This window comes from Polistes fuscatus, unplaced genomic scaffold (assembly GCF_010416935.1).
Source record: "Polistes fuscatus isolate 324 unplaced genomic scaffold, CU_Pfus_HIC Scaffold6, whole genome shotgun sequence".
Taxonomy (NCBI): Eukaryota; Metazoa; Arthropoda; class Insecta; order Hymenoptera; family Vespidae; genus Polistes; species Polistes fuscatus.
In genome coordinates, this window is record NW_025113140.1 from 11,089,370 (window position 1) to 11,644,977 (window position 555,608).

General features: G+C 31.3%; 22 protein-coding genes and 11 long non-coding RNA genes across 53 annotated transcripts; 20 read left to right on the plus strand and 13 right to left on the minus strand.

Moving 5' to 3' along the window:
* The first annotated feature begins 4,858 nt into the window (after window positions 1-4,858).
* Window positions 4,859-5,853, plus strand: LOC122523054 (cytochrome c oxidase assembly factor 3, mitochondrial). Its single transcript, XM_043644576.1, has 2 exons — window positions 4,859-5,044; window positions 5,342-5,853. Exon 2 carries the CDS (start codon window positions 5,353-5,355, stop codon window positions 5,629-5,631), a length of 279 nt encoding a protein of 92 aa, XP_043500511.1. The 5' UTR covers window positions 4,859-5,044; window positions 5,342-5,352; the 3' UTR covers window positions 5,632-5,853.
* On the plus strand, window positions 5,852-7,097 carry LOC122523053 (mitochondrial dimethyladenosine transferase 1). Its single transcript, XM_043644575.1, has 3 exons — window positions 5,852-6,483; window positions 6,587-6,740; window positions 6,834-7,097. Exons 1-3 carry the CDS (start codon window positions 5,853-5,855, stop codon window positions 7,072-7,074), a joined length of 1,026 nt encoding a protein of 341 aa, XP_043500510.1. The 5' UTR covers window position 5,852; the 3' UTR covers window positions 7,075-7,097.
* A 1,152-nt stretch (window positions 7,098-8,249) lies between these two features.
* On the minus strand, window positions 8,250-62,747 carry LOC122523052. The gene is made up of 14 exons (XM_043644574.1): window positions 62,171-62,747; window positions 33,948-34,170; window positions 21,017-21,416; window positions 19,105-20,715; window positions 11,790-13,759; window positions 11,129-11,340; window positions 10,163-10,427; window positions 9,634-9,855; window positions 9,379-9,528; window positions 9,124-9,231; window positions 8,874-9,026; window positions 8,666-8,782; window positions 8,497-8,598; window positions 8,250-8,389 (listed from the first exon to the last, which is right to left on the minus strand). Exons 2-14 carry the CDS (start codon window positions 34,071-34,073, stop codon window positions 8,261-8,263), a joined length of 5,565 nt encoding a protein of 1,854 aa, XP_043500509.1. The 5' UTR covers window positions 34,074-34,170; window positions 62,171-62,747; the 3' UTR covers window positions 8,250-8,260.
* Window positions 42,606-46,201, plus strand: LOC122523055. Its single transcript, XR_006305238.1, has 2 exons — window positions 42,606-42,679; window positions 46,152-46,201. It is a non-coding gene; the product is annotated as an uncharacterized LOC122523055 (long non-coding RNA).
* A 16,259-nt stretch (window positions 62,748-79,006) lies between the features above and the next one.
* LOC122522833 (neurexin-2) lies at window positions 79,007-102,269 on the plus strand. 8 transcript variants are annotated; one of them, XM_043644146.1, is made up of 29 exons: window positions 85,646-86,060; window positions 86,297-86,544; window positions 89,056-89,387; window positions 89,773-89,933; window positions 90,038-90,141; window positions 90,235-90,587; window positions 90,668-90,836; window positions 91,154-91,269; window positions 91,606-91,712; window positions 91,844-92,189; window positions 92,348-92,625; window positions 92,716-92,959; window positions 93,052-93,282; window positions 93,367-93,774; window positions 93,872-94,075; window positions 94,189-94,588; window positions 94,654-94,901; window positions 94,969-95,244; window positions 95,521-95,720; window positions 95,796-96,093; window positions 96,174-96,324; window positions 96,476-96,641; window positions 96,722-96,881; window positions 96,961-97,139; window positions 97,245-97,677; window positions 97,914-97,993; window positions 98,604-98,828; window positions 101,638-101,701; window positions 102,079-102,269. In XM_043644146.1, exons 3-29 carry the CDS (start codon window positions 89,069-89,071, stop codon window positions 102,225-102,227), a joined length of 6,069 nt encoding a protein of 2,022 aa, XP_043500081.1. In that variant the 5' UTR covers window positions 85,646-86,060; window positions 86,297-86,544; window positions 89,056-89,068; the 3' UTR covers window positions 102,228-102,269. The 8 variants fall into 8 exon arrangements, with proteins under 8 accessions (XP_043500076.1, XP_043500081.1, XP_043500082.1 ...); XM_043644147.1 differs by lacking the exon at window positions 102,079-102,269 and adding an exon at window positions 100,484-100,617 and having other exon boundaries at window positions 101,638-101,700; XM_043644140.1 differs by lacking the exons at window positions 101,638-101,701; window positions 102,079-102,269 and having other exon boundaries at window positions 98,604-100,055.
* A 10,905-nt stretch (window positions 102,270-113,174) lies between these two features.
* On the minus strand, window positions 113,175-114,196 carry LOC122522902 (histone H3). The gene has a single exon (XM_043644267.1). It carries the CDS (start codon window positions 114,156-114,158, stop codon window positions 113,748-113,750), a length of 411 nt encoding a protein of 136 aa, XP_043500202.1. The 5' UTR covers window positions 114,159-114,196; the 3' UTR covers window positions 113,175-113,747.
* Window positions 114,197-114,730: 534 nt separating this feature from the next.
* On the plus strand, window positions 114,731-115,174 carry LOC122522968 (histone H4). Its single transcript, XM_043644436.1, has one exon. The coding sequence runs from the start codon at window positions 114,793-114,795 to the stop codon at window positions 115,102-115,104; it is 312 nt and encodes a 103-aa protein (XP_043500371.1). The 5' UTR covers window positions 114,731-114,792; the 3' UTR covers window positions 115,105-115,174.
* A 113-nt stretch (window positions 115,175-115,287) lies between these two features.
* On the plus strand, window positions 115,288-118,331 carry LOC122522971. Its single transcript, XR_006305223.1, has 2 exons — window positions 115,288-116,261; window positions 116,343-118,331. It is a non-coding gene; the product is annotated as an uncharacterized LOC122522971 (long non-coding RNA).
* Window positions 118,332-119,604: 1,273 nt separating this feature from the next.
* Window positions 119,605-120,358, plus strand: LOC122522972. Its single transcript, XR_006305224.1, has 2 exons — window positions 119,605-119,693; window positions 119,974-120,358. It is a non-coding gene; the product is annotated as an uncharacterized LOC122522972 (long non-coding RNA).
* Window positions 120,359-120,430: 72 nt separating this feature from the next.
* Window positions 120,431-121,377, plus strand: LOC122522970. Its single transcript, XR_006305222.1, has 2 exons — window positions 120,431-120,945; window positions 121,167-121,377. It is a non-coding gene; the product is annotated as an uncharacterized LOC122522970 (long non-coding RNA).
* A 1,174-nt stretch (window positions 121,378-122,551) lies between these two features.
* On the plus strand, window positions 122,552-123,011 carry LOC122522969 (histone H4). The gene has a single exon (XM_043644437.1). It carries the CDS (start codon window positions 122,630-122,632, stop codon window positions 122,939-122,941), a length of 312 nt encoding a protein of 103 aa, XP_043500372.1. The 5' UTR covers window positions 122,552-122,629; the 3' UTR covers window positions 122,942-123,011.
* A 1,502-nt stretch (window positions 123,012-124,513) lies between these two features.
* On the minus strand, window positions 124,514-127,300 carry LOC122522965. Of its 5 annotated transcripts, none has more exons than XR_006305221.1 (2): window positions 125,548-127,300; window positions 124,514-125,182 (listed from the first exon to the last, which is right to left on the minus strand). XR_006305221.1 is itself a non-coding variant. In XM_043644433.1 (2 exons), exons 1-2 carry the CDS (start codon window positions 126,388-126,390, stop codon window positions 125,180-125,182), a joined length of 678 nt encoding a protein of 225 aa, XP_043500368.1. In that variant the 5' UTR covers window positions 126,391-127,225; the 3' UTR covers window positions 124,514-125,179. The 5 variants fall into 5 exon arrangements, 3 of the variants coding, with proteins under 3 accessions (XP_043500368.1, XP_043500367.1, XP_043500366.1); XR_006305220.1 differs by having other exon boundaries at window positions 125,389-127,300; XM_043644433.1 differs by having other exon boundaries at window positions 125,716-127,225.
* A 561-nt stretch (window positions 127,301-127,861) lies between these two features.
* On the plus strand, window positions 127,862-128,448 carry LOC122522967 (histone H3). Its single transcript, XM_043644434.1, has one exon. The coding sequence runs from the start codon at window positions 127,925-127,927 to the stop codon at window positions 128,333-128,335; it is 411 nt and encodes a 136-aa protein (XP_043500369.1). The 5' UTR covers window positions 127,862-127,924; the 3' UTR covers window positions 128,336-128,448.
* Window positions 128,449-132,222: 3,774 nt separating this feature from the next.
* Window positions 132,223-132,844, minus strand: LOC122522973 (histone H2B-like). Its single transcript, XM_043644438.1, has one exon. The coding sequence runs from the start codon at window positions 132,780-132,782 to the stop codon at window positions 132,411-132,413; it is 372 nt and encodes a 123-aa protein (XP_043500373.1). The 5' UTR covers window positions 132,783-132,844; the 3' UTR covers window positions 132,223-132,410.
* A 160-nt stretch (window positions 132,845-133,004) lies between these two features.
* Window positions 133,005-134,640, plus strand: LOC122522974 (histone H2A-like). 2 transcript variants are annotated; one of them, XM_043644439.1, is made up of 2 exons: window positions 133,005-133,810; window positions 133,999-134,640. In XM_043644439.1, exon 1 carries the CDS (start codon window positions 133,066-133,068, stop codon window positions 133,444-133,446), a length of 381 nt encoding a protein of 126 aa, XP_043500374.1. In that variant the 5' UTR covers window positions 133,005-133,065; the 3' UTR covers window positions 133,447-133,810; window positions 133,999-134,640. The 2 variants fall into 2 exon arrangements, 1 of the variants encoding a protein (XP_043500374.1); XR_006305225.1 differs by lacking the exon at window positions 133,005-133,810 and adding an exon at window positions 133,837-133,880.
* Window positions 134,641-136,100: 1,460 nt separating this feature from the next.
* Window positions 136,101-136,758, plus strand: LOC122522975. Its single transcript, XR_006305226.1, has 2 exons — window positions 136,101-136,176; window positions 136,457-136,758. It is a non-coding gene; the product is annotated as an uncharacterized LOC122522975 (long non-coding RNA).
* Window positions 136,759-148,458: 11,700 nt separating this feature from the next.
* LOC122522976 (gamma-aminobutyric acid type B receptor subunit 2) lies at window positions 148,459-394,740 on the minus strand. 4 transcript variants are annotated; one of them, XM_043644442.1, is made up of 21 exons: window positions 393,493-394,740; window positions 393,331-393,405; window positions 324,699-325,969; window positions 223,013-223,150; window positions 193,945-194,112; window positions 181,692-181,867; window positions 180,020-180,197; window positions 167,724-167,957; window positions 162,726-162,786; window positions 158,356-158,590; window positions 157,273-157,513; window positions 156,910-157,032; window positions 155,213-155,323; window positions 154,882-155,106; window positions 154,581-154,763; window positions 154,379-154,478; window positions 154,037-154,075; window positions 152,794-152,914; window positions 150,533-150,960; window positions 149,637-150,035; window positions 148,459-149,494 (listed from the first exon to the last, which is right to left on the minus strand). In XM_043644442.1, the coding sequence occupies exons 3-21, from the start codon at window positions 325,014-325,016 to the stop codon at window positions 148,947-148,949; spliced, it is 4,026 nt and encodes a 1,341-aa protein (XP_043500377.1). In that variant the 5' UTR covers window positions 325,017-325,969; window positions 393,331-393,405; window positions 393,493-394,740; the 3' UTR covers window positions 148,459-148,946. The 4 variants fall into 4 exon arrangements, with proteins under 4 accessions (XP_043500377.1, XP_043500379.1, XP_043500376.1 ...); XM_043644444.1 differs by lacking the exon at window positions 393,331-393,405 and having other exon boundaries at window positions 149,637-149,807; window positions 149,880-150,035; window positions 393,493-394,739; XM_043644441.1 differs by lacking the exon at window positions 393,331-393,405 and having other exon boundaries at window positions 393,493-394,739.
* Window positions 206,291-208,292, plus strand: LOC122522978. Its single transcript, XR_006305228.1, has 2 exons — window positions 206,291-206,673; window positions 207,609-208,292. It is a non-coding gene; the product is annotated as an uncharacterized LOC122522978 (long non-coding RNA).
* Window positions 216,775-218,211, plus strand: LOC122522977. Its single transcript, XR_006305227.1, has 2 exons — window positions 216,775-217,422; window positions 217,657-218,211. It is a non-coding gene; the product is annotated as an uncharacterized LOC122522977 (long non-coding RNA).
* A 4,693-nt stretch (window positions 394,741-399,433) lies between the features above and the next one.
* LOC122523182 lies at window positions 399,434-400,367 on the minus strand. Its single transcript, XR_006305265.1, has 3 exons — window positions 400,199-400,367; window positions 399,913-400,099; window positions 399,434-399,537 (listed from the first exon to the last, which is right to left on the minus strand). It is a non-coding gene; the product is annotated as an uncharacterized LOC122523182 (long non-coding RNA).
* A 233-nt stretch (window positions 400,368-400,600) lies between these two features.
* On the minus strand, window positions 400,601-403,497 carry LOC122523183. Its single transcript, XR_006305266.1, has 2 exons — window positions 403,361-403,497; window positions 400,601-400,946 (listed from the first exon to the last, which is right to left on the minus strand). It is a non-coding gene; the product is annotated as an uncharacterized LOC122523183 (long non-coding RNA).
* A 2,558-nt stretch (window positions 403,498-406,055) lies between these two features.
* Window positions 406,056-461,175, plus strand: LOC122523439 (protein Wnt-1-like). The gene is made up of 7 exons (XM_043645182.1): window positions 406,056-406,338; window positions 453,932-454,130; window positions 456,139-456,262; window positions 456,759-456,916; window positions 459,802-459,979; window positions 460,162-460,393; window positions 460,733-461,175. The coding sequence occupies exons 1-7, from the start codon at window positions 406,256-406,258 to the stop codon at window positions 460,932-460,934; spliced, it is 1,176 nt and encodes a 391-aa protein (XP_043501117.1). The 5' UTR covers window positions 406,056-406,255; the 3' UTR covers window positions 460,935-461,175.
* Window positions 461,031-464,459, minus strand: LOC122523441. The gene is made up of 3 exons (XR_006305298.1): window positions 463,868-464,459; window positions 461,203-461,501; window positions 461,031-461,120 (listed from the first exon to the last, which is right to left on the minus strand). It is a non-coding gene; the product is annotated as an uncharacterized LOC122523441 (long non-coding RNA).
* Window positions 464,460-464,838: 379 nt separating this feature from the next.
* On the minus strand, window positions 464,839-468,270 carry LOC122523438 (UDP-glucuronosyltransferase 2B30-like). 2 transcript variants are annotated; one of them, XM_043645180.1, is made up of 5 exons: window positions 467,321-468,270; window positions 466,902-467,247; window positions 466,562-466,823; window positions 465,968-466,489; window positions 464,839-465,862 (listed from the first exon to the last, which is right to left on the minus strand). In XM_043645180.1, the coding sequence occupies exons 1-4, from the start codon at window positions 467,689-467,691 to the stop codon at window positions 465,969-465,971; spliced, it is 1,500 nt and encodes a 499-aa protein (XP_043501115.1). In that variant the 5' UTR covers window positions 467,692-468,270; the 3' UTR covers window positions 464,839-465,862; window position 465,968. The 2 variants fall into 2 exon arrangements, with proteins under 2 accessions (XP_043501115.1, XP_043501114.1); XM_043645179.1 differs by having other exon boundaries at window positions 464,839-466,489.
* A 1,107-nt stretch (window positions 468,271-469,377) lies between these two features.
* Window positions 469,378-470,934, plus strand: LOC122523330 (nuclear pore glycoprotein p62). Its single transcript, XM_043645005.1, has 4 exons — window positions 469,378-469,383; window positions 469,425-469,906; window positions 469,990-470,233; window positions 470,312-470,934. Exons 1-4 carry the CDS (start codon window positions 469,378-469,380, stop codon window positions 470,672-470,674), a joined length of 1,095 nt encoding a protein of 364 aa, XP_043500940.1. The 3' UTR covers window positions 470,675-470,934.
* LOC122523440 (checkpoint protein HUS1) lies at window positions 470,800-472,433 on the minus strand. Its single transcript, XM_043645183.1, has 3 exons — window positions 471,912-472,433; window positions 471,262-471,668; window positions 470,800-471,199 (listed from the first exon to the last, which is right to left on the minus strand). The coding sequence occupies exons 1-3, from the start codon at window positions 471,961-471,963 to the stop codon at window positions 470,837-470,839; spliced, it is 822 nt and encodes a 273-aa protein (XP_043501118.1). The 5' UTR covers window positions 471,964-472,433; the 3' UTR covers window positions 470,800-470,836.
* Window positions 472,434-472,908: 475 nt separating this feature from the next.
* LOC122523443 (RING finger and CHY zinc finger domain-containing protein 1) lies at window positions 472,909-476,913 on the plus strand. Its single transcript, XM_043645188.1, has 5 exons — window positions 472,909-473,469; window positions 473,710-474,027; window positions 474,644-474,922; window positions 476,542-476,632; window positions 476,702-476,913. Exons 1-5 carry the CDS (start codon window positions 473,221-473,223, stop codon window positions 476,767-476,769), a joined length of 1,005 nt encoding a protein of 334 aa, XP_043501123.1. The 5' UTR covers window positions 472,909-473,220; the 3' UTR covers window positions 476,770-476,913.
* Window positions 476,914-480,903: 3,990 nt separating this feature from the next.
* On the minus strand, window positions 480,904-515,437 carry LOC122523442 (myb protein). 4 transcript variants are annotated; one of them, XM_043645184.1, is made up of 11 exons: window positions 515,038-515,437; window positions 506,753-508,362; window positions 488,020-488,188; window positions 487,237-487,401; window positions 484,832-485,153; window positions 484,405-484,753; window positions 483,925-484,334; window positions 483,513-483,838; window positions 483,332-483,421; window positions 481,592-481,714; window positions 480,904-481,282 (listed from the first exon to the last, which is right to left on the minus strand). In XM_043645184.1, exons 2-11 carry the CDS (start codon window positions 506,845-506,847, stop codon window positions 481,148-481,150), a joined length of 2,184 nt encoding a protein of 727 aa, XP_043501119.1. In that variant the 5' UTR covers window positions 506,848-508,362; window positions 515,038-515,437; the 3' UTR covers window positions 480,904-481,147. The 4 variants fall into 4 exon arrangements, with proteins under 4 accessions (XP_043501119.1, XP_043501121.1, XP_043501122.1 ...); XM_043645186.1 differs by having other exon boundaries at window positions 484,405-484,738; window positions 515,038-515,436; XM_043645187.1 differs by lacking the exon at window positions 506,753-508,362.
* Window positions 515,438-522,595: 7,158 nt separating this feature from the next.
* On the minus strand, window positions 522,596-522,988 carry LOC122523358. Its single transcript, XR_006305284.1, has 2 exons — window positions 522,767-522,988; window positions 522,596-522,658 (listed from the first exon to the last, which is right to left on the minus strand). It is a non-coding gene; the product is annotated as an uncharacterized LOC122523358 (long non-coding RNA).
* A 237-nt stretch (window positions 522,989-523,225) lies between these two features.
* On the plus strand, window positions 523,226-524,556 carry LOC122522879 (26S proteasome non-ATPase regulatory subunit 9). Its single transcript, XM_043644228.1, has 4 exons — window positions 523,226-523,368; window positions 523,499-523,598; window positions 523,681-523,862; window positions 524,275-524,556. The coding sequence occupies exons 1-4, from the start codon at window positions 523,234-523,236 to the stop codon at window positions 524,500-524,502; spliced, it is 645 nt and encodes a 214-aa protein (XP_043500163.1). The 5' UTR covers window positions 523,226-523,233; the 3' UTR covers window positions 524,503-524,556.
* A 91-nt stretch (window positions 524,557-524,647) lies between these two features.
* On the plus strand, window positions 524,648-525,648 carry LOC122522880. Of its 2 annotated transcripts, none has more exons than XM_043644229.1 (3): window positions 524,648-524,856; window positions 524,928-525,275; window positions 525,477-525,648. In XM_043644229.1, exons 1-3 carry the CDS (start codon window positions 524,818-524,820, stop codon window positions 525,513-525,515), a joined length of 426 nt encoding a protein of 141 aa, XP_043500164.1. In that variant the 5' UTR covers window positions 524,648-524,817; the 3' UTR covers window positions 525,516-525,648. The 2 variants fall into 2 exon arrangements, with proteins under 2 accessions (XP_043500164.1, XP_043500165.1); XM_043644230.1 differs by having other exon boundaries at window positions 524,648-524,850.
* A 5,523-nt stretch (window positions 525,649-531,171) lies between these two features.
* On the minus strand, window positions 531,172-534,706 carry LOC122523331 (paramyosin-like). Its single transcript, XM_043645006.1, has 2 exons — window positions 533,303-534,706; window positions 531,172-533,223 (listed from the first exon to the last, which is right to left on the minus strand). Exons 1-2 carry the CDS (start codon window positions 534,704-534,706, stop codon window positions 531,172-531,174), a joined length of 3,456 nt encoding a protein of 1,151 aa, XP_043500941.1.
* Window positions 534,707-540,364: 5,658 nt separating this feature from the next.
* On the plus strand, window positions 540,365-545,992 carry LOC122523431 (golgin subfamily B member 1-like). The gene is made up of 6 exons (XM_043645171.1): window positions 540,365-541,711; window positions 541,775-543,305; window positions 543,377-543,466; window positions 543,938-544,176; window positions 545,069-545,140; window positions 545,526-545,992. The coding sequence occupies exons 1-6, from the start codon at window positions 540,392-540,394 to the stop codon at window positions 545,895-545,897; spliced, it is 3,624 nt and encodes a 1,207-aa protein (XP_043501106.1). The 5' UTR covers window positions 540,365-540,391; the 3' UTR covers window positions 545,898-545,992.
* The last annotated feature ends 9,616 nt before the right edge of the window (window positions 545,993-555,608 follow it).

The window sequence follows — 555,608 nt, forward strand, 5'->3', positions numbered from 1 at the left end:
ATATATTCGTAGGTTTATTTGGGAATTTATGTAATACAGTAAATGGTAGGATCGTGATGTATCGGGGAATGTAAGTCCACGTCGAACGATGTACGAGATGCACAGGGACAGAACTCTGTTTGTGTGTATGTGTATTGAGCTTAATACGCGCCAGTTACGTGGCAGGATTATCAAGGAAATTGAAGTAATACTACGTGATTGCACAGAGAAGCGTTTTCGTGCCACGTCGCTTTAAGCTGCAAATGGTAGTCTCGTATTACGAGACACCAGAAATCTACTTCGCCCTTTTTCTCATCGACCTTCTCGTCCGGGAAATCACCGAAAGCTGATCATTCCCTTCATCCTTTCTCTTTTTCTTTTCGTTTACGAAAATATAAAAGAGATCTATACGAACGAAGTCACAATTGTCTGTTAAGAAAAAATGAATTATTAATTTGTCGATGATATTTTTTTTTAATTGAAATAAGAATATTATCTGTTAATTATTAAAACATAAATTGAGGTTTGGAATATTATTAATTTATGTGTATAAATTATTATCAATGATTTATTTGTGAGAAATCAAATTTTTTGTTACAAAAATTATTCTATTAGAAATATTTGATTTTATAATGTGATACAAAAAACTTATTTTCTTGATAAAATATTCCTGTCGAAAAAAAAATAGAAGGTATAAAAATATATAAAATTTAGTAGAAATATAATTAATAATAATTTTTGCTATACTAATATAAAAAATATCGATATTATCGATAAAATATTGCGAGACAAAAATAATTACAAAGAGTGGTTTAAAAAAAATTAATGTAAAGAATATTTACAATAACGTGGCAATTTTATGATCATTTTGTTAAATTGACATAAATCAGTATTTTTTGTAAAATTACTTTAAAAGTCTCCTAATCGCATAATCGATCGAAACTACGTCATCGTGTTCTATGTTACTCATGTCAAAAGAACGGATTACGCTCGTTAACACAGAATTTCCTAACTCCAAGAAATACGTTACAGTCCCACGTGATTTAGTTGAAAAGCTGAATGATGGATCGTTAATCTCTAAATATAAAACAAATTTATAATTGCCATGCCATTTGTTAGAATATTTTTCCATTCATTCGATAGAACGAATAATGCTTCGTTTTTAATAATAAAATCGACAATATTATGCAAAATTTAGCATTCTTTTATATTTTCACTGTAATTTATTATAGACGAATAAGTTCTGGTATTTCAATATGACATCCTTGTAAGCTAAAATTAAAAAAAAAAAAATAAATAAAAATCACAATCGATCTTTTTCGATATATTCTACAAAATTTAATTACATTTCAAGAAATATGAAACGTTGAATAAAAAGATACCAAAATGGTGTCAAAATTTATAAAAGAAAAGAAAGAAAAAAAAAAAGAATTGAAAGAATTATTTACCTCGAACTTCGAACGATTCTTTTCGGCCATTATCGTGTTTTCTCAAGAACGAAAAGACCGTCAAGGCTTTTTGTAAAGCTCGGGATTACCTTATGCATGAGAGAGTCTCGTTGCAATTTATTAATAATTCATGGAGCACACTTTCTAACGATTGCGACGTATTACTCGCGCAAATCATTCCCAACGTTTCTGCCTCACTGATGTAATAATAATAATAATCGGCGTGAATTTATCCACGAAAGAAAATATCAACGGTCAATTACGAATTCTTCCAAGTTTCTTTTATTTTATTTCATAATTATCCTCAGGATTACAAAACTCCGAGAAACTACGAAAAATTGTATTCCTTATTAAAACATTCGTCCCTGTCTTTTGATTAGAATTACTTTACGATTTGAAATTTCTCATCTTATTAGAAATAGAAATAAAAAAAACAAACTAAATTATTTGTCTTAGTTTTTCAATAAAAATTCATATTCGATCTTAAATTGTAAAATAAAAATCATAAAATTGGAAAGAGAAATACAAATTGAGTTGTTAAAAGAAAATATATTTCTTTCTCTCAAATAAGATTAAAAACTATTATACGTATCTTTCTTTTTCTCTAAAAAAAAAAAAAAATAAGGAAAGAGAGATTAATTTACTTTAAAATAATTTATTACCGATTTTATCGATTTGTTCGGTATTCTATGGAAAAGAGATATCCTTTTGAAATAGGAAGAAGTGTCAAGAAAGAAGAAAATAAATACTCGTATTCTCCAAATGATTCTGGATGTAGGATTTCGAACTTAATCTCATATCACGTGTACCGTCTTTGACAAACGATCAGATTCGTTTTTTGAAACAAAGAAATTCGAGAGAGAGAGAGATTTGCAATAGCTTCGTAAATAAAACGATATAGTCTTTCCTTTTTTTTTCTTCCCTTCTCTTCTTTTTTATCAGCACAACAATTGAGAAAGAAAGAAAAAAAAAAGAAGAAGAAAAAAGACAGGAAGGAAAGAAAAAGCTTTAAAAATTGTAACATCGAAAAAAAGAAGAATTATGTGATAGCACTGTTGATAAGTTATCGACAAAAAAAAGGGGAAAAATGCAGATAAAGTTCGTAGTTTCTCTCTCTCTCTCTCTCTTTCTATTTTTCTTTTCACTCTTCCCACACACATACTTATATACACGTGTTTGGTACAATCTCGTAAGAAAAGAAGATAAGAGAAAAAAACTTTATTCCTATGGCAATCGGTGTTATCAGAAATCGAACCTGCTGGGGTTTCCTTCTCTATTTTTGTTCCTTTCTTTTCCTTGTTTTTTCTTTTTTTTTCTTATGCATACTCACTGGTCCTTTCGATTCTTTCATCATCGAGACAACAAAGAATATAGCCCAACGGCATTTTATGGTTTATCCGCATTTTAGCGTAGAATCGCGTGTGACACGATCGAACATTATCATAGATATTGCTTGAGGCTTTATCCTACTGTTACGGATCTTAACTGTCCTCATAAATAAAAAATATCGTCTTGAGTCCTATGAAATTCAACGGCACTTCCATGATTTCTCGAAGGAAGTCTCAAGAAAGAAAGATTGTTCCCTTTTTTCGGCTGTTTTAACTTTAACTTTTAATGAATCCCGTAGAACTCTAATTTTTCTCGTGTAACGAAAATTAACGGAATTTAACATAAAATATGAAAAAAAAAGAGAAAAAGTTTACGAATAAATTTAGAAATAACAAATGATAATTCCTAGAAGAAAATTCCTCGTAGAGATCAGGATTCAATTTGAAAATTTCAAAGCACAGGAGAAATTTTAGGTTACAAAGAAGTAAAATAATTCGACGTCTTCGTCTCTCGATACCGTAGTTAAGTTAATCAAATTGAAATCAGTGAAGCTAGTTTGTAGAATACGCTACTACATTGTAGTACAAGTTTGATAGAGAACACAGATTTACGAAGTTAAGGAAAACGAAAATGATGACGACAATGACAACGACGATACAACGAACGTTATTATGTCTAAAAAAAAAAAATCTTTATATTACATTTTCTTTATATTCACTAGAAGAATGATCTTTCATAATTATCATCGTTATCGTCAGGACGTAAGAAAACTGTTGTCGACAGCTACGTTCTATTCAACAAAAGACAGTATTACAAGTTTCAATGAAAACATTTATAATTGTATACCCTTTCGACTTTATGTCGAACCAAGCAGAAATAGAAGGAAAAAGAAGGAAAGAAAGAAAGAGAGAGAAAAATGATAGAATATTGCGTAAATCATACTGTAAATATAAGGGAGTGTTCATTCGGAGAACTTATTTCAGGCCTGTTTGCGTAGTTTCAAAACTGACGTCACTCCAAACCAACGACGAACCTCTTTTATATACGTGTTCCTTGACTTTCTTTTCATAGTGTATGTACTACTCGGTATATTTATCTATGTGTACGTGTTGCATGGGGTGGGTCAAAAGTTTTTCGATTTCTAGTTTAACAATATGAAAAAAATAAAATTAAGCTAAAAAAGTTCGATAAAGGAATAATTAATTTTGTTGTTTCTTTTTTATATTATCCAAGAAATATATAAACCCACTCTTTATATGTATTTAATTACTCTAGTTCACCGTAATAAAAGTTAACGCGAGTTATTGGCTTTGGTAATTTAAATTTTAACTGACGATAACTTATTTGCTTCGAGTTGTGCAGATTGTTGTTTTATCTGCTTTTTGTTTTTGTTAGCTTGTAACTCTGCGTTGTTCTTTTCTTTTCTTTGTTTTTTTAATTAATTACAAAGTTTTAAACGTTGATATTCGATTAAAGGAAGATTAGTACGTAAGTTTAACTTTTTACGTCTTTCTTTCTTTCTTTCTTTCGCTTAATCGTTTTATGAAAATTCCACAAGAAGCATTGAAATACATCTGGTATACTCATAAATATGCAAGTAATATTTACATATATGTATGTTTGTGTACGTGAATGAAATATCTACGATGCGAATATTCAATCGATAACGTTAAAGCATTTACCAAAGCTACCAAGCACGGTTGGTATTCAAGGAAATATGAGAATGTTCTTCATATACGGAAATATCTGAATATTACCTACGAAACGATTCATCTTAATTCAAAGGAAATATACGTAGCATTGATAATTGAATGATTGAAATTCTAATTGATTTATGATTATATGACTTCGTATTGGTTTTCGAAATTTTTTATATTTTAATTAATAGTAAGATTTTTTGTTAATAATATAATATTTTTCTATAGCGATTTTTTTTTTTTTAGTGTGATTTGACAAAATTAAAATTTATGATAAAAATATTTAACTTCCTAGAAATCTATAATACCGACTGAAAGCATCGTAACAAGAAAGTTTATCGAGTGTCGGTAATATAGTATTATCAGTATAAAAAACATTGGTTACCTTGTAATTCTTTAGAATAGTGTGCAGAACAACACACGTGTTTAAGATAGTAGAATTAATATCTACCAGATTGATTCTCTCTCTAAGTTAAATAAGTATTTCTAAAATCGAAAAAAATATAATAGAAAGCATATATTAATATATTAATGTATAATATTTAGATTGTGTTATCAGAATAAAAGCGTTGATGTAATCAACATCTCATTGTAAGTTTTTACAATTAAGTGTTACGAGCTAACCTTATTTTCATTTATAGCAAATTTAATTTGATCTTTTTATTTTTTTATCAATGATAAATTTACATTCATTACAATAACAGTTGTGTAATGTGTTATGTAACATGCAATTACGTTATAATATGTAAATAGCGTTTAATCAATTTGAAGGAAAGAAAATAATTGATAGCTTTTCCCTGTAAAATATTAATATATACATTTGATAATACTACACACAAATAATAAAATGTCGTGTTTTAAAATGCATATTATATATTCTATTCTAAGCTATTCATATCATGGACAAGGATCAGATGCCTAAAGTGAACTGGACGACAGACAGCAATAAAATAAACGCCAGTAATATTTTACTAATGCAAGAAATAGAGAAAAAGAACTCTGAGAGAGTTAAGCAATTGATCAAACTAAGACGATCAAATAGAATACTTGGTAGTTTATTAGGAATTGCTGTTTTTTCAATTTATTTTTATACTATATATACAGTGAAGCAAGAAAAGTTCTTAGATGATTTTAAGGAACCTGAGAAAGAAATCATACCTCCTAAAACCAACTTATAAATTATTCTTAAATAAAGTCTTTTGACTCGATAAGTATATATATATATATATATATATATATATATATATATATATATACATATATACATGTATATCAATACGCATACAGCTATTTTGATTTGATAAAATAATTGTTACTATTTAAATATATACTTAACATTGAACTGTCTGTCGAGAATCATCTTATAAAAATACAATAAAAAGAAACGTTGTACAGAAAAATGTTAAAACTAAGACTACCTCCTCTCCCAACTATAAAAGATGTCATCAAATTATATAAATTATCCGCCTTGAAACATCTGTCGCAAAATTTTCTACTGGATGAAAGACTTATCGATAAAATAATTAAAAAAGCTGGAAATCTTTCGGAAAGTCACGTACTCGAAGTTGGACCTGGTCCAGGTGGATTGACCAGATCTATAATACGTAAAAATCCTAAAAAGTTAATAGTCATTGAAAAAGATCCAAGATTTAAACCAATATTAGATATGTTAGCGGATGCTTTTAATTATTCAAATGGTGAAATGGATATTATTTATGAGGATATAAGAAATATAAATATGGGCAATATGTTTCCTATGGAAGAGAAGAAGGAATGGATGGATGAAGTTCCAAATATTCATTTAATTGGTAATTTACCGTTTAATGTTTCAACTATTCTAATAATTGAATGGCTTAAAAAGATATCTGAACAAAGCGGTCCATGGTCATACGGTAGGGTGAAAATGTTATTAACATTTCAAAAAGAAGTAGCGGAACGTTTGGTAGCTAAGCCATCTGAAGATCAACGCTGTAGATTATCGGTAATGGCACAAGCATGGACGCAACCTAATCTCCGTTTAATTATTCCAGGTAAATTAATTACAATATAATATTTCTAATTTTATTTCTTCAATGTAAAATTTAATAATTTATAAATTTAGTAATTTCTCATTTCCTTAATTTATATTTAAAGGAAAAGCTTTTCTTCCAAAGCCTGATGTTGACGTAGGAGTTGTAACCTTTGAACCATTAAAATCACCACGTACAATGCACAAATTCAATTTTTTTGAAAAAGTAACAAGAACCATTTTTAGCTCTCGACAAAAGTACAGTATTAAATGTGTTGCGTAAGTCTTATACACCAGTATATTTTTTTATATACTTAAGCAATATTCTAATTAATTCTAAAAAAATGATGATAATACTATTGTCCCTTGCAGAAGACTTTTTCCAAAGTATTGTAGAGAAGAACTTTCTAATTTGGTATATAAATTGAGCGACCTAGATCCAATGACAAGACCGATGGAACTAACCGTGGAAGATATTGATAAAATAACAACCGCTTATAAATATCTATTGGAAAAACATCCTGAGATAAGCCTGTACAATTTCCGTGCATCGCATAAACTACTTTTAGAAAAATATACTAAAATTAATTTGGTTAGTGAATGTGCAGAATAAAACAAAAATTATTTGGAAAATTATATTTGGAAAATGGGTTCTCATTATATTATGTTTCATTTTATTTAATCGTAAGATGTAATTTATTACAATAGTTTTGAAAATTTCAATAATAAGAGCGTATGTGTATAAATATACACTTATATACACGAGTATGGCTTAGTAATTAAATAAAACTATAGTACAATATACAATTTGTATTTTTAATTAAATGATGTGTTAGCCATAGTAAAATACTGTTAAGTATCGTTCAACTTGTCGAGAGAAATGCATTTTTATATTATTCTAGAAAACAAAAGGAAGAAAAAAGAAATAAACAAAATAAGAGGCATTTAGTAATACACTTTTTGCAGAAACACATTAAATCGACTCTCGTACAATATCATCATTCAGAACTTTGCAAAACCCTATTACCTATAAAATTGATATATTGCCAGAGATTGAATGTTGATAAATGTAATTATTGAAGAGGGTGAAATTCCTTTTTGTACCGTGGTTCCCGAAATTAATAATAACGAAACGATTATACCCAATACACCGATTGATATCACAGCTACTCTTCATTTCTTTTGGATTACAAGAATATATTCGCATATATATTATTATTATAATAATAAAAATAGTAATAATTATTAATCGATATTAAATAGTCTTATACACACACATATAATACATTCATATATATGTGCCTATATATGTGTTTTATCTTACACGTATATTTTACATACGCGTAAGATAAACTACAAAGAAAATAAAATAAAAATTATATATTATATGTATTATATACTTACGCGATTATATATATATATATATTTTTTTGTTAGGAATCAATAAAGAAAATCGTTGCGTCCTATTCTAATTACAGTTACGTTGGAAACTTCAGTTTCTGCAACGTACTGTATATTCGAACACACACACACAAAACATTAACGAAACGATTATCAAGCATTACGAAGACTTTCTGATTGCTCTTCGACAATATATCGAAGTGCAGTGGAAATCATTTAAATAAGTTCTCCGATTTATTAATAAACTTATCATTTATATTTTCGGAGAACATTTTAGAAAAAAAAAAAAGAAAAAAATAGAAGTTGTTGCAAATTATTTGCATAGAGTTTGGTAATTTGCCATTCATATTCTCACCTTATTTAAATTGAGTTTAAATTATTTTTTTCTTTCTCTTTTTTTAATTTCTAGCCACACCACAAATCATAATATTAGGTAAAGCTCCACGACGTTTGCGCCAAGCACCAAGAGATTGTGCATGAGCTTGCAATGTTCTACACCATCTTTTCGTTCTGGCGCCATCCTCAGCCTAAAAAAATGTATTATTAAAATAATAGAATATAGTTAAATAGTATTTGGCATGTAGTAAACATTATCTAAAAAACATAGAAAAAAAATTAAGTTGATTAATATTACCTTGAATATGAATGTTTCCTTGGAAGACAATTCTTGTATTTCAAAGTATTCCTCGAGATTAGTTTCACAGCATACTATACATTTATCGAGATACAAAGGTTCCTACAAAAATGACGATACACGTGACTAGAAATGTTAATCATTTGTATCATTTATCACAATTACTTACACGTAGTAAAGTGTAACGACCAAATTTTTCTTTCACCAAAAGTAATGTCGCATCTTTAATACCTATGTCTCTTGGGAAAAGCGAATCATCGTTGAATTCCACATATTCAACAGTTGGCTAAAAATAATTTTTATTTTTTTTTTAGTTAAATTTGATCGTACATGATTTTGTACATTTTGAAAATTTATTAAATAAATATTTCATTTACCTTGCCATTTGTGACAAGCATGGCAGTGACAGGAGATAGTTTGACAGTTCTACCTCGTCTCCAATTATTGTCCGTTGGCTGAGCAACCAAAAGTCGACCTTCCAAGACAAATCTTGCCTCTTCGTGAGCCCATTCTAAAATTTCAACAGCCATCTGTAATAATAAAATAAAAGATTATTAATAATTTCTTTTTTTGAAATAAATTTTTGCTTGTCTTATTATTTAGGAATTAATAATTTTATTTGTTTACCTTTCTTAATTTAATGTTCACCACATCTTGCTCACCGGTTGATCGTCTACCATTTTGTATGATAGAAATTCTTCTCCATAATTTTGTAGAAGTAACATCTTTAGCTTCCTGTTAATATATTTGTTGAAAAAATTTGTTTATTTGTTTATTATATTATTAAAATAATTATAGAAAAAAGTAACCTATGCTGAAGTCAGTCAATTTAATATTTGGATAATATATATATTTTAATGTTAACATTTAATTATTACTTACAGCATTCATGTGTTCTAAATGCAATTCTATGTTGGTCTGAGCTTGTTTGAGTCTTTTTTTTGCTTCTTGAATATCCGGCCGAACTGATGGCGTAGCTTTTAACAATCGTGCTAACAAAAGTGGATATTTCGTTACTCTTTGAACTGGAACCTGAAAATAATTTTTTTTATAAAATTTCTAATTCAATCATAAGAATTATAAGAAATGAAATGAAAAGAAAAGAAAAGAAAAGAAAGAGATAGAAAAATAATGTACCATTAGAAAAGAGTTAAGATTCATTCTACGAAGAACAGTGTTCTCCATTTGAGAGACCCTAAGAAAAATTCGAAGAAGTTCCTTCTCTTTTTCTAAATTTTGTAAAAGCAAACTTGCACTGCCTTGTCGGGTACAGTAATTTTCGAAAGCGTGAAGCATTCGTTCCGATTCCAAAAATATTTTACCAACGTCTACTGTTAAAAGATCTTCATCACCTGATTCCTATATTAAAAACAAAATATCATTAATAAATTGTCAATAATTTTATCAAATGAAAACCTATTATCTATGACAAAAATTAATTTATATATTTTTTTGTTAGCATATAAGTAATTTCATATTTTTAAATGCATGTAATTGTAAAATTTAATATTTTTCTAATTTGATTAATATGAATTACATTTCAATATAAAATTATTAATAAATTCAGGTTTTTTTATTACAGTTTAAATCAAAAACTATGCATTATAATTATATAAAGTTTATTTTTGTTTAGATTCCAAATCTTTTTTAATGAAAAAGAAATCACCTGAGCAAATTCCACAGCATCCTTCAATTTTTCAGCTAGGACAAGATTATCTTCTAATAATTCTTCGACATTGAGAAAAATAGCTGACAATTGTTCCGACGTAAGAAGACCTGCATTCAACATCGGACGATGAAATTCCTCAAGAATAATTTGTAAATCCCTGCCGTATTTTTGTTCAGTCTCAACAATCTCTGTAATGATTTCCTTCCGTTCAGCTCTTTTTTTAGAACACTTCCTGCATACGAAGGGTGCATAAACTACTCCACTGAAAAAATAAAATCGAATAAAAAGTTAAATAACATTGAATAAATCATTCATAACTTTCTTATTTGAAAATGTCGATTCTTCAATTATACAACAGAGATAAAAAGAAAAAGACTATGTATGTCCACAAATGAGTATGTGGGTATGTGTGATATTCAAAATTAAAATCACTTTCGCTCGATCATTTACACCATTTATCGATGGATCATGCGTCTCGATAAGGACACTTTCGCTCTTTACGATAAAAGGAATGACAAATAAGAGGAGAAAGTAGTTTGTCACGTGACCTGACTTGCAAACATTAGCAAAAAGAGTGTATAGATACTTTGAAATGTTCAAATACGATTCTAATCATTAGTTCTTGCGTGTTACATCTTACATGCCATCTGATTTAATCTCTCTAATGAAGAAAATAACAAGAAAAAGAGACATCGCTAAGAACCATTGAAAAATAATTTGTTGAAAAAACAATTAGCATCTCGTCGGAGTTTTAATAAATTTGCTAAACAATTATCTGACAATAAAAATACAATTGATAAAAACTTTCTTCGTGTGTTGAGCTTGTGTTAAAATTTGAACTTTGAAATCTTTTAAATGAAATGAACGTGACAAAAATTTAATCTAGAAATATAAAATGACATTTTACGACTCGAATTTACACGTTGTTTGAATTGTTTTGAATGATAATATCTGGAGCAGTACCTGTCCGTTATTAAAGGATCCAAACGTTGTTCGCAATCCTCACAGAGTTTTGTATCACCGGAAATCACTTGCGGTATTCCGCTAAGTAAACTTCCTGGTCCGGACGAAACGTTCCCGCTTCTCCATCTTCTTGCCACTCCTCGAGTACTACTAGCTTGACTACTTTCTGACCCAACTCCGCTATCAGTTCTTTCGATATCTACCGTTCTTGACTATATAACAAAGTTAACAAGTATAGCGAGTTAAATTAATATAAATAAAATTGTTGTTATTATTTATTTCATTATTTATAATAGTTAAAATTTATTATTATTATTATTATTATTTTATAAGTTCTTATAAATTAATTTATATAAATATTATCAAAACATTTGTAAAAAATGATAATAATTTAATATAATATTTATATAAATTATTAGGAGTATAGTCAGTAATTTTATACCTTTTTATTTATAACTTTTTAAATTAAATTGATGACTTTTTACACTTAACTTTTTTTTTTTCTAAATTGTTGACCCATCCTGTACATAATACGTGGATGAGTTGACAATTTTTTCTTCGATCAAACTCAGTTTTATTTAAAAATAAACTTTTCTTTTTTATCGAGATTAACAATTTATCAACTCATCTTCGAAAAAGAATAAAAAAATACAATATTTACCTTCAAAGTTTCCGGCAAACTAGTCAAGATAATATTACATTCTTCACTGCTATCCGAAACATTTGAAATTTGCGAACTCTTAGAACTGAGATCACCTAGACTGGTTTCCTTTTGTTCATAGAGGGCTTCAAGGTCTCCTTCAGTATCCTCCTCCTCATCATCCTCTTCCTCGTCTTCCTCATCAGCAGTAGTTGTACGATCCTTCGAATCCATCAGGAAATTAAGCAATTCAAACTTCGTTGAAATATTTTCTTCGTCAGGTGAAATGGAGATTTTTTTAAAGAAATCTTCAGGACTTTTGGATAAATAGGACTCAGCTAGATCGTCGGAGTTGGTCTTTTTGAAAACTTCCTCCGATAAATAAGAACCCATGAATTCACCAGGTCCAACTTTTTTATAATAATCGACGTCAGTAAAGTAAATCCTATCTTTAATAAAATCTTCCGAAGGAGGTGGACTCAATGGCAACGGCGGTGGTTCGTCAGGAATTTCTTCGTAAATTGGTTCCTTGATCACTTCGTAAGGATTCTCTTCGAGAAAAAGATTAGTTGACACGAAATCGGTGTCCGAGTTCAAACTAGAAGTCCTAGAGTAATTAGGTTCTAAAGTTGATTCCGAACTTTCGTATTCTTTGCTCTTCAACAAGCTCTGTTTTAAAATTTTTAAAATAGCTTCGCCACTTTCGTGATCCAAGATCTCACCATTTTCACGAGCTTTTCTCAAAGATCCCTCTAATAGTTTAGAGATCATGACCTCTTTTGAAAGATCAGACCACTTTGGAGAATCTTCGTTTTCCTTCAATTTCTGTTCACTTTGATTCTTCGTTTCCTCCTGTAAACTAACCCGTGACAATTGATCGGATTTGTTACATTTAGGTGGCACATCGGGGGAGATTCTAGTTTGCTTGTCCAAGTTCACAGTAGTCTCTTCTAAAATATTAACAGGTTTATTTGATTTTGATGATAAGGAGAAAGTATCTTCCAAGTTCCTAGAACGTTCCTCACTTCTATGAGGACACTCGATTCTATTCTGTTTGGATCTAGTCTCATCGGCAATAGATTCAACAACAATGTTAGATTTATAATTATCTAATATAACCAAGGTACGATTCTCAACGGTACTCTGAATCTTTGGAAGGATTTCGGAGTTGACTGATATAACTGTCGGATTGCAAACACTGTCCTCACCACCAACACTGATGGTGACTTTGTTATCAGGAGTAGATTCAACACCAGAACTTTGATCACCGTTTATCAATATGGACGTTCTCTTAACTGTTTTAGTTGGGAGTCCAGGTCCTATTTGCAATCTGTGAACCAATGGGGATGCCATTGGACTCACCGTGATTTTGCAAACGTTACTTTCACTCGATGAAGATGGTCCAATTTCTATCTTTGATGATCCGTGCGAACTACTGGAATTCCAGGATAAAGTAGATGCCGATGATACCGATCTTCTGTGATCTTGTATCGTTGAACCACCAAAGTCTTCAGTGCTTATCTCGGAATCACTGATTTTAAAACGATGCTTTTGTCTACCAGGCGGTGGCGACCAACTCGTTGGTTTCATACCACGGAAATGTTCCTGCATCGAATTTTCCTGATCTTTCATTAACGACGTAGATACCACTGGATCTAATTCTTTTTCTATTATTTCTAAAGTTTTGTTTGATAATGTATCCTCTGCAATTTCTTGTTCAGATTCTGTCTTAATTATTTCCGAATTATTTGGAATTGTTTCATTTATGTTGTTCATTTCTTTCATTTTCTTTGACAAATCTTGATCAACGATCGTCGTGTTTTTGATTAATTCGTTTGTTAGGGTTTCTAATGCCGATGAGGATACTTTGATTTTTTTTCCAAGACTTAGACGCATCGTGTCGGCGAAATACACGTTAGTTGCTGAAACTTGTGGCTTGCTGAACGATCGGTCACTTTGACTACGTGAAAGGAATGGTCTTCTTGAATTTTCTGTAAAAAAAAAAAACAAGTTTAATAGGAATTAGTTGAAATTATGATGAATACGAATTATTCGAAAAAATCATTGACCTATTGCAAGGAAGTGATATTTAAAACCAAAAAATACTATCCACCCTACAAAATTCCCACGATTTCTCAGATTTCGGTTATGCGCAGTTTTTTTGTTCTTTTTTTTTATATGGAAATAAAACCGCACAATGAAATCCGAGAAGTTTTGACAAAAGACGGACGGACGGATTCACGGTGTTGATCAGAGTTCTAAAGGATTCCCATACGAATGACAAAATGATTATTAGAAAAATTATTTATTTGTTAATTTTTATATAATTTTGATTTTTTTTTTTATTTAACCCTCTATGGGCCGAATTTTTGTTTTAAATCCAAAAAAATTGGTGGAACAAAAAATCAGCAATTATAAACCTATATATGCAAATGAGAACAAAAAATTTCGGTTCAAACAATTTTATTGCAGTAATTACACTATGTGACTTTCAAGTCACAGCGGCCTATAATGTTTGAAACCGTGTCTATGAAAACTTAAGCGTGGAATGCCACAAAACAGTTTGCACTTGGCGTTAAACATAAATGGACATTGCATTTGGAACATTTAATTTTTGGAACTCCTTTACATCCGGGATTTTTACAACGTCCTCTGTTATCCGAAAAAATTGGCCAATGTGCTACTTCATCCTTTCGCACGTCTTCTACAGGTAGTATTGAATTTGATCTCCTTTTTCTTTTATTTTGCAATTGTTTATATACTTCGCTTGAAGCAGGACGCCCTCTTTTCTTTTGGGTTCCTTTGCGTTCCTGTCATAAACAAGATGCAATTTCGGTTTTGAATGTCAATAAACTATACTGACGGCTGGGGCTTACAGAATGCGATATGCAATCTCGCTTATATAAGAGCCAAGCATTGACCACCGCTAAATCTAACAAATGAAACATAATGCGGTGGTACCATTTCTTTGATCGAATTTTTATTCGATAGAATGCTATCAATGAATCAAATAAATCTACACCACCCATGTGTTGATTGTATATTTTTACTATATAACGGAAGAAAGCATAACCTTATTATAAATGTACCGAAATCTGCCATGATGGCCCACTGTTACTTCAAAGTTACAAAACTTTATTATAAAAAAAAATGACAAACTGAAAATTGAAATGCAAACAAATAGGTTGTTACTGATATACGTACCCAGAGCTATTATGTGCACTTTTTTTTCTTTCGTAATCACTATTAGAATTTCAAATAATATCAATTCAATCAAAATGTTTCGCTTATACGTACTCCGGACAGTTTGCACAGCATTTACTTTGTTATTTCAGACTGAAGAAGCTAGCAACGGTCATAAATATTGATACTGGTTGTCATGACAACGTTAAAGAATTAAGATTTATGCGACATTTTACAACAAAAGGCATAATTATTTGGTAAAATATCAATAAATTGAAATGTGACCTGAAAGTTACACGGGCCCATAGAGGGTTAAATTAAAAAATACAAATGTCGGACACGTCAAGGATGCTATCATATAATTTCAGTGATAATTGTTCTATATATTAAATTCACTCGTGATATGAGATAAATAGAGGAAAGCGATCTTCACGATAATGAGATGAAAAAAAAAAGAAAATAGTGAGAAAGAAAGGGAGAAAGAGAGAGAGAGAGAGAGGGAGAGAAAAAGAGAGAGAGAAAATATAGGTTATACGTTCGAGTCAGAATATTGATCTTATCTTAAAGCCAATCCCTTTTCTTCTCGATCTCTCGAACATACATACATATATGTATAAACGTATGTGTGTGCGTGCGTATGCGTGTAAGTGATCGGTGAAAGTATGTACACCGACAAAGAGAATACATCGCTGTATTTAGCTTGCATGAAATCTCACTGGTTGGAAAATTGCTACGGTTTTTCCAACATTTGCTCTACTTTTTAAAGAGGATTCCACGAGGTTGCTTGATTTACTCGTTAATTGATCGCTCGATCGATAAATTGCCGATTTTTACTTCATTTCAAACGAATTACGCGTACAATTATTACCTAACTTTACGAGATCTTCTTTTCTTATATTATTTTTTTGTAAATAATTACTTAAAAAATGCTAAGAAAAAAAAAAATAGAAAAAAAGGAAGAGAATTTTCTTGTTTAAAAAATATGAAATATAGAAAAAGAAAACAGAAAAACAAAAGGAATTATTACATTCACTTGTGATGGTCATTTTATTTATTTAGGAAGATTATCTAATATTTCTTTTTTAATACCGAAAACACGTTGATGAGAGACAAACGTCATTTCGTTCCTTTCCGTAGATTTTTTGTTTTATATGAGTGTGTATATATGTAAATTTGTACATGTAGTAGACAAATATGATATCCATTTATGGATTAATAAAAGAAATTTTCTATTAGATTTTAACGAGTTAAACTAATGAAAAGTTATTGTATAAAGTTTCTCTAACACTTTGCATAATAACACGATAATCGAGATCTTATGTTAGAGAACGGATAGATGAAATAAATTAGTGGTTGAACGAGCAAACAAGTGTTGAGCACGAGTGAATATTCTTGGGTAATGTCACCGATATTACTGGACTAATACATAATTCACACTATTCGAAGAAAAAGAGAGAGATATGAAACATAACCGACGTAATATTAAGATCGAATTTGTCTACTTTTAGTATTTGTATAGCAATTTTCGTGATTAGAATGATAAACCAAAATGGCGAAAGCGTGAGTTTTAACAAGGTGATTTTAACATTTCGTTAAATTTCTTTTTATTCTTTGTGTGAATTATTATTCAAGAAAATGATAGAATCTTAAAATTAGGATCTGAATAAAATGAAAAAAAAAAAAATTGAAAGGAGAAAAATTTGATGTTTATTTTTTGTATAAAATGAAAATTATAAAAAGTGTACCGTTCATACTTCAATTATTGTTTATTTTTTATAGTGAATTTATTTGAAAGTCAAAAGTGAAAGTAGTCTTTGTTTGAAATCTAATTTTATTGTGCGCCAATGTATATGGCCGAGGTCCGATTATACCGCTAAGTTTTTACGATGGTACCAAGATGGCGGCGGCACATGGGTAGCGTCTGTTGATCGTCGGAACTCGTTTCAAACATTATGACGCCCTTCGTCCGAATTTATTACGACGCGCGTCACCGCAAACAGAAATGTTTTCCACTTGGTTTCTTTACGTCGAAGTGCTCGGTGTGTTAGTATTGTCAGAATGAAACGAGATAAAAGATAAACAGATTAAAAGAAGAAAGATATGAGAGAAGGAAACAAATGAAAAAGGAAAAGAAAAAGATAAAAAGAAAATTTTAAAATTTTAAAATAAATAAAAATTAAAGAAAAAAAAAAAACAAATAAAAATAATATATAAATAAAAATGGAAAATAAGAAATAAAAGATATCGAAAGGTATTCTTTGGCGAATTGAATCGAATCGAATCGAATAAAATCGAATTGAATCGAGTAGGGTCCTCGAATACAGTGGTGAAATTAGTATGTAACTATTCCTCCTACTCTTCTGGGATCCCGTGACACGAAGACATTTACGATACGGACGAAGGATGAACGTGCCCACCGATAAATATGTACACGTCCTTCCATATAAGGTGGACGACCGCTGTTCACATTGTACCGATCTCTTTCGTATCTTTCCCACGCGTCCACTTTCGCAAATCGAATCACGCCGGCCGGTATCCTTTCTTTCCTTTCGGATACGTTTGCCGTGGAATTTCAACCTTTCTATCTCAAAATTTACTTCTTTCTTTTATATATATATATATTAAAAATATACAATGTATCCCCTGGAATTTCAAAGAATTTTCTAAGACAATATGGCCGACCATCAAACATTTATTAATTAATTTTGCTTCGTTTCATTTTTAAATTTCATGTTTAATATTTTAATATTGTTATTTTATTAATTTAGTTAATATTTATTTAGAAAATATTTGTCGAAAAACTACAAATTTATTTATTTTATTTATTGATTTTCTTTTTGATAGTAAAAAAAAAAGAAAAATCGGGTAATAAGTTTAAATGATATCATGAGCAAATTTATTTGCGTCAATAACCAAAATGGGTAATCCAGATCGATGATTCGTTGGCTCGACACTGGCCAGCCCTGACCTTATCCACTTTCAACGACTCTGAAATCGAATCTCTCGAATCTCTTTTAGGAGTGATACAACTATATAGAATATGTATGCCTGAGGATAAAGCTCAGGGTCGGCAGGATCGGCTAACCTTTCTCCTTTTGTCGCTGAAAGTTGTCATTAAGGACACAGTGGTTCTCCCGATGGAATTTTATGCGAAACATCGGCCACTCCTTTTTGATAATCTTATCGAGAAACTAAACATTTTTATTTATCCTACGGATGTTTAAAAATCAAATACACTTTCTTAACTTTGTAGGCTCGTAATTAAAATTTTACCATGTTACAAAAATTGTAATTTTAATTTTACAATTTGAACAAACATTCGTTCAGAAGATTTCAACAAATAAATAATTAATTTTTAGAATCACTTAGGAAACTCGTGGCTTTCTATTTTGTAATTTATTGATAAATATCGAACGTTTCAAAAAATGTCATTTTACTAAGTATGAATACTTGTAATGAACACTTCCTACATGTAACTAGAGGATGAAAATTTATAGTAAATACTTGTTTATCTTTATCAATGACTCCACTCACGTGTACAGTAGAATATAATAAAAATGTACAATTTCTGTTCATTCGATTAAGTAAAAAGGAAATATTTAGATAAGATCGAACGAGAACGTAACAAGCGAGTGAACTTAAGAGTCACTTCGTAACGAGTAAAGCAAAGACAACAAGGACTACACATCCGATTGACTTTATGGATTCGTGATAAGAAACTCTTACGGAGTCTGAAAGAAACTGGCCAAGGAACTAACTTGCGCTCGTTATCCTTGAAAGATATATGTAACTATTGCTAAAGTTCAAGGATATTTCCGATAAGTGTAATTATAAGTTCTCGATGTTAATATATTGCATTAATCAGCATGATTAGAATATGATAATGCAAGTATGAGTAAAAAGTTAAACAAAATGACAAGGTGAATCAAAAGTTCTTAAGATTATCATATTAATATTTGAATAAAATAATTAGTTTAATAAAGACAATTAAGTGATTAGTATTGAGTAAGAAATCAAAAATTCCTAATGTTGTAATTTTATAATTTGGAAACATTTAATTAGCCGAAAAAAGGTTATTGATTTTCAAAATCACCCAGAAAAAATGTTTGACCCACAAATTCATATTACGTAGAATATTTTGTTATAATCTTACCTTCCGACCTTAGGATCAGATCCTTCTCATCAACTGCAATACACGGAAGCCTATCGTTCAATTCCTCAATTTCGATCTCCAATTCCGTTTCATCTTCCAACTTGATCTGATCGTTGTCTCTCTTTGGAGATTTCTGAGTTTCTTTAGATCTTTCGTATTTGTTCGTAGATATGACGTTTTCGTTCGATTTGATCTCTGGACTCTTCTTACGCATCTCAACGTTATCGATCGGTTTAGAACTAACGAGAGTATCGATCTTTGATGAATTGGAGTATGTAAGAACGTTTTTCACTTGAGGCACTATTTTTGTATCTTTGTTTTTACTTCTATCAGCTTTGGGATCACTGATGTTAGGAATGGTGATGAATTTATGTTTTTCTTGTTGTTCTCTCGGTACAATCGGTTCCTCTTCTTCTTCCTCTTCCTCTACCACAATCATTGGCCTCTCCTCTTCCTCGTAATCCTCCTCGGATTCCTCTTTACGCGCGTCCTTCGTACAGTTAGCAAACCTACCGATTCTACTCCAAGAAAGTCTAGTGGCCTCGGATGGTTTTTCCGGTGCGAATATTACGTTATCGACCTTGAACAATACATTCTTCCTCTTACTCTCGAGTACTCGACCTCTCTTCAAAATACTTTTCAGGGTCTGCTTGGCTTCCTTCAATTTTCTCGGTGGTCTTTTAGGCGAGACCTTGGGTATTGGTATCCTCGTGACCGGTGTATTCTCTTCGTCGTCAGAGATTTCCCTCGGCTCGTTGAATACACGAATTCTTTGACCACCAATAGCTGCTACCGCTGCCCCCCTGTTTGGTATTCTTTCGATCGATTTTACTTTGGACGGGTCAAACAGATTCGAAGGTGTTCTCGAATCCGCGTCCTGTTCCAAGGCATTGTCCGACAAATCGTCGCTCAAATCGTCCTCGTATTTTTGTTTCTTCAACAACAGATAAGGATTGACGTCGCACTCTAGAATACTTCTCCTCGAATCTCCGATATTTTCTTGACCGTTGTTATTCGAGTTAGAAGTTTTTGTTCTTGCCAATGACGTTTCTACCACCGTCGACGACGATGAGATCTTCGTTGATACTGGACAATCCTGATTATCCTTGTTTCTTTGGATCGTGTTCGATCTTTTCGAAGTACGGGGAATCGATCTTTGATTGGGCCGTTCGACGATTCCTCCATTCCTCAAAACAACATTCTCCGTTTGATTCTCCTCTAACCAATGGTGGTCGTTCGATGCACCAACGAAGTTCTGTCGTGACTTGCGACTTCCTGGCTCCTCGTGTTGTTGTTGCTGCTGTTGTTGTTGTTGTTGTTGTTGATGTTGATGATGATGGTGATGCAGATGATGATGAAGTGGTTGATGAGGATGTGATTGATGAGGATGTACCGTACCTTCCTTGTCGAACCACTCGGATCTCGAAGTAGTACCCTCGATCGAACCCTTTCGTTCCTTCGTGTTCCTCCCCACCAGTACACTCTGGCTTCGGGAATCTCGTTGAGACGATGGTCTGTGTGGCGAGGTACTCCGTGCTCGGGATCTTGGTTCCACTAGTCTGTTCCTTCGCATCTGATCGTATGGGTCGTCCATTGCTGGTCTCAGTACACCTAATAGTACATCATCATTGTATCGTATTTGTATCGTACCGTATCGTATCGTATGATATCCTATGTTCCAAACATCTCTGATTATTTATAAGATTTCGTAATAAGGTGGATTGATATCAAATCTAACACAACATGAAACTCGTTCTCTCATTACGCCTACGTGACCATAACAAAAAATCAAGATTTTTATGTAAGAAACTTGATTAACTAACTTTCTCTCTCGATTTGCTTAACCGTGAAAGGTAGGTTTGTTTCTTTCTGTTAATGGATAATAAAAATAAAGTTTCGGTTTTAATGTTACCTGCAAGACTGGGCCTGGACCTCGATGATGGTGCTGGTAATCGGCAAGTTCCTCCTAAAGGTACACCAGCCAATCGGTGACCACCGCACTTGCGGCAATTGCTTCCGAGTTTCCTGGTCGTTCCGCAAAGGAACTCCGGGCAGGAACATACCACGAGAAGCGGTGCTCCCGGTGGTGGTGGGGGTGCCGGTGTCAGAAAGGCTCGAGGATCGTGACCAGGCCTCGACGATCGAACCGTCCCATAAAGCCATGGGTCGCCGTAGATCATTTGACGGGACAGTGCGCTACCGTTGCTTATCGTACCCCAACCCTTACCAGGGTCATCTGGATTTTGATTTTGACGAGAGAGACCCAATCTCACGCTCCACGATTTCTTGCTCTTACTTAAAGTATCGTAGTTCTAGAAATAAACCAATTTTTGTTTCAAAATATTTTCTCCTTCCCCGAGAGAAATATAAAAATGAATTATTTTTGTTTAGAAAATTAATACTTGCTAAGCTTACACTTAAAATACTGAATTTATTTAAATTAATATATATGTACAATTAATAATAATATTAATAATAATAAACTAATAGTATTTTAAACAAACATATCTCAATGGTAAGAAAAAAACAAAAAATTAGAATAAAATAATAAATTAGAAAATTTCTAACAAATGTTTTACAAATAATTATGACAAATGAATTATCTTCATTATCATCATAATGATAACTTAGATGAAAATTTCTCTATAGTTTAATCATAGTAATAATTAATATCCTGATCCCGACCTCAACGATACTCATTCTCCTACAAAGAAGTTTCAAGATTGAAGAAAAAATTGATAGCGGAAGGACTAATCGATCATTATACCAAGCATACCTAGGAGCCTCTCGTTTCTTGGTCCTGACCTTGAACCCGGTAGAAGGATCATTTGCTAGATGCAAGGAAAAATATCTTCCTATGTCTTTCTTATAATCAAAACAGTGACACAGAATAAGAGAAAATAAGAGACGATGTATTGTTCATTTTTTCTTATTTTTTCTTATTATTATTATTATTATTATTCTTTCCTAGTTTGAATTACAAGAAAAGCTAACAACAACTCGTCAGCCCGTAGAAATCAATATATTGGAAGGTACGAGAAAGCAAAGCTAAGATTCTCGTCTCACTCAATTCTTGCATTGATCGTAGGGACGAACGATCGATCGATCGATCGTTTGATCAATCGATCGATTGATCGATCGTCTGGATTTCCCTTTAACGGCACGAAAGGGGAGATTTCAGTGGTTTTCTTTTTCCTTTCTTTTTTTTTTTATTTTCTATCGATCTATCTGTCTGTCTCTCTCTCTCTCTCTCTTTCCTTATCTCTTCCTCTTTTTTTTTTCCTTTCTTTTTCTTATCTCGAAGAAGCCGATCGTCAAGTCTCTTCCGCAAATCGTCGCTCGTCAAAGATTACCACCACCATCACTACTACGAACACACATTTATGTTCTTCCAAGAAAGGGAAGAGAATGAGAAAAGGACGTTATTGAGAGTACGCGAGTTGAAAATACCAAGAATAATAAGAAGAGAGAACCTCTTCGTAACCATCGAAGAGGAAGAAAATATAAGATAAGGAAGAGAAAGAGGAGTAAGAAAGAAACGAATGTTTCAGGGAAAGTGAACGGACGCACAACTGAAATTGTAATTTATAAATTCGCTTCCTATCGGAGAAATCGCAGTTGATTTTATGGAGTTACCGAGAATCGTCGTTCTGATCTACGAGACAAAAGAGGAATAGAAAAATTTAGAAAATTTAAAAAAAAAAAAAGTCATAAATGAACGAAGACACGAAAAATGTTTAAACCAAAACAAAATCTTCACGAAGAAATATTTACTTTTATGTAACAATAATTTATTTTTATTAGGAATATATTGTACTTTTATTCAAATAATAAAAATAATATTTGAGAAAAAATCGATAAAGAGAAAAATTATGAAAGTTAATTAGAAAGTAAAACGTTTTATGATTTTCCTGCAATAATAATAAAAAAAAGAAAAAAGAAAATGTTGAATAAAAACGCATTAATTTGATATCAAATTCCATCCTATTACCGAACGAGTAAGAACTTAACTAACAGATTAAGGAAAAAAAAACGAGCCAAAAATAATGAATATGTAGATAAATAAAAACGATTTAAACATAAAGAGATAGATACATAGATAGAAAGGTAAAAGATAGAAATAGATATTGAGAGAGTGGTTGAAAAGTTTTTCCCTAAGAAAGAAAGCGAACAAGAAAGGTAAGAAATTTCATTATTAACGTAAAAGCCAATACGAGATCTAAAGGAAAGAAAGAAACAAACAAACAAACAAACAAAGAACGAGAAATAGATGAAGATAAATAAATAGATAAATAGATAGAGATAGTAAAGATATTTGTAAAAAAATGTAAGTTCCGGAGAGCATCTCTGATCGAATCGAAGAAAGGAGAAGAAGAAGAAGAAGAAGAAGTGGATGAATAAAGGACGGTAGAAATAAAACCCAAGAGAAGGATCGTTGGGTTTGCGACGAGTACGTGGCTCGTTGTCGTCGTCGTCTTCTTCGAGAGAGAAAGAGAGAGAGAGTATAAATATAGTATAAGTATATATAAGTATATACGTAAGTAAGTAAGTAAGTGGTCGTCCGGTCTGACCGGTACGGTCCGGTGCACGCTCAAGAGAGAAGTTCTTTTCTCGAGAAAGGATCGACGATAGATAGAAAACCGCGACTGACAGTCGCCGATGCCGATCTATGTCTCTTTACAGGAGAGAGGGCGTAGATCGATAAGAAAACTCTCCAAGAATGAGAAAAAAAAAATTTAAAAAAAAAAAAAGAAAAAGAAACAAAACACAAAACAAAAAAAGAAGCAGATTAAAGTAAAGTAAGAAATGAGATCTAATGCAACGGAACGGATACATCTAACGTTTCTGTGCGTGTGTGTGTGTGTATTATATATACATGTAGAGTTATCGTGATAAGTGTCGCTTATATTCTATGTGTGTATATATATATATATATGTGTATATATATATGTGTGTGGTAGTTGCATTCCGAATGTAATTAAATTACGTTGCCTTTATCACACATTTGCCTCGATATACATTATTTTTCCGAGAATGTAAATGATTACGAAACTTCCTCTTCGAGGGGGATTGACGAGTTTAATCGACTATTTTGCTTGATCGGGTCTACGGGTCTTCTAGCTTTTAATGGAATTACAGTATTTTGATATCAGAGGTAGAAAAGGAGAAAGGGTATATGTTTTCTTGTATATGGGTGAGAATATTTAATGTATATGTATGGTGATTAGAATGAAGAAGGAAACTATCAGTAAGAGAGAAGTGATGAGTATATATTTTAGTGTGTGTATGTTAGGATATACAATGTACATGTATGGTAGATAGGAAGAAAAGGGTGCACTACTAATGGAAAGAAAAAAATAGAGAGTATATATTTTTATGTGTAACAATATATATGTATGGGGTATAGGATAAAGAGGAAAAACTATTAGCGAGAGAGAAAGAGGATATACATATTTTTCTTTTTAAGGATATACATTATACAGATATAGAAGGTAAAATAAAGAGGATGCACTACTAATGGAAAGAAAAAGATAGAGAATATATATATGTATATTTATATGTACAGAAATATACCATATGCATGTATGGTGGATAGGATTAAGAAGAAACACTGTCAGTAGGAGAGAGAGACAAAGATTGTATATTCTAGTGTGATTGTGTAAAAATATGTGATACAATGTAAATGTATGGTGGACAGGATGAAGAGGATGCATTATTAATGTGTGAGAGAGAAAAAAAGAAGGAGTAAATATTCTTGTATATATGTGAGGATATATATACGTATTGGATAAGATGAAGAGGATGTAAGTAAATGGTATAATTAGTTCCGTGTAATATACTCCAATCCAACGTGTCTTGTGTGTTCTCTTGAATGCTTTCGGGCTATAGTATTAGCAAACGAATTCAAAGCGGACGAATTTGTGAGATATAAGTCAAGAAAATAGACAAAAAAGTGAAAGAAAAAGAAAGGAAAGATCATGAGAAATTGCTCGTGACGAAATAACAGTTCTCTAGCTTTGTAGGAACAGCAGCAGTAGCAGCAACATCAGGAAAAGTGTAATCTCAGTGTATGTACCGTTACTTGTAATCTATTCTACTGATTGTTTAGTTCCGTTTCAATGGTGATCTTAAAGTGTTCAGTTGACACTACTTATTCATTTGAATATTCTAATTTAAGCATTTGAGTTCAACGAATCGTTGAGTCTCATTTTTGATCTCTGATCTTTTCCCGCGGTTTTTATCGACGTCGGTAAAGTAGGTTCCTCACAGAAATCGATAAACATAAAAATTTCGATTTAATCAAATTTCTTAATGGTTATCGGTTTTTTCTATAACTATTTTTAACTCATTTACTTTGTTGAATTAACATTCAAAAATAATCAAATTAATTTAATTAATAATTGGATTTTACAATTGTATATATCTCCTGAAAAATTGATTATATATAAAAGATTTAATTTTGTTTTGTTTTAGAATAGATTTGAATAGATACATAATTCGTATTGTAATTTAATAATTAATCCTTTAAAAGAAATTGTATAAAAGATAATTAATTTCCAAAGGATTTGCGCGAACACATAATCTCTTTTTATTTCTTTTACTCGTTTTATTGGAATGGAAGAAAAAGGAATAAGAAAAAGAAAACGATAAGAGAATATAATGACAGGTAAAAGTACGTATAGGAATGGTATGAGATCATTTCGAAATCATTTGAAAAGCGTCGTTGCTACCGAACGACAACGACAACGACGAGAACGACGATATCGTTTATTCCAAGCACGGAATATAAAATTCGATGAAGGTGCTCGACGAAGTTATTTCTACGATTACGGGAAGGGAAACGAAGTGGAATATTTTTCATGACCACACCTGCACAGGTAATACGTACTTCTCTTCTCTGCCCATATGCAGCTAACACCTGTCGTTTCAACAATTTTCACTCAAATAAGAAAACACATCTTCGATCCCGTCGAATCATTAAAACTGCTTTCTTCAACGAAATTTTTTATATAAAAAATCACCAGCAATATACAATATAATGATATATATTAATAGTACGTTTATTTTTCTATTTTATAAAATATATGATAATATATGATAATATATGATATATGACATAAATTTATATAGCGTCAATATAATTTATTATTTATTTAGAAAAAATATTTTTTTAATGTTTTTCATTAGACTACTTATAACTTATATGTACATGACAATAAAATATATGATATATAAAAATTTTAAAACTCGTTATAAAATAGTTCTACTCGATTGATAAACATTTTAACAGTTGCAATGCTATAATAAAACACATAAAGAGCATGTAAGGTCGGAAAATGGGGCAGGTTGTTGGCTTGGGGGCAGAACTGTAAGCAAGAGGTACACTTTACTTTCTCGTACGATCGTGGACTTTCGTAAAAATCTTGTCCCACAAGCTCACGTAAGAACCATGCTTGGTTCGAAAATAAGAAAGTAAACCAGCGCGTGCATTAACGTATCGAGTAAGTAAATACTAACACATATATATTATTTATATATGCACACTTATATGTACATATATTTATCTCTATAATATATTACGCTAGTATATACGTGTGCATGTGTACGGGTGCATTAGGTTTCGTTAGACGTCTTGTTACGGCTCGTTGCAATTGCAGGTGCAAAATTCATGATATCGGGCGTGGCTATCAAAAATAGATTAAGGTGGAACGAAATCTATGGTTGTTCTATTTAAAATCTTATAAAATCGTTGACTTCGTCGATGTTTTATCGGTTAGTGCATAAAAATTAATTTTATCAAATAAAATTTCAAATAAATGTTATTAATAGTTTCGATGTTGTTATTATTATTTAAAATTATTTAGTTGTCCGAATTAATAAAACATATTTTTAAAATATTTTATTATCTGTCCTGTTTAATTTTATTAAAAATAATTGAAGCTGAACGTATTTTGTGTTCTTTATTTTTTCTTTTTTTTTTTTATTTAGAAACGCGTGAACGAGCACGAGTACGTTACAATCTCGTAAATGGTTGTATAATAAAAAAAAAAAAAAAAAAAGGAGAAGACAAAAAAAGACAAATTTCTTCCAGATAACGAACGATCGAAGCTAACGTCTCACATAATCACGATGATATTTCAGAAAAATGATAAGCGTAACTATCGTTGAAAAGCTTGCCAAGCAGCTTGAGAAATAAATAAAACGAGTTTGCAAGGTGTACGCACGAAAGCGGAAGTGTGAAGAACACGCCTCTTCCTCATATTAAAAACTTGAAAAAAAAAAATTGAGTAGATCTAGTTGAGACTTTGAAAAAAAATTATTTTCTATTACAAATGATATATAACCGTGAAATATTTTTCAATCTTTCTCTCTCTCTCTCTCTCTCTCTCTCTCTTTCTCTCTTTTATAAATAAATAAAAAATAATTTACAAATACTTCACCATATATAATATTTTCAACAATAATAAATTTAACAAACTTTTCAATAATATTTATTGATAAAAAATATATTTATAAAAAAGAAAACTAATAAATATGAAATTTTATTAGAACTAACATAAAATTCCGCCCCCCCCCTCCCCAAAAAAAAAAAATAAACTAATAAATTAATAAAAATCACAATAATATTCAATAAAATGATAAAATAAATTAGGATTGAAGATAGAAAAAGGAAAGAAATAAAGAAGATAAAATATATTATTACAAACAATAATTAAATCAAAAGGAAGTACCGACTCAAGAGCAAAACCAATAAAAACTTGGCAATATTACGGCATCTTAATTAATGCGAAAAGATCGCTTGTGTTAAATCGCGTGAATCCATTCGCAACATTTTCTCCTGTGCATCTCGTACTTATAATATATACATGCATAAACTATCTTAAGATGAGCGAGAGAGGCAACGAAACGCGACGTCCGGGAAAAAGGACGATGGTTTCTTGCGAAAAAGGAAAGACAGAGAGAGAGAGAGAGAGAGAAAGAAAGGATATAAATAGAAAGAGATAAATAGAAAAATATAAATAGATATATGAAAAGAAAAAGAGAGAGAAATATATATATATAAGTAGAAATAAATAGATATATAAATAGAAGGAGAATAAGGAAGAAAGAGAGAGAGAGAACATCATCTTGCGAGGTCATCTCGATTCAGGCCTTGGTCATCAGGTGAAAGTGGACTCCCTAGCTCCTCTTAATTAATAGTTATGTTACTTATCCCGCTCATGTTTCTCTCGATATCTTTCATTTTCCTTTTTACTCAATCATCCCCTCTATATCCCTTCTTTTCGAAATTCCATGAGTTCAAAATTAACCTCTCGATGCGAGAGGACGCGTAACATCTTTTCTACCTTCTTTTAATATTCATTATTAATAACAATTTAAAAAAAAAAATTAATTCGATCACAATGTAAATACAATTACATTGATTAATTGTTCAAGCGTTTACGTGTGTGTATACAAGTGAATAGATTTTAATAAGAGAACAAAAAAAATAAATAAATAGTTAGATCAAATAAATCGTAATTATGAGGAAAGTAACAAATGGAAGATCATTTTTTTCAAATATCCGAAGTGTTTTTATTCGCATGAAAATTTATCGAAATGCCGTACGCGTAAATGTCTCTTCCGGTTTTAGTGATCGAAAAAGACGAATTCGAACGGAAGTAAATTCGAATAAACGCGAATAGGATGATCGTTTTATCTTTATTACTTCGACGAGGAAGAAAAGAAAAGAAGAATAATGGACAAGAAGAAGAAGAAAGAAGATAAAAGGAAAGAGTACGAGTGTCAACGTCCTTCAATGGCGTTCGAAACGAAGAGACGCCATCTCGTCTAACTAAGAATGAATGTTTTCGCGTTCGAATCATGCTCATTTCTACTTTTTCTTTCTTTCTTTCTTTCTTTCTTTCTTTCTTTCTTTCTTTCTTCTTCTTCTTCTTCTTATTATTATTATTATTATTTTATTATATTATTATATAATTTTTACTTTTTATTATTCTTTTTTTAAGTTCTTCTTTTTGTTCTTCAGAAGATATTACTCTCTATCTCTCTCACTCTCTCTCTCTCTCTCTCTTTCTCTCGAATATCTCGGCACGGCCACGTTAATTGTGCGAAACGCAATAACGCATAATGTCAGTCATATAACCGCGGTTAAAACCATTTTCATTCCGTCCGTTAGCATGGAATTGATGCTGCTTGCAGAATCAAGAGGTATATATATATATATACAGGGTGGGCCAACAATTTCTAAGTCGTGTTTAGAAATCAAATATTTTGTTGCAAATATTTTGGACTAATTTTTGTTTGTTATACAAGTCTAAGAAATATTTTTACTATATTAGAACAAATTTATAGGAATTAATTGATTATTAAAGTGATATAGTAAATTTGTGTTCACTTGATAATTCACTTCGCATATATCTATATATACTAACAATAAGTAAGATTTATTTGTTTAGAAAGGAAATTTTGAATATTTCTAAACTTGTAAGTTATTGACCATTTTGAATCAATCTTAATCGACACCATTAGACATAAAAACCAGATATATCGTTTTATTAATCTTAAATAAAAATATATCTAATCAATATCTTCAATCCAATCTGTAAATTATAATATTTAATTACGTAATAACAAAGAAAAGAAAAAACAATTGCAAAGAAAATGGAAAACGCGAGGATTTGATGAAATAAGGTTTCCGACAGCAACTTCCGATCTCTTGATACTTTCTTGCAAAACTATTTCCCATGTAATAAGTCCATAAGATAAGTAATTAAACAATTAATTTTCAAATTGGCTAATAAAAAACTCAAGAAAACGATGCTTATCAAACAAAAAAAAAAAAAATAAAAAAGAATAAAAACACAAATGAGTAAAACTATAGAAATACACGTGTTAGGAAAAAACGGAAATGTGTTTTTGTTGTGTAAAATTACTGACAGTCGATAAGTATTCGTGTTATGTCTTATGGTCGTGTTCATCATCGCGTACGATCTTCTATCTAGAACTGACGTTATTCACACAACCACACACACATATATATTTATGTATGATATATATATATATGTGTGTGTAATGCACATACATTAATACATTTATGTAAAGTATACATCCAGAGGTCACGGCAGTCGCACCGGTGCATCGGCTGCAGCCGATGCATCATCCATCATAATCCTCGTTTCTATGCACACTCGTGTCTCTTCCATAAGCACGAAGATTGCGTCCCCGGAATTACACAACGAGATCGACCATTTCGTTCCTTTTCGTTTATTTTCGTTCGATGTCGTTGAATTTATTACAAAATTATATTCATTCAACGATCTTTATCTCGTAACTGTTATGCTTCGAAACATTCGATCCTCTATTTTCACTTTATTTTTATTATTTTATTCTTTATATCCATCAAATTTATTTATTTTATTTAAGAAAACAAATTTTTGTACATTTAATTTTTATTAATATGGGATAATACTAATATAAACAAGTTATCTAATTAATTATATAATAATTATTAAATATTTCTTTTTTCTATGTAGAAATAATTTGAAATATTTAATTCTTATATAAATTAATTTGCACACACACACAAATAATTATATTATTACAGAATTACAAATTTTGACAAATCTAATAACGCCTGTACGAATATTTTTCTATCTAAAAATACCAAAAATATAAAAAGTATTAAAATCTTCATAAAAAATATTATAACAAAAAAAGAATGTTTAGCATAGATGAATACACAACGAGTAGACATTTTCTTTGTTGACTTGAAACGTTTAAAACAATTTAGATGATCTAAACGATGGCTAAAGTAGTCTAATGTTTCCCATAAACCGAAAGCTCGAAAAAAGAGGACTATACCTAAGCCAGTAACAGGCGTATAATAATCTCATAAACGTGAAATTGTTCTCGCTCGATTACGTTAACTCCATCTTTCATTTCGCATAAATAATTATTCTCGTAACGAGGATTGTTGATCGATGATGTTACGAGTGGCTTACAATCAAGCCACGTAATATTCTGCGCTCGTAATACTTCCTAATCGTTCATACATACCAACTTTAAATTTTCATTTCGATGCAAATGAAAGTGCATCGAAAGCAATAAAGTAAGAAAGAAAAAGAGAGAGAGAGAGAGAGAGGTAAGGGGAGAGAAAAAGAGAGAGGGAAAGGGGTGGGGGGTATGGAATGCGACGGTTTTTCTTGGAGGAGTGTTTAAAGAAAAATAAAAAAATATAAGAATCATGAAAAGTTGCAGAGAGTAAGAAAGAGAAAGTTTTGTAAACTCACGATCGATAATTCGATAAAAAGTGGAGGAGTTCGAATATTTCCGAGAGGTATAACGTATCTGGCTTTCTTTATCAATTCTTTTACAATTCGTTTTTCCCACATTGATTTCTTTTTTTTATATTTTGTAAATTAAAAGTTAACTATTTATTATTTAATCTTTTTTATATATCAGTATATTATATTTATTTAGTGTATTATAGAGTGAAACCGATGTAATAAAATTAATATATTAAAACATTGTCTCAAATTTGCAATAAAAAAACATACTAAATATACAATATTATTTAATTAGAAAAAATCTCGAAAAATTTCGATAACAATCGCCCAAAATAACCATATTAATGATTACATTTAATTATATACCGTTTCGATATAAACCAAAAGTAATTTTTATGATAATTAAAAAAAAAAACTACGTAAAAAGATACGCATTTAAAATATTTAAGACTACGGACCGTGAAGGACTTTTTCAGAATGTTAAATCTTTCGAAATAGAATTCAGAAACGAAAATAGAATTCTTTAGAAAAATAAAATTTAACTTTGCATAAGTTTTCCTATTACACACAATCTTCGAACGGCACGTGGATGGATACATATATACCTATTTGAAATAAGCATTGGTAAAGTACTCTTTGAATCTTGTTCGTTAGAAAACTTCTCACGTAATAGGCCACAAGTTGTATCCGTAAAACAGCCAATAGCAAGAGTTTAAGACAAGAAGGTACACCTTACGATGCGATAGACGTAATATTATTAACATAGACCACATTAGATATGTACATATATGTATATAGTATGTGAATATACGATCAGTGAACCTTCAAGTATTTTTCTAATTTTTGTTTTATCTTTTTTCCCCATTAAATAACTTTTTAAAAGATCAAATAGAACAAATGTTGATCTTTATTTGTAATGTTATTAAAAATCAAGTATGTATTTACTTTGTAACATATGTGAACAATCGAACCTAAAGAACTTCTAAATTTCTAACAATTGAGAAAAAACATTTACATCCTAATATTATTTCTATCTTTCTTTTTCTTATTAAAATGAATTTATCTCTTAGATAGACCAATTTCACAGTTTTTACATTAAATTCCTAAACAGATCAGAAAAATATCGAGATTCAAATTCCGAAAATAGTATTAAAATAAAAGAACTATAAATTTGGTCAAAGTTAAGTTTGAAATTTTATCTGGCAATAAAAAAAAAAGAAAAAGAAGTAAGAAACGAATGAAAAATTATCTACCGAACTGTTCTAAATCCGTTCTGAGCGTCTGATGAAATCAGACAGTCTCTTGGGATTAAATTTCGCAATGGGGGGTATCGTTTCCATTTCTGATTTAACAGACTTCAAAGAAGAACTAGATATCTACTACGTACGTTAAAACGATGAAAACACGATGAACACGATGAACACGATCGATGAAACTAAATCACTATTACGATATCTCACAAATTTTTGACAAAAGAAAAAAGAAGAAAAATGTCACCGCCGTAATTAAATTGCACACCAATCACGTAGAAAAGAAAAGAAAAATTAAAAGAAAAAAATAAACACTATGCACAATCGCAGAGAGATATAGTTTAAAAATATAATAATAATGAAAAAAACTTTTATTCAAGATCAAGATCGAAGAGAGCTGACGGGGATTTAAAGTAAGCTTGGCAAAGGCAAAACAGCAAGTTCTCTTAAAAGTCGACCTCGTAAATGCGAAGCAACAGCAGTGTGTTGAATATAGTCACGTTACTCCAGTATTCGATGTCATAACCGGCCCCTGGTTTTACGGCTAAACCAGTCCAAAGCATTGTCGACATTGACGACAACTACGACACAACTACGACACAACTACGACATAATAGACAACGATGACGATGATGAGAAGAAGAAGAAAAAGAAGAAGAAAAAGATGGGGGTAAATATGAAAGTATGCAAGAGTTTGAAAACATTTGTCAGTGTTCGTTAAGCATAACCCTTATGTCACTTGACGAGAAAGAATGGACATTAGTCTGCGACCTTAATCGTTCTCAACTACCATATTTTCCTACTTTCTGAACAACTTTAGTCATGTCTCTTAAACGACACGTTCGATGTAGATAATTAGTCTCTTAAGATTCTATTTTTTAGTTCTTAATTTTGTCTATTATTTTTAAATAGAAAATGTTACTGTTTCTTATTTTTACAATGAAATTTTACATAGATTTATTTGTATATGTGCGTACTTTTGCAGACAAAATTCTATTATTTAGAAATACATTCATATTGGTATATAGTATTTAACGTTATAATATTTTCTTAAATTTTAAATCAATTTTTTTTTTTGGGGGCTTTTTTCCGACAAATCATAATGCATCGAATCATCCTAATCTCCAAGATTTCATTTTCTACTGATTAAATCTGCCGAAAGTAATTAAGACTTTCCCTTTTCAATTAAATTTCATTTCTTAGGGCGAAAAAAATATTTTTCAAACACAAACACACACACATTATGCATTTTTAATTATTTAGGTAGAATAAATCAAAATAAATATTCTCTCTTTTTCTGACTCACTTTCCCAGAAGTCGGGGAAGGTGCTGGTGGATTCAAAGGTTGCTGTAGATGATACATCTTCGGTGTTAACATAGCTGGTGGTGTTACGAGGCTACCCGGGGCGACAGCCACGCTCGTCATGGTCATTTCCGGTAGTAACGGTCGAAGACCTTTCTTTCTTTGGAGCACTAATCCGCGCCCTTTTGCGATCCTCGTAACCTTTCATCCTCGTGCTGTCGAACGTCTAAGCAAATTAAAACATTTCTGTCATTTCGGTAGTAACGGTCGAAGACCTTTCTTCTTTGGAGCACTAATCCGCGCCCTTTTGCGATCCTCGTAACCTTTCCTCCTCGTGCTGTCGAACGTCTAAGCAAATTAAAACATTTCTTCATTTAATAACACATTATATTCCTTCATCTATCTTCTTATAGTATAATATATAAACAAATAATTTCAATATACGTATTTATATTTTAATTCAAATATTTCAAATATTTTGAAAGTGTTCTTATAATTTAACAAGACAATTTAGAGTTACCTTGATCTTTAATATATGATACATAGATATATATTTAATATTTGTGTTTATATTGTAATAATGAAAGTTACTATAAAACTAAATAATAACACAGTAATTGGTAAATTAAGTTTTAATTGAATTAGTATGTATACCTATATATGAAATTTATTGAAATTTATTGAAATTGAAATGTATAAATTATTGATGTACTATTAATTATAATTTATATATATTCATATTATGAAACAAATTATGACAGCCAAAGATTTGAGATAATCTCAATATTTCTTATCTTTTTTTTTCTTTTTCTTTTTATTATTTAATTATGTTTCCAACCGAGACACACATTCTCTTTCTCTTTCTTACTCAAAGATCAAAAGAAACGTAATATAACGACAGCGTAATTTTGTTCCTTCCTTTACGTCTCTCGACACGTTCACCGTGGTACATTTTTTTCTTTCGCAAATTTCTTTTTTCTCTATGGCGTTGGTTGGCCGAGCACGATAGCTAGCTAACATAGGCAATGCTAACATAAGCTAGAGAAAATTAGCATTTTATAGACGCTTTCTAGGCCCGTCCGAATCTCTCGTCCGGCGCGACGAAATGGCGCAATTGTGATCTATCTTTCCATTTATCTATCTATCTATCTATCTATCTATCTCTATTTCTTTCTCTTTCTTATTCATTCGACGAGAGTGAAATTGGCACGCTAACTAGCATTGTCGTGTGTCGTAATTCACAATCATACTGCTGCTGCTGCTGCTGCTGCTGTTTCTGTTTCTGTTGCAGGTTGTGCAAGGAATCTTTCCTTCTCTATCATTATATCGTAGTAATGATATTCTCGCCTTATCGATTTTACTTCCGCGATACTTTTACTTCTCTTTCTTTTTCCCTTCTTGATTATTTCGAAAATTTTTCGTTAATTATTCTGGTACGATTAGATTATGCAATTGTCGAATTAATTCGTACACGCATTGTTAAATAGAACGTATATTTCGTAATTATGTAGATAATGATTTTATTTATATTAGACCATCTCGAAAGTTTTTATGTGTTATTATTCTCTTTGTTTTTAATAATCATTTACAATTGAAAAATAATTATGGGTATTAATAAATTTTTATTCTTAATTATTTTTATTAGGGATTGTGTATGTATAATATGATATTGTACGAAATAAATTTATCTTAATAGAAATTCTTTATCGAAATATTATATTAGTGAAAATCGATAAGGTGATGGAAATGAGACACAGAAATTAATTCAATGATCGTTCTTAGATTTTCCATATACGAACAACTCGCTTTAATTAATAGACCGAGTTAAAATATAATCTTTGAAGCAGAGCATTTTTCCTTTTTTGCACTTCATCGGTATCGTTATTATCGAAACGTTATTACGATCGCTATTATTTTCGCAAAAATCCTGGGAAAAATATTTCAATTTACTATTTGAAATATCGAATCAAATTATTTAACATTAACCGTTTAAAATTAAACGCGTACATTTTTATGTTTGATAAAGAGTAATCATAAATTGAGATAAATCGATGAAATTAAATACTCGACATCCTTTTTATATCTTATGCAGTATTCGTTCTAGAAATCTAGTAGTGTCTCAAGAGAGGACACGAGATTAAATATCTTCCCATCGTCCTTGAAGAACTCAACGTTACTACTGCTCCACTTTCGTTTACAAGCCCTGACAAATTTCATTTTAGAAATTACAACACGTGCGTCCTAAAAACCTTACTCATATGTACACATGTGTCTGTATATTTACTTAATAACATAATTATGTTTAATTGTGTAGCGTATAATTTATGGTTATTTTTATCTAATCGAGCAAAGAACACGGGACAAAAATTAAATCATAAATATTTCACGTAAAACATTATTATCAAATTTTGCATAAAATTTATTATAAATAAAAACAAAAGAAAGAAGACACTAATACTTTAAAAGTAAATTTATAATTATGGACGTGATTACTATTCCGAATTTCTTACAAAAATATGTATTATCATATTAAAAAGAAAATTAAAGAAATTAGCTTTAAACATTGTGATTAAAAGTAATTGATTTTTAATATCATATACACATAATATATATATAATACACATATATACAAATCCCATAATTATTGATACAAAATTAATTAATATTAAATCATAATTCTCTCTCATATAAATTTAATGCATTTAACGTTTAATCAAATGAAATGCTAATAACAATAATAATAATAATATTAGAAATAAGATTTGCAAAATAACATCTTGTTCATATAGGTTACGAGTGTCTCATAAGATGACTATGATGATGATGATGATGATGAAGATGATAATGCATGGAATACACTGGGTACTGTTATCTCACAAACGTGTAAACTTATTATTATGCGTTGTAGTATAGACCAACTAATTCTTTTCTCTCTCTCTCTCCCTCTCTCTCTCTCTTTCTTTAAAACACGACATACCTTGAATTAGAAATGTGTTTGTCTGTAGAACGATCGTGACTGATCAAGAAAACGTGTCAACGTTCCATGAGATGTCAATAGTAATGAAGCAAACAATAAGTCATCGACACTCGTAAGACAACCATAATAGTAACGACTATTTCATATATTCATATTTATGTATGTATGTTGTGTATATGAAATTTACATAATAACGACAGGATCATTTTCCTATTTATTTTTGAATAGCTTTCTTGCTAATATTTTATTCTTCAAAGGTTTTTTTAATTGTTGTGGTGAACTTTATTTTTTTTCTTTTTTCTTTTATAGGAAGAGATTAAAAATTATTTGATTAACATTATTATTTATTTAAGTATATAAATTGTTCTTTTATTAATTTATTATTTATTATTATATTTTTTATTTTATTAGAGTAATTAATAATAATAATAATAATAATATTATTAATAAATAAATACTATAAAGGGGGTGTTATCTCTCATAGTTATTTCCCTTTTAGTCGCCTTTTACGACAAGCAGAGATTACTACGGTCTAATTCTTCACCCCAGAACCCTAGGGGAAAGGATAATATTAAAATATTAAATTTATATAATAAAAGTAGAAGAAAAATATATATATATATATTTGATATTTGTGTTATTTCATTCATTTTCTCTCTCTCTCTCTCTCTCTCTCTCTCTTTCTCTCTCTCTTTTAAATGAAACTCGTAGTTAATTAGATTTCTAGAATAAATTAATTTTAATCAAATGATCACTATTCCTGTCATCCTACCTGACTATCAAAACGACCTCATCAAGAAAATCGTTTCACCAAAGAACAAATCGACCAAGAATTACCAACCGGAAAACGTACTCAAGTATTTATACCTACCTATAGCAATAAAACAAATTTTCGATAGCCATCGAGAACATCCGTGTTAGTACAAATCTAATGTTGCTCGAGCGAATAATAAACAATTAATTCTATTCGAAGTCACGATGTAGGCCGAAGAATGGAGGAAGTGGAGCAAAACGGACTTAACTTTAAACGACCAATGAAAAAGATACGCACACACGCGCACACGCACACACACACACATATATATATATATATGTATAGGTACATATATATTAATAAAAAATAAATAAAATCAAAGGAGAACTAAAAATAATAATAACCTGTAGGCTATATGAAGTACGAACGTTTGTATTATTAAAACCATAACTCAGTATGGTTGAACGAAGTTAAATAGATATAATAATACTGAAGGAAGGTTCCAAGATGGTGGGTTGTATCGGTGTATGTGTATATGTAACTCGATATCTCAATGGTTCGTTAGAACCTGCCGATAACGGTTCTCAAGAGAAACGGTTATTGGTTTAAAGAAATAAAAATATAGTGACAGGTTGATCTTACATTAAATCGAAAGATCCATCGATTAGATTTGTCGTGCGGATAAATAATCTCATCTTTTTGAAATATGAGATTAGTAGAAATCCCATTACGATTAATAAGCTTAGAAACGTGATTCTAGGTCTTTATGTTAGTATTACATCTTTACTGAATGATTTTTATTTTTATTTTTATGATAATAATAATAATAATAATAATAATAATAATAATCATCATCATCATCATCATTATTTTATATTCGTTGGATATTCTTAATTTTTATTCTTTTTGTGTGTGTATAATGTTTTATTTTATTAATAAATACATAATAAATTGTCGAACGAAAGATTTTATAAATTAAATAAAAACATTAGAAACCAAATGTACGCAGACGTGTTCGATTATTCATAAAAAAAAAAAATATAATAATACGGACGAATAATTAAAATCATCTAAATATATATTTTAATAGTCACTTATTTCATTCGCGTAACGTCTCTAAACATGAAACTAACCAAACTCTTATTGTTGAATTTTACTTGCGTAACGAAATTCTCTGAACCTTAAATTACTATGCAGCAGTATTTTACTAAGAATATTGCCGTCTTCTCAAAAGAACATTATAGCTTTTTGTTTCACCAATCGTGATGATGATTAATAGGTCGAGTCTAGTAATATAAATCACATTTAATAGATATTTACGATAGGAAGATAAATTTTTTCATTAAAATCATATAATTAAATAAATATCCGAGAAGGAAGAAATTATTGACAAAAAAGATGATGAATAATTGCAAAATGTTTGAAGAAACTAAGAAACAAAAATATAAGAGGACAGTTGGACAAAAGAAAAGAAAAAGATAAATAGATAAATAGATAATTAAATAGAAAAAAGAAAAATAAAGTGAACAATAAAAGTAAGAAAGAAAGATAGGAAAATATATGTAAAGAGTGAGAAAGATAATATGAGGAAAATAAAAGGAAACATAAACGTAGGCGATGATTGGTCAGACAGAAACCTCATTGAAACACTCTAACGGGTTCCCACCTACGAGAAAACTTAAACTTCGACCGTTTCCGAGCTATCACGAAGATGACGAAGGTGGAGCTCGACTCTTACCATGCGTGAAATTGCAGTTCACTGTCTCTTGTACTCATACACACTTATACCTATACACAATATTAAACATATGCTATACGGTTTCAGTTTTATGAACAAAACTTCAAATTTTATAATCTGGAAATCAAACTAATGTACAAAATTTAAAAAAAAGAGGAATTAATTTTGTAAATCATCTAACAACTTATGCATGCCATGTATACATGCTTGCATGTACTTTGTAACGTTAAAAATGAAAATGAAAATATTAGAAAACAAAATTAAGCATATTTTCGTAGATTGAATAAGATTATTTTGATCACTCTTGAAGTAATATTATCGATCGTAAGGTTTGCGAACAAGATCGGTTATACTCTATTAATAGCGACACCTTATATGGATCACGATCGTTCGTTGATCTTTTGCAACAGTCTGCGTGCGACTTTTGTGACCTATGCTTACGATCTAACATTTTAATATCTTGGATTATATGTAGGTAGATATGTATATACATATTTATGTATATGAGTATGCGTGTGATAGATATGTAAGATAGAAAAAAAGAGAGTGGTAGAGATTGGTTGAAAATTGTTTAACCCAAACAAATACTCGAAGGTCATTCATTAATTATTCTAAATAAATTAATGTGTTTTTTGACTGATTAAAATTAAAATCGATTTTTATTTCATTTATTTTCATTTGCAAGTTTGATTTATTTTTATCGAATGAAATCAAACATTACTTAATATAGAACCTAGTTTATTAAAGGTTTTATATGTGATTATTAAGATAATTAAATAAATTATTCGTATTCTTGAATTTAATGATTTATGTTTAATGTATTTAATAAATTATGTAATAAATCTTTCTTTGAAATATTAATAATAAAAATCTATGAATATATAAAGAGAACATTGAACATTTTGACATATATATATTTTTGAGTATTTAAATATATATTATTTTAAAATTATTTTAAATATACAGTCTTTCTCTCTTATTTAATATTCGACGAATAAATCAACCGATCTGAGGAATAACTTTTGCGATCGAACAACAAAATTGTCTGATAAATCTTCAAATTTATAAAAATAAATCTCTATAAGTTTCTATAAAAAAGATTGTATATATTTATCGATATATATTATTCTTTAATATTTTTAAATATAAAATCATTCCTATATATTGTATACAAATAAATCAACCGATCTGAGTAACAACTTTCGCGATCGGACTTTCAATCGAGGTCAATTCCTAAAGGTCCAATTTCTAAACTAAACTGATCATATGAAAGATACTATATTTAAGTTACTATTGTGTTAAAACGAAGTCTGTAAAAAAAATGATGCATGATTAAAATCGATTCAATCGGGGGAAAAAAAAAAGAAGGGCAAATATAGGTGGATGAAACTTTCCAACTACCTCAAATATATATATATACGTAAATATATGTGTGCAAGTATGTGTTTAAGTAAGTATGGGTGAAACAGAAACGGTAAGAAGAGAAAGAGAAAGAGAGAAAGAAAGAATAGAAAGAAAAAAACAAAACTACAGGAGAAGAGAAATAAGAGGAAACTTTTACGGCGTTGGACACAACCCATGGACCAGTCCAGAGTTTACCATCGTACTGACCCACTTACAACCTTCTATCTTTTCTTACCGATCACGAAAGTGATCACTGGTTAACAGGAGAACGTTTGGAACCTTCTTTTTCTTATTGAATCGTAGGTCAGTACTTATTTACACCACTTTTATCCTTTTTTATCGCGTCATCCTTATTTCCTTTATTTCAACCCTAAATTAACTTTATTGTCGCTACTGCATAAAATCGATCATTTCTTTAGAACTATTATACCAAATACGTATGGGTTATATCTTTGAATTGTGTATATTTGTATTAACTTATGTGTGTTAATAAGGAATGAATAAAAAAAATTAATTATGTGTTAATTATAAAAATATAAATAAATTATATGCCGATTATCAATATCGATTTTTCGAGTAATAAAATACCAAGAAGATTTTGCAACGATGAAAGAAAGTAAATTCAAGACTCGTTATAGCTCACATACTCGAGACAATCGAAGATTTGGAAACAATTGTTAAGGAGATAACCTAAATCGCGAGTCCAGGAAATATCGACTATGGTACTACTATTTACCTAGTATCTATTTTCAAGATGCCTTTGTTTAATCCATCTCTTTTTTTTCTATTCTTTTCTATTCTTTTCTTTTCTTTTTTTTTCTTCTTAACATTGCAGAAGTATTCAACAACCTTGCATGTATCCTATGTACATATATGTACATATATATAAAGATATATAGATGCCGTCAAGGTCCATTTCCAGACGTTACGTGTCTGAACTCATAGTACGCGATTGCCCACTTTCACCCATCATCATCATCATCATCATCATCATCGTCGTCGTTGTAGTCGTAGTCGGTGTCGTCGTTCTTACTCGTTAACTTACACACTCATAGTTTTCATGCTATAAGAAAAATATCTGCATCGTTCGAAATTGATATATATATATATATATGTATGTATGTATATGTTTACTATAACTTTTTACAAGTGAAGGCCGAGTTTAATCTCCGAAACGTAAAAAAAAAGAGGTTCTCTGAACTAATCAGTGCGTTAACTCCTCGACGATCGAGTAACTTCGAGAAAAAGTGTGTGATAATACTTATTAGATTCTGGAGTGTGTAACTATAAAAGATATTTTTCTTCTATTTATTATTCCTATATCTGTGAGAATTTACTACAGAGAATATATTTTTTATTTTTTATTATATCTACGTATTTTTTTTTATATATGTATTTATTAATTATATTATTCGTATTATTTATATATGTATATATATATAACCTGTTAAAATATTATTATTTTATTATAATATGTATATCAGTATTTTTGTTTTGTTTTAAATTATATCGGATATTACTTTATATATGTTATATTTATAAAATTATATTATTTATATTATTGTATAGTGTATATATATATATATTATTAATTTATTATTGTTACAATTTTTCTATTTATTATTATAATATTATATTTTATATATATGCTCGTGTGTGATATGTATGCGTATAAGAGAGGGAAGTAAACGAACGAGTTTTCTTTGCACGTGAAACGAGAGACGTTCACGCGTGTTCCACGAAGCCACCTGAAAGTCAAGACTCTCGTATTGCGTAGGTTGGCTTCAGTAGGTAGTGTATTTCCAAGCAAGTATCTGACGATATTGAAGCTCTACTGGTTGTCTGCTACTCCCACCAACAATGTAGGTAGACTGCTTTCTTCGTTTCACAAAAATCAAGTTTCACCCTTTCCTCGATTTCCGTCTTATTTCCCATCTTGGTTAATCTCAACTTTTCACTTCGTTTACGAATATATTTCTATTTATTACACGTTTTTTTTGTGTATATATATATATATAATATTTAACACATTTAATATATAAATTGTATTATTTTGGTATATATTATTAATATTATTTATTAAAGATTGATAATTTACACAGGTAGATAGTGAAAAATAATTAAATTCACTAAAAGTAAATAAATATAAACAAAATTGAGATATCATAGATTATGTTATAAATTATACTTAATGATAATTAAGTACATTAGTGTATGTACCCTTTGTAAACAATGCCCGGAAACTCTCACACTTTTTGAACAAAAAATTACCGACTAACTTGAATTTTATATGCACGTAATACACCTGTACCTATATCAAGAACGCGGAATCTCTGATAGATGCGATTCTATGCATCGCAGAAATACCAAACGTCTTTCTAATGTAAATATATTATACTTCTGCTAATGAAAATACAATACTTCTTTAGAATTAACTATTTTATTTATACGATCAATTAATGATTTCTATCATGAGATTTCATGATATTATTTATTATTAATTATTAAAGTAAATTTATTTGTGAACAAATTTTACCATAGAACAATGAAAATCATCATAAAGTTATTATGAATGTGTATGTTGAGTACATACATATATGAATAACGAAATTCAAGAAGAAAAGTTCGAGTCAATTCTAAACCGTATCAAAGACTATAACGATACGTTGTCTGAACTCGTCCGTTGTCTACTACGCATTCTAAGCTGAATTCCAAATAACCATAATTCCATAACGGTTGTGAACGTTACCCACGTTCGTGCGATTTCTTCTTCTTCGTCTTCCTCCTCCTCCTCCTCCTTCTCCTCCTCTTGCTCCTCTACCTCATCTACCACCACCTACTCGACTATTTCTTCTTGTGAGAATGACCTTACTATAAGTATATACATGTATATACATATATCCCTAAGTGTCTTTCTACCCTGACGATTTTACAATAAGATAACAAGTATTACAACAGTACCTTGCGTGACTTCCTATCGACCACTACTAATTGAGATAGGTTTCTATGTATGTCTGTGGGAGTATGTGTTTTTCTATAAGAACAAATATGTCTTTATTAATTTCATTTATTTTCAATAATAATTTATTGGTAATTTAGGATTTGTGTATATATGTATAACTAATATTGTTAGAATTACTTGATATCTTAATAATTATTTTAAATCTAATAATTTTTTATATATTTCAAAATTCCAAAATAATATATTTATGTGTATTTAATAATCAAGCTAATTAGTATTCAAATATAATCCACAATAATACAAATTTCTACACAAAATTTACCTAATACGTAATAGAATATTTCAACATATCCCATTATCTAAAAAAAACATCTTATTATTTCTTTCAATCCAATTTTATCGATTACATAAATGATTTTAAAAACATATGTTACAAAAGTCATTACGATGTACCAACAACCACGCAATCATAGTTAACATTGAACATTTGATCGAGACGAATTTTTTTACCGAACTAATCGATCATGCATGAAGTTGCTTCTTTTAAAAGAAAACCATATTCTCAACTAACAATAAGTTTTAACAATCTATTCCGTTCGAATCTATGCGACGGGGAACTATGAATCGAAACGATCTAACATGATCGATACTAACAGGATTGACTAGGTCGCATCGAGTGTATATAATCAATTCCTTTTTTTCTTCCTTTACAAATCTTTCAGGATGAATGCATAAGTGTGAATTGCTTCGGGCAAATCACCAGGACACGTTTCTGTTCTATATTATTCTTATTTTAACTATAAATATATATCTCCACTATACTTTAAATATAGTTACTTATTCTGTAAGTATGTACTGGATAACGTTCACGCTCCGTTTACTACGGGTCAACAATGATACTACCATATTTAAAACTGTCAACCGTCTCTCATTTACGATCTACCGCGCCAACGGAACTATTTTAATGGCGTGCGTTCACCAACTGAAATTATGATTACGAACAAATGCTTATCCTATCCATATTTTTTTTTTTTTTCTATTAATTCTCACCTTTTATTCGAGATCGATGAGAGAGATGACAAAATTTGTTAAAGTACGTTCTAATTGTTAATAATTGTTACGATCAAAAATTATATTACTGTTATTTACGAGAGACATTTTTCTTCATTTAATATTAGATCGAAATAATATCGATATGAATTTTTATTTTTCGCGATATTATTTAATATTTTAATAAATAATAAAAATTTTAGATTATAATTTAAAGAAATACTTGAATATATATATGTATACGTAAGTAATAAAATTGCAACGATTACTTAATCGTCTATGAAAATAATGATTTCTATAGTAAATAAAATTTCTAATTATAGTCTAATAATGATTTATTCGTGTACTTTGTTTTTTTTTTATTTTTTTTTTCTATCCGAAAGGATCGTCATCTTAAATAGGTATAAAGGAAAATTAGCTACGATCGTGGGTGAAATCGGTAAAATCAAACGATTTGAATGTTATCTCTCCGTAATTAAATTCACCATCGAGCTTAATGCCTCATAAGGAACGGTGTACCGTTCGATTCAAGATGGCGATACAGCCAGTTTCGATCGTACATTATAACTTCTGCTGATATAAGCGTGTTATTTACGTAGTCACACGTAGTTATGTATGTATATAACCAAGAGGAACCCACTTTCCTTCGTTCCTTCTTTAATGAATGCCTTGTGACGAATAAATATCGTGAGAGGAACCTTCGAGAGATGTTTAATAACCGGAAAACAAAAACAATCATCCACACGCTCACCTCGTCGTTCCATGCTTATTAAATATTAAAATAATGAAATTTTATTTTTATACCGATTATAAATCTGATTGGGTAATATTTTTACTTCAAATATATGTAAATTCATTTTTTTTTAATTTTGAAATTCAAATTGATCGCTTATTGATATTTAGAATTAACAAATATTTTTTGTCAATAATATAGTTCGTATACTAATACTATAGAATACTAATTCTTAGAAATACTATATTATATTAAACGCTACTATAGTATTAGTATTAACATTTGCGTATGGGATGTAAAAAGAAAAATATTATTGTTTTATAATATAATCTGCATCTTGATTGAATATTAAATTAAATGCTATTATAATACTATTATTGACATTTGCATATAAGGATTATAATGAGCACCATTCCTTAATAACAAATCAACATACAAATATCTGATAGATAATTTGAAATGGATGAACTAGGCCATCTCGCTTTACCAAGCATTGAAATAACCTATCATCACGTTTCGCCCAAGCATTAAAGTCTCCAAACGCATATCGATTAATAGATGCAGTAACAAAATATGTAATTGATTACAGATTGCACAGGCGGAAAACGTATAATTTTCTATCTTAAGAAAATATAAAAAGGAAAAAAATGAAAAGTTATTTGAGCTCCTAAGGAAAGGAAAGAAAAATAAGGTAAAAATGAAAGACCCGTCAAGACCGATAACGAGAATTCGAACCGGTCGCAACTACCATTTTTCCTAGTTTTTGCTACTCGAAGAACGGTTTCGTCGAGAGAAGTCAACCAACTAAGTGACCTCCTCCTTCTCCACCTCCTTTTCCACCTCCTTCTCCTCTTATTCTCAAACAGGTTCATCGTATTTATTAAAAAACTTAAAAAAAAAAAAACAAATATTATCAATATACTTCAACAAAAATAATTATAAAAATATTAACAAAATAAATATTAAATCCAAAAGCTAATTATTGATTTATTTTTAATTTAATTATATCATTATATTTTTATTGGCCATATTCTCACGCAACAGTTATTTATTCTAACGTGTTCCGACTTAACTATTATTTAATCTGCTATTGTTTTAATATTTGAAAAATTCTTGTAATAATATTGTCGTGTCATAGATGATATCATAATAGTATTATTGGAAAAATGAATTATTCTTTTTTTCTTCATAACCGTTTGACAATTTTCACAAGAAGAATTTCTAAGAAGTAACCCATTGAACGTTGCTTAACTTGACGGATCTACTCGACTGTCACATTCCAATCGACACAAAGTACCTAGACTGGTATTAATTACTTAGGCCTATAAGCTAAAGTGACACCACGGACACGGTACAGATACGTTAGAAAGATACGACATCGTATTACGGGACTTCTCATTCGCACACTTCTCACGTGATTACGACGATGCATAGCCGGAATGTAGTCTCATTGACTACGATCAATAATACTCAGAATTCGAATTTAGAATTCAACTCCTAAATGGCTTTTTTCTTTTCTTTGACACACGCCATTTAACAAATAGCTCGTGTAAAGTTTCAACATTTTTTCTAAAAATAAATATTATATTTACATAAGATAACGACAGAATCAAATTTGCTTTAAATTTAATTTATAGATGAAGTTTGAAATTTACAATTTCTTAATATTATAACAATTTGTTAATATTACAGAGATACAACGCAGTCATAACCAAAACGTCAAAATACGAACATTTCAGGCTGGAACTTTAAATCAAACAGAAATCAACATCTTCTACCTAAATCCTAATTTACAATAGTTTAAATGTATATATATATAAAATGAGTAAACGTTAAGTCAAATGTCAAAAGTTAACTAAATAAAAACAATGAAAATAATTGAAGTATAAAGTGTGTTAAAATGAATACTTTAAAGAGTCATTTAGTAAAATACAGAATTCTTATTACAGAGTAGCAATTCGTTTAGTAAAGTTCATCAGGCCGTTACTCTGACGTGGCCTCTAAGAATCTTACTGAGTCTCGTGAATGAGGAGAACTAGGCGAGGTCAAAGCTGAAAAGACTAGTCTTCTTTCGATGATCGTTTCTTGTCTCGTCGAGTGATGGGGGGACCCAAATTGTACACCTTTTAAGTCCGTTTTCGTCAGTGAGTTAACCATCATTTACACACACATACACACAAATGTATACACTATCTTCATTTTTATAGTCAAAAAGATACACAGAGAGACAAAAATTTACAGTTACACAGTACACAACCATATACATTAAATTATACAACAAATACAACTACACAGATATACAATATACTAATCAGACAAATACATAAGTTACCAAGTTATCAAGTATTCAACTATACATATACACAAAATCCACACTCGTATAGTGGATAGCAAAATTACAAATACATACATAATATATGTATATATATATATCGACTGGTATTCAACTGTTAGCTTTCCTATTGACACACTTTTGAGTTACTCGTGTCGTAATAAACCAGGGTCGGTCAACCTTTTTTTTTCCTCCTCTTCTTCTTTTTCTCTTAACTTTTGATGCTTTCTCTATTAGTCTTCGAAGATCTCAGCATATATCACGAATTGACCATGTTGGAAAGCCAATGTCCGTTCTTCAATGGTCGTCTCTCTTCGATAGCAACTGTTTAGTTGAGAACAGACTTTACCATTGGCTAACGGGTCGCACCTCGAAGCCTGCTCTGAATCGTAACAGACCTTTTGTTTGTTCCTCTCTTTTCGATCAACTTTTCAAACTCCGGCTCGTCAGTTCGTGGCTTAAATGGAACGTAGCCAACTGCTACTATTGATGTTCGATGCAAGGACGTTCACGTAAACGGGACAATGAATGACTGCACTAAATACGCTATCGAACAATAAATGAAAACGTTGTTGTTGGAATTTCTTTTTTTATTTTTACTTTGTAATAAGATTTTGTTTTTTTAATTTTTGTCTTTATTTTTGATTTAGAAATTATTTCGAGGAACCGTTTGGTAGGGTTGATGAATTTAACAAACAATCTTTTTCATAATTTTCTTTACAACTATTATTCGATCGAATACAAATTTCTTAATTTTTTTTCTTCTTTATATAATTCTTCGGCTTAAATTTTCTCATATTTTTTATTATTTTTTTTAATTATCTCTTTGCCATTTTGCAATAGATTGAGAAAAAAAGAAATTATAGATAACGGTACGTGCTCGGAATATAAAAAAGCTCGAGCATTTAAGCGATATGGTATCGCTGTTAGGACGGTGAAAGGATCAAGAATTCCTTTGGCTGTATAAAGATTTGCATACACAAATGCAGAAACGCTAGCATGTAGTAATAGGTATACGTATGTGTGTATGTATGCATATATCGAGTCTAATCCCAAATTCGGTATATTGACATGGAAACTGTTTGCTATACACAGCCTCCAGTCTCTCCTAGATTTCTCTTCAATGTGGTTTGTGTCTTTTATATTTACAGATGCTTAACAATTACGGTTAATTTCGGATAAATGTGTTTTCTTTGTCTTCTGCAAGATTATTTTTCATCTCATCGACATCTTCTTCTTTTTAAGGACAAATTAGGACGCTGATTGATATTTTGTAAAAAAATAATTTCTATTTTTAATGAATTAAATTAATTGCTACCAAAATATATTCCAACAAAGGAATAAAAAAAAAGAAAAGAAATGGAAAAGAAGAATTCGAGTATAAGAAAAAAAGAGAATTCAGAAGTTAATTAAAATATAAAAATATTCGAGTTATCGGTTTAAAAAGGAAAACTAAAAAAATAAATAAAACGCTGCAGAAAGATCCGAGGGAATAGAGAGCAGAAAAAAATTAGGCTGATAAAATGCAGACTTTAATTAAAATACCAAAAATAAATGAGACATCGGATAAATTTAGGATACAAAAAAAAAGTTAACAAAATTGTCAATAAAAAAATTCGAACAAAAATGAGAGAGACAAAAAAGAAGACCATTTGCGAGAGAACAAAAATACGATAATACGAATTCGTCATCAACAACAAAAAAACAGAAATATTGAAAATGTAAAGGAATTAAATTAAATTCAAGTTAAATCCACACACACGCGGAGTAAATTAAAAATTGAAATAATTAAAATTAAATGAAACAATGGATAGTTGAGTTGTCGATTAAATATAGACAAATGTTAAATAGTGGGAGTAGAATTATTTGATTATGTCAGTCATGCGTCAACGTACGATCACCGTGACTTGTTCGATCGTCATCGAACAAGTGACCTTAAACAGGACGCACACCTATTATTGCACGGTTAACATAAGCGATTTATATTATTCCATTCTCGAGGCAGCACGCGGTGATGGCGACGGTGCATCGAAACAGAAAAGGTTACTGGGTTTCGTATTACGTAATTCTATTCGATATATTCTTCATATAGTAGTCTGTTAACGCTAAGCAAAAATATTTCCTCCAATCAGGGGATACAAAAAAATAGGGACTGATATTGATTGATTAAAAAAGAATTTGTCTATAAATGTACAATTTTTCTCGTCAAAATTATTAACATATCCGTTGATCAATATTTTATGTTAATTTTTTATTATCATTGATTTGGTACGCACCGGTTTTATTTTTACTTTATAAAGTGAGACTTCTTATGTTCTCTTCAAAAGGTACGTATAATTACTATTTTCTCCAATCCAGTGACATTTCTGTACTTTTTACGAAGAAAAGATTGGTGTTTGCCTTTCACTAACAGTTTTCTGTTGCATTCTCTTCTTAAGTCGATATAACTTTGCAAAACTTTATCTTACAAAGAATATTCTAGACATTTGACATTCGCGCATTTGGTAAACTCAAATGGTTTAATGATATTTATAAAATCACAAGATTGAAGAGTCTGCATATCCATTTTCTAGTCATATACTTTATTATTACCTCACATTAAAAATTTATGAAAATATATATTTCTTTTTAATTGCATTTACAATAAAAATAAAAATAAAAACATATTTATATAACTTTCAAAGATATCAGCACGGATTTATTATTTCTTCAAATCCTTACGCGATTCCGTTTTTTTTATTGATTACAAAGAAAAATAAATTATTAGATTCAATCATAGTTGAAAATTCATGGTAATTTTATGCGTTCAAAGTCTACGTTTGGTCCAAACGAGGTCTCGTTTTTATATCGATTTGCTATTCCTTTCTCTCTTCCTTTCTTTTATTATTTTTTATTTTTATTTACAAAAAAATGTTTTTTATTCCTCGTTGGTTGAACACGTTCAATGCACAGAAACGCCAGGAGCAACAGGCGTACATAGTATACATAAGCACATATGTATTATACGTTCGTGCGATGCATTGAGGTCTCTTTGGAAACCTGTTTTGTCGCCGCTTTTGAACGTCGATCGCCATTCTCCGTACGTGATAAGCCTTCTACCGAAAATTTTCATTTTTATGACTTTTCTACCTTTCCAGATAGATGATACTTATGACGAGTCGGTTAAGTTCAAATATAAAGAAGAAGAGAGAAATATAATTGAATACGTGACAAGTTTACGTGAAAATGAGATAAACATTTTTCTAACGCGACTTTATCACGTCATCAATATTAATTTTAGAATATAGTTTTATTTGTCAAAAAAAAAAAACAAAAAAAAAAGAAAAAAAAGAAATTCTTTCCGAATGAAATTATAATTTATTTTTATGTTATCATCCTTGGGTAAAACCTAAATAATTCGTGTGAAATTATTATATAAATAATAATTAGTGAATAATTAATTAGATTTTGTAACAAATCATTATTTAATGCCACTTAATTTATAAATATATATATATATATATATATATATATATTTTTAGTTAAAACTTTTAATTTTTCTAAAATTATTTTTAATTAAAATATAAAAAAATTGTTCTAGCTAAAGATGACAAAAGTTTTTGATAAATTTGATAATACATTCAAGCGATTGGACATTCCCTCTGTTTTTCTTCACCCAAGAAACTGGATCGAGCTAGCGCGAAATATGAAAAAAAAAATCCAGAAGCGTAAAATTCGAAAGTTAATGGACAGGCCACGAACCGTGAACGAGCAAATCCAATCGTTCTTAAGTGCTAGCGCAACCTTCGAATGTATTTGATATTCTCTATGTGATACTGAACTATTCCAGTAAGTAGTAAGGAAAATCATATTTACGACGTTGAAACGATTCGATATCGAGTCATGCGATAGAATTCCTCCTAGGAATTCATGGGTACTACGATCGTTGCCCCATAAGAATATCCCGTCAGCCAGTTTTAAAACGTTTTCTAAATATAAAAAAAAAAGAAAATACCCTCCGATATTATTCCAGTTTGAAATGCTATCGTTCAAGGAGCACGATCTTGACACGATTTTCTTCTCAAACGATCTCCGATATTAAACTTCGATTTAAAAAAACAAATTTATTCTTACTTCAAAATAATTCGAATTAATAAATAATTTATACAAGAGTATGATTATTATTATATGCCCAATTAATTTTTCTAAATATAATAATTAATAGACCTAACTAAAAAATACGATAATTCAAATTCAAAAATACATATTACATTAAATAACGTTTACATTTTGTAATAGATTTTTTACTTACAAAAATATTAAATACATGATTAAAATAATATAAATAAACAAATATTCCAAGTATCAATAACACTAACCAAATACCATTACGATAATAATTCAGAAACAATATATTAAAATGAAATTAAATTCAATAAATTCTTCGTAAACTTACAATAATTTTATAAACCCCAACATATTTCCAACAAACGCGACAAAAAACAAATATCAGAATGACAAAAAGCCAATTATTTTAATAAACTTTCGTTATGAAAGAGAATCCCTATAATTACTAATTAATATCACCAACAATGAATAGAGAAAGTTGTGATCTGAAAGTCGAAGTGAGATTATTTTGGAGACTCAGTCCTCAACGAGTACAATTACTTCCGTCAGAAAGGAAGGAAGGCGATACACAATTCGTTTCCTCTTTCCCCATATATTATTTTTTTTTTTTTGCACTTTTCATCATCTTATTATTTACCTGACCATCAAGACGGATAGACGAAGTCTCGTAGTAGGCAGGTAATCAGCGAAGCGTAAAACGAGACTTAAAGTTGAGCTGAGAAACTTCAAAGAAAGAATAAAGAAAATAGAAAAAGAAAAAATATAAAACAAAAAGAGAAAGATGCGTTTTCTTTTTCTTATTCGTTTAAATCAGTCTTCTTGATATTCTTCCACCTCTACCTGCCCTTCCCTCTAACCCCCCTCCCTCCTACATCTGTCATTTATTTGTAATACCACCTTGGTGTTTACTTTCTACGAGACAATCAAAGGGAGTATCTTCTTTCTTTCCTTCCTGTGATGCTTTCACGATTGTCTTTTGGTTTCTCATGCACCTGGCTCCTCGAATCCGCCTTAAGGCCACGACCATAGTTAACTTATGGTGAAACGTTCTATATACGTATGTATATTTATGTACACTTGTATGTAGATAGTTTGTATAGATAAATACTTATATACATATTCATTTAGGTTTTATATAGATGTATATATACAATACAGGTCAAAAGTTTGAAATTACTTGCTGATATCTGTAAAAATCGAATACACCGATAAATCTTGGAAACGATCTAAATATTGACAAGTTGAATTCAATATTTTCTTATTTACATAATATTCTTGTATAGTTTATAGACACAGTTTAAGGCAATCCTAGGAATAAACTTTTTCATTAGGATATTATAATTTCGACATATTTTTTAACAAATATCTTGTTTCTCGGAATTTATATAGAGACATCAGACTTTTGGCAGGTAATGTATATACATGCATACATACACACACATATATATATATATATATCTGTACATAGATATTTTGTTTTAATGGAAATATATGTGAACGTATATTTTCTATGGTTGTATACACATACATAAGTGTTCCCTTCTTCACTTCTTCCAAGAAGCTAATGTGAACGTTAGGGACAAACGACGACAAACGAGTTCGTACTTACTTATGAAGTATTTATGATGGTACCTCACTCGTAGAAAGTTCTTGCGCTAAGAATTTTATCAATAGTGAGTGAGCATATAGATGGACGGATTAGAGATCATTTTCATTACAACGAAGAAAAATAAAATATAATAACAAAGTTATTTCTGAACGCAAGAATGGTAGTCATTAAACTGATGATTAAAAATAAAAAAAAAAATAAAGAGAACAAATGTGAAAGATAAACAACAAATTCATAAAACTAATACCGAATCTACGCGATCTATTAGTCTTGTCTATAATAAAAATATAAAAAATAAAAAGAAAAATTAGAAAATTAGTTGTATATTACTTTCTATTTAACTAGTGTTAAAGGAGAAAAAGTATGCGATGAGACGAAGAACAAGTAATCTCTACAAACAAGAGGAATGCTCGGTGCTTACCGATTATCCATAAGATTAATAGCAAATAAAAGAGAGAGAGAGAGAGAGAGAGGAGAGAAAGAAAAAGAAAAAACAAAGAATCCGTTAATCAACCATAATTTGTCTTTTCTCTTATCGTAGAAAGTCTCGACGTTCGTTTAAAATTATAAACTATCGCGGATACTTATGGTATCGAGTAGGATTTATTTTGAGATACTCTATTCCGAGTTTAATATTTTCTATTCCAATTTAAAAGGACAACCATATTTCATACCGGTTAAGGTTCGTCGCGAGTGAAACGTGATAACAATTATTACGTTCTCTCGACCAATATACACATAGAAAGAAAGAGAGAGAAAAAGAAACGGGTACCGATCACGATTTTTTTGTGAACAACACCACCAACATCACCAGAACCACCACCAGTACACCGTATACCTTACTTTCCATTTCACTGCGATCAATGTTACGAAAGTGTACGCCATTTGTTGTACACCAAGCGAATAGAAATTAATCTTAAATTATTCCGCTTCCTTTCCTTTCTTTTTCTTTTCTCTTCTCTTTTCTTTTCTTTTCTTTACTTTACTTTACTTTACTTTACTTTATTTTTTTTTTTCTATTTAACCTAACATACATCTAACAATCCCACAATACACATTAGCAATGTTTCCTTTTTAATTACGCTAGATTCGATGTGTTTTACATATTGTTTGAACTTAGGTCACATTGATACAGAGAGAGTTTAATGAATTTTTCACTTTCGATGGATTTATTACCGGAAATAAGACTACCTCTCCTTTGCCATTGCACTAACTTAATTTAAATATTTATAAGAGTCAAAGATGAGACCGTGGAATATGTGGAATATTTTTTACTCGTTTATCTATTATACTTGACTATTAGAAAATTTATATATTATATCTAGATTCTTGTTTTGTTTTACATAAATGACTTGTAAGGGAAAGTTTCGAAAATAAATACATACGATTAGAATTGAATAGCACGATTATACGTATTTCTGATAGTCGATTATTTTCTTCGAGAAAATATCATGGATCGTTGATCCGAATCATTGATCTATCTATTAGTATACTTATCGAGTACATTTTAATTAAATACATTTTATAGAAATTTTATAACGAAAATAAACAAACGATTTTCTTCGAAATTAATTTCATACGAAATTCTACACAAAAATGAAATAAATTATAAATTTTATAAAAATAAAATCCTATAAAGAAACGAAATAGAAAAAATTATCAAAACAAATTGACAAGAATAATAATATAAAATTCGATTGTGTGTGTGTGTGTGTAGAAATAATAAATAGTGTATACAAATTCTGCAAAGAATACGTATTGATTTTAATGCGAAAATAAATGAAATAGATGAAGAAAGGGTGAAGATACCGAAAAAAAAAAAAAAAACAAAAAATGATATATCGTATTTAATTTATCGACTCTTCCTTGATCATCGATACGATATCTCGTGGTTTAGAATTCTTCTAAATGTTTTTGCAATCTTAGTTACAGACGAGATAAATATAAATACTTGTAGATCCATGCAAACCACAGATCGGAAAGTTGATGCTGAATCCACGGGAAAGAAACGTCAATTTAAGTACGAGACGACACACCTTTTTTCTTATATTATTTTCCCTATCACGAATCATCGATTCTTTTAAACTATAAAATCATCCACACAAATGCACACATACATATTCGTACCGTGCATAATAACTTCCATATATATATACATCATACAAATCATATATAACTACACTCACATATTTTAAATCTATAAACAAATTATACGCATCGTGCACGAATACACATGTACATTTATATCAAACATTAACACCATCATATACATATATACATATATATTTTTTAATTCATAATATTTTTTTTTTAGCGAATATATATTATATAAACAAATAAATATTTGCATAATCTTCGTAAATGTATTTACACATACGTAAAGATATATTATATAGTTAAAATGTGTATGTATAATGTATACAGATAATATGATGTGGCTATAAGTATGAAAGAAATGATACTAAGAACGAAGGAAGAATCTAAGTATTTACCTGCGTGATGCAATTCGCGGTTGCACGTCCTGATATTAAATGACTTTCTTAGTTTTTTGTGTATCCTTTTTGAACATCACCGTTCGATATTTGTTTCTCATTTAACCGATAAAAATGAATCTTATAACGTATATATCATTTTTTTTTTCTCTAACTCGAGAATATTTTACGATATTCTTTAATATAAAAGTAATAAAATAAAAAAGCAATAATAATATAATAATAAAAATTATACGATTTTGTATACATAATAAATAAAAATGATATTCTCTTTAAACATAAAAATGATTTTAGAAATGAAACAACCGATGATTAATAATCGTATATAATTGATTAAATTAATGCCAATATTTTTCTAAATTTCAATTACATCAGAAATATTGACCAGTCACTACTGAGGAAATTAAAAAGTCTAGAAAATAAATTACTTTTTTTTTTTCCTATCAACTTCGCGGCAACATCTTTCTTGTTTATTTTTTTCTTGTAAAAAAATATTACAAGAAAAAATTTCAAAAAATAAATAAATAAAAAAGGAAAGGAAGAGGAACGGTGTTCAAAGTATCACTTTCGTCGATCATGCAACATTTTCAAGGCTGACTGTATCTCTCACGTACATACTAATAACGGCAATAATTCACGATACTCACGATTCTTGCGGTTTTATTCCGTATATACATGTACCACACACACACACACATATACCCGCACATACATTAATACATATATGCATATATATGAGAATAATTGATGAATTAAAGCAATATATGCAGACGTATAAATATTAAAAATATTGTATACGGACAATAATGTGAATGGTTGGTATGATTGTGTCGAAGGTTAAGATTAGTTACAGACAATTACCGTCAAGAAGTAGATATAAATAAATTTTCTACGCATATACATAAATCGTTAAGAAAAGATAGCAGAAGAAGAAGAAGAAGAAGGAGAAGAAAAAAAAAAATAGAAAAAAAAGAAATAGAGAAAGAGAGAAAGAGATTGTCATCATCGACTAATAAAAAGGAATTTATAAATTCTCTTTCTAGAAAAGTATCGTCTCTCGACCTCGTAACACATTTAAACTATGATTACGTATACATGTACGAAATATAAAAACGAGAAACAGAGAGAAAGAGAGAGAGAGAGAGAGGAAAGGAAAAATAGTACGATGAAATCTGAATTAATGATGACGTAACATATTTAATTCAAATGAGATAAAAATAAATGCGCGATAATCAAATAAATCATAGTGTTTATGTTTAATATAATAGTTAAAAAATATGCAAGCGGATATAATATAATCTAAATTTAAGACCCGATTATATAATCAAAGATACATATATATTATATATAATAATATAAATAATAAAAATAATAAAATGATTAATATATATATATATATATTGTGTTAAAAAAAATTTTTATTATTATACTACAAAAAAAAAAAAGAAAAAGAAAACAACTTAATAACAACAATTTATTGAAAGTAAAAATAATGCTTAAGAATTCGAATACATATATATATATAATCTTACATGTTTCTCGACTATAGTCGATCTTTTGGTGGAAATCGATAGCTGTTCGTCGATTATGCGACGAGTGTTTGCAGACAAGCGACGAGCCGCAACGAGTACCAGCAAGGCGCCGTTTAAAAGTCATCTCGAATGACTACGTCTATCTATTCTTACGTTCTATTATGAAACGAGTATATATGCACGTTCATACATGAACATACACGTATGTATGTATGTATATAGAATGCAATACTTCGTGTGTGAGTATATAATATATAAAAAACGTTGATTATTATTATATTTATATTATTATTATAATCGGCCTCTTTTCGTTGAAATAAGCGTGAAAATGAAAAAATTCGCTTTCTTAAATTTATTAATAAATAATGGTTTCACATATGAACTATTATTAAATGTTTAACATTTTTTCTTTTTTTTCCTTTATATAAAAATATTCTAAATTTTTATTATTATTCGTTATATAGATTTCTGTGTTTTCTTCTAATTCATTTTTACATTTCTATGTAAATCCGAATTTGTATATATTTTGTAAATATTTTTCTAAATTAATATTTTAATTTTTCCGATATATACGCGTGTAAATTTAAAATTAAATTTCATGTATTTATATTAAAGAAAAAAATTTTTTACAAACTTTGATAATGAGAAATTTTTGTGATTAACAAGTAGTTAAACATTTGTATTAAAATATTAAAATAATTGATCATACAAAATAACCAAAATAAGAATTTAAATATGATAAACGAATTTAAATAAATTATTGCTACTTATTCGTAAGACAAAACGAATACAAATTTTCTAGAGTATAGTTACTAATTGTAAGTTACATTGTGCATGTTGGTTTCACTGGAGAATTTAAACCAGCGATCGATTAAGAAAGTTTATTCGAGAAAGAAAGAGAGAGAGAGAGAGAGAGAGACGGACAAAGAGATAGAGAAAGGAAAGGTGAAACAGCTGTACTCACACGGCGAGACAACTAACGTCAACGTCACCTAACTTACTTACATTCGTTCCTCCATTTTTCTGTCATTCCTTCTAACATTTAATAGTCGAGTAATTAATTTGATTATAAACCTCTTTCTATCTCGTTAAATACGAGATAGTAATTGCATAATAAATATCGAATTATATTAAAACACATTTAGTAAACTTTGTACTGATGGATAAATAAACAAATGTTTGTATTACGTGTGATTGAATATGAACAAAAAAAATATATTACGTATATCTATACACAGGATGTTTGAAAATATTTTAAGAGAATATAAAAATCGACTAAGTTTGTAATCAAGCCTATACTTTAATGATTAGAAAACAAATAGTTCATAACAGGGTTTTAGAATTGATTTTAAGATACAACTTGATATTTTTGAATACCAACCCTATAGAAAGGATAATTTTCTTGTAATTCTTTGCCATAAGATCTATTTTCCATGCAATGAGAATGAAGGAAGCATGACGGCGGGTCCGCAATCTTCATTCGTGCGAATCGATTCGGACAGTAACTATCGATCTATCGGCCGATTCGTTCTAAACGAAAACTAGAAAGACTCTTGAGAATCGAAACTTTCGCAAAATCCCGTGAAATTGGATATAATTCGATGGAGAAATTGTGATAAAAATAAAACTACGTGAGAAAGATTAAAAGATAAATTTATTAGAACAAGAAATAAATCGTGTAAACGTAATTACGAAAATTAGTTACAATGTTCAATCAAATGAAATAGAAAATAAACTGGGCACCAAGAAAAAAGTATAAAAAAGAAAAAGTAAGGATAAATTTAAATGAAAAATTAAAAATGACCAAACCTATCAAAGGTATCAAATAATTATTATATAAAACCAAATACGAAGGATGAGAAAAGAAAAATCTGAAATAAAAATAAATCTCGCGCGCCGTCACATATAAATTTCCTCAGAAATAATTAAAATTAGCAAAAATCTGCTAACAAATTACATAAATTTGATATAAAATAATAATAAAATAAAAATAAAGGTACGAAAAAAGAGCGAGAAGGAATTAAAGGAACAAGGAACAAAACAAAAATAAATAAAGATAAAAACAAACAAACAAACAAAAAAATAGAAAGTGAAAGAAACCACCGAAGAGTAGAATAAAAGATGGCGAACGGTTAGAATGGTAGAGATCGGAGGTCAGTCCACTCAAAGAGACATACAGAGAGAGAGAGAGAGAGAGAGAGAAGGAGAGAAGATAGGAAGATGTTTACTGGAACTGGACTCTCCAGAAGAGTCTTCCCTGCTACTAATACTATTACTACTACTATTACAACTACGACTACTACTATGCTCGGGCTCGCTAAGTCTCCGGTTCGATGCTCCAAGCGATTCGTGGAAGCGAATCGCAAAACGTTGCTCCTTTATCCTACAGGCATTTCCACCTTCCCAAGATATTCTTTCTCTCTATCTTATTTCTCCATGGAAACATAGCATTCGTGATGGAAATAATTAAGAGCAACCTCTCGACTTCTCCGAACGAAGAAAACGTTTCAAACGTCTCTTTAAAAACTTTAAAATCATTATATCTTTCTATATATATTATATTTTATTCGTTTCTCTTTCTTTCTATCATTTATTTTATGATAGGATATGGTTTAGATTTATACATACAATGGAAATATACATATATAGAAATATACGGTATGTATATTTATTATTATTATTATTATTATTATTATTATTATTATTATTATTATTAATATATGATAATCATTTTATGATTATATTTTATCATAAATTATAATAATAAATTATTATGTTAATATATACATGTAATTAATAGCATATATTATTTATAATTTATATATACGCGTTGTGAAGAACATATGTGTAGATAATAATTAGTCGACTGACTTCCGGAGATTCGGTAAATTCGCTTGAATAACAAACATAATGCGACATGGCAACATTAAAGTCTCCTTATGCCACTTAGGACCAAACGTAACGTCTCGAAGCGTTTATGAGTTACCGGATACCGTATAATTACCTATGTTATACAGCAATATCTGGATATCTATAGAAATGTTGTAAGTATAGATGTAAGTACCATAGTTTGAATAAATTTACATGATGTCTTTCACCTGGTTAATGTCGGTAAATTACATTTGAAATTTTACGATCGATTTAAGAAATGAACAAAGAAAAATCTCTTGTAATATTATAAAGTTCAATTATTTAGCTGAAATTATTCAATTGATTAGAAAAATTCTTGGAATAACGATTAAAAAATTGTGAGATCGATTTACCAATGAAAAATTGTTCGATGTAATTTTATACTATTAAAAGACTCAGGATTTTTTTAACGATACATTTTTCTAATAAATTGTCTAACAACAAAAATTAGAAACTCATTGAATCGAATTCGATTTGAAATCGTCTCCTTTTCGCGCGCTTTCACTTGTTCGTAACGGAAAAATACGATCACGTTCGATCAATCCTATCTGTGTTTTAATATACTAAACGTACCATGACCGGTCAAGTGACCGATCGTAAAATTTTTGACAAAATTTCTAACAAGTTGTATAATGCTGTTTGATGAATCAAAAAAGATATTCTGTTATAAATGATTTTTCTTTGCAATAAATATATCGTAAAATATTACATGAATTTTTGAATACAAGTGTTATTTGATACGTAATAGTAGAAATAGTTATATATAAAGCTCGATACGTTTAGTATTAATAACGATTTATAATTTGTGATCGATCTTAGATCAATGATCTATGAATGTATCTATGAAAAAAGATTAGATTTTTCAGATGACAACCAACAGAAATTAGATCCCGTAGTCTTGTTGGGTTGACGATGGACCGTTAACCATAGCCGAAGGTGGCTTCGACGCATACAAAGGATTAATGTCCGTGTAAGGCTCGCGAAGAAACAGGTGGCCGCGTTTCACCGCGACGTGGAATGTGCAAAACGAGTGGCACGCGAGTTTATCCTCTCCTTGCTTTTTAACCGGACATAGTCATCCCAAAGTACCCCTCTTTTTTCTCGTTATTTGTAATTTTTTCATTATACCACTCGAATTTCTCACGCATTTTTGTTCGTTCGTATCGCTAATCTTAACATAAAATTTTTTATTTTCTCGTTTACAAAATATCTACATAAAAGGAAATCAGTATATAAATTAAAATTTCTATAGATATAAAAAAAACCCTACGAATGCAAAATTTAATTACTTTATTTTAAATGATAAATATTACCATTTTTTTATAGTAGATTTTAGAAAATTTAATGTTATTTTATATCCGTTATATTAATCTCTAATGTTAAATAAAAATTTTGGATTTCATATTAATATGGAATATAAGTAAGCTTTAGATTTCAAATTATTATGATATATGTAAATTAGAGCCTGACGTATTTTATATAGAAAAGAAATAGTAAAAAAAATAATTCCTTTATTTGATACGAAATGATCGATCATTTCATTACACCCCAAACACACCTCGAGAACAAATACATATTGAAAAAAAACATAAGATACAATATAATAAAACAAAAAATAAAACTCACCCTATGCCTGCCTTCTAATCCATCCGAAATCGTATCCAGAGCAAGATCATATCGCACTAACAACCAATACTTGCAAATCCGTTATGCACTAATAACAGAACAATAAGTCCAAAGAAAAAAAAGGCAAAAAAAACTAAGAAACGAAAGAAGAAAAAGAAAAAAATGAAACAAACAAACAAACAGAAATTAATTACGAATCCTCACATAATACGCGACACTGTCTCAATATAAAACGAAAGTATAAAAAATTCGTCAACACTGTTAAATTCATTTCGATGATTCCTTAACGTAAGTCCAATTCTCACAAAACAAAAAATAGGTCCTCCCTTCTTCTTCTTCTTCTTCTTCTTCTAAATTTGGTTCGTTTTTTTCGATCACGAAAGATGGACACCAAAAAAATGGGTGTATGAAATGAGTGCAACGGGGTTTTTTAAGATTGAATGAAGAACCAAACAAAGAGGAGAGTTAGATAAAAGATAAAAGATAAAGATAAAAAAGAAAGAAAGAGGAAAATAATGAATGACCAATAGGAGGAAGAAACACAAAAATGAACCGAACGGGCCGAACGTCGGCGAACGAGTGAGAACCTAGCGGCACTGTCGAGGGAACACGTTGTGACGTCAGAGAGAGGTTCTCCTCTCTTTTTGCCATTCCACGAGACGAGCGCCACGAGAAAGGTACCCGTACCACCTCGTATCCCCCTACTCTACTGTCCTTCTTCGCAAGAAGTCTCCAAAGCCCGAAGGGTACGACTACTACTACAGTAGTAGAAGTAGTAGTACTACTACTACCACTGCTACTATCCTCATCAATCAATGATGGTTAATCGGTATCCCACCATATTGGAGAATTTACCCCATTGTCCAAATTACATATATACTTATCTAATAATTTTTATAATAATTAGTGTTAACACGTTGACTATTGTACAAAATATGGTAGTAGTAGTAGTAGTAGTAGTAGTAGTACTATACTCATTAATCAATGATGATTAATCGGTATCCCTCCATATTGGAAAACATTCTTTAAACTTGCTACCATTGCTCAAATTATATATGTACTTATCTAATCATTTTTATAATAATTAGTGTTAAAAGGTTGACCATTGTACAAAATATAGTAGTAGTAGTAGTAGTAGTATACTCATTAATCAATGATGATTAATCGGTATCCCTCCATATTGGAGAACATTCTTTAAACTTGCTACCATTGTTCAAATTATACATATACTTATCTAATAATTTTTATAATAATTAATGTTAACACGTTAACCGTCGTACACAAATTTTCTATATCTCCCCATATAAGTTACAATTCTAATTGTAACATTAGATATAAAACAATGTGGTAATTCCGGTTACGGTTGACCGACGTGACAGTCAACGCGTGTTAACACTAATGGACTGTTTTTAAAATTAATTTCGAATAAATTCAAACAAATGTTTCATTATTTCTTGATATAATTTATAAGAGAGATCTCATCTCTCTGGATCATTTAAGATCGTTTCTCCTAAACCTATTTTCAATATTATTTATGTTTATGTATTTTATAATTATCATATACCGTTATGATCTTGTTTCCCAATTAGTCGTTACTTTGTATCCCCGCCTTAAAACAATAAATTTCCTTTTTCTTCTCTCTCTTTCTCTCTATTTTATTCCTTTTTATGGCTAATTTATTCCACAGAAATATTTATCTTATTGTTGTCTTATTTTTAGGATACTTTTGCCTGTGCCAACGAAGGGATAGAAACATTTTATAGCCCTGGAATGTTTTTAGTGGGCGGTCAAATCTATTTTGGAGAGAATTCTTCTCTCTCTCTCTCTCTCTCTTTTGCAAATAACAAAGGAAAGGAAGAAGAAAGTCAAGAAGAAATAAAATTAAAAAAAAAAAAAGAATAAAACTAAACAAAATCATGGGATTTTGGAGACGAGTTTCGAAAGAATTTATACAACTTTACCAAAACTCGTGTTATCTTGACTAAAAAAAGCTTTCAGAGATATTTGATCTCTCTCTCTCTCTCTCTCTCTCTCTCACTTTCTTTCTCCTTCTTTTTTTCCCTTAACGCAAAATTGATTTCATTCGGGATTAGATACTCCTAAACGTCCGTAGCCGCTTAAATTTGTGCCGGTATTGCCAACCTTTTTATGGGCCACTTTTATTCCCTGTTATTTTCAGCGTTCCTATAATGTAATATCATATTCGCCTCTTATAACAAGATCCTTTTATTTTACCCTTTTTTTCTGTCGCTAAATGTGAACAGAAATAAGATTGATAAATAAAAAAAAAATAATATGAACTTTAGGAGTCTACGTTCTGTATTCCTAATGCAATATATAAAATTGTTATTTCAAATAATAATAAAATATAGTAAAAAGGTTTCTCTAATAAAATAAATATTTATAGTATATTATGTTTTTTAATTACTATATAATAAAATATTTTAATTGTAAAATATATAAAATTATTATTTAATAATATTTTTGCAATATTTCTGTTTTTTTTTTTATATTTTATACCAAAACACACTCCTCTTTATATAAATATATCTATATATTTTTTAATATAGTAAGATATCGCATACTGACTAAATCCACATAAATCTATTATTTCAAATAAAATTAAGATCACACTTACTCAATAGTGATCTCCTTGGTATGCACTATAATAAAAAAACATATGCATAGATACTTTTATATACATATACATAAATAAATATATATGTATATATATATATTATGAAGCATAATTTATATCCAAGCCATAATCGTTATTTGGTTAAAGGTATTCGTTATGCGAATGTCCGTATACGTTGCACTAACCGAGAAGCGAACACTTTCACGCGGATGCCGAGGCTTTAGTAAATATCATGGCCATATTTTCTATTCGCTCTTCTCCCGTTCGATCCTTTCCTACGACACAGATACCAATATTTTTTCTCTCTCTCTCTTTCTCTCTCTCTTTCTCTCTCTCTTTCTTACGTACGTGGCATCGTCGTAGGTCGTTGAGTTACTTACAACATTACGTTAGCAACTTTGATACTCTCTTCTCAACAACTCTGGAATTGTAATATCGCTGACAGATATGGAAAGAGACGGATGTATAATACAGGGTGTCTTGAAATAATAAATAAATTTTACCTCAAATATAATATTAAACTAAATCAATAAAATATAACTTTCGATCAACAAGTGTTCACAATTTGAATCATTCAAATTTGAATTTGAATTTATTTTTATACAGGCCGGGATCATTTGAAAATTCATCGATACGATTATTTATCAGTTAAATTATTTTATTAAATAAATTTCTAAAAGATTTAAACAATTTTTTTTTATCGTTGGAATATATTGAAATCATTCGATAAAATATCGTTCACTTTTTTTGAGACACCCTGTACGTATGTACATGTGTAGACCTCCGTGATACTTGTTTGAAATCGACCTCGCCTCTTCTGCATTCCTGTTGTTCGATTGCCCTTTATTAGAACGAATCCATCGTTTATATACGACAGGTCATCATGATGTTTCGACCTTGAACAGTCACAGAAGTTATCGACGTATTTTATTTGATCCGTTTTAATCATCGAAAATTATTCATCTTTATAATCGGTCGTTAATGTTAGGTATCGATCAATTATATATATTCGTTTTCATAAGGAAAAAATACAAAAAATATTTAACATTGAAAGTGAAAGTTTGACAATCCTTAAAAACATAAAAATATACATATGCAAATTTAATTAAAAATAAAAAAAGAAAATTTATATTACACATTAATTAGCTTGTCTTTCAACAATAATCATTAAATGACGTTAACGAAGGAGACAGAAAATAAATCAGCACGAGATAACAGTCATCGATGATCGATTAAACGCGTATGACAATTAATAATGGTTTGTATGAGGATTGATGTGTTAAAAGGAAGGACGTTTAAAATGATATCGTTATTTCGAAGTTATCAATTTTTTCTTGTAAGAGAAAAATCATGGTTTAGTTTGCGAATATAAACCAGTTATAAGTATAAGTACATGATCTATATATATTATATATCGTGAATTCCAGTTCGTTGAAGAGGTATTCCACAGATCGAAGATGGGTTCTCTCTTTCCTTCGTTCCTTTCAGCTAGCTAAGCTTCCTTTTATTCTTATTCTTCTCTTCTTTTTCTTTTTCCTTTTATTGTAAATCTTATTCGTCTTCTTTCAATGATTCAAGTCCACTGACCGAAACACAAATGCCGTACTTTAACACTGAAAAAGAAAAAAAAAAACAGTCTCTTGCCTCGTAAAACTCGCCACACTTCCGTGCTCTTCGCGATGGGCTTCGCGACTTCTTGGGATTGGGATCGGTAAATAGAGATAGAGAAAGAGAGAGAAGACAATGTTGATGGTGTTATTACGACAATGGAATATCACCGAGCGTATCGAGATTCCATATTTACAATGGTACCTAGTTTTTTATTATTTTTTTTGTCATTTTTTTTCCCGAAAAATTTCAAAAGTCCTACAACAGTGTGTTCGATCTTAATTACTTGACTCTCTTATCCCTATTTCATGTACGTATGTATGTGTATAGATGTATTTTAATGTCACGAATTTCACTACTTTAAATTAAATATAATTTTGTTATTCATCAAATGTTGGGGGCAACTTAAATTTTAACGTCAACCGCGGGAAATTTGGAAAGTAACATAATTAACGTTAACATAATTAATGTTAACTTTACCGACCGGTAGCGGTTCGAACATACTATGCCCTTTTCACCGGCCACTCAGCCGCAGATAACCAATTTTAATAAAATCTTTTACTTTAATCATATTAGTGTTAAATAATATTTATTTTATCTATTACAATCGTTTTAAGTTTATTATTTACATAAAATATACCATAATCCATATAACAATATTTGTCGAAAAAAGAAGTTGTTTAATATTTTTTAAAACTATGATACCGCTCGAAATAGTCACCTTTGTGTAGTGGGACGTTGCAGTATTTACAAGCGAAACCTGCTCTGCTTAATTTTTTTTTACTTGCACAAACTCTGCATTGTCGTAGGGGTTTTTTTACATGGACCGCTAATCACTATATTTACCAGTTTATGCTTTCCGAAATTTGCCAATCTTCCGGGATAATCAAATCGGGATGTGGTTCTTGTGGGTTCGGAATTAGATAGACCTTTATCTTGTTTTTCAGTTTCGCAGTCTTTTATCAGTGAAAGTGGCGCTTTGCGCGGAAAATTTTTATATGTAATCTTCTGTCCGTTCAGAGTTGTATATACTTTAAAGGAATTAAAAAGTGCACAGTTGATGAAGAACATTACGACACGTTTCGTCCATTTTTTTGTTTTCCTAAAAATGGAGTAATAGGACAGTGCGATCTACGCCCTTCATATATTTATTATAATCTATTATTGAAATAGGCTTCTGTATGGGACAATCTGATGTCTTGTTTCTGTTTCTAGATTCCGCCATTTATGCAGAATGTATTGTCGAGATCATGTGTACGTTCCTTTTGCCATTATTCCATACTTGTAATAAAATATGGCCATTTCTAAGAAATTGATGTTGGCCTCTTGAAAGTTTGGCAGTTTGAAGTATTTGAGGAAGACCTCTGTTCTTTCGAATCGTCCCGCACACTCTTAATATTGACTTTAGCTAACACAATTAGGGGAATAGATTAATTAACGCGTCGTAGGAAAGTAAATTGCAAACGGAAAATGAAATGCACATTCTCACAGATTTGCTTGCACGTATGTGCACATACACACATATATACGCATAGATATATATATATATATTACTTAGGTGTCACTTAAATTGCCGTTCTCAGCAAAGAAATCGCGCCATATTGTTTACGAAAACTCCCGCATGCGGGAGTTGTTGCCATTGTCGAAGAAACGCAATGATCATTCACTGTCCGTGTCTCTCTTTAATTACCGACCATCGTCCTTCCAACTTATTTTAACAAAATTGAACTCTGAAAAAAAAAAAATAGGTGCCTGCCGCGTCGCATAGTCGATCGTTAGAGACGTCGTTAAAAATTAATTGACAATAATTACGAATAAAAAATACAAAGAATCAAATAATTACGCGATTCAAGTCTGACGAGTTTACACGTTCGCAAAAAAAGAGAAAAAAAAATATTACCTCGTGACAATATTTATGTAACTGTTGAACATAAAAAAAAATAAAAAAAAAAGACAAACAAAAACAAATTCATATCGGATCGAGCTAATGAATTTTTTGTTCTGTCATCGATATACTACTACGACAATAATGGGTTTCTTTTTTAATTATAAATAAAAAAAAAAAAGTGCATAAATACATAAAACTAAATAATGATTATTATTTGTTAGAATAAATTATGCGACACGTGATAGTTATATTTTATTGCTCGTAAAAATATTACTGCACAATAATATATAGGAGCAAAAGCTTCGTGAGCGAACAAATGATACAAAAAAAAAATTAAACGAAAGAAAAAAAAGAAGGTAGATAAATAAAGAGCAAGCAAAAGGATTAAATTTTATCGCAGGATAGAGTGTTCGTGTTTTAAAGACGAGAACACGCAACAAGCGAGCTAGAAGAGATCGTAATAGTAAATCCTTTCTCGATCGCAACGAATCGGCCGCGTTATTAAGTTGTACGTACGAGCTCGTGAATGCCGACACATTACTAAAGAAAAAAAAATGATGAAAGAAAGAAAGAAAGAAAGAAAGAAAGAAAGAAAGAAATAGAAAAAGAAAGAAAATGTCGAGAGAATAATTAAAAGAATCGTCGGCGAGTCCGTGATCTTGAAGAAGTTCTTCAGTACTTCAGTCGTGGGAGCACTTCGCATAGTTAACGTCAAAGGAAAAATGCAATTCGTGAGATAGAAAGAAAGAAAGAAAAAAAGAAAGAGAGAGAGAGAGAGATAATGTTTCGAGATATATATATACATTACAGAGAACGTAGGAGCGACATAATTAATGATTTCTCCGTAGTAATTAACGTTTTCACTGATCTTGACTATCGTCGTAGTTCCTTGTTAGTGCACTGTACTCCAAATAACGGAACTCGAAACTCGGAAAATGAAAGGATTTTGAAAAGAGAAAGATATGCAGAGAAAGAAACAATTTGATCTTAAATTAACGCGCTTGTGATCTCGTAAAAAAAGAAAAGAAAGAACAAAACACCACTTCGATATCCCTTTTCTTTTATATTTTTAATCCATATATTATATGTTACTTTAATGCTTATTTTTCTAAATTCTTCTAATACTATAAATTTAAACGCTTTTATTCCCCTTATTTTTGTCACTTCAAATTTTCTTAATTATATTTTACTAATTTTCATTTTTCGTATTCCTCATTCATTTTTTAATAACAATTATTCTTGATCTTAATAATCTTATTAGAAATTAATTGATCATTATCGATCATTCATAAATATCTTAAGAGAACTTAATTATTTCAGCAACGGGGGGAGGGGGAAGTAAAGGGAAAGGTGTCGCTTAAAAAGTTAAACTTTCTCTCTCGTGCAAGGAAGAAAAATCAAAAGGAAAAAATTTAAATAAGTCGTATGTAATAACTGCTACTACTGGGACTCAATCAGAGAGCTACGGATTCGAGGTTCCGAGATATTACGTCTGTACCAGGATGTGAACGTCGATCGATCGATCGATTTAAGAACCAGTGCGACTCGATATGCCGACTAGAGACTATTTTAAGAGAGAGAAAGGTGATTTTCGTTTGAAGACTAATTTAATTAAATACGCCGTGTGTGAGTATTTCATAAGATATAATAAGAAAAAAAAAAAGAAAAAAACGAATCTCGTTGCAAATCTCGTTGCAAATCTCGTTGCAAATCCCATTGCAATTTGTTATGTTTTCTTCTTTTTTTTTTTCAATTTCTAAAAATAAGAGGAAATTAATCTATTTATTATAAATAATCTTTTCATAATATAATTTCCTCTATATATTAATTTTATCATATCGTCAAATATGTTTCATAGATATGTGCAACACATCGAGTTAAAAATATTTCTAAGCGATTTAGAATATTAATTCATTCATTTTCGTGACTTCGTAGATTAATTTTCTTTTTCAGGATTAGCCTACACTGTAAATATAATACTTGAATAAAATGAAATAACAAAAAATGTAAATAAAATATATTTATACTCGTATGAATATTTTTTGACAAACAAATCTACCTGGATTATTTTAAAATGCAATTGTGAGTACGTTTAAAGAGAACAAAAATTATCTATAAAATCGTACTAATTCTAACGATAGTTGTTAAATTAAGAAATTTAATAAATAATATAGAACGTACGTTTTAAGGAAGTTTATAATATTACTGAGTCTCATGCTGGTTTGACAACCCTGCTCTAAATGTATTGATTTTTTTTTAATAACGTTCTATTTCTTTTTTTTTAATTTACGATTCGATATCTAACTTTTAACAGGTAACGTGTATTTATAAGTATTTTAATATAAAGTATAGGTAAGACGAAGTAGAAAATCACGATCTAAACGATATATACTCGCATTATCCGCTTAGAACCCGTCTCGACGAGTTAACGTTCTTCTAGTCAACGAACCAACGAACGAACCAACGAACGAACGAACGAAAGAACGAAGGTACGAAGGAAGAAACGACGAGTCCAACGCGCATTATAATAATGTGCGTGCAAACTTCAGGAAGAGAGGATATATTCTGGCTATGTTTATCCTATGATTCAGCACCCAGAGTGGTGTGCATCAACGAGTAGGCCGCGACTAAGAAGAAGCGTTTCTTCTTTCGTCGTCTTTTGCCGCCTTCGCTGTCTCTTTTAACTCTTTTTTAAACGATGGCTTCAAATCCTACTCTGATACAAATCATCAAGTTAATGCTATTAAAACAAAAAAAAGGATAATTTTTTAAATTTATTAACGTAAAACATTTGTCTCAAGTTCCTTGTGTTTTACTCGAATTTCCATGCATTTTTTTTTTTTTATTATCAATAAAATACCTATTATCTACCAAAAGTTTATCTAGGTTTAATCAAAGTATTTGTAAATGATATTGAGAAATTAATTGGAATAATTTTGTCTGGATCATTAAAAAGTTTCTAAAGTAGTAAAAACGATTAGTTAAGAGAAAGTATCGATGAATAAATTTACTACAAAACTTTTTAGTTTCTATTAAAGAGTAAACATTAGTAGAACGTTATTATAATATGTAATTTAAAATCAACAAAATATACTGTAATAAAATTCAAATAAATCGGTAAAAATTTGTTCGTACTCGCGGCTCGTTCGAAGCCATCGCTAAAACTGCAAAGTTCGCGAGAGATGCAAAGAAGAAGTTCCTTGGTGCACGAGAGAGTGTTATATGTCCCTCTTTCTCTCTCTCTCTCTCTCTCTCTTTTAGACACATTTACATATACATACGCACAAATAAAAAGGTGATCATGCTCTTCCTCTTAACTTCTCAAGCGTCACCTCCTCTTATGCACGGTCCATGGCTTATGTAAAGCACTGTGTAATGAAACCTGTGTCGATGGCTTTAGGTTAGAACAGTCGTTAGGAGGAGACGTTTAGAAAAGAGACGTTAGAACGCGTTTTAGAATGTACGGGGCACCGATCCACATTATGAAATAAAGGTGGGTGTGTTACTTGTAACGGACATATTGTAGCCACTATATGGATGTATGTAAGTATATACCACCTACAGTTTGGGATCACTAACATTATGTTTCAAAGTATGCGTGACCCGTTAGCCAAAGCCGGATTCGCGATGTGAGAATAGCTTCAATTCAGAATCGATCAAGGACACTAAACGTAAAAAAAAAAGATCATCATTTCAATACTTTTCTCCATTATAATTTTCATTACAATTATTGGTAAATAAAATACATGGAAAACTGTAAAAGTCTAATTTATTTCTACAATTTTTGCGACTATGTTGAAAAATTGAAAGTTAATTTGATCGAGAAAGAAATTGTTTCTATTGTAGTCTCAAAACTTTTCAACCCACCCACGTATATGTATGCTTGTATATTAAGAAATATAATTATAGTGTTAATAATTTTATCTTCATTATAGGAACCTAATTTACATTATATAACTTTACGTGGGACATGTGATCTATGATAAATGAAATTACCATTATAAAATTTGTCTCCATTAAAATCTCCATTATAATTATTGGTTAATGAAATATATACAGACATGTATGTGTATTGAAAAATATAAGAATCTAAAATTTACATTAATCATTGTCTTAATAATTTTTTTTTAATTATAGTAACCTATTTTATGATATATAAATCAATATAAATATAGAATATATACGATCCAATCACAAGCCAAAGCAATTTTAATAAAAAATTCAAATTTTTATCTTTTTACTTTCCCATTTTATGGGTTCTAGATAGACTTCTATACGAACACCTTCCAACACTTATCCGACTCTACCAAAGAGATCGTGCCACCTTTTACCACCTCTCTCTAGAGTCAACAGAACACAGGTTTTCTTTTTCCGAACGGGCCACCCCATCCATTTTACTAACCATGCCCACGTTACTTGACTTTAGTGATTTGACGAGAAATAGTAATCCAACGTGGCTAAAGCAAGCCTAGTAAAAACTACAAATTTGTATTACTAGTATAACAATAAATAATTCGACAAGTAATATAATTTTTTCAAATGTTTCTACTTTTTCTTTTTTAAAATTAATCAAATTTACCAAACGAGCGACTCATATATTCCACAAATTCCATTAAAAAAGAAAAACGAAATAAAGAAAAATGATTTAAAGTGAAATAATTAAAACAAAATATCAATAAATATTTAAATACATCGAAATACTTACATAATTAATTATCGACTCGTTTTAAAACTAATCATGCGATCAAAGTAATTGCATTTTTACGCGTATCTGTTATCAATAAAATGGCGTCGTCGTGGTCGTCGTCGTCGTTTATGTTGATTTGATTTATTAATGTATATATTCGCTTGCTTATTTAGATATGTATATTATATTCTTGCACGAACAGAAAAGCACTTTCTATCGAGAACGTCGAACGCGATACAATTTCACTTGTTACGCCACACACACACATATAAACAAGCGAACAATCACAGATACGTTCTAATATGGCTCCGCCTTCGCGAAGAAAACGAACAGTTTCTTTCTATACTTCGTTCGTTCGTTCGTTCGTTCGTTCGTTCGTTGGTCGATTAACAATAATAATGACAAAGTTCGAAGACTAAGTAAAACGAGTGAAACCTTTCAGATTCAAGAATTCAAATAATATATAGAGATAACGTTACAATAATAAGTGTTAAATCAATTGTTCACGAGAAGAACGAAAAAAAAAAAAAAGAATACTTTTACTATTTAACTTAAACCTTTCACGTATCTATATATATGTTTTTATGCATACACATACTTGTACTTATGTATGTCGAGTAATTTTTTATTCTTCTTTTTCCATCCCATTCCTATTATTACTTTATTTGTTTTAATCAAATAATTATATGTAAATGGCGTTATTTATATTTATATTAATATTTTTTAGGATTTGCGAGCATTCGGAAAGAATGCTACTTAAAAGTTTGCTTATTAGTCTACAATACTAAGCTATATAAATCGATTTTCAATACTAATTGTAAAATTCTGTATATATATCTGTAAAAAATAAATTTAATTTATATAAAAAAAATTTAGAATTCATTTACCTATTTTAAAAATATTTGATCGTACCGAAAGTTTCTTGCTTTTTCTAACTAACCATAAGTTCTACGGATGGAATATTTTTATGAATGAGAAATTTGCAATCTATTATATTCCATTACTATTTTCTATACTGTATAGAACTCGGTGTAAAATATACTTAATATTTAATATATATAGCTATATTTAATATTTTTTATATAATTACTACCTAAAAAAGTAGGAGTGATGATAACAACTTCCTAAAAAATATATAACCAAAATCATAATTCTTTAAAAAAGACAATTTAGTTAATAGTAAAATGAAACGTAGACACAAATCAAGAAAATGTTGAAAGTTCTTGATAAATATAGAGATCAAATAGAAAAGTCAATGTTGTAGTTGCTATTAAATAGTTCCGGGTTCGTGGGACGATGTTGGTCACGCAATTCACGCGCTACCTTAATAATTAACTGTAAGAGAATGAAAGAACCCAGAGAAGGGCTCCCTCGTAGAAACATATTTACAAAATCCCTTCGAAGGAAGTTGATGATGTTAGGTTGCTCGCTAATGCAACCGTGTGTCGTTGACTAACCATCTTTTCAATTTTTTTCTTCCTATTTCCGTCTTTGCCCACTACTTTTCTAAATTATTTCTGCAAACGAGACAAATTTAGGAACGAAGTATTTACACGAACGTGTTTGTACGATAATCTCATCAGTTTTTTTATTTGACAAAAAAACTTTTTTTTCTTAAAAATATATTGTACATGCTAAAACTTTAACATTTCACTTAAATATGAATAACTATGAAGACAATTATTTGATTCAAACGGTGAGCAAGTAAGCTACTCGAGTGAGCCACTATAGTGGCGCATCGACCTGGAAAAAATATTCGCAAAAGCCACTTTAGTGGCAGGCCGGCTAAGCACCATATCGGTAATAGTAGTGTTCTACCTTTATCTTATCTACCGTTGGTAACGGCAGTTTTCTACTTTGAAAAATATCGATCGTCGGTAATTGTAGTTTTCTAATTTATTTTAGTCTACGTCGGTAATACTTTATATTAAGGTTGGTGACGGTCAATAATATTAAAGTAGAAACTTCCATTAACAACAGTCGATATTTTAAAAATAAAAACCTACTATCCGTTACTTACTCACCGTTTGAATTCAATAATCGTCTTCATAGTCATTCATATTAAAGTGAAATGTTAAAGTTTAAGTATATATATATATGTACAATATATTTTTAAGAAAAATTGTAATTTAATCATTAAGGATTCTTTACGTAAAACATACGAACTTTTTTTATATACGGCTGATAGTTTGAAAACATTTAGATAGTGAAGTACTGCTTTTATGTACGGTAACTGTTTAATAACAGGCTTCCCTACACACACACACACACAGATACACACACATTAACTTCTATTATATTTTATTATTATTATAATATCACGACAATTGTATAATCCTTCTGAAGAAGATATAAAAAATAAAGAGCACTTATTCATTATTTTCTGCTGTTGAAAACTTCATTGCTTTGCTTAAAAATGAGAAAAAACGTTTTCAATTTTTCAATTATTAATAACAATTAGTATATAATAATTAATTAATAAAGCAAGCAATTATATATGGATTATGGCAATTAGTGATCAATTAAGAGCACTTATTCATTTTTTTCTGCTGTTGCGATTCTATGCCAACTTTTTTGTGCTAATTAAGATTTATACAGTTTTATCTAATTTGCCAAAAAAAAAAGGAAAGAAAAACAGAAATATGCAAATATAATAAGATAAAATTGTTCTAACACAATAAATAATTAAAACAACAAACAAATTGTACAAATTAATAAGGTTTAAACGGTTCATAAATAACGAAATCATGTAACATCTCAATTTAAAAAATTGTAATAAAAATTAATCATTGATAAGCAAATACTTGTGCACTGTTTTGTAAAGCTTACGCATATATGATATTCGGTGTGAATTTAACTAATTAGAACATATTGAAGCAACATAAATAAAAGAAATTAGCGAGTAACTAACATAAAAGTTTCAAAGACGATCATTACGATCTAAGGTTCGAATTTTCCAAAAATATCTCTAGCAACATATTATTACGATATATATATTTGAACATTGAGGAAAAACTTATTTTTTCATAAAAATCTATCGAAAAAAGAGATAAAGAGAAATAAAAGAGAAATGAGACGTGATAAAAGATGACGTAACAAATGGGTCGAATATTTTAACAATCATTAACGTAGTTCAATAACGACATAGCGTTTCGTTTCTGAGGCATTCGTTAAAAGCGATAATTGGAAGTGATTTTTATAGTTAGTAATGAGTGCAAAGTGATTAGCAACAATTATTTGGTCCATTCATCCTTGAAAAACGTGATGATAAAGGTGTACCGAATAAGTGCAATACAATACTGTAATTAATGTATTTATTCCTTTATAATATCCTTTTTAATTAACGTTTAAAATTTAATATTTACATTGACTCAATAAATTATAATAAATTCAAAAAAAAAAAACCATAACTACATTTGTTAATATTAATCAAAAATATTAACAATGTCAAATAAAACGATAAATAATTATATTAAAAAAAATTAATATAAAAAAAAATCAAATATATAAAGTAGCCTATATTCAATTAAATATTTAAAATATTTATTTATTATATAAATATTGTTGTATTCGATTTATATTCATTTAACAATTCCCGCCTACTGTTACTTTTAAATAGCTACATATTACATGTTGCTCGAATCACATGTAAGAAATAAGAAACACAAAGCTATTTTTGTAAATATTAACAAAAATCAAATATATATTAATACGAACAATATTAATTTATGCAAGTATGATAGAGACATACATATTATGGTAATACACCTTGACCTTTGGTATCACATCCCTGTCGGTTTAATTTTACTTTGACTCAATAAATCATCATTAGATTTAACAATTACTTCAATCTAAAATAATATGAACAAAAATAAGTGATAACACACAAAAAATATAATAAATTTTCTTATTAATTAAAAATTGATAGAAATTAATATATTACGTACATGTGATTGATATGGTACAATAATATGTACATAAAAGAAATATTTTATCATCTCAATTCATGGAAAAGAAACTCATAGCAACATCATGTAAGAATATCAGAGGATATATAAACGTCTCTCTTGCCGAAGGCTGTTAATGACCACACTTACACACATATATATATATATACACACACATATATATATATATATACACACATATAAATGCATCGAGTTATATCGTATCTCATCACGTGAAACGTGTCTCTTTTACTGCTGCATACTTGATCACGAGATAGATGTAATCGTAACTGCAACTGCCAGGTCGGTAACCCAATGCAATTTTCCTTATTATCGACTAAAGCACGTAGCGTTCACCACTTTGCTTATAAACTTTCTTTATAAAAAGTCTTTATCTTATATACAATATGTTTTCCTTCCTTTACAAGTTCTCATTATCAAAATGATTTATTCTGTAAATTCTTTCATTATAATCAGATTATTTGTATTGTAATTACAATCATTTTACATATATTCTATATGCATAGCCTCTATTATTATCTAATTTTTTATTAATATCTTATATTTTATTACCAAAAAAATTATGATTAAATTTATGCAAATACGTGTGTATATGCCTAAAATCAATAACAATGTAAACACATAAATAGATATGCTAATCAAAGTCGCATAAATCATACTAATAATAATAATAATCAAAATGTGTATATTCATTTTTCTCATGCGTTTCATTTGACGAGGTATTTGATTAGAAAATTATTGTTTCTTTTTAAAAAATCATTTTGTAGTTTTCAAGATGGCGTCACGGTACGTGTATCTTTCTTTCCCCTTCCTTCACCGAAATGCTATTTGGGATTGTTTTCACTCCTGTAGGAAGGGAAGAAAACATCAGGCGCCCCTTCCGCCCTAACGACAAAACAGGTCCTTCTGATACTCTCCGACAGAGACGGGAGCGGTCGGATGTGTTTAGGGTCAATTTGTCTATTATCTCGTTGTCAGTTTTATTTATTATACTTCTAACGTCTCCCACGAGTACCGAGCGAAACGTGAGACCTTCGACCCGAAGAACTTTTATTCCAAAAATTATTCATTCAAAAATACCTTGAACTATGATAATTTCACACTTCGTAATAATCTACCATCACATCTCGTTAAAAAGTAATATTCATTTCAATCGTTCGATTAAGAAAAGAAAAAAAAAAGAAAAATAGGAACATATTAACGAGATATTAAATTGTTTTTCTTTTTTATCGAAAACATTTTTAAGAGAATGAGATAATAGAATTTAGATTACGTATAGAGCATGATAAAATGAACAACTGATAAGAAGGGATGCTGCGGTAGGTGCCACCCATTGATCCGTCACTGTCATTCTCTTCTATAAGTAGAAGAGAGAAAAAAGAGAGAAACAGTGAGAGAGAGAGAGAGAGAGAGAGAGAGAGACCTGTAGTGAGAATGCGCGTACTCAGAGGATCGCAAATCCATTGGATAAATGATAGGAGAATCGAAAATAAAATAATTACATTTGATACCTCAACAAAAATCTACAATCTTTTTGTTTACACAAGTCCACATAATAACTCGAATTTTGTTTTAAATCATATAAAATGATATCACCCAAATAGGAATACCAAAAAATACTTCTTTTCATATCTTATTGTGTATTACTAATTTTGTAATATATCAAAACTAAGGATTGCGTCTTAAAACAAAACAAAAAAATAAATAAATTTTATAATTTTTGTTTTCGTACAAAAAATAATCAAACAGCCACGTGTCTACAAATTTTTCTAAATTACAAAGAATTGTTATTTACGATAAAATTTGTATTCCTAATCCTAATTATTAGATACCAGAATTCATGCAAGGGAAAGAAGTGGGTAGGTAAAAAAAAAGAGGAGGGGGTGAGGGCTAGCAACACGGTGTTCCGTCATTGATGTCATCTTCTCTCTCTCTCTCTCTCTCTCTCTTTTTATCAGTGTCACTGTCTCTCTTAGTTTCTCCCTCCCACAATTGGAGGTAGTAAAAGAGGGGAGAACTACTCTCGGAGTGCACAGAAACGCGACAGTTAATCCTCGCGCGTCTTCGAGGTCGTACGTTTACGACTGGTCAAGCGAGAAAATATTTTTTTTCGAAAAAGGGGGGATATTTTTTGATTTCGGTATCACTTTTTGCAACAGTTCAATTACTACTTCCATAACCCTCCTTTGCATTTTTTTTTTCCTTTTTTTTCTTTCTTTCCTCTTTCTTCCCTCCTCGTTTAATAAATTCTATTTTCTTCTCCGTTTATTATCTTTATCGTGACTTAAGACTATATTGATTATCGAAAAAAGCAGAACACGTACGTAAGTTGGATTTAAAAGTCGTTAAGAAAAAAATAAGGGAGAGACTTCGAGTTTTGAAGGAGCAAGATTCTAAGACGGGATGATGATGATGATGATGATGATGATGATGATGATGATGATACATCTTTGCTGACTACTCCTACGGTCTTTTTGTGAGTAATTATGTTACATATAATCGATCAGGATTTATTGTCTTACCTTTTTTCTTTTCATATAATAAAAAAATAGGATTGATAAAAATCTCACTTACATGCTATATTATTTTATTAATTGAAAAAAGAAACTTCGAAAATTAATTAATACCAACGATTAATAATAGACAAAACAATTTACATAATATACTTGAATATTATTTTAATCTCTTTTGTACAAAAATTTAATAAGTACAAATTTTAAAATTTACAAGTGACAATATTTTCGACTAACATATTTTATTCATATCGTCGTTATCACTTCGTTGCAACTCAAGAGAACTGAAAATAAAAAAACAAATAAAATAGAAAAATAGAAAAATAGAAAAAAAGCATTTCTTCAATGACTTTTCCTCAATTTTTTGGCTTATTTTTCTCAAACAATCGCAACAATGGGGAAAGCACTTTGCTCTATACTTCTCGAAGGCACACGTGGTGGTAGTGGTGATGGGTGGTGGTTGTTGATGCATCTTCTCCCATTCTCATTGATGCATAGTAGAGAGGATGAGAAGTATGTGATAAGTATACGTATATATATGTATATGGAAAAGTATATAAGAATAAGTGTTGTCTAGTTTTTCTCGCTCGCATTATACCAATCTTTAGACGCTAATTGTCATACTTCGCGTATGTCGTGCCGCGTATCTGGTTTCAACTAGCCGACTATGTTTACCTTGCATAAATTCGAGATCTTACCTATAAGACTCACCGACATAATCATATATAAGATTCCGATAACGTTTCTATATTCTTACTTATTATATATATATATATATGTTTTACCTTTCTATCACTACAAATGTTTAATAATTCTTCTTTTTTTTAATTAATCATACCATATTTTCGACGTTTACTTATTATTTATATTATATTGACTTGAAAAAAATTGAGAATCAAAATACTGCAATAAATTTAATTTCAAAATAGTATAATTCTTAAAATTCATGGTTTAAAAAATATCCAATTTTTGGTTAAATTACTAATTTAATGTAACTTCATATTAAAACAAAAAACATTATACAAATATTACTAATTAATTTATCGTTAATTAACACCGAAATGTTTAAATTCGTATAAACTATAGTTCTACCATATGTATTTCAATCTCACGTGAGTAAATGACGTTGAAGAAATTATTATACACAAATCGTTTATCAATGAAAAGAAAAGAAAAATCAAACAAATAGAGAGAGAGAGAGAGAGAAAGAGATGATATACGTAAATAAGGAAAGAACAAATATTACCAAGAAAAATAGTGAGTCTCCGAATAAAGGCGCGTGATTAATAAATTTGGTCACGTGCACAGTTGCACACGAGTCGCTAATGCACACGTAGTATAATGTCTAATTAATCGATTCGTTTCACGAGCCACACGTTTCTTATGTTACACGGGCCAACTTCCTCGAGACTTTTTTTTCGGAACAATAAAAAGAAAAATTAATAAACAAAAAAGAGAAAGAGAAAAAGAAAAAGCAAGAGGGGATAAAAACACGTACGCGTGCGCAGTCACGCGCGCGTATTTTAATATCAACATAAAGAGAAAGAAAAGAGAGAAAGAGAGAGAGAGAACATTTTCAAGTGGTTGTGATTACGAATAATACTACGTACCATGACTCATTACACTTTTTTGTATAATCAATAAAATAACACATATGTGCATACGTATACATATTCATAAGAACGTTCCGTTATGAATGACCGAAGAAGACAAGTTTTGTTGTAATACTCGATGCAACGAATCAGATAATCTTTTCGATGACTTTTAAGATAACCCATAAAAATACACATATAAACACCACGCGTAATAAAATAAATTATTATGAATTATTAATTATTGTCACAGAAACGTGTTTCGTTTAGACAAGTACAATAATTATTTATTTCGTGTACGATTATCTTCATCGAACTTTTTAACATTACAAGCATTAAAATTCATTTTTATCGAGTATATCTCTTTTTTCACAATTGATTTAGGTCAAGGTTGATTCGGTACATCGAACCTTGACCTGTATTTTGCCTGTATAAAATACACAGCATCCTTACTCATGTACCGTCACGTTACAATTTTTTCTCTATCACACGAAAAAACTACTCTTCTACGTCCAAACAAAAATATAATCGACATAATCGTTTATTCAGTTTGTCTCTCTCTCTCTCTCTCTCATACACTCTCTCTCTTTGTGAAAAAAAAATAAATTTAATATAAAAAGATAATGATGTAGAACTTGAAAGAAATGAGAAAAAACTGCAAATTGAAGCAATATAAAAATAATCGAAAAAGAAAAGAGACCAAAAAAAAAAAATCAAATCTAATTAAATTAAAATATATCCAAGAGATAAAGTATAATTAGATCTGTTATAAATAAATATATATATATTATTTATCGTATACCAAAGTAATATAGAAACGTAGATATTGCGTTGACCCACTCACAGGTTTAGCTCGATATATCGATCTTCCGGCAACAAAAGGAAAGGCAGGCACCGAGCACGCGGCCTGGCATCCTAGGCCGTGACGAAAGCAACCAGAGCAAACCTCCTAACGGAGAATATACCTAAGTATATGTACATATATATACACATACATACCACATCAGCAGAAATACTTTCATTTTTTTTCTCTTTAAAAAAATTCTAAAATTTTTCTCGCAAATATATATATAATTTAATATTAACCTCAAATGCTAATGCGTATGATCTGAAATACATAAATGCATACATTCACTTTCTCTTTATTTCATCTTCTTTTTATCAAGAAAGATATGGAATCTATTTTTTTTTTTCTTTTTCTTTTTATTTTAAATGCATATATTGGCCTCAAATGCATCCAATACGAATGAAGAACGTCTGCATTTTATATACATAATTGCATAAATATGTACACCATAAGTTTATTTTCCATTCACTTTTCTTTTCTTTCTTTTTTTAATCATGAAAAATGTTGAATTTTGACAAGAAATTTTTCAAGTTCATTGACCTGGAATAACATTGATTGTTCTAACGATAGTATCAATGATAGAATCAGCTGACCTCTTTGATCATCTTTGTCAAACGATTTAACTTTTGACCTCTTCGAAGAGATCACGACAGAATTTATAACGTTATCGAGTTCTTTTATCTTTTATCTCAATGAATGTTTTTTTCTTATTTTTTTTATATCGAATTTTATCTAACTCAACGTAGTACTCCTCGTGACAAATTCAAAAAATCATTGACATTTATTCCAACGAGAAAATAAAAGCAAACAAAATTATTAATAAAAGAAAAACTCATACGAAAATAAAACCACCACCGATTACTTGAAGATAAGTTGAATGAACGAGCAGAACGAGTAATAATCGATAAAATATACTTTAAGATAATAAATGTTAATAATTTGTATATATGTAAATATTCGTATTTACTACTGCTTCAATTTGCAAATTTAATTAACTTGCATTGAACGAGTACAGAATCGGACCAAAATTTCCGAGATGATCTTAAAAATTAATTACTTCATTTCTTTAGGTCTTTTAGACTTGTATTTAAGCTTGTAATTTAAACAATCTAAGCTTGTAATTTTATAATCTGAAAAGAAAATTGGCTTAAAACGTCTCGTCCTGCATACGTACGAATATGAAAAACGGGTATCATATACTATGTGACTTATTAAACACATACAAGAGCAAGCATGTTATATATAGTTACATGTGCACATATGTAGTGTTTAACGAGAAGTAAAATGTATACATTAGAACGCACCTGCGTTCAATCGTTCCACCTATCGATTCGACTAGCCTTTTACGAGCTAAAAATAAGATCTTAAAACGACATCAGTAAATAATTTATCTTTGATGATTTATCATTAAACATATCTCGTCAAATAATTTTATCTTATTTATTCTAAATATACACATACATATACAAATATTATAAATCTGTATACATTTTCTGCTTGTACGTATGCATATACGTAGAAAAAGATAAAATTATTATTAGTAATTATTTTATATGTGAATTATATACATATACAGGGTGTCTAAAATTTTTTCGTACAAACGTCGTGAATAGATTCTATGCTAAATATTATACAAACATATTGTCATTTAAAGCTTTATTCAAAAGTTATATAATAAATTATAAAACTGTTTAAATGTGTTGTTCAAAATGTTGCCCGCTTGCACAAAAACGAGTTTAACACCGCTTTAAATATGCTGTTTCTGACATACCTAAATTTCTATTAATTTCTGCAACTGCATCCCTGATTTATTCTACCATAATATCAAGTGCAGCTATCTCACATCAGTTATATAAACTTGTTTTAGTCTATTTGTCCTCTACAAATAAAATTCTAATGGGATGATCTAGGCGGCTAAGTTATTGTTTAAAGAAAGATACGTTGTATCATTGCAAGATAGAAAACAACGTACGTTGAATCTCTAAACATCATTTTTAAGCAACACATTTAAATATTCGAAACTACGATCTCATGAGATATTTTTTCAAGAAAATAAACGAAGAAAAAATCATACAAAAGTGTGACTAGCCGGGCCAATATTCTTGCCATTGATAAAAATGATTAATAGAGAAAAAAAAAAGCAAGGGCCAAAAAAGAAAAGAAAAATCACTTAGAACTTTATCTAATTTTTTTCGTTGAACATACTCGTAGGAATCGTCGGATCGATTACGCAACGTGTGCGATGGATTTTAATTACTCGAGCAGCAATCTTCGTGATGTAAAATAAGATCGTAATTCCATTAACGAAGTTCGAAGAACACAAATTACGTAAGAAAAAGCTGCATCATATATTCCAAATCGGTCTTTTAGCAATTTTCATCGTACGCGTTCCTTTTGTTTAAAGCTCGTTAAAGATCTATAGTTCTCTTAACTCGATATTCGTATCACTATAATCGTACAATTTTCTATAACAGAAAAAAAAAAAGAAAGAAAAGAATAACGAAGCAAAAGGATTCTCTAATACGAGTTTAAATATTTTAAACAATGGTGCCTCATTAACGAGCAAATGAACTAGGACACGAGCTTCTCAAAGTTACTTCATAAATTAATGATCTAAATTTTTAATATTATAACATATATGAACCATTGTAACCGTGCATATTATGTTCGTGCGTGTGTACATATGTGTTCTTCTTTTATTTTATTTTTTTTTCGTTGTTGTGTTGTTTAAAAAAAAAAAAAGACCATTCACTTGGCTAACACGTTTTGCAATTGTTACGCCTGTCGTAATTACGAAAGTATTCTTCATTCGTTGGTATGACTCGCCTTTTGCTCGTTCTTATTCGCGAGGACTAAATTTCTTGATCGAACGAACGAACGAGAAGTAACAGGTTGTTCCACGCACTATTGTCTCTTTCTCGTCGTAGAAAAGCGGTACCAGGCACACGTGATACGAGTAATATAAATAATAGATGCAAGGCTATGAAAGAATTTATCCTATCCTCCATAAGTCACATTGATAAGATACATATTCCCGTTACTTTTTTCTTTTCTTTAAGATTTTACGTTAATTAACGATTGCAATTAGATTGCAAAATAATTTGTTCAGTGAGAAATTTTTCTTCGTAAATTTCTTATTATTTTTTTTTTTATTATTAGGGTGGAGCTAAAAGTTCCTAGGTGATTTAAAAAAAAATTAATTCTGCATTTTCTATTTTGATCCTAAAATTATATTAACTAATTATTATTAAGCTTAAAGAAGTCTCGAAAAAAAAAACACGAAAAAATAGAAGAATAGAATAAATAGTAAGGTGATTTTTCATTTATCTGCTTGCAGACCGATTTCCTGACATATGAGAAACAAAAAAAAATAAAAATAAAATAAAATAAAATAAAAAAATAAAAAAAAGAAGTAAATTCTATAATCACTCGTCTTATCCGTATAAAGGAATAACACACACACAAGAAGCCCGGAAAAAATGTAATTAAAACTTTGATATAAATATATAATAATAAACAAGGGGTTGTGTTAATAATGTAGCAAAATGAGTAACAATTAAATTGATGTGTTGTAATGTTCATTTAAACAGTTTAATAACGAGACAACTAGAAAGAAAACGAAATGGTGTAATGAAATAAAAAAAAAGATATAAAAAGATATAAAAATAAAATAAGAAGTAAAAAAATAAAAGAGAGATAAAGAGAAAGAGAAAGAGAAAGAGAAAGAAAGAGATAAAGAGAAAGAGAAAGAGAGAGAGATAAAGAGAAAGAGAGAGAGAGAAAAAAAGAGTGACACACGAATGGGGGTGGAAAAGGACGAAAGGAAGGTTCGCGTCGTACGAGACGAGATCGCAATGAAAGTCAATAAACCGTGATGAGTAACCGTGGAGAGTAGTAGCGGTCAGAGAGTGGTATTAATAAATTAGTGTCTACTTGCTGCTGCTACTGCTGCTGGCGTTGCTGGAAGTAGAGGAGGTGCTGGAGGAGGTGGAGGAGGAGGAAGAAGAGAAAGAGGAAGAGAAGACGAGGAGATACAAGTGGTAGAAGCTTCGTTCGAAGTGGTGGAGGTGTTACGCATTGTGTGTGCGTGCGTGCGTGCGAGCGCGCGCGCGCGCGCGTATACCCATACATACGGGATCATACGTAAACGTATATAATACTTTCAATTTTCTAAAATCTCTCTATATATACTTATATATACACTTATGTTAGAACAATATGAAAATCCAAACTCCCACATAAATGATCACAACACATATATTATACTGAAACAGATTAATATAAAACACAACATACATATATATAAGATATATAAGGTATATCAAATATAAGAACATAGATATATTTGTGTATATTGTGCGCGTGTGCACACCATCGATGCACAGGATTCCTGTAATGGTGTACGTCGGTGTGACAGAAAAAGACAATTGACTCGCAGCCGGCAGAGTCGAACGTCGGTGCTTGTCGGGGGCCTTCTGACGTCACATCCTGCTACTCTGCTACTATACTACTACTACTACTACTGCTGCTGTTGCTGTTGCTGCTGCTGCTACTGTTGCTCCTGCTGTTGTGACTTTGCTCTGCTGTTGAACGACAACGAGCCGCGATCTCATCTGGACTACGGCGCACGAAGGTACGCAGATTTGTGCACCGAGTGAGCGAGCTGTTCTGAGCAAACTGTATGCCCTTGATGCAACACTTTATGTTTGCAGTGTTTTAAGATCTTCCCTGATCAATGTCCGAATCTTAATCTTATTTGTATTTTCACAATTTCTTACTATCTCTTTTTCTAACTACTCTTATTCTTATTCCTCTCTCTCTCTCTCCCTTTCCCTTTTCCCCTTTTCCACAATTCACTCCTTGAAACATTCTGAATTTATATACCATCTACGTTGATTTCGCTCTGATGAAATTAGATTGAGTTTAATGTGATTTAATTGAAATTGCCGCTGGAACTTGCTCTCTTTCTTCCTCTCTCTCTCTTTCTTTCTTTCTTTCTTTCTCTCTTTTATTGTCTAATACTTTGACGCTTGTGGCCTTTCGTAGTCCGTGAAATTGAAATGTTTTAATGTACTATGTTACAATTTTATTGATTTAGATTTACTTTAGATATTCCTCTTTTCCTGTGTAGCTACAAACAATACTTATTTATGTAATATATTATAATATATTATATATATAAAGAATTTTTAATAAGTTTCCTATCTTGCAATATTTCGCAACACGATTAAAGCTCAATTATACAACAAATTTTGAACGAGATAGCTTATTCCAGAGATTTAAAGATTTGTACGCGTTTGATAATTCAAATAAAATATATCAAACTTCATTTGATCTTCTTAGATAGAGAAACGTCGAAGATCACTCTCGTAGTTCTCTTGATTACGCTTGAACGATCGTTTCCGTTATTTTCTACAGTATTATGGACGACGGTACACCTATCGACATTCTGAAATCCTAATACGAAACTAAATTTTTTCTTTTTAATGCTTAACAAATATGTGTTTCTATGAAAAAAAAATAGTATTCATTAGTTAACTCTTCACATATATAAATTTAATCATTCCTTGATACACGAGAAAGTAACCAAAAAAAAAGTGATATTAAAAATTTTGTATATTATTATAAATATTAATGTACACATTGAATGATATTTGGTCACAAAGAATGATCATCTTCATTTCTTTTCCTTTTTTAACAGATTATATCTTTCAAGGTTCTCGCGTGATACTTGCATTCGTGTCTATATATATTATTTGTACCAATTTTAAGTTACTAACACTTTTATACGCGTACTGTGTAAAATAAATTCTTATTTGAAATTTGACGAGAAAAAAAAAATGTTAAATATTTTCACGTACGAGTACACATCCGGATCTGTGAGTCGAGTTATCTTATTCATCTTCCAGGAAGAATCATTGATATTACTATGCCAGGTCGGAAGTACATACGAAGAACCGAAATTTATATCTATAAGACGAGTCAGAAAGAGAAAGAAAAAAAAGAGAGTGCAAGAGAGAGAGAGAGAGAGAGAGAACTCTACTTCGACGATCCAATTCAATTGACCTCGTAGAATCGTTCATCATGTGAGACTTTGTCCCACGCGCGATTATTCATCCAGAGAGAACGAAAGAATCAAATTTTTTTTCTATTTCATTCCATTCGTACAACATATTTTATATTAACCAATGATTGTTTTCCTATTTAACATCGTTGCCTTCGCGTTTCTGGAAAAAAAGAAAAATTACTATCACAGTATTCGTTGATAATTCAAGTTTAATAATATAAAGATATTATACAATCTGGAACAAAAAATTAATTATATATATATATCCTTACATGATAATTATTTTTTGTGTTATAAAATGTCGTTAATTATAATTACAGCATCGACCCAAAAATTCGCTTGTAGTAAACTAAAAATTTCCCCATATAATTTTTAAAATCACAATTACTTATTTCCAAGCTAATTTATTCGATTTGTAAAAAGTTCTTGGGCTTTTAATTTGACGATATGAAAAACAAATAGTTTCGAGAAAAAGACGAATTGATATTTGAAATTCACCTAACGACTTATGGGGCCTCTCTATCGTTTGTAATGTTGATTTCATTCTAGAGAATTTAAAACAACGATAGATATATAACGAGAGTTACGTAATTCATGAAGAACGTGATTCTTGTATATTATGTACCTGATAAACGAAAGGGAAGTCGTAAATCCAAAAGCGGTTGTCTCAATCGTAAAAATGCATCTACAATAGCATATCGAGGTGGGTTTTAACCATTGCGAGGTATACCGGAAGGATGAAGATTTTAAACGCTTTATGGAAAGATGCGTGGGCGCGTTCGTGCGTTCTGAATCTTAAAAGCTTCGTTTCATGCAAGAAAACGTGAGATCGATTCTAAACGTCAAAATAAAGGAGAGAAAGAAAGAATTTTACAAAATTAACATTTCATTTTTTTTTTCTTCTTTTTTTATATATATAAATGACTCTGAACATTTTAATAACAAACGTCAATAGATTAAACAATTTAGTATTAAAAGTTAACAAAGAAAAATTCAAATAAAAACAAATCGTTCTCTACTATTGCGATATTATCAATAAAAAAAATAAAAAGCTTATAAAAATGGGATCGATTTTAGCGAATGAAGAAGGATGACCAGACGCGAGAAGAGGATCTTCGGGATCCTTGTCTTGCTGAACATCCTTGGAAAGGTTCCAGCGAATCTAACAGCCTCCTCGGAATCAGAATCGATCGAGGAGACGGTAGCAATCACTACAACGAAGAAACCAATACCAGAGAGATGCCTAGAGAAACAGGTTCAAGGACCTTGCAAGCATTATGTATATAAGTGGTCTTTTCATAAAGCTGAGGGAAAATGCAAGATGTTTCCCTATGGAAGTTGTTTAGGAAATGAGAATAGATTCAACTCTGAAGCTGAATGTCTTCATTATTGTATCGGTGGTCCTGATCGTGAGTATTTTATTTCGCAAACTATTTATTATATATCACAATAAATTCTTTGTTTATTATACTGTTAATATTAAACAACAATACAAAATCTAACACATTTGTTTAGTGTGTAATTCTAGTTAATAAAAAAGAATGATTAGTTTTAATTAATAAGAAAATTGTAAATCTGTTACAAAAATAAAATCATGATAATACAGTTAACAGTAAACCTATCACGATGAGTCAAATAAAAAAAATATAACTTTTTGAAGACGGATCATTTGATCCACTATGGTAAAAATAGATATACATGGAGCATCGGTATTATTAGTATTAAATGTAGACGTTTACTATCATAAGATGGACACATTGATAAAACATTGGTATAAGATGAAATTATTGTTAGACACACTACCACCTTACCTGGTAACAAAAGGAGGCGTATTTGTGACAACGAGTGTTCCGACGAGTAGTACACCACCCATAACTACATCAAGTACTCCAAGACCAACGTTCACACCACCCGAACCAACAAGGCCACCAGTACCAAAAGAAGAACGAGGAAAGGTGAGGCAAATCTCAGACTCGTCTCAACCACTTTCCTCACATTAATAAGATGATTATTAAAACTACCCGCGTACGACCAATTTTCTTTTTTCCCGGATTAAAAGGAATTGACATTCATGGAATCAGGATACGAGAAGACGTTCATGTTTGCACAAAGTAACACGTTCATTCAACTAGATGGCAGTGGGATAAAGACCTTCCAATTGAGGTATGACGGAATCTCTGGAATGTTAACTAAATGAAAAACACAAAAAACAACAGATGATAAAACAATAAAAATAAATGTTTATTATAATCACAGATTATGCCGTGAAATATCTTTCAAATTTCGAACGAAATTACCACACGGTTTGCTCGTTTACCACAGCGTGAAAGATCGTCCAGAGGGTTTAGAACCTTACGCGCTTTACGTGATAGTTGAAAAGGGTCAGTTGAAAGTAGTACATGTGTTTGGAAAAATATCAACGAGTATTACCGTCGGTGAAGGACTGAACAGAGACGAGTGGCACAGTGTTCTGGTTAGAATCGACGTTCACGGAGCTAAACTAATCGCGAGGGTTGACGAAAAGCAAGCAGAAACTAGTTTGGAAGTTCTCGAACGTGTCGTCAATTATGGTGTTTCGGAAGAACTGGCATCCGTTGTTCTTATAGGAGGTAAAACACAATGGAAACAGATTTTCCTTTCCATTTTACCATTCTCGCGTCCAATCTTAATCCTATTTTCTCTTGGTTAGGATTAAGTTCAGAGGAACGTCTACACGGAGTAAAATATATCATAGAATCTTTTGTCGGTTGTATCAGAGACATGGTCCTCAGTTCCGGCAAATCGGCAAGTGATTTGTTGCCTATTCGACCGTTGATTGCAACAAAGCATGAAAATGTGAAGGAGGGTTGCATCGACAAGTACGTTACTTTCCTGTTCTTTGACCGACTAAAGTCGTCATCTGCATTTAAATATTGTCTATTCATACAGCAATTATAATATTATAAATCCTATTGCATCATTAACCTTTAAGTAACTCTCTATAAGCCAAATTTATTGTAAAAAGAAAAAGAAAATAACAAACACAATATGGAATATTATTTAAACATTGAGCATGGCATATCAATTAACATTCAAATTTTATAAACAATTTGTAACGATAATACACCTTATAGAAAGTCACTGATCGATTCAATTGATTACTTCAAGATAAATTATATATCCAATCATCGTTCAGGTGCAGAACAAGGGAAAACCTTTGCTTTATGGCCGACCAATGTGTCAATCATTATAACAGCCTGACATGTGACTGTTTTGGAACGAAATACGAGGGCGAGCGTTGTGACGTCTACAGTATGTAACAAAAGAAATATATTTTTGAAAAGAAAATGATGATGATGATGATGATGATTATTATTATTATTATTATTATTATTATTATTATTATTATTATTATTATTATTATTACCATTAAAATGTATTAGTTAAGATTAGTATAGCTTCGTATCTCCTGACCAAATGTTAGTTCTCTCTTTTTACAACGTACACAACTAATGCAAATGGGGATGTTTTAAGAACTGAGATAAAGACGATCCGTCAAACGTCGTCTGTTGTAAAGCAATCAAAGGATTGCTTGATCCCTTTGATAGTTAAAACTAATGGACTTCCAAATGTAAAATCATTTTTCAGCGGCCACGATTTTAACGTTGAGGGGATCATCGTACGTGTCCTTTCGAGTTTACGATTGGAAAGACCGTGTTCATTCCTCCGTTAACAGGATAAGCTTGGCTTTCAAGGTAAAAACTGATGATACAAATAACAATATCTAGAGCCGTGCATCAGAATTGATGAGACTTAAACTTGCTATTATTAATACTTCGAATAGACTATTATCAATTGTGATTTGAAATGTTAATCAATTTTTCAGACTAAGTTCGACGACTCGGCATTATTTTATGCATCTGGTGAGATAGATGGTACACCGCATTACATAGCAGCATCCATTTTGAACGATTCGGTTGTCGTTGAATTAGACTTCGGTCATGATTCCAAAATTCATACAGAGCTTGGCGATTACGTTACATCCGATCATTGGAACAATTTAACCATCTTCCACAATGGTTCATGGGTATTTGTTAGTTTGGACGAGGAAGTTAAAGTACTCAAAATACCTGGGGAAAATTATAATATGATTATAGATCCTGAAATATATATCGGTGGTGGACCAGAGCTTCATAAGAAAAAGGGTTTGGTGTCATATAACAATTTTGTAGGTTCGTACGAGTTTCAACATTTTTTGGTTTTTTGATCATGATAAATAATTGATAAAAATTACAAATTCTTATTTAAAAATGAAATTTTATTTTTTGTTTTTTTTTTTTTAATATCGAAAAGAAGTGATTTAAGGTAAACGAATAAAACTGTTTTTTAGGATCATTGAAATACGTATTCTTTAACGACAAGTCGATCATCTATGAATTGAAACGATCTAATCCTATGGTCCATTATATCGGCGTGCTAGAACCGGAGTATTACGAGGCCGACGTTGAGGTCATTCCTATTACGTACCCTTTCGCAGGAAGTCATATTTGGTGGCCTATTGAGAAAACGGATTCTCTTAAGCTAAACTTTGATTTTAAAAGTTCCAAACCAATTGCAGTTATTGCATCGGGAGAAGTCCACAGTGAACAGGGACTTGGTTATTGGGAGGTAATAAGATTTTTTTCAATAAATGATTTAAAAAAAAATAATAATGTATATTGACCTAATTGTTTGTTAAATTTTACTTATTGTTTTTAGCTTCGCTTGGTTAACGACGAAATACGTTTTCAATTGATACCTGCCTTAATAGAAAATATTACAGTATCAACTGCTGTCAAATTTCCACCTTACAACACTTCCTGGCACGCTGTTGAACTAAATTATACAAAAGGCGAGTTAAACATTCTAGTCGATTATAGAAATAAACAGACCAAGCAACTTTCTTCTATGATTTTTGAATTGGATAACAAGGTAATCATTGGAAGTGGCAAAAGTAATGCTGGTAAGTAAACCTATTCCACAATAGATACAAAAATAAAAGAAAGATATTAAATGAAATTAAGTGAGTAACAAACTGATCTATTTTGTAATCAGGTTTAGTAGGTTGTATGCGAGATATTCAAGTAAATGGACAAAACATTGAACCTAGATACATTATAAATACTGAAAGAGTTGTCGGTGAAGTAGCATTGGATAATTGCCAATTCGTTGACCCATGTAAAAGACCAAATACTTGTGAACACGGTGGTAAATGTTCTGTAAAAGAAGATCGAATTACTTGTGATTGTACGGACACCGGTTATATTGGAAAAAATTGCCATTTTGGTAAGCGCCCTATCTATCTTATCTAAAACAAAAATACAATAACTGTAAATTAACTATAATTATGATAATTAATTTTCATTGCAGCACAATATAGAAAAACCTGTGAAGAATTAGCATTGTTAGACAACACTCAAGATGGCGTTTACAGAATTGACATTGATGGAAATGGAAGATTTCCACCTGCAGTAGTAAAATGTGAATTTCAATCTATCGAAGATTCAACCAAGACAATCGTAGAACATAATTTGCCATCTCAAGTAGACGTTAGATCCTTCTCCCAATTTGATTTTTCCTATAGTATTACGTATAGACAATTTACTGCAGAAATGCTTCAAGAACTGATCTCTCATTCGCTTTATTGTAAACAATATGTGAAGTATGATTGCTACAAAGCACCATTGGAACTTCATAGTGCAACCTGGTTTCTTGGTTCAAAAGGAACAACAGTTGATTTTATTGGAAATGTTAATAGAGGCTCTTGTCCATGTAGCGGTAAGTTTCCTAATCTATTAATAATTTTCATGATTAACAGTATAACCTAAAGAACATCTAAATATTATATTATTTTGATTTTTTCATTATATTCCAGAAAACAGAACTTGTGTAGACGAAAATATGAGTTGTAACTGTGACGTGTCGTCTGGAAATGCAGGAAAATGGCTATCCGATGAAGGTTATTACAAGACACCTGATTCATTAGGTATCACTGGTATGGTCTTTTTACAACAAAAAGATCTGGAAGAAGATGCTCAAGGCCGTATAACTTTAGGTCCATTGGAATGTGTCGAGACAAGTACGTCAGTAAAATTTACATTGTAACAGCATAATATCATATGATTGTAAAATGAACATTTTGTTTATTTTGTTTATTTTGTTTATTTTGTTTATTTTGTTTATTTTGTTCAGACACACAGAAATATGTCGTTACTTTTACAACCTCCCAATCCTATATTGAAGTGCCAGGTTGGCGAAAAGGCGACATAGCTTTTAGCTTTCGTACAACAGGAGAGAGAGCTATCCTTCTTTATCAACCACCAATCAGAAGTAATTATCCATCGTTCATGGTAGCACTGACATCAGAATATCGGCTTACTTTTAACTTTACTCTGAACACTGGAACTGTTCAAGAATTGGAAATAAAAAGTGGGCGGAAATTGAATAACGGAGAATGGCAAAAGATTTGGATCGATTATAATGATTATCATGTTAGATTTATGATTAACACTGATTATCAAATGGTGAATTTGACGTCTGAAGAAGAATTTGGTCCGTTCGAGGGTTCTATGTTTATCGGTGGTGCTACAGCGTAAGTGACCGATTAATAATAGAAATTGTTATTAAAGATATAATAGAACGATTTTCCCATCACAGAGAACATTTGAAGACTTCATCGGTCAGTGAAGGATTAATTGGATGTTTCCGAGGTCTTGTTGTAAATGGTGAAATCTTGGATATCCATAGCTATATGTCGGTACATCTTTCGGAGATTATAAAAGATTGCAAACCTTCTTGTCAGCCTAACAAGTGTCAAAACGGTGCAAAATGTGTCGAAGAATGGAGTAAATTTAAATGTGTTTGCAAGAATAAATGGGCTCATCAGGGAATTTTTTGTGAAACAAGTAAGTTATTTTTAATAGTTATTAATTCAAAGTTTCAGTAACTTATAAATCTTAATATTTTGAACAGACATCAATAATAAAGCTTTGACGTTTACTTCGTCGGGAGCTTTTCTAAAAAAAAATTATTTTGGCTCGGACGATGATGGAGAAAAAATATTATTGAAGAGCATGTTCGAACATAGCATATTAATTAATCTGAGAACTTATGATACTCATTCATTGATACTTTATGCTAACGATCATTTAAACAATTTTATACATCTTTACATTTCTAATGGCACCAATATTGTGTATCTCTTCAATGCTGGTAATGAAATCAAAAATATTACTGTACATCATCCACGTATGTATCCTTTCTTATTTTCATGTATTAGGTTGTCCCATAAGTTCCTTCCTTTTTTTTTATGCAACTTCAGTTTAAGGTTGATTTACTGTGTTATATATGAATCGTTCTGCTCTATTACCTTCTTCCATCTCTCAGGAAGCCTCATTATGCCCTCTTTCCAAAATTGGCTCGAAGTCATACATAGCGTGTTGCGGAAGGAACTTAGGGGCAACCTAATATTATATATTACAGTATACTATTTACTCAAAAATATATTTTCTTCTTTTTAAACAGACGCTAATACTGGAATATCGATACAAATAGCCATAATACATGAGAATAAATCTACGATACTTATTGTGAATGAATGTAACAAAACATTGAATGCAACTCCTATACTCTTAGATTCTTATTCTAATAAACCTTGGATTAATCCTGAAAAGGAAGTGTTAGCACCTCAAAGACCACCCGCACCACCAACAGATTACTTTCAAGTAAATTGGATTTCATTGAAAAATTACTCATTTATTAGTTGTTGCCAAAATGATTAACAATCATTATTTTGACAGATGAATTTGGGAGGTTTCGATCCAGACGATCTTCTAAGAGTCGGAAAAGAAGGTAATCTTACTCAAGGATACGTAGGATGTCTTCGAGGATTAATGATCGGCAAGTATCACGTGGATTTACCAAACTTAGCCAACGAAGCCAATCACGAAGGTAGCAAAGGTGTCCTTCCAAATTGTCAAATGAAATGTGACGCTATGCCTTGCAAGAACATGGGTATATGTACAGAAGACTTTGGAAGGCAAGAATCCTCTTGCAATTGTGACTTAACGTCATATTTTGGTGAACACTGTGAAGATGGTAAGACCACATTAATATGAATAATCTACAAATTATAAGAATTATTTAACATTTGTTGAAATATCTTTATCCCTCAATAGAGAAAGGTGCCGATTTCAGTGGTGATAGTGTACTTCAACGTGAATTCGACCTAGAAGGAGAAGTGAAGCAAGTGAAAGTACAACTAGCATTTTCAACGAATGAACTACGGCAGCGTACAACGGCATTGTTGCTCTTGCAAACAGAAAACAAGTAAAATCTCTAAGACCCTTGTTATTAATGTTTCTCACTACGTAGAGATACCTCTTTTCTTTCCGGATAACGGAGATGAAGAGATTGCATCATTGCGAAGAGATTGTCAACGTCTGGAATCCGGGATGTCTTTCGAAAAACTTTTTTTCAGAAGAAGCTATTATCTACTCGTGGCCTTAACATCGGAGGGTCAGCTGATCTTCGAAGAGGATGTCGAAGGCTCGGTTTATGGTGTACGTCTCAACGATAGAAACTTCTTGAATGGAGCTAGGCATAGCATTTATTATATACGAGAAAATAGCACAGCCACGCTTTTGGTAAGTCAATGAAAAGATAAATTGAATTCATTAATCTATGAACTCTAGAGTATACTTATTATTACTGTAAATGATCACAGATCGATCGTCAAGAAGTAAGCCTCATACCAATCCCGGCAATCAATACAGGCAATCAAGGTGATGATTATGATCCAGGTTCGACTGAGATTCAACTTGGTGGATTGAATACTACAGATCTTCGTTTTTCTGCTTATAAAGGATATACTGGTTGCCTAAGCAGTAAGTATAATTCTAAAACTCAATGATTTTAATGTAAACGTTGACAGCTTAGAAATATTGTATCTCATCTCTTTGGCAGACGTTGTTATCTCGATTAATGGCGGACCTATAATGAAACCACTAGAAGAGTACATGTTATTTACAAAACAAGGCAGCGAAACTGTCAGAGCAACGAGTCCAGGTGGTGTTAGGAGTGCACAATGTGCTGTTTTTCATGCACAACCTCGGGGTATCGAGTCTCAAAGAAATGACAGTGTTGTGAGTAAATAATTTATATAGAAATTACATTTTTAAGATATACTATTTCTATATTTTTCTTCTTCTTCTTCTTGTTTTCTTCCTTTCTTTTTATTTTTCTTTAAGGGACGTGATCGAGCATGGGACGGAGATCCCCCAGAAAGGATTCTCTACAAATCTCAATACTCTGACGCTACTAAAGAAGAACAAGGTGCAGGAACCTACGTTTTCATAGCTCTCGTTTGTCTATTCGTCGCTGCCGTGATAGGATGTATTTATGAAGTATGGCGAAGTGCAAGAAAGGATAGAAGACGTCGACGAAGTGCAGCAGCTGCAGCTAGCAAATCACCGAGTCCTTCGGGATCACAGAGATGGCAACCTCAACAGTACACAGATTCCTTAGTAACAACGACTGGTATTAAAACTATTGGATTTAAAATTACTGATGATGAGAAAAGGCCAAATGGTACTCATGTTAAAGCTACAACTAAAGAATACAAACCAATCCCTAACACAGAGCCCAAGGAATTGATGAATGATAAAAAGGTTCACATAAAAGGTAATGTCTTGGTCTTGTGATTTATTTTAATCTTTTACATTACGAGATCTTCATTAGTATACAAATAATTATTTTTTCCAACTTTTTTGAGATCTGACAAAAATGATTATATCTTTCAATGTAGACGATTAAAAAATTGACCATTATCAAAGAATAAGCTTAATTGTAATGCAAAAGATTAATATTATCTTTATCTAATCCCAACAAGAAATTCTAATATAAATATTATTTCACAGCAGACGAGGAACCAGAGAAAAAGGAGCTGCTAGGGGTAAATACTGGCATCGTCAATAAACCTCCGAAACCAAACCCATTTGTAAAGATATATTCTTTTTTGTTTTCAATAAGAAATGCATGCTAAGCTTTTGCAAGGCTTGCTAATTGGCTTCTGCACGTTTCTTTCAAATTTCATTTTGAACACAGTATAAATCCAACAAATCTATAACTATTAAAAATTTTAAATTTTTTAAAATAAATATCAAAATTTTGTTTACATTGATAGGAATTTTTAACTCTCTTAAATATGAATCATTGAACATCTATCTCTGTCTCTCTTTCTTTTCTACTTTGCCATGCCAAATACATATTAAAAAGCGTGCAATATAAAAAGCTGACTTACACAAGAAAAGCTATTTAACACTATTATTACCAACAACATACAATATATGTTTTGCGTATTAAAATATATTTTATATGTAACTTAGATAAGAATTAAAAAAGAAGGGAAGAAGTTAACTTCTAGTATCGATCATAAAAACAATACCAATTGTTAGATAATTCTAGGGCGAATAAAACAATAAATACAATTCACAAAGTTTTAAACAGCTTTTCTTGAAGAAATAAAAAAAAGTCGGCGATTTATCGAATTTTATTCTAATATATATTTTTCTTCTCTCTCTTTTTTTCTCCTAATTTTTTATATATAGTCAATGGAGGATCTAAGAGAAGAACCAGAATTAGAAGAATGCGAAGAAGAGGAAGATGAGAATGACGAGAAAACTGATTTGATGGAAGAGGATGATCAAGAAGAACAAGATGGAGATAAAGGAAATAATGCTGCTGCTGCTGCTGCTGCTGATGAAGAAGATGAAGAAGAAGAAGAAGAAGGAGATAACGAAGACGGCCAGGAGGACGAGGTCCTCTTGAAGTCGGTAAGAGATACGTCACGAAGAATGTCCTTGATCGATAATCTATCGTTAAATGAAGAGAAGGGACTCCTTCAAACGAATTTTTCCGTGACTGGCATCAATGAAATTAAAACTGAATGTATACCGACAAAAACAATTGTTAATAACGTTAATACGAATTCTAACAAAACTTCTATTAGTATTAAAAAGGATCCACCAAAAAGACCAATGAGTTTAGATCTTAGTGTACCTGTTGTGTTCAAAAGGCCACACGGAGGAGCTCGTTTTGAAAGAGTAACAGCAAGATTGATCGATCCTCGCGATAATATGTTTAAAAATTAAATAAATTGCACGAAATATCTAGGAACTCTTTAGAATACAAAAAATATATTACGCGATTAGAATATATATAAATAGATGAGGAATATAAATTAATAAGACAAATTTCTAGTGCCTAGAATATACATATCGTAAAAGTAAAGGAGATTTAGAATGTTTGTTCAACTGCATTTAGAATGAGATCGTTTGAATACATTGATAAACCTTTAGTGCCTCTTACTTATATATATATATATATATATATATATTAATAAAAATAGATAATATTAATATAAAAATAATAATTATGATGATGATGATAATTATTATTATATAGTAGTAACAATAACTTTATCAAATTTAAGCATTACGACTACAAGATAATTTACGATCAATTTTTTTGATCTTGCTATAACAAATTTGTTAAGATTTTTCGATCTAGATTCGCGTTTATAAGAGCGAAAAAAATAAGCAAATTAGAAGACTTTAATTAGATAATTAACGTGAAACGATAATAATAATAATTTTTCCTATCAATCGATACATACATATACACATACAAACATAAACTCGTTTAATTTAATATTTATATGGGAGACGAATCATTGTACTAATTGTCATAATTGTAATTTTCATTTCACTTATTCAATTCCCATATTGACACTTATGGCACGGATTTATGTGTTCACTGCCTGCTTAAATAAACATAATCGCACTAGATTATAAAAGAAAATTATAAAATATGTATTAGTCAGATTGGTTAAACGTTTGAATTTCGTCGGTCATTTTTCAGCTTGGTATTTCATATACAATTTACATTTATGTTACACACATACATATACACGTGAGTTTGCGTACATGCACACAATGTTACGTATGCTGGTATGCTGGTATGCTTGCTATGGTAATAAAAATGGTATTATCAACTGTTTACACGTATGTATCTATGTGTGTCAGAAAGAATGAAAGTGTGCGTGTGACAAATTTTTCAAATTTAATTTTCATTCAAATGATTCCAAAAGTCATTATCATTCCTATGTGTATGTGTGTACGTTTTATAGGTGTTCGGTTTATTTTTAGCAGCTTCACACTATTGCAGAAAATAATTTTGGCGTTGGTGTGCTTTTGGTGGCAATATTATCGTTTGTTCTATACGAATCATTCATACACCATAGATAAATATATATAAGTAATGGTTATATCGTATATGAAAGAGAGTTTAACAGATACAGGAATAACTCCAAGATGACATCGATATAAATGATCGCAGTTGATTTATGTAGCATTATCTTACAGTGATTTTGATTCTAATTTTTGTTCTCGTATAATTAATTTAATCGAAATCGTAATAATAATTTCAGCCAAGGAGTAGTTCGTCTAGCACGAACGTCGATGAAAATGTTGTCGATGAAAACGTTGTCGATGAAAACGTTATCGAACCACCGAATACTATTCTCGAAACCAACCATACAAATTCTACGTGCGAACTTTAGAGGTACTATTATTTTGTTCTCTTTTTCGTTAATATTTTCCTTTTTATTTTTCTTATCCTGCACGTGAATTATTATCTTTTCTTTCCTTTTTTTTCTTCTTTCCTCATTTCTTTCTCTTTCAAATATGAAATCAATTATTCCCGATTGATCGAATACAATCTTGTTTGAGAATGATTTTGAAGCTTGCAAAGAAAGAAACGCGATGAGTGCGTTGAAAACTGCTAATTCAAAAAGAATAACTCTGTAATTCTAACGACAAAGTCCATTTTCATGGGCAATGTTTTATATAGCATGTTATATAAAAAGCGCAGTACAAAGGAAAGGAAGAAAAAAATATATATATATATATATTATACATATATACTTATATACATATACACATTTTCCGGATCCAATCTAATTTTCTTGCACCATTCAACCCCATGCATCATTTTTCCATATATTCCTTGTGCCTGTTAAAAGCAACTGCAACAACAACAACTAAAGAACCTTATCGTGCCTCATGCAAGGATTCGTCATGATTTTGGAACGGCTTATATAATACTAATAATAAACGTGCGCATATTATGGTGAAAATCGTTGACATACAAAAGAAGAACAATCGCTTGTGCATCGATTGGCGTATACGTGCACCGATCAGGAACGTTATTGCATCGCATGCTGTTATCTCGCTTCAAGACGCAAGGACATTTGTTATGTTCTTCCAATGAACATTTACATGTATGTAAAACTAGCTTTGAAATAAACAGGCTCCAAATTGTTGCCAGCTATTATTGAGATTATGAAGATCAACAAATGGATAGATCGATAATTCAAATGATCGATCAATCATTATCATTTGCTCATTTTACTTTTAACTAACCCACAACTAATCTCACAGGAAAACAAACGAAATGTCGTTTCTTGTCTCTAAGCATCATGGCAAGGATTGATTAATCGCATCCTCTTCGTTCCTATATTATGGAAATATTAGTTTATAAAAAAATAAACGTATTTAAAAGGAATATTCATTATATGTATAGGCTAGCACGAGCAATGACACTGGACAACGTTCGAAAGCTCCTGAACGTTCGCCGACATCTACAGGTTAGTGTCATTATCATTTTTTTCTTCACCATCATCCTTCATCATCATCATCATCATCATCATCATCATAGCCTAACATGCGCAAACTGCACTTAAGTTCTAAGATCTTCTAATATTTTTCTATAAAATTACTTAAATGGAAAAACTCAAATTACTTTCAATTTTCAGCACATTTTTTACAAAATTGAAATTGCATTATTTAGAGAAAAAAAATTAGAAGATCATAAAAGACAAATGCACAACGTCATATATACTTATTTACAAATTTATTTCTCTTTACCTTTTCCTCTTTTTTTTTCCATGGTAGAAAATAATAGTACTTACTACTCTCTCTATTCTTCTCTTTTTGTTCTTTTTTTTCTTTGTTGATTTTGTAGATACCAGAAAACCCTTGGTTCTGAGTATGAACCCTATCTATTTGTCAGAAGATTGTCGAACTTTCGGCAATCCTCTAAGCTATCTAGGAGGTCCAAGACTACAACCAAGGAATAGAAACTCGATAGAGTCCGTTCTGTCCTTGGACTAAATACTTCCGTCTCCTATCTCTCTTCGAGATAATCATACAAAATATTAAAATTAATACGAATGAGAAGATTTTCTTCTCTCTTTTTTTCTCTTCTTTTCTCAACGAATATTAGCAAAATTCGTATGAGAAGACATTTGAAAAAATGAATAAAATATGTGTTCTATTTTTGTCTTCATAAATAAAAATAAAATATAATAATTTAAATAAAAGATATATAAGAAGAAGATTAAAAGAAGAAAATGCAAAAGTAAAATCATGGAGTTTAGTGGAATACGTATATATGAAATATATCTGTGTATTATAACAAAATCATCATCTTAACCTAGTCAAGGTTTCCTTTGATTTCCTCTATATATATTATACATCTAATATACAGTGTTGTTCCTCATAAAACTCACAGATAAGCTCGTCAAATTGAAATGGACGATAATGATTCAGAGCAAAAACTGTGACAAACGAAAACAATGCGATAATTAAGGAGGAAAATGTATGCTTGTGTGAATATGAAGTTAATTATAAATGTAAGAGAAGAAGACACATAATTGTTCTTTTCATTTCTTCTTTCTTATAGTTTAAACAGGATATTATTCAAATAAGATGTTCTTTTTTTTCATTTCTACAATTGTCGTAGTAAATTGTTAAAAAATTAAAAATTAAAAACAAAAATTAAAGAAACAAAATCAAAATTGTACAATAAAAATAATTAATAATATTAATTATTAAAGAATAAAAGAAAAAGTAGTAAATGTATAACAAATACAGTGATGTAATGTATGGAGTATTTTAGTATTTTTTTTTAAACCATAACTCCTTACCATTTATCATGTTTCCTTTACAATTTTAATATTAAAATTTAGTTTACATTAATAATGTATCCAAGCTTAATTCATGATTGATTTTTATGAACAAGATCTCATTTAACAGAATAAATAAAAATTTAAACTTTAAATTAATTGAAATATTACAAAAAAAAAGAAGAATTATGTTGTTAAAAATTATTTAAATTTGATAACAAAAAAAGAAATATTTCCAGTGTGTTTCTTTAAGAAATAATTTTTTATACAATTTTGTTTACTGAAGTATAATTAGTAATAAATAAAACACAACTAGTAGAATATTTATTTAAATATAATTAAAAACCAAAAGAGAAAATATTTTTTGGAAACACACTGAAATATACAACCATTCGCCCAGTAGTACTTGCGTTACATAATTTACAATTAAATTTGAAGAAGAAAAAATTGAAATTTAATATACAAAAATATTAATTGAACAGTGAAACAAAATTGATAATTAATTAATTGCTACTACTTGCTTTAACAGATTCTAAACTAATCAAGTCTCATAGATTATTAACCGGAATAATGTGAGTAATTTTTAATATTAATAAGTGGTGCAACTTTACATCGCAACTCTGCCCCAAATGTGACAGGTACGTATACGCTCTTTATGATTGTAAAAAATAGAAAAGAAAAAAATTAAATTAGTAGGGTAAGATTATTCCAACTTAAAATCTACAAGCTTGATAATCCCCAGGTGTATTTACAATCCTGTATACAAGACAAACCTGGGATCCCTGTACTCAACTTATTCGTATAATCCACACTCTCGAGAGTATGGGACAGTCTCTCTTATAATTATGTTTATTTATATATCAAGACTTATATGCATTTTTATTCCAATCAAATAATTTCTTCTATTATAAATCTGTGTAAAAATAGTCGAATGATTTTTATATCTTTTCTCTCTGCTTTCATTTCTTATAGAAAAACTTTTATTTATTCATATATATTTAAAGAAAATACTTTCTTCAAATCTTTCTTATGCGAATTAAATATTTATTTGTTAATCATTTTAGAATCAAAATACACATCCTTGACATATTTAAAGGCACTGGCATGTGCTGGCTGTACTTTCGTGTATTTTCATTCGCTTAGCAAGACTTATACGTTTCTAATCAGAATGATTCAAAATACTTTCTCATTAATTTGCACTATGTAAATATAAATCAATTATTATATATAGATTAAAGTGAAATTTTCTAATAATTATTAGGTAAATTTCTTTGGTTAAAAAAAAAATATTGCGAAGATTGAAATATTTTAAATATATTCATTTAATTATTATCTTTATTAGTGCACTCATTCATTCATTTTTTATCATTCTGAATGAGAAAAGTATATTCCTACTATATGTTCATCTGCATTTAGCAGGTATGTTTGTACTTACTGCGATTTTCATATGCACTTTTCAGTGCTGTCATGTACTTACTGCGATTTTCATATGCACTCTTCAGTGTATTTTATCAGAATGATTCAAATTGTTTTTTCTTTGATTTATTACTATTTACAATTGGTGAACGATTTATCGGTACTCCAGTAATTTTTATTATCATTCAAAAATGCTGTCACAGGTAAAATATCGGGAGTTGTATATTTGTTGGGATTAAGGATAGGATAAATAAATCAGATATATTTTTGAGCCCAGCCAGTACTAAAAAGTACACTTTATTTGGCTCGTCAGGGAAAAGCTTTGCGGCATACAAACCCTGGTTGAATTATACACACGATGAATCCTTACAACGATGATGAATGTTTACAGCTACCTTGCCTATCGGCGGCTATCGTATGATGAGATGCGTATGCAAAAGGCAGAATAAATTCTGACCACGTGTGCCTTCTTCCTTTGTAGCTTGTTGTATTTCGCTGATGTATCCGTTGCGCCAGAGTGTAGTTCTCTTCGGTGTGAACGCTCGTAGGTCTCGTGGTAGGATAGAACGAGGCGCGAGAAAACCGCAGGCTTTATAGGAAAAGGCGATGCAACGCGCGGACCAATTGCCGAAAAGACGAATACCGTAGCAGTCGATGCATATGATTGGCCTGATAGATGTGGTGGGAGAACGTGCGTTAGAAGAACGAAGAAGCCCTTACAAAGGGATCTTGGCGCGTTCCTTGGTTTTACCGTTGAACTACGATGCTTCCCTATCGCGGATGTCGTCGCGCTTCGGCAAGTCTCGACACGTTCCGACGATCGACTCACTCACTCGTTTGCGTAGGATACGCAACAACAATAAAAATCGATTATCATATATTCAAGAAAAAAAAATTGCAATTAGGGTAAGAGATTATGTTAAGCAAAGTGGAAACAGGAATCTTGTAACTTTTTGAATGCAATAAAAAATATAGTATATTAGATTACATATATTTAATAAATTATTATATTTTATATTAGAAAAAAATTGAAATGAATTTAAATGATATTAAAATATTAAAAATATTTATATATTATATACTTTGATTAATTTGATTATTAATTCAATTTGAATCATTCAGAATGATGAAACCTTTATTGTGTTGTTCTTATCTGCACATTTAAATACAGGAACATCCTCTTCTTTCATCTTTGTATCCAAATGCACTCTTTTGTACAAGCTGCAGCAATCCATGGACGTCCACACAATTTAAACGTACGTGACTCTAATTTAATAAAAAATATCTAAGACAAAACTCTAATTTATATACTTCAAAAATGCAATGACTCGATTATTTATTTATTTTAATAAGAAAACAGCAATGACTCGACTTTTAATCTAATTTAATAAGAAAATTATAATGACTCGACTTTAAATTTAATTTAATTTAATTAATAAGAAAACTGTAATGAGAGACTCGACTTTCAATCTAACAAGAAAATTGCAATGATTCGACAATTTTAATTAAATAAGAAAAATGCAATGATTCTATTAATTAAATAAAAATAGCAAAATCTTGACTCTAGTATTGTTGCGTATCCTACACAAGCGAGTGAGTGCGATCATCTGGACGTGTGAGACGTCGACGCGTGCCGAGATATAGCGACAAAGAAACATCTTAGTTACGATGTAACAAAGGAGCGCAGCGAGCTTCTTGCAGGGCGCCTTCGTTCTTCTAGCACGCGTTCTCCCACCATTTCTATTAGGCCAATCATATGCATCGACAGCTACGTTATCTAACTTTTCGGTAATTGGTCTTCGCGTTGCATCGTCTTTTTCTATAAAAGTCGCGTGCTTTCACACTTACATGCTATTCTACAACGAGACTTGCGAGCGATCACATCCAAGAGAGCTACACTCCTGCGCTACTATTACATCAGTGGAACACAAAGGAACAAAGGAAAAAAGCACGTGGTTAGAATTCTATTCTGCCTGCGAAATATCATCATCAACTGTATTTCAACCAGGGTTTTTATGCCAAAAGACTTTTCTCTGCATCGAGCCAAATAAATGTACTTATTAGTACTGACTGGGCTCAAAAAATATATTTTAATTTATTTTTACCTACCCTCATTCATAGTTCTGAAAATCAAAGTATAGTTAAAGCAAGTCGTAGTGCACTCTTCTGTTTATTTATTATGTTACTAATAAAAAATTTATTAATCATTTTAAATTCAATTATTTAAACTACGTATTCCAAAAATTCTGGAATCGTGCTACTATTTTTTATATGCTTTAATTAATAATAAAAAAAATTATTCAAAAGATGTAACTACAAACTTGTAAACTATATTAAAAAAAAAAGATAAAAAAATACAAACGAGAATATATCGCGTTGCATTCTATCTTTCAAAGAGTAAATTTCATCGTGATAGGGTTCTTTTACAGAAGTATAGTAATTGCGTTAATATCTATAGGAAAAAATAGATATAGCATTAATGTAAAACTAAACAAAGTATAATATTTATATATAATTATTTGAACAAATAATTATAAAATCGATTAAACGTGTCTTGAATTATTTATGTGAATTTAATATACCATAAGAAATAAAATGAATAAAATTTAAACAACAATTGCAACGCGTAATTAAATAATTAATTCAATAAATCATTTCATTATTGCATTAAAATTATTAACAAAACGAGAAGTTGAAATTTTCTAATGCATCAAACGTCAGCCATTGGCTCGACAGTGCTTACGTTGCACCATACAAATTTAATAGACATCGTAAGCAATATCGATTACCGGATCTCACCACGGGGAAGTTGCTGCGTCGGAGATCCATTCTAAAATTAAAGAAAACAAATAAAGAAACGAACTTGCACGTATGTATGCAGTTGTATATACCACCATTGATTAGTATAATTTCCATGGAACGATGATGAACATCTTTCTGAAATGATGGAAAGAATGGGATGATTGCATATGTCTTTCTGAAACCATAAAAATAATGAGAGATTATGGTAAAAATCTTTGTGAAACCATAGAAAAATATAAAATCATACAATTCTGATTACAAATCTTCTTACCTAATTTCGATGCATTTCCGTCATCGATAATGATTGCATGTACCTGTAAATCAAATGAGATTTGATTAGATTACAAAATTTGATAATGAAATATTATATAATTACCTATTAATTAAATTCTTACATGGAGCGAAACTACTTGAGACTTATCTTGACGGCGTCCGAAAACTAAATGAGGTATGACGTAGTTCGAGTCACCTCTCCTCTCCTATTTACCTTATAAGGTAGTACCGAAATGTTTTTCTATGCGTACTCGACGAGAGACAAATTGTATACATAATTGATGCTCGTTACCTCGTTTGACTTTGACCTTCACCTTCGTATGTTTTTCCTTATCTCTATAACGTTTAACGTATTTAATCATTAGTACACATAAACGTAAACATAAAAAGTAAATACGTTATGTATAATACGTTAAATATGTTATATATAAAATAAACTACAAATAAAATACATTAGTATGAGAATGTATTGAATATACTGTGAATGTATTAATACATAATGTATAAATACATTGGAACATAATAATGTAATATATACTCTACAAAATGTGTAGAGAAAAAAAAATGTATGAAAAATTGGCTAAAATCAAATCGAATCTAATATGCTCTTCTTATCTTTAATATACGAAAAACGTCTTTAGAAAAACAAAAAGAAAGGAATAATGGTAAATATTTCATTATTTCTAATAAATACATAAAATAAAATACAATAAAATTATTTTTTCTATTTAAAGTACGTTAATACGTATGTAATGTTTAAGCCAATATATATATGTGTTAAAACAAACTGAAATATAAGAAGAGTGTATTAGAGAATTAAAATAATTGTTAATTTATCGAAAGAAGTGTCAGTTGTTGTCTAAAAGCTAGGTGTATAGGATCTACGCACCGTCCTCTTCAAAGTCTCCTGTTAAACTGAGTCATTGTCTTCTACAAAATTACTTTAATTGAAAGTTTTTTATATGATTTTCCGAACATTGCGCATGTGAATAAAGGAAATCATACACCTAATACATAAAATTTAAGATTAATTAATTATTTAACCGTTCCTGCGCAGTGGTGAGTTTGAAGTTAAAATTATTTAATCGAGAATATTTCTTAAGAAACCTAACTCTTAGACCTCATCCTAAGAGTTTCACCTATTCGCAAGTAATACGTTTATGTGTCGAAATCTAACAAAAAACTGATTTAAAACGATGTATGTTATAGCTGAATTTTATGTTTATATATTAGCTCAGTAACGAAATCAAGTTTTAGATTAAGAAATTTATTTCTATTTCGATTCTATCTCGAACGAAATAGATTCGAGATTAAATCCGCAAAACCTTGGATGAATTGATACTTAGTTTTAAGTATTATAACTAGCACTTCGCACTATCGCGATTTAATCTTTAAAATGTTTCATATAATTCAATATAAAGAATAAATTAAATAAAAATATTGCAAAGAAATGCATTGCATTTTTAGTATTATTGTTATTTCAATTCGATTATATTACTCGATAGTAAAAGTGCGAAGTGTTATTAGGTCATTGATTAGCATAATTAACTGCTCGGACATTCGATTAAATGTGTTCGTGTAATATGTGCATAGTCGATGAACTTTTAAGTTCATTGATCGCCCACGAGCTAGGATAGTTAACGGGAAACACGAATGAATTTTGTAATAATTAATAAATAGAGTCACCGGAGGATCACCTAACGAACATCGGAATTATTTGTAAAAGATGTATGAAAGAAAATAAATGGAATTATTTCATATGTATATTGTAATGTGAAATGTATTTCATTTATATTAGTGTTATAAGCAGTTGAGAGTAATTTTGGGTGAAAATGTCTTTAAGTCGTTTCTGAATTGTAGGACCATAATCTGGCATATTATAACGGTATGGTATTAGAATAGAATTGATACTTTACATAGTTGATAATATTCCTTTCGGCGATGAGATATCTCTCAACCAAAAGGTAATAATCATTTTCTATGTAAAGAGCTCATGATGTTTACTAATCATTTTTTTTTTCAGGATTGTATTACGGTCGGTTAGGTTTTTTTTATAATATAAAATCAGGGACGATTCTAATTCTATATCATTAATCGTTGTAATATGCCGAATTATGCGAATACTTTTTGGAACGATTGACGATTTTTTTGATCAAAGATTCTTTTCATGCTCGCACGTAGGGAATGTCCGACAGTAGGCTTGAAGAAAAAAGTTGCTAAAAGCTGAAGATGCCTCCACTTAACTGTGGCTCAAGAGGGCAACTATAGACTTAATAAATTATTTTCTATGATTCGATAGCATGATCGAATCTTGAGAGAATAGTTCGTTAGTCACTTGATATTTTTTATTGTTTGTTTTTTCTTTGCTTGTCAATAATTTATAGTGGTTATTAAGAATGGAAGTAATTAATATAGTTTTCTTTCTGTTATAGGTGAACATCGTTGGATTTGCCATACCACCCACCACACATAATTATTCCTTAATATAAATCGAGTATTAACAAAATTTGATTTTAAATGATATTTCATTTAAAAGACAGAAAATACTTTAAAATCATGATAGAATACCATTCCCGAATTCCCGCTCCAATATCATATCAGTTTCTAATTTCCTATTACTCTCAGTTTCTCTACTTTTCATTCTTCATTTCATTCATAGAAACTAATTATTTTATAATGTTTTTTAATGTCTCTTTTATTTTTTTAGGTATAAAAAAAGATTTAATCAATTATTGTATTATATATTTAATTAATTTTCATTTTATTTTATTTCAGGATATGCATTCTGAAATATTTTTTCAATTCCAATGCATTTGTAAGTATTGGATTTTGATCTAAAAAGTATTGTAATAGTAAGTATTGGATTTTGATCTAAAAAAGGAACATGCTTTCGATGCATTAATTGGACCTTTACAAATCTAAACTAATCTTTTCTTTTTCTTTTTCAGGTGCGTTTCCAGTTTTTTTTCAATGGGTAGCGGGTAGATTTTTTCTTTGCGAAGAAAGGTCTACTTCAGGGATGCGACCCTGCCCACGCGAGCCTTGATTCTATCTTACCTCTAAGGATAGAACATTGTCCTTACCTAGAATTTCCCTCCCACCAAACGATCTTATTTTTAATATTTTGTTGGCAGGATAAATTATGAAGACAATGCAACACTCCGTCCAAGAGAAGGGAGAAACGAATCAAAAGAGGATTGAGTTATGGTAAATGGTAGTATGACATAATTATTTTTACAGATACTATGGAACAGCACAAAATCACGGAAAGTTCTATCTTAAAAGTCTTATTTTTTCTCTAGTTTTCTTTAGCAAACAAAATTATGTTCCGTTCAAGAGGAGGAGGAAGTGGACTAGAAAAAGACTGAGTAATGGTAAACGGTAATATAAAATAATTCTTTCAGAAAGTAATTGAAGTATTTTAATCCGTTTATTGTTTTTCTCGTAGCATTGCACATCTATGATAATTATTTTTAATGCATTTTCTTTTTTTACAGGTACCATGGATCACCCAAAAATTATATACGTTTATTTTTATTGTACTATATTTTAGGTAGATTCCAAAATTATTAAATTGAAAATATTCATAATTTGTAACCTCCGTATGTGTATATATTGCAATTATACTAGAGTATGTTACTTTTCAGTAAAATCATCGATGTTACTTATATTCTATTCAGATGCATTCCTCGTTTTCTGTGGATGTTTAATATTCAAACTTTTCTCTGTATTCTCGTTTACTATTTTAATGTTTTTTAGGTGAAATTCTTCGGGTGGGGCCTAAGAGTGGAGCTCATTAAAAAACGTTCTCGGGATGATCATTTTCTTTGGTTTCAATTTATCATTTCATCTACAGAAACTAATTACTTTATAATGTTTTTTAATAACTTTTATACATTAACAGGGGTACCATACACTGAACAAATGAGAATTTTTTAATGTAATTTTCATTTTTCTTTGTTTCGGAGAAGGTGTTGATAAAGAAGTTTTGTTATCAACACAAAAATTCTGATCGATAATGTAATAGTTTTCATTACCTACAATAGATGATTATAACCAAAATGTATTTATGTAGCATTAAAAAATTGTCATAGTACCTCAACAGCTGAAAAAAATAAATAAGTGCATTTAATTGCTAGCCATTTGCTAATTTAAAATCCATAATTGCTAACTTTATTAATTAATTATTAAATTAGTTATTAATAATTGAAAATACAAAAAGGTTTTTCCACATTTCTAAGCAAAGCAATGAAGTTTTCTAGTGTTTTTTGTTTGCAATCAATTGCTTACTTTTTGTTTGTCCGGTTCCTCGACTTTATTTTATTAAATATTTTTTATTTATCGTTAATTAGTTTAAAATAATTATTACACTTTGAATAATTATGAAATAGCGACGTCATGAGTGGGAGATATGTTATACGCATACGCAACCACAAATTCAAGGCGCAAGCGTAGTTTGAAAAAAATGAAAATAAAGTTGGTATACCTGCAGGAGACATATTAAAGTTGATTTCCAAAGTAACAACCTATAGGTTAGTGAAAAGAAATAAAAATTATAATTTACAAAATATTTATCTATTGTTTATACATTATGAACGATTAACCTATTTCTTTTCACTACTCTATAAATTGTTGTAACATATAAACAATATAACTAAAGGCACACCGACTAGGGAAAATAGTCTTGAGTTGCGATACAACTTAAATGCCACCATGTTCGCGATCAGAACGCCAGCAGGTGTGGGGAGTATCCTACACACGAAGCTTATATAATGGGAGGACGATCGCAGTGTTATAAATGTGGCTACGAGATACACAATGAAAGGATGATTTCTAGTACCACTAGAGAACACGTCGATTTGCTTGAACATATTTTTCAAATATAAAAAAACCTTCCTTTAACTTAAGAAAAAAATAGATAAATAAGTCGACAAAGTAAATAAAAAATTATAAACTAAAGAAAATGGAATAATTGGTTATGATATCACAAAGTCAAGAAAAAATAACAATAGCATGAAAAAAATGTTGATAAATCATCTTATATATCTGTAAAAAAATTGTGAAATGGAATCAATTTATCTTTAACTCAATTAATATAAAAATAAAAAATACTGCATGTAAAATGCAACAAAAACATCAAAGAGAACTATTTATTTCATTTGTTTATTTATAAAATCACACGTATTTAAATTTGCACCATCGCTCTCGTGGAGAATTATCGTACTCGGTATTTAGTTATTTACAACGACACAAATTCGACGAAAACGCGTATCTCGATAGTCCTCCTTGTATATAGCTTCGTTATCCAACATCTCAGTGCCTTCTTATGAAAGAGTAAAGGCGCTCACACTCGATGTCCAGCAAACAGCCAATGAAAACGCTTTACGCACAAAATCCGGCAAGCATTCAATGAGAACGCTTCCGCGCAAAATCCGGCAAGCAGCCAATGGGAGCGTTTCCACTATCGAGGTTGTTTCTACTACACGCTAAGAGCGCCCGTGGCTTTTTTTAGTTTTAATTATTTATTATTTAAATTTATTTTATAAAACTGATTACAGAGTTTTTATATTATGTTTCAACTTGACTTCTACAAAATTAAAAAAGAAATATATTAATTATTGTTTATAGCTAATTAATTAAAAAATTTTTCAAAAAATCATAGTTTTTCGGAAAAAATTAATTTTTTGTTTATTTTTGGACAATTTCAAAACGAAAGTACTCTTTATAGAATCTTGCTAGAGGTCATAGTTTTTGTTATAAATTTTTAAAAATTCCTGAAAGTTTTCTAATTTTACACTTGATATATGTATAAAAATAATAATTAAATAATTACTCACATTGAATCACAATTACTGGAATTTTATAAATAAAATTAAAAATAAAGTATAATAATCAAGAAAATAATGTAAAATGACTTGAATATACGTATAGTTTAGCTTAATTAATGTAATCTGAATGGTAGTAGAAAAAGTTATAATATGAAAGTGAATTAATTGCGAGATATTACGAAATTAAAAATAATATTTGGACGAGATCAAACAGTACACGAGAAGTAGCAAATAAAAACCACTAGTGCACATATTAAACGCTATCATGATTAAAATTAAATTTACTAGTACAGATAAATTGAAGAATGCTTTTATATTACGTTCCTGAACCTCAAAGATTGAACCTTAACATTAATAATAATGTGTTGGCCCTGAAAAGGGCCGGTAAAACTGAATTTCAGTATAATTTAGGCTCTCTCTCCTCGGATTCGTCGAGCCAATTGAATATCTTTGGGCATGATAGTAACACGTTTAGCATGAATAGCACAAAGATTAGTATCTTCGAATAAGCCAACTAAGTAAGCTTCACTAGCTTCTTGGAGCGCCATCACTGCTGAACTTTGGAAACGAAGATCGGTTTTAAAATCTTGAGCAATTTCACGAACAAGTCGTTGAAACGGTAATTTCCTGATAAGTAACTCGGTACTCTTCTGATAACGACGAATTTCACGAAGAGCAACAGTTCCAGGCCTGTAGCGATGAGGCTTCTTAACTCCACCAGTTGCAGGAGCACTCTTACGTGCTGCCTTAGTAGCCAACTGCTTACGGGGAGCCTTTCCACCAGTCGACTTACGAGCAGTTTGCTTAGTACGAGCCATAACTAGAGATGAACGGAAGCAACTTCAATGACGCACACGGACAGTTTAATGCCCCTCCAGCTGGAATCACCTCCTTATATACTCTGCGAGATGCTGTACTGCTCGTTGATTGGACGATGACTCGATGGTGGGAGAAGCCTACTGACGGCTGAACTTTCTACGCGGGAAAAGTATCGTAAGTAATATAATCAATACTAGATGAAATTTATATATATATTTATAAATAATAATATAAAAGAATATATTTATAAATCACAATATAAAATAATATCTACTCTTTATATCTATTTGTTCGCTTGTTACTCAGGGTATAACTAATCATTTCACGCCTTAACAGATTTCATAAAATAACGTCAATACAAATAAGAAAGACGATTTAAAGTTTTCTTATTAAAAATATATTATGTGTTATCTTTTTTTTATAATTAACTACATTATGCTAGAGTATTTATCTCAAAGTGAAATTCTTACTGCGTCGCTAGGCTCTCTGATTGGTGGGTTGCGTTTGGTGGGGGAACGAGGCTACTTACCGGGTATAAATACCGCGACTCGACTGAGGTCTAGCCAGTGTCGTACAAACTAAGCTTCGAGGAGGTACTTCTGAAAATATATCAAAGTCTCTCAAATTTTAAAGATGACTGGTCGTGGTAAAGGTGGTAAGGGATTGGGAAAAGGAGGTGCCAAGCGTCATAGAAAGGTTCTTCGTGATAACATCCAAGGTATCACTAAACCGGCAATTCGTCGTCTTGCTCGCCGAGGCGGTGTAAAACGTATATCTGGATTGATTTATGAAGAAACTCGTGGCGTATTGAAAGTATTTCTGGAAAACGTTATTCGTGACGCAGTCACTTACACCGAACACGCCAAAAGGAAAACCGTAACTGCCATGGACGTCGTCTATGCTCTAAAACGCCAAGGACGTACTCTTTATGGGTTTGGAGGTTAAACGTTGCAGTTAATGCAAATCTCGTTGTCATCTTTTGACAATATTAGAACGGCCCTTTTTAGGGCCACTATATTTTTCTTACTGAATTGGAATATCTCCGAACATATTTTATAATAAGATGGGGGAATGTTTTTAAAATATTCAAAAATATCATCTTTTTTCCTGTTTCATAAAATTAAAATATTAATAAAACGTCTGAAATATATTACTAAATTTTTAAAACAAATTCAAAGTATTTTTCATTTTATAACTTACAAACGTAGTCTTCCTATGTTTCGCATCCGAGTGCCATTAAAAATATAATCGAGCGGTCAATTTTGACTACCCGTTTTTAAATGCTATTACCTTCCGACTTTTCTATTAAAATTTGATTGAGTAGATGTTTTAAATTTGTATATGGTGCGAAAAAAATTAGTTTTATAATTGTTACAAATTAATTTAATTAACACTAAACCTACCATGCGCGCTCAGATGACTGTTTTTGAAATTTTGTTTAGAATTTCTCATATACAACGTTACTGTATCACTTTATAGCTTATTGTCTTGTCCTATAATATGCATACAACCCATTTTTCAGTATTCACAACTTTCGTTATTGTTTACAATCTGATAAAAAATTCATAGCGTGTCTAATCTACCACGATTGAAAAATTCATGTTATTTACGACTATATTCTTCGGAAAGCACTCTTCTGAAATTGTTTTACGAGTCTACAATGTAATTGTGGATCTACAATGTAGATAAACGAGCGATTATATAGAACGAATATATGAGTGAGAGTAGCTGACAAAAATACGATTCTCCAAAGTCTAAAAATCGCGACATTATACCGAACGCGATAGTTAGGTAGCTATTGATAATCTTCTGATGTTTATCGATGAAATGATACACCTTGATCCTAAACAAATATTTTTTATTTTTTGTAAAACCTTTTCTCTGGTATCTTTCTCTTTGTGAATACGATCAGAGGTTTCTATTACAATAAATACTTTAGGTGTTTCGACAAATGGCGGAACACAAATGCATAGCGTTCTTTGAACGACAGTACGGTCTTGCAATCCGAACAGTAGGCATAAATTTCACAGTGCATAATAAAAATTATTACGTCGTATAAGTGATAGTTTCGACAAAGTCAACAGAGTCAACAATATTTTGTGGTATGATTTACAATTGTTTTTTTTTATTTCTGGTGTCTCAATGTTTTTGCCCCCTGTTTGATTCATATTTTTATATTTTAGTTTCTACTTTATCATTTGTATATTCATCCCCAAAAATGACAAGACATTCGAGGAATATCAATTTATTAGACAAAATAAATAATAATGATGAGGATCGTTCGGAAGCTGACCAAGAAGTTACCGATATTGATGATATAGCAGAAAATAATTGTGACTTATTTGACAGCGATACAGACGAAGAGAATATTTTGAATATACGAAGAGGACAAAAAAAAAGAGATTCATAGTTAGTTCTGAAAGTGAAAATGAGGAAGAGATTGAAACTGCTATGGACGGAGCTTTTTGGCAAAAAATAAAAGAAGGATCTAATCGCGGAAGAGCACCGATTTATAATATTTTCAAGGAAAAATCAGGACCGACAGAATACACTAAACGAAATATTATAAAGGGCAAAGTTGAGTCAGCATTTTCCTTGATTATTGATCATAACATGATTGAACATGTAAGAAAATATACAGAATTAGAGGCATTTCAAGTGTTGAAAACGAAATGGAATTTATCTATTGTAAAATTATATGCATTTATTAGACTTCTATATGCAAGCTGCGCATATGAGGCTAAAAATATAGATATATCATATTTATGAAACACGAAATGGGGTCCGTCATTTTTCTCGACAACTATGAGCCAAAATGACTTCGCAGAAATTATAAGATTTATTCGGTTTGACAACAAAAATAAACGAAGCCAACATTTACAAAACGATAAGTTTGCTTTGATCTCTGAAGTTTGGTACAAATTTATCGAAAACAGTCAAAACTGTTATAAACCAGGAACATATCTTACTATAAATGAACAATTGTTTCCTACAAAAGCACGTTGTAGATTTACTCAATACATGCCCAACAAACCGGACAAATTTGGCATAAAATTCTGGTTAGCTTTCAATGTAAATAGCAAGTATATTGTAAATGGCTTTCCATATTTGGGAAAAGATGAAGGGAGAGAGTTATCGGTCCCACTTGAGGAGTTTGTAGCTTTGAAATTAGTAGAACCATATACAGGCCATGGGAGAAATATAACAGCTGACAATTTTTTTACAAGCGCGTCATTAGCGAGTAAACTTTTAACAAAAAAAACTATGCTTGTTGGAACTATCCGTAGAAATAAAAGAGAGCTACCAAAATAAGCGAGACAGGTAAAGGATAGTATAATGCGCTTCTCAACAATATTATACAAATCGAATGATTTTATTCTTTCCATTTATAAAGCTAAACCGAATAAAAAAGTATTGATACTTAGTTCAATGCATTCATCCGTGGAAATTGAAAAAAGTGACATCCGTATACCAGAGACAATTAAATTTTACAATAGAACAAAATTCGGTGTAGATGTAACCGATCAAATGACCAAAAAATATAGTGTAAAATCTAAATGTCAAAGATGGCCTTTACAGATATTTTTCAATATCTTAGATTTAGCCAGGATAAATGCTTGGATATTATATAAAGAAACAACAGGTGAAGAAAAATCGAGGCAAGAATTTTTATTTCAATTGGCAGAAGAGCTTGGGACTGAATATCAGAAGGAGAGACTAAGCAAAAAATGTTCATCAAAAACTATAATAAACACAGCTACAGATTCTTCTGAACGAAAATCTTGTCAAATAAGATATCGTAAAGTCAATAAGACTAACAAAATTTGTATAAAAAATAAACAATGCGTATGTGGAAAGTGTGCAATTTAAAATACTGTAATTTGTAAAAATTGTGCTGAAAATGCATAAATAAAACTTTCTAAATAGAAAAGCAGGAAACGGGTTTTTATTGTAGCACCAGAAAAATATTTTGTTTACTATCCAATTGGCTAAAATCTCTTTCTATATTAAGATACATATGTTTTTTTGAAGCGGTCATTTGACTGCTCATGGTAGGAATAGGTATACATGAAATGTCAGTAGGTTTAGTGGTAATTACATTAGTAAAGGTCAGAGTCGGTGTTGCTGTTAGTTCTGTTCAGTTTAGTTTAGGAGCTTATTCTGTACGGAACGATGTCGAAAACAAATGGATTTAAATATGAGTTCATATCTTAAAGAAAATAAAAATCATCTTGGGCAGCATACCTGCGGAAACGAAAATTTTGTGGAAATCAGTACTCCATATACAAAAATGAAACTGAACAACCGAGTATAAGTGTGAGAAAACTTTCCAGTGTAATAGTGAAGACATTCATTACAATTCTTTGCATGGCTATCAGCTTATCGAATCTTTCACGTTATTTACTGCATTGTCAGAATTTGTTATATGTCATGATTGCAAACAGAAAGTAAAATTTTAAAAAGCTGGCAATCGAGGCTTGGATTCAAGATAATTTTATTATGCCGCTGTGATCGCAGAGACATTAACTCAGGACCATTTATTAGTAATGGATTTGAAATTAATTGTAGAATTGTACTTTTTATACGTCTTTTAAGCACTGCTAGAAAAGGTATTAATTTATTTTGTAATCTTATGGCCATCTGTGCGACTGCTTGAGTGTAAGTGCGTATAATAATATTATTATGCATTTATATACCACTACAAAATTAGTATTTTAATCTTGTTGTAAAAAAGCTGTGGAGGAAGAAAAATAAGATAATGAGAAACATAATAGGCCAATTTTTAATTTAAAAGTATCGGGTAATGTTTCATAGAAAAAATGGGGTTTTATCTTCATATGGTGTTACAACACTCATTAGATACTATTCTGGTAAAATAATAGATTTAGAGTAATATAAGGTAGCTATTGTCCAGAGTGTAATTATTGAAGAAATAAAAAAATACTGAGAATATCATGATATTTCTTAATATCTAGTAATAGTTTGAAATTTCTGCTTTAGTTTCTTGAAATGTGAGTATCGTTTTTTAGTGAATTACGTATTAGTGGAAGAAAAAATTATTACGAGGTTTACAAAAATTTGGAATAGAAATGATTAGGAAGAACTGTGATTTCTTAGGAGAAATATTGTACAAAAATTAAGTTTAATATAAGTTTATTTTGAATTTGTTTGTACACTTTTGTTAAAGTATATATTAGATCTGGGAAAAAAAAATCATTATGTTTATGTTTATTTAAACGTATGGTGTGTTGTGTTAGAAATATGTATGTTGAATAGTGGACTGATAAGATATTGTATATGTGTGTATACGTGTAAGATGAAATAGCGATGAGATGATATTGACACTAATGATCTAAGGAGTTGGCTTATGAGGAGGCGGTGGCGTATATGGTGGGCTATCGCAAAGTATGTATTGTCCTTGAATTTGATTGTCATGTAATGAATAGATTGTGAATTGAAAGGCCAACAATTTACTCGCAATACTATAACGCACGACTCCACAAACTAAGAGTGAAGATGGCGGTGATTTGCAGGTAAGTGAAAGTAATTTACATCGTATAGAGAAGCCCACGAAAATACTTATGGTGACGGCACTCACGGACTAATAGTGGAAATGGTAAATGATCGGTGCTGATGTACGGATAAGTGTAATAATTGTAAAACGAGATTGATCGCTGAGTAAATGTATCAAAAAATAAATTAGAATTTAAATAATCAGAAGGAATGATGTAATGGCCACGCGGTTCGTACTTTGTTTTTTTCAAATATTGAGATGTACTCGATATTGATTGGCTCATCGATTTTCCGCACTAGGTGATTATACGAGCTTGAAAATGCGTCTGTACGGTAGCGCCACGAAGCGAGACGAGACGAAGACACGAGTTACGCAGAGAACACGCAATTACGCCGTTGAGCGCGGAAGAGCATCACGGAAACCGACGGAATGAGCGTAAATTTTAAACAAATACTAATAAAATCATATCGTCTCAGATTCTAATTCAGATATTAATAAATATATTATTAATGATAGAGCATGTAACGTAGATACTTTTCACCATATTTTAAAAAAATTGTCTATTGAGACAGAAAGTGAAGTTGTTAATTGTGACGAAGAAAACACAATTTAGTTTACACTTACAATCAGTGAATGTGGAATAATTTTAGTGGTCGACAGAAATCATTTTATTTATTAAAAATTTTTAATTAAAAATAGAAATACAAACAATATAAATAACAAAAATTAATTTTTGTACGTACCTGGAACGATATATTTTTCAGAATGATATTCTATTGTATTCTATACATAAATACAATAACTTCAAAAGTAAGTTTTATTTAAAACTATCGACGAGATTTTTCGTCCAAAGCGTATGGTAAACAGCATTGCGTCGCAAATTATTTCGTTCAAAGCGTGACATAACGATATTGAACCTCGAGATATTTTATTCATAGATGTAAAGTGGTTAATTATCAATTATAGTGTAGATTAGTGAAAATTTGAGACAAATAAATATAAATGAATATGAATGTATCTGAGAGAAAGGATGGAGAGCGTATGCGTGCGAATGATTTATTAATTGATGCGTGATTGGTCATGAAAGATCACGCCATTTAACGACTGATTGTGAGATGATCGATAAATCAGAAAGACGACAAAAGACGTTTGACGCTGGGCGACAAAGGGAAAAGGATGCTGCTGAAAGTGAAGATGATATCATTCCACCGAAAAAATGTTCTCAGTTGATCTCACTGAGTAGTGACAAGGACGAAATTTATTAAATTAAGGTTGCGTTAAATTAAATTTAATATTTTTTACTTTGTTTTCTTTTTTTGTTTGTTATACATACATTTATATTTTTAATAAAAATTAAGTTAAAAATTTCAGTTTAGCGCTTAGGCCTTCTTATAATATTATTTATCTTGTATTTTTGGAGGGCTACCTGTATTACTACAATATGAAGCTAAATGCAAGTTAAAAGAAATATAGCTTTCTTTGCTCCCGACAGATATGTCATATGATTGTCTCTTGTGAAACAACGAGAATCCACGGTAATCGAGCCTCGGGTTATTGTCACTCGAAGCATTAGAGGGGAACCTGTAAAGACCACTAATACACTATCTACTAAGATAATGGATATGGACATTAAAAAAATAAATAAGACCTTACTAAAGAAAGTGTAAAATATAGATGAGGTCACTCGCCTTTTCACTTTAAAATGTATTATTTCATATATGTACCTTGTTATACTCTAGCTTATCGAGAAATTTGACCAATTTTAACTCAACATTAGAGTAAAACATGAATTGCCTTTAGTACACATATTGATTGAATATGATGCTTCTGAGCATAAATATCTTGATACAAATTTGATATACGTAACAGTGTAATATGTATCCATTTTTCATGATAACAGGTTTTTGTAAGTTTTTCCTTTTACTTGCTCATCTTTTAAAAAATATTTTGATAAATATAATAATTACTCTTCAAGATTCATAATAATAATTAGATTTAATATTAATCTTATAACCTCTATTAAAATAATAATAGGTTAAAAAAAGAGTAGATCTTTTTAGGAATTGTTCATTCACATTCAAAGAAAAAAACAACGAGATCGAAATAAACCGCGAGAGCAATAAATACACCTAAACCGAAAGATCACTGTTCTGCTTTTTAACTCTTTCGCTTTAACAGTACAGTCCGCCAAATTACTGTCACTGAACGGAAATGCACGCCAATATTATGCACAGTGTGTGTAGTTTCTGTATGTACGTTTTCCTAAGCTTAAATAACAACTATGCTGAATAAAACAATCGTTGTACATTTTTAATATAACAAGTCTTACAAAATTATAGGTAATATAGATATTTATATATTTATAAAACTTTACGCATGGACGCCGCATATATTCGACGCTCATACCCACAGGTTATCTCATGGATGCCGAATATATACGTCGCTCGACGCGAAAGGGTTAAGAACACTGGAAGGTAAACTTTTGTGTAAGAGAATCGCATGTTGTACGTTTAGATAACTTGATATATCCGAAAGGCCTTATACATTTTTAAACAGGATCTTTTCCTAGATTCGTACAAAAATTAAATTACCTATTCCCTTACTTAAATATAACACCAATATAGTTTTCGTTTATCAGAAAAAAATTGAAGTCCTCGCGGAAATGTTCGAGCAACTCCAAATTAGCACAATGGATTTCCATTTCTCTTGAGAAACTGAAGCACATCAAGCAACTGAAATATTATTTACTTCTATTCTTTCTTTCCCACTTCATCCACCGTAGTAATTCTTACTGCGTCGCTAGGCTCTCTGATTGGTGGGTTGCGTTTGGTGGGGGAACGAGGCTACTTACCGGGTATAAATACTGCGACTCGACAGAGGTCTATCCAGTATCCTACGAACTAAGCTTCGAGAAGGTACTGCTGAAAATATATCTAAGTCTCTCAAATTTTAAAGATGACTGGTCGTGGTAAAGGTGGTAAGGGATTGGGAAAAGGAGGTGCCAAGCGTCATAGAAAGGTTCTTCGTGATAACATCCAAGGTATCACTAAACCGGCAATTCGTCGTCTTGCTCGCCGAGGCGGTGTAAAACGTATATCTGGATTGATTTATGAAGAAACTCGTGGCGTATTGAAAGTATTTCTGGAAAACGTTATTCGTGACGCAGTCACTTACACCGAACACGCCAAAAGGAAAACCGTAACTGCCATGGACGTCGTCTATGCTCTAAAACGCCAAGGACGTACTCTTTATGGGTTTGGAGGTTAAACGTTGCAGTTAATGCAAATCTCGTTGTCATCTTTTGACAATATTAGAACGGCCCTTTTTAGGGCCACTATATTTTTCTTACTGAATTGGAATATCTCCGAACATATTTTATAACAAGATGGGGGAATTTTCGGTTTAATATTTAAACATGGTTAATTCTTAATATCGCATTTTTATAGAACTATTTATACTTATCGCTGAAAATATCAATCGGTAAAATTTTAGATAGGCCACGCGTTTAGTTTAGAATAGCAGAAAATGCGAGTATAACGGTAGCTTAATAAATATGTCTCATTTAATTTTATTGGCAAGTTCGTAACAGACTTGTAACGGTTAATTCTTTAAAACATCCATATAAAAGAAAATTTGTTTTCTCAACGAAAACAAAATGAAATATATTTTTTTTGTTTTTTACACAATTTATGAGTAAATTGAATATCTATATTCCTTAAAATTTGTAATACAGTAAATTTAAATATTATTTTAGATTATAAACAGTAGTAAATAAAGAAAGGCAGGTTCGGAATTATTATTACAAATTTTATGGGTTTCAATCGTAGTATAATTACAATTATTTCTATTTAAAGTGAAAATATATTTCTATATTTGCCTTATCATATGTATAAATGAATTATTAGTTACAGTAACTACTGATTTTATATATCACTAATTCTTGCCACCAAAATAGCTCCTAAAGTATAATTGTTAGCAGAAAAGTTTATAGAACCGAAGTTGCATTAAAAACTCGGTAGTATAACATCAATTTTGAATTTCGAAAAATTTAGCAATTTATGGCAGTTTAAAAAAAATTATGCTTTTTACGTCATAAATTTTACACTTAAATTATTTTTACAAAATTTTTAATCAAAATATCAAAAACCCGACTACTCGACAACTATAGAGAAAACGATTTCGAATATTTAAAAAAAAATCGCATCAAAAAATATTAAAAACTGTATGAGTTATATCATGCCGACCGTGGCGGAAAAAGTAGTTTAGAGAAAAACGTGTTTAAAGTTTTAGGTGCGTTTTGTTCAAAGTCGCGCGCAACTAAAGCAAGAACTTTATGAATTTTTTTATTTGTTTTGTAAACTTATGTTTAATCTCCCATTCCGGCTTCGTATTGTATGCTTTCCTTGTTGGTAATTAATTGTTTTTGTTTATTTTTTATTATTTTGTTTATTATCCAAACAAAGGACAGCTACCTGCGCGCACTAAACTCTCGTCGGGCAGTCACATTTTCTACCATAACTTTGGATCTATGAGGATTTTGTGCAATCAACTTTCACAGAAATAAGCCTAAAATTATAGAGAACAAAAATCTGTTAAAAAACAAAAATCGATTATTTGAAAATTATATTACATATGTAAGGCCTTAATCGATTATTTGAAAATTATATTACATATGTAAGGCCTTAAAAAAAGATATAGTCTTCAGGAATTATTTACACACAAGAGAAACAAAGAAAAGTATTTAGATCTCAAAGGATTAAAAAATAAATTGTAAATAAAATGTTATATTTTTAAAAAATTATCATTTTGAAAGTATTTTATTTATTCGAAAAATTATACTTTTGAAAATAAAGTATTTTTTATTGTAGAAATGATTTCTAACAGTATTTCAAATAGTGTCTTATTTAAAGTATCATCGGTCTACGCTCTCGTTAGACTATCTTTCAAGCAAAACGTTCATTTTACTGTATCTATTTCAAATAAAATAAAACAAAAGAATAAAAATTTACTTCAATCAATGATAGATTATATTGAAATGCAAAACATTATGTTATGTTAAGGGTTAATCTATTAGCAAATTGTATAAATCACAGTAATGATGAAAAATTGAAAAATATGAATAGCAAATTAATATTGTTCCTATTTAAAAAAACATTAGTGAATTTATATGTGAAATAGTGACTTTTTAGCAGTAACTTTTATCAGTTTTGGAGTTTTAGTTTTAACGGCTGGTGGTTTAACATGCGCTTTAGTCGGTTTTCTCGTTACATTCTTTTTAGCTGTAGTTGCAGTAGCGGCAGCGACAGTGGCTGCTGCAGTAGTCGTTTTAACACCAGCTTTAGATTTAAGAGATGTTACTTTGCTCTCTTTTGATCGACAGGATTTTTGCACCATCGGTCTTCTTCGGCGATTTAGATTTCTCGTTATTACTGATCGTTTTATTTGTTACGGCAATCTTTTTTTCCGTAGATTTTTCTGCGTAAGGATCCACGGCCGTACCAACAGCTACTGTAAATTTTGAATTATGATAAGTCATTAAATTTTTCTTTATTGTACATAACAACAGCTAGAGAAGTACGTAGGATTTTTTTGATATATTAATTTGTGGCTGAATAGCGCAATACCAAAGTCAAACTTGCAATATTCACAGAAAAATCACCAGAAAATTGTTAAAAATAAATGAACTATGCCATATAAAAAAAAATCCTACGTACTTATTTAAACAATATGCTGCGGTTTTGTATCAGTAGATAATTTATGATCAAGTGTAGCCCATATATTATTTCTCATGTTTTTAACTGAATCACAGTTTCTACGAATGGCTAATCCATAATAAATACAGAGTTCGTCTATTAGTTTTCCCGTCAATTTACCCCTTCCACTGAGACCTTCTATTTTCTGTTTCAAATTACGTAGACGGGTATCCATTCACTTTTGAACGTTATCTATACATTCTTTCTTAAGTAATATGACATTTTCATAGGGCTTCACATCAATAATGCCTTTAAAAGTTTTAGAATCATCTCAACAATTGTATCCACCTCCATTTTTCCTGCTGATCCATCGTGATTCACATTATCCTTATGATTTTGTGTCCATTCTGTATATTCTTCGATATCTTGTTTATTCTTCCAGTACCCACACACCTTACAGTATTTTGATTTCACTGCGCAGTCTATGATTTTTGCACTGTAATTGCCAATAAGAGTCACTAAACCAAATAAAAACGTAAACCCACTTTTTCTCCACGAACTATCGCTTGATACCATAATTCCACTTTCTCCTTTTTCAATAGAAATAGTTGTCTCATCTTTCGCTGCTTTCATCATACTGTTTTTGCAAACCATTTTAATTACAGTTAAAATTCTGTTGACAACCTTATCATAGAAAGAATGAAACATAGACCGAGGTAATTCCATGAATGCACAAAACTTTTTTATTTCAAGCAAACCAATTCCAAGTAATCGCATGGAAATTACAATTCTACGGTTTATTTCATAGCCTTTTTCAATAAATGGACCACTAGGTATCTCAGTCTGTACACATTTTTCACAGGACACTACTATTTTGAATTCCAAACCGCGCTTACCACTTTTCGTAAATTTCACTTGCGATTTGCACACTTTACAAACGACAACGTTTAAAATAACTGAAAAAACTCCAATAAAGTTTATAATACGATAATTAAAACCTGGATTCACTTCAATATCGTACATATCTTCCGATTACTTCAATTTTTGTGTGGATGTACTAGCATTCAATTCACTTGGTGCCTTTAACTTGTGTCGATACAGCTTTCTTCAGATTTCTTCCAGATATTTTCGATCTCTTGTTATATGTATGTGTCTCTTTTGCACCTTTTTGACTACAATACACTTTGTCACTCATTATAAAAACGAATCAATAGCACTCACAAAACAAAACAAAAGTTAGCACAATTATCGATAAAAAAAAAAATTCCTCAAAGAGCATCCTTCTCGAATGTTTTACTGTAGGAAACTGACTGAAACCGACCTTTCTAAAGACGAAACAAGCAATAATTTAAACACCTGGCAACTAGCTTCAAAGCCATTTGTCGTATACTTACTCTGGTCCTCTAAAATACCGTTCCTCGTTCCGGTCATAAGAGGCTCCCTGCTTCCCTGGCAGCCTTGTACTATACTTTGAAAAACAAGTACTTACCATTAGAGATATTTTCCGGCTATAATCTTTTGGAATATCATTATTAAGGTCCTAAAAAACTATTAAAAACAATAAAAAAAATTTCGATTTTTTGAAAATGGTCTAACCTCTTAAAAAAATAAATTTATTGAACGAACAGATAAGAAAAATTCGACAGAGAATAATAAAAATATGATAATTTGCAGTTAAGCATGGGTGTATATCTTCAGTGCGGACCATGAAGAGAGTCTTACCTAGTTTAACGCACAGTTGATGCGATCAGAAAGACATACCAACAAATCTACTTTCGTATTTCTTCCTTCATTTTCCGCACATCAGTTATTAAAGCAGTTTATAAAATATATCAAACGAAAGCTAAGTTTATGAATTTTCATATTTTTCATTCCTTTTAAATATATAAGTTATGTACTTTCATCTATATAATCATATTTAGAAGTGTACTTTCTATTGCAAATTATTTAATAGCAAATAAAGTCCTTATATTGTGTATTTGTTATAATAATTACATAAGATTTAGTTTACTTTAGTTTATTTTAGTTAGTATTTTGAAATAAATCTGCTTATTATTATAAATTATTTTAAATTATTGAACCTATATAAATTCAATGAATGTTCTAGACACTGATACAGTTATTTTTATATTTTTTAATGTGTATTAACAATTTAACAATTAAATAAATATGTGATAAAGAATATTAATAATTTTTTCTAGAGTAATTAAAAATACATAATATGTACATATAAATAACCCAAGCATTACCTATAAAAACAAGCGAACAAATAGATGTAAAGAGTAGATATTATTTTATATTGTGATTTATAAATATATTCTTTTATATTGTTATTTATAAATATATATATAAATTTCATCTAGTATTGATCATATTACTTACGACACTTTTCCCGCGTAGAAAGTTCAGCCGTCAGTAGGCTTCTCCCACCATCGAGTCATCGTCCAATCAACGAGCAGTACAGGATCTCGCAGAGTATATAAGGAGGTGATTCCAGCTGGAGGGGCGTTAGACTGTCCGTGTGCGTCATTGAAGTTGCTTCCGATCATCTCTAGTTATGGCTCGTACTAAGCAAACTGCTCGTAAGTCGACTGGTGGAAAGGCTCCCCGTAAGCAATTGGCTACCAAGGCAGCACGTAAGAGTGCTCCTGCAACTGGTGGAGTTAAGAAGCCTCATCGCTACAGGCCTGGAACTGTTGCTCTTCGTGAAATTCGCCGTTATCAAAAGAGTACCGAGTTACTTATCAGGAAATTACCGTTTCAACGACTTGTTCGTGAAATTGCTCAAGATTTTAAAACCGATCTTCGTTTCCAAAGTTCAGCAGTGATGGCGCTCCAAGAAGCTAGTGAAGCTTACTTAGTTGGCTTATTCGAAGATACTAATCTTTGTGCTATTCATGCTAAACGTGTCACTATCATGCCCAAAGATATTCAATTGGCTCGACGAATTCGAGGAGAGAGAGCCTAAATTATACTGAAATTCAGTTTTACCGGCCCTTTTCAGGGCCAACACATTATTATTAATGTTAAGGTTCAATCTTTAAGGTTCAGGAACGTAATATAAAAGCATTCTTCAATTTATCTATACTAGTAAACTTTTATTTTAATCATGATAGCGTTTAATATGTGCACTAGTGGTTTTTATTTGCTACTTCTCGGGTACCGTTTGATCTCGTCCAAATATTATTTTTAATTTCGTAATATCTCGCAATTAGTTCACTTTCATATTATAACTTTCTACTACCATATTCAGATTACATTAATTAACCCTTTAACTTACAAAGACGCCTCAGAGGCGTCACAAGGTTATCGGACCAAAAACGAATAAGACGCCTCAGAGGCGTCGCAAGGTTATCGGACCAAAAGCGAATAAGACGCCTCAGAGGCGTCGCAAGGTTTTGGGGCCAAAAACGAATAAGACGCCTCAGAGGCGTCGTAAGTCTACCGGGCGAAAAAAACAAAACATTTCAGAATATTGTTTGGGCGGCCGTTCCAAATATGAATGTAAGAATATTTTTCGTAACTCTAGTTTTACACTTTCTTACTCTGATATTCTTACTCTCTACCTTGATTCTTTTCCCTCTTCACCCTTATACTCTGTTACTGTGTAATAAAGGTAAAAAAATTTTATTTGCAGCTTACATGAAGTGAAGAATATTTGTCGGATCGATTTGAAATTTTCAGAGAATATACTTAAATATATGTACATTCCGAAAATGAAAAAAACAAAAATCGATTTTTTTAAAATTCTAACTGCGTATAATCCCTTAAAATAAAAATGTTATTAATAATGGATTATTAATTTGCAACAATAAGTCTTTTTTTGTTTAATAACCAACTAACCGTAATTATTTATCAAAAATCTTGCGAAGTTAATTGTACCGCGCACGTGTATATACAAATCATAGGAAGTTTGAGATTAGTACAGTTTTGAGCGCTGAGCCAAGCTTGTGTTTATGTCGCTGCGCGCGACCGACTGGTGTCGCTTTAGGCCCGCACAGTTGGAAATTCGATCGTAAGGGAAAGGGTTAAGCTAAAATATACGTATATTCAAGTCATTTTACATTATTTTTTTAATTATTATACTTTATTTTTTATTTTATTTATAAAATGCTGTCTGATTTAAAAACTTGTTATCTTCAAAATATAATATAACATTAATTTTAGTAACTTAATAGAAAACATATGAAGGTCTTAACTACAAGGTAATTTCATAGTGAAAAATTAGTAATGAAGGTTTTTCTTGATCCTCTAGCCTTAGCATTTACTTCAATAGCTCCACTTCGAACATCATTCGATATGATATCTCATGTCAGTAATTATTCATTGTAAGTTCTACTTGCTGTAATACTTTTTTACTTAAATTTTGATGATTTATTTGAATTCGAAAAAAATATTAGTCATTCAATTTAAAAAACTGAATGTGGCCCTTATATAAGTTAATAAACAATAAAAAAATTATGGTACTACGTTCCCTTTGACATCATGCAACTTTTGTTTGAAGTATTTTTCGTATAACAAATAACCTGAGAGTTATTTGAGTTCATGTTAGCAGACTAATCACATATACGTTTGAGTTTTTATTTAACATGATACGAGAAATTATCTGGTATATATTAATTCTAAGTTTCTAATAACGTCGTACGAATAATTCGCGTTATAGCAAGGTTGATTATAATCGTAAATCTGTTACATTTTATAAGAATTTGTATTGCAAGAACTTGCAAATTACGAAAATTTATCGTAGAAGCGATTTCCAAAAATCATATTTAACACATTAAGCGCTACGCCAATTTATTAAACACACTAACTTTAGATTTTCTGCTTACGCTGCGCTGATCCTTAAAATCTTAAAAATATTAGTTTTTACAACAATAATCAAATTAAATTTTCTAGTATTCAAGAAAAATTAATATATTTTATTAACACTAGAACTACCAAGCCAATCCAAATGACTGGTTTAACAATTTCATTCTAAAATTTCCACTTCATGTAATAATGTTTTTTAAATTACAAATTACAAATTTTACAATGATGTGATGTCTTTTCCAGCCGTATCTGAAAGTCTAGTATTATGAATTTTATTTTTGTTTAACTAATATTGAATCGAAATAAATTTTTGTTTTTGATACTTATACCAAAACCAGTCATTTTGACTATTACTTTTCAAAGTAAAAAAGTAACCTATAATTTGTTTACAGATCTGGAAATCATTGATTAAATATATTTTATATTTGATTTATTGGGTCTTTGTTAAAAAATTTTATTACAAGCCACATTTTAACTGACGATATAACATAGATATACAAGTATACATAGCCGTTTCACGTGATCATTCCATATATCATAGTTGTTGGAATAGGATTTCTTCTTATATAACGATATATATTTTTTAAGCCCTAAAAATGCCAAAACGATTGAAAACCTTTAATTTAGAGCAAAAAATGAACAATATTCGGATATTGAGGATAGCGAATTGTATTAATTACGAAATTTTGGCTGGCATTTAGTGTTCAAACGAAATTTAAGTTAAATGAGTTTCTTTATCTAAGAAAAGATAAAACACGAATTACATCACAACCTCTAATGTAAGTGATTTGTGTATTCAAACTTATCGAACCGTATTCTATAAAAGAAAGATTTGTAATAACTGACAATTTTGTAAAACTTATAAATAACATCTAAATTATTATGACAAAGAACCACACTGATTGATATTATGTGCGGCAACAAAGAAGAATTATCAACAATTTATAAAATAAAAAAAATATCATAACACGTTTTTCATCATTGCTTTATAGATCAAATGAGATTAAAAAAAGTTTTCATACTGAGTTAAAAATATAAATCCGTCAAAACTGAAAAAATGATAAGAGCTTACTTAAAACGGTAGAAATTTATAATAAAAGTAAATTTGATGTAGATATCACAGACCAAATGGCAAAGAAATATAGCGTCAAGTCAGGATCAAGAATCTTCTTGATTCTTGACCACCTGACCACTGCAAGTATTTTTTACAATATTTTAGATTTAGCTGACGTAAACGCCTAGCTCTTATACAAGAAAATAACAGGTTAGAAAATATCTAGAAAAGACTATTTTTTAACTAGCAAGTGAACTTATTATTTGAAAATGTTAAACCAGAAATAGAGTCAAGAAAGTTTGATGTCGAAAGTACTTAAAAAACATCTCAACTTATTCCTGCAAATGGTGTCACATAGGGTACTGTAATAATAATAAGACTACTTTCAATTTTAAAATTTGCAAAAAATGCACTACAAAGAAAAACTACAGTTGTAAGATATGTAACAAATCATAACTTTTTGTAACTTTGCTTCTGTCGTTTTTTCTATAAGCCATCTATAAGAAAATGACGGAAGTAAAGTTGTAACATCTAATACTTTTTATTCGTATTTATATTACTATTATACTTATTATTGTCATATTATTATATTTTAATTCTTATATTATTTTAATAGAGGTTTATTTTTGCATTTTTTTTATCAAATATATTCCTTTTATATTTGGTAGTACCATTATAGCGTGTGTGTGTATGTATATATATATATATATAGAGTAGTATTTTATAATTATATTATATTTATATTTAAATTTATTAATATACCTTTAAAATCCTTTAGTAAGACAGTAATAAATTAATAAACATTAAAATATATTATTATTAGATACATATTTTTTACAGATCAATAATTTTGACTGGTTTTGGTAGAAATAGCTTAGTTTTTTTCAGTAGTTTAGTGTTAATGTTCGTTACTTGGTTTTGAAGCATACGCATTACAGGTGGCTATTTTCACTTGACAACAAAATGCTGCGTGAATGGAAAGTCTAACAAAGTATTTATAAAAATGATTTATTTAGCAAAATGTAACGTCGTCTATTACTTGAACATTACTAATTCAATACATAAATTTATTTGTCACAATCCAATAGTTTAGCTTATACTATGCTGTATCTTTAGTTAATTCAACGTATTAAATTTTTGGTGGCCCTAAAAAGGGCCGGGGTAGATTAATTGATATCAATTACTTTGAGCTCGTGTATTTAGTCACAGCTTTAGTACCTTCACTAACAGCGTGTTTAGCGAGCTCGCCAGGTAGTAACAAACGTACTGCAGTTTGAATTTCCCGAGAAGTAATTGTTGAGCGTTTGTTGTAGTGAGCCAATCTTGAAGCTTCCGCAGCAATTCGTTCAAAAACGTCGTTGACGAAACTATTCATGATACTCATAGCTTTACTAGAAATTCCAGTATCCGGATGTACTTGTTTGAGCACTTTGTAAATGTAGATAGCATAGCTTTCCTTCCTCTTACGCTTCTTCTTCTTATCAGTTTTACTGATATTTTTCTGGGCTTTACCAGCCTTTTTCACAGCTTTCCCACTAGCTTTAGGAGGCATGATGAGATTAATACTTTCTTCGTTCGTAGTAGAAACTTCCTGTACGTTAGCGTTCTTCACACTGAATGGTGAGTCTAACAGTGCGTTCTTTATATATAATAAGAAGAGAGTGGCGCTGCGCCAATCAGATAACAGTGAGGGCAACGCTCGAACGTCATTGGTCGAACGAATGCTACGAGCCGCAGTATATATAGGAAACAAGCTCTTGTAGTTCTCATTCAACTGGTGATCGTTGTACGGTGCGGTTACTTTATAACGATTTCAACTTTTTTAACGCAGCGGTATGTCTGGACGGGCTAGTGGTAGTAAATCGAAAGGGAAGACCTCTTCGAAGTCTCGGTCTCACCGAGCTGGTTTACAATTCCCGGTAGGTCGTATCCATCGGCTGTTAAGAAGAGGTAATTACGCTGACCGTGTAGGTGCTGGAGCACCCGTATACCTGGCTGCAGTGTTGGAATATCTTGCCGCTGAAGTGTTAGAATTAACTGGAAATGCAGCGCGTGATAATAAAAAAACCAGAATAGTACCGAGGCATGTTCAACTTGCCATACGTCATGACGAAGAATTAAATAAAATATTATCTGGTGTAACTATCGCCCAAGGTGGTGTATTGCCTAACATCCAAAGTATTTTATTACCCAAGAAATCTGAAAAGAAAGCTTAATTTATTAGGCGACTTTTCACGGCCCTTGTTAGGGCCCCCAAATAAACTTATTACGAAGGACTGATCGTCACCATTTTCTAATTTATCAAGTATTTTTTAAGTTTATACTTCTTTTGACACGTTCGGGAAAAAATGATGAGAGTGAATTTTTACGATACGCGCGCAATTGATACAAAAAATTAACACGATGAAGTTAATCGACAAACTGAAGTTTAGGTGAACTGTTATCTATATTCAAGACATTTATTCTGGTACTTCTATATACACAACACGTGTTGTTTTATATTGTTACAAATAAAAATAATGTATGTGTTTTGAAGTTATTTGATTATTACATACGGTGGTGATAAATATTGTAATAACTGTGAGTATCTTTAAAAACATTGATTGTTTGTGAATATTAGTAATAAAAGTATTTTTTGAGATTAATTGAGGTATGTATTATTATTGTTTACATTATTTATAAAATTTTTTCTACAATAATACTTATTAAACTATAATCTCTTGTAGCATTTTGACCAGTGTCAGTATATATTTAAATTTCTGTTTCAGTTTTCGAGATTCCTAAAATTAATGCAGATAAGTGTAATGCCTGTTTCTATCGTAACAAAAATATATCTAAAAGAAAGTATTCAGCACAAACAAAAATGGAATGTTGTAAGGCATATAATATAGGCTGCAAAAAAAATGATGGCACAAGCATAACAATCGTCTGTGATTGAAATTTTATGTACTTCATCAACTTCAAATTTACTAATGACTTCTGGACCGTTGCCTCAGCCTGTGATTACCGGTACAAAGATTATTATGGATTTAGATCCATCTTACCGTATAACAATTATCGTCAATTTGATATTTTCAATTATCAAAGTATGCGGGCTCACTCCAGTGATTTGATTTATTCAATTATACAAAAATTTCAAATTTTAATGTTGAGTGAAACTTAGTTATATGATAAGGAGTCTGTTAATATACTGAATTTCAATTGTATAATTTAATACAAATGATCAAATGTTCGAGCTGGAGAAGTTGCTATCTTCCACAATGTGAATGGTACAACTAACATTGTGACCGCTACTATTGACATGACTGTGAGATAGTCCGATTTTGCTAGTTATGCGATGTCATCAGTGGGTGAATTTTGTATAGTGGAGTGTAAAACATAAGATGGTAATAAAATTGTGTTAATAGCAATTTATATTTCTCCAAATCAAAAAATTGAAGATATTCATTTTTTAAAATGAGCACTATTTTCATACACAACAATTGATGGGGCATATATGGGTAAAAGTGAAGATAAGTTACCGATGATTTTAATGTTAATTTCAACTCAGAAAATTCTAATGTACTCTCATCAACTTTTTACGTGAAGATTTAAATCTTTCAATAAATAATGAACAAACAGTTTCTACAACATGACATGGTATTATAATTGATGCTGTATTTATACGACATTTAGATAACGTTTCTACTAGACAATTTGTATTATATTTTAGCTATCATAAATCTTTTGTAACTCACATGCCCATTGAATCACAACCATATCAACTAATGGACGTGAATTAATTAAATTTCAATATGTATAAATTGTATATATATAGTAATATTTTGTTTTTGAAGTTATTTTTAATTATGTAAATTATCAACCAGGGTTTTTATGCCGCAAGGCTTTTTCCTGGCGAGCCAATAAAGTATTATACTTTGTATTGGCTTAACCAAGTGTTTTATTTCTTATTTTAATTAAACCCTTTTTTTTCCTCATTATAGCTTATCACAATTGCCAGAGGACCCCATGTTGGAGAAATCTGCGCACAATACAAAGTATAAATAAATTAGATTATACTTATTAATTAAACCTTTATCAAAATTGTATTTAATATCTTAATTTTATTATTTTATCGTCTTTTCTACAAATGTAGAGTATATTAGCACGCAGGATAAAATTTTTGAAGTTATTTGTGAGGTTATTAAAGTTATATTTTGTTTTGTTACTCAAAGAAGTATAACTTCTTAAACTACTTAGAAGTATAACTTTTTCATGCGTACATGAGTACATACACTTATATTTTTTTATGAACTGGGCAACCTCTGTAATTGGCAGAATGATCACCTTCACATAGTGTACATTTAGCTGGAATATCTGTTGGTTTCATTTGGATATTGTGGTGTTGCTAGCGACAAAAATCTGTTTGATGTCGGAATTTCAAACTTGGTGGAAATTTGTTTACGTTTTACATTCCGTATCTCTGATTGTAAACTCCTTTTGTTGTTCAATTTTGAACTTACTTGAGTAGGTCCTTTCTGCCATGCTGGTGGGAGGCTTATCATGTTTTTATTATGTTCAACTTGGTCTATATCCATCGACATTTTTGCAATTTCTGCACTATGAGATAACTGTGTTAAATAAACCATGCAAGGCTGGATCTTGCGCGGTTTTTCCTTTTTATTTATGAACAAGTCTTCGATTTTTAGAAAATTCTATTACAAGAAAAGGTAGCGACGGATTTCCGTCTGTGTGAGACTATGCATATATCCGTATCTGTACATTAAAACCCATTTACTCAGATACCTAGTGGTATTTGAGATTGGAGATAGGCAAGCAAATACGTTCAATAGATTTAGCTGCTCATACGAGACTGTGGAAACAAATAAGAGCCAAACGTAAAAATCACGTTCTTGGGCATGGATTTGTTCTCAGCTTTTTTCCATTCTTCAGTATATTATTCTGGGGTAAGCTTGTTGCATATATGATTCACTTGAAGTTCATTGAATAGAGATAAAACTGAATTTCCATATACTATATTTTTCACCATCAAATGGTTTAATATTTCTTTTAATTGTTAAACTATCATTGCTTCAAACGTTTCTGAGCCCATAACTTATTGGGATTATAATATTGAAAACAATGATTGATTAATGCATATTTTGTATAATTTTCTTTTTATTCTGCATTACTAATAAATTCAGAAAATATACCAAATGATCTTTATACTAACTCTCCTTTTTTTAGACTGAACGATATATTTAAGAGAAAAGTCCATCATGGGTTTATCTTTTTTTCTCGACTACTCCTTCCGTAACATTACTTATCTCAAAGGTAAACAAATCACAAAGGAACTTGATCCAATATTATCGCATAATGCCTTAGGATTCAAAGAAACGGAATTGGATACAGAACTAGGAGAGCGAGAATAATTTGTGTAGAAATGTATTAGAATAATTCCGTCAAGATCTGATCTCAATCTGTGAAATTACTGATAAACTTTTACAATAATTTTGCAAATTAATAATAATCATTCATTTTTTATCGTAGTTGTTGCACGTTTTTATCCCTTTATCATGTTGAGTGCCGCGCAAATTCTTAAGGAAATCCCAGTTAGGCCACGCGTGTTACTTACTATTGAAAAAACAACCGGCGACTGACATTCAACTGTTTTTTCAATAGTAAGTAACTCGCGTGGCCTGACTGGGGACTTCCTTAAGGGGTTATATCCACTTGCGAGGCAGAAAAAACGCGTTTTTTTTGTGAATTTTTTCCAAAGAGGCATTTAATTCTATACATTAATGGAAAAAATGTACTTAAACAGAATTTAATGTACTTTAACAATCAGCGGTTTATTTAAAAAAATATTGGATCCCCTAGCTCCTGTAGATGATCTGCGGAGAGACCTCCAAAAAAAAGTGCTTGGCGGTGAGCAAGATATCTCTGGTCCAAATTATTTGAAAACCAAAAACCAAAAATGTTTAGTTTTGTGATAAATAAATACAGGTAATGATCGAAGGACTAGTCAAAATTTAGATTTTTGACAAAATGGCGGCTGTTCAAAAAAAAAATTCAGTTTTTTATGAAAATTTTTCACTTCAAAGTGGCTTAAAAAATCGAAATTATTGTCCAAAACCTTATTCCTTCGATCATTACCTGAAAAATATATCTGAGTAAGTTGTGTGAAAATTTCAAACCGATCGGTTTAGCGGTTTCGGAGAAATTTTCTTCACCGACTCTGAAAACACGGTTTCGAGATAAACGCGTTTAAAGTTTCGGGAATGATTTACACTAAATTAAAAATTTCTTTTTTCAAATTACATCGTGTCATCTATTCCAGCACCATAAGAGGAACCCTCTGCTTCGTCGTTTGCCTCCAAAATGTTTAGTTGTTGTCTACGAGCCATTCTCCCCTCGCGCGTCGACCCTTGCGCTCTTGCGTCCGAAATTGAGATGCGCTCTGCGTCCTCTTTACTCACGAAGGAATGAGCATTGGGTCCAAGTGATAATCCCATAGCACTCATATAATAAAGAAGAGATGTTTTACCTTCATTAAAGACCCCGGCTGCAATGTTTGCAGCTATTTCCACAATTTTAGAGCCAGCTGGAATAATTGTAATGTTAATTTCGGCTCCATGCTTATTCTAGGTTTTTCCGGACGAGGTGCATCTAAGTAATTTACCTTTAAGATTTCCTTTAATTCATTTTGTTTTTCCACCGCGATTTCGGGATTAATGTCTAATTCGGTAATTTGATTATCGGTGGAATCATCTATTTCTATATTCATAATCTGATCTATCACTACCTCTTCTTCGGAGCGCTTATCTTTTCTGCTTAAACCTAATCCGCATTTTTTTAATGCGTCGCGACCTAAAATAACGGAGTTCATCATTGTAGTATCCGGTACTACCAACAGACGAGTGTCAACCCTTTCGCCGTCATCTAATTTTAAACTAACTTGTATCGAGCCGTGTACTTGCAGACGACTATGATTAATACCATAATATTCACTTCCGAGTTCCGGCGCAGGGTCGATCGGTCCCATCACTAACCCTTTCTTTATGAAACTCACGGGACTGCCGGAATCCAATAAGGTGTCTAAAACTAAGATGTAGTGTGTATTGCCTGAATCGACATCATAAGTTATCTTCCTGATGTAGTCGTCATCGGTGGTCAAGTTCCTGGTGACGCTGTGGACTTCGCCACCCTTCTCCGGGCATTCTGGTCTAAGATGTCCATGTTTACCGCACTTGTAGCAGCTGCCTCTTTCCCTCTTCGGACGGGGGCAGTTCCCCGCAAAATGTCCTGTCTCTCCACAGTTGAAGCATCTGGCATAATTTTCCCCCGACGGCCTCTTATGGTCGATCGGTTTTCCTTTTCCTTCTCCCGTCGGCCGCCGATGAAGCGTCTCCCTCGGTGCCGACACACTTGCGAATGCTGTTATCATGGATTCCAACGATGCATAACATTGCACCTTGGCCTGAGTGCGTAACTCCTGGCTTGGGATACCGTCGATCACGTAGCTAATTATTTCTTTTTCATCAATCGGGATGCGATTAGCTAATGTCACCTTGTCATGCACATAATCCGTAAAACTCTCGGTAGGCTTCCACACTCTCGCCTCGAGTTTGCGCCGTAAAATTAGGGGATCAACTTGCTGCCCAAACATCTTCCTAAGCTCGCGCAAAAGGTCGTTGCTACTCAAATCAACGCAATCCAATCGCGAGTGATACCATTTTAAGGCCTTTCCTCTTAGTCGGCTACAAACTAGGGCCTTAGAACTAGGTGTATCCAGATCGTAACTGGCAAGCAGTCCTTTGACCTGCTTCTCCCATCGGTCGAATTCGATATCACTGCCGTCGAATTCACCGATTAACTCCTTAATATCTTGCCACTTCTTCACCCTGGATCTTTCCGTTTCACTTATCACTGACTGAGGCGTCCTTCTTAAAAATTCCAACTCCCTACGTAAGAGATCAGCTTCTCGCTCAGCTAAATTCCGTGCCCGCCGTAACAATTCCATTTCCGTAGATGCGGGGTTAGGGGTTGGTACGTAATTCAAACCTTGTACCAACATGACTTCGGTCTGCTCGTCCGATTCTTCACAAGTGCCTCCCGACGTTAAACATAAATCTGCAGCAGGCGTTCCTGCCTCTAATAACCGCTTAACCAACTCGGTCTTATTTCCGGTCGTACTTAAATTCTTTGCACTGAGCATGTCCTTAAGCTGGTTCACTTTCAGTGTACTCATCTTAATGTTTTCGTCCAGTATCCTTTGATCCCGAATTCACTAACAGACCTCTAATTCACACACGACGCGTAACACAATAAATCGTAAAATTACCGAACGTCCATAAAACTTAGAGGATCTTAAACTTGACCTTAAGTCTTAACTCGAAACTGAACGTGAATCTTATCCCACTTTTCATAACACACGCGTGAATCGCGAATTTCTAATTTAGCGAGTTTGAATCCCACTTCTGAAATTTGTAAACTCCCAAACACATAAGAACATAAGACTAACTAACTGCTACTTCCTACTACTCAGCACATAAGAACATAAGATTAACTTCCTACTACTCATATTGTCCGACTGCCCTTTTATACTTTTCCATCGAACAACGAAGCATCGGCCCCCCTCCATGGGTGACGCATACAGCCTCGGTTCCCCACACTTAATCTTAAGAATACCGATATCCTAAATAAACATCCGCACGCACTCACACTAGTGCAGGCGCCAACGCGCACGAACCTGCATAAGCGTTTACACTATACACACTGAGAAATACACAAACTGAGCAAAAACACAACTTGTCCACGTGGAAGATCACTTTTAACTGATGAGTTCACATATTTTTAACTTAAAATTCCTCAACATAGGTTTCACGTATAAACTAGACCTTTTGTATTATTATCTTAGGGTCCCAAACACAATATAAGTCGAGATCAAAAGTATAGCGGCTACCAGAAACAGCTGCTACTCCGGCTCGTGCTCCGCCTACTTTCGAACGCTCGGAGACGTTCTTACTAATACGCTCATATCTCCGAAACTAATTGTCGGATCGATTTGAAATTTTCAGAGAATATTCTTGAATATATTTACATTCAAAAAATGAAAAAAAAAAAAAAAATTTTTTTTTGAAAATCACAAGTGGATATAACCCCTTAAGAATTTGTGTGGCGCTCAACGTGTTATTCAATAATAATTTTTAAAGTATAAAATATTGAATATCAGCAGTGATGATAATGTTTCTAATCGTACTGATTCACGCTATAAACTATCTTGTGAATAATTTGAAATCGGAGCTCTATGAATATTTATTGTCTGTAATTTTCGTTGAGGTTTTTTTTTTTTGTTAATTATGTAAGTAATTTATTTTTCTGCATCGTACATATTCTAGAGATTTCGGAGAGTATGTCTATATATTTCATATTTATAAAAAATTAGTTAATAAACAAAAATTTCATGAAGTTTTGTTTAAAATTAATTAATGTATGAATATTGTTTGCATACATTATATATATATATATATATATATATAACTGCTCTCGTTAATTATTTCAAGGAAAATAAATTTTATTAGATGAGAAAGAGTTTGACACAACACGATTTCTTATAACGTGAATTTGAAGCATAAAGTATTAAGCGCGTTATATAGTAGTCTTCTATATCTCTATAATTTATTTGATTTTTTTATTAAATCAGTAAATAGGAAATAAAAAAATTATTTCACAAATAATAAAATTCTGAGATAAACTTACCTGATAGGGCACATATAGATATACAGTTTCTTCTAATATATTACAGGTAATATTGTATGTTAAAGACAAATGCGAGAGATTAACATAATCGATTGTTATTTATCTTTTTTTTTTTTTTCCTTCTTATCGATAGTGACCCGCATAATTTCAAACGAGCATTTACGTCGAACTTTGAATATGTCTATTTTTATTTGTAAATTTACATATTAATATCTAAAAACTTACAACAAACAGGAATGTGTCTTTAGGTTTATATGTGTTCTTTGTTTTTCTTTTTTTATACATATTTGTGAGTGGCTGACCAGAGAAATTGATCACGTGAATATATCTTAATTTACAGCCAATAGTATCATTTCATTACTCTTACATCTTGTTCGATATCGAGCAAAAGTGTTTTACAAACTTATCTTATTTAAACTTAACTTAATGGTCTTCCTTTGGAAAGTTTCATTTTATTTCGAATAACAAATTATTCTTGTAGAATTGTATATTCATGTAAAGTAAAAACAAGTTAACGTAAGAATATAGGCAAAGGTCAGCCAGTGGAAAAATTCAAGTCGTCTTAAACTTAAATGAATTTCTTTTATAGTGGTCATTATATATATAAAGTGTTCAACAAAATTCATTCGATATTTACATAGTGCATAAAATACACTATATTGAATAAAAACGTCTGAGTAAACATAGGTCGAAAGGTTAATCGTTTCTAACGTATCAGCATTTTGGTATGTTAGTATCACAATGGACTTACTGGCTTCTTGGAGAATTTAAAAACTGTTTTCAAAGATAGATTAAACATGATGAACCAGTTATGTTTTGGATTTCTTTTTATAGGAGTATTTGATCAGTAAAATGTATTATTCGCCGATAAATGACTTAAAAGAATTACAAAATCGAATTCACAATATTTGTTTCATTGTCTGACAGAGATGTGGAATTTTCGAGAGAGTTCGCGGCTTTGTAAGAAAAAAATCTCAAGCCTGTATGAAAATGAAAGAAGGGCACGTAGAACACCTTCTGTAAATAGAAAAACTAGTAGTAAGTCAATCGTAATACTACCATACACAAATATTTATACATCAGAAACAATTGACTTTTCAACCTACGATTACTAACTAATTGTAAGATATTTTTACTTACAATCAATATAGTGTGTTCTATATGTTGTATAAATATTGAATGGTATTTTTGAACACCCTGTATATATATATATAATTATTACATGGATGACGCTCCCACCGTTAGTATCACCCAAAAGAGTTTAATATCTTTTTAACAAAAGAAGATTGGAAAATATGCAGAGTACGAATTTTCTTTCTTTTCTTACTGCAAGATATTTGTTATTTACTTTTTTTCGTTTTTGTTATATTTCTTTCTTTTTTTTTAAATTTTTCTTTGCTTTGGAGTAATACTCTAGAGTAGAAAAGGTAAGAGTGAGGTGAAATGAAATTTTAAAGAACTCGTACTACTTGTCTCCTTCATGATTTGTATCATTTTGTCTTTTTCGCTTTTATTTTAATTGTCACGATAGTTACTCGTGATCGATGTTGTAAGATTTTTTAGAATGATTAAAATAAAAAGAATATTATTCAATATATATAAAATGTTGAATTACGTTAATAATTGCAGAACATTATAGAATAAAAAGTTTGTTATAAACTTATAATTTAAGGATATGATTATACTTAATTATATTATTTAACATTGTTATTTTAGAGGGTATCTCAAAAATTGCTTTATCGCAAAAAAGAAAAACAAAACAAAAATCAATATTGGTTTTTTAATAGAAATCTTATCTTTTGTTTTTTATTTTAAGATATGAATCTCTAGAGTGTTATTAAACAAGTATGGGTCCACGATGTCTGTACTCTAAATACTTACCAACCAAAATTGATAATTTTTCAGTTCGGTAAAACGACTTTCGGGACACTTTATGTTTATAGCTATAAAAATTGTATAATGATACCTGAGACAAAACATACAATTTCCGTTTCAGTCAACGTGTTGAATATGTCAATAAGAGAACGATAAAAGCTAGTTCTCATAAATTTCTTCTCTTTATTTTTTTTCCTTCTTACACACGTATTAACGTTGAAATGATTCAATTTTAATCAGGAAAGAGAAAACAAGTACCGAGAACTCTCGATTTCACTTCTTTAGAAAGGCGCGTACGAACGAGGAACAAGGTTTACGAACGCTCTAGCAGAGCGTTGTTAACGATATTTAAAATTTACAAAAATTATATGACAGACGACGATGTATGTACTTTTTCTCCTGTTTGAGTGACGGCCCACGAACGATTCAAAAAGATTTTCGGAGTTTTGTAAGAGGCTTGCGTTCTATACTTTTTTTTTATTTATCATAAATTATTCTACTATTACTATAAAAAATTTACGACGATAAGATTTTTAAGAAAGATTCAAAATCGTTCTTGGTGTGTCATTAAAGAAGAGAAATGATCGCCGAAAATACGAAAGGATTCTTCGATCGAGATGATCCCCGTATTTTGAATGATTTCGCATGTATATATATATATATATATATACCTATATATGTATATATATAATATATATTATATATTATATATATATCTATATATTTATCACGTATTATATATACAATATACAGGGTTTTTTATTTTAGAAAGACATGGTCAAGAATCTCCGTTTCTATTGGTTTTATAAACAAATGTTTCCAGAAAATGTTGTTACGTTTGAGAGTAAGTATGAAATATGTGTATTCAGCTACAGTCAATGTAAAAAGTATTCATACCGCAGTTAATTTGAACAAAAACTTTGAAGAATTTTGAAGAATGTTATTAAAAAATGATTTTTTATTTATAATTGTTATGAAAATTTATTAATATTATCATAACAAATATAAATAAATTATTATTTTTAAATAACTCTAGTTTTAGAGATTTCTAAGAAGATGTATATACTTTTTGTGAACATCTTTTTGTAATAAACGAAGTTCTTTAAAGTTTTTGTTCCAATTAACTGCTGTACGGATACTTATTACACTTACTATGTATATTTAGTAGAGGATACTGTTGTCAAAGTATAGAAGTCATAATTTCTTCTTGAATGGAAATCGTTATTGTAAACCCAATTAAAGTTATAGAGAATATTAATTAAAAAAACGAGTACTTTTAATGTGTGTCTTTTCATAATATTTCGTAGAATTGTAATACGTCGAAATTTATTAAACTGTATAATCACTATAATTTTCCTTATGATTGCTGAAAGACATTGTAATTCTAATGAATACACATTTAAAAGAGTATGAAAAAAAATAAATATGAAAAAGAATTAATTATTAAATCCTTTAAGTTACTAGATGTTTATTATTGATATTTATTATATCTAAAATTTATCGCATCATTGCGATTACATTATTTGTTAAACTTGATTGTAAGTTTAACTGACAAGAAAATGTTGGTACTGATATTTTCTACTTTTATAAGGTTTAAAATATCGATTTCCATGGAAACAAATTGCTATGATTTTTTTTAATAACAGTATTCCTTATGACGAAGCTTTAATACTTATTATATTTTCCCTTCCAAATTAAAACATTTTTATTCGATACGTTCATTTATAAAACTAATAGAATCGGAGATATTTGGTCATATAATTTAACATAATACCCTGTATATATATTATATGAATATATCTACATATATAATATATATGAAACGTATAATTTTTTGACTATACATTCACACGTTATTTTTACCACCATTCGCTAAACTTAAAATCTTAGCTTTTTAAAGACATATTTTTAAATATCTAACATTCATTTTTTAAAAACATTTCTGTATACATCTATTTAATATCTCAACAAATTCATGGTGATTCTCGTATTTCTCGTCGTCTTTGTTTTCTATTTTATATGTATGAATATTTGTATATTTATATATACTAATACTTCTTTTCGACGTTTCTTTACCGAGTTTATCTCTTTGTATTTAAAAAATTCATTCTCTCGTTTTTTTGAAAGAATTCTGTTCATTTTTCTCGCTAGATTTGCATTTTTTGTTGGCTGGTTAACTTTAATGTTGTTAAAGAAGAAATAAAAGAAAAAGAACTTTTAAAAGACGCTTTAACAATGTTGAGAAAATGATTAGATTATTCGTGATATAATACGGACAGTACAAGTGTGTGATTTTTATTAATTTTTATTTATTATCTTTGTTTTGCTTTTCAAGATATATTCATTTGTTCGTACTTTCACAAAGAACAATTCTGATATCTTCGAGTCGCAAGCAAGGGTTGAAATATTCGTGAATCCTTTCCAATTTAGTATTATCAGACTCTCTTTCTAATTTCTAATTTCTATTGTAGAGAGATTCAGTTGAATATTTTTCACCGTTTGGGTATGCACGGTATATACATCTATCTTTTCTTCATCATCAATGAGAGAAACGTAATATTCATCGAGTGTATTTTAGGGAACATCTCATTTCTAATTTCCTTTTATTCGAAGTAAATTAGAGAGACTCGCAAGGTGATGATTCATCACTGATGAAATTATTTTAGCAGTATCCGCATCAACGTCTAATGTAGATTGATTACGTTTCGCAGTAAATAATCAATTGTAACGTCACAACACGGGTTGATTTTTTACGGACCACCACCTAATATATTTTATATTACCCAGGTATATTTATAATATACCTGACATTTTTACGAGTTCTACACGAAAACAAAGACTCGTTTTTATATCATGCATTTATCTTTTTCTCTCCATAGATTTTTCGTTTATCTTAACGTTTAATGCCAACTAAAATAAAAATTTCGCTTATATACGTATTTAGTTTAGCGTTATTTAGTGCGCTTCTCGCGATAATAATAATAAAATACTAATAATAATAACAACAATAATAATAGTATTCATCATTATCATCATCGATTTTTTCTTTTCTTTATAATTTTCAAATTCATTTGTAGAATAATAATTGACGTTAAAAGAGCGATTCGTTCTTGGAAATGTTTTCATCTTCCAAGTATCAAGTATCATTAAATTTCACGAGCTAGCAAATATGACGTAAGTATGTTTAAACACTTTACTTTTCCTAAACTTCACTCTATCGTAGGTACGTATGCGTATGTACGATCATTACAATATGCTTTCCAAGAGGAGCATAGATATATACTTCTTATAATATTCATATATAAACGATATTTATATAAACAAATGTATTTAATATTTTTTATACATATAAAAACACAACAGATACGTAAAGTTTTCTTTTTCTATATTTTTCTTTTATTTTATTTTTTTTCATTTTTTAAAAGTAGATCGATCAAATTAATCTCTTTTTCTCTCTTTTAAATTTCTTTTCTTTTTCATCGTTCTACGATTGACTATATAATACAAGAAACATTTTCGATTACCAATCAGACAAGTAAACGTACGTATCGAAAAAAAAAAATAAACAAAAAAGACCGTAACGATTCTGTATTTTACAAATCGAGCAAGGATACGTCGTAGCACGGCTATTTTATCACCATATATAACCCATTGTTAGAAGTGCACTTTCAGGATAATAATATGTTAGACATACGTTTTTACCTATTTACAAAATTTTTCCCGTACGATTTTTTCTGTATTTTTCTTTCTTTTTCTTTTTCATTTCTCTCTTATCGTTTTTCTTCGTAGTATTTATTATATTCCTATAAAGCGGATGTCATCTTCAACGTAAAAGACTGATAAGTACGAGTATTCCGTATGTATATATTTTTTTTTTCCTGTTAGTAAATATACCTTATATTTACGTAAGTGTATCTCCTTGTGCGAATTATAGTATATCGTATGACCTTTAAATAGTTATATTAACGCCACTTTTTGAGGCAATTTCTTTGAAACTTTCGTAACAATAAGATGAACATGTAGTGAGAAAAAGGTCGAAACGTGAAAGTGGAATTCGAATTTCAGCCTTTCGTCTTCTTTACGATTTGCATATTTAGTGCTATCATAGTTAGTACATGTGCACGAACTATAACATCTCTTGAAATCTAAACAATAAATCTCTTTTCTTCGTTAACTATTCAGCATTAACCATAAAAATTAACACTGTTGTTAGTTCCTGCGAGATATCAAGTAGAATGTCTTTTTTCCATTCCTCTTTTTCTTTAATGACTTTTCATGTTCTTATTTAGATGACAACCAAACGCTTGTTTGTGCATTTTATCTTATTCGATCCAATAAATTGACATAATCCCTCGTATACACGCGAAGTAGTTTCATTTAACTCTACGATTATGATTTTCGAAAATGACAAAAAGAGTCGTGTAAATTTTAATTATTCTGGCTTTTCGCGTCGATCGATCGATTAATCCTTTCCGCAGAAAATCACGTACGTATGTATGCGCAGTATACATACATACGTATTTTCCATTAATCGCGCTGGACGCACTTGTAAGATTAATTTACGTATATTCGCGTTAACAGTAGTTAACGATAATAATTATAATAATAATAATAAAAATCACAATAACAGTAATACTAATAATAATAAAAATAAGAATAATAAAAACGATGATGACGATGCAAATTATAAGTATATACAGTCGTAAATCTTCTACGATTGAAAATTCTGTTTCGAAGATGTAGGTACTTGTCTACCTATGTATCTATCGAAATAGAGATTATTTTAAGAACATATTTCTTGCATTTCACTTGAGAAGGTTTTGTTTTAAAAGCAGTTTGATGGTAATTGACTCGAAATAACGAGAGAAAATCAAATAAAGATTTCATCTCGTTTGCTGTGTAATACTTTTTTTGTTGAATTAATTTATCGATGTATTAGTGGGTATAAAATAAATTACGTACAACATTATTTATTTTTTAGAACTCTAAAAAATAAAAAAGAAAAAGTAAAAGAACCATCGTTAACTCTTTATTTTACTTAACCTTGGATGTATGATTTAAAAAATTCTGGAAAAGAGAGAGAGAGAGAGAGAGAATGATTTTTGGAAATTTTTAATGAAAATTAAAAATTGTTTGTAGAAAAATAAATTGCATTAAATTTTTTTCAATTCGTACTTATTTTTTACGATTAAGAGTTGGTTTTGGCAAACAATGGAAATATAGCTTTAAGCAGTTTCTGTAATAGATGGATGTTTGCTTTGCATAGTTACGGCATTGACCTATTTCCATGTAAATGTATGGATGAATTAAGTTTTGTTATAAAAAAAAGAGCATGACCACTTCTTTATTGTTTAGAGTTCCACAACTCAATAAATATAACATTCTATACGTTGATCAATCAATGACGAGCATCTTTTAACGGAACTTTATCTTTCATTGAAAGTATATCATCATTGCGTATGCTACATTGATGTTATTAAGTAATAATAATAAAGAAAATAGGTGAAAATAGTATAAGAATATAATACTAACATTAATTGTGAAAAAATGTGCCGATTATCCTTCCCTTACAAGAAAGTTCTCAATCGAAAGAAAAGTAGACAAGTTTTGTATTTGTTTTCGACCGAAATGTCGAGAAGAATATAATAAATAACAGATGTCAGTCTCTCGGTGATGATACACCTTGTTTTCTCGTTTCTAACACTTAAAAAGATCTAGACGTATTATTTAAATGGCCGAGTTGAATATTTAATTGCGTTAAACGTGTATTCACAAGTCGACGTACAGAAAAGGGATTCTGTAAAATAAAATATTCTGATTAAGCGATACTTATATGAACATTACTACACAGTTCGATCTCTCGAAAATTTTATAAGTATATACTTTACGTACACATTTCATATTTTAGAATTTACTTGACTATACATGTATCCTTAATATTTAAGAAAAATGACGATACGAAAGAAAGAATAAAATAAAATAAAAGAAAAAATTAAATCTTTTAGATTTACATTACTATACAGAATCAAAAAAGACATTTCTTTCTCTCCGGGAGAACGCGATTCTTCGAGGGCTATAAAACGATTAGAGACAGATATTTTTACAGATACTCGACGATGTCGCACTTTATCGATATGTTCGGACAACTCGCTATACTAGCACCGTACCCACTCCTTGCATTACTTTTGTGTCTCTCGGTAAGGAGCTTTTGAAATATCGGCAGTAATATCGCCCGGTCCAAGAGTTCGCCGTCGGAGGCAGCACTGTATATTTCCCCACCACTCGACGTAATGCCAGGTCCAACTCTGGACCCAACACGGGCACCAACCCCACCACGACCCACACCACTCGATCCAAGGATACCTTCGCCACTTCCACTTACGTCCCCAGCACGTGGGTTCCCACTCGCATACTTGCTGTTATGAATTGTCGCTACATTTGGAGTACTCTGAACGTATTCCAAGCGAGCCTGCTGATGACGCAACTTGGATTCGGTGTGTCTACATTCTCGAACCTTACGTGAAGTGGCAGCACGATGAGGACACTCGGAGATTGAATGACCACCGCTTCGAGCACGCAAACATTTTTCTCGTGATCTCTCTGATACCGAGCGTTGAATAATCGCTGAAGCTAACTCTTCGCACCTTTCTATTAAAAAAAGTTAGGAATAAGTACTATATCTTACGATGTTTCTGTTTTTTTTTTTTTTTATTTTGATATAATATTTATGATATAAAATTTATATGAATGATCTCATATAAGAATTATAAGATGTAGAAAAGACATTAACCAGTATCAGAATAGCTCGCATTGACCACGGCAGGCACACTCGGCGAGCTGGCATTGTGAGAGTCATGATGTTTACGATGTCGTCGCGGTGCTGGTGGTGTTTCAGCGGAACCGTTAAACATTGCGTGACTGTGTCCACGTCCGCCATGTTTTTCGCATCTGTAGCCGGTAACTAAACTACGCCGGTGGCCACACTCCCCAATCACGTATGCTTTGTCGAAAGTAGTTTGAATGTCGTTCTTACCACTCGACTTGGATACGTTCTCCGTCGAAATGTAGCTGATCGAGTTAATTGGTACGCTCGTTCTTCGACGTTCCGATAGTTCATGATGAGAATGTGCCAAGGTATCATTCCTCACGGATGATCTTCTTTTTAAAGACTGATGTGATGGCACTGATCCTGCGTTAAGATCGAATCAAACAATTCAATTTAATATACGAAGGAACTTTTACCAAATACACTCGTATAGTATCCGCCATCCATTTTGATGAAATTTTAGGATAGAGTTAATAAAAATAGAAGATTAGTATTTTGTATTATCGGCGGTAATTTAGTTTTAATGAGTGAAAATAGCTAAAAAAAGTGTGACTATTTTTAACTATCTTAAACTAATGAAGGTAGAAAGAAAATTACAAAGTTATTTGATTTCTCGATTGATATAATAACAGAAAATCGTTATAGTTTTAAATCAAAGTTTTTGGTTACTCTTATACCCTTATCTATTTTATGCATTTATTGTTTCATCGATGCAGTAAGTTTATTAAAACCGGAAGCACTCATTTCACGAATGTTTCTTGTTATTTTTCGAAATATAATATATATTTGTCAAGTTTTTACGTTTTAAAAAAATTCTTATGTTTGTTCAATCTATATATTTATAATTAAAAAAAACTAACCAGAATGTCGATGTCTCGGTGGAATGAATTGTAATGGCGGAGGAAGAATATGCTGGTCGGAGTATGCTTGATCATGTAATTCACTGAAGGATACATTTTTGGAAGGTGGTGGTGTCGGCAATCTCGCTCTCTCCTCATCCTTTTTCATAATGATTTTAGCGTCTCGGGGGATAGCAGTTTCCTCGAGAACGATTGAGTCAGTTTCCTCGGCGGCCTCTGGAACGAATTCGACGTTCATCTTACCTTCCGAACGTGGTTCTGGACTTCTTTCGAGCAACGGTTCGCTATCTTGATTTTCATCACCAATATGACTTTTTCTACGAGCGGTATCCTCAACAGTAGTGTGCTTCAATGCCGACGGAAGAATCAATGGTAAGCGTTCGTTATCGACTGCGATTGTCGGTACCTTCCCAAAGCTTGTCTTTTTTCTGAAAAATGCACCACTTGATTATTTTAAAATTGATGATGGCTCCGAATTGCCGAGTATATACTCAATATATTAAATATTGAATGCCTCGACATTTACATTTTGTTGCCATTATTACTATTGTTCCTGACTAAAATTTATATAATTATAATTATTATTAATATTATACAAAAAAGATTGACTACGAAGCGTGATAAGTAGAGATTACTCTGTTATTAGTAATCCAATCGTAAATGTTCTTACGATTTTTATCAGATATTGCATAGTTTCAAGAGAGCTTCAACATGTATGTAGCACATTTTTTGTCAATTATTTCTTTATGATTTTTCAAGGGTCACCTTGAATTTTTTGCAAACAAACTTATAATTTTTTACGCCCATCTATTAGAGGATATTAAGACAAATTCAGTAAGTACCATAAAATAATATATGTTACTTTTTTCATCGGGGTCGAGAAAAGCTTAACACGGAGCGCTGAGTGGTCGCCGTTTTTTGCAGCCTGAACGAAAAGCAGAGCAAAAGCGGCTCTGTGCTCAACGTATAAAACTTTCTCGACCCAGATGAAATAAAAGTAGCATGTTATGTTATGATACTTATCGAATTCATTTTAAAATTACCTAACAGGAACAAAAATTGACAAAAAATTGGTTATATACACATTGAAGTTCTCTTGAAACCATGCAATATCTAATAAAAACATTTTCGATTGCATTGCTAATAACAGAGTAATCTCTACTGATCACGCTTTGTTGAGATTCACTCTGTTTAATAAATTAAAGTAAATTATAATTAAATAAAAGTAAATTATTATTATATTGTAGTTGTCATCAGTATTATCAGTATTATCATTATTATTGATACAACTTATCGTGATTGTGGTAAATGTGAGATTTGTAATTTAAAATAGTACATATACACATTTAATAGATAATGGAAATTTAATCAATAGTGCTTATTTTCTTATCGTTTCCGACTCGACGAAGCGGATTGGTGGGGTGGTAGGTTGGATAGAGATGAAGAAAAGAGAAAAGAAGTACATGGGTGATATTAAATGAATGTCTTTAGAAAAAGTAAAATGATGAAAAGCAGATTAAACTCGATTTTGCTAGTAAAGCAATAATTGCGCCGTTCACAAGCCATACAATTAACTCCGTTGTAAAAATTTAAAAAAATTTTAATATTGAAGCACTTGACTGATGCTTAATTTTTTAGATTTAAAAAATAAATTTCTTTATTAATTAAGTTATATAATTGAAATTAATATTGAAATGACAACAACTTTGATGACTGTGAATAATAAATGATATGAAAATGCAATAAATGCACCACTAATGAAAATGAGTCTGAGAGAGAACTCGAGTTTAATTGGCTAGAAGGGCCAAGCGTTACTTTTGTTTGATGTAACTTTTTAATATATGTATTTTCTTTATTAGCAGAAAGGACCACATCTACTAATCCGATACATAACAAAGCAAGAGAACGAAATGCGTCGAATCAGAGTAGGATAGAGTGCTAAAGAATTGACGTAGACGTTCGATTATTATTTTTAATTCACGGTCGATCGTATTTTCATTATAAATTTACACATTAATGTCATAAAGATCCTACTCTGTGAACTTCGAGAGCATCAAAAGTGGGGGCTTATCCATTCTCTTCGACGATGCACAGCAAGTTACTTCATACATTTTTTCTAGTTTTCGTTTTATGGAATTAATCGATTTGGCAAATAATCTCCTTACCAAGAGACGATGAGTCTGTTTTTTAATCAGAAAACTTTTGAATAATTTTTTGCAAATATTTTGTGCATTTTTCCTGACTTATAAGACGTTACGTACTTGGCAGCCTGTTCGACGATACTCGCGTTCACGTAGTCTCCTTCCGTTTGAGATACGGTCATCGAAGTCAAGCTGCACATAGACATTGAAATATCGGTTGTTTCCGTAGTTAAAGATGGACCTAAAAACAATGCAAGAAACTAGTTAAATACATTTTCTTTTTTTATACTTATTCTTCGTTTCATTTTGGCTAAAATGTAAAGATTTTGCACTATAAAAGTGTCCTCTCTGAACATTATGTTCGCTATATTGTGCAATTCTACGTGACAAAACATGTCACTGTGTGTTTCTTAAACTCTAAATGCAAATACAATGGTATCATATATCAATAATAAATATCACTTTATATACTAAGTTATTTTCTACTCATTCATGAATTACAACTTTTTGAACGTAATTCTTTCCGAAGAAGCGAGCGAACGTTCCTTGATAATTCTCGATTAAGTGTGTCATAGTATCATATTTTAATGTGAGAGCTAAGGATGCAGTTTGAATGACCATTCCTCGCAATTACGAAGGTGTAACAGTAAAAGTATGATTGACTTTAATATGTATTCGTGAACTAATACTTTTTTTCTTTTTTATTGTATGTTTTATTATTATTGATATTATGTGTATGTGTGTGTGTATATATATATATGTGTGTGTAATGATTATTATTTTTGACTGCCAGTTTTAAGTGATCGTACTTTCACGATAATAATAAAGAACTAGTATACGTACATACTGTATCAAACTAGCAAATGCTACATTCGTGAATTTTAGTTACGGATGCATCGTTCATATTTATAATTGTTGGTGCGTTAACTGAGCGGAAGAACTTTTTCAAATGGAAAAATAAAAAAATTAAATGAATAAACTTTATCAAACAATGAACACAGTATGCGTGACGGATAAAATGATGTAAAAAACGAAAAACTGTGAATCTATTGGCGTGAAACATGTTTCTAGAAATATTGCGTGCATCGTGATGTGAAAATGTAACTGGAAAGAATTTCAGATATTTCTTACAAAATATAAATGTATAGGTAGGTATATAAAATTTTAGAAATATGAAATTTTAGAAAATGAAGAGTATTACAATAATTTTTTGATTATTATATTATAGAATATCGAAGAAATTCTAAAATAATTAGCATAATGTATTAAAGCTGGATTAAAAGCAATTAAAAAGCAGATTTGCTATTCGTTACATCACTTCTTTTTTTTTTGCAGATTACGCCGAGTACGACGATCAACTGACCTTTGTGATTCTGAATGCCATGCCTCTGGATAGTGGGCTCTAACATACAGAGTGGGAGAATAAGTAACTGTTCAGTGCAAGATAGGCTTTCGCAGTGAATGATTTCGCATACATATGTTTTTATTAACTTCATTATTAAGATCGTTGTGTTATAACGTATTAAATATAACGTTGACATTTATAAAGATATATCATATATATAAATATAATATACATAATATAGATTCTATAAATAGTATCTATATAAAATTTACGATGAAAGCATCTGATGATTGTTAGCTTGGATGCGATTAGGAAGATATACATCAATGAATCAAGATAATTGTTAGAAGTTGTAATTACCTTCTTTTTTTATGATCCCTTCTTGTCTTGGGACAGTTAGCCTGTCCATTGCTTCCTGAGTGTCTGCTACACCATCCTCACCAATTTTTCTTAGGAACATCTGACGTAATAGGGTTAAAAAAGACACAAGAGATTGTACTATTACATACTATAGGATGAAAATATCAAACGAGTAATCGTAATTTAAATAATCCTCACTTACTTGAAGTTCGCTGTCTTTTTCCAAAAGCTGTTTACGAAACTTTTGATTAGCTATTGTTGCTTCTTTCAGTCGTTCCTCTAGCTCGCTAACCGTGGAATCCCTTCTTGCCTTGGATACTGGCCTCAAGGTTGGTCTCATTCGCTTATCGATTGCACCCTGCGGATTTCTTCGCAACTCTATCAGCTAGTTCATGAAAAAAAAGCACCGTAGAGAATCGCACTTATTGGCAATAAAGAGAAACTGTCAAACTGGTACCAAAAAAAAAAGAAACAAAAAAGAAGTTACAATAACAAAAAGTTACCTTGGGCACGAAAACGAGACAGAGGGTAGCTGTACTGCAGAATATGATAAAAACGGCGAGCATAATGAACATGGCGTCTTGCTTATCGGCAAGAACAAAACTTATGGCTGCGCCGGTAACGCACATTATCACAACATTGTAAACGCTCATGCCGACATATTTACTGTCGTTCAATGCTGGTATACTGACATGTCGTGTCTCCCACGCGAGAAACGCACCGAAAATCTGAGAAAAAGATATTACTTTGGTCAGATTTCCTCGACTGTATTTTTATTATTTTTCTTGTTTTTTAACGTAAAATATAAAAAAGGGAAACTGTTATTAAACTAACCATTAGAAGGCCCTTGTAAGCATATATACAACCCATGTAGACGGTCATCCGGTTGCTCTGGCAATACTCGTTTTCCGGTATAATGATGATATCTTCGCTCGAGGGATGTAACTGCGAGAAGAAGGAAGTAGAGAGGAACATTTTATAAGTATGATCGTTGAGTGTAATCGGCCGAGCGCGAGCTTTTCAAGCAGCCGAGGGCTCTGTGCCAAAACGATAGGTATCCACTCGTCAGAAAAAAAGGAGGGGGAGAGAGTTAGTGAGACTTAAAGAGAGGTAAGAGCTTCGAGAATTATTTCCGATAACAACATTGAGTGTGGTCCGGAGGGCCGATTGTTGGCAAAACGCTACCGATGATTGCTTTTTCCTTCTCTACCCTACTTCTTACCACCACAACTACTCAACTTGTTGTATCCTTCACTACCACCATCTCTTCTCTTGCTTTTTCATTATCTCGCTCAAACGTGAAACTTCTCTTTCTCTATATCTGTCCCGAAAGAGAAAGAGAATGAGTGAACTCGACCTTTTTAGGATCTTTCTTTTTTTTATTAGGTATATAGGTACTTCGTCAAATGAAACCGTTTTTTCTTTCGCTTATTACATTTCTTTTTCATTTTGTATCCAAAAAGAAAATGCGAGATACTTGCAACTACGTAAAATTAAAATTATATTGCTCAAATTATCATTCGTATCTTTACAGTTTCCTATCATATTTATTATAATATTGTGTGAATGTGTGTGTTAAATAAAATTATAATATAAATAATAATAATAATAATATTGATAGGATTACTAGTAATGTAAAATGTAATGTGTAATAAGATATTATAATATGGCTGTAATGTAACTACTTTAATTTAAATATTATAAACAAAATAAATGTATTTAAATTACAGAATTGAATTAATTTACAGAATTGTAATATTATTCTGAATATATAAGCATTGATATGTTGGATGTCATTCGGAACCTTTGAAAAAATATTTTCTTTCTTATTTTTATAAAGGATGAGTCAGAATTGAGAATAAAATTTTTATCAAGTGAGGAAACGCATTAATTTACATACGTACGAATAAATATATTATTTATTAATTCATCGGATAATACACAGGGCGAAATAACTATTGCAATAGGAAATACGCGTGTCTTGCCTTGGAGTTGCGCGAACATTAATGAAATGTTCTCCGCGAGCGCACAGTCGATATTTCGAAGAACCTTTCCTTAGTGAGTGAGCTTGAGTAAACGAGATTCCGAGAAGCACACTCTGAACCGTTCAAAGACGCTGCTCGATTTACTTTTAGATTTTTTTTGCTCTTTTCCTTTCTTTTTTCTACGGGAAGCTTGTATTCGTTCGTTCACATAAATGAAAAATACTAGAATATTTGCCGATTGAAAGATAAAAAGTATGATGAAACATAAAGAGGAATAATATGTTATTCTGTAAAATAATATTTATTTTCTATTTTTTTTCTTCTCTTTTTCTCTATGTTATTTCATTAGAGTAAATAGAAAGATAATAATTAACAAAATCAGAAACAATTTTATTTTCGTTTTGTTTGAAATAGTTTTGTTGAAAAATATTACTGTTTTTTTTTTTAATTGCGAAACAAAGAATTATTATGTTTATCAATAAAAAAAAAGTTCACCTTAGATAAAAGTTTGTTTTTTGTTCGAAAACAAAAAAGCAAGAAACTTACGTAAGGTTCCATCTGTTTAGTGTCCCGATAAAATGGATCAGCGATCTGCCACGTAGTCATGATCCCGAGGTCGATAAACAGGAGTACGCCGACCACCATGAAGAGCTGATAATCTTTTATAACCTAGATAGAATGAAGATAGTTCGTATGAAAAGCAGATAAAGGAAGAAGATATTCGCGAGAGAATCCTTTTTGTTAAGCTATCTAGTCCATGACAAGGAAACTTTTATTTTTTATAGAAAAAGACACTTTTATGGATAGACAACGTATTTAAATTAAAGTAATAACAAAAAGAACAAAAAATCATATTTTTTCTGCATACCGCGAAAATCGAATGGTACCCTCATAGATTGCATTACTCACCTTTTTGTTTAACTTCACATCGGTAAATATCGAATGCACTCGCCATGTTTTCGAGAACATGGAGCCGAAAGCTAATGAAAATCCAGCCATCAAAAGCCAGGCCCTTGCGGTACAAATATACGGGAACGCGGTAACGCTCGACAATTGTGAGTCTAATCCGAGAAAAATGACGCTACTGTATGTGAACATACACCCGATGATGATGAGATTGTTCAGATGTGGCGATGACATTTTTATGTATCTGAAAATTAAAAATGAATAGATTGTTTATATTTTAATTTTTTATCTTCATTATTGTGTTGAAAAAAAATTCAATAATAACCGAAATATTAATAATATTTTTCATAACTAATAGGTAATTTTTAAATTTATTTATTTAATGATCTCTATTATTCCTCTTTTTTTTGTTAAATTCATCAGTTTCATTCCTCTTTCTTCATCTCTAAAATCCATTGCGACGCTTTGCCCTCTAGATCACGCTTAAAACTTTTAATTAACTCCACTGAATAATTAACCGCATTTTTTTCCACATCCTTGTCAGGCTAATCCACTAAAAAGTCATTACGAATGATACTATGTTTCAAACTGGGCGACCCTGTGCTATCTATCTCTTCAACACTTTTTCATCTCTTTCAAATGAAATTTCTAGTTTTTAATTAAAACTAAATCATAAAAGTAGGCAGTGGTAGATAGCGATTGCCGATACTACTGCTACTATTTACCATCTCAATTTTTCTACAAAATTTCGCTTGTGGAAAAGGGGTTTTCCATTCGTCTCGTTGTTAGCTCAAAATCGCTCGAAAGAGACCATCTAGAGGTTAACCGAGTAGAAGCAACGATGATCGAGCCGTCGAAAACTTTTAACTCGTTCTTCTCGCCAAGGAACATCGAAGGCTCCTTTTATCGTTATCACGCTTCACATTTAACACGATAGAACAAACGTAATTTACAGTTTTCACTTATACAGAAATAGCACGTGTGTAAAGATTGATATGTTACAAATAGGGAAAGGAATGTTCTCTCAAAAGAAAGATGATATTGCTAAGGAAACAACGAGAACATATGATTTTAATTTAATTATACCTTTGATTTCTATATCTTATATTTATGGCAAGGAAGACGACCGCCATGATGATGCCAACACTTGCAATGGACGCCAATAATGCGTAAATTTTAATATTCACGGTTGAATGTTCAATGATGTGAAGAGTTCGATCCTTTGGTGGTGATTTGCCTCTCCAAACTAAAGAGCCTCCTTTACTCAGGTCTAAAGTGTCTGTCATTCCATCGTATTCGCCAACTTTAACCTCGGTACCACCTAGAATCAACAATTTTATTGTTTTAAAATAATAGCAAATAATAACAAATATTCTCTTTCTTTATCATTTTAAATTTATTTATTATATTACATACAAAGTGTACATATAATATAAATCAAAATATATAAGGATGTTAATGAATTTTGAAAAACGTTTAAAATCTTGTGACAAACCAAAAAATTCCAACATTTCTTTTATTTAAATATGAAATAGTGTACAATACAGAAATTAAAAAACAACTTTGCTTGAATTATTTTTTATTAGTATAATTTACAATTTAAACTACGTAAACTACTTTTACAATTTTTGTCTGGTCGTTAAATCGACTACATTAAGCCAGATAGAACATTGAATAAATATTTGCAATGTCGGTTTTGAGTGCGTTTGGTAAGATTAGAGAGAATGGTATATGATTCGAAGAGAAAGCATCACAAGTAGTTGGAAAGTGACAAAACTTGATATTCGACTTTCCGTCCAGGACAAAAGATAAAGAAGAGAATCTTTGTGATTGATTATACGATCAGCCGTCGTTGAAACTTTACCCAAAGTAATTCCCCCAAACCACTAGCTTTTCTCGATTTATTCTCTTTCTTTTATCTCTTCATTTTCTTCTGTTCTCTTTGCATCATTAGAAAGAGAAAGACCGAGAACGAAAGAATGAGAGAGAGAGAGAGAGAGAGAGAGATAAAATTGAAACAACATCTTTATGAAAGAAGGAGAGAGAGAGACAACATAGAATCTACAAAATCGTGATTCATCTTGAAGTAAGCGAAGGTTTTATAAAATCCGATTATCATTCTTTTTAACGGAGACAGATTTACTGTACGTCGCTGCGTACATTTACATTTTCGCGAAGAAAGAATAAACACGATATTTTATCGTAGATTTTACTGTTTATTACTCTTTTATTATTTTTGTTCTAGCTATTTGATTCTTGTCTTTCTATGAGAGCGAATAGAATTTCTATATTTTTAATAAAATCTGACTAACTCTTATAATTTTCCATAAAATAATAATTAGTTATTTATTTGAGATTGTTGATAGTGTTCAAAATGAATATATGTGATCTTATGTTAGTTTTATTGGAAAAATTATTAAACATAAAGGATATACTTTAAGTATGCTTCTAATATATATCTGATTCTCTTATTTTTGACATGATATTTTTGTATTTTTTATTTTATGCATGAAAATGAGAGCAAGATAATAGATTAACCCTCTATGGGCCCTTGTAGTTTTCAGGTAACATGCTAATTTTTCGACATTTTATCAAATAATTTTAGTTTTTTTAATGATATGGCGTATACATCCTTATTATTCTATAATGTCTCTGAGACAACCAATACCAATATTCATGACGGTTGCTAGCACCACCAACCTGAAATAACAAAATAAATGCTGTGCAAACTGTCTTGACTAGAAACAAGCGAAACCATTTGTCCCAATTGATATTATTTGTGCTTCTTTCTTTGTTTACCAAACAAAAAATAGTGTATATAATAGTTTTTGATTTGTATATCAATAACAATTTATTTGCTTGCATTTCAATTATTATTTTGTTACTTTTTTTTTATGATACAGTTCTGTTACTTTGAGGTTACAATGGATTATTATGGCAAATTTCGGTATATTTAGGATAAAGCTTGTGCTTTTTCTCGTGTTTTTAAATTTATTCATCATATGTCCGAAATGCAAAATCAGATAAAAATAAAAGAGAAATTAAAATTAGAGGTATTAGCCCGATGAAGATCTAATAGTATTTCCCCAACGACGGATAAATACAATATTATTGACAGTGACGAAGAATTTAGTATGCAATTCTGATCGGATGAGGAAAATTCAGAACCACAAAGAATTGTTTTGCAACCAGTATCCCAGACGTATAATAATAGTTTTCATTACCCTTGGAAAGGAGATTGATCTAATGTCTCCGAAACACCCTATTCTTATGTAACCTATTTTTGAAAACTATTTGACGGAAATTATAAGAGAGATAGTTGACTATACCAATACGTATGCATTGCAATGTGATAAAAAATGCAGTGTACATTTACGTTTAACGCAAAGTGTAAACTGCTTCGTAGAATTTCACGCTAAAGTTTTTATACACAGAAGTGCAAACATTATAAGCCGTTGTTACCTGAAAATAACACAGTGAATTTATTGTAATAAAATTGTTTAAACTGAATAATTTTTGTTCATCTGCATATATAGGTTCATAATTGATAATTTTCTTTCTCTTCCATAAATTTTTTTATATTTAAAACAAAAATTCGGCCCATACAAGGTTGAGCAGAGAGGAAGTTTTCCAGGTAATAGTAAACCTAAAAAGAAGTAAAGCAACAAGGGAAGACCATATAGAAGAGGTACTCTCTCTATCGTCTTAGAGGTACAAGGATAGAGGATGAGGTACTAAGATTTGGAGGAGAAAAGATAAGGGAGGTGATATGGAGGATACGTGATAAGATGTAAAAGGTGAAGGTTAGGAGAAGGTTTGGAGGTCAGGTTTGGTGGTGTCGCTGGTGAAGAAAGGAGAGGGCAGGAAAGTGGAGGAACACAGAGAGATCACGCTGATGTTGAGAAGATATAAGATTAACGCAGAAGTCCTGAGGAGAAGATTAGAGTGGCAGGTCGAGGGAAGAAGATATATTCCCCTACAACCAGACAAGTTTTAGAAAGAGGATGGGCACGATTGACAACCTATTCGTGCTTAACTTCCTGGTGCACAGAAATCTAGGTAAAGAGAAAGAGAAGCTGGTCGCCCTGTTCGTGGACTTCAAAGTTGCGTTTGATTCGATGAACAGGAGGGTACTGTAGAAAGCACTGAAGGAGAAGGAAATGGACGGTTCTTTGGTTAAATGGATAAAGGAATGCTTCACTGAGGCGAAGGTCAGAGGAGAATGGGGGGATGGAAAGGAGAGGAGTTTTGAATGGGAAGGAGGCTTAGGATTACTTCAAGGTTGCGTCAGGGTTGCAAATTTTGTAAGTATGGGGTATGTATGTATGTATGTATGTATTGTGTGTGCAGCCCAATGTGTGATCGTATAAATTAAGACTTTTCTGTAAGTATGCGTATATGTGTGTATGGGATTAGATGTAGTAAGTAGAGAGAAATTCTTCCTTGTTTGCCAAGAGAGTTTCGGGGCGTGTCAGTGATCAAACCTGGGAAACCAGCCCAAACCAGTCCCCCTCTGAGACTGTAGGTTTAATCAATAGATAGTTTTTAATCGGTAGGCAGTTCGATCTGGGACCGATTCGACCTGGATTCTGACTTGGACTTTGTCCTTTCAAGGTTCTGTTTGGGTCGGAATCATTTAGTTCCGAATCCGACACTACCCCAGGTAACGGGCCTAGGGATGTCTTTAGAAGATTTTCTTCCTGTCGTAAAAAAAGAAAAAAAAAGAGTTGCAAACTTGTATTCGCGTAGGCGGGTAACATTTTGTACAGCACATTTAGGTAGTTTTACAATTTATGTGTTATTATTAAAGTGACCTATGTTTAAATAATAATCTTTTCTTATTTTTATGCTTAGAATACGTCCACGACGTATGTAAAGATAAACATCTGACACCTTGTATATGCATATGTTACGGTCAATGTATATAGTTCGGACACTGTATAGTATGCCCGATTGAGTAGGACATTATTTTTCGGGCATTGTATAGATCACGGTGCACGCACACATGAACGTTTTTTTTCAACTGCCTGATTATAAGAACTTAATTAGCCGAACTTCCACGTTGTAAGAGCAGTAGGAGATAATATAGTAAAGACACGAACTCAATTATTAGTAATTAAAGATATATTCTGTTATTATGTTACTACAAAGATTAGCGTGATATTCAGCTTTTTTAAAGAATTTAGCTGTTCTTCTTTCTAACATAAGATTACTTCCCTCTCCTCCCTCCGTTTTTTAAACTTATTCCACTGAAGCACATTATGTAGATTGACCGAAAACGTCTGAGCATTTTACAGAATGACTGGGTAATCTATGAAATACATGCTCATCATATACATTGTCCGGAATACATACATTGATCGTAGCATATATAAGAATAAACAAATCAAAGAGGGAGATAGAAAAATAAATAATATGACGAAGGAGTGAGAGAGGGAGGGGGAGAATTCACTCACTTTGAAACTGCTTCAATAAGATGTAAGCCTTCCTCTCGTTTTCGGTGAAATGCACAGGTCCCTGCGAATAAAGAAAATATTCTTTCAGTTATTTTCAGACGATAAACAAATAACTGCTTTTGATCTGATTATTTTGTAAACATAGTCACGAGGAATTCTCGTCACGAAAGAAGATATTTATATGTGAAATATGAAAAATATCCTTTTATAAAAATCTTTTAAAATAAATAGTTCACGTAAAGATTTAAGTATGTATAGACGAAAAAATTGTCTTCACTATTTTAAACAATAATTAAGTCATAATTTTCGTTTAAAATTGCGGATAAGTCAATTGTAATAGTTTAATTTCATGTCTACTTTTAAAAAGAGATCAACTATTGATCCAAGATGATGGATATATGATAAACATTCTTAAGATATTTTTGTTTCTAATTTTTTGGACATTTCTGCTTGAAAATTTCTAAAAGTAGTTTTCCCTGCGTATTTCGCTTTTGAATCGATATTCGTATTGCGGAGTAAATTTGACGTTGCGATGTGGAAGAGAGAATCGTAACGATGGATACCATGTGGTCACGTACGTTTTGGTGTGAGAGAGGTTACGTTGTTTCAGGGACGACGTACACTCAGGGCAGTATGGATTCAATTAACGGTACAGCACGGTAACGTTGTTTATAACATTAACTACTTGCTGAGGCAAAAGGTCCCGTGACTACATTACTAATGTGCAAAAGGAAAGTGAATCGTATGTTATTTCAAAATTAAACGAACTAAACTAAATGTCAGTAGCATCGTGCATTATATGAATGTATATGTAACATGTGTTACGTGAGTTAGATTTATACGATTTCAATGCGTCTGTGATATTTCTTTTCAAAACGAAAAATTCATTTCGATGAACTACTATCCTGCAAACAATTTTTCGACATTTTGAATTTTTAATTCGTTTGTCCAATTTTATATTAGGGAATGTGTTCATTTTCCGAATAATTGATTAAAATTGTATATCATACATGTCTCTTTGCATTTTATGTATTACTGTATGCATTGACATAAGTATATTATTAATTTTCTTCTGAATATGCATACACATTGAATTGAGGGAAGCATCAATTCCGTTTCGTGGCGATGAGATAATTAACTTTTTTCCTCTTAAGATTTTTCGATTAAGCGTAATATTCATGTATTACAATTTTTTCGATTTATTGGTAGAATTCATCAAACTGCTGTATGATGCACAATACAAATAAAATTCTATTTGGTTATTTGTTTTGACAAGTACGTAGGTAAATAATACTATATGTGGCCGCATCATCAGTTGGAATTTAAAATTCACAGAGGAACTCATAATGCAGACATTCTTCAATAAAAGTATTCACTAATTCGTTCATCGATCTTCGTCAGCGCGTCCCCATAAATATCATAAATGATTATTTATTTGGGAAAACAGACGATAATATATATTTCTGAAGATGCGTCATTTAAAGTTAATTTTGTTACGCGTAAGAAATACAAGAAAACAAAGAAGAATGAGATTAATTTAAATAAGTTTCTTACATTTTTTAATTATTTCTTCTTTCTTCTCGGATAGTAAAAGAAAAATAAGATTTATAAAAATAATTTGAGAGAGAAAAAACAAAATTTTCTGGTTATATTGCAATGCATATCTTATTGTCAGTTGATAATTATCGTATTTTTTGCTGCCAACAGGGATATCATATATAAGATTATAAAGTTATTTATTTTTGAAGTTATACTTCTTTTGGCGCGTTTGGAAAAATGTGATGGGAGTGATTTTTTTCCGAGCGACACCACGAAGTTTGTCGGTATTTTTTTTTCTCTTTTTTTTCTCAAGCGGGTCACCCATCCAAGTACTAATCATACTCAGCGCTGCTTTATTTAAATGATCGAGCGGAAAGTAGTTCTATTACCGCGCCATGGCCGTTGACGCATAAAGTAATTCGATATATCTCCCTTATATTTAGTGTGGACTGATATCCATATTTTGATATTTTTTTATTCTTTCTTATATATATATATGTATATATATATCGATCGATTGAAAATATGTTTCCTTTCTTTTTTTTGTTAAATAAATAAATAATAATTGTTGCGTATCCTACGCATAGCCCAGTCAACGCGGGCCAAAAACTGATTTTTGCAGCCCCTGCTTGATTCTTTGATATAAGGGTAAGTTGACGACGCTGAATCGAATGGTGCTAATTTTATTTAAATTTGATCCCGAGGTTTTGAGAAAAAGGGTAAAAAGGGTAAAAAATGGCCTTATCTTAGAATCTAGGCATTTAATCGAAAAAAGTTTCAAACAAAAGTTGTAGAGAATTAAAAAATACTAAAAAAATGTTCTATGAGTTATCTTCGTATTTTCAAAAATAAGCGCATAAAATTGGATTGAAGATGGGAAAAAAATTGTAAGAGTGGGAGAAAGCAAGCTTATCCCTCCATCGCGTTTTACACGCGAGCGAGCTAGTATGGGTGCGAGCGTCCGTGTGCACTAATACACAAACGAAGGATCTTCGGCAATCTTCGGGACTCTCGGTCTTGAATGAAAGTGCGAGTGAGAGAACAAACCAATACTTCTCTCTTTTTATTATCATGCGATAACGAGTATTATTGTCCTTGGCCATCGATTGTTCAGCGTTCTGATATTTCTCTTTTTATATTTTTTCTTTCGGTAGCGAGAATTTTACGTCTTGGCCATCGAGCGTCGAGCCTTTTGTATACGAGTGCGAGTGAGAAAGAAAACCGATATTTCTCTCTTTCTATTTTTTCTTTCGGTAGCGAGAATTTTTCGTTTTGGCCATCGTGCGTCGAGCGTTTTGTATATCTATATATATCGGCGTATAAGCGCGGCATTTTTAAATCGAATCTTGATGCTTATGGCACGCCGTTTCTTTATTTATTGTCAAAAATAATGAACCTTGAGTAAAAAAAAAAAATAATTCATTTTAGCAGAAACTATTATTATTTAGTTGAGAGTAAAAATAATGAATTAATTTTGTGCCTCGCCATAAAATTAATTAGAATAATTAATTGATATAAATTCTTTGCCTCACAAAAATTTATTTGTATATCAAATTGAATACGTATTCTCTTTAAGACGAAATTTAAAATTTAAATATTTTTCCTATTAAATTATGTATTTTATAAAATTTTAAATTACTGACTTTTTGTCTCGTAAAAATTTATTAGTGTATCAAACTAAATACATATTTGAAAAAGAAGAATTTTGTATCCACACATAAAATTAATTCAAGATATATATGAAAGGATATTCTAAAAACGTGGAATTTATTTTTTGTCTATACATAATTTTAATTCATTTTTATTATGTTATAAGAAAACAGTAATGCATTCTGATTCATCTTCGAAGTCTTAAGAATTGTACGAAAAAAATTGGACGATTACTAAGTGGTGCGTTAGCGTAAGTAGTAACGTCTGCGCTTCTCGCGCTGGGTATTTAACGTTCGATTCTTCGTGGGGGAATTATTTTTTTTATAAGTTTTTCTATCCTTAACAAGGAAACGGTCATAAAAAATATATTTTAATGTTGAACGACCAACGCCTTGTATTGGTACTCCGGTGGTTTTCTTGTCGTTGAAAATGCACTTATAGGTGGATGTAGGGAATTGTTTATTTATGAGGAAAGAGGGTAGGTATAAATAAATTAAAATATATTTTTGAGCCCAGTCAGTACTAATAAGTACGATTTATTTGGCTCGTCAGGGAAAAGCCTTTCGGCATAAAAACTCTGGTTGAAATATACAGATGACGATGATATTTTGCTGGCTTGCCTATCGGCAGTTGTAGCGACGATGATATTCCACAGGCAGAATAGAAATCTGACCACGTGCCTTCTTTCTTCGTGTTCCGCTGATGTAATCGTAGCGCAGGAGTGTAGGTCTCTTCGATGTGATCGCTCGCAAGCCTCGTGGTAGAATAGCATTTAAACGTGAAAGCACGCGGCTTTTATAGACAAAGACGATGCAACGCGCGGACCAATTACCGAAAAGTTAGATAACGTAGCTGTCGATGCATATGATTGGCCTAATAGAAACGGTGGGAGATCGTACGCTAGAAGACCGAAAGCACCCTACAAGAAGCTCGCTGCGCCCCTTGGTTCTAACGCTGAAACTAAGATGCTTCTTTGTCGCTATATCTCGAGACGTGTCGACACTTCTCGACACGTCTAGATAATCTCACTCACTCGCTTGCGTAGGATACGCAACAATAATAATTAGTTGGTTATCTTCTCATACTTCTAATCCTCCCCCTTTTTACCTGGTCACGCTATATATATATTTATAAAATGAAATAAATAAATAAATGAATACAAATATAATAATAAAAGAAAAATAATCGGCTTACATTAGCGGATATTATCGATCATCAAGCAGGGAGGGGGAACAGGTTTCTTTATCAACTATATTCTATGTAAAAAGAAAATTAATAATAATAATAATAATAATAATTTTTTTTTAAGTTATTTTTTTGAAGTTATTATTGAGGTTATTGAGGTTATACTCGCTTTGGTATGCCAAAGAAGTATAACTTCTTACGTGCGTACATAAGTATACACACCAGTTTTTTTTTTTAAATTTTTGAATCTATTTTATTGTTTTATAAATAAATCGGTTGTCAAAAATACTTTGAAATGACGGTTTCATTCGAAAATCTAATCCATTCGAACAAGGATCAATAACGAAATCTACGAATCGTGATGTCAAATATTTGCGATAAGATGGTATTGGACTGGAAGCTTCTAAAGTAATGGAATAAAATTGACAAATAAGAAGTCTTTATAGGAATATATTGACAAAATTGCGTAATAGAGGTTATAAATGATTTTCATAGTAATTGATTCCATTACTATATATTGATAATTAGACAATTTTTTGGTGGACTCTTTAGTAAGACCTTGTATAATCCTAATCGATGGTGTATGTATCAAACTATACAAACTTACCTGAGGAAGCTACTCACCGTTACACCTATAAAGCTCGTGTTCTTGAGAGCCTCCAGAAATAGCGTCTCCCAAAGTGTATCTCTGTATTTGAAATCCGATATAGTCTGATTCCGACGAAAGTGTCGTATTCTACGTGCTGCACGTTGTATAGCCAACGCTACCGCCCAAATTCCATCATACGTGTATCCGTGAAATCTCGAATACTCCTTTCCCCTTCTGGAATCGTACTCGGCTTGATACTGATCAGGTGTCTGAAAAAAAAAGAAAAAAGTAACATTCTCGTGTATACTGTTCTATTTTTGTTACATTTTATAAAATGCAAGCAAAGCATTGTATAAACAATGAGCGAAATGAGATTTTCGGGGTATTAAACGGCGGCTAAGAATTAAAATTTCTCTTGGGAAAAGTGGTAGTTAGCATAAGATCAAAACAGATTTACGTACGAATAATTGGCTTCTATATATTTTAGAACAGTTAATCTATAGCAGCAGGTGTACAATTAATTGTAGTAATATAGTATCGGTAACTATGGGTGAGCTTAAAATAACAACTTTTGTTTCGATCTTGTTTATGTTATAATATCTTGCTCTGTTAATTTTTGTAATTAAATTGATATTTGTTAAACTATTTGCATCATAAAGAAGAATGGAAAATAATGATCTTATCACCAATTTTTCTTTTATCACATTTTAATAGGAAAATTTCTTAAAATAAATAATACTTAATATTTTAGTTATTTGTACGTATATCCTATGTCTATCATATAAAAACTCAGTGTTCTGTAATAATAGAACAAGTAATAAAGAAGAAATTGTCAGAGCAAAATGTACTTTCGATTTTTACAAACTAATTTTATCGAAACTAGGATCATTTTTATCGTATTAATATGTTTCCGTTACAATGTCTTTGATAATTTTATCATTTAATCAGGTAAAATTAAAAATATTTTTGTTTACCATTAACTTCGAAAAAGTTAGGCATTTCATTAAATAGAATAATAACCCTAAATTAGCATCAGTTAGAATCGGTAAGCAATAAATCATATACGTGGATACAATACCCCCCATATATTGGTCACATCATCATAAAGACTTGATATTAACCCGATCGAAAACCTATAGATAATAATAGGAAAAGAATTACAAAAATTTAATATAAAATATCCAAGGTAAATTTATAAAAAATATTTGAAGAGTTGAATTCTATAAGCGAGCGTTACAGAAAAGTTAGTAAACAGAAAATACTAAACTAGAAAATATTAAAGGTTTAAGAGTTATTTGTTCAAATATTTTTGTGGCTTTAACAATTTTTATGTTTGTAAGAAATTATTCAGAACTATTGTTTCGAATACGATTTGCTTGAAACTTTACTTATACGATATATAATCTAAATATATATGATTATATGATGTATAATCTAAAGAGTCATACTTGCTTATAATGTTAATAATATTTCTGTAAGTGTTGTATAATATACTCATTATAATTAATTATTTCATGGAAAGTGTTCAAATATTGCCGTGAGTCACTGTATTTAACGAATGAGAAAAATCAACAAGTAAATTTTTATTATTACATATACGACAATTTTGTAATCCTATAAATTATATTTACAAATAAATTAATATGGTGATATATATAAAATTATTGAACAAATAAAAAATATCGTTATAAAGAAAATCTGGGAAAAGTTTCTACCTTTTCAATTTTGAAATAAATATTCGATCGATTCGTTCATCAGATTGTGGCTCGTTTTTAATGAGATAATAGGGCTAAAAGAAGAATGTTCACTTTAGTCGTCCTATCAGCGCGTTGATTATATGTTTCTTGTGTTCTGATCATTGACTCGATCAAGAAACAGATAAATTTGTAAAAGGTCAACTTGATCTTAACCGTTTTAGTGCCACGTAGCGTGATCGCGCTGTTCGCGTACTATGATGAAACGTGCCGCGATGTTTGGTCACGATCGTCAATTCGCAACGCGTTCGGTTCCGAATGTAGTGAATGAGCAGCATAATCGCGACGATTGACATTATTCACAGATAAATGAACGAAGCGCTATCGCGCTGCATGGCACAATCCGACACGGATTTTTAAAAATCTCTGGCACTAAAACAGTTAATCGGGCCCCATGCCCATCACATTGTTATTTCATCTTCGTCAAAAAAGAAAATATAATTTTCGGGAAAAACGGGAACACGGTGGCCCATGCTAGAAGTTATGGTACAAAAGAAAAGATCGTTGGGCTCAATTTAACTTTTGTCTTTTGCCGACGCTCTCCACGAACTTTTCCCTAAGGTAAAGTAAAAGAACTATAAAAGGAAAACAAAGAAGAAAAGAAAAAAGCTCAGCAGAACCGCTACTTAGAATCAAACACGCGCGCGTGTGACTTATTAACTTTTTATATTTATTATTATCTTAATAAATCGAGATTATCGTAATAAATAATTGATTTTATTTTAATCAAAATTATTCATTGATTTAAATTAAAACGAAAGATACGATATTATTATCGTGATTTAATTATCAATTTATAAAATGATAAATTAAATATCGTATGAAATATATTAATTAATATACGTATCTATAATGTAAATCCCTTATTTATAAGTTTTTTTTGTACTATTTTTCTCTTTTTATTTTTTCCTTTTTTAATTTTTGGTCACGTCGAATCGACTTTCGACGAATCAACTAATGGAGAAACAAGGAATAATAATTTATATATGTAACTATGACGTGTTAACGATTTTCTGGAGAAATCATTTCGAATTTGTTTGAATTTCTAAAGAAACAACATACGTGGTATGTAACTTTACTCGACTGCTCGAATATACGTATGTGTAACTTTACATATAAATACACATACATATATCGTATATATATATTACACGTATAACGACGTGATCCTTAGTCTTCTTCAGCAACGTATAATATATCTATATGAAAAGTTGATACAATATATCTACTTACTACCAGAGAACCCCAATGGTGCGGCGCGTTTTCTATCATGATCGAATTACATGCAAGCGTTTATATTTTCGGACCACATATAGATCTATAGAAAAATGTCTTATCAATATACACTATCGTGTTTCTTTCACATGCTAGTAAGCAAAAGATATTTCGCGGGTAGTGGTACTCTATTTCGTAACCTTTACATATATTTTCTTTATTATGTATCTAACTATTTTTATTTCTTTTTCGGAAAAGATTTATCATAGTTATTTTAAATCCTTTGTGATTCTCTATATTTTAGAAGCGAATCGATTAGCAATAGAATCAAATAAGCCAAGGTACAAATAATTTTACGTGGGAATTATAAATGGGTATAGATTTTGTTTACAAAGTAATAATTAAAGGAATAGTAATAGGAATAATAATAATAATAATAATAATAATAATAATAATAATAATAATAATAATAATAATAATAATAAAGTAGGCAATAGAAATTATTCAATGAAATAATTATACAATTAAATTTTTTCATCATCTTCATCGTATAATGACTGCTTATGTATTATATTGATTATAATTGACAAACATTATAAATAATTATGAGTAATATTAATGATCTTAAAATACTGCCCACCTTGAACGTACAACATTCAACATTTATCAAAACTTATGTTCTATAATATTACATAATGATAAACAATCTTAATCTATGATTATCCTACAGAATAATTTACTTAGCATATATATAAACTACTATACTTCATCGTCTGAGACACAATCGTCTCCTTCTGGTGGTACAGAAATCTTAGAAATCTGTCGGCGAAGACTTTCCTCAGCAGTCTTCACAGAGACAACACGGATAACGTTGTCTCTTCCTGGGTGCAAATTAGATATTCGTCCCAATTTCCACTTCATTGGGGATATGTTTTTGTTAAGAAATGAGAGGTTTAATGTGATAAATATATTTTCCCATCCCCTTATAATATATATAGATAATATAATATTATTATAAGTATATAGAATATACTTATATATTAATATAATTATATATAATAATATTAATATACTTATATATAATAATATTATAAGTATATATTATAATATATATAGAAATGATAAAATAATAATATTATTATAAAATAATAATAGCTTTAGATCTTTTGTCAAATACAAATATTTTAGAACTCTTAACACATACTTATAATGAGTCTCATCGTAACAATTTTGAAATCGACTCAAGTAGTTTACACTATAACTAACATCTAATCTTGTTCCAGAGCTTATATATAATAGTGTTCCTATAAGATTTCTATACTTTATATCGTTTGATGCTGCCTATGCGGATTCGAGACTTAGATTCTGTTCCATTGGTGTATTAAATAGTTTACTATTCTCAATATTATACTGTCTAGCTAATGACTCGATATAATTACTTTGGTCTATTGTCATCTTACAGTCTTTATAATCATATTTAATATTTATTCCCAAGTAAGTCTTTATCTCGCCTAAGTCTTTCATTGAAAATTTATTTGATAATTTGCTCTTAATCTCGTTTATTTTTCTTATTCATTTTCCGCAAATCAATAAATCATCTACGTGTAGAATTAAGTAAATAGACTCGTTATCTTCGCATTTTGTGTATAAGCAATAGTCACTCACACTTCTTTTAAATCCTAGTTTTTGAATATAACTGTCGGAGCATTCATACCAAGCTCTAGGGTTTTCTTGCAATTCATACAACGCTTTTTCCAATTTATATACTTTTTCGGTTTTGTCAACAACCTAAGGGTTGTTTTATAAATACTTCTGATTTTATTTTTCCATTTAGAAATGCAGTTTCGACATTCATCTGTATCATCATTAGACCATTTTCACAATAATATGATAACAATAACTAATGTTTGAACTTTAGCTACTGGAGAATATAGATCTTCCAGTACTTCACTCTGTTGAAAACTTTGAACAACTAATCTAGCTTTTTTTTGATTATCAGATTTATTTGTAAATACCCATTTTAATCTAATATTTTCTTATCTTTCGGCTTGTCTACTAATTGCCAAGTTTTATTTTTATTTAAGCAGCTCATTTCTCTATTCATAGCCTCTTTCCATAAATCACAATCGTTTCTTTGTATAACTTCTTCATAAGTTTTAGGATTATCTGCGCTTACAATATTTACATAAATATAATACGAATCGGATATACCATATCTATCCAGTTTCTTTCTTTCACGTTGTGACCTTCGCATTTCAATTTCTTGGTCATTAAGATTTTCATTTATGTTATTACTTGGTCTTTTTTCTTTCTTATTTTCATTTACAACACTTTCTTCAATTTCGTTGCACTCAGAGTTTTCCTTAATACTTATGTCTGATTCATCATCACTTTCATCTTCACCTTTAAATCCAATTAAGTTTTCATTTTCAATAAAGTCTACATGTCTTGTAACTATAATTTTATTATTTACTAAAACTCTGTATCCAACGCTTTTGTAGCCTACGAGTATACCTATATCAGCTTTTCTGTCCCATTTCGATTGTCTTTTTATTTCAGGTACTCTAACAAATACTTTACTCCCATATAATTGTAGGATTCGTGAAAAAATTGGGCCGTTGGACTGACTGGACCGGGACTCGAACCCGGATCTTCCACTTTCCGGACGACTGCTCTTAACCATTGAGCTATCCAGGGCCCACCGTCCAATCTCCCCACGAATGCCTACTTAAGTTTGGTCTGGAGGTGCTTCGCATCCCACATTCTACCCCCCTGCAACTTTTACATTCGACCCCGAATGTTCGTCATTAGATCTTCTTCCTTGAACCATCTATCCTTCTTCGTTGTCTTGAACGCATTGCTGGGCGCTTAAAGGCCGTCCTGCCTAGTTCCCCAGCCAACCCGTTCACGTCCTGAACGCATTGCTGGGCGCTTAAAGGCCATCCTGCCTAGTTCCCCAGCCAACCGTTCACGTCGCCACTGTACGTCTTATGTCGGCATAACCTCTCTTTGATAGATGTTTTTAATTATTTTTCCTTAATTGTTGCACGGTCGTAGAAGCGTGACACGAAGCAAACCTCCATCCCGGACGAGCCCCCAAAATGTAGGATTCGTGAAAAAATTGGGCCGTTGGACTGATTGGACCGGGACTCGAACCCGGATCTTCCACTTTCCGGGCGACTGCTCTTAACCATTGAGCTATCCAGGGCCCACCGTCCAATCTCCCCACGAATGCCTACTTAAGTTTGGTCTGGAGGTGCTTCGCATCCCACATAATTTTAAGTTACTAATATTTGGCTTTTTTCTAACAAATATTTCAAATGAAGTTTTATTTTCACAAGTATTTGTTATAGTCCTATGCTTTAAGTACGCTGCTGCTTTTATAATTTCTGGCCAGTATTTAATATTTAATTTTGAATCCGAAAGCAAACATCTTGCCAAATTCATAATCGTTTTGTTATAGCGCTCAGCTATTCCATTCATCTCGTGTATATATGGTGAACATGGTTCTACTATAATTCCCTTTTCTTTACATAGGTTAAACATATTTTTATTCATGTACTCTGTCCCATTGTCGCATCTCAGTTTCTTTATTTTCTTGCCTGTTAAATTTTCAACCTTATTGATATAATCTATGAAATAATTATATACTTCGTCTTTAGATCTTAATGTATATATTAAAGCACATCTACTATAATCATCTATAAAAGTTAAGAAATATTTGGATCCATCGTAACCTACATTCTTATAAGGCCTATTTAAATCGGTGTGTACTAACTCTAATATTTTGCACGACTACAATTATTTTGGAATGGCACATTATTCATTTTATTTTGTATGCACGTTCTGCATTTTAAAGATATATTTCTAAATTTTCTGTCATTCCCTCAACTAATTTTTTTTTGCACATTGTATTCAAATAATTAAAATTCACATGTCCTAGGATTCTATGAAATTTTTCCTTTTTTGTCATTTTCTCAACATTATTTGCACAACTTTCTAGCTTTTCAACATAACTGTTCATTTTATATAAACCATTTTCTTTATACGCAATTCCAATTAAATTATTATTTTTGTTATAAATCTTTAACATGTTCCTAATAGATATAATTTTATTCTTATTTGTTACTTTTGCATAGCTAATCAAATTCTTATCCATCTCTTTTACATAAAATACATTGTTTATCGTTATTCTTATTTTCTTATTGTTTACAAGAAAATAAGTTACAATTTTGCCAACTTTAGTGCATTTTAAATCTCTACCATCTCCTACTTTAACATTTATTGGCTTATTTAGAATAATACTTTCAGAAAAATATGACTCGTCATTTACAATGTGGTCTGAACATCCATTATATAAAATCCATTCTATTTTACTTCTATCGCAATTATACACTACAGTTTCACTTACACCTTCATGTTTACGCTCTACTTGTGTTAAGAAGGTTCCTGTTCCTTTTTCTTCGTAACCTTCGTTGTATGTGTACCTCGCATTGTGTTGGCCTGTTCCGCCGGCACGTGGCTGCCAGCCTCTGCCTCTTCTGCATTGACCATAACCTCGTCCACCGAAATCTCTGTACTGCTGTTGCTGCTGTTGTGCACCTCCTGTCCAGTGCATTCCTCCATTGGCTTCTTTTTTCCAAGGATTCCTACAGTCTTTTCTTATATGTCCTTTCTTTCCGCAGCCAAAACACTTTATATCTCTTTTTTCTGCTTTAAATACATTCGACGTTTTATTGCCGCTATCATTCGGGCTTCTTGTTTCCCACATTATTATTTTGTTCTTTAGAAATTTATACGTGCGATCCTCTTCTTGCAATGAATCTATCAAGTCTCCAACATAGCTTAATGATTCCGGTAGCGTTTTCAGCATGTAGTTTAATTTTTCTCGTTCAGTTACTTTTTCCCCGGCACTTTTTAATTCATTAATAACTTTTTCGAATTCTGTAAAGAATGTTGTTACTTCATCAAAGTCTTTCAATCTCATTCTGTCTATCTTATTACGTATACATATTTGTAACGCCATTGATTCTTTCATATATATCTCGTCGAATTTTTTCATAATTTTTAACGCTGTATCCTCTTCTTTAACGAATTTTAACTGTTCGTTTGTGATGCTGCAGTATATGTAATTCATCGCTTTGAGATTTTTCTCATCCCATTCTCCTTGTTCATCAGCTGCTAACTTTTCTCTAGTTGCTGGTTCATCGCACTTTTTCCATTTTAAATATAGAAGGATTCTCGTCTTCCAAAGGCTATAATCCTTTCCGTCAAACATGTGACATCTTATTTTTTCTGTTTTAAACATTTTTCTATCTCTTATACTTTCACTCTTATTTTCGAAAATATATTTTTTCAACATCCAGATTTTGTAATCTGCGATTTTAATTGCTTTTGTAATTGCACTTTATTTATTTCTCTCTTACCACTATCTTCTTCTTTGTTCATAACCAGCAACACGTGGGCACATAACCTCTCTCACTTTGCAACCATGCTCTGCTACCATGTTAAGAAATGAGAGGTTTAATGTGATAAATATATTTTCCCATCCCCTTATAGGATTCTTACTATTATTATTTTATCATTATTTAATACTTTATTATTATTGATTACATATATATTTAGGGATACAATGCAAATGCACTTATATTATATACCCGGCCATCTTAATACTAACTTCCGTTTTCTTTCTTCCCTTTTTATCGCTGCCCTATTGTGCACGCATTCTCACATACACACTCAACATATTACCTAATACTTAGTTGAGTGGCATAGAAATTACCATTCTCTTAACAGTTAGTCCTGTCAATAAGGGCCAATTGTCGCGATTTCAGGAAAGAAGGTGAAAACTTGATCTAAGGGTAAATAGACGACGCTGAATCGAATGGTGCTAATTTTTTTGAGATGAAAGGTGCCGTTTTTGAGAAAAAGGGTAAAAAAGGATAAAAATTGGTAAAAAATGGCTTTATCTTAGAATCTAGGCATTTAATCGAAAAAAGTTTCAAACAAAAGTTGTAGAGAATTAAAATATACATAAAAAATGTTCTATGAGTTATCTTCGTATTTTCAAAAATAAGCGAAAAAAATTGGAATGAAGATGGGAAAATAATTGTAAGAGTGGGGAAGCAAGTCCCGCCTCTCAGTCGGCTTTTACACGCGAGCGGGCTAGTGTGCGTGCGAGCGTCCGTGTGTAGTCAAACGAAGGATCTTCGGCAATCTTCGGGACTCTCGGTCTTGAATGAAAGTGCGAGTGAGAGAACAAACCGATATTTCTCCCTTTCTATTTGTTTAGGCGATAACGAGTATTATTGTTTTGGCCATCGATTGTTGAGCGTTCTGTATACGAGTGCGAGTGAGACAATAAACTGATATTTCTCTTTTTATATTTTTTCTTTCGGTAGCCAGAATTTTACATCTTGGCCATCGAGCGTCGAGCGGTCTGTATATCTATATATATCGGCGTATAAGCGCGGCATTTTTAAATCGAATCTTGATGCTTATGGCACGCCGTTTCTTTATTTATTGTCAAAAATAATGAACCTTGAGAAAAAAAAAATAATTCATTTTAACAGAAACTATTATTATTTAGTTGAGAGTAAAAATAATAAAATCTAGAAATCTTGGAACATTTTTCTTAGGTGGTGATATCTGTTTACGCATTTAGTAAGCATTTCCATTAGATTAGATTGCTGTAGAGCTGTGATAGATTCACCAATTAAAAAATGACCTGGAGTCAATGAAGTAGTATCATTGGGATCATTAGACAAATGAGAAAACGGACGGAAGTTGAGACCGCACGTTCCCACAGTCCTCCGAAATGAGGTGCTTCGTTCGTTGTTTAGGGTGTTTATCAACTTATCACCTTTTAACATAGGCATTCCTAGACCTAACTCGTGTTGTCCTACATACAATAGTTTCTTGAATAAACCTGCTCCAATCAAAATATCATTTTGCCGCAATTTTGCGTACTCAGGATCTGCTAATATCAAATTGCTAGGGATCGGAAACGGATGATGAGATGAGGCCCGGTTCCGGTATACTGATCGTAACAGTAGGCATGATAAGACATGTTAGTTTGGTATTATAATTTTTTAGCTTCGAGGGCAGAGTTACTTGTGTTCTTTGATCGAGTGAGTCCTTTAAAAGACCGATTCCCAATATATTTGTCTTTACTTGTTCTCTTTGGAGTCTCAATTTTTGACAGAGGCCATGAGTTATAAAATTGGACTATAAACTTGGGTCCAAGAGTACTTTGCACTGGTGTCTTTTCCCATCTCTATCTTTCACATATACCATAGCAATAACTAGCAATATACTTTCTCCAGTCATGTCATGAACATGGAATCCTACTGTTGATAATACATCGACTGTATGTGCAGAGCAGACTCAGATAGATATTCTCTCGAATTTGAACTTGTTAGAGTGTTACTTGCTTCCTTGGAGGTTGTCCTTTCTAAATGAAGTAAAGTGTGGTATTTCTTTCCACGCACAATGCATGAGCCTCTATTGCAATGCCTCGCCGAATGTCCTAGTTGTAGACAATTGAAACACATCGCCAATCGTTGAGCTACAATCAATTTAGACTGAGTTTCATAGGTACTCTGGAATTTGATCCACTGTTTGTATGAACCATCAAAGGTAGTTATTGCGATCGTCGGTATTCTGACTCCTGATTCAATGGTATTTACCGTTGATGATTGTTTTGCCATCGATTTGGTTTTAAACGGTAACGAGATCTGAGCTTTTGCTTTTAATAATAACTTACACACATCAACGAGAATGTCCTCGTATAAATCGTGGAAATCGTATATTTCATTAAAAGATGCGTCACTGTTAGACAACAAGATGGTAAGCTCCTGGTAAGTTTTACTAAAGACACGGTAGTGTTTAGTCAACACTTCACATTTGTACTTTAGCTTTCTAAATTCTTGTCGATTCGATAGGTTTCGATGATTGATTTAAACTGCGTTAATTCTCTCTTAAAAGCTGATCGCCGCTTCTCCACTTCGGTTGCGAAGTCCATTTTCTTATGCAATTGATCCTAGGTATTCCTTGCAGATTGCCTATCAAACTCTGTCGATAGTTGATACGTGTCGCAGATTTGGTTAGCTGTCGCCCACCGTTCAATATAGCTTTCTTTAATATATTCTTATAGCCAATTTGGTGCTCTCACCCCCTTATTCTCATGTCTGGATCTCTGAAGGCACCTGTTGTCTTTTTATCCAAACAACTTAGGATCCATTAGTTGTCTGACCTGGATTCGGCTCGAATCAGTAGTTGTGTTTTAACAAACAATTTTTTTACAAGAGTTTTAAGCTTTTGTTACATTACAATTGTAGCCGAAGATTGTAAGTCTTCGCTGTGCAATGACTGAGTTCAACAAAACGCTGATCTGACATGTTCTGATCTACGTGGAATGCCATTACTGACTCTTTAATGACACGCCTTCTTGTCTGCTTCGATGATACTGATGACTTGCTATTCTTGATGACATGGATGGCATTGATCTGTAGCGATTTTTGTTTGCTACTTATATCTTTTTTCTTCACCAAAAGGTTGCTGACGACCTTATGGAGAGGATAGTGGTGGAATTTTCCCACTTTCTAAAATTCTCAGAAATATTTTCTAATTCTAGGAATTGGTTTTTGAAGGCAGAAGTAGCCATAAAGATACAATGAAAAACCGTTGGCAGTGTATTTAGAAGGTACTTACAATTAGACTAGTGTAAATCTCTTTCATTACTTTTTCCTTTTCCACGGAAAATTACCTTCAGTACCTTTATGACTCAATCACAATAAAAGGGTCATCACTATCTAAACCTAATCGGAGCAATATTAACTATAAAAATTATCGTATTTTTTAAATTAATATTTCAATGGATATTTATTTAAATAATTATAATATCTAAACACGTATTTTAAAATTTGTTTTATCAATATTTCCCAATCTGTATATAAATTTGTTTAGTATAATTAATTATTTGAAGTATTCGCGAATTTAGGAAAAATTAGAAATTTATTTTGTTAAAGAGTTTTATGTATGAATTCGAAGGGAAAGATTTTGTAGAAGAAATAAATATAAATAATACAGAAAAGAAATAAAATAAAAACTATAATAAGAATAAAGAAAGTTCATTTGATTAATACATTAGATGGCGATGATCTATTAGAAATGCAATTTTATGATATATCTACTCTTTAACTTTTTTCTGTTAATAAAAATAAGATAATAGCAATTTTTTGATGGAAAGAGATGAAACGAATTACCTGTAATAACAAGTTCAATGATTAATTATTTTGTTTACCAACAACGAAAAAGGACGATCATAAAGTCTTTTATAAAAAGTGTTTGCTTTTACTTACGATGCCAGACACTGTATAATGCTTTTCGGTTGTTAAGGGTAAGAGATCTGTCAAGATGGCGCCATGCAAAGCTTCCGCGAGCTCGGAGGGTGCACAACCACCACCGGGCCGAGTCCACCACTCTTCTGCATAAATGCCCATTACGACCCATTGGTACTTTCTTCCGTACATCCCGAACCTAAAAAATCACAGACATATATGCCTGATAAGTTAGAAATAAATTAATGAAAATAGAGCAGAAGAAAACGAAATAAGGAGACGAATTGCTTTGAGTGGTATTTTCCTACAACGAAGTTGAAATACTAACATTTGGATATGCGATTATTGTTTTTAATTTTACTTCTCTTATAAACAATAAATGTTGTCAACGCCTTTGCAAATTTCAAAGAAATACGTAATTTTGTTAATTTGGTATTTACTTCCAATTTATATATAAACATTTACAATTATTACATCCAGACGTAACGAAAAGAAACAGACGTGCATAGCCCACTACAGTGTTATTTCGTCTTTCAAATATCTCGAAACCTTTACTATTCCAACACTAAAAAGCTCTTCTTTGAAATACAGATAATATTATGGAGATTAGCAGAATCGGTAGTAGGCAATAATCGAAGATACAATTCTTGAAAGGAAGCCGACAAAGGTTTTATAAGTTTTCTAGGCATTTCCCACTAATATTTTGATCATTTTATTGTTAGACAAAGAATAGACTGAGAGTATTGTGAGATACATCGCACTTAACTATCTGAATTAAAAATATCAACTCTCTCTTAAAGAACTGTAAGGATGGACTTGTCCTTGATTGGAAAAATAACAGATTCTAAAATCTTAAACTCCACCTCACTATTCTTAGAGAAGGGACTTTAGTGGTTTCCGAGGTACCAATATAGCAAGCGTACTTGTTGGAGATCAGTTGCATTTTACAATCAGATCATATTACAGAAAAGTTGCATTCCAAGATCACTTGAATTTGACATCACACGCAAAACAATTACCAAAGCAGGTGCAAGTTGCAAGCTTGCGGTTGTAATTCGAAAAAGAGATCATCAGAAATCATATTAATTCTTATACCAGAAGATCTCCAATAACTATTACAACGCAGTATAATTGTAAATATGCTTTCAATAAACTTATTGTTAACGAAAAATGAGATATCATGATATCACACACCTACATCCTATAACACGTTAATTCAACGGTCACACCGGCATAAGCGATATTTAACCATGATCATTTTAAAGAAAATATCACTAATTTAGACAGTGTTTTTTTTTCTTTTATTTTTATAAATTAACTTCTTAATGTTTTCGAATTTTGTTTTAGTGATAACAATAATAGTAATAAATATTAATATCTCATTATTCATTTTAGATGTAGTTGCAAGAGAGAGATAAATTTTTTTAGAATTATTACAATATAAAGTTTTGATGTTTTATTGGCAATATGCATACACAAAATAACATGAATGCGCATTTATACTTCTCAGAAAATTTCTACATCATTATATAAAGCAACATATAGCATAAAAACCATACAAAATGTTTGACTTTAACGGTTTTAGCTCATTATAATTTCTAAATTATTTATTGGCAAAAGTAGGATATCATATATAAAAAACGAATAAGTCGCAAACACAAACTAAAATAATTTGTACGTCCAGAATACCAACTTGTAGGCCTCGCAGAATATTCTTCTCGCCCAGTCTTCATTAAAGTTTCCAAGAATGATCCTTACGTCCTTCTCTTTCAGTTTCTCAAGTGCCGTTGTGACATCCGTTGCAAAACTCTGTGTTTCCACGACCTCCATCTTGTTTTTATCCAAATCAGAGACCAAATGATTGTGCGCCTGTGATTGAAAAAACATACAAAATTACATAAAAATATATAGTAGATATACCAAAATATACCGTATAATTAAAGTACGCATTCCGAAAAATATTATTTTCTTTTCTTCTTAATTTTTTTTACTTGCTTTCTCTTTTTAATGAAACAATAAATTCGTTGCGTTAGATTGGATTTATACAAATTTCCACGAGAAATGCAAATTTATATGAAAAACGAAGAAGATATTACAGGGCAATAAAAATATTGGATTTTACGTACCGAATTCAAGAGTAACTAGGATATAATATTGAGTTGTCTCTGAAGACAATAAATAATTAAGAAATTTCGTATAGTGAGATGTGTACTTTATTGTAAGTAAGTAAACGATATTTCGAGAGATTTTGAAGGATCAAGAGCAGATTTTGAAATAGTATATCTAAATTGGAAGTCAAAATTAATCTTTCGTGAATTTTTTTGGTAATGGTAGAGTTTGTTTCAAGGAATCGGTGGTAGTTAGAAAAGGGATTGTAGATAGTAAGAAAGTATAGGCGGAAAAAAGAGTGGGATGAGGATGTTTAGGTTCAACAGTAATTGTAACGATGTGTACAGTTGTTACAATAATGAGAAAACTAATAATAATAATAATAATAATAATAATAATAATAATAATAATAATAATAATAGTAAAAAACATAAACTCATACAAGCATATACATCGTACTACAAGTATATACTCAAAATCATTTTAAAGAATAAAAAATATAAAATTTATTAGGACAAGAACTATACGCACGGATAACATGCAATATTCCGACATCATAATAGTAAGTAAAACAGAATAGAAAATATTTCTAATAGACATAGTAATACCAAACGACCATAACATAAAGAAAAAGAACAAAAAAATAGACAAATACACACTACTAGGAATAGAGGTAAAAGAACTATGAAAATAGGAATTTATTACAATTGCACATTTTTCTTATAAAAAAAAATGCTGAAACACAAGCATAACAGAGCAAAGATTAATTGATAAAAAATGCATAATTATAAACAATGATAGAATATTGATAGACAGTTTACAGAGCATCAAAGAAGAAATATCAAAGCAGCGCATAACACGAAATGGAACGAATGGCACGAGATCAAATCCTACAACAATTGGAAGAACAATGCATGTGCATTGGATTGTAAAGAAACCAAAAGCGAGACCAAGGTTTCCGAAACTATAAATTATTAAAGAAATAATCCAAACAAATGTGAAAATAATAAACCAACACACACTAAATTGCTAAAAATCAACATCCCAACTCTACAATAAATACATACAATAATATACATCGCAGCCAGCACCAAAATATAGATAAACAATCAACTACTCACCATGAACCACAATAGAAATAACAGAAAACAAAAATGGCTGACAAGAATAGGCAATAAAATAAATACATTAATAAAAGACGCCGGAAGATGAACATAATACATCGTAGGAAATAAATAGATTCATAAATATTCAAAAGAACATAGAACCCATAATTAACTAATTAAGTAATAAGATTCTGGATGTTTATATACACGATAAATATGTAAGAATCATATGATATTCATGCATGAAAACATATGCAAATATGCAAGAAAAATATGTAAATTTGTACAAAAAAATATGCAAATATATACAAAATATTTAGGATGTTAGATATAATCAATAAATTTTGTGATTATTGAAATTTATTTTAATTTAAATTACAATAAACTACTAGCATTTTTTCTATATTCGATAGAGTTATTTGGCTACGTTTATCTGTGAAAATTAACTTGTATGCGAGTAATGACCGTAAAACATCATAGGATATAATAAGTGTAAACTTGGATTTACTCCAAAAACATTCTAATACTTCTATTCCCCTGCAACAGATTCATTACTCAAAATTTTTGGAATTTTTATTAGGATAAATAATCCTAAACTTTTTCTATAGTATCCCTTATTTTCCTTTTTAAATTTTTCTTCGCAATCATCATGTATATAACTTAAACGATTAGTTCAATTTACATATATTTTTATTAAATTAGTAAGCAGTTAACCTATTGTTTCTAATTTTTCTATTGTATCCGGTAAAAAGTTGAAATAAATTTTCATAAACATTAAATCTTGTGCAAATTTTTCTTGCCTGAGCACATATTTGCAATTATAATAGTAGCAGCTTCTTTTTCGTTGATATTTTCTAATATATAAAAAATAAAATAAATACATTTATTCAAAAGAGTTCTTATTACCAAAGAGTTCATGTTACTTACATTTTTTATTTTATCAAAATGTTCAGCATAAAATAATGGCGCTTTAATACACGTATCTCATCTAGTAAAAATCGGTTCTGATGGCAAAGGAATATTTGGTAATATTTTCCTATACATCGTATGGTGCTGCATTTGTTGTAAATTGAAGAACTTTTTCTTCACTATCATTTGGTAGCAAAATTCTTAAGGCTGAATTTATAAAGCGAGATATAGTTGCATAATGATTTCCTCCAATGTTTTAGAGCATTATAAGTAAGGTCTTGTCATTTAATTCTCCTAAAGTTTTTCTACTACTAAGTTTGCAATGTGTTGTCTTGTTACATAGATCGTTTTATCAACAGAAATCTATATGTAATGTTCTGCTACATCTTTTATGTTTGAATTATAGCAATCATCTAAGTAAATAACTTTTGCGTAATGTAAATTCGTCCAAAATCGAATGTCTATATATTTAATTAAGAAATTTTGTCATATGGTTATTTAAAGAACTCAACAGTATATCAACGGTAGCTATTGCTTGCGTTAAATCTTTATAAAATTATTTCATTTTTGAATTTCATGGTTAATTCTCACTTTCTCTTCTACATGGATTATTTCGTTCTTTAACATATTTTTTGTATTCCAATGAATTACTATATTATACTAAGTATGATTTTTTTTCACATTTCATACTTTTATTAAAAATTTTACAATAAATATTTTTGTCATTATTTTTATCAATAACGAAATTTGGATCACCATCGATGCAATTTTTTATTAATGATGTTCTATTTTTTCAGTTTTTGGTCTACTTTAGATATTTTAAATATTATAAATTAGTTAACCACTCGGATGTGAAAAGTAAACTCTAACGTTCAGTACGTGATTCAAAGTCATGAAAACATACTTTATTTTGGTCTATATATAGTATATATTACATATTATCACTCTTAGAAGTTGTTATTATGGATATTATGTGGAATGAATTTACAGATGGATGATATATCAAAATATTTAAACAAAAATATTCTACACAAGCATGAAATGTGTATAAGAAGTACAAATAATATATTCATTAATATATTGCATATATATTTTTTAACATCACTATGAATTACCTATAATATAGTATAAATTATAACAGTAGACGATATAAAAAAAGAAAAGTAGAGTAATATATCATAACAAGGAAAATATCTTCATCGCCTAACGCAACAAAACATAGATTACGAAAGAATATTATTTTCTTTCTTTGCAACTCTTGTCGCCGACACTTATGCCGACGACGATGCAAAAGATAGATTAAAAAGCACTTAATGCATGACTAAAGAAAGGAAACATATACAGGGAAACTGAAGACTTCTTCCTGATAATGATTTAGGATATAATGTTCAACACTAGTCAATGCAGAATACACCAGAAGACATGACAACATAGCCAAAATTATCCATTAACAGCTGTTCATACAACATAAACTAAAATAATAACATACACCCATACACAAATATGTACCACAGAATGTAATTAAGATTAACAAACACAAATTATACTGGAACAGAAGAACAGAAAAACATCAGGCAATAAATTACATATCACACTCATATACAAATAGAAAAATATAACACGACTAGTAGAGGTATCAATACACAATATAGCAAACATAAAAGAAAATAGGAGAAAAAATAGAAAAATACATACAACTTGCTGAGGAAATCAAAGACATGTAGCATTAGAAAAAAGTCGAAATAATATCTATCATATTATCGACTGCACGAGTAATATTACAGAACACACGTCAACACTTACACATAACTATATCTCAACACATAAATACAATTATAAAAATCAGTAATCATTGACACATGCTCAATTACACGAAAATTCCTCAACACGCCATAAAACTGCAGCTATAAAATAAACGCTTGACCATAAGTCCAAGTGATATTTTATCATAAACCAGGCAACCGTTTGAGAGGAAAAAAAGATCACAATAGTATAATAATAATAAAATAATAGTAGTAATAATATATTATAATGACAATAATAATATTTGATGCAACAATCATCATAACTACGATGGTAGTAGTAAAAATGGGAGTTTAATGTGGGTTAGAATGTAACATCAGACTATCTTTTCTTTTAACATTAATCTGTCATTATTATCAAAAAAGCGATATTAATTCGAACTAACAATAAGGTTATTCATTTAGTGATAATCTTTACTCAGACCTTCCTACGAAATTTTACAATTTCCTAGTCCTTCCGCTGCGTACATTTATCCTATTACCCGTGAAACCCGCATAAGCCAAGACTTTGCATTGGAATTAAACAAATATTACCGAGGTGTATAGCTGGTGTGCGAGGGATAGTGAATTGATAAAGTTTTAGCCGATTTTACCAAAAGGTAACTTAATAATATCACTTCCATTGTCAGGAAGATCAGTATGTAAGAACTTCTCTCTCTCTCTCTTTCTCTTATGGTTATAAGAATAGGATTACTGTTTCGTCAACAAAATAAAATTAAAATCCATATAGAATGAGTTGTAATAGATAGACAAATAAAAATAAGTGGTACATTTTACAATAATAAATAAAGCGTGTACGTGTGGATCTGTGCTTTTACGAGATAAGTAGATTTTTAGTATTATCGAAAGAGTATTTTGCAAAGAAGTACAATACGTATTTACATGACAATAGGCGAATATCACTCAGTAAAACTCTATTTACATAATTATCCTAAATAACAACTAATGAAAAAAAGTAAACTAAACAATAAAAAAGTAAACCTTCAATATTATTACAAGATAATCTGAGGACTATTTATTCTACACTTTTAACTTAGTTTTATTTTTTAAATAAATTATCTTTCTTGATAGTAAAATTCTTTACGATGAGAACGCATTCTGTTGTAGTTGCATCGAAATAATACAGGAAGATTCTTTTATAACGAGAGAATATTTACGAAGTGAAACTTGGAAGAAAGGAACACAGTCAAAGTTTTCGGTTGTTTCTATCTCTCTTTCTTTTTTGCGAAAAATAAAGGAGAAAAATCGCGATACAAGATCATATAGGTACACGTATTCTGGTGTGTATTTGGCTTCGTTTTCCTTTTCATCGTCATCGTCGTCATCTTCGTCGTCGTCGTCGTCGTCATCTTCGTCGTCGTCGTCGTCGTCGTCGTCGTCGTCGTCGTCGAATAGTATCTCGAGGCGATAAATTTCAAGCCTTATATTGGAAGAGAAAATAGTGGAAAAATGATGAAAATAGAAATAGAATGAGGAGAAAGAGAGAAAAAAAGAGAAAGAGAGAAAAAGGGAGAGAGAGAAAGAGAGAGAGAGAGAAAGAAAGAGAAAGAGAGAGAGAAGCTGATATAGTTCTTTCACTGGCACTTTTATTGTCACTCTTCATCTCACATAATCAAGAGCTGCACTCAAGTTTATACTAAAGCTCGAATCGTAAGTCGTCAAAGCGTGAGGGAGATTTTATGCAAATTGTTTCTTTGTTAGACGAAGGTTAAAGTCAATAGAGTTGTAGATATATGCGACGAGTGGATTAAGTGAGAGAAAGGAAAAGGAAGGAGATGTGAAATATTATATTCTCCGATCACGAGTGAACGAACAAGATGATATTGGAATCAGGTCTGGTTTATCGTATCTTTCAATTTTTAGCAAGAGTTTCGAAAGGTCACCTTTTTTCCGTAATCTTTGATCATTCAACCGTATTGATATTCTTCAAAAGAAAGTGATATTCTTTTTGAACGTGCAGCTTTCTTTTTTAACAACGTCGTTTAAATATTTTGTTAAAGATTGGATGTCAATTGCATCATCTACATAAATAGGAAGAGACGGAGGCACTTTCGGTGATTGATTATTTCGTCCGCGCTTGAACTTAAACTTGAGTATCTGTTCGCGGTACGAAAGACTCCTTCTAATCTTAAATGTTTTTTGACTTTGTCGTCGTCTTCTGTTGGTCTTTTTTTGTTAATAGGAGTAGTTGCACGCCTGGAATATGTAGCTATTTGCCATGGTGGTAACACAATAGATGATGGCATATCCTGGTCATGGATATGCGAAGGGCTTAATTCCATCTTTGTTACCTTTAGAGAGGGAATTGGAATCATCCATTAGTTATATAAGCGCGGCGTAGTCTTCTGAGATTTTTGTAACAAATCAAGCGTATTAAAAACAAGCGTAATCTACAAGTAAAGAGATTCTCTAATTGAAACTCGCTAACTAATTGTTCTCTAATTTTAACAAGAGATCTCAAGATACGTGTATCAAACTGTTAATAAATTAAGTTGTTACTAAAAAGAGTGAGAAATAATATTGCACCAACACATCCCATCCAGCATTTATCCAACGAATCATGGCATTTAACGATATCTTACAAAGTACCGATCAACGGTACCGATGAACGGTCGTTCAAATCTTTAATTATTTTTATATTCTATCATTCGTTTACTGTAAGATTATTTTTTATTATCATATTTTCGAGATATATCATGATCATTTTTATTAATTAAAAATTTGTGCTTAGTCGTGCTTTTTTTAAAAACATAGCTATGTGTCAAACGATCGATTTGTACAATATTTCTATTGTTTCAATTAATGGAAAATTAACTACAATAAATAGATTGGAAAAGATGCTTGTAAGGATCAGAAATTTTCTCAGTAAATATTATTACTCGCTTTTAAAATCAGTTTATTACGTCTCTCTTTTATTAACCAGCGATTCGATATCGTATCTATCATGGTTACGATTACATTTCACGATTTGTTCTAAGTTTTCTGCAAGACTTATCGAAAGATATTAATTCCCAAGGAGAAGAAAGATGCTGCATTACAAGATAGTAGAAGCACGTCGAAGATGTTATGGGGTTAATTACAGTCTTGCGACCTAAAAGCTGTGATATTAATTCACCTAAACATATATAGTCATGTAAATAGATTCACGAGAGAGAGAGAGAGAGAGAGAGAGAGAGAAAGTGAATGAGCAGACACAAAAGCTAGTAGATGGAAGAGGCCATCTGACGTTTGCGTATATCTTTGACAGATTTATGGATGCCGAAGTTCCTGGTGCTGCCTTATGCACGTAATAATGTGCAAAATGTTTGGGAAGGATGGTGAAGGAGAACACGAGGAATAGGGTGGGGATACAAGTATGCACTCTCACCAAACCGTGAAAGGAATTTGCATTTGGCAGGCATCTCTCTGTAAACTTTGTTCTGCATCGTGAGTACGCATCATGTTCCCTCCTTTTCTCAATTTCTCACAACTATAGATGCCATTTTTTTTCTATCTGATTTTTTCGTTTCTATAGTTAACAGCCTACCTTTTAAAGATACCAACCGCAATATTTTTTAGAAGGGAACTTTTCATACTTTCTTACTTGAGCTTTTTTCGGATGATTTAGTATACTTTCGATGACAACGTGATATACATACCTATGGTTCGTAATACGGCTATAGACGTTATGGCTTCGAGTAAAATTTTGAAATGAGTTGAAAATAAAACAAAGTAGATGTATGCTGGCTTGTTCTTTTTGTGAGTTTCTAACGAGCTCCTGTTGTTTTTTCCATATTGCAAAATGAACCATCATTATTTTTTCTATATAAATTTATATACGTTTATAATATTGTTATTACAGATATAAACGAATTAAAATAATTTATGAAATTAATTCATAAAGTAGAAATGTTTTCGTTAAGTCGACTCTCGTCACACATACATGAGACATAACTTCTCCAATAGAGTTATTTAAACTCACTAGAATACAGCAAATATTAGATTAGCAGTATAAAATGAGATAAATTCCGAAATTGAGATGAGGTGAAACTTTTTACTTATAAGTCTTCGAATTACTTTTATGAAATAAAAATGAAAGCTATTTGAGTTTTCAATTCAAATTATTTATACAGGTTATTGATGTAAATAGATCGCACTATAAACGTATATAAAATTATGTATTCGAATATTACACTATTTCTATATATATATCTTTTTTAAGCAAAACTTTTTAGGCGATGGTAACGATAAAATTTTATAAAACAACATGAAAAGAGGAGGAGTTTAGAGATAGGAGATAAAAAGGCGAGAAAGAAGATACAAAAGAAAAAAAAAGTCAGTTGTGAGTTGACCGAGGTAATTGTAGGAATAAAGATCATTTCTAAAGTTCGATTTCCTCTTTCGAAAAATATTAGAAACCTCTTATCGCTTTAACACAATATTGGACCAATATATCTAAATACGTATAATATGATATCATATTATATCATATATAATATGATATGGTCATGAAGATCATTTTTAGTCATTCATTAAATATTATTCTGTTAAATATTCTCACCGTAAGCTTCGACAAGCATTCGATGCGATTCTGCAGCAGTTTTCTTCAAATGGTAACAGAAAATTAATGTTGTCCGCAAATCGTAGTTTCCAGGCACAAAATTCGACATGTTCAATGCTACTACAAACTATGCTGTTGTATGAAACTTGTATTGTTGTGAATTGAAAATCTTTGTCAGATATATCAACAAGTAAATGGCGCCAATGACGCGATTTGATGATAACTACGTTGACAGCTAGGGCCATCTATGAGCAAATTTCGGTTTCATATTTATAGACTTGCTAGTTAATTCTCGTTAATCCTCGTAAATATCCTATTTGGAACAACTCGATTTTACGATAACGCAATAGCAACTGAGCAATCAAGGAAGTCGTCTAAAGGAATCCAACGCTGTCTGACTAATGTTAAACAGCGTAATAAGCTTTATTCCTCTCGTACTATTAAATATTCAAGCCGGAAGACACTTACTTACCTTCACGAATTGTTGTCCTGATGTTTATTGTCTACTTCATCAACATCCACTGGCTATCTTGTGTTAGGATTAGAGAGCGGAATACGCGTGAAAAGAAGTATCCACGAATATCGTGTGACGTCCTGCTACATTTTCTATACAAAATTTTCGCAGTAATAGAGTTAGACCATAGAGTTAGCTCCAATAGTCCGACTGGAAGGCTAGCAAGACTAAATTCTAGTAGTTCAGGTAAAGGGCCGCCAATAAGACCCATTTTTAGTAGTTGAAACAAATAGCTAGCACAACCAAATTCTAGTAGTTCTGGTAAAGTATAAGTAGGGATGAGGTTTTGGTAGAATAAAAAAGTAAAGAGACAGTTCTTGTAGATTGAAAGTAAATAACTCAGTAAAGTTAGTTACAGAAAGTAAGGGTCACCCGTCAAAGGTCATAAGGGACTCCTAAGTCAGCCTTAACATTCCCATATCAACTAATCTAAACATTTGTACACTTGTAGTGCTTCGTGAGGACTATACATTGCATCCGTTAAAAATTGCTAATAACCAAAAATTTGCGCAAAAAAGGTGAGTAGAAATTTTATGAAAATTATCATATTCATTTATCTTTTGCTTCAGTAGAGTAACGTATAGCGGCGCGATTTCGTGTCCCTGATATTGCTGGATCGAATTCTCGACAGAGAGAATTTTTTTTCCTTGATCTTATTTTATTTCATTATTTCTTATTTTTGTTATTGTAAAGTATGTTTAACTCGCTTAATTTTTTCTTTTTGTCTTCCTAGGGTATGTCATATTAATTTTATAGAGGACATAATAAAGTTTTTTCTATTTGCAAAAGTTCTTATTTTATTAAAAAATGAACATTACGCAAGTAATATAATAAATAATTGTAAATAAAATAACACACAATAAATAACATAAATTAATCTTTTCTCTGTACGACGAATATCATCCTAAAAAATTTATCGTCCCAGGCATACCAAAAGATTGTCTCTGTATGATAAGATTAGAAAGGAATCATGTTTTGAGCTGCTACCAAGTAATGAGATGATCAATACGAATGTGTATTGTCGTCAATTTGATGAAATGGATATTATCATTAGGCAGAAGCGGCCAGAATTAACGAATAGAAAAGATGTTGGATTCCATTATGAGAATGCTAGACTAGATACAAATTTGATCACTCTCCAGAAGCTGTTACACCTTAGATGGGATGCGTTACTATATTCATCATATGTTTTTGGTCTTGAATACTATTTGTTCCATTTTCTACAAAATTCCTTGTATAGTGTAAACTTCGATTGAAACAAAGACACCAAAAATCACTTGCTCTAGTTTAAGTCAATGTAGGGAGAAGGATTCTATGTAAGTAGAGTTATGAAGTTGCTAGAAAGATGGCATTAGATAGTGGAACGAAATAGTCAATATGTAACTAACATAAATAAAATTTATTCTATATAGTAAAAAATCGTCTATTAATTTCTATTGAAAAAACTAAATTATTTCTCGAATAATCTAATATATTCCTTATCCTCTACATTGCATTGAATAATAAGCAATGTTCAATTTATCCGTAATATTTTGCCCCTTATCGAATTATATTTTTATTATAGTATATTCTAGTGCATAGGTCTCCATTAGCTTTGTCTCATGCTTTATATTTGTTTTACTTACTATCTATTTGTGATTCTTTAGGTAGTATTAATTCATATGTTTTATTTCAATAGTTTTCTATACATTTATATACTCTTATCTTAATTATACTTACGCACTACCTATCTAGTAATTGTATACATTTTTCTTTTTCTCTTCAAAATCGTAAAAAATTTTGATATTTTTCCTGACTTATTGTTGATTAATGTATGTAATTCTGCCTTTTTCATATTTTAACAGGTCAATATAGTTATTTCAGGGTTTAACTGGTTATTTCACGAATAAACGGATTTCACAAACTAATAGCAACATATATAATAAAATACAGTGAAGGACAATAGTATTTGTACAATAGTAATAATATTTTCATATTATTATTGTAAGAATGGGAGAAATTTAGGAAATGTATTGTAAGTCAGGAAATGTAAAGAACAAAAGTTACAGAAAATGTTCATTTTTTTTTTATCGTGTGTGATGGTGTGAGTATGAGGGCATGAGAGAGAGAGAATTTGTATATGTTATGTGCGCGAAGTGGGGACTCCTAAAAAAGGGAAAGTTAAGGAGAAGACGCCGAAAAGAAATAACGATAAAGGAGGGATGAAGCATATATATACGAAAGGAAAAGACGATGGTCATTATAGTATGCGATAATATATTATGTTATGTTATGTACGAAGTATGACGAATAAAGATGTAGATTCTGTTAAAAAGTACGACGAGTAAGGATAGTTTTAGTTAAAAAATACGACGTACAAAGAAATAGGTTTTGCTAAGAAATACGACGAAAAGTAGTGAAAGATACGACGGTAATTAATTAGTGATTCGGCAGTGAGAAGATTATAGACACTTACAATTCTATTCCATTTTACTTTATCAAATTATATTTATTATATATGTTTAAATAAATATATAATTATGTATAACTTTTTTTTTTGCTTGTCTTTGAATATTAAATAAAAGCTTCCATTATATTACTATACGAATACTTTTGACTATTACTGTAGATACATATTTTTGACTTTAATTGTATACAAAGATTATTTGAGATATTATATGAATGAAATAAACAAATAATGTAACTTGATTAATTAAAAATAATAACGAGAAATAAAGCAATTTTATAATTTTAAAATTTTACGTTTGAGAAACATACTATTCTAATGCTTGAGTTGTTGACTGTATATATTTTCATGTATTCATTATACGGCTAACATTAAAGAAAATATATTTATGTAAGATAATGTTGCTAAATTTTTTTTTCAATTATAAATCGTATCACTGACGTATATATTTTACGTTACCACAAAGTCCTAATGATCTTCAAAGTTTAATTATAAATTAAATTTTAAATCATAAATTTACCAAAGCGTATCGTGGCTCGTTCTGATAGATGGTGCCCACTCTGGTCCAATTGAAATGCATCAGCAATGCTACACGTGGCGCGTTGAAAGCGTTTTCCGACGGTACTACTCTGAAGAAATTTGGGAAGCTGTTACTTGTGAACATCGGATGAGTATCCGCGTAACTGAGCTGAAACACAAATAAAAGCAAAAAGAGATAATGGATGAAAGTATCTTATATTCTTTACTTAATTTCAGCATTTCTTCCATAGATCCTAAACGTTTAAACCATACATATGTGTGGACAAAACATTAATGAATTTAAGAAAGGAGTTCGCTTAACAATAGTTGCTGACAATGCCTTGGGTAAAGTAGAGTGGCTATAAAGAAGGGATAAAATGATAAAAAAGAAAACAGATAAAAAGATAAAAGGAAAGAGAATAGAAGAGAAGAGAATAAACTAAATGTTCGAAACAAGCGGAAAATTTGTCGAGTAAAAACAAACGAGGTCAAATGACTTTATATTTTTTTTATTAGCAAACCCTTCATGTTGTTGGCCAGGAAAATAATAACGGAAGTACCGTTTTCGAATAACACGACATACCAAATTTTTCATTTGGAAATAATACGATGTGCTGGACTATAAGTATATGTACATATATATGTATTTGTTTTTTTTTTATTAACAGAGGAATATACAATACAACATATACAAATAATTCTTGGCAAGAAATATGAAAAATTTTTGCTGACGTGATGCATTGACATGAGTTGTAAGTTCAAAAGAATTTTATAATGATAAGCGTAAACAGATATATCTGTACAGAGAGGGAGAGAGAATAAACATATTACTATTTAATAAAATCTTATTTCTAAATCACAGGGGTAGAACCTGTTTGGTCTACATACTAAATTAGAATTTTCAAGCAAATTATTTGCTAGAGGGTTTGGATGTTTGAATAAACAGAAGTTGTAGCGTTCACTAAAGTTTGCAATTTCTTCATTTATTGTAGAAATTCTTAAGCCTTTGTGAATTCTTTCATTTATTACATACCAAGAGACATTGCAAATGTTCCGCAAGGTTTATGATTGAAATCTTTGTAGAATTTCAAAATTTAAGTTAACAGCGGTTCTCCACAATTGAATTCCGTATTATATGTTCATATGGGCTTCAGAATTGCTTTGCATATAGCAAGTTTGCTCTCCAGTCTTAGATTAGATGCTCTGCCAATGAGCTAATATAGCTTTCTTACTCTTTCCTTTAGGTAGGTTGTTTTGGATTGGATATGTTGTCTCCATGTCACAGGAGGACATGTGCGGTTACGCAGCGTGAAAGTTATGTAGGATTCGTGAAAAAAATTAGGCCGTTGGACTGACTGCACCGGGACTCGAACCCGGATCTTCCGTTTTCCGAACGACTGCTCTTTATCCATTGTGCTATCTAGGGCCCACCGTCCAATCTCCTCACGAACGCCTACCTAAGTATTTATGGATGCGTATGGAGGCGCTCGTCCCACAGTTATATGCACCAATTTACTTTCATTGATATTTATTCGCCATTTCTGGCACCAACTTTCTATTATTTGCATATGGCGTTGGAACACATCAGCCGCGTTTTTGGGATCGCTGTCTGATGCTAACAGAGCTGTGTCATCCGCAAATGTAGCCTTAATTATCTCCTCTGAGGTGAGTAAAGCTGCCATGTAAATTACGTATAATAGTGGCCTAAATACACTGCTTTGTAGGACATCGGATAAGATTGGAAAAGCTGTGGTTAATTGATTTTGGTACTGGACTATGAATTTTCTGTTAGTGAGGTAAGATTTAAGAATTATATAGAAAGGATATGGCATCGTTTTTTTTGAGTTTATACAGTGAGAGTCCAGTGTACCATACTATATCGAAAGCTTGTCTAATGTCCAGGAATACTCATGAACGGTATTTTTTCTGATAAAAATTTTGTGATATATGACGAGTTACACGATGAATTTGTTCAATTGTGGAATGGCGTTTCTGAAACCCGAACTGATGCTCAGGAAATGCTGGGCATCTAGTGCTTTGAAGAAAAGACGATTAATTATTTAGCATTTTTTCAAATAATTTGAATAATATGTAGATAAAAGACTGATTGGTTGATATGACGTAATTTCATGTGCTGGTTTCCCTGGTTTATAAATGAAGATTATTACAGTTATTTCAGCAGTTCTTTGATTATTTTCCCGTTAATTAGGTTTTTTTTGGAGCTTATTTGGATTTACGTTTGCAGTGATTGTTAATTTGACTTCTATCGTAGTAAGGGGTTCAATTTGTGGAGATATTTGAAATGGTGCGTTCAGAAAATTCACAATTTTTTCTTCTTCAATTAGTGAAATGGAGGCAGATGGTTTAAATACATTCGTCAGATGTGAAGCGAAGAGATTTGTTTTGTCTATTGGTCTTCTGATCAATTGGTCAATTGGTCTTCTGGTCATTGTGATTAGAGAATGATCAGTGAAAAGGTCAAATAAAGAGCAAATTTGAAAATATTGAGCAGATATATTTTTAATGATGAAGATGTTTAGAAAGTTTGGGAGCTTGTTGACATTAGTTGGTCAATATGTAGCTCATTTGAACGAATTCTAGAGAGATCGAATTCTATTTTTTGGATACTGTGTTTTAGAGGGCAGTAAATTGCTGAGATGTTAAGTGAGCTGTGCCAGTCTTATATTATAATACTTGTTGTCTAAAGATGGTATGTTTTGTAGGACACAAGCTCATTATGTTTTAAACTAGATTTAATAATAATTGCTATACCTTTATGTGCCCTTCCACTGGAGTGATGCATCTAGTAAATCTTGTAATCATAGATTTTAAAATAAGTTTTATTGGTCTTGGATACCAGCATTATTTAAATGTCCTGGTTTTTTAAGAAAGATTCCGACTCAACTTTTCATTCCATTGGGCTATTGGCATTCTAAAAAGCAATAAGTAAAGTCTTCATTATTTTTGATGGATGACAATTTATTTACGATTACCATGAATAGACAGAAAACGTTATTTATATGTTCAGTTTGTTTTTCAATTAGTTTTTCTAATTTAGAATATTTTACGAGTAGTTGCTTCCCTTCACTGCTTATGCTTTAAAAAATGATGAATTCCACTGTGTTGGCCTGTAGGTTGATTGGATGTTTGGATTTTTCCTGAGTTGGAGTTTCGGGATCGCTTTTTGAGTAATTCTTGATAACGAGAGCACCATTTGTAATTCGCAATATAATGGACGCCATTTAGGAGACAAGTTAGTGGAGTTTCAACGGATTTTTCGCATTCTACAGTTGAATGTGGACCTGCACATTTGACACACTGGTAGCTGCGATTGCGGTATTTCTGTGTGTGAATCTTTCTTTGGCATCTTTTACATTGTATTATTTTCTTCTTCTAAGACGATTTAATTTTAACAATAGTATTGTTAAGTCGATTGATTTTATAAACATTTTTGTTGTTTGGTTTCTCTTTTAAGTCAATATAAAACATAGACAGTGGGTTATGTGTAATTCTGTGTTATATATTGCTTATGTTAACGACTTCATGCTCAAGCTTTTGAAATCTGTCTTTAGGGTTATCGAGATCAACAGAGTGATGTACGTTTCACAAAACAACACGAAATCACCGTTCTTGTTTCAGATGATACGTATGAAATTTGGCGTTAGATGACTTCAATATTCTCGTAATTTTTCTATATGTGTCAGGATCTGCTAGTAGGATCCGAATCTAGTAATTATTGACTTTAAATGTGTAGCTTTCTTTTTTCTTTTTGGTGGTTGTCTTCTGTTGGTCTTTTTTTGTTGATAGGAGTAGTTGCATGCCTGGAATATGTGGCTGTTTGCTATGATGGTAACTCAATAGATGATGGCATATCCTGGTCAAAGATATGTTGGGAGTTTGTGAGACTGACTCAGATACGTAGAGAATTCTTCCACGATCGCAACCCATCACAAAGACGAAGCCTTCCGCGGCCTTTACTTTTTCACCGAGCAGTCTTGTGTATGCTGCGCACGAGAACACGGCACGCACGAACTACACCCTTCAAAAACTATGAAAACAAAAAAGCAAACAAAGAGTGCTCTTAGACCCATTCTTATTTCTTTCTATCCTTTGGAAATGGATTTTTTGTTAGTCATGCTCTTCTATCAGCTTCGAATATGCCATGTCGCAATGTGTAAATAATTCCTAACCTACCTGTTATTATTTACAATCTAACATAATAATTTTGTAATTTACTGTATTACATTATTACTTTAAAAAGTACGATGATAATTTATTCGTAAACTGAAAATTGATATCACTTTATTTTTCTCAGCGTCTGCTTTTTTTTTTATTAAATTTTGGCATTGTTAATTTTATTGACATATGTTACTGGTTTCTGAAACAAGTTATAGAGAAAGGAACACACGAACTAACTAATACTATACCATTACACTAATCAACGAACTTCAATTTGATTATCTATATCCTCATTATCGCTCACACGTAGATTACTGAAGACTTCGACGCTCGGAGGATTAATTAAAGTGGATAGAACAGCACAAGTAACAGAATATTTGTTTTCAAAGAATAGAAAGATATAAGACGGATATACGAGCACTCATCCGCGCTTATTTTATTTTCGTTTTCGTAGTTTTCAAAGAAAATGTAATTCAATCTCTTAAATCAATAGAAAAACTCTATTAAGCGAACCTTCGCTTGAAAGACCTTAAAACATACATGTCTTCTGTTTCCGAATTTACAATAGTACAGAATAGACAGTTATTAAAACGAAATCGAAGAATATTTTTCTTATAAATAGTATTAAACTTCTATTTCATACTTTAACTACTTGCCTTTTGTAATTTCATATATTACTTTATGATTTCATAAAATAACTTGTTTAAGTCTATAATAATGATTCTTTTTATACGCTTTCTCTTAATAGTCAGTTATTTCACGTATTTTTAATTTATGTCATGAATTAACTGAATTATATGATAAAACACCAATATATACATATATAAGTAACGTTTGCACATTTATACATAATGTTGTATTTAGCGGCTGATGTAAAATATTTCGAGATATAAACACTAGACTTGGTATAAATTTCTGGAAAATGCTAAACTAATTTTTATACATGCAATTCATAGGTATTTTCAATTCCTTGTGTAAAAAAATATTACGTAGGGAAAAAATTCTTTCGTGTGTATTTACATAGAACAAGACCACACTTCACATATAAATTTGTTATACGCATCTGTGGATAGTTAAACATGGAGAGGAATTACTCGTATTTGCTAAATTTTACATTTTTTTTGGAAAAAAAGAAAAAAAATTCATGTTAAATTCTCGGATCACTCGTTGCGTTTTAAAAAGAATTACACAGTTTCAAAAGGGAGTTGAAATACTTCCGCAACCTATTGTACATTTTTACATTGACACATACATATGCACACACTATATATATATATATAAACATATAATATAGTACACGTCGATCGTTCGAGAAGAAAGCTTTCATGGAATGCGAGTATTTCCATATTGAGGTCACGTATTCGTAAAAAGAAGGAGAATTTTTTCTCTTTCTCTTTCTCTTTTTTATACAATGAAAAACGTAACTGGTACTGGCCAAAGAGACGCTAGAAATTCTTATGATTTATAAAAATTAAGAGAAAATTCTCATAAAAAGAGTAATTTTGTATTAATACTAAATAATATAACATTATATTACTTGATGAAGATATATGTTTTCTTTATTTTCTTCTTTATTAACAACGTCTTATCTTTATAAATTGTCTACTTGTGGACATTCGATTTATTGATTTAACAATTTGATAATTATAATACGAAGACTCTTATCTCATTGAATAAAAGTCCAGCAATAAGTGCAGTTATTTATTTATGAATTTTTACAGTCGACGTAGCAGATCAATCGAGTGTTTTATCTGTAGTTTTTTGGGTTGGTTCAATAAGTATAGGTCTTTTGCCATCGAGTTTGGATGTTGGTCAAGTCTGATTATGTAATTTTTGCTTGGTCTTTCAATTTAATCAGAGACTAATAGCGTAATTCTTCATTTCGAATATACCATAGAGCATTAACAACCGTTTTGAGAATTATGGATTGTATAGCTCCAATTTTATCAATATAGCTTTTGGCTATCATACTCCAGAGCTGGATTTCATATATTCAGATAGGTTTTATGACTTCTTTATACATTAATAGTTTATTTTCAATTGTTTATTTAAAGTGTCTACCTGTAAGCAAGTACATATCTTTCTTTTTGTGTCTGATTTGTTATCCTTTTTTATGTATATGTTGTTTTCAAGTAAGTTTGGAGCTAAGTGCAGTCTAAGGTATTTAACAGATTTGGTGTGTGATATAATGTTGTGGTTGAGTATAATATGACGTGAAGTTTCTATTCTTAAAATGAATATGATGTGGTTATATTTGTTCGTATTTATTTTTATTTTCCATTGTTTTAAACATTGTTTAAATATTTGAATGTGTACTTGTAGTAACTTTTTGAAACTATTACAGGAGTCTCATGTGTAGTTAATATAATTGTGTCATCAGCAAATATGAGTAATATAGTATCTGGTGGATACTGGACGAGTGTGACAAAAAAATCGTAAATGTCTATATAGCCGTGTCAAATGAAAATCGGAGAGAGGCCATAGAAGAAATTAAATTGCATAAAATAGAAAAATATACTCCTCTGGTCGATGATCTCCGATGATACGACTACGAAGTCATAGTGGTTTCGTTCTCTGTGGGGGCTTTTGGGACACGGAACCATTAGGTGGTCCCGTGATATTTAGGTTGAACGTGTGTCTGGTGTCTGATAGTATTAGGGAGGCCAACTATACCTTGTCTCGGCAAACTGGATTTTTCATAGCATGGGGGAGACCGGCTAGGCCGATTTGCAACCATCTTATATATTTACAAAATATTTTTGCTTTATTTTGCTATTTATATATTATAATTATATATTTCTATATTTTGTATCTTTTTATATTTTATATTTTTTTATATTTTTATGTTTATTGTATTTTGTGTTAAATTCACAGCAGGCTGAGGGAATATCCCCCCTGTATTTACCAAGATTTCTCCAACATGGAGTCCTCTGGCGATTGGGTTTAGCGAGCACGAGGTGATAGAAGCGTAGTGTCCTCGTATACTTCGTTACTTATCTGGTGGGGAATACCCTGATAATACGCACTCTCGCGCGATTATATAGATATCCGCTATGATTGAGATTCTTGATGTAATTCTGCTTGGAATGATATACTCTTGATGCACTCTTGTTCTCACTAGTTGTCTCCGATGTCTCGTCGTAGGCGGCCAATGAAGAATAGGGCGAGTGTATTTTGGTAACGGGCCCAGCAGGGCGCACGTACTCGAGATCCGAGTGGTGGGGGTGCGAACGTTGGCGCTTAGTAATTTCCTATAAGACTAAGGCGTGCATTATGAATATTGGTTTATAGTCTACGATCGATTCCGATCGTACACCCCCTACTATGCGACTATACCTAACATAATATTTTTAAAAATGTGATGTATTTGTAAGAAATACCTCCCCCATGGAGAGTTATGCTGTACCTTTCACCCCCCTTCCTAGGAGGAAACATTTTTTAAAGTACAAGAGTTTAATCTAATGTATTAGGACCGATCACATCCACACCACCCACTGCGAAAAAGCAGCAAAGCTCCCGCCGCCTGGACTTCCCGCTACCATCACCATTTTCGCGGCGAGCGAAGCGATGTGCTGAAAAAACATCAGAGGAATACAGCGCAAGTCAGGAGGTATTCCAGGAGGAAGACTCGGCTTCTCAACCAACGCCGTCGAGGTAGGAAGAGGACTGGCAAGTGGTCTATACTATATATAGGTACTATATATAGATATAACTAAAACAAAAAGTCCTATCCCTGTTTCTTTTTTTCTCTTGTATTATTATTTTTATTTTTTACAGATAATTTTTGCTTTTCTTATAATTAAAATTTTTCGAAAATATTAGTCAAATTTTTCTTTATTATATTTAATTATAGACACGTATAACAACTATAAAACTAAATTTGAAGATTTTAGAGAAAGGAGGAGTAAAGGATTATTAAAATGAGGAAAGGTGATATTTCAGGTAGCGGAATTCGTTTAAATCGTGACATCGAAGTTCCCAAGTTGCTTATATTAGATTGTAAATGCCTCCGTAACGTTTAACTCCTTTAAAGCAAGGATATCGCCTATGGCCAAGGAGATAGATACATAAATAGAGAGAGAGAGAGAGAGACAGACAGACAGACAGAGAGAGAGAAACGGAGTGAAGTAGATAAGATCGAATTCGAAAGGATAGGTTGCAAGTGCCTCCGAGGAAGAACTATATGATAGTTTAAACAGCTATCATATACGGACTAAAGTTTCATCTGTATGCGTATATAACATATATGCATATGTATATATCTGAAACATAATCTTTCTTTTTCTTGAAATATAGTGATGGGTTGTTGAAAACCAACTTCTGCAATATAAAGAAGAGAAATATTTAAAAAATGATAAATTTCTTTTATTGTATTGACTTCGTTTTACAATTAGTTTTATTATTAATTGTAAGTGAAAGTTAAGAAAAATATATATATTATACAAACGTTAATTTATCCTGTATAGAATACATATATCTGATTCTTATTAATATTCGAACACCATTTGAAGAAATTATTGTTTGTGTGTGTGTGTGTGTGTGTGTGTGAATGTTTGCAATATATTAATTAATTTATTGTTTTGTAATGTGACGATCTATATATGGACCGTTTATTTTGAAAGTGGTGCAAGTCTATTTTCTGTTGTTTTGAAAAAATTAAAGATTTGCATATTGGTCAATTTGAAAATATTCATTAACCTTTTGCACTCGAAGTTTCTTTTTCATTCATATTACCAGCAACTCAAAGTAATTTCAATAGAAAAATCATATTCACATATTATAAATAAATGATATATGCGCATTAAAAGAAAGGTCATAGTTGATATGTTGTAGACTAAATTGAATTTGCTTTAGTTTTTTTTTTGTCGTCTCCATAACGGGACCCTCAAGTGCAAAGGGTTAAGTATGTCAAGTTTGGCAATATTTCTATTAATTTATAAATATATAATATGATTATATAAATTTCTTTTATGCTAAAAATGTATATTTACAGACTGCAAATATACTTACACCACTTTCAAAATTAGTCAATTGTTAAAATCGTTTCATTTCAACTATGAAAAATCAAATATCACTTAACATGTTGACTGCCACAGCACTCTTTCAAAGATTCCAGTCCCAAAAGCCAAATTATTTGAATCATATTATATTTTTAAAAACGTTAATGATAGTACATATTAATCATCAAAAAACTTATAGAATGTTTTTCTTTTGGAAAAAAACATGATACGAGTTTTCTCCTAGTTGGCTCAATTAGCAGAAATCTTTTTGCGGAAGCTAATTATTCATATTTACTCTGTTATTCTACGACTTTTGTCGTAGCTGTACAAAATCGATCAGTAAAGAAGCTGCGATATAACTAGTAGTTTGTGTCCTGGATAAGTAAACAATCTACGAGTTACCTCATAGTTGGCAGGCAATGTATTAAAATATATTTCATATTAATCCAATTTTGTTTACAAATATTATAATAACAAGAAATAAAATAGAAGTAGTATGTTTTATTTTTAACATTAATTATATTGTTAAATTTAACATAAGATATTAGTAGTACAAAGGTACTAGGGAAATTTTTTCTAATTTTGACCGTCTTTCCGGACATGTAGGTGATAAATTTAAAGTCTTAAATTCTGCGTCCTCCATCGACATTTTATATAAAATAGTATATGGTGCACTTTTGCAAAACTTCATCTAACATATTTGCAACCAATTTACCTTTTCTTCATTAGTGTTTCTTGTTATCTTTTTTTTGATTACGTTTTGTGGGTTTTTTGTTGAAAAGAAATTCTCTCGTTTCATTTCATGTAAAATGAATTTATTATGTTGTTTATATTGCTTTATAATATCATAATAATTCTGTGGTATATACAGGAAATTCTTTTTTCTTTTTTTTTCTTTTTTTTATGGAAATTAAACTTACACCACTTTTATAATCAATGGTTAAACAATTTTTTTACTGACCAATTTTAAATTAGAAAAAGCATTTTTTAATGAATTAAGTACTAACAAGTTATAAATAAAAAGTTTACACTCTAAATTAAGCATAAATTACGTGATATCTCATTTTTTTAAATAAACTTACATCCCTTTAAAATAAACGGTCCATATGTAAGGACACGGGAACGATTTAAAGAGCGCGTCATAGCCACAAAAGATGAGACGACGAAAAAAAAAATTTGAAATTGTTAATATAAATGCGATTGCCGAAAGGAGCTCTCTCTTGAGATGACGGTCGTATAGAACAAATGCATTCGTCTTATCACATAAATTTAAAGCAATCCGAAGATTTGGAGTTTACATTCCAACCCTCAACGACTGTTAAAGACTTAAATGGCATAAAGAAAGCAACGGAGAAGAAAATTAGGACGGATGAAGGCGAGGGTTAATTATACAACGTGCTGAATTTTATTACACTTCACGGATTTCCCAGGAAAATCAGTGACACCGTCATCAGATAAATTGACATAACATGAATAATTGACTTATAATATTTAATTCTTTCCGTAGAGGCTCTCTTCTAGGAAGAGTATTCGGAAAGATCATTGTATAAAAGTTATTTATAATTTATGTTACAATTTTCTCTATATTACTTTACTGTATATATCATTTTATATTTATATTGATATTTGTAATTTTATGGTTGAAGAGTGTGCATGATTGACCGACCGATTTCCCTTTTTGTTAAAAGATTTACAAGGTCAAATTGAGGATAGAATTTTTAATAGTTTGAGAATTTATAAATAAAAATAAAATTAATTGACGTTCCTACTAACCCATGTAAACATTATACTTACAAAATAAAACATTTATAATAGTAAAGAGCTAGTTATGAGTAAATTGTGAATGTATTATTTATTTATTGTACAGAGTTTTTGTTAGATAATAAATGATAAATTAAATTGTGTGAACATTTAATGTTTTAAAAATATTTTTTTACGTAATATTATTTATACGTAATATTTAAGTAATAATATCGTGGCTTGTGTGTGTATATTGTACGGAGAAACAATTACAAAGATTGAATTGTATCAATTCTTCAAGAAGATGGCCAAAGATAATTGACGACCGAGATAAATTTATTGTTTTAAGAGAAGTAAAAGTGAATTTAAGTTTAAGTGTGCGTAAAAAGAATTTTCAAGGGTATAAATATTTTTGAGACTGGAAATATTTTTTTCGTTTATAAATAAACTCGGGATGAATGACCGATTTTTTTTCTATTAGAAAAGAAATGATTTTATTCCTGGCATGAAGTAAGCAAGATGAGCAACAGCAACATACATTTTCATTCATATCATCGATTCGAGAGGAAAGAACGTAGAGCTAAATAGGATAGATGGTAACAAGTAGTAAAGTTTATGAGAGATTTAACAATTCCTGCCGGAACAATTCTCCAAACATCTTATTATGCAATGTTCAATTTTTTCTCTCCTTTTCCTTTCTCTCTTTTTTCTATATTATATCAGTCACATTTTCTCTGTCACTCTATTTCTCTATCGGTTTCTATCTTTTTATTTGTCTGCTTGTTTTGTCCCTCTCTTTATAAATCTCAGTTTGTATGATTGCCTATTTCTTAATTTGGCTGTTTCTTATCTGCCTTATTTTGCTCGTGCCTATTTAACCGATCTGTTTTATTTTGTTTTGTTCATTTATCTCTTCTTGTTCGATTTCCTATCTATCTGTTTCTTTCTTTTTCTTTCTCTTTTTCCTTTTTTTACATTCTTAATTTTCTTCCCTTTTCTTTTATTCTTTCGGTGACATGTTTATTCGAGAGCCAAGCGAAAGCCTATTCCCCCTATCTGTCTTTCTGTCTGTCTCTTCCTCTCTCTCTCTCTTTCTTTTTCATTCCAATCTTTTCACCCAATCCACTATCTTCGTCATTATAAGGTAGTCTTCCTTTTTACAGTGGGACGTATTGCACGTGATAGCGTATAATTCCCAAGTGAAATGTTGCCGCTAAAGAAACACGCGACTGTCTTCTTCTTGACATTGCCGTCGTCTTTGTCTTCGGTGTCGTCGTCATCGTCGTGCTATATAATATGGTAGTGTGGTATTAGTCGCATTTTACGCATGCGCCGTCGAGAATCGAGACAGGTAGATTACCGTACTTATTGATTTTCGTAAAACGAGCAAACTTACGGATAGCGTGTCACCGGTATGCATTACCCATACCAGCGTCAAGTTTTAATTTCATTTCGCTCGGGTAACTCTCGTACATTGTGCGCGCATGAGCGCAAGCGTTTCCATACACACACACGCATACACACACATATACGGTGCCTAACGAGAATCAAGTGCATTGTACGTGTCTCTACTAGAACGGAATATATTATAATATGTATATACGTATGTATTCTTCCAACGGATAAATGTGGTTTAGTCGACAAGAAAGTAGTTCCGTCAAGAATGCCTTGCTTAATTTAAAATGAAAATTGAAATGATTTAGATAACGAAAATGGTTATTTCCCTACTCGATCGTCGAGTTAATATAACTTTCTTGTTATTATAGATTCGTATTTATATATGTATTTATATATATTTTAGCAGATACAAGGTAAGTGTGTGTACCAATACTAGTTTATATGTCCTAACAACTATTCTCGTTTTTTGGAAACTATTATAAAAGATAAGATACGACAAAGAATAATTTTTTATATCATTCATGCCTTCTTTGTTCACTTTACGCACGGTCACAATTTTTTCTCTTGAAAACTTTTTTTCTTATCTTTCGGAACGAGGAGTTTAATTTATGCGCGAGCGCACGTTGGCGCATGCTGTACTAGCGCGAAATAACGATGTAACGTGCACCGCAGAAAAAGAATGTGCTGTAAATTTTTTGCCTATCATGTGCTGATTTGGTTTTTTAGAATTTTGTCTATCAACGAGAATGAGAGAGATTTTTCAACTAGAAATGCAAGTTCATGTATATACTGTATATACAAATATATTACTTTTTTTATTCTTTTTTTTTTATAAGAAACGCGGATATAAATTTGATATCATTATTTATTTATTTTTAGATTTTGACTTTATCTTTCTAAAATAAATTTGTTCTATTTAAAATTTATTTAAAATAAATCTATTATAGTATTCGTCGAGACGAGTAAAAAATGTCTGATTAACATTGGTCATAAAATACCTAAAATCAACTCTTTCGATGTAAATATATTCTTATTATCAATCAGCATTTGATATCGAAAGCGAGTCTTTTGGCAATATATTAAAATATATTATACACAGTAGAATTTGCTTAGAAATACATAAAATTTTTATTTATAACGGTATTCATTTATTGATACTATGCCGTTCGCACGTTTAATCGGGATTCTTTTGTTTGGCACCGGTAAGACTGATTATAGATAGATCGTTTCACTTGCCGCCGACGGTTTTTGAAATTAAATTTTTTAAAAATGTTTCCATGTGTAATTGAAATATTTATTTTGTTTGGAAAGTAGTTTCTAGCCAGTACATCTTTGACATATTTTCTAGGTGGACTTTCTTTTATGTGGTCTTTTATGGCACCACAGTGGTTTCACCATCACTCACCCAATTGTTTTGTGCATGACACCAACGTAGTGCTACCGGCATTTGTCCGATAGTTTTTACATGGTCCCAACATTGGGCCACCGGACGACATAGTGTTAATATAGTATCGTTAAATTCTTTATGAATCAGAAAAGCATGCGTTGAAAATTAATTTGATTTGTTGTTAAAAAAAGAAAGAGAGATAGAGGATAAGAGTACAGATGCATTGATGGATTAATAAAATGAAATAACGGAGGATAATTCAATAATAGGAAACCAATTTGAATGACAAAACATATTTAAAACGAAAGACAGGAAGTTTAAACATGTGATTCACTCGCATCATAATGTTTACTTTAAACTTGATTTGAGAAGAAAGAAAAAAATTACAAATACAATTTGTAATTAAAGCAAATACATTAAAGATACGAAGTACGGTTGTTCGTGGTCAGACAACCATTTCTGTAATCAATTTTTTTCGCAGAATTCAAAAATTGCTATTAGCGATTTTGTAAATCGTATTGTGAATTTGAAAAAAAAACACGAAGAAAAAGGAAAAACGATAGAGAGAAAAATAACGAACACACACAAACACACTTGCACATATACAAGAACTCTGTAATAACTTTCCGCGTGACAAGATAAAAATAACAAAGCCCAGAGAAAGGTAGGAAGGGTAAAAGAACGAGAGAGTGGATGATGTACATATGTATATATCAGATGTCCAATTTTTATCAACCAAGAAAAAAATCTTTGAGATTGTTATATGAAGACAAATGATTATAAATTTTTGAAGTACTTTTATCGTAAATTTTTACAGTTTGGTATCTTTGTACATGTATACATAAATTTTCAATATATCTATGATTGTTCTAATTTATATTTTATTGATTCTTTTTTACTGGTTCGCTACCTTACAATTAGATTTCATAACAAGTAAGAGAGAGATAGAGGAAAAGAGAGCGTTTTGTACGATAGACAAGATGGAAGAGATAATTTTGATAAAAATAACGAATGAAAATGAAACATTCTGTATATTCTTCATATTTCCGAGCAAAGATCGAAGTCACGTTTATTTGGAAATTGTAGAAAAATAATGCAAAAAACGAAACAATCGAGAGAAAGGGAGAGGGAGGACAAGAAAAAAACAGAAAGAGAATACAACATAAGTTGAACATGGGTTTAAATCGATATTCAACGATGGATGCTATAATCGTTTAGTTAAACTTTCACCATAGGAATGGATTTTGCAAGATGTGTGTTTGTGTATTAGGGATTTTTAATAATACTTATATTTATGCCTTTATGGCTTCAGCTACTTTTGAACGTTTTTCCTTGCTCGTTGGTGGTTCTATTTAAAATATTTACCTTGTCTAGATTGCCATGAATTAGTATGCATAACAAAAGAAGAATAGAGAAAGGAATTTTTAGATAATAAATGGAAAATTTTTTTTTATAAAAATAAAATAATAACCTCTGTATATTATTTATTCCGAGCAAAGAAACGAAGGCACGTTTATTTGGAAATTGTAGAAAAATAATGCAAAAAACGAAACAATCGAGAGAAAGGGAGAGGGAGGACAAGAAAAAAACAGAAAGAGAATACAACATAAGTTGAACATTGGGTTTAAATCGATATTCAACGATGGACTGCTATAATCGTTTAGTTAAAACTTTCACCATAGGAATGGATTTTGCAAAGATGTGTGTGTTTGTGTATTAGGGATTTTTAATAAATACTTATTATTTATGCCTTTATGGCTTCAGCTACTTTTGAACGTTTATCTTGCTCGTTGGTGGTTCTATTTAAAATATTTAACTTGTCTAGATTGTTTATGAAAGTAATGCAATAAAAAAAAGAATGAAATTAGGAATATTTTTAGGAAAAAATTAATAAATGTGAAAATTAATTTTTTTTTATAAAAATAAAATAATAACCTCGGTGGATTATTATTTAGTTCCCAGTCAGTCACTAAAGTTAAACAACGAAGGCACGTTAGTAGTAGTGATGGGTGAAAAAACAAAAACCGTATGCTGTTGACTTCAGAGAGGCAGTAAAAAGGCGTGACCTTTTCGGTAGTATTGAATAAGTGTGAAAAGCTGTTATTAGAGAAGTGACTCAAATCTGTAAAAGGAAAAATAATTATATAAACAAAATAATAAATATATGTAAAGGAGATAAAAGCTTGGTATTCTGCTAAAACTAGCTTCCAAAAAAATATTTTAATCATTCTAATGTTCTTTTCATTAATTAAAAAAAAAAATAACGTTTTTATATATATTTAATACTTATATAGAGAAGTCAGCATGTATAATACTTTTAATAATCCGCTTTGGGTATTATATGTAATATATTATTAAGCTTAACAAGTAATACACTAATAAGATGAAAGTTATGCTTGAGAGAGAGTGGAGGAGAGTGAGTGAGAGAGAGAGACAGACAGAGACAGAGTTTTAGCTAACAGCAAGGAAACATGGATGAGTAGTGATAAAGGAGGTCGACGAACTCGAGTGGTATGTCTTCCGATAATTAACGAGGGTGGATTAATTAGGGGGTGCATCGTGCAGGGATCACTCACTGGAAACAATTTCAGCATCAACGAGTAACGATTACGGGTTTTTCATTAAGGTAGAAAGGTATACGTATAGGTACGTCTTTGACCTTGTGCGAGAATAAGAGATCGTTTTTTGAATCAGGACCTTCTATATTTTATTACGTTCATTTTTCTTTCTTCACATTCCGTATCTTCTCCCTCTTTTTTTTGTTCATCTATTTCTTTTCGAAGGTAATCTACTGTGGGAAATTTCAAAGAAATTGATTTCTTGAAACTCATAATTTCCTGTTTGTTTGTCTCTCCCTCTTTTTCTTTCTTTTATTTTTATACATTAATGTAACATTTCTTTTTCAATAGTTAGTTACTAATTTTTTGGTCCAATTTTTTCATAGAAACGAGTACCTATAATGTAAAGCTTTTCTTTCTTACATGGCATTTCAAACTCGAAAGTTCATTGCTAATTCAACGCAAGAACGTTATTCCTCTCGGTTCTGCGCGAGTTCGGTCCACGGCGTATCTACTTGATCGATTTCTCTTAGATTGAATTTAATGTTGTCTTTCCCACCTATAACTTAGTCTACTTAATGGTGTTTTGCTACTCGGTTTTCTTACAAATATCATATGTATATGCTGTTATTTCATATCCTATGTGTGCTACGTGTCCCGCCCATTGTAATTTTCGCGCGTTGACTACTCCTACGATGTTTAGAGAATCGTATAATCACGCCCCCTCAATATTATGTAATTTTCTAAATTCTCCACTGATTTCTACTTAACATTATGCCGTTCGCTCGTCTAATCGGAGTTCTTTAGTTTGGCACCGGTAGGACTAACCAAGATCATTTTGCTTTACCGGCGGTTTTTCGACTATACATTAAACTTGTTTTTCTAATTTTTTTGTTTTGCACATGGCCCCAACGTGTAGTCACCGGACGGCATAGTGTTAGTACTTTATTTTTAAAGATCTTAAGTTTATTCTCGTTTTTCTTTGTAAGAGATCACGTTATCCACCGTATAATATCACCGGTAGTATTATTATTTTATAAATACAAATGTTTATATTGTGCGCGATAGAAAACGTGGCTAGTAAGTGGAAGTAATGCGTTCACGACATAGAAACATGTATCGCCTGCGTGTAGTTTCTTTTTAATTTCCATCTTCCGTGATAGTTGTACCCCGAAGTATTTAAATTCTTTATTTCATTCAAATATTAGATTAGTTATCCTTTGCTCTGATTTTTGTTCTATCGGTAATCTACTTGTAACCTTTCTTTTTGGTTTTTTTTTTAGTTATATTGAGGCCTACTTTTTTTACCTGGGTTAATTAAGGCTTTTTTTGCATATTAATATTTTTTAAACATTAATATTTCTTCCTCATTTACATAACTACATCTACATAATCTCCAAAGGTTAGGGTTTGTATAATTCCATTCCACGTCACGCTTTGCTTCCTTTCCAATATGAATCGTATTACATATTCTAGGACTAGGCACAGTCAAGCTTTATGAATAATAATTGCACTATTATGTATCTCGTTAATTTTAATACGTATTAATTACCGTTTGCAAACGTTGCTATTATATTCTGCAATTGTAATTTAAACATTTGTTTTTATTTTCGCTGTATTCGTTCAACCGATAATCATGATATTAATTAATACTTGGAAAGAGAAATTAAATTCTCGTGCGAATAAATAAAGAAAGAAAAATAAGAATGAGAGAGAACGAGATATTAACGATCGATGGATGTTTGAAAAAAAATGCAAAGTAATTCGTTAGCGAAGGGACAATTTATCAGCGATGAGCTGAAATGAAATAGAGAAGCAAAGAGAAAAAACAAGAATAAAGGAAAGCGAGAGAGAGAGAAAGGAATAGTTCGTTTTCGAGCTTCGTTAAACTGTGAAAGTAAATTGAAGTTTATCTCTAAAAGCCAATTTAGTGAATTTCGACGAGTATCGAATACAGAGTCATTCTCTTTCTCTGTTTCTCTTTCTCTCTCGACCTATCGTTAAATCGGAAAATTTCCAGCCATCATTCTCAACGTTTCATTGGTTGTATGTGTACACAGTATGTATACACGTTCGATTAAGTATTATAGTAGCTCTGTAGTGCGGTCAGACAGGTAGCGTGCCGCGTAAACTGAAGAAAAAGATTAAATCTCAAGGATGATTCGAAGTATTTCACGTTTTATTTTCATTTGATGTTTTTCTTTTTCTCTTTTTCTCTTTTATTCTCTTTTATTTTTTTTTGGTTCAAAAAAATAAAAACAATAATGAAAGAAATATATCTGAAAAACGGTCGTAAGATGAAATAATATTCCCTAGTGTATTTTAAGACTTTACAAGGCTTTTACTGAGGATGATAAAAGTCTAGAGAAGAAAAATGGATGAGCGTTGTTTTCCCGATGGTCTGAAAGAAGAATTCGGTATTCTTATAAGATCCATTGTCCTATACCTGGATCGTGATCCACGTCTCCAACTGATCTCTGAATTATTAAAATTTAGGTCGTTACTACATTTGTTCACTGTTATTGTTCTTTTCCGTCGTAATTTTGAGTGTTAAGTATTTAGGATAGTAATATATAAATTGCATAAAAAATACGATTATCTCGAATTCATGTGCGTGATTGTAAACATAACAATTCCATCACATTGTTTTTGTAAATAACAATTTGAAGAAGTTCATAATAATATGAATGCAGACACAAAGAATGAATTAATATGTAGTTATGACCAAAGAAAGTAGTATTATTAACAATATATAAAGAAAAAAGTTTTGTCCTTAAATAGAACAGTAAAATTTACATAACTATAAAAAAGATAGGTTAAAAAAACTAATAATGTGGTAAGAAATAATATTTGTCATATGAAACATATTACAACATATGTAGAAAATTATTTTGCTATGTATTATCAATTTAATGCTTCTTAAAACTAAACTTTAAAATTATATTTTTCTATTATCCTATTTACGATAAAGTTTGGTAAACAATAAGTTATATGCGACACCATCAACATTTTGAAGGATGCCCGTTATGTTTTTGAGAGTATAAATAAAAATTAGAAAAGAAATAATGAAAATAAGAAAGAAAAGGAGAAAAATATTTCAAGTTGGCAAGCTGACTCACCATGCATATTGGCCGATTCGTGAAAAACGCGTCGAAGGAGAATCGTGAAGTAGGGATGGAGGAGTTTAAGAGGCCGAGTGAGAGAAATGACGGGCGTGCACTTCGGCAAAGTTTCGAAATAATACCTCTGCCCTTATTCTACCCCCTTTCCTATCCTTTCGAACGGTTTGCCTCTTCAGTCTGACACATTTTGGGAAGTCTTATCGCCTGCAGCTAACAACTTGAAGAATATTGCACCGGCGACCCGCGCCGCGCCGTTCTCGTCCTCGTCGTCGTATACATTTCGTTCAACGCTTTTCCCTATTCGCATGTAAATTGTGAGTGTCAAGTGTTATACATTTTTCTCTGCAAGAATAGGAAATTGGTTGCGACGGACTGATGTAATACGATTTTGTACGCGTTATAGTTGATATTGCGTCTGCGTTTTAAATTACTCCCTATCGCGTATTTCTTTCTCTTTTACTTTTTGAAATTAAATTTTTTTTAGGAGGATACCGAAAATTTTCAAGTTAAACACAAAATATAAGGTTTTGAGGGAGCGTATTATTTGAGTGGTATGAGAGAAACAGGAAAATATCGATCGGACAAGATTTGCAGGAGAATACAGGACAAGGGGATACAAGACAGCCGCACACTGGGCACAAACAATTGAAAGCGCAATTACTCGCGACTTTAGTTTTCTAATATGTATTAAAAAATGAGCTTTAGTTTGTTCAGAACTTTTTGTTGCTGTAGTTACAAACACGCTCGGGCTTAGCGTCGTAGTTGTAGGCTTTTTCTGGACCAGCTCTCTAAAAGAATCACGTTTGTCATTACTCTGCAGAACTTTCACGAGAACACATCTTGAGAAATAACTTCAGAGTATTTCAAACTCTGGGACGCCTCTGCGAAGCGAGGGTAACTTATCGAATTTAAGTATTTTTAATATCATTATAACCATATTTCATTTTCACATACACACTTACCGACGAGCCAATGGGTTCGTACACATGTAGAACATATTAGTCCATACACATATGGAGTATATTATTTGCTCCATATACATGTATAAGCGAGAACCATCAGTTCTCTATACCTATAAACGAAATCTACCAGCTCTTTACACGTATAAACGAGACCCACGGGTTCATCTTGCTAGCATCATACACAGGAGCGAAACACACGCTCAATATTTTCACTTAACCTCATTGACCTCCTTGTAATAATAGATACAAAATTTTGGGTTTTTTATGTCATCAATGCTTTTTCCCAATGAGCCAACAAATAATCTTATTTTTATGTTCAATCACGACTTTTTATTCTAAGTTTATTCTTTACTGCATCAGCTATTCAAAACACGCGAGGACTCCATATTGGAGGAATCTATAAACGTATTTACGAATAGAGAGAAAGAGAATAAAATTAACAGAAAAAAACTCTACTGAACATCTAAATTTATTACACGCTTTATTTGATCAAACTCTACTTCACAAATAATTTTCATCGGATATCGTGAATATACATTAAATATTCCTAATAAAAATAATTATTTTACAAATTATTTGCTTTGGCTTGTTTTTTCTAAATATACCTCAAGTAAAATATAATTTATTTAAGTACTATGAATAAATTAAAAACATTTATATGCTTAACACACACACACATCCGTATTCTAGACTTTTAGGAATAGTATGATGCCTTAATGATGTTTTAATATCTACATATATACATACATGTATTGTACTTAGGCTTATCCAAAATTTGAGATACATTTAACAGTTACTTTTTAAAAATATTAATTGAATAATAGATATATGAATAAATAATATAACTAATAATTATTTCAATTTCCTAACACAGTCTGAGAGATATATTTAATATATATTTTAATATGTATATGGGGCATTCCATATCAAGTTTATCTACTTAATGAATTTGCATCTGCGATATCGTTAAAAATTTTGTCCTGAAGCCTTTTTTTAAGAAAAATTCACCAAATGAGTCGTTTTTTCATAATATTCTTTTTTAAATGTAATTTTTGAAACAAAAATGGAGCAAAAATTTTTGCCGTATTTTTTTGCATAATTTTGTTTACATTTTAATAATATTTTAATAAAAGAACGGATTTTTAAGAATGTTTGAGTCTGTCAATTTTTTTGAAAAAATTCTTAAAGAAACTGTTAAATTTAAAAATTTCTGAAAATTATCCGATCGTAGGCAAATCATTCTATTTCAAAAATTTTGAACTTGATCCCTTCGTGGAGAGATGTTTAGTTCTATTTCTTTTCTGGATTTGTTATAAGCATTAAAAAACAATTTTATGTGTTTACAAAAAATAATAAATTACTCCAGGGGGTAAATATAACGGACCCATATTATGGCCAGCTTGCTCACCAGATCTTACGTTCCTTGATTTTTATTTGTGGGGATACTTGAAAAACAAAGTCTATCAGGAAAAACCAACCATTGTGGAGGACATAAAAGAGAAAATCATGAGGGCTTGGGCATCGATTCCTTCTGAAATAAATCACAAAGCATTAGATTCTTATTTTTTGCAATTAAATAAACGTATTGCAGCTAAAAGGAATCATTTTGAATATTTATCATAACGTTAAGAAAGCAAATAAATCTTACACGCTGAATTTTATTTATTCTATATTTTTGGGTTAAAAGTTTTTGAAAATCATATTGTGGTACACTGTTGAATTCGTCTAAAAGTGTTGGCTATTATAAAGTATAGGAAAAAATGCAATTTCATTTAAAAAACGTTGGATACTTAAAAAAAAAGCAAAAACATGATGTTGTAATGAAACCGTTTTGATTCAGATGTAGACATACTTTGTAGCTTTAAATTCAAAAGAGATATTTCGTTTAATCTTGGTATCCGTTTAATTCTGACTCATCTTGTATTAGAGAATCTTATATCTTATTAAATACTATTTCATTTACTTTTTTATGCGGTTGTAATCAATGATGTTGTCTTGAAATTAGGAATAAGATATTTGTATTATAGTTAGAATTAGAAAATTTTATATTTTTCTATAGTTTTAAAAAGACGTTTACCATTACCTTAGTATTTTTATTGTTTAGAAAAATGAATGAAAATCCAGCATCCTATTGAAATCATACTAATCAATAGTAGAATATGTAACTACGTGAAAATATTTCTTTCTTTTCTTTTTTAATTTTAGACTTTATTCATTACTTTTACAATAGATCTCCGATGCCGCAACATTCCCGTGATGAGATCCGGTAACCAATATGATTTATAGTTTTCATAGAATTTGTATAGTTCAACGTAAGTACTGTGGTGTCAATGGCTGATGTTCAATGTATTAGAAGATTTTAACTTCTTGTTTCGTTAATTAATTATAATATAAATAAAATGATTTAATTGTTTAATTATTTAATTATGCGTTGCGATTATTGTTTAACTTTTATTGATTTCAATTCATTTTATTTCTTCTGGTATTAAATTCACATAAATAATTCAAGACACGTTAAATCGATTTCAATTAACTGTTTAAATGATAATGTATAAATATTGTATTTCGCTTAGATTTATATACTTATACTGCATCTATTCTTTCCTATAGATATTAACGCACACATTTTGGAAGAAACAACGGATCACCCATTGTTGCGAGCATACAGAGATGTTTTGTGGATGCGAGCGAAACGAACTTGCTAACGTATATTTCTCTTGTAATTAATATTATTTAAAATTAACAATAGGAGATAGAGCGAAGGAGGAAGATATAGGCACGAACCTATATAATTCGCATTAGCAAATTAACGATACGAGATAACAAAGAAGGAGGATATAGGCACAGACCTATATAATTCGCATTAGCGAATTATCGATATGAGATAGTAAAGAAGGAGGATATAGGAACAGACCTATATAATTCGCATTAACAATACAACATAGTAAAGGCAGGAGATATAGGCACGGACCTATATGATTTGCATCGAGCGAGGTAACAATTCGAGAAAAAGACGAAGTAATTGATAGTTTGATCTTAATTTTGTTCGATCTTGATAAAAGTCGAAATGTAAATTAAACAAAATCTTTTGACAATTTATCGATGCATTTGGCTTCGTCTGGATAAATCAACAGTTAGTATTATTTTTTAATCTTAATTATTACTTCTTATTCATTTTTTAAATAAAGGTTGTCTTCATACATGAAAAATGTTTTGAATGATATGAAACATGAAATATAATTAATTTTATATTGTATTTTTAATTACATTAAACAATTTATCGATTCAAAGAGTCATCGCTTCAACGATTCAACAATTATCAATTCATTCAATTGTAATTAACTTTACGACTTTATTTAACCAACAGCGAGGAAGGCGAGGATTTTGGAGTCATCTCAGAACTTTCTTCATACAATAAGAGTTAAAATTCAAAGTTCCTTCAATGCTCAATTATGCCAAGAATGAAAGGTCCAATATCGACACAGATAACTTGTATGCGTAGATTTTTCTTGTCCGAAACAAAGATAAGCGACTTTGAGTAAGACATTTGTTTTTGCTCACGAGTGATCTCCAAAAAATGTTGTAGAAAGAAAATTTTATTGTGATTTTTATATTATGTATTTGCATATTTATTTTACTATTAAATCAGACCAGGATCTTTTTGTTTCATCGGTTTTAATTCACTTAATTAACAGTGCAACAAATTAAGGGTGGTTGAGAAGTATGTCAAAAGTTACAAACAAAATGAAAATTTAAGAGAATGTCTCTTATTTAATGCTTAAGAAAATAACTATTATACCTGCTTTTAAGTAAATAATATTGTAAAAAGCAGAAATAATGAAAAATTCGAATTCTGATGTAACTCATATACAATGTAAGTGTGTCTCCGAATGCAATTGTAATAAAAACTTTTATGTTGAAATATGGACTATAATACTTTATTGTGTTACCGTTAATTATAGTAAATTATAGTTCAAAAATGAGTTTCTGATTTCAGTTCTTAGATTGAAAGTTGAAAATATAGGCCAGTGAAAAATGGCCAAAATGCCTTAATCTTATGGATACTGGGGCAAACTTGATATAAGGGTAATTTGACGACGCTGATTCGAATGGTGCTATTTTTTTTGCAATTTGATTTCAGCGTCTTAAAAAAAAGGGTAAAAAATAGCCTTATCTTAGAATCTAGGCATTTAATCGAAAAAAGCTTCAAACAAAAGTTGTAGAGAATTGAAAAATACAAAAAAAATGTTCTAAGGTTTATCTTCGTATTTGCAAAAATAAGCGAGAAAGAGTGGTAAAAGTAATTGTAAGAGTAGGGGAAAGCAAGTCTTACCCCTCCATCGCTTTTTACAAGCGTGCGGGCTAGTGTAGGTGCGAGCGTCCGTGTGTACTAATCACAAATGAATGATCTTCGGCAATCTTCGGGCCTCTCGGCCTTGAATGCGAGTGCGAGTGAGAGAAGAAACCGATATTTCCCCTTTCTATTTGTTTAGGCGATAACGAGTATTTTTTGTCCTGGCCATCGATAGTTGAGCGTTCTGTATAAGATTTTTTCTTTCGGTAGCAAGCATTTTTCGTTTTGGCTGTCGAGTGTCGAGCGTTCTGTATATCTATATATATCGGCGTATAAGCGCGGCGTTTTTAAATCGAATCTTGATGCTTATGGCACGCCGTTTCTTTATTTATTGTCAAAAATAATGAACCTTGAATGAAAGAAAAACAATAATTCTTTCTTAATAAAATTTATAATAAATTTTTCTTTCCTTTTAATTTTTTTTTCTTAATAAATTTTTCTTAATAAAATTTATATCGTTAGCCAAAAATAAATTCGCACTTCCTATAATACAAATACATTTTTATTTTAATTATATTTCCTATAAAATGATTATAAAATACTATTGAAAAAATAGAAAAAAAAATTTATTAAGCTTCACAATAACGAAAAAAAGAAATAAGAAAGCAAAGAAAAAGAACGAAGAGAAAAAGAAAGAAAAAAAGTTAAACATACTTGTTAGCGCTGTCAAGATAAGATATAGGTATCAACGATGTGAAAAACACACACACTGTAGTCACTGTAGCCACTACACTACTACACTATATATTCAATTTAATACACAAATAAATTTTTACAAAACAAAAAATCAGAAATTAAAAATGTTATAAGATACATAATTTATTAGGAAAAAAATTTAAATTTTAAGTTTCGTCTTAAAAAGAATACGTATTCAATATGATATACAAATAAAATCTTGTTGAGGCAAAAAATTTATATCAATTAATTATACTAATTAATTTTATGTGTCGAGACATAAAATAATTCATTATTTTTACTCTCGACTAAATAATAATAGTTTCTGTTAAAATAAATTATTGTTTTTCTTTTATTCATGGTTCACTATTTTTGACAATAAATAAAAAAGCGGCGTGCCATACGCATCACGATTCGATTTAAAAACGCCGATATATATATAGATATACAGAACGCTCGACACTCGATGGCCAAAACGAAAAATGCTTGCTACCGAAAGAAAAAATCTTATACAGAACGCTCAACTATCGATGGTCAGGACAAAAAATACTCGTTATCACCTAACAAATAGAAAGGGGAAATATCGGTTTCTTGTCTCACTCACACTCGCATTCAAGGCCGAGAGACCCGAAGATTGTCGAAGATCCTTCGTTTGTGTTTAGTACACACGGACGCTCGCACGCACACTAGCATACTAGCGCGCTCAAGTGTAAAAACCGACAGAGGGGTAAGACTTGCTTTCCCCTACTCTTACAATTACTTTTACCACTCTTCCTCGCTTATTTTTTGCAAATACGAAGATAAACCATAGAACATTTTTTATGTATTTTCTCATTCTGTACAACTTTTGTTTAAAACTTTTTTCGATAAAATGCCTAGATTCTAAGATAAAGCCATTTTTCCTTTTTTAACCCTTTTTCTCAAAAACGGCACATTTTATTGCAAAAAAATTAGCACTATTCGATTCAGCGTCGTCGACTTACCCTTAGATCAAAGAATTTGGGCTACACCTGAAATTCAGAAATTGGACCCATTTGAGTGGACTATTAACCGTTTGAGTCCCAATCAGCGCGATCGCGCGCTTCAGATTTTGTGCCGAAAAATGCTAGTACATTTAAAACAGCATGTTAAACAATCGCTATCGCGCTGTTTAGAATTTTTCGACCGTCTGCTTTTAAATGCCTCTGGAACTCAAACGGTTAAACAAAGGTCATTAACAAACATATACGTTCTTGCCGCGTGATCGTCTTTCACTTTGCTTATCTGTATTGTCAGAGTTTATTCTTTCTTTAAATCATGGATATCATTTATTCTATCTCTATATCTGCATCCGTTATAATGATAATAATAATAATAATAATAATAATAATAATAATAATAATAATCATTATAATAATAATAATAATAATAATAATAATAATAATAATAATAATAATATGTAGAAGAGTGAAACATAACAATTATAATAATATAACTTACGAAATTTAATGAGAAAACTGAATAGTTCCACGTGTGTTACATAGCGTAGCAAATAAAATAAAATAAATTAATTTAAACTAATTGAATAACCACGTTGATTTAAACAAAAATAAAATATTAAGATATTTTTTTGTGCTATTTTATTATAAGTTTAATTTACTAACGCTATATTTCTTTATACGAATCATTAAGTTGTATCTTATTTGTAATTCTTTGCACGTACATAACACAGCATGCACACACACAGTAATTATTAGATCTATCCACGTCGTAAATTTTCTGGAGGTACATTAATCTTCAACAAGCGGTCTTAATTCAGCTCATTCGTCCTTTTGCGCGTTAGATCAACAGAAGGACTCGATGTTAGTGACATTAGGTAGTACTCTCATGTGGACGCGTCAATGGGCATCGCAGAATGAGGAGAATGAGAGAAGAGGGTGAGGGCGATCCGCGAGTGAAAGCGTTAACATGCTTTGTGTATCTCTCTCTCTCTCTCTATCCTCTCTTCCTCACTTACTTTACTATACGTTGGTAAAGCAAGAGGAAGCTTTCCTACCAGAGACAATGATAATGTCAAGAGGAAGCAATGTCTGAGGCCTAATCATCAGATAGGACGTATGCAAATTTATCGTCATGGTCTTCCTAGCTCCAGTATAACTCATCACATATGCTGATAATATTTATTACATAGTACTCGTTAACATATTATACATGTACGTACCACGGAATACATATTTCATAGTTGCTTTTCTAATAATTATATATGGGCAGTATATAAAATTCCATCTATATTTATTGTATTCATTTTTTGAGAGTTAAGAAAATTTTTTACTTTGATTTATTGCTATTATTGTATTTATATTCGTTATAAAAATTGATTATTTATTTAATTAAATTTGTTTGCATTTATATTTTGTATTTGTAAAAATAGATAAATTTTAATATATTAATGCATTTTATTTTTTCCTCCTTTTTTTTACCGGTATCACTCAATATTTCATTATTATTAACAAACAAAACATTATGTTTACATATTATTAATTAAAATAATGAATGTTTCGTTTGTAAGAAATGACACTATTACAAAATTATATAATATCATATTCTTGAGTTTTATTAAAATTATTATTAATCTTATGATATCGATAACATCAAACTGTAAATAATAGAAAGGATAAATTTTAAAATTTCTGTAAATTTTGACAAATACATTAAGTTAATATCATTTTTAATATTGAAAAATGTATTTCGAAATACTCAAAAATAGCCCGCAGTAAGAAGTTTCTGTAAGATACCTCGCTTATATTGGGTTAAGGAATCAACGTATTTTTTGTGCGATCGGAATCGATCATAACCAAAAATCAATATTCATAATACGCGCCCCTAGTCCGACAGGGAGTTACTAGACACTAGCGTTCGTACCCTCACCACTCGGATTTCGAGTGCGTGCACCCTGTAGGGCCCATTACAAAAGACATTCGGTCTATTCTTTCGTTGGATGCCTACGAGAATACTTGGAGACAACGAGAGTATTGGTAGAAGGAGAAAGAACTCACAGATTAAGACGATTATACCTTATGGTATAATACAGCAACGGTGGTGGATCGCAGAGGCGATAATATAACACGGTAACAACCGTAGAGAGAGAGAGAGAGAGGCGATAATTAACGGTAAGAGATCTTATTTCTATTTCATTTCAACCGGATTACCCATTCGGATTAATTGCGACGAGAGGTGGACCATGTGCCTTGTCCGTGGTTGACCTCAAGTAAGATGTAAACGAATAACAACCAGGGTTTTTATGCCGCAAGGCTTTTCCCTGACGAGCCAATAAAGCATTGCACTTCTATTGGCTCAACCACGTGTTTTATTATTTATTTTAATTAACCCTTTCACTTCCCTCACAATTAGTTGAACCTAATTGTCGGAGGACTCCATGTTGGAGGAATTTTGGCAAATACATTTTCCTTAACTGAAAAGCTCAGGTAACCTGCTGAGCCTCCGTCGTGTTAAAGATTGGAGTTTGTTTATATAATTTATATTTTTCTTTAAAAATATATTAACTCTTTAGTTAGTAAAAATAGAATAAAACGTCAGTAAATCTAACGTTTATTACAACATATGTATAATTAATCGTTTTTTGTGCGTATATAAGTATTATAACTAAATGAAATTTGACTTCGTCGATACATAATAAATAATATTGAAATTTTACCTGCGTAAGACGCCAGCGCCTGGAAGCTTTTGCTATCGGATCCGTAACTTGAGTGCAGGCTGCACCGAAAAGCATCACCTTGTGTGGCCCGCTATGCATCATATCAAAAAATGCTTTCACACCTACGGCAGCGTTACACTGAAAAGAGAAAAAAACAAACGATAAGAATAAAGTATATATAATATGTCAGTGTTATGTTGTATACTTCAGTTAAATCGTAGAAACCCTAGTACTTACCCGATATAACTAGGCATTTTTGGGAGAGCATATAAAAAAAATTTTATTATGAACTAAAACTAGTAGTTTTTAGGAAATACGGAGGTTATATATGAATTTATAAGAGACGAGTAGCTTAAATCGATAGAACAGCACGACTAACAGAAAATCCATTTTTAAAATACAAGAAAAGATAAGAACGGATCTATAATTTATTGTTCCCGTTTATTTTATTTTTGTTTTCATAGTTTTCGAAGGGAACCTAATTTAATTCCTTAAATCAATAGAGAAATTCTATCTTGAGATTAGATAACCTTCCCTTGGAAGGCCTTAAAACATAGAAACACATATTTTCTGTCTCCGAATTTACAACAGTGCAGCATAGCAGGGTATTGTAACGAAATTGAAGAATATGTTTTTCTTATATAATTTTCATCTATATATATTTTCTTATAATTGGGATTAAATTTCTATTTCATACCTTAACTACTCGCCTCTTGTAAATTCATATATTATATTATCTAGTGGAAATATATAATTTTTCTTTCTAGGTCAGTATAGTTATTTTAGGGTTTTGCTGATAATTTCACGAATTAACGGACTTCACAAAGTAACAACAAAAAATACATATATTTATTCCTGGCCTATTATCTATTTTTCTATTTTTCTGCGATCGTGTTTAGTGGAAATAAAAATAAAAAAAAAAAGAAATAAATAAAAGAAAGACAAGGGAAAGATAAAGGAAATAAAAAGCGAGGTCGGTTTGACCTCGAGCATTGTAAGGTTAGTTGAGAAGCGTGAATAGGGCTCGTAAGGTCTATTGCTTTTCGTGCAGACTCTGTCGTGCTCTGTTAAATTTGTGCTGTTTTATTTTTATGGAAGAAATATCGCTAGCGCCATCTTAACCTTGGCAGTTAAATATTTTTTTGCACTTTTTTTTCTCCATATTTCTTTAAGAACTGTAGATTTGTATATATATAGTTGTTCCGTCATTGTTGGAACATTTTAAAAAAATTTATTAAAAGAAAATTCGGATAGCATGCACAAACATAAATATACCGGACAATGCAATCTAGAATAAATAGGGAATATTTATTTAGGATTACTGGGTTTCCTTCGTTGGCAAACAGAAGGGTGTCGATAGATACCTGGCTATTGTGTTCGGTATTCGATCTTTATTTCTAAAACTTGGAGAGTGGTGCATTTGGAAGCTACCCCCACTCCAAGGTCACGACAGGGCCCTTGGTGGGGCAGACCTTAGGAGTGGCAGGGGAAGATCGCTACGTCCCAAGTTAGTTGCTTCAAGTTGTCCATACTCGGTAGGCGAAATCATGCACAGGTGATCCGCACAGTTTAAATTAATACATAACTGCAGCTAGCAGTAAAGATCAGAGGTTACTGTTAGTAACGAATAACGAAATTCGAGCAGATAGTGAAATAGGGTCCAAGCGCCACACTAATCTGTTATTGAACGAGTATTAAATATATCTTCAATTCATAATATTTGAAGTGTATTATTTTTGAATCAACTCCTTCCGCCCTTACAATGTGGAAGTGGAAAAGGATAAGGTCCTTTTTCAAGCAGAATGAGAAAGCGCGTGCACGATAGCATGCACAGTACGGAAGTGGGAACCAGCACGACCGTACAACCTAACAATAGTAGTAAGTTTTTTAAAATTTGATATCTATTACGTTGAGATGTAAAGTGTAAAGTGATCTATGTGCTATTCTTTTTTTCGAAAATCTTGAACTCTTTTTACCGTTCCATGACAAAAAATATCTTATAAATTTCAATTCGTTAAGAATTTAAATGTTAGACGTACGATACAAGGACTCAAGGTTTTAATTTCCAAGGGTTGTTTAGCGACGAGCAATTTGTATTAAGATTTTTCCTGCAGACAATCAAACACAAACTATTGTATTAGTCCGACACTAAAAAACTTTAAAAAAAAAAACTGGAAAACATAAATTTATCATAAACATTCATAAAAATTGATAGTTATGAGATTCAAAACAGTCATGGTATATCAGACTTCTCATAAGAACATCTAATAACCAGCAATGTGGCACTAAATCATTATTTACAATTTCGTCTACGTTTATCCTAACTAAAAACATCAACTCTCTCTTGTCTCTTGTCTCTCACTGATCGAACAATTAACACAATATAAAAATTTTGAACTCCGTCTTTATTATTCTTAGAGAAAGGATTTTTCCCACTTCCGAGGTACTGGTAATGCACAACCGTCTTGTAAAGACCTTACACTTTATCCATTACTTTATGTAATTACAAATGAATATAAAATAAGCTATATAATAAATAGATTATAATAAAAAAATATTTTAAAACATTAAAATAATTAACCATAAAAATTTGTTTTTTTTTAAAAACCTGATGAAAAGTTTAAAGTTAAAAACCTTGAAAACAAAGTTTAAAAGTCAAAAGCTTTCCTCGTGGGTCCTACAACTTAACTTAGTTTCGAGATCTATGTTAAGCTTTTGCTTACCGCTTCAGGGATTAAACTATACTTTTTTTCAACCTCTCAACGATCGAATGGTTCTATGTCAAAGGGTTTTTTAAACTCGACACTATTGTGATAGAAAATATCTTTTAAGTTTTTAAATTGATCTTTCAGTAGTTAAAGAAGAAAAATAAAACCCACTCATCAAGTTTACGAATTAAATCTTATCTTTTATGCATACTTGAGAAATTCGTCTTTGTTTCTTTTAAATAAAACATTCTTCATTGACTTTTCTTGCTTTGTTAAGCTCGATTACTTTCTTTTCTCTTTACCTATGTAGGTTCGTTTAATTGTTTTTTCTTTTATTGTTATATGTATTTATAGTATATATATATGTGTATACATATAGGGTCGAAATAGTACTGCATATAGTGACGTATAAGTTGCACAACGATATAAATATGTAATATTGGAGACAATATATGGAGCATTGCACGTCAAATAGACCACTTTTGATCCAGACCCCTTTCGATTTGGCTGAAACTTTTTTATAATTTTCTACTCCTTTGGAAACCATTCTGAGAATTTTTTCAAATTTTTTACTTAATCCAAAAAAATTATGAATTTAAAAAAAATGGCTTTTTTTTTAATTAGTCGTAACTTTGTCAAAAATTGACTTATCGAGACGTTTTTTTTTATTTTTTGTTTTTAAATGTACTTTTTGAAAAAAACTATAAACAAAATATTTGAAGTTTTATTTTTTAAGAAATTTTGTTTTTTTGGAAACCTTAAATTTTTCATATTCTAGTATTTTTTATTTTTTCCTTTTAGACTTTGATTTATTCTGAACTTAATTCCGAGCTTCGCCTAATACGTTTTTTTCTATATTTTTTTTATAATTTATAAATTTTTTTTTATTTTTTCGCAATATAATTTTGTCTTTATACTAAAATAAATCTAAATAAATATATATAAATATTTTTAAATCTCTATTTAATGACCTTAGTTTAATTATATACTTTTGAGAACCATAATTAAAAAAAGGTTGCATTGCACCATTGGTCAATATTTCCAATCAATATAATTAATTTATTTGGGTATCCTTGGTTGTTAAAATAATTTTTAAACAGTATATTGTTCTGAATTAAAATAATTTCTCACAAACAAACACCCATCATTGCTTCGTATAACACTATGCAACTGCTGAGTTCTTGCAATGGTTTTTGTTTTTAAAAATCGGTCAATTAGATCATTTGCAGCTTTATTGTAGTTTTCAATTGACGAAAACTTCACCGTTATGATTGCATATGATGTTTAAAAGCTTTAGCTGAAGTACTTATTACCAGTAGGATTCTGAAATTAGGTTTAACATGTTAGATACTTTACAAAGTAAAATAAATTTTTCGTACGACGAATAATTTTATCGTTGCAATTCTATATTGCTGATCTTTCAAGTAGCTGAGCTACTTTCTCGAAACTTTCGATATAAAAGCGCATCGCTTTAAAGCTCCTTTGAGATACGTTTGAGAATAATAATATTTCGTTTATTTACGGTTCAATTGTTGAGAGGTATTCAGAGTAAGATTTTACTCCTTTTTCTCTACCTTCTTTGCTTTTATTCATTTCGTCGTCAGCTTGGCGCTGGCGAAAGGAATTTGTATTGTTGAGCGATTCCTATTGATGTATTCTGTAGTATTTCGATGTTTGTATATTAACAATAAGATGCCAAAACGAAAGGATAAGGTAGTAAGGAGTTGAGGGTTTAAAAGGAAAAGAGCTAAAGGAAAATTCACAATACGCTCGAAGACTGTTCTTTCAATAATAAACACGCGATAAGAGTATTATTTGTTTCATAGAAAGAATTCGACGACGAATTTATTAATTGACTTATTGAAAGCGACATATTGGATGTATTAGTATTTGTAGTACTAATCAAATCTTTGGATATTTACTGTTTGGGTGAAGTCATAATCGATGAGTTGCATAATGATGTTATACGTATGTTTTAATCTCTTCATATTTTTGCTAGGAAAATACTAATTTGGATCAAGAACGAATATACAAATTTAAGAGGACAATATTTAACTAATACAAGTTTGTTGATTTTGAAATCTAAAGCTAATTATTTGATCTTTAAAAATCTTACTAATAAATATTTATTGATTTGACCACTTAATAAAATTCAATTCAAAATTTAACAATAATTTTAAACTATACTCATAAAAGAAATTTGTTTAATCGTAACATATTTCCAGTAAAAACATCTATCTAAAGAAATACGATAAATCTTCTCTAGAATGATTTCTTTTTATCGAGCTTTATAAGTAAACCGTGAACAGTACAGAGAATAGTAACATAGCGACAAACGGGATACGGATCCACTGATATTTGCATGTAGACACAGGTAAGCCGCATACGCGGTGATGGTCTGGGTAAACCAGTGATCCTGCTCCCTTTCCCTTCCACCCTCTTCGACGATGACGACCTATTCAACCGCAGAATGACATCGTTGACCAGAGTCCCTAATTAACGACAAAGGTATTCCTGCGTAAGGTAACGCCACTAGCGTTCTCTATGTCACATGGAATTGGCGCTATGCGTAATTCCACTAGAGAGAAGCAAGAGAACAAAGCACCCCTGATAGATAGATAGCTACTAGTCACGATGACTAGATCTTTTTTCCTTTAGGATGTAAGCCCTCTCTTACGGGTTCATGTACCTAACAAAAATAAATTCAAAACACATACATTCGATATGGGGTGTGTTATTTTGTAGTATAAACAAGTTAAATTCTGTTCCTCCTGCTAACATGTTCAAGGACTTCTGTCAATCTCATCACGATGCAAAGTAAAAGAGAAGGAAAAAAAAAGCGAAAGAGAAAAAGGGAGAGAGAAAGAAAAGGAGAGAGAGATAGAGAGATAGAGAGAAATAGAGGAAGTAAAAAGAATAATGAAAACTCGAAAATTCACTTTAACAGCATTGTCGTGAATAACTTACTATAGTTTCATTTTTGTATTAACGACAAATATCTAAAAGGAATACAAAATCCTTAGAGACGAAAAGACGAAGATAAAGATAAAGAAACAATGTGAAATGAAAGAAAGTCGAAGTAAAATGACAGTTATGATTCGATTTCGATCGAATAAAAAAACATTGAAAGAACGTTTAAATTACATTTTATCCTCTCGCGACTACTCAAGATGGGAAAGTAACTTTGTTTGCAAAGAGAAACAAGTAAAACGAATTCCCTTCTGACTAGTAGTAGTGACAGCCTAATATTCGTCTTTTTCAGTCCTCGCTCATTTCTACCCTCAGGGCTGCTTGCCTTCTTGCTTGCTTTACTTTATACGGGTGGTGGTAGCCGTTGGTGGAGTGAAAAAATGACAAGAATAGGTTAAGTATGGTCTTCTCTCACTCTCTCTTTCTCTCTTTCTCTTTCTCACTTTCTCAATCTGGCCAATCTTTGAATGGAACGATGATATATATGTACTTTGCAAACAGGCCCTGAAGTGTCTTCCCTTTTTCGTCGTCGTTGTCGTCGTTGTCCAACAGATTGGACTACTTAAAGAGACCTCTGTTCCCTTTAATTACCGGAATTATTCGAAAAAAATACTTTCCTTAAAGTTACTGATGAGATAAATCTCGGTTGGCGAATTATTTAAGGGGATATATCATATCCATGAAAAGGAATAGGTCATTTTTCGAAATGAAACTTCTAAGGCGACGGTAACGATAACATTTTATGAAACGGCAGGAAAAGAGAGGAAGGCAGAGAATGAGAAAGAACCTATAGTCGATTTACGGTTGAACGAGATTATGGAAGGTTCTATGTTAGTGTTGTGCGTATGTATGTTTGTATATGTGCGCGCTTAGAAGATACGTTAATTGGTAGTTATTGAAAGATGAGTTTGTTCATGGAAGAATGAGTGGAGATGTGACATATTTTAAGAGTGTTCGACATATCTTACATGATAATTAATTAATTGAAGTAAGTATATTGTAGGTTAAAAACACGGAATATAAGTTCGACGTACTATCTCCTTTAAAATTCATCATTAGACTGGTTCATTGTCATTTATGAAAGTCAGTTAAAATTTTGTTGCTGATTGTTGTGCAGTGAAAATACATCAAAATATACAAATCATATGGAATATATGTGTCAGAATACGCAAAGCATATAAAAATTCTCCATCTATTGTTATATTATCCCTTCAAAAAGTTAATAATAAATGAAAGAATTTTAACTGATGTTCACAGGTGACAATTAGTCAGTCTAATGGTGGATTTCGAACCTATATTCCATGCTTTTTAAAATATACATTTCCTTCGATTAATTACCAATCAATAATTCAACGTAAATAGAATACAGTACTGTACTCTATTATAATACTCTATTATAATATTTTGGATTGTTTAAACTAAAATACATTTATTTTAACTTCCTGAACAATGATGACTTTGAGTTGAAAATTTTCATCTAATAAAATATGAAATTGAAATTGTTTAATATTCGAAGAATACTAATAAATATGTAATTGTTAAACAAATGTACTTTTTATTATACTTACTTATTAAAAATAAAGAATGACCAATCAATTGCCAGACATGAAAAAACCGGGTATTCCCCCTTAATAGGGGGGAACATGGTATAATTACCATGTTTGAATTAAAGGTACGAGCGTTTCCTGTACATTATTTTCATATTTGTTTAGTTCACTTGTTATAAATAAAACTTTAAAATTAAACTCGCTAAATATATAATTATGGTATACTAATGTATTTATTTCTTAATTTTCTTTATTCTAAACACATTATATTAATGGTTTTCCAGCAAAAATCTAGTAAGCGTAACGCTGTACGATTTGAAAGAATATTCACTATATAAGTGATCAATTGATTATTTTCCATATGTTAATGCGAGTTTCACTTCTATCGCGCGTAAAGGCTATGCACATACTTTACAACTTTACTATACACAACTTTCAAATTTAGAAATGCGCGAAATAAAGTGTTAATGGAGTTGAGATATTATTATAACATTATTACTGAAGGAATGTACAGATTATTTAGTTTCAGTTCAAAATTTTGTTCTAAAAGAGTTATTTATAAAATTGAAGTGATACAGTTTTAGGATTAGGCATAAACAAAGGCGTTTTTCATTATTGTTATGTAGTACTAAAGAAAAAACGGAATTTTGAGTTCTTTTTATCTCTAAATGAAATGTTTTTATAACATAGGAAGACAAATTCTTCTTGTTATTGTAATGAATATAATACATAGTAAACTATGAACGTACTCTAAATAGATATATATATATATATATATATATATCGTTAGCGTGACAGAGTACGTTGATAATCAATAAAGCAGTATCGATGACGTGGTAATCGTCTAACAACCTTACCTATCGTAACAGGCTAGTAGTGAGCGTTTACATAGAATTACACAAGTTATCTCGAGTCGTGTTAAACGAGCAATGATGATCTTACAAGATCTGCTCGCAACATAAGCCATGATAAAAGGAAAGAGAAAGAGCAAGTATTTATAAACCTGCGTTATATTGTATAATTTATTTAAATTGTGGAAATTCCAGATTTTACACAAAATAACTAGGTGTTTTTGGGAAAGTCTATAAAAAGAATTTTATTATACATTAAAACTAGTACTTTTAGAAAATAACAAGGTTATACATGAATTCATATGAGGCGAGTAATTAAAGTATGAAATTAAAACTTAGCCCCAAGTATAAAAAAATATTCTTTGATTTTGTTTCAATACCGGCTTATACTGTACTGTTGTAGATTCGGAGACAGAAAATAAGTGTTCCTTCGTTTTATGGCATCCAGGTGAAGGTTATTTAATCTCAATATATAGTTATTCTGTTGATTTAAGGGATAAAACGTGTTACGATTATGATTCGTAAAAATAATTTTTCTTTGTTAAAACACAATGCTGTAATTAAATTCCAATGAATTGAAAAAATAATTTCTCCTATCACAGTTCCCGTAGGCGTTTAAACGTGGTACGTTCGACGATAGAACAGCACGACTAACAAAAAATGTGTTTACGAAGGACATAAGAAGATAAAAAAAAATACATGAACACTCATTGTTGGCGATTATTTTATTTTCATTTTCATACTTTTCGAAGAAAATCCAATTTCCTTTAAAACAAAGAAATACAAATTTTCTATCTTCGAATCTATAACAGTACAGTATATATAATGTGGAAATGAAAGATATATAAAGATTGCATGGATGATAGTTATGAAAAATGAAAAACAAAAAATTAGCGTAGGAGAGCACAAGCATGAAGTAAAATGTTCTTTTAAACTTACTCTAAAATATAATTTTTTCATGTTAGATATACAAAATTCTGTCACTCTTTCTTTTTTGTACATATGAACATGTGTAGCTATTTATATTCATATAGCTCTTATAGAGAGCGAGAGAGAGAGAGAGGGAGAGAGAGAGGAAAGAGAGATGATAATATATCCGAAAAGGAATTTACACTCATTCAGTTAAATTTCGAATGAACCTTTCATTCCGTTTATTATTTATTCATATCATATCCTACATTATCTATGCATGTGCTTGTATGCACGTAATCGATGCTACAAATAGAAAACATTTTTCAAAATGTCGAGAAAGGAGAGAGAGATACAGAAAAAAATGGAGGTGTATAGTAGAATAACGAAGCGTAACCGATACAGAAACGTAAATATCACAAAAATATTTGTATTATATATTTTGTGTTATATAGAAATCAGTTTCTCGCGTACAAGCCTTCGCTTTTACATGTTATAAAGCATTTCTATTCGTTTTAGCCGTTTGTTCACTCTGTTTCCCTTTCTCTTCTGTTATTTTACGTATGTTACTCTGTCACTATAGCGTATGTATATGTGGATTTAACAAATCTTGTTTTCATCTTATTCTATCAGAGTAACACACTTTGTTTAAATTTTCTCACAATCAGTTACAACGTCATTACATAAGTCACACACATAAAATAGTCGAATGACTACTTCAAACGATGAATTAACTGGGCACATCAGATACATAGTTTTTCAATTTTTTTGACACTTTATCGTTTACATTTTATTTCTTCTTTGTTTTTGACATTAATTTATATGGAAAATCACATTTAGGTTAGTGTTACCTACTTTGTTATAATTGACGATTATAATGCTTGCATAAGTTATTTGACAATTTAAATAAGACATGATTAATAAAAGCTGTCATTTATGTGAGTTCTGATAATAATCGTGAACTAATTTTCGGAACGTTCTGTAGCTTGTCGAGAATAAATAAATATTGAAATAATCCACAGTTGATTATGATGGACATATTCGTTAACGATCATTGTGGTGACAAGATAAATGTAGAAGAAATAAAAAGAGATTTAATAAATGAGAAAATTATCAATTAACTAACTGTAAAGAAAAGTTAAATTCATGTTATGTTTCGTGATGTTATTTAAGAAGGTCAGTTTTTAGTCAGATCCTGAAGCCTTTCCCAGGGATTGATCTTATGGTACATAAATTCAATACTGACAATCAGAATGATGCAAGTATTAAATTTATGTAAAAAATATTAGACGCTCCTTTTAAATAACTACTATTAATTTTGAAATCTCGTCAAAAAATATAATTTATACAAATTTTTTCTACCATTAAATGTGTTCATCAAAATTATGTAACTTTGTTCTGAACCTTTCAGCATAAAATTTAATCTCAACCTATAATTTTCCAAATGTCATTTAAATGATCAGAAGAAATTTAAGAATTTAAAACGCTTTCTTTAAAAGCACATTTTATAGATTGACCGAAAACCTCTAGGTATTCTAAAGAATGACCGGGCAATCTGTGAAATACAGATCATTATACACATAATTATACACATTGCCCGTTTTACGTTGAAATACTATAGTATGCCCGCAAAATATATATTGTTCGTAATATATCTATATAATAAATATCGAAACTACCATAAGAGAAAATTAATTATAATAATAATATATGTGTTCTTTAATTAATTAATTAATATTTATTTTTGCATATTTATGTACATATTACTTGAATGTCAATTGTTTGTTTAAGATTATACAAATAACAAGATGACGTAAATCGTTCTAATATTTCCAAACACATTATTTCCATAGATCAAACCACATAAGATAATTCAATCTTTCGTTTGTCAACGTCGCTAAGTTTCTCGGGCCAAGTTTACTGCACTAAACTAGCTTCGTATGTATATATACGTGTATATATATAAACTAATCTTGACATAATAGATTTGCACATAATATGTATAGACTAGTTTCTACATAGTAGATTTTCGTGTATATATATATATATATATATATATATACGGGGTGTCTAAAAAAGTTGGTATCAATCTTATACCACATATTCCTGAGATCAAATAGATGAAAAAAGTTCATATAAACTAATGTCTGAAAATGTTTTATCGGAGCTAATCCAATTTTATTGGAGTCATTTTATATTTATAACAAACGTTTGAGTCAATCGTTTTGTATTTTCTATTTGTTGATAAATCTTCGAGTCGAATCGAGATGTACAGTAGGACCTTGATTTATTTGTGTTTTTCGTACCCCAATTACTCTAGTTAATCAAGGTCCTACTCTCTATGTCATATAATGTTTAAAAGAATAAAACATCTACAGGGCATAGCCAAGTAATATTACTGAAACTGCTTTCAGCGAGTTGATGAATAGCATTCAGCCTATAGTATTCACCATTGTGACAAAAAAAATAAAAACCATTTTTTTATTTGTTCCATTATTTTCACTTTTTGTATATGTATTTATAGTTCAAGTAACTGCTTTCTTTTCATAATGTTGTGAAAAAAATAGCTCAATAGAGTGCCTGAATACAGAAACGACTCAAATTCTCAAATTCAGATGGTCCGTCGGCGAACAGCCCTTAGACTTTAAGACTTTGGGTCCATGCATCGTGCGTTTAATGTTTACATACCTAACGAATTTAGTTCTGATTTGTATTAGAGCGTTAAGAGGGTTTTAATATTTATCGAAAGACAAGATAAACACAGATCGCTATGTATACCTCTCTTCACGTTACATCTTGACTTAACAATTTGTATCTTAGTTTTTTCTCTGGAAGAAGATTTATTTCGTAAAAAATGAAATAAATATGTTGAGATAATAAATAGACAGAAAAGTAACAAACCAATAAAGAATAAATGTAGTAAAAAAATTGTAAATATTGTATTAACCATACTGAGTATAGTTTCTTTAAGTGTTTTTTTTTAATTTCTTGTTTTTTTTTTATTTCATTGTTATTTCAAAATATTTCAAAACTTTTTAAATCAATAAATATTTGTAAATTTCCACACAAAATTTTATTTAAATTACAAAAGATAATTACTTTTCTTATATGACGCTATGCTTGTCATTAGAAAAATAATTGACAAGTATTTCTATCTTTCACACAACTAAGAGGATAAAATAAAACGTATAAATACTTATATCATTTTACTCCTCCTTTTACTGGTTCGAGTTACTTCTCTAGAAACACCTTCTTACACTTATCTAATACTATCAAAAGGTCGTGTTTTTTTACCGCTTCTTTGAAGTAAAAAATACAAGGTTTTTGTTTTTCCGAACGGATAATCCATGCATTTTGCTAACAGTGCTCACGTGGCTTGACTTTAGTATTCGTGCTAGGAATTAGTAATCCAACGTGAGTAGGCCGTTTACAACATATTATAAATAAATATATAAAATTTGCGTGGCAGTAAATGTGATAAATATTAACATTAGTGAAACATATATGTTATACCAATTTCAGAAAGGTGTTACAGTTGAATGAAGAAGAATAAATCTTGTAATATCTCATTTTGGACGAATTGACAAAAAATCAGTGACTTGCCGATTTCTTGTATTTTCATTTTCAAGCTGAGCCAACCAAGCAATTTCGCAAATTATTAATTAAAGCTGATAATTCATCATCGTTAGATGCAGGTGGGCTGACTTCCAGATGGTTGGTTGGTCGAAAGGCAGGCAGGTAGCATGGACCTTACACATCAAATCGAGCAATCGATATCTCGTCGTCGAGACAGAAACGAAACGATTAATCTTGCTTTTATTTTTTTAATGCTAGATATCACGTACCAACTCTTTCGATCTTATACTTTACTATCCAAAGCACACTTCTACTGAGAAATCAATCGTTTATACATACAATTAAATTTCAAGAATAAGAGAATTTAAATTAAACTAAAAGTTGAATATTTCTTTTTGTGAGAGAAATCAAATTATATAAAATAGATTTTCCAAATGTTAATTTACGTTATATTTTTAATTACCATGATATCAACATTTTTTGTTTATTCTCTGAAAAGGAAAACAAAGATATCAACATCTTGGATAAAGTTTATTTACGTTTTTTCTGTTCTATTCCAGACGTTTCATAGAATCGAAAAATCAGTCGTCCATTCAATTTCAATCAATCGATTCTAATTTTCTCACTAGAAATCTAATCAACGATCCTTTCGGATTCTCACTCATCGTTGAACGCCAGGCAGGTCGATTAGAGCCTAAAGCCAAGCACGATTCTCGACTAAAGCCCTCGAGATTCTTCCAGAAGGGACTTTCGTACCATTCTCTTCCCCTTTTCTCATTCTCTCCCAGTCTCTGTCCAACGATGTTCATTGTCAACGGTCTTGATTCGAGAAACGGCTGGAAAATTTGACTGGTAAACTTGATTGTTCCTAATCCCTCAAGATTAGTTTGATTTGTTCAAAGCAGAGTTAACCATGGTCAAGAGCCGTGCTTTGTGTAATGAACCTGATAATAGGCCGCCATTACACGTATATATATGTATGTGTATCTACCGAAACCCGGTCGATGCTAATTGGAGATTTGATGACCTTTTGAATTTCCAGAGAAGTTTCTACATTGTCCAGGTAATGTATAGACCATCCAATCGAGTAGAATATTGTATAGATTGCCAGGTCAATCTATAAAATGCGCAGAGAGTTTTGGTTAATCTATAATGTGTGTTTCAGTTTACTGTGTTTAGAGTACAGGAGGGGAAAGGTGAAGTTTTATAAGTGAAACAAACAACGACGGGTATATGTTCGTACGGTCAAGAAATGATCTTTACATTCCTCCCCTTTGGAATAATTTTGAACATTTAGTATAACATAAATAAAGTGAATAAACCTTACATGCTAAATTTATTTATTCCATATTTCTGAGTTATAAGTCGTTTGAAGGTCATATAGTAGTACACTGTTGAACTCGTCTAAAAGTGTCGACTATTATAACGTAAAGGAAAAAAATGCAATTCTATTTAAAAAAACGTAGGTTACCTAAAAACACCTAAAAAAATTACATTAAAAAACATTATAAACTCAACACATAAACTCAAAAGAACGCTGCCTTATCCTTTCTACATAATCCTTAAATCTTATTTTACTAACAGGAAAGTCATAGTCAAGTACCAAAACCAATTAACCACAGCTTTTTTAATCTTATCCGGAGTGCTACAAAGCAATGTACTAGGGCCATTATTATACGCAATTTTCACGGCAGATTTACCCACTTTAGGTGAGATAACCACGGCTACATTTTTGGAAGACACAGCTCTGTTAGCATTAGACGGCGATCTTCAAAACGCGACTGAAATTCTCCAACGTAACCTGCTGAAATATGGTGCCAAAAGTGGTGAATCAACTTTAATGAAAATAAATCAACGCATATAACCTTAACGTTGCGTAAGTGTACATATCCTCCTGTGACCATAAATGGAGTAGTTATACTACCAAAGATTTGGTCAAATGCTTAAGTATGGTACTGGATAAAAGACTGACATGGAGACAACACATCCAATCCAAGACAACCTACCTAAAGGAGAGAATCAGAAAGCTATATTAACTCATTGGAACAGCATATAAGCTTAGTCTGGAGAGAAAACTTGTTATGTACAAAGCAATTTTGAAGCCCATATGAACATAGGAAATTCAACTGTTGGGAACCACTAGTAACTCAAATATTGGAATTCTTTAAAGATTTCAATCAAAAACCCTGCGGAACATCTGCAATGCTCCATGGTATGTAACAAATGAAAGAATTCACAAGGGCTTAAGAATTCCTACAATACAAGAAAAAATTGCAAACTTTAGTGAATGCTATAATTTCCGTTTATCCAAACATCCAAACCCTCTAGCAAAAAATTTGCTGGAAAATACTGATTTAGTACGTAGATTAAAAAAATACTAATTTAGTACGTAGACTAAAAAGATTCTATCCTTCTGATTTAGGAATAAGATTTGGCTAATTAATAATTTTGTATTCTAATAGAGTTATGTATGTTTACACTTATCATTGTAATATCTTTTTTATTTACAATTCATGTTAATGTATCACGTCAGCATAAGTTACTTATAATTCTTATTGAGAATTGATTATATTTTCTTCTATTAATAAAAAAAACATTATCTTTTAACAAAAATTATATAAAATTGTATAAAATTATTTTAAATAAAAATAAATTTTTCTATTATCAATATACACATTAAATAACATCTTGGAAAGTTTATTATTAATGCGATTATCGTAAATCTTGTTTTTTACGAAGAAAATTATACTTCATAAAAGTTTTCGTTTTTCTTTTCCCTAAATACGCGACGTGTAATATGTATAATGAAACATCATCTTATACTTGAACACGATTTTCTCCTAGAGGAGAAAAGAAAGTAATACGAAGGAAAAATCGAGAAATGAGATATGATTTCCTATAAAGATCCATTACCATCGATCAAATCCTTTCGATCTATCTACACTACGTCGAAGCAACCTGTCAAAAAAGATCCGACTCAACGCAGTAGTTTCTTCTTTATTGGATTCCTGTCTTCATATTTCTCCTTCTCTTTCTCTCTCCTACTCCCTTCCTCCCCCTTTTCTCCCTCTCTCTTCCTCTTCTCTTTCTCTCTCTTCTTTCTTTCTCTTCTCTTCTCACATGTATGTTTAGTATAATGACAGATGTCTGTTGCATACAAGATCGAATAATAATTAAATTATGACGAAGAAAAAAAAATGATAATGAAAATAGAAGAAAATTACAATTAATTATAAAGTTTAAAAATAAGAGTAAAAATATAGAAATGATTATGAAAAGAGTAAAAACTGATGCTTACGTTGCACAATGTATTTTATTCAGATATCTCGTACATATGAAAAATGCATTTTTCATCTCTTTGCGATAAGAAACGAATGTTACGACCGTGACGTCTGATGATAGCTAGCACGCAGAATGCGTTTATTCGAGGAAAATAAATGAGATTATCTCTTTTGTCGATGTAATGATTCAATGTTGTTACATAGAACTCCAGTTTTCGATACTATCGGAACTCGTATAAATGGTAAGTTATATGAATTTTTTTCTTTTCTTATATGGAATATTTATAAAAAAATTTATGAAAAAAAAATCTTTCGATAAGAAAGAACTTAATAAAATAATTCAGATGTGTATTGAATTTATGTGTACTTGACAAATATTGAATATTGGCTTATTTGGTAATGTAGTCGCGTATATAGACATTGCACTTAATATAATTTACTTATTTTATGTAGATTTTCTTGTTGTATTAAAAGATATAAAACACTGTATATGTGATTGTAATGTGATTTTATAATATAATGTATAATATAAATACACTTTTAGATCAACAGTCTAATCACGTTGGATAATTTGTTTCGTCAGATCACTAAAGTCAAGCAACGTTGGATACTGTCAGTAAAATGGATGGGTGCTCGTTCGGATAAACAAAAAACAAAAACAGTGTACTGTTAACCCCTGAGATGCAGTGAAAAGTCGCATCCCTTTTGGTAGTATCGGATAGGTGTGATAAGGTGTTTGTAAAGAAATTACTCGAACCCTCATAAGGGAGAGTGAAAAGTAATAATATACATTATTATAACGATTACGATAAACAATTTTTTACATATATTAATGCTATTCTACTTAAAATTTAAGTTATTATAATATATTATTCATAATTTAATCTTTCTTTGATTGAACTAGTAGACAGAAAACACATGTCGTATATGAGTATATGATTAAAATAAGATAACCATCAATATAATCATGTCATTACATTACAGAGATACAAAACCAAATATTAATAAATAATTGAATTTCCTACATATTTCATATTTTTTAAAATCAATTTTTGTACACCTTTCAACAAACTTTTTTATTATTTATGTTATATGTATATTTTACTTTCATTATACATGTATCTACTGATATATCTATAATATATTATACGACTGAAAAATTCTATATTAATGATTCTCTTTATCTGTTTCCTCTTTCTGAGCTTTCATGAAAGACCTCGTAATTGAAAACACAAGAAAACGAGAAACAAAAAGCTAACTTAATCATGTTTTTACAAACCTTTAATATATTGCACGAATACTGTGATACGTCGCGTTAATCAACCTTAAAGCTTCCAAAGTTCTTTTGTTTTTTTCTTTTTTTCTTTCTCTTGTTTTTGCTCATTCTCGAGAAATTTCATTCCAGTGTGGCCATTCAATGGCGAATGACATTTTTACATCTCTAAACCGGAGATCGCAGTAGTAGCAAAGAGAACAGAAGCAGAGCATGGCTTTTCAAAGGGCTCCGAGGAACGGGCAACAATGAGAGCTCGAACCTGCAAGTAATGTCTCGTTCGCTACGGTATTATTGTCGCTTCTGGCGAAACGCTCGTTTGCATTTGTAACGTGAGGTCTAGTGTATTGGTGCCGCATTAAAACAAACGAGATGAGTGTAGTCATTGGGGGTGGGCTGGGAGTAGTTGGGTGGCGCAGGGATTTAAACGATATTGCTTTAACCGAAGTTGATTTAATAGTGAGAACAATGGTCCATGTTATAATAACTTGCTTTTCCTATTCGCGTTTTCTGAATATACAAATACATACTTTAAATATTTGTTTCTTACAATAAAGTTATGTATGTATGTATTGAACTGGATTATCTAAAAATAAAAGAGTAGATATCACAGGAACTTGTAATAATGATCCAAAATTTTAGAAAAGAAATAACATAGATTTTTTTTTTATTCGAAGGGATTGTTATAACAAAAATTACAATTTTTACTAAAGATCATGTTTTTTGAAACATTCAGATTGTCGATCTTTCTTTAAAATAAACTTGATGTTTATTTTATAAGTAAATTTTAAGACGTATCAAGGTAAATTTAAAACGTCCTAAGTTTGTTTTATTCGTATCATTTTGATCAAAAAGTATATTTCCAAAATTTATGGATAACAACAGATTTACTACATTTATTTCATAAAGATATCCAATCGTTCTCAATTTTATAAAATATATCCTTATAACATTCGTAATCTGTTAAGAAAATTCGTCGAACTCTAATTTTTGTCTTATATTTCTTACGAGGCAAAATTAATCAAAGAGAAAAATAATACATTACCAATTGATTTTAGAACATCCTATAATTTACAATAATGACATTAAAATATTCCTTAAAAATTTATTATTATATTCTTGGTTTTATATTAAAAGGAAATTTTAAAGAATTATCTGATATGGCTAAGATTATAACATTGTAGTAATAATAGCAACACACAAAATTTTAGGGATTATAAAAATAATTATAATATTTTTTAAATATGTTGGATGAATCATTTAAGCTATTTTTTGAAAATCTACGTAATGATAACAATAATTTCTATTAACGTTGTTTACATTTTTAACAAATGTAAGATGATTTCGAGTTTTTTATTTATTAAGAGAATTAATAGCATTATTGTAAGAAAAGAGAATGTAAAAGTATTAATATTATTATTTATAATTTAATCTTTCCAGTTTGGCATTATGATGAAATATTTAACAAATATGTGAGAATGAGAGAGTGAACAGTGTTTGTATGTGCGAGAAAAGACGATAAGGAAACTAATGTTAATTCTTTTGTTACGTTGTATGAATGTATGAGTGCATTGTAGAATAAAAGAAATCGGGAAACGCGTGTGTTTTGTTTTTGAATTTGTCACCTAATGTTTCGTCGGTATATATATATATAAATATAGATTTTTTATGATCGGGAATGATCGGAAAATTTCGAGAGAGAATGCAAAGAAATGACGAATTACAATAGAGGGAGATGATGAGTATATATAGGCGACCAAAAGGACCATCGAGGGCACATTGAATATTATATTGTTTTTACGACGAGTGTGCTGTGTGTGAAAGAAGACAACGAAGGCCGACGACAACGAAGAGTTAAGTACGATAATATCTTCGTTAAGTAAGGCGTTTAAAATAGCACAAAACGTAACGAGTTAATTAATTTAGACGATTATAAATAATTACTATTTTATTCTATCTCATCTCATTATATCAAATTAAATCTTATTAAACATTATAAAATATTAAATAAATAAAATAAAATTAAAAAAATGCATAATATATCTTACAAATAATAATATAGGTTCATCTAAAAGATTATATTATTTGTAAGATTACATTAAAGTGTCTCTACTAATCTATAATTTAATATTTTTATTTTAAGGATGTTTAGGAGGTACAATCGGAGGTAAAAATACTGAAAATTTAACATTCGTGAATATCTGTTTTACAGCATGTTATGAAATAAAATAATTATGTCATAAATTATTTATTAATTTAATAAATAATTATGATATATATTAATTATGTCAATTATAAAAAGAATGTATAAATAAAAAAGAAAGCAATTTTATCACTAATATTGAATTTAATGAGAAATGATAAATAATATGAACAAATTGTAAGAAACTTTTGACAGTGAATATGTCTTAATTTTATCTTAACGGAAAAAACAATTTTAATGTAAATCTTTATCAATTTTAAATATTAAAGTATTAGTAATGCTTAAATATTAACTATGACATTTAAATATTACCTTTTTTTGGTCATTTTTAATGAAAAATATTTTTAATGTTAATTATTCAATGTTCTGATAAATAGAGAAAATGTAACAACACTGTTAATTTTTTAAGTTGGCTACATAATATATTTGTCTTTTACATAATTAAGAGAAAAAAAACAAAACTAAAAAATATAGTCACATTCTTAGCCATCAACTGAGTACAATGTTGCCGCACTTTCTTATATACTAAATTTATCGAGTGAAAGCGTGATTTTCTGATAATTTATACTATTTTTCTCAATAACTACTTAGTGAATGACAATAAAACTGTGCAAAATCGGCTTAAAAGAGTTCAAATTACATGAAATAAAAATTGAGGAAACTTAGTTGCTTTTGCCCTTATATTATTTATGTGTTTAATCTGTTATGTGACTGAATCGCTATAAGACCAAATGGAAAATAACAATTATTTTAAATTGCAATAACTTTTAAACGACACACATAATGGATCAATTTGGAATTATTACTTTTAGCTTAAGCATTATATAAGAAACATTCTCTTAAATTTTCATTTTCTTAGTAATATTTTGATATACCTTCTAAACATCTTTAAATTTAAGAGTAAGTACTTCATATAGACGAACGATGCTTAACCTGAACGTAAGAGATCGTTAATCAAACTGACGCATTGCTCTGGACCATTTGAGATAGGATTCGGAAAAGTGATCATGAGCTATCGATTAATTACTAATCAATGTTCCACTTCTACGTCACTGATTACAGATTGATCGGAGCTTTAGTATCGATTTGAAATTCGATATTGCTATATGTAAAAAATAAAAAGGAGCATTTGTTTAAATTTTCAATTAATTATACCCTTATATAAATAATAATTGAAAAGGATTTTAAGTGCATTATAATAAACAATCATTTCATATTGATAACGAATATTGATCATGTTATTTACATTATAAATAAAAATGAATATGTATATACGATAATTCTAAATTATTTTATTCAAAAGGTAATTAAAAATCTTTTTATTTGAAGAATAATTGAAAATCACTTAATACAATACCAGCGATGAATCTCAAAATTGTATTATACGAAAGACGAACAGAGATCAGTTAGCATGAATAATAAAAATTATTCAATGTAAATGGTAAATAGTAAAAATCATTTTGCATAAAAGATGAATAATCACTTTACATAAACGTTAATCCAAAGTTCGTTAGTCGAAACTGAAAGGAAAAATCAGTTTTCTCGAAGAGAAAGGAAAAGAAAGAAAATGCGAAAAGAAGAGAAAAAAGAAGGAAGAAAGGGAGAAAAGAAGAAGAATATCGTGACGATGATAGTTTCGCGTGACGGCCGCCCATTTTAATTAATACGTGAAGAGAACAGAGAAGAAAGGTACAAGAAAATGGTGAATCCGGGGAGACAATTTCAACGCTTTTAGAGAGGCTTTTAATAGAAGGAAAGGGAACGCAAGACGAACCAAGATCGATGGTTTTCTTCTTCGCGATTTTATAAGAAAAGAGAGAGAGAGAGAGGAGGGAGAGGGAAACAACACTTGTTGCGTCCCTTAGAGTTTGCATGTTCCGTTTGCTTGTTAAAGTTCCGTGTTCTAAAACGTTTTATGATCTTTGAATCTTCCCTTTTACTCTTTTTCTGTCTTTTTCTGTCTCTCTCTCTCTCTCTCTCTCTCTCTCATCCTATCTCAATCTTTGTATGTGTACCCTTTAATGTGTATATTAGGACAACCTTGATATTTCGAGTACATAGAGAAAAGGAAGGTTACCATAGTACCTAAGTACCTGAGTACTCCTGTGAAAGCTCCTTGAAATAAACAATTTTTCATACTCTATCCAACTCGCTTGGTACCACGAACCTGTGTAATATATACATGTAAATAAAAAACACAAATCTAATAAATTTACAGCGATATTTATATTATATGTATTATCATAGACTTTGTTAAATACAATGTGTTACCTACAAAGTTCACTATTATTAAGGAATTAAGCATACTTCTCATGACTGATAATGAAATATTAGTAGTACAGTTTTACGACATTATTATAAAACATAAACTACTTAAAATGTTATATATAGAGTGGAGTACTCGATAGAATCATATCCGGTTATTTTTCATTTACACTAATATCTTATTTGTTACCTGACGGGTTGGGGTAGTAACAGTTGTAACGTATACGTATGCAAGCATGCGCGTGCGTCTTTCTTGATATTTCTGTTTCTTGATTTTTCATCCTATCTTTATCTTTCTCTTTTTTACTTCGGTTGTACGATCGGAATCGATCGTAACCAAAAACCAATATTCATAATACGCGCCCCTAGCCGATAGGGAGTTACTAGACACTAGCGTTCATATCCCCACCATTCGGATCTCGAGTGCGTGCGCCCTATTGGGCCCATTACCCAAAGACACTCGGTCTATTCTTTCGCTGAACACCTACGAGGACACTTGGAAAAACGAGAGTATTGGTAGAAGGAGAAAGAACTCATAGATTAAGACGATTATACCTTAGGGTAAAAGATAGCGACGGTGGCGGATCGCGGAGGCGATAATTGACACATAATTACGGTAACGAAAGGCAGAGGCGATAACAAACGGTGAGACACATTATTCCTTATTCAATTCAGACAAACGAGAGGAGCGGTAGACCACGGGCAACGCTGATAGTAAGGTGTAGACGAATAATAACTAGGGTTTGTATGCCGTAAGGCTTTTCCCTGACGAGCCAATAAAGCATTGCACTTTTATTGGCTCAACCACGTTTCTTTTTATTTATTTTAATTAACCTTTTCACCTTCCTCATAATTAGCTTAACCTAATTGCCGGAGGACTTCATGTCGGAGGAATTTTGGCAAATACATCGGTTTTCCTTGTTTCTCTTCATTTTTCTCTTTATCACTTTTTCTATCTCGTCCTTTACTGATTGTGAGATAATTTACAAAATAACTGACGTACACACAGTGAGTCACAAGAGCATTCGTGCTTGTTCTCACTTTAAATTCTAAATAATTGATATGTGCTTTTAATGCCAAGCTTTAAAATTTTTATACATAGAAACAAAAATTATTAAAATTATTAAACTTTCAAATTGATATAAATATTATTGCAGAAAAATATTTTATTGTTAGATAAATATAGTTTTATTTAAATGATAAAAAATTGGTCTGACAAGTGTAATTTCATCTACACAGGATATAATAAAAATACAATTATTTATTCTGTAAGTTATAATCGACTGGCTCTTCTTTACATCTTACGTTTGAATGCTTTTGAGACGTTTGGGCACATTATGTGAGATCAACGCATCGATATTATTTAGTTTTATAACAAAGATTTTCTTTACTTTTTTCCTCTTCCTTTCTTAAATCAAAATCTCGTGGTGAAATTTAAGACAGATATAACATTAGATATAATGAAAATTCAGGTTGACTCTTAAACAAAGCGCGGCCTGATTTTGCATTGTAAATACAGTTGCTTCTGAAACCGATGGGGAACAAGGTATATGTTGAAAGCAGTCTCGATGGAAATCCGCTACGAAATGAAGATCGTTTATTTGAGCTGCAGCAGACTTTCCTAGCAGATTTTCCTAGTGGTTCTGTGTAAATGTAGTCTAGAGTGGGGGTAAATTCGCAAAAGATAGGGCAGGAGTAATCGGTAAAGAGATGCGACTTCGTAGCATGGCCAAAATTCTCAATGTGAAATTTCTTTTTTCCTTTTCCTTTCTTATAATTTACATAATAGACCGACTCCAAACGTTTTCTTCTACTTTTCTTGTTGATTTTCTCTCGAAATTTTTATTATTTATTTTAAAAATATTTTCATTTTTCATTTAAATTATTTATCACTACAATTATTTATATTATATTTATAATTATTATTTATAACAAATATTTATTGACGGCATCTGGTCTGCAGATTGTCTGTCTTCAAGAAATCCTTATATCTTAAGACCTTAGATCTTAACAGATATGTAAACCTATTCTTTACTAAAAATATTATAACTTTGATTAACTTGTTTTACCCGAAATTATGTTCACTATACGATTTTTAAAAACAAAGCTTCGATTTTGTAAAAAATTATTATAATAGTATTTGCATTTTTCATATGAATGAAGTATATTGATTTAAAATAAAATAAATGTTACGTCTTTTGTAAGTTTATTTATTTCTTTTATGTATGCGATATATTTTCCTCGTTTAAAATTAGAAATATATAACCTATGGATCTATTTAGAAAAGAAAATTATACCGAGGTCTTTTTTTTATAATTTTAAAAAGGATTTCTATTTATCCTTATCGTTGTTTAATAACATGTACTTCTTTGAGTCTTATATTAGACTAACTATGAGTTTAAATAACCCTCATGATGATATAAAACAATTCAGATTATCTCCAGTATCTTTATTTAAAGGAATGTATCCTACTAAAGGTTCTGAATCTCGGATAAACCGGACTTCGCTTCGTAATGAAATAGAGCCGTAATTAAATTTTAAATGAATCAGAATGGTAAATGTTAACCAATAGATAGCAAATCTTGTACACTCAACCAAGTATGAGCAATTAAATATTTATTCCGCATTCTGTGTAACCGATAATTAGTTAATAAGTCTGAATTCCGTATTCTGTGAAATCGATAACAAACCAATAAGTCTATATTCGGAAATCAGTAAATTTGCAATTCAGTTGAAATGCTTTGTACTCTCTTAGAACTTCCATTGTTCACCAATCGTTGAAACGAAAACCGATTCCTGAATCATTAAAACGCTTTTAGAAAAAGTGAAAAACTTGAAATGTTTAGTAAATTTGTAATACTCTGTCTTCTGCTTGTTTTGGTTTCCAGTTTAATTATCTAACAGATCTATTGTATCTTATCGACCTATATCACCTGTACTGTCGCTCTTGTGAGTAAAAAACTATTAAAATACATATAAAGGAGTATAGATATTACTTTACAAACCCATTTGAATTTTACCGCGAGACTTGTCGGTAATAGAGATCGCATAAAGGCAATAGAAGGTAATTGAGTCGTAATTAAGAAGAGAGACACATGTACAAAAAATACGTGTAAAATCGAGAAGGAAAGATTTATTGATTATAATTGTTAGTATTAAAGAATAGGCTTAAATGTCGTTTCTCTATTTATAGGTAAGAAAACTAAAATTAATGTAATTAATATAAAGAAACTTTAATTATCGTTTAATAAATAAGAAAAGTCTATTTAGTGAAACCCAATTCAGTTTATTCACCCACAAAGTCTTAATAAGAAATAGAAAGACATTATATACATATATAAAAAATAATTAGTTCGCATAAAATTTTGAAAAATGTCTGGTGATTTACGCAACTACGACTAGCTGTATTTTTTTTTTGTGACGTTAGGAAAGAATATCAAAGTAAAAAGAAAAAGTTTCAAAATATTGAGGATGATTCAAGTTCATAACACCATATTTACAGATTTCTAAGACAGGGAGAGAGAAAAAGAATAACTGTATTCGAAAAACGTTGATGTTGAAGCTATTTAAAATTAAATAAAATTTAGTAAAAAGAATAAACACTTATATTTTTTTCTGTTAGAACACATTAATTAAAAGATAATTTCGATCTTGTTAATTAAATAAATTATTATTTAATTGTTAATTTTTAAGCAATTAAATAATGGATCTTTTATTAATCTCAGAAACAATAATAAAAGAAATAATAAAATTCAAGGAAGGTAAATGCGAGAATAAATTATTTTCTCTTTTTCACGATAATTTAAACCGACCTGTTCTAACGATAATTAAAAATTTTCCAGCGAGGTGTAAGAACAATATTTTTCAATTGTTATTTTTAATTGATTAAACGTTTACTTTAAAAGAGATGTTCACAGTTTCACACCACTTTCTCCATGATTAATATTTACTTCCGAATAGAAGTAGTACTTTATATATTTGATCTATCAAGTGGCTGAGAAATAGTCTCAACAGTGACACATGTTTCTTCGGGTAGGAAAGTTACTTCTAATTGATATTAACCTTCGTCGACTTTTTAAAGAGGAAAGGGACATAAAATATTTAACAATAAGATCTGTACTTTTCAGAATAGATTTTTCTTAAAACACATAAAACATTTTTCATTATCTTTATTTCATTTAGAGGGTTAACTATGATTACAAAACTGTATGATAAGTTTCGCTGTCGAAACGTCTATTTCTCTCTGAAGTGTCTTATTATAGCAACATGGAACAATATCTCAAAAGTTTATCAAACTGCAGTGAAGAGAAGATGGCGTTCTATGTTTCATATCGTTTTCATTCTCGTATAGAAGTTGTGTTTAATTAATATCTCCAATATTTAACCGAGACGGGAGGAGATTGCTCATCACCGTGTATACTGGTCGCAGTTAATTCGCGAAGGAATCGTTAATTCTCTTGGTCCTCTCTCTCTCCTAATGGTTACAGCAGCTCAGTATCCGGTATGTCGTTTGTGGTTTCTCCACGCAATTCGCGTGTCTATGAGCAGAGCAACCAATCCCTACTATAGTCTCTATAGACAGGTATACATATAGGTGTATAACTACGCTAACCAACGGAACACATTTATGTATGTCTATACATATGTATATACGCCATCAACTCTATATCCTTGTAACCCTGACACTGATTACATCGTTAATTAAAGTAATTTGGAATACCACGATGGAATTTCTCGATTATCACAGTGTTACCGACGAAAATGAACGCTTGATGAACGGAATTAGGGTTGATATTAAAAGTTATTTAAAGAAAATAGAGTTAAAAGTATTTCGGATAATCGTTTAAGAAAATTATTATTATTATTAACTAATTTATTATTAATTAAATTATTACAATTAATTTATTATATAATTATTATTATTAATTAAAATTATTATTATTATTATTATTATTATTATTATTATTATTATTATTATTATTATTATTATTATTATTATATCTCTCATATTACTGTTGATATGTGAAATTTTTGTTATTGCTACCTCTCTCGTTGACGTTGACTTTAACTTAAACTATAATTAAGCGAGGAAGTATATAATACATATTTACTTATCATTAGATACTCGTGAAGAAAGGTTACCAGAATCTTATTAAAACTATGAACAGCTATATAGAATTTGGCTTCTTAAAAATCTATTGTATATAGTTTGGAAAATTGACAGAACTCATCTATTCTAGCAAAAAAGCAAATGCTTGCCCTATTTTGTCAACGAATCCTGAACGTTTGGAAAGCCAACTTGTTCCGAACATTCACAGAACTGTTTTAAACTCACTCGAAACAATACATATATATTTTTATTGTAATTGTTAAGCATACGTGCACGCTTGCATATTATTTATGTCCTTATTTTTGCTTCTAAACTTTCGAATTTTCGTGTAAAATATGTATATATGTTACTGTCAATATATATATTTTGGTCACAAATGCCCACGAAAATCAAGCAATGTGTATAATGAGTGTGTATTTCATAGATTCTCCGGTCATTCTATAGAATTTCTAGATTCCAGTTTCGTTCAATCTATAAATTTTGCTTCAGTTGGCTATGTTTAAAGCACGGGGCGGGATAAGTATTTTTAATCTATTATAAGTGAAACGAAACATAGAAATTTAAAAATCCTCACACCCCCGTGCTCGAAACACAGGCAAGCTTAGCACATCTTGTAGATTGATCGAAACCAGAGCCTTGTGTAGAATGAGTGGGTATTCAATTTAATGCCCGTAATATATACTGTACGATCGGAATCGATCATAACCAAAAATCCATAGTAATTAAAAATCGATAGTTACTATGCGCCCACTAAATCGATAGAGAGTTACTAGTAACTAGCATCCATAACCCCCACCACTCGACCTTTGAGTGAGTGCACCCTGCAGGGCCCATTACCAAAGACATTCAGTCTATTCTAACGCTGGACGCCTACGAGAACACTTGGAAACAAGATACCCGGAGACAACAAGCGAGAGGAGTATTAGAGAGGCAAAGAATTCATTTGTTAAGACGAACACTTACAGATATACCCGGTGATAGACGAAGAGGCAATAACCCGGTGATAGACGTAGAGGCGATAACCCGGTAATAGACGTAGAGGTGGTAACCCGGTAGTAGACGTAGAGGTGGTAACCCGGTAGTAGACGTAGAGGTGGTAACCCGGTAGTAGACGTAGAGGCGACAATTAACGGTGAGAAATATAATTTCCATTTCTTTCAACGAGATTACCCATCAGGGTTAATCGTGACGAGAAGTTGATCTCGGACATAGTCCGTGATCCATCGTCGTCCATTGTATTTGATACCAACCAGGATTTTTTGCCGCAAGGCTTTTTCCCTGACGAGCCAATAAAGCATTGCACTTATTGGCTCAACCACGTGTTTTATTTTATTCTAATTCACCTTTTCACCCTCCTCATAATAAGCTTAATCCAATCGCCGGAGGACTCCGTGTTGGAGGATATATTATTCATTTTATATTTCACCTAATAGTAAGTATTCAAACCTAATATAATAGTTTTAAAACAAATTTAATATCTAGTTGAAACATCTTTTTCCTTTTATAATCTCTATTGGACCTCCGAAAATTACAATTTATGTATGTTTTATAGGGGTATATAATTGAGAATAATACGTAAGTACATGCCTTTATTAGAATTATGAATCGTTAGGTATTTATATTTACGCACTGGAAAGGGTACTTAGAGGTCTAAACTTGAAAGCGTTTCTCAAATTTCAATTAAATTCTTTACGACAGAACAATCTAGGCAAATCATTATTTAGGGCAACAAACGTAATGTGAACCATTAATTTGACACATTATTGTTATACATCCTATCATACTTAATAAAAATCATAAAATGCTTTAGTAAAACATATTCAAAAGTTCAAATAAATATAGTATTTGTCTAGAAAGTTATTTTATTTTAACACGCGGATAACACGCTCTTTATTCTCTTATTACAGGATAGCATGTATCCATCGTGTTCATAATATGAATGTGGATATGTTTATTAGTGATAAGAGGATAAGGAACGTGGATAGTTGGGCGACCATGACGACATTTGATCCGATCAGATGTAGGATAAACAAACGGTTTGGAATAGTTTTTCTATTTCAAGCGAGCTTTTTCCGAATGTTGATACAGATCGAACATTCTCGAAATATGTGTAAGGGTAGGGGGATTTAAAGTACGAGAAGCTCATTGTAAGACGTGAAAGAATAAAGTTGTATTATAAACCACAAGTGAGACTTCACATTATTCTTGAAGACTCAAGTTTTACATTAAGTTGTTTACATATGTGTAAAAAACAAAGCCGGCCACTGGCGTCAGGTTCAGCAAAAATCTCCCAGTCAACAATGTTTCAAGACAGTAAAGACATTTAACATAAGTTTTAAATGCTATACAGTCAATACATTCAAGCATTATCAAGCGAACAGTAAATATATCCGATTTTCAGCAACATCTTTTTATTATATAGTTAACGTATTATTCAGCAATTCAGATTTTAATAAAAAATTTGTTGTCAGCAATTGCAAATAAATTCGCTAATAAAAAAAACAAGCATTATTATTTTTTTAGTCTACTGTTACACTTTTTCAGTAGTTCGAATACTTATTGTTGCCCGATTAATGTGCTGAGTGAAACATCGCGTGAATTACGGTTGTATAATTAATTAAGAAGTATTCCACGTACGAGAATACGTTAGAATAATGGTAATAATACACATTGAAAAATAAGCAAGAGTAAATATGTTTTTTTATACTGCTATGTATTCATTACTAGATTTGCTGGTATGAGAAATTGCTCCTTAAAATTATATTGAATCCTTGTGTTTTCGTTTTCTTGAAACTTTGGGTTTTTTTTTCTTTTTTTATTCCTTTCTTCATATTCATTTTTAGTTATATTTTTCGTTTATTTTTTTTTTATTTATCAACCTACCTACATATTTCATTTTACGATTTCTATATCCAAGAATAATATTCCACGATAATTGAAATATTCATTGCTTGAGGAAAGAAGAATACTATAGAGAACATAAAAGAAAAAATCATTAGGGCTTGTGCGTGCTCAGGAATGAATTACAGAGCATTAAATTTAGTTTCTTCACGTTTAAATTAATGTATTGCAAATACATTAATACATCATTTTGAACATTTAGTATAACAAAAAAAAAGCAAATAAACTTATCACACTGAATTTCAATTATTTCATATTTTTAGGTTAAAAGTCAATTGGAGGTTGTATAGTATTACAATATTGAATTTGTTTAGATGTCGGCTACAATTATGCATTCAAAAAAATGTAATTGCATTTAAAAAGCTCTTGGTTATTTTGAAAACACCGAAAAAACGATATTATGTTGGCCATATGCGTCATCCAAAGCTATTCTAATTATGATGTAAACATATGTTATATTATTAAATTAAACAGAAATATTTGGGTGTCCGATTGATTTTTACTCATTCTGTATAACTTACAATTAGAATGAATCAAATTTATTGAGATTGTACATACTTCTCTGAATTTCCCTTAGCATGACTTCCATATAACGCGATACTAATTTATTTTATTCATACTGATTGTTAAATGCGGTTACCATTTAACGCGGTTTGAATTAACCACATTATATTACTGTATATGACTTAAACTATTCTCGTATGCATTTGGTTAATTGTAAATTTAACGCGATTTTTAAATAAAAAGATATTTATAATATCATTTTAGAGAAATAATTGAATTTTTAAAGAAATTTATTATATGACAAATTCATTATAAATAAAATATAAGAATATTCTTAAAACAGTATTAAAACTTCGAAAATATTTATGGTACGCTCTAGTAATATCAAAAACAATTTTAGGTTGATGAGCTGCTTGAAATATCGATCTACTCTCATTTAGGAAAATTTGTTTTCACAAATCGATTCGATTTCTTGTACTTATGGAGAATTTCTTATGCACTTAAGATCAAAGAGAGAGAGAAGGTAAATTCGAGATATTCGAAATACGAATACAGACGTCAAAGAGCCTTCTCCTCTTTCGCAATTTTCACTCTTCGATGGTGAAATCATTGAAGAGTTCAACGAACATTCATTTCTACACTTTTTTTTCTCTTTCATCTCTTCTAGAACCTTTTCTCTCTCGACGAAGGAAACGATCCGAAGAGAAAATAATTGCAAGGAGTCATATTCGCCGATTTTTCCAAGACTTTTATTTATACGACGAGATCATTTAAATCCATCCCTCGTTATTCATCTACCAAAGTAACACGTCAATATTTTTGGACGATATGACTGAAAGAGGGAGAGAGAGAGAGAAAGAGAGAGGGAGATTGTTTTAATTAATTTCAATTCGAATTAACTTTTCATGAAACTCTACTCTTCTCTATTCCCTTTCTTTCTTCAAACAACGAACGCTTATGCATCGTCATTAAAGGAGGAGAACAAAAAGGGGAAAAAACAAGAAATACTATCGGAATACGCAGAGCTAATGGACCATACGCGTTCGGGAAATTAATTTTCCGGAGATCAAGTTGTCAGCTATAGATAGAGAGAAAGGAGAGATATAGAGAATATATTCCTGATTCATTTCCAGTCTATTGTTGCGATAATGCTTTAATTATAGTTTTGAAACGTTGAGAGAGAGAGAGAGAGAAAGAGAGAGATAATTAAAGAGAAAGATAAAATGGAAATCAGTTAAAGTAAATATGTCGGTCGTTTAAACGAGAAGGTTTATCTCGATAGCACTGTATTTTTTGAATTATTTCTTCTACGTGTTTGTTAATAGTTGGTGATATCATCATTTCTTCTTCTTCTTTCTCTAACTCGATAAAAAATATGAAAATATGCGTGCAGTAGAAACTGGAAAAGAGAGGAAAAAGAGAGGGAAGACTTGAAAATGTTAATTTATTACTTTTGATAAGTAGTTACGGAACATTATTATTTTTCTTCGAGTTGTTTCTCTTTCATTTTTACCCTCACGATCAGATGGTAGGATTTTTATTGCTATAAATAAGTAAAATAATATTTATATACATATATACAATAGAGATTTATTTGGTTTTTATTGAAATGAATTTGATGAATTAATAACGAAGATAAGGATACGGGAAAATACGATAAATTAACCTTTTAATTGTAAAGGCCGTATTTGTACTGTAAATATATTTATCTCGGTGCATTTATTGCTTTACTTAACTAATATAATATTGGTCATATTGTTATATTTCGCATTTATGTAACAATCAGTCAAATAATAGAACAAAGAGACATGTAAATGATGTGTGGGTTGATGTTATTTTAATACTAATATTAGCGAGATTCTATATATGTTTGTATGTGAAAATATCATGAAAGATCATGAGTTCAAATATATTTTTTTCATTGTAGATTGCTTTATCAAATTAAATTGAATTTTAGAGTTTGAGGATCACCTAATTGAAATAGTTTTTTTTATATATATTATTGAAATCGATAAAAGAAATAAAAAAAGTTTTTTGACGATATCGTCAAGAAATCAATAGTATTGTTTGAAAATATTTTATTTGTATTGCGTTCTTTGTAAGCACAAATCAGGAAATTTAATACATATTTCAACAGCAATGGTACGGCGGGATAAAGTTTACAGTAAAGAGAGAATCGAAATCGATACCATTCGTGGAGTATTTTATTCCTTTTGTGGAACTATTAAATAATTATATTTTACCTCTAAACTTAGAACATTTCTTTTCTATATTTAAATGCAAAATAATATGTTATTTAATATTTAATCGTATTTTTATATCTCATTAGAGGTCGTTCGTTATTTTCATATAAATACGATCTTCTTTATTAATTTTATCTAATATTTTTAGTGTGCTTACACTTACAGTAATAGACAGAAAATACATATTATTTAACTTTATAAATTTCTTGTCTTTTTACTTTCCATCTTATTAATGAAATATCTTATTAATTTAATAGCGTTATATATTTATAAACTCTATTTGTCGAGCTATTGACAAAAATATATTTATGTCTGTAGAAGACAGCTGGACATTTAGACATTTATGTGACAGAATTTGTACAAAAAAAAATAATTATGTAATATATATGTAATATTTGTAAGAGTTGTAAGATGAATATTAGTCCCTTAACCCTTTGCGGTCCTATGTCGAGTGTGGCTCGACATCTTCAAATGTTTTCCAAAGTAAACGCTACCAAGCGGATAAGCGACTAGTGAAATCTGCGCGGACCAGCTGAAACGAAATGGTCAATAGCACTCGGTCCGCAAAGGGTTAAGTAAAGTCGTAAGTGTATTAGAGATAAAAATACAGAATCAAGTTGTACGTGTTTGTGTGTGTATGTGTGTGTGTATGATTCACGGACGTAGAACTGAACACGACGTTAGCCGAAATCTAAAAAAGATTATTGACGATGCTTGAAAAGGAAAAATTGCAGAGCGAACATCCAAAGAATATAAACGTGAGACGAGTATTTTCTGTTATTTCCTATCTGTTACAGGTAAAAACGAGTAGAAGATTTGAAGATTATTGTTGCGTGACCGTTGTCTTGATCGGTCATTCTATTTCGCTACTGCCGATGGGCCCACAGAATCAATGTTAGATAGAACGATATCTCACACTTTTTCAATAACAACAAAATTTATTAATGAAGTAATTTTACAAAGAAATTACTGAATAAGAGTTACTTGAGATCATCTGATACGATAATTAATGGTTAAGAAAGATCTCCTTCTTTGAGTTATAACTGCGATTCTTCCAACTTATAATTATTTGTTAACATATTTTGTTAATGCGATTTCATAGTACGATTGTTCGGTATTAATGTTAGAGTGCAACTGTTTGTTACTGATGTTAAAATGCAACTGGTTGCTGTAGTTGTTATCTTGCAATTAATCTTTGACGGATATGCTATGCATATTACTACCTCAGTAATAATCGCATATCACACTCACAATCAGTAGTAATTCTAATATTTGATTGGATTCCCTTTTTATTTAAGAACATTTTGCAATAGCTTTAGCATGTTTAAAATAATTTTCTTTAAATATTCTATGGGCATATGTGTGTGTGTGTGTGTGTCCCTATTCTGCTGTCAAGCGTATTTTAATTCCTATTTTGATTTTATTGGTGTTTTTCCAATTTTACGATTTAACCCATTTCATAGATTTCTTGAATGAAATAAATTTTTGTAGGACTTTTTATCAAATTGTGTTAAAAGCAATCCAAATATCTGGGTTTGTCTATAAATCCTTTGATGAAGACTAATTCGCCAACTCTTGCAGTTGAAATCACAGATCCGTCATCATATTTTATAGTTCATCACTCCCAAAAATATTTAATTTACTTTCATCGGCAAATATTACGCCATTTCGCTATGTCTTTTCTTTAGAAACATACTTCTTAGAGAAAACAATTCTTTTCTTTGAAATATTTTCGCAACGCCCAGGCCAAAACCTGACCTTGTAGCTGGCATCTTCAAAATTTGACCTAAGGGTAAGTTGACGACGCTGAATCGAATGGTGCTAATTATAATAAGATCAGCAACCGTAATCTTGGGGAAAAAGGGTAAAAAAGGGTAAAATATAGCCATATCTTAGAATCTAGGCATTTAATCGAAAAAAGTTTCAAACAAAAGTTGTAGAGAATTGAAAAATACTAAAAAAATGTTCTATGAGTTATCTTCGTATTTTCAAAAATAAGCGCATAAAATTGGATTGAAGATGGGAAAAAAATTGTAAGAGTGGGAGAAAGCAAGCTTATCCCTCCGTCGCGTTTTACACGCGAGCGAGCTAGTATGCGTGCGAGCGTCCGTGTGCACTAATACACAAACGAAGGACCTTCGGCAATCTTCGGGACTCTCGGTCTTGAATGCAAGTGAGAGTGAGAGAAGAAACCAATACTTCTCTCTTTTTATTTATCATGCGATAACGAGTTTATTGTCCTTGGGAGCGTTCTAATATTTCTCTTTTTATATTTTTTCTTTCGGTAGCAAGAATTTTACGTCTTGGGCATCGAGCGTCGTGCGTTTTGTATACGAGTGCGAGTGAGAAAGAAAACCGATATTTCTCTCTTTCTATTTTTTCTTTCGGTAGCGAGAATTTTTCGTTTTGGCCATCGTGCGTCGAGCGTTCTATATATCTATATATATCGGCGTATAAGCGCGGCACTTTTAAATCGAATCTTGATGCTTATGGCACGCCATTTCTTTATTTATTGTCAAAAATAATGAACCTTGAGTAAAAAAAAAATAATTCATTTTAACAGAAACTATTATTATTTAGTTGAGAGTAAAAATAATGAATTAATTTTGTGTCTCGCCATAAAATTAATTAGAATAATTAATTGATATAAATTCTTTGCCTCACAAAAATTTATTTGTATATCAAATTGAATACGTATTCTCTTTAAGACGAAATTTAAAATTTAAATATTTTTCCTATTAAATTATGTATTTTATAAAATTTTAAATTACTGACTTTTTGTCTCGTAAAAATTTATTAGTTTATCAAATTAAATACATATTTGAAAAAGAAGAATTTTATATCCACACATAAAATTAATTCAAGATATATATGAAAAGATATTCTAAAAACGTGGAATTTATTTTTTGTCTATACATAATTTTAATTCATTTTTATTATGTTATAAGAAAACAGTAATGCATTCCGATTCATCTTCGAAGTCTTAAGAATTGTACGAAAAATATTGAGCAATTATCCAATTGGTGCGTTAGCGTAAGTAGTAACGTCTTCGCTTCTCGCGCTGGTTTATTAACGTTCGATTCTTCGCGGGGGAATTATTTTTTTTATAAGTTTTTCTATCCTTAACAAGGAGACGATCAGTGAGTCTCACCTCAGATTTTTTTCAAATTTTGCACTAACGATATAAATTTTATTAAGAAATCAACATTATTACGCGAGTAATAAAATTACCAATTATAAATAAAATAATATCCAATAAATAACAAAAATTAATTTTTAACGTGCCGAAACGATACATTTTTTAGGATGATATTTACAGGATGAATTTGAAATTTAAGTAATAAACTTCGTTTATTTGTGCAGGATGTAAAAAAATTTATTGCTTTGAACTTTTTTGTAATAATTTTAATTTTTTTTCTATATATAATTAGAAATTAGGAAATGTAAAAATAATTTATATAACCTAAGAATAAAAAAACTTATAAAAAAAAAAATTCCCCCACGAAGAATCGAACGTTAATAAACCAGCGCGAGAAGCGAAGACGTTACTACTTACGCTAACGCACCAATTGGATAACTGTTCAATATTTTTCGTACAATTCTTAAGACTTCGAAGATGAATCGGAATGCATTACTGTTTTCTTATAACATAATAAAAATGAATTAAAATTATGTATAGACAAAAAATAAATTCCACGTTTTTAGAATATCTTTTCATATATATCTTGAATTAATTTTATGTGTGGATATAAAATTCTTCTTTTTCAAATATGTATTTAATTTGATAAACTAATAAATTTTTACGAGACAAAAAGTCAGTAATTTAAAATTTTATAAAATACATAATTTAATAGGAAAAATATTTAAATTTTAAATTTCGTCTTAAAGAGAATACGTATTCAATTTGATATACAAATAAATTTTTGTGAGGCAAAGAATTTATATCAATTAATTATTCTAATTAATTTTATGGCGAGACACAAAATTAATTCATTATTTTTACTCTCAACTAAATAATAATAGTTTCTGTTAAAATGAATTATTTTTTTTTTACTCAAGGTTCATTATTTTTGACAATAAATAAAGAAATGGCGTGCCATAAGCATCAAGATTCGATTTAAAAGTGCCGCGCTTATACGCCGATATATATAGATATATAGAACGCTCGACGCACGATGGCCAAAACGAAAAATTCTCGCTACCGAAAGAAAAAATAGAAAGAGAGAAATATCGGTTTTCTTTCTCACTCGCACTCGTATACAAAACGCACGACGCTCGATGCCCAAGACGTAAAATTCTTGCTACCGAAAGAAAAAATATAAAAAGAGAAATATTAGAACGCTCCCAAGGACAATAAACTCGTTATCGCATGATAAATAAAAAGAGAGAAGTATTGGTTTCTTCTCTCACTCTCACTTGCATTCAAGACCGAGAGTCCCGAAGATTGCCGAAGGTCCTTCGTTTGTGTATTAGTGCACACGGACGCTCGCACGCATACTAGCTCGCTCGCGTGTAAAACGCGACGGAGGGATAAGCTTGCTTTCTCCCACTCTTACAATTTTTTTCCCATCTTCAATCCAATTTTATGCGCTTATTTTTGAAAATACGAAGATAACTCATAGAACATTTTTTTAGTATTTTTCAATTCTCTACAACTTTTGTTTGAAACTTTTTTCGATTAAATGCCTAGATTCTAAGATATGGCTATATTTTACCCTTTTTTACCCTTTTTCCCCAAGATTACGGTTGCTGATCTTATTATAATTAGCACCATTCGATTCAGCGTCGTCAACTTACCCTTAGGTCAAATTTTGAAGATGCCAGCTACAAGGTCAGGTTTTGGCCCGCGTTGACTGGGCTAATAGTATACATGTTACCGTCAAAGCTGGAAATGCGCCATTGCTAGCAGTTCCTAGGCATTGTTAATAATGCAAAGTATATTCAGGTATATAAAACATTTCGTTCTAAATCCGTCTATCTTCCGATACGATAGGGAACAAAAAATACAGATTTTCCGTGGACATCTCTACGAATATCTTATCTAAACATAATATAATCTTCTCCTACGATAAGTAACAGTGGGCCCTATATAATAATACATCACAGTCACAACAACCCTCCACCATGCTCGCTTTTGTGTGTGTGTGTGTGGGAGCGGGGTATGGGTTGTTTGTGAGAGGGGGAGAGGGTGCGTATGCTGTGTGTCCTGTGCCCGATAATGTATTCTTTTCAACGTTGCTTAAATGGTAAGTTGATATTCTATAGGATACCAAAGTATTATGTTCGATGTTGAGGAAAAACTGTAAGAATTCTTCTGTTTCTTATTTTGTCTAAAGGCGCTTCGCATTGTTGACAATGCCTAGGAACTGCTAGCAATGGCGGATTTCCGGCTTTTATGGTAACATATATATATAGAAGTCTTCTTACGAGAAACTTTACCATTGTATTAATCTTTTTTCAGTGCCTTGCGAAGTATATAAGGATGCATTTTCGTTTTAATTTCTTTAAATAACTATATAAGGTCGATACATTTATTTACTTAAAGTACAAATTGTTAGTAGAATTTTCGTTTTTGTCTTACATCAAATAAAATTTGGTTGGACGGATTGCAATAGCATAGACCATTAATAATGTGTTTTAAGCTATTATTTTTACAAACTATATGATCTTATGTTTCAATTTATCTATGGTATGTTTATTTGATAGAATTTCATGGATAAATTTTTCGAAATCAAAGTCTTTTTTGTATTAGAAATAGTCAATCAACAATTTTGACTTACTTTTGCTCGAGGAATCAACTCTTTAGTTTGTATGATAATTTCCGATACATTATATACATTTATATTATGCAATTTATGAGAATAGAACGGCAATGTTTTAAGTAATTCTCAAAGTTTGGATGGAAGCTCTTTTACACATGATCTTAAGCAGCTTTAATGATATTTAATTATATTTCAAACTGCACTTAAATTGCACTTGTTATTAGCTGCTCCACAATCTCCGTGGCATGCGTATATTTTAGAGTGTTAAGCAGCTGTGCAACGTTGGATGGGGATCATTATTGAAATAATCCGTTGAGGTAAACGCAGAGGTTTCTGATCGGGATAATGTGAGAGGGTTAGAGAGAAAAGGGAAAAAGGAAAAAGAGAGAAAATAATATCGAACATTTTTTCGAAAATTTCGTATCATTTCATATTATCAGACAAAGAAATTAGAATTAAATAGAAAGCTTTATTGAAAAATATGTTAAATTCTTTTCAATAATAATAATTTTGTTTCATTGTATAATCCAATAGATGCTACGATTTTAAATGTTGTTTCTAATATCTTTTTCTTTCTCATTTCGCATTTGTCACAGCAAAGGATTAATGTTAAAAATAGAGATTAAATACCCCTGTACAGCAGATTTCAATATATCGTAATGATTTTGACGAAGTTCATTAAAACACCTGTATATATTTTTTTATTTTAGTTAGATTATATGTCGAAAAGTTCGTTTTTATGTAGAATTATTGAAATTTGGTATACGCTCGACTTTCTTATATTTTTAAAGTTTTTTAGAGTGCGGAGGTAAACTCTTCGAACTACTTACAGAATTTAGATTAGATGTACTCTTTGATATAAAAAGTTGTACGAATTTGGCGTTTAATTGGAAAATATTTATAATTTAGTAAAAATTATTTTAAAACGTCCAAAAATTTGTTAAGTAGATTCTACATTTATTCAACGCTATGCTTATAACTTTTAGTTTCTTGGAAAAAATGATACAAAAAATATACATTTTTATTTATTATTATTCATAAATTCATATAGGTTTGATTAAAATGATTTTGTAATCTCTAGATTTACTAGCGTTAATTTTTAAATATCTTAACTAAATACTCGATATCGAATATTTGCGACCCGTTAGCCTACATCGCTCATATAGTAACATAAAACTATTTTCGATAGGGAATGAAAGGTGAAAGATCATCTATTTCAACGAAAGCGAAAAAATATTTTAAACCTCAGTATGTTTCGCATCGAATACGATTATTGCACATCAAAAATACTATTTATTTATCCTACAAATGTTTTACATATAATCTTTTGATTATGAAAAGTTATACAAAGACCTCAAATAAGAAGTTAATCGTATGATCGGAAACTACCGTAAATTCTTTAATGTATCATTTAAATTTCCTTTCGTTGCAAGTCGCCTCGACTTCTCGAGTACACGATCTGGACCCCGAATATTCTAGTGGCCCTGCCACGTGGCTGCTCGTAAGGTGATGGATCCTGTGACCCGAAGAGGCGAACGATAGGAAGCCGGCACGTCGAGGGATTTCACACATGGTAAAAATTCCGAGTTCTCATTAAGCTTTATCTTACAACGCAATCAGCCTTGCGCAATACTTTCGTATTGCGCACATTAATACTTAGAATTCGTACAAAAACCGTCTCGATACACGGTCCCAAGCACGACACCCCACCTTATCTCGCATGCCCTTGTACGCCCTCGCAACTCCACTAACGCTGCATCTACTAAAGCAATTCTGCGCGAAGTAAAAATTCCTTCCCACGGATTAGATAACCCGAACAAATAATTTTGTATTCTAAGAGAGTTATGTATGTTTACACTTATCATTGTAATGTCTTTTTTATTTACAATTCATGCTAATGTATCACGTCAGTATAAGTTACTTATAATTCTCACTGAGAATTGTTTCTATTTTCTTCTATTAATAAAAAAAAAAAAATTCGTCATGAAAAATATATAAGCTTTAATATTATACTAATAAAAATATGTCAAGCTAATGTATATATAAAAATATTAATAATCTATAATTCTCGACAAAATAAAAAATCATTCTATATAAAAGGTGTTGTATTATTTTAAATATTCTTATTTTTGAATCGAATAATTTCTTCCTTTAATATTCTTTTAATTTTTTTCTTTCTTTCTTTTGTTACGTAGAATCCGATTCAAAGAGATTTATCTCCAGAATAAACTTTATGTTTTAAATAAATTGATTTCTTTTTTCTTTATTCTAGCGTACAAATAATCCGCGGTTTTCCAAGCATATAAACGGATTACAGATTCGTACATTTGAATGTATATGTGCGCATTTATCGGTGCATCAGCAATAAATATAATCCCAATACATTAAATACTTTCTATAGAATTGAGATATATCTATTAAATACTGAAATCTGTTGTTTCATATGAAACGAAAGATTTATCAATGATCTACATATGAGAATTTCAATTATTTTATACAAGTTATATTATATGTATGTAAATATTGATTCAATCTCTTCGATTAAAATGTTTTTTTTAAGATTTTAATTTTTGCACTTTTTTTTTATAAAATTATCTATTTGGGAAAAAGCAAAAATCACGAATCTAATGTTTTAATGAATAATGAGATAATACTGACTTGTAAATGAAAGATTAAAGATATGTGCCACAAAAAATTGACAAATACTCTTACAAACGAATTGATTTTTACGTAAGAGAAATGTTATGACTTGTTTATACCTTTTCATTTAAAAATTGTTTTTGTAGAAATTTTTAAGGAGAAAGCTTTATATCAACCACGAAGTAAATATAAATGAGAATATAATGAAAAAATGACATTATCACATAATTTTTATTTCAAATTTTAATTAAATTGTATTAAATATAGTAAATAGATTCTAATTCTGTAGCAACATGCATTTATGGGTTAGTTTAATTTATTACTTTCATTTAAGTCTTACCATTAGTTTCAATTCTGTTTTAATTTTCTAATATGAACTTATTATATCTTTTTTTAGTTGTTATCTAACAATTTTACAGACATTATTTGTTTTTGTCTTTCACATACCAAGCGCGGTTAACATTACTTGTTATCAGTCATGCAATTTAAAAATTATATTTTCCTCTCGCTGTTTCGGTGAACGAAATGCGTATAGAATATCAGCGAGACACGCGAATGCGAGATGTTCGATCTATTCTCCTAGCTTTTATTCTTTAAACGCGGCAAGGACACTTACCCATGTATGTCCAACTTTTACGTAGTTGAATATAGAAATATCTCTCTGCGTGTAACATGCAAGACACCCGTTGTAATTTTATTCGCGTGCCAATGGCGTATAAGTAAAATTACCTCAGCATGGTTTTATGCAAGAGTATGTAAATATATACACGTTACGACACAAGACAAAGTTACGAGAATATTTAGAGATCATCCCCTCAATCCATTTTTTTTATTCATTAGCAGTAAAATAGAATCATTAATTAATTGATTTAACTCGAATAATAAGTGTAAAATGTAATTTTTTTAATGCAGTATACATTTGTGAGGATTATAGAGTGAACAGTGTTTGTATGTGTAAGAAAAGACGATAAGGAAATTAAATGTTAATTCCTTTGGTAACGTTGTATGAATGTATGAGTGCATTGTAGAATAAAAGAAATCGGGAAACGCGTGTGTTTTATTTTTGAATCTGTCACCTAATGTTTCGTCGCACCGAAACCTCCCGAATATTCCAGATCCGGAAGTATAGGAAGAATTTAGATTTTTTATGATCGAGAATGGTCGGGAAATTTCGAGACAGAATACAAAGAAATGACGAATTACAATAAAGGAGGATGATGAGTATATATAGGCGACGAAAAGGATCAGCGGGGGCGCATTTGACATTGTATTGTTATTACGACGAGTGTATTGCGTGCGAAAGAAGACGATGAAAAACGATGAAAGGCGACGACATCGAAGAATTAAGTACGACGATTCCTTTGTTAAGTAACGCATTTAAAGTAGCACAAAATACAACGAATTAAATTAATTATTAATTTTGTCGATTATAGATACTTACTATTTTATTCTATCTCATCTCATTATATCTAATTAAACCTTATTGTAAACATTATTAAATATTAAGTAAATAATATAAATTAAATAAATTTACGTAATAAATCTTACACATTTTATATACAACATGTAATTATATACAATGCATACAACACACATAAAGAAAATGTAATCATATATAAAATAAAACTATTAACTGTGTGTGTGTGTATTACCTAAATATCTGCTTTGTTAACAGTCGTATGAACCCTTTGAGTGCTGAATACTCTTAGCTGAAGTGTTTAGTAGGGACGAAATATTTTATTAGTATTATGTTTGTTTCGTTGATTGATTTTACTAACCACATCTAATAATAAATTATATTTAATAATTAAAGTTTTTGTTTTTTATATAATTTTGATGTGACAAGATTCAAAACAATAATTAATAGGTACATAAAACAACATTACATTATTTGCATTTGTATTGACAAATACGTATATGCGTCAATAGTCCATGCTGGGAACTTTTACAAAACGCATATATGCGTCCATAGCACTCGACAAGTTAAAAAACTAAAAAAAAAATTATCTTTATTTTTGTATCTTTAAATGATGTCCACAACAGTATGTTACTCTTATTAGTTTTTAAAAGACTTCAAATTTTGCGATACGACTTTCTTTTTTCCTGATGAAAAAAGACTGATTGCCACATATCAAAAGATGTGTTTTTACTTTTACAATCTATTTCTCCTAATAAATTTGGATCGTCATTGAAGAATACTCGACCATTGACTTTTTCTCTGTGTTACACGCATTGTGCTTACAAACAACGTACTAATAGCTTTTTGGGAATTTAACCACTGTTATATTGACACCGACATTTCACAGTGTCCGAATATTTTTCTGACCGAAATCTGACTTCTTCGATTCTCTTCCATTATTAAAACAATTAACAATATATGATGTGTATATATATGTGTATATATAATAAATAAATGATAATATTTACTGACACATATGAACGATTAGGTATGGTGATAAAAAAGTTGGTTATAGATTTTGTCAGTGAGTGTATTGCGTAATTATCAATATGACTAAAACTAAAAATATATTCATACATAATTACATCAAAATTTGAATTGTTAAAACAAAGTTTTGACGCATGTATGGAGTTATTGATTATATGTGACTTTAAATACTTATTTTGAAAACTATATTTTACTAATTAAGCATACACGTACCTAAATGAATTATTATCAGATTAACGTTAAAATTATATTGTTTATGATGTTTAAAACACGCAATTATCTACAGTTAAAATTAGGATTTATAAAAAGGTTTAATAGAAAGTTTGAAAAACTGACTACATTTTTGCTAATTTTTGTTATTTTCTTAAAAATTATATCATTTTGCAAATAAAGCTATTCAAACAGTTTTTGCTTGGTATTAAACTATATTTATATAACTTAAAATAAGAAAAATTTTTAATTTAGGAGTTTTTGTGCCGTCGGAAAATAATATTTCTCTAGCAGAAATTTACTATAAAGCATACCGCAGCTTGAAAAAGGGATATTTTTTTCTTAATATTTAACTCCGCTTTTTGATGACGTTTGTATGAAATTAAAAAAAAAATATATTTGCTCTTATAAAAAAAAACACTTACTTTTAACGGAACTATAATGGCTTTCCCTTTTAATATTACTCATGATTTTTATGTGTATTGATGTATGATCGGAAACGATCGTAGACTCTTAACACATATTCGAAGTGCGCGCCTTACTCCTATAGGAAGTTTCAAAGCACTAATGTTCATGCCCTCCACTATTCATACCCTCACTATGCACGCCCTGCTGGGCCCGCTAACAAAAACGTTCTTCCTATTCTTCCACTGGACGCCTACGACGACACTTCTTAGACGACCTAGAAACGACGGAGAACCGATTATGAACGGACAAAGAAAGCGAAGTACCGCTATTCTTTATATTACCACCAACCCGGCGAGAAGTAAAGTAAGCGAAGTGTAATCACTCTTTATACTTCTATAGACAAGCGAGAGGTGAGATTTATCATTGTATCTAGAGAAAACAGCAAGCAAGCGAGAGGTGAGCAATGTGTCCAATGTCTCCGGTTGGATTATTACTTTATATTTGAATTAAAAACCCGGGTTTGTATGCCGTAAGGCTTTTCCTTGAAGAGCCAATAAAGTATTATACTTTCTATTGGCTCGATCACGTGTTTTATTTCTTATTTTAATTTAATCCTTTATCTTCCTCAACATCAGCTTATCACATTCACCAGAGGACTCCATGTTGGAGAAATCTGCGTATAATACAATTAGTATCTTATGCTTTTGATGTTACGATTTAAATAATTAAAATACATGTATCGAGAGTTTCTGAATAAATGAAAACTATAAAATAACTTCAAAGAATGAAAATATAGAAGAAAGGGTATGTTCGTTGAAGAGTGAAGATGGTTTTTTCAGTCTTTTTTTCTCATATATCTTTTTGAATTTACTTGTACTAAAAATTAATAAAACTTGTAATGTATTATATAATACAGTATAATAATTATAACAATGTAACTACGATAATAGAGATTGCTGTGATAATAGAAATAAAAACAGCAGTATGTTTGTGAGAGAAGATTGAGTGAAATATATAAATTTATTAAAAGAAAGAGAAAAGAATTATTTCTTATACCTAACTTTGTTTGTAATGATATTTTTTCTCATTAGATTAAGTTAACTTAAGTTATACTAAGTAGAAAAGAAAAGGAAGAAAAAGGAAATATTGTTTTTTAATCATACTTATTCACTTTATATTATATTTTATATTTTATTGGTTCGCAACAATAAACAAAAAATTTTCATTCTTAATTAAAAATTTATTTTATTCTAATCTTATTTTCTGTTCTCATTATTTTTCCGAACGTTAAATAGAATTATTCGAATGAAGAAATTTTAAAAAGTTAGTCAAGAGAAATTAATAGACCGCACGGATACACACACATAAAGCAAATGTAACGAAGTAAATATACTTAACAAAATAACACCAAAAATAAATAAATAGTATATAAATAGATATAAAATATCTTTAATCTAATAGTAAATATCCTCAGAGAGGATCGGATCTTCACGTTGTACACACATTTTCTTTTTATTTGATTTTATATTTTATTGTCTTTACTATCTCACCTAAAGAACATATTGTAGAAATACTTTTAAAATAGCACAGTTCAGCATTAAAAAAAAATAATTCACGAAAGAATTCCATTTTAATTTGAGTCCCAGTGTATCTTTATTATCTTCGTCATTACACTCTTATTTATCTATTTTTAATTAATCAGAATGATTTTATATTCTACCTTTCGCATTCACTAACACAAATATACTTAGTTTGAGAATCTTCCACTATCTCTTCTTTTTTCTTTTCTTCTTTTGTCTTAAAGAAAAAAAAAGTGATTCTAATGAATTAAGAACATCCGACTTACAGATATTTACTTCGGAATAAGCCGGATTGAAAATATTCTAAAGTATTTCATGACTTATAAGATAAATCTTTCTTTTAACTTTTTCTTCAATATTTTCCTTCATTGTGACATAGTCACCTTTTCTTTTGGTTTCTTTGTCTTGGAATCTCTGATGCTTTCTTTCAGCTCGGTAAGAAGAGAGCTAAACGTTTTATTTTATTTTCTACAGATACAATCGGAGGATTGAAAAGGGGAAATGCGAAAAGAAAATCGGCCTACCTGGTAACGATGGGACTAGTAAGAAGAGAGAAGAGGTACGTTTGTAGGGAATAGGAAGGAAGGTAAGAGTAGCATTAAGGATTGAAAGAGTTAAACGGATTTGCGATTGAAATCGTAATTTAAGTAAACGTTTGACTAAGCTCGGATGCGTTTACGTAAAAGATGGCAGGAAGGGGATAGGATAGGAGAGGGGGAAGTTAGGGTTGAAAGATGGTGGAAGTAAGAAGGATGAGACGAATGCATTGGGAGAGTCCATTAACGAGAAGAAAAGAAATAAAATAAAAAGAAAGAAAAGTCGATAGGATAAGTCTCCTTTCTTTCTTACCTTTTTCTCCCATAAAGTTTATTACAATCCCATCTAGTATAGTTCTCTTCAACGTTAATCAATACCATTCAATTAATTGTAACTTTTAATGTACATATATAATACTTTTAGCTTGCAGAATATTTAAAAAGTATATGAAAAGTATTTTATTAACTTGAGTTATAGTTTCATGACGATCTAAGTATGCTTATGGATATATATTAATCTCTGTTACATTGAAATGTTGAAATTGAATCTTCGCGTCATTATGTATCTTCAATGTTTCAATCACTTTGTACATTATATGGATAATTTTTAATGATAGATTGTGTATTCAAAATGGAGTACTATAAGTTTTTATTTCAAAAATATGACATTTAAAAATAAAAAAATTGTGATAAAAATTATTTTATTTATTGAGAAATATATTGTGGCAGTTATTGTTTTTTCTTTAAAGTTTTAAGGTTATTTCAAAGTTAACTTTGTCTTTTTTTATTATTTTATAATAAAATAATTTTAATTTTTTGTACAATAAAAACATATGTTACTTAAAAGAACAAGTAACTTTTACTCGAAATATTTTTTTATCAATCTTCAATTTTCTAAAAAATTAACTGAAATATTTAATATCTGAGAAAAAGTATAAAAGATGAATAATATTTCAATAATATTTCTCAAGCAATGTCTAAAATTGTCAATCGTTTGAAAATTCTTTAGATTCATGCATTTATGCGCTTTGTTTACGCTGACATTAGATACATACACACACAATTATTCTCGCACAAGGAAATAATAAATACGCTAATTAAACATTTCAAGTACTATATTTCAATACTACACAAATAGTTCTAAGAATTAAATCTATTAATTAGAACAATAATTTGTTATTTTTTCAGTTTCTTTTAGCAAAAGTTGCTGGTTATCAAATTTTTTTAGATTTGAAAAGTGTTGAATATTTCTGAAAATCAAAGAATTATAATAAAAAATATTTCAATAATTATTATTTATTTTTCTTTAGGAATAATATGTTGCCATAATAAAAATATAGTTTTCTATGAAAAAAAGTTGATCTTGAAGACTTCCTGTGAATAAAAAAGAATAAATGCATTCCTCATTATAATCAGAGAAATTTTGGTGAAAATTTTATTTTTCATAAATACTGTTTTACCGAGATAAATTTGTATTGTGAACATCTAGCATATTGAATTAATGCATTATGATTTATGTAAAATTAATCTTAAAATTTGATATCATTACTATTTTTTATTCTCTCCAAACTATTTCATTTTATTTAAGTTACTAATGCTTTGAAATCGTTATAACTTTTTCTAATTATTTTTTCATAAAGATAAAAATTATTTAATCCAATTTTTGCGGGAATTATCATGCGTCGGTAATATTTACAATTAATCTAACAAAAAGTTTGAATTAATGTGTTGTTGGTTTGCGAGGGCTCAGCACCATTTTTTCTTTGCGATTACTGGACAAATGTTTCCCGGTGTACCATGGTAGGGAGTCCGCAATTCTTTGTCTCATCATTATTTTAATTGAAATCATGAAACCGTAAAGACATATTATCTCACATTTCTAACGGCCGACTGTATCAATCATTGTATCGTCGCTTGAATAAAACTGAATTCGCCGTGCTAGTAATGTACATCGTTTTTCGCCTATTATTTTTATATCATAGTCTTCGAGATTTCTCGAAGTTTATTTTTTCATTTTCGCTCGCTCGGTAATGCCGAGCCCACGTGTATCTCAACACGTGGTGAAAGGCTGCCGTCTTTAACGTGTACTAACCAGGGGACCGTCAGATCGTTTCCTCTCCGATTTTTTTTAAACTTTGCACACTTGTAGTAGTCCGTGAGACTATTTGTTGTATTTAAAAAAAAACTAGATATTTAACCGCTTTCGAAAAAACGGGGGTAGAAATTTTGCAAAAATGGTCTTGTGTCTCTGATGTCGTCGGATCGATTTCTTGACAGGGAAAATTTTGAAAAATAATTTTGGAAATTAATTGGAATCATTGGAAAAAGATAAGTTCAAACATTCTTATGACTTCCTTTTATTCTTTCACTGATAAACATAATAGTATCGCAAAATAATATTTATTAAATTAATATTCCCTTGCGGATAAAGTGCGTATAATTTTTCATAAAATTCCAAAGGAGACGGCAGTAGAGAAACCGTTAGATTAATGTGTGTGTTCATGTATGCATGTCTACGTGTGCGCATCTCATGTCACTGAATAGACGAATACGTGGAAAAGGGAGGTATCTGAGAGCTTTACTTTCATCATCAACTAATTACAACGCTGGGATAAAACCTAGAAGGGACGCTCGTGTAAATCTAACGACACAAACTACGGGTGGACACACAACCAGCATCGCATACGCGACACGATTATACAAAGAAGCGAGAGAGAGAGAGAGCTTTCCGTCGATGTTTCATAATTAAATTGAATTTTACCCATTTATTCCCTTGAAATTATAAAAAATAAAGAAAAAAAGAAATCGACCAATTTTTTTGTTCTTTCGTTTTTGTTTGCCTACTTTTTTCCTCTTATGTGTTTATTTACTTCTCTTTCATTGATTTAAACGATCTTCGATCGAAAGCGTAATCCCGGCGAACAACTTTTTTTTCTTCTTGCTATTGCCTTTTCCTTCCCCTTTTCTTTTTTTTCTTCTTCAGCATTCCCGACGAAAGCGTATTTCATTTTAAAGATTGAAAACTTTTCTCGAAAAGATTTTTCTCGCTTACAATTTATCGACTAACTTTTAAGATATCTCACAAGCCACTTTTCTCGATCGCATTTAAAATTATTTATGTGTCAACATTAAATTATATATTTTAGTTAAAACGTAGAAGCTCTAGGTTTTATGCGAAATAACTAAGCGTTATTAGGAAAGTATATGATAAATAAAAAACTAGTAGTTTTTAGGAAAAATATAGAGGTTATATATGAATTCACAAGAGGCAAATAATCAATAGAACAGTAAGACAAACAGAAAATCTTCAAAAGACAGAAAGATATAAAAACGGATCTACGAGCACTCTTTATTTGCTTTTTTCTCGTTTTCATAGTTTTTCGAAGGAAATGTCAGTTAATTCCTTAAGTCAATAGAAGAACTCTATTTTGAAATTAGATAACCTTCGCTTGGAAAGCCTTAAAACGAAAAAACACGGTTTTTTTTTATTTCCAGATATACAACAATGCAGTATAGGAAAGTATGGAAACGAAATCGAAGAATATTTTTTTTGTATCTGAAATGAAATTTCAATCTCATACTTTAACACTCGCCTCTTTTAAATTTACAATTACTTGAAGCATGTAATTATGACTTCTTTCATATTTAAACAGGTTAGTAAAATTATTTCACGGTTTAACTAATAATTTCACGAACTAACGGATTTCACAAAGTAACACTACATATGCAATAAACTCTTTTATTTTAAACGATGCCGTACTTCATTTTGTTTCATTTTTTTTTTATTTCTTACCTTGCGGTCGTATTTCAAGTGGAACAAATGTTATCTTTCAGAATATTTAAAAGTTATCCAAATTCAGGAACACTCTTGCGTTATTTTTCTTTTCGTCATTAAAGTTTCTTCAGAGATTGCAAATGAAGGTGGAGGAGAATGAGAAGGACTAGGCAGAAAAAGAGGAAATGGAGAAAAAGAAGAAACGAGTTTACGCCTATCAGGACGAAGGACAAAAGACGAAAGAGGAGAAGGACGGGAAGAGAGTGGAGGAGGTCTTGTACGTGCTGCTGCATGAAAATTACTTATGCTACAATATAAAAGGTTGCCATTGCAATTGCTATCCCCAACGTTTAATTTCGTATCCTCGTATACATTTGAAATTTTCTTCGCTTTCAATATATGACTACTGCGTACATAATAGCACGAGCATTTTCTGTTCCCGAAATGAAAACAAAATTTGTTTTCGTAGTATTGTAACAAAACGAACGAACAAAACAAAACCAGAATATTAATTGAAAAAAACGATTAAAAAAAAATCAGCTAATCTAATGTGAGTAAAAATAGAATAAAAGGTTCTGATTGTGAAGGTAAAATAAAAATTGATAAATCAAGATAATAAGATAATAAGATATAATAAGAAAGAATTAAAGAATAAGAATAAGGAAGAAAAATGTATGAAATAAAGCGATTCTCGCGATAATTAATTGTCTTTATCTGTCAATATATCTCTTTTACGAAAGTTTCAATTTCATTTTCGCTTGATGGTATCTCGATGATTAATTAAATTAGTGCAAGGATCAGATGGTCTCTTTGCTATCATAAATCTTCTAGAACGAAAGAGGGTTAAGAAAAAAAAAGGATTACATAAAACACTGAGCGTTTCGATGCCTAGCTTGAAATAATCGTTATTTGAGAGGAAAATAAGGACAAAATATTTTAGGTATAATATGTGTAGGATTCGTGAAAAAAATGAACCACTGAACTGACTGGACCGGGATTTGAATCTTAATATCTTTCTGCTTTCCGGGTGATTGCTCTATTCATTAAGTAGGATCCTTGGTCAACTCCCTCACGAATACCTATTTTATTTGGCATGGAGATACTTCATCTCGCATACATATGTCAGATTCACAAAATAAATGAATTCTTAAGTGATTCATATGTATAACTTCTTCGTCTACTGATCGATTATATTTAATTCTTTCCCCTTAAGTATTTTAGTACTAATAAGACCAAAATATAATGTAAATTAAGATCATCTAACACCTGAGATAAGCATTCATACGATTCTGCAGCAGTTTCTTTAAAGGTAATAGAAATCAATGCTTTCCGTAAATCGTAGTTTCCAGGCACTCTTTCGTCTACTGATCGATTATATTTAATTCTTTCCCCTTAAGTCTTTAGTACTAATAAGCCAATAATATATATGTAAATTAATAAATCTAACACATGAGATAAGCATTCAATACGATTCTGCAGCAGTTTTCTTTAAAGTGTAATAGAAAATCAATGCTTTCCGTAAATCGTAGTTTCCAGGCACAAAATTCGACATGTTCAACGCTATTACAAATTATAACTGTTATATGAAACTTGTATTGTTGTGAGTTGAAAATCTTTGTCAGAGACATTAACAAGGAAATGGCGCTAATAATGCGGTTTGACGATAACTACATTGATAGCTAGGGCCGACTATGGGCAAATTCCGGTTATATATTTACAGATCTAGTATGTATTATTGTAGTTGCAATATCTGCGATTAAGGAAGGTGGATCGATGAAATATAAAAATTTTAACGTTCTTTTTACTTAGAAAATTAGTTCATCATCTGGAGAATGTCCCATCAATGTTCAAATTCAAAATCTAAGCGTTATAAGACCAAATTGAAGAACCAATCTATGATGCAACTATTACTGCTTTTGTTGATGCTCCTCTTTCTAGCGTATAAATCAGATTCCTCGATTAATTATTAATCGATGTCAATTACTCCACCTCTTCCTTGTCTGCACGAATGATCCGTATGAAAAGCTCAGTCAATTGTCATATTAAGTAAGTGTAATTCGAATTGCTGTACGTGCACCACCTGAATAAATACGAAAATCTTTGGTTGTTCACAATCTGATGTGTAATGTAAGTGCTATTGTTCGAACGTTAACTCGTTATCGTTAACAATCTCAACACGTAACAAAAGCATAGCGTATTTGCAATTTGCTCTATTGCGAATGCACAAACGACATTGAAACGACTCTCATCATTTTGACTAATTTTGTGTGCCATTTTTGTAAGGAAGAATAAAAGACGAAGAAATAGTTTTTGAAAGGAAATGATTATTATTAATATTATTATCTGGCGTAAGATGCTCGAAAACTCATTGTAACGTAAGTGATCACGATTCGGATTATCACTAACTAAGATAATCGTACTGTAGACTCTAATTTTTAGACGTTAAGTCAATATCCGCGAACCGAATAGAAGCATGTATTCCCTAAATTAATTCTTTTCTTAAGCTCTTCCCTTATTTCATTAGTTTGGTTTAGAATCGACCCTAAATACTTAAAATTGCTGGCCCCCTCAAAATTTTTATGGCGGTCGGCCAGGTTTCCACTATTATGAATATTCTGAATTCTAGCCGTGACCATATATTTAGTTTTCTTAACGCTGAAAGAAAACGATTCGCTCGAAAATAACATTTACAACACAACAGAAACAGGATTTCATAAATAGCGTGAAAAATCATTCGCAGTTGAGTTTATTTCTCTCTCTTCCTTTTTCTCTCTTTTTCTTTTTCTCTTTCGCACTGATAATGATGAGTGTTCCTTTCGGAATCACTGAAAGGGATCGATGAAACGATGGTAGGAAAGTTCATCCCGCGTGGCTGATTGTTCGTTCCCGTATAAAATCTCGCTCCATTAATCTGTAAGAGCGATAAAAAGCCTAAGCAAGGTTGATGGAAATTGGTGGGACATCGTCGTAGAGAAAAAGAAAAAAGATTCTAAAACGCACTAACAATGAGATCAATATTCGCGAAAATTGCAGTTTCCCACGAAGTCGTCTGGAAAATTGGACTTTTCTCCACACTGAATGGTTATTACTTTACTCTCATCTCTTACTCATTTATTCTTTCTTTTTGCTGTATTGTAATAATTACGAAAGAACAAACGAATAATTGATCAATAGTCTTGTCACAATGAAATTATCATCCTAAGATAATTATCCATTTGACAATTTTTACGGTATAAAACGTAAAAAACAGAAGTGATAGGTATTATAGAAATTTGATATAGATATTCGAAAATCTTTACATAATGTAACAGAAAAATCCGTCAGAAGACGCACCTCGACGTCACACGGCTCAATATTATAAAATATAACTAAGAGATCACTAACTATGTATCTACGTTGTCTTAGGTAGGGCATGTTCGTAGCTCCTAGACGAATTCGACTAGCGATGATTATAAGAGGCTAATGAAGTTAAAACCAGAAAATAAGAACAAGCGATTCGTCAATTAGAAAAGAATTGCGGAGACAACGTCGAGCATTGTTGCCAGAGATGGAAACCTCTTCGTTAGGAAGGAAAAGATCGACACTCTTCCGCCAGCCGTCTGATAGCTCGGTTTAGTCAAAATTTTATACGAACTTGCTCCACCTGTTTACTTGTATATTACTTTATCCGATAATAAAGGTATCGTTTCATTATCTTTAACATTAGATTGTCTATCAATTTACTCTGTATTCGGCTCTCTATTTATAATATTCTTTATTTGAACTCTTGATTTACCTTTTGTATTATATTGTATTGTATAGATTTAATTGCAACTGTTATATTTTCCATTATATTACTAATTGTATCTACTTTAACTTACTGTTTTCTATTATATTGTTTCTTATTATATTATTTTTTTTATATAAAATAAAATATATATAAATTTATATAAAATAAAATCCTTAATCAAGTAGAGTGGAGTAGATAAAAAGATACAGAAAATAGAGGAAAATAGTCTCTCTGGAAAATTTAATGTTACCAAAAATCGTCAACGCTTTTTCTTCTCGAAGAGATATTTTTTTCTTTTTTTTTTCTCCTCTTATTTTATTTTTTCCTTTGAAAACTCATATAAGGAATCAACGTATTTCCTTCTCCAAGTGGTTCTTTCTTCTAACATATAATAGTATGACATCGAACATCAGTTCACTTGAAGGATTTTATCTATTTTTTTCTTTTTAAGCACAAACAATGTGATTTTCTCCCACGATGCGACTTTAGAAATGAGATTTTAAGTGGCGACAAGAGTTCAAATATATCTTCCGATTGGCACGATTTTCTCTACAGCACGACCCAAGAGACTTACCGAAAATTTCGACTTACCTTCTTTTTCTTTTTTTCTTGAACGATAAAGTGAACTTTAATTTATAATTGAACAAATATAAGTGTTCTTCCTAATGTTCATTCGCATTTGTTTCGGAAGCTATTCTAGATCTCTACTTTGTGAAATATAAAATAAAACACCGAAATAATGTTGGATTCAGTATAAACTCAATGCGAATATTTACATATTTCTGCGAGTTTGCAAAAACTGTTAATGAACCGATGGAAGCAATGTCGAATAGGACAGAAAAAAGAGACCAAAAATAAGGAAAAATAACTAAACAAAATTCTGTTCTCTGCAGTATTTATTTTTTGTTTCCATTAAACTATTTTTAATAGCCATTACATAAAATTACTATATCCGTTCTCAATTATTTAATCAAACAATAGAAAAACACGACTATTTGTTTTTATGTTCTTTTTTTACTTAACTCGATTTAGTTTATTATTGAACAATCTTCTGATTTCCTCACCAATCTCTTTCTTAACTATTCTTCGGAGATTGCATTAAGATAAAATTTACTATTTTAACAACATATAATAAATATACCGAATGGCTATCGAGATTCATTTTAAACAATATGGAAAATTTTTCCATTTCTACTGGCTTTATAAACAAATGTCTCTAATTAAAAAAAAATAGCTGGATTTTGCAAATAAAATATAATATTTATCACAGCTGTTTCATAGAAAACGCTTTTGTTAAGATACGGAAGTTAGTATTTTTTTAAATGAAAATCAATACTTTAAGTTAAAAAAATATTAAAAGTCTAAAAAAATATTAAAATTAGAAAATATAAAAATATTTGGAAATATTGGATCCATATTCTTTAAAATAAATCACTCATTAGGCTAAAAACTTTTTAACTCATTGTCGTTTATTAGGCTCAGAATTTTTCAACCTATCCATATATATTGATGCTAGATGATAAAGTTTTTCCTACACATAAAATATAAAATCTTGTCGGAAATGATTATGACCACAGATAAATTTTCCGCGAAAGGTCTTTCGTATGAGAAAAGAAAACTTATTAACGTAAACCATGCAAGGAATACACAATAGGAAAGAGAAAGAGACACGAAAGATGTCGAGTGTAAACTGGAGAATGACGAAGTCGGTTCCACTTTTTAATGAGACGCCATCTTAAAGTGACATCACAACAAGTCCTATAAAGCAAAGCAGACAGACAGCTTAAAGAGGATGAAAGAGAAAAAAAAGAGACAAAAAGAGAAATTCGAAAGGGAGAAGAGAGAGGGAAGGAGAGAGAGGGAGGGAGGGAGAGAAAGAGAGAACGAGAGAAAGAAAAGCAAAAGAAAGAGAGAGAGAGAGAGAGAATGAGACAAAATAAGAGAAGAAGAGAGATGGTAGAGCGCATGAGTGGTCTAAACAGTCTAGTCAACTAAAATGCCGAGAGCTATTTACAGACTAAACCCTTCAACTATCTTCCACGCGAATTTTCAAAGAAGCTCGAATTTTCGCGACATCGCGTCAGTTAGTCCGCACAACTTTTTCTCGGCTACACGAAAATGGGAGTTATCAAATTCTTCTTCGTTCTACTTTTAGGAATCAGATTCTCGCTTTAGCAGATCACTCAGAGTTTTATTTTCTTTTTCCTTTTCCTCCTTCTTTTTCTTACGATCGAACGACTTCGTTGAAAAGTTCGATCTTATAGAATGACGTTGCCATTTTAGTTCAGTTAGTCACGAAATTCATAGATTAAAATTCGTCGGACGTTCTATTTTCTCGAAATTTTGCTCAATCAATAAATTTACTAGTGCAAACAAATGTCTATCTTTTCATTTTATTTTATCCGGTATACATCATTATAGATGTAATAGATCAATATGATCGAAACGATTCCAGCCGTTCATATAAGTGGTATCGTTTCATTAAATAAACGATGGGAATAGCGTGTATAGGACGTTCGTATTTCAGGACATGTAGAAACACATAGGTATGCATAAAAAGTAAATATTACACACATAAAAACACATACCTTATAGAAATGTATTTTTAGTCAAGAACACTATTGCAGTATAGTAAAACCTATACAAAAAACGCTCTTAAGCTAAAAGCAGTTTAATTGCGAAATATAGCGGAGCTTTTAGTATACAGGATGTGGCGAAATTGGCGCGTCATTTTCATGTATGCACACATACACATGAATACATGGATACACACCACATAACTTATTCCAATAAAAAGAGGTAAGTGTTTTAAAGACTTTAGAAACAAAATGGTAAAAATTATTACCAACCAGTTACACGAAAAATTATATATCCTGTTGAAACATTTCTTTTTGCTTGATTGAATTCTTAATATGAAATAAAGTCAGTGATTGGAGAAATGAAGCTTTCCTTCTTTTTTTTTAATTTTTTTTTTTGGTGGATGAACTTTTATATTCTCTCTCGTCTTTTTCTATCTCATGAAAAAATTTACTCCTATATTGTATTCTGCTGTTTTTTCTTTGCTTAGGTTAGTGTGTATCGTAATCCTGCTTGCTTGTCATTCTTCTTTTTCATTCCTTGTTTCTTAATTTCCTTGCCTACGTCAGCTTCTTCAATCTCATTCTCGATTTTATTGCTTTTTTTTATTTTAACCCAATCTAAACTTATTTCATTTTTGCAACACTTTTTATCATTCCATTAACGTTATCATAATTTATTATAATATTTCTTATACAACTACCATTAGCACAATTTTCTCCAAATCTTTACATTGTTTCCTCTTCTGCTCTTGGCACATATAAGTGTATTCTTATATTCATTCTTATCTAACATAAGTATCATGGAATCCACTTTCAGACTATTCTTCCAAAATTAGAGTACCACACTGAGAATTAATCTATTATTTTTTCTAGTTCTATGCGATTATACATGTGAGATAATTATAGTATATAATTATAACTAGTTATTGCATGGAATAACAAAGAGTTTTGGAGAAAGCATACAAAAAGAATATTATTATAAACTGTACGTACGTTTTCAGATACCTCCAATATGGAGTAGTCCTTTAGTGTTTCGAATAACTAATGCAATAATAATTAAATTTAAAATAAAATGGCATGTGGTGAACGACCGACGGCCTTGATCGGTACTCCAGTGCTTTTTATTATTGTTCTAAAATGCCGTCACGGGTGAATGTTGAAAATTATATATTTGTTAGGAATAAGGAGAGGAGAAATAAATTAAATATATTTTTGAGCTCAGCCAGTACTAAAAAGTACACTTTATTTGGCACGTCAAGGAAAAGCCTTTCGGCATAAAAACCCTGGTTGAATTATACAGACGATGATGAATGTTGAGCTAGCTTGCCTATCGGCAGTTATCGAAGGTGATAAGATGCATATGCCAAAGGCAGAATAGAATTCTGACCACGTGTAGGACTGCATTTTTCCTTTGTCGCTCGTAGTACTTCGATGATGTAATCGTAGTGCAAGAGTGTAGTTTCTCTTCGATGTAATCCCTCGTAGGTCTCGTGGTAGAATAGAACAAGGCGCGAGAAAACCGCAGGCTTTATAGGAAAAGGCGATGCAACGCGTGGACTAATTGCCGAAAAGACAAATACCGTAGCTTTCGATGCATATGATTGGCCTAATAGAAGTGGTGGGAAAACGCGAGCTAGAAGAACGAAGGAGCCCTTACAAAGGGATCTCGGCACTCCTTGGTTTTACCGCTGAACTACGATGCTTCCTTATCGCTATGTCTCGACACGTCTCGACACGTCCCGATACGTCCAGATGATCGACTCACTGACTTGTTTGCGAAGGATACGCAACAACATGAATAATACAAAACATAAAATCGTTTATTGTTTCGTTAGGGAAAAATGTCTTGACAGCATAAAAACCCTAAAATTTTGTATGCATTGTAACAAGGTAGTCAAATAGACTGTGTGAAAATGACGAGCGCATATTTCGCTCCTATGTACGACGATAGCAAAATGAATTCGTGAGTTTCGCTTGTGCATGTAGTGAATTTGTGGTTCTCGCTTATGCGTGTGGGTAGGATGACGAGCCCTTTAGTTCACGTGTGAGTGTGTATATGAATTTCGATTTTGTTTCAATATCTGTCTATACATATGATGGCCATTCGTACTTTTTCTTTTTAATAAAATTTGTTTTATTTTTGGACATAGTTTTTTTTTTAGTTCGATCCACGTTGCTCAATGATTTTCCAACTAACCTTCCGAAAAGTACGATGTTTTAAATACTGTAATCCAGATATTTATTTTTCGCGGTGACCATTTTGTTTGATGCGAATCTTCTCCCACCGACCCATTTCTTCATATTTGGAAAGAGAAAGAGGTCGTAAAGGAACAAATCTGGAAAATAGTGTGAATGAAGGAGAAGTTTGTAGCGTGGTTTTCCTAAGTACTGTTTTATTAACGCATAAATTTTATTTTTTTTTTCATTGTAGGAAAGAAACATAAATTTTTGAGTGCCATCTCTTATCAAACAGTCTTCGTACTGACAATGAAATTATGCCAAAGTCGATGTATTAAAATTTACTGATGCGTGCTAATCACATTAAAGCGTGATCGCATTGTTTGATTCTTTCTGACAAGATTTTCCAATGGGCTACAGAAATCAAACGGTTCATATTTATAAAGATCTTGAAATCTATTAAAGAAATGGCCTTTAATGCCTCATTAATCCATTTTCATTATAGCTTTAAATATGCGACTAACTTTATAAATCAGAGACAATCAACAGATAGTTTGTCGAACTGCGAATTTTATTGTAAGTTATAAAATTAGATTGTTTTTAAAGTTTAACTTAAATTCGGATATCAATCAAATGTTACGAATGACTAGAAACGTCTGAACTATAATAGAAAGGATAAAATTTATTAATCGTGCACTTATAGTTCCGAATTTGTTTACTGACAAACGACAAGACTCAAACGAATTATTTTGCGCTATGTGATAAGTGAATCTTGCCCGCGATAGTAAGTAACAATAATCGTGAATTAATTATTTTTCTTGCAGAAAAGAATTATTATTCTATCTTTTGTATTTTGTATTGAGGCATGTATTCTAATCTCATTATCTATAACAATTAGCAACAATAAACGTTTACCGAGCTTTGAACACATATAATCACATAGCAAATGCATCTTCCATATAAATTCATCTACATTCTCAATTTCTCACGTTTAGCGTTCCTCTCGATCCTTTCGTTATTAGAGCAAAATTAATTAAATACGGTGTGTCAAAACTTGATGATACTTGCTAAAGGAATATGTGTTTGTGTTTGAATGCGTATTTGTATATGTACTTTTGGAGGATATGTATAAGTTAAGGGGCCAGATGTAAAGGTTTAATTATGGACGGGACAAAGCATTTCTACGCAAGGAATCATGCGAAAACTCGAGGAAGAAGCTTTACTAGAGAAATAGTTCACTGTAGTTGCCTCGTTAACGTCTTTTGTTTGACGACGAATAAACCTCCTGCTGGTAATAAGAAGAAAGGAAATAGAGACAGAGGAAGGACGAGAAAGGGATAGCGAAAATTCAGGAAATCGAAAGTTCTTTCGGATAATTAATCCTTCATAGACGATGGGGAGGAGACTTACCTTTTGAAGGTATATAACTTTACAATTCCTTTTCTCTTCAACGTCTGCGATCAATATAACCTGAAGAAAACTATCTTAAAGTTTCCTTCTTGGAAATAATTAAATCACCAATATTTCCTTAATCCTAATAAGATAATTTAATAACAAGATTATGGTCATCTAAAACGTTACAATTTAACCAAATGAAAAATGAACAAAGAAATTAACTCTTGTTGCGTGGCTACGAACAAATCCATAGGATTATTAAACTTGGCGATGCTCAGTTTATGAAACTCGCGTTGAAAGCTATTGTTGTAGAAATGTTCGATAAAGGATTATCCTGTGTTAATAGATTACTAAAAACTTATCAAGCAAAATTTAATTTCTAGGATAAAGAAATAATAAATAAAAAAAATTAAAATATATCTAAATTGTGAGGGTGAGAGAAAATTTGAAAGTGAACAGAGAGGCAGTGTTTACTGTCCTGTATGAACGAAAAGAAACTTAAGACGTAAGTAACGAGGAGTGGTTAGTACTAGAAGTGTGTGTGCATCGATATTTCTAGAAATATCGATAGATGATTTCCTTATAAGTACCGCTAAGGAAATGTTATTTTTTATTTGTCGCGTTGTGGTGATATGAGTATGAGCGTGTAAGAATTTATTGTACGATGAAAAAAACCGTTTCTCTAGACGGGAACGCATGTGTTCTGTTTGTAAGGCGACACCACTTGAGTCTATTGCCTAATGTGTAGTCGTATCGAAACCTTTGGAATATTCCCTATCGAAAGTAAAGAAATAATTTAGATTTTGTATGTCGAAAATGATCGAGAAGTATCGAGAAAGACGCTACGGGAAATGATGAAAGGCAATAGAGGGGGATGATTAGTATATATAAGCAACGAAAGGACAAGCCGGCGCGCAATTGCATGGCTTGATTTGGAAATTGCGACGAGTGTGTTTTAAGTGAAAGATTACAACGAAAGACGACGAATAATAAAGAGATAATTACGACGATATCTTTGTTAAGAATTACAACGTTTAAAGTAACATAAAACACGACGAGTATTAATTATTAATTTACACGATTATAGATACTTATGATTTTATCCTATTTCATTATATCAAATTAAACCTTTTAATAAACATTATAAACATTATGAAATAAATTAAAATTAAATAAATACATAATAAATCTTACAGTACATGATAAGATTAATTACAAATATCATCAATTATCCAAATTATTTCTGGATTACAGTCAACATATATTAATTAAAGAAATTAAAACTTATTAATTAAGGGGACAGAACTATCGTAAAATAATATAGTTAATCTGTATTTAGACTTAATTACGAGAAATAAATACTCTTATCTTTTCGCTTTAATGAGAAACCAAGATAGAACTATGAGTAATTAGAAATAGAGAGTGTAGAATACTCGCCTACGTACATAAATATAGTTACATAACTAAACCGATATGTAACACACACATATGTACTATATATTGTGCATACATATGTACATATACTTCTGTGGCCACAGCACGAGAGAAACTAATGTATTACAAGAGTGAATTAGATTGACGCGAGCAGAAACCCCTGGGGATACTTTTGGCCAGTGAGTCTATTTCTGTCTTTCTCTATCTCTCTCTCTTTCTATTCTCTAGAGTAGTAACAAAACGCAATGGCAAAGAAAGAGAGAAAGGGAGAAAGAAGGATATTGAAGATTTTCAAGCGACTTACTTGACGTGAGATTCACGTAAAGCTTTTCATTTCTAATTGTAAAAGAAACTAGTCAGCACTCGAAAGCTTCTACTATCTACTATCCCTCTCTCTCTCTATCTTTCTTTCTCCTCTCTTTCTTTTTCCTACCTTTTCTTTTTTTGTGAATAATCAGGACACGAAATAAAGCGTTTCATAATTGTTTTTCCACTTTATTAACCATATTAAAGCGAGGGCATTCAATTGTAAAGAAAGAAAGAATTTCGTTAATTCGAGGAGAAAAAAAATTTTTCTAAAAGCTTTATAATATTGAAAAAAAATTATAATAATCTCGTTCATTTGTTCATTTTTATCAGAACAATGATTCATCGATGGGAAAGAAATATTTTTCGAAACCTCTTCGAAAAGTTCTTTATGTGTGACCGAAAAATACGAATAGAAAGTTCAAATCCCCGATAGAAGTTTATCGTAATTATGAATTTATGATGCGTGTTTGTATGACTATACAATTGTTTTTTTTACTCTAGATAATACTTTAGATAGCAATTTATGAAATTCTATCATATGCTCGAGCAATAGGCCACTAATGTTTATTGAAAAATATCTTTTCTTTTCACCGTTCTTTTTGTCAGTACTAAAGAAGAAAAAAGAAAAAGAATTCATAACAATAAACTAGAAAAAGATCTTTTCGTGTTTAATAAAACAACGAATAATGATGAAAAATTAAAACAATTGAAAAAGGATTTGACGGCAGGAGTAAAATGTAATATTATTATTATTATTATTATTGTTATTTTATTCGATTTGTCGATGATGATCAGATGGTAACTTTTTGACTAAAAGAGCATTGCTTTGGAAGGTAGGAAATAATTACAATTAATGAAGAGAAATGGATGCTGTAGTTACAAATGTGCGATTCAAGTTTGATTCGAAGAAGTTAAAAGTTTGTTCATTCGATTTAACATAACCATGTGTCGCCGTCGTAATCCAAAATTTCAAGTATAACAATCAGAAAATTATAATCCCGGAAAGTCATTCACTTTACGGGTTCTGTGCTATTGGTGTTACTTGTGAATTACTTCTACTACTACTATTATCATCCATGTTTTTGATGCAAATTTTTGTTTTGATAGATGAAAGAAGAAGAATAAAAAGAATATAAAGAAGGACAAAAAGAAAGCTTTTTTGTCTGTAATTGTAAATTGCTTGATATAAGAAGAGAAATGATACGAGGAACAATTGAATTTTTTTCAGAATTATAGTGAAATATATTAGAATAAACTTTGATCTTAACAATTACCATTGCAGTACTAAACGTGCTTTCCTGTATATCTGCAATATACAGGATTATACGTAGAGAAAAAAAAATCTTAATTATACATAAATACCCTGACTTTTTATAAATATATTCACTTGGAAATATTACAGTACTTCCTAATTATCAATCGATAGTTTATAGAAAGTAGTTTCGCCTATTCAGAGGCGAATTTATGGGAAAGCAACAGAGGTTGAAGCCTGGGGGCCTTCAAATTATAATTGAACCTCCACAATTTTTTTTATTTTTAAGCCTTCATAAATTTCATATTTTCTTGGATTCTTTTTACAAGTTGTTATAAAAAATATAAATGTTTACAATAAAATAACGCTGGATTTTGAAGTAGATAATAATGAAACGAAGGTCAAATAATTGTTTGATCGTTACCTTGGGGCTTTCACACTGTTAAATCCGGCTTTGGACACATCTGTGATAGATTTTTCTTCGAAATCTGTTTACTTAAACTTCTGTATCTAAGGATCGTTTTATTGTTATATTTTCTTAATTTTTATATTATACATTTTATAGTGCCGAAAAGTACTAGTCTTTTCCTTTTGTTTTAATTTTCTTACGATGTTTTTCTTGATGAAAAACAAACCTTAGGAATGATTAATGACATAAATATGCCTTGTAGACGTGAAATGAGATGAACTCCCCAACGTATAAGTATTCGCAACATTCTTATACACGCACAAGCGAAAGCAACCTCACCGGTTCACAATTTTTACTCATATAAGAATGAATAATTCGCTGACGAGTGAATTTATACGTAGGTGCGAGCCGTCTGCTCGTCATCTTGCATTGAAGCGCATTGAAACAATACCGGCATGGAGGGTTTTTATGCCCTAACGTTTCTACTCAACGAGTCAATAAACGATTTTATATATTGACTCTATCAAAACTTTTATTTAATTTTAACTCTCATTCTTCATCACATCAGCTATCCGAAACCACGAGAGGATTCTATGTAGGAGGAATTTTTAGCGTAAGAGCGTGATTAGATACGAGTTTAACATAGCACGCGGCTTAAATAACAAAACAAAAGTATTCATGAAAGTAAGGTTAGAAAATCTTTTCAACAATTTAAAATCAGATCACAATTGTCGGAGTTCTCGATCGAACTTTTCTTTTTGATCGTACCTGTGGTCGTCAATGGAAGAGATTTTACAATGGTTTAACCCCAAATTGACGATGAAAATATTGGTCGCTTAACAATTATTTGCTCGATAACAATATGAGACAATACATACCAAGTCACATATGAAAAAAGGGACGACTTCAACTTTGTATTTGATATGGTGAAAAGCATGCACAATGTTGACACGGCTGTTGTCGTCTACGTCAGAAAAAAGTTTCCTGTTCTGTGGAGAGCGTGTCAGGCCAATAGGACGGCCGTGACGTGAGAGTTGAAAGGAGCACTTTTCACAAAATTCGATCCGGATTTTTCATTTCAATCCGAATCTCGTCGTTGTCGACAGTATACCAACAACCAAAAGGTCCGTACTTCCGGCAGCGAAGTGCCTTCCTATTTCATTCTAGCTAGCTTGCTACCTCGAGCTTGCAATAAATTGAACGAAAATCTAAAGAAAAAGAGAAAGAACAATAGTAAGCTGAAGAAGGAAAGAGAGAAAGATTTTCTTTCTGTCAAGGACTTCTCTTTGAGTAAAACTAACGCTTATGACATAAGAGAAAGCTTGTCATATTTACTCTTTTCCTTTTAAGTTTTGATATATTCCAATTTCATGAAATGTTGTTCCTAGCAAAAGCAGTTTGTAATACAATTTTCAACGTTTTCAATAAAAGACAAATGAATGTGTATTCGAAAAAGTAAACGTTAATAGATCGATATTTATTTCTATAAACTATCGATTGATAATTAAGAAGTACTGTAATATTTCCAAGTAAATATATTTATAAAGTCAGTGTATTTATGTATTATAAAGATTTTTTTTCTGTGCATATAATCCTGTATATTCCAGATATACAGGAAAGCACGTTTAGTACTATACATGCAATAATATATGTGTTATTATAAAAGATTTTACTGAAAGATTGGAGAATGTAAAGATTGACATGGTCGCTTGGTGTATGTCCAAAATATTAATGTATAAAAATGAACTCTGAAATATATAAATACGTAAAGAAAGAAGAAAGTTGTACAAAAAAAAATTTATGACTTTTTTATTAAGGGTAATAAACATTTCATAATACAAATAAGAAATTTTAATTACCCTATTTGCAACATGGTAGGCTTGAATGACATTTAGAATTACATTTTACTACATTTTTCACTCAAAGACATTTCATAGTTTGGCACTTTCTTTTACATGTACATTTGAAAATCATTCTAAGAGCGTAGTAAAAAACAAATTTTTTTTTTAATAGAATGCAGGTATAAAACATTTCGTTCTAAACCCGTTTATCTTCCGATACGATAGGGAACAAAAGATACAGATTTTCCGTGGACATCTCTACGAATATCTTGTCTAAACATAATATAATCTTCTTCTACGATAAGTAACAGTGGGCCCTATATAATAATATACCACAGTCACAACAACCCCCCACTATGCTCGCTTTTGTGTGTGTGTGTGTCGGAACGGGGTATGGGTTGTTTGTGGGAGGGGGAGAGGGTCCATATGCTGTGTGTCCTGTGCCCGATAATGTATTCTTTTCAACGTTGCTTAAATGGTAAGTTGATATTCTATAGGATACCAAAGTATTATGTCCAATGCTGAGGAAAAGCTGTAAGGAATTCTTCTGTTTCCGACTTTGTCTAAAGGCGCTTTGCATTGCTGGCTGTGCCTAGGAACAGCTAGCAATGGCGGATTTCCGACTTTGACGGTAACATATATATCTAATAAGGACATAAAAAAAAAAGCTTAACAACCTATGAAAATGAATTAACTAATCACGAAGGTTTCATTATTGTCCTGATAAAAGAATAAATAAATTATTTTCTTTTCACTTCAATAAAGAAATCTTACGTGCTTCATTTTACAATTCATTACTTCATCCAAAATTTCCAGTCTCCATTATAATCATTATAATTTTAATCAAAATAAATTTCTTGGATTTATTTTAACACTGATCGAAATACTTCAGATTAATCTTTATAAACCTTTTCTAGATGACAAAAATATTTCCGAAATGTGTCTTATTTTAATCACATAAAAAGTTCGAAAATAATAATAGAGACGTTTATTAGAAAAAAATAAAAATCTTTCGCTCATGCCTTGGATATTGCATATAGTAAAGTCTTTTACAGTAACATATATATTATTGTATATATAGTACTAAACATGCTTTCCTGTATATCTGGGATATACAGGATTATATGTAAAGAAAAAAAAATCTTTATAATACAATCTATTGCAACAATTCGAGAATATGTTATTACGAAAAAGATAATTATATAGTATAAGAAAATTATTGCATTCAAGCTTAATTGGTCTAAACAACCAGCCACGTCACACACACATAATAATCTTGCCTGTTGTACCTTATATTGAACGTATTTTTCTTATTGGTAGAAAAAATTAAATTTACTAATCCGATACGTAATAAAGAAAGAGAGCAAAAAACGTTGAAACAGAATACGATAAAGTGATAAAATACTGGTATAGTCATTCCAATCTTTCTTATCTACGGTTGATTAAGAAACATAAGTGTAGAAATCGTAAATTTTAAGTGGTTTAAGTATGTCAGAAAGATCCTTTGTAGAAACCAAGAGCAAAATTAGGGATAGGCGGAGAAAACTAATTGTTCCTCTTGGTCCTGTGCCCATTAAGAGCATTTTTTCAAATTACATTAACAAGAATAAGAATGTATATTGATTATTCTTATTTATTATTCAAATAAGAGAATAGAAGTTATCTATAATGAATATCCTTAACAAAATGTTCTTACAATTTTTGTTTAAATAAATTTAAAAAACTATTATATTACTTTTGTTGTAAAACTTTTTATATTATATAACCGACAAGAAACGATTCCTAACACATTTAATGTTAAAAAAAAGCAGTTAGAAAATGAAATTATAATTCTGAAAACTGATTTAATCTTACAAGCCAGAGAACTGAAGGAAGATTTTTGGAAATACGTCAATTAAGAAAAGTATCCCAATATCACCAAATGTAACGAATATCTCTACTCGTGTTTTATGTTAGATTTATGTTATGTTAGATGTATAATACATAAATCGGTTTTTTCTTGAACTTTGAAGTTCACGGAAACTAAACAAATTCTCTACATATTGATTCCCATACTGAAAATTCATTACCATTATCTTTATCTGGATATACACCAAATTACGAACATTTAATTGGAGACATACGGATTCAGACTTTCTATTAATCATATTATAAGAAAATAAAATTTAATTTATATTTTTTCTGTGGCTACGTTTTAATTAATAAATATCAATAAAATATCATGTTGGTTTAATAACTTTTTCCCCACTGTCACCTATTAGTACACAAGACATATGTTTGAATGCGTTAAATGACAAGATTTTAATAGATAGTCGCGAAACATTTCTATAACAAAAAATCGATCGCATCTAGTATAAAGTTGGCTATTAATATAGCATACATATTATACACTTTATTGAGTGCCTTATAATAATCACGGCACTTCATAAGAAATAGTTTTTACTATTAATACTTTTTAAAGAGTTTAGTTAACATTATTATTCGCAGAAAAACATAAATAAAAAATTCTATTAAAAAACTTTCTTTCACGATGAATTAATTAATACATTTGAAATATGCACAAATATTTTTAATACACGCTTATATTTCCTTCCATATGATAGGTTATAATTAATGGAAAGAGAACTTTCTCTAACTAGTGTGAAATCGACCGACAAGTTATTATTGACTGTCGGTATACTATATGACAAAGTGATGCACAAGGAATGGTGAGTCGAAACAAAAAAACTAGTGCTGCTGCTACTTTTATTTATCGAGAGATACACCAGTGGGATTTAATTTCTCACGAGATACAGTTTCCCTAGAACATGGTAAACAACACACACAACGCATCAAGAAAAACCTAGAAGTAACCAACAACAATGACGATGACTATGACGAGGATGAGGATGAGGAGTGGCACGAGACGTCGTTTTGTTTTATTTTATATAAAGTTATATAACTGCGTTGTTTTTCGGCCACGACACTCCAGTTTTCTAGCATAAAACCGATTCCCAATCCCCCACCACTTTCAATCAATTCACCCCTGCTTCTAGCAGACTCCTCTCAGCACCATCAACAACACCGTCTCTCTCCCTTTCTCTCTGTCTCTCTCTCTTTTTCCTGTCTTTCGTTGAAAGTTTATCGCCGAACTTTACCTATAAATAAGTCGAATACACAAGCGCACTTTTCCACCCCCTTTGTTTTCATTAGCGATTTCTATCACTAGTCCGATGCTGGCAAGCTGGGCTAAAATGTTGTCTCCGTTGTTACACTAAAAAAAAATTCTGAACAGCAATTTAGAAAGAAAAGGGATGCAAGGAGAAAAATGGTATGCAATTTTCTGTTTCTTTTTTTACATAAAAATAGAAGTTAATTTTCTTCATAAAGTACAAATTTACAAAGACCTCTGGGGTCACAAGAGAAATAAAACGATGCATCGAAGATACAAAATTAGTATAATGAATTAGTAGAAAATGAGGACGACCATTTAAGGATCCCATACAGATTTTCCAAGTATTTCGAAAGCTAAGACTTGGTTTTTAATAACATTTTATAAACTAGTGAATTCGTAGTAAGCTAGTTAAGTATAACTTATTCTTAATTGTTTTAATTAAAATTTTTTTTAAATTAATACTAGATATTAATTAACTAGATATTAAAAAATAAAACATAAATTGTATATATGAATATTATACATATTATCAAAAATTATTTATACAGAATTTTTCAAATCTTTCTTGTAACAATAAATTTTATTAAATACTTGTTATCATTTATGTGGCTTGTATTCCATAATTTAAGATTTAAATAAAAAGAGAAATAAACTGAAGAAAAAGAATTAGAAAATAACTTTTATTAAAATGTCAAATAGTAAATTTTTAAATATTTCATTACATATCAATAATCTCAAAATTTTTTGTTAAGAAATCAATGTTATTACGAAATGATCGAAAAATATAAATAACGAGATGTAAATGCATACCAATTATTCTTTCTTTGTTGCGATGAAGAAAGAAGGCACAAAAAATAGTTTTTTTAAATTTAATAAAATAAAGATAAACAAAACCAGAAATGAGAAAGAACAATCTTGCAATTCTTATTTTATATACAGGAGACTTAGTTATTAACTTAGTTATAAATTTAATTATTAAAATAGACGTTTAGTATTACAGAAGGCGAGCTTGTTCCATATGAAACAATACTTACGTTCCTTTCAACAACCAAACAGATCTCTCATTTTTTTGGAACAAGCAATACTGTGAAGGGTCTGTTGATAACGAATAATTTATACGATTACGAGGAACACAGAACTCACAGAAATGAAGACGCTAAGAGCAACAACAAGGAACTCACTAAGAGACAGAAGAAGAAACAAAGAAATAAGAAAAGAATGTGAGACGCAAGGTACACGTGGTAAGGTGGATAAGAAGGAGGAGAAGAGAGTGGCGAGACCACGTGGACAGGATGGACGACAGTAGACTGCCGAAAGTGGCAAAAATAGGAAAAATAGGAACAACGAGACCAACTAGAAGACCTCCAAAACAGTGGTATGAAAGCTGGACATCAGAGTCGCAGGAGCAACAAACGCCCTGAAGAGAACTATACAGCTAAAATATAACAGGACGAAGTCCTAATAAAAAGAAGAAGAAGAAGACGAGGAACACACGTGTTTAATGCGAGGAAGTAGTACAAAGAATGTGTAATTTAATCTCTCTCTCTCTCTCTCTCTCTCTCTCTCTCTCGTTTATTACTTATTCTTCATTATTTTTATAAGATAACTTTTAAGTCGGGATAACAACATAATTTATTTCATCTTCGTATTCTCCAAGAGCATTAACTTTCCAAATAATGGTATTATTTTACTTTCAAGTTTTTATTCTACTAATTTCCATAACTTCGATACTTTATATACGTCAGTGTATGGTCGGAAACAACTGTAGATTCTTCCAGAATTTTCCGAAGCGATAATCGTCCGTATCTCCCACTCTTAACGTCGTTGTAGTAAACCACCTGCTGGGCCGATTTCGAAAGCGATCATGCTATTCTTTTACGGGGCGAACATGAGGACACATCTTTGAAAGGTGCATCATAAGGACTCCTTGTAGACGAGATTGAGATCGAGATGAATAATACTGAACGATGAATATTTCTGTTTACTCCTAAATAACATTGTAATCCCATGACACTCATATTAGTTGTATCTATTCATAAATAAAAAGGGTATTTTATACCAAAAGGCTTTCCTCTAACGAGCCAATAAAATTTTCTTATTTTTATTAGCTCAACCACAAATTTTACTTTCTTTAATTAATTCTTGCTTTCATTATCTCAGTTTATTCAAAATTACGAGAGGACTCCATGTTGGATAAAACTTCATAGATATAGTCAGCGTTAAATTGTATAATTCAATTAAATTATAAAAATCATAAGTTTTACTCGAAATTACTAGATGTTTTTGGGAAAGCATATAGAAAGAATTGTATTATACACTAAAACAAGTAGTTTTAGGTTATACGTAAGATTATATATGTATAAATTCACAAGAAATTAGTAGTAAAAGTATGAGATTGAAATTTAACCCGTATTTAAGATCTTTTTTTTCTACAATAATTCCATTAGTTATTCGTTCTTATTTCTTTCTGAACGTGGAAAAGAAATGTTTTGTTACTTATATGCTGTTCTATCAGATCTAATTTATAGATTAAATTTCTATTTCATACTTTAACTATTGCCTTTTGTAAATTCATATATTACATAGTTAAAGTACGTAATTCTGCTTTACTTCATATTTAAACCAGCCGGTTTAATTATTTCAAAGTTTAGTCAGTCATTCCACGAATTTACGGATCTCACAAAGTAACGCCAACATATCTATAAAAAGATACAAGATATAAAATAAGTAAATTTTACGAAATTTATATATATATTCAAGGCAGATAAGGACAGCGATATTGATTTATGTTTTTATTTAAGAAGATACGGTAAAAATATAATAGAATTTTGCTTATTATTAAACCTATACTTTTAATGATTGAACAATATTTTCTATGGCTTAATTTATTTAGTAAGTGTAAAACAATATATCAGAGATGACGAATTAAAAAGTAACATATGAATAAATTTATAAACATTTTCTGTATAAAATGCCTGCTGTTATAGGATGTGAAATAAAGAAACAAGGTGTTTTCCTGCTATTGGTTGTTGTTTTCAGTACAATCCAATGTCGCTGTTTGTACGTGACATTCGTAGTTTTCCTTCTTAAAGTTAGAGAATGTCACTTGAAGACCACCAACGAAGCTTCGTCGAAGTTTCCACAGAAAGTGGAACGAATTCATGACCGATCGACGAGATAACCATGTCTCCGAGACGGAAAGGAGTTGGACGGACTTTCGTCCTAGAGTAAATCCGCCGCAACTACCTTCCCGACCACGGGAACGTGATGAAGTTTTTTAGATCGCTTTCTCGATCTTTCATTTCCTTCCAGTGATGTTTCTTTTTATCATACTATTTTATTGTATTCTAGGAAAAATGAACTTACCAACAGTTTATATATACCTATTTATATCATATGATAGAAATGATAGAACTTGAAGATGATCAAATGATAGAACTTGAAGATGTCGTTATGGTTAAAACATTAAGAAACATCGATATTTTTACATAAATTAATATTATTATACGTACTTTTAAAAATGTACTACGAAGAATTGGACACTAACATTTTTATTATTTGGGCTTTTATATGGATTGAAGTCAATACGGAGCCAGTATAGCAAAATCCCGAAAACGTGGCAACAAAAACATTTTTTCTTTGGGAACTTTTAACCCTTCAAATATATTTAGTGGATCCTTATCCTTTAGCGTCATTATCGATCATTTGTTATGGATAAGTACACATGTGTAAATTATCTGTTGAAATGTGAGCGTCGAGTGCAACGTACTTGTGACGCGCTGCGCTCCGAAAATTACGATCTCTTTAAACGCGCATAGTGGAATTAATATTTGTTCGATTTCAAAATATAAATATAGAATCTTCGCCTACAGTAAGTACAAATAAACATAAGCGTCTACTTTAACCAACTTTAGCTTTTATCCAGAATTTTGTATGATAATGCACAACCGTACTCACACGAACGGCAGGTTCTCTAAGTTGGTGTATCGGAATCAGACACCGAAAATGATGATTCTTATAATTGTTTTCTTCAGGAAGCAGTTATTATTGTTTAATATAAGATTTGTTTTCCTTTTTTTACATTTGTTTTCTATTAGTTAAAAGTATAATAATAAGGTATAAAAACTTTCAAACAATAACTCGTTATTTTTATCGAAAAAAACGTTCACGAAAATACTCTTTTTTGCGGAGCTTAGCTTGAATTACTTTTTAAATAGTAAAAGAAACATCTTTCTTGATTATTATAACATAATATTTATAATTATGATCATCGTAAGGCAAATAAAGTAGAACAATAACATTGAATGCAAAAGTTTAATTCACAATTAAAAATAGGCCATTCTACGGGTTGTCGTATATTTAGAGTTATTAAATTATAATTCTATACTATCATGAAGTGTATTATAATATTAAGAAGAAATGATTACATCGTACATGCCTTAACACAAATTTTTATTTATATTGTTATAACTATTTCTTTATTTTCAAATAATAACTATAGTATATGCGTATATATAAAGCAAATAATTTAGCATCCTATATCTATTATATATACATAGATTTAACATAAATTTCTAAGAGCACACACATACGTACTTTACCTCTACGTTAAGTAAACAAGATGGATATCGCCGTCAGGATCAAAATCCTTGAAGCAAATATCTTGTACTTAATGGAGAGCAAACGATATAGATAGATAGATTAGAATGAGAACAGGAAAGAGAGAGAGAGAGAGAGAAAGAGGAAGAGGAAGAGAATTGCAAGCATTTACAGCAAGTAAAACGTATACGAGTTGCAACGTCTTGTGTTATGAATTCCGAAAGCTAGAATCTAAATGTTCTGGAAATGATAGAAACGCTTTCTAGCCGCAGCTAAGAAACAGCTGTCTTTGTAACTGACCTTAAACAGCAATTCCCTTTGCTAGCAGCTGGGCTAACGTCGAGTTCCTCATTCATAATCAGTGAGGTAAATTATTACTGCTTCTCTCTTTCTCTCTCTTGCTCTCTCTCTCTCTCTTCTTCTTGGATAATTCGCAACACTATTTCATATTACAATCATACGTTGATTGTTACTTAAAAATTCCATGAATATTTAAAATATACCATTAGAAATGGTCTACTTTCTAAGTACATATTACTGCTTGATATAATGTTAAAAAGAATATTTTTTAGTATTCTTATTTCTAAAAAGAATGTTTAAAATAAAAATAGTTGTTCTTTTAATTACATTTTATAAGCTTTTATAATACCTATTAAACAGAACTCAAGCGATTGTAGCAACTTTACTAAAAGACGTCCATAATAAACGTTAAGATAGACGCTGACTATGGCTGGTGCTTAGACTCACATGTCTTTGCATGGGTCTGTAGTCGGGGTTAAGATAGAAAGGATAAATATCAGTTGATCCGTTTTAGTCAAGAATTAGAACGCAAACTTCTATATATTATCAAAGGTCTCATTAAATCGCTGTATAACAACATCAAGCCGCATACTGCTTCTGCTACAAAAGATATTATAATGAGTCTTAGAGCCTCCGGCTTATTCATCAGATATTGCTCCGTCAGATTATCATTTGTTCCGATCGATGCGATATACCTCATCCAATATACATTTCTAATCAGTGGATTAAATACAAAGATGACTTGAGGATTTTATAGTATCCAAAGATGCTGCATTTATCCGATACGAAGTTTATTATTTCCCTCAAAGATAACTTAAAATTATAAACAAGAACGGTAAATACATGGAGTGAAAATTTAGTTTCACTTGATTTAAAAAAAAGAATTATTCATTTGCACACACAATTATTGTTTAGATATTTTAAATTTAGCGATAACTGTTGCATCAATGTAATGTATATGATGTTTTTGCCAATTTAATTGGCATTTTTCAAGTTTGCAGTAGTTTCCTTTATTCTTCTTTAATATTTAAAATTGTAGTAAATATCTTTTTCTACCAAAAACCATATTTTATATTAAATTTCATATATTTCATTAACTAATGTCTTTTTACCAAAATCCACGCACCCTTCAAAAAGGATAGAATAAAAAATTAAGAAGAAAAACAATGAAAAAAAGTATCAAATTGATGAAAAACATGGAAACAATGATTTAACGAATAATTTAACGAAAGCTTTTAAAAGAGAAGAATCGCAAAGAAAATAATCGTTATATACGTATTGTGTTGTTTACATTTTCGATCGGACTCGCTTATTACCAAAATGCTTTGTCGATCGATTTGTGCACAATTTTCGAAGGGATTGCGAGTAAGTCATCGCTTTTAAGCACCGAGGCACTCGATGACGCGAAGCTCGTCCGGCGATTTACAGGATTATGCATGATGCAGTCGTTTCGGTATGCAACGTTGCTTCTCACTGATTGCGGTTCGAGAGTGCTATGAATATTTACAGCCGGCTTGTACTCTGATTTCACGGTGCACATGATTCCCTAATCCAGCACAAAGATTCATCAGACTAACTGCTCATCTGCTTAGACGTATCGAATTGCATTAACAGAGATAGACAGACAGAAAGAAGAAAAGAAAAATAAATAATGAAAGAATTATTTTCTTAGATCGGTCTCAAAATTATTTAAATTAAAAATGGATGATACTGCTTTATAATCCATACAATTTATTTAATGCGTTCTTTAATAAAGACAAAAGCACATTCAATTCTTAACATTTTTCACCTAGGTAAAATGAAATAGTGGATGAAGAATCCACTTTCTTTCTATTTTTAAACGAAATGAAAGAAAGAGAAAAAGCTATTATCTTTGAAGCTTGCAAGTAATTTCAATCAGAAGCCAAGAATAATTGTCTTCTTTTCTCTTTTCTATTCATAAATTTTTACCACAGAGAAGGACATTTTTTTTAGAACACCGGTGTTAAAAATGATTTTTCTGAATTTAATTTAAAGAAACGTTTAATCTACAGTGTTTTCTTTTTTTGTAGTTATATTTATAATATACTATATGTTTGAAAGCATCTTACAATTAAACGGATGAATTCTTTTTCTTTCAATCATTATGAATGTGTTTATCGTTAAAAAGGGAAATTTTATTTTAGAAAATAATTGACAAAAGGCTCTTGAAAAAGAGTATTCTGATTTTTACGAACAAATTTTCACTTCTTACGGCCCGGAAAAATATTAATTATAAAGCAAACTAAAAAATGACCCGTCCAACGATAGCCTAACATGTACTCTATATGTCTGCAAAATTGCAAGTCGATTGGTCAAATAGTTTCTGTAAAAAGTGTACGCCCGATTTCAAAAAAGTTGTTTCGAGAAAAACATGTTTAAAGTTTTTCATCCAATTGTAGTTTCTATGGAATTCAATCTACTAAACCTTCATATCACGGTTATTTTAACTAAATTCACTTTGAAATTTTCAGAACCCATTTTTGTGACGTAGCTATTAAATATATACAATAATTTTTATTTTACATAAATATATACATATTATATAGTAGTCTTAAGAATAATTTAAAATAATAACGAACAAAAAAATTAAAAAATGACGGAGATATGAGCTATTAAGTAGGATCCTCTTTTGGAAATCCCTGATGATGGTGGACTTACTTTTCTGTCAGGCATTGTGAGAAAAAAGAAGTTGTTTTTTCTTGTTTAAAAAGGTAATAGCTAAGACGTGACGAAGGGAAAAATTTGATAAAATTTTTTTGTAGAAATGATTGCTGTTTGAAAGAAAACTAATTTTTAACGTAATTTTGAATTTAAAAAATTTATAACTTATAAATATAGCACCCAATCAAAAAAATTCGTACGTTACGTCTTAAATAATATTATATTATAAAGAATATATGTTGTAATATATATATTAACATAATCGGTTAATTAGATCTTATATACCAGTTTGAAAAAAGTAGTTTTGGGAAAACGCAAAAGAAAAAATAGTACGGTGTCAACACCTTAAAGTGAAATATTCTTTTTAATTACCTTCAATCTGCGATTCCTGGACCGTATATGAGGTCTTCCATTGTTGTCGCAAAAGGACTGACTAAAAAAAACAATGAAAACTAAAAAACAATATCTTTTGTTAAGGTTTTGAATTCTCGTAACGGTCGAAACGCTACCTCAGTTTCGGTAGCGCTCTAATGCGCTCATTTCTAATTGCTATAACTTGAACTAATTTGAATTTTGAAATAATTAAACGTTTAAGATATTCTTAAAAATATAAACAATTTGTCTAGCCAAAAAACAATCGAGAGAGAGATTATTTGAAAACCTCAAGATGGTGTAACCCCTCATAGACTCCGAACTATAAGAATATATAAAAAAAATTAATTTTGTTGATCAGACCAATTAAAATACTCCCTAAAATCGCTAATTATAATAGATTTAGATGTTCTATAAATTTAATAAAAAGAATTGTATTTTGTAAAAATAATGTAATAAATAATCCTACAAAAATAAGAAGAAAAAAATTGGTCATTGCTATTAAAAATAGTATACGAACGGAGTCCTATAACTAACTTCTTAAAATTGGATTTCATGAAAGAGGTATGTTTAGAAGTCACGTTTTTGTAGATTTACAGGACTTCTGTTATAAGGCAAAACAGATTCGCGTATTCAAAGTCGGTGAACTCGATTATCCGATTGATCCAAACTCGTCGCCGATTCAAGTCGACTCCGATTGGCTCGGAATAATCAGGATCGGCATCAGATTGAATTTGATTACTTTGACTTCAGTTTGAATATTGTAATTACACTAATACGAATATAATAGATATATATAGACATGTATAAATTAGACAGGAGCGAGATAAATTAATAAATATAGAAATTGTACTTGATATATTCCTATCTGTTATCCACTTTTCTATCTCTCTGTTGCATCATACAAAGAATATTGCATTTTTAATTCTTCACTTTCATTGTTTTTCTAGAGAATCTATTTATGAACACTTTACGTAATCCTCCTTGTACAGATAATAATTAATGAAGAAATTTTTGTGAACAAGATATTCTTTTTAAGAAGAAATTCAAGGTAAATCTTTTGCCCACTAAAGTAATACAAATGAAAAATTATTTTTTTTTTTTTAAATTACATGCACATACAATGACAAGAATTAAGAAATTGATTACTGTATATTAACTGTGTTTAATCTTGTGCATAGAATATATTTTTCACGTTAGAAGAAGCTTGCTCGAAACTGACTCATATAATTAATATAGCGGGTAAAGTTTTTGACTGTGGGGTCCTGGGTCAAATGATTCGTGTCTAACAACTCACGACGGTCATAAATTGCCAGGTTTACCATAGAACCATATGTATATCTATAGGGTGACTCAAAAGAAACGTGCTGGCATAAGATAGAAACGAGCTCGCAAGACGCATAGAATGGTTATCCTAGATTTACGAGTAATAAAACTATTGCATAAGAGAGACTATGACACTAGAAGTCAATTAGCTTCTTTTTTTTCAATTTCAAATTCTTTAGATTTTGAGAAACTAAATTTTTTTGAAATGCAACAACTTTTTCTTTCAGATTACTAGTTGTAATTACCAACGGATAATTTAGTATAAAGCATGAACATGTTACTTTGTATCGATATTACTTAACTCTTACGTTAAATCTCGTATCTATATGTGTTAGTGTGCACATGTGTATTCAATGAATGTAACGTGACTGATCGATAAGGCATGGATCTGTCAGAGAGTATGTATATGTGTATGTTTATGAGAGAGAAATTAATGTTCATAATATGTCTGGTCTATTTTGAAAACCGTAAACGTTCCACAAGATTCCATGTACTAGGTGCTTCGAATAATGTGATGAAATAAAGCATAAAATAATTTTTTATTTATTTATCCAATAAAACTCTTTTATATGAATTGAAGTTTACTCTCTGAATAAATTCTAATAGAATTCCAATACAATAATAATGCGAATTATTTACTTTTACTTTTTTTTTTACTCTTTTATTGTACTTATAAAGAATTAAAATGTTACGTCTTGTAGTATAATTTAGGTTAACCAGTTGTTTTCAAGTTATATTACCAGAAATTGAATTTAACCTTCATAACTTTAAAGTCATGCATTTAAATATATTGCATATATATTCGTATTTTTTAAATCTTATTAATTCTATTACTATGAAATAATTTGTTAATTCAGATAGAAGCATTTAATGTATTTTTCCAAATATAAAAATAAGTCATATTTATTCTTAAAATATTAAGTATTTTAACTTTTTATTTAAAAAAATGGCATTAGGGAGAAATTATTCGTGCAAGAATTATATATTTACAAGAAGAAAATATTATGGCTTTTATTGATATTTATTTACTGGAAGATTTCAATGTTATTTTAAGATCAATATTGATTTTATAAAACAAATCTTAATAATTTTTTAAAAATAAAAATATATTTTACGTAAAGAAAGTAAGTTACTTTCGCCCGAAACAATCTTTTATGTCGAATCTGAAAAAAATTAGGTTATAGAGGAATAAGGAACGTGAATTTAATGCTAATGACGGAAAGGGAGACGAGGATAAATCAATAGGATAGAATAAAAGAAGATCTGATAGGAAAATAGGTTAAAAATCCAACGAACCAGCGCAGGCTGAGTATTTATTAAAAATAAATATTTCTAGTTGCTTACTTTTTACACAAGAATGGGTTTCCATCTCAGTAATAGCCAAACAATGTTCAGTAAAAGTTATGCAGGAATTTAAAACTCTTCAACTGAATTGTAAATTTTCTGATTTTCAAATACAGACTTATCACTTATTACCATTTTCACGGAGTGCAAAATACAGACTTATTAATTAATTACCAGTTTCACAGAATGCAGAATACAGAATTATTAACTAATTTCCGGTTTTACATAATATACAATACATACTTATTAACTTAATTCCGAATACAAAATGCAGATTAATCGCAGATAAATATATTGATTAACTATTGACTAAATTTAACAAAGAACGAATCTAGAGCTTTTCTAATTATCCTCTTCTTTCGACAGACAACTTATTTCATAATAATTTTCCGAGGATGAAATATTTTTTTCATATAGGATACAAATATTAACTCCTACATTTTTTATTAGCTTAAAGTTTAATAAGGAGTTTATTGTACTACAAAATGAGGTCCGACAGATGCAAAATATTGATAAAAAAAAGTATTAGAGATATTCTAAACTTTTTATGCCTTTAGAAGTTTTAGATGAGCACATAATTTAGCTTGAGAATCAAAGAATTGATTCTCCCTTGAGAAAATGATCCCTTGATGAAAACAAAAGAGACATTGGTCCCATCCTAAATGACATCATAAGCTATACATTTTTAATGGTTAACGAGAAAAATATTACACGTATAAAAAAAAAGTAAACGTATACACACAGGATGTGAAATATACTTTTAAATCAAGAATAGAAATAAATTCGGTACAATATGTAAGTCTTGCCATTTAGCTTACTAATAGTTTTTCTTTTGATTTGTTCTTAAATGTTTTATAACTAAGTGTTAATACTTAAACGTTATAACATGGACAATTATTTATTATATTCAAACTAAAGTTATAAATAATTTAATATCAAGGCACCAAACTAATTTCTAGACTTAAAATTTTTTTTTAATTTCTCCATAATTCTCCCATAATTTTCGGATATATAATATAATTTTCTAATGTGGGATGCTTAAATACTCTCACATTTAACGTACACTTATAAGTTTTAAGAAAAATTTCGAACGCTTTTGATTATTTAGTTACTAAAGAAAAAGAAAGAAAATAAAATATAGAATTCTACAAAAATTGTGATCCTTCCATAGAAAGGGTAATAGCACTTCGATCGAATGGTTGACCTACATTTACATCGACTGTAGCTAGAAATGAGAACGACGAAGAAGAGCAAGAAGGGAGAGGACTTCTGTGTGTGTGTGTGTGTCTATGTGTGTATCTGTATGTGAGAAAGAAGAGTAAGAGAGCGTTTGAAAGCGAACAGTTAAATATCAGTTTTTTGATCCAATATCCAATATTCGATTGCCCACCGCTCATTTCTTGCAACGAAGAATTATCGTTTTTCTATATCTCATCGTCAACGGTATAGCCCAGCTCGACTCGTTCGCTTCGCAATTCCTTTCTATTCTCGATCCGACCAATCGAAGATACATCTCTACAGTTCGAAGAGAAGATGAGACCGAGTCCGTGATCATTCCCTTCCCTTGTACTGTTTCACCAACAGCAGCCATGATTCTCTCTAGCTAAAGGCAAATTCAATCGGCTCACGATCATCGATCTGAACCAGGATCATCATAGGGAAGAGATTTTATCATCCTTTAGATAAGAAAAATTCCCATTCTCCAACCTCTCTTCGTCAAAATAAAGCAAATAAAATATCGAATGCACAAGGCAGAGAGTCGAGTTATTCGGATTTGCAGATCCGAAGCACGGTAGTCAAGGTAGAAAAAAAAAATAAAGTAGAGAAGCAAATGAGAAAAAAAGCGAACAGTAATTTCGTATTTGACCAGTTGTCCGTGAAAAGTATTTACTTCGATAACCAGAAAATTGATAGAAGAGAATATCAAGATTCGATGTGATTCTTGGACGACCATCATCTACATCAAGTAAACATATATATTCATATTTTCTTGTATTTTTTCTTTTTTTCTTCGCAAAATTTTGACAGACTCACGAAAGTAAAGAGAAATTGAAAGTGAATAGTTAGGAAAGGTGAAGGGTGGAATGAGTAAAGACGTATTACCAAGGATAGGGATCACACAAAGTTAATTTAGCATGAAATTATTAAACGTGTGAGAACTTATAAGATATTCCGCTTGTCGACGTCTCACTTAATCTTTCGCTCGTCCTGTTAGAATAATACGGTTTAACGCGGGAGCTACATTAGAAGGTCTTAGGGTAACCTCTTTCTCATATATATACTCACTACCCTACCCGCACCATTACTATTACCATCATCATCGCATACAACAACGAGAAAAAGGCGTATATACATGAGGGGAAATTTCTAAGCTTTTCGGATCTTTTCGAAAGATAATGATTTTATATAGGAATAATTAATCATTATTATCACGATCAATCGTTGAATTATTAACTAAAGTGCCGAACTTTCAATTTGTCTCCTGAAATGATAAGTGATAATAAAGATTAGTAAGGATTACTGTCAAATTAATGTCAGATGAATGTTATATAGCGTAAAAGTCAAGAATCAGATATAGATTAAGAAAAAAGTTAAATACGGCATGGCGAATAAAATAAAAAATATATAAGAGAGCCAAGGCTATATCACGAATTTAGTTTTATGTAGCCGTCTTTGGAGCTAATGTGATCTTAGGAGTATATTTTTTAATTAATAAACCTAATATACTTCTATAAACACTTGTATACCAAAATGTGTCTAATTATAATAGATCTACTAACATAAATGTGATACTTCGAACAATAGAAAGAAGAAAGAATATACATGACATTCTTTATCTTATTTTTTAAACGTCTAATCGTGCAACTGCAAGAAGGAATGAAGAATACAGAAAAAGAAGATGAACTTGACGGATGCATTGGTCTCGGTAGACAAAGGAATCGGGTTAAGTGGACATCAACTTTAACCGAGAAATTGTCACGCTTTTCATATATTCTTTCTTACTCTCTTTTTCTCTCTATCTTTCTCCTTTCTACTCACGGTTATTTGCTGGTTCTGTCTATCTATCCTTATCTATCTTTCTATAACAGTAACAGCAACTCTTCAAACTCTGAAAGCTTCAGAAGTGTTTCAACTTGACGAATAAGTTACATGATATTGAATTTCGAAAATGGTAGACAATTAAGATGCTTCCATCTTCCTTTTCTTCTAAAAATTATCATACTTCTTAGAAATTATATGTCATCAATGTATAAAAAGTGTCAGAAAGTCAATTAGATTTTGTCGGACCTGCCCTAACAAATTAGGGTCGACTACTGTGGAAAAATTAATAGTTCATCTTTTAATCTGCAAGCCAATAAGTTTAAAAATTGTATCTTTGATTACGAGCTAGAATCAGAAGGAACATGATTTATATCTCCAACTCGATATAGATGGAAAATAAAAAATCCGCAGATTTTTGTTTATAACGTAAATATCTAATTATTCTTATTTAACCAATATTGTGATTAACATTCGATCACGGAAGTTCAAAAGCTTGTAATAATTACGATAAATATTTAAAACAACGAAAATCTACGTTTCATGAAATATGTATTATAATATTTAATAAACAAAATAGAGATTATTGAATAGTTAATTTTTCACCAGTTTTAACGGAATAAGGTCAGAACTTTTGTCCTGATAATATTGTTTTTTCATAAAACTGTTGAATTATCTCTGACATATTTTATTTAGTTACTACGAGAATTCAGTAAAAAATAACGTTCCAAAAAAAAATCTCTGAAAATTTACGTATACGTACATATATACGTAAAATATCAATAATCAAAAAAATCAAATCAGAGTTAATTGAGAGATAAATCAGAATTAATGAAAACAAATAAAAAAAAGATAATTATAATACGAAAAATATAATATTATAATAATAATACGATATATAATAATAATATGAGTAATTATTTTAAATATCTAATAAAAAAAAACCTTATTAAAGATAGAAAATATAAAATCAAAATTTATTCTTAATAATAATGAATAATATTAAGTCTTATAGATCTTAAAATTATTTATCGAACGCCTAATGAAATGACATTTTAGTTTTTATATTTACGATTTTATATTTACTATATTTACGATTACTTTTTCATTCGTTATACTTTGCATTTATTCTTTCTTAAACATGCCTCTACGATTTGACATGAAGTAATATGGGATTAAATTTACTCGTCAAGACATTTTTTATTCGTCAAGCGTTAAGCGCGTTCCTAGAATGCTCACAAGCTATATGCGAGATTAGCTAAAAGGTTTCGTAATTATATCCAAGCAATAAATGATCGTTCACGCATCAGAAGCACACGATTATAACAATATATTGATCTACTTCCCTCTGGTACGGATGAACGAGCAAGAGAGAGAGAAAGAGAGAAAGAGGTAATGAAAAAGAGATATGGAAACAGAAAGAGAGAGAAAGAGAGAGAGAGTGAGACAGAGGAAGAGAGAGAAATTGCAATATACCCGAGTAGAGTTTGATTATATTTCACATGTCGCGTACTAAGCTGATAATTTGATTCGAACAGAATTTAACACATATTTGCATAGTTATAGGCTGGTCGGATCGTTGATCGAAAATATTTGCTTTACTCGATGCCCGGTGCCAATGCTTTAAAGCATCTAGACCATCCCAACCCTCTACACCCCGATTCTTCCCTCCTTAGAGACTTGATTTATGTAAATCGATGAATAACTGTATTGATGATAATTAAACGAGAATGAGAAAGAGAGGTCATGAAATTTTCGTTTTCCCAGCTACATTATGTTGCGAATGCAAATGTACGTATATATGCATTATTTACATTAATTCACTCTGTTTAATTATTTCGATAAAGAATTAAAATTGCCATCTCTCTTTCTATTTATCCTTCAGTTTCCGTCATTATCCGTATGTTCGAGTCCCTCATTTCTACATATATCTGAATTTATCTATATTTTTAAATTAGTAAAGAGAGAAAAAGAGAGAGAGAGGACCAGAGATCTGCATCTCTTTGTCCCTTCAAATCTTATTTCTTATTATCTAATATTGTTATAAGCATATATATCTATCCATCTCTGTCTGTTTTTCAACAACACTTGATTTTTATTACCACCACGGTAGAAAAGATAAAAATGCGAATTTTTCACGATCGAATGAAAAATATATCGCTTCTGAACAAGGACATAAAAATCCCTTTCCCGAAAGAGCAACATTCTTTACATATTCATCGCGCGACTCGTAGTACTCGCCGTTAGTATTAGACAAGAATAAATTACCTGGGCACGACGCCGAACGATATTCATATACGTACATACACAGGCAAACACGATATAGAAATGTGACGTCATTCTGGAATCGCCAAAATCTGGGTCAGGAGAAAATCGTTTATCGATTGATAGAATTAACTGCATTTTAAAAAGTTACCCTTATATGCCCTGGAGCTGAGGCACGTGGCACGGCAGTCTGATCTTTTCTTCTCTTATTTTTTTCATCCCTCATATTCTTCTTATTTGTGGGAACATCGAAACCACCCATCATTGTCATGAGTAAAATAAGCTAATATCGTTTATAATTTTCTTCTTTTTTTCTATCATATTTTATTACAATTTTACTAGGTAATCCTTATTATAAAATATTAAAATTAAATTATTACATAGAAGAATATTATATTTTATATAAATATTAATTAGTATTAAAACAATAAAAATTACAAATTCAAAAATATTTATTCATTTAAAATAAATATAATATTTTGATTAGAAATTAATCTTTATACTGTGTTCGGGTTTTTTAGGGCTTTGGGAAAAATTTGTATTTTGCGCCGTGGAGTGAAATCAAATTCAATAGCCACGGGCGTTGGCGATCGAGCGATAGCGTACAGAGCAACGGTGGGGGGGGGGTCTCGTGTGTCTTTGGGCCTTGTGCACGTGCTAGGTACTTACTTCCATTCGGGAGTGCTCGCTAGTAAGATCGGTCGTACGTAAATACCACTACACCACTTATCGTACTGTTCTGAAGTTTTGCGATTTGTGTGTTCCCAAGTCGATTCGTTCGCCCTTATCTAAATGGTCCTTCTTATATAAAATATAAACGATTAGTTGAAAATTGTGCGTGGTTGCTTGAGTGATGTATATATGTTACCATCCAAGTGGAAAATGCCAAGATTCACCGAAATGCCTAGGCATTGCCTACAATGCCAGGCGTTTTTAGGCAACGTAGGTTGCCTAAAGGCCGTAGGTCCTACGTTGCCTAAAAACGCTTAGCATTGTGGACAATGCCTAGGCATTTCGGTGAATTTCGGCATTTCCCTCTTGGACGGTAACATATACATTATGTATGTAGTAAGGCAAGGCTTTTGGACGATTCGGAGTTTCGGCCACGGGCGAGCGTTCCTCGACGTGCTGGCTTCCCACTTAGGCGACTATGTACACGGCAGGGCCACAAGATCCGTCCAGGTTTCAGGTACGGTTACCTTTGATGTTACCTGAGATGTCGAGGCAACCTGCGACCGAAGAAGGTGCTTCACTTACTGTATTAATACTCTTATTAGTACTCACTGTATTAATACTCTTATTTGTACTCACTGTATTAATTTCTCTTCATACTATAATTTATTTAAATGACCATTATTATTATATTCATCATTAACGTTATTTTTATTAATTTCTTATTATCATAATAACAGTAAAATTATTATTAACCATTTTAAATTTGTAAAACAATGTATATATTTATTCTTATTGTATGTTAAATTTATTAATAAGCTTCAATTAAATTGCTTTTAATTATTTGTTTTTGCGAAACATTCGTTTACAATCCGATCCATTAGAGATCCATCAGAGATCCATTCCCGATCATTACATTCAGAAAAAAAGGATATATTGGGGATGAGAAACTCTTCTAAAAGCGAAGATAGCACCCATTCTCTTTCTATCTTCCTTTTTTCCTCAATACTTTCGACGATCAGTATACGAAGGCGAAGCTGGAGGGGATAAATAGAAATTGTTAGGGAAGAAAAGAGAGACGGCAACGAAGAAGATCGACCCTTTAAATTCAAGTACCACTACTACCACTATTCTACCAGCCCACATCAGCAACAGCTACTGTATCAGCTTGACTTCGATGAGGAAAACCGGGTAAAAACGTTGAGAGAAAAAGCTTATACAAAAAGAAATAGAAGGAGAGAGAGAAAGAGAAGAATAGAGGTACTGTGATGAAGAGAAGAAGAAAGAGAGAGAAAGATAAAAAGAAGAGAAAAAGAGATCGCTTTGTTGACAATTAAAAATGAAGTACAGTTAATTACCACGCGTCACCAACAGACCAATCGGCTTCTATCGTTTTCATTTTTATTTTTATTTTTTGATCTTTCTCTCTCTCTCTCTCTCTCTTTCTTTCTCTCAAAAATATGATGAAGACATAATCGGAAGAAAGATATTTTATATAATTTTGTGAGCAATTGATTAAACATGTATGTAAATTAACCCAACTATTTCTAACCAACAGGAGAAATAAAAAAAAGCTTTCGAGTAGAAATGTAATTTACGATGCATAGTCGCTGTCAAATGACACGTAAGATAATTAATTAACACGTTCTATGATAATACGTATACGTATAAGAAGATAAGAGAAGAGAGGTAAAAGAGAAAATTTGTTGGGACAATTTTCAAAATTTCTCGTTACATGACAGAGAATAAGCGATAAAGAGAATGATTGAGTGAGTAGGTGAGAAAGAGAAACAGTCGATTCTATGAATAGGTGCATTGAAATTTTCAAATATTCTAACCCCCGAACTGACGCAAATTTACATAATAATCTCCCGCATTGTCCACGCTTGACACCTTTCATTTCTATTTCTCTCTCATGTACGAGAACAAAATTTTGCGTATCATGCAGAATGACATGATTCAAATTTGCTATTATTATTATTATTATTACAATTAGATTGATTGAAATTGTAAGGAGAAATATCATTTAAAATATTATTTAATGGAAATAAGAATAATAATATAGGATTAAAGAGGAGGGGAAAAAGAAAAACTTAATAGAATTTATATAAAGTTTTATACAACACTTTTTTTATTGAACAACGATAATTAAATAACAAAATTATTTTTATTACGAATAAAGGTAATATAAAAATGTCATGGAAAGAATGTTACGCGATAATAAGAACAAGAATGTTAATTCAAGACATTTTTTCTTATTAATAATATATGAAGAAATATAAATAATGAATGATTATTTAACAGTAAGCCTCCTACCGACACTTCATGTATACCTATTTCTACCGTAACCGGTCAAGTGATCGCTTTAAAGAAACATGTATCTTAATACATTATAGAATGAGATTTTAGCCAATTGGATAGTAAACAAAATATTTTCTTTTATTTAGAAATTTTATGCGTTTTATCGCATTTTTTAATAAATTACTGCATCTTTACCGCGTGTGTTAGATTTAGTGTTAAAGGTTCAATAAGATAATGTTTTTACAAGCTATGATTTGCGTTTTGTTCGCGAAATAAAAACCATATTATTCAATTTGTACATTTGACACGCAGATCTTTTATAAATTTCTGACTTCTAAAAAATTAAAAACTTAAAATAAGAACAACTTTTTGATTTTCTTCTGTAAATCAGAGCACCAGAAAAAACCGAAAAAAAAAATAAATACTTCTATTGATCAATTTCCCTTTGTCGATGTTTCCAACTTCTCTCTCCTTTCCTTGCTCATATACACAGAGAAACTCTATTTTGTGGTACGACTCGGCTAGGAGATAAACGCGAAGCAGAAAATCATGAAAGCAGACCGCTACTGCTGCTGAAGGAATTGGAACTAACGCGAAGAAGCTCTATTCGATCGTTGCTTTAAATCTAACCAATGCCAAGGGGCAAGTACGTTGACGCTAGAAAAATGAAGAAAGAGAGAGGAAGATAGGATAAAAAAGAATAGGAAGAGCAAAAAAGAGAGAAAGAGAAATGGGAAAGAAGGGGTTGAAGAAGAGGTTGAAGTAGGTGAAAGAGGAGGGTCGATGGACGAGTGGAGTTAAAGCGCCATATAACAGTGAAGGGTGAAGTGGCTGAGTGCCTCGAAAGGACCAAAAACCCTCGGCAGGGTTGAACTTTCAAATTCCATCGCAAACATCTCACCCTTGCTACACAAGGATCATTCAAGGGGCCGCTATAGATACAAGGAGATAGAGAGATTGATAGTCGAAGCTCCAACTTAGAACGGCCTCGCTGTTCCTCTTCTTTATCTTATTTCTCTTTCTCTTTCTATTTCTATCCTTCCCTTTCTTTCTATTCTTTCTTTTCTCTCTTTATCTCTCGATTCAAGTACTATTTGCAGAAATCTTAAAAGTAGATATCGTATCTAGTTCGTGCTAGTTTGCAGCTTTCCAACTGGAAGAGAACGCACGTGCGCATGCGTGTCGCCCCATTGAGTGCACAAAAAAGAGAAAAGATATCCGATGATTTTTGAAGCATTTTGTTTGATTATATTTCGACGAAGATTAAAAGCTTCGTTGTGTGTGTGTATGTCGTAAATAAGTATATTCTCTGGTTTCTTTATATTTTTTAACTGACAATGAAGAAAATAAAGAAATTGAATTATTGTCTGAGTGCCAAACAGAGCGATTGCGCTGTTCACATTCCATGTCGAAAAGTGCTAGAAAATTGGGCCGTGTTACACGATTGACGGTATGCTCGAGGCTATCGATATATATTTAAAGATGACTATCGTGCTGCTTTGACATTTTTCAATATAAACTGAAACAAACAGTATCATACCGCTTGTCACTTTTTGACAAGATTTTTTAGACTTATTAAGTTTATATTTCGGTGCAATATCGATTAAGATTATTGTAAGTGAATGGTTGCTGCTAGCCTGATTGTGAGTGTGTGTTGTGGAAAGAAAGAAAAGAATGTATCGGCGAGTGAATTGAGTGATCGGAAAGTAATGTGAGACGAATGAGCGACAAGAAAGTATATTAAGTCACGTGTAATTATAGAAAGGATATCTAGTTATGTATATTAGAGAGGATTTTAAGATAGTTTTGAGGAGATTATAATGAGTTGCATGCATTTTTGCCAGAATTGCAATAATTAGTGAAACTTATTATTCATTTTTGTTTTCATATTTCGTACTTCAATAAATCTAATCCTACGAACTCCCGCATAAGTCGGTTAATATGTTATGCGTTGTTTGAATTCCTGTTATAGAAAATCGTATTTAATTACAAGTTTGAGCAAAAATGTTCTGGACGCCTATTATAATGTTTAAAACAACAGATAAAAAGACAATAAAACATACTAATAGCTTATTAAGGTAAAACGGTAACTTAAATTTGATGAAAAGATTGACATGATAAATGTGCTGTCAGATGCTATGCATAGAAAAAAGGAGAAAAGGGCGGAAGGGAAACTTGTTAAGATGAGAAAATATTGGTGCGATATCGAGTACAGTAAATTCGATTGAAAAAATAATAATAACATTCATTGTCTCCACTTCGAATATTCTGAAATATTTTCACACGAAAGCACAGAAATCAAATGCAAAAGAGAAAGTAGGGAAGCATTGACACATATGTAGCTGTGTGTGCGTGCGCGTATATGTGTATTGAAAAGAATGTAGGCTTTAATGTTCAAAAGAGCCGAGAGTATATGAAACGATTATTATACGTTACATAGTATAGCATTCCCATGCTCAAAATATACACATATCTACAAACAGTTGTGTTCGATAGAAATATCCGAATCATGTATACAAGTTTCACGCTCTTTTATGTTTGATAAATCATCGGAGTTCGCCTTTCGTACAAAGGGATTCTTCTACGAAGCCATCTCAAACGGATCTTCTCGAACTTTTAGCGAAAAGCAAAATCGTACGGCATTGCTTCCGATGTATACTTGTATCTACTATACCACTAAAGGCAACGAATACTGTTTAAAAGAAAACATCCGATACACTTTATAATGTATGACTAGGTAGATAGATATATATGTACGAGTATGAATGGTATTTACAAAGAGTTAGAAAGAAGCATATGGAAGAAAAAAAGAGAAAATAGGAGACAAATGATAAAGCACAATTCGTCCAACTAGTCGTAATTCAAATACCTTCTGAAAAAAACGAAACATAAAAAAAGCTCTCATTTTCTGTGGCAGTTGATTTTGCTGTTCAAAAAAGTCTATCGAAAAAGAACGTTAAAATAAACTATAAAAATATGTATCACACGCCAAATTGAATTCTGCTGTCTTTATCTAACTTTTTATGAAAATCACAAGGACAGGTCGGAGCATGATTGTACGGCAGTTAGATAGATTCGTAGGAAAACATATGTTCAATAAGTTTGACCTATCCTAGGAATCTGGGTCATGCTGCAAATCTCGTATCATGTAGACCGTCATAAAAAATAGTCTTTCCAGTATAGAGAAGTATATAGAAGTATGGAGAAATAAATATCAAATATTCTTGCGGTAGAAAAACTGCCACACTCGCTGTTTTTACGTTTGTGTGTGTACACTGAACTCATGTACATTATACTATATACATATCTACGTAGATATGTTATGTCGTTATTCCTCTCTTTTTTATAGGTTTGAAGAAATTTTCTACAATATCTTCTAAACACAGTCCATCTTACCTTTCCATAGAGATCGTCTTATTATCTCTCTAGAGACAATAGCACATGATGTTTCCGAGCGGTCACCTATCCGAATACTAACCGTGCTCATCGTTGCTTAACTTTAATGATCGTGCAGGAATTAGATTTTTTCAACGAGGTAAGGCCTTTGACATAGATGTACATATATATGCTTGTACCTAATATACTATCAGAGTTGATGAAATATTTGATCAACTCTGGAAATGTAAATAATGTTCTATAGAATAAACAAAATGTTATGAATTTTTTAGTAAATACAGAGCAGGTATTACGCTATATAAAAATATGTAAAGAACATAAAAAACAAGGACTTTCTCTTACTGTAAGAAATACAAACTGGAAAGAATTTAAATTTTCTATTAAAAAGTTTTATAAACAAAGAATGCGTTTACGTATTAGGTTGATGTATATGAAATGTCGGGTTTTTAAGTGAATATATTAAACTGCATATCCTTTTTAAAAACCTGTTTATTTAATCAAAATAAACTCTATTTACTTCAATACAACGAGATTTTAATTTATCTCATTTACTTTTCCTAACGAGATTTTAGATGCCTGTCTTAAAGAAATTCTAATCTTTAGAATCAATAAACTTTAAAATGGAATTTTTCAGATAGTCTTCATTTTCATACTGTTTAGCCCGTAAAAATTGTTTTAAATATTCAAAAAAATGAAAGTCGGTTGGCGAAAGATCCGATGAATAAGTTTCTTTCTGGTAGCATGTTCCCATGAAGATACAGTAGGATTCTTTTCCACTAATGCTTTCAGAGCATCATTTTTCATAGACATTTTGGGTCTTTTTCGCGATTCATATTGTAAGGAAAATTCACCAGACTGAAATTTTTCAACCAACGGTGCACTTTTTGATACTTAACAGTATTTTCCTCAAACGCCTTGTTTATATTGCGTGCAACTTTTGCAGCATTATTACCAAGTTTATACTCATAAAAAAATTACACGAATATATCGGTTGTATTCACATATCCTTAGGAAATTTAAAAAAATTAAAAAATTAAAAACTTTTGAAAAAATCTGCTTTGTTGAAATGTGACTCTGGCAATGGACAATACGACTATAAACGAAGTAATGCCAAAAACAAAAGAATAATGAAAACAGAGAGACAAAGGTTCACATGTAAAGAAAATCTGACATTTCATATGCACCAACCTAATATTTGGTTTAATAGATGTGGTTGTCGTTTTTGCATCTTTTGAAAATATTATATTTACCCAATCAACTCATTCTACTGCAAGTTACATTTATATTTAGAGATTTATAAAATGATGATATCTAATTCACATCATTTTATAGATCGACAAATTTAACTTACTTTAAGAATTATTTTATCAAAGAATAAAAGCTATTAAAAAATAGAATAGTCCCTAGCCGAGACAAAGGAGAGGAGGGTTCGAGGGTGAGGCTAGCAACCTACCCTCGGTAAAAACAATAAAGCGCTCCCGGAAATAGCAATAAAAGCTATAACAGGACGAAGTCCTAATAAAAAGAAGAAGAAGAAAAAATAGAATAATAAATGTGCAAATTTATAAAAAAAAATAATATGATATTCCTTTTCATCTCAAGTCAAGATCACATTTGTTTCTTCATTGAGTGATCAGCCCTTCTTCACTATTAAATTTAAAAAAGTTGAATTAAGCATGAACAATAATTTCGTTGAAAAGAACTTATAGTACTTTCATTTAGTCTACGTTGCATATATGTGTATGTGTTGGCTGCATAAGAATGTTATGCTTTATAGCTTCTAAATCAGTGAAAATGAAGAACGTGAAGTTTTCTTCTGACTATAAATCATGATTATAAATCTATATTTACTCTATAAGTATGTACGTAAATTATATATAAATATTACTTGTATATCTACGTATACGTTTAGAAAAAACCTATTTCTCTTTTTCTTTTCCTAACCTACTCGTAACATAGATATTGCCCGTTCAATCGTACGTTCTGGGCTGAGCCAAAGTCTAGGAATGCCAAGCTACGGAAATTCCCGTAAAAACGGATAAAGCTGATAGATTTTTATGTTTCAGAAATACAACGCGTCTCCAGGGGTGGCAAAAGCTACCCCTATTTCTCCTCTAACCTCGTACAACTCATTGCTTCCGACTGAGCTCGCCATGCGGCACCACTGTACTCAATCGAGATCATAATGTTTAATGTAGGTAATGTGCTCGTATTTTAAAAACTGTGCTGTAAGTAGTAGAACAAAATTTCTATGACTTTTGTGCATGCTTTGGTATAACGTTTTATTTTTTTTTCTTTAGTACCGTATCCTCGAGAAATGTGTTCTCGCGTATTACATATACCGTCATGTAAAAGAAAAATCCTTCGTATCTTTAAAAATAACGTTTCGTATGTTAAATGAGGAAACAAAAAAGGAGAAGGAAAGGAAACGAATAAAAAGCAAATCTTATTTTAGAGAACTTACAATTGGATTGTTTTTTCGTATCTAAATTTAAAGTTTGAACGTGTTTAGCAAGATGCATAGATTATGGGGAAAAGAATCTCAGGAAATAAAAGACCTAAGTTTTTTTAGAAAGAAGAAAAAAATAGGTATTGTATTATAAAATAATAAGATAGAATAACGGAGAAAAACCTGTTTGAAGATAAGTAATAAATCTATATTACAGCATCTAGTGGGTAAAGTTGGTAAGGTGATAAGCAAGACTAAAAACAAAGAATATTATTCTTATTTGACTTACGAAGCTATATATGAGAAACAGGAATTGCGAGGAATGGGTCAAGACATACATGAGCAAATGATTTATTAGTCCAACAAATCTCATTCTGAACTCATAATCTGAACTATTAGCTAATTCGAGGATTATATGGTAGCTTAGTAAAAGGAAGAAAGAAAGAGAGAGATAGAGAGAATACGAAACGACTTAATTCCGATCGAAGAAAATATAAAAACGAAAAAAATATCGTAGTATGGAAGATTTTTCAAGGTATTTTGTAATTCTCTTTTGAAATAATAAAATCAGTATTTAATAGATGGTTACGATCGAAATTCTATGGATTATAACGTTTTCCAAAATGATCTTTGAGTTAAAAATTGATTCTTATTATACCAGTAACTGTCAAAATATTTGTACGAAAATAAGATGTTTGTTCAGTAGCAATTATTCGTTAAATTCCAAATAATTTCATACCTTATACATCCTAGATGCAAATATTAAACAACTACTTATGTAACATCATTTCCTCCAATACATTGATCGTTAAATAAGACTATATCAAAATGGCTAATCAGACAGGAACTAAATATTGCCGTTTGAAGAAGATCGCTACTACGAAGTCTAATTTGAAGCGACTCCGACATTTTACAAAAACTCGAGTAATCTTAAACTTCTCTTTTAAGAGTTTTAAAGTGGATATAAAATTTTGATTGCATTCGACCGCCTGGTCTACGCATGCATTTCTTCGTTCTTCAGATAAAGAAGAGAGAAAGAGAGAGAGAGAAAGAAAACAAAAGAGAAAGATAAAAAGAAAGAGAGAGATAGAAAAAAGATAGAAAGATAAAAAGAAAGAGAGAGATAGAAAAAAGATAGAAAGATAAAAAGAAAGAGAGAGATAGAAAAAAGATAGACAGATAGAAAGGAAGATGAAAAGGAAAAGATAAAGAAAGAAAGAGAGAGATAGAAAGATAAAGAGAAAGATAGAAAAAAAGAGAGAAATGTCAGCGTTTTCCACAGCTCCGCAAAGAATAAAATGTGCAGTCGTTGTTCAATGACCATTCAAAACGTAATGTCCTTTCAGCAGCAATCGAAATACGATTTAGTCGTTGTACTATGATTGTGTTCAATCGTTTCAACTACGCTTCAGCATTGTAATTGTAATCGTATTACTTGATGCAAACGAAGTTAATTGATTGCAGAAACACATGTGCGCTAATTTCAAATGGTACATTGTTACTAGCAGAACATTTACTTTGAAGATAAATTTAATTAAATAGGAGAATGTCATACAGAGAGAGAGAGAGAGAGAGAGAGAAATTATGAAATGGTAAAGACGCCAAAAAGACGTTTTAAAACAATGAGATTCGCCTAATCCATTAAGGGTGTAAGTAGTTTTCACGCTTCTAAAAGGAAGTATTATGAGTAGTATTCTCACTTCAATTAGATGAATCTAATTAGGATAATGTCAGCCACAAAATGGTCGATGAGTAGCGCATAAACGTAGTTTCGTTTATATTCTCATGTTCTGTAGTCCAAGTAATAAGAAACTGTATAGACGTAAGTTTAATTTGATGTATAGTTACAAAATTGTGAAGTGAAGGAGCGAAAAAAAAATGTTCTTAAACTTATATAACGCTATTAGACAAGCCATTAGGTAATAAAATAAGTATCGCTGAAAATAAATCATGTAATTACTTAAAGGCAAAAGAAAAGAAAAAAAAGAAAAAAGAAAGCGTAGGATGTTTAAAGAATCGTCTCAATGTGCTTAAGAAAAATTCGTATTTTACCATTCTTTCTTTTTCTTTTTCTTTTTCTTTTTTCTTTGTTAAAATTTATAGACTACACTAAATCGGATGATGTTTATCTACACCATAAAGAGATCTCTTCTCAGGACTTCTTGTTCTATGTTCTTCCTTCTTTCCTATTTGCTTTATATGTTCTTGATACCAAAATTTAAACTAATGTTTTTCTTCATTGTATAAACTATGGTGCAATGAAATATAGAACCTAATTCAATGTGGACCACATTTAATATATCTCTGATAATGTTCACCCGTTGTGAAATCGTTATTTATAATCTTTTTATTGTGAAAGAAACCGGCATTAATATATTGCACTATTGTCTATTTCTTTTACTCTCTTTCTTTTCTTTTTCTTATATAAAGCGTTTAAACTTCGTACATCTGTAGCCGATTTATTTCTTTCTTTTTCTTCTTTGAACATTTTTAACCTATAATCTATCTGTAAGAACAAGATGGATTACGAAAATGATAAATTTTACACTTGACATTAATAATAACAAACAAGAATCTTCTTTTTCTCTTTTACTCTGTATAAAAGTTGATTATGCGGTACGACATTGGCCTATTGATTTCTCTTTTCTTTTCTATTGTAAACTTAGCAAAGAGGCACGTCATCGATCGACTACGACGAGCATATTCGCTCTCTCTCTCTCTCTTACTCTCTATGTCTATTTTTTTAATCCAAATGACACATTCGTGATGGCCATTAAAAAACTCTTCGGAGATCGTGTCAATGTGGATAAAAACACGACATCATGAGATTACCTAATTGCCCATATAAAAGCTCCCCTCTTTCTATCTCATTTTATAGCAAGTATCATAAAAGAGATATGATCACTAACATATGCGTATATAGTTAGTATTTATGTTCTCTACAAAAAATAAAATCTAAAACATAACTGACGACCACTTACGACCACGGTTTCTAATGAACTTTTCTGAGATCTTATTTCTACAAATGCATCTACTGATTAGCTTTTACTAATTTTAACAGATACATTTTAAATGAAAAGATTATCAAAGAATGATTGACATTGTAAATAAATAAAAGAAATAAAATTAATTCGAAGAATTAAGAGTCGATAAACAGCAATATACATAAAAATCAGCATTAAGAAACATGAAAATAAACATTAAATAGTACGAAAAAGAGATAAACATTATGTTGCGATCTGTCGATCACATGCTGATTATGAGAGATAAAATCTATTGGTTATTATGTCAGTCGTGGATATTTATCATCGCGACTTAATGGAAGGTGAAAAAGAGAAAAAAACATTAAGTAGTTGTAAAAAATTAATATACACAATATGTTCTTTTCTCACGATATCAAATAATACAGAAAAAAGATAAAGTTAGCTGGTTATAATCTCATGTATTTCTAATATCATTGTACAATTACTATTGGAAATAAGAGAAAAAGTAAATACGCAATATCTGCAAATTAAAATGAAAGTAATTATAAGACGGTTTCTTTAATTTTTTTTATAATAATAATTGAATGATACTGATAACATAGTTCCTAAAATTATATAATTTTAAATGTATTTTCATCTTCGTTCATCAAAGAAATTCATAGTATGCACCTGATGAATTGCTTACTGTGAAAAACAAATTTCTTATTTATTTAACAGAAAAATGAAGAAGAAACAGAGCATTAAACCTATTAACATTTTCTAACAAATTAAGAGAAAAATGTTCTGTTATCTCAAAGCAAGAAGGCAACATTCGAAATTCTTCATATCAACTAATCAATAAGCACAAAAAATTTGGGAACATTTCCAACGAGAGAAAACTACGAGAATTTTTTCTCGATTTCCCATTTTCCAAAGCATAAGGTTTCTTCATTCTTTTAAACCCCACCTCCAAACACCGCGAGAGAAGAGCTCTGAATTGCTGACCTAGTATAAAAATACATTTCCCTATTGCTGTATATGTTCGTATGTTTGGAATGGATTTTGTGTCCCTGTATTTAACTATTTTCGAAAGTCCATCGAATTGGGAATAGTAAATAGTGCATATAAAAACGATTGCTTAGTCTTCAAAAAAAGAAGAATAATATAAAAATAAATCTCTTGCTGTACCCTTATTCTCTTATTTTAACATAATCTCTACAATTTAATCCATCCCAATCAAGACAAATAAATTTAAGTCTATCTTTTTTTATTCGTCATCCATTTTACCTTATTTTTTGTATTGGCTATGTAAAAAGAACTTATACATATCACAAAATGTAGTATTTGTAGTAAAAAGCTAACTTTTTAGTTAGCTTTATATATATACCAATAATGGCTAATATAATATTTGAAGACCTGTTTCATCAATTTTTATATAAACCTTTATTATATATATTTTTATAGCTTGTATTCAAATTATTTCAAAATATTTTTTTTTATTTTTTTGCTCGCTAAAAATACGCAAAATATAAAACTCGATAATTACTACTTTTCAATAAATTGCTATTTATTCAAATATTAAACTTTTAACTTCATTTCATTATTTGCTATAATTAAACTCGTTCTAATTAAGAATCATTTCGGTTTTTTTACTTTAACTAAACAGAACACTAGAAATCAAATGTGCCATGGGGAGATTTCCTATTTTGACAAATACATTGCCACAAATGCTTATTATTTTTCTCCAATAACATTTGTAAGCGTGTATAAATATATAAATGAAACTTATATTATATATAATTCAGAAAAAAACGATCGAAAAATGCGACCTCGCGGTTTTACTTCGTGAGAAATGCGGTCATGACGACTAATAAATAAAGTTTACCAAATAAACTCTCGAGAGATAATTATTACTTTCCTACTGTGTTCTATTGCCTTCATAATTATTATCCACAAATTCTACCGACATTTCTCGAGTACACTTGAATTTACGTTTCATAAAGAAAACGAAAGAAATTAAATCCAATTTACAATGTCTGAGTTCCATACCATTTCTTGAATTAACTGAATTACACGCTTTAACGGTAACATATATAGAGTATCCAAAATGATTGGGACCAAATTTATACTACGTATTATTGAGGTCAAATGGATGAAACAAGTTCATATAAACTTATGTTCGCAACGCATCCCAATTATAAATTTTGCAATTATAAATTATAAACCAGCTCATACAGAAAATGTAATTAGTAATAATTTAATCCACACTCGTTATTTTCATAAATCCGATCGTAATTTCTTTTTTACTTTGCGGCTTATTCTAATTATAAAGATTTACAAAAAAATTTGTTTAATAATGAGCACACAGTATTACAAAAATATCGTTAAAATATTTTTATGGTTCCTTCTATAAACGCGTGTATAAATGTAATTTATACTTATATGATAATGATTAAACAAAGATAAAGATAGAAGTAAACTGATGAGCATATCTATTACAAGTAAAACCTTGTTCAAGATCGCATAGAAAAGTGTAGGTACGACGTTAAGTAGGCATCATATGGAGGGTAAGAGGACAGGGTCACGCTCGATTTAATCGATCCATGGATAATCACAAGCCGCACCGGCGAACAACCGTCGACCAATAATAATGTCACGGAGTATATTGCCGTCTCCATCGTCCAGGGCATCCTTGGCATTAAATTATACAAAGAGTCTATGTAAGCACACGCGGTTCTACGTGCTGTTCTGACGGTCAACCCGAACACTACTGGCTGCCGTGCCGTTAATACTTTCTCTTCTTCTTGCTTATCCATTTCACGATGGCTTACTTTCTTGGTTATACTTGAAACTCAAAGCTGAAGACTTAAAGCGAAAAAGAGGGAGAGAAATAGAGTTTTAGAGAGAAAGAGAGAGAAAGAAAGAGAAAGAGAGAGAACTCACCTTGACTCAGTGGTTGTACAATATCGATCTGCCGAGTAAACTCGCTATATAACGGTCTACCAACCGCAAAAATCAACGACCATCATTTTCCTTTCGCTTCAACCCTCAACGTGAATGTCACTATCGACGATATCACCACGAAACTGACTGTTACATTTGCAAAAATAATTAGACACCGATCGAAGCTTACCCTTTCGTCTCTGTTCCTTTCTCTCCTTCTTCTTTTCAGACAAGGTCAAGCTCGCTTTTAACATTTAGCGAGTCATCTTAGATACAAACTCATTATCGATCAGAAAAAATTCTCTTTCCTTTCTTCTCTTTCTGTCGGATTTTTAAAAATTTTTTTAAAGTACCTCGAAGAAATTGACCAGTCATACAGGAAAAACTTGCGTTAATATGCCACATAATAGAGACCAACTAATAATATTATAAGGATACGTATTCTCACGTTAGAGTGTCTTTTACCAATAGGAATAATGCATTCTCTGAACATGCAAATATTGATAATTGCTATCCTATGTTTGTACTAGAGAAGAGAGATCTATCTTGAACGTATAATATTTGCTTATCATAGACTCACAAAGTTCTATTCATTAATCGCATAAAAAATTAATCATTTGTGTATCAATCCTTAATTGCTTGGAATGTAAATAGTATTTGTGTGATTTTAAACTTGGAACTTTCTATCACATTTAAGTTTGATAATACAACAGTCAAAATTATATTCATATTACATCGAGAAAATGATCGATGCATTCGTATATAGAATATTGCATTCCTTGTACATTGTACAATCGAAACTATAATAGTTATATATAGTTTCGAAAAGTTAGTAGGTAAATAGTATTTAATAGAATATGTTGAATTTATAGAATATTTTAGTTAATTAAAAATCAGGATCTATTTTGTAACATTTCTGTTAAATAAGAATAAAATTTAGAGCCACACATTCTTCAAAATATTAATTTAATTTAAAAAATTTGATTAATCACTAATCAAAATTTACTTCTTAAGGCCTTACATACGTTCAGAATTTTCCCAAAATCGATTTTTTTTTAACAGATTGTTGTTCTCTATAGTTTTAGTCTTATTTATGTGAACGTCGATTGCAAAAATTCCCCATAGATCCAAAATTATGGTAGAAAATGTGACTACCCGACGAGAGTTTGGTGCGCGCAGATAGCTGTCCTTTGTTTGAGACACTTAAAACTTTAAACGCGTTTTTCTCGAAACTACTTTTTCCACCACTATTAGTATGATAACTCATAAAGTTTTTAATATTTTTTAATGCGATTTGTTTTTAAATATTCGAAATCGTTTTCTCTATAGTTGTCGAGCCGGATTTTTGATACTTTGATTTAAAAATTTAAAAAAAATAATTAAAGTATAAAATTTATGATGTAAAATGCATACTTTTTTAAAACTGCCATAAATTGCTAAATTTACCAAAATTTAAAATTCCGGCTCGACAACTATAACTATAACTTTATTTTATAAGAATTATGTTAAATTCTGTAGATCGATCAAAATTTACTGGAGATATAATGCAGACTGTAGAGTAACTTTCTTTTTTACTGTTGTGGATCACGTGATTTTTTATATAGTAATTTTTGTAAAAATAAAGTGAAATAAAATTTTTGATAGAGTTTAAATATCAATAAATAATGTGCACTATTTATTTTTATTAATTTCTATTGTTATCGCTACTAAACAATTTTTTTCTTTTAGCGCATTTTTGACGCTGCTAGACGTATGTAAGGCCTTAATCTGATTGCTTAGTAAACAAATTTTAATCGAAAATTTAAAATCAAGCTAAAGTTTAAGTAGAGATATTATGTTTGACTTCATGGTTCTCTTGAAAAACTCGTCGATCGAGACACGGAAAACTTACTGGTATTTCGAAACCGCGTTGGCATGGTACCGAATGATATAATTGTTCGTGAGTATAAAGCACCGTCCGGTGCCAGGATATTGCGTATCTTTCGGTGGACTGAACACGAGACCTATATACAACGCGTACTTCAGTTACAACTCATACAATTGAGACAATAAAGCAGTAGCAAGCGCCGTTACGATCCATTGATCGTTATACTATGTGTAAATGATGATAGTGGTCTTTCTCTTTATATTACTATAATAATTATGATCGTCCTCGTTGTTGTCGAAATTAGAGTCACAATTCTCTTGCTAAAGTTTTCGTCGAAGTGCCTAGGTTATATATTCCCTTTCTTATTCTAAAAGACTAATGGAAGAGAATTGCACCTCCTAGAGTAGTTTCTCTAATAAGTTATTATTAACGCAAGTTCTTTTCTTTCAGGAAATGCTTGCAGCGCTATCTACTTCAATATAGACCTGAATTAATGAGGCACATTGTGAAAGAAAAAAAAAACGAGAAAAGGAAAAACAAGAAAAAACTGATGACAAAAATGATATTTACCATCAGAGGCGTCATTCACTTTATGCAAACGATTTCTCTTAGTACTTTTAAAGATAATTCGCTAGGGATATTCCTTTGATGACAAGAAAACTCGAAACAATCAGAACACGTTATTTAAAATCTCTTATTCTCCCGCGGCCTAGGTAGTATCGATTTTCGCACAGAGTTAACAAGTGAAAGGAAGCGATGCTGCGTTCTTCAAATTATGAATATGCCTGCTTTTTCGAGCAATTAACCGATCAATATAGTTTACGGCGGTGTTATAATAATGCGTTTTACGTTATGGGTCAGAGTATTCCGAGGTCAACAACCCACGATGACCCGAATGAATAATATCGCTGACTAAACATCAAACATCGCTATGCGCTTAAGCGAAACGTTGAAATAATAAATATGCTAGCGGAATGTTTGAGTTGTAATTAAACACATTAACACTAAGTCATGTGGGATATTTCAATCCCAATTTGAAAATCAAGAGAGTAATTTAAGAAAGGAAAAAAGAATAAGAAAGGAAGAAATAAAATAGTTAATAAACAATTTTGTCCATAGAAAAACTTAAAGAAATGGGAAAAAACATTACCTCTGTATCGTTCCACCACATATGTAGCCGATAATTTCTTAGAACTGTTTGATTTTCGTTGATGTGGTCAACGGCGAGTTTAACAGAAGGCATGACACCACGGCCCAGGTGACATTCCGGTACGTGATTCCCGTATGGAAAAAAACCGGCGATGTAGACATCACGTTTCTTAACACCACCGAGGTTGATCGGTTTCTGCCCACTGCACGTCAAGATGGCGTCGAGCCACAAAATGGCGGCAAAGAGATGCGCGCGGACCAGTAAATGACGCCAACGTTGTCGGCGTCCTGCGGATGTAACGATGATACCAGTCGCCATCTTGAAATACTCGCGACCACCAATTCGCGACTTCCGAGTGAAATTTTTTTCACCTCAACGTTAACATCGAACACGTGTCGCGTCACTGTAACTACACGAAAGCGAACCAACACGACGTACTGTCGTATGCCCTTTTTTCGAGTATCACGTAGCATCCACTGTACGCCAAACGCGAGACACGATCTTCTCTTCCGAGTTCGAACAAAGGGACGCATTCAACCGCACATCTAACTTCGACCATCGAACGTATTCCTCGTCTCTTTGCCGATACGCCAACCGGAACTTCCACATTCCGTGTCTACATCAATTGCCAAACACTACAGACGGATCTTTAGTTTCCCTGACACACTTTTGCAATCCTTAGAGGAACAAATTTTTAATTCTTTCGTTTCTTTCTACTTTACATAATACTAACACGAACGGTCACTTTCTGTTTACCATGAAAATTTGATAAACGCAACACGAGTCCTGAAGCCAATATTTCACGCGTTTATCATTCTTCTTCTCTTCTTCGATTTTTTCTCTTCTTTCCTTAACGGTTAATTGTTGAAAAGAGTGCTGACTGCTTGGTGTTGTGTTGTTATTATTCACTGATGTAAACACGTTTCTCTAAATCTGCGAATATTTCCTTTTTTCTATAGGTGAATCCGCATCGTGAAATCATTTTTTCTCTCGTGAGAGTTACATAAGCGTCGGTGGTTCGTTGCCAAAAAAGTTTCACGAAGTTTATTTCATAATAGTTGCCGATATTGTTACCAGTGCAAAAACATTTTTGAAAATATCGTGACTCATAGTGATTTCTTCGAACAATTCTCTGCTTGTCTTTCTTCCTTCCCTTATTCGTTTAATCTTCTTATTCTATGCTTTCGTTTCTTCCTTTTTTCTTTAAATACTTCATTGTCGTGATGAACTAAGTCCACTTTGGCCTTTCCTTCGGCTGTCTTCGTACGTATCTGAAAAATTGATAAGCATTTTGAATGTGGTTATTGAAAATTTCCATATAGAGTGACTCACTTTAATGAACACCATGGCTTTTTAAATATGATTGCCCTATACGCTTACTTATTGTTAGAGTAGAGTTAAGTTTCGTTTTTGTTACTAACAATAAGTAGTACACTTTTGTTAGTTGTCAGAAAAACATAGGTTTTATATATTTAGTTACCATAATTATCTATATTGCGCATAACAAAAACAGTATATAAAAAATATAAATAAAAAACTCGGACACATCTAAGAGAACAATATTCTTATAAAAGTTATTAACAATAGTAAATAAAATTGTAGTAATTCTAATATTTCATTGGATTCCCTTTTTGTTTAAGAACTTTTTGCAATAGCTTTAGCATGTTTAAAATAATTTTCTTTAAATATTCTATGGGCATATGTGTGTCCCCATTCTGTTGTCAAACTGCTGTATTTTAATTCCTATTTTGATTTTATTGATGTTTTTCCAATTTTACGATCTAACTCATTTTATAGATTTCTAATAGGGTTCAAATCCAGCGACCGTGGTGGAGGATTCAAGAGTTTGGAACAATTAAATAATAGATATTCATGTAAAATATATGATTTTTTGGAGAGGATTATTGTTTTGATAAAATTTGAAACAAGTTCCAATTTTCATTCTTGTAGGACTTTTTATCAAATTGTGTTAAAAGCAATTCAAATGTTTGATTTTGTCTATAATGCCTTTGATGAAGACTAATTCGCCAACTCTTGTAGTTGAAATCACAGATCCGTCACCATATTTTATAATTCATCACTCCCAAAAATATTTAATTTGCTTTCATCGGCAAATATTAGGCCATTTTGCTATATCTTTTCTTTAAAAACATACTCCTTAGCGAATACAATTCTTTTCTTTCAATTATTTTCGCTTATATATAGTATATATATATAGAAGTCTTCTTACGAGAAACTCTACCGTTGTATTAATCTTTTTTTAATGCCCTGCGAACTATATAAGGATACACTTTCGTTTTAGTTTCTTTAAATAACTATAAGATCAACTTTTTTTCAGAGCACCTAATTCAGGATCTTGTTTTATTTTCTAGATAATCTTTCGTTTATCGCGGACAGTAACGAATTTCGGGAGTCCTTTCTCCTGAATACTTTTCATTCTATCTTCGTGGATATACGGTTTTATGATGTCCGCTACTATATATACTCTTACGTATATTTAATAAATTACTAATTTCCTGGTAAGATTTTCCCTTTTCTTTATAAAAATGACAAGTTGGCATACATTGAACGAAATATTTTTGATTTTGCGTTCTACTTTTGCTAATAATACGTATAATATATCTGTAATTTTTAATGTAAACTGATTTATGATCTTTGATTGAGTGTTCTAACACGACTATATTTGAAAATAAAACTTTTGAGCAAGTAACCTAATTTTTTAGAGAAAATAAGCTACAAAAGATAAAGCATTTTCGAATGTTTTTGTGACACTGAAAGTAAGCGTTATTTTGCTTTTGATATGTCATATAGATAATTATGTTATCAATAAATAAATAAAACCTATATGTTTTTGATATCTCATAAAAGTGTGCTATTTGGTAACAAAAACACTCCACTCTAAATAAGTGTACAGTGCAATCATATTTAAAAAGCTATGGTTTCTAAATATTAAAACGAGTCACTGTGAATGTTACATATAAAAATCTACATTATCGTACAATTTTTCTGCAATCTTTTCGCAAGATAAAACGTTCATATTAAAGTAAAAAACATGAATCGACGACGATAAAAAGCGTATGCTTTGCGACCAATTAATATCCGTATCAGTGATCGAGTTAACGATCGAATAACAAGAAGGTTTAAAGAGCGGGTGACGTAAAAGGAAAAATAGGAGGTCGGTCTATCTTTTGCTGCGCCATCGATAAATTATCATATCAGAGACGTGGGTAGAATGTGAAGATCTCGTCTATAAGAGAAAATAATAAAAGCTTTTCTTTTGCGGGCGAAGTCGATGTAGATACAGCAAAAAGATATAGAGTTTAATATCCCAGAAAAGTTACCCAAGGAGTATAAGAGTTCTGGTACTTATCACAGAGACACTCCACAGTCTATGAACTTTAGGGTGATCGTAATGTCAAGTATTCGAAACCCCTAGACTTTGAGTACCCAATTACAATAGCAGCATTAGCAGCAGCGTGCTTGATAACATTCTCTTACAACATGAAAACCCGTTCGATACTTGTTTTGATCAGGTAAATTTGTTGATTATGTAAATAACTATAATTATGAAAATAAAATAACTTTTATTTATTAAGACACTACAAAGAAAACTTCTTACACTACTCTGATTCTAAATAATAATTGGCCTAATAAGAACCGCTCAATAATATTCCCACACAATATAAAATCGCTGAATATTAATCCCAATTAAGAGCTTCCCAATAATGATAAACCTCCTTAATATAAAAACCGTTCTCATATAAAATATTCTTTAACAATAAAAATATGCTTTCCAATAAAGCTCCGTACCAGTAAATTTCGAACGCTATGACAAATGATGGCGCCGTCACTGACTGTCAAAGTAGTGTTAAACAAGCGCTGCTTGGGATTTTTCGCACTTGATTAAAACAAGCGCTATTACGCTTTTCGGGCTTTTTCGACCGTATTTTTTTAAAAGCCTTCGGGACTTAAACGATTAAATAATTATTAAATCATCATGATATTCTAATTATTTAGGAATCAGACCTTCTAAAGTTTTAAAAAAATTTACATCGTCAATGAATTCTTCGAATCGATTATACTATTATTTTCTTTTCCAATCGTTTCAAATACCTTATCGAGTACGTATTCTATGATAATATTTCTTTTATGTATGAATTCAATGAAGTCGTTTATAAATTTCTCAGAAAAATGAACGATCTTCATTACACTTTTAATGCAATAATAGCGGCCATCTTTCTCAATCCAGGTCGAAAAACGAACAAGTAAGTTTTCTATTTTAATGCGATTAGAATAACACATTACAATAATTTCGCTACTTTGCAGATCTCCGAAGGCTTGAACAGTTTTAAACAACTGGGATTTATACATAACAAGGATAAAATCTTACATAAAAGTTAGAAAATTAATATCTTGAGAATATTGAAAATAGTTCAGAAACTTTCGTTGAGTTACATAAACAGTTGGTGGATGATAACTCTTATTCTAGTGGCCCACTGTTTATATTCCAAACAGTTTTACACTTTTATCCTATCTTGGTCTTCTTTTATATCTTTATCCCTCTTTCCACCATCTCATATTTTTCTTCCTTCTCTGGCACTTATAAATGACCGTGTATGTATATATGATACTATATGTATACATTAAAACAGGTCGATAGGCTGTAACGAAACAATACTATGGTACAATCGAATGAAACAAAGAGAAACAAAGAGAAACAAAGAGGGGAAGAAATGTCCGAGGTAACTTTGACGATTTAATCAAAGAAATAATTGAAAGAAGACACGAAGAACGATGCTAATCGAAATACACATAGTACTTCAAAAACTTTCTAATGTTTTAAGATTATCCCTTTGGTTGTTGATCGACTCTTTACGCCAGGGTTCTCCTTATACTAGTAAGCAGTAAAATGAGTTGACGATACGATCGAAGAGAATCAAAGTAATAACGTCTCATACAGTATTCATAGATGGCTTTGCTGTTTCAAGGTGAGGCCTTGGCACGGTAACATAATTCTTTGGCCTTACACTACTGTAGAGAAACAGAGCTGGTTATATCGGTTGCCACACGCTATCACTCGGAACACGTATACTGATGGTGTAGATGTACAAGGTGGCCCCTGTAAGGTGTTATTACTATTTCTATCAAAATATTTAAAATCATCGACGTGAAAAATGTTTACATTAGATAACATTAAATTTCTCAAGTAAATTTTGTCAAGCTCGGTTAAGAGTTATTGAATTATAAACTAATGCATGTATTTCTTTTGACAAAAAACTACAAGATAAAATCTTTCTCCTTTTTTTTATTGGTTCTAGTCTTTTTGATATTAAATATCAAGTCCTATTCGATGATTTGATTTTAGATAAAAAGAAGTTATTGTTATATTAATGTCTACATATAATTGTATTAATAAAAAAATAAGAAGTTATATTTCTTTTGCGTAACAAAACATTTTTTTTCACAGCCTATACGCTTTACAACGTTTCGCGTTTATTTGTGATGGATACTTTCTTTTAGATACATTTTTGTAACGATAGTAATAGACATTACACTCATCTGCATTAGTTTTAAAAATCTCGAAAACTAAATCAGAAATTTAAATGTATACTGATACTGGTCAAAAAGATGCAAGAGATTATAGTTTAATAAGATTTATTATAGAAAATAATTTATAAATAACTAAGATGCATTCATTTTTCAATTCTTTTGATAGAATATTAATGCTCATGGTTTCTTTCCAGTGTGAATAAAAAGAAGATGGTGTCTTCAAAATTCTTTCATAATTTCAGGTTCGTCGGTTTCTTGTTGTTGTTGTTGTTGAAAATAATGCGCTCTCTCTTCCAGTAAAATGATTGATCACCTTTGCGGAGAGAATAAGTTTTCTAATGCTTTGAATAAATATTTTTTAAAAGAATTATAATATTTGTTTCTTTTAGAAGCAAAATTGTTATTTTTACTTTTTAATAGATTCATGTCTTGCTTATTCCTTCTAATTGCAGCTGCATTCTATTCGCATAATAATTCACAATAATTCACTATAATAGAATCTTTTTCTTGGGTGTGTTATGGTTTTCGATTGGAATAAAAAATATAGAGTCACATCCTTATCTAAAATTATTTAAAAAAGTAGTTTATGTATGAAACATAAAAGATATAAAAAGAGAAGCAGAACACCATAAATTGAATTAAAAAATAAAATTTTAGTTAAAAAGTATTTTAACTAAACAGAATATTGCTATTCTACTTATTATTGTCTGTTTTAATATCAGGATAAAGAGAATGATTGTAATTTACAGGTATTTTTAGATTTAAATCAGAAAATTGTCATCGTATGGTTAAGGCATAAAAAATCACACGGCATGTTATCTTGTTTATTCATTTTCAACTTAAATTCGTGATCACTATAGAGAGAAAATAAAACGAATTAAAACTAATAAATAATAATACATACCTCAATTAACCTCAAAAAAGACTTTTATTACTAATATTCACAAATAATCCATTTTTTTGAAGATATTTTTGAAGATATTCATAGTTTTTTAATATCAATCACCACCGTATGTAATAATTAAATAACTTCAAAACACATAAATAATTTTTATTTGTATCGATATAAAACACATGTGCATATAGAAATATCAAAATATAGATATCAGTCCACACTAAATGTAAGGGAGATATATCGAATTACTTCATGCCGTAAATTTGAAATCGCTGTGCCCGTGCATCGTAAATACCGACAGACTTCATGGTGTAAATGGCGGAAGTTTGTTTTGGTCGGTGTGCACACATTGTAAAAATTCTTCAACTTTTTTTCTCATACTTACTCATCCTTCTATAAAAAAACGCATCTCGTAATAACTATCGATCGACGTTTTCATACATACAATACTATCATTAAAACCTTCTATAATCTCGTTAAGCTGACGATCAACTGCTGGTTCTATCCTATTCTCTATATCTCTCTTTTTTCATGTCATTTCATAAAATTTTGTCGTTACTGTCGTCAAAAAAGTTTCACTTCCAAAGTATGTAACACTTAAGTCGATCATCCTGTATATATATCCTGCATATAGGTATATATAAGAGTATAAATAGTATAAGTGATAAGGTAACTAATAGTCCAGTCAGTAGTACAAATCTACGGGTTACCAGCACACAAACGACAACAAGAACAGTGACGTTTTTTTTCTTAACGTGAATCCATCCCCAGCAAACAAGACTCGACACCGTCGAATCGATCGTGTTATCGCGTTCTTTCGGCTCGTACACAAGCCTCGATCGATGGAGACATTGCTTATTTACGAGGTAGCAAGAAAGTTGATTTCTTTTATTTCGAGAGAGAAGAACCGGAGATTCGGAAATACCGAGACGAAGGAAATAGATCGTAATATAAAAATGACGAGGTCGACGTTAACATTTAGTAATGTTTAAAGATTTTCATTTGAAAGTTATAACTTTTCTTATCCCTTTTGAATAAATTCTCTTGTTCTCTACTTTTATACATCTTAAGAATTCCCAAATAGTCTTCATTGCATTGATCTTTTATTGTAAACTGATGTATAAAAGTTGTCCACTTACATGATTGTCTGATTGCTTATCACATTGATATTATTATTCAATAGATATTTATAGTTTAACTTCTATTTGCAGAAAAGAATACCTTGAAAATAGTCAGACGTCATAATATGTGCTATCCTTGAATTTATCGACGTGTTTTAACTATAAGATTTTACATTATAGAAAGAAAAGAAAGAAGGTTGATTCCTTTAACTCGCACCCCTGGTAAACAGTTAACCGGCACGAAGGGAGCAGTCAATGTGTATCTGGTGTAAGAGAGAGAAAGAGAACAGTCTGAACGTACTTACAAGGAGTTTGCATTGTGAGGCGCATGTTTAGTACGGTATACTAACTTGCGGCTAATAACTTTCATTTGGCGAGTCCGTAAACTTTCTTACTTTAACTCCAACATTTATTAACTCTTTTCTAAATACAACAGAAAGCTGTATTTAGCTTTACAAAGCTTCGCTACATACAGCGTAGATGTATATGTAGTTGAACTTACGGTGAGAAATAATAATCTTTTCATTCTTCCTTAATCGGGCTCTATTTTCTTCTGCAATCTTTGTAATCAATTCTACGTCTAATGTTAAACAAATTTATTGACAGTCGTCTAAGAGCAGCTAAATTTATCGGACGTATTTGCTTGTTTATCTTCAATCGCGAACGCCGCTACGAATACGTTAATTTCAATTGTCGGTCGCTCTTTCATTCGTCCGTTTGTTCGTATTCGCCAGCCCTCTTATACTGTCTTATACCACGTATCACCATCATAGTGTTAATGTAGGTCATCACACTGATGTGTATATGTACAGACAAACTCACATAAACACTACTTCTTGTACATAACATGAGCTGTAGTGTAAGTGAGACTAACCAATCTCCCAACTACTGAACCACAAGTATTAAGTCAAGAACCGTAAGCAAAAGCAATAAACCGAATCTCCCAATTCCTCAACATACAAGATTCTACCGCCACAATGAGTAGTCTATTGCCGAATAAAGGCCAAGCTTTATAATAGATGCAATCGACGATACAACTATAAAAAACTACGTATACGCAATAACAAACATTACCGGATCTAATGCCATCCGATTTGCCTTTCGAATATCCAATGCCCGAGTCTGTGTGTACTTCGACAATAAAAATACAACAGACTACTTCACAAACAACCATAAAACTCTATTCATATGTAATACTTCCACTACAGTCAGAACTTTATTAAATCCATCTACAAGAATAATCCTATCTAACGTATCAGCTTCTATCCCGCACGAACAATTGAAAATATCTTCAAAAACCGCAACATTCGAATGAAATTCAAAATTTTTTTCTTCGAACGAGAATTCAAGAACCTAGTTTCTCACACGTAATGAGTTTAAGAAAGTAAATCCGCATCAACCCAGAAGATGCCCCAAAAATTCTAGAATCTTTTCTAACTATCCACGAGACACACAGTATAGAATCTTCGCGCCCACGGATAACTCAGTTGTTTCCTGTGTAAATAAAAGGGACATACGCCCAAAAAGTGCGACAACTCGATAATGCAGAGAAATCCAGACAGAGATGGCCACCCACAAACGGCAAATCCCTTAAAACAATCCCTAGTAAAAACAAAAAAAAACCGATAAAACTAACCATTCCAACAACACAAATGGCAAACCCGTCACCCTCGCCGATATAACTAACGACACGGAGATCAAATTGTAGGATTCGTGAAAAAATTGGGCCGTTGGACAGACTGGACCGGGACTCGAACCCGGATCTTCCGCTTTCCGGGCGACTGCTCTTTAACCAATTGAGCTATCCAGGGCCCACCGTCCAATCTCCTCACGAACGCCTACTTAAGTGTTTGGCTTGGAGGTGCTCGCATCCCACAAAATTGCCTAATAAACAAGCAACCATGCCCTACAAGAGACCCTTATCAATATCCACTACTGATCATCTATATAATGACGATAAGCACGATCTTCCAACTGGCAGCACAAACTGCAAATGTACAAGCACAAACCCTGAGATCAATGTCGCTCGATCAAAGCACTATCAAGAAACTTTGGAAAGAGTACATCAACTAAAAGAGCCATTGAGGAAATAAAAGAAATGCTGAAATCGCCAAATATAATCAATGACTCAAACAACCGGTTCGTTCTTTACTTCAACAAACTCAAATGTCTCCTAAAAAATATTTATAGTAACAAAAACTTAGTCAGAGTCAACAATATCCTTTCTCCTCTTAAAACTATCGAAAATGGAGTACTTCAAGAATCTGTTCTCAGCATATCCTTATTCCTCATTGCAATAAACAATATGCTGAAGAATATCAACAAACATCAACAAGAACATCAATGGACTTCTATTTGCGAACAATCTCATCATAATATGCAAAGGAAAGAACCCTAACTCGACTCAAATGCATCTACAAGACACTCTCAACAAATTCTACAAATGGTCACAGACCACCATATTCAAATTCTCGAGCCAAAAATCAGTAATCGTCAGCTTCAGTAGAGACAAATATCCTATATGTACTAGACTGAACCTCAACAACCAGGAACTAAAACAAACTACTTCCACAAAATTGCTAAGACTCACCTTTGATACTATACTGACGTGGAGATCACATATAAATAAGCTCACTGCTGACTGCAATCAAACGGCTCAATATACTGAAAACAACAGTTGGGGCGCAAGCCGCAAAACCCTACTATTAACTTACAGAGCAATGGAGATTAGAGCTAAGACAGATCACGGGTCCATGTTTAAAACTTTGCAAGCACCAATACGCTAAAGAAGTTCGACACGCTGCACAACAATGCTTTCAGAATAACAATCGGCGCATTTCGCATTATCCCAATCAACGGTATACTTAGCGAAACAGCGAAACTACCCTTAAACATCTAGAGGAAGTGCCTTAGTGCAAAATTCGCAGCCAGAATTCCTGCTACCCCCTAAAACCCTATGACTCGGTACGTCGCCAAGCAAGCTACAACCAACAAATAAAAGAAAAACTCTGCTCCCCTTTTTCAACATAATAGCGGTTTTGAAAAGGGAATATGGTATCAACATATAACCATCAATAAAAAAAAGAATCACATAATCCCTCCTTAAGCTCTACCAGCAATCGCATCTAACACTGCGTTACTCGAGTACAACAAAAACGAGTCCACCCGAACCTAATAAAAACTCGATTCCTGAAAACTCGCGAAGCGTTCACCAATCAGGAACACATTTACACGAATGGGTCAAAAACGGCAAGCGAAACCGGGTATGGTATTATATATGACCAACTAACCTTCAAAGTAAAATTCCATCATAACGCCTCCATACTCTTTTGTGAACTTATCTAAAACATGCCATCGCCATAATTGCCAACAACTGAAACAAAATGCTACGCCATTTTCTGTGACTCCTTAAACACCATCCAAGAAATCCAAAACCAATGGACAACCGATTTCACCACTCAAGATTGTCAGACACTATACGTCAAATCAATCCGAAAAAACAACCAAATTACAGTAATTTGAGGTACTTCCCATATAAGTATCGAAGAAAATGAAAAATTGGACCAAGCGGCTTGTGAAGCAACCGGACTTGACAAATCCCATGTATGATATCAGCATTACATTCGAAAGCATCCATCTCTTAATAAAAAAGAAAATAGAATCAAACTGGAACGAACTGTGGAGGTCCTTCATAACGCCACGTCTGCTATCAATTAAGAACGGCTTCTTCGAAGGAAATAAATTACCATCTACACTAACAAGATATGATCAAGTAGTTATCTCATGGTTGAAAATAGGACACACAAAACTCGCGCACCAATACCTCCTCAAAAACGAAAAACCCCCATCCTGTGATCTGTGCTCAGAACGACTAACAGTGAGCTAGATTCTCTTGCATTATAAAAACTACAGTGCCAACCGACAACAATGTAATATAAAATCAACTGTAAAGAAAAATCTATAAACTGCTGACTCCGTACTAAATCTATTGCAATATCTAAAACAAACCTCACTGATCAACAAAATATGAATTACATTTTCAGTCGCTAATAATAAACACCACAAGAGGTTGATGCGACGTTAAGTAACAAAATAAAAAATATTTATTGATAAAGTAATTTTACAAAGAAATTGTTTAATAAGAGAAATCTTGATCTCTCTTCTTGAAATCTTGAAATCTGATATGATATTTAATGATAGATCTCTTTTTTTAGTTACAACTGTGATGCTTACAAATTGTAACTACTTGTTAACTTATTTTATTAATGCGATTTTAGGTGCGATTGTTTGGTATTAATGTTAGAGCGCAACTTTTTGTTGGTTCGATCTTAAAAATATAATTGTTAACATTAATTAACCGTAATTATGCAGCTGATGTACTATATACCAATAATTACGTAGTTTCGAGCATACGATGTTCTTTTTAAAATGTGCTAGCACATTTTAAAAAGGGTTTAGGGAAGGTCAGGTTTTTCAATAATTTAGAGTTTAAAATTTTTTACTATAGAGTAGGAATGAATTTAGAATTTTCAAGAAATCAACAATTTTTTTTGGTTTAAAATGTTTCTTTAGAATTTAGAGTTTAGAATTTTCAAGAAATCAAAAATTTTTTTGGTTTAAAATGTTTCTTTAGAATTTAAAGTTTAGAATTTTCAAGAAATCAAAAATTTTTTTTGGTTTAAAATGTTTCTTAGGGTATTGAAAAACGGTGAAAAAAGTTTTATAGAGGTGACAAGTTTCAAAATGCCTATTTCAGGTATTCTAGCTTAGTCTCGTGCAGCGCGCTCCGGGCTATGTGAAATAATGAACGCTTATACCTCTAAACTACATTTCTTGAAATTGTCGAACAGATCACAACCACAGTTTATGACCGATTTATTTCAAATTTATTCAGGAGCTGTATAGCTACATTATCTATCGTAGTGAGTAGAATTTTTTTGTTACCTAGTAAACTTTTTTTTATGAACTATTTTCTTTGTAATTTTACTTCGTAAACCAGATATTTTAATTTTATTGTACTCTATTTCATACAAAAAGTATATAATTACGATATTTGAAGAATAGTGTACTACGGTGATTTTTATTGATCATCGATTGTTTTATACATTACTGCATTATAATTTTCAAAGAACAGCCTTTTTTAGGGGATCTAATAAAATTTCTTTTTTTTAAAGTAAGGATTTTTCTTGTATATTTTTTACAATTTTTTCTTAACAATTTTTCTTTATTATGTCAAAATGTAACGCGAAGAGAGATTTGTATGTGATTTGTATGTGAGCTCGTCTTTCAAAAATTATTAGAAGCCTTTTACCACTCTAACACAAAATTAAATCAATGTAGCTAAATGCGTTAGGGATGTAAACGTAAGACACATGATGCATGAACTCAAAGTCTCAAAATCCAAGAGCAGGTAGGTAACAGACAGTCTAAATTTGAGACGTGTCTTCCACTGTCAGACACATTATTGAACTATTGTATTAATCTAAAAACAAAACATTTCTTAAAAGATTAGGATACATAAACTAACGTTAAAATTCAAAGCATTGTCGTGATACTTTAGAAGTCTCATAAAGTTGTCTAATGAATAGAAGTATCGTGATAATCATCGCTCTAAATAATTATTTAACAATTTTACCTATGTCTATCCTAATAAAAAACATCGACTCTCTTTTCTAAGGTACTAAGGGGGTGATCTTGTCAGTTATTGGTCAATTAAAGTATTCTAAAAGTCCCAGATTTCACCTCAACTATTCTTATAGAGGAGATTATAGCCGTGTTCAAAGAAGCGATACGAGTAGCATCATATCCGTTAGATATGACTAGCAATATAACACCAATAGCAACCAATTGCATTTTAACATCAGTAACGTACAGTTGCATTCTAACATTAATATCGAACAAGCGTACTCTGAAGTCGTATTAACACAATAAGTTAACAAGCAATTACAAGTTGCAAGCATCGCAATTGCAATTCAAAAAAAGACATCTTCCTAAATCATTAGCTACCGTATCAGGAAATCTCAAGCAACTTTTATCGAATAATTTTTTTGCTAACTTTATCATTAAATTTCGTTGTTATTGAAAAAGGGAGATATCATGACATCGCGCCACTTCATCCTATCTAACATTAAATCAACGAGCCAAGCGGCATTAGCGATACGGAAAGATCGATCAAGGCAACGGTCGCACAACATGCTTTTAAGTTTATCTTATTTCTATTTCTGTTTTTATATACATCCGTTAATATTTTGTATAATATATATTCTTTTAACATTTTCATTTTTCATTATGTAATAGAATTTTTGTTAACTTTTTTGTTTTAACTACACCTAGCTTGATCTTTGTCATCTAGGTTAGTATTTACTCGACTGTTGTTTTATATACATATATTTTCTTGGCTTAGTTACTTTTTTGATGTTTGTCTTGCCAAATTATCCCACGACAGTTCGCTATCTTTTTATATTTTTGTTTTTACTATTTGTTCTCTAACCTCTTTTACTACATTTCCGCAGTTGTATAGTTTTATTTTTTGTAGGTAGCTTTGTTATTTAATAGAACCAATACTATGTATAATAATCATATACAGGAATGGCGGATGAGAAAACTTTTTTATTTCTTAAAGATTCTTTTTTCTAAATGTTTTCAAATTTTTTTTCTTTCTTTCCTTATAAATTTCAAAATAATTTACAAAACTTTATCTACACTGCTTATAAGGTTTTATAAAACATAGATCCAATAATCATATTCTTTTATCGTCTAACTTTTATAAAATTGAATATTCGAAAAAAATAAAATAATGAATTCCCTTATAAATATAAGCTATTATTCCTCGCTGAATGAATAACTTATTGATGAGAGACTATCATCGTGCAGAGTTGTTTAAATAACGTTCATTTTCTTCGTTTAAACGCATTAAAATTCATTAGGTCTAACTTTATGCTTGTAGGATTTTCAATCGACTTTCTAAATTATTTAATCTCATTGCTGGAAGCCATGGCTGTGGGAGAAGCAGTAGTAGAGGCTACTTTACGCATAAAAGAGAGAAAGAGACAGAGAGTTGTAAACAGAGATAAAGGGAGACGGAGACGAAATGCGAGCTTTAATCTCTCCAATAGATTCCACTGCATGGCCAACGTCTGCGCACTCGAGAATTTCGTCATGAAACTCTATGAGGGTTGAACTGCGGCCAACTGATGATCACCACTATCCTGTTAGGGAAAAGAGTGAGAGAGAACGACAGTTAGAGAAAGGAACATTAGGGATCGTTGAATATGATGGAATATACCCTATTGTGTCGTATAGAAGAACGTCAAAGTTTCGTTGAGAGCGTGCATATGCTAATACTAGGAAATAATATCATCAGTATTCTCTGATAACGTGTAGTTGAAAGTTGTTGCTTTTGAAATTCCTCCTATCATCGTCCAAAATATCATCTCAGGAAGAATAAGTAGTATCTCATACTAAAACCATTTCTCTACTGTTTGCGATCCAATTTATTCGCATTGCATGAACACTGCAATATTCTCTCTCTCTCTGTGTGTGTGTGTGTGTACAGTATATACATATATATAAAAACTGTATTAAAAGGACCAAGGAAACAGGAATCGATGTAAATAAAATCGGTAAAATATGTAAACTAGCTGTCAATAATTGTATCGATTAGAGTTTTATCCAATCCTTTTAATAAGAAACAATTAATTAAAAATATGACCAAATAAAAATTGGAGAGGTATCTCTTGAAAAGCTCAATGGACGTGCTTTGAACGACAGGACTTGACTAGAGTCGAAAACGAGTAAAAGTTTTTATCTTTTCAGTTTTCGGTATATTTTTAATAGCAGTCGATGGAAAAGCTAGAAAAACAATTCCAAATAATAGTATAAGATTTCACGGGCATGCAAAAAATAAAATAAACTTGCAAAGCTTTCCCGTTCAATTACTCGCTCTATTTCATTGCCGACCCTTTGCATGGTAAAGAGCTTTGACTCGATCGCAAAATTCCTCTTTCCTTCCCCCACCTAATCCATCCGCCATCTTTCTCTTTTTCGCATCGTTCTTTTTTACATTTCACCTCCCATCTTCCACCTATCTTCCACTTATCTTCAATCTCTTCATCACCACCCTAATCTCTCATTTAACTTACTTTACAATATTTTGACGATCCTGAAAATGTTATTCTTCTTCTCTCTGACTCTCTCTCTCTCTTTATCTCACTTAAAAACTATGCTTTCTTGTAACAACTTTTTATTTACTTCTTTTAAAAAACATTTACTTATTTTCTCTTGCGAAAGATTCACTTCAACTGAAATTGCTCAGAATAATAAATAATTTATATATCAGGTTCCCTTTTTCTAATCAGTCTTCTGAAAGAATATCTGACGAACAAAAAATAAGAATTCCGATAATTTTGATGATAAATTCGTTATGAAAGAAAACCTCGCTTCATGAAAATGCAATATATATTCTGACAAATAAAATACAAAAATATAATAATAATACAGTGTAATACGTGTTTGATGCTGGACTACAAGACGCTGACTGACTTCTTAGGGTCTTTTTTTCCTTTATTCGATCTTTGTCTCTCCGTGAGACACTCTATCGTTATTCGACTGTTTACATTATTGGGCCGCTTCCATACACTCACTTTCATCCAATACCTACACTCTCTGTTTTACACATACTATGAATTAGTTATATTTCACTATGAAGACTAGGTATTAAAAAAAAAGGGGGAGAGTAGAAGGGAAAGTAGGAAGAGAAATTAATACCCTTATTTTCTTCATATTAATCATGAAAACCAATAAATGAATTCAATTAAGAGTCGTAACAAACTTGGAACACTTCTCCATTTCTCTCTGTTCCGTAGCAAAACAAAGGTCATATGTTCCGTTTCGTCTCTAAAAAAGAACTCTTCTTGGTTCTTCGTTTGAATATTTTATGCAATCGATAATCCTTGAGATGAATAAAACTTTAAATGCTCGATCTTTAAAACAATTTTATTTTGTTTTAAAAGTTATATTTATGTAGGAAAGATTATTCCTTTTCTTTTCTACAAACTTTTGCGTGAGTTACTCCATTAATTCTTTTCATTGTCTTCTGTCTATTTCTTAAAGTAGTAGAATGTTCATATTTAAAGAGTCTAAAATATGTTTACAGAGCATTGAAACATATTCGGCTGCATACGAACACAACTCAGTATCCGTTTCGTGATAGCATTCGATCTGTGATAATCCTCTTTATTGCACCACCTGTAGACGTCACAAATTCAACATATTTATCGCAGTCACTGAAATGGAATACGATATAAATATAAATAGGAAGATAGGGTTTGTGACGTCTAGAATAGGGTCCATTTGTTAGCCTTACAGATGAGTCAGCAAATGGACACAAATCAAAGCGTTTTCGTGACATCATTGATCTCTTTAGCTTAGCACTGTAGATCGTCATTCATATAAAGTCTCAGACGTCAACAATTAAAATGTTTTTCTTCATTATTTGCATATGTGCCATCAGTTATTAAACTTTATCGTATTGCAAATATTCATTGATCCCTCAAAAAATCTTTATAGAACAATACACGAACTAAATACGTACACCACACTCTTTTTATCTAACCTACTTTTTTTCATCATCCGAGTATCGCCATCAGCTCATCTACTACTACAAGGATCAGTAGTAGCATTGCTTTTTTCTATTTTTTATGACGGCTCGCAAAAGTGGTGATCTAATAGCACTTTGCAATCCCCGAAGTTTTAATGTTCCTACTGCCGTTACTGTTCTTCCATCTTACGCGGAAATTTCGTTAGGTAATTTCATTTCTCCTTGATTTTCTCATTTTTCTTATCAAGAAAGACATGGAAACTCTGCTACTACCCTATTTTCTCCATCCAAGCTTCGTCACGCTTCTTCATTACTCTCCAGCTTTCAATTTCAACTTTTTGTTTCTTCCATTCTTCTTTTGCCATCCTTACCACTACCATCTTTCGACTCTTTTTCTTTTCTATTATCAGAACGAGAAAGACTCTCCTCCAGCAGATCCTATCTCTTTAACAACCTCTTGTTTGCACCTTCGTGAATAATGTTCTTTTCTCGACTTGTCATCAGTTCAGTGGTTCTCAATTTCAGCCATTGCATTTCATGATCGTTTCGAGTCAAAAATAATGTATTTAATATTTATATGATCTGTTTTCCTTTACAAATGTTAAACTATTGCTTGAAGACATTGGCATTAATCCTTGGAGGCACGGAATTTTAGAAAACAAAAAGACTCATATTGTTGAACGACCGACGCCTTGTATCGGTACTCCGGTGGTTTTCTTGTCGTTGAAAATGCACTTATAGGTGGATGAGGAATGAGGGTAGGTAAAAATAAATTAAAATATATTTTTGAGCCCAGTCAGTACTAATAAGTACGATTTATTTGGCTCATTGCAGGGAAAAGACTTTCGGCATAAAAACCCTGGTTGAAATACAGTTGATGATGATGTGTCGCTGGCTTGCCTATCAGCAGCTATCGAGGATGCTGTTAATCCAAAGCAGAATATAATTCTGATCACGTGGCCTTCTTCTCTTGTTCCTTTGTTCGCTGATGTAATAGTAGCGCAGGAGTGTAGTTCTCTTCGAAGTGATCGCTCGCAGGTCTCGTGGTAGAATCATGTTAAAGCGTGAAAGCAATGGTTTTTATAGAAAAAGACGATGCAACGCGCGGACCAATTACCGAAGAACTAGAAAACGTAGCTGTCGATGCATATGATTGGACTAATAGAAATAGTGGGAGAACGCGTGTTAGGGGACACAAACGCCCTGCAAGGAGTTTGATGCGCTCCTTTGGTGCACCGTAACTAAGATGTTTTTGTCCCTATATCTCGGCGATTGTCGATACGTCTCGAAATGTCTCGAAACGATTCTCACTCACTCGCTTGCGTAGGATTACGCAACACATATGTTGTGCAGAAATTTTATTTATATTTAAATTGCACAAAATTGGTTTATTTTTATTAATAAAGGAATAACATATTATAAAAACATAAAGAAATAATAATTCAATTAAGTTTTTTGTGGAACTCGAACAGTCCCACTATGCACATTTACGTATCATAAAGGCGGGATACTTTTAATATCGTCGTGCCTTAAAGAGTAATATATACCTACTAAAAACAATTTTTTAATTCTTGATATATAAGTTACGCGAATCAAACAATATTTCTCATAGCTCCTTAACATAACTAATTATTATATTTTCAACTGGTCGTATTACATTTAGAATGTTAATATTCACTTCAAAATTACATTAAAATTCATAATCAATTGATGATTCAATATTAATTATCAATAAACTGTTCGATGAAATTATTGCTTAATTACATATACACAACCTATGAAAGTTATCAAAACTCCACGAAATTTTAATTATATTCTACCTTTATTTCTAATGTAATATCTTTTATACAAGAAAATTATAAATTATTACATAATGTGTGCAACACAAACATAATTCGTTACCGCTAGCTTTATTTTTATTACCTATTAAAAATCGATCTATCTTATAATAGCCGTTTATTTTATTATAATAAATTCATTAGAGATTAGATAGTTTCCTATCTTTAATGAAGGAAAATTTCAAAATACGCTTGTTATGAGTTTTATAGTATATAAGATAAAATAATATTATAATATTAAATTGATTCTATAATCAAATGCGTTTGATATTTGAAATAAATCTCGTTTTAAGAAAAAAAGTAAGTAAAATGTTTAAATATTCCAGCTCCTATGACCGTTAGAAAGAGCATTACAGCTTCTTTTCTATAGTAGAAAAATATCTATTGCACTAACCCACTAACCTCATTTTTAAATCCTTTTCATAACATTAGCATATTCCACAGGAAAACTTCAAAAGAATTGTCTTCTCTTCAACATAAGTCTACAAATACATATACATAAACAAACGTAAGTATCAATTCGAAATTATCGAATCGTAGTCAATGCGCAATTTTCTTCTTCCTCTTTATACTTTGATAGATAAAAAAAACCCAAACGCATGCATACTAGAATCTTCGATCTCTATTTATATGTAAATATAATACACTTCCAATCGATTTTCACAGGCACCAAAAGTTTCAAACAAAGTTTTGAATGAATGATTAGACTCGGAAAATGTTTCGAGCTGGACCTTACTGTGTGCAAAATAATCCTTTTTGAATGATTTCAAAATTCAATCTCTCTGTCTGTCTCTCTCTCTCTCTCTCTCTCTGAAGGATTATTTAAAAACGTACTTCGCAAATTTCTTTGACTGAAAAGTAGAAATGATAGAATCTCTTATGAATTTATCTTCATGAATTGAAGAACAGTTAGTATAAAATCGTTCGATTTCCACGAAGACAACAAATGAGATTAATACGTGTTATTTCGTTGTTCTGATAGAAGCAACAGGAGATTAAAACCAGCGTTGCTCGATATTTTCTCGAGGATTGTTAAGGGACTCAAGGAGCATGTTCCGTGTCTGAAGACATCGTTAGCCTGAGGGTTGCTTCTCTCTCTTTTTTTCTTGATTTAAAATAGAAAAAGTGAATATGTATTCGAGCGAGAACAACTCAAGAAATCCGTTTCCGTCATCTTTTCATCGTTGTCCTTCTCGTCATCTACTTCCGATGAGATGTTGTTGCCTTCTATTTGACGATTTCTCAACAATCAGCATTGTAAAACTTATCAACTCTTCGGTCTTTCTCCTACAAGAATTCATGAATATGTACAATGGTAACAATTCGCGTTTCTTTTTCTTTATCTTTCTTTTTTTTCTTCCACGAAAGAGAAAAATTGTGTTGAACGGATAATCAGCATAAGTCGAGGAACGGGTGTACAATATGAGTTTATGTACACTTAATTGTGGCTTCGAATGAAATACATTGAATAAAATGCAACCATTCATACAACAAAAAAGTTGTTAGATATAATTACTTTCAAGTCAGTAAATTTCACAACATGGTTTTTGATCTTTCGTCGATCAAATCATAGGCTTTAGGACGATAGTATTTTAAGAGTTTTCTTGTGGGCTTACATGTGTGTTATGCTCGCCCATAACTATGAATACGTAATTAAAGATATATGCTTATAACGTCACATATGTATATCTTTCCAACAGAAAAAAATAATTGAAAAATTATTGCAAAGATAAAAAATAAATTTGAAGAAATACAGAAAATTATAATAATAATAATAATAATAATTCAAATTTATCTGAAATTAATTAGAAAATCATATATATATTCATTAATACATATTTATTTTTACTTACGGATATTTGATTAAACTATTTATTATGAATAGATAAAGAAATATTTTTCAGTGCTGTTTTTAATACACTATATCGTCGATGTAACGCTGAATTCTCTTTAACAACGTTGTATAGTTCTATCCATTCAATCAAAATCCTATTATCTTTGTCACTTCCGATGAAACTCTGAATAGCTCTTTGAGCAAGAAATTGTTTTTGCTCGAAACATGTCGTCATGTACTCTCTTTTCTCTACCATATACCCGTTAAACCTTGTCGTATCGAAACGGATTTCGCGGTGGATTTAATTTTACGCCGTTAGTACGTGTTCTAGAGGACACAAAGTAGATTGATGTTACGTAATACAAGTGATGTACGAATGTACGAATGTTTTACAAAATTGGTACAAAATTTTTTTATGAGAAGAAAATGCTTCTTTACCAAGAAAGACGGAAAAAGATGGAAATAAAGATTTGGATAAAAGATTGGATAAAAGACGAGCAGAGATTCGGTTTACGTGTTTCCCATCTGTTTTTTTCGTTTCACCTGATATCCTTTCTTGCTACATTCTCACTAAAGTTTCTCGAAGCTACAGTCGTGAAAGAGAAAAATGTTCGGAATCAATCATACTTCCAGAATAAAAGGACGAGTAGGTATGAAAAACATGAGGGAAAAAGAAGGGATAACGCAAAATAGGATAACACAAAAGAAACGTGAAATTTAATGGATCGAAATAAAAGGAAGCTACAAGAAAATAAAGGCAAGAAACAATTTAAACCGTTTGCAATACATTGTATGAAACAGTTTCTTTGATGGATACTATAGAATACAGAAGAGAGAATATAACGAATCGAATCGAACGAGGAATGATTGTCCTGTTAGGAGTATTCAAAAGATAATTTGTTAAATAATGTAAAATATTCGGAAAACAAAGTTTCTTTATCGTTTATGATATTCTTAGATATTCGGAAAAACTAAAAGAATATTTTAAAGATAGATACTTTCTTTGTTATCAATCGCGCACAAGAGTAGCTGGTCCCATTGTATCAATAGATTGGAAAACTATAAAACCCTTATCCTTGTTTATTTTAAAGTAAACCCGTCCTATACTGTAGCCTATGTACAATGGGTAAAAACAGTATTTGCATACCTCATTTTGAAATAATTATAAATTACGTTTCCGCGCCGCACAAATCTTTTTCCATCCGATCCAAAAACATTGAATTTACTTTCATCTGAAAACATTACGTAATTCCTGAATTCTGTTGATTTCTGTTAGTACATTTTAGCAAATTCCAATCGCTTTTTTTATTCGCTTAAATGATCAATAGCATTTGCATCGCCGCTCTAACACACAATCCAACATTATGGAGAACATTATTCACAGTTTTAGCATAAACGATCTTACCTAAAGTTGTAACTATAAGAGCGGCTATAATTAAAGCATTTTTAATAGGTTTATTGAACAATTCTTTCAGAATTTGTCGTCAATCTCAATTGAGAAATTATTTTCATGCGTCTTAATTTATTTTATGTAATACTAGTTTCTTCTTGTCTTTTGTTCACATATCGTACTATTGAAAAGTTTAGATTTTATTTTTTACGAATTCGACGATAACTTGTCTTCACCACGCAAAAAAAAAACAAATTTTATCAAGTACAACGTGGATATTTCGTTTATATTTTTTTGAGAAATGAATACTTTATGAATTTTGATCGTATACTGACCTAAAATTTATATTATAGTAGCACTTTCCTTACATGCTTTACTTATTTAACATTTTTTACATTCCACGGAGAACTGACGCCGATATCTATGAATTAGTATCTTTTTCCATTATTACCTCCTTCTATTCTTACAAATTGAGAAGTGAGATATTATTGATCAGTATTAAAGATTAATTATCTCTTACAATAATTACATGAGTACATAGACTTCTTTTTCATTATCGTCTACAGCAGCGGTGGTTAATTTTATTCTATATTTGTTCGACTTTTTGTCACAAGAATGTGTCGCGATTACCTATTAAAATCTTGCCATTAAACACATTCAAACATGTGTCTTGTATACTAATAAGTGACAACAGGGTAGAAGGTATTAAACTAACATGATGTTTTATTGATATTTATTAATAATAAAATAGCCACAGAAAAAATATTGATTAAATTTTCTTTATTTATAATATAATTAATGGAAAGGTTATGTTTGCATGTCATTTGATGTGTATCCAGATAAAGATAATGATAATGAATTTTCAATATGGGAACCAATAAGTAGAGAACATTGTTTAGTTCTTATGAATTTTAAATATGAAATATGTAGATCCAAAACAAGAGTAGATATAGTCGCTATATTTTATGATATTGGGATACTTTCCTTGATTGACATATTTCCAAAAATCTTGCTTAAGTTCTCTGGCTTGTAAGATTAAATCAGTTTGCAGTATTATAATTTCATTTTTGTTTTAACATTAAATGTGTCAGAAATTATCTCCTGTCAGGATGATCGACCAAAAATCGCTTCACGATCGACCGATCGATCGCGATCAACGTATTGACCACTCCTGGTCTACAACAACTCGTTGCCGACAATATTGTTCCCTGTCACTTTTTCTAATATAAGTTGTCGTTATCGGAAGGCGAATGTCGATAAGAATGCTGAATAGTTTGTTCCTAGAAGGTAGAGGGTGCTGATAAAATAGGTAAGAGAATACGAGAGGAAGAGAGAGAACCAGGGTGACTTGGTTAAGTCTCCTTCGAGATCCAGAGATCACGATTAAGATAATGTCTATCAAGAAGTATTCAGGCACAGGAAGTTTCCACGAGGTTATAGAAAAAGAGAAACAGAGAGGAAAAGAGTAAGGAATTAAAAGATAGAGAGTAGAAGAAGTTTGGAGCTTCCTGCAGTCTCCCTAAATCGAGACTTATAGCTTGTTGTTCACGATTAGGATGGTCGATAAGGACAAACTTTTAATGCTGCATATCTAAATTGGAAAGATAGAAAAAAAAATTGAAAAAAAACGAGAGAGAGAGAGAGAGAGAAAAACTGTACTAGTATTATCTTATTATAATATTAGTATTTCTTCTTGCGTCGTGGCATTTATATACTATTAACTATATTATAGAAATTCTAAATTGTTCTGGAGAAATTCAAGATAGTACAGATATATTATTATTATGTCCGTGAATGTATAAATAGGTGGCTCAAATAAAGTAATCATAGACTTCATTTTTGCAATAATGACATGATACAAGAAAATTAATTTTTTAAAGTGCAACACTTTTTTTGAAGTAACTTTTAAAGGAAGAAACACATAATTCCTAGATTTTTTGTAAATGAAACGTATTAGAGTAATATTTTGTGCATTCAGATCTAGATTTCTATCAAATTGAATAATACTTACTCAAACAATTTTTTTATTATGTATAGTTTCAAAAATAAGGTAGAAACTAGAAACGGTTCTACAAATAGGAATAAGTGTTCCTTGGTTATTTCAATTTTGCATATAAACATACACTTTCTATGTGCATTTTATTTGTGCATTTTCATTGTATATTTTGGAATATTCCACTAAATATATAAAAAGAAAGACGGAATTTTAAATAGACGGATGGTACATGAATACAGGTTTTTCTGTATCATGGCTAGCTCGCACAGTAAATTTGTCCCTTTTAGATATTTGTATACGGTTACATAAAATAAAGTTATGATCATTTCTCTTACAAATAAAGAAGATATAAAAACAACAATACGTACTGCTTGTCTATTAGTTACTACATACATTGACATTATCAAATGTTCAGGAAGACATTTATAAAAAATTTAATAAGTGTTTAAAAGTCTAAGAATATTATTTTAATTATTTTTAATATTTTTATATAATTATTTTTTTATTTATTAAATTATTTAAATATTCCAATATTTATTATTTTCGGTTTAAGAAACTGTTATTTGATTTAATAATAGCTATTTGAATACTAACAAATTAATAACATCTTTCATTTAAAAACATGTAGGAGTCCCTTTCTCCCACCTAAGAGTCACTTCAAAAATTTATATTTCACATTAAACAATCAGTTTCTTTGTATTATTTAATTATAGTAAAACTGAAATCTCTATATTTTCGGTAATTTCTGAGTAAACAGTTTGTAATACTTCATTTGAAGCACCCTGTATACAAGAATGTATTTCATCAAGAAAACTAAAATAGAATGTAAACTAAAAGAAACAAAAACAAACAACTCAAATTTACCGTCCTTCTTGTCGTTGTTAAAAATGTAAATTTTATACTGCTAACATTTGACTTTGCACCTATTGTTTTACATTGCCATTCCGACAGAAAATAGTATTAAATTCGCATATAAACGAGCCGAAACGAATGTCTTCCGCAGTGTCGTGAAGATGTGGCAAGCAAATCTCCATGTTACGGTCGCATCAAAACAGACCGAGTGTATCCTCAAGAAGAAGATATAATGAAAGGTCCAAACAGAATACGAGGGTAACGAGGACACGGTGGAAAAAAACGATGAGAGGATTCGGATTAGAGACTACCTTTCTCTATTGTTTTTTTGTTACTGTTACAAGAAAAACGGATCCATGTAAAATATTACGAAATAGTATTGTTACATTTACTGCAACTGGAAATTTGAAATTTTTCACAATATTGATTATTTAAAAGGAACAAATTTAACTTAATAATTAGCAAAAGTTCTACATGTTTACTGTTTTTGTTGAATAAAATGATATTAACATTATTATTTCACTTCATATTCAAGTAATACATACACCTTAAATCTTTGTTTAACGTCTCAATACTTCAAATATTTATTGGAAAAAAAAAATTTATTTGAAAAATTGTTTAGAATGGACATATATATTAATCAACTATTTTTATTTATTTTTCTTTTGACAAAAAGAAAGATAACATTATTAAGAAAAATAATAGTTCTTCAATTGAAACAGTTTAGCTCGTAAATTTGTCGAACGGACAACTATCATCTTATCCTCTTAAACTATGAATTCTTGTTCTTGAAGAACTCCTTCAAAAGGAGAATAAAAACTCTCTTAAATTGAAATCGTGTTTCGATCGAGAATTCTGAACTATCTCTCAATCTTCTTCTTGTATTGTAAGAAAAGCTATTCGTATCGGAGATAAGGATAAAAGAAGTCAACGGAAGACGAAAAAAGGGATTTGAAGAGACAAATTAAACCAGAGTAGTGTTGCACGTTTACTTTTTTTTAGAAAAAATATTAATAATTTAAAAGGAAACTGTCATGTGGAACATAAAATTAAAAACAATTAAAACTATTTTTATTCTAATGCGATATAATCATCGTGATAGATTTAAATAGTGATACATAATTTCATAACCTATTTAGAAATTACTTATAAAAACAGAACAAAGTCGAAGCAGTGGATCGACAATCATATTCACAGTTTGAAAATACCTCGTTAGAGGAATGCAAGACAATGAATAAGAAAGTGTCAACAGTAAATAATACATATCAAAAATTTCTCTAAGCTCATAAAAATAGACTCTGATGACTCTCAAAAGAACGATAAACGTAAGCAGAACAATATCTGTTGAGTTTGACCCAAATCCCGAAAACGTCCGCGAAATAAAAAAAAGTTGTTTTAGGACTTTTACCCATTAACCCATGGAATATGTTTAGTGGACTTTGTAGTGCCTTTATCAACCATTTGCTGTATATAAGTGCTTATGCACATTTGTAAATTATCGGTTGAAATGTGAGCGTCGAGGATTTATGCAATATTATAATATAAATATCTATTTATTTGAAAGAAGTTAAAGCATAGTTTTTCGCCGAATTCCGATTTATAATCAAAACATTATAATCTAGTAACGATCTATCTATATTGTATAATATTAAAACGTCAAGTATGAAATTTGTAAAAAAACAAAATTAACAATACGATGCACTACAAATTTCATACTTGTCAACCTAATATTTACAAAAGGCATGGTACTGCAATCCTATTCACAGCATAAAACATAACTTGACTAGCGTCAGAGTTTTGTAAACCAAACAAAATATTATACTTTCATCAACATAAAACAGTTTGCTTGAACTACATTTGAAGAGAAAATATTGTTTCGGACAACAAATAAAGAAATATACTAATTCTAACAATAATTGTTAAGTATAGAAGTTTGTAAGTAATATATAATATATTATAATATGTTCTAAAGAAAGTTTAAGATTCTATTATATATAATATATTTGGATCCATTCATTGCAGCGTTTGGGCGCATGCGGTGCGTAGACTGCGGTTTAGACAACCCTGTAATAGAGGATCAAAATTGGTTTATTTATCTTCAGTGAAAATAGCAGTCATAGAAGACAGCCAGTCTTATCAATAACGTTAATTTTCTGTGAAATTGACTACGAGAAAAAAAAACGAAATAAAAAATACCCAATATTGAAAGATAGAATGCTTGTATCTTCCTTAAAAGAGATATTACGAATTTATATTTTAATCCTATCTTATTTTAAGGCGTACCTAAGAGGAATGAACGGAGAGATGGAATAGGGTAGTGGAAAAGAGAAGAAGAGATAACAGGAGAAGAGGAAGTGGAAATTTAATATCGTCCAATTATCTGATTTGTCATAGTAGTGGCGTCACACAGTGATCCGAAATCCGGAAGAAGTTGAAAAAATATAAAGATATAATTTAATTTTTTTTGAAAATTTGTAGTTATTATTTTTTCAAAAACATTTTTGTTAAAAATTCATTTAATTATTTTGAAAATTAGTATTTGAGGGTTTTGGATGGTCGTTGATTATTAATATGATATGATTTTTTTTTTAAAACAAATTGGTGGACTGAAAATGACGAATAATTTAGATGTCATTATTACTGAAAGTAATATTATATATGTTACGTTTCACTTGTCTAATTGAGTAGATTGTTTGCCATAATGGAAAAAACTATTTTATTATTTATTAATTATTTATTATTTATTAACTATTTATTAATTAAAAACGAAAATACACAAAAAAGTCAAGTACAGGTTGTTTGTACGGAGAATCCTTCAACATGAAGTAGTTTCGTAATTTCAAATAAATTGGAATGAGAAAAAGAAGAATAAAATTAAAGAAAATAAAAGACGTTATTGAACCAATAAAAAATGCAATCTTTATTGGCTCATCGGAAAAAAACATTACGAAAAAAAAACCCCTAATTAAAAATTGGTTGAAGACACACAAAAAAACTAATTACTAAATATAGGTAAAATTTTTAATTCAGAAACACAATCACAGAAAAACAATACAAGAGAAAATTTATATACGAATATTAATAATACGGAGATTGGATACGAGTTCACACGAAGGACTGCTTATCGTGTTGAGTCAGCACCATTTGTTGTGGAACATCAAGTTACGGTTCCCTTATTACAATGTCGTGCATTGGCCTATAAAATCGTGGATATAAGCTAAATTGGTAAATTTTGACAGCTAATTTTTTGATCGTTTATTAGGTCAGAATTAATCCTAATATTAGGATTTGTAACTTTATGCTTGTTTGAATAAATATTTCTCATACCAAATCACAAATTTTGAAAAACAATTGAATTGTACTTACTTTTAGGCGGAGATTCCATACTTAGGTATATGTTGAAATCGGACAAATAATAACTACACTATGCGCGTTTAAAGAGACCGTAATTTTCGGCACGCCACAAATCACACAAGCGATATGCTCAATGCTCATGATTGAGCAAATAATTTACATATATGTAAATTATATATATACATTATAATATATATGTATATATATATATATGTAATATATATAATTATATATATTACATATATGTATTATTTATCCATAAAAAATGGTTAATAAAGATACTGTGGGATCCAATAAACATATCCCTATGTTTAATCTTTTGCGGTCGGCGACATTTTCGGCCGGGTGAGTAGCAGGTCGACGCGATTTTCGCGCATGTGTCGAGAACGTTATAGGTACAATAAAATTACCTTCTACATAAATTATCTTATAAAAATTGTTATATTTTAATAGTTTATCTACATTTATACCATTAAGAATATAATTTTGTAATTTTAATCTCTGTATTTTAGTTTTGTATGATAATTTACAAAACATTGTCCAAGACTCAAAAGAACCGTTTACTAATTCTAATCTTATCTCTGTTAAGATGTTTTATTTGACACTTGATACGAAAGGGTATCAACAGTTAAGGAACATTCTCAAATACCTATACGGCATTCCTATTGTTTATAACGCAATTGTTAATTATTGTTAATAACGCAATCAAACATAAACACCGTTTAGGCAAGTCAAAAATAGCTAAACTAGAATTTTTTTGGGCTATAATCTGATTTTTTGATCTAAGGGTAAATTAATGAAGCTGAATCAAATAGTGCTTCGTTTTAGTTTGGCTTTTTTTGCCAAGCCTACGTTGTCGCGTCTCATGCGCCATCCGACCTGCGGCACGAATAGCCGTGGCGCACGAGAGGCGCCTTCCGACCGCAAAAGGTTAAAAGTCCCCCAAAAAAAATTGACTTTTTGAATTTGTTCCACTTTTTCAGGAATTTGGACCACTTTACATCACCACTGACAGATTTGTACGGTTTGCAAAGATGTTGAGTATTCTCTAACAGACTAAGGACTGATGTCGACTACTGTAACCCTCTTAACTATATTACACTCTTATGTATATGTATATATAGTTAAGAATGTAGTTATGTAGGTAGATAAGTTCCTGCAGTATCATATGCTTATATACAAAGTCTTTCGCCTAACTCGACCACCTAAAATATCTCGTTTATTTCGTACGATAGAAAAAAATGTCAGAGAAAAAAAATATTCTGTTAGAAGGCATCGATATAGTAATGGACCGAATTTTTGTTTCAAGATCATTTTTTTCGAGATAACAAAGTCATCGTATTTTTTTTAAATAGGACTATATATTCATACTAGAATATTTTTATAACTTATAAAAAAACGAATCCAACGATGTACAACATGTTGACCATCAGGTGACCTTTACCGAGAAAATTGTGAAATGTTTGTCAGGAATTTCAGCACGCGCTCGAAGGATGGTAAATAAAGAAACAAATGCAAATCAACGTGTAAGACCCTCATACAAACAAAAAATCTTTTCATGTACAAGAGACAACATTTCACAATTCATTTCAAATTTCAAAATGTATGTATATTTATGTATGCGTGTTTGTTTGTTAACGTCGGTAGAGAGAGAAGTCACTTTAATATTATTAAAGTTAATAAAAACAATGTTAAAAATATAAAAAGAGAAAACTAGCGATTACTGAAAATAATTAAACCCGTTCCCTTTTTTCTATATGCAGTAAATAATCCCACAGCTTATTTTGAATACTTATATTTAGTATCAATTTAGGCAATCTTAATTTTTTATATGGTCGGGAAATATATTTTTCTATAATTTTTAATGAATTTATTATATATCAAAGAAATGTAACGTCCTACTTAATACATTTTCGATCATGCTGACTATATGCTTTGCACAGAAAAAAGAGAAGTGCAATGCATTGCTAAATGAAATGAATTCTCTGTTGTAGGTCTTGTATTAATATTGCGAAGTTGGGAGATTTCTCACTAGAGACCAATGTCTCCAATATGTTAATATGACCGCAGTGACACGCCTTTTATATAAACAAAACAGTTTATTGCTACTGTTAGATTTTCAACTATTTTTGTGTCGTGTTTGTAAAGTGATTTGAGATGTAATTATTACGAGCAATGTGTTTAACAAAAGGACATTGTGCACATATCAGAAACAAGTTTCGGTCAATCTATAAAATTTACTTTAGTTGACAATGTTCAGAGCATAGGAGTGGAGGGAGTTATTAAAAAAGTGATCATAAACTATTGTAAATGAAACAAACCACGCCAAATTGTAATAGAGAAGGAGACATCTGTAGGCAGGGTACAAGTGATAAAAGATAAAGATAAATGAATGTTAAATATGGATTCAACACCCTGTCGCGGATTTTATATAGAATGTCTGGACTATCTGTGAAATATATGCTCATTATACACACTTTCCGTTAGGGGCATCCTCAATGCCCACGTTAAACACATTGATCGTATCATATTCATATTATGTTAGCTATGTTGTTTAAATCTCGGTGTTTTGACGCACGACTATCTTTAATAAAATGGAAAGATCATATGAAGATCTGAAGAATGAAATGTTAGAGTCTCTCCTAAAACAGTTTTTGGAAAAAGAAGAAAATTATTCTCTATTGATCGTAGGCGTATCCGGATTATTGGTTCAAAATGTCGAAATAAATGAACGTGTTGTCTTTTGTATGAGATAACTATACTTTTTATGATTAAGAACAATATCTAAAAAATAGGCTTGGTTATTGCCCAGTTGACAAATTCACGAAGATTACGTACATAGTTGGAAAACTCAAAATAGAAATAACGTGTTTTTCCTATTTTATCGCCTTCTCTTATGTTAGTAAAAATTCATCACGTTTTGTGATAAATCTTTTTGTATGCACATTGCGAGATTAAATTAGGTAAGAAAGAAAGTATTACGACAAACATCAAGTTAGCACGTGTGCTTCAAAAAGATAAGGGTGGTTGTATTGGATAACATTATTGTAGGGATGGAAGATTCCAGCTTATGTTAGTCAGATGTGTGCATGTTGGCGTATGAGATAAGTCGACCGATAAGTTGAAAGAAAAATATAGAAGAACCTAGAGTTAGTTAAGTGTGCATCTATGTAAAATGCGTGACGATATCGATGGTAATATGCATATATTTATAGAAACGTGCAAATATTAAAGATATGAATGAGATTATGGTTGTTTTGAGTGGACCAGTAGAGAAAAAAGAAAACAGAGAGTAAAAGAGAGAGTAAAAGAGAGTCTTGAGTTGACCGATCTAAGAGTAAAGAGTAAAGAGAAAAGAGTTGTATAGTTATAATATTTTTATTAATAAAATCCTTATTAATAATATAAGAGTAAGTAATTCGAATTTCACTTGCCTGTATCTTCCACGTAGGGTTACAATAAATATCCTACACTATAGACATCTATAACGAATCAAAGAACATAGCCAGGTAAGAATAAAAAAAGTAAAAAAGTTATTTATTTTTATAATTGTTCTCAAATATTTATGAATTTTTTTTTTCATCAAAATAAATAATATCTTATTAGAAAAGAAAATCGAAACTAATAATTATTAATTGATACAATTTTTAAAGTCAATAACGTCATTTGAACTATAAAATACAAATAATTAAGTGAAAATAGTAGGGGAAAAAATAAAAAAAAAAGTAGTTTTTATTAGTATACGTACCTCATTTTTTACGTATAAGATAATAGTACGTATAAGATAATACTTTCTGAGAGTTTTATAATCGTACTTCGAAAGAAATACTTTGAAATGGCTATTTTAAATTTTCTTTTCTTTATGAAAATTCAAGTTGAGCTATCAAATATTTGAGAAGCTATTTAATTCATGTATTTTGTCGATAATTAAAAAAAAATAAACATGAACCCACTATAAATACCCAAGTTACAAAAAAATAAAATCTGGAAATCAGATTTTTTCAATTGCTCAAAAAATAATCGTGTTAGAAAGCTGATATTTTCAGTAAAAATTTTTCTTTTTTCTCAACAACTCGCTGTAAACAATTTTTTTTTCTTACCCTTTATTCTGGTTTCCCTGAATTTGTATTATTTTTTCATCTCTTTTTTTGTAAATATATGTGAAATCAATATTTTTTCAATTTACGTTGACTTTTATCTATAGCTTTGTTCATACTAGCGAACTCCATTTACGCGATTTTATTCGTGTTTAAAAACTGCATAGAACAAATAATCCGTGTATATCGATGAATGAATGTCGGTTGTTTTCGATAAAGCTTATTGAAAACGGAATATTCGTAAATATTATTTATGCGCGTGAATGGGTACAAGCTGTATTATTTCATTTGATAGAAGAACGTAAGCATTCGAATAATACGACGAAAATTTTATTTTTACAGAATTCACGTATGATGCTTTCCAAGCAAAATTAAACAAAACTAATTTATCTTGTAATCGAAAACTGTTCTGTATTTATCTGTCTATTGAATTGCATATACTTTTATGTACATTTACGCTTCAACAAGTCGTTTTTTATTATTTGTGCTATTGCTATATTTACAACATAATAACGTTGCATTATTATGAATAAATTTTATTGGAAGTAAATAAGACAAAAGTACGATATCTGCTCCAATAGAAAATGAAATACAATATTCGTTCTATAAAGATATATAGACACCATTTATTGTTGGCATAATAAAAGTTTTGCTTAATTAACGTTCAAATTTCTATTCTAACAAAGCAATAAATATATGATATGAATCATCGCTCAATTTTCTTCATTTCTTTGCTTCAAAATGAAACGTCATAAATAAAGGTAAATTTTCGTTGTTATGGCATTATTTTATGTAAAATTTGATTTAATCGTAAATTGTGGTATTTTTTAAAAATATATGCTTTGACATAAGACCATTATAAAAAAAATATAATAATAACAACGAAGAAGTAAAATTACAAGGATTTTCATTTTCTTTGAAAGGAAAGTAGAAAAAGAGAAGAAAGAGAAAAGGGATTCTTGCGTGTAGGTGGAACGTTCTTCCGTCAGCTTAAAAATAAAGGAGTACGGCGAGCAACCCCCACAGCTCAGGCGTGAACAAGTAGTGAAAGTAAAGAAGAATAGAAAGTTGTATAAAAGGCTCGATCGGCACGCGCACGAGATAGAAAAAAGGGAGGATTAGAGCATGACCGAGCAACGACCTTTTCTCGACCTAGTCGACGCGTTCAGATTTTTACAAGTACACCCATCCCTCGATTTACGCAGATTGTCCGTCCCATATGTAATCGATAATATGAATATGCATATGTGTGCGAGCGATAAATGTAAAAGAAGGTTTCAATTTGGTCTTCGTTGATTGACACAAGATCTGTTAAGAGACAAGACAAATAAACGGTACCACGTAGTCTTTCTTTTCCAGGTTAGTTAAGGCTAACAAGAAATACAAATTGAACTTAATCTGAAGTGTACATGAAAGAGTGACAATGTAAAAAGAGAGAAGAAACGAAAGAATAAAGAAATAAGTGCTAAATGGAAAAGAGAAAAGATAATATATAACAAAATTTGGTAAAAAAAAGAAGACCGAAAAGAATAAATTAAAGAAAAGTATCAACTAAATAGAAAGTATTAACAAAGCGAAAGAACAGAAAGTATTATTGTAGTATTATTCGTATTAATCATCAGTATCAGTATTTCAATTAAATATATATATTCTTATCATTTTTTCTCTTATTGTTCTACATTTTTTTTATTATAATTTTGTTTTATGCAAATATTTTAGTTTGTTAATACGAAAAAAGAAATTATTAAAAAAAAAAAAGAATATCTGTGGCATCCACGCGCGATAATAGTGAAACTCATATTATCATGTAGAAAATAATCAATTGATTTATATACAGTGAGTGTCTAGTTTTTTTCATGTCTAACAATTGGTTGGTCATTATTTGTTTTTAGTGTTATTTAAATGTTTTTTAGTATCAGAATCAATTTAATACCCGTTAAAGTAAGAATAAGACAAAATACATTTATTTAAAAATTACATATCTATTAATATCCTTGGAATATTAAACAATTTCGACCTGATGTCTTATTCGATAAAAATTCTCAACTCAATGTCACCACTGGCCAGGAATATTATTAAAAATATTTTTTAATTTAAACAATCCAAAATATTAATAAACTACAGTTCGATTTACCTTAATTGATTGAAAATTAATTGAAAGAAATATATATTGTAATCTAAAAACACGAAATATAAGTTCGATGTACCGTCCTCTTCGAAATTCACCGTTATACTGGCTCATTGTCCTCTGTGAATGTTAGTTTAAATTCTTTTATTGATTCTTTTATATTTATACGACTTTCAGAAGAATAAATTCTATTTATTACAAATATTATATAGCCTTCGGAACACACACACATCACATTGACAGTATAACCTTCTATAATTTCGTTTAACTATCGATCGACTGTAGGTTCTATCTCACTCTACCTCTCCCTCTCTACTCGTGTCATTTCATAAAAATTTTATCGTTGCCGTCGTTTCAGAAATTTCACTTTAATAAATATTATTTAAAAAGATTTAAAGAGTAGTTTTATATATTAATGTAAAATATATTTTTTATACTTATTCGACGTACCATACAAAAATACTGCTTTTAAATCAATTCTTCTGATGACAAACGCTTATGAAGTCAAGAGTCAATTTATATGTATAGAAACGTGATTTTGTAAAGGAGTACAAATCAATAATATAACACACGACGTATACATGAGTTAAAATCCTTTGCATTTCTCCCGTTGTTTAGAAACTCAAAAAAAAAAAAAAAAAAAAAAAAAAAAAAAAAAAAAAAAAACTCCTTTTCTAAAATTTTATACATAAATATAATTAAATCGCAATTGAAAAAAAATATTGTTGGTGTATAACTTTTTCGTTTGACAAGATATAGAAAAGGATATATATTCTTAGTACTTCTCGCACGTCGCCTAAAGAGACAGTAGCCGAGGGAGAGAAGGATACGAAAAGAAAATTCGAACGGATCGAAAGAAGAGTCTCTTTCTCTTCTTTTTTTTATTATCGCAGAAAAGCATTTCTTCGGTAAATCGAAAAGAAGCGAGAGAGGGAGAGAGCAAGAGAGCAAGAAGAGGGAGTCTCTCTTTCTCTCTTTCTTTCACATTCTCTCTTCCTCTTTCACTATCCCGTTCATAAACCGTCAGAAAGTGGTGACAGTATCGATCATCTCGAACGTCTTCGAAACGATAGCGATCTGGCCGCTCAGTCACATCGTTCCGGTGTCAAATGACGAAGCATTCTTTATATTTCTCGCGTCAGAAATCTTCTTTAACCCCTCCCAGTATTCCAAATTATTTTCTCTCTGTCTGTCCTTCTTCTAATTTCTCTCAGACTTTTCTCTATTTCTACAATATACTACTTTTTTAGAATTCCATGCCTTCAAATTAGAGAGAGAATGTTTTATATTTCTAATATATAAATATAAGTTTATATTATGCACTTATATGTTTATTTTATAGCTCATTTAATATTAAACGTATGACAGAATATTGCAAAACGGACTAAAATAATTGTGAAATAGTATAAAAATGAAACAGAATATCCTACTTTTCTTCAACATGTAATCTGTAGAAACACAGAAAGTCACTTCTAACTGAGAAAATGAATTCTTTGTAATCACAGAAAGAAAAGGAGACTACTGTTCGCGACAGATTTTATATGGATACATACATAACGGTAGTATGATACTAGCATATGAAACAATGGATCACGTTGACTATCACGTTGGTCACCCGTGACCGGTATTTGTACTTTTAATGATACCTTGGCGGTTATTTTGGACCGACGCTACTACAATGGCTCACCAAAATGTTCAAACGTTTGATATTAAAACTTTAAAGAATAAAAATGTGTGTTAACGCTAAACCTATTACGCGCATTTAAACGATGTCTTGTAATTTGTAAAAATGTGATAATTTATAAAAATCCTGTAGTTTGCAAGAAATTCGATGAAAACACATAAAATGTACATTATTCATTTCTAAGTAAAAGAAAATATATTATTCAAAATCCAATTGGGTACAATCTGATTTTACGTTAAGATATATATATTTTTTTTAAGCGGTCATTTGATCGCTCACGGTAGGAATAGGAATACATGAAATGTCAGTATGTTTAGTAGTTTAACTTTAAATTCAATAATTTATTTTACGCGGACGACCTTGCTTTCGTCACAGACTCGCCTGAGGGTATAAGGACACTTCTGCGTAGGACAGGTGACGCGGCGAGGTCGTTGGACTAGCTTTCAACGCGAGCAAATGTGTCTCCCTTCACATTCGGAAGGGAGATCGTCGGAACGAGTTCAACCGACCCGCTTCACCATCTAGGATGAAGAAATGAGACCATTGGATGAAGAAAAGTCCTACAAACACCTCGGCACACCTACAGATTTTAACAATTTTCAAACGCCGGTAGAGTCTATTTCCGGCTTAATTAGGGATGTCCATGCGGTGAATTCGAGTCTTCTCGCATCATGGCAACAGCTTGACGCCGTGGTGACATTTTTGTTACCACGACTCTACTTCTGTCTCGATGGGTCACGCGTGAGGAGGGAAGCTAGCGGACAAGGTCATTAAACAAGCGGCCAAGGGATGGCTGCATCTGCCTCAGCGTTCGAGCGCGGAGGTAGTGTTCCCACTCCGTAGGGAGGGAGGAGGACGACTCCTTCCACTCGTTGATCTGGCTGATGCCCTGACTACAGCTCACACTTTCAAACTTTAAACATTTTTAGACAATGTTGTTAGGACATTGGCGTGGGAATCGCTGAGGGATACAGTTTCTCTCAAGTTAAAACGTTCTCCATCTATTATAATACCGACTTGCCCGTTACCTGACCGGAGACATCGAAAGAGATTTCTCCAGACATTCGATAGATTCTGCTTCCGTGTGGTCTAGGGCTCGAAACACTGCACGGCGTGGGAAGAAAGATCTTTTGGATAGCTAAGATTAGTACGGGGAGCGCCATGAAATCTTCCTGGTGTGTCAAGGTAGGGGAAATCAGACGATTCGCGTTATGTCGGCAGTGAGAGGTCAAGTCGTCGATAGGTTGAGAGCTGCAGTGGTGGGCTGGTATCGTGAGAGGCTTCTCGCCAAGTCCGATCAAGGTAAGGCGTTCGAGGTATTCTCACGATCCCAGGTTTCCAATCACTTCATGCGGGACGGTAGGAACACTCGCTTTGCCGATAAGCGTTTTGTCCACCGAGCTCGTCTCGGCGTGCTCCCCCTAAACGAGACAAGACATTGGGCGAGCGGTAACAAGTGTTGCCGGCGATGCGGGGATACCGAAACGATCCCGCATGCTTGAACCACTGTGGTCCTCATTCTGCTGCGCGGCAACTTCGTTACGACGCTATCGTGGAACGTCTGGTCAGAGCGAACCGGACACTCGGAACTGTAACGGTCAATCGGATAGTAGAGGATTCTCAAGGCTTGAATGCACGTCTTAGGCCTGATATCGTAATAAGGGACGAACGAGAAAAGAAAATCATAATTATCGATGTAGCCGTGCCTTTCAAAAACCGGAGGGAGGCAATAGACTTAGTAAGAATTCACAAAATAGAGAAATATACTCCTTTAGCAGAAGATCTCCGGAAGGAAGAATCTCCATTACGAAGTAAAGGTCGTTCACTTTATGGTGGATGCTCAGTGCACGGGATCACCGAAACGAAGAAACAATAAAATGCCTTCGAATAAATAAAAACTACAGTGTTATGATGAAGAGATTAATAGTTAGTGATACAATTAGGTGGTCTCGTTATTTATACGTAGAACATGTGTCAGGAATCCGTCAATATTAGGGGAATATAATTTCGAACCTTGTCTCGTCGACCGTGGACTCTTTTTTGTGGGGTAGAGTGCGAGACCAAGTTACGACCATTTATATCGAACACACTTTAAATATACCGGAAAATTTATCAACTTACGTATTTTAATTGTGCATATACATAAAGCTATAGACTATCTTAACTGTTTATATTATATTTATCAAAGCGAGCAGAATTTTCTCCTAGATTAGGAATTTAAAGGTATTTATTAAAACTATTTCGTTTTTATAAAATCATGAGATTATGCTTTTTATTATAATTTATATATATGTAAATATTATTCCCTGCATAGGATGATGCTGTAATTTTGCACCTCCATTTTGGAGGGAACATTTTCTTCATTAATTAAACTTAAGTACTAAAACCAATGTTACAACTATTAGGTTAGTGCATATGAAATGTCGGATTTTCTTTACATGTGAAAAACTACGTAAAGAAGAGAGATTCAGCGAAAAGTTCAATTTTGTCCGATATTAAGTTTGCATAATTGCATATTCTTGTAATGGGGTCAGTGATTCTGAGATTGCTCTAATAAAAGTCAGCACGGAAGATCGAAGCGTGAAGAAAGAGACGTGAGGTAGCATGGAATTTAATAAACTGTAATAATGTAGGATATTCGATATGATTATTGATAATTTTAAACAAGATCAAAATATCAGCTACATTTTTCCAGTCTCGCAATGTTAATATATTCATCCTATGGAGTATTGAGTCATAGTTGTAGTCAAAACTATACATAGGGGTAACAAATATACGTGAGACAAATCGCAAAAATTTATGTTGCGTTCTCTCATCCAGTTCGATATATTCCTTTTGATGCGGGGACCATATTACGCAAGTATAACACAAACAAAATTATTGATCATGACTAGGTTAGTTGTTATTGACCTCTCTTGAATAAATCCATATTAATGAGGAGATACATAGCTCCTGATCGCCGATGACAGTTTAGTCGTAGTGATTAGAGAGTTCATGATAGACAGTTTTTGTCGTAATAATTTTCTCCAAAATTTATGTATGGATGTTATTAAACTATATTTCCATCTAGTTGGAAAAATGCCAGTTGATATGAATTTATTAAATATGATCCATAATGAACGAAATTTGACTATAATAAAATTAAAAGCAGTGTTTAGTGTGTTCCTGGACCACGGCAAATACGTAAGTCTCAATTTAATAACACCTATTTCTTGCTTGAAACTTATTTCTTTGAATTTCGCAATTAATTTTCACTGGATCATCCAATCTTACCCACCCTGTATTTGTTTTAAGCCAAATAAAAGCTAGGCATGACTACACGAATGAGTAGATAAAGATTTGTTAGTTAAGAAATTAACTGACGCCCAAAATAGTTTAAAATAATTGAAATATAAAACCAGAGTCCCCCCCCCGGGTAGCCACTGAATCCGACCGCGTCAGGTGAAGAGTATATTAAATAAGAAGGAAAAATCTGCAATTTAATTTTACTATTACGATTTATTATTACTATTAGAATTATAATCGAAAAAAATCTAGTTTGATACAGTGGGCCGTCTATTATGAACATAGAGTAATCTTGTACGACTACGAGAGAGAAATGGTCGAGAACACAGAACGTTACAAATCGAGAGTTACGAGCATATTGTATTTTCTATTATATATTTAAATACGATTTAATTGTTCTTTATAATAATGCCTTCATATTTATTTCAACCTTCTCTCTACGATGGGCGACTAAGATTGTTCTACGTAAAATACAATTGACATATTATGAAGAATGACTACAATCGTTTTACATGAGAAGCCACGTACACACGACATTGACTTATATATATATGAAAATTAAACAATATAACAATATGAATCAAATATTAATATTTATAAATATTATACAAACAATATGTGAACGTACATATGTATATTACTCGTATAAAATATTACTGTAAAGCATAAAAGCTAATGGCAAAAGCTTGTAACAAAGAATAAAGTTAAGAAAACAAAAACAGACAAAGATGAAACGTCAACGTGCAAGAAAGGAATAAAATCTTTACGTTGCCAATATTATTAACTAATCGTAAAAAAAAAGCAAGATAAATATCGATCATTCTATGTAAATATTCCAGCAAATGAATCAAAATAAAAAAGAAAAGCACGTGAAACCCCCACACACGACTAAATTGAAACTTCTAGTTTCCCCTGCCGTGTCCTGCAAGTCTTGTGCGATCGATATTTCCTGTTTTTCTCCTACCACTCAAATAATACCCTCTCCTCAAAATCTTTCACTTTCCATGTTGCGCGAAAATTTTCTGTAACCCTCCCAAAAGAAGTTCACTTCCAGAAAAGAAAAGGAAGATTGAAAAAATGACACGTCTTATAAAAATCAAAAATAACGATAAGGAAGAATTCACAAGAGGAAAGAGAAAATTAAAACTTCGTCAAAATAATTAGAAATCGAGAGACTGGTCTTCTTTATTTCTTTTAAAGTCGTTTCGTGCTTTTACAACTACAGTTGTTCGTGCAGAGAGAGAAAGAGAGAGAGAGAGACCCAGAGAATATGGGCATTGTCTTTATTCGAACAATGCTATCATTGTCGCGATATGATTAAACCTCAAAGAAATTTTGCTTTACCATCATATACCTTACACTTTGCTTCTAGTTCGCCAGTACATGTTCGTGATGGCGGACCACAAACAAGATTTCCTTATATACTTTTCCAACTTCGATTTTCCCCTTCCTCATTTCTCCAGAACGAACCACAATCTAATTTGGTTCCCAGTCACCGGTACGATACTTTTCCTAATGCGGAATTTCTCTCGAATTTATTCGTAAGCGAGTGAATCGAGGCAAAAAACAGAAACAGGAAGAAAGGACGAGGAAAGTTTTGCTCGGTAATTTCAAGACGATTATACGATTTTCGTGACGAGAAAATCCTTGAATTAAGCGCTTTGATAGTACCTGGCTTTATACTGGATACATGAGAAACAGTAAATAAATCGTTATGAAGGAAGTAAATAACTTCGAAGAATTAACAGTTAGTCGTTAAATTATGGAGGAAAAACCAAATGAAGGGAACAAAATGCGTGTTTTAAATAATGATGATTTCATCATGGAGGTGCAATTTAATTTTCCTGGTAAATTTTCTACATCAACTTCTGCTTCTACTTCCTTCTCTCATGAACTCCCTCGTGAATCCGCCAGTCGTTACCTTATACATTTTCAACTTTTATCGTGGTCTCTTTCTATTCATTTGTTTTTACGAACAATTTCTTTCCTTTTATACTCACAACCAATTTCAAATAAACGAATGAAGTTGAACAAAATTTCAGTTTTCTTGAAATCAAGAATTTTTTTTTTTAATCTTTGTTCTTTCAGAAAAAGAAAAACAACAGAAAAGTAGTTCTTTTGTCTCATATAAATTTAAAAGAAAAATACTGTTTAAAGAAAATAGTAGAAAAGAAATTATTCGTGAGTTCGACAAAAAATGCAATTTTTTTATCGCAGGAATGAGTGAAATAGGGATGGATAAATAAATCAAACTATCATACATAAATTTACGCGGTAACAATATAACTTGGCTCAGCATAAACACTTTCACAGAATTGAGAAAAAAGTAGGGATAAGCGAATACTTTATTTTTTCGAATGAAAATTATACAGATATACAGTAAAATAATTACAGAAAATTATGCAGTTTTGTATTATATTTTCTATTGGCTCAACCACGTGTTTTATTTCTTATTTTAATGTAATCCTTTATCTTCTTCATCATCAGCTTATCACAATCATCACAGGACTCCATGTTGGAAAAATCTGCGTACAATATACATACTTATTTATATGTGTATGCAATGTCGAAAAATTGACGTTCAAATACGAAGAGCATATACATACACGTACATTGTCAAGAAACTGACAGTCAAATACGAATTGCGTATCGAGAATCATAAGCGTTCCATACTTCAACGTCGAGTTGTCAACGATGCGTTCCATCTACGGTTAAAGCATTATTTCGCAAATGTATCAGAGCGAAAAGTTTAATACGAAATAAAACATAGTTGGCTAAAATACGAAACCGCATTGCCGGTTATAAAATATTTTTAATTTTCTAATTGCCACTCCAATTTCATACCATCTAATAACTACTTCTAACACATTTACTGCAACACCAACATCAACACCACCCTAAAATTTCATTTCCTCAAATGAAGGTTTCAAACGACGACGTGTCTTTCCACTCCGTCGCCCTAAACGAACTGACAACGAAACTAAAAAAAAAAATCAAAGCTTCCTGTAATGCTACTTTTCTACGTTCTCTTTCTCCAACCTTTATACAATATACCTTTATACATGTTTCTTTTATTTTATATAACAAATTCTTCGACAACAGCTGATTCAGCTGAAAAGATGATCGATATGATATCATAATTATTTGATCTACTTTATGGTCGATTCGAAAATATTAATAAGAAGAAAGATTTTTATTTCTAATTTAGAATTCATAAACAATCAATAATATTGTACATAATTTATACAATATAGGAGGAATTTCATTATAAAATATGATTTTTCTAAAAAATACGTTGCGATCTACCTACTAAAATCTTGACATTTAACACATTCAAAAAGGAGCCACGACCGTTTGTTTCTATAAGTCATGACTCATGACTAACAATAAGTTATATTAGCCTGTTGAAATCATCTCCTGTAGGCTATGATCGACTTTGCGTTCGACTTGTGCACCATTCCTTCAATATAGTATTAAATCTATAAAATTTGGTTAATATACTCGATACTGCTTTAATTATGACATTAACCAATTATTATACATTGTCTTTATTACTCTCTCTCTCTCTCTCTCTCTCTCTCTCTCTCTCTTACGGATTTCAGTCACTTTTCTATTAGTCCAGTGAAAAAGGGACAAAATTCCTGAATTTTAGGGAACCGAATCAAAATTTGATCTAAGGGTAATTTGACGACGCTGAATCGAATGGCGCTAATTTTATTGCAATCTGATACCGGGTTCTTCAGAAAAAGGTAAAAAATGGCCTTATCTTAAAATCTAGGCATTTAATCGAAAAAAGCTTTAAACAAAAGTTGTAGAGAATTGAAAAATACATAAAAAATATTGTAAGGTTTATCTTCGTATCTGCAAAAATAAGCGAGAAAAAGTGGTAAAAGTAATTGTACGAGTAGGGGAAAGCAAGTCTTATCCCTCCGTCGCTTTTTACACGCGAGCGGGCTAGTGTGCGTGCGAGCGTCCGTGTGTACTAATCACAAACGAAGGATCTTCGGCAATCTTCGGGCCTCTTGGCCTTGAATGCAAGTGCCAATGAAAGAAGAAACCGATATTTCCCCCTTTCTATTTGTTTAGGCGATAGAGCGAGTATTTTTTTCCTGGCCATCGATAGTTGAGCGTTCTGTATAAGATTTTTTCTTTCGGTAGCAAGCATTTTTCGTTTTGGCCATCGAGTATCGAGCGTTCTGTGTATCTATATATATCGGCGTATAAGCGCGGCGTTTTTAAATCAAATCTTGATGCTTATGGCACGCCGTTTCATTATTTATTGTCAAAAACAGTGAACCTTGAATAAAAGAAAAACAATAATTTATTTTAACAGAAACTATTATTATTTAGTCGAGAGTAAAAATAATAAATTATTTTATGTCTCGACACATAAAATTAATTAGTATAATTAATTGATATAAATTTTTTGCCTCAACAAGATTTTATTTGTATATCATATTGAATACGTATTCTTTTTAAGACGAAACTTAAAATTTAAATTTTTTTCCTAATAAATTATGTATTTTATAAAATTTTAAATTACTGATTTTTTGTTTAGTAAAAATTTATTTGTGTATTAAATTGAATACATAGTGTAGTAGTGTAGTGGCTACAAAAAATAGAAAGGGGAAATATCGGTTAAATAAAAAAATAGAAAGGGGAAATATCGGTTAAATAAAAAAATAGAAAGGGGAAATATCGGTTAAATAAAAAAATAGAAAGGGGAAATATCGGTTTCTTCTCTCACTGGCACTCGCATTCAAGGCCGAGAGGCCCGAAGATTGTCGAAGATCCTTCGTTTGTATTAGTACACACGGACGCTCGCACGCACACTAGCCCGCTCGCGTGAAAAAGCGACGGAGGGATAAGACTTGCTTTCCCCCACTCGTACAATTACTTTTACCACTTTTTCTCGCTTATTTTTGCAGATACGAAGATAAACCTTACAATATTTTTTATGTATTTTTCAATTCTCTACAACTTTTGTTTAAAGCTTTTTTCGATTAAATGCCTAGATTTTAAGATAAGGCCATTTTTTACCTTTTTCTGAAGAACCCGGTATCAGATTGCAATAAAATTAGCGCCATTCGATTCAGCGTCGTCAAATTACCCTTAGATCAAATTTTGATTCGGTTCCCTAAAATTCAGGAATTTTGCCCCTTTTTCACTGGACTATATGAACACCTCTAACACATAGCCCTTATTTCTAATGAGATCGTGTCTTTTACTGTCTTTAATGAGTCAACAACATACGGTTTTTCCAAATGGGCCACTCTGTATTAATCATGTCCATTGTTATTTGATTTTAATGATCATAGAGGAATTAGTTTTTTTAACGATGCTAAGCCGTTGACTCATTAATTGATTATTATATATAATTTCCAATAAGACTTGAACAAATAAGATAATAAACTATTTTTGTATGTTTTAACATAGTATTTAAATATTGATAACATTACATTCTAGCATAATGAAAAATGGATATACAAAATCACATCAAAAGTGAAACAAACTATTGAAAGTCTCTAATTAAAATTATAATCATTGTATAGAACAAATTCTCCATAACCTTATATTTAATCAATTAAATATAACGCGTTTTTTGATTCACAAACATATTTTATATAAACATAAATAATGATGATAATCGAGAAAGAAATGAGAATGCGTTTCTCATTGTATACATGATCCTTCTCAAATTAATAACTTCCATCGTCTTTAGTCCGATATTATTTATTAAAATCAGTACAAACAATGAATCCATCGTCTTAATATTTATCTTTTACTCTCTTATATATAATGTAATATTTTTATTGTATATAAATTTGTCTTTAATATTATATATAATTGTAAATTCCTTTTTAATCAGTATAACACATTATATGTAAAGAGAAAACCTTTTGGTTTTCACTGAAGATAAGTTGAATTTTTCAAATTTATCTTTTTCATATCTGCTTACATCCTGCTCCATTTTCTTTAACCTCGAGAACATATTCTTACTCACAAGACTGGTTGGTTCACTCTCGTGGTTTTATCTTGTTTAGTTTTACTTCTTCATCCCCCTCCCTCTCCTTTTCTCTCTTTCTTCACACATATTTATAAATTGCACACATATATACGTGTATATATATATCATGTTGCTTCTTCTGTCTCGCACAGGTCTCTTTTCAACATTTCTTCTCATCTTCCTCACACCACATATGTTCTTCTCCAGCCTCGTCCATCTGCAGTGTACCATTTTTTCGCGTCCATATATCCTCTGAGCCATCTCGCTCGTAAACCCTTTTTCGTCCAGTGAGCAGAATAGTCGAGCACAACGCAGTGTTGCCTTCCTTTCTTCAACTAGTTCATTCTTTCTTCTGTGTATAGATATATATTGTATACACAAACGAGACAGGACACATACAAAAAGAGAAAAAGGGAGAGAGAGAGAGAGAGATGGAAAGAACAAAAAATATCAATATTTCATTAGATTTGAGACATCTTAAATAGACGTAAACATAAATTTAAAAATATGTGAAATATAACGAAATTCAATTCAGGAAGCTTCATAAAATTATTTATTATCAACGATAATAATGAAAAAGATTAATAGCAATAATATACAAACAACTTATAAGAGATAAAAAAAATTGTGATAACAAGTAGACAGACAGAAAAAGAGAGAGAGAGAGTGAGAGACAGAGAGAGCTCATGTGAAATAGAAAGAAAGATAAGAGAAACAAATTATATCAAGTAACTGTTGACAAAGGAAACTGAAGTCTACATATTTGATAATTCTTGAATTGTTAATTCAATTAGAATTGGTTTAAACTCGATTTCGTCACTGTATCATTCAATTTTATGTGCTTCCTAAATCGAGGTTTATCGTCTAGGAATAAATTTCCGGACTTCAATTTTGTAAACTACTGTATATATATTTATTAACAGAAACATTAAAAATATTTTTAAGTAACAATTATAGCAGAATTTGATACTCATACAACATTAAACAGCGTGACACATTTTTTCGATGGAAACTCTTCCGCCATTTTAAACGCAACGACTTAAAATGAAATGAAAACGATAATTAGATACTCAAGGTTACACAGTTCAACCACAATTCAATACTCCTCCATTCAATTCAGCAAACAAATCGTGACTAGTTCGCGTACCGCATTAAAAGTAAAAAAGGAAAACATTTTCCAATACCCTTACATTAGTGCATTTAGGCCTTTGTTGATATAAAAGTTCCGTACAGTGACAATAAAAACAATAAAAAAAGAAATAAGAATAAGAAAGATACATATACGCAGATGTAAGTAAACACAAAGAAAAAGTAAAGAGAAAATATAAATTTTATTACATTATAATCTTTGTTGGTCTTATTCAATTTAGCGTAACGACTACAACAGTTAAGAGAATGCCTCAAAGAAAAAATACACATATTCATATACGTACACATCTTTTCTATATTCTAGAAATCCTTTTTCTGTTTGTTTATACATATAATATTTTAGTTTTTGGATTAGTAACTGTCACTTCTTGAATACTCTCGTACATTATTTTTACAACTTACATCAACGATTTTTGTTTCACTAAAGCTAACCTTTTTCTGTCCTTTTTTCCTTTATTTCTTTCATAAAAATGTTAACATCGAGGAACATTGAACAAGTGTACCAAACTTTTCTCTGATTGTGAGAGTATACTTCAATATCAAGCGACGGGCATAATTCAAGTTTATCGACTAGGAACTTTCGATGGAATTTGATTATTTATACTTTCATCCATAGGTCGGATCATATTTCATCTTCTTCTATATCTATTTATTGCTCTCTCTCTCTCTTTCTCTCTCTCCCTCCATCCCCCTCTTCCTAACTGCCTTGACTGTTCTTCGATTTTTTTCAGAATCCGTATTACTATATTTTCTAGCTATCGAGAGAATCTAAATTTGTGATGAAGATAGGGTGGAAAAGGATTTTTTTGTGAGACGATAATATAAAATCGTTATAAAATACTTTTCTTTTTCAAATTCTTTTCTAGTAACTAGATTTATTTAATAATTAGATAAAAAATTAAAAGTAAATAACTGTAAGGACATTATCAAATTTTTTACTTACTCAAATCTAAAACATTTGAAAAAAATATCTCTAATAATCTGTTCATTTTCTATGTCTAACAAACAATAATAACATTAGAAAATAATCATTATACACGGTCATAAGCAAGTTGCCAAAAACTGATTGGACTGTTTTGCCGTTAAGACACTTATTATATACCTTATATTATACCTACAGGTTCCTCATTACCGCCAGTATAAAATTCCTTAATAGTTTCTACCAATTGGTGTAAGATTCTCGTTGAAAGCGAGAAAGTTCGAATCTCAGGTGCGAACTTAGAAAATGGGCATTCTGCCAAGATATATAGAACGATTCACGTTTTTTCTCTACTTTCTATTGATGTGTGCATGTGCGCGCATGCGTACTTTTTAGTTTAGTTTTTTCTGGAAGAGAATAAAAAATGAGAAATGAAAAATATGTTACTCGCAACGAATGGGCTATAAGCCGAGATTAACCTCTTTGGATATTTACGAGAAGAGTTGAAGCTTCCATACCCTTCACGTAAAACGTCATTCTCGTTCGTTTTGATTTGTTGACTTTTGTAAGTGCGCGAAGATAACGCCGCATCTCTTTCCTTTGTCAAAAAAGCAATCTCACATTTTTATTAATTGGAACGAAATAGTTCGAGCAAATCAAGAATTATAACATATTGATCGTTATACATTACAATTATATATTATTTTACAAAATTAGAAAATCTTACAAAAGACAAAAAAGAAGGGAATTAATATTGAAAATATCGACAATTAAAAATATAATAACGTATATAATATATACGTCATAAATATATCCGAAAAGAACAGAGAGAAAGAGAAAGGAAGAAAGACAATATAAAATTGAAAATAAAAAAATGTATACTGCTCACACAATGCCTTAAGAGTGAAATCCCATCAGATGAAATTAAAATTAGTCGTTTTGATTGATTTGTAAATCAAGTGTTAATAAAGAAGCAGTGGTTTATAGAACAATTATTTATAAGATTATTATAGAACATTTATTTATATAACTTATTTATAGGATATTTATTTATCTAGAAAGATTAATGAAAGTTCAAAGATTATTTATCCTTGTTTTTGCAAAATTTAAAGAAAATATATAGATAATTTTTCCTAAGCCTCATATATTTTCCAATTTGCTTAGATTTAGAAAATGACCTTTCTAATTCTATCGAATATAAAATTCTTCTTGACTAAACATTTTATTAATGTTAAACAATCTGTTTATTCCGAAATCAATGCAATAAATGAAATGAAATCAATTATATTATCTTCTATTTTAATTCTTTTAAGCTTATAACGTATACAAATGCTTAAAAAAATATTTAATTTGTAGAGATTTTGATTAATATCGAAAAAGGATGGATAGTATGTTAATATCCTTTATGAAACATAACTAGCAATCGATTTTATTGACGAAAGGACGGGAGAATAAATTTGTCAGAAAGTTAACCATATTATGATGTTACATTTCAAAGAACGTACTCGAAGGTAACCGAAGCGGAAGTCATTAATCAAACTCTATTTAATCCTTTTATTACTCACGAAATGAAGTATAACGCACGAACAATGATAAACTTGGAGATTTACGCTACCCGATAAACTTCTTTTTCTCCTTTACAAATGACACACGACCAGAGCCAATTATCTTTAACGATTTTTCTGAATGTCGAAGTTTAAAACACATCTTATTTTAAATAAAAAAAAGAAATAAATAGAAGAAAAAAACAACAAAAGGAATAAATAAAGAGAAAAAAACAATTATGATTTGTAACATAATGAAAAAAAAAAGAATCAAATCTATTGTACACAAAAAAGATTTCAAAAGTTTATCATCTAATCATATTTGACCAAATAGTTAATTGCAAATAAAAATTAAAAATAAGAAACATCGAGAGAAAAAAAAGTAGATTACAAAAAGATTTAGTAATCTAATAAAATAGTGAGTGAATATACCTCGAATTATTTCTTCGAATTATTACAATCATGAAATAAGGTAAGTATATTTTTTATTGCAAACTAGTAAAATACGAAAAACGGTACATAATCTAAATATACAAATAAAACCTATAAAACTTATAGAGCATATTCGTTCAGCATTTGATTACAGCAATAACTTACGTACCAAACTAACAAATATCCAAGAAATATTTTAATATACGTGCATTTACCTTCACCCAATTTCCCCACTAAAGTCCTTTTACTTTTTAACTTCCTTTTCTTTCTTTCTATTGACTCCCTTATTGGAAAGTTACGTTATATATCGATAAATATACCGTACGTACAAATTGCAGAAATGACCAAAACCTATTCCCAATTCAAATAACGAAATTGAAAAATAAAATGGAACAAGAAAAAATAGGAAAAAATAAGAAGAAGAAAATGTAGACATAGAAATATTTAATATTTTGACTGACGAATGTAAACAAAAATATTTGGAACAAATCATGGAAATTTTCAAACTTTGAAGGACTCTCATAAATATTATTCATAGTAATGAAACATTAAAAATTATAAAAATTTTAGGTCATATTTCTTTTTTCTTTAAAAAATGAAAAAGTTATATTAGGTCGAGTCATAAGTAACTTCTGTTTCTTTATCAGATATTTATTTTGCTCTCATTAAATAAAAAAATTACATTAATTTATTACGTATTCACCACCGTTATCTATAACCTTCTCCCATCTTCCTGGCAGTTTATAAATTCCTTCCTTGTAAAATGTAACTGGTTTGGACTGGAAGAAGTTTTCGAAAGCATGCGTGATTTGCTTTTCAGAATTGAAAGTTTTTCCATTCAAAAAATTGTGTAGGGAACAGTAAAGGTGGTAGTTTGTCGGGGTAAGATCCGGAGAGTAAGGAGGATGTGGTAAAACAGATCATCCAAGCTCAAAAATTTTTTCTTGAGTCACCTTTGCTGTATGTGGTCGCGCATTGTCGTGCAGAAGGATGACATTTTTGCGATTGACGAGTGCAGGACGCTTTTCACGGAGTTTTTCTCGAACTCTTTGAAGCTGCTAAGCATATCTATCCGCAGTAATCGTTAAATTTGGCTTCAACAACTCGTGGTAAATTATTCCTCGACAATCCCTCCATACACACAATAAGATATTTTTTGCCATGGATGTTTGTTTTCGGATCTGGTAGGGTGGTTCATTCTTATCAAGCCACTGTCTTTTGCGGACTATATTCTCGTCGGTGACCCATTTTTCATCGCCTGTTACAATCCTATTTAAAAAGGGCTCCAGTTTTACCCGTGAAAGCAGACTTGTGGCGATTGACATGCGATCTTCTTTATTCCGTTCACTGAGATTATGAGGTACCCATACTCCTAACTTGCTGACTTTCCCTACTTTCTCCAGGTGGCGGATAACAGTTGATAAAAAAAAAAAATTCGAATAATAAATTCTACATAGCTGCGTCGGAAGTTACTTATGACTCACCTAATATAATATTATTTTAATTATTACATTTAATGTATTGTTGCGTATCCTACGCAAACGAGTGAGTGAGATCATCTGGACTTATCGAGACGTGTCGACGCGTGTCGAGATATAGCGACAAAGAAACATCTTAGTTACGGTCTAACAAAGGAGCGCAGCGAGCTTCTTGCAGGGCGCCTTCGTTCTTCTAGCGCGCATTCTCCCACCATTTCTATTAGACCAATCATATGCATCGACAGCTACGTTATCCAAATTTTCGGTAATTGGTCCGCGTGTTGCATCGTCTTTTTCTATAAAAGCCGCGTGCTTTCACGCTTAAATGCTATTCTACCACAAGATCTGTGAGCGATCACATCGAAGAGAGCTACACTCCTGCGCAACAGATACATCAGCAGAATACAACAAGCTACAAAGGAAGAAGGCACGTGGTCAGAATTCTATTCTGCCTTTTGGAATATCATCATCGTCGATAGCTACCGATAGGCAAGCCAGCGCAATATCATCGTCACCTGTATATTTCAACCAGGGTTTTTATGCCGAAAAGCTTTTCCCTGACGAGCCAAATAAATTGTACTTTTCAGTACTGACTGGGCTCAAAAAATATATTTTAATTTATTTTTACCTATCCTCATTTCTCACAAATAAACGATTCCCAACATCCACCTGTGAGTGCATTTTCCACGACAAGAAAACCACCGGAGTACTGATTCAAGGCGTCGGTCGTTCAACTATATATATTACTTACAATTGGATAAATTATTTTGATCGTGTAGAATTTACTTTTTAAAAAGCAGGTTGAAAACGTAAATGGTTGGAGCGCTATTTCTCAATTACACAATCGACTCAATCGATTCTACATTCTCATTATAATTTCATTAATTCGTTGTTAATTTTAAGTGCGTTGTCCCTGTTAGTCCAATGAACAATCTTCATAGAAAATAATAATTAATAACTCACAATGTGCAATTTGTGATCGAATACACGCGTACTTTCAACCAAAATGAATTTCGAAATGATTCAATATGTATATATATAATATAACATGATTACAATAACGACGACAATAACAAGAGCAACAGTAACAATATAACATTAATAAAATTTAACCTTCGTAACCGATGAATTCCTGTAGATTCTACATATAATTATGTCTCATAACATTAATTAGATTGATAGATGGGAAGATGCTACTCGATAATTTGAACAATATGAATATCACGCTATTTATTATTCCTACGTTGATTGTATCCATTTGATTGAATAAGTTAAACATGGAATTATTGAAATATCTACAATTAAATTAAATGCTATATATAACGGCGAGAAAAAATTGAGTGATTTTATTAATAATAAAAAAAACCTTTCTTGTGTGAACATTTACATTAGTCTCATACAATACTTGAACAATTAAAAACAGTTAAATTAATACTATATATAAAGAAATAAAATGCGTTAACAAATTTATGCCACTTAGTGTATTGTGAACATTTATTGATTTCGACATAGGAAATTTTACTCCTAATTTGATTCACAACAAAAATTTTTTTTTATTAATAGAGAAATGTACAATCCATTTTCGGCGACAATTGTAAGTAATTTTAACGTGATATATAAACATGAGTTATTTCAAGAGGATGTTACAATGATATATGTAAATGTATAATATATAACTAGACAGAAAAGCCATATTGTAAGTTAACTAAATCTTATTCATATTGTACGATCGGAATCGATCATAGCCGAAAATCGATTGTAACTAAAATACGAGATTTACTATGCGCCCACTAAATCGATAGAGAGTTACTAGTAACTAGCATCCATAACCCCACCACTCGACCGTCGAGTGAGGGCACCCTGCAGGGCACAATACGAAAGACACGCATTCTATTCTACCGCTGGACGCCTACGAGGACACTTGGAGACAAATTAATCGGAGACAACGAGCGAGAGGATCATAGAAAGACAAGGAGTTTATCTGTTAAGCGAATATATCTTACAGATATTATAAATACGATAGCGAGACGTAGAGGCGGCAATTAACGGTGAGAGATATAATTTCTATTTCTTTCAACGTGATTACCCATCCGGGTAATCGTGACGAGAAGTTGATCACAGACTATGTCCGTGATCCATCGTCGTCCATTGTACTGATAATAACAGGGTTTTTTGCCGCAAGGCTTTTTCCCTGACGAGCCAATAAAGCATTGCACTTATTGGCTCAACCACGTGTTTTATTTTATTCTAATTCACCTTTTCACCTCCTTATAATAAGCTTAATCCAATCGCCGGAGGACTCCGTGTTGGAGGAATTTTGGCAAATACACATATGTTAGATCAAAAGAATAGAAACTTTTCAGTCTACGTACTAAATCTGAGTTTTCCAGTAAATTATTTGCTAAGGAGTTCGGATGGTTAGCTAAACGAATGTTGCAGCGATCGCTGTAGCTTGTAATTTCTTTTTTTACTGTAGGAATCCTTAGGTCTTTGTAGATTATTTCATTTGTTACATACCAGGAGACATTGCAAATGTTTCGCAAGAGTTTTGATTGAAATCTTTGTGTTCGAATCTCAGTTTTCGAAAACCGTTATGTTTTTGATACAATTGTAATTATTAGCAAATTATTTTGTCAATTTGGTTGCTACTTTTTTATTTAAACTACACCCTGTTACAGATATGGATGACGCAGAATTAATGGGATTTATTGACGCTTGATCTGCCTGACTCTTGCCGTGCATCATAAAGTTATCCTTTCGTACTAAAGTCCAATATTAATTATTTTGTTAAAAATGATTATAAATGTAATACTTATACTTCATACTACGTGATCTAAATAGAAGTGTGATCAAACGATGATTATTCTTATATACAAATATTGTTTGAAGAAGAGAAACTTTTTTCTATGTTTTTCATGTTTTATATTGATTTTATTAATATGATTTTTAACAAATATTGAAATATAATTACAATTACTTTATTCTCTCTTTATTTCGTAATATGCTGCATTTTGAATTTTGTAAATATCATTTTTAATTTGGTTTTTATGAGCTTTTTTCTTAACCTTTGCAAATTCGTCAAATTAGTTCGGCATTCTTCGCATAAGTACGATTTTTCACTAGGCACTACAATGATTATAATAAGTTTTATCAGTAAAGTGAGTTGTGGATATCAGGATTATTTAAATGTTCTAGTTTTTTAAGAAAGATTCCGACTCAACTTTTCATTCCATTGGGCTATTGGCATTCTAAAAAGCAATAAGTAAAGTCTTCATTATTTTTGATGGATGACAATTTATTTACGATTACCGTGAATAGACACAAAACGTTATTTATATGTTCAGTTTGTTTTTCAAATAGTTTTTCTAATTAAGAATATTTTGCGAGTGATTGCTTTCCTTTAATGCTTGTGCTTAAAAAGATGCTAAATCGTGAAACGTTGATTACTTTCCACTGGGTTGGTCTATAGGTTGATTGGATGTTTTGATTTTTCCTGAGTTTGAGTTTCAGGAACGTTTTCTTGAATAATTCTTAATAACGAGGGCATCATTTGTATTTCGCAATGGCTGCCACTTAGGAGACAAGTTAGAGAAGTTTCAATAGATTTTTTGCATTCTGCAGTTTAATGTGCACCCGCACATCTGATATTAGCAATTCGAATTAGCGATTGCAATATTTTTAAGTGTGACCGTGTCTTTGGCATCTTTTGCATTGTACTATTTCTTTCTTTACTTAACTTTCTTTTTTAAGGATGATTCAATTTTAACTATAGTATTATTTAGGAAACTTTTGTTGTATACAGTATTATTGTTTGATTTTTTTTCGATCTAAGTCAATATAGAACATTGATAATGGGTTGGGTGTAACTCTATGTCTAATATTACTTATATTTATTATTTCATGCCAAAAATCTTGAAATTCGGCCTTTTAAGTTATCAAGATCAACAGAGTAATGAACATTACGTATAACAACACAAAACGACCATTCTTGTTTCAATTGGAACGTATGAAAACTAATATTAGAAGATTTTAATAATCTCGCAATTTTTGTATATGTATCAGAATCTGCTGATAGAACACAAATCTGATTATAATTAACTTTAAATTTATAGCTCTCTTTTTAAATTATTTCATTCAAACATCTTGTTAGGAATTGAATGTCGATAACGTCATCTACATATATTGGTAGGGCGAAGGTTCTCTTGGTAATGGTCGATTTTTTGCCATATCTATATCCGTGCTTGAATTTAAAACTGAGAATCTGTTAGCGATTGGAAGTACTCCTTTTGGTCGTGAATGTTCATTTAACTGCCGTTGTCTTCCCTTGGTCTTTTTCTGCTAGTAGAAGTAAGCGTGGGAGAAGTAACTATTTACCATGGCGGAAACAAATTTGATGTTGGCATATCTTGATTAAAGATAATGGTTAAAGATATATAAAATACTCCATTAATCAGGACCGATTTGAAAGAAATTCAAATTTAACGACTTACTATTGTATTTATTTTCGATTTTCACAATATAAACAATATCAATACACAAAATTCGGCTTCGTTCGTCTGTATACTCCGAAGGCCAGAACACGACTCGAGAAAAAAAAATGAATACAACCATATAACTTTAAATCCGTTAACAAATTTTCAATGATTAGAAATCAAGCAAAATATTGCATAAATACTATTTTTGTTATTAATAAAAAAAATTTTTATAAATATATATTGAAATCGATAAAAAAATTCAAAAATATTTTTTATTTGTACAATAGCGTAAGTATTGCTTGTCCATGTACAGTGGGGAAGGAGAGACAAGAACAAAAAAACTATGGAGAGGAAAGAAAGAGGAAACGAAAAAGATGATAGAAAAAATAAAATTCTATGTAAATACTATACTCATTGCCAGTGGCCACTATGTCTGTTTTTAATGCTTAAAGTAAGTTAAATAAAAGACGTTCAAGAGAAAGATGGAAGAGAGAAAGGGAGAGAACGGGAAAATTTCTTTTCTTTCTATCTTTCCGTCTCTCATAATACGTACTACACATAGTAACACGATATGCCCCAATAAACAAGAGGGATATACGTTCAGTAAATACGCAATTGTCAAGAAGAGATTTCTTTCTCTTTCCCCCATCTCCCTCTCTAACATCATCCCTTCTCTTTCTCCCCCTTGCTCTATCTATCTCTCTATCTATCTACCTATCTCTGTCGCCGTCAGGACTTTCGGTGCGATCGATACAACTCGAAATAGGAATATTACTGCCGTTAATTCAGTGATAGCCCCCCAAAAAGCTCGCTTTAGAAGGAAAATCTCGTAAATTCGTCGAGTGGTCTACCGGTTTGCCGATTTGCTCAACCTATACTATTTATCTCACACAAGAGAGATGCAAGACACGATATACAACGCGACACAACCAGACGATGTAACAACATTTTATGAGTCATATCGTTCTAGGCAAGAGAACAAAAAAATGAAGGAATGAGTTTTACGTAGTTTGTAGGAATTAAATATACAGTGTTTCTCATGCAACTTTTAAAAATAAAAAGATTTATCACAAAGGATAAGAAAAGAAAAATATAGCAAGATAAATCTTATTGTAATAATAAGTCTACGATAACGTTAGAGAACAGTTACTTAAATTTATTTATATTACTCGTAACTTCTGGTTTATTATCATAAACAACAAAAATATCTAAAGTAATTAGGTTAATTAAAACATTCCAAATAAAAAAGTTCAATACAGTTATCTACGTATGAAAATAATGAATTCTCGAAAAAATTTTACAGTATTTGTTTTCACGAAGTAAAGAAGACTAACACTAACGTAATAAAATATAATGATAATAATTAAGAAATATAGGCTCTATTTCTTATGCGTTAATCGAATCGATAGATCGATTTAAAACGATGTTCATGATTTTTCATCCAACTTGAAAAATAAGTTGGAGAAACAATTTGTGACTCGTTTCTCGCGTTGAATTTTGTACATGTCTTTCTAATAAATTACTAATGAAATGAATTCATTAACAAAATTAATGTAGAAGTACAGTCTGAGTAGCTGTGTCCTCCAAATACATCAACTTCCTCGCGATGAGATCTGGAATATGGAGATTACCTGCGATTCAATTCATTTTTTTGTCGTTAATATTATACATAAGTACTTTTGAGCTAATGGCTGAGTTAAATTCAATCTAAATTTATTTACATGTTTAATTATTATTTACTTTCTTCTAGTCCTACTGACACATTGTTTTTTGAAATAATCAAATGAAACATTTATATTTATCAAATAATTTGTTAAAAAATGAAATCTATGTATATGTTACAATTAATGTGGAGAAACGTGGATTCTATAGAATGCCCGGACATTCGATACAATTCCTGTTCGCGAAGAACATTTTATAGAATACCCAAAACAAATAAAAACAAGTTTCGGGTATTGTATAGATTGCCCGATTATTCTATAAAATGCACAAAAAGTTTCGGTTAATCTAAAAAATGTGCTTCATTTGGCTATTTTTAAAGATTGTGGGAGGGGGAAGTTACTTTAAGCTATTGTAAGTGAAACAAACCATGAAAATTTAAAAATACGTACAAAATGTCCCCTTAATAATTTTTTGTCAATCTATAAAATGTGCTTCAGTGGGATGAGTTTAAAGCACAAAAGAAGGAAGGGGAAATAATCTGAAACTATCGCGAGTGAAACAAATCAGGGAAATTTGTTAAAGACATTTTGTTCATATTTTTTAATCTCCATTGTCCAAATATTTAACAGATTCCCCGATTTACGATGCAATTCTACATAATGCCCTAGGCATTTTATAGAATCCCTGTAATCTTAACATTAATCGTAATATAGGTATATTTATAAAATAAATATTTAAAGTGTGTTATGTATGTGTATAGGTACTTTTAATAATTTTAGTTTTCAAGTATTATGTAAATGTGCAGAAAAAAGTAATTAAAAATCTAATAATTCACTGAAGTTATCAACATAAAAAACTTAAAAAGTTTCACTTCAATCGGACGTTGATCCCCCAAGCGCTTTTCTTTTTTATCTTAAAAAAAGATTTTTTCTCGTTCATTTTACATGACACACTCTATACGAAGTTTCAATTTTCTACATCAAGAGCTCGGTTGAACGATGAAAATAAATGAATTCGTAAGTATTACAGTAGGATGGACGTTGCTTAAAATTCTTTCGTCGATATTTTGTCTATAAACAAAAATAATTATGCTACTTGAAAGACTTTTTATATACGTACAAACCTTTATATATATTTATATTATATTATATACATTTAGCATATCATACTATATATAATATATAGATATACATGCATCCCCCCCTCGTATATATCGTGTATTTGAAAAGTTCAATTTTCGAAAGTAATTATGTCAATTCAAAAATCATCTTTCATGGATATTTACAATTATAACAACAAAGCTTCCAAGAAAAGGCAAGCATAGAAATTCCTATGCAAGCGAGCGGATTCGCAGTACATGTACTATACTATAGCATAGTATATAACGGTGGCAAATCTCTCGCGAAATTTTCCACGAAATTACCGTGCTTTCCTTCGCTCCCTTTCTTCCTTTCTTCCTTTCTTCCTTTCTCTCTCTCTCTCTCTCTCTCTCTACTCAACTATTATTAAACTAGCAGGTAAATCGTGCAAATTCACCTTCATATTTCTTTACACGATGCCATTCACAAGCAGAAAGCAGTATAGCTATAAGTATACAGAGACGACGAGTAGTAAAAATGCGGAAAATTCCAATTCGCCGAATTGAAGTATGAGTGAGCAAGACAAGTAAAGAGAGAGAGAGAGAGAGAGAGAGAGAGAAAGAGAGGATTTTTTTAATTAAAGTAATTTATTCGTTTTCATCAGCAACCAACTGAAGTTATACGCATATCCTTTCAAAGAAAAAAAAATTAAAAGAAAAATTTCGAACGATACCATCATTAACCGAAAAAACGGTTGTTATCCGATAAAGCGGATAATCGATTTCCTGGAGAAGGAAAAAAAAATGAACGAATGGTTCCCCCAATGGATCGGTGAAGAAGTATTAGAAGTGGACCGAGAGTTAGTGGCTTAACGTATCAGACAAGTAGTAAAGCTTTTAATTTTTTACCACCGCACATAACCGTTATCTCATCTATTGGTATTTCTAAATTAAAATCTATGCTACTTTGCCGATCCGACATGTATGTACTCATTGAAATGCGAAACGTAAAACGTAGAAAATTAAGTAAAACTGCTCTTTATTTAATTTGTTTTTTTTTAGTAAATAAAAAAAACGAATTTGAGAACAATTAATTTCTAATTCGTAAATATTGCTTTTAAATCGATTTAAAATTCTTTATATTATTATTTATAGATAACCGGGAGAGAGAGAGAGAGTATTGCTAATAATACTTTCAAAAAAGTTCAAACGTTAATATGATTGTCTTCTGTTAAAAACAAAATATTTTCCATTGTTTCCGATATTTTGCGTTGTTCACTTATATAGATATCGCAGGGTTCCACATTAGGTACTGTTCTATATTAGGTGCAGTTACCCTGCATGTATACATATACGTGTAACTAGTTTGGAGGATCATCTTCCGGCAAAGGATAATGTTTCTAAAGATAAATGTCTCTGTCTGTAAGAAAAAAACTATGTGGTGGTGGTTGCTAACCGAAAGGGACTCTCCCGAGAATCTTATCGAAATTGGAAGGCACGTCTTAAGTTTCTTGAGATAATGACGTCAGTACTGTAGACTTACCTTAGAGGAAAGAACTTTAAACCGTCACGCTGGCCTCGCCAACTCGTAAAATACTCTTTTACTGGGGTCAGTTCTGAACGAACGACCCTATCCTATCTATCTCCACCCTCTTTTAATCCCTATGTAACCTCATCTGTTTTTTTGCGAGTGATGAAGACTTGATCCGAACTGTATGTAACTACATATATGTCCGTAGATATACCTATATCTATATGTCTATACTGGGTGTTCATAAAACACGAAATAAGAATAAATAGATAAAAAGAAAAAACTAGAGATATTAGAGAAATCTGAGACACCTCGTATATATATATATATCAAATATACCCACTGTGTGGAATATATACGGAAAACTTGAATTTTTCACCGATAGGACGAGCTTAATCGAACGGAAATCGTCCAAGGTGTCGCGTCTTCCGAGTGATATATGATTTTTACGCTCTATAAATAAATTTCGAATATCCGTGAAAAGGCAAGAACATTCAGCAACTACGACTAATATCGATGATAATACGATAATCGATGATAATGTGATAATAATAATGATGAACGAGATAGGTCATACCTATTTTTTCATTCTCTTCATTTTAGTTGCACAAAAACTGGATCACAAGCTTTTTTCTTTAAATAATAATTAAATTGCTTTTTTCACTTTTGATGAAATTAAAATAATGTAAAAACCTTTTAATTGCTTTTCTGGAAATTAAATTAGTCTAATATTGTAAGAAAATTTCATTATCGGATCCCTTAATTATTTATTTTCTTAATCAACTGCGCAAAATCCATCAAAATTTAAGCAAACATTAAACAAATTCAAGCAAAAATTAAGTTTCTCTATTTTTTTAAAAGATTACACATTATCTTGAAACTTCAAAGGAAAAATTACTTCTTTCTTATTTTTATTTGAGTTAAATAATTTCTACGAAATCCTAAAGCCAATAGATTTAAAAATAAGAATTCTAAATTACTAATTTTAATATTCCATTAGAAGTCTCCTCTATTCAATACAACTTTAATTTTCCCTCACAATTATCATCATATTCTTGCAACGTTTTCTTACTCATTATTTTTTCAAAGTTGTAAGTTAATCCAAAAAAGTAGAGATGATTCACTCTTGTTACGTTAATGACTCGTACAATATCTTATAAAAAAAGACGAAATAGAGTAGAGTAAGCCTGGTTGCCATGTAAAACTCATGCAACCTGCATGTATGGTCTCATCCGCTGAGAAGCCAGGTTTTTAATTTCATCCCATTGAAAAGTCCGTAACATGTAACCCTCGGCAGTGCGAAGGGAGATCTCTCTCTTTCTTTTTCTTTATCTTGGTCTTAATAGTAGTATGTAATGAACACTTGGCTTAAATAAATGTTTGTTATCTTAATGGCAGTTCTCGGGAGAAATAAAACTTCAGTGAAACATGCTTGTATCACTAAACCAGGCCGATTACGTCTTTGTATAGCTATGACATAACTCCTACTACTCTTCATGTTGTTTCTCCTTTTGAAACAGAATGTAGTCTCCGTTAAATTGCCTTTGAGGAAATTCACTCTACATATATATATATATATATATTACGGTCAATGTTGAGAATTCAGGAATGTATATTTTGAACATGTTTTTCGTACATTGCTCAGTCAATCTCTAGAATGTCCAAAGAGTTTTGATGAATTTAGAATCTATGCTCCAATTTGTTTAGAACCCGGGAGGGGGAGGGAAATGTTTTTAAGCTTCTGCAAATGAAACAAACCATGGAAATTACAAAATTTGTACATAGTGTCAGTAATATGTTTCGATCAGTCTTTAAAATATGCTTCAGTAAGGTACGTTTAAGGCACGAGGGGCAGGAGGGTAAAGTGATCTTAAGCTCTTGTATGTGAAACAAACCACGAAAGGTTTATATTCGGATGAAATGATCTTCACTTTCCGTACTATGCACGTACACGTGGCACGCGCTTCTCAATCGCCTGATTATAAGAACTAAAAATCTATACGCACATTGTTATCACTGATCGGTAAAGCTTTCAATTTTTCAGTGAACTTTTTTTGGATCAAGTCCATTTTTACGTGGTTCGTGCAAAATCGATAGAAAAGTGTGATTAACAGAAAACTTATTTCCAAAGTACAAGAAGAGATAAGAACAGATAACTATGGGAATTGTTGTAGAAAGAAAAGGAAACCTTAAAGACAGATAAAATCTTAATTTCATACTTTAACTACTCGCAATTCGCGAATTCATGTATTACTTACAATTAGTCAAAGTACATAATTCTATCTTACTTTATACTTTACTTAATCAGTATAGTTATTTCGTGAATTACTAGATTTTACGAAAAATGGTAACATATATACTTACGTGCATATATTAGGAGGTGCGAATTTTGGGGAATTTCACCGGACACGATTTAGTTCTTTAGACAAGAATCAAATTTCACTTCACATATACGTTATTAATAGGCGATTGATGTTCAGATGTTCTGAAATTTATCTTAGAAGAAAGCAAGTAAAGAAAGATTACGCTCGAAATACATCTTTATTAGACTTTTACTTTTTTGCGACTTATTTTCATTTTCTTTGGCTTTTCGTTTTGTCGTTTCGTCGAATATTAAGTTAGATTAAGAAAATTTACTCTATCTTTTCTGCGCCGATAATGTTCATATTTTTTTTACAGATAGAACACATACAGAACAAGATATATAATATACACATAAATCTTTATAAGAAATTATTCAAAAAAAGTCTTTTTCGAATTTTTATCTTTCAATCGAGAAAGTTTAGAGAATGCGTAGCGTGCCATAAAAAATACCACAAAAATAGAAACGTCACGTGAAAAAATATACCCATGGATATGTTACAAAAAATGTTCCCTAATAGTTCATAGGATGCATCGAGTGTCATATATCGTGTAACCTATTTTTTTCTACACTACTTTCCAGATCTTTTGACTTTACAAATATACGGCTGCCTTAAAAAAAAACAATTTTGGTCCTCTAAAGGATTTATTTATGAATATGCATCATACCGAACATCATTATATCGTTTCAGATTGACTAGTTATTGAGTGGGATGATTTCAAAAACTTTGTAAAACCGCTAAATGTGTTCTAAATATTTTCATTTAAAATAAAATTTGGCGATATATCCATCCATCATATTATATCCGCGGCATTAAATAAAAAAAAATCCCGACTGCTCATCCGACATGCCTATCGAGTATTAGTGGATGGTATGAAATAGTAAGAAAAATCTCATTTGAAAACGGGTCATCAAATTTAGTGTAAAAGAGACAGAATATAATAAATAATATCTTAAATAAATTTTTAGACCATCTATGTTACATCGACGCTTCAAGCTTCGAGTTATGAGTCGTGTGTTTACCCTATTTGCACATAAGTGGTCTTGCTAGAAGGATTGCTTTTGAAGAATGTTTTTCTGTAAGACGCCATCTTCATAGTCTGACGGCATTGTCTAAAAGTAAACTATATACAGATAGGACCTCCTTCAAAGCCATACCTCCTAATAACCTTCATCTGTTTTCTGTCATTCGCACTGGATAACCTATCTTTCGTGTTTCCACGATTAATTATCACTGTTGAAGTCACATCAAAGATTTTTATAGAGAATATTGTAAAAAATATCAACATTTGGAAAATATCTTATTCCAAAAAATTTATTCAACCACATGTTTTGTATATATATACAAATAATTCAAATTATTTATATTTAAAAAAAATAAAATACATACACAATAAATAAATATATATTTTACCGAAACCTGCTATTGATATTGATAAATTTCTGCGAATATGTAATTTACTAATGATGTGGAAAAAAAAAACGAAGAAAATAATCTTATTATTGTAACCACAATTGACAATACAATGAACAAACTTGCTCTCAAACGACATCTGCAACTTATTATGCTTTATAAGAAGTACTATCGGTTAATTACATTTATCGAGAGGTCAAGCATGTGCTCGTTAAGTAAGGCTAAAGTTCAAGCACAGAATCGAATACTGTTGTCAGTAATACACACACATATGAAATTACTGTTCGTCCTCGGTTGTTTGTACGTGTATATATACGTAAGTATGACGATTTAACATGCAGTAAATAATCTGACAAGAAACAGTATAAAATTTGGTAAAAATATTGTGTTAAAAATAATTATACTGTAATATGTAATACAAAATGATGCTTGTACATTTAATGATAAAATGCATTGTATAAATTCCTTCCAAAATAATGTTCTATATAGTTTACTACATGATTATAGAACTATGACTCATTTGTATTCCGAACACTATTTTAACATTATTTCGAACACTAATCATTGTACTTTCATTTTGGAAAACCATTAATTCGACTTATCTACATTTACTTTTGAGTTATTCATGTTAGAGTACTTAGCTAAAGTTTTCAGTTTGTTTTACAGATCTATTATACTCTGTACTGTTGTTAAAGGGTCATCCACAAATAGCAGTAGTTTCATTTGTATGTTCACTTTCTGATGTCCTTAATTGATGAAAAAGTCGTTTATGTCGTATAGCACCTGAGAGAAAAAGATCGAATTGAATGAATCCCCTTGTAATACTCTCCGTGTAATATCTATTTTTACTGTTCTCATTTCATCTGTGATTTTAATCATCTATCTCTTTTTTATATACAGGGTCTTTCACCTAACTATACCACCTTAAATATATCGCTTATTTGGTACGATAGAAAAAAATGTCAGAGAAAAAAAATATTTTATTCGAAGGCGTCAATACGGCGATAGGCCGAATTTTTATTCTCAAGGTCATTATTTTTCGAGATTTCAAGGTCATCGTATGTTTTTTATATGAGACTGCATATTTTACTACAACGGTTTTATAGCTTATAAAAAAACGAATCCAACGAGATGCAATATGTTGACCTTCACAAAATGAATACGGTTTTATAATGTCCACATCTATGTATTGACATATTTTTAAACATTTATATTATCTCTCTATTACGTCGAGACGTAACATACAAGAAATACCAATAGATAGCATGATTATTCAGTCTAGCATTAGATCAATCAAAACTTGAGACTTCACTTATGGCCAAGCCATTGTGTCTTCGATATACTAAAAGCAAACTCTTTCTGTAATTTCGAAACTTTAAACTGGCAGAAAATTCCTAAAAAGCAATAAACAAAACAAACAAACGAACCAAATCGTGCTGATACAATTCTTCGATCAATTTTATACCTACATTATAATTCTATCGCATCCAATCTGCAAACATTCAAAGGTGCTATAAATATCTTTCGGTTTTATTCAACGCATCAAGATACATACATGCATACTATGATGCAATTCTTAAAGCTAAATCAAAAAACATCAATTTTTTTCTATAAGAGATTATGGAGGTGAACTTGCTAGCTATTGGATAATTAACATTTTCTAATAATTTAAAATTCAACCTTCGTTACCTTTAGAGAGAGGATTGGAGTTGTCTCCAAGGTATATAAAGGCAGCAAGCATCAAACAAAATCTAGCGGTGGATCAGTGTTACACAAATCATCGAATAAGTTGCACAAAATTTACTAAACAGAATCTAATGGGGTACCAAGTAATAAACAAAATGTAGTGTAACGTAATATATTTTAACAACCGTAACGTAATAAAACAAGTGTAACAAATCAATCGTAATAAGAAGAAAATTTTACAATACAGTAGTCATAACAAGTAAGGAGATCCTCCTGAATCAGCAATTAATTATAACAATAGATCTTAAGCAACTTATATCAAGCTTTTTGTTACCAAAAAGGGTGAGAAATCTTAATATCGCATCACCACATCCCAACCAGCATTTATTCAACGAACGCATTAAACGATATCTAACAAAATATCGATAAAGGAAACGGTAGTTCAACACTCCCCCTTTTCTTCTTTTTTTAAATTTCTTATCCTCTTTATAAACATTTAATTATACTTATTAAGTTCTTTGACTTTCTATTTATTTCGTATACTATTCTGCATATTCCTAATTTATATGTATAAGTAAATAATATAATTGAGAAAAAAAGCAGCATTTCAAATTTAGCTTAATAATCTTCCCTATCTTGTGTTGTTTTAGATTATTTTACCTGTCTTATAGTATTCTCACCTTTCCTTGGACTTATTCTCCTAAAAATAATAGTAGATTTGATTACAGTCACGACAATAGCGGTAGTAATAGTAAAAGAAGGAAGGTAACGTAGAATAAAAATCAACTTATGAAGTTTATAAAATTAATATTAGGTGTAGCAATTGATTCGCGGTGTCTTTTTACCAAATATAGTATTTATTTATAAAGTAACGATACATCTATTATTCTCTGAAATAGTTTCCATTATTTTCGGGCAACTGTCAAATTCCTTGACGAAACAAAAAGGCGATTCTGATGCAATGAATTTAATATCAGGGCACTGAATTAATTTTTATAATGTATACATACGTGCATATATATTACATATATTTTCGTACGACGATGCTCACATCTACTTAATATAAAATTCTTTTAGCTAACAATAGCTAACAATTTTTCTAACTTTCGATAAAATAGAATTTATTCTAAAGAACTTATCGATCCCGCTGTCCATTCTAACTGTCCCCCTCTCCCGGCCCCTTCATCTAAGCTATTCCTTTAATCTCTAATTAATGACACCGACCTTCCCAGACTGATGTTCACGATAAAAGCTGCCCTTTGAGAAAGAAGCGCCGACCTTTCGATCGACCTTCGTCGAATATTTTTCACTTCGAAAACGACATAGCTAGAGAGAAAGAAAAAGAAGTTCTAGTCTATTTTTCTATACGAACGAAAGAACCTCGCGTGTTCTTTCTCGTCTAATCTCAAATCTTTCTCGCACGTCTTTCCACGAATAAACATAAGCAAAAAAAGAATAAAAGAAAGTAATCGTCAACTCCTAACTACTTACAATGTTAGAGATTTTACAATGAAAATAACTCGAAAAAAAAGGAAACATTTCGAAAAACATACTAAATGTATGACTTAAATTTCTTACCAGTGTTTAACGAGACAACTAACATAAGACATAATGCGACAAGTTTATTCGAGTTTCAAATAACAAGTACTGCAGAGCTGAATTACAATAGACTACTGTATAATGTGAGTAATATTGTAGATAATAATATAATATAACGTATTCTATGAATTTGTGCTATAGAAAATACATATTTGCCTTGGAATAATTTACAGTTAGTTCATGAGAACATATGAATTCGATATAAATGTTAAGAAAATTACTCTATTCCGCTAACTTTTATTGATAACATTATGGTCAAAAATATAAAAAAGTAATTACAAAATAGGAGAAATCGATCGCGATGAAAGCAATAATTAAATGCTCAATTAATGAACATTTAATTTTTAAATGAAGCGAATTCCTGCATTTTATTTAACACACAGTACGAAAAATCGTATTCTATGAAAATAGTAGTTGCAATATCTTTGAAATGTTATAGGAATTCACGCTATCAGATCTCATGTTATACGAGAATCTACTGTATTACGTAATCGAGCATATATATATACATATATTATTTAAATGGAAAACCAATAATTGAGAATATAAATACAGTCTAACATCTAAAAATAATGACATAAATAGGAAAAAACAAGGTAAGAAATAGAAATAAAGAGAGCGATACACTTTTACAAATTCGATTAGAACGTGTCTAATAATTCACGAAGCGACCTGCACGTACACAAAAAAATGTCAATATATTACGGTGCAATAAGTTACGCGTAACCCCTTATGACAATCTTATAAGAACAAAGCTTTTTCCTAACGCTTCTGCTCGCGATTTAAAAGATTACGAACGTCACGTTTGAAACTTATTCACGAATTATACTCTTTTCCATCTATGATTTTTTCTACTCGAATGATAATATCAATTTCTTTCATTTTCCCGTACACAAGTATGTCTTTCAACAAATATTTAAGAATCAAAGTTGCGAAAAAATATTATAGAAAAAGGATATATTATTAAATTGTAAATAAATATTCTTCATAACATATAGATACATATTGAATTCATGAATTTTTATATGAACCGTGATAATTTTACAAAATGTGGATTATCGAAAATTACAAAAAAAAACAAAATTATCAGATTTTTTGTTAAAATTTGTTGAATGAAACAACCGTGCATGTACGACAACATTCGCATGCGCTAAATGAAATAACAATGATTAATTTGAATATCTTTAATAAATCAAAAGATATAACAATCTAACTAATTCACTTTTAAACAGTATGGATTTTCAAATTAATAGTTTCAAGACTGCTAAGTTTTATTGAGAAATGGAAGGAGTTATATTACGTTTTAATTCCAAATATGAAAGAAACTTGATCCCCTATGTTTTCTGTTAATTATGAAGCTTAATAAATCTAAATACTTGTCTTATTCATTAAAGTGTCATTGAATGTAAAAAAAAGGACTTAATATTAAGAAAATAAATCAACATTTCAAATGGTTCCAATAAAAACCGTTTTTAACATTAAAAGTTATATGAACCACCTTATAATACGGACAATATGAAATACAACAATTCTAATTCCATATGAAAGAAACATTTCCTATCTAAAAATATCAATATCTTAAAAGATTCATTCTTTAATCTAATAAATCAATCCAAAATCCAACGATAAGACAGTATCAATGAAAGTTTAATTACCCAATTTAATACAACCAACCTTAAATATCCTAGACAATTGGTAAATTAATTTCCTTGACTGTATACTTCCTGCAATTGTTGCTTAATCGAAGATCTAGCAATAAAAAACGATCCGAGTATTGTAGTAATCACAAAAAAGAAATAATAGTAAAAAAAAGAAACGAAAGAAAGAATCACTTACATGTCAGGCACGTCATCAGCTCTCCAGCACGTTTTTCCTCTTTCCTCGCTTAACTTAGTCGCAGAATCCATGATAAGAGGTTGATATCGCGGAACGTTTGAATTCACGGCATTCCGGAAGTGACGATCACTCGTAACCACCTTTGGTGTTCCACATCTCTTTATATCTTTTTTTATCTTACCCTCTCTCTTTGGCTATTTGGTTCGAAAATTGTGCGTTAGAACAGCGCACGATTATGTCGTCACTTATAACTTCACATAAAAGTCGGTCATCGTCGCGGGGTTGCTGCGGGCGGACTGGTTGGTCCGGTCGAATGCGGTGGCCGCGGCCGCGGCCGCGGCCGTGTGCTTGCTCCTTGCCTCCTAAGCGTGCGCACCACTTCGATTCTTCCTTTTTTCTTTCTTTATTTCTTTCTTTTCTAAAACCGATCTATGTGTGTGTATGCACACAACTTTCGACAAATAAACTTTAGGAAAAAGAAACAGGAAGGAAAGCACGAAAATGGAATTTTTCATAGGAAGAAAAGAGAGAAGGCAGAAAAAAGAGGGTGAAGGGTAGGAAGAGAGATGAAGGATCTCAATAAGATAGAGAAAAAGAGAGAGAAAGATAGGGGGAAAGAGAAACGCTCGGTTCGGTTACATCGACCCGAACTTTACCACAGATATACGTTTAGAGACTTGGAAAAAACAGCCTTTAGTATTCTTTTTCTTTTTTCTTTTTTTTTTTCTTCACAAAAGTGTTAACGGTAAATTGAAGATTTTTGCGAGAAAAAGAAACGGGTCAGAGGCAAGCAATTGGTCGGTTTTTATCTTTACTTTCTTATAAATACTCTCACGTATCGCGATCGAGCGTTTAATTACAAACGGAGAAAAAAAGGAAAAAAAACGTCGAGAAAAAGGAAATAATTAAATTTTGCTGTGTTTGAAACCGATATAATGATAATAATGATAAAATAATAATAATAATAATTGAAATGAAATTCTCGATCCACCGGTTAACTTCACGAATTACATTCGATTTATTAAACACAAAACACGAAACACGAGTAACTATACTACGAGGAGGAGGAGAATGTTGAAACGAGACGTAAGATGAATAAGACCGAACCCCACGTCGCGTCGCGTCGGATGCAACCAGAATGAGGGTTTGGTCCTGCGCAGCAGCGCGCTCATGCGGCCATTCGGTAAACTGCCGAGCGCCGTCGTCGATGACACCCTCCGAGGCTCGCGCTATCCCCACCATGGGGAAACCATGTTACCCCACTACTGCAACACCTCGAGCGAGCGAGTCAGCCCTTCAACAACGCGCTCGACCTACACGCGCGCCACCGAGCTTTGTCCTTCGAGAAACGCCGTTACAACAGAGTACCCGGATACGGAACGTCGACGACAACGCGGCTGACTAGCTTGCATCAAATTAAGGGGGAACAAACAACGATTAACGATTAATATTATCTGCGATTTACAATTGAACATACTCTTTAGAAAATACATATTTCCTTCTTTCTACATATATCTCCAAAATGATAGAGTTATCTTGGATCTCATTGGTCAAATTCGTCTAATCGTGTGTTTTTTTTTCACGTCGATACTGAAATAAGTCTCCCCACTACATAGCACCCCACCTCAGCCCACTCTCTTTCTCTCTCTCTCTTTCTCTCTCGTGCTCGCTTGTTTGCCCCTTTTGATCGTTTACGAGACACACCATTGACCTCCACGTTCGCTCTACTTCCCAACTCTCGAGCTTCCGCAGTATACCACCTACTCGCTTGCGTTCAAGTACACAACTGATATAACTTGCGGAAGGTGGCCTGCTCCAAACGTGTTCATCTCTTTCTATATAATATTCTTTTACGTCTCATAAGGTTATTTAGACTTATCGAAGAAAAATGAGAACGAATTGTATTTAATAGACGATATTGATTTTATTGATCTTTTTAATAGGGTATTCTAGTCTAGAATTTTGAGAAACTTTAAATGCGTTTTTTTCGAAAGTACTTTTTTCAAGCTTATCTACATGATATCTAAAGTTCTATTTATCCAATCGACTTCAAATCTGGCAAGTACCTTCAGTACTTATTACTTTATGTTAGGATCTACGAACATTGCAAAATTTTAATTTTTATTATTTCCCATAATAACAACCTTTCCAACAAAAAATTTCTTTTTCATTTCAGATGAACACAAACCCTAAAATCATGTTAACCAACACATCACTTTTTATTTCCATGGCCATGTTTAAATCGCTACAAGTCCTTGAATTTTCATTTCTTATCTATAGAATTTTTGTTATATGTTTCTAAAATATCAATAAATAGATAGTTAACAAATTGATATGAAAAATATAAATAATAGTTTTTGTTATTAAGCCCAGAAAAAATCAAAATTATCGCTCTTTAGACTAGGATACCCAAACATGTTTATATGTAATTGTAACCTCTTTCTTATCGTTATTTTTGTCAATAAATAAATTATTGTTCCGCTTATTTGTTAATATAAAGACATTTATACGAATTGTTTGTTGTTCTTCTTTAGTTTTATATAGTGTTATATTTATATTTAAAACTAAAATTATCATTATTTTAAATATATACAGCTTATTAATTTAATGCAATTATATTTATTAATTAAATATGATTTATAGACTTTTAAAACAATAACGTGATGGAATTTGATGTAATCGAAATTTTTCTTACGAAACACAAAAAATGAGATATATTAACGCCTTTTTAAAGTGTCTTTCAATGTTCAAGAGTGATGGGTTTTTCGCCTATTTGTTCGAACTAATCCTCACTTCGGGTTGCTTCTACTCACTATAACAGGGATACTCAACCTTTATCCTTATAGGGACGCTCATTGGCGTCGGTTGAAAATCGATGATTAAAAAAAAAAGAGGTCATCAGGTTGGAAAACAAATAGTGTATTTAAACATTATTCTGATCTTTCATTTTGTTTCTAAGCGCGATCGGTTCCAAAGGCAGGGAGTTATGGGACGGGGGTCAAGTGACTGTCAGTTAATTTTGGCTACTAAAAAAAGCTATATTCATGACTGGGCGTGCCAGGGCGCCCGGGAGGGCTTGTCGGGCCACATGCGGCCCGTGGGCCGCAGATTGAGTAAGGCTGTAATATATAAGAACATTCATCGTCGATTAGCGATCATCCAAACCCAAGCGGTTTTGCATTAATCACACGAAATGTGATCTCTTCGATGGCAATTGCGTGTCATTAATATTTAAATCACGAGCATATCATAGCAACCAAGAGAGAGAAACAGAAAACTTATTCGTAGTATTATTTATAAAATTATATGATTAAGGAGAAAATCGAATGGTTAATACTAATTGAATAATTATATACAGTAACTCACGGAAGTGTTTTCTGAAGCCACAAACGCACTTAAACAAATAACTTATAAACCTTTAATATTTAGTAAGTCCACTCTTGGCAAGAATAACATGTAAGCGATTCTGCATACTGTTTATCAACTTTTCTGTAACGCTCGGTGATATTGAATTCCACACTTGAAGTATTATTTCTTTTAAACTTGCCTTGAATGTTATATTAAATTTTTGTAATTCTTTTCCTATTATTGCCCATAGACCAAATTCCTGATGCCATCTACTGCCATACATCTCCAGATCATAATTAAGCCACTCCCATATTTCATCATAGCACGCAAGTTTTTCACTTCCACCTCGGTATTTGCTTGCCTTCAGACAAAACTACCTCCATTCGACCCAAAAACGTTAAATTTTTATTCATCTGGAATTATTACTTTATTTCAGAATGCATTATTCTTACTAGTAAATTCCTTAGCGAGTTTTAATTCCTTTTTCTTATTACGATCATTAATGTACGGTTTCTTTCTAGCATAATCGCTATCACGTAGCACCCTTTACACATAATTATTTTTTTATTTAATTTTTTACATATTTTTTTTAAGTTCTCCTTAGCTATTGTTGCAAGTTTTTTAGCAAAAATCTTTGAATCTTTTTAATTTCTGCGATCAAAGTTCTTTCTTCTCTTTTCGTTAGTTTCTTTTGGACAGCCTGAAAGATAGTTGTTTGTTACATCATATTGAAAATCCTTCAGATTTTTATTTTGGAAGAATATGATGTATTGTAAATTTAGTTATATTATAATAATTTACTTATTTCACCATATGTTTTTCCTTCATTACGCCAATTAACAATCAATTTTTTCTCACTTTCAGAAATTTTAGATGCTTTTGGACACATCTTTAATATAAATAATAACGTCACTATTAATGGTAGAATATGACTGACGCAAATGCATGAAACTGCCAACGTGAATTTTTACGATCAGTCCTTGAAAATTTATGTTTTCATTAATAATAATAAGAACTCATTTTTGTATACTCAAATATTTTTGTGACTTCAAAAATCTTTATGTTTGTAAGAAACAATTCATAACTAATGTGAAATTTTGTCTATATATTCTTCTAAAGTCATACCTATTAACAATGATAATTATATTTTTATAAGTATTGTATAATATTCTTATTATAATTAATAAAGAATTTCATGGTAAGTATTCAAATACTTTCGCGTATTACTGTAAATTTCTATCTGTTGTGCAAGAGTATGCAACTTTCTCCATATTTTTAATTTATTCTATTTGATAATTAAAGAGAAACATACAAAAGAAAAACATATTGTTTGCCATAATCTATTTTACCTAAAACTAAATCATAGTTAAGGAAGGTTTTTACTTATTTATTTCTTACTTTCATTCATTCTCTACATTTTTAGAGAATTTTTATTCTACATTTCTAGAATATTCGCTATAAAATCATTTCATAAAATGACTAGTAAGAAATTATAAACAGAATTAAAAAAAAAGATTATACAAAGATCAGCATAAGAGTTGCCTCACTAGTTGACTCATCGAAGCGTTTCGAATTATGATAGTCTAATTTTTATTTTGTGTATTGTTCGCATTTATTCCTTTATTTTTCTTCGTATTAATTCATACACATATGTTCCTACATACATATCTATGCGCTAAAGACAAAAGGGACGGTTCCTATTGGAAGAAAAACAGTGGTACTTTTTTGCTTACAGTAATACCGTCCGTGCTATAGGCAGGCTAGCGTTGGTTAAATGAGAAAAGTGGTTGTAGCTGAACGCAATGGGCTTGTCAAGAACCGAGTGGCAACGAACAGTTGTATACACCGACTAGTCCGCCATTGAGTACCAACGGAGCGTTCTATTGACTCAGGCCCGTATAAAGCTAGATCCAAACTGTGACGTTGCCTTTCTTCCCTATTTCTCTTCCTTTCTTTCACTCTCTTCCTAGATGTCTCTTTCTTTGCCACAGCCTTTATCTTTCTCTTTCTCTTTGAGGAATCTCTAACATTTTGTCTGTTACTTTTTTACTTTACCAAGACATTTATCAAAGAATTAATTCTTCGGCTGTTGTATATGAGTGTGTATACACTAGACATCTGATACACTCACAAACCCGCATGCCCCTATATATATAGATACTTACACACGTCTCTTTAAATTTCAAGAATCTTTCAACTTCCCCAATTTAATTCCGAAAATTTATCTGCAAATATTTTTATTCATTTTTCTCAAATATTTGTACATATTTGCGCTGAAAATAAAAGCCGTAATAGATGGCGCTGCTCTAAATGGGTTAAGAGATCTGCTGACTGATTTATATTTTATAAATCCCGTATAGACGCGAGTATCCGTAGATATTCTTCCACGAAAAATAAATGATTTTATTTTCCATATCTTCAAAACAATTTATATCGAATAAAATGATGCAGGTAATACCATTTACCATTATTTTATACGTTTACGTAAAAGATAGGTCCACCAATCGTACCATTTCCGGAAAGAACTTTACTATGGATAAGGAAATATGTTTCTGCTTTATATTTTTTATTTAAGAAAATGTTCAACGTGATACTGAATCAGTAAAATTTTATTTTTAAGAATCCTGACCGGACGCACTCTATTCCTCTGTAATCTATTCGGTATGCCGGATGTAAGTCTACATAGAGAAGTCCGTTCTAAGTAAAAGGAGGTCGAACTTAAATTATAAATTACAATACGAAACGATGAAAAAGAAATTTGTAGAAAAAGAAAAAAAAAGAAATAAGGAAGAAGAAATAGATCTACAAACATTTCTTCTCCTCCATATATTCTAAACAAAATAATTTGGTTTTTTTCTTAGGATTTTTTCGCAGATACGCGCCTAAATTAGTTGTTTTTTTTTTCGTTTTATATTTTATACAGCAAATAATATAACACTAATAAGGGTGGAAACTATATAAATTTTTTCAGCTCTCGGATAATTTATATCTTTGAATAATAAATATACTTGTAAGATACACATAAATGATTGCGGCATATATTTCTGAGGTTATATTTTTCGAATCATTTACCAAGTTTTCCTTTAAATCCTTCCTGATGTCGAAAACAATCCTCTTTCGATATTTGCTCTTTTCAACAACCGATCGCACGTAAAAAGATATCCTTCTTCTTAACGTTGTCGATTGCTCACTCATGCTCAATACGTATCCCAAAATATATTGAGTACAACGAACCCCTTCTGTCAAAGTTATCATAATCCTGGAAAATTCACGAGCTATCAAGGGATGATGTTATCGCGTTCTCTTCACTTATTTTATTATTAATCACAGCGTTAATTTTAATTGACCCACGTCCTACCTCATACCGTCCGTCCGTAGGTTTCTTGCTGGCTTATCCATGCTAGAATATCATCGCGAACCTTGGCGTATCCGTTTATATTTCCCTTGCGGTGTTTATGGAAGCTAGGGAACCCGAGAGATCGTGTGTGCGAAAGGCAGCACCACGGCAAGAGGCGAAACCTGCCCTTCCTATCCTTCGGGAGGGTAGATTACCGTGAAACAAATTAAGCAGAATGTTAGGAAGCAGAGATTAAGATATACTAGGTTCATGTTCTTCTAGTTGTATTTTAGGGGGCTTTACTTTGTTCTTTTTCATTTCCTAATTCCCCTTATATCAGGTCACGGACATAAAAAGTCCCGACGGAATTTATAAATTCTGTCGAAAGTAATATTGAATTTAATTAAAGAAAAAAGACAAATGTGACTTTTCCAATTTTGATTCTACGATTCGAAATAGATGTATATGACTGGTCGAAAGCGGATAATATCGAGCATATCCATAATGACTTTCCTTTCTTCAATTTCTTTCTTTTATGTTCTTCCGTAGGACTTTTGTAACTTCCTTTATATTTCTTACAGACACACACACACACAGCCAGATACGAACACATACATGAGTTACAATACTCAAACATTATCTTTACGTTCCGCATTAATCTCCAACCTGCACCTTTTGTTCACATAGCACCTCTATGTCGTTTCTCTCATCTTCTTTCTCCATGAGCTTTCCTTTTCGTTGTCCGGTCTACAAGTTGAATATGAGTTCTCTGTTAGATAGAAGAGAAGAACAAATAGAATAATTCCCGACTTGAAATGAACGAGCGAGTAAAGTTTAAATTCCGTGCCATTTTCTAAGATGGCGTCGATGAAAGCATGAATAATAATAGGATCTTTTATCATAAAAGGATTCTAATTGTTTTTAGTGCACATTGTACATATGGTTTATTGCGATATAATTCAATGAAAAATCGAGGAACGTATTATTAACTCTTACTATTTCTTTTTCAATAAAGATCTTCTTTTTTTGCTGTTTTGCATAGGGTTCATATTTCATAATTATTTTCGTTTAACCACATAATTATTTACGAATATTACTGCCAGTTGACAAAATTGAGTAATTTGGAAAAAAAGAAGAATCATCGTTAGAAATGTAATAATCTTTTTAAAGATCAAACCAACAAAATAAAACGATTTGGTGAAATCTAACAAGAGAAGCGCTAAGTTAACAAGACACCGATTTTTTTTAAATTCTACGTAGTTTTAGGGGTCCACAAACTGTGCAAGTAGTAAGACTAAGTTATATTCAACCATTTCCAAAAAAACGAAAGAGAGTTTAACTTAAATTCTTATATATCAATTCGTTTCACGTGAGATGGAAAATATATTTTTTACAGTTTTATTAAAAAAGAAAGAAATTATAAAACAAAATATACCTAAGTGGGTGAACGGAAAAGTTCTAATTCTAATAAACGACGATAAGTTGAAAGGTTTTAATCCGACCACTAGGAAGGCTGGAAAATTTTAGGTCTAACGGCGTGGAAAACCATAAAGCTGTGAAGAATTAAATTTTAAATTGTAAGAAAATGTATTATTCCATCTGAAACAAACTAGTATATGAGGCATTGAGAACCAGAGTGAACCAAGCTCATTAGCTCTGATTTGAGAGAAATATTTTAGAAAATTGAACAAATTATTGTCAATTTGCTTTAGACTAGTTTTTAAAATTGATCTTTACATTTCTTCTTTTGTAGGTTCAATAGAAGACAGATTTTAAAAATATATTTTAAAAATTAATATAATTATTATTATATAAATTAACAAGGATTATAGGAATTACCAGGGAAGAAACTTTTCTGTCTCATGTGAATGTATATATATTATAGGCAAAGTAGAATCTTCGATATTATGAGTTTTTCCTAGAAATTGCTCACAATGCCAAAAACTAACCGGCAATGTAGAAAATGTATTCATATGTCTCACATTTCCTCGATATTCGGTAAAATGACAAAAATGAGAAATCGGTAAAAAAAGAAATACATCTCCGATTCGCGTTTCGAATGATTTTCAATAGAATGCTGAATATGAAACCTGCTTATCTTTCGCTATGATAAGGAACAAAAGATACAGATTTTCCATAGTAATCTCTATGAATATCGATCTAAATGTAATAATCTTCTACTACGATAAGTAACAGTGGGCCCTACATAATAACACACCGGCATTGAGTAAGTTTTAGTTTATAGAGGTGCAGATAGTATAGCGGCACGCACAGTTTCAAAAACCCAGCCCATATGTATATTATGTGTGTGTGAGCCTGCTGCCCGATAATGTATTCTTCTCAACATTGCTAAGTAGTATTTGGTATTTTATAGAATATCTAAGTATTATGTACAATGCCTAGGATAATTCCGTAACAATTCTTCTGTTTCCTACGTTGCTTAAAAATGCCTGGCATTGTGGACAATGCCTAAGAAAAGCTCACAATGTCGGTAGATTCCGCTTTGCCTATACACATATAAATATAAGAACAGAAGAAATTTAAGGCGTAGATAACAGAAAACAGTTACTATTGGAAGTGCGTATATAGATATTTCGAAGAATAACTAAGACGACTTTCTTAAAAAAAAGGAAATGTTGTTCCTCTTTTTGTCGTGTGTTATAATGTGAGTATAAGCGGACGAGAGAGTGTGTATGCTTGTGTGCACGTACTTATGGCGTACGTGACTAAAAACAGAGCGATCATACGATCAATTGTTATCCACGATGGCACGAAGTGGGAACTTTTAAGAAAGAGAAGGTTAAGGAGAAGACATTAAAAAGAAATGACGATAGACGAAAAGGACGATGGTGATTAGAGTATGCAAAAGTAGATTATTATGTGATGTTATATTAAGAAGTACCACGAAAGAGATAGATTCTGTTAAGAAATACGAGGTGAAAAGAGACAGTTTTACTTAAGAAGTATGACGTGAAAAGTATGAAAGAATACGACGATAATTAATTAGTGATTCGGGAGTGAGAAGATTATAGACAATTACAATTCTATTATATTTTACTTTATCGAATTATATCTATTATATTTGTTTAAATATATATATAGTTATATATAATTCTTTTTGTCTTTTCTTTGAATATTAAGAAAAGTGTACAATAATATTAAATAAAAACCTTACATTATTACCAAATATTAGGTATTTTGGAAGAAAATGTAGCTCAGTCCACTCTAGTTCTCAACGCCTCATGTAAGAATGCATATGAAACCTCTCCATTTGTTTTCTTTGAACAGTTATTCACTTGGTCTTACTGCTTTATAGTGTATGGTACTGATAGATCCCTACAACTATGTAGAATTTAAAAAATATTGGTATCTGAACTTGGATCTCTCCTTGTAAGAGAAAACTATATTATCGACGTTAGAAAAACTTGCGACGGTAACATGGGATTGACTGTAGAAAAGATAGACTCTAATGTTACCGATTGAATCTTTGTATCCGATGATTAAGTTAACCTTATATTTCTTATTATCAACTGAAAATAAGGAACAAACTGCACTCAACTGCTCTAAAAGTTTTTGATTTAGAATATATTAAATAGTGCTACTATATAAGCGAAATAAAAATAGTTTAATAACTTGTTACAAGATGTCGGTTGTTTCTAATACTTTTTGGATAGTTATCTTAAAAACTTATTAAAATAGCTAAAAATGTTTGTAGATTTTATTACGTAGGAAATAAAAATTACAACACTTTGAAAAAATTTCCAAATATCTTCAACATCATTTTCTACTTTTACAAGAAACGAACACTAATCTTTGCTTTGCAATTATTAAAATTAACTTCATATTAAATCATGGTTAATGTAATTTGAATAAACATCCTTGTAGTTTCTTTTACAAAAAAATTATTAATAAGTCAACAGTTTTGCTTCTTATATTTGTCTTTTTTCTACTCGTTATAAATCAATCGTAAATAAATGAAATGAAACTTGAAACTATAGTAATGAAATTTCTATAATATCTATGTTGTTTTTAAAAAAAATTTTTTTATTCCAACAATAATAATGGATTCTCTTAATTATTTGCTATTTTAACCTTAGTACATCGTCGGTGTTTTACAATATAACGTATATAATTTGTCTATGTATAAACTGTAACAAACGTCTCACTTTTTGTTGTTTCATCTCACGAACTAGTCTCAACTTTGTTAGACTATTACGCTATGTACATATATAGAACTACTTAATCATAAAATAGAAATGAATGAAAAGATACTAAAAATAAAATAATCATTTATATAAACATTCGGTGGAAATTTGACAGATTGCGATTAAATCACTCCGTACTACTAATGGTGATTTCAACAGCGTAGATAGAACTCTTGCGAAATCGTTCCTATAATACAAACGTAACAAATATGATAGATAAAAGAGAACTGTAAATATATTCTTTTATATGATTGATCAAAATAAAAACGTTAAAAATTAATGTTGAAGAAATATCAATTACGATATTCAATATTAAAACTTTATTTTTACTCATTGAGTTAAAAAAGATTATGATGATAACAATTCTTTTGTTAAAAATTTCCGTTTGAATAAACAATATTAAATTAATATCGTTTTCTGTTGCCAAAAACGCAAAACCAAATCGAAGTTTGTTATATGACATACAATCGTTTGAAAATTGGAAAATATTAATTTCTAAAAAATTATGTGTGTTTAAATGAGTTAAATGTACCAATTTTTTGTCAATATAATTATACGCTGACAACCTTTTTTAATTAATTTATATTCGACAAAAATATTGATAAGGGATTAAAAATTTTCTAATGAAATGTAAAAAAGTGAATTAGCAAGATTAAGTAAACGCCAAACCAGTACCGAAATTTGATACGAACAAATTGAAAAAACTAAAATCAGAATTATTTAGGTCGCTCATTCAAAAAGACACAGGTTTGTGAAGCCATTAAGAGAGGACCGAAGTACCGTAGAAAACGGTCGCGATGCACCGCCGAAATGTCTAATTAACGGAAATTCGATGATTCCCCCACCGTCGTTGGGAAAGCCAATCGGTGAGTCGTGGCCAGTTGATAAGACACGCCCAGTCACGCGCGGCCGCCAGCCCTCCGCCTCCGCGGCCGCCTTCCCCCGGCCCGCCCCGGTTCCACCACTACTGCCATCTCCCCAAGCAGCTCGCGTCGCACCGCGCCAAGCTGTTGCCCTTTTCCTCGTGACTAACCGGCCACAGTTCGTGGGCGAACGTTCGCCGAGTGCCGTCTCGCGTTCTCGTTTTCGAACGGAGGTCTCGTGTTCCTCCTCTTCCTCGTCGTCGTCGTCGTCGTCGTCGTCGTCGTTGTCGTCGACGACACGCGCTTCTCGTTCAGCGAATTCCAAGCGACCCCTTCGATCGTCAAACCTTATTCTTTTGTTTCTGCTTACTATCGCATCTTTCTCCTTCCCTTTTTATTCCTTCCTCCACCTCTTGCTCCATACCCTTTCCTTTTCCTTCTTTACCTAAATCCTCTTCTTAACCCTTCTAAATCCTTCAATTTCTCCCGTGCATTTATTTTTTTACGCCAAGTAACAGGGTAGGAGGAAGCTCGTAGGTGAGAGAAAGTGAGTGCACCATGTGTCCGGCGATGTCAGGGGCGTGAAGAAAAATGTAAGAAGAACAGGGAAAGGGGTACGTTATCGAGAAAGACCGGAAAGTAAGAGCGGAAAGGCTCGTACGCGTTCCCTTAACTAACAGACGCTTCATACTCGACGAGTAGTCAGCTTTGTGAATAAACAGAAAAAAGAGAAGATAGATACAAAAACAGGAAGAGAAAGAGAGAGAACAATAGAAGTAAAAAAAGATAGAAATAGATAGAAAGAAAAAGAAAGATTAATAGAGAAAGAAAAAGAGATAATGCAAGAAGTTTGAGAAAAACAGTTACTTAATCATTTTCTTCAGGAATCCCTCACAGATTTTTCTTCGGTGTTAGAAGTTTCTGTGTTGGGGATTTGTTCTCTCTGCATAAGAGAGCACGATCAACGTTATCGTCTTCATTATTGGAATCGTTTTTCTTCATCCGCGAAGATGAGAGGCCTTGTGTCAAGCAGCATATTCAGCTTACTCGTTCTGCTTTTTGCATGGCAAAACGGAGCGCGGGCTAATTGGTGGTGAGTCTTACTAATCGCTTTTAATCCTACTTACTATATCGGACGAATTGAAATATCATAGGGTTTTCTTACTTTTATATATATTGCCTGTTTCATTCATTCAGTTATATGAATGTTATTGAATTTTCAAAAAGAAATATAACTTGTACACAAGAATTTCGAAATAACAATAATTTATTTAAACTAAAGATCGAATGAGATACGTTATATTTACTTGTAAGATTTATTTTGTTGGCATTGATAATTTCAGTGCTAGTGCGAATCAATTTAAATCCAATACATCGTGTATATTTATAATTATGTGACTGTTTATGATGTTTTATAAATATATTGTAATTATAACCTGAGAGATATTAAATAATAAAAAAAATACATTTCTCTCATATATGAGATTTCGTATAAAAAAAAATGTTAAAAATATGATATATTTAATCGAAACGATTTTTCCTAGAATAAGAAATATTTATTATACTTTCCGTTTTATTGTTTTACTTTTTCGCAGGCATATCTTCGCTTATGAATATTTTAAAATTAAATAAAAAATAAAACATAAAAATTAAAAATTTCTTATCACAGAGGATTAACATAAATGAAAATTTCAACTGAAAAATGAATTTTGACCGTAATCTATATTTTGTGAATACAACTCGATTGCCATTCGTTTCATTAGATTTTCAAAAGTTTCTCGTCTCATCCTCCAATAACAATAACGAGAAAAATTCATCGTATAATATTAAAGTTTAAATAAAAACAACAATTATTAGTTGCTTTTATTACGAAAAAATGATTGATGGGATCGATATGGTTGCATAGCGGCTAATACAAAATAGATTTCATCAATGTATTTTCTATTGGAACGAAAACAAATGTTATATCGATATCAAGAAACAGAGGATACCTTTTGCCTCTTGTTTACAATTTTTCTGTACTTTTTTATTCACTTTCTATTAAATACTTTGTTAATTAATAGTTACGTTTAATTGTTCACTTTTTAGATATGTGTTAATATGTGTTAATATATATAGTTAATATATATATAATATAATAGTGTTAATATTATATATAACACTTATATAATATACTTTCGTACTTTTATTATTATTTTTACTTGTAACTATAGAATACTGTTCACATACAATACATATTTCTTTTTTTTTCCTCGATAAGAAGGAGAACATAATCGATACAATGAATATATCCATTTTTATTGTCGTTTCCCTTCCAGTTACTCACTCGGTACGGAGCGAATTTCCTAGGTCGACCCTTTTCCTTCGATATTATCAATGTTTCATTCCTTTTACCGATAATACAATCCCTTCGTCAAGTTCCCTCTGCATTTCATATGTAAAGTTCGACAAAAATGTCATAACTTAAATTCATCGAAAACCAGTCGCCAGAAAGGGATTAAATCATAATTCTGTAGGATGATACGAAATTGTTCGGAAAGCGTGATCGAGATTAATGTTCTCTTATCTCGCGGCCGAACCATAATGCAAAGAGATCGGGTAACGAGTAAGAAACGTGGACAATGACCTATTCCGAGTCCGACGACAGAACGCAATAAAACACGGTCGGACGAGTTCTCCAGGCGCTCGAGGAATATCTCGAGGAAGAATTTCTTTCTGTATGTATCTGTACGTATGTGAGTGAGAAAGAGTGTATGCCGTATCCTCACTCGTATTTCCTGCATTCATATTATTATTACGTTGGTTGTCGAACGAGTCCTAGAATTAGTACTAAATTGCTTATGTATGTACCTACCAACGATAGAAACATAAAATCTGTGTTCATTAATCGCTCGTAATTTTGAAAACTTGTTAAAAAAAAATTCGTATCGTCACAAATTTCGTATATACCTCTATGATAATTCTTTTGGATAATTTTAAATGAACTATTTGGATGTTCATTCTGTGTATATTTTTAGTTAAATACGTTCGTTTATCAATGTTGCAAGTATTAATGCCAAGAATAAAAATTTTTCTTCGAAAAATTCTATTTATAATAAAATTCCAAATAATTTCATTTTCTGATAAGCTGTATCTATAAAAACTAAAATGTTTAATGCATGATATTTATTTTTAATATTAAATAATATTAATTTTTTACTAATCACTTTTTCGATATCGTTTAGATATAAATATTATTTTAAAAAGAATTAACATGCACCAGAAATGCTATAGCAAGTTCTAAAAATATGAAAAATGAATAAAAGATAGTAGAACAAGCGGAATACGTGTTTTTTCTTGTTCATAAATAAAAGGATTAGAAAAAAGTATTCGATGTAGAAGAGAGAAAGAGAGAGAAAGAGAAAGGGTAAGAATGCATTTCCCTGTTAAGTCAGAAGAGGGCTCGTTCGCTTATTCGCTTGCGTTCGAACGCTGAAGCCCCGCTGACAGTGCTAATACTACACACTCGTGTTTACACAACTATATTACCCGTAACGGGTACGGCGATGTGATGCGCACCCCTGCCAGGCATGCCTTTTCAAACCCTAGGACTCCCTCGATGGGCCACCATCGCGTTCATTGAAGGAGAGATAGAGATAGAGATAGAACACGGTTCCGATCACGAGGAATATATTTTTCCCACCAGCTGCTAACCACCCCCAAAAAATATTCTCGATTAATCGTACACCAACCGGTAATTTTGTTTTTAGTAACCACTTTTATTCTCTCTTTCCCCCTTGAAATATTGGGTATGGTGCAAGTCATTGAGTGGGAGTCGTAACTGTTGAACGGAAGTTTAGAAAAGGTTAGTGTTTTTCGTATATTACGATCTAACTCATCCAATAGATTATCAATAACGTTCAAGTTTGGTGACTGTAGTGGAGGATTCAAGGCTTCTTATTAAATTATGTTTAAAACAAAATAAATATTTGTTTTTGTCTAAAATGCCTTTGATGAAAACTACTTCACCAACTCTTGTAGTTGAAATAAAACACAAAATATCAGAAATCCGTCACCGTGTTTCATAGTTGGTCATAGATTTCTAAAATCTAATTCTTCCTTGATTTTACGCGATATCATTTTCATCGTTTCTAAAAATATTTAATCTGCTTTCATCGGCAAATATTATGCTTATATCGTCGCTTCCAAAAATATTTAATTTGCTTTCATCAGCAAATATTACGCTGTTCCATCATATCTTTTCTTTAAAAATATACTCCTTATAACGAAAACAATTATTTTCTTTTTCGATTCTTTTCACTTATATATATACAAGTCTTCTTACGAGAAACTCTACTATTGTATTAATCTTTTTTTAATTCCCTGCGAACTATATTCAAATGCACTTTCTTTCTAGTTTCTTCAAATAACTGAGGTCAACTTCAGAGCATTTAATCTAAGATTTTATTTTATTTTCATGATAATCTTACATTTATTGCTGACAGTAAGGAGTTTTTGACGTCTTTTCTTAGGAATACTTTCTATTCTATCTTCTCTGATATATCTTTTAATGATATCCACTACTGTACGCTTGCTTATATTTAATAAATTACCAATTTTCTGGTATGATTTTTCATTTTCTTTATAAAAAAAAAGATAAGTTGGCGTACATCTAAATGATCTAAACTGATTTCTGATCCTTGATTGAGTTCTTTAATACTTCTATGTTTGAAAATAAGATTTCTGAGCGATTGAATTAACTTTTTAAAACGAACAAGTTACAATATAAGTAAGCATTATATCGTTTCCATCATACTGTATAGATGGTTATGTTAATTAAATAATTAAAATCTATGTTACACTGGCAAATAGAAAAAGTGTACTACTTATATTAGTAAAAAAAAAACAATAATTCCTTAACTTAACTCTAATTATGTGTACAAGGCAATTATATTTAAAATACCATGGGGTCCAAATATTAAAGCAAGTTTCTGTAATTTTATCCCCTATAAAATATTATATTTAGCTAATAATTACTAATATTATACTTACTATAAATATTGTACTTAGCTTATATAATACATCGATTTGTTTCTTTGCTTTTTAATTTTTCTTTAAAAAAATAAAATATCATGGACATTTTTTCAGGTCGATCTACGAAACTAAAGCTTTTTTTTATTTTTCAACATAAGAATACTTCATCAATGTTCAACGAGGAAAATCAAATCCTCGAATGTAACTTTTGCCATTTTTTCGACCAATCGGGAGGAATTTACGAAGAACGTCGTTACAGTACCTAGTATATTCGTTACTTTTATGATATGACGAAATCGTATTACGGATCTCTTTATTCCTATTATATAAAAAATACGAGCGAGATCACGAGGGGGAGGAATATGGGAAATCGTTTATAGTTCCACGCTTGTGTCCTATATTGTATACGAAAATGGCTCCATAAAACGAGCCTATGTCCTACGACTCTCTTTTCGTATTAACTCTCACACGTAACTGTGCGCAAGTTTTCATTCTTTGTTCTTCTTTGTTAAATTCGTTATCTCTCTCTCTCTCTCTCTCTTTCTCCTTTCCCTTCCTCTCTTCTGTTATTTATGAGAAACGCAGGTTTTTCGTTGTATTTCAATCCGAGAAGGATATCTTACATTAGCAATACGCATAAACCATCTTCCCCCATTTTTCTCTCGAAGGGTGAACGAATGGCGAAGGCTTCGTTTTTCGTAAAGAATCGATCGAAAGCACCGGACTATGACAATGACAACGGGAACAATAATAACGACGAAGCGTACCTTTAGCTCATTTCCCGCGGGTTACGATCGCACGTTAACAACGGAAGGGCCTTTCCACCAGTCCGCGATTCGCCCGCAAATACCTCGCAATACGAGGATATGCTTGTTTCTACGTGAACACACGCGTACGTATATCCGTGTATACATATATATGAGCATTATACCGCTCATAGTCAGACTCGACTAGTAGTTACGGCTGGCATGATGTAGCCAGTGAGAGAGAAAGAGAAAGAGAGGGAGATAGAACACACTCCCTAGAGAGCGCAAGAGAAAGAGAGGGAAAGAAAAGAGGATATGAAAGTTATGAGGAGGGGGAGCGGGGACAGAGGCCGGTTATCGCGCTGAGGTCGGCCCGTTAATGCGACTTTTAATCGCCCTCGTAAAGGAACGCCGATGCGTTCGCGGACCAGCCAGATTCGCGACGGCAGCATCGCAATAAACTTTTCTATCTCTTTCTCTCCCATTTCTCGCGAGACTTCATCGCTCCAACTTTCCCCACTTCTCGTCTTCGACTCCTTTATCGGCAGCAATAGTTACGAGCGTGATATCCTCCTCTACTTCTCTCATTTTATGGAGATATCTTTTTTCTGTCTTTTCCTTTTTCTTTTGTACTTCAATATTCATTACTATTGGGAATTATAAACAAAAGTAATTAAGGATATAGCTGTGAAGGATAACAGTACTCCCAGGAAAATCAAACGACAGCACATACTACGTAATTGCTACGGAAGTTATGATCGTCCTTTCACAAATACTTTCCAGCAAGTCTGGGATAAGATTCCTTTGCAAAATAAAACCTCTCTGATATCTATTCTTTTTACGGAGATAAATATATATAGATATGTATACGAAAGATGCCATGTTGCAAAGAAAGAGAGAGAGAGAGAGAGAGGTGATGTCTGCAGTCCGATATTCGGATAATACCCCTACCTCATTCAATATTTCTCATTCGACGTCAAAACGTTCCTTTTGCCTCTCCGCTCCCCTCCTACCTCCACCCCGTTGTTTCATTTTGCCTCAAAAATCTCCGACAAAGGGAGCTACTTTGAGAGAGAGAAAGTCTGCCTTTGGGAACTCTTCGGACAATGTTTTCTTTCGTCCCAAGATATCTTACGTATATTGTCATAAGCATAACGAAGAGACCGCCAGACAGATACGAGATTCCTTTCTCCCTCCTCTTGCTCCTCTCTTACTTCTCTTCTTCTTCCTCTATCTAGGGCTCGCCATTTCCTTTCCCTCGCTTCGTCCTTATCCTCTAGCTCTCTTCCCCCCTCTCTTCAGCCTCTCTCTTTTTCTCTTCGAACCCCCTCTCTTGTTCTCTTACTTTTTTTTCTTTCCACTTCGAAGTTCGCTGCTCGCGCTAATCCAAGCTTCTATCCTTATCGGGAAGAGATCGTTGTCGTTTTCCTTTTCTACTTTTTTCCCTTCTAGTCCTACTCATTTTCGTGAAATTCTATTTTGATCGGTCGGTTATTACATTTCTTTATTAATTAGATGCGAATTATAGAGAAAAAACTGTTACGTCAATTTTACATTCAAAAATGAACGATCATTTTGCTTTTTCTTTTTTGTTTGGTTATATTATATTATGTTACTCGATTAGATTGAAATCAATGGAAATTATGTAAACGAAGCGATGACTTTTCAATCAACTGGTCCACTCCTCTTTTTTTCTTTCTTTCTCGCGCAAAAAAAAGTTCTGGCTTATTTGAAAAGGGTTGTGCAAATCGAATGATCGTGGAAGTCCAGTGTTCTCCAACCTCAGCTTGCGTTCCCTATTGTGTTCCATCGGACTAAATGAATGCCCTAACGCAACGTTTACTCGCCTTCGCTTCCGTTTGCTAGCCTTTACACGAACCGCGAACTCGCGCTTTTAAATCAACTACATTGTGCCTATATGTTTATATACATACGATATACGTACATACTATTCCAGCTGCCTACGCCTCGAGCGTTTAACGATCGTCGACCTACCGATCGTCCTGATTCGATAATGCAACTTTGATTTTTACGAATGGACCAATCATGTGCGAACGATGAAACGTTCATTATTGGTCGACGCTTTCAACGATATGCTTTTAAAATACTACATTACCTACATCACAATCAAAAGTTTTCGTTATTATTATGGTTGCTTAGCTATTATTTGAGTTTTAAAAAGCGAGAGATTTAAATTAAACATCGTTACTTCTCCCCCTCCCCGGTATTCTCATTCTCATTTCGGAAAACCAATTTTTCTCCTCATTTTCGTTCGTTTTCTGTTTTCCTTCAATGATGAATTATTTTCGAACGTTTCTCCGGTAATTTAGTGGTAGCTAGCGAACGATGGAATCATTGATGATCGTTGGCCATATATCACCAACGACGGGATATTATATCTCGTTATATACGTACACGCATACTTTATACATACATACGTTCGTTCGTACGTTCGTTCATAGTGACGGACGTCCATTATTAGCACACTTCGATAGCATTCGATGTAACGGCGTATGTGGAGCACGGTTGAATGTAACGCAAGGAACAGCAGATGCATAACTACAGAATCGCATCGATCATATAACTTGGTCCCGTAGGCGATGTTGACCGTACCGTTGCTTTGTTCTCTTCTCTTCTCTTCTCTTCTCTTCTCTCCTTTCTCTATCCTTCTTTCTATCTTCTTTTTTTGTTCGATCAAAGCCGTGACTTTTCTCGCTAAATCATCGAAACTCTATTCTTGAAGTTACCAACGCCACTTTTGATCACATAATTCAACTTTTATCGATATTACTTGCAACAAAAATATTATACATAAAAAATAAATAAAGTAACTTATTATGATTCGATATTTTAATAATCACAAAGAAACTTTCAGGTATAAGAGAATGATTTAAAAAGAGTATCCAAACAAGTTTTAAGAAGTTCTACCTTCTTTAAATTCTGCAATGATTGTTCTATTAAATTTCTTTTATCTAAAACGAAATGTAACAAATTATATATGATTTAAGCAGCTTGCGTGTAGAGTATACATCTTACTTGGTGAATAAATATAATAAAAGAAACACAATACAAACGTAAAGAGGAAAAAGAAAAAGATAGAGAAAAATCGGTCGTTTAATTGTAAGGTTAATTGCACTTTTCCGTGTCTGGGACTATGTGCTGAATGCGGAAGTTAAATCAATTTTGAGATTGATCACTAATTTTGTTCGTTAAAGGTGTCTTTCGTGTCATATCAGACCATGAAGAACTGTTGGCGACGCACACTTGTTGAACGCGTGGTTTATCTTCGGCCATAGATCACACAGGGCGCCGCACGTCTTTTGCTACTACTACTACTATGACTACTATACAACTATCACTACTACGTTTCTCTTTTTCACCCTCTTTTTTCAACTCAGGCTACTTCTCTCTCTTTCTCTTTCTCTCTTGCACGCGTTACTCTTTCTCCCTTGACGATTTCCACGATCTCGCAGTTCATTATATGACACTCGAGTCTTCAGATTTCTTCCCGAGAGGAGAAAATAACTATTCCACTATTCGATAGATTCGCAAAGGAAAGATTCTTGTGAAACATTTACATATTTTTCATTCTTCATCATCATTAAGATCATTAAGATATCGCTTTTTTCTTTCTCATCGATATAATTAACCTAACTTTATTTTTATTTCAAATGTTATTCTTGTTTAAAATAGCACATTATTTAATTATCCAAAATATGTATCATTATCGTATTGTTAATATTATTATAACTAATTAATTTAATTTTTGTCAAAACTTTTGTTACATAGATGTATGTATAGATTCATTTATAAATAGACGTACAAATATATACATTTTTCCGCTTATAAATACTTGATGTAAAAGCTTTCGATTTGGAGCAAACGCAGTTACAACGCAAATCATACCAGCTGAGACCCTTGCTATCGCGGAAAAACCGTGAGACGGCTTGTATATTTCAAATAAAGCGATGCCTCTCGTTCTTCATATTTCATGTTTCGTTTATTCGACCTCGGAGGAACGTACTCGGCACCAAGACATAATAAACGCGATGTCTCCCTGTTTTTTTCCATCTGCTTCTCTTTCTCTCATTTCCACCCTCGATCTCTCTTTCTCTCTCTTCCCCTCTTCCCTATCACCCTCTTCCTTCCCTAACAGCAGCTAAGCTCCTCTTCCAGTCTTTCCACTTTTTCTGCTAGCTTCGTCTCACCATCTCTCCCTTTTTCTCTTTCTCCTTTTCGCGTCTTCGTCCTTTTAACGTTTTCCTTCTCCGCTCCGAAGAGCTCGGAATGTGTCTCTCTCTTTCTAAAAGAGCTTAGTCGCATGTCAGTTTTATTTCTCCCTCGTCTACTCCTTCGTATTGGCTGGGCAGGCGGTGTTACCCGTGTGGTATCTCGGTTACCATAAATTACGATGGTCCTTTTATTTGCACAAAGCCACCGAACTTAAGTAACTAGATCTGGAGGTCCTGACTCCTCCGCACGAGGGGGTTAAACGTTCCTTCCTCCTCGTCGACTGCGATACGCAAGACTGACCCGCCCTCCGAAAAGCCACCCTTCTTGTCCACGGCCACCACCCTTCTCTCCCCGTTTCTTTCGATCTGTGTGTGCATGTGTCTGCATTTGTGTCTGGCTATGCTTATGTATGTTTCGTCGAAGCCAGATGCAATTGCGTTGTCCCATGGGGAGCAGAACTGAGGAGAGCACAACCGCGGACTCCTAGCTGGACCAAGGGCTCTACCATAATGGCAACTTGAATAATGTAGAGAAAAGAGAAGGAAACAAAAGTAAAAGGAATGAGTTATCGGAGAGATAGAAAGAGAGAGAGAGAGAGAGAGAGAGAGAGAGAAAGAGAGAGAGATAAAAAGGGATAGGATTTAAATTTCGATCGGATCCTTCCAGAAAAAATATCAATGCTACTGAAAATGAATAAAGATAACGGCGTAAAAAGGATATATATATACATTGTATTTCCTTATTCGTTCACTTTAATCACCATAATTTTGCAAGATTTTAATTTAGGGGATTCAATTTTCTGAGAGAGAGTATAAAGTATATATATAATATAATAGCGCTATATAGCATATATAATATAAAAGCTGTGTCTGATCTACTTTTTGATTTACTTAATTTTTAGAAAGAAAACAATAGAATAAAGTTGTTTTGTCATCTTTTATAATAGAATAGAGCTACAAAAACGTTCAGTATTTAATAAAAAAACAAGAATTATTTAACTTCACATAGTACAAAGATGATCACGACTTTTTGAAAACAAATTCTAACAATTTTTGATGACGCTTGATTATGCTAATAAATTTTGTTTTTAATTTTATGCTTCGATAAAAACTATTCAAATGGAATAAATATAATTTTTCTGTAAATATACAAATTAACGAATGAATCTAAACTTGAATTAATCAATTTTACTCGTTCGAAAAGTTTCCTTTTTTTTTCTTTTCTCATCCCTAATGATACTCAAGAAAAATCGAAAGTTGGAATTCTTGACTCGTATTCCAGGAAAATATAATAGTATTTTCTTCAGTTCTATTTACTGTCTTACGTAAAAAGGTAGATACACGAACAAGTAGACATCTTCAAACGAGCAAACGAAAAGAAAAAAGAAAGGTAAACCAGTGCTCTCAGTTTTTCCCGTTCGATTCGAATCATACCCTTACTCCTACCAAATTTCCTACTAATTTGATCGACCGTTTATCGGCTGTGTGACATGTCCCATACTATGACTAGGGGAAGAGAAATAGAGATAGATAGATAGGTAGATAGGTAGATAGATAGATAGATAGATAGATAGATAGATAGAGAGAGAGAGAGAAAGAGAAATATAGGCGGGAGAGAGTGAAAAAATCGTTCAGGGTCTACAATCCCGTGGCCGAACATAAATTAGCCGTGGCTTAAAGCCCGCCCTAATCCATCATAAATAACTCCGTGCGTGCAGATGCGTGTATGTGCATGCGTACGGGGATTCCGTCCCCCTAAATTATTTCGAAAAGATTCGCAGTATGCTAGAAAGAGAGAGAGAAAGAGAGAGAGAGAGAGTAATGTAGCAGTAGTAGTAGTAGTAGATTCGCCTAACTTGAATGTGTAGCAAAAGTTTTGACCTACACCTACACAAATTACTTACATTTTTCTCCTCGACTATATACTTGAAATATATGTACGTACCGTGTATTAGTTTCTCTGTCTCTCTCTTTCTCTCTCTCTCTCTCTCTATCTATCTATCTATCTATCCATCTATTTCACAAGTGCGTACACGCGCGCACATTCAACTCGCGTCGACGAACTCGGGCGATCGCGTGTCGAGGGCGCGAGACTTCTCGAACTTCTTTTTTCAACGGTGTCAAGCATTGAAAGAGACGTATATATATCTCCATTAACCTTTTTCATTCTCGAATAAAGACTACGTTTCTTTTCTTTCTTTTTTCTCTTTTTCTGCTTTTCTCGACTAGCTCGAAGGTATCTCTCGTTCTCCCTCGTATTCTCATTGATAGCAACCTCCGAAAGAGGAATAATAGTTATATACACTGTACATACAACACGCACATACATATAGATACGCATTCGTGGTAATATTTGGTGGAAATGGAAATTGTATAACCCTGTCAGTTACATCGTTAAAAACCTGCTTTAAAATTGTTTGACTTTGTGATCTGTATATTGAGATGTTCTCTTTTTCAAGCACATAAATTGTTTGTTTCTGTAATTGATGCAATCATCGAACTTTGTTAGATTAATTTTGTGAAAATGAAAGTTGGTCTGGATGTCAAGATCATTCAAAGTTGATTTAAATTATTTTACGTCATAAAAATAACAATCGTTCGTCTCTATCAATCTTAACTTATCAGCTCCGAATTTGTTCAGCTTTTTAAATGAGATTCGAGATTGTTTAACTTCGATTTCGAATTATCGTATTTTTTTATTATCTTTCTCCAATTTATTCGAAAACCTGATCGGTTTGGATTATCTAAACCGTCGCAATGCCCGTTATTTTCGAAGACTATTCGAAGCAGTTAAATAAATCAGGTGACATCGGGTCAAGGTGAATTCTCTGGGACAATTGTTATCTTTGAAACCGTTTCACTGCTGTCCTGCTCAATAAGATTTATACTACTTAGATCCGATCTTTGATAATGTTGACTTACTAACAAACGATACTATAATCTTTCAAAAAAGAACGTTAATTGTATTCAAGTCTTGCTTAAATTAATAGCACTAACTAAAATTACTAATATTTGAATCAAAATACCGCTCATTCTAAATCAAGATTCAATTTAGCGACAAACTAAATGTGTTATATATTTATCTGAAAATAACAATAAAGAGTATAGCATTCAGATGCAGAATTGAAATAGATTGAAAACTAAATAAAAATATCTCGAAAATAAAAACACGTTAAAAAGAATCAACTTGACATATGAAACTCTTATAGAAACATTTTTTCGGATTTAGTAAAATAACGATAAGATGAATAAATTTTTGTTCATACAAAGAAATAAAAAGAAAAGTACAATGAATGAAAATGATCTTCTTTCAAAAAGGCATAAATAAAGATTCGTGCAGGATTTTACTAAGAACATAAAGAAAAATCCCCGATTTTTGCAAAAAGAAAGAAACGAAGTAGATTTATTCCATCTTTCTCCCTACTATTTGCGTTTTCACGTGGAATGGTAAAATCTTTTTCTGAAAGTGCAAATGGTAAAATTGTCTCGCGAGCGGGCATGCATGTTTGAAAATAAAGCGAAAGCCCGTAGCGTGGCTTACGGGGTGGGTAGGTGAGCGCTCGCGCAATGTTCTCTCTCTCTCTCTTTCTTTCTCTCCTTCCCTCCCTCTCTCTCTCTCTCTCTCTCACCGAGTCTCCCCACGGATCATTAATATTAATGGACAAGTTAGTAGACACCCTTCTGCCCGAGTGCAGAGTGTAATGATGTCGGCAACGGGTGCCACTGCTGTTACGAATGTGACAAGCTTACTCTTTCCCTCTCTCTTTCTCTCTCTCTTTCTCTCTCTCTCTCAGTGTACATGTATTCCAAGCTTGTATTGAGCGAGTGCAGGTGAGTAGAAGTACTTCGTTCTCTCCCTCTTTCTCCTAGTCTTCATCGTAGCAATAGTAGCAGTCTCGGTAGCCTGGCTGGATTACATTTCGTCAAATGTCGGAGGAACCACGGCATTGGATTTCTTCTTCTTCTTCCTTCTTCTTATTTTCTTTTCTTCCCTACGAGTGAAGAAGTATGAAAGAAAGATAGATAACGAAAGAGAGAGAGGGAGGGAGAGAGGGAGGGGAGGGAGAGAGAGAGAAAGAGAAAGACTGGACATAAAGAAGTCTTCCTTCTAAACGAAAATACATACTTTTGAAGTTTTTCTCGTTCTATTATTTGACTTCCGCCTACAATAAAATCTCTCCTTGTCAAGGTGGTAAAAGTTTTTCATTAAAATTCGACCAAGATATTTTTTGGACAAGATGGTATAAACATGGTATGACAAAAGAGTAGTCTTTTTGACTTGTCTTAGATCTTGCACAGAAGAAAGCTTTCCTGACCAAGCCAGAAGAGGACGTTCTGGTGTAGCAAGCAGCAGGTCGATAACCCTAAAGGATACCAACACAGATGATTTCGGAACTTGGTGAGAAGGCTGGAGCTCTTGTCGGACTCTTTGCGAGTCGCTCCGTAACGAAACAGGCTCGGTTCGAGTCTTCTTCGTCTGCTTCTTCTTCTTCTTCTTCTTTTTCTTTTTCTTTTTCTTTTTCTTTTTCTCTCTTATTCTTTACTCTATCGGGTAGGAGAAAGAGTTTCTGGTTTGCTCAGGTAAAAGTCAGGGCCATTTTTTCGTCCCAAATCGTCTCCCCTTCCTCCTTCCTTTCCGGCACACTGTCCACTTCACCTTCGAGGTTTACTAGGACCTACCTCTCTTTGCCATCATCCACCTCTTTTCTATACTCCAACAAATAACTCTCTGAAATTTATTGATTCAAAGATAGTGTTGAACCTATTTGATCTGCTTGAAGATAGTTAATTATCCGTTTATAAAAATAAGTTCTTACGAGTTTATATATTCCTTATCAAAATGAATAAAGGTTAAAACTCCTTGACCGATTTCAGTAGTAATTTCGCAAGGAAAATATGGAAAACTTGATTAGTATTTTCGATCGATCATATTTACGTAAATGATATTTCAAAGCAATCGGTTGAAAAAACAAGAAAGAAAATTCGAATGTTCCGCGCATAGTAGTCCATCACGGACGCTAACATAATTAACTCGGAACAGTGTAGCACTGATTAGAAGCCAGGCATTAGAGTCGGCAATGACCAGTACAACGACAACGACTCTGACGACGACGACTCGACGGCGTAATTGCTACACAGAAGAAACGTGTAGTGCATTAGAGAGCCGAGTGTTATGCAAATAAAACGAGAGTGTGTGAAAGAGAGAGAGAGAGAGAGAGAGAGATACGCGTGTGGTGTATATTCTAGCACGCACTCGCGTGATTCGTTCGAGCTTAACGCGATGAGCCTGAGATTTCTTCTTCGATCGGCCAGATGCTATACCTATATAGATAAATATTTATACGACGCTATTTCTCAAGTTATAGAAACAGTTCAATTAATACAATTAATTACTTGATTGATATTTCCTCGTAATTATTACAGTGGAGTAAGTAAAAAAAATAGAAGAAATTGACTTTATGATGTATTTTATATTACGATTATTCATATTATAAAATCAATTTTTTTCCATTTTTTGGCTTACTCAAATGTAATTATTATCGACCAATGTAATATATCTTTTGACATATCTTTGAATATATAAAAAAAACAATGTTATATCTGTTTTCATTAAAATATTGTAAGATTTATAAGAATCTCTCATAATATGTTAATTAAATGAATAATAAGATTATTCTCTTTGCTATTAACAAACTATATTTTTATAACGCTATTACAAATTATAGACAAAAAAATGATAAGCAAAAGTATAAATAAAATTAAATATCCATATATTTATATATATAATATATATTATAATAATCTATCCATAGATAATATTATTAGAAACTCTGCTTGGTATGATATATCCTAATCCAAAAAAAAAGAAAATAAGAAAGGAAAACTAATAACGATTAATTAACCTCGCTCGGGTCAAGTTAAAACCACTTAAATGAATGGAATCGATATAATAAAGAAAACCGAGTCAGCGGAGGAAGAAGAAGAGGTGAAAAAGGTGGAGGAGGAGGGGAAGGAGATTAAGGGATGGGGAGGAAGGGGAATGAAAGGATAGGATCTGAAAAGCATAACTCGCGTTCTAGTGAAAGGTCCGGCCTTGCCTCTTGAGAAAGTTACGAAGGTCGCCTCCGGCGATCGAAACGGCAAGCGTCCTTTTCTCGAAGAAGAAAAGAACGAAGAAGAGATACCGATAGAGAAAGAAAAGACAACATTTGTATGTATAGGATGTTTCTAAATTGATGTGAAAAGATTTATAAAATAATTTCGGTAATTTTTCTTTCCAATACAACAATATCAAAATTAACAACAAATGAATTTGAAATCATTTTAAAACGCTTGTTCGAAATAACTATCTTATGCATAATGATATAAAAACAACACGGATCTTCGCTACATTTAATTAAGATCATTTAAAAAAGAATAAGTTTGTATTTTATATTTGCTTTGTTAAATATAGTTACTGAATCAACTTTTAATAAATTATTTACTGTATATATGCTCGTACAAAATTACTGATAACTCTTATAAACTTTTCTTCATTTTTCATTTAACGCATTTAAATATTCAAATATTATATTACATGCGTTCTACTGACTTGTACCTTGAAAACAATAAATATTTATAGAATTATACTAACTTCGCATATTTTCTATTCTGCTGAAAATTTCGTTGCATCATTTTAGAAATACTCTGTTTAATATAATCATGTAGTATATATATTCGCATATATATACGTTAGATACAGAGGAAGAGAAAAAGACAGGGAATATTAGGGACCTAATAAATAGCCTCTTAAATTGCAAAAAGAAAGATGGATATAAGCGGCAGAGAAATTGGCAGGCATTAATACGAGGCTGATCTTATAGGCAGATAGCGAAGTATGGTAGCAAGGAAGCGCGGGTAAAGAAACAACAAAAGTTAGACAAGGATGGCTTGAATGGAATAGGTCGGAAGGTAGACGAGCAAGAGTCCATTACGTTGGCCGTGCTGCTGCTGCCGCTGCTATTGCATCTGGACTGATCTTTTCTTCCTCTTGTTTTTTTCTTTCTTTCATGGGAAGGTGATTTCCGTTCGGTTCATTCCCGAGACTTACTTAGGTAAGAAATCGTACACTGTTTTCTTTTGTCGTCAATCGTTTTTCGATTTGGGTGTAAATCAATCTCTCTTATGTATTATTAGATGGCTCGGTTTTGTTTTCGATCATGCCATCTTTTCGATTGACTCCCTCTTCAAAAAATTTGTCAAATGTTTGTTACATTTTTCATCGGTCATTACTTTTTGTTGCTATCTTTGAAACTATTCCGATTCGTTCATGAATATTTTATGAATCTTCTCTAGCGTTGTTGCGGCATAGCGACTGAAAATTAAAAAGGAAGAAACTATGAGATATATTTAACTCTCTTATGCGCTACGTACCTAAATATATTAACCGTGTGAAATCTAGTTGTTTATTCGAAGCGTCTTTCTTTTTTAATATTTTCTATTAAAGTTAAGAAAAGAGAACGCTTAAAACGAAATTTAACGCTATACATTTTTCTCTTACTATTTTGGAATTGTTTCCTGGATAAATCGATGATTGAAAAGTACGATATTCGCCCACGATAAATAGATCTAACACAGAAGCATACGAAAATTATGAATATTTGGAGAAAACACATCTATCGTAAACAAGACATGTTGTTCAGAAATCGTACTACGATTCTTTGAATCTCAATTGGTTTCCGGTAATGATTCAAGTGTATTGTAAATCGTCAGATAAAAGAAAAAAGAAAAAGAACCGCAGGTACGGATCCCCACATCTGGCGTGATGTTTATCTGTCCATTTTTTCCAAATTCTCCTGTATTTCTAGGTATTGTGTTCGGTCGAGAATCGTCATGGAAGAAGCCAAGCATAAGGGCTGCGAAGCTCGGTAACTGGGGCGCAGAGTACAAGCTAAAGAAAAAAAGAATATATACGGATAAAAAGGAAGAAATAAAGAAAGAAAGAAAGAAGGGAAAGAGAAGGAAGAAAAATGGGAAGCACTCTCGATTTACCGGTAAAGTCTGAATCTTTTACTCGTCGTCGACCTTTTGTCAAGAGGGAAAGTCTCCACTGCGAGCGTTCTCCAACTCTCGATAGAAGGAAGACGATGGTGATTGCGAGCAAAAGAGAAAGAAAGAAAGAAAAAGAGAAGGAGAGTTGTGAGAGAGAGAGAGAGAGAGAGAGAGAGAGAGAAGCGAAAAGGGGTAGGTAAAAATGGCGCAAGTTGCTAACAAGCTTTCAAGCTTGTAAGAAACAAGCTCGAGGCTCGTTTCGTGGTTGAAGAACACTCGAGCGGAGAAAAGCCGAGCGTGCACGCGCGTGTATGCTGCATTACTCTCTCCTCTCTCTTTTTCGCTCTCTTTGTTTGTTTCTTTCTTTCTTTCTTTCGTTCTTTCTATCGCGTATAGCACGTATCGCCCTCGAGCCGTACTCTTGCGCTCCACCCTTCGGGCCGCGATGTCGCTCTCGAAAATCCAACCCTTTTTTAGCTGGCTAACCAATCGATGCCAGGACTCACTCTCTTCTTGCATACGTGCACGTACGGGCCCGATATATTATTCCTCTTTCTCTCTCTTCCTACCTCCCCCGCCCCTTTTCTCTCATTTCCTTTCCCGTCAGCATCTTCTTTCGATCTCTCACTCTTATAACATCTCGCGGGTTCTCCTCCCTTTTAAAACTTATCGCGAGTGGCCTCTCCATTTTTTCCACTTCTTCCTGTACCTTTCGAGGAGCCTCTCCTGTTGCCACGATCACTCCTCTTCTTCCTCTTATTTTTCTTGTTTTTCCTTCTTCTCTTCTTCTTCTTGTTACTATCTCTAGAAGGATGTTGTTGTTTCAATTTTCATGAACACAATATGCCGTTCTTGAGGACCCGCGTAATAACTTATCTGTTTGGAAAGATTCGTAACATCCTACGATTTCATTGATTTCTTCATTCCATATAATACAATTAGTTAAAAGTGCTAAGCCCACATTTATGATGAAGTTAAAGACACTTTGTTGAGATTTAAAAATTAACAAATACGTTCGATCAATTTGATTAGAATCTATGATATGAATACTATTCGAGGCTTCGATAGGCTTGCGGATGTGTTATGAAAATAAAGAATACGAAACTAGAATGTTACAAAAATATATATATTTAAAAACAATTGTTTTTACGACCGTTAAGTAATAAATCGTAGATCGAAATGAATCATGTCGACTTGTCATAGCGTACATGGCGTATTCATTTTTCGATAGGATTCGATAGTCTCGTCTTAATCCTATTACAATTAATTTTTCCAAAAGATATTTTTATTGGTTTTTCCGAAATGTTCAATATAAATCTCTACATAAAAAATTGTAAATTCCCGAGCCTAAAACTCAAGTCGTTACAGGTGCAAGACGCGTAATAATCACAAATATTTATTGTTATGTAAAAATGTATTATTGAAAACCCCATCGACATCGCATTGCCTTTATTATATCAGAAAAAAAAGAAATTTGACAAAACAATATTCATAATTATTATAATCGACGTTTAAATCTAACTTCAGATTGAAGGAAATGAAACTCAAAATGATAAAATTCAAGAGAACCATCCACACAACTGGTTTTAATCATTTTTTAATGTTTTCTTTGGTCGTGGACTTGGAGGATAAATAAAGTACTATCATAAAACGCAATTACCTTTCAGAAAAACCGTGTTTTTCATTTCTCTTCTTTGTTTTTCTCTACGAACCTTTATCATCTATTCTTCCTTAGGTTCCATATACAGAAAGCCATCCTCGTGATTCAATCGGTGATTAAAAGAGAATAGTGAGCGATCCCAAAAGCGGGGAAGGCATTCAACGAGGCGGAAGGAAAGAGCACGCTCTCTAGAGAGAATTTACCTACTGTTGCTCCTCCATCATGATTTGTATCCTTGGTCTTCTCTTTTTCTTTTTCTATCCCTTTCTCTCTCTCTCTCTCTCTTTTGCCACTTATTTTTGATTCTCCTCCAGTTCCACTTCCATCCCTTCTCACTTATATGTTTCATTTCTCATTTTCATCAGTTGGTGATGAAGAATGATATAAAAGATGTGGAAGCAATGTCGAGAAGGAGCTATTTCAGCATCATCATCAACCTCCATCTTTCTTTCTCTTCGTTCGATAAGTGCCCTAGGTAATTTCGCGTGAGAGAGAGAGAGAGAGAGAGAGAGAGAGAGAGAGAGAATAAGAGCACGGCTTCAACGATGTACGTGCATATAAACGAGAAACCGGAAACAGACGGGGCAAACAAACAGACAAACAAGCCACATTCAGCCGTCCGTGGATTGTTCCGTGAATTTTGCAGGAGCCATATTCATTTCTGAGATTGGCTTCTTCTTCCGACTCGTTACATGGTGGCAGTCAGGCAAGCAAGCAAGCAAGCAAGCAAGCAAGCAAGCAGCCAGGCACCAAGCAGACACGCTCTTGCTGCGAGCTCAGCTGCGTGCCGTGGAGGACGAGAGAAAGACGAGAAAAAGGACCAAAGGAATCTCCTGGAAGAGAGAGAGAAAAAGAGTTGCAACTCGGAATGCTGATCTATCGATTCATCTTAAGAACCTCGCGAGAACCGCGTCGATTTCGAAATCAATCTATTTGCCGTTCTTCCTTACTCTACAATTTTCTGAAAGTTTCAAACTTTCCGAATGTCTATAAAGCTAATCATCAGTTTATACGCTTTATTTGCAATGTTTTAATGATAAATTTTTACACGCGTTTACGAGAATATACATTTCACGATCAGTTAGATAAACAGAAAAATTTACTTTTGTGTAACTATATGCATGTAAATATGTCATCTAACATATTTGCTATGAAAACAAACAAAAAAATACATTATAAAGATTATGTGCAGATCACAATTTATATGCAAAAGTGAATTTTTTCAAGAGGAATCTTTTGCAAGCTTTCATCCAATGATATCATTCAAAAATATGTCAGGAGGAACTGGCTACTTATGCTGATTTTTATCTTAATTTACGTGCAATTATGGACAGGTATACATACATATCTACTATACTTGCTAAAGAAAGACAGGGAAAAGGAAGTAGAACGAATTGCAGCACAGGATGCTGCTAATCGTTCGATTCATCTTGTTGAGCTACGCGAGATGTGTTGATTTCAATTATCGTTATTGGCTCTGGTACGCCTTGTTATATCCTTTTCGGAAAGATTCCACTTGTTGTTTTGCAACCTATAACGGAAATAAGTTATATTTTTAAATGATTCGTACTTCGAAAAAAAATCGTGAAATATCAAATCTATAAAAATAATGAATTTTGATTATTGTTTTATTTCATGCATCGATATGCGTATAAATATTAGCTACATGATGATAAAAAAAATCATTTAGAACTATTTAATTTAAGTCATAAATATTTGATTAACATGAATAAAAAAATTGACGTAGACAGAGTTATAAGGAGATCAGTGATTGAACTTACCAAAATTCTAATGATTTGCTTGCTTTCATTCATTGTATGCGGCGTTGTGCCTAAGTAAAAAGTTAACAAGAATTCCATGACTCAAACCTCTTTTATAACTTTGTATATTGAATATTTTTGTTTTATAAATAAATACTAAATTTGTTTTAAACGTACTGAATTAATAATACCTTCTTTTCTAATATTTGCTTTCAAACATATTTCGCCCTACTAATCCTGAAACGTAAAACTTATTAATTCTTTTTAAAAACAAAAATATTTCATATCGACAAACATGGAGATAAACATTTCTTGAGATTGTTATAAAATATTATTCCGAAAGCCTAAGAATATTCGGTAAAGAAGTAGCTCTAATACGTAATACAGTAATCCTCCGATTTAAGCGAACTCCGAGTTGCGCGGATTTTTATTTCATCGATAACCGTAAACATTTTGACTGCTGATCGGGCTAATATATTAGTTTATTAGATATAAAATATCCGTTTTTTAACTGAAAGTAAGTGAAATAATAGAACGTTTCATACTTAAATGATCTAATTGAAATTATACATGTAGAAATACAAATGTGCAAGAATCTATGTGTGAGATCAGTCAAGCGACAGTTGAACTAGCATATGGAAGATTCTATCGGTAGTTAGTTGTGTGAGTGTGTGTATGATGAGATATGTACGTGGATCGATCGATAGTTATTGCGAGATGCAAAGTTGTACCCCGAATTACGCGATTTTCGTCGGTCCCACTTATCGTTTAACTTCAGGAAATGACTGTACGTGAAATTTGTACATAAGTTCCATTTCTTATGTTTTCTCTTTGCATTTTTTAATAAATAATATCTTAAAGTGTTTTAAATCTTTATTATTTATTATATATTTATGTATAATCTATAAAAAAGTTTGTACCTTTAAACATATGTTAATATTAATAAGATAAAGGCCTGAGATTTGAATATAATTTTCTTTTTATTTATTTTGAGCTCTAAACTAAGGGAATATTCTCATCAGATGCAAAATAATGATTCCTCTACATGTAACATTATACGTGTTACTAATATTACAAATGAAAGATACGCGAAATATCTTGTCAAAAAAGTTTACTGAACGATATCTATTCGTTCATAATTCGATATCTATTCATTTTGTTCATAAATGTCTATCAAAAAACTATGTCAGTGAAATTCGTATTTGAATGCTAAACATTATCCCAGCTAATACACGAGTATCGAAAAGTATTATTATATGCATTAGTTCTACTTGATTTTTCATTTTAAAGTAGACAAAGAAGGAAACATATATACCTACATATAATCCTTATCGCTATATGAACAATAGAGTTCAACGAGGGAAAAGAGAAAAAAAGAGAGAGAGAGAAAGAGAAAAGAAAAGTCGTTAGCCGAGTAACCGTATAGAAAAAGAAAGAAAGAGAAGGAGAAACTGAGAAAGAATTAGCGGTGAAATAAAGTAGGAGAAAAATTGTTTCGAAAATGTGAATCGACGTGCGGCTCTTGTTGCTCTATTACGGTATACAGTATGCTTTTTATTCATCAGCGAATAACCACGCCAAGATCTCATTGGTCCCGGCAGGCTCCGCCCTTAGCTAACTAACCCTCTTTGCTAATTACGTCGTATGTACGCCGGGATACGCGCGCGTTCTCCGAACCAAGAGAGCCGAAGAGAGTTCGAGAGAGAAAGAAAGAAAGAAAGAAGAAGATGGGAAGAGGGATAAAGAGAGAGAGAGAAATAGAGGAAACATACGTACAAGAGGGCCGACGTGTAAGGGGGTCGCCTCGACGTGTACCATTGTTCCACTCCACCGTTTCCGCGAGCCATATCTCTCCCCAAAAGCTAAAGTAAGAAAAAGAAGAGAGAAAGAGAGAGAGAGAGTACGCTACCCCATTTAACGAATTTCAAAAGACGCCAGCTAATTCTGAGACACACGTATTTCCCACCAAAAATCCTTGTTTATGAAAAAATCCGATAGAATTGTTTTTGATGAAAATCTTGTATGTAATTAAGTATTGTGTATGCGGGTATATGTATTATACTGTTTTAAATACGTATACACTGTTACCAACAGAGATATTTATAAAAAAATCTTCTATAGATGGTCGTTAGTTTAGTTAGTTAATATTCATAATGAAATTATTAAATATATATATTCTTGTTCTTGAAAAAATCTTATCGAATTACATCTAATACAAAAATCCGGGCATACATATAATACTGTGTCCTATTTTAATTAAATACGATATTGTAGGTCATTTTCAACAAAATATCTGAGTTTAATAAGCGAAATTATAAAACATAAGCGTACGGGCCTTGATTATACCCTAAAGTTTCAACAAAAACTATCAAATTAACTTAAACTAATTTCTGCCTAAAAACTACACGGTTACAGACCACTCGTATGATTAAGCGTACAAACACATTCACGCTCATCCTAACCAACAAACCTACATTCTTTTCTACAATCTTAAGACATTAATGCCACGCAAAAGCCACGAAGTCGCACATACGTTTATACATACAACCATGTATAAAAACACACTTACACCTATCCATACTTACTCACTCCGCCTATATTATTTTACTATATACATATCTATTAATATTAAGACTTATATCAATACCAAAAAATGTTTATAAAATATTCTTATTCAGATAATCGTTAGTTTATACAATAGATACTTTTAATTGCATGTTCGTCAAAGAAATTTGCTTCTGTTGAAAATTTTATATAGATATGAGCATAGATATATGTGTGTGAACATGTGTATTATAACTGCTTTAGTCACATGTAATGTATACTACTGATTATTCTGCAAACAAACTTTAATTTTAAAAAGATTTCTTATGTTCGACATGATTAATTTATTTATGGTTTAGATCTATTATCAAAAATGTTTTTATTTGTGAAATATTTATTTGACAACTTTTAATAAATTTTATTTAATATCAGTTTTTACGAATCCTTATTTTCATGTTACTTTTTATCGATACTCCACATTCACGTAAATACGTCTAACAATAAGTTGCATCGAAATTAACAGAAGTTAGTTAGTAGATGCAAAAGAGTAAGCGCATTACGCAGGATTACTTGTGCACTAATAAGTCTTGGATAGGCTGACTTGCCCGTTTCATAATTTACTTGACCAGTCAGTCGTATTCTAATTCGAACATCGTAGGCTTTGAAAAATAAAAACAAAAAATTAATCATGTATTTATGCAAAAGAATAGTTGATTAAAAAATTAGTTTGGAAATTCAAAATTCATTTCAAACGAAATCGTTCAATAATTATTATTATTTATAATTGTACACAATTGTAAACGTCTTAACATGTTGACTGTTATAATATTATACTATAAAAAATATTATATTCATTTATTTATTGTCGTTAATACTTCTGTTTCTATTATAAATAGAAAAAAAAATATAAATAAAGAACATTTCGATATATGTATATATATATAAATTATACTTATATTTCAAATATTTATATTACTTTCTCATAATTATACTTTATTTTTACATACATATAAATTATTATTACGAATATCAGTAATTAGATCGGTTTACTTTCCTTCGTTGGTCTAATTGTAAAAATTAACAAATATATTCTTTTATAAAAATTATATTCACTTTAGAGATAAATCATACTAAAACAGCATAAACAAAAGAGGAGTTGGTTATTATGGTTCGTATAATATATTATGTAACTCGTCACTGTTTTTTTTTCTATCATAAAATTAGTATGTTTAACTAACAGCTTACATTGGAGTAGTCGAATCCATTGTAAGATTACAATTGTTGTGGGTGATCATTAGAGAAATAAACATACTAAAGTAAAGTATTAACACTTGCGAATATTGTCGACTGTGCCTGTGCGCGATCGAATATTATCGAAAAATGAAATAAAAACTATATCTGCTCGCGACCTGAATACTATCTATTGTATATGTTACAGGCAAAGTGAGATATGCCGATACTGTGAGCAATGCCTAGGCATCGCCCACAATGCCAGGCGTTTTTAAGCAATGTAGGAAACAGAAGAATTGTTACGGACTTTTCCTAGGCATTATACATAATACTTAGGTATTCTATAGAATACCAAATACTATTTAGGTAATGAAGAGAAGAATACATTATCGGGCAACAAGCACACACACACACACACGCAACACCCCCCCCCCCATATTCAATATACATGCCGCCCCCCACACACAAACACAAAAATGAGCAAGGAGCGAGTTTTTGAGACTGTGCGTGCCGCTATACTATGCGCACCTTTATAAACTGAAACTTACTCAATGCCGATGTGTTATTATGTAAGGCCCACTGTTACTTATCGTAGTAGAAGATTATTACGTTTAGACCGATGTTTATAAAGAGTACCATGAAAAATCTGTATATTTTGTTCTTATCAAAGCGGAAGATAAGCATGTTTAGAACGAGATGTTTCATATTCTGCATTCTATTGAAAATCATTCGAAACGAATCGATGATGTATTTCTTACTTTACCGATTTCTCATTTGTCATTCTACAGAATATCGAGGAAATGTGAGAAATATGAAAATATTTTCTATATTGCCAGTTAGTTTTTGGAGTTGTCAAGAATGCCTAGGCATAGCTCACAATGTCGGATTTCTTACATTGTCTGTAACATATATACTTGAATACTATCGCTAGACTGATTGTTAGTCAAAACTTTGTGTGAATATGAACAAAAGCTATCATTGAACTTATGTTAATCAAGACTGTGCTTGTGAGTGCCAAGTGAATATTTTTGAGATCTAGTCAGACTGTGTAAGACTATGAGAGAGATCTCTCGACTAACAATCCGGCAAGACCACCCACCCGACAGTTTTTGAAAATGGAAAATAAAGAAAGAGAAAAAGTGAAGGCGGACTTTGCTTAAAGTTGTAAAAAAGAAGAGGAATTATTCTTTATTGGTTGAAAATGTGTTCGAATTCTTCATGTTAAATAATTTCTTTAATGAGCAATTGAAAATAGATTACATAAAAGAATATTTTTGTTATTAGCTAATCGTGCTCTTCTAATCCAGGTTTATGTACGGTACGTTTTTTTAACTACGTTTTGTTTGCACGCTCAAACAAAACAAATAACAAGTAACTAAATCGTTATAGATACTCAAAGACCGGTTTATCTCGTAGATTATCTATTTCACAATAATATTTTTAAATAAGCGAATAAAGATAAATGGTTTCTTTTTTGGGCCTCGTTCTTACAGTATATCCTAGTTTGAAAAATCGTTCAGCTAACAGCACAAGAAACAAATAAAGCACATTCTATGGCAGAAATTTGAACGCAATGTAGTATTATGCAAAAATCGTTGTCGAAAATAAACGGACAAAGCACATTCTATGGTTGCATCGAAACTCGATGCGACAACGTCGTATTTTCGGTTGAGAAATTTGAAATTCATTATTAGATCAGAATTTACTTGCTCATATCGCATGTATGACATGTGAATGAAACAAAAAAAATATTACACTACATCTTGAAAACTGAGTCTTCATCTGTCGCAAATACAATGAACTCTGGTAAGTATTATATAATACGGTTAATAGATTACGTATTGATGAATTTGCGTTATAAAAAATCTCTTTATACAAACATTTCCCTTGTATAATAGGATTTTTATTTTTTATTTTTCTTAAGATAATTTACCATTAGTTCATGAGAACCTATTATTATACTTTATTATACATATATGTATAAAAATGGAGAAAATTCCTTTTCCCTCAAACTATTCTATACGATATAACATAGTAGTATAAAATAAAAAAATATAATAAACAATCGCGAAAAAAACAGAAGAAATAAGTAACGATGAATCCAACAATGTGATGGTCAATTGAAGCAAATTGAATTTTTCAATGCGAGAAAGTCTCACATCTTATTATACAGCACGTTATATAAAAACAGTAGTCAAAACATGTTTGGTGAGTTATAGGTTATATATGTATACTATAACCGACATTTTATCATCGTAAGATATTCGATGAGGAGCAAACCTTAGAAACAGAACAAAATATCTGCCGCATGTTTCGATACGACGCTATATTACTCTTAGGATAAAACATATAAAATTCGCGTGGCAGTTAATATTTAATTTAAGAATTCGCAAAAAAGACATGTCTCATAACGAAATAAAATAAAAATCAAATCGTAGAAAATTGTTTTCTCTGTGTCCTTGAAACGACGACCCTTAACACATTGGACTTCTCACGGCATTCAATATCATTAACTCCACGTGAAAACTGGTTTCTTTACAACTCTGAATGCTAAGAACTCTGGAAAGACTACCGGCAGTAATAAAACTATATTTAGAAGATAGCTAGTTTCTCTTTTACATCTCCGACCCAGAAACCGACCTTCTTCGGAAACTCATCCGTCAATGATAAGACCGATGACAGATAAAACGCGAAGCAGATTATTCTAAAATTACGATTAAACTTTTATGTCGTTTGGAATACGATTAAAACGGTTCGTTTAATCGTTGAATGAATGGATGATATAGTATACAAAATTCATTTAACTTCAAATTCACTCGCGTGTAATATGTGATAATCGAATCGAATTTTTATCATTTTTTATAAAGAAAAAAATCTTAAAATATTGAATATCTCTATAAAGAATAAGATCTTATACATATATATACTTTTATTTTTAAAATCGATTAATTAATAATCTAATATTTTCTCTAAACACTCGACTATTCTTCTTAATGATAAGACTGTAAACCGGCTTAGATTTATCCTGACATATCCATTAAAATGTCAAAATTTGAAGAAAATAAATGTGAAACATTTAGGACAAAATCTATTTCCTTACCTTTCTATTTCGACTTTCTGATAAAGTGCCCTTTATCAGATTGATAATACCAGACAATATTAGAAAACAATTTGAACTGTTAAAGAACTGAATAATCAAGCCAATGAGTGGATCATTCAAAAAGCCAACAAAGCTAGAAAACTTGAAAAAAGCTAGCGAGTTCTCGGTATCAACTGGTATTCGGTTACGGACAATAAATATTTCCTAATAATGGTGCAAAAAGCGTACTGATGTGTGTGTATTTTCATAGTTTTTTATAATTACTGTGCAATGTAAATTATAAACGTCTATTATAAAAGATATTGATGATAAACATTCTTTCCATTATGTATTCATATATAAAAATATATTAGTTCTTTGAAAATTGTCCTCGAAACTGGGTAATTTCTCAAAATCATTTTTCAACGTGTGTATGCATGATATATTTTTTTAAATATGAATTTTTAGCATTTTGAAAGAATTATCCTATACTATATTTTGTTTTTAGGAAACGAGTTGCGTCAAAATGGTTGCATCTTCTTTGGGGTAGAGTTACGGAGTGGTAACAAACTCTACCTTCGCCTACCATCGCTAATATACTACATGCAAATAAATGAATATGTATGCTAAACAAAATATCTTTTTAAATGGGCACTAAAAATTGCACAAAATAACTTTATAACATTTTACTAAGCAATAATTAACTATTAAAACCTTCTGATTCTCACTCATGACAGTAACCTTGAGGAAATACGTCGAGATCAAGGTCATTAGGACTCGGCCCCTTAATTTAAAGTTTTACTTCAAATTATTATTCGATAGATTTTCAACTAGTCAATATAAAGAGCACAAAATAGTTAAAAAAGATACAACTCGTATTCAAATAGTGGTTAATAACATACGAATAGGTCATATAAATACCTGCTTTCTGTAATTATATTCACGAATGGTAATACTCTGGTGGTATTTGTCTATGTATGCAAATATAAAAGAAGTAAATATTACGTTTTTATTGTAAGTTTTTCTTCAAAATCTTTAACTATTGTTGTTCGTTAACTTTTGATGAAATTATAAACAAAATTTTATGAAGTAATATAACTCATTAAATCGGTTGAAAAAATTACCGAAATATTAATAACAATAAGTTATCTTAAAGTATTATTAAAAACGGAAATAATGAAGTATTCAAAATTTGTTTAACTAGATTATTTTTATCATTCTGTTATTAATTACAACGTAATCTATAATAGACCGAATATAGTTTTACGGTATAGAAATTGTATTAATCTACGATCAACGCAATCATTCTTCAAATGAAAAAAAATGAAAAAATTTATTGAAATCCCCCACAGAAAATTTGTTTATAATATTATCAATATTATTTCCAAATAATTGATCTAAATACATTATGATCCATGAAAGAGAGATCGAGTACGACGCCATCGAATCTTTCTCCAAATTGTGAAAAGAAATGAAAATTCTTAAAAACCATAGAAATTTCGAAATTCACATATAGGAGAGGTAAGAGAATCGCGTTCTCGTCCCACGATCGACAGATCAGTGGCATAGAATCGACGTAAATACTCGGTTGTTTCACTCAAAGAGACAAGGCAATATTATCTCTCGGTAGGATCGCGCGCCGGATCCATGGCATACATATGTTACACGTTCTGGTACAATAGTCAGAGAGTGAACTATAGACGAACATTCGTGCCGTTACGATTTATCTTCCAAGTTTCTCTTCTTTTCCTTTTTCGAAAAACTATTTGGCTCTCTTAATCGTTAACGGTCTCTTTTTCTTTCTTTCTTTCTCTCTTTCTCTATTTTTCTAAACGTAATTTTTGTCGCACAAGTCAAGCTCTTGCTATCGATTTATAGAGCGACTTTCACGAGTCGTTCGATTAAACAAATATCTCTGGCAGAATTAATCAGTGCCAAGCAAGAAGGTCAACGAACGTAAGTACTCCTATCAATTGATTGAACTTTCTTTAATGAGACGAGCGTCAAAAAGTTGGAAGAAAAGAGAAAGGACATGCTCTTAGAGGGCGTCGATCGATGATCGAGGAAAAAAGTCTGGAAGTCGCAAAATTCAATACGCTAATGGCTATCGAGCCCCTTCCCGAATATCGGCCAACCGGTTTGCAAGGTACACTTGGACAAAATAAAACGACGTGCTTGAGCGTTGACGTGCGGTTGGTGATCGTACTCGTTAATACATACCGCGTAAGCGGACGTAAAAATAAAAGGGTGTACGTTAACTAGGAGAGCAATGCGAGCTTCCTTTCTTCCTTTTCTTCCTTCTCTCTCTCCCTCTCTCTCTCTTCTTCTTCTTTTCTACTCATTCGTTGTTCCAAGCTTTTCTCACTATTCTCAAGCTTTCTTCAGTTTTTTCAAGTAACTCTTGTTCCACTAATCTCTTCTTATGTCTTTCTCTCTTCTTCTTCTTTTTTCGTCATCGTCGTGGTAGTCTTCGTCTTCTCGGTGATCAACGTCGAACCTCAGCACTCTTTACGTTTTTCTTCCAGCAGCAGCAGTGGCAGCAGCAACAGCAGCACCACCACCACCATCACCGCCACCACCACCACCACCACCAGTATTTCGGTCCACTTCACATTCAGACAAGCTTCGAACGGACGTCAGCCATCATCGATCGTTCTGAGCACATCGATATCCGTCAGGTTTTCCGGCCTCTTAACGTGATTCCTTAGAAGGCCTTTCATCTTTCAAATGTCGGATTTCGTGTGCTCCGTTTACTTCTATCCGTTCTTATATATCATCGATGAAAAGGGAAGCTTCTGCTATCAGTCGAAATGAAATCTTTATTTGATCTTTTTTAAGAAAAATTTACCCAACCATTGAAAATTCTAATCTCCAATCTGAAGTCTGAAAATAAAACTTCTTTTCAGTAGAACTTTTGGATCATTAAAGAAAAAAATCCAAATACTTAAGTTTCTTGTTTATTTCTTCTTTGACGCTTAAAATAAAACATTTAGAAGTTTACAAATTAATGTGTAAATAATCCTTTACTCTTTTATATATTCAGCAGTACTGATCAAGTCCACATTATTCGTTGAATATTTCCAAAGAGCCCTCTTTTCTTATTAAAACTTGGAATCTTTCGATCGTAATACGAGCCTTATAAATAGTTTCATCCCTTCGTAGAAAAGATAATCGAACGGATCCATCCCCTTCTAAACGATATCTCTTCCTTCTTTCTTCGGACCGGACCACCGACTTGGAAAATCACGCAACTTCAAGTAGGCAAAGCCTACTCAAAGAAGATGAAGAAGAAGAAAGAGAAAAAGACGTCTACTTCAGAAGCGAGATATCAACGTGTTTCGCTCGAGTAGTACTCTTGGCTTGCAATGCACATTCAACGAAGGTCCACTTATGCATTTTCCCTATGCAATCTCTTTCTCTCTCTTATACTTTCTCCCTACTCCCCCAAACTCGTACCTTTCAAAGAGAAAGAACGAAAAGAACGTACACGGTCCCGCGTGCCAGCCCAAGTTAAAGCCTGCCTCTAAATTATCGCTATTCTCGGAAGGTTAAAGTTCTCTTTCCGTGGGAGAGCTATAGAATGAGAGAGGATTTCAAAAAAGAAAAAAAGAAAAAGAGTAGATCATGCCAAGGTATCTGCGACATTTCGTAAACACGAAATCAATTTTAATTCCACTTGTCTCTATCTTTCGTATGTATGCTTGTGTGTGTGTCTTTTTTTCTTACATGTATAATTGTATGTATCTCTCTCTCTCTCTCTCTCTTTCTCTCTACTTCTACTTCATCTTCTTCTTCTTCTTTTTCTTCTTCTTCTTCTTCTTCTTCTTCCTCTTCTCTCATGCACCAAATGAAAATGGCCAACATGGGCTGCCGTGTGGCCGAATGAATTTATTTATAAATCTCGTAGCGTTGGCTTCTTTGAATCGTCCTTACCAGCGCATATGTATGTATGTATATATTTACAAGCCAAGCGATGATCCAGCGAAGACTGTTGCGCGTCCAGATCGTTTCCGTGCCTTTATATTAACGATTAACATCCAAAATTAGTTACTAGCGTATTGTTATATTTGGATAATTTGTAAATCATGGATTATATTTACATATTATTTATATTTATTATAATGTAGAATATGATATTAATAATTGCAAATAATACATATAATCTATTTAATTTCATATAACAAGACGTTAATTTATACATTCTTGTTTCAATTTATATCGATAAAATCTAACCTTATTATCAATAGCTTAACATGACTTCATATTCTGATACTTTTCAACACGAAACGTAAACTACGTGATCGCACTTCGTGACACTCGAACGTTAAAAAAATATGAAATATAAATCTGACATATGGTAGCATCAAAGAATTAATCGATACATACCTAAAATTTTTATTATTTAAAAAACGTTTATTCATCATTATAAACTATTCAGTTATGGTAGCATTTATTTTACAATATATGATAAATATACTAATTATACAAATTTTTGTCTATTATCCTTAATATGACTTTGCTAAAAATCTACTTTTTTAAAGTCAAATATTTAACATATGCTTGATATTAGTCACAGATACATAAGGTATATTTTATCTTATTGATTAATTCTTTGAAATAAATAAAAAAACAATGATGTTTTAAAGAACATTTTGTTACTAGCATAAGTTATTTACGTAACAAGTTATGTGACTAACCCTATATATTCTACGCAAGTTTCCTCCATTATCAAAGCTATAGATAGCGCGTAACCACAGATATCTCATAACAGGTTATGTCACTTTTGTATCTACCACACTCTTTCACATAATACACAGGTGTTTAAAAACATATTGATACACATATATGTACATACATATAATATAATCTATTTAAAACATCTCTAATATGTGTTTTTTTGTTTTCATTAGAATTCGTGCAGTTATCCCCGTAATTTAATTATAATTCATTACTTCTAATTCGTGTTATAATTTTTCGGAATCTCTTTCTCTTTTAACTCTTACTCTTTTCAACCGTTGAAAGTAAGAGATTGACCGTGTAAAACCTTAACTCGATAGCCTAAACTCATTGTCAGTCACTCTCCCTTTAAACTTCCTTTTCTCCATCACTTCCTCATCCTCATCTTCATTCTCCTACTCTTTCATTTCTCTCGACAGCTGGCCGCACTACCCTCCGATCCGATATCGCGGCCCGCCTCTCACCTGGCTTATGGGTCTAACAAGAAAATTTCATTAAATCCACGCGTGCCCGTAAATAATCGGCACGTCGATATGAATACACTGATGTGGCTCCCAAGAGTCAATGGTATGAGGAAGTGGGGAGAATATTCAATAACGCATTTACTATTAGGAATAGCAACTATTGTAGAAAAAAGAGAAAATGAAAATAAGAGATAAGAAAAGGGAAAGAAAAGAGTAAGTTTATTTATCTTCTTTGGTTATTATTTTCATTACAAGTGAAATAAAAATTAAATTTATTTAATGATAACACAAAAAAATGATATAAAAAAAGAAGGAATTTATTTGATTTTCTTGAATAGTATTATAGTTATTAATAGAATTAAACATAAAACACAACAAATGTGAAAACGAGGCAAAAAAAGACAGAATTGGTGAATCTATTTAACTTTTCTGTTGTTATCTTAATTTTGACAAAATTTTAATAAAATGAAAATAATATAAAATGCAACAATTGAGAATGAGAAAGAAGCAAAAAGGTAGACATATTGAAACATTCTCGTACATATATAGAATGAGTGAGGTGCAGAGAGATGCGAAGGAGGCTCGAAGCCGTAATATACATCGTGTTATGGTTGCTGTTAGCACCGTTAAACTAGCCTTTACTGTTCCGCCTTGCCTTTGAGCTCGTGCCGGCTAGTCGATCGTAGCAGCTGAGGTCAATAAAATGCGTTCTCCATAAAATGCCATAGAGCTCCCTGACGCTTACCAATGGCGACGACCAAGAAAATAACGATAACCTCGATCATGGTCGAACAGACGAATAAAGGAATTCATCGTAATTCCAAATTATTTATTCATCGAGAATCTTAACTCGTTTATCATGCGAACTTGCAAACTTCTTTCTACAACGGTATTCAAAAATATATATTATATTGTGCAACTTTCTAAATGTGTAAAGATTTTATCTTGACAAAAACAAAAAAAAAACAGAAATTTTAAATTACTTTTAGTTATTGTAGATTTATTTCTATAAATGTTTCGTTATGGTAGTCCATATGGTATCATTAAAAAACAAATTAATTACTTTGAGTTTTAAATAATTAGAAATAATGATCAGATCAAAAATGATATTTCTCCGTTTTGTAGAAATCTTTCATGTTCTCTTGTAAGATGTTGAACCAAAGCAGTAAGCAATATTCCCGCAAAATATGAAGAAAAAGGTTTTTAAATTTCTGATCTTAAAAATATTATTAAAAAAAAGACAATATGGCCACGTAACATTTTCCAAACAAACAAAACTTTCACGGTGATCAACTGGCATTCCATCGCTCACCTCTCTCCGTCTTTCTACTTGTATGATAGAGAAAGAACAAAGAGAAAAATTCTCGACGACAACGTCGTAAATCATCGCGTCGACTGTAAAATCCATGCTTCGCAGCGTTTCATGAATATCATTTCAAAAAGTGATCTTTCCTTTTTTCTGTCTCATTGTCAGCATAAAAAAAAAATAAACAAATAAAAATATAATAGTGCTAGTATATCAACGCAATTGAATTTATTGGTCTGCATACGCAAGGCTGTAACTACGTATCATTAATAAATCGCTAATTTTAAATAATATATCCTTTAAGAAACATCAGAAGAAAGATCCTGCTGGAGAAATAAACTTTATTTTTTCATCTTCGTCTTTTTCATAAGAAAACACGTAAAACTTCTTAACACAGACGACACATATGTCCTTGACAGTGAACGTATTTTAAAAACGTTCCTTCCTTTTACCTCCTGCTCCTCCTCATCCCCAAGCATCACTACCAGCAACAGCCGCATCCGTTCGCGGTTTCGATGCACATTCGTTTATTGCCTGGACCAGTCCCGACCGTTCCTAAAAAGATTCGTACGGTTAACCCGAGTGAAGATTTTCCAATAATCCGCCGCTTTGATGTTTTGCCCGTGAACACCCGTCGGCGGTACCGCTTCTGAACTTTTATTTTAGAATCACGCTACAAAACAACATTGAAAGACGTTCAAGATAAGAATGTTACTTTCTTTCCAGCTTTGTGAACAATTCTGTTCGATTAGATGGGAAATTAAAATATTCATTTTCGGATGTATTAGAAATTTATCAATAATTTACGATTAGATATGCAAAATGTTCCATGCAAAGTATTACGAACACGAAAAACAAATAAAAGAATATGAAAACATGCGTATTCAAGATCGTCAAATAAAAATAACAATTGTCAAATGAGGGATTTTTATTCACTAATTATTAAACAATTTTTAATATTTTACATGAATACTTGTGCGTACAGTAGAACTGAAATGATACGTTTTTATTTGGAGCAAGGTAATTTCTATAATTCGTAACGAACTTTAAACAACACGAAATGTCAAATGGTGAATAATTATATTATAATGAAAAAGAAATAATTCTCCTTTGATAAATATTAAAGAATAATAATAGTTAATTGAAAGTATGAATAACTGGAGTTATATTGTACCGTAATTATATGTAATGACACATCATATACTACGTACAATTGGAATAATAATTAAAGTAACGAGCATAACATACGATAATAATTTTAAATCATTAAAATTCTTCGTTATATAGTAGAACATTACTTATTGCCAATGCATTGAACGAAATAAAAAAAAATAAAAAAATTAAAGTAAAATAAAAAAAAAACAACAAGAAGAAATTATACAAGAACACTCGCTTTAGTGTTTATCATCGTCTTATGAATTTAAATTAGGTATTATCGCTTTTACCGTGACTTTTACAACATATAACTTACATTAGTTGTGACAGCTCAGTGACGGCACAGAAACCACAAAATTACTCGACCGGTATGCGAGTCCTTCTCGACTCGGTCGAAAGGCAACCACGAACGAATAGCGAATACCGATCGTAAATGCATACCACTTGCTCCAAATACTTTTCCTCGTATACCGTGAAAGTGGTTACAGTTTTGTCCTCGTCGTCCTCGCTCTTCCATGGGATTGTCATTAACCAGCTGCTAATTATTATTCGCGGGGACGTACGACGAGCCCTTCCATGACGTGTATCCCGTTAAGTACCAGTACTTTTGCTACGGTACTCGAGGGTAAAGTGCCTTGTTGCAACGCTGTTCATATACTGCCAGTGCGGCGCGGTGCGGCGGAAGGATTCCTGTTCACCCTACAAGCTGCTGCTCCTACCGCGGCCGCCTCGTTTCTAATAATTATCAACTCTTCGAATTAAACGAATCATTAGTAAAACGTAACTCATCGGTATCGGTCCTCACAGTATCGTGATATTTCAATTGAGCGAAATCACTTTTTTCATGCTTCCAATGTAAACTCCAAATTTATGATTACTTTCTCAAACGCAATAAATAAATCATATATGTATCGATTTCCGCAAAGTTTATTTTTCATTTTTCGCTGTTTATTTATTTTTGTATTTATTTTACAGAATAAACCGATTAATACATACATAAATAAACAAAGTTGGTAGTAAAGAACATAAAGTAAAGATTATAACAGACGATTCAGATAGTATTTCATAGATGGCATAAATTGATATTGAATATATCAATATTCCGATAATAAGAGTTTGCATTAATAAACATTTTGTTTAAGCAATTAAAATAGCCATACGAAGTGTGACGCTGTTCGATTTATAGTAAAGCATGGTTCCGAAGATTTCTTAATGAAATATTGAGAGATAGGTGATTAATAATGTCTAGACAATTAATATAACCTCTAACGATTTTGTGTACAAACAATATACTTACTCAACGTAGAGATATTTATATATCTGAGAAAATCTTCATAGTCATGACAATTTCACAGCATAGGTTGATCACTATGTTTGACATTTGAGTTTTAAACATTTGTATTGAACTTTTTCAAAGTTATAAATAAAAGAATTACTATATAGAGACCAGATTTCGCTACCATATTCAAGTATTGGGTGCATTATTTGACAAGAGATAATTTTCAATTTATTCGTATTTTTAAAGTAATTGGAGATTCTATAAATGAATTCTAATGAATTGAGACTCCACAAAATGATACTATTAAAATGAGGTCTAAAAGAGATGTCAGAAAAAACATAATACCTACATTTTTAATAATATCAATCAAAGATAATCTGCATACAGAAGGAATTTGGAGTTATGAAATATAATACATGATTGATACTATTAACAAATAGTATAAAAAGAAACGGACCTAGATCAGAATCCTTCGGAACCTGAGACCTAAGCTAACGTTACTTTAATTCCTTTAGAGAATGAATTTATAAATTTAACTATTTGAGATTTACTAGACAAAAAACTAGTCATTCAAGATAGGAAACAGCCATCAAGGCCTAGCAATTGTAGTTTATCTAGTAATATCGAGTGATTAATTGTATCGAAAACTTTACTGAAATCAATATGTACAGCATCTACTTACTTGAAGGCCTCTTTCAATATACGAAGTAAAAACATGATAGTATTAAAATTAAATTGGTAATTGGTGATAATAGACTGACCAGCAACAAATCCATGCTACTGATTTATAATAACATTTTTACGTAAGAAAGATAGTTTCCTACTGACTAAATCTTCCAAAATCTTAGGTGTAATACTTTAAATACAAATAGGTCGAAAATTTTAGATAGACAAGAACGTACCATTTTTCGATAGATTATTCGATAGAGATTAGTTAAAAATTAACCACAAGATTCTGGACATGACAAAATTACAGGACATAAGAAATATAGGAAGAATACCATAGAAACTCGAACCGCAATTAATTCTAAGGTTATTAATACTTAATAATAACTTAATTAGAATTAAAATAGATGAACTGAAGAATATATATTTTGAACAATTCTTATGTTAGTTTAACCTCCTATGTTAGACACGATGAGGCCACTATAGAGGCTTTCCTACCATGTTTTAAAATATATCATACCCAATTATATTATTAATTATTAAAGTCAATTGTTAAGTATGTGCAATATATTTTTAAGAAAAATTATAACTTAATCATCAAATACTTCATTCCAATGTATTCGCGTTGAGAATGAAGAAATGAGAAGACATGAGAAATGTATACGAAGAACATAAAAAAGAAAGAGAGAGAAAGAGACATGTAAAGAGTCTTCAGCATTTGAGAAAGAGCGAGATCTTGAAACGCTGCCAACTACCGAGCAGAACCTCGCTACTTCCTAATGTAACTGAATTTAATGAATCTTATTGTTAGTACACACTAAAGTGTCGAGCTCGTTGACCTCGCGACACAGAGAACACCCTGACCGTAGCGTTCCTTGAGAAATATCTTCGTCATCGTCACACGCAACTAAGATGTTACTAATTCCGGATTAGAGCTTTATAAATAATTAACCGTTTGAGTCCCAAGCAGCACGATCGAGCTCTTCCAATTTTCCCAGTACAATAAAAATCCCAGTACATTTCTAGCGCAATGACAAATGACAGTGCCATCATTGGCTGTCGAAGTAGCGTGAAACAAGCGCTATCACGCTGCTTGAGGATTTTCGCACTTGATTAAGACAAGTGCTATTGCTCTATTCGGGCTTTTTCGACCGTGTTCTTTTAAAAGCCTCTGGGACTCAAACGGTTAATTGCACTACCTCCTGTAATTATACATTGTTCAAGTCAAGCTGAATGAACGTGAATAAATTATTATTGGACGCGGGTAAAAATATATTTCTCTATTATTTTGTTTGTTTTATTTTTTCTCCTCTTTAAGTAAAAAAGATTTACAATCGTTGGTTAACAGCTCATTAGAATCATTGCCGTAACCTATAGAATATAGACAAGCATTTTTAAAATATATCTTGTACTTTTCTTTCTTGTCCGTCAAAAGGTTCTCGACTGGTTGCTAGACTCTTGTATAGTAACGTGAAACAACTTGTCTTTGAGTAATCGTAAGACGATGTAGATGTTCAATATCTAGAACAGTAGCAAGTACATTCACATCAAGACTAAATGCATTTACTATTACAACAAAACTCCATTGCAAATACAAACTTTATAAATCTCACGTCACTGTTTAAATAAAAAAAAAAGAAAGAAAGTAGTCGATCGTATGATCTCTCGCCCATGAAGAATTTCGACATCAAATTTATATCTGGAAATTGATATAATAATTCGAATTAATAAAGATAAAAAATAAAGAGAGAGAAAGTAAGTTCGATCAGAATTGAGAGAAAAAAAGTTAAAAGAATTAGGTAAATAGCAAAGTATTAGAGAGTAATCATAAAAAATTTTCTACTAAATTAAGTCGCCTTCCGTCGAGATGGAATCTACCTTATCCTTCTCTTTCTCTTTCTCTTTCTGTTTTTCCTTCGTGACGACATAACCGAAATGAAAGTTTTCCAATAAGAAAAGAAAAAACTAATCAGACGGGGTTCTCTGTGATATCAGACTGAGCTCAATGGTCCGTGTACCTGTAAGTTGTAGATATAAGTTGTAGATATACGCCTTTATCAGCAGGCCCTGTACCATGATCCTGATTTTCTTCCCTCTTTTGCCTCTATTCTATCCTTTCCTTCTTTATTTCTTCCTTCTTTCTTCCTTTCTTTCTTTTCTTCCTTCCCTCTGCTTTGGCGTCTTTCAGAGAGCACACGAGATTGCTCCATACGCAATGTACCGTATCGAGCCAACCTTGATTTCGTTTTTTGATCTTTAATCTCTAGCCAACGAGTATATCGTATTCCAAAAAAGAAAAATAGATAAAAGTAAAAGTTTACTTAGTCCTGATTATAATTATGGAATATCGATACATTTATACATATGAATAACAACAAATTAATAAAAATACAATTACTCAAATAAAAGTAATTATTAAACATTACATAATGATATTGGATTTGATAGAATATTAAATGTTATTGTTTTGCTTATTTCAAATACGAATAAGGATTGATTGCGTTATAATTAGAAACAGAAAGAGAAAGAGAAACGAAAGTTAAAATCAAACCCAACGAACGTTTCCTGATAATCGTTTTTACGATCGTTTTAACCGTCAAGTATAAAGATCAGGATTCATGGAATGTACGCCCCACTCTTTATCTCAAATATTTTTCGAGCTGAGAAAACGAGACATGATTCACTCGGAGTCTCTTGAAAGAATGAAGGATTAGTTTTACGAGAAAAACGACAAAGATATGTCCTTATCGGTAAACCAATAAGGAGGAACGGGGTAATCCGTCGCTTTACGAGGAAGGATAAAGGTTTGTTAAGGGTTATATACCATGTAAATAGGCGGACTCCTTTCTTTTCAAACTTACCTGAAGATAGATAGCATACCATTCGAAGTATTTACTTCTTCACCTAAAATTTACGTTATTTTACTGGGTAAAGTATTGAAATATCATTCAGAAAAAATATATTTCTTGTATTGTTAATTTAATTATTAAAGTACTCTGTACACGAATAAATTTTAATACCCATTAAAGTAAGAATAATAAAAAGTACACTTGTTTGAAAATTATATATCTATTAATATCTTTGGAATATTAAACAATTTCAACTTGATATTTTTTAAATGAAAATTCTCAACTCAAAGTCATCAGTGACCAGGAATGTTAATAAAAATATATTTTAGTTTAAACAATCCAAAATATTAGTAGACTACAGTACTATGTTCAATATACCTTAATTGATTAATAATTAATCGAAAAAAATATATATTGTAGTCTAAAAACATGGAATATAATTTCGATTTAACGTCCTTTATGCAAATATTTTAGTTTGTTAATACGAAAAAAGAAATTATTAAAAAAAAAAAAGAATATCTGTGGCATCCACGCGCGATAATAGTGAAACTCATATTATCATGTAGAAAATAATCAATTGATTTATATACAGTGAGTGTCTAGTTTTTTTCATGTCTAACAATTGGTTGGTCATTATTTGTTTTTACTGTTATTTAAATGTTTTTTAGTATCAGAATCAATTTAATACCCGTTAAAGTAAGAATAAGACAAAATACATTTATTTAAAAATTACATATCTATTAATATCCTTGAAATATTAAACAATTTCGACCTGATGTCTTATTCGATAAAAATTCTCAACTCAATGTCATCACTGGCCAGGAATATTATTAAAAATATTTTTTAGTTTAAACAATCCAAAATATTAATAGACTACAGTTCGATTTACCTTAATTGATTGAAAATTAATTGAAAGAAATATATATTGTAATCTAAAAACACGAAATATAAGTTCGATGTACTGTCCTCTTCGAAATTCACCGTTATACTGGCTCTTTGTCCTCTATGAAAATCAGTTAAAATTCTTTTATTGATTTTTATTTATATGACTTTCCGAGGGCTACATACATATGTACACATAACGAAAATAATATTTGTAATAAATAGAATTTATTCTTCTGAAAGTCAAATGAACATTTTTGATTCTTCAATAAAAGAAATTTTAACTGACTTACATAGAGGACAATGAATTAGTTTACTGTTGGATTTCGAAGAGGACGAATACATCGAACTTATACTCCGTGCTTTTAAACTACAATAAACGTAAATTTATGCTCTCTGCATTGTTTTTATATACATAACACTTTGTACTGTTTTATCAATTGACATGTGACAATCGCGCCGTTTATATTGATGGATTCCTCCGAAATCGCGCCTTAGTCAAAATGTTAATTAACAATTATTTAAGGTATGTCACATTTCCACTAATCCTTCCGTAAACAAATGCATCTCGCAATAACTATCGATCGACGTATCTCATCGAGCGCGCGCGCGCGCACACGCACACCATACACACTACATTAGACTTTTCATAATTTTTTTCAACTGTCGATCGACTGTTAGTTTTATCTTGCTATCTCTCTCTCTCCTTCTCCCTACCTCTATGCTTCCACTTTTTTCATGTCGTTTCCGAAAATTTTATCGTTACCATCGTCTAAGAAGTTTCAATTTAAAAAATAGATTTGTTACATCATAAAAAACATGAAAAAGCTAGACAGTTAAATTGTATATTAATAATCATTTTTTTACTTCATTGAAAACGTTTGATTTTAACCTCTTTTATTCATTCACAGATTTCAATTAATAGCTATTAAAATTATACATATGACGGCTATATAAAAAACAATAGAATTATGTAACATGGTCAAATTATATAAGTAGCCTGTACATTGTGTTACACAAAAAGTTTAACAATCGTGTTAACACATTGCGGACGAGACATTTTATTTTTAACCGTACCTAGGGGCCAGGTATTTCTTTGCGTCTAATATTTTTATGATTTGTTAGTAGTTAAAAATCATCGTCACGTAAAAAAAAATATTATATTATAACATTATATTATTTATATTGTATATTATTTATTTTTCATTATTTATTATTCTTTTTCTTTTATTCTTTTTATGATAACATATGAAAGACGAGATATCTCGTCAAACGTCCGCAATATATTAAGCAAATACAAATCAAAACTTTTATGTTGTGTTATATGGATCTGCAACCTATTGTAATTTTTCTACAAAAATTCGAATAATAAATCTTTTAATAAAGAATGATTCGTATTTTTGAATTATAATCGAGTTAAATGAAAAAAATCATGTGTAATTATGACTTTGAATGACTATTGTTATGTTCAACAAATATCGCTAAGAAATGTTATAATTATTTAAAATACAGAGACGTTGATTGATAATAATAATATATTACATATCTTCATCTCCTGTTATTTATAAAATATGTTAATATTACTATAAAGAGAGATATACATATATTATTTTAATTTTAAATACTTATAACAAATTAATTCACTTTAGCAAAAGGTTCAATATGTATTATAATATTTATTAATTTATATAAATATTTGAACAAAATAGCATATACGATAAAACATATTTTTTAAATATTACATAACATATATGTAATACACATAATTAATGAATGACAGCATAGTTCTATTAATTAATATACTTGATTAACAAGTATGAGAGAGAGAGAGAGAGTTTCTCATAAAAGTGTACAATAAATATCGCAATCGGAAGTACTACTTATATATTATTTGTCAAAGAATCGACCTTTTTTTATCACTTATTGTTAGATTGATCCAACGATCAAAGAACGTCGCTTTTATGTAGATATATTGAACATCGTCGAGTAGGTCCGAGGCAAAGGAAGAAAATCTTTTTCTATCTATATATGTTTTTTTTCGTTGGAGGGCGCGATTTATAGCGTGCAGCGGCCCTCGCACGAAGAAAGACTCGTCGTCCTTTGCCTGATGTTGCTCGTTAATTTTCGTCGCACGTGTACCACCACTTTGATCGCGCGGGTATGCTAATTATCGTTCGCCGCCCACACTCTCTTGCTCTATAGATAAGAGATAAAAAGACAAGAAATATGCCGGATACTCTTTGCCTCGACATTTGCCATGACATTTGCCAGCAATATTATTCGCGAAAGGAACTCAAATTATGATTTAGACAAAAATAAATAAATCCATTCTTGGTATTATAGACAACACAATTTTATCTTATTTTAATTCTTTTCTTTTTCGACGAGTTGAGTTTGTTTATTCCATTTTGATATTAATGTTGGAAAATGATGTTATATCGATGAAGTCCCATCGATATAATAATATTAATCCATATAATCAAGCAACAAATTAACATTGAAAATAAAAGTCTTCGTTTAAACGATAAAAATTGTATGGTCTCCACATATAAAAGATATAAAGAATACGCAATTACTAGATGAGAATTGCAAATGATAGAGATAGAGAATTAACGAAGTGGATGGATAGGAAGAAAGAACGATTATATACGGAAAACACAGAAACTAAGAAGAGAGAGAGTGAAAGAGAAGACGGGGAGGGCTGCTAGAAGAGAAGGAAATACTGAGAAAAGTACCGTAAAGATAGGTGGCGTACATACCAATGTAAATATGAGCGATCCATCCCGCATGATGTCGCAAACAGAGAAACTAGTACTCTATTTGATATCCCTGGGGCTCGAGGTCTGCACTTTCAGATTTACTGCGTGCGTGTATATGCCGACATGTGTACGGCACTACGTGAAAAGGAAGTGGTGGGGAGCTGAGCTGTGTTAGGGACCCTATACAATGCTGTTCCCGTGAGGGAAGCGTTGCATCCCCTAATTAAGATTGGCCTTGTTTCAAGCGGCCCACGAAATGATTCGCTAATCTCTAGAGGCTGGATCGTACGATATACATATAAACTTATATATCGTACATTCGTTTATATGAGTATTCGTTGGATGGTACGTGTTCTTATACCAACCAATCTCTGTAAATCTCTGCGAACTCTTTATATTCTTCTTTCTTTACGCATATTAGTTTTGAATACTACGAGGTCATCGAGGCATTAAAAATACGCTTGCCTATAAAAAAGATATTCGTCGATTAATTTTCTTATCATTCTTAACTTTCCTCGTGAATAACGACTTTTTCAGATTTATCAGTCCGGTGTATGAATCTATTTCGATGAATACGATACTCCCAGGACGCGAACTCCAAAATCTAATATATATAAAAAAATACAAACAAATATTATGCATGAAATATACAAAAGTAAGATTAAATGTATTATACTTCAAATTTGTAGTATTTTAACTATAATTATTATTTCTAATCAATATTTGTACGCGTAATTAAAATTTCAAACAAAACGAGATAAAAGGAGATAAAAAAACTATTTTTTCAATTATTAATCCCTTCTATAGCGTGAAAGATAATAAAAAATACAAGAATATTTCCGAAGTAATAGAAATTTGTGAAATATTCTCGACACATTATGTACTCTCATCGAACATCTTCGAAAGTCGTAGTTGACTCCTCTAACAAGTGAGACTTGTTTGAGACATACCGAAGGCCTGAGGAAAACTAAAGGGTTGATCAGAATCATGGGGTTGATCCGTGGACATGGTTGTTAGAGACTGTAATCGATACTAATTAGCATTGTACAAAGTTACGTTCGTACGATGGCCGGCGGCGATTCGCATCATAAACGCACGCGTTTCAACCCCTTCTCTTTCTCTTTCTCTCTCTCTCTCTCTCTCTCTCTCTCTCTTCATCCACCTAACATACCTAGCTGCCTATCTACCTACCTACCTATCCCACTTATAGCTTTTAATACTAAATATAGTATACACGATTGTACATCGTATTGTAGGCTTTTGAGGATTTATCCCTCCATTATACTGCCGCTCGTGAATGTTCCCGACGTAAATGGGCCCTATCGCTGTCACGTGGACAAAGCGCTGACCGACGTGGTTATGACGGCAACGCGATACCCCTTTAAGTAATAATAATAATCGCGGCGGTAATGGTTGTGCTTCGATATACCTATGTGTATGTGAGTTCTCTCGTTTTCAATGCTTCTCGCTTTCTCTCCTTCCCAAATCCCTATTCCACCCCCGCAAATAAGGACTACCCCTTTCCCCATACCAATACTACTAACCTTCATCATCGTCGTTATAGTCGGACGACGCGACGCATCATCGGATCTGAATATGGATTCTTTTCTTTTCTACGGACGCTTTGTCGAGTTATTATTCGCCCTCGTATCCTTCCCCGCCACTGCCGTCGTCACCGAGAGCGAACGAGCAACGAGCCTTATTCCCTAACCGTCTCGACTTACCCTTGGCCTTACCCTTCGATAAAAGCCCGGTGCTCTCGCGTGTATCCGCGTTTCTCGACTCCGACGAAATCGCGAGACTCCTTTAAAGGAGTCGTCTCAATCCAAATATTCCTTTTCAATTGCTTCATTTTCAATGAATCTTCAATATAGCAATAGAACGATCACGTGATATTTTTTCGTCACGATTTTAACCCAACACATGATCGATTAGTACGTATTTTATTTTTATTTCATTCATTACAATAATGCTAGTAAAGTAATGCTTTTAGTAAATTGAAATTATATCATATTTCATGTATAAATGTCATATATAGGCCGATATTAACTAAAAAGTTTCACTCGTTTCAACAAGTTCTACAGTGTATATTTTTAATATTGTTTTTCTTAACACCAGTTATATACAATTAACTGATTAATATATTATTTTGTAAATTATTATATTATTCCGTCCGCTCTGTTTATCGGATATATCTTATTGAAAAATATACCTTCTGAAATAGCAAATGAATAATTTGACGTTAACGATGAAATTATCTTGATAAAAAATCATACCGATTGTATTTTAGTCTTGGAACTTTAGTCTGGACTGCAATGCTAACACAAACTTTAATTAATTTTTGTTGGGGTCTAAAAACGATCCCCTCTTAATAGTCAAGGGTTAATATATACGAGTTTAGGAGCGAAGTCAAGCCGAATATATATCTTGGCGATGAAGGGCGATCGAGCAGTACACAGAACATCACCCTCGAAACGTTCGATGAGTCACGACGATCGACCAGGTCGGCAGGATCCTCGGAGGCTTTACAATTCTCGTAACGCGTTACGTCTTCGATTTTACGGTCGAAGCTTTCGTTCTTTTTCACTTTAATGGCCTGCGGCGACTTTTCCTCTTCGGCATCTCTCAACCATGTTGGATACAAGATTTGTCCCTTTAACTAATGTACGCGATCAATGTATCCGTTTTTCCACGACTACATCTACATCTACAGGTCGTCTCTACAAGAATTTTAAACAAACTTCAATAAATTGTGTCAACTATACTGAAACTCGATTTAGATGAAAAATAGAAAGATTTATAACTTTACGTCGAATAACACATATAGCGTATCTTTGCAACTTAAAATAAATATCAAATATTTGGAGTGACATCCTATATGATTACAAACCGACGAAAGTAGATATTCCTATCTATACTATTGCTTTTCGTATGATTTAACAACGAAGTGTAATACACACATATATATATATATTCATAGAGCCGATTTCATCATGTTCGAGACGTCTATTATGCTCTTTCTCTCTTTCTCGTGTATCGATTGCAATATCGTGAACGCATCCATATCATTCTCTCCTCCCTAATTCTTCCTATCGTCATTGAGGAAGGGTGCTGCCACCTAAATCGGTTATTTGAGCATAGGCTCAGCTCGACTGTAAACACGGTGCATGAATTCTCACAACACAAGACGGATACATATCGTCTTGACAATGATTAAACTGCGAATTTAACTTTCCAAACGATCTTTCTCGAAATAGTAAAAGGGAAAGAGATGCCCTTACTATCTTACTTTCTTTTTCTCTCTCTCTCTCCCTCTCTGTCGGTTTTTCGAAGTCCATGTATGTACTCGGAAAATACACAAGAGATAACACGTTGAAGATAGAGGCCGGGACACGCGAAGAAGTGTATAGACCATAAAGACAACGTGGACTCCTGGAAGGGTCGTAAACCGTCGTTACCAAACAAACCCCGAAATAGTCGAAGCGTATGAAAAGTTGGGAATCTTATAGAGGTGGAAGATAGCTAAAAGGAGAGCCTTTAGAACGTGAAAAGTATTTCTTCGTTCGAAAGCAAACAAACGATAACATGATACCAACTGCTGATGTCTTCTAAGGATCCTATATTGCTTTTCTTTTTTTTATTATTTTCTCATGTTCTTTCTAAAAAGATTCAGAATCTTGTCTATTTTTCCTCGATTACAAAACCAGCACTGTCCACGGTCACGGTCATGGTCACGATGCGTCCATCCGAATCACTCCGTAAAATGGTCCTTGACCGATCCGTCGTGTTAGCTAGTTCTTCATGTATCGTCTTTAATTCGTGGTTTTATAAGAAGGAAAAGATAAAATTTCTCGAGGACACAAATATTTCCTTCTTTCCTTTCCTTCCTTATCTCTACGGTTTGTCTCTGCAACAAATAAAATTCTATAAATAACACCTGTAGAGAGAAAAAGATAATGATAGGAAAGAGATAAGATATTTCTAAAGTTTTAATTTTTTCTCTTTAAAAAAGATAAAATAAAGGAGAGCAATCAAACAACATGGCAAGGTTCTATGTTTTCTCCCCCCCCCCTCCATCTCTCTTTCTCCCTCTTTTCAAATCAGAACACAAGAGGTCTTCCACCCTCTATAATTTTCACTCCGGATACCTGCTCTAATTATAGGTACTTCAACGAAAGACGCCGCAGTAGGCGTTTTTCTTCTTCTGGTAGCGCGCAAAGACAAGAAATATATGTGCACGATGAAAAAAAAGAAGAGCGATCTCTCTTCCTACTCACTCTTCTTCTTTTTTCAGGTATTTGGGATTGGAACCTCGCTTGAGTGGATCGGTTCAGAGTGTTGGAGGCGGTGCCGATGGTGCAGACGGACAACAGGGTTTGGGTATCGCTGGCGCAGGTGTGATCGGTCCTGCTAGTGCCGAAAGAAATTGCAAAAGTGTCCACCTCAGTGTCAAGCAACAACAAATTTGCTCGCGTTCACCACCAGTCCTTCAAGTACGTTATTACGTAAACGACTAATAACGTCTAACTTGTCATTAGTTGACCGTCGATATCGATGTTTCATCACGAATCAAAAATTGAATTTAATGTATGAAAGTGGTATGAATTTAATTTAAAAAATAATTATTATTAGCTTTTTCCTACTACAATCTTTTATCTTTTTTCTTAATTTATAATGTTAAAATCGATAAAAAAATAGAATTATACTATTTTCCAAAATAACCGCTACCTTGATACTGAAGAGGTAATAAATACCTGTTATAGATAAAAAATATTTTACCTTTAAGTTAATATTTTTCATTTTTAATTATCTGACGAATAATTATACCTTTATTATATATATGTATATGTAAACATTAATTTGATATATTTTGGATAAAATAATTCATATATCTTGTTTTTTTTTCTTAATGCAACAAAAAGAACAGCGCTAAAAGATTTTAACGAGTTTTTAATGGTCAATCAAGCAGTTCGATACAAAGCAACGCGTGATTATTATTTCCAAGTTGGAAAGGGATCGTCAAGACCTTATCTCAAAGCAAAGATTTATGTCTTACGTGGATAATTAATACGAAAGTGATAAATTTCAATAAAATAATAGTAATCACGTTAAAATAAAGATATGAATAAGAGTAAAAAAATACCAATTGCACACACATTTAGTAGGATCTTTTAATTCTGCCAAATTTCACTTTAAAAAAAAATTTGATTATTATAAACATTACATTAATTAAATTAAAACGTGCAATTATGAGTTTATGCATTCAATAACTAGAAATTTGTATACGATAAATACAAATATGTGTCCTCTATCACAATATCTAACATACGCAATTGCTGAATTGGTGTCGAATTGGTTGAACAGCACAATGACAACGTAATTATTTGAAAGTATGCATTCAACTTAAAATCATGAGAGAGTGAAAGAGAACGATCTCTCACCGATCATGCTGGGAAAGTATCGGCCTAGCTGCTTCGATTTCATGCGTTACGAAATGGAGAAGGGTCGGAAAGATGAATACGACGAGCGAGTTTCCAAACGTTAAACCGAGTACAAATGATGGTCGTCTCTTAAAAGAATTACACGGCGAGTTATTCGAAAGAAAAAGACAAGAGAGATAGAAAGATACTTCTTGTTTTCGTTGCACCGTAAAACTGCTGCTGGTGAACTCACCTGGATCACGATGAAACACGGCTTTACGTTCCCAAAAATCGCGTTTACCTTTCTCTAATGCACAAATCCTGTCGGATGACCTGAAGGTGGAAGAAGAAGGTGGTTAGCAGAGGTGATGATGGTCGACCGACTAGGAACCGGTGCCTAGGTAAACTCGAGACTTAATATTTCTTTGAACGTTGCCGACCATCCCGGTTTTCCCAGACTGACTGCCGACATTCAAGTCTCGCTCGAAGTTACCGACAAAAGACACCGACATGAATATTCATTCATCAAATAGGACACACCTATGACCGTCTCTCTTCTTGCTCCTCGTAGTACCTTCATTTTTCTTATCCATTGGTTTTTTATTGTTTCGATCACGAAATCAAAGGATTACAATTTTTAAAAGAGAAATAGTTAACTGATGGATTCATCTTCTAATACCGATGCTCGAAATTTGCTGAAATAAATTATTTGCGCTATTATTTTTACTGTTTTAATAAAATTTAAATAAAAGTGTAAAAAAAATAATATTATATATATATAATATTATTATATTTATACAATAATGATTTTATATCTTATATTATTATTTATATATATATAAATAGGTATTTTATATAATATATAAAGATAATTGTATAAAAATATTTTAATAATAACAGTTCAATGATAATAGCAAGTAAATTATTCTAATATCATTACAATATTATTATTCATATTGTTATTACATTTGTGCGTATTAATACCTTGTACAAGTATTATGTGTATAAATGGATGCCTATGTACGAGCGAGTAGTATCTTACTTCAAACGTGTCGAAGCTCACTTACTTAAATTTCCACAGGCGGTAAGTGCAGGCACAAGATTGGCAATCGAAGAATGTCAGCACCAATTCCGGTCAGCAAGATGGAATTGCTCAGTCAGTCCAGACAATCCGGACAATATTTTTGGCGGTGTCATGCTAGTCAGTAAGTACTGATTATAACTTTTCAATAGAATGCATCGTTATATTGCATATCTTGTCTCTTCATTTGAACACTTTGTCGAATGTCCAGATCAGTGCTTTACCTTACATTAAAGCGTAAAGCAATTAATTTATAAAAGATTTCCAGAAAGTTTTAATAGAATGGTTATAAGAATTATTGTTTAATAAAATTTGCAAGAATAGGGGGATATTATTATAACTATTAAATTTATTATACCACACGGAAAACAGGTTAAGAAACACTTACAATTAGCTAGATTGATCTGATTGAACATTAAATATCATCTACACTGATGAATGTATTATAAACAGTATAAATAATAAACATATAAATTGTATAAATATCATATTTATTATCATGCATGTACCATACATAAACATTTTGAAGATAAATATTTATAAGAAAATTTGATCAATTGCTTATCAACATATTGGGATTCAAACAATTCAAAAATAAAAATAATCATTTGAATTCACAGATAGTCGAGAAGCTGCATTCGTTTACGCGATATCAGCAGCTGGAATCGCTTACAGTGTAACTAGAGCATGTTCAAGGGGCGAACTGACAGATTGTTCCTGCGACAATCGAATTAGGACGCGCCGACCGAATAACTGGCAATGGGGTGGCTGTAGTGAGGTCAGTATATCTCTCTCTTCTTATCTAATTGACTGTTCAGAGAACGATTAAATACTTAAATGGTATTCGACTATAATTGACATAAATTCATCATACGAATTCGTAAATAATCGATGCGTAATTGTCTACAAAAAAACTACATAACAACGCTTTTGTCAGCAAATTCGGAGAAATCGGAGAATCGGAGTTCGATCGGCGATCTAAGGTTTCCTTGAAAAAAAGCTTCACTCAGTATTCCCGTTGAGTATCATTCTTTCTGATATCTTTCTCCTTTTTTAACATTAATACCATTTGTCAATATAGTACTTCCAGCTGAAAAACAGTGATGCTCCAGTGTAATGAGTCGAAGGTGAAGATTTCTTTTTTCTCTTTTCAAATATTTCTCTTTATAGTTCTTCTTTTTATACCCGTTACTTGCTAAACTAATCACCTTTTACTTTTATCTGCAAAACAAAGAAAAAAATAAACGTGTTTTTTATGGCGAACAAAAGCTGGTAATACGAAATAAAATCTAGTTAGGACGGTCTAACGAACTAGAAATTGAAAAAAAGAAGAAAGAAACTAAAACTACAACGAAAACGAATTTCGTTCCCCATCTTTCGTAACTGCTAGGTTATACCATTGTAGGGGGATTAGATAAGCTACTTTTTAAGGATTACTTTCCCTCGCCCCGTTACTTTCGATACCTCCGGAAGCCCGCAAAGTAGTGTACCTCGTAAATTAAGGTTAAGAAAGTAGTGTAAACTAACCACGGCGGACTTTCAAAACACGATTCTAAAGTTTTTTTTAAACGTGAGTTTATACAGGGATGTTTCATTAACCCTTTCGCTACGAGCGGTGACTATGGTCACCCAACACCTGACGCTTGCTATGTACGAACGGTGATGTTTCGTGAACAGAGTATATTTGTTATTGTCATGGTTATCCATCGCAATTGTTTTGCACTTTGTGCATACCTTTAAAACTGTCCATACGAAATTACATTATTAAAAGTTATATGTATTTTCTAATTGCATTATGTGATGATTTTTCTATCTTTTCCTTTCTACAGGCGATTACAGATGTTTCGTAAGTGCACACTTTTGACGCGGCGGCTCTCGTTCAGCGGGAGTAGCGCGCCGAAAAATCGGTTCGTAACGAAAGGGTTAATAAGATCCAACTTTGAGGATATCCTATTAATCTGTCTTTTACATAGGGTATTATATAGGCATATAAAGGAATAAATATTTCCTTTATTAGTTACAAAATCTTTCAAAATTGGACGTTAGAAAAATACTTACACTGAAGGTATCTCAAGCAAATATTATAATGTTCGCAACATCAAAATTTCCAAAATTGAATACTTCAGTAGTATACCGAACTAACCTTTTAGTTACAATGCATGGCGAGAAAATAAGCAGTTGCTTTTTTTTAAAATTCCATTCGATTGTTAAAAGCACATATATATATATAGATACGATATAATTACTCGTTATAATCAATTAATCGTACTATTGTACACATGGAATGTATTACGATGTGATAATACTTCTCTCGAGGATCTTGATCGGTGCATAAACCAAATGTTAAGTATTGCACTTGTTATTTATTGTTAGTACAAACCAAGTTCTTGTATGTCTATCGCAAGGAGAACTAGCCAAATCTGTCTAAACCGGTTCGATACTCTTATCTCGATACACTAGCTCAGAAAGTTGAACGATTCTTCGTTCAACGATCCTGAAGAGACTACTTTAGTACGTAGCTTCGAAAAATTAAATGATTTTTAGAAATTTGTTTTCTCACGAATGTTACTTAACACTTACAATTAAAGGTAATTTATACCTTTCATGGATACATTTGTTTAGATTTAGTCACATAGCACACTATTTCGTCAGTCCAAATATATGAATTTTTTTGAATCTTTAATTTTGTTGAATCGCCCAAACTAATATAAATACGAAATTTATAAAATATACTTTAAGAAAGTAAAAAGAGAGGATTTAAGAAAAGACGAAGATAGTAAATTTATTTTTCTACGCTTAAGCATTTCCTTGTAAGGTCTTATGAAAATATATTTGGATATACTCGGATATATGCAGCAATGATCATTCAAGGAGAGCGAGAAAAAGAAAGAGTAAGAGGTTAAGGATAAAGAGGGTAGAGCGCTACCGTCTCGACCTCCCTCTCTAAGCGCGTAAACCTTAACCCTGGTCGAAGACAAAGCTTGTTCTCTAAACGGATGCATTTCGTGCGAACGGCTGACCCCTTGTAGACTTTGCAAGCTTACAACGGGATTAAGGGGGTTAAGCTTGTTAACTTGCAACAATCCGCCGCCGCGCCGACCCCTTTCTCGCTCGTTCTTCGCTCTCCACATGGGCGCAGCGCAACACAGAGAACGATAGCGAGTCTAGTGCGATGGCGATGGCGATAGCGTTGCCGTTGCCGTTGCCGTTGCCGTTGGTAGTAGTATATTGGTGACAGTGTCGGTGGTGATGTCAAGGAGCTCATCGCGTTTCCTCCAGGATTACCATCAAGAGATATGATCGTCCATTTCTCCATTTTCGTTCTCTGCTAGATTCTCGCCGTCTTTGAGCTCCCCTTAACGAGCCAGATCCCATAGGACAGATGTCTTGGACAAGCGAGCCGACAGATTTTCAAGATAACGATGTTTGTTTTCCAACCTTGTCTTCCTTCCTTCCAGCGAACGAGCAAGCAGCAGGATTCATCGACCGAAAATACTGCTGGCGTATAATTTCGTCTTGACGTACGAAATTTCGTTGAGATACGCAAAGGTTGCGTCAAGGTGTTAATTAAAAGTCGATTAAACACTCGTTAACAAAGATTACTAAATTGATCCCATTTTTATGTGCACATGTGTCTACGTAGATCGCTTTACTTGTCTTTAGGACATACATTTTGGGGACAAGTTCTCTAGAGAATGGACGGATGGTGCTGAAGAACCAATGAAGGAAGGAATTACGAATAACGCTAAAGGACTAGCCGGTCAATTGATGAGGAAACACGACAGCGAGGCAGGCAGGCGGGCTATCCGTTCGAAAATGAAACGTATTTGCAAATGTCATGGTAAGTTATACAACTTCTAAGCTTAAATACCCTAAGTTTATCCGATCAAGTTTTGGTAATAAAAGAGAAAATAAAAGTACGTCTTTTTTAAAGAAACATTCTCTATAAGTTATATCTTATAAAATCTATAAAATATCTTTAATATTTTGAATTAGTATTATTAATAGATTAAAAATTCGTAGGCATGTCCGGTTCATGCAGTGTCCGCGTATGCTGGAGGAGACTTCCAGCATTCAGAGAGGCCGGGACAGATCTCGCAGCTCTTCACGATGGGGCAGCATTGGTACGACTATCTCAACGAGGCGGCAGAAGACCCGCAAGATTGAGGCCCGCGCAACCTGATCTCAAGCGACCGAACAAGACGGATTTAGTCTATCTGGACGATAGTCCTGATTATTGTGAAAGAAACATCACGTACGTTTTTATATCCATGAACACAAAAACGTATATAATAATAAAAAGCCGCGTTTAAGTCAATTATTAGAAAAATTATTTACATAAAAGTTAAATTATAAATAATTTCTTAGCAGAAGCAATAAATAATTAATTAAGAAACGGCAAACGATGCGCCATTTTGAACTCTTATACTAACAATGATATTATCTCTTGAACATGAATTATTATGACAGTAAAATTTTGTGATTATTAGTAATTTTTTACAATAACTCACACAAATGTCTTTTATCAACTTACAAAATTATACAAAATAAAAAGAAAAATAAGCAAGTAGATTGATCGTTGGACTGATCGTAGGTTGGGCATTCCTGGAACGAGAGGAAGAATCTGCAACCGAACATCACCGGGTCTCGATGGTTGCCGGTTATTGTGCTGCGGTCGAGGTTATCAGACAAGGGTACGGGACGTCACGGAAAAATGCAGTTGCCGATTCGTCTGGTGCTGTCACGTGAAGTGCGAACTCTGCAGACAGAGGCGCGAGGAACATATTTGCAATTAGAGAAGAGATAGACTGTTGTCGCACGACTCATGCCATGTGACGTTCTTCTTTTCGATGAGAAAGGCCATCGATTTCGGGGTAGATTGATGTGTCCGCGAACTAGTTCGTTTGTTCTTATCGCTCAATTTTCCGTAGCGTTGATAAAAGGAAAAAAGAAAGAAATATACCAATATCCGCCGCGAGAGGCTAGAAAAAAAAGAAAAGATAACGATATACGACGTATTGAGAGAAACATGACAAAGAAGATGAAGAAAAAAGCATTCTGTACCTGACAGTCAGAGTGTCGTAAATAATCCACTCTTCGGCAACGTTTATTTAAGTTTAGTTATCTATAATTTCGGATACTCAGGGTAATACGCTTTGTCCACGCTTCTCTCGTATGATAGAAAAACCCATCGATAGCGTGCGCGAGGGCAAGCGGATCCCTCGAGTTTCAGTATTAATAATGATATAGGTATGTCAGGCGACGACATAGATATATGTATACCCTCGTTGGAGTTACGAACACGTGGCTCGTTAAGCTAGTCTGGCTCTCAGGTGCAGCGTTGACCGCGTGGATATTGACAACTGAACATTGAAAAAGTTTATACAACTGTCGCTCAAAGAACAGAAGATGATGATTGTTTTTTCAAAATCTTTTTTCAAAATCTTCTTTTGTATAGAATATCCCATTTGAAATCAAAACCCAAAATATAAATATTTCCATTGGATAGTAGGATGTTACAGAACGAAATTGCACTGTTCGTAGGAAGAAATACAATAAAACAATTTCTTTTTCTTTTCAAGGACATTTCTTGAGATATCAAGATCGTTAATGCTTTTTTACACGTGGAGTTACGTTTTTATTTTGTTTTTATAATATTATAATAATAATATAATAGCTCATAAAAGTAAGGAAATACTATTTTATCTGACATTAAAATGATTTTGAACAAAACTAACGTTTGAATAAAAAATAATGTGAAAATCTTAAACTTACACGTATTAGTCTAATATACGTGGTGTACCTTTTAAGTCATGGTTACCACTATTTTTCCAACGAAATATAATTAATATTCAAAATTATGTCTTTTTGTATGAACACACATATTTTCTAAAATATAAAATTACAAAATGTCATATGTTCTACGACGATCAAATTGCATTATATACCGTCATAACATCTTTCATATTTTATTCATGATAAACTTTTTATCTTACCCCCAAAAAATTATCTTTTTCTATTCATTTGTCGTTTAATTTACTATTATTTATGATTAGATTTGAGATCACACAATATGATCTTAAAAATATGTAATTGTAATTGAAACGAATAAGCTTAAGACTTTTTGGTCTTATTTAAGCATTATTTTCTCACTCTAAGTCATTTTGAAATCAAAAGAAAATACCCTTTGAATATGTTTGGTAACGAGCTATCGTATATAGTAACACTAATATACCATCCTATCTAAAAAAAACACAATGATTTGAGTACTTCAAAAAAATTACTTAGAAATAATAAAATTCATATCATTATATCTTTCCTTTCAAACAATGTAACGTTGCTCTGTGACATTTTTTTATTCTAATCAATTTTAAGAAATTAATTAAATATTCTACTTTAAATGGGACATTCTGTATACTCTTGATGATACTTCCGATTATAAGGAGATATATATATGAATGCCTGTACTACTGCATTGACTGTATGCATTATTATTATAATGAGTATTTGAAATATTCAGATACTTTTTTGATATCGAGTAACTTTTTTTAACTAAATAAATAATAATCAATATTCTGTATGAAGTATGTTAAAGAAGAAAATATGACTAACTGTAGCAATAAAAGCTTTAGCTTTAGCTTATTGCTTGTAACGACAGGAAAAGTAAGTTATATTATAAAGTATATTTATAAAAATTAAACATATACATTTTATAGGTAAAATTGTCGAAAGATTTCTTAAACTTTAGTGATATATTGTGTTTTGCAAGACAAAAGTAATTTTAAAGATCTTTGGATGAAATATACATAATTGCTATTGCATTGGTCGATTTTAACAATATTTACAAAGATATCTACAATTTACATTTATGACTCATAAGAACTTTGAAAAAGCTTACTTTATATTTCTTGTCACAAGTACGACTAATCACTGTAACATACTTTATACAAACATTGATTTCTTAGTACATTCAATACATTTTAATCAATCTAGAAAAAACTATTCAATTATAAAAATTGTCCAAAAAATGTCTACAACTATGAAGCATATCAGAGCTCTTGTATTACCATATTGAACGATGAACCGTCCTGGTATGCTCGTCCAATGATACATACCTTGAATAATAGTGACTGTTACCACCTTAGTGTTAAAAGCTTGAAATATTCTAATTAGATTGCAATATCCACGTGCAAGATGAAAGAGAGAAAGAAAAATACAGAAATTCAGAAAATGATAAAAGAAAAAAGAAAGAATACTCGCATATTCGTACACTATAGTGTGTCTTATCCATTAAATTAAAGAAAAAAAGGTAAAAAAAAGAATAAAATGAAAAGATCTCTGAAAGTATAGGTATCTTAATATATGCCAATGCTCTCTAGCACTTAGAATTTTGTCTTTACATAAAAATAAGAATAATCGTAATGCTCGCTGCCGCATTCGGCATAAAAGGTACAATCGTATGTAGATACCTTTTGAATGAAGAATATGATAAAATTGGTAGATTTATAGATATGAAATGCGAAATGTCCATATCGTTCATGTTTGAAAGAGGAGAAAGACAAATCGTTGATATCTATCGTGTTGTCACCGTTTATTCTCTTTTCGAAACGCTCGAAACACTTGTAACGAGAAGAGAAATCTACCAATGAATGAATGTAAATACTATCTTATCGTATTTAGCTTTTACGTCCAGAGATCCGTGTAACTGTATATACGTAAATATAATTACCGCATTTCCGAATCCTGCCCAAGCACGAAACGAACATGTTCTACAAACAAAAAACACTTAAGCACACATCACAGTAAAGAGAATATATAAGTAGTGATGAACATACAATATAGTTTCACTTACAAATTACCAAGTAATTCAATCATCGTAGAGTTTCAAATCGACTCAATAATTATTTGGAAATCAGAAATTTTTGAAAATTGTATTTTTCAAAGTAAAGGATGGACCACGAAACCATTCTGAGTTTTAAATTATATTCGGAACTACTGGACATAAGAAAAATACTTATTATATCTTAAATGAATCTACAAATCTTGGAGAATTATAGTACATGGTAATTAAATGCACAGAAAATGTGCAACATCAAAAAATCTAGAAGTAATGCAACCTGGAACAGGTTCTGAACTACTTTTTATATGGGGAAACATTTAACAAATACCATGTGTAGCAATTTATCAGTTAATCTAATTGAATTAGAGAACAATCTTTGCCAAACCATTATTGCCACTTTAACTGACATGTGCCACCAAGAAATGTCTAATATATTTACCCGCGTTAAAGAGTCTTATGTTAAACAAAACAGTGCTGGAATTCTCCAAGATTTGTAGATTAATTTAAGCTGTAATAAATATGCCTCTCACTTCCAGCAATGTTTGAATATCATTTTAAATCACGAACGTTCTCGTGTGTGTTCCACTTTCATTGTATAATACTTACAACGTAGACAAGTAATTTATGTAACAATTATTAATTACTTCTTAACGATTTCTTTGTGATATTCAATATGATTGACTCTTAATGTCAATTGAAAATTAAATTATTCACATAAGCTTTTTATTTCTAATAATTTCTAATTGTTACTGGTCAATACTCCGAGTGATTTGAAACTTTTGTCATGCATATAATTTCAAGTGATTGATATGCTCATCATTAAATATAAAACAAGATAAAATTGACACTTTTGTAATGAATACTTTAGTTCGATTGTATTATTATTATTCACTCTGAATCGAAAACATCTTTCTATCTGTACAGCCTCGATCTAATTTTACAGATTAATTTAAAAATATTGATTCAATTTTTATATAAAGAAAATTTGTTTGATAAATTTGAAAGAAAACAGAAAGTGCAAAGGATTGATCCTTGTTTGAGTAAAAATATGAATTCTATTATTGATTTTCATTTAACATAACATATTACTTTGTATACATTTTATTTCACAGTAGACAATTAAAAGATTGTATAACCAAAGAGAGAACGATAAACCTTTGGTTAAAATTGTGTCTCTAAGCGTACGCACACGCGCATTCTCAGTGTCGATATGAAGCACTGTTAAATAAATAACAAGTGACTACTAGTATTCGTATCTGATAAAAAGTTAAGAAGCAATTGGTGAGACAATTTTTGTACGATCTAAAAAAATATACTCAACAGTTTAACCACGAGCAAAGGAAAGTCTATTAAGCTTGAGAAATTTCACATTTCTTACATTTGTAACTACTTTAATGTATTTTATCTGTTAATGCTAGAAACTAAAATTGAAGAAAAAAAAAATAAATTGAATGATACGTCGATTCATATGCAACAGTAAACATCGACAACGTTAAAATCGTTTTCCCTTTTATAAGAAAAAAGTAAAAAAATAAAAATAAGAAAAAAACAAAACAAACAGAAACAACCTAATTGTTAATTTTAATTAGGACTGCGATTTTAATAATACGTTTATACTAGATACCTCTATTCGTCCGTATGTTTATAAGACTATCATAAAAGGCGTAGACGAACGAGAAACTCGTTAGTGTGCACACTGTTGTCACACAGACCGCAGAGTATTGAGAAATTTGTATAATTTATTTTTCTTTATGATAATATATTGCACTATATTCTTAGCTTTTCTAAAATCAATAATTAAACAACTTCTCGTAAATGGTTAGGCCTCTCTCTCTGTTAGAAATGAGATATACCATAGTTCGTAACATTTGTATATGTATGTACCTGTAATCCATGTGCATTTATATAAATACATATGCGACAAAGCGTCTATTATGTGTCTTGCAATCGATTTACACAAGGCATATACTTTCGATGCTTAAAAGATACCTTATCGTTCGTATCTTCCCTTTGATTTGCGCATTTTCTCCGATATTATAATGTATCGCAATAAAAAACCAACTCCAGTCAATAAAACACCAATGATGACTCCCGTGCAAAGACCGAGGAAGAATTGGAAATCCTCGTAGAAGGTGCTTACGCCCTTAGGTGCAACGAGGAACTTATCGCTATCGCCTTTTGTTCTGGCAATGTAACGAAGCCAGTAAACCAATCTATCTGATGCTGGATTTAATCTATCACGTATCGCTACGGAAATTCTTCTAGCATTTTCACGATAATCCGTTGACGAATAAATGGTATTAATGAGACTAATGATATCTTTATTAGTGATAGATGTTCTATCATTATTACTATCGATCAAGTGTGCGAAACCTAATTCGACTGCACGAACGCTATTCTTAGATTCCTGTGCATTTCTTGGAAAACATATTACCGGAGAACCATGGAAAGCAATTTCCAAAAGTTCGATATCTGCACAATGACTCAAAACCACACGTGTCCGACCATTACCTATAAATTAATAATTTCCGAATTTTTATTTTCTATTGTTAACATAAACTATTTCTTAAATATTCATTATACCTATGAGATCTTGTCTATCGACGTTTTTCCAGAGATAAAGATTTACTGGAAGTTCTTCCTCGCTATTAGTAATAGACTCTCGAACTTTCCATACCACTGCATGACCTTGTCTACCTTGCGGCAACTTCTGTGCTATCTCTTTTACCAATGATTTATAATGTCCATCCAAAAGAACAACAACAGAACCGAGTCTATGTTCTATAAGCAACTTCTGAAACTCTTCTGGTAGAGGCTGTGGTCCTCTACAGTGATGACATCCAATCTACAGCAACATAATTTTGATAAATCTTTATAATCGGAATGAAATGTATATATGTATGTAACATTCAATTTTATTCACCTCGACTAACATTTGCGTTAAGGAAGCAAAATCCATTCGCAAAATATTATCTGTACTCCAAAATACTAAACGTACATCGGAATAAAGATTATTTTGACTGATCTGTAAATTTGGTAAATGTTTCTTAACTAAATCAAAAGCTGGTGTTACATAATTGTTTTCAACATTAGCAGATATAGATCTCCATGCTAGATTGGTAGACATTCTAGACCAGAAAGCACCCTTTAAAATTGGCAAAGCAACACCAGTACGTTCAAAAGCATAAACTTCTTCATAGGCGTTTCTGGTTAATATTATAGGTATCGACTCAATGGATTTAATCCATGGTAACAAGCATCCATCATGTCTAAAAATGTAATCATTCGATGACAAAAATTACATTCTATAAAACAAAAAAAAACAACAATTTGACAATTAACCTCAAGGCAGGGACCAATGTAATCGTTGCTTGTAATTCCTGTACTTTTCGCGATAATTCCTGATCCTCGAGCAAACTCTCACAAAATTTCAAGGCATGATCTTCTGGATAAACAAGGTTCTCGAGAGATGCCTTTAACTGATAAACTTCGACATCGATGAGATTCTCATACAGATCATTAGCAATCTGTTCGGGTATGATCAATGTCACGTCGATTCCTTGATCCGAGAGTGTGTTCGCAAGCAAAGAAAGATCATAAGCATCTTCAAATCCAATCATCAATACTGATAAGGGTGGTGCCGTTAAACTTGAACCATGAATAAAATTGACTAATATGGATAAATAAGTATATATGTACATTAAAATAAACATCTTCGAAGATATTTTGAATGACAGATTTCGAAAATTTCTTTATATTCACAATTTATCCAAACACTATATATAAATCAAGTCTTTTTCTTCGAATGGTCTGAGTATGAAGACGCCATTAACGACACATAGCACAACAGAAAAATGTATATTCTGTAGGCGCAATGATACAATTAGTTGACGGCGTAGGAATACAATCGCAGAAAGGTCTTAAAACAATCGCTTTGCGTAGGAGGACCGTTTAAAAAAAGGCCAAAAAGAAATCACATTAAAGCTGTCTTAATGTGCACCTTGTATATCTTTTCTGTTTTAAATATATACATTCAGATGATTTGAAATATATCTATCTTTTGTAATCTTGCTTTTGTATAATTTACACAACACCGTTCTTCTTTGAAAAGAAAAATTATTTTGAATATTCCACGCATGATGGCTGTTGCTTTCTTCATATTTGTCACGTTCAAATATCACGTTCAAATTCTATTTGTGTTTCTTTTCGAATGATTAATATTGTTCCAAGATTTGTGTTCACGTCCATCAAGGTGCTCGTAAACAAGATCGTATCGTTTACTTGACTTTTCGTACACTGGTGTTGACGCTATAGGGACAACGGAAAGTCCCTAACATGTCGCGGGCAGCGACACGCGTAGCAGCGACAGCTCGAGGTAACATCTCGAAGTATTATCGATACCTCGTAAGGATCGATGTGAAGATTGACAGCGTCGCAAAACGCTTAAGCATATCTTATAACGCTTTTGCAATAGCATCATCTTAAATAATTCAACAATTTTATTGTGTAATTATATCATATTTCAAAATATTAAGGAAAAACAGAAAGAAAAAGAGTATATAAAAGCAAACAATTAGTCAATTACTTATAATCAATTTTTCATGACAACTTTACTATCTAGGTATAATAGGATAATTCGCATATTTAAGTTGGCAACAAAGTTTTACCTCGCATCAGTGTAATATGCAACAGAAATAGATTGGATAGGTTTCTTTGCTATTGAATTTATATAAAAACGAAAAGATACGTATGTTAATATTTTGTCTTTATAAATCGTTAAATTTTATTATTACTTATTCTATACCGATGGACTGCACAATATTTAAAACTAATTTAACTTTGTTTCCTTTATAATTAAACGGAAAAAAATATTAGTGTTATTGTGCTAACGAGTTAAACAGTGTAATCTTACATAAAATATGAATTTTGGATTTGATGCTTCAAAAACTCAAGGCAATGCAACAACCACGACGAATATGGCTACACCAACAGGTACATATATATACATATATATTATCCTTTCATGTTGTGAATAATTATTATATATTAAAAGAAAGAAAACTCGATTTTTTAACACAATATTACGAAAAAGAATTTCAAATGTTTATTGTTAATGACTCTAAAAACATTTTTAGGTTTCACATTCGGCATTACTGGAGCTGGAGATGCAGGTAAACAAATGACACCCGGGTTAACGATTACATCTGCTCCAAATAAATCTGGAAGTCTTTTCGGATCTGGAATAACTACTCCAGGTCAAAGTACAGGTTTTACGTTTGGCACTACACCAAGCACTTCTGCGCCTACTATAGGAGCAACATATGGTAATATTATAACGAATAATCCGACTACGGGATTTGGAGGATTTGGTGTAGCCACATTGGCCACTTCTACGGCAAATGCTAGTACTCCTGCTACTGTAGCATCTACAGGATTTACTACACAGGCAGCACAGGCGTCTACAGTACTTACAAGTACCGAAAATGTGCAAACATCTGCAGCGACTGGTCTAACTTTTGGAACATTAAGTTCTGCAACCCCTAGTATTACTGGATTTAATATTGGTGGCACCACAACTACCGTTACAACCACTACCACACCTACTTTTACTTTTGGAGGTGCAACTACAACAACACCTACTGCAACAGGAATGTTTCAAGGTGCAACAAAAACGTCTACGATACAAACAGGATTTACGCTCACACCATTCACTACTGCAGGATTTGGAATAACTAATACATCTGCCACTACCACAGCTGCAGGATTTTCTCTAGATACAGCTACAACAACTTCAGCTATACCTATCTTTACATTTGGTACAACTGCATCAAGCACTGCTGGTTTTATGCTAAACAAAACAACATCTGTTACTGCGTCTTCAAGCATTGCAACTGTCACTACTCATACCACTTTAGGAACTACAACTACGTAAGTAAATACATGTGTCATGCTGTAAAATTATAAAAATAGGTATATTAATATAAATGAATATTATTTGCTATCTTTTTTAGAGTTAGTTCCTCTGCTAATGCTGTACAGCCAGGAGCTATTAATTTTTGTCAACTTGAGGAGTCTATTAACAAATGGACTTTAGAATTGGAGGAACAAGAAAAAGTATTTGTAAATCAGGCAACACAAGTTAATGTGTGGGACAAATTACTTATAAACAATGGAGAGAAAATAGTAACTTTGAATCAGGAAGTGGAAAGAGTTAAACTTGAACAACAACAATTAAAACATGAATTAGACTATGTTGTACGTATTAATATCTTGTTAATTGTATAAATTATTGTAATATGAGAAATGATCTAAAAGTCTATTTTGATTTATTAGGTTGGTCAGCAAAAAGAACTACAAGATTGTTTAGTACCACTTGAAAAAGAATTGGCATCATTGTCTGTCTCAGATCCAGAAAGAGAATATACTTATCGTCTGGCAGAGAGTATTGATACTCAATTAAAACAGATGTCGGAAGATTTAAAAGAAATAATAGAACATCTGAACGAAGCCAATCGAATCCAAGATTCTAGTGATCCAATTGTACAAATTAGCAAGATTTTAAATGCACACATGAACAGTTTACAATGGCTTGATCAAAGAACAGCTCTTCTAACTCAAAAAATACAACAGATCGATCAAATGCACCAAAACTTTAGACAAGAAAACGAACGAAGTTTCAATTTAGCTTACAATTAATTCTAGCAAAAGTTTTTCTACATGTCTATGATTAATTTCTAAAACACAAAAACAATCATATCTTATATATTTTTGGAAAAGATTGAGAGAAAAAACTTGATCTAAAAAAAGGAAAATAAATATGCTTTTTATTTCATACTTTATAATTTAATTAATCAATTGTTATACTGCAATTGCAGGAACAAAGTAGCGAACTTTCAAATACCCTGCTAAATCTAAAACTAAATTAACTATCTTATTTTCTATTATATTACACCTTACAGAATTGGGATGAACTATATCCCAAGCTAAAAACGTTAAAAATTTTTTAACATCTATCGTAGCAGATATTACTCTGTCTTCAACTTGGCTACAAGACCAAACTTGTAATCCTGGAAAGTTTGCCGATACATTTGCACTATCGGTTTCTACTTTTAAAATGAACATTCCAGTTTTATCAGCTGTTAATGTTAAATGTGTACTCATATTTCTCATTCTTTCCACAATATTGCGTAAATTTTTAAGTAGTGGCATGTCTATGGATATCTGAAATAATAAGATAATTGATTAATACAAAGATTTATTTTTAAGTGTAAAAAGAAACTTACATCAAATTCTGATATATTAGGAACTTTATAAGTGGTCCATTCTTTTCGTGGCACAACTCTTACTGGTACATCGTGAACGCATTGTCGTGATTCTACGGTTGAAGAAGATAATTCCATTTCAAACGTGAGACAAGGTTGAAGTTTGTTGGTTAATTTTATTTTGACACTCTTCGAATTTAGACGAAGAGAACTCAAACTCCTAGCAAGCATCGCCGCTTCACATTCTAAATAAATTTCATTCTGCTTTTCTGAAACACCACTCATGATATATTCGGTAAAGAAATGACTCTGAGATAATTCTGCCCACAGAACAGGTATACTATCATAACCGATATTGAAAGAAATTTCCTCCATAGTTATTCGTAAGATGCATTGTTTTGCTATCTTTGAAATAACGGTGACAATATCTGAAAAAAAAAAGATTAATATTATATAGTCAGATATTTTTTGAAAAACTGTTACTTCAGATCATCATTTTTATCAAATTTCAACATCGCTTTATTTTTAAACATTTATTGGATTAAAATTATTCGTGTAGCTTTATTATTTACATTTTTTGGCATTGTTTACAATCAGAAGTTTATTTAACGAATAATTAACACTTTAATATATGTTTACAAAATCAAAAATAAGGTTAGAAAGATGCTTACTAGTAAAATCTCGCATAGCTGTAACGTCTATCATTCTGCATCTAAATTTCATCTTTTTAAGCAATACAATTTTATGTTCTATTACAATTTGTTAATAACATATAATAAATAAAGAAAGATTGTTTACATGTCTTCTTGTCAATATGTCAACCACGAAGATGTCAACATACGGAATCCAACGCACTTACAATATTATCTTAAGGTATGTATTGTTTATTCAATACATATACACAAATATTTATGTATATTTATATACAATCATAATGGCTATTTATTTTAGCTATATTTTTAGTTATAACAGAATTCAAATAAATAGTTGAGCCGAAACACTTTCGAAATATTTTTAAATGGATCATTACTACCGCTTCGTTTTCATGAAATCCTATTTGTCGTAATTGAAATCTTATTGGATGATACAGTTAACACTATGTTGTCTTAAATTAGGCGAATATTACATTTAAAATGATTTATATATATTCTGATAAAAATTTATTATAAGATGTTTATACTTTTTACAGGCATAAATTACATTATTTGCATAAACAACATTTTCACATAGATCACTATCAGCAAGTAGAACCAACGTGTATAAAATAATAATGTAAATTTATGTGAGCCTCATAACTGTATCCATAGTAAGCAAAGATTATCATTGCACAAAACAATGTAACATGTCGATCGATTAACGAAAAGAGCGAATGGAATGACGACAGTGGTGTTGTTATCGTTGTTTATCTATATCAATGACTATACAATTTCTTTTTCTTCAAATGTGAAACCTTCTCTACAGTGAACAATATTTGTATTGTGTAAAACGTCAAAAAGTTACACGTTTTTATTATATAAGGAATATATTGTGATATATATTCCCCTAATAGTATTGTATATTTTATTGCTATAAAAAAAAAGAGAAAGAAATAAGGTGTGGGAGAGAGGAAGAAAGAGAAAGAGAAAGAGAAAGAGAAAGAGAGAGAGAGAGAGAGAGAGAGACGTGTAGAAATAGAGTAAGGAAAAAAATACAAGCTAATAGATGTGTAGGAAAAAAGAAAAGAAAGAAATGGAGAAAAAGATATAGGTAGAAATGGAGATTTTTTGAATCCCAGGAGGTGCAGGAGGTTGTCTGTCTTTTTACCGATTTTAAGTGATACGCCTAAGGGAGCATATTAATTAAGCAAAGAAACTGTGATCCATCATCGAGGCGTGGAAGTTGGTGGTGGAAGATCTGCTGGATAGGAGGACGACCGGAGGAGCAGGTCGATGAGGAAGAGGAAGAGGAAGAGGAGCAAGAGGAAAAAGAGGAAGTAACGCAATGGAGAATAGCGAAAAGGTGCGTGTTGTAGAGAACATTGATGGCGAAGCCGCGTCGTCCAGCGATAATTCCGAGAGAGAGGCAAATTCGACGCGTTCTGAAAAGGAACATCGCGTATCACCTTCGGAAGAGAATCCTTCTATTACCCCCACAGATGAAAGTCATACTTCAACCTCAGCAGACGAGTCGACTGCAACATCCGAGGATGATTACGGCTGTGAGCACTATAAACGGAAATCGAAGTTTGTGGTAATGTCTTTTTAGAATGTCCTTTTGTATTTTTATACTGGATATCGTGTTTTGTGCAATATATTGATTTTTAATAGTCTTTCAATTATATATGTATTTCATAATTTAGCATTAATATATTTCTACATATACGTATATAAAGTAATTAATTAGGTTTAATAAAAAAGAAAGTAAAAAAGAATTATATATTTTGTTTCTACAAATAAATTAGTTTCATAACCTGTCATTTTATTCTTATAGACACCTTGCTGCAATAAGGTTTATACATGCCGGTTTTGTCATGATGAACAGGAAACACATACTGTGAATAGAAAAGAAGTAACAGAATTAATATGTGTTCTGTGCGATACTCGTCAGCCTGTACAGGCTATGTGTCAAAACTGTCATTGCCATTTTGGAAAATATACCTGTTTAGAATGCAATCTTTTCGATGACGAAGATAAGAATCAATACCACTGCGATGGTTGTGGAATATGCAGAGTTGGTGGACGGGATAGATTTTTTCATTGTGCCAAGTGCAATATGTGTCTCCCTATTCAGCTACAAAATGGTCACACGGTATATATTTCAATACTTATGTTTTATATATGCTACAGTGTCAATGTTGAGAATCCAGGCATTCTCAACAATGCCTAAAGGATTTTGCTCAATTTAGAATATATGCTTCAGTTTGCTGTGTTTAGAGCATGGGAAGGGGAAGGGAAGTTTTTAAGCTCGTGTAAGTGAAACAAACTATGGAATTTACACAATGTTAGTAACATGTTTCGGTCTATCTTTCGAATGTGCTTTAGTAGGGTGTTTAGAGTATAGGGCGGGGGAAAACCAAATGATCTTAAGAGAAAGAGCAGCTAAACTCTTAACAGAAACCAAGCATTTTTTCACTGTGTCTTTTTCTATATTACCTCCTTTTGTCCTTACAATGTGAAAGTTTGAAAAATAGTTTAGCAGTTGAGAAGCGAGTACATGTGTGCGTGCACAGTATGGAAAGTGAAGATCATTTCATGACTGTATGAACATAGACCTTTCGTGGTTTGTTTCACTTACTAGAGTTTAAGATCACTTCGCCTCCCCCTCCCCATATGTGTATATATATATATATAGATATTGATACAATTTGTTTTAACCATTTTCTTTGGTCATTGATATAATAATATAAATGTAATTTTGATTGCAGTGTGTGGAAAATGTATCACATGCAAACTGTCCCGTTTGTTTAGAGGATATTCACACAAGTCGGATTCCTTGCCATATCCCAGGTTGCGGACACTTGCTTCATCGGACTTGTTTTGAGGAATTGTTACATTTTGGTCATTATGCTTGTCCTACGTGTCAGGTATCTCTTTTAGACATGACAGACCTATGGAGATTTCTTGATATGGAAGTATCTTTAACACCAATGCCAGAAGAATATAGGGATTATAAGGCAGATATTTTATGTAAAGATTGTCACGAGGTATGTAATAATATTTATTGTATTTGGAATATATGTATCTTATAATGTCTACTATTATATGATATCTTCATATGCCCATTTTGCAATATCAAATATTATGTTGACTGCCTTATACCAAAGACACGAATTTGTAATTCAGTTAATAGTGATAATGTAACCATAACATGAACAATAATAGAATAATTGTCGAGATCAAAGTTTTTGAACTTTTCTTCCAGTTTTTACATCATATTCTAGTATAACTTTATAATAAGTTTTGATTTTTCTGTTTTCATTTTGAATTATACATCACATTTATATAATTCTAATATAATGACACTTTGGAAAATAAATTAAAGAAAATAACTTTTATTTTTGATATTGAGGGATAATGCTATTTTAGTGTCCGGAAAAATAGCCTATTTTTGAAAATTTTGTATGAGAAAATGGTAAGTGCAAGACAAAATTTGTTTGCAAGCTTTTATTATACATATTTTCAACAACATTAACAAATTTTTCCATTGTTAATCGTCATAAAATGAAAGTGCCACAGTTCGGCAAAGCGAACCTCACATTCAGAAATAATATTCTGCAAGTTTTAAGTATTTCTGCAAGCAAACTGAAGCATTTTTTATAGATTAGTCAAAAACCTTCTGGGCATTCTGTAGAATAACCGAGAAATTTGTGAAATACCTGCTAATTATACGCATTGCCCGTAATATATATAATAAAGGCCTGTGTAGACGAATTTTGCTTTGCACTTACTATATTACCATAATAAATTCTCAAAAATAATCTATTTTTCCGAATACTGGAGTAATATTAGCCCTTAATTTGATATGCCAATGGTCTCTCTTCGTTGAAAAAATTAGTTCTCGTTTGATCACTAAAGTTAAGCAACGATAGGTACAATTAATACTTGGATGTTATTAACATCTCTTAAATTCATGAAAGAGAGAGTAATAACGACAATAATTATATGCAAATTATAAGAACTGACATCATTCTAACTGTAATTTTCTATTTAAAAAAGTAAAAAGTTAATTATCATAATTAAAATTTTCGTTACTGCCTGGTTTAAAAAGTACATTACATACATATTCATTGGTTTTCAATTGTTTTAAAAATGATTCTTGTTGAAAAATTTGTGTTTCATATATTTTGTATAAATCTTTCAATTTTCGAATTGATATGGTCAGCAATTCATTGTATGCTTTAGGGCATATGCTATAAACTTGTCATGGCAATAATTCAAATAAGAAAATAATAAACTTATATTAAACAAACTTTATGAAATTGCAATTGTATTGGAATCTAAAGAAACAGTTACTACACCCGTGATACACGCACTTGTGAGACACACTGCTTTTCAATAATCATTCTTGCTAAATGAATTTTCTTTTTGCCAAACTCATAAATACATACTCATACCTCTGGCATATAATTAAAGAGTAATTCAACGCTTATTTATGAATCAAATTTAAAGTATAACATCGTTGTTATGCAACATATATATTTGATATTTTTACACAAAATCAAGAGAAAAAATAGACATTTAATACATATCTTAACTCATTTGCACATTCCTGATTGTGGCATAAAAGGAATGATATTATTACTACATTAAAATGTTGTTTTAGGAATCTACTGTGAAATATCATGTTGTTGGATTAAAATGTTTGAATTGTGGTAGTTATAATACCTGCAGAGTCAAGGGATCTCCTTCGCCTGGTAAAATATTAAATTTTTTATTTTTTGATAAAAAATTTAATAATGGTAATGTAATATTTTTGTCTTTAGATGATAATGCTTTAGACGAGGCAGCTGGTGGTAGCAGTACAGGTGACATGGAACAATCTCAGAGATAGAGTTTTAAGTATTAAAGGATAAATTTATTAATTTACAATAGAATGCGGAACAGAATTAATGAGAATACTTTGGAACGCAATTTGGATCAGTGTTTCCTCAACGTATTTTTTAATATATTCCATTATTTGTGCTGTTTAATGATATTTTGAGATTACTGTTTTCAATATAAAATTCTAACAAGGGGAGACCAGAGTGCAAGAGGCTTAGATTTTTTCAAACTTTGCGCACTTGTATTAGTCCTTGAAAATATATATTGTACTTTAAAACAAAACGAGATCTCCAACCGTTTGTTTGGAGATCTTCTTTTTATTATATTTCCTATAAAATTAATATAATATACTCTAAAAAAATAGAAAAAACAATAAAATAAATTAAACATACTTTATACAATAACGAAAATAAGAAATAAAAAAATAAAAAAAATCAAGGAAAAAATAATTTTCCGATGACATACAGGAACACGAGACCACACTGTTACTCATTACGCTACCAAAGAAAAAGAAATAAGTAAATATAAGAATTTTTGCGAAATTTCTACCCCCGTTTTTTCGCAAACGATTAGAGATCTCGTTATTTTTTAAAGTACAATGTATATTTTCAAAAACTACAACAAGTGTGCAAAGTTTGAAAAAATCTGAGCCTCTCACATTCTGGCCTCCCCTTGTAAATAGATAATGACCATTAATTGTTAAAAATCTTATTTGCTGTACATTTATATGAGCATGTTTAAAATTTAGAACAATGTAGGTATATTAACACGTTAACTGCTGCGTCAGAAAATTCTGATTAGGCTACGTTATCCATATTCGGGTGATGCTTATTTGAGCATTTACAAGGTAAGTTAGTAGGTATTTGGAATGATATTTCACAGGGTATAATTTCACACAATAAATTCGCAATTAGTTCGTGTCAATTTATGCATCCGTGAAGATGGGGTTAACTCAGATTTATTTAATTTTTGTTCAGCATATCTATTTGTTTCTAATAATACAAGCAAGTCTATTATTTCGTCATCAACAAACAAAGTAAACACATCGTAGGGATTGATATTGCCAGGTAATTTCTTAATAAGATTGCCTGTCTCAATAAAAGAAAATGATTGTTGCCGATAACTAAATTCGTTCCATTTTCTAAGTTGAATTGCATGTACTTTCTTCAGTATCCACTTTTCTTTCTTCTTCAAGAACCAATTTTTGTAAAATATGATCAATAATATCTGTCACATTCACTATCACTGCATTTATTAATATCCGAATCAGAATCTGACTATGTAATTCTATTTATATTTCTCTTTCTAAAAAATCTCAGCTGTTTCTTATTGCTATTATTTGAATTCTTGTAAGCCTCGTAACAGGTTTCTTCTTCACTACTATATGATTTACTAAGAAATGAATTTCATTTTTCTTTTTGACATTTCAAAATATTAGGACAATTTTAACACGAAAAAATTTTAAGCATTTGTCACTATAGAAAAAATATTTAAAAAAGAAGAAATAATTTTCATAGATACTTTGTCGTGAGGAAAGATTTTCAACTGAATGCATGTTCTGGAAATGTTTTGTTCTAAACATGCTTATCTTCTGCTATGATAAGAAATAATATAGATTTTCAACTCGATGTATAAATCCCTAGATATTTCGTTCTAAACATGATAATTTTTCATTATGATAAGGAACAATAGACCCAATATGTTTACACAGTTACATAGAGTAAGTTGCAATCTTAGAAGTGCACCATAGTATAACAGTGTGCATGGCTTGACAGAGATTTTCTTATGAACTCGCGTGACAGTTAACGTGTTAATTAGTTCAATTTAAAAATTAGATCATATTTGAATACATCAATATTGCTGAAATAAGCATTACTGCTGGAGCTTCGTAGAAGCTTATATAAGGAGCTAAGGAAAAACTAAATGCCGGTATTTACTTCTTCCTACTTGCTCTGCAATATTAATAATTTATATTTATATTCGTCAAAGAGGCAAGGTACAAATTATGATCATAGTCCGGACAAAGTCAAAAGAAATATACCGGCATATACTCCAGTATTACGTATTTGAAACTGGTATGCATTAACCATGATAATTGTTTGTGGCTTGTTACTTTTAAATTTCATATACGTTAGACTGGAGATAATATAACAGATCTTGTTATTTTTAAGTTGAATGTACATTAGACCGAAAGTAATATATAATTTGTTTTTTAATACTTTTCTTAGATAGCAAAATTATTAATAATATAAATCGTAGGGCATTATTGATTCTTGAAATTGATAAATTTACATAACTGGCACTAAGAACATCTAATATAGATAAGTCTACTAAGGAATTTTTGATCATTAGATTCAAATATTTTAATAATGTTCTAACATTTTTTTAAATGTTTTTTTCAAGATAAAGTTTATGATATACTCTTTTAATATGCAGCAACTTAAGAGATATTTTAAAGCATATTCTGCATGGGAAGAAATAAAATTAGACAAATAATACATTTTTTTAATTCACTTTTTTTATCTCTGCATAGAATCTTTTCTTGAATTTTATATCATGCATTTACTAATTTGTTATAAAACTTGTTCACAGTGCTTGGAGTAATTATTTTTTGTATATTTGAATATATAAGTAAGATTAAAATAATTAAATTAACAAAATTACATCGTCTTTCAAATACTCCAAAATTGCATAATAAAGTTGAGTCATAGCTGATTATTAGAAACTGATATGTTATTTCATGATTTGATGGAAATTCATTATAAAATTTTAACATGTCTTTACGTAATGTGTTTTTATGAAATTAACAACTATGTATATATATTTAAAGTAGTAGTTTCTGTTGTTCGGTGGTACGAATCAGTGCAATTATATTTCTGTATCAAAGATATTGAACTAGATGTCTATGTGAAGATAAATAATGACCCATCGAAAGCTAATTATATATGTACATATGTACACCTTCATATGTAGTAGTTTTAATTTTATTCAACATTTGTGCTCATACGGACGTAGTTTGACACATTTTATTCGTATCTAGTTTAACTATATATTGTATATTTCAATGTAGCACAGAATGTCGTATGGCATTTATAGATCAGGTACACTTTAGTCGTATTATATCAGTCAGCAAAAATTATGTGGTGGTTCATGTATATCATATTTCTTCGACTCACTCATATCAAATAACTTAAAATAATACTTTTACTACGTTAAATACCGCATATAGCAATTGAATATCTTCGAATTAGAGCGAATATTAAACAGCACCAGATTTCAACTTAATAAGATACATAGAATAGTTTGTTATTTGATTTTTACTCATTATATGGTAAAACAAACTTCTTTTGTTTATACCGTTTTTCCATTCCAATTCATTCCAAGGCACGCCGTAAAGAAAATATGTGGCACATTATAAATTTAGAATTTAGAATTTAGAATTTAGAATTTTGGTGTATCACATAGTCATATTTCACATCTATTATGGCACCTTCCACAAGGCTTCTCGTTGTGGTTTTATATAGCCAAAGTAAAACACAAGTTTTGTGTAACTATCGTTATGTTTTTATTATTCAATTGTAAATTAAATATCAATTACAAAGGCTCTTTGTACATAACGGGCGCAATATTATGCTTTTGTTTTATATAATATAGTATATCAAATAAATTGATCATTATTCAATTTTACCTCATTCAAGAGAAAGAAAGAAAACTCTACACCATATTTTTTCTTTTCATTTTTGGAAGTTAAGATTTTTTTCATTAAAAATGCTTCTCAAACGATAATTACGGAGAGGGTTCGTTTTTGGTTGCCGTTAATAACGTTTCATTACATTTGTTGAGGAAAGTAAAATAGAACCGAAACATTTTGTTGTACATGATTTCTTCCTTTAATCTACCCTCTCTATATTCAAGGAAAAAAGACAACCAAAAATAAATCCTGCAAGTAACTGTATTGCTTTCATTTACTTTTTTTTTGTTTTTTAATCAAAATAACATTTTCACACTTTACAATTTCAACAACAAGTATCATCCTGTGTTATTTCTCCTTTTTTGTTACTTTATCTTTTAAATAATATATCTTTCTCAAAACGCAATATAAAAAATAAAAACGTTTATAAGGCGTAACCTTTTCTCTTTTCTCTTTTCTCTTGTTGCAGTTTTTTTACTTTTATTATACTTTTCTTCATTTAAATCGATACACACGACAATTATGGCAGAATTCCTTAAACGGAAATGCCAAATTAGTTTAACTCCGACTAGTTTAATGATTTATTTTGTTTAACTTTTATTTCTTTTTTGTACCAAAATTACAATTAAGCTCTCTATGCTCGTCATTTCCAGTTTCCAATCCTTCAAAGACATCCCGTGAAAGACTCATTAGAACTTTAGAAATTTAGGGACCGAGGACGTAATGGTAGAAAGCCGTGATTGCTAAGGAATCGTCGTGCCGCGCGTGTCATTTCGAGTTGATCGCGTGTACGACCGCAAGCAACCGCAGCCCACTGTGTTTCCAGATGTAACTGAAAACAAAACAAATAGTATATAATACATATTCTTCAACTCTGAACAATTGTTCCGTTTAAATCGACCATTAAACAATGATCTAGAAACTTATTTTCCAATTAATAATCTACATTGAAGTGTTATAATAGTATCCTAGATGAAAATACAAGAGTGTAAAATATGAAAATATTTATTGTTGATATTTAAATATTCTCTTTCGTTACACTCAATTGGAATTATACTGAAAAGGAAATGGAGTTTCTGGATCATTGTATCTAATTGACGGTATATAAAAACGCAGAAGATGAAGAAATGGAGAAACTCACCTTGGCACGTTTGACCGGCCTCAGAGGTAGAGGGCTGAGGATACAAGGGCTGTCGAGCGCATCGAATGTGATTGCTCTCTTGGCATTGGGCTTCCGCTGAACGGACAACAAGTCGTGGGAAGTCTGGAAAGGATAGACACACTAGCTACAGCCGGCAATCGAGAAATGAAATAAGAAAATGCGCCTATGTAGAAGATATTACTTTAAAAACGAAATAAAAAGATATTATTCTATTAGTATTCAATAAAAGTTTATAAATAAAGGAAAGCTGAAATAGACAGAAAGATTTTAAAAATTAATCTAGAACACGCTTGTTCACAAACAATCTCTTTGTTCATCATGATTGAGTTACAAAATTTTCAAACTCCTTTCTTTTCCTTTTATTCGCATGCTTGTTACTCGTTATAATAAATATTATATCGCGATTGGTACGATGACTAGGCCTTGTGATTTTTTTCTTTATAAATTTATGAGTTTGAGTCGATTAATTCGTGTTGTGCGTATTTTGTAGATTAAATCATGACGTAGCCGTATACAAATATTGGATTATTCGTTGCATGATGGATCATTAAGGACAGGACTGAGGTACTTTAGTACGCTAGGCCAGGCCTGTATAATAATATAAAAGGTTATTCTTTTAAAAGTTAGTACAAACATGCGGCAAATTAACCTATTACTAATAATATACATATAAATATATATTTATAAAAAAAATCGAAATATATAAATATATATTAAATAAATATATATAGGAATACTATGCATATCATCGCACAGAAAACTTTGGATATCGCTGTTTAGAAACAAAAAATTTGATCTAATTTTTCCAACGATTTTACGATTCTCGAAGTATTTCGAGAACTATTTTTATTTTAAATAAGAAATTTATCGAAGATAACAATTAATTTTTATACAATTACGAATCCGTCACTCCTTCTTTTTTCTTTGAATGCTAAACCAACATTTCAATAATGAACATAATAAAACAAGAAATTAAACGAGCGAAGCAAAGATCGACAATGAACTGCATTGAAAGAAACGATATTGTCTAATATTTTAAAAAGAAAGGAATATCACACACTATATCTATAAATATTTTTAATTTAATAATTTAATTTATATATATATATGTATGATTTTTTTATTTATATAATATATCTTTTTTGCTTTATATGTTTTAGCAAGACCATTGTATTTAGACAGTCGTCTACATAATCAAATAATGTAAACATTTTATTTTTCCTCTCCTCCCATCTTTACAGGTACAAATTAAAAAAATAACTTTATCAATATTTAACAAAGACAAAAGCGATCGCATTATTAGAAATAAATTAATATAAATAAAACGTACGATTTGAATGTTACTCTCGTGTTAATCATTGTTATTTTTATATTTAAAATAAAGTTAACAAGATACTAATAAAATCTTTGGATTGGACGATGTTAAGTGGCGCAAGCACAAAAAGACCACGATTTCTTTCATTGATTTTTTCGTTACATAATAATGTAATAACGAAAGAGAAAAAACGATTAGCATTAAATATATAAGAAAAAAAGAGGTAAAAAGATGATAGATAATAGACAGACAAATAAAAATAAAAAGAAAGAGAGACGAAGTGTTAAAATATGAAAAATTAAGAAGGCCGGCTAGCGTGTCTAAAGGCGATTGGTACGGGAATAGTACCAGGATAGAGCTGATTGGGTTTGGATTTGATTTTGATTTTGGATTCGGTGCTCTACCTTTATGGGACTTTGACCAGCTGTTAAGAAACTATCTTCTAACGCCATGGACGCTGGCGAGAACAACACTGAAGTGTCCAAACTTTTGCTCTAGAAAATAATAAAGAAAAACATAAAGATTATGATTAACGATGTTTCATTTCAATCCATAAAATGAAATTACTTTTTAAATAAATCTTACCGGAGTTTCAACGACAAAACTCATATCTCCATTGTCTGATGGAACATTTCCTCCCCAAGCCTGACAGAGAGCTTTGCGTGCTCTTTTTCCACCAGGTGCACTGTTCTCTTTACCTCGCCGCCTTGTAGTAGTGCAATATCCAGAATCTTGGAGAATAATATGACTGGTACTCGCCATACTCTCGCGATCAGTTTCTTGTTTAATAATTTCAGTCAAAGCATCTAAACGGCTAGGAGTAGCAGGTAACTGAGTAGTTGCGCCACTTCGTCGTTCGAGCTCAGCCAGAGCGTTTTTGAATGGAGTTGGCGTTCTAGGAGTATTGATGTCTGAACATTTCAAGGAAACATTGAATTTGACTGTTGATTGAATGATATATCTTATTATAATTTATTTTTCGATTTGAATAATTTACCGTTTTGATTTCGTCGCAAACCCGTAGGCTGTGGCGTCGTAAGTGGTCCAGGACTGTCAGATTTTGGAGTACTTGCACAAGGCCAGGCAGACGTTTCAGGACTTAGACTATTTAAGAATTGAGAAGGACTGAATGGAAGTTGTTTTATGGGAGTAGATGGCGTAGTATTGCCATTATGCGTTTGTTGACCAGTTATTATGAAATAATCCGATTGATTCCCACTGTCAGAAGTGTCCGTTCTTTGTGTAACCAATTGTATATTCCGACGTCTACGCAGAATCGGTGGAGGACTGCTTTTCTCTCTTTCATTAAGATGTGTCGAGGTTTCTTCCAAGTCGGGCATTGGAAGTAATCTTATCTCAGCGTTCCTTGAATCTACAGTTTCGTTTTGTAGATCCATATTGAAATATCTATGGGGGAAAGATAAACCTAATAAGAAATAATTTCGAGAGAAATAGATGCATCAATATTTGTTCGTACTTCGTAAATGGCGAAATATCTTCCGTTTTCACTCTCGAAGATGCATCTGTTCGTCTAGAAAAAGACTCGATTTCTCTTTCTTTCGTATTACTCCGTTCACATTCTGGCACAGGATGAATATACGGATGCCCATTGTTCTGTTGTTCCCACGTACCAGTCCAATCCAAAGATTCCATTTTTACCGATTGAGTGACGTTACTGGATGATATAGGTAAATCATTATCGTTACTGGTCGACGCAGATTTCGTTCGAACATTATTTATGTTTATTTCTTCGTCGACCGAAAGATCCTTTCGCATCGTTATAGTTTCCGATGCTTTCCTCCTACCCCTCCCTATAAAGGTGCATACTATATCGAATCAGTTTTAATTTGTATTTTATATTAATTTCAATAAAAGTCAATGGTATTAATATTTCGAATATATACCTCGCGTACCAATGGTGCACCTTCCTTCTTCAGCTTCATACTTCCTTCTCATTGTACTATTCCAGTGATTCTTAATCGCATTATCAGTTCTCCCAGGCAAAAGTTTGGCAATCTTAGCCCACTGATTGCCTACTCTACGATGAGCTTCGACGATTACTTTATCCTCTGCCTCGGTCCATGCGGTTTTTTTAATTCCTGGATTCAAATGATTGTGCCATCTTTCACGACACTGTTTGCCGATTCGGCCTTTTAAATGCCGAGCGATAAGGGTCCACTTTTTAGGGCCGTATCTTTCCACTAGCTCAACAACTTTTTCATCTTCCTAGAAGAAAAAAACAAAAAATTATTAGAAATGAGAAAAGTTACAAGAGAAAAAGAATCTTGGAGGAAAGGAAAATCAAGATGAACGTAATTAACAGGTTGAAGAACAGATGAGAAAAATTCAAAAGAATTGTCTGTTGCAGCAAAGGAGAAAGATAGAAAGAAAAATAATAATAATAATAAAATAAGAGGAAAAATTGTGATTAGGATACATGATATAAATATGAAAGAAGAGTAAGAGAACAGACGAAAGAGAACTTGACGTTACCTAATACAAGGTTTTTAGCCATTTAACGCTCGGTGATGTGATATTACGTTCATCAATATTTTCCAGTAATACAAATATTTTAAAGGCATGATGCCAGGACCGTGTTTTAAAATGTTTAAAAATTAAGAATTAAATTTTAAGCGTAAAATTTTGTTGTTGTTTTTTCTCCACAATAACCTTGTATTAAGTAGTTAATTAAAATCTTTATTATTAACATGGTTACTATTAAAATAAAAAATAAAATTTGCAAAACTTTTTTCTTCCGATTTTTCTTGCAGAAAGAAAAAACAATAAAAAGAGAAAAAGAACAATGTAGTAAAGTCTGAGTGCCAATGCAAGGTTGAACCATGGGGAAAGAGCTTTCTAAGGGCCGGGAAGAAGGAAAGGTAGATGAAGCGAGGAATGAAGAAGAGAGAGAATGTAATCACATTTTGAAATCGTTCATAAATCTAGGCAACATTATGCTCGATGTAATATACTACAACATCGTAATGAGATTCAATGGTATAATTATTCATCTTTTTTTATTTCTATATGATAGATCAATAAATACAATAACTTAATTAATGATATTCGATCTTCGTAAGGTTATTAAAACGATAAACTGTATTATCGACGGAGTCCTTTTGAAGTGGCTCATTCGAATTGCCCTTGGCTGTTGCCAAGTGCATTGGCACGGGACTTGACGACGACGCAACATCACCGTGACCGAAGATCTTTTTTCTTCTTGTATACCCCCCACTGAGTCTACTGGCAGAGTTCTCGCGTAGGCGGTTGGTAACTATGTATGGTGTTCGTTTATACAGGATTTTTCATAAATGCATGTCAATACATCAGGAGATACATCTACAGGTCACAAAATAAGTGAAAAATGTCATATGAACATATGTTCGATATATTTTAGTTTTCGAATTATAGATGATTAAAAATCATCTTTGAAGTATACGCCATTTGCTTCAACACAAGCTTCTGTACACCTTGACCTTATCTAATGTTTGTAAATAATGTTCATCGACACGAAACACAACAAATTTTATGTAGTATGTGCCTTCCTTATTCTTGCGAATAATGTTAGTCGCAATTAGTAGTGTTTCGAAATCTATAAAAGGTTTTGTATACTGATACTGAAATGACAAACATACCATCATATCCATTTATGGATGGGCAAACGGAAATGAACTGAAAGTACGACAACTATACTAAGAAAACTTCTCGGAATGTAAAATTTCGAATTGCAGAATGTTTTCATTCATTCATTGGAATAATTAAAGCAGAGGCGAGCATTTAGAACATTTTCTTTAATCACCTATAATTCAAAAACTAACTAATCGTAAGATATATTGGACATATATTCTTCAGACATTTTTTATTTGTTCTAGAGTGTAGATATACCCTTAAAGTATTGATATGCATTTATAAGACACCCTGTATACGTTTTGTTACCGAGTAAAAGAGATTTTGTGCTGTACAACGAGCTCTTTTCCAGGGTCTCCTTATTTTTAGAAAATCTCGTAGAAAGTTATTCTGTGGGGAAGACTTATCTTCGATGGTGGCCATTTCCTTTTTTCTTTTATTTTTTTAGGTTACTTGTAAGAAAAGCTTTGAAAAATAAAAATTTTTAAATAAATACAACAGGGTATACAATTGTTACTCAAATAAGTTTTGATTCAGTTGGAAGCCTTTTTTGGAAGGGTTAAATAATAGAAGTGCCAGGTAGAAAGAGAGAAAGAGAGATAGAGGAACCTGGAGGATGTTAAGGAGTCAGTCAACTATTTTTCATCAAGAAACCGTACGTGTTAGATAAATTCTTTCTTACCTCCTTGGTCCAAGGGCCCTTTATTAATTCCGGATTTACGACCTTTGCCCATCTCTGTTGACACTGAACGTCGCTTCGTTCGGAAAAATGAGCAGCTATAGTGTCCCATCGTAACCCCTTACCAAGTTGTTCCGCGTTACTGACCAGCTGCTTTAATAGAGCGTCCTGCAACAAAACAGACAAGTTGATAGAGAGTTTAAAAAGACTGATTGTTTAAATACAAATTAAAATAAAATATGTTCAGAAAACATGTATAGTCTTGATAATCATTTTATCTGCATAGACCTTCAACAAATTCAGAGGGGTTCTTAAATCAACGATGATTACTGTCTTTCCCTTACTCCATCTCCTTATTCTTTTTCATGGTTATAATTCTCTCATGAAAGGTGAATGTGTACACGGGTATAGTTCACGAAAACACGATCGATTCTCGCGTGTGCTTTCCCACGGGAAACCATATGTCGTCGTGAGCACCGCTCTGCGAATCTTCATATATGTATACATATATATATATATATATGTACATATCATGTATATGGCCGTAAGGCATTCAACAACACGAGGGCATCTGCCCCGAGGCACGATGCAACTCGTTCAAAAACGGGTGGCACTCTCAGGGGCTGGTCCTTTTTGAGGGTACGTTCCATTGTTCGACTCCTGCCGTCCTCTTTTTAATTCGCATGAGAGTTAGCGCCGTAATGATACGCCCGATGGATCCAGAATTTGGAATTGCCAGACGGATAAGAGAGAAAGAGAGAGAGAGAGAAAGAGATGTCCTCTTACCTCTTCCTTTGTCCAGCGACCCTTATTGATATGTTTCCCTTGGTTATGAGAGTTGACATTCGAGTTGCCAAGATTATTCTGTGACTGACTGCTGCTTGGTCGAACGATACCAGTACTATATTCTGATTCGGAATCTTCCCCACTGCTAGAGTCGTAGCCAGATCGCGATCTACAAATTGAAGAAATTGGATAAGTTATCTGTTCTTATTATATGAATTTAAAAACATTTAAAATAAAATAAAAGGAAAGGAAATACTCGTAATTATAAAATTGACTTTTATGAATTAGCGGTCTTTTCTTTAGCAGGAAATCTTATTTTACGTAATAGTTTCAAAAAGCGAGTTAGTTAAATAAAAAAAAGTCAAAGTTTGTAAATATTCTTTTTTGAAATAATGCAAAATAAATTTCTGTAAATATATCAGAAAATTTTAGAGAAGGATGGGTAGATAGATAATTTCTCGTCGTGAAACCATTGTCATTATTCATTTCCTCCTACTCTTTAACTCCTCAATGAAAAAGTAGCTTCCAGACATCATCCCTAACCACATCCTGTCCAGTGTCAGCCTGTGCAGTCGTGTGTTCTTTCTCTCATTGTTTTTCCCCCTTTTGCGCGTTCTAATGGATGCACAGGATAGGTCTTTTCGACGCATCTGATACAATTTCTTTGCGCTGATTTTGTTTCCTTCCTGTCTCCAAGATCGAATCATTTTAAGGTTGGCCACATCCAAGAGGAAATAATGTTATTGTCAGAAGGACAGACAGGAAGGAGATACATTATCATAGAGGATGATTAATAGAAGGGATAACTGCGTTAAATAGGAAGATAATAAATAAAGAAAACAAAGGCTGATAAGAGCCGTGGACCATCTTCGCATCGCATATGTTGATGTCACGTGCGCTTACAGTATCTCGTAAATGTTACTTTTACATAATTTTTCCTCTAACTCGTTCCTCCTCGTTTGAGGAGCACCACATGTGGGTAACGATTTTTCAAGTTAACAGCTGTTGAGTGAAGAGAAAAATAATCGAGAAAAACTGTCGAGATAATTGACAACGACGATAAAGGTGAGGATGATAATACGCAAAAAATGGATACAAATATTTTTTTTACAAAAGTAATAAAATCTGCTCGTTCTATTAGCTGTTGTTAAGTGAATGAGCGAAACTTTCTTAAATTCATAAACTTTATTGGAATTCTAGCTAGTTATTATTAAATATTCGCTGTTAAGTTTGTCGAACTACAAGAAAGTAAAATGTTAGAGAGACTAAGATATCATGAATGAGTCTTAAATTTATTTGAAGGCAGTGAGGCGTGTCTCGGGTTACGCCTTTCAACGTTACGTAAGTAAAGAAAAATCTTTCACCTTCGTAGAACCTTAAACAGTAACTGACGATTATCCTTAAGCTTTGTTTCTCAAACGCGTGGCATGCCATAGGATTTATTCGCAATTTCTTACGTTAATTTTATGTACAGTACCCTGTGATCTAAAAGTATGAATTAGTTAATAAAACGAAAACGGTTCAATTATTCATCGATATTTATTTTATTCCCTTCAAAGCAATCTCGGAAATTGCGGAATGGTATTTAACGTTGTTTTTGATCAAATGCGCGACGCATTCTCGACACAAGCCTCGCTTCAACTCGTCTCATGCCCGAAACATCGTGCGTAATTTTCTTAATTTTTTCAATGTTTTCGTCAGTCGCAGAGGTAGATGGACGAACAGAACGAGGGAAATTATCAACCACAGTACTGCTCTCTTTTAATGTTTTGTACCGCTCGTATGCTTGTATTTTCGATTTTGTCGAGTCTCCGTAGACTACCGTTAACATTTTCAACGTTTCCGCGCATGATATTTTGTTATAAACACAAAATATCAGGCAGACTCTTTGCTCAAGTAAATTCGACATGGCGAAATTCGCAGAGTACACCAAACAATGACTTGTTTATAAGACTATTATTAACGAACTATCTGACAGATTGCGCTTAAAAGTGACATGTAAATAATTGACAGATGTACCAACTTAGAAAAAAATTAATTTTGACAATATTTCAAGCGTGATTCGTTTAAATGAGAAATTCCGAATACTTTTGGATCACAAGGTATATCCTAAAAAACAATATGAACTGAATTTGTATTTTATAGCATATTAAAATTATTTATACATATGATTAATTTCAAATATATAAAAAAAATCGAATTACGCTATTCATAGACATACGCTATTACTGGATATGCTGTTTAGAATTTATTGTTTTTATTTTTTTTTTATTGACAATTAAATTTAATGCGAAAGAAGAATCATTAAAAAAAAAATTAATTTTCAAGAACTCGAATATTAATTACTTTGATCAATTTTTATGAAAGTAATATTTGAATCTTCTATTTCTAGTTTTATTGATCAAGAAAATATTTCATGATAATATGTATTATTATATATTCGTTTGTTTTAAGGGGTTATACGCAGTTGCGAGGCTCGAAAAAGACGTATTTTCATGAATTTTTTCTAGAAACAGTTTTTATTTCTCAAAAAAAATTGTTGGTAATTCAAATAGAGTGAACTTTTGAGAATACAATAGCGCGTCGATTCTGTAAAAATATTAATCTGCACTGCTTCTGTAGATGATTTCCTGAACGTCCTCTAAAAAAAGACGTTTGGCGGTGATCTCCATTTTGGCGGTTTGGATTATCCGAAATTAAAAAATATGGTGGATTCTTTTAAAGGATAGATTAATGCAGGTATTAAAATCAAGGAATAATAAAAATTTTGATTTTTGACAAAATGGTGTCTATTTGAAAAAAAGTTGTTGTTTTTGACTAAAATTTTCGCTCTAAATTGTTACAAAAAAATAGTAATAAATTTTTTTAAAAATTATTCCTTATACTTAATACCTGAAGAATATATCTAAGAAGATTGTGTAAAAATTTGAAACCGATCGGTTAAGCCGGTTTTGCAAAATCGAGATCACCGACTTTGAAAATACCGTTTTGAGAAAAACGCGTTTAAAGTTTCAAAGAGACGTTTACACATAGTTAAAAATTTTTGTTTGCAGCTTACATGAAGTGAAGAATATTTGTCGGATCGATTTGAAATTTTCAGAGAATATACTTAAATATATGTACATTCCGAAAATGTAAAAAAAAAAAAAATCGATTTTTTGAAAATCCTAACTGCGTATAACCCCTTAAGAAGTATAATTTAATAAGTTTTTGAAATATTTAATATGAACAGGAAGAGGAATTCTCTTGTCGTGCATATTCACGAATAAAAGCTATTAAGTGTCCTTTATATCTTCCTGTGTGTTATATATCTTTCTCTTTCCTTTCTTCCTAACTTCCTTGCACGTGAGCTAACAGGGAAGCAGATACATTTTAATGATATATCAGTGATGGTATCATTAAATGCACGTTTAGATATATATATATTTGTAGAACACACTTATTGTTAGTTATACAGTATTACATATTTCTTTCGAATTAATTTCTAATTATTGAATTCACATCAATTAATTCTCTCAATAATTCTAATTAATTCAAATATATTTAGCTTTCATTTAGTTAAGTCAGCGTAACAAATTTTAATCTTCATGATAAAATTCCATATAAAATTAAAAAAGAATTATAAATCAGCTAACTAAGATTCGTTTATGTTACATGATTAAGAAAAAAAAATTATGTCTTTTTGCTAGTGATTAAGTAAAATCGTAATTAGATTTTCTTTGAGATTTAACAGTCGGTAGCAGGTGCCTGTAAAGGAAGAAACAGCTGTCACCTATTTTTCTCTCTCTCTTTCTCTTATCATGTCTTATCTTTAGCATTCTATTAGAATTGCTGAGTACCTTTAAAAGAATAAGGATTCCTCCTAAGAGTTATCGACTATTAGATGATTCAATATATATAACTTATTTTTAAGAATTCTAATATTAAATTATTAAAATAGTCACCGTAACGATCAGATTTGAATTCGAGGAAAATTTATGGAGTTTTTTAGACAATAAAGTTCAATTAGATAAATGGAATAATAGAACAGAGTATACTATTAAACGAATTATACTTAAGAATCTGATATGAGTTTATTTGAACATCTAAATTTCGTTTCACGAGTTTCAAATATTAATCTAAAGTAATAATGTTTCAATAATTATATTAGCAATGTGTTTAATCTACACAACTTGGTTTTGAATCCTAGAATGAATACTTAATAATATTTCACATATGTACCCCTAATTATGAAAGTGGTCTAAGTCATATATTTCTTGTTTCGAGATATTTAAAGGATTACATTTAACATTAAATGAATTCTATATAATATTAAAATAACAAATACTATCTAACGGTTTATTTTTGACAATATCGTGAAAATTACCTTGAATTAATTTAGTTTAAAATAATGTTATGTGAAATAACTAATAAACTCATTTTTCTTTAATTTTGACTTAGACCACTTTCATAATTATGGGCACATATGAGCTGTTCACTTGCCGAAACGATTAATTTAACAAAACGAAAAATGGAGAAAAGTGACAAAGTAGTATATTCTATATTGTTTTTCGAAGTATTAATGAAAGAATCGAAAATATCTTGTTTTTAGATACGAGAATGCTTGAAAGTTATGTTTTTATTTTCCGAAATATAATACTTACAGGACTATTCGAATCTAATCAATTAAAGTTCGAAAGTGTTTGCAAAATATTCTTTCTATTCCATCATTAATTACGATAAGTTATATATTTCTTATACCTCTCAAGAATAGGTTTGTTTGTTGTAGTTGCATAAAAGAAAAGGCTAATATAGATACTTATCGATACTTTATAAAAAATTCAGAAGAGTAACTGAGGATTGTTTTCATAGAATTAGACAAACCTGTTGTCGTCTTTGTCACCATTGTGAATATCACTTCACTATAAGTGACAACGAGCCAAATAATATAGAAAAGGAAGAAAAAGGGTATAAAAGTTACATGGCAATCTCACCCGTCAGTACACTCAATCGGGGACAATAGGTAGTGAACAGGTACTAGAAAAGCACCGTCGGTGAAGTTTTCTTTAATTACTGCCATTAATATGCACTTAAAATTTATATTTACATTTTTGTAGAAATAAATTCTGTTTAATGTGAAAATTACCGAAAACATTCCCTAAATAAATTAAATCTTATTATTAATTACTGCTTCTAATTGACGTGGCATACTATTTATTAAGTTTTCTACCTAATGTTTTAAAATATTTTCGAACGTTGATTAAAGATTGTTAAAAACATCTACTTTATTTATAACTTGTCAACATTGAAATTTTCACAACATTTTTTACTATCTTTTGCAGTATTGTCTCGTTTTAGAATACATTCTTCTTTAAATTATTTTTACTGTTGTTGTTTCTATTATAACAATATACTTTTTGGCAGTCATTGTATCGTCTACAAGAGCTAATTTACCAACTCTATACCTTGAAAAGTACTCCCATCAGTGATCCACCGCCAAATTTAATCGCTGATGTGATGAACCTTGACTTGAGAGCCTAGTCCGCCGACTTTCTCCAAATTTTATGCCCTTTTTTTAGATTTCGCAATTCACATTTGCTTTTGCCAATCTATATTATTTTTTTTCCAAAATGACATTGTCATGCTTACATATTTTTTAGAAAAATCCAAACGTTCTTCATATTCTGCTTGCTAATAAGCGGCTTACGTTTAGTTTTATAACTTTTTAATTAACTATTTCATATAATCTTCGTTTTATATTTATTGTCAGCACATTCAGTTCCCATGTATCTAAAACATTTTACGATGTGTTCATTCGATTTCGATGGCATTTGCGAACAATTCGATGATTATCTTGTACAGTGATACATCGTTTTCTATCACAACGTCTTAAATTTTATATATTATTATATAATAAATATTATAAATTTATATTCTATACACACTGCATTCTTTGATACACTGTACTTCTTCGTTATTGTATGATAACTGAGTTTTTTGGGAGCAATTCGAAACAACACATTTTGAATTTGTAATAAAATTTAACTGGCTCTCGGAATTGTAATGTTATTTCACAGAAACAGTCTCATCAATACAAGTGTTTAATTGAAACTGATTGATTTATTTAAAACAATTGTATATAGGTATAACCATTGATGGGTGTTTGTTTATATGTTTAGGCTTTAAATGACATATTTACACGTAATCAGATAATTTTTACATTAGATATAATTTATTTCTACAAAAATGTAAATATTAATTTTACTTTTTTAATAAAAAATCTATATACAATTATAGGATGTATAAAAAAGAAAACTTAAGTGCATAATAATTACAATATTTTAAGTAAACTCCAGCGATAACCACTTCTAGTACCTGTCTACTTACTTTTATTCCTGACTATATGTACGAAGTATATATATATATACACATACATAGACAAAGACTCGTTGCGTAGCAAACCACGAAACATCTGCCGAATTATCGAAAGTTTGCCCCCTTTTTTCAAATATGCTTCCTCCATTCTCCTGTTCCAAGGCACAGCAAGAAGGTTTCCCCTCTTTCTTACGACTTCGGGGGCGCCCTTCGGCATTCAGCGTCGTCTTCTTTTCTACTCAACTAGCACCTTCCTTCTCCTTCTCTTCCTTCCGCCGGCTGTCGTTCGTCACGCAACAATAAGGTCATCGTGCGAGCTACTCACACATCTTCAAGAATCTCTCTTTTTTCCTTATATCGCGAATTCGTACATGAGTAAGGGTGAGAGGAAAGGGGAGAGAGGGAGAGAGGGAGAGATAAGGGGAATGGGAAGGAGAGCGACGAGTCTCGATAGCTTCCCAGAATTGAACAATTTTAATAATTTTAATTATGTAACAATATAAAGATATTAATTGTTGAATTATTTGTAACAAATTAACATTTATTATATATTATTACTTTTAGTCTATTATGATGAAGCGTTTTTTGTGAGGGCGTCAATGAAATATAGATAGATAGAAAGAAAAAAAGAAAGAGAAGGAGGGGGAAGAGAGAGAGAATTTGCTTCTGTCATCGATTTTTCTTAGTTACCAGGGAGACCAGGTGCATAAATCTAAAGAGCATTTGTTCCTATCCATGTCAGCTGCTTCCCTTACGTTTTACCCTCCTCGTTTTTCACCCTTTGTATCTTATAACTTTGAGAGAACGATATATACTCTTTCCAATCGTCATTTCAAAATTAATGTCTCATTTAAAGATTTTCAATAAATTTCATTGGACTTAATTATGTAATTGTCTATTTCATCTTTATGAAATCAATCCTATGATTTTGAATACCATTCGGAAATACAAGTTCAATTCTATTTTATAACCTGAATTTCTTCCTTCGTGAATCATATGAATGGAATTAAAAAGAAGCCTCTTTTTAAATGACAGTCTCGGAAACGAGATTCTTAAATGACTGCTGTGTCTGCATCGACATAAAAAAAAAGAACTCTTTGAAGGTTGTTTTGGCGGCAACTATAGTGAGTTCGTGTTAAGTGAACGTAATGACATTTAATGTGTTCGGATCAAGTAAACGGAATTATTCGTTAGATCGTTTCCTTCACGAATAAAAGATCATTGACCATATGAGGATGTTATGTTACTTGATGTAATGGTAGGTTGACTGACGTAAACATAAGTCAAGCTGAGGAAACATTTATTTCCAAGAAAGAGATTTTAAAAAATAATTTGGCTCGTGTCTTTCTTAGGTATATTCAACCTGTGGCTCAGCACGTCCAGTCATGAATTTATCCTTTTTCTTTAATGGCCAAAATTGACTGACAGTTACTTGACCCACGCCCCACAATCCCTGCCTACGGGACCAATCGCTCTAATAAACAAAACCAACGATCGCATCAATGTTTAAATACACCAAATACACATGTTATCTTGATCTTTTTTGCGTCCCGCGTAGGAAAAAAGTTGAGAAATCTTGACCTATCTGATCAATGTTTGGGATTAAAATGGAAAGAAAAGAATACTATATAAAAGATGTCTTTGACAATAATTAATATTTATTTTGTTGATCCTATTGACTTAATAAGAACTTATAGATAACGTGCCTCTCGTTTCTTCGATCTCTAACCCGACGTTTTTTATCCATGTTATTTTGTTAAAATGTAGCATTGCAAGTGTTATTTGTGCTCACCAAGTGATGTGGCGGAAGTGATCATCAAGGCATATTTATTAATAGATCCTTTACGCAGCGTGGTATCTTTACGATTGCACACGTACATATGACTGTTTATAGAAAGTAACTTCTATCACAGCCCCATGCGGAGTACCTTATGACTGATTGACTCTATTTGAGAATGATAAAGAATCTTCCGATTTTATAACGTATTCACAAGATCTGTTAAGAAGTGATCGTATCCTCGGATATTTTTTGCTTATTTTATTTTGTATCCGATGAATTGTCTTCATTAAGCCTTTTCAATAATAATGATAATCAATTAATGAAATAAAAATCCGAAAAATTGAGAACTATTGGGATGGGGAAGAAGTTTCATCGTACTTTCCCGATAGATGGCTTTAAGATCACATAACTCTGGCAATATTAATTGAATCTTGCGATACTTGTGTAGGTTTAAAAGGTAACATATATATATATATTATTACCGTAAAAGACCGAAATTGGAGAATGTTAAGATTCACATTGTCGCTTGGTGTATAACACGGTAGATAGGTTCCTAGAAAATGCCGTGTTATATGAAACCAAAAGTTCATTATTCCTTCGCATCATTATTTTAAGATAAGAGCGAAACCGTGTTATAGGATGCCGTGTTGTAGAAGGGTTCCCGCAATTTATGAAACGTGTTATAGCGAAACTGTGTTATAGGATTCCGTGTTGTAGGAAGGTTACCTATGTATAAAAATAAATCCAAATATTCGATCTTTCACTGATGTATTTGGTATGTGTTGACAAGCTACCATGTGAATATTGAAAATACATAATTAGAGTAAATATCGATACTGATAAATTTTTCAATAATAACATTGTTTTTATAAGGGTTTGAAGAAAATAATGACGTACAGAACATGCAAAAATAATTTTATAATTACAAGGAAAATATGGATTACATGTAACGACATTTTTTCTGTATGTAATTGCTTGATAAAATGCAATCTTTAACATCAGAACATTTCACTAAATACATCGCTAACTTCATCCTGAAATCGGGAATTAAAATATTTTTTGAGTTATTTGTATGTATAACACCATTTAATTTACAACACAAGTAATTAATAAATGCTCTATTAGCAATGTCCTGTAACATTTCGCAGTAATGAACTATAAGCAGTCATTTAATCAGACAAATCAACTACGGATTTTAATAAATTATAATCTACTACCATTTTTGGAAAGTTTGGAACAACTGATAATCACAAAAATGATCTACAGCGAAATTCTTCGTATTTTAATGCTACTAATACGTTGATCGTAACAGACACGATGTAAGATTCTTAATTTCATAGCTGAAATTAATTAAATAATCAACGAAGTACTTACTTTTATGAACACTAAAATTAGTAATAAAATTACTAAAATAATTAAAAAAGTTAATTTTCCAAATTATATATTTAATGTTATAAGCAACAGATTATTTGAAAATTGAGATAGGCAAAAACGTGATCCTATGATCATATATTCTTTTCTTATCTTATTTCGTGTTTCCCAAGTGATTGCTTTCAATAGACTGACTGACCGAAGACTAACTCATTGAGAACTCTAGAAGATATAAAAGGCGAATAATAATATATAGTCCAGTTAGCTATACAGATTTAAATAGTCGTTTTCTTCGGATTGCGCTTCTTACAAAGTACTGACATAATAAATTCAAAAAGTTCGTTCGATTCTATGTCCGAACGAGCGTAGCCTGTCCGACGTGAACAAGCATCGAGGAAAACACCAGGACAACACCAGGGTGGAAGCCCTTACAAGAGACATCTGGCTACCACCTGCCCCAATGCACTCGCACCGACGTTGTATTTCCCCACGTAGAAATACGAAGAAGAGGAGAAAACGCTCGCACCCGTCATCCCTATGACGCACGCGTGCGTCTCTAAATATCGATGCTAGTTTGTGTTGGTATGGTGGTGTTGCTACTGATGACGGCGATGCTAGTGGTAGTAGTAGAAGCCAGGTTGAGTATCATCGAGGGGAGAAACATATGCGTATATGTATACATGCTTATTGCCCGCACATGCACGTATACATGAATATATCTTCGACCCTTTACGAGTCCTAAAAAACGCGGGAAGCTTGGGGTCTTACTCGTTTTCATCCCTCTTCGCATATATACCCTCCATCTTTTTCTGTAAAGGTACCTCCTTTACCGATTGAGAATATGTGTATATATTAAATAAAAGAAATTCCCACCCGGTGCTCATTCCCATGACAAGTGCGATGGATAGTTTCGTCCGTGAATCTTTAATTCCAGCGTGGGAATATACGGGGTGATTCGAGACTTGTGCAATTCGGATGAGAGGACGATGCGATACGATGCCAAGTTCCTCGAGCACACATAGAATAAATATATGGTGTGAAAGTATGAACCGAAGGGGTGAACTTCTTTCACAAATATGAGACGTCAGTCAATGTATGTCACGAGAAACGGTCAAAGATCACTCTCACAATTCGATATATCACTCATTCATTTTTATTATGTTGTTTATATGTAATATAGAGGGTGAACCGTTTAATGTATAATTGATCAAAGATTGATCTGTTGTAAAATGAATCTGAAAAATGTATTTATAAATTTTAGAATAAGTTCAAATACTTAAACTAAACATTTCATTCTATAGTACAGTAAAGGAACCTTGATTAATGTGAAGAAATAGGGTATTTGAATCAATAAATTGGTATTTCTTCAGTCGTTTGACTATTCGAATAAAATCTTCATATTGAAGAGAAGACGAACGATGAATCGTGTGTACGGAATTTGTATATTTATCCAAAGTACATATTTAAAAGTTGATTCTTGGGCATATAAAAATTCTTTTATTTATTTTCTTATGAAAATAAAATTTCCCTTTAGCTGTCATACATAATCTACATCGAATCACAAATATACTTTTACTTATTGTCATATCAATCCGATCCACAACAAATACTAGAGTGTTTTTTCTCGTTATCAATCATTCCTTCGATTTATAATTTTGAAAGCCAAATGTTTTGAAAAGAAATTCTCCACGAAATTATATCAGATATAAAGATCTGAACCATGCAGGTCTAACATCCAAATTAATCTTTTGTCCTTTTTTATTTTTGCGGATTTGTGGAATTTATAAAAGTTTGGAAGGAAAGGGAATATTAAAAAGGGTTGGAAACTTGGGAAAGGGAACAAAAGAGAATGCCAAATGAAAGCAAATTTCGTATTCTTGGGCTTGATCTTAATCTCAGTCTTGGTCATTGATCGCGATGTATTATAATAACCAGACTCAAAGTCTTCAAGGAACTTCAAGAGTCCTTGACTCGAACAGATGCCAAGAAGCTCGAAAGAAGTAAAGAGAGAGGAGAGAGATTGTGTATGTATGCTTTTTTGGGCCCTCGTCGACATTCAACACATTCGAGCGTAAAGAGATCGTCGGAGCATCGTATGAAAACAGTGCTTGTGAAAGAATGAAGGAACGAAACTAGAACAAGGTAGAAAAGCTGTCGCTGTCCTTCTGTCCCTTTGCTAATATTTGAATCCATCTTACTTGGTAACGTCCTTCGTTCCGAAGAACTTGAACCCCTTTTGCGAAATTCGTAACTCGACTTATTTTAAAAACTAACCCAACAGAAGATAAAAAGAAGGAGAAAAAAAGAAAGAGATGCTGGCAATCTCTAACTCATTTTTCTGCTCCGTCAGATAAAAAAAGAAGAAAAACAGAATCTGTCTGAAAGGGAACATAAATTGATGTACTTAGGTATGCATCTATCACATAACATATTTTATCATCTGGATTTCGTTTCATTTATTTCCAAGTTTATTGAAATGATTAAATGTCGTTATGGGGAGAATCGATGATATTGTATGTAGGAAAATATATATTATACTAGGTGAGTTGCATATCTATTCACAAGTTATTCCTGTATTTCAGATATTGATATAAAAAACTTTTAACGTTACCTTAATGAATATTATAGTTCGAATAATCGTTTTGAATAATTGTTGGGATAAATAAAATAATGACGGAGTATTTAATCTTATTGCTATTCGTGACAATGAGTTGCGTCATATTGAGAAAATATGTTTATATTATATACAAAATAATTGTATATGATTCTTTCAATATAAATATACAAGAAAAAGAAAATAATCGATGTTAATTAAATACGCCCGTTTTTAATTTTCGTTTCTAGTGATTTGTTTTTACGTTGACAAAAATTGTATAAATGAAGTTCGCCAGTACTCAAGATAATACGTAAGGGAAAAGCCAATATTTACATGTTGTTAAAGTATTTATTTTGTAAATGTATTTGCAATTAATATCGAAAAATAAATTTATTTATCATTTGTGCGACTAATTGTAAGCTTAATATGAATCAATAAAAAAAAATCAGAATGATGTAATTAATATAATCAAATAAGAATTTGCATTTTAATTATATATACAAAATTAAATAAATAAAAAAATCTTTTCTCGAACGAGAAAAATATGTTTTTTGATCGCATAAACTGAAATTAAATTTGGTTTGATGATCCAAATATTTGTTAAAATGTGTACAAATTATATTTCATCGTATACTTTTAATATAGAGTACCAGTATATTTAATATAAACATTAATTTGTAAGAAATCTCACGTGAGATAAGGTATTAATTCCTTAGAAATAAATAATCCTTTCGCGTTGAATAATTTTCTAACTATGAAGAAATTGTGTGTGATAAGCAAAAAAATAATAATAATATTCTAAGAGATTAACAAATAGCATACTTTGTATAAATATTATCCAATGATAATATTTACAAAATATAATCGAGAAAAATTAATCATTCAGGAAAATTGTATTTCTCTAGATTCTTTTTTTTATTTATCTCGCTAATGCGGAATACTGGACACAAAATTCATTATTTTCATCCGTAAGTATACTCTATATATTTTTTTTATTTCGTTGCGGAGGAGGTTAGGAGGTTTATAGACAAGCATGATGTTTCTCCCACGCCAACTTACAATCGCATCATATATACGTCGAGAAAAAGGAGATGATACATCGTCGTTGCGAGTCGAGTTTGGAGATAACCATAAAGGAATTTAATAAGCCTTTTCTGACAAGCTGTTCTTAAATATAAAAAATGATCGAAATATAAGACTTAGAAACAGGACTAAAAACTCATTGAAATAATATTCGGGACACATTTTATTTTTTATTTCGTTTCTCCAAGGTCAACCAACAACGAAGAAAGTTTTTCTTTTTTTATTATATCCATTTTCTGCCTTACAATTTAGGTAAATTTATTTTTGTTCAGTTTAAATAACTTGTGGGTGGTAATTTACTACCTTCGGGGTATCGTTTTCTTTTACAATTTTTATATACGTAAGTCAGCTGGATGTTTCCTTCTTACAATTAGTCTTTTTCTAATATGAATAGTGTACGCCTCTATGGCTAGTTGGTTGGAGTGCACTGCCGTTCTCACTTTATATTTTTTTGTGAAATTTTTCATTTCGTCCATTACTGTCGTTAGTCCTAAGTCCTTTCGTAAATCTTCATTTCGTATGAACCATGATGCATTGACTATAGTTCTTAGTAATTTTTATTGCATTGATTCTAGCTTTGTTATATGACTCATTGCTGCCGTTCTCCATAGTGGTATCCCATAAGTCCATATAGGTTTTATAATTGTTTTATAAACTTTTAATTTGTTTTCTATACTGAACTTTGATTTCCGGCTAGTTAGCCAGTACATCTGCCTTCTCTTAATACGTATGTTTCCTATAATTGCTTTAATATGATACTTCCATGTGAGTCTTGAATCTAAGCGTAGTCCTAAGTATTTTATCTGTTTTGTTTGTGGAGTAACTATGTTACGAAGAAAGTAAAATTTTCTTTTAACGGACTCCTAGAGCACATTTTTGTGCTTTTCTTTTAAGAGGTAACACCTATTTAAATTGCGTTGTCGTTAAAAAATTCAAATAAAATCAGCTGTTACTAAAAAGAAATTTAACTTATAAAAAAAATCCTGCATATTTTTTTCCAAAATACTGTTTACATTTGAGATTAATTAATCAAAAATTATTTTAATTATACTGTTTGTCAATTTAAAAAATATATTTTCGAGATAAATGCGTTAAAAGTTTTAACTAATAATATGTATATATGAGAGACAATTGGCGCGGGAGCCTATAAATTTTGAGAACGATCAATTTTTGAATACTCTGTTAATAACATTTGATTTTTAAGATCTTAAAGTTTATTTTAAAGGAAAAAAGAATCAATTTTTTGAAAAATTTACATAGGTATTACCCCTTAAAAGGATCAATATTTTAACATAAATACTTCCGTGATAAAATATATTAATTTTAAAATATAGAATATAAGTTAATATTATAGCTTATGGTTTATTAACTCGGCATAATTGTTTTAGAAAAATTCATCTTTATTATAGTTTTAAGTTAAATTGTATAACTAATCTGTTATTAAAATAAAGAAAAATTCGAATTATTTATTATTAGTAAATCTTTTAGTTATTAAACTCGAATGTTAATTTGAATATATGTATATTTACGACGAAATCATCGTTATAGCTTCATCATTCATTTATTTTCACATGCGTGGGAGATTTTGAGTTTGTTTTACGGTATCTTAAAACGGTTGAAAACTATGAAAACAAGGTATGCTCATATTCTCTTCCTTTCGTTTTATTTTTATCTATTTACGAGAAATAACTCTCTCTCGTTCGTTCATCCTGTATCTTGAATCACTTTGACCTTCTCTCATCAGCAACGTTTCAGCGTTTGTGGAGCGGTAATGTCTTTCTACCTGGTGATCTCGCATTGAGAATATGCTAATGTAAGATTCGTAAAAGTTTCTTGATTTACTAATTTAACTGTCACGGCCTCTCTGAGATATACCATCTAACTCTTCGGCGAATATTTTGGCTTACCTAGCCACACCTTATACATTCCTGATGAGAATACTACTGATCATAGTTAACGATAAAAATACATGCATGTGCATGCTGCTTTAAAAAAATTTGACGCTGACATATTTTAATTGGCAATGATTATTATTTTACTATTCTCATGGATAAATTTTTAATTGTTACCGTTAAAATGTATTTTTAAGTTAATTCATAAAAAAATGGCGTTTTAGGAAAAGCATATAAAAAAATTTATTATACACTTTAACTAGTAGTAATTTTAGGAAACAATGAGGTAATATATGAATTTATGAGGGGTGAAAAGTTAAATAATAAAATTGTAATTTGATCCGCCTTTGATTGGACTGATTTGGACTGATTTTCTTTTTACAACAATGCTCGTAGTTATCTTTTTGTAGCTCTTCCTCAGCTATCCTGTACTTTGAAAGCCAATGTTCTATTAGTCGTGCAATTACATCGAATCTAATTTACGGATCAAATATCAATTTAATAATTTCACTAGTCGCCTCTCATGAATTCATACATTACCCAGTTAAAATATGTAACTATGCCTTTTTCATATTTTAATTGATCGTTATAGTTATTTCATGAATTAACAGATTTCACGATTTAATTGATAACAATATATATATAAAGAGGGAATAGATATCATATGAAATACTTTTATTATTAATTCGTCACGTCGATTAATGATTTTAAAATTTTATCCATATTTTTTTCGTTCATTTAACAAAATTATTAATTTAAGCCTAGATAACTTTGTGTACAAATAATGAAAAACCAATACTGTTCGATACCAATAAATATTCCATTTTTAATCGAATTCTATTGTTTGTGAATAAAAAAGATAGATCCATTATATATGTATATATATATTACCGGCAATGTATGAAAAGCTGGCATTCTATGAATACCTAGGCATTGTATATAATACCAGGCGTTTTTAAGCAATGTATGAAACATGAGAATTATTACATACTTCCCCTAGACATTGTATATAATACCTAGGCATTCTATAAAATGAAAAAGGCTATGGTAGGTAGAAAAAGGCTATGTAAAGTATGAAAAAAGTATGATATAGCTATTATATAAATGACGTGCATTCCTCAAAAATACAAATGTTATTCTGAAAAAAAAATATTGAATATATAATATATATAATAATAATAATAATAATAATAATAATAATAATAATAATAATAATAATACATATATATATATATATATAAATAGAATAGATGTCTACATAGAAAAATACTTGTTTTACATAGATAGAATATTAATTAGACAAACTTATCACTTTATTGACCGCTCATATATATATATATATATATATATATAGTTGACTTGCAACTCACTAAGTACCGACTTAGTCGCGCGCGCATTTACTCCCAGTACCTGCTAATTTTCCAACTGTACGAAAACCGTCGATAGTTACAAGCCGATTAATAGGCTAGCGGTCGACAAGCATTGGCAATAGAAAAGCCGATAAATAGGCTAGCGGTCGATAAAGTGTTATTATAGTTCAAAAATTTAGTGAAGCATTATTAAATATATCTAAACGTCTCGCTCGTCAAAGTTAATACTTTTTTTTTATATAATTATTTTGTACAATTGTGACATTCGTACAACTAATTTTTGTAATTTTCTCGTTTGCAACGTGTTCTAATTGTTTTTTTAGAATGGACAAGTTTTTTTTGAACCTTAGACAAAATGGAACCTGTAGTTCGTGTATAAAATTCTAATGCAAATGCAGTAGTGTTTCTTAATGTCAAAATAAGTTCGATTAATTCTCGTAAAGCTGTAAATTTGCGACGAAAATGAACTGAGAAAAATTGTCCCTTTAAGTTAACCTTCAGACCAATGAAAGAACACTACCAAAAAATAGAATATCTTCTTTCACATCAGATATATCCAAGATACAAAAGAGGAAAGAAAAGAAAGAGAAACCGGTGTGAGTACTATTTCAATGAAATGACTTGTTTACCTATTTACTTTCCCTCCAATTCTTCTCTATCTCTTTTATACGCAAATAATAAAATTTGATTAATAATGGAATTTTCATTCGTATTGAACAGTATTAAATTTTCATTACTTGTACATAAAATCATTAACGTTTAAATTTGTAATGTTGTTAAATTAACGAAAAAAAAAAATTTCCAAACCATTTATCAAAATGATAAATTAATAACAATAAAAGTATTTTACATAGCCATTACGACTTAATATAGAACTTTTACTCATACTTAATATATTAAGGGGTTATACGCAGTTGCGAGGCTCGAAAAAAACGTATTTTCATGAATTTTTTCTAGAAACAGTTTTTATTTCTCAACAAAAATTGTTGGTAATTCAAATAGAGTGAACTTTTGAGAATACAATAGCGCGTCGATTCTGTAAAAATATTAATCTGCACTGCTCCTGTAGATGATTTCCTGAACGTCCTCTAAAAAAAGACGTTTGGCGGTGATCTCCATTTTGGCGGTTTGGATTATCCGAAATTAAAAAATATGGTGGATTCTTTTAAAGGATAGATTAATGCAGGTATTAACGAGAGGAATTTTAAAAATTTTGATTTTTGACAAAATGGCGTCTATTTGAAAAAAAGTTGTTGTTTTTGACTAAAATTTTCGATCTAAATTGTTACAAAAAAATAGTAATAAATTTTTTTAAAAATTATTCCTTATACTTAATACCTGAAGAATATATCTAAGAAGATTGTGTAAAAATTTGAAACCGATCGGTTAAGCCGTTTTTGCAAAATCGAGATCACCGACTTTGAAAATACCGTTTTGAGAAAAACGCGTTTAAAGTTTCAAAGAGACGTTTACACATAGTTAAAAATTTTTGTTTGCAGCTTACATGAAGTGAAGAATATTTGTCGGATCGATTTGAAATTTTTAGAGAATATACTTAAATATATGTACATTCCGAAAATGCAAAAAAAAAAAATCGATTTTTTGAAAATCCTAACTGCGTATAACCCCTTAAGATATTAAGAAGACTTTAGACATAAATGGACAAAGTTTGTGTTAATAATACAGTAATTATTATGCTCGAGAACGCTCGAATTTATTAGATAAATGTAATGCATTTGTAAATAAAATCAAAATATGAAAAAGTAAAAATGCGTTCGTAAGTAGAACTATTTTGTTTGCTTCCTATGACGCAATACATCCATGCCTTATGTATGCATGTGTGTATGGTAGATATTTCGATAGCACGAGTACAGCAGCTCTAAAAACGGTTTACGCTGCAATCTATGTCACGATAAAAAGCATCCTTTGATAGCAATACATTCAAGTCGGAAACTTGCGCTATTGCTTCTACGAATGTTTGAATCTACGTCTATAAAAAAGAAGCCTCTGCTATTTCCAATATGCATGTACGTATCGATGAACTTGATGCAACTACTACAAGGCCATGTAATGCAACGTTTTAACCTTATCTACGCGAGATAAGAGTTCTTCAAATATATTATGGATAAATTACATTACGTACAAAATATATACAAAATTAATAGAAAAATTATATAATGAATTATATATATATATACATATGGAAATATATAAAACATTATTATAATAAAATATCTGATATATATATATAAATTATATTTTTAAATTATATTTAAAATATACTCACGCTTCTGTGGTTGGTGGCGAATAAAATGAAGAATTATAGCTGTTCACATCAATAGCCTTTAGTGGCACCAACAACCCTCTTAGCCGGCCGTCCATTCTCTCTTCTCTCTCTTTCTCTCTTTCTCTCTCTCTCTCTCTCTTCCTCTCTCTATCTGTTTTTCACTTTTCTAACAATTGTAATTTCTTCAATGAGATGCTATCGCACAGCACTTGTAAGTCTACACTAATCACAGACAATATATATAAAATATATACTTGTATGAAACACACCACTAATGTAAAATCCAATTTCCCCAAGCCAATCTCGTGTATATCATTCGTCCTTCGTTTGATAAAGTCTCATCGTCCAGCCTTGACAAGAACAAAAGGAGAGGGGAGAGAGAGAGAATGGGCCACACTGACTCCCTCCCTTTTTCTCTCCCTCTCTCTCTCTCACTCTGTCTTGTTGAAAAATAGGAGAAAAGACACGTTTGAATTTCCCGCGTTTTTATAATACAGTCACACATCACACCCAATGCCGCTGATTTCTTTTTTTTTTATGGATCGGCCATGTTTATAAAAGAATTGTGTCGTATCGTCTCTATAAAAATATACGTATATATATGTATACTTCGTACTTTCTTTGCGTCTCTTTCGCGTTTTACGCAGTAGCTGTCTCTATTTCTTTTTTCTCTTTAATAGTGTAAGAGTAATAGAGAGAAAAATATGGCGACCATGGACGATAGACGCTTTGTCTCTGGTAAAGAGGTTAACTTCCGGCGTGCTCTAAACGATGACAATTGATTGCTGCTATTTTGTTTCCTTTTATCGATTCACGTGTACATCAGACTACCGTCATCTCTCGCTCTTTCCGAATTATACCCGGTCAACACCCCTCGCGATACTCTCCGCTCGAAGAACAATTAAATCACAGCACACACCACACGCGGTACTCCACTCTCGACAATTTCGATCGATCGCCACGATAGTTCCTATCTCTGTTCACGCTCCTACCTTTGCTACTATTCGATGTTCTCTCTTTTCTTTCTTCAAGGATCAACACTAGTCCACGTTTTATTATTTCCCGTGTCGATGATTACATTTAAACGTGTCTCCATGTAAGCTATACATATATATAGTTTTAAGAAAGAAAAGGAAAAAGAGAAATAAAAGAGAGAGAAAAAAAAGGGAAAGAAGGAGATAGTGTTCTCGAGCGGAGATCTCACTGCGCCAGCATTTGGTTACACACTGAATGTAATCGTCGGCAGTCGTCGGACCGTCGAGTGCACTGAGAATCTAACATCGGGTGGTTTCGGAACGAAGAAAGTTAGAAAAGTGGGGGAAGCTTGTTCCAAGAGGAAAGATTTGGTGGTAGGGAACAAGAAGAGGGGATTGGATGTACAGGGTGGCCATCAAACTTCGCCAAATGCGTTCCTAGGACTAAATGTTCTTTTCTCGAGCGAAAATTTTCTTCGGCGAGCGAGTCACGTGGTTGAATGCCCTTAGTTCTCATCGTCTTTCTCTTAATAGTCTACGATCTTCTCCTTTTCTATTTATCTTTCTCTTTCTTTCTTGTGCGGAGACAATAAAACGAAACATACAGGGATGGTTGAGAACCCAGCTTGATTGACTCTGTAAACGAAAGACTCGACGTAAGTAATAAGTATGATACGTCTATGGTCCAAACAAAAAGAAAGAGATAGAGAAAAGGATAGTTGTATCCGGCGGAATTTAAGGCGCCTTTTTCCGCGTGCTGATCGAAGACACGAGGATATCGAAGAATACCGATTGTTTTTGAATATAATTAAGTAGACAACGATTAATGGAAGACGTGAAGAGACGTCAATTCATCGGGTTGTTTTTCGTCGAGGTATAATTAAGCGCGCAAATATTTCATTTGTAGACCTATTCGACAAAACGATATGATTACATAAAAATATTATTTTGATCCAAAACATTGGTCACTCGAAAGAAAGCAAATAAAAGTTGATATACTGCACGATTAATCTTTCTAAGGTAAAAGCACAATCAAAATTTTCCTTTTGGATACATTTCGTTTAAATGAATTTTAAATTCTTGTTTACGTTTAGAATACATCTAAAATAGATGAATCTTTTGATAAAATGTCTCTGCAAAGAGAAAAATGTTCACCCATAAGCTTATATTGCATGCATAGTATAATTTTGAATGAGATTAGATTTAACTAAAAATCTGAATTAGAAACGGACACTATGATTAGAAAGAGTTTATATTGTTATATTGAATAGTACCTATAGTTTGATGATTATTTGTTATTTGTTTAGTTGTATTGTATTGATAACATTTTTACACAAATTTTTCCAAAAGCAATCTCAAGATATTATTGTTAGTAATTCAAATTATTGACGAGAGTATTTGATATCGATGATATATCGTCTTTATAATAAAAAAAAACATAAGAAGTAATTTTTATTCGATACTCCTTTATTCATATCAAAATCAATAAAGCAAATTGCGCGTCTATAAGTAAACACATACATACATATAAACATACATAAGTACATATATGGTACTCCTAAATATCAAACATTATATGCATTTACGAACTACTTTATATGAGAAGGGTGTGACTTCCGCTCTGTCAAGCTCGATTGTAATCCACACAGGTGTAAGATGGATGCCATTATCGTTTTGATGTTTTCAGTATTAGACGATACGTTCTCCTCATTAGATGATGCAACCTCATTTGTAGGCGACAACGAAAAAAAGGAAATGCGTGTCTTTCCCAATCTCAATATTTTCTTTTGTCGTTACATTTGTGAAACAAACTTAATTCATTCCTCGTGTTAGGAGGTGTAATTGTGTAATACAAAGAAAACAAAAGAAGAAATGCCAAAAATGGGCTAAAAAGCGCGGGAACAAGAACAAAGGGAGAATGATGGAATGGAGAAATAAAAAAGATAAAGATTTGTGAAACGAACTGTAGTCCGTTTCTCGCGTTGGAAGATACAATTGTGTAAGAAAAGAACAAAATAAGAAAAAGAAGAAGAGATACCAAAAAGATCCAAAAAGTGCAGGAAAAGAAAAGAGAGAGAGGGATGGAACGGGGGAAGAGAAAGAGATAGAAAGAGATAGAGGGAGGAAATGAAGAAGACGAAGAGACGATGCGGAAGAAGAAAAGGAACGCGAAAAGGAGAAGAAGAAGAAGAAGAAGAAGAAGAAATAAAAGGAAGGGGTCAGAGAGAGTTGCAAAGCTTTGCAATTTCGTTCTTGCTTTCGGAGAAATCGAATTTTCGGAACTTGGTATACTCAAATCTATTTATCAATAGAAAAATTGTTTTTTTTTAACAAATAATTACGTAGTACAATCAACCGTTCGGATATTTATCAATTCTTATGCTAGATTTAGATGATTTTCGGTGTTAGTCTTATGATCATCATCGTAAAAAACATTTATGTACTGTAATTGGATATTTTTCAAGTTTAAGATTTTTTGAATATGCGTATTAAGGATTTATCTATTAATCTACTGGAGCAAATCTAATAAAACTTGTTACGAAATTCATCCACTACATAAAAATATGTCGTTTCAAATTTTAAAATAATTAATCATTAATAATTAATTAATGTTATACTTGTACACATGTAATATATATATGTAACCACATGATATGTGTCGAACGAATGATAATTCTTTGCGAAATGGATCTCGTGACGATATTCGCATGTCGAGTTACATGTGAACCAAACCGGAGATATCTCATAGCTCTGTGCTCGATGGACACGATCGAGTGATGCGCTGTGGGTTGCATGCAGGTCATTTCGTGGTACAGACAGGTTTTTCACGGTGGTACATAAGAGGAGAACCGCCTCTTGGATTCCCATCCATTAAGGACAGGAATCTCGTACCGTTTGTTCGTATCCCTTAACTGAGAGAATCCCATAACTGACATGAGAGAAACACCATCTTCGATCTTTTATTCACACTTTCAAATATACGCTCGATAATTTTTTTAAGTAAGGAAGCTTACTTAAAATATTATCAGTGATGACAATTGCAATAATCAAATTGATAGTTCCTCTCCAATACAGATTATTATTAATATTATTATTATTATTATATATACATATAATATAATATAAAAAAGCGCTTTGATATATTTGAGTTTTATGGATAAAAATGAATCCGAAGGAACATTGTCTAAAAATGTTAAAATTCTCCAGCAATATGTTTTTATATTGCGCATATGTCAGTTTTTGTTAATTGCTAAATCAATGCTTTACGAACTGTTACGAAGATAAAAGAAACCTTTGACATAAAGTATTATGCATGGATAAGAGAATCCTAGAAAAATATATGGAGAATAATAATATAAATAAAGTAATGCAATCTTCTCTTTATCACGAGACAAAAACTTGTGTGTACGTGCCAAAGAGACTGTATATTTACTTGTGGAAAAGTAGTGGCGTATTTATTCTCAACGAAAATTACGTTAGAAAAAAAAAAGAAAACAAAAGTGATAAGCAATTATTACAAAAAGTCATTAAATATATCAATGACCTCGAACCTTTCGTATAGAAACTGGACTTCCGATTCGAGATAAAAAAAAAGACAAAACGAAGCATGCGAGTTGCCGCGTGTCTGTCGAGGAAGAGACAAACAGTAGACAGCTGGCCTGGAAGAGCGAACGAACATATTTCATCTCTCTCTCTCTCTCTCTCTCTCTCTCCCTCCCACTCTATTTTTTTTTCCTTTTTTTTCTCTCTATCTATCTGCGTCTTTTTTTTATTTGACGCGAGTTATTCGTCGCTCACGCATTTTTCTGACTGAATGTAAGTCGTGCTGTTTGGAAGAGTATACGAGAGAGAAAAATGAATGAGAGGCGAAATAATAGAGTTCCTTTGAGAAAAAGAACAACTTATTTAGAAGGAAAAAATCAGCAAAGAAAGAGTTAAAGATATAAGAAGAAAAGAGAAGTAAGTAGGTAGGAGTAAGTAAGTTCCAAATGCGGAAAACGCGTGCAATTTCCAAAAAAAAATTTCTTTCTGGGAACTTTTGACCCGTGAAATACGTTTAGCGGTCCCAGGAGCGTTTTTATCAACCATTTGTTATGGATGTTTATGGACACGTGTAAATTATCAGTTGAAATGTGAGTGTCGAACGCATCGTATTTGAGACTTGCTGCGCCCTGAAAATTACGGTCTCCTTAACGTATAAATATGAGATCTCTCTTTGCTTGATGATAAGTACAATTGAATTATATTTTTAGAAATTTGCATAAATAACAAATGTAGTTGCTAAGTGAGACTATATCGCAACTTGTTTTTCGCAGATGTGGTATTAGAAATATTTTTTCATACAAGGATGAAGTTACTTGCGAGTGCCCGTGCTATTATTTAGATTAAATTGTTAATTGAACCTTTATCTGAAAAAAAATCTAAAAATTAGCTCCCCACTTGTCCCTCTTTAGCTTTTATCCAAGATTTTGCACGGTAATGCACAATCGTAGTACTTGTAAAGACCTTATAGTCTATCCACTACTTTATATGTAATTAAAAATAAATATTATTACAAATGAATGTAATATAAGATAATAAATAGATAATTCTATAAAAAAAGAAACCTTTTCAAACATTAAAATTTCAACAATAAACAAATTTTTTTTTTAATTAAAATTATCTTTAATTTTGAGTTTCTGTTATGTTTAAAAAAAAAATAATTTTAGATTCATAATCAGCGACCCCAAAAAGCCTCAAATACTAATTTCAATCTTAAAAAAGATTAAATCCTCAAATAGCAATTTTCAAGAAAATTAAACCACATGCACCTTGCGTTTTCGGGATTTGGGACCATTATGCGTCACATCGTTTCATTGTCGAACTCGTGAGTTTCGGAACGCTTGCCACGTGCTTATACACGCAGAAGTGTGTATCGTGGGTTGTATTTGTCCTTGTGTCTCAGTTTCTTCGCTGGCAGTTGCCATGCGGGACCACTGGCTGACGTCATACTTGTATCTCCCAGCGGGCAACTTAATATTGACAAGTGGAAGCGTTAGAAGTCTCCTTCTCAATATTTGGTTTAAGGATTCAAATTTCCACGCGCTTTCTCTCGGTAATCTCGATATATGTATATTGAGATAGTCATCATAGGTGATTTCAAATTCACCTAAATTTCACCTAAGATTGAAAACGTAACTACCTTTACTTTTTAGAAATACTTTTTAGAATAAAATAAAATTTTACATCAAAAATATATTTCATTCTAAAAGGTTGATGCAATATAGAAGAGATTCACATAATCCCCTAAATTTTCTACCCTAATAATAAGGATTAAGTTGTGAATTTATTAGCTTTTAATGTTTACTCAATATTTCATTTGAGATAATATCGATTTTAGTATGGTGCTTAACAATATATTGATTGATAATATTATCAATTTATGTTGTTAATCTTATGATTAGTTGATTTGTTCAGTATACATCTATTATAAATTATATAGGCCGTATGCTACGCCTCTATTTCAATCTCGGGGGAATTTAAGTTTTGTATTAATAAGTGGTATCGAATAAAAAATTGAATGTATGATAAAACGATAAATCGTCTATAAGAGAGATTCTCTCACTTTTTTTCTTTTTCCCTTTCTATTATATGCATCTTGTCCTATTTTTATTGTATTATTTTTCTAACATTTATCTTATTTTTAAAAGAGGAAGTTGATTCTTTGTTTGTGAAAGATTGTATAAGATGTCTTATTAATATAAGACATTTCATACTTTTCTTTGATATTAATTACGCAGGGGTGAGAAAGATGTCGAACGAGAAGTCTCACGTTCTTCTCAAGAATGGAAACGACGATTGATATCCTTACAAATTTTGATGAAAGATATTGCTTTATTTTATTTCTTGATATTCATTCATTTAAATTTTTCAAATAAAATTGTAGAGATGTAATGGCAAACTGTACTGTATAAAACATTATTAGTGTATTTCTTGACATTATTGATTTCGTCGAATAAATATTTTTTAAAGGTGCATAAATGAGTGAAATATTTTCATTAATTTTTCAGGAAAAATACATGACGAAAATTTTTCGATTTTCAAATTTCTTGATTAAGCCTGCATTTGCGAAGAGATACGAGGGCGCGGAAATTTAAACCTTTCCTGTTATTAAATCGCCGGTGAATGGACGAAATTGACGAGTAATAAAGAAAAGACCTACGAGGAGGTTAGGGCATGAATTTAATCGTCTCGTATCCCCTTACGTGTGTGTAATTTTATATGCGTCTCATGTTATATGTGTACGCCTAATAAATACGCGCGATGATTTTCTCTATCTTGATCGTTGCACCTCTTACAACGTAAATATGTATTTATATATTTAGTTTAATATATTTATATTATAATTTGTGTCACGAATCACGTGAATTTTGTGAAAGAACACGAAGAGTCCGTTTTTGATCAATTTATCGATCCAGTATAGAAGCAAATAGTTACTTCATTTTTTTCTTTTTATCGCTTCTAAAGGGACAAGAACGGGTGAGAAACGTGAGAAAAAAGGGATAGAAGAGAGGGAAAGGAAGTACGAAATGAGATATGCCGAAAGAAGAGACTGGTGCAACTTTTCTACGCATACCACGTGTTTTACCACCTGCTATACCTCCCCTCTCAAGTGACGGAACATAAATCGATATTTCAATTTCTAAGTTTGAAAGTGCATGCGATATCCATGATATCTAGATCACTTATAAATCGCTGAAAGACTTTAATCAATAATTTCCATTTGTTATTGGATTTTAATAAAAAAAAACACACACTTTTGTATATTTTTTTAATATAAACGAAAAGTCGATAGAAATGCGATTGCTGTATTGTCAACGAAAAAACCATGCCGCGTTTAAAATGAATAAGAATAACACTATGAAAGTTAATGACTCTTTCTCATATTAATGTATATTCTAATAAAATTGCTTCACACGTATTCTCTTAACATTTAACGTAATGCAAAAATGAAAATCTTTTGAAAGATCGAAATATCAATATATATTTCTGATTTTCGTATGGAGAGAATAAGTAATGTATTTCGACGCACATTAAATGATAAAGAAATAAGAAAACATTAAGTCTTAAATTGACCTTCGTAAGGAAAATATAATATGACATCTATCGATATAAATCAATAACCGGAAGACTATTTAGCACGGAGCATGACCTTGAGTGTGATAAATGTTTATATCTATTATTTAGAAATAAGAAAGAGAGCAAATAAAGTTAAGGCCAATACGTGAGAGACAATAATATCAAGTGTCAATTATAATGTGAGATACTCACTTAGTCGCGGCGATCCACATATCGTTCAATTCTGCATTGTTTTCATTAAACGATTTCTTGACCAGGATTTGGTACTGTATACCAATAATAAGAGAATCAATTGATTTAAACGATCACTTTTATTTTCGCAAAATGGCTGAAATTCACCCTTGAGTGAAGGACGATTTGTTTTTCTTAATCGCAACGATTGAAAGCGAGATGTTCCATGAAGTTGTTATTCCTCGTTACAGATTTTTAAAAGATGCTCGCTTGAGGAATCGGTAAAAACAAACGTTCTCGCGTCGAATATCTTTCTTTTCTTTAGAGACAATATTGGATCTCTTTAATCGAGTGTTCGAGTGAAGGAACTCGACCAGAAACACAACACAATTCGCACGCGCTATCGATCTCCCGCGGATTCGCGCAATACCTTCTTACTCTGTGTGATAATATTCGCAAACTGGAGTAGTGTTCTACACTCAGTATCGTCCTGACATCTTCAAGATGTTTCCGATATTAACTTTTTACCAACAGTGAATCGAAAACATAAACGAAAAATATTCATGTGCGAATCAGTTTTATTAACGGATATTTTGTATTTTTTAGCAGCAAGAGTATAAATAGTCCGGGTTTCTTTGAATCTTAGATAGTTAATTAATTCATTGGATCTATAAAGCAGAAGTATGTCAAATTGCGTTCATATACTCTATTCTACTCGATTGTTTGTGGTATTCCATCTGTTGACTGAATAAATCGATAATTTTACAAGCTTTTTTGAATGCTTATAACTTTTTTAAAAATACACAAATTTGAATATTTTTTTTCTAATGAATTTTTTTTAAATTTCATACAAAAAATTATTTAACAGATTTTTGTAAATATTTAGCTTAAAATTTTTTTTTAAAAAAGTTTTTATCTTTTAATATTTTTGAATAAAAAATATAATCGTTACTTTGTTCTCAGCAACTCCTCACTCACAAACATATACTCAACAACGCTCTATCAAGAAATCGTCGTTCTTTTTTATCCTTTCTTCACATATCTAGCATTACACAGCGCATACATACACACTAATTCGTATTCACAAATACACAAGTAAAGGTTCTTACAAGAGTGGCATCACGAACGTGCCAGCCGATCGTAGCGCGTTTTGTGAACATTCGAACATTTTAAAACTTAAATTAATTTATTTTGAATGATTAATGCAATTAAAAAATTATTTTCTCTTTGTCGATTATCAATACTATTTATGATATATTATACCAGCTAACGAAAAAAACTAGTGTGTGTACTTATGTACGCACGTAAGAAGTTATACCTCTTTGGCGTATCAAAACAAATATAACTTCAGTAACCTCAAAAAGAACTTCAAAAAAAAACATCAAAAATAACTTCAATTATCCTGCGTGCCAATATAATACTCTACATTTGTCGAAAAGACGATAAAATGATAAAATAAAATTAAGATATTAAATACCATTTTTTTATTGATAAAGGTTTAATTAATAAGTATAATCTAATTTATTTATTTATACATGAGGAAGCAGAAGTGTGCCGATTATTTGGGTTTTCAACTAAGCGAGGGTGTTTATTTTAACAAAAACCTACTAGGAAAAGGCCGCCAGCCTGCCAGGTCGAACAAATCGAAGGTAACCGAAAGTCGAACGTAGCCGACAAGCCGAAGATAGCCATACCTAGCCGAAGGTAGCTGACAAGTCGAAGGTAACCGACGTAGAAAGTAACCACAAGTGCACTTGGATGCCAACCAACAAATCCGCACTCACTTAGTTGCCAACCCAATAATACATACCTCAATTAACCTCCAAAAAAACTTGTATTACTAATATTCACGAATAATCAATGTCTTTGAAGATATTTTTGAAGATATTCACAGTTTTTTAATATCAATCACCACCGTATATAATAATTAAATAACTTCAAAGCACATAAATAATTTTTATTTGTATCTGTTACCGTCAAAACCGGAAATCCGCCATTGCTAGCAGTTCCTAGGCATTGTCAACAATGCAAAAGTGCTTTAGACAAAGTCGGAAATAAGACTTCTTACAGACTTTTCCTAATATAAGCATTGAACATAATACTTTGAATAGAATGCAGGTATAAAACATTTCGTTCTAAACCTGCATATCTTCCGATACGATAGGGAACAAAAAATACAGATTTTTCGTGGACATCTCTACGAATATCTGTCTAAACATAATATAATCTTCTCCTACGATAAGTAACAGTGGGGCTCTATATACATAATAACACAACAACATTAACTAACATAAGTTTCAGTTTATAGAGGTACACATAGTATAGCGATATGACAGTCTCAACAATCCCCACCATGCTCGCTTTCGTGTATGTGTGTGGGAGCGGGTATGGGTTGTGTGGGAGGGGGGGGATTGCATATGCTGTGTGTGCCTGTGCCCGATAATGTATTCTTTTCAACGTTGCTTAAATAGTAATTTAATATTCTATAGGATACCAAAGTATTATATTCAATGTTGAGAAAAGCTGTAAGAATTCTTCTGTTTCCGACTTTGTCTAAAGGCGCTTTGCATTGTTGACCATGCCTAAGAACTGCTAGCAATGGCGGATTTCCGGCTTTGACGGTAACATATCGATATAAAACACGTGTTGTGTATATAGAAATATCAAAATATAGATATCAGTCCACACTAAATGTATAGGCCAGTCAACGCGGGCCTAACTTCCAGATTTTTAGCCAAACGCGTGCATCTTTGTCCTAAGGGTAAGTTGACGACGCTGAATCGAATGGTGCTAATTTTATTTAAATTTGATCCCGAGGTTTTGAGAAAAAGGGTAAAAAAGGGTAAAAAATGGCCTTATCTTAGAATCTAGGCATTTAATCGAAAAAAGTTTCAAACAAAAGTTGTAGAGAATTGAAAAATACTAAAAAAATGTTCTATGAGTTATCTTCGTATTTTCAAAAATAAGCGAATAAAATTGGATTGAAGATGGGAAAAAAATTTTAAGAGTGGGAGAAAGCAAGCATATCCCTCCGTCGCGTTTTACACGCGAGCGAGCTAGTATGCGTGCGAGCGTCCGTGTGCACTAAACACAAACGAAGGATCTTCGGCAATCTTCGGGACTCTCGGTCTTGAATGAAAGTGCGAGTGAGAGAACAAACCAATATTTCTCTCTTTTTATTTATCATGCGATAACGAGTATTATTGTCCTTGGCCATCGATTGTTGAGCGTTCTGATATTTCTCTTTTTATATTTTTTCTTTCGGTAGCAAGAATTTTACGTCTTGGCCATCGAGCGTCGAGCGTTTTGTATACGAGTGCGAGTGAGAAAGAAAACCGATATTTCTCTCTTTCTATTTTTTCTTTCGGTAGCCAGAATTTTACGTCTTGGCCATCATGCGTCGAGCGTTTTGTATATCTATATATATCGGCGTATAAGCGCGGCATTTTTAAATCGAATCTTGATGCTTATGGCACGCCGTTTCTTTATTTATTGTCAAAAATAATGAACCTTGAGTAAAAAAAAAATAATTCATTTTAACAGAAACTATTATTATTTAGTTGAGAGTAAAAATAATGAATTAATTTTGTGCTCGCCATAAAATTAATTAGAATAATTAATTGATATAAATTCTTTGCCTCACAAAAATTTATTTGTATATCAAATTGAATACGTATTCTCTTTAAGACGAAATTTAAAATTTAAATATTTTTCCTATTAAATTATGTATTTTATAAAATTTTAAATTACTGACTTTTTGTCTCGTAAAAATTTATTAGTTTATCAAATTAAATACATATTTGAAAAAGAAGAATTTTATAACTACACATAAAATTAATTCAAGATATATATGACAGGATATTCTAAAAACGTGGAATTTATTTTTTGTCTATACATAATTTTAATTCATTTTTATTATGTTATAAGAAAATAGTAATGCATTCTGATTCATCTTCGAAGTCTTAAGAATTGTACGAAATAAATTGAGCAATTATCGAGTGGTGCGTTAGCGTAAGTAGTAACGTCTTCGCTTCTCGCGCTGGGTATTTAACGTTCGATTCTTTGTGGGGGAATTATTTTTTTTATAAGTTTTTCTATCCTTAACAAGGAGACGGTCAGTGAGTCCCACCTCAGATTTTTTTCAAATTTTGCACTAACGATATAAAATTTATTAAGAAATCAACATTATTACGCGAGTAATAAAGTTACTAATTATAAATTAAATAATATCCAATAAATAACAAAAATTAATTTTTAACGTGCCGAAACGAGACATTTTTTAGGATGATATTTACAGGATGAATTTGTAATTTAAGTAATAAATCTTCCTTTATTTGTGCAAGATGTAAAAAAATTTATTGCATTTAATTTTTTTGTAATAATTTTAATTTTTTTCTATATATAATTAGAAATTAGGAAATGTAAAAATAATTTATATAACCTAAGGATAGAAAAACTTATAAAAAAAATAATTCCCCCACGAAGAATTGAACGTTAAATACCCAGCGCGAGAAGCGAAGACGTTACTACTTACGCTAACGCACAACTCGATAATTGCTCAATTTATTTCGTACAATTCTTAAGACTTCGAAGATGAATCAGAATGCATTACTATTTTCTTATAACATAATAAAAATGAATTAAAATTATGTATAGACAAAAAATAAATTCCACGTTTTTAGAATATCCTGTCATATATATCTTGAATTAATTTTATGTGTGGTTATAAAATTCTTTTTTTTCAAATATGTATTTAATTTGATAAACTAATAAATTTTTACGAGACAAAAAGTCAGTAATTTAAAATTTTATAAAATACATAATTTAATAGGAAAAATATTTAAATTTTAAATTGCGTCTTAAAGAGAATACGTATTCAATTTGATATATAAATAAATTTTTGTGAGGCAAAGAATTTATATCAATTAATTATTCTAATTAATTTTATGGCGAGCACAAAATTAATTCATTATTTTTACTCTCAACTAAATAATAATAGTTTCTGTTAAAATGAATTATTTTTTTTTACTCAAGGTTCATTATTTTTGACAATAAATAAAGAAACGGCGTGCCATAAGCATCAAGATTCGATTTAAAAATGCCGCGCTTATACGCCGATATATATAGATATACAAGACGCTCGACGCATGATGGCCAAGACGTAAAATTCTGGCTACCGAAAGAAAAAATAGAAAGAGAGAAATATCGGTTTTCTTTCTCACTCGCACTCGTATACAAAACGCTCGACGCTCGATGGCCAAGACGTAAAATTCTTGCTACCGAAAGAAAAAATATAAAAAGAGAAATATCAGAACGCTCAACAATCGATGGCCAAGGACAATAATACTCGTTATCGCATGATAAATAAAAAGAGAGAATATTGGTTTGTTCTCTCACTCGCACTTTCATTCAAGACCGAGAGTCCCGAAGATTGCCGAAGATCCTTCGTTTGTGTTTAGTGCACACGGACGCTCGCACGCATACTAGCTCGCTCGCGTGTAAAACGCGACGGAGGGATATGCTTGCTTTCTCCCACTCTTAAAATTTTTTCCCATCTTCAATCCAATTTTATTCGCTTATTTTGAAAATACGAAGATAACTCATAGAACATTTTTTTAGTATTTTTCAATTCTCTACAACTTTTGTTTGAAACTTTTTTCGATTAAATGCCTAGATTCTAAGATAAGGCCATTTTTTACCCTTTTTTACCCTTTTTCTCAAAACCTCGGGATCAAATTTAAATAAAATTAGCACCATTCGATTCAGCGTCGTCAACTTACCCTTAGGACAAAGATGCACGCGTTTGGCTAAAAATCTGGAAGTTAGGCCCGCGTTGACTGGCCTAGTAAGGGGATATATCGAATTACTTCATGCCGTAAATTTGAAATCGCTTTGCCCGCGCATCGTAAATACCGACAGACTTCGTAGTGTCGATTTTTGTGTCGCTGTGCGCGCGCATCGTAAAAATTATTTTTACCTTTTAATAGATTCATATCTTGCTTATTCCTTGTAACTGCAGCTGTATTTTCTTCGCATAATAATTCACATGGAATCTTATATATACTTACAATTAATTGTGACTGAAGAGGACAATAAAGGTTCAACAATAAGTTCGAACTTTTCGAGAATAGCTTTTTAGTCATATTTTCTATTTTATTGTATTACTTTTTTGCTCGCCATTAATTTTTTGTTGTAATTGGAGATGATGAACCATTCCATCTCCTTGGGACACCAAATTCATGTTTATATTATCAAAAAGATGTATAGATTTTTAGTTAGAGTCAAAAACATTAAAATTCCTTTATTATTAGATTTTGAAGCTTAATTAATGTTTGGTAAATATTACAGTAATTTCTCTTTTCTTGTTTTATGTTTAAGATTTTTCACCGTGATCGTATTTTATTAAATTTGTAATTTTTCTTTTTTATATAATGCAATTTAAAAGTATTTCATAATAATTAATAGATATTATTTTTTTAGTAACTTAATGTTTGTATTTTTTCCCTTTTTTTAAATGTATATTTTATGTAAATGTTAAAATCACGCATTTAAATTTAATTTTATTGCATCGGTAAATAGAGATTTTTAGTAAAAATAAATAAAGAATTCAAAATTGAAAAGTGCATCTGCGAATGGGACGATTTATATGTCAGGCTATTGTATCACTCGATTGTATGATTAATATGGTTTTCTTCTTGTTACAAATGATCGTCGCGTTGGATTTAACAAGAAACCTTTGTTTTATTTGAATGATTACTTTTTAAAATATATGTATAAATGCATTTTATCGCGTTAAGTACCTACTATCGCCCACTGGTGGTCCCGGTAGTAATAAAAATTAAACTGGGTAGATAAAAAAGGGACTTGTTAGCTTCTATGTACTTCTGTATTCTAGCGCAAAAAAATTAGCATAGAATCTCCAGAACTAAGAAAAATGACGATATACATTTAGTTGCTAGCTATCTGCTAATTCGATATTCATATTTGCTATGTCTTTTAATTAATTATTTAATTAGTTATTGATAATTAAAAATTCGAAAATTCTTTTTTATTTCTCAGTAAAGCAACGTAGTTGGCTGCAGCAGAAAAAAATGAATAAGTGTACTAATTTGCTAATAAAATTTTTATTTAAAATACATAACTTTAAAATTTATTAATTAATTATTTAATTAGTCATTAATAATTAAAAATCTAAAAACGTCATGAAGAGGTTATATGTTATACGTATGCGCAACCACAAATTCAAGGTGCAAGCGCACATCGAAAAAAAAAAAAGTAAATTTGGTAAAAACTTGCAGGGGATATATTTAAAGTTGATTTTCAACTACTCTTCCGCAATAAAACTGGTAAACATGGTCAGAAATTGTTCGCTGCAATAAATTCCTCAACTTGTTCTGACATTTGACAGAACACACAAGCTTTATGCTAAATATACAGAAATGTCTCTTGTAGGCCATTGTTACTTCAAAGTAACAGAACTGTATCATAAAAAAAAAGTAACAAAATGATATTTGAATTGAACTTGTTTACAATTTATTTAGCGATAATTATCGCTTAGAACAAAATTTATACCAATCAGTTATCAATGATATACGTGTTTATTTAACCTAATAACATTTTTGAGACCATTGTAAAAAGCAATCTATTATTAGTTAAGGTATGACAGCCTTTCTTAATTATTTTTTAAGACAGAATTAAAAACTATATTTTTGAAGTCATATAAGTATGTTTATTAAAAAAAAAGGAATACTTCTTTTAACCTATATGATGGGTATGTTCTGATATAAAAACGAAATACAACACGGACGCCTTCTTATTTTTATATCCCATTTGTATACATGGAGTTCGTGTTCCTTGTATAATCTCCATGGTTGATCCTTTGGAAATCAACTTTAACTATATCCCCTGCAGGTTTACCAACTTTACTTTTATTTTTTTCAAAGTGCGCTTGCATCTTGAATTTGTGGTTGGGCATGCGTATAACATATAACCTCTTCATGACGTTTTTAGATTTTTAATTATCAATAACTAATTAAATAATTAATTAAAAGATATAGCAGATATGGATTTCGAATTAGCAGATAGCTAGCAATTAAATGTATATCGTCATTTTTCTTAGTTCTGGAGGTTCTATGCCAACTTTTTTGCGCTCTGTATTCTTTGGTTTAAATGGACATGCGCGTGAACGTTTGCCGACGGTTGATAACTGGAGCGTTGATGAAAACAAAAGAAAAAAGAAAAATGGTGGTCGATATGGAACTCCAAGAAGCAAAAGATACGGTTCTTCAGCTTATGAAGGATAAAGATAAAATTGAATTAGACATACGTATGTTTAAAGATATATTGGATAATGTATGTATCATTAAGTTATTATTATTTTATTGTAACAAATCTCAGTGATAATATATTCTTGTGTGAAAAAACTTGTACTTCAAGCAGGATGACCTGTCATATTCCTAAATAAATCAATTATATATTTTAGAACCATGTAGGTATGAATGATGCTCTGGTAGATTCTGAGGGATATCCAAGACAGGATATTGATGTCTATCAAATTAGACATGCAAGGAATCGGATAATATGTATGTCAAATATTTCAAAATATTCTCATCGATTATGCAATTTTATCATTTTTTTGTATCGCTCTCTTTGATTCCCTTTTAGGCCTTACAAATGATCACAAAGCGTTGATGGCAAAAATAGAAGCGGGTTTACATAAAGTACATTCTCTATCTGGGAATCAAGCGCAGGAGGCTTCAACAACCAGCGATATCGTTGAACCATTTTCATCAGAACCTTTTTTGAGAGTAAATTTAGTCTCGCCTTCTTCTCCAGCCGAACTAGCAGTAAGTTATAATGATATAACTTTAGAAGAAAAAGCTGACTAAATAGGAATTTAGAAAAAGCAGCATTAACTCTTAGCGCTCTGCACGTTTTTGTACCAATGCCTACCAGCAACTCCGGCACATTTTCGCAGTGGAACGAGTATGAAGGAGTTTTATTTAAGTGAGAAGAATTACATGTGCTTGTGAATATTTTTGATTTTATTTATTTTATACATATGCACCTTCTTCTTGTAAATGAAAAATAAATTAAAAAATTTTTTTTTCTTTTTTTTTTTTTTTTTTTTCTTTTTTTTTTCCTAGTCATGCTAAAAACATTGGACTCCGCAGCAGAGCCAACAGAGCGCTAAGGATTAATTATATTAGTATAAACATACCGTATAAAAGTGGTTTATGGCATATTTTTTCATTTTAGGGGATTCAAGTCAACGATTTGATCATTGAGTTTGGTTCTATTAATTATAGAAATTTTAAGTCCTTAAAGGATATCGCAACATTAGTTGAGCACAGTAGGTATAAGTCTTTAGATATAAAACTTAAGCGTGGATCAAATATCTTAGCCCTGACTTTAATACCACGTCCTTGGATTGGCAAAGGTTTAATGGGATGTAATGTAATACCTCTGGAAATTGTTGAAAGATAAATTATTATTTTATAAATTATAAGAAACGTAATGATTATATATATATAAATAAAATTATTTTTATGTATATTTAAATTGTCAGTAAATTAATATTTATAAAATATCATTTTTATACCGTTACACGTTTTAATTCCTTCATTGTCATATTGTGCATTTAATAATGAATCTAGATAAATTTCTTATAATCCTTGGAAGGAGCTTTGGTAATTAGCATTGTAACTCGATAAAGATAATCCATCTGAATGAGTTTCTAGTCTGTATTCCTTGATAGTCGGCACAGTATATAATGGAAATAACTCTGTTGAATGTTAGTTAATGAAAAGTAGTGTCAGCAAGATGAATACCCAGGTAATCGTAAGTTATATTTTTCTATTTTTCTTTGATCCTGCAATAACAATTGAAGAAAATATTTTTGTTTAATGCAGGTAACATTTTGTTTATTCGTTCTCGTTTTTGGGGTATCATGCGAGTCTACGTCGTTCGAACAATCTAGTTCGATACCCTTGACGTTTGTTTATGCTGTGTATCCGTTTTATAATTCTGAAACGCTTCTTCAAGTTTGGAAAAATGACGAATCCGCTGAAGTTTACGCGAATGTAGTCACAGTGAATCCTGGTGAACAGGAATATACTATTTTAAATGCCGGTAGTACGATCTCGCGCAACGAAACTATAGATCCTAACGTGAACAGAAACTCCCAAGTTTTAAAAAACGATGCTGAAAATGTGAACGCCGATCGTTTGTCACAAACTAGGCAGCAACTTCGTAATTACGTGAGTTCTTTGTAATTTGTTTATATGTAAGTATAATTGTAAATACGATTAATTTAATTAAATTAATACATTTTGAAACGTCTAATTGGTAGAATTTTCCGTTATATATATATATATATATATATATATATATATATATATATATCTTTTTAAAATTATATATTATTCATATACTTATTCAATATCTATATATCATTACAGAAAACCTGGCGCAGGAGTACAAATTTTCAAAATGAATAACAGATTTATAAGATACTCGATGGAGGATGGATTGAGATTTATGAAATAATTATGCTGGTATATGTATTTTGAATATGCATTAAGAGTGCTTTGTAGTGAAATTTATTAAACGCAAATGATATTAAAGATAAAATGTGTATTTAATTTTCTTCTATTTTATAAATCTTATTATATATATATTCTAGATTTATATATATATATATATATATATATATATATATATATATATATATAAATTGAATTTTTCATCAAATTAGTTTCACACATACATAAGTTAATTTTCGATGCTATTAGTTGTTAATATTAAATTTTTTATATGAGAATTCTAAATTCATTCCTTTTTATAAAGTAAAGAGAGTGTGGTAGATCGAATAAATTTGTGATAAGACTGATATATCATGCTAAGTATAGATGTTACGCTCGATAAACTATTAGCATAAACTTAAAGCTGTTACGTCAACGTCATTGGATTACGTATAAAGTATAGAGTACGTAGATACCAAAATATCCTGTTGATCTGAATGAATGGGCGTGTCATTCAGTAGGATTTTTTTTTCCAAAGCTACAAAAAAGATTATAATCGTAGGAAGTAAAATAAAGAGAAACGAAAATAAACAGTTTAAACCACAATATAATGAAGATAGAATGAAACTAAAAATATAATTTTAACATGATCCGATTCGTTGGTTTTCTATTTATTTACATTTTAACATCGAGAGAGAATTCGTGTAATTTAATTTAATTTATTTCAAAATGATTTATCTTTTTATTTAGTTTTTGGAGTAGGTAGTGCTGGTTTGTACATTGTTATCCCTCTCGCAACTTTTGTTCGGCTGAATAAAAGCGCCACGCAATCGAGATTCGTTTTGTTAGAGTTCCACTCGCTTCGTTCGGATCAAGAACGAAAAGGGTGAACGTCCTTTATCATTTTGTTTCTCTTTCTCTTTCTATTTCTCTCGATCTCTTTTCTCCCTTTCTCTTTTTGGGGGTTGCGTTCACCGTTGCACGGAAACTTGCGCGCCACGTAGCCGGGAAGGGTGGAAAAAGGGTTTGCGCAAGCATTCTGTAATTACGACGATTCGCTGCAATTAAAGCTCGGTTAGCCTTAGCCACGGCACGTGGATCGCGTGGAGAAATCCATCTGCCTTCGCGATTTTCACCATTTCGAGTTATTTTTTATTTTCTAATGTAAAAGGAGAACATTTTTCAAGTCTAACGATAATTTACGACCAAACAAATTTCTGACATTTCATAACAGCTATCTTGTATAATTTACTTATACAAAACAATTATATATTTGTAAAAGTTTCTAATGTTTCGTAATTTTTCTTTTCTTATTTTGATCACAATGCTTGTACTATCGAAGATGTTATTTTGAGATTTGAATAAACGTACATAAGAATGCACATAAAGGAATATATGAATATGTGATATTATCATCAATTAGATAGTCTATAAAAAAGTATTTATCATTTTATAACAATTTCACGTAATATAAACGTTGTATTTGAAATTGATATTAAAATACAATACTTTTTATGAGGGAAGATATTATATAGAGCTATATGACTCGTGGCAAGGATACAAGGATATAATGAAAAAAATGAACTGAATAAATCCCACATACATCATTATTATATGCTTCGCGTTTTACATAATTTCACATAGTAAGTATGGAAAGAGCATAGGATCAAGGAAAAAAAACTTCTTCGGATCGATTTTATGTTAGGATGAAACTCTTGGCTTGGAGCTATTCATAGCTCATTGGAGGAGGAAAATGGAGGATGGTTAAGGACGTCACATTGGAATTATATTACCTTTAGCATTAATGATGTTTGGTTCAAACAATCGAGATAAAATTTTGCTAAGTTTCCTGTTATTTGTTTCGGATGATTTTATAATATATCAAAGAGAATAAGACGTCAGTTTGTATTGTTAAGTTTCCGTTTCTATCTATATCTTTCTCTCACAATCTCTTTAACTATCTCTATTTGTATCTTCGTTATTCAGGTTAATGCAATTTCGGAGTAGGAAGTTTGGCTACTTGCCGTCGTATCCGACGAACATCAACCCGTCCGGCTCTATTCGACCTTTGATTCACGCCAGTTGCCAACTACTATGTGCGTAAACGTGCTCAGGAAGATTTCCACTGTCATCTCGAGCTTTGCTAATTAGTAGCCTGTTTCGTTCCTATAGCCCTTTCTCTCCCTTAATATTACGGAGAATACGTTCGACGGTGTTAACTCGTTTTCTGCCGGAAATACGCCTCCCTTGCCCACGATAAAGTATGGTCACTCTAGTATGTTTATTAAAGCAGATAGGGACAATGCTATCGGACGTTAAACGTGAGAAGCGAGAAATAGAGGATTTCAGAGAGTGTGTGTGTGTGAGAGAGAGAGAGAATGAGAAGGGTGTAAAAATATCCATTGTCCTTTAATCGACGTCTTTTTTATGCTTCAACTTTTTTAGAAACTTTCTCTGCACGCTTTTACATTTGATTACGTTGTAGCGATAGTAGTTTGTCAACTGATGACTATAACAGGTGTTTTTTTTTTATCATGATTTATAATAAGAAGTAGACGTACTTATTTAATATTATATAATTAATTATCCACGAGAATTTTAATTATAATGCTTAAAGATATGCAACATTTTTGATTACAAAGTAATCATAAAATAATTTTGACTTTTACACTTTTGTTAGATTGTTATTAGTTTTACATATCTCTGTGAATTTTGCTTATTATTGGACGCTTACACATTTTTTTTTATCGATAGATGGATGAAGTTTTTAAACATTGTTATCAACAGAGAAATAAAGAGTTGTGCAATAGTTAGTTTTTTAAATAATTATAATAAACAAATAAATACAGTTAATAATTAGGAATTATTTTAACTCTACGAAAACGTACATTGAGTTTATTCAAATTTTGGAGACCGTAAAATAATCAGCGAGTTGATTTAAAAGGAGCACAATTGTAGAATGGCGCGAATATTTGCATGCGAATTGATTTGGTTTACATCGACTAACTATTTTTTCTTCCGCATATTTTTTTGCCTTTTCGAAACGAGTACTGCTTTGGAAAAAAACGAAAATGATTCGAATCGGATGACGTTTCAACGATTAATGTATTTTTAGCTCTTGAAAGCGGAGAATTTTGTTCGTTCCGGCAAATAAAAAAGTACATATATAGAAGGATGTAGGAACTTCTATCCGATTTCAATTTTTCGGCAATATTCATTCTGCGAGGGGATTACTCACGTACAATTCGTAACGTGATTCCGAATCTTTTTCTCGTCTGCGAAACATTAGATCGAAATCCATTTCGAGATCGTGAAAAAAAAAACGTTTTGGAAAAAGTCGTTTTATACAAAATTGATTATTTTACAGATTTTCAAATTAATTTCGATACGTTTGATACGAAAGTTGAATTGCGTTAGAAAATATTATTGTACTTAGAACCCAGTCTATACAGAATATTTCAAAATAATTATTCTTAATTTTCGGATTTAATAGAGGATGTGCAATTAAAGTTCTTTTTCGTAATAAAATAATGTCGTGAAACGTTTCCTTATTGAGATTATAAGATATGAGAAAAACTAGGACTTGAAACAATCTCAACGTGAAAAGTAATTCTTTTATTCTATTTTAATAGCTATTAATTAGTGAAATATAACAGAAATGTTATTAAAACAATGATAAAAATTGATCCTAATAAAAAATGAAGCTTTAATTGTTGATACACGAAATATAATCTCGTACGATTGAACGACGTATTATCCGAAATTTTTAAAACAACAATAATTCTAGCAATTCACTTTTTTTCTATATCAATATGTACATCATTAACGATCGATATAATGTAATACCCCATTTTATTACGAAAAAGTGTTTAATTACATGTCTTACGTTATATCTGGGAAAATAGGAACAATTATTTTGAAATAGCTCGTATAAGTATTCTCAGTTAAGATTATCATTTTATCGATCGATTAATTTAATCGAGATAGAAATAATATGCAATAATAATTTTAGATTAATTAATAAGATTTTTAAAATGTTCCATCGATCAATGCTGAAGGACCGTGTATGATGAGAGGTCAACACAGATGTCTGTCGTCTACCAGATGACATTGTAGGAGGAATGTCAAAGCAACCAGTTGCGTGACGTTTCCCATCCGCAGGATCCGCCTTGTAATAACTTTGGCCAAGCCACGCCGAAGGCATGTCCTTCCAACTTATACGTATACACAGACATCTTATATGTAGACGTTTACGTACACGTATTTACCATCGTGTATACTGCTATCTACTTATCTATTCGCTTCATCTACATGCACGTGTATCCGTAAACCCTTCTCTTTGTCGTTTATACGAGATGTATGAGTTCATGTAATTCATCGTTTTTAATATTGAAACCATATTTTTTCATAAATTGTATCAGCTTAAAATGACGAACAAAAAGTGTATGTATTACGTATATCGTTTTATAGATTCTTTTATGTTTTCTAAATAATTAGTGAATTTGCATTGAAATAATTTAATTATTTTAATAATATTATGTAAAAGATCAATATCGAGGAAGATTATTATCTTGTTGTTAGTAGAAAAATAATGTCCGCTACTCTGATTTAATTTTGACAAACGAAAAATGTATGATATTACGTATATCATGTTTTATGGATTTTCTTTGTTTTCAGATAATTAATAAATTTGTGTGAAAATATTTAAATTATTTGGAAGATTTAAACTACAACAAAAAATCAATTTGATTGTAAAATACAATAGAATCTTTGGTAGTATCTTATGATACTTAACGAGTATCGTTAATGTATTGTAGAATAGAAACCCTATACTTTTTGAAAGATTTAACGTCGTGACTCGAAGATCGTAAGGAAAATGTGGTCAAGGATGTAACGGAATTACGTTTGAAAAGCATTTTCAGCACGCCTCGTCGTTGCCGTTCTCTGCTTCTGTTCTCGCTTTCTATCCTATGGAGAAATGATAGATGGCCAGGAACTATGTCGCAAAGCGAGCGAGCTTCGTCTTTTTGTCGAAATAATCTCGCGGTAGAATTTTAGTGGAACGCGATAACGTCTCCGCAACGACCCTGGGATGTTTTAAAGCGATTAATATATTACCAGCTCGTGGACGATATCTTCTTGGTCATTCTGCCATTATTAACGCATTTTGCTGTTAATTTTCTCATTTCGAGAGTCACCGGTGCAAGAAAATCTAAATTATATAACTCCCCATAACGTTTATATTTATATACATACATACATATCTGAAATATCATCTGAAATGTTAATCCATATCTTTACGTTGAACTTATAAATCAGTAGATTATTATAATTATTTCATTATTTATACCATTTTTGAGAATGTTTCTTACTTCAAATTGTATCAAATTATTTAACATCATTAAATAAGTCTTGATATTGGTTATCATTTGAAATTATATCAACATACGCAGTATTTACTATTTAATTTGTTGATTTTGAATTTTCTACAAAAATGATTTGGAAAGTATTTTTCGGTCTATCACAATATTTGACATTTTAGAATAAAATAATCTACTTCTATTATGACATTTTTTCCTATTATACCCGTCATTTTGATTTATTTGATAAATTTAATAATTCACGCGCTACGTTAATTTGCTTTCGAAAAATTATTACTTTCTCCTTGGGCGAATTTACAATCATCGAATTTAAAATTGACGATACCCAACGATTCTTTCATCGACGTGTAATCCTTCAGAATACCATTTAGTAAGTTTTCAAATTCGTGTGAATTGTCAACCGAGACGGTGTATTTACTTACGTTCTTTAACGTCCCTACCAATTTACTTTCCAATTTGGAGTCTAAAGTTTTAAGTTTCACATAAGAATTCTGTAAATCGCCAATTTTCGTTCTAAGATCAGAGTTCGCTTTCCTGAGGAGCGTGAGTTCGTCTTTTAAAGCGATTTTTTCAATTTTTAAGTTATCAACTTCTTGCCTAGCTTCGTCCAATCGTATTCCGAGCGTTTGCTTCTCGTCCCTGAGCTTTATCAATTCGACTTTAAGAGCTTTCAATTCATCGAGAGCTCGGCGAAGCTCACTAACAGTTTTCTCTTTATCGGTGATCGCAGCGTGCATGCTATCTCGCAAAATATCTATTTCAGTTTTCAAAGCGCCATTGACAATCCTCATTTTCGAGAGAATGTTAGTCAATGTATCAAATTTCTCTCTTAATTCCAGATCAGAGTTTAGAGTTTCGTTATTTGTTTCGTTTGACAATACAATTTGTCGAGAATTTTGATCGATTCGTGGAGACCACGTTTCGTTCTTTTGACTTTTCATATAAACGTTCCGAAATTCCGTAATTTCTAATTGATCTGACCGTTTGTCTTTTCCTAAATCGTCTTTAATTCGTGCCAATTCGACTTTCATTTCCATATTTTCAGTTTTTAAATTAGTCAATTGAAATTTTAAACTTTCGTTTGCAAGCTTTAATTTTTTCGTATCGTTTTTCTTCTTTGATTTGCCCTTGATCTTGACTTTATCAGTAGATCTTTCACATTCCATCGCTTTTCTGTTCTCTGTTTCTTCGTTTTCGTACAATCCAATATCGTCTTCATCGTTAAATTCCAAGTTTTGTAGATGTTTGAGGTACTCGTTTGAACGAGCCTTCAACTCATCGTTCTCCGAACGCAAAGCTTCGTTGCTAATTCGTAGATTTCTCGCACGATTATCAAGTATTCTGTACTCGTTTTTCATTTCATTGTACTTTCCTTGCAATTCTTCGATTGTTCTCCTAAGATCGGAATTGTTCGATTTCGTTTCGTCAAATTCGATTTTTGATTTATTCAATTCGACGGAAAGATATTCTCGTTCGGTTCTCATTTTATTCAGGCAATCCTTCAATGAGAAGTTTTTCTCATTGAGTTCCTTCGTACGCGTCATCAGGTGATTCTTTTCCGTCGAGATAACGCGTAGTAGAGCTTCCGTTTCGTTATTCTTCATAGTCAAACCACTTAAATCGTCGCTGAGCGTTAAATTTTCTGTTCGAAGATCTCTTAGCTTCTCGTTGATTCGTTCAAGCACACTTGCAAACTCGTTCGAGCGTTTTTTCCAATTGTTCGCTTCCTCCTCCAACGACGATTGAATTATTTGGAATTTTGCCACTTGCTCCAAAAGCGAGTTATTTTTCTTATTCAACTCGTCCATCGTTGTTTTAACCGTCTTTCCTTCGGCTTCTAACTCCATGATCTCAGCCTTTAGTTTGTTATTTTCTTTATCGTAACGATCAACTTTATTTTCTAGCGTTGCCTGTTTAGACAACAACAATTCGTATTCTTCACGAGTTTTTTCCACGATACTCGATCGTTGTTTCAGTATTTTGTTTTCAGAAGTTAAACGTATGACGTCAAGCTCAAATTTTTTATTTTCAATATTTGCAAGATCGAGCTCCTTTTTCAAATCATTTATCGTATTTTTCACTTCATTCAATTCACTTTGTAATTGTCCATGGGAATTTTCTCTCTCTGACGTTCTTATTGACTTCTTCGACTCTTCGTTCAATTGTTTCGTCGTTGTTTCCAGACTTTTCTCTAGTTTTAATTTTGTAGCACGAATCTTAGATAATTCTTCGTTTCTTTCCATCAACAGTTTATTCATTTTTTCCGTTTCCGTGAACAAATTCTTTTTATCGTTTCGTAGACTCTGTAATAAGATGATGTAATGAATAATTTATACGATGTGTAATATAAATTATACTTATAAATTAATGAGGAATCGTTACCTGCAACTGTGTTGTCAAGCTATTCAACTCGGCTTTCATTCGTCGCATCTCTTCTAATCGATTTCTCGAATCCTTTTCGAATTTGTCGATTTCCTTGCTAAGCTTAGTGTTTTTCTCTCTCGTTTCCTCCAATTCCTTTTTACCGCATTCGAGTTTCTTCTCTAATACACTCATGCCTTCCGTTTTATTCGACAATTCGATTTTTGACTTGACCAACAATTCTTCCAATTCTTCGATTCTTCCGAACAATTTCGTCTCGTTGCCGGAATAAACGACACTTTCTAAATCTCTCGATTGATAATACAATTCGTTGATGAGTTTTCTCAATTCTTCGAGCGTCATCGAGCGAGACGTTCGTGAGTTATCTTCATTTAGATTCTTATTTAATTCGTTGATCTTTTCTTTGTATCTTTTCAGTGTCTCATTCAACGCTGTTACTTTCTTCAAGAACTCGAGACAGCTGGTACCACCGAGTTTACAGTTAGCTACAGGCTCGATTTTTAAGCAAGCAAGTTCGATATTCGTTTGTTCGATTATTTTCTCCAAAATTTCAACCCTTTCAACGTAACCTTTCTTCGTTTTCTCATTCTCATCGTCTTTATACTTCTCTGCCAGTGTTAAAGAATTTTCCAGTTCCTCGTGCAGCTGTTTTAAAATCAATCGAACTTCGACGATCTTCGTTAAGTAACGGAAACAATCAGGATTGCCAGTAGTTATAAAAGCACGTCGATCGTTTCTCAGTTTGTTCCTCAATTCGTTAATCGTCATATCGATCTTCCTAATAGCTTTGATGTAATTCTCAAAATCGAAAGTATCATTACAAGAACTATCGTCGAGATTTTTCTTCATAGAACATACGTTTTTTTTCAATCCTCGCAAGATAGTTTTAAACTCGATTATTCTTTTACGATAATTGTCGGGATCGCCGGTCTGTATTCGTAACATTGCTTTGATCTTGTCGATTTCGTAACGCAGTTGTGCGTTCTCGCAATTTGATTTGTAAAGGTCCTCATTAGCGTTCACCAATTCCTCCGAAAGATTTGGCACAGTCGCAGCCATCCTTTCTACGATATGTTTAATAATAATTTCCATCGTACGATCGCCGTTAACAAATTCTTTTAATTTCGACTTTAATTGACCTATAGTCTGAATTTGATCGTTACTATACCATCGTTTTTCTTCGGCTTCTTTAACTCGTCTTTTCAATCGTTGAATTTCATTATTAAAACGTTTTTTCTCGCATGCAAATTTCTCTCTTATTTTAACGATATTATCTCGCAATTTGTAGGCAGTACCTCGCATTATATCGTCCTCCGCTTCGGCTAACACGTTTCTTAGATTATTTATTTTCATCTCGAAGCTGTTGTCACTTTTGGCAGTCGTTCTTTTCAGTTGCTTCGACATTTCTATGAATTTTTTCTTTATTTTACTTTTCTATGGTTTTCTTCATAAATCTCGCGTGATCATCTCGACGAGGTTTTTATTATTATTATTATTATTATTAATATTAATATTAATATTTCAAAATTAAAGTTCCAATGCTTTAATCTTTTATCTTTTATTTTTCACAATAAATTCTCGTTTACTTGACTTTAATGACTTTTCAAAAAACAACAAAAAAAGCGCACTAATACTATCGTATATCACGAATTGATTTTCCTTATCCGAATTAAAATCGATAGGGTTAAGTGGTAGTTACAGTTAATTACTTTTTAGGTTCTCTTCCTTCCCATGTTAGACACTTGTAAGATTAACGTTTCAGGAGATTAGAGAAGTGTACGATCTCGATTATATCAGAGATACTTCGCATGTCTTTGACGTTGACGTTAATTTCTAACTGTTAGAATGTTATAAATAAAATCGATTGTCCTAGAATGACACCATTCTCTTTTACTAAAGAAAATTTATATACCTACCTTTTTGTTTTACCTAAGAACCGGTAATTTTGATAACAATACCTGAAGTTTCGTTCAGAATATGTAAAAACAAAATTCGATTCATCGATCTTATTACATCTTGTTGTTTAACGATAGTCAATGATAATCGATCGATTATTATTATATATTTAAAAGGTCATTCTTGTTAAAAATTGTGAAAAAATTAAGATTCTTTGCATTTATCGATTGATTTTTATATAGTTTTGGGGACAGAAGTTTTTTTCAGCTTATGCAAATATAAACAAGAAAAAAATACAAAATCAATTGCACTGAAATCTGTACATATAATATTAAATAAATTAATTTTACACATGATCATTAGTTTCTGAATATACTAAACTGAAAGAGAAGAAGTATTAAATTTCGATACTTCAATGTTGGTAGTTGAAACTTTTTCAGTGGCGTCATATTGAAGACAGCTTTGTTTTTGCTTAGAGGAATTTGTTTTTTTTTGCTTTATAAAATTATTTTCAATTAGGTAAAAGTATAATAATAATAATAATAATAATAATAATAATAATAAGGCATAAAATATTCATAACTTTGACTCGACGTTTTCAAAGAGAAAAGTAATTGAGAAAAGTCTTATTTTCGTGTCACTTGATCAGAATGATTAGATGACACCATTAGTTCGTATAATATATTATTAATGTTTACAAGTTATTAAGTCAATGACATTTTCTCTCGGTGTTTGTAATTATCGATAAAATTTAATTGATAATGTATCTCTCGTCGATAAAATCTTCGATGTAGCCGGACGTGGCTCAAAGTACTCTCGAAGCTCTCTAAAGCAAAAAATCGAGGGTATCGTTTTCCAAGTTACTCGATATCGGATCGCGTTATAAGAGACGATAGTATAACGAGAAATTGCGAAAAGGAGCGAGTTCAATGAAACGAAGAAAATTTAACGCGAAGTCACTGTGTCGCAAACGTCGATATAATTCTTTGCTTGGAGAAATGAGGAAAGTTACGTTCTCGAGAACTGTTAGTAGGATTTTTCAAGAGGGAGATGAAAAAGCACGGGGGTGCCTTAGACTCCAAAGCGAGAAACTTCTCAAGCTTTTTTAATCGCGCCTTTTCCGATATGGAATTTTGTTCTTCAAGAATGAGACGTTTTACGATTCCTTACACGATTTAATCCAAATAATTAATGAACGTATTTGATTATTTTTACGTATTTCTGATGACATTTATTATAGAGTATTTTTTGCAAGATGATAATTCGATTGATTATGAGTTAATATAATTGTAGATTTAATTATACTTTCGATTGAATAATTTAGAGATGGGAGACAGTCGATAATTAACATTTCTATTTTGATATAGTTATTATGGTAAACGTACATTTCTTAGGTGAAATAAATATAGAATTATTTTAATCGTTATAAAGAGATTTCCTTTATATTATCTTTAAAAGTATTTAATTATAAGTATAAAAATATCTATTCTGAAAGGGGTCAATATATTCTTATAATTAGATCGTATTAAAACAATCTATGAATACTTATGAAAAAGTGGGTTATGATATCTTCTATCTAACAATAAATTTATCGAGGTTATCGATGCATCGATATTGTTAATCGATAATAAAAGAATAATATCTTTGGCTGACTTTGAGGGATCGATAGCATCTAACGTTAAGTTTCTATTGAAAAAATTATTCTCATGCTGACATAGTTTCGCAACGACGAGTGTTGGGAGGAGGCTTTCTTCATGATAACTTAAAATTTTCGTGCGATTTTACTCGCATCTGTGTGTAAAGTACGGCCGTTTGTAGTAAGAGAAATAAAAAAGAAAAAAAAAACAAGTAAAAAAAGAAACAAAATATCGTAAGTATCAGGATGGTAACCTAGAAAACTTTTTCTCATATTTACACTCTTATTTCTCCAATTTTTTCCTCTTTTTTTACGTTTTCTCATCTTTTTCCATTCCCTTAATTTTTCTTTTTTTCCTTTTTTATTTTCAATTAGAAAAGTATGGCAAAACTAGGCGTTTGTCCGTGTGGATGCGACGTATTACAGTCTCGTTATGTCTTACATTCACCGAGCGAGCCATGCTGTTGCTGCAGTTATGACCCTTTCAGTGATAATTCGAAGGAGTCGGAAATTCGTGATCTTTCGTTTGCCCTTAAGAAGCTAGCAGCAATGCGCTGTCAAATGAAGAAATGGCGGATGGAGAGACTTCAGCTCGAAAGCGAAACTAGGTCTCTGAAACAAGCCCTACAATCATTCGGTACCAATATATCTTGAGTGCTGCTGTGTTGAACAAAGATATCTATATATATATATATATATATCTATATATTAATGTTATATCTATCCGGGGGGGGGTGGTTTTATATATAAAAGTAAGTTGAGAATAAGGAGTAACATTTTATTTCTAAGTATTTTTGAAAATGGTTGATCGATTTTCTTAAAAATAAAAAGCTTTAACGAAAGTATGTTACTACTTTTTTTATTCGACTTATGTTAGATATCGTAGAATCAATCTTTCCCCCTCCCCCCTGCCATAATCCATTTGTTCAATCAAACCGTTTTGTTATCTACTTTATTCAAATTAGTTATTATTTTAGAAATTGTTTAAAATTTATTTTTCCTCAATTTTGAATTTTATTTCTGTTAAGGAATTGCTTAGAAGGAACATTTTTCCTTTTTTTTCTTTTTATTAATACTTTGTTCATGCGAATCTATGAGGTTTTGTTATTGCATGTGTATTATTTAGTATGATTGGAGGTATCGGTTTTCGCTTCGTTCATATTTTAGTTCCAGTGATATAGGATAGATAAAGCGAAATTTGAAAAAAAAAATAAACGTTAGATTCGATCGAAGTAATTTTCCAACGCTTTGTAGGTGTTGACACGAACGTCGCGTTAAAACCCGATCCTCTGATCGTGCATTATCGCCAAGAGAACGAAAGACTACAAAATGCAAATGAAGAGCTCGAGGAAAAGCTGAAGGATCTCGAGGAGAGTTTTGCCGAACGTGAGTGTTGGGAAGATCCTGAAGAGGAGGTTATATATGTCAGGGAGAAGATGAAAACGTTGAAAGAACGTTTCCTTGCTGAAAAGAAACAGTAATTTATCGTTAAATTAATTATGCTGATTCTTTAACATTTGGACTAATGAAATGCTAAATCTTTCGCCGATTTTATTGCATATAACAATAATTATCCATATATATTAAATAAATATTATTATTACGTTATTAATACACGAGCTATTTGATTTGCCAAATCGATTCACTACGCAAAACAAAAAGTAGAGAAAATTGAAACAATTACTTAAATTATCGTGTCGTTTATCATTTAACGGTGATATTAATTTTTGTCATTTAGTTGTGTTACACTTATATTATTAAGAACATTTACTTTTAGTATAAAAAGTTTATCATCTATCGAATGAATTGATAATAAAATTTTCCCTAATTTTCAAAATGAAATAAATTGCTGTGAATGGCTTATATATTAATATTATTAATAATAATAATAATAATAATATTATTATTATTATTATTATTATTATTATTATTAGTATTATTATTTTATATAATTTTGTTTACGAGTCAAAGATAGGAATAGGTGTTTTTAAATAAATTTCGTAACAGATTCAAAGAAATGATAAGCAAACTGAGATTGAAGCTGGCCGAAGCGGAAGATGATACTTCTTGTGCAGCTTTGAATCGTCTAAGAGCGAAATTACGAGAATTGATGAAGAATGGCGAAGAAGCGGATCAGCAGGTCGCGGATGTCGTCGAAAAGTCTATGGATACGATGCTTGATCTTTCGAATGGCTGCGAGAAATTGAAGTTAGATAACGAACGACTTTACCGTTTATTGGAAGATCTTGGTATGAGTTCAGAAGAGATCGATGAATATCTGAACAATCTTCTCAGTGATCCTATAACGTACAGAAGTGAGATATCTATTGATTGATTTTTCATTCTTTTCGACGAGTCAATCTCATACTTTTTGTCTTTCGACAATTTTTTTCTTTCGAGTAAAAAGAAAAAATATTTCTTTTCCTTCGATCCGAAAAGCAATTCGATTTTATATTTAAAATTTATCGACTGTTTGCGAGAGAAAAAGATTGTATTAAGGAGTTGTAAATGTAATATAAGGTTACCTGAGGATTAGGTATAGTTTGGTTGATGATATCGCCCACTTTTCACCGTGACATTAATTTACGCGATTGTTCTTTTCGTATAATCATTCCTTCAAAATCCAACCATTTATTTTCTTCTTTCTGATAACAATATTTTAATACTTTTTCGTATGTCTTTCGGATGGCGACTTCAATAATTTACAATCCTTAGGCGAGAGATATAACAAGGTACCTCAGGTATCTTATATATAATTTAATATAATATAATATAAATAATGAGATTAGTCAATAATAATGAAATTTTCACGATGAGGTAGAAGCGATCCAAGAGTCACCTCAGAACAAGCTGCTGAATCTCGAAAAAAAATTGAAAGATTGCGAAGAAGCTATGAAAAATATGAAGGATCAGCTAGACGAAAAGAATGCTACCCTCGAGTCTTTAAGGGAAGAATTAGACGGAGAGAAGAGATCTTCTTTCGCTATTGCATCGGATCTTGATAAGGTTTCTGTAAGCTACAAGACTTTGATGGAAGAAGTAGTTGCGGCAAAGGCGGAACTTCAGAGAAAAGACGAAAAAGTAAGATTTTGTTATCTTTTGATCGTTATCTAAAATACCTCGTTATTCTATAATCCTCTCTTGGTGTTATTTTAATTTGTAATTTCTTTTTTTTCTTTTTTTTTTATCACCTTGTATATTTTATGAGATTAAATATAACAAATAGAATATTATTTTTGTCAGATATATGATCTCACTCATGAACTTAAACAATCGGCGATTAGTTTGCAAGGTACGAATCGTCAATAATTATTTCATTGCTTGCTTCATATACAAAGTTTATCATCTTAATCGTGATTTATTTTATTGCTGTTGTTTTTACAGATATGACTAAGTTGCAGAAAGAAATAGAAGATGTTAAGCCTCAACTGTACAATCTCGAAGTTGAGAGAGATAATCTTTTAGAAGAATTAGTAAAGATACGTGAGATCATTTCCGAAAGAAATGACCAGATTATCAAGATCCTCGAATCGAAAGAAAAATCAGAGAAGGATTATATGACGAAGTTGGGTGATTTGCAGGAAAAATTGGATGCAAAATTATTGGAGGAAACGAGCTTGAAGAAATATATCGCCGATCTTCAAAATGAACTAACGCGATTTCGAGATTTAACGCAAGATTTAGAAGAGCAACGTACACTTAACGAGGAATCTTCAAAGATAATCAAAGATTTGGAAGACGAATTGGCTACGTTAAGAAATAACTTAAAGAATTTAAAAGATGAAAGAAATGATATCATTTCAAAGTTAGACATTATGAAGATCGAAGCCGACGAATTGAAGAAGCGGCTTGTCGATGAAGAAAAATTGAAAAATGATCTTAACAATAAACTCGATGCGATCGAAACGGAGATGGAAAATTTACTTAAAGAAAATTTCAATTTCAATGAACAATTGAAAGAATTACGTATGGAGAAAAATGAGAAAGAAAAAGCTGTGGAAGAAGTTAAGCGTTTAGAAAGTGAAATTGTATCAACGAAGGCTCAGAAGGAGAAGGCTGAAAAGGACAATGTAATGTTACGCGAGGAACTGGCGAAACTTGACGAAAAGAACGATAAATTAATGGGTGAAAACGAGTCATTGAAGAAAAAAATAGAAGAGTTCGATGGCGTACTCGAGGCGTTGAATAAATGTAAAGAGGAAAATAATAGTTTGAGAGGTAGGATAAACGAGTTGGAGTCTATAAATAATGCATCGAAGGAAGAGAGTGAACGAGCAAAGGCGGATGCTGAGAAGATAAAGAACGAGAGTATAGCGGTGAAGGACGCACTTGATAAGATGATAGAGGAGTTGGATAAACTTAAAGATGAAAATGAACGCTTGAAAATGCAAAATGAGGAGAATGCTCGGCTCAAGCCCGAACTAGAAAATTTGAGGTCTGCAAACGTGACTCTTAGAAAAGAATCGGATACGTTAAAAGCAAAGCTCGACGATACATTAGCTGAATTGGACATTGAGAAATTGGCAAGAAACAACGCTGAGAAAGAATTAATGACTCTTAAGAACGAGTTGAAGAATTTGCTGGTTAAGATCGACGAATTGAAAAAAGAAAACTTAGCTCTCAAAGAGGAGAAAGAAGAATTAAAGAAAACGCTCTTAAAGTTTGGCGATGATTTGTCAAACGTGAAGAATGAAAATTTAGAATTGATTAAGAAAATGGAAACGTTAAAAGCTCGAATAGTTGATCTCGAAAATCAGATTTTGAAATTAGAAGAAGAAATTGAGCATTGGAAAATGGAAAATTGTAAAATCGGTTTAAGCGTTGATAAGTTGAAGAAAGATTTAGAGAAAGCTATGAAAGAGTCTATCGAATGTCAGGTAACGATTTTTATCATTAAAATGATTATCCATAGATGCTTATAGATTTTGATTGTGTTTTAGGTATCTAAAAAGTTATTGGAACAACGAGTTTCTCAATTGGAGCAAGATAATTTGAAACTCGAGAAACACAACGAAGATATATCATACCAACTAGATCATTTGGAGAAGTCTCATGAACTCGACAAGTCATTGAAAGGAGAGATCTTAAAAGATCTCAACGTAATGAAAAATGAGAATATCAGTTTGAAGGATGAGTTATCAGCATTGAAGGCTGAATTATTGAGACTCAGAGAGGAGAACAAAGATCTGAAAGGTTCTCTCGCAAACACCTTGCAACGATTGACGTCGGCCGATTCTGAAATAGAGAAGCAGAAAGCTGAGATCTTAGCACTGAGAACTGAGAATACTTCGATGAAAGGGGAAGTTGAGAGATTGAAGGACGAAACGGAGAAATTCTCGAGAGAAGCAGCTAAGTTAGAAACGGATTTGGCGAGCTTGCAAAGCGAGAATGACAACCTAAAGGTCGGCCAGCAGAAGCTTCAAGAAGATTACGGTAAACTTAGGGGTCAGGGAGATGGGCAACTGATCGAAATCGATAAACTGAAGTCTGAGTTAGCTGCAGAAAGATCTAACGTCGATAAACTCAAAACAGACTTATCCTCTTGTCAAAAAGAAAATGTTGAAATAATGGGAGAGTTGAGGAAGCTTAGAGAAGAAAAGGAAAAGTTGGAAAAACAATTAGTGGCTGATCAAAAAATGCTATCGGACACGATGAATAAATTGAAGAATATAGAAGAGAAGGTATCAAAGATGGAAGAAGAAAAAATTAGTCTTCTCGACGAGTTGACAAATTTAAGAGCACAGATTGATAAACTCGAAAAACAATTGAATACTGAAAAAAATATTAAAGAAGCAGCAATAAGAGATTGTAACGCTTGTAAGGAAGAATTGGCCGCATTAAAAGAGGAATTGGCCAGACTACGCGTCGAAACGGGAAGATTGCAAGCTGAAACGGACAAATTGAAAATCCAAGAGGACGATGCGAATAAACTGCTAGAAAGTTTACGTAAGAAAGAAGCAGATTTAAAATCGGACGGTGAGAGATCGAGAAAATCTCTCGAGGATGCAGAATCGAAGATAAGATCCATGCAAAAGGAAATTTCTGACTTATCGACGGAAAAATCTAAGGTAGATAAAATGATCGAAGATTTGCAGCATCAAAGAGATCTTTTTGCAACACAAATCGATGGCTTGAAGAGAGATCTTGCAGAGTGTAACAAGATGAGGGATGTCTCGTTAAAGGAAATTGAAACTCTACGAGAATTGGAGAAAGAATTAGCCCAGTGCCAAGAGGACAGAGAAAAATTAAGATCGGAAAACGAAAGTTTGAAGAAAGATATTAGTAAGACACGTACTGATCTCCAAGCATTGGACACAAATTATCGTCAATTGAAAACTAAGATGACGGATGATTCAGAAGCTTCGAAAAAAGAGATAGATCGGTTGAAATTAGAGAACATCGAGTCGAAGCTTCAATTAGATGATATCAAGAAGGCTAACTTTGGCCTGAGAAAAATCTTAACTGTACCAGGTTTGTTATTAAAGTTATTTTCTATTTGTCTTAATTCTTAAAAGAATTTTGAACATTTCAATGTTTAGTAGGGGAAGATAAATCAACGCTTTCGGATGATAGTGATTTTATAATCGAAGTGATCGAAGCGCTCATGAGAAAAATAAAACAACAAAACGACGGTAAGAGGCGTTCGAAGTTCATACAGATATTTTTCTGGCATGTAAGAATTTTAACGAGCCGAGAAATAATGATCACGAAGTATTCGAAACTTTTAATTGGCGATGAGTTTGATGCTTTTGAATAAGTCTGTGGCTTTACGAAGTTAGAAACGATAGATGCACACATACAACTTCCAGGAAATAATGTCAATCTATAGCAGTTGTAAAGTCACGATTTCGAGTTCGAATTTCAATTACTATAATTGCATCAAATTGAATTTCAACATATATAGTAATTTCGCATTCTTAATTATATAAGTTATTTGTGTATTGTATTATTACATTTTTTTTATCTTTTATTAAAAGAAGAACATAAATTTATTACAAATTTTTATAAATTTATTATTTTGTGAAACAATGATAAGCAATTTAGCTATAATAATCATGTAGAAAATCAGTTTTTTGTATATGTACATCGATTTATTTGAATAGGTTTGAGTCGTGTGCGAGATTATGTGATGTTTTTAACTGGTAAAATAGAAGAGAAGCCGAAAATGGCTTCAGCTTTTGAAGAGGATGATGATTTCGTTCGAAGATTACTTTCGCCTTTCGATAAATTGCTGCCGATTTTCCATGAACTATCTGATAATATTTATCGTGTTGAAATCGAGATACAAGAATTGGATGATCTACGAAAACCTATGAGAGAGGAGGACGAAAATTTGAAGAAGGTTAGTGAAACCTCGATAAATTTAATAGGCAATTTTTCTAGCTAGGAAATGTAAATACTTATTTAAACGTTTTCCAACGTTTTCTAACGAAACTTTGATATTGTAAAAGGAAAAGTTTAAATTATCCGTAGCTATAATATTGGAATTTTATCATTTATATACAGGGTGGCAAAAAAGGGTCCAAATTTTAAAGACATGTAATATTTATTAGGGGAATAAAAAAAATGTCTCGTTAACATGGGTCCTAAAATCAGGCTTTTCGATGAAAGAAAAATTTTAATTATTTATGAACGTTAGATATTGTAAGTGTTCCAATATATATTAACAAAAGACTCACTTACGATATCGAACGCTTATAAATAATTAAAGTTTATTTATATGTAATAGAAAGAGTTGATTTTAGAATACATGTTAATTAGAATATTTAACTCCACTTGATAAGTAATATAAGCCAATAAAATATTGTACCATTTTATTCACCACCTTGTATATACATATAAAGTTACATTTTGATTTTGTGAGAATTCGATATACATTTATTAATATTTGATGTTGTAAATCAGTCAGTTTGATACCCTTTAATTTTCTACTAGCGGGTAACGCGTTTGCATATCCTTTCTTATAGCATGGCACCAGGAGCTTTGTTTACGGAATGACGTTTAACGTTACCATGAGCGGGACACAAATCGTGTAATTACAGTTATTAATTAGTTCGTGCAGATCCAAGCGCTTGGCACTCTCTGACGCTGATGTGTAGCCATCAAGCCGTAATAATAACGTGCAGTTGAGAAATATCTATTATTACGCGATATGCATCGTTCTCTTCTATAAATTTTTATGCTTTTGTTGTTTCAATATTACGTAATGAAAACTTATTATAATAATCGTTTAGAAATTCATGGAAGAAGACATTCCCGAAGATAAAGAACCACACGATTCGTTCGATTCTGATGTTTGGTTAAAAGTTAGTATCGCACACATGTTGTCCTATCAAATAAAAATCATTATTATTAAATATTTAATCCTTCGTAACGCGTGTTATGTACTTTTGAAATTAATCACATATTCATAGATATATCTGCGTAGTTGTCATTTTATTTCATTCTATTGCAACGAAATTAATAGTCATTTCATATTTGAAGTTTATATATTAGTATAAATAATATTATAAATACCAGAATTATATATAAGTTTATAATTTTAAATATTAAAAAATAATTGAATTATATATAGACGGTTAATTATAAATAAAATATATTATTATATTATAATTAATTATAAAAAAAAGAAGATAAAAAAGTCTAATAAGTATACTTGTACAAATAAAAAAATGCAATTTTTGTCTTCAGTCATTGACACTAACACAAATGGCAGATCTTCACGATAAAATTTGTTTACTTACGTCGAGTATGGTTCGAGATGATAACGACAGACCAAGTTTCGATACGGTTTTTACCGTTCCTTGTCCCGGACGAAGTCCTTCTCAAGAAGATTACGATGTTTTGAACAAAAGAATTGCTGCGCTGCAAAGGCAAATAGCCGAGAAACAAATGGAAGCATCTTGGAAACTGCAGGAATTAAAGAATGCTCTTCGTTTCGAACAGGCGAATCTTATAAGAATATCTGACGAAATGAATTTGGAGAGAAAGCGAAATTTGGCTCTTCAACTTACTATGGACGACGGCTTCGTAATCTCGAATCAAGAGAAGTTATCGAATTAAAAAAATTCGGATTCAGTTCATTGTTGTTAATATTCGTTTCTCTGTAATCACTCACATAATTTCGATCAAATAAATATCGTGATCATCTTTTGAAATATTAACGATGACGTATCTTTATATATTATACATATATTTTATATTATATATATTTTATCTATAAATTTATCGAATAAATAATTTGCCGTTTAATTTATTTTGAAAATATTTCCTTTTTTAATTTAAAAATAATTTAAAAAGATAAAAAAATAAGATTATTCGTGCATATTCCACATTATTTATCCACGCACGATAGAAGTGAAACTCGTATTATTATTTGGGAAATAATCGATTGATTCATATATACAGTGACCGTCCCTTAAAATCGTATTCGGTTACGCTTACTACATTTTTTCTTAAAAACTGTTGATGTAGTTTGTTTAGGATGAAGAAAATTTTGAAATAAATACATTAGTATATCTTAATAATACATTTAATGAGTTTAATTTGAAAGCTTTATTATAAACAGATATGAAAATAAAGTACAGGAAACGCCCGTATCTTAAAATCGTATATGTTAGTATAATAAGAGAAGTACCCGGGTTTTTTAAGTCTAACAATTGAACATCCTTTGTTTTTACTATTATTTAATTGTTTTTTAATATCAGAATCAATTTAATACCCATCAGATTGAGAATAATACAAAAATACATTTGTTTAAAAATGTCATATATATTAATATATTTAGGCTATTAAACAATTTCGATCTGATATTTTATTAGATGAAAATTTTCAACTGGAAGTCATCACTGGGCAGAAGCGTTAAAAGAAATGTATTTTAGTTTAAATAATCCTAAATATTAGTAAAATACAGTACTGTGTTAGATTTTCCTTAATTGATTGTTAATTAATTGAAAAAAATGTATATTGTAGTCTAAAAGCACGGAGTATACGTTCGACGTATCCGTCCTCTTCGAAATCCGACAGTAAACTAATTCATTGTCCTCTATGTAAATTAGTTAAAATTTCTTTTATTGACTTTTGATTATATGACTTTCAGAAGAATAAATTTTATTTAATATGAATATTACTTACGTTATATATATTTAGCTTTCGGAAAGTCGTATGAACAATAATCAATAAAAGAAATTTTAACTGACTTACATAGAGGACAATGAATTAGTTAACTGTCGGATTTCGAAGAGGACGGAACGTTGAACTTATACTCGGTGTTTTTAGACTACAATATATATTTTCTTTTATTAATTAACAATCATTTTAAGATAAATCGAACACAGTACTAGTATTTACTCTACTAGTATGTTCTCTACTAGTATTTAGGATTGTTTTAACATTCCTCTTTGACCAGTGATGACTTTGAGTTGAAAATTATAAAATATCAGATTCATAATATCCAAATTTCATAATTTCGTTCAACCGTCAATCAACTTTGTGTTCTTTCTTACTTTCTCTCTCTCTTTTCATGTCGTTTCATTATCGTTTAAAAAGTTTCATTTAAAAAAAATGTTACTACCACCCTTTTTCTTTTCAACTACTTAAATCTAATCATACAAGGTATATTTTGTTAAAATACCATGAAATGAAGGTATTTAAAAAATACCTATATTATGTAAAAGATCCTTTAATAGGATATGAGCTATTTGATATTAGCCATTAGACGGTTCCGACTTAATACGACTTAATATAAAATATTGTTAAAAATATATTTATATATATATAAGGTATATTCTATATAGTTCTTATAAGGATGATGTCTTGGAAATATAACTGCCTTGAGTTTCTGCAAATAAGAGATTCTCTCGATTATTTTATTAATATTATTCACACTAAACTACATTATCTGCATTGCGTTACATTGTAAAAATACAAATTACACTTAAAACTACACTATGTACATTAGTTGCATTACCTGCAAATAAGAGAAACAACATTTACAGCTAATATTCACTCTTATTTTATTGTCTTATCACTAGCTTCGCAATTTGAACTCTAACCGTCTCTGCTTAGCAAACTACTAACCGTTTCTATATTTTCTGTTTCGTTATTAACTTTCCCGAATCTTTCTAAGCCTAATACGCCTGCGCGTCTTAACTGTAAGACAGCAGCCAATTTAAATTATTAGTAAAGGTGACGAAATATAAATAATAATATTTCGTTACGTATATATATATATATATTTCTTTTTTTCTCTTTCTTCTTACTCTCTTATTTTGCCAAATAGTTTTGCAAAGATTAGGAAAAAAGCGATTAGGAAAGTTTGATTTAGTGGTTCATGCGATTGTGGCTTTCATTTTCGAAAGAGGAGACTACGCGAGATTCGAACGCGATTAATTCAATTGCATGGGACTTTGGTGGTTGGATGTGGATGGATACGAGACTGGATAGATGAGTGTAGTAGGTTCATTGACGATGCTTCTCGTCGTTCTGTGCAATTGGAAGCTGACTGACAAAGAGTAAAAATATAATTGAAATACATGCATGGATCAAATGTTAAATGTATTATTGCTGGGATTAATTTAACTGACGGTTCAATCAATCCGAAATCAAAACCATCCTCATGAAATTTTCACTCGATAAGTTTCGATTACGAATTCGAATTTTATTATTATCTTATTTCCTTAATTAAATCCTCACTTATTTATGATAATTTATAATAGAATAAACAAAATATACTAATATATATGTTTTATAAATAAAGTTTACTTTTACATTAAATATGACAAAACAATAGCAATTTCTTGGTAGACTAATACATATTCACAATTAGTTTTCATTACTTTCTGTGAAAGATGTGTATTCGGATGGTGATTATACAAGGGTGTGATTCTACCTGTATAATGAAAATAAGTTGAAAAATGAAGTAAAATTTTATTCGCTTGAAGCCTTATTTTCGTAAAAATTGTGTTTTCGGAAATTTTATAGAGTACACGTACACTAAACTATTTTCGGGTTTAAATGTGTTTTAATAAATAAGCAATGTTTGAATTACTCTCTTGTTCGACTTCTGAAGATTTATAAATTATCATCTGTAATACTTGATTACTGCTGATGCGTCATTGTCCCAATTCAACGGTTGAAAAAAGACTTATGTTAAACATAATAGAAATATTATAAATCGAACGACTGAAGGCACAAACATTACAGAGGGCAATGAATGCAAGAGTGTTAATGAAGTAAAATGTTAGTAACTGATACTTATAATTAGAGAAATACATAATTTAGCGTATACGTAATCCGAAGAACTTTTATAAATGATCTATTTTCTTTACGTAATAATGTGTATATCTATGTTCGTATTTTTAGTTTCTATGTGAGATAAAAAAGCATACAGTTGCGTAGATTGTAATGAGTGTTGTATGATACTTTATGGGTTTCATTCTTACCTAGAAAAAAAATCGAGGTTACGTGTTATTTAATATACCCGTAGATAAATTTTAAGCTCGCGCGTATTATCTAAAATATAAATGAGATTATTTAAAGATGCCTTAAATAAATTTTAAGATCAAAAAATTGGATATTTTTATAAATTTCAGTTGTTTAAAAAAATACAAAATAGAAAAAGAACGGTATAAAACTTAAATAATTTCTACTTATTTGCAATATCAACGAACTTTTGCAAACACCTAATACCAAGTTGATCCTTTTCTTCGATGTTCCTTGTTACTTGTAAAAGAACACACTAGGATATCAAACAGGGTAGTCATAGTTATAACAAACTTCAATGTCGCCTTTTCATAACATTACCTTAACTTATCTCTTTATTTCTCTCTTTCTCTCTCACTCTCTCCTGGAGTTATACTACTAACTTGATGCACTCGTAGTTACGTCCCTCGTTCCAGGCTCGCTCGTGCGAGCTTTTGTAAGCGGCAAAAGCCGGATAGTCGAGGGTAATGAAAACAGGTCACGTTATGCACCTCTTTGTGAGTGCACTGGGCGAATGCCAATGTTAACAGTCGATGGGGTGGTATTCGGTGCGGTTCTAGCGTTCTTCGCGATATAGCGGCACGCCACGACAGTGAGCGTGATAACAAGGAAGGATTCAGGATTAAATGCGAAAGGCTGTGCTCTGGAAAACCGGGCCCTGTCTGCGGCCCTAGTTTCATTAATTTGCGCTGATCAAACGTTTTTTTTTCAACTTACCTTCACGAAAAAACTCAACGATTGCTTCCTACTCTTTCATTTATTGGAAAGTAAAAAAAAAGATTCGAAGAAAATAAAAATTGTTCATAGTTATGTTCTCTGTAATAATTTATAGAACGAATTTTATTTTATTAAAATAAGTTGAGTAAGTTTATTCAAGAAAAATTGTGTATTTGAAATACTCGAGAGAGTATTCATTATTATTTTAACTAACCGTCGAGGATATTATTATATTCATTTAATTATTTTTAATAGATATTAAAAAGTGATTAGAACGGATCTTATTCAATTCTATGTTGTACCTTTTAATAATATTAAGGATAAGTACTTATATTACTTAAAAGAATATTCATTAATTCATTATTAAAAGTAGAATTAAAAAATGATTAAGACGACTGAGATTTGATTCTTTTTTTTCTTTAATAAAATGAAAACTTAAGTAATTGTAACTTTCGATAGAATATTCATTATTATTTCATTATTCATTAATTTATTATGAACAAGAAATTATAAAGTTATATTGTTGCATTAGTTTAGAACAACCTACTTGATTTTATTTTTTTCTCTAATAATATTAATCAGTGTTCTCTTTATTCGTGTTACATGCTACAAATTTATATTTTTTATATTTATGAGATATCATGTAACATGTGTGTTATATAATATTGCATTTTTCGATTATATTTTTTTCAATTATGTGAAACTTTTTTCTTTTACTCTTGCTCATGTTACAAATGTTGTTTATTATTTCAGGAACAATTAATTGTCTTGTTCGGCCTTAGTAGTCTGTTTTTAATAATAATCTTCATAAATTAATAATTACTGGTTTTCATAGAGGTGTCAATATTGCTATGCGTTACGTATACACGTAAGAACAATTATTAATGATCAACCGGTGACAACAATGAGCATGATCCTATCGCATTAACGTGAATCAACGTTTCGTGTCAAGTCCTTTTTTTGTAATAAAATAACTGATGATATAATGAACTGTGATAGTATGAATTTCAGTAGTTGTGATGAGACAGGCATAACAAGTGTAATGATGGGTTGGCAAGTGTTACTTTTATTGATTGGGTTGTGTACACTTCGATCAGGATTAGCACAGGTAAAACATTTATCTTGTTTTAATAGATTACTTGAACATTTTTTTCTTTAAAAAATATAAGGAAAATATAAGAAAAATATGAGTATACATATACAATGTATATAATAAATTGGGAATATTAGGTCTCTCGAGTCATAAGTAACTTCCGACGCAGCTATGTAGAATCTATTATTCGAATTTACCCGCTATAATTTACCAATACAATGAGTTTTTAATTTCAATAGTTACACGAGGTTTCCATTAGTCTTTTGTCAACAACTTTGTACGATACACGTTAAAATAAACTGCTTCTTTATCCTCTGAAATGGAGAGCCAAAAAGTACATATTCGTCATGTAATGCTTTGGGAATTTAAACAAGGCAATAGTGCTAAGGCGACAGCCGAAAAAATATGCAGAGTGTATGGTGAAGGATTGATAACTGATCGGGCAGTTAGAAATTTGTTCGTAAAATTCCGTTCTGAAGATATGACTTTAAAAGACGAACCGAGGGCAAAACGTCTTTCCGACTTCGACGACAACCTTTTAAAGGCAGTATTGGAGCAAAATCCACGTTAATCGACAAGATGTATAGCAGAAAGGTTGAATACATCGCAATCAACCGTTATCCGCCACCTGGAGAAATTAGGGAATTGTTAATCGCAAAAATGTTATCCTTCTACACGACAATGCGCGACCATATACAGCAAAAGTGACTCAAGAAAAAATTCTTGAGCTTGGATGGTCTGTTTTACCACATCCTCCTTACTCCCCGGATTTTGCCCCGACAGACTACCACCTTTTCTGTTTCCTACAAAATTTTTTGAATGGAAAAACTTTCAATTCTGAAGAGCAAATTACGCAGGCTGTCGAAAACCTCTTCTAGTCCAAATAAGCCACATTTTACAAGGAAGGAATTTATAAACTGCCAGGAAGATGGGAAAAGGTTATAGATAACGGTGGTGTATACGGAATAAATTAATGTAATTTTTTTATTTAATGAGAGCAAAATAAATATCTGATAAAGAAACGAAAGTTACTTATGACTCGACCTAATATAACAAAAATGCAATTATTAATGTTTAAATATTTTAAGATTTTTTATTTCAAAACTGATCGATAATATTCCATTTCTGATATATTTAAAGAAGAAAATTCTAATAAACAAAACATAATTATGTAACTCACAATTAATGCACTGAATTATGATCTTCATTTTATTTCATAATGATGCTTACGTAATTGTATCTCAGTATGATAATTATTTTTTTACTAATTGCTTATTTCTTACTAATTCCTATTGCCTTCCACTTTCAATCCTTATATCTTATTATCCTCATTGTTCAACTTTGTCATAATATTTTCCTCGCACCTTTATTACAATATTTTGTATATACATAACACCACGTAAGACGGGCTATGTCTAAAATAAACACAGTAATCTTAACGAGAACGGTTTGTTTTTTCGAAGAAAAAACAAATAAGTATAAAGATTAATCATCAATCAATTTTTTTGTTTGCAGTCCGATTTGCAGATTATCATCGATAGCATCGATTTACAAGTTGATGAGGAATATTTTCAGAATTGTAATATAGATGCTTGCGATAACGACGAAATGATACCCATACTTAAATTTAAATGCGATTTTGTGAAAGAAATACCTAGTGAAGCAATGGTAAGAATAGTTAAATAAGCATTGGATAAGTGTTCAAATTTATAAAATTTCTGTAAAAAAATCGATGTATAATTTGAATAATTATAAGAAAGTTCCCTTCGTTTGGTGAATTTTAATTACTAAATTTATTAGTAAACTTAATTTATATACCTATAAATGTGTGCGTGTGTGCGCATGTTTATATAGCATAAGCGAGTTTATGAAATTTGTACTTATAATAGTTATGTATTATTTGAATGTATATAATAATTTATATTTAAGTACATATTTGAACGTGTGCTGTTGTTTAACGTGTTTTAGCTTAAGTGTTTTCTATTTGGAATGGTTAATGGTGAGCCTACTGAACCAACTGGTATTGAAATACAAATGACTACGTGCCAAATGTTAAACGATACCAGCTTTATTGGTCCAATTTTACAAGTGTTAAAGATACCCCAGGAATGTCCTATAAAACCGGTATAATGATTTATTACTATTTTGAAACTTTTGAATCGATGATTATTCTAACATATTTGAAGGTTTATCATGATTTATTTATTAACTTACGCCATTTTTTAATATTTCAGGTGTCTTTAGATGTCGATTGTTTCACTGTACCTATGAATAACTTTCCTGATTTTTTTCCATCCGGAGACTATAAGTTTATTATGACTTTAGATAATAACGACGTTAATTTGATTACAATGAATACATATCTGTCTTTCTATTAACATAATTTCTTAACGATTTTTGAATATTTATGTAATAATTTGTTTCTATTTTTCTTATATTTATGTAGCTTGAATATAGAATAATCCAAATTTCTCTTCTCCTCAATTCTATTGCATATTCGATTGGTAGTATAGAAAAACTAAATTTATATCTATTACAATCCATATCTACAATAATTAATTGTATTCGAATATAATTCAGATATTATTTTCCATCCTATTTCATTTTCTTTTCAACGTGATTTCATTTCGATGATATTTCGAAAATCGTAAAGTGAATGATTAACATATAATCATCAATGTATAAAAATAAAATTAGAGTATGTGAACAAAATATGAAAAATTTAATTCACGAATTGAGAGGAACGAATGATGAAAGAATACAAGACCATCTCGAGGTTTTCTAACGGTTGTGGTACTGTGGCATCGTGGTTCTGCACGGACGCAACCGTTTCCGTGACGGATAATTAAGGCAGAAGAATGACTGTGACATTTTTGTTAGCCCGTTTCCAGGTTCCGTCGGAAATGCTATTCACACGCTTTGCACGTTTTTTTTTTACGTTGCTAGAGGAGCCAGACTCGAACGCGTCTTATTGACGGACCGGAAAGTAGGAAAAACTCCATTTCCGGTACAGGCTAATGAAGGACGACGTTGCCTCGCTCATTCACGGCGAACAATTCTCGAGGAAAATGGGTTGGAGTTCACCTTTAGTCCATACCGTGATACACACAACTCTTTTATTCTCGCTTACCCGTTTAAATGCTTTTTTATATTTTTTCGTGAAATTCTTTTGTCGATCCTTTTTCTTTCTTCTTTATTCTTCTTCTTCTTCTTCTTCTTCTTTTATTTTTCCATTGTTATCTACTATACAATCAAATAATCGAAATTTCAAATGTTTATTTATTTATCGATTGTCTTTATATATGTCTTCATATATTTTATTGATTATTTTACTTGGAAGGGAATCTTTTTAAAAAGGTGTAACATACAAACGTGGAATAACAGTTAATTAACCGGTAAATAAGACTTAAATGTAATATAATTATTATTATTGATGAAGGGTGGAATGTTTATTCAACTCTGATATATGAGTATACATTTTGTTATTTGAATGTAAATATTGAGGTTATAATATCATTTGATTATTTAACGTACCGGGCTAATGTAAATGGAAATGTACGAAATATTCGTGATATATATTGTAATTACAGTACTTATTAATTTATTGAAATTTATGATAATAATGTAACCTAGGTGTAATACAAAGGAATAACTCTACAACTAATATATCACAAAATTATTAAATTAGAATTTAAAAACGTGTTGTACGTGTGCTTAAACGCCCCATGCGTAAGTACTTATTTTTTTTTAAAGTGTCTCGTGATTTTATAATTAAATTATGGAATTTATTTATTATTTCATATCAATTAATATATATTTTGTATCTATATGAAAAGATATTTGGAAGTTCAAAGATAAAAGGTTTGAACCGAAGTTTAGATAACAAAATCGATTTTTTTTTTAATAATAGGATATTTCGATTTTTTCCAACGTTCTCATACAATATTAAATTAAATATTAAATAATATTAAACAATACTAAAATATTAATTATATTAGAAGCTCGTTAGAGGATTACATGATATTTACTATTAATATTACGAATCTCGAATAGTAGAAAAGTTTACATACGTATTAATCAACAGAATAAAATATGATTTAGAGATATATTCCGATCTCTAATTTTTTGATTGATGATATAGCAGTTTTATTATAATTTGGATTATTGCTTATTGATTTAATGTAATTAAATTAAGATAATTTTTGTTTATAATTTGACTTATTATTATAATTAACATGAGATTCCTCCCCATGAAAATATTTATAAAGATTAGTTCTCGTACGATTGCTTGAAAATTGGGTTTTGGTTAGACATTTAATCTTCTCTTTCGTAACAATTATTATTAGCATCAAAACTAGATATAAATGTAAATACTGTACTGCACATCACTTGAATAATTAATCATGTATAATAACACAAGCAATAGGTTGAACAATAAGTGAATGAACTATATACAATTAAAGTTAAGCAGAATATATTTA

Excerpts from the sequence above, each read along its gene's own strand:
- LOC122523054 (XM_043644576.1), top strand. The coding sequence starts at position 5,353 with ATGGACAAGGATCAGATGCCTAAAGTGAACTGGACGACAGACAGCAAT.
- LOC122523053 (XM_043644575.1), top strand. The coding sequence starts at position 5,853 with ATGTTAAAACTAAGACTACCTCCTCTCCCAACTATAAAAGATGTCATC. Across the intron at positions 6,484-6,586 it reads TCTCCGTTTAATTATTCCAG|GAAAAGCTTTTCTTCCAAAG; the intron begins GTAAATTAATTA and ends TTATATTTAAAG. Across the intron at positions 6,741-6,833 it reads TACAGTATTAAATGTGTTGC|AAGACTTTTTCCAAAGTATT; the intron begins GTAAGTCTTATA and ends TGTCCCTTGCAG.
- LOC122523052 (XM_043644574.1), bottom strand. The coding sequence starts at position 34,073 with ATGACCATGACGAGCGTGGCTGTCGCCCCGGGTAGCCTCGTAACACCA. Across the intron at positions 20,716-21,016 it reads GTCCAGGCCCAGTCTTGCAG|GTGTACTGAGACCAGCAATG; the intron begins GTAACATTAAAA and ends ATGTACTATTAG. Across the intron at positions 10,428-11,128 it reads GATCCTTTAATAACGGACAG|TGGAGTAGTTTATGCACCCT; the intron begins GTACTGCTCCAG and ends TTATTTTTTCAG.
- LOC122522833 (XM_043644141.1), top strand. The coding sequence starts at position 89,069 with ATGACCAGACGCGAGAAGAGGATCTTCGGGATCCTTGTCTTGCTGAAC. Across the intron at positions 90,142-90,234 it reads ATAAAGACCTTCCAATTGAG|ATTATGCCGTGAAATATCTT; the intron begins GTATGACGGAAT and ends TTATAATCACAG. Across the intron at positions 90,837-91,153 it reads AAGGAGGGTTGCATCGACAA|GTGCAGAACAAGGGAAAACC; the intron begins GTACGTTACTTT and ends ATCATCGTTCAG.
- LOC122522902 (XM_043644267.1), bottom strand. The coding sequence starts at position 114,158 with ATGGCTCGTACTAAGCAAACTGCTCGTAAGTCGACTGGTGGAAAGGCT.
- LOC122522968 (XM_043644436.1), top strand. The coding sequence starts at position 114,793 with ATGACTGGTCGTGGTAAAGGTGGTAAGGGATTGGGAAAAGGAGGTGCC.
- LOC122522969 (XM_043644437.1), top strand. The coding sequence starts at position 122,630 with ATGACTGGTCGTGGTAAAGGTGGTAAGGGATTGGGAAAAGGAGGTGCC.
- LOC122522965 (XM_043644432.1), bottom strand. The coding sequence starts at position 126,390 with ATGTACGATATTGAAGTGAATCCAGGTTTTAATTATCGTATTATAAAC.
- LOC122522967 (XM_043644434.1), top strand. The coding sequence starts at position 127,925 with ATGGCTCGTACTAAGCAAACTGCTCGTAAGTCGACTGGTGGAAAGGCT.
- LOC122522973 (XM_043644438.1), bottom strand. The coding sequence starts at position 132,782 with ATGCCTCCTAAAGCTAGTGGGAAAGCTGTGAAAAAGGCTGGTAAAGCC.
- LOC122522974 (XM_043644439.1), top strand. The coding sequence starts at position 133,066 with ATGTCTGGACGGGCTAGTGGTAGTAAATCGAAAGGGAAGACCTCTTCG.
- LOC122522976 (XM_043644442.1), bottom strand. The coding sequence starts at position 325,016 with ATGGCGACTGGTATCATCGTTACATCCGCAGGACGCCGACAACGTTGG. Across the intron at positions 180,198-181,691 it reads ATATTCTGCGAGGCCTACAA|GTTCGGGATGTACGGAAGAA; the intron begins GTTGGTATTCTG and ends GTGATTTTTTAG. Across the intron at positions 152,915-154,036 it reads TGGCATTCAGAATCACAAAG|GTCCATCTTTAACTACGGAA; the intron begins GTCAGTTGATCG and ends CATTGTTTTTAG.
- LOC122523439 (XM_043645182.1), top strand. The coding sequence starts at position 406,256 with ATGAGAGGCCTTGTGTCAAGCAGCATATTCAGCTTACTCGTTCTGCTT. Across the intron at positions 454,131-456,138 it reads GTTCACCACCAGTCCTTCAA|GCGGTAAGTGCAGGCACAAG; the intron begins GTACGTTATTAC and ends AAATTTCCACAG. Across the intron at positions 460,394-460,732 it reads TATTGTGAAAGAAACATCAC|GTTGGGCATTCCTGGAACGA; the intron begins GTACGTTTTTAT and ends GACTGATCGTAG.
- LOC122523438 (XM_043645180.1), bottom strand. The coding sequence starts at position 467,691 with ATGTTTATTTTAATGTACATATATACTTATTTATCCATATTAGTCAAT. Across the intron at positions 466,824-466,901 it reads TAACGCAAATGTTAGTCGAG|ATTGGATGTCATCACTGTAG; the intron begins GTGAATAAAATT and ends ATGTTGCTGTAG. Across the intron at positions 466,490-466,561 it reads CGATAGACAAGATCTCATAG|GTAATGGTCGGACACGTGTG; the intron begins GTATAATGAATA and ends ATTAATTTATAG.
- LOC122523330 (XM_043645005.1), top strand. Across the intron at positions 469,907-469,989 it reads ACTTTAGGAACTACAACTAC|AGTTAGTTCCTCTGCTAATG; the intron begins GTAAGTAAATAC and ends TATCTTTTTTAG. Across the intron at positions 470,234-470,311 it reads AACATGAATTAGACTATGTT|GTTGGTCAGCAAAAAGAACT; the intron begins GTACGTATTAAT and ends TTGATTTATTAG.
- LOC122523440 (XM_043645183.1), bottom strand. The coding sequence starts at position 471,963 with ATGAAATTTAGATGCAGAATGATAGACGTTACAGCTATGCGAGATTTT. Across the intron at positions 471,669-471,911 it reads AGCTATGCGAGATTTTACTA|ATATTGTCACCGTTATTTCA; the intron begins GTAAGCATCTTT and ends TTTTTTTTTCAG. Across the intron at positions 471,200-471,261 it reads CTAATATATCAGAATTTGAT|ATATCCATAGACATGCCACT; the intron begins GTAAGTTTCTTT and ends TTATTATTTCAG.
- LOC122523443 (XM_043645188.1), top strand. The coding sequence starts at position 473,221 with ATGGAGAATAGCGAAAAGGTGCGTGTTGTAGAGAACATTGATGGCGAA. Across the intron at positions 474,028-474,643 it reads AGCTACAAAATGGTCACACG|TGTGTGGAAAATGTATCACA; the intron begins GTATATATTTCA and ends TTTTGATTGCAG. Across the intron at positions 474,923-476,541 it reads TATGTAAAGATTGTCACGAG|GAATCTACTGTGAAATATCA; the intron begins GTATGTAATAAT and ends ATGTTGTTTTAG.
- LOC122523442 (XM_043645184.1), bottom strand. The coding sequence starts at position 506,847 with ATGGACGGCCGGCTAAGAGGGTTGTTGGTGCCACTAAAGGCTATTGAT. Across the intron at positions 483,422-483,512 it reads GTTTTGTCGTTGAAACTCCG|AGCAAAAGTTTGGACACTTC; the intron begins GTAAGATTTATT and ends ATTATTTTCTAG. Across the intron at positions 481,715-483,331 it reads CTGGTCAAAGTCCCATAAAG|ACTTCCCACGACTTGTTGTC; the intron begins GTAGAGCACCGA and ends TATCCTTTCCAG.
- LOC122522879 (XM_043644228.1), top strand. The coding sequence starts at position 523,234 with ATGAAAACAAAAGAAAAAAGAAAAATGGTGGTCGATATGGAACTCCAA. Across the intron at positions 523,599-523,680 it reads TGCAAGGAATCGGATAATAT|GCCTTACAAATGATCACAAA; the intron begins GTATGTCAAATA and ends ATTCCCTTTTAG. Across the intron at positions 523,863-524,274 it reads CTTCTCCAGCCGAACTAGCA|GGGATTCAAGTCAACGATTT; the intron begins GTAAGTTATAAT and ends TTTTCATTTTAG.
- LOC122522880 (XM_043644229.1), top strand. The coding sequence starts at position 524,818 with ATGAAAAGTAGTGTCAGCAAGATGAATACCCAGGTAATC. Across the intron at positions 524,857-524,927 it reads AGATGAATACCCAGGTAATC|GTAACATTTTGTTTATTCGT; the intron begins GTAAGTTATATT and ends TGTTTAATGCAG. Across the intron at positions 525,276-525,476 it reads GGCAGCAACTTCGTAATTAC|AAAACCTGGCGCAGGAGTAC; the intron begins GTGAGTTCTTTG and ends ATATCATTACAG.
- LOC122523331 (XM_043645006.1), bottom strand. The coding sequence starts at position 534,706 with ATGTCGAAGCAACTGAAAAGAACGACTGCCAAAAGTGACAACAGCTTC. Across the intron at positions 533,224-533,302 it reads GCTTGACAACACAGTTGCAG|AGTCTACGAAACGATAAAAA; the intron begins GTAACGATTCCT and ends ATCTTATTACAG.
- LOC122523431 (XM_043645171.1), top strand. The coding sequence starts at position 540,392 with ATGACGAAGTTGGGTGATTTGCAGGAAAAATTGGATGCAAAATTATTG. Across the intron at positions 543,306-543,376 it reads AAAAATCTTAACTGTACCAG|GGGAAGATAAATCAACGCTT; the intron begins GTTTGTTATTAA and ends AATGTTTAGTAG. Across the intron at positions 545,141-545,525 it reads ATTCTGATGTTTGGTTAAAA|TCATTGACACTAACACAAAT; the intron begins GTTAGTATCGCA and ends TTTTGTCTTCAG.